Here is a 576716-nt window from a genome sequence, read left to right on the forward strand (position 1 = left end):
AAATTTATATTTCAAAAATGTCTTTTATCAGTTGACTTCTATTCCTGTTTTGGTGCTTTTTTTTTTTTGTATTAATTACAGGCTAAATTTTGTCAGTTGCACATTTTTTTTTTCTTCCTGAAGCAGGAAACTTATTTTTCTCTCCTTTTTTCTGTTAATGTTGAGTTACATTAAGTTTTCATCTATGAAATCAACCTGGAATTCCCAAGATAAATTCTACCTGTTCATATTATATTATGCTTATCACACATAGTTTGACTAAATTTTTTAATAGTTTACTAAAGAAAGTTAGTGATACCAAGGGAACATTTCATGCAAAGATGGGCTCAATAAAAGATAGAAATGGTATGGACCCAGCAGAAGCAGAAGATATTAAGAAGAAGTGGCAAGAATACACAGAAGAACTGTACAAAAAAGATCTTCACAACCCAGATAATGATGAATGCATGATCACTCACACTCACCTAGAGCTGGACATACTGGAATGTGAAGTCAAGTGGGCCTTAGGAAGCATCTTTATGAAAAAAGCTAGTGGAGGTTATGGAAGTCCAGTTGAGCTATTTCATATCCTGAAAGATGATGCTGTGAAAATGCTGCACTCAATATACCAGAAAATTTGGAAAACTCAGTGGTGGCCACAGAATTGGAAAAGGCCAGTTTTCATTCCAATCCCAAAGAAAAGCAATGTCAAAAAATGCTCAAACTACCACACAATTGCACTCATCTCACACACTAGTAAAGTAATGCTCAAAATTCTCCAAGCTAGGCTTCAGTAATATGCGGACTGTGAACTTCCAGATGTTCAAGTTGGTTTTAGAAAAGGCAGAGGAACCAGCGATCAAATTGCCAACACCACTGGATCATCAAAAAAGCAAGAGAGTTCCAGAAAAACATCTATTTCTGCTTTATTGACTATGCCAAAGCCTTTGACTGTGTGGATCACAATAAACTGTGGAAAATTCTGAAAGAGATGGGAATAACAGACCACCTGACCTGCCTCTTGAGAAATCTGTATGCAGGTCAGGAAGCAACAGTTAGAACTGGGCATGGAACAACAGACTGGTTCCGAATAGGAAAAAGAGTACATCAAGGCTGTATATTGTCACCATGTTTATTTAACTTATATGCAGAGTACATCATAAGAAACGCTGGTCTGGAAGAAGCACAAGCTGGAATCAAGATTGCTGGGAGAAATATCAATAACCTTAGATATGCAGATGAAATCACCCTTATGGCAGAAAGTGAAGAACTAAAGAGCCTCTTGATGAAAGCAAAAGAGGAGAGTGAAAAAGTTGGCTTAAAGCTCAACATTCAGAAAACGAAGATCATGGCATCTGGTCCCATCACTTCATGGCAAATAGATGGGGAAACAGTAGAAACAGTGTCAGACTTTATTTTTCTGGGTTCCAAAATCACTGCAGATGGTGATTGCAGCCATGAAATTAAAAGACACTCGCTCCTTGGAAGGAAAGTTATGACCAGTCTAGACAGCATATTAAAGAGCAGAGACATTACTTTGCCAACAAAGGTCCATCTCGTCAAGGCTATGGTTTTTCCAGTAGTCATGTATGGATATGAGATTTGGACTATAAACAAAGCTGAATGCCAAAGAATTGATGCTTTTGAACTGTGGTGTTGGAGAAGACTCTTGAGAGTCCCTTGGACTGCAAGAAGATCCAACCAGTCCATCCTAAAGGAGATCAGTCCTGGGTGTTCATTGGAGGGACTAATGTTGAAGCTGAAACTCCAATTCTTTGATCACCTGATGCGGAGAGCTGACTCATTTGAAAAGACCTTGATGCTGGGAAAGATTGAAGGCAGGAGGGGAAGGGGACGACAGAGGATGAGATGGTTGGATGGCATCACTGAGACAGTGGACATGGGTTTGGGTGGACTCCGGGAGTTGGTGATGGACAGGGAGGCCTGGCATGCTGCGGTTCATGGGGCCAGAAAGAGTCGGACATGACTGAGCTGAACTGAATGAATTTTGCATCTAGGTCCATGAGAGATATTGGTGTAGTTTTCTTTTCTTTGAAATATTTGTCTGGTTTGTTTTTTCTTTCCAAAGCTGAGTTGTAATGGGTTCCTTCATTTCTATTTTCTGAAGGAGTCTATGATGATGATGATTATATTCTTCCATAAAATGTTTGGTAAAATTCATCAGTGAGGACATTTGGGCCTTCAGTTTTCCTTGTAGAAAGATTTTAAATTATTAATTCAGTTTACAGTATGCTCGCTATTCACATGTCTATCAGCTTTTGTCTCACAAAGAATCTCTCCTTTGCTTCTAAGTCATCAGACTTTTCCGCCTAATTTCATTTGTACAAATCTCTTATTATCCTTTTAATGTCTGTAGGATTGATACTCATCTCTTTCATCCTTGATAATGGATATTTGTATTTTTTTCTCTTTCATCAGCTTAGCTACAGATTTACCAATTTTATTAGTTTTCCAAAGAATCCATTGATTTCATTAATTTATTTATATTGTCTACTTAAAAACTCAGAAAGTGTTTTCTATTAGGAGCTAAATAAATATTTTAGGTTTTCAGGCCGTATGACCTTTCAGGTAGCGATAAGTAAATGAATAAATGAATACTATGTTCAGATAAAACTTTATTTACAGAAACAAGTTTTGAGCCAGAGTTTACCTGTGAGCTGCGGTTTGCTGACCCTTGGTCTATTCATTTCAATTCATCTTTATTTTTGCTTCCTAGCTCTTTGGAGTTAATATTCTCTCGTTTTCCAGCTTTCTAACATAGAAATCATAATCCTTCAGTGTAGAAGAACATTTTCAATGAGCTCAGAAATCCAGGTTCACTCCTCCAAGCAGCACCAGTAGTTTAAAGATGTGACCAGTTTTAGATGAAATGCCTAGTCTTGGCTTTCGCTCTTGTATATGTATGAATTGCCTCCTTTGGTTAACTCTAAGATCTTTTTAATCATGATTTTCAAGAATTTGATTATAATAACTGATATACTTTGCTGTGGTTTTCTTGGCTTTTTGTTTGTTTAGCTTATTGGATGTGTGTTAGTTTATAATTCATCAAATTTGGAAAATAGTATATTCAGTGATGTTATGTTGGTACCTTTAAACCAGCAATAGTGGCAGTACTTACATCATAAAAGTTAGCCTATGCTATAAATCAAGTCTTTTCTCTCCATGATGACAGTTGTTAAAATTTACTGCCCATGGGTCACTAAATTTTGTTCTTTTCCATTTTTTTCTTTGTGTTCTTCTACTGTGGTAGTTTCTGTCTCTACATGTTCAAATTTACTGATATTCTAAACTTTTCAGTGGGCCCTATCTCTATGTTGCGAATTTATTGTTTAAGATACTATATTTTTCAGCTCTAAGTCTCTATTTGGTTATTGTTATAGTACTTTCTATTGATCTTTTCATGATGTTTTCTTTAAATCCTTGATCATATTTTTAATAATTATTCTAAAGTAACTCACTGTTAGCTCCCTGTTACTGTTGACAGGAACACTGTTAGCTCCTGTCTGGCCTTGATCACGTCTTCTCTCCCTTCCTATCCATGTTTACTCTCTGGCTGTGTGTACGCATGCTAAGTTGCTTCAGTCATTTCTGATTCTGTGCAACCCTATGAACTGTAGTCTGCTACGCTCCTCTGTCCATGGGATTCTCCAGGTAAGAATACTGGAGTAGGTTGCCATGCCCTCCTCCAGGGTATCTTCCCAACCCAGGGATCAAACCCACATCTCTTATATCTCCTTCATTGGCAGTCAGGTTCTTTGCCACTAGCACCACCTGGGATGGCCACTCTATGACTAACTCTGTCATTTTAGTAAGATATCACCTTCTTGAGAGTTCTGCTAAGTCTTCCATACAGTTGACAAAGATTCTTCACTTGGCTTCTTAGAATTTGCATGTCTCCTAGATCTTGTGTCCTCTGGGAATGACTCTTCTGAGAGCATCTGGTCATTGTTACCACAGCCTGGTGGTTTTACCTTTTGTTAGCATAGCTTAGTTTTCATCAACAGACTCACAGAGAACCCTGAAGATTTCTAGAGCTCTTTCTCCATCTAACTCCCTCCTCTGTGCCAGTCTGCCTCAGAAATTATGGCATCTCAGACTTCTTGATCCTTAATAGGTATCTCCTGAGCTCAAGACCACTGCACGGGATGCTCCCTTCAACCCTGCAGTTGTGCTTTGGAAGATGCTCCTCAGGAAGAGACTGGAGTGATTTTAAGACTCACTTTACTTCTTTTACAGACCTCTTATAGTTCAAAGTCTTGTATTTCCTATTTATCAGTGTTTGAGAATAGTTATTTCATATATTTTATCCAGTTTCCTATTTTTTTAAACATTAGGAAGACATGTCTTTTTCCAGTTTCTCCATCATAGCTGGAAGCTGAAGTTCTTAAACACTCTGACCAAACCAATAATCTTCATCTGATTGCATAACCGCATTGACAGAGTTCTTAACAACAGTATCAGTCTTAGGAGGGACATACTATGAATAACAGAAAGGATGGAGATGTTATAATCCACTGAGTCAGCACCAGCTATAAATGAGAGAGCTTGATGTTTCAGGTATGTAGATTGCCCTCTTGTGCAGTAAATAAATCATATCCTTCCTTGGTTCAGTTCAGTCACTCAGTCGTGTCCGACTCTTTGTGACCCCATGAATCACAGCACGCCAGGCCTCCCTGTCCATCACCAACTCCCAGGGTTCACTCAGACTCATGTCCATTGAGTTGGTGATGCCATCCAGCCATCTCATCCTCTGTCGTCCCCTTCTCCTCCTGCCCCCAATCCCTCCCAGCATCAGAGTCCTTTCCAATGAGTCAACTCTTCACATGAGGTGGCCAAAGTACTGGAGTTTCAGCTTTAGCATCATTCCTTCCAAAGAAATCCCAGGGCTGAGCTCCTTCAGAATGGACTGGTTGGATCTCCTTGCAGTCCAAGGGACTCTCAAGAGTCTTCTCCAACACCACAGTTCAAAAGCATCAAATCTTCGGCGCTCAGCCTTCTTCACAGTCCAACTCTCACATCCATACATGACCACTGGAAAAACCATAGCCTTGACTTGATGGACCTTTGTTGGAAAAATTAATGTCTCTGCTTTTGAATATGCTATCTAAGTTGGTCATAACTTTTCTTGCAAGGAGTAAGTGTCTTTTAATTTCATGTCTGCAGTCACCATCTGCAGTGATTCTGGAGCCCCCCAAAATAAAGTCTGACACTGTTTCTACTGTTTCCCCATCTATTTCCCATGAAGTGATGGGACCAGATGCCATGATCTTCGTTTTCTGAATGTTGAGCTTTAAGCCAACTTTTTCGCTCTCCACTGTCACTTTCATCAAGAGGCTTTTTAGTTCCTCTTCCCTTTCTGCCATAAGGGTGGTGTCATCTGCGTATCTGAGGTTATTGATATTTCTCCTGGCAATTTTGATTCCAGCTTGTGTTTCTTCCAGACCAGCGTTTCTCATGACGTACTCTGCATATAAGTTAAATAAGCAGGGTGACAATATACAGTCTTGACGTACTCCTTTTCCTATTTGGAACCAGTCTGTTAGTGCTGTGCATATTAGACTTTTTTCCACACTACAAGAATTTTAAAACATACATATAAGTTGAGTTGAATTGTTCCATGAATATCCATACAACCACAAGTTAGCCTTACAATGATTGTCCTTCTACTTGTACATGTTACTTCTGTCAGCAGATATATCATTCAGCTAGAGTTCAGTATTCGTATATAGTGCTTTATTTTTTGAAGTAAATTTTAGATACAGTAGAATGCACACCTTAAGAGCACCATTTAGTGAGCTGTGAGAAATGCACACAACTCTTCCTTGGAACGAATATTTAGCAATGAATGTGGGTTCATTGTTGAAGCAGCTATGCAATGGCACTTGGAAGTGGGGCTTTGGGAGGTAATTAAGTGATAAGGGTGGAGCCCCCATGGTGGGATCAGAGTAACTGTGGATAAGTTGAGAAGACAGCCATTGGTAACCAGGGTGACACCTCCTACCAAGAACCCAACCACATTGACATTCTATCTTCTAGAACTGTGAGAAATGTGTTTACTGTGTAAACCATCCAGTTGGTGGTGTTTTGTTATCTCAGTTTGAACTAAGACTCCCATTTAATCCTAACCCCTGTTAAGTTACATTACCATTCACCCCCAAGTTCCCTACGCCCAAACCCTGTTTCACCATGTATTAATTTTGCATTGTCTAGAATGTCTTCTGAATATTATTTACAGTATGCAGTCTTTTGCATAGACTTCTTTCATTTACCACAGTGTTTTTGATATTCATCAATGTTGTTACGGGCTTCCCTGATAACTCAGTTGACAGAGAATCCATCTGCAATATAGGAGACTTCAGTTTGATTCCTGGATCAGGAAGATCCACTGGAGAAGGGATAGGCTACCCACTCTGGTATTCTGGCCTGGAGAATTCCATGGACTATAGTCCATGGGGTCATAAAGAGTCAGACACAACTGAACGGCTTTCACTTTTAATGTCGTCACATAAACATATACAAATATATAGATAGATTTTTTCTCAATTGTGAATTAGTGGAAACAATGTGGAAATACATCGTTTTGTCCATCCGTTCTCTACTGATGGATCCCTGACTCACTTTTAGTTTTTTGGCTATATTTTTGTACAAGTCCTTTGGTGAATATATTTTCACATCTTTTCAGTAAATAACACTGAAATTGAAGGATTATAGGGTGGCATATACTTAGCTCTATAAAACTGCTATGTATCATTTTACATTCTTGTTGACAATGATAAAGACTTCTGATTGATCTTTATTTATGCCCAGATTTGATGGTGTCCACCTTTTTACACATTCTTGTGTGTGTATAGTGATCTTTCAGTTTGGTATACTACATTCTCATTTGGTTCAATAATTTCTTAATTTCTGTTCTGACTCCTTTGACTCTTTGGATTATTTATTTAGAAGCATGTTATTTAATATCCAAATACTTGGGATTTTTCCAGGTACCTAGTTTTTGTCGATTTCTAATCCCACAATGGTCAGGAAAAACAGTGTATGGTTTGATTGCTCTTTAAGACTTATTTTATGACCCAGTGTTTATCTTTGTAAAGTTACCATGTGCACTTGAAATCAACGTTTATTTGCACTTTTGGGGGCAGTGCTCCACTAGTAGACTAACTAGGGTAGAGTAGTTGACAAAGTTGCTCAGATCTTCTATTTCTTTGTTGATTTTCTTTTTTGTCTAATGCTGTTAAGTTGTGGAATGAAGACTTAAAATCTCCTGCTTGTTGGTAGAATTGTTTTTTTGTAATTTTTTCCCCTGTACTTTGAAGCTGTTACTAGGTGCACAGAAATTTATGATTGAGATACCTTCCTGGTGAAGGTATTATGATTGATATACCTTTTATCACTATGAAAATACCCTTTGTATCTCCAGTAATTCCTATGTTAAAGTCTATGTTACCTACTATTATCTGGTATCAACAAACCCTGGTACCAAATTTTGACATCTTTTCATTGCTTTCATTTCCATCTATTTACTTGCAACCTATGTCTTTATATTTAAGGTGTATTTATGCAACTTATAGCTAAATCTTTGTATTTTTCAATCACTTTGACATTTGCTTTTTAAACTTAAAAATTATATTTAGATGTAATGAAATTACAGATGTGATTATACTTACTCCTCCTGTTTTGTTTTCCTGGAGTGCTTTTAATGTTCTTTTCTCTCTTCCTCCTTTCTTGCCTCCTTTTGGGTTTTGGGTGGATTGTGTATTTCTCTTCAGAGAAATGGCATTCATGCTATTCTAATACACAATTGGTTTTTCAGCTATAGAGTGAAAAACAATATAGTAGTTTTTATTTTTTCAGTGGTCGCATAGTCTTTTATTTTTTAGTGGTTGCATAGTCTACTAAACCACTTCATGACAAATACAGGAATGTTGCTATAGTATAGTTCTAACTCACCTCTTCCATGGTAAAAGGCTGTATTAAGCTTGCATGACATTTGGTATTTCCTTATCTATGTCTATAAAATCACAATTCAAGAAATTGAAACTAATTACTCGAGTGTGGATATAAAAATATGTGTGCATGTGTACTAAGTCGCTTCAGTTGTGTCAGACTCTCTGCAACCTCATGGATTGTAACTCACCAAGATCCTCTGTCCATGGGATTCTCTTGCCAAGAATACTGGACTGGGTTGCTGTACCCTCCTCCAGGGGATCTTCCCAACTCAGGGATAGAACCCACATCTCTTGCATTTCCTACATTGGCAGGCAGGTTCTTTACCACTAGTGTCACCTGGGAAGTCCCGAATATAAAAATCTTTTCTCACCTAAATAACAAGGACATAATATTTGAATGTGGTGTCCACAATGCTCACGGTGTGCTGTTCTGTATAAATAGATAAATGTATATCAGGGTGATGGGCACCTGAGATATATATATATACATACAAATATACACAGATACATATATATATATACACCAATACAAATACAGATATATATATATATATATATACAGATATATACACAAATACATATAAATATATATACACACAAATATATGTGTTTTCTAGCCCTAGGTTCTCCAAATATGTGATGATACGATTACGGGTTTTTGCCCATGCCAAAACAAAATACCGTACCCTGTTAATATCAGTACTCATTGCAGAAAATACTTGACTACAGGATATGCTGGTAATGAAGCAGAGTAAAAACTTTTTCAAAGCCCAGAGGTCTGAGAAACACTTCCTCTCTTGGCCTAACAATGGAGCACAAGGGTACCAGAGGAATACACGTGAGCAGCTGAGAGAGCAGAGTTCAGAGAGGCGTTAGACTTCTCAGTGCTATGAACTTCAGTACCTAAGAAATCCTAGTAAGTTTTAAAACTATATAGGTTTCTAACCCCTAAACATCCAAATATTCTGAATCAGTGGGTAGAAGTAGAGATCAGGAATTTATGTTTTTAACAATTTTCATACACTGCACTGCAGGTAGTCCATACATACAGCAGGTTCACAGGTGTATGCTGCCTTAATTTAAAGAATTTTAAAATTCTGGACAGATTGGGGTTTTAAATAATTCTTCATCTCTAGGCCTTTAACCCAGGTGCCTTAAGAGTCCTATAGTGAACATCCAAAGGAATGCTGTCTTTACACTGCCATTCTTTACTTTCCCGCTCCCCCTTCACAATACTTTTTGTTTATAAAATACGTTTTGTCATAATTCTTCACTATGACCGGCCATCTTGGGTGACCCTGCAAAGCAAGGCTCATAGTTCCATTGAGTTATGTAGGCCCCTTCCTAAAGATATGCCTGTGATCCATGAAGGCTTTTTATTTGCATATAGTGAAGTCGCTCAGTCGTGTCCGACTATCTGCGACCCCATGGACTGTAGCCTACCAAGCTCCTCTGTCCATGGGATTTTCCAGGCAATAGTACTGGAGTGGATTGCCATTTCATTTCATTAACTATAGACTTTGTTATCTTGTTTGTTCCCTTCCCTACTCTGTAAATTCCCTTACTAGACCGTAAGAGGGTACGACACGTCTGGCTCATTCACAGCACCTAGTAAAGTGTTATACACAGTAGGTGCTTGATAACTGTTGAAATGATTGATTCACTCTAAAAACATAAAATCACACCTCAACAAGCTCACCACCGACCACCAGCCATCATAATAGTCTCAGCAAAACCCATAGTCAAGATTACATGCATACATTGTACCACGTCCCCACTGGCAAACCCAGAGAATGAAGGCTTCAATTCCAAGGGAACTCCAAAGAGGAATACAGAGGAAAGCCAGCTTTTGGGGGTATGAGACTGTCAAGTGAGACTGGTCATAAAACACTATATTACTTATAAGGTTCATGATGACCAATACAATTAAATACATACAAAGTAATAGGCAGTCAGGAGATAACCGTCCAAGACGAAACACATCAGAGCCAATCCCCTGTCCTACGGACCCGCTCTGCAAAGGTAACCCACCAGGAAAGCACCCAGAGATGAAGAACCCGCCCAGGAGTGAGCCCTGCCCACACCGCCGAGGGACCCACGCCATGCACGCCCCGCCCAGGCAGCGGAGGCATCCGAGAGACGAACGCCACGCCCGCGTCCCGCTCACGCAGCGGAAGGTGCAAGCCACGCAGCCCACCACACAGCGGGAGAGCTCTTGCCACCCTGCCACGCAGCGCCGCCCGCACCATGCACGCCCCGCCCAGGCAGCGGAGGGACCCACGCGACAAACGCAACGCCCCATTCCCCTCGCAAGCCGCGAAGGGCCTAAGCCAAGTTCTGCGCCGTAGTTACGCAACCGCTGCGCCCGTTTCCGGAAGTGTAGCCCAGACGAACATCGGCCTGAGCCTGCGCGCTGACGTACCCAAAAGCCCAATGAACGGAGGGGTGGGCTGCTGGTCTTTGGGCCCGGTTTCCGGTTCCTGTGGGCGTCTGTCGGCTCTTGTGCTACGTGTCTCTGGTGAGCAGACGCGGAGCAGGTGAGGTTTCGTGTGGCTGGGCTTCGGAGCTACCCTTTGGGCACTAGCGAAGGCAGAGGGCGTGGGGGAGCCCTCCGGCCGCCTGCTCCCTGTCCACAAGGCGTCGGGGAAAGCTGACTCAGCCGCGAGTCTGACGGAGAAGGGCTTCCAGGGCCTCGATCCCTCCGGCCGACTCTCGGCCCGGGCCTAAGCTTGGAGGTCGGCCGTCCTTGGCTACCTCTGTGGGAACGTTTCCACTCGGTTCTGTTGTCAGAGAGGGTCCCTTCGGGGTCGGCTCTGGGGCCGTGGGTGTGGAATGTGTCTTCGAGAGCTCAGTCCTGTACTGTGACGTGGGAGGGTGAATCTAGAGACTGAGTCAATTCAGAAGGGGTTATTGGATCCCCTTCCCTGACATTCAGTGCAGTGTTTCGGTTGTTAACGCGTTGTTTGTTTAGGAAAAAAAGGTGCTTCGCTTTCATCAAGGTATCTATAAATTTTAACCTCACTGGAGTTGAAGAACAGTTAAATGAAAACATTCTGGGCCTGGCATACCTGGCCTAGAATGTTTATAGAATTCCTGATATACTTTTAGTGTTTCATATATCTTGTTTTAGCAACCCACGCTGGGTGAGAAAACTAGGGCCTAGAGAGACTACATTCCATAGAAAGGGATTTGTACAACCACCACCTCCTCTTGTGAATGGCTTTAACTCAACAGAAACTTACTGAGTATTTCTGTCCCTGGCCGCAGTTGTAAGTGCTAGAAATAAATGAAGTACAAGTAAGGAGCTGGTTTCATTAGCTGTTATATTAAATACCAGTGACTGTTAAGGATTGGATGACATTCCTGTTGTGTGATAGATTACACGGAAGAACCTGTTGATAAAATGTATGGCCGTTTTCCTTAAAAGGTGTGTCAAAAGCTAAAGATTTAGAATTTAGCTAAATAGCTTCTGAATCTTGGTTTAGCCAGATTTTGTGGTTTTAAAAATTGTAGAGATAGAGAACAATCCGATTGAAGTCACATTTGCCTCTACTCGGCTCTGGAAGCATCCCAGTTGGCACTCACTGCGCTAGACACTGGTGTCCCGGGAATTTAAAATAAAATATAGAAAATGCTTGGTTGCATCTCAACACTGTAGATTCCTTAACAGGAACAGTGAGAGGACTGCAGGGTGTGTAAGGAGTGGATGTATTGTCAGGTGCTTAGCCTTTAGTAGTGAGTGCCCTTTGATATTAAGAGCGTGTGCCTTGATCATTGAGAACAGGGGCAAGACCTGTGTTTTTTTTACTGCATTTGTTTTGATAGTTTGCTGGAGATTACAAAAAAACAGTGTTGATTTACTCTTGGAGTCTGTATTTTTTTTTTTTAATGAGATGAAATCCACCTATCCATATCAGGATGGATTTACATTTTGATATAAGTCAGCAAGTCCTTGCTATATAGTAAGTAACACCAGTGATAATCTTTTTTTCCTTTTTGGTTTTTAAACAGACATCATGGATCAGGTAATGCAGTTCGTTGAGCCAAGTCGGCAGTTTGTGAAAGACTCCATTCGGCTGGTTAAAAGATGCACCAAACCTGATAGAAAAGGTAATAGCTTTGGAATGAGAGAAAAAAAATTAATATTTTGCATTCTCTAAGCCCTATATTAATGTCTTCCTGTTTAATAATTGTTGTGCTTCTTTCACCATTTTTATTGATTTATTTTTCCTTTATTTTGGAATTGTCAGTTTTTGCTACATTTTGTATACTTTGTGCATCCGTTATAGATTTTTCTTTTGTATGTGTTTTCCAGGCTTATAAGGTTATTTGTTACAGCCTTATTTTCTATATTGCTTTTGCCGTGGTCGTATGTAATGACTTTATAGAGTTTTCAGTATCTTTCACATTTCCACTCTGAGAAATCTTTTGAAACTCTTCATACTGTGTCACTCTTCCCCTAAACCTCTCCCAAACAAAAAAGGCCTTATAATGAAATCAACAGCATAGTTGGTACCAACCTAGGAAGTTTCTTATTTATCATAATTCATGTGTTAAAAGGTGCACTAGAATTTGTCTGTTTCTGCTCTTTTTTTGACTGCTGCCTGAGTTAGGACTGGAAATATAATAGACAATGTAACATTACATGTTATATTACATATATAGCATGATATATAGAAAATGTAATAAGGAGTGGTCCTTGCTCTTATGGAGCTTAGAATCTTTGAGGGAAGACAATCATAAACAAATAATGACAATTATAGTTTTTAGTTACTGCAGTGGTGAGTATTATGTAAGGTAGATAGAGGAAGGTCTACCAGTATGTGATAGGAGGACTAACCAAGCTAACAAGCAGGGAGAGCTTCCCTGAGGAAGTAGTGTTAAATGGAAACATTACAGGGTCTGAACCTTTACATAAAACTCTGTTTGACCCCATTCGGTTTTTCAAGCCTTGTTTTTTGGCTTCATGACAGTGGGCCTGTTGTTTATAAAAAATTACATTCTGTGCTTTTATAGTTGATATTTTTATCAATATGACAAAATTTTTAAGACAAATACTGTGTATTCATGTTTCCTTTTTGGTATTCTAGTCATTTGCTAGGAAGATAAATATTTCTCTGCTTATGGATTGATTCACTAGCATGAACATGCACTTCTTTTTTATATTTCCTTAAATATAAGTAAAACAGGAAAATTAAAAATCTGTCATACTTTATTTACCATTAATATGTCATTTAAAAAAATATTGCATACTTATTATCCGGAGAAGTGTATACCAGTGAGTTTCTTTATGTCAGTGCTGATTTTTCCCCTTTATTTGCAGTGAGAGTGCAAAAAGCAATGTAAATTTTGTGTTTTCTAAATCCAGAATTCCAGAAGATTGCCATGGCAACAGCAATAGGATTTGCTATAATGGGATTCATTGGCTTTTTTGTGAAATTGATCCATATTCCTATTAATAACATCATTGTGTAAGTAAACTTTTTGAAACAGACACTATCAAGGGTAAAATGAAAATGCAGACCATTTGAGTTGACAGTTCACTATTTGGTTGATATATAGCTAATGTTTCTTTGATTTTTTAATGTTGTTAGAATCTACTGCTATTTACTGAGTACCAGATAATTCAAAGTAACTTTATATATTACATAATTTTTAAAGCTGTTCTGTGAGATAGGCACTCATTTTTTAATAAGTAAAATTTTAAAGGATTGAGGAAGCTAGTTAAAGGTACTCAGTATGAGATAAAACAGGTATTCAGTGATAGAACCAGTATTCAAATCCAAGTTCTCTTTGTGCAGTACATTAACTTGTCAACATTAAGGTGCAGAGGAAATATTCCCCATCTGAAGATCACTATAGTAGTAGAGTTCAAACCTAAACCAGATTGCCTATATTCAGATTTTTCTTGTTACTTAATAGCTGTCATAACTTTGGACAACTTAGCTCCTTTGTGCCCAGTTTATTCAATAGGGATAATAGTTCCTGACTAGGGCTATAGAAAAGATAAGTGACTGGAAGTTGTGGTTAATGTAATGAGGCACTGATACTAACTAATACACTTTAGTATATTAGGAGGAAAAAAACCTGAAAAACACTGGAATTGCTTTATTCTTTTCTAAATGCTTTTGCTTTTTAGATTCATTAAGCACTCATGAGTCGAGACACCTTGTGGCAGTGTAGTTAGAGCAGTCAGCTTTAGGCAATTTTGTGGTGTAAAGACTTAGTACCTGTTGTAGTACTTATTTGCTCTGTGATTTTGTATTTGCTTGGTCTCTGAGCCTTACCTGTCGTGTAGATATTTAATCATGAGATAAGCCTTTTAGGCTTATTTTATAAGGTGGAGATGCTTTGTAAACTATAAATCTCTTAAGTACTGGATATTTTACTATGGATGCTTATGGAAGTTATCCTTTTTAAATGACACGTGACTGAATGAGCATGGTCAGGTGGATTTCTTAAGTAGGTTTTCATAGCTGTTATGCAGACATGCCACAAAGGATCACAGAGAGTTAGACCTGGAATGGACCAAGTATCTCAAATCTCTTCCATCAGTTTAGAAATCTCTGCTATATTCCTAGTGAGGAAAGCCATTTTGGGAATTTTGGAATCATGGAGCAAATCCTCTAGTAGAATTAGGAAAGCTGAGCCTCAGTGTCTTTGGGCTACAGCCCCTACCTAATCAGTAAATAGAGTGGGTAGAGTGGAGTCTGTGATGTCAGCTCAGTGCTTCTGCTATGCAGCTTCCTAGCCCATTGTCAGACAGGTGTAACTTACAGAATTCTTTCTTAATTGATAATGTAATACTAATATATGACTATATATATTCATGCATGTGTGTATATATATGTCTCTATTGTAGATATGTGTGTATATGTATGTACTGCAGAACCTAGCACAGTATTCTCTTGTGCATGTTGAAAGCACTTGAGTAAGTGCTGAGTTAAGTGAACGGTGTAAGGTTCTTAACCTTTTTCTAATGATCATGATGGTAGTAATAACTGTTAACATTTATTATGCACTTGGTGTGTGCCAAGGACACACAGCTTAGTGTGAGTTGACCTTTTTAACTCTCATGACAGTTGTGTGAGATTAGCAATGTTATTACATCCATTTTATAGGTGAAGAAACTGAGGCATGGAGAGTAAGTACATTGCATGCCTGTAAGTGGTAGAGCAGCATGTGAAATCCAAGTTCCAGAGCCTCAGTTCTTAACCACTGTTCAGGCCATTACTCATTGTGAGTCACAGGCCTCACTTCAGGCTCCAGTTTGCATTTCATTAGCCCTCTTAAAAATCCAGTACCTAGACTCCATTGCCTATTGTGGATATTTTCTTGCTAAAGACTCAAGTCTTCAGACAGTTTCTCACAAATAACTGCTAAATAAATTTCCTTTATCTTGGGTTTACTTGGTGTGGTTTGTTTTTAGCCTAAAAATGGAACATTACCCTTGTTAAATTACTTTTTGCTAGATTCCCTTATAGAAGACTTCTGAATTTTGAATCTGTTCAGCATTGTTATTTACCTTAGTTTTATGTTAGAAAACTTTTTATTTCATTATGAGTTGTGGTCTAAAGTACCTTTTAGGATGAGGCGCTCTCAGTATACCTTTTTGAAATTGAGATGTTCCCAACAGGTCTTTGAAACAAGTGTTAAAAATTTGCTTTCTCTTAATTCTAATTTCTACAACAAGCACAGTATATGTTTTGTGAATCTTACTGATTAGAGACAGTTGAGCTCTGACGTTTAGGAAGCTAGTTGCTTAGAAAACTATTCTTCTAGTAACAAAAATGTATCAAAATAAAGTTAAAAGTTTATATCTCTCTAGATAGTTTTTACATTAAAGTGAGGGCCAATAAAACATTTTGTGAGAAAAGCTATCAGAAAACTTACTCTTTTCATGATATGCCATGACAACTATAAAACTGAAAAATATTTTTCCTGTTGAAAGAGCATATTAAAATTTTTTTGAGATGATAGCAAGTGAAGAATAAACAAACTTCTCTTTCATTAGGCTGAATTATCACTGTTTTCCTTATGATGATTTTTTTCCCCTCTTCTGTACAATTATAGCCATCAGAATTCATATCCACAGGGTTATAATTTAAAGGATTTATATAGTTGTGGGTATTTGAGTTTAAGCAATACAGTTTAATGAAGTAAGCCTTTAGAACTTTATGTTAAAGTTTAGATGCAGGGCTATTTTTTTTAGGAGTATTTTTGGGTTGGCCAAATTGTTCAGGTTTTTCAGTAAGATGTTACAGAAAATCCCAAGTGAACTTTCATTTAGTACAGGAATTATCTTCTTTCCTTAACATTACAGTTTTAAAACATGTATCTCAGTATATTATTTTAATGTTCATGCTGTTGAAACTTAGACATTCTTCTATAGGGAAGGCAATTTTTGTTATTACTATTAATACAGGTTTCTGGATACAGTGGTTGAGAACCAGTTTGTACATCAAATTGAAAAAGTTCTCAACAGTCCTGTTATGTAATTCATAGTTTTCATCTTGCTATGAAAGACATTGTGCTATGCTGTTAAGCATGTTTTTCAAATGAGGATTCTGAGTTTTAACAGATGAAGCCTGTTCCAACAGCCACGTCATCTGTAAGGGCCTTTTCAGTTCCAAGATTTTAAAGTTCAGTTTCTTCTCTTTTGTGCTGTTTTGGAGTAATATAGATGTGGTTCTCAAATAACTGGTCTGGTTCCATAAAATTACAGCATATTGCATTTCAAATGTATTATTATTAAAATCTTTAACACTCAAAATTGACCATCTTTCTTTCTTTTACAGTGGTGGCTGAATACCTTTTTAGAAAAGTAGTTTTCATCTTGGGGATTGGTGAACAAGTGAGGATTTGAGAAGCTGTTGGAGCAGAAATTTGTCTCTGTGTTTTACGTTTTTCTTTCATTTTTTTCTTCCAAGATGTTTTCTATTTGTAAATTAAAATAATTTTAAAATAGACGTCTTCTCTTTTGTCCATCACAGATACTTATTAAATTTTAGCGGTAAGAAATAGTGGGTTCTGTTTCCTTCTTCCCGCTTTTCCTTCCTTCACTCCTTCATATTTTGGTTTACAGGAAAATTGAAAGGCGCAGTGGAATATTGCACTTCCTGAGTTTTCCTCTCTCAGTCGGATCATGAAAGAAGGAACAGCAAATAAAGGATAGTAATGGCAGTGAGGGAGTTTGAAGGTAGGGTAGGCGTTTTGTCTGTGAGCACTCATAGTATACGTAAGTAGTCAGCGCTCCTCTAAAAGTTTAAGTGCCGCTTGAAATAGCTTCCTGAAAATCATGGTTAAAAACTTTTAAGAGCTCCTCTTCAGATAAACCATAATTAGTCACACTGTCATAAACATTGGAGTTCTGAATATTTTAAAGAATTTACTGATAATTAATATGAGATGAAAAGGGGTCTTGTCTTGTTTCCCCTTTAAAAAATAGTAATATAAAATTGAGACAGTTTATTCTCAATTTTCTGTGTAAAACTATTATTGATTCGTTCATTCAGGGTTTAATTATTGAACCTTTATTTCCCGAGTTCTAATTTTCTTCTTTTTTAAAAAATTGTTTAGCAGCACATGTTTGGTAAGTGTCCTCTGAGTCTTTGTGAGTAAGGTAGACAGGTGTCGTGACTGGTACTGCTGGGCAGGGTTCCTTAGTTTTGAGATCCATGGTTCAGAGAGTGAGATACATTTTCGTAGTTTTAGAACAGATTTTCTGCCTATTTTTGAAATATTGTTTACTCTTGAATGAATTGCTATCTTTGAGGAAATAAAGCCTTGGCCACCTCTGCTTTTCAGGAGACCATGTAGTCATGTTTGACAGTTGGCTAGTTAGCTAGCTCCTTACAGGCCAGAAGTGTGTATACACTGTGCATATACATGTGTGTGTGGATGTGTGTATGTGTTGATGTGTGTATGCATATGTATGTTTGCATATATGTTTACACAAACATGCATATATTGAATATCTGTACACATACAGGTTTATGTGTACACATATTAACTGCTTACCTAGAAATTAATCTGAAATGTATTCTTGGTAAAATGTCAGAATTGCTTCTGGCAAATGTGTATATTTTCTTGTAGGATGAAATGATTTGAACATTAATGTTACCTTGATGTAAGTTAATTATGAGTCTCTATTCATAGTGTGCATTTTGCTGACTTACTGGTTCCTAACACACTGGTAGGTAAGACATTATATAAATACTCTGTAGATGTGAAGTGAGGGCTAATCAAGGACTGTGGTGATAGAGTAGAATAACCTTCACACTCAACAATTGAATTTTTAAATAGGAAAGAACAGCTTTTTCTTACTAACCACACCCCTAGTATATCTAAGAGCTAGTGCATTTGTGTTGTAAACAGTACTTCTTAAGTTTAAGAATCACTTGAGGGGGTTTCTCCCACCGTGAAGAGTCTGAGTCAGCAGGTTTGGGAACCTGAGAGTTTGCATTTCTGCCTCCCTGCTGATGCTTTGGTATACAGAACACTTCCAGTGGTAGGATTTGAAAGTTCTTGATAATTTTCTGGTGTCTTAATAGCTACAGTAAAACATGTTACCACCCTTGTGGCAGTTTTGCCATTTCCATGAAATCCCTTCACCTTACAACCAAGTGTTAGACCACCTACAGTAAAATCTGCTTTTAACAACAAAAGCCAACAGAAAGGCCCATCAGAGAGGGAGTCAGTAATAGTCCAGACAGGGTGGCAGTCTTGATAGGAGAAGGTAGGAAGTAAAGCCTAGCTCCTATTTCAGTGGCTCTGGCACTACTGGAAAGCGGCACTTTGTACCAGACTCTGTCCCTCTTGGGACACTTGTGTTCTGCCTGGAAGGAAGCATACTGAGTTTCACTGAGTGCGGGAGGCACCATCATGTTTGTGATTAAAGGGTGCATCTTGTATTAGAAAGCTCCGGCTCCAGATGAGCTGAGATCTACCTCAAGTTAACACATGTCATGGTGTTGTGCTCTAGAAAGTCTTGTGGTAGATCTCCCAGGTCCCATGGGTGCAGTTTTGCAAGGCTTTTTTTATATATAGCATCTCTCACTCCCTTTCCACCACTGTATTAGTGTATATGCCTATCTCTCTCTCTCTTTTTTTTTTTAAGTCAGCCTTGGTTATAATAAACTGTTCTGCAGGCTTTTTTAGACAGCACCTAGAAAAGGCTCTTGAGATAACTTGATTCCACAATTTAGTAAAGTTCATTAAATATCAGATAGTTCACTAATTACAATTTAATCAAAATGGATTTGTATTCTCTTCCCACCAAATACTGAATTTCTAAATGAACAGTATCACAAATGTTGACTCTAGTAGAGACTGGAGCATTTATGTAAAATATAATTTCCAAACTATTCCCTCTCAGTTGATCCTCTTGATAACCCTGTGTAGTAAGTAATGTGGGTAGTCTTCAAAATATATCCACAATTTAACTACTTACCCTTCCACTCCTCACTGCCACTATACCATCCCTCCTGGATATTTTACTTTTTTTGTTTTTTAAGTTTTATTGAGATGTAATTGACATACAGCACTGTAAGTTTAAGGTGTACAGCACAATGATTTGCCAACAAAGGTCCGTCTAGTCAAGGCTATGGTTTTTCCAATAGTCATGTATGGATGTGAGACTTGGACTATAAGGAAAGCTGAGCACCGAAGAACTGATGCTTTTGAGCTGTGGTGTTGGAAAAGACTCTTGAGAGTCCCTTGGACTGCAAGGAGATCCAACCAGTCCATCCTAAAGGAAATCAGTCCTGAATATTCATTGGAAGGACTGATGTTGAAGCTGAAACTCCAATACTTTGGCCACCTGATGCGAAGAACTGACTCTTTGGAAAAGACCCTGATGCTGGAAAGATTTAAGGCAGGAGGAGAAGGGGATGACAGAGGATGAGATGGTTGGATGGCATCACGGACTCAATGGGCATGAGTTTGAGCAAGCTCTGCGAGTTGGTGATGAACAGGGAGGCCTGGTGTGCTGCTGTCCATGGGGTCACAGAGAGTCAGACACGACTGAGTGACAGCTGAAGTACACAAAGCAAATTTTCAACTTCTGGTGCTGGTAAGCTAGTGTCAGCTAACAGTGTGTGTGTTCGTTTTCTGGGATCAGAATACACATAAACCTCCATATGTGTGTGTGTGAATGTCTGAAGGTTGTAAAGACCTCACTAGACCTACTCCCATAGTTTACATATTAAGACAAGATTAGCCCCAAGGTTTTTTCCAGAGACTGTCCTCAAGCAAGATACATTATTGTTATATAATCCTAAGGAATGTAGAGGGAAAAAAAAGTTTGTCCTTTCCTCCTCCTTGAGAAATCCAGACCCCTCTCTCCTTGGGAACCCCTGAACTTATCAATCTGCCTAGGAATTGACTCTCTCACTTACTTGGGACAGTAGCAGTTATGGGCTTTCACCTTGCCCTACTTTCTTACCCCTCCCTCCCACTGCCTATACAGAAAAGTATTTCCTCCCCCAGTGGTGATTTTGAGTTCTTGTGTTTCTGAAAGAAAGAAAGTGAAGTTGCTCAGTCATGTTCGACTCTTTGCTACCCTATGGGTTTCAGGCCACCCGGCTCCACTGTCCATGGAGTTTTCCAGGCAAGAATACTGGAGTAGGTTGCCATTTCCTTCTCCAAGGGTTCGTCTGGACCTTGATCCTTTCACCTCTGTAGCAGGGTTCCCTGAAGCTGTATTTAGTCGGCCTTACTCCAGGTGGTGCCCCTGGAATTCTGATTATTTTCATCTGGCATTTTCATTCATTGTCCCTTGTCCCCACAGCTCATCCACAGTCCTGTTCGGATTTCTCATATCATCAATTTCCAAAACCAAAGATGGCTTTCAAGGAAGGGCTTTTAAAGGCAACATTAGAGCTGAAAGTTGCTGGGCATGTGATCAGCTTGTGGATTTTCTTCTGATTGGTTTGTGGTGAGGTGACAGGAGTCTGAGTCATCAACCTTCTGGTTCCAGTTAGTCTGGGGTCTACGTGCTTGTGCTCAGCAGCCTCCACTTGTGTGTGTGGGTCTTCCTAGTTTCTACAGAACAACTCAGAGATATGCATCGTGTTGTTACATTTATCCCTTGAGCAAGAACTAAGACTTTGTTTTACTGATGAACTAGTATTTAAGCTAGTGCATCCCAGTTGGCACAGTGGTGACGAATCCCCTGCTAATGCAGGATATGCAGGCAATAGGAAGTGCATGATTAGTCATTTTAGTAAACTGCAGAATAGTTACCTCAAGACGTTTTAAAATGGTGTACAAGTCATTAGAGATGGTTTCTGAGGTGTCTTTTGCTGTTGCTTTTCTGTGACCTGTCTTATTCAGAGGAGGCTCTAGGTTACCTGAAAATGTTCACATCCCAACAAAGCTGACCTTCAGTTCAGGAGCACTCCCTGGATCTGCAGCGGTTTTCTTCTAACACCAAAAGTGTCATTTTTCCACCTCAATTCTCTGACAACTGAGCATCCAGCAATTGAACTCAATCTTGACTCTACCTCGAGCAGTGTCAGCTCCCACAGGACTGCTAAAGGCGCTCAGTCCCACAGGACTGCTCCACTTCAGATGCCAACTGCAACTCCTACTTCTGACAGCTGGCTACAAATCTGGGGCTTTCTATAAGCTTCCTCAGATTCAGTAATTCACTAGAATGAATTACAATCTGGGTCAGTCATCTACTTATGATTGTGATTATATATGCATATATATTCAATATATATATAATATGTGTGTACTTATTATGCCTATGTTTAAAGAAATACAATGTTGACTTACCGATATTACATATCAGTCTTTCCCTGGTTCTCTGTTGTTCAGTAACAACATGTTTCATTTAAAAGATTTCACAGATAAACATAAGCATATAGAGTTAGAAGGAAAAATGGTAGAATTTCAGAAGCACAGGAGACTGTCAAATCCTTTTGTAGATGTGGACAGTCCAGCACCCCTGGCCTCAGAATTCTACTCTGAGCGAGAGCCTTCCTGTCTTAATTTGATTATCTGTTTACTTGCTTTACTGCATGAACTCATTGATTCATATTTTTCAGTGGTTTATGATTCTTTATTGTCTTTAAATTTGCCATTATTTAAAAATGTACTAAAATAAATAATAAATACTGAAATCTCATTTAAATGTTTGTTTTTTGGTCTTCTGCTCATGTTTCCTTTACCTAATCTGGATTGTCTTAATAGTTTCAGCACAGTCAGAGCCCCTAGGAGTCTGAGGTTCTTTCTCCTACTTGTGTGCTATCTGTTGGTGTTATAGGTCTTAATGTTAATATGACCTGAATTAGATTAACCTGCTGTTGAAACCAGCAGTTGCAAAACTATGCTTATAAACTAGACTATCCTCTGAATGTTCTATAACAAGTCATTTAGAAAACAGATGTCGATAAGGAGTAATGTTTAGGATCAGTAACAATTACACACTCAGGAGTCCATGAAAATACACGTGAAAGAAAAGTTTTAGGTAGCAATACTTACCTTTCGCTATGCTCTGTGCATTCTTATATGTGTATTAAATGTATGTGCAATGTGAAAGCGAAATCCGCTCCGTTGTGTCTGACTCTTTGCGACCCCCACATTCTTCACCAGCTGAGCCAAGAATACTGGAAAGTGGGTAGTCTAGTCCTCCAAGGGATCTTCCCAAGCCAGGAATCCAACCTAGGTCTTCTGTATTGCAGGCAAATTCTTTACCAACTGAGCTATCAGGGAAGCCCATGTGCTCTGTTTTTTAGACCTGTCTGACTCTTAGAGACCCTATAGACTGTAGCCCGATGGGCTCCTCTGTCCATAGGATTATCCAGGCAAGAATACTGGAGTGGGTTGCCATGCCTTCCTCCAGGGATCTTACTGACCCAGGGATCTAACCTGTGTGTCTCCTGTTTTCTCCTGCATTTGGCGAATTCTTCACCTGTTGAACCTCAAAACATTACACTCTAAGGTATAGGTGCAGAGCATTACTGCTTTCTGTCTGCAGTGGGCTGAGGGGTTAGATGAACTCACTGACAGCCAGTATGGATGGACTAAAGCTAAGGAGACTGCTGAAGACTAAGTGTGCTCTTAGAGCCTATGCAACATTGGGCCGGGGGAAGGGTCTTTGAAACAGCTGAGGTTGAATTCCTGGCAGTCTATGGGATGTGATCTTGGAATAGATTTATATATATATAGATAGATAGATAGATATGCAGGGCTTTTGTTTATTTATTTATTTTTTTGCTGCACCATGCTTCATGTGGGGTCCTAGAGAAGAAAATGTGAATTTCTTTCATCCTAGTCTATGGTGTAGAATTCATACCTGGGTATTTTGTAGTATAAACCTGTACACGTTTCACATATAAACATTTTATCAAACTAATAAGGAACAGGATTTTAAAGTCAAGTGTTATAGAGGCCTATAACTAAGAACATAACATTCTCTGTTCCTTCAACTTGGCAGTCCTATTCTCTAGAAGCATACTTTTTATTTTAGCTGTTTCTTCTGATAACTATCTTAACCTCAAAATCATAAGAACTATTTATAGATTTATTTATTTATTTATTATTAAAATAATTTTAAATAATAATTTTATTATTTTTATTAATTTTTTTACTTTACAATACTGTATTGGTTTTGCCACACATCAACATGAATCCGCCATGGGTGTACACGTGTTCCCAATCCCAAATCCCCCTCCCACCTCCCCCCCCACCCCCTCTCACACACACACCATTCCTCCGTGTCATCCCAGAGCACCAGCCCCAAGCATCACACATACTCTTGATATTCTCTTCTGATAGGTGATACTTAATTCACATACCTGCCATTTTTCCTTCTCTAGCTTCCTAATCTAGCTAAACCACTATTTTTAATTTCTAATTACCTTTGTATCTTTAAATAATGTATTCACACCTCTATTTCTTGTTCTAACAACTTGTATACGGTATCTTTTAAACTCCCCACCAATGGGATGAGGATATTTGTGGACTTGCATTTCTCTTCATTTGGCCCCTCTCCATCACCTCTCAGCTTCTGTCATCTCAGCTTTTAATTTTAATCTTCAGACTTGATACCATGTCCTTTTTGTCATTTTTTGCTTTGTATACAGGTAGATTCTAAAGTTAAATATTAATAGCTGGTGTTTACTATTATAAATAAACATTGCAAATTTTTCAGCCAAGTAATGTACCAGGATTTACACTCCTTTTCTGACCATTTGTATGTATTTTGTGTTTTGAAGTTTTTATTTGTTTTCCTTAACATTGTCTACATTTATCACCATTTCTCAAAGGTGAGAAATATATGGGATTTTCCCTTTTTTGCATCCTTCCCACCGCCTCTCAAGCCTGTCCTCTCATTCCAATTCAGAGTGATCATTTTCTTGTCCTGATGCATAATTGTCACCCTGAGATCTTTCTTCTCTTCGATTCTCTTTCACTTTCTTGTTTTGTTCTCTTATTTTACTGTAGTGTATTGCCAAATCACTTCCTAAGTAAATGTATAAGAGGTCAAAATATCTTTAGTCTAATATCATCCTTGATGGTTTAACTGCTTATAAAAACTAGGTTATGAGTAACTTTAGTATTTTTCCACCAGAACTTTGAAGATATTCATAATTAATTGTCTATGATAAACAGTGCTGATGATAAATTTTCAGTGTGATTCTCAATTCTTATTGATGACTTTGTTATAATTATTATAATTATAGTTATTATTATTAAATCTTTTAGGATTTTTATTTTACCTTGATAAGTTTCACAAAGAATTACCTAGATGTGATTTGTCTTATATGCTGGGCACACATTAGATCTTTTAAATATGAAGACCTGTGTATTTAAGTTGTAGGAAATTATTTTTGAGAATGTTCTTTCCTCTGTTTTCCCTGTTTTCATTTTTTTATTCCTAGAACTCTAGTTAGTCAAATGTACTTTCTCAATTATTTCTCAACATATTTTCTGATTCCTTGTCCTGGAATTCTATTTCAAGTTCATATATAAAGATAAGGCATAAACTATGATTGAGAGTTCTCTAGGCCAGTATGTTTGCTCTAAGATTCATCCCTTACCCTTTACCTGCTCTGTACTAGTGGCTGACTCTGAAAATTGGATTTCCAGACTCTTAGAAACCAGTTTCAACTATAGGGAGGCCCTGGCTGGAGTAGGAAAGAGCCTAGATTTTTTTCTATTCATTTTAAGCTCTGAGTAACATTTGCCACAGTGTTGCATTTTCCTCTGGTTCGGGCTCCTGGGCAATTACTCTGACGGGAAACACCATCTTCCCAATTATTCTTTCAGATTTAAACACATTTTGCTAATTTGGATGTTTCCTCACCATTACTGATTTCCTTTCTAACTTTTACAACTTTGAAACTAGCTCCTTGTATTAAATTTTCTATCTGTGCAATGTGGACTATATTCTCTTGTCTTGACTAGATTCTTACCAACATTATCTTTGGACCTTATTTACTAACAAAATTTACCAATGGTGGCAGGTAGCTAGCCATTATGTTTGGAGACTCCTAATCACTAGGAAGTCTTCTGGTACCAATCCATCTTTGGAGAAAGTTATTTTATTATTAGATGGCCCAGGGTAAAGACCCTTGTCTGCAATGTTCTCTGCCTGTAGTGAGAAAGGGGAATGGGACTCTGTTTATTTTCAGCATCATTCTTCATCCAGGGTGTGCATTAAATTTATTTTTCTCATACATTATTCAGTACTGCAAGGAGATCCAACCAATCCATTCTGAAGGAGATCAGCCCTGGGATCTTTTTGGAAGGAATGATGCCAAGCTGAAATGCCAGTACTTTGGCCACCTCATGTGAAAAGCAAGAGAGTTCCAGAAAAATATCTATTTCTGCTTTATTGACTATGCCAAAGCCTTTGACTGTGTGGATCACAATAAACTGGAAAATTCTGAACGAGATGGGAATACCAGACCACCTGACCTGCCTCTTGAGAAATCTGTATGCCGGTCAGGAAGCAACAGTTAGAACTGGACATGGAACAACAGACTGGTTCCAAATAGGAAAAGGATACGTCAAGGCTGTATATTGTCACCCTACTTATTTAACTTATATGCAGAGTACATCATGAGAAACGCTGGACTGGAAGAAACACAAGCTGGAATCAAGATTGCCAGGAGAAATATCAATAACCTTAGATATGCAGATGACACCACCCTTATGGCAGAAAGTGAAGAGGAACTAAAGAGCCTCTTGATGAAAGTGAAAAAGGAGAGTGAAAAAGTTGGCTTAAAGTTCAACATTCAGAAAACAAAGATCATGGCATCTGGTCCCATCACTTCATGGGAAATAGATGGGGAAACAGTGGAAACAGTGTCAGACTTTATTGTTTTGGGCTCCAAAATCACTGCAGATGGTGACTGCAGCCATGAAATTAAAAGACACTTACTCGTTGGAAGAAAAGTTATGACCAACCTAGATAGCATATTCGAAGCAGAGACATTACTTTGCTGACTAAGGTCCGTCTAGTCAAGGCTATAGTTTTTCCAGTAGTCATGTATGGATGTGAGAGTTGGACTGTGAAGAAGGCTGAGTGCCAAAGAATTGATGCTTTTGAACTGTGATGTTGGAGAAGACTCCTGAGAGTCCCTTGGACTGCAAGGAGATCCAACCAGTCCATTCTGAAAATCAACCCTGGGATTTCTTTGGAAGGAATGATGCTAAAGCTGAAACTCCAGTACTTTGGCCACCTGATGCGAAGAGTTGACTCATTGGAAAGGACTCTGATGCTGGGAGGGGCTGGGGGCAGGAGGAGAAGGGGACGGCAGAGGATGAGATGGCTGGATGGCATCACCGACTCAATGGACGTGAGTCTGAGTGAACTCTGAGAGTTGGTAATGGACAGGGAGGCCTGGCGTGCTGGGATTCATGGGGTCACAAAGAGTCAGACACTACTGTGCAACTGAACTGAACTGAACTGGCTACACCCTCACAGCCAGGCTGAGAGGCAAGGGTGGTGGGGAAATCCTCCACCCCACCACCCACACCCATGACAGAATCCAAGAAGCATCAGCAAGCAGAAAGGAAACCAAACTCAGCCCTAAAACAAAGGCAGCAAGAAATCCCACCCACCAAAGACCACAACACTGTCCCACCGCATTTTTCCACCTATCTGGGGAGATGCCTGAGAAATGTCTTGATGGGGCTTCTCTTAGATTTCCCTCCATCATGATGCCAATGGGAGGGAACCTGGCTTCTCAGGGCTAACATGAGCATGGGCCATATTTGCCGTCACTAGTGGAAAAGGAAAGGAAAGGGAAGGAAGCCGAAGCAAAGCCCGACATGCAATGCCTGATGGAGACAGAAGACCCTAGGCCACTGTGGAGTGAAAGCTGCTGAAGGGCTACAGAGCTCCCCGACTTCCATTTCCACATGAAGATGAGGAAAAAGAGCCCCATCCCAGTCCTCCCTCCCCTCACCCCCTCAACCAACACCATCATCCCAGAAAAGAGAAAGTAGAAGCCATGTGTGTGCCAAGGGAGCAAAACTACCAAACAGTGCCTCTTTGGGCGCACCCAACGCCTGGGAAACAGGGGCCCAGCCGATCGGTCCCTGCCATTCATGGTGGGCAGTCGATCGTGTGCCATGAACCCTTGGCTGGGTGATCCCCAAACTCCCTGAGACGTGATCCAACCCCAGGGACCGAGGGAAAACGTACCACTTGAGGTGCTGGGGGAGCCGGACGAAGACATGGTGTAAGAGCCACAAGGTCCCTGCAGACTGCTGGCCTAGTGGGCCAGGACTAAAGAGCTCAAGACTTTGAACGGTGTGAGGCAGCTCCTCCCCTATTTATGAAAATAGTGGTGGGTGCTTAGATGGAGGGGACCCCCCTGGCCTCTTTCCAAGCAGAGACCCTGGACAGAATCCCATGAAGTGAGTGGGCTTTCACAGGCATGGCCCATGCCACAGACCCCCAAGGTCCATGTTCAGTTGGGTGGGCTGTTCAGGGCTTTGGTCTGTGGCCCTGCCACACAGCAGGTAGGATCAATCCCAGGCTTGGGTGCCATCAGCGGTGCACAGAGTCCTAACTTTCCAGGAATTCCCCTAGGTCCCTTTGAAGTTGCTGCTCACACCCCATTTCCCAGCCTGCCTTGCCTTCCAAAACGCTCTGGGTTTTCCCGCCTTTTCACATCCCACACATATGTCGGCCTCAGTTGCCTCTGCCACCTCCTCTGTGGCGTTCCGGACACTGGACGTTCTCTCCAGTGCCGCCACCTGGATCCCTCACTTTCCCTGCTTCCATTTCCCACATTCCTCCCCAACTCCTCCATGCTTTCCTGGTGTCCTTTCCCTATAGCAGTCCCAGTCCACCACCCCCAGGGCTTTGAGTTGCCTGGAGCTCAAGGCTACTGCCATAGACATATTGATCCAGCGTCTTGAATGGCAGCTCACATCCTTTGGGGCTTTTTCAGGTGGAGCCTGATGCTTGCACCTCCCCGGCCCACCCCCCCACCCAAAGTGCCCTGGAGTGACCTGTGTAAGGGGACAGTGTGCCCCCTTCTCTTAGGAAGGAGGTTCCACTAAGCCAAGGAAGAAAGCATGGACATTCTGTACAGAACAAAGCCCTGACCTGTGCCAACAATGGGACATGGAAAGAGTATGTGCTTTCTTAACGAAACAGAGGGTGCAGAGGAGAAGGAGGAGGCAATCAGGAGGAAGGAGCAGACAAAGAAGGAAGAAGGCCTAAGACATAGAAGGAAATGGTCCCTGCCCACTGCCCTGCCCTCCCCAGTACAACCCACACCCCCACTCCCAAAGCTTTGATTTGTTGAGAGCTCAAGTCTACTGCCAAAGTCGTGATGGGCCAGCATCTCGGATGGCAGCTCATGCCATTCTGGTCTTTTTCAGCTGCAGGCTGACGGCCATACCAAACACCCTCACCCACCCTTCATCCACCCCAAGTGCCCTTGAGAGACTTGAGAAAGGAGATAGTGTACCCCCTACTGTTACGAAGGAGGTTCCTCTAAGCCAAGGAAGGAAGCAAGTGTTTACTGGTCTTCTTGACTACAGGACTGAAAATAAGGGTAACAGAGCATTCCCAATTATACAAGGTTAATATATTGTGCCTTAGTGCAACTCTGGTACAGCCCCCTAGATGGCATGAGAAAAGGACTAAGGCACCAGATTATTATAGCAAGACAGCTTCCACTCACGCTCACCTAGGTAGCGTGATGGATTAGTATGGCCACTGTGGCTGGTCAAAACCAGTGACTACAGCCAAACTCACACTGACGCTCAGGTTTGCCTTACAAGAGTGGGGCAAGGCAGAGTGTGAAACTGACCCCCATGTGCTGCCAACACTCTACAAATAGCAAAAAGACACTGAAGCCAAGATAATATTGGGGAGTGAGATGTATCAGGGCATAGCACTGGGATCAGCAGCCAGTATGGAGAGGCAGAAAGGCGACTAAGTCTGGTATATAGACTAGGCACTGGAAAAGCAGTCAGTGTGGGGGCATCTACTCTGCCACTTCGGGGCCTGAAGATTTCAGAAATAATCCCAATGCTAATCGGCTGCCAAAGAAAGACACCTGGTCTTACTGCCTGATACCTCCAGCAGATAAATTGTGCCTTTTCCCTTAAGGGACTTTGAGTGCCACCTTTGGTTGTTTCATAGGTGTTGAGATCATTATCAACACCACAGAACTACAAATAGTCTACAAAACTTCCTCCAACACACACCCAACAAACTCTTTTCCCCCATCACTATATACCAGCCCCCATGGGGTCCAGGTGCACTTCATCTGAGAAGACTTCCAGCCAAGTCAGCCAGAGATGACACTCACAAGCAGCCATCTCAGCAAGAAGACTGACAGCAATAGTGATAGGCAGCATACATGCAAGTTGAAAGCCACGGTGCAGGGGCACAGGAATTGTCCAGGTAAGGAAGAGCTCAGATAAAATTGGGCCCCTAGGAAATCAACCAGGGCAGCACCTCCACAGACCCAAGGGTGGCCCTATACCTTGGAGGTCAGGCAGCCTTAGCCATATTTACACTTTCTATGACCCAGCCTCACCACTAAGCCCACTTGAGAAGGACCCATTGTCATGGAAAAGCTGCCCACATGTTCTTTATCCCATCTGAATCTACCCTAATCTTCTTCACCATGGGTCCCACATCTAAAGACAATGTTTTCAGACAGCAACCACATCCATGCCTGTGTACTACCACAGGCTTTGACACAGGATGGGAGCAAGCAAGGCAGCTCCTCATAGTGAGGGAACAGATAAGTTGAAAATGAGCATTTCCCCTTAGCACACAACCTGGGAACCACATATATATCCATGCCTGTGCCAGACACCAGGCTGGAGGGACCCTCCCTGACTCACTGGAGGAAAGCACAGACTACAGTAATCAAAGGGAGGTGGTGGTCAGCTGCACCAAGGAGTCATCACAGAGGAAGTTAGCAAGCTTTGCTCACCGGCAGTGGCACCTCACCAATGGGTACTACATATTTTGAAAGTACAGTACCTTAAGGGTTCAGTACCCCACCCCTAATTAGCTCTCAGATCACCACAGAGGGCTTTTTCTACCAAGGAACACATTCTCCAATCATTACCCTTTCCCAATGAGACCTTCAGAGGTACTTCAACAGGTACCAGGGCTTAGTTGGGTCTGGAGTAATTCGTAGCAGAACTAATCAATGGACCAACCTGAGACTTCATAGTGAAGGCTGGGAAGCACTGCCTCTGACTCATCTGGGTCTCACTTGAAGTCTAAGACCTCTCTGCATTGCCTGCCCTGCACCATTGTTCATGTGTCCATATATAACCCTGCAAAAGGGGACTCACAGCACCCATCCAGCTAAGTCCATTGCCCTTGCCACAGAGTAGGGATGGCCATAATGAAGCTCCTGCCCCACAAGTGGGGAGGGTGTGTCCCCATTATCTTGATCTCTAAGAAAGAAGTGCAAAGAGTGCCCCACTACAGTTCAAACAGGATAGGATCAATGAAAAGAGAAAATAATACCACCATCCAGTCTCAAGCATCTGAGGGAAGACCTGGAACCCTTCAGGAAAATCACAAGCAAGTCACTAAGACACACTTGTGGGCTGATGGGGCACACAACACTGGGGCCCAGCCCTCTTCATGGTAGGAAGAACCACTCAAGAAACACAGACCAAGAAATTGAAGGGTGAAGCATCAGAGGACCTCAGCCTTGTCAATGCCATTAGACAGATATTGGAAGACTGAAATCACACCAGATTCCACACCCTGGCTTTCTACACACCAGGAGGTAGAAAGGCAAGGTGAGGGACCATGGGAAAGGAAAAAAAAAAAAAACCAGCCCTGCTAACATGAGTTCATCCATCATCTAGAATGGCTTAGACACATCCTCAGAGAGCCCATCATCAGTATAGCACATAATCATGGTACGTAAAACCTCCCAGAAGGAGGTCTAATGAGAACAATCACTGGTAGAGTCTTCTTCAGCCTTACCAGCCACCTTTCCTCAGGTGAGCATGCCCAACAACCCCAGGAAGATTACACCTAATGCGTGGCATGGAACCTCTGCGATAGGGCTGTCTCAGTCACTACCAGGTGCCTCTGGTAGGGAGCACACAGCATAGAAAACCCACCATGCGTGGCTTTACTTCCCTTGCACTGCCATCAACTGCACTTCAGGTTGTCAGATAAACCATCAGGAACCAGCACTCAGGCTCAGGGCGAGTCAAGAAAGTGAAAATGGAGCTGGTATAAACTGATAGCTAAGTCTAGAGCCCAGTGCATGCCCAGAAATCAGAGTTGCCTGCCAACAGACAAAAAAAAACACCAAGCCAACACCTACCTGACAGCAAAAATGCTCACTTTGGGTGAAAAAATTACTGTGCCCAGCAATCCGGTCTATCCACAAATTGCAAGGGGCCCCTGGGACCTCACTCTGGCAACAGGTTCCCAGTACTACCCCATTACCAGCAGCCCCAGAGCTCTCAGAGCCATCTGGTGGACCCAGGTATAGTGGAGATGAGAGGGTAACAGGCAGGAAGGCCACGGGTCTCAAAAGGGAGCAAATAGGCTGCAAGTGTCCGACATTTTTTTTATCTCTCCCTTAAGTGGCAGGAGGAAATAAATGCACTATGGAAATGTTTTTCTTAGCTATGTTAATAAAACTTATGTATTTCCTTTGGAATTTGCCTTTCTTCAAAATGGTTCCACCTAAGACTAACATTTTTTTTCTTTTCTCAAACCCTGGGCTGATAATAGCTCAACAAACTAGTATTCATATCAATTGTTTCATGGCTGGGGGATGACACACATTGTGCCATCCTATCTCAAAAATGCATATTGTGGGAGAGGGGCCTGGTGGCACTCCATCAGCCTTGAGGTATCTCTCTTATCTGATTAACAGCTTTTAACAGACATGAAACAGCTTGCGAACACTAGCAAGGGGGGTACTCTCCACCCCCTTCTGATGTCTATGTCAAAAGCTTTGTCTGTTCCTTTTCACTTTAATAAAACTCTGCTATACAAAAGCTCTTGAGTGTTCAAGCCTGGTCCCCAGTCCTGAAGTTAAATCTTCTTCAGTTCACTTCAGTCACTCAGACATGTCTGACTCTTTGCGACCCCATGAATCGCAGCACGCCAGGCCTCCCTATCCATCACCATCTCCCGCAGTTCAATCAGACCCATGTCCATCGAGACCGTGATGCCATCCAGGCATCTGATCCTCGGTCGTCCCCTTAACCTCCTGCCCCAAATCCCTCCCAGCATCAGAGTCCTTTCCAATGAGCCAACTCTTCGCATGAGGTGTCCAAAGTACTGGAGCTTCAGCTTTAGCATCATTCCTTCCAAAGATATCCCAGGGTTGATCTCCTTCAGAATGGACTGGTTGGATCTCCTTGTAGTCCATGGGACTCTCAAGAGTCTTCTCCAACACGACATTTCAAAAGCATCAATTCTTCGGCGCTCAGCCTTCTTCACAGTCCAACTCTCACATCCATACATGACCAAAGGCAAAACCATAGCCTTGACTAGACAGACCTTAGTCGGCAAAGTAATGTCTCTGCTTTTGAATATACTATCTAGGTTGGTCATAACTTTTCTTCCAAGGAGTAAGCATTTTTTAATTTCATGGCTACAGTCACCATCTGCAGTGATTTTGGAGCCCCCCCCAAAAAAAAAAGTCTGTCACTGTTTCCACTGTTTTCCCATCTATTTCCTATGAAGTGATGGGACCAGATGCCATGATCTTCGGTTTCTGAATGTTGAGCTTTAAGCCAACTTTTTCACTCTCCTCTTTCACTTTCATAGAGAGGCTTTTTAGTTCCTCTTCACTTTCTGCCATAAGGGTGGTGTCATCTGCATAGCTGAGGTTATTGATATTTCTCCCGGCAATCTTGATTCCAGCTTGTGTTTCTTCCAGTCCAGCGTTTCTCATGTTGTACTCTGCATATAAGTTAAATAAGCAGGGTGACAATATACAGCCTTGACATACTCCTTTTCCTATTTGGAACCAGTCTGTTGTTCCATGTCCAGTTCTAACTGTTGCTTCCTGACCTGCATACAGATTCCTCAAGAGGCAGGTCAGTGGTCTGGTATTCCCATCTCTTTCAGAATTTTCCACACTTTATTGTGATCCACACAGTCAAAGGCTTTGGCATAGTCAATAAAGCAGAAATAGATGCTTTTCTGAAACTCTTTTGCTTTTTCCATGATCCAGTGGATGTTGGCAATTTGATCTCTGGTTCCTCTGCCTTTTCTAAAACCAGCTGGAACATCAGGGAGTTCACGGTTCACGTATTGCTGAAGCCTGGCTTGGAGAATTTTGAGCATTACTTTACTAGCATGTGAGATGAGTGCTATTGTGCAGTAGTTTGAGCATTCTTTGGCATTGCCTTTCTTTGGGATTGGAATGAAAACTGACCTTTTCCAGTCCTGTGGCCACTGCTGAGTTTTCCAAATTTGCTGGCATATTGAGTGCCGCACTTTCACAGCATCATCTTTCAGGATTTGAAACAGCTCAACTGGAATTTCATCACTTCCACTAGCTTTGTTCATAGTGTTGCTTTCTAAGGCCCATTTGACTTCACATTCCAGGATGTCTGGCTCTAGATTAGTGATCACATCGTCATGATTATCTGGGTCATGAAGATCTTTTTTGTATAGTTCTTCTGTGTATTCTTGCCACCTCTTCTTAATATCTTCTGCTTCTGTTAGGTCCATACCATTTCTTTCCTTTATCCAGCCCATCTTTGCATGGTATCTCTAATTTTCTTGAAAAGATCTCTACTCTTTCCCATTCTGTTGTTTTCCTCTATTTCTTTGCATTGATCGCTGAAGAAGGCTTTCATCTCTCTTCTTGCTATTCTTTGGAACTCTGCATTCAGATGCTTATATCTTTCCTTTACTCCTTTGCTTTTCGCCTCTCTTCCTTTCACAGCTATTTGTAAGGCCTCCCCAGACAGCCATTCTGCTTTTTTGCATTTCGTTTCCATGGGGATGGTCCTGATCCCTGTCTCCTGTACAATGTCACCAACCTCATTCCATAGTTCATCAGGCACTCTATCTATCAGATCTAGGCCCTTAAATCTATTTCTCACTTCCACTGTATAATCAGGAGGGATTTGATTTAGGTCATACCTGAATGAACTAGTGGTTTTCCCTACTTTTTTCAATTTGAGTCTGAATTTGGCAATAAGGAGTTCATGATCTGAGCCACAGTCAGCTCCTGGTCTTGTGTTTGTTGACTGTATAGAGCTTCTCCATCTTTGGCTGCAAAGAATATAATTAATCTGATTTCAGTGTTGACCATCTGGTGATGTCCATGTGTAGAGTCTTCTCTTGTGTTGTTGGAAGAGGGTGTTTGCTATGACCAGTGCATTTTCTTGGCAAAACTCTATTAACCTTTGCCTTGCTTCATTCTGCATTCCAAGGCCAAATTTGCTTGTTACTCCAAGTGTTTCTTGACTTCCTACTTTTGCATTCCAGTCCCCTATAATGAAAAGGATATCTTTTGGGGGTGTTAGTTCTAAAAGGTCTTGAAGGTCTTCATAGAACCGTTCAACGTCAGCTTCTTCAGCATTACTGGTTGGGGCATAGACTTGGATAATTGTGATATTGAACGGTTTGCCTTGGAGACGAACAGAGATCATTCTGTCATTTTTGAGACTGCATCCAAGTACTGCATTTTGGACTCTTTTGTTGACCATGATGGCTACTCCATTTCTTCTGAGGGATTCCTTCCCACAGTAGTAGATATAATGGTCGTCTGAGTTAAATTCACCCATTCTAGTCCATTTTAGTTCGCTGATTCCTAGAATGTTGACATTCACCCTTGCCATCTCTTTTTTGACCACTTCTAATTTGCCTTGATTCATGGACCTGACATTCCGGGTTCCTATGCACTATTGCTCTTTACAGCATCGGATCTTGCTTCTATCACCAGTCACATCCACAACTGGGTATTGTTTTTGCTTTGGTTCCATCCCTTCATTCTTTCTGGAGTTATTTCTCCACTGATCTCCAGTAGCATATTGGGCACCTACTGACCTGGGGAGTTCCTCTTTTGGTATCCTATCATTTTGCCTTTTCATACTGTTCATGGGGTTCTCAAGGCAAGAATACTGAAGTGGCCTTCAGTGGCCTTCTTCAGTGGCCTTCTCCAGTGGACCACATTCTGTCAGACCTCTCCACCATGACTCACCCATCTTGGGTTGCCCCGCGGGCATGGCTTGGTTTCATTGAGTTAGACAATTTTGTGGTCCTAGTGTGATTAGACTGACTAGTTTTCTGTGAGTATGGTTTCAGCGTGTCTGCCCTCTGATGCCCTCTTGCAACACCTACCATCTTACTTGGGTTTCTCTTACCTTGGGCATGGGGTATCTCTTCACGGCTGCTCCTTACCTTGGACGAGGGGTATCTCTTTACCACAGCCGTTCCTGACCTTCAACGTGGGATAGCTCCTCTAGGCCCTCCTGTGCCTACGCAGCCACCGCTCCTTGGGTTGCTCCTCCCGGTCACCGGACCTTGCCTCGGGCATGGGTGGCTCCTCCCAGCTGCTGCCCCTGGCCTCGGGCTCGGGGTGGCTCCTCAGGGTCACCACCCCTGGCCTTGGGTGCGAGGTGGCTTCTCCTGGCTGCCCCTGACCTCGGACACAGGGTAGCTCCTCTCCGAGGTTCCTGCACCATCGCAGCTGCCCGCGAGATCACAAATCTTGCATCATTCACCATAAGCTATCAGTGGCGGAGGGTCAAGCACTAAGAACACGAGGGTGAGTGAACCAGGCAAATCCCCTCCCAGTTCATCCAAAGAAGAACTGCTTTATCCAATCTCTGATTGGGGACTTGGTGAAAAACACAGAGAGGGAGCTCTGAGACTGGGCCCCACGAGAGACTGGGCCCCACGAGGAAGTGTGCCTGTGCCATGCTACCCATTTCACTTTTCACAGCCCAAGTTGGTCCGCACCTCCAGAGTGGAACTTTGAAAAATCAAAGTCAATGACCAGGACTCAAGCCTGCATTCCACTCATGCCCTCCACAGGCCTCACCCCACACCCGTCCTTATCTCTGGAGTGGGAAGCAGAGAGGAAATGGGGAAATTAATAAGGTTAATAGAAAATGATCAGGTCACGTTCATGGAAGCGAGGACACTCTTTCCCTTTCCCCTTTAGCACCCTGACCAGAGTCAAGTCAGGTCACAGCTGGAGGAGCACTGTGAATTCTGGTTAGACCAGGCCAGGGAACCTCATCCCTGGGCTCTGGAGCGCAGTGCTGATCACCCACCCACCGCCCCCGCCCCTCCCCCCAAGGAAAAAAACCTACATCCCCCATCTTCAGCGAGAGCATGAGATGTCCATGCTCCCCATGCAACCACAATGGTCGCCAGTGGAGCCGCTGGTCTGTCAAAACTCCGCCTCGGGCCCAGAGATCAAATCGCATCCCTTGAGACAGTTGCCAATCGCCAGAGGAAGAGATAGCATAAAAGTGGCCGCCAGATGGCGCCAGACAACAGGCGCCAACGTCCGCGGGTTTCCTCTGTTCAGTTCAGTTCAGTTCAGTTCAGTCGCTCAGTCGTGTCTGACTGAATTGCAGCACTCCAGCTTCCTTGTCCCTCACCAACTCCCGGAGTTCACCCAAACTCATGTCCATCGAGTTGGTGATGCCATCCAGCCATCTCATCCTCTGTTGTCCCCTTCTCCTCCTGCCTCCAATCCCTCCCAGCATCAGTCTTTTCCAGTGAGTCAACTGTTCGCATGAAGTGGCCAAAATATTGGAGTTTTCTACAGATTGCCTATTCTTGTCCGAGGACAGAGGAGCCTTGCGGGCTACAGTACATTGGATCACAGAGTGGGACCCGACTGAGCATGCAAGCCCACACCCTGAGGGTGGGTGCTTGTTGCACAGAGGCAGGAACTCTTCCTGGCCGGCTGAAGGCCTCAGTTTCAAACTAGAGGCATGGCCTAGGAGCTAGCCCCCCGCTGGGCAACGCTTGACTCCGGAAGACTCGGGTGTGTTCCCCCAAATTGAGGCGGGCGGGGGCGAGGACTAGGAAAGTATTGGCAGGAGGATGCCTAAAGAAGAAACAATCCCCAAGCGATCCCTGGGTGGAGAAAAGTCCGGGGAAACTCTGGGAAATTGGACAGCAGGCACTGGCTGCCCAGGGCTCCATGAGCAAGACCCTTGGCTTCCCTAGGCTCTTGCAAGGGAGGTAGCAAGGGAGTGAGGCAGGGAGGGCGGGAGCGAGGGAGGGGCACAGAGAAGGAGCGAGGGACTGTGGGAGGCCGGAAGGCAGGGAGGGGAGGTCTGCTGCCGCTGCTCAGACACGCAGTTGTGTCCCACTCTTTGCCGCCCCATGGGCTGTAGCCCACCAGGCTCCTCTGTCCATGGAATTCTTCTGGCAAGAATGCTGGAGTAGGCTGCCATTTCCTCTTCCAGGAGATATTCCCGACCCAGGGATCAAGCCTGTGTCTCTTGGATTTGCAGGCGAATTCTTTGCTACTGGCACCACCTGGCAACCCAGGAGGGAAGATGAGGTCTGACAAATGAAAATCAGTCAGGCGCTCAGAGAACCACGCAGGAACTGCTGTAATTGTCGTCTTTTTTTGAATGGAGGTCTTTTGAAAGCCGGCTGGAAAAGTCCATACATTAGAAAAGATGATACACTTGGACCTATACAAGTGGAAATAAGAACCAATCTCTTCATAAATCACAGCAAAGTCTAAAGACAAGTGGGTGTGTGCAGGACACTGGGGAAAACACGTTTGTGGTCAAGAGAACATGAATTTCAGCCTGACTTCTCACAATAACAGGAAAAAAGTTTTCTGTGAGAGTCAATAGCTATCCATTAAATAAATCAAGTTCTGAGATAATCTATGCAATGCTGCACTATAAATGTGCTTTTGAGATATGTTAAATGTTGATGATCCATTGTAGTCCATTTAAAAGAGAAAAACAAAAACACCACCAAAACTCAGTTTGTAGAACTTCCTCCTTCTGATTTTTTAAACAGTAAATAAAAACCGAGAACAAAACATTCATCTGATAAGGGATTCTATCGAAGAAAACCAAGAACATACTGAAATCAACCTCTGAAAAACAAGCAGCCTAATGAAGACACTGGGCAGGAGACTCGAACACACTTACACCTCACAGTTCCGATAAACAGGAACCCGGGACGAATCACACATTCCACTTCATGATGATTCCTCATTCATCACACCATCCACAAAAATAAACTCAACAGGGATCAAAGACTTCAACCTGATACTGAAACTGTAAAACTTCTGGAAGAAAACACAAGCAGTATGTGCACTCTTTGACATCAATCTTAGTGAGATTTTCTTTGGATCTTCAAAAAGAACAACCTGGAAAAAATGGGCAGGAGACCCAAATGAATTTTTTTTTTTTCCCACACACACAAAAAAATATACAGACGGCCAACAGGCACATGGAAAGATGCTCAACATCACTCCTTACTGGGGAGATGCACATCAAAACCACAGTGAGATATCACCTCACATCTGACAGAATGGCTATCCTACAAAGTGCTATAGACAGCAGGTGAAGATGTGGAGGGAAGGGAATCCTTGTGCACTGTTGATGGGAAACTCCATTGGTACAACTGCTATGGAAAATGATACAGAGGTCCTCAAACAAAATACTATCTTATGATCCACTGCTGAACATTTTCCCAAGGAAAACAAAAACATGAAAAAGATATATGCACCCCTGTGTTCATGTTACTCTTATTGACAAGAGCAAAGATAGAGACCACCTAAATGCCCATGAATAGATGAATGGATTAGAAAGAAAGAAAAGCTAATACTTATAGAGGCTCTGCCTGTAAGCAGAACCTTCACCCTAAAACCCAGTTATGCCTCACACTCTAAGCCTTTACACAAGACAAAACACACTAGTTTAGTCACTAAACAGAGCCAAGGACCTTTAGTTACTCCTCAAGAGTCATAGATAATATTCTGAATCATACCCTGTGAGCTGTTTTCCAGATACTGAAGTCCCCTCACCAGGCAGAAGAAGCTGACTGTGTGATGAGAGGATGACTGCATGATGAATAGACAGAAGCTATGACATAAGCTGTTCCACTTCCAGGAACTGTCACCAAAAATCAGGGACAAATGCTGAAACTGGAGATTAACCATACTCAAAACAACAAAGATCATCCTACTGTACCAGCCCATATGGGGAGGGAGGGGGGAGGGGGGTTCAGGATGGGGAACGCATGTATACCTGTGGCGGATTCATGTTGATGTATGGCAAAACCAATACAATACTGTAAAGTAATTAACCTCCAATTAAAATAAATAAATTTATATTTAAAAATATAAATACATTTATATTTAAAAATATAAATACATTTATATTTAAAAATATAAATTATTAAAAAATTTAATTTATTTAAAATATTAAAACAACAAACAAATAAATAAATATTTTTAAAAAAATAAATAACAAAGATGATGCTGAGTCGGCTGCCATGTCACTGATATTGAGATGACTGTCGGAGATGACGATGCCATCCTGCCCCTCCCTCTGTCCATACCGCCCTGAAACTCCCCTTTAAAAACTTCTGTCTCCTAAGCAGCAATTGGGAGTTGGTTCTTGGACACAAGTCTACATTCTCCCCTGGTTACTGGCATCCAAAATAAAACCACCCTTTCTTTCCTACCAACCCCTGTGTCTTGAAAATTGATTGTATAGTGGCAAGCAGTCAGACCTGCTTTTGGTAACATGCTTATGGATCTCCCTCGGAGATCAATTTTATTTACTTTAGCTCTTCCTAAGTAAAAAAATTACATGAACCCAAGTACCTGTCAGTCTCCACTTTCTGTCCCATTTTTTAGAAAATAGCCAGATTAAATAAAAAATGTGGAGGGGCTTCCATGGTGGTCCAGTGGTTAAGAATCCACCTTGCTAAGCAAGGGTCATAGGTTCAATCCCTGTTCCAGGAAGTTCCCACCCGCCTTGGAACAACTAAGCCTGTGTGCCACAACTACTGAGCCTATGAGCTGCAACTACTGGAGCCACGTTCTGCAACGAGAAAAGCCCAAGCACTGCAACAAAGTGTAGACCTCACTCGGCAGAACTAGAAAAAGCCCAAGTACAGCAACAAAGACCCATCACAGCCAGAATATAAACAAATCTTTTTATTTCACAAAATGTAGAATTTTTTCTTTGAAAATATATGTGACACATTTATCTATATTCTAAGAGTCTTCCAATGTCACGACAGTGTAGCATGTAAACAATAAAGTTGTGAATATTATGATAAAATCATGCACCAACTTTCTAAGTCAGCACAATTTTACTTTGACACAATTTCACACAGTCCTCACTTTGCAGGGTAGTTCAAGGATCATAAAATGATCATGAAAGCTGAACCTGAATAAAGAATAGATACATGTCTTTGTACAACTGAATCATTTTGTTCTACCACTGAAACTAACACAACATTGTGAATCAATTATACTCCAATTGAAAATAAAAAGTAAAAAAAAAAGCCATCTTGCTAATCAATGGGGAAAATACAATTGTTCAAGGACATTAAAGATTTTTGTCAAAACATTCAAAACTGTCTTATTAACAATTAAAATATATATAACATAAACCCCCAAACTATTATTTATTTATTATTCTATAATTGAAAACATTAAAATTAAAGAATTTATTAATTTTAAGTATTATATTAATAGTCATTTGAATAGCGTTTGCCTCCTTTGCATGTTGTCTTTTCTGTAACTTGATGAAGTCGTATTGCTTTCTAAGTTAAGATCAGCTTCTGACATTTCACCCTTAGTGCCTTAAGTGGCCGGCAATATGGCTCAGAGTTCCTTGAATGGAAAGGGTCTCACCAGCATCACTTCCCTGAGGCATCTTCACCTTGTCCTTCTTTACAGTGTTGAACTCTTGCACTTGTTCCTTAGCTGGCACATCCTCAGCCTCACACATAGTGGCGCTGCTGTCATGTGCACGTTCAGCTGCCTCCTAAACACATCCAGCGCCACCATTTTGTTTGTTTGTTTGTTTCTTTGTTGTGCTTTCATCTTTCTTGGATGATTCTTCTTATTTTCCACTAGTGGGAGGACAAGGCAGCAACACAACTACCCCTGGGAAACGGATGCACATCTAGCAGTCACCAACAGGCTCTGAAGGAGGGCTGGTTGCAGACCATGATACGCTGGCGCTATTTATATATTGACTGCAGACTTAAGAGGCAGCAGCAAACTTTGTGCTTCATACGGTTACTGTTGACGATTTGTGGAAACTGAAATTTGAATCACATTGTTAGGGTATTGATGTTATTTAACTAAGCCATAGTCATTGCAATTTGTGCATGCTGGAACTATACAAGGTGAGATCTCTCTCCCCTTGCAGTCCAAAGAGCTCTTCTCCAGCACCACAGTTTGAAAGCATCAGTTCTTCAGTGCTCAGCCTTCTTAGGAAGGCAGAGGTGGGTGGCTCACAGCAGGAGAAAGAACACTGACACCTGAGACCCAAGAAAAACATTTATTATTATTATTTTATTTTGATTCATTCTGTAGTTGCTTCTGGATTTTTTTTATCTTCTTCCCCAACCCCCTCCCCACCCCCCGCCGTTGCTGTCCTTGTTGCTTTTATTATTATTATAATCTGTGTTTAAGCTTTTAAGAACTTTCTTTAAAGAGAACTTTTTTTATCACACTTTTTTCCCTTTATATGCTTTCACCTCTATGTTGGCTTTTTGGGATTTTGTGGATTTTTTCCCTCTATTTTCCCCCTTATTGTTGTTTTTCTCTTGCTGTAATTTTTCTTTAACATACATTTTGCTTATTTTTTTTCTTTTTCTTTTTCCCCACATGTGTTAATCAGTTTTCTTTTCTTTGCTTTGCTTTTTTTGTTTTATTACGTTATTATTTGCCATTCCGCTTTGGTCGTGTCTTCTATTTTGTGTTTTAGTTAGCTTTGTTTATTTAATTCTTTTATTTTTGAAATTACAGAAATATGATAACACACTTACAGGAGACTTGGAAAATACAGAGCAAAATTACATATAGTTCTACTATGAAAAAAAAAGTGAAAGTGTTAGTTGCTCAGTCATGTCTGACTCTTTGCAACCTCATGGACTGTAGCCCACCAGGCTCCTCTGTCCATGGAATTCTCCAGGCAAGAATACTGGAGTGGGTAGCCATTCCCTTCTCCTGGGGATCTTCCCCACCCAGGGATAGAACATAGGCCTCCTGCATTGCAGATTCTTTTCCATCTGAGCCACCAGGAAAGCCTCACGATTATTTTTTAAGTAGATAAATTAAGATTTTTAGTTGGAGTTTCAATATCAAACTCTCAAAAATTATTAGACAGAACAGTAGAAGGATAAAGTATACCTGAAATTCATTATGAACCAATTCAACATAATTAAGGTTTATACAATTTTCACACAATATGGGCACACAAATTCTGTTCAAGTTACCATAGACTATAAACTAGAAGACACTGGAACATATCCAGGGACATACAACAAGGTAACAAAAAATTTGTAGTCTTAAACTATTGAAATTATGCAGAGCCTATTCTCTTATCAGTGTGAAATTATGTTAGCAATCAATATCAAAAAAATAATTGAAAATAACTCACACAGTTTCAAGTGCAAATGACATTTACCAAGAAAGATCTTTGAGTTAACCATTGAAAGCCTCAAGAAGGTTAAAAGACTGAAAAAACACAGAAGGTGACTGTAGAAAAGAAAGCATTTATATGACAAATTAATATCAAAATCAGAAATTAATATCAAGGGTACTTTACAAAAACATGTATTTTGAAATTAAATGTCTGCTTTTAAATGATGGGTGTATCTAAGATGTCTTAACAAGGAAAATTAGAAAATATTTGTAACGGAATAAAACTGAAAAGAGAATTTATCAGAGTTTGTTGCATATAGCTGAAGCTGCTCAATGCAACTAAATATGTTGTGGAATGTTGAATAAGGTACCAAAAAAATAATGTACACTAGCATAAAATTTTGTGAAATTTGACCAAAATCTATATTTTAGTTACTAATACTGTGTACCACATGTTAATTTCCTGTTTTATTAACAACATAATATTTGTTTTTATTTTCTGAATTGGATTAGAAGATTACATAAACATGCACATATGTATACATATATACACAAAACTTTTCTACCACACTTGATAAAGGCTTGAGAAAGAACAACAAAAAGAGAGTCAGAGAAACTGGAAAACATACACTAAATGAAATGAGACCACTGAATATGAACTAAAAAAGGTGAAACAAGCTAAATAAAGGTAAAAGGTTGTCATTTAGTCCAGTTATTTTTAAATAGAGCTACTCATTAGAATCACTTCTGGGGCACTGAAGAAAAAAAATACTTGGGTATTTGTATTAAAAAAATTTCAAGTGAATTCTAATGTGAATCTGTATTTTAAAAAGTGATCACAGGCTTTTCTTTAAATGGTAGTTTTAGTGATATAGAATTCTATTATTTTCTATAGGCCAGTCATGATACAGTTGTATTAAAACAAATACTAGTTACATAATCACAATAGTAAAAGACGTTTTATCAGTTTGCACAATTAATATTGACAAAAAATAAAAGATAGTTACAACTGCAAGCCATGATGTAAATGTGATTAAACTAACAGTATGAAATAGTTACATACAAATTTGGGGAATTAACTAGAGTGATGTGGTAAGTGGAATGTATACATGTACATGTTTTCATCCACTTAGCCAGTGGATGGAATGTAATTAGCAGCCAGTGGAAGTAATTACCTTATATTTAAGGTAATTATTGATATGTATGATCATATTACCACTTTCTTAATTGTTCTGGGTTTATTCTTTGTAGGTTCCTTTCTTCTCTGTGTTTCCTGCCTAAAGAAGTTCCTTTAGTGTTTGTTGTAAAGCTGGTTTGATGATGCTGAATTCTCTTAATTTTTGCTTGTCTGTAAGGCTTTTGATTTCTCTGTCATACCCGAAAGAGAATCTTGATGGGTAGAGTACTTTTGGTTGTAGGATATTCCTCTTCATCAGTTTAAATATATCATGCCATTTCTCTTCTGACTTGCAGAATTTCTTTTCAGAAATCAACTGACAAACTTATGGGAGTTCCCTTGTATGTTATTTGTCATTTTTTCCATGTTGCTTTTAATATTTTATCTTTGTTTTTAATTTTTGTCAGTTTGATTACTATGTGCCTTGGTGTGTTCCTCCTTGGGTTTATCCTACCTGGGACTCTCTGCACTTACACGACTTGGTTGATTATTTCTTTTCCCATGTTGGGGAAGTGTTAAGTTATTATCTCTTCAAATATTTTCTTGGGTCCTTCCTCTCTTCTCTATAATGCAAATGTTGATATGTTTAATATTGTCACAGAGGACTCTTCTACTGTCTTCTTGTTTTCATTCTTTTGTCTATATTAGGTTCTGTGGCAGTGATTTCCATCATTCTGTCTTCCATTTTTCTGCCCATTATTTTGCTATTGATTCTTTCTAATGTATTGTTCATCTCTGTTTGTTTGTTCCTTCGTTATTCTAGGTCTTTGCTAAACATTTCTTGCATCTTCCCTGTTCTTTTTTTAAGATCCTGGATCATCTGCACTATCATTATTTTGAATCCTTTTTCTGGAAGGCTGCCAGTCTCCACTTCATTTAGTTGTTTTTCTGGGGTTTTATCTTGTTCTTTCATCTGGGAGATAATCCTCTGCTTTTTTTTTTTTTTTTAATTAACTTTCTGTGGCTGTTGTTTTTGTTCTGGAGGCTGCAGGACTGTAGTTCTTGCTTTTCTGTCTGCCCTATGGTGGATGATGCTTATGGGGGGAACTGGCAATGGGAAAAACTGGTTCTTGTTCTGGTGGGCAGGGTCATGCTCAGTAAAACTTTTACCTGATTATCTGCTAATAGGTGGGGCTGCACTCCCTCCCTGTTAGTTTTTTGACTGGAGGTGACCCAACTCTGCCATCTACAGGCTGTATAATAGAGTTAATGGTGACTTCCAAGAGGGCCAAGGGGCATCTCCCAGGACTGATGCTGCCAGTGCCTCCATCCCTGCGGTGAGTCAATGCTGACCCATACCTCCACAGGAGACCCTCCAACACTAACAAGTAGGTGTGGTTCAGTCTCCTATAGGGTCACTGCTCCTTTCTCCCGGGTCTTGGTGCATCCTAGCTTTTTTTTTTGTTTTCACCTTCCAATAGTGGAGTCTCTGTTTCCCCTAATCTTCTGGAAGTCTTGTAATCAAATCCTCCTGGCCTTCAAAGTCAGATTCCCTGGGAATTTCTAGTCCCTTTGCTAGATCTTCAGACTAGGAAGCCTGACTTAGAGTGAAAGAACTTTTTAGGTATTATTGTTTTCCAGTTTGTGGGCCACTCACCCAGTGGGTATGGGATTTGATTTTATTGTGATTGTGCCCTTCCTAACATTTTGTTTTGGCTTCTCCTTTGTCTTTTAATGTGGGGTATCATTTTTTGTTGAGCTCCAGAGCCCTCCTATCAGAGGTTGTTCAACAGCTAGTTGTCATTGTGGTGCTCTTGCAGGAGGAGATGAGTGCACATCCAATTAGCTTTGTTTTCAATTGGTTAATATCATTTTTGGCTTCCTTTACTCACTGGGTCACTCTCTTGTACTTTCTTTCCTTTGAACCCTGTTGGTTTTGTTTGTGTGTGTGTATATCTTGGTGTGTGTGTATGCTTCTTTATTTTTTACTTGTCTGATTTTGCAATTACCATTTGTTTGTGGTTCATTTTCATTTCTTTGTGTTTGCTTAATTTTTTTAAATTTTAATCCCTTTATTGCCATACAAAGAGCATGAAGGATCTAGGTTCCTCAATCAAAGATCGGGCTTGAGCCTCTGAGGTAGGAGTGCTGAGCCCAGGACACTAGATTGACAGAAAACTCCTGACCCTAGGAAGTATTAATTAATTGAGAACTCCCATGAAGGCTTCCACGTGTGTCCAAGACCTGGCACCACCTAGCTGTTGGCAGTACCCAGTGCAGGACAGCTCACCCAAACAACAAGCAAGACAAGAACACAAATCCAATCATCATCAGAGAGACTTCCCACAAACACCCCAGAATACATCACCTTGTATAGCCTTACCCATCAGACAAGAAAAAAAAGAAATTCACCTCCTCCCACCAGAATGCAGACACAAGTTCTTCCCAATCCAAAGCCTACACAAACCACTGGACCAATCACACCCACTAAGGGCAGAGGACAAAAGCAACAGGAAGTGTGACCCTATAGCCTGAGGAAAAGAGACCTCAAACCGTAAGTTAAGTAAAATGAAAAGACAGAGAAAATTGTGCAAGTGAAGGAACAAGGCAAAATCCCACAAAACCAAATAAACAAAGAAGAAATAGGCAAACTCTCTGAAAAAGAGTTCAGAGTAATGATAGCAAAGATGACCCCAAATCTCTGAAATAGAATGGAGAAAATGTAAGAATCGTTTAACACATTTAACAAGGACATAGAAGAAATAAATAATAAACAAACAGTGATGAACAACACAACAGCTGAAATGAAAAATACTCTGTGCTAAATTGTTTCAAAGAAGTGCATGTTTCTGGTGTCTGGTTTGGGGCCTGACTATTGGGATTTCATATGCTCTCCAGAAGATCAACTTAGGCATCAAAGCATGAGAACCATTGGAGGCGGACTGTCAAAATATCACCTCAGTCACACGTTACCTCCTTTCTCTAATTTAGGACATAAGATGACTAGGACCAAGGAAAAGTATATGACTTTATAGAAGGAACATCCTAGGAGAAAAAAATGGCTGCTTCCTCCATCCTAGAGAATGTCTGTTTGAGAAGTGCATCTTTATTCTGCAGAACTCTGGACTTCCAGGACAGAAGAACCACTGGCTGGATGAAGCCAACAGGCTTCAAGTAGGGAGGAAGTAGAGATGCCCCACTGGGGGCTACACCTAGACTCTGCTATACATTTGGATCTGACCTTGCCACCTGTGACCTACTTCACAGTTTATGACTTTTACTCCCTTGTTTTCTGGGAGTAAAATCAGCACTGGGATTCACAAACGGCAATGAAAATACTGGGAAACACAGCTGGAGAGACTATCTCTATAGGCCTTGCAAGGCCAATTAGTATTTGTTCATTCCAATCCTTCCCTTTTCCTCACTGACAGAATCTTACAAAACCCAAATAACTTTCATCTTCCCTTCTGGCATTGCATACGGTCTGAATCAGTTCAGTTTAGTTCAGTTGCTCAGTCATGTCCTACTCTTTGTGACCCCATGAACTGCAGCAAACCAAGCTTCCCTGTTCTTCACCAACTCCCAGAGCCTATTTAAACTCATGCCCATTGAGTTGGTGATGCCATCCAACCATCTTATACTCTGTCATCCCTTCTCCTCCTGCCTTCAATCTTTCCCAGCATCAGGTAGCCAAAGCATTGGAGTTTCAACTTCAGCATCAGTCCTCCCAATGGATATTCAGGACTGATTCCCTTTAGGATGGACTGTTTGGATCTCCTTGCAGTCCAACGGATGCTCAAAAGTCTTCTGCAACACCACAGTCAAAAGCATCAATTCTTTGGCACTCAGTTTTCTTTATAGTCCAACTCTCACATCCATATATGACCACTGTAAAAACCATAGCATTGACTGACGGACCTTTGTTGGAAAAGTAATGTCTCTGCTCTTTAATATGCTGTCTAGGTTGGTCATAGCTTTTCTTGCAAGGAGCAAGTTGCTTTTAATTTCATGGCTGCAATCACCATGTGCAGTGATTTTTTAATCATCTGCAGGGTCAGAATAGGCACTGACAAAAGTTCTATCTGGAATCATTTGAGCCTTACTGAAGTAAAGAATAGGCTTTACAAGAGCCATTTGAGACTAGAATTAAGAAATGGACTCAAGAGTCATTGGCCTGCAATCACAGGCAGCAGGGTTACAAGACCCATGAACGTTTTAGTGATATAGCATTGATATGAGTCTCAATGAAAACAAGTGCCGTCAATTTCAGTTGAGTTCAGTCACTCAGTCGTGACCGACTCTTTGCGACCCCATGAACTGCAGCATGCCGGGCCACCCTGTCCATCACCAACTCCTAGAGTCCACTAAAACCCGTGTCCACTGAGTCAGTGATGACATCCAACCATCTCTTCCTCTGTCATCCCCTTCTCCTCCTGCCCTCAATCTTTTCAAGCATTAGGATCTTTTCCAATGAGTCAGGTCTTCACATCATGTGGTCAAAGTATTGGAGGTTCAGCTTCAACATCATTCCTTCCAATGAACACTCAGGACTGATCTCCTTTAGGATGGACTGGTTGGATCTCCTCACATGCAAAGGGACTCTCAAGAGTCTTTTCAAACATCATAGTTCAAAATCATCAATTCTTCAGCCCTCAGCTTTCTCTATAGTCTAACTCTCACATCGATACGTGACCACAGGAAAAACCATAGCCTTGACTAGACAGACATTTGTTGACAAAATAATGTCTCTGCTTTTTAATATGCTGTCTAGGTTGGTCATAACTTTCCTTCCAAGGAGTAAGTGTCTTTTAATTTCATGGCTGCAATCACCATCTGCAGTGATTTTGGAGCCCAAAAAAATAGTCAACCACTGTTTCCCTGTTTCTCCATCTATTTGCCATGAAGTGATGGAACCAGATGCCATGACCTTATTTTCTGACTGTTGAGCTTTAAGCCAACTTTTTCACTCTTCTCTTTCACTTTCATCAAGAGGTTCTTTAGTTCTTCACTTTCTGCCATAAGGATGGTGTCATCTGCATATCTGAGGTTATTGATATTTCTCCTGGCAATCTTGATTCCAGCTTGTGCTTCCTCCAGTCCAGCATTTCTCATGATGTACTCAGTTCAGTTCAGTTCAGTTCAGTCGCTCAGTCATGTCCGGCTCTTTGCGACCCCATGAATCACAGCACGCCAGGCCTCTCTGTCCATCACCAGCTCCCAGAGTTCTCAGATTCACATCCATCGAGTCAGTGATGCCATCCAGCCATCTCATCCTCTGTCGTCCTCTTCTTCTCCTGCGCCCAGTCCCTTCCAGCATCAGAGTCTTTTCCAATGAGTCAACCCTTCCCATCAGGTGGCCAAAGTACTGGAGTTTCAGCTTTAGCATCATTCCTTCCAAAGAAATCTCAAGGCTGGTCTCCTTCAGAATGGACTGGTTGGATCTCCTTGCAGTCCAAGGGACTCTCAAGAGTCTTCTCCAACACCACATTTCAAAAGCATCAATTCTTCAGTGCTCAGCCTTCTTCACAGTCCAACTCTCACATCCATACATAACCACAGGAAAAACCATAGCCTTGACTAGACGGACCTTAGTCGGCAAAGTAATGTCTCTCCTTTTGAATATGCTATCTAGGTTGGTCATAACTGTTCTTCCAAGAAGTAAGTGTCTTTTAATTTCATGGCTGCAGTCACCATCTGCAGTGATTTTGGAGCCCAAAAAAATTAAGTCTGACGCTGTTTCCACTGTTTCCCCATCTATTTCCCATGAAGTGGTGGGACTGGATGCCATGATCTTCATTTTCTGAATGTTGAGCTTTAAGCCAACTTTTTCACTCTCTACTTTTAACTTTCATCAAGAGGCTTTTTAGTTCCTCTTAACTTTCTGCCATAAGGGTGGTGTCATCTGCACATCTGAGATTATTGATATTTCTCCTGGCAATCTTGATTCCAGCTTGTGTTTCTTCCAGTCCAGTGTTTCTCATGATGCATTCTGCATAGAAGTTAAATAAGCAGAGGGACAATATACAGCCTTGACATACTCCTTTGCATATAAGTTAAATAAGCAGGATGACAATATACAGCCTTGACACACTCCTTTTCCTATTTGGAACCAGTCTGTTGTTCCATATCCAGTTCTAACTGTTGCTTCCTGACCTGCATACAGGTTTCTCAAGAGGCAGGTCAGGTGGTCTGGTATTCCCATCTCTTTCAGATTTTTCCACAGTTTATTGTGATCCACACAAAGGTTTTCACATAGCCAATAAAGCAGAAATAGATGTTTTTCTCAAACTCTCTTTCTTTTTCAATGATCCAGTGGATGTTGGCAACTTTATCTCTGATTCCTCTGCCTTTTCTAAAACGAGCTTGAACATCTGGAAGTTCACAGTTCATGTATTCCTGAAGCCTGGCTTGGAGAATTCTGAGCATCACTTTACTAACATGTGAGATGAGTGCAATTATGTGGTAGTTTGAGCATTTTTTGGTATTGCCTTTCTTTGGGATTGGAATGAAAACTGACCTTTTCCAGTCCTGTGGCCACTGCTGAGTTTTCCAAATTTGCTGGCATAGAGTGCAACACCTCATATCATCATTTTTCAGGATTTGCAATAGCTCAACTGGAATTCCATCACCTCCACCAGCTTTGTTCGTAGTGATGCTTTCTAAGGCCCACTTGACTTCACATTTCAAGATGTTTCGCTCTAGCTGAGTGCTCACACCATCATGATTATCTGGGTCGTGAAGATTTTTTTTGTACAGTTCCTCTGTGTATTCTTGCCACCTGTCCTTAATATCTTCAGCTTCTGTTAGGTCCCTATCATTTCCGTCTTTTACTGAGCCCATCTTTGCATGAAATGTTCCCTTGGTATCTCTAATTTTCTTGAAGAGATCTATAGTCTTTCCCATTCTATTGTTTTCCTCTATTTCTTTGCATTGATTGCTGAGGAAGGCTTTCTTATCTCTCCTTGCTATTCTTTGAAACTCTGCGTTCAAATGGGTACATCTTTCTTTTTCTCCTTTGGTTTTCAGTTCCTTTATTTTCACAGCTATTTGTAAGGCCTCCTCAGACAGCTTTTTTGCATTTCTTTTTCTTGGGGATGGTCTCGATTCCTGTCTCCTGTACAATGGCATGAACTTCTGTCCATAGTTCATCAGGCACTCTGTCTATCAGATCTAGGCCCTTAAATCTATTTCTCACTTCCACTGTATAGTCATAGGGATTTGACTTAGGTCATACCTGAATGTTCTAGTGGTTTTCTCCACTTTCTTCAATTTCAGTCTGAATTTGGCAATAAGGAGTTCATGATCTGAGCCACAGTCATCTCCCAGTCTTGTTTTTGCTGACTGTATAGAGCTTCTCCATCTTTGGCTTCAAAGAATATAATCAATCTGATTTTGGTGTCAACCAGTTGTTGATGTCCATGTGTAGAGTCTTCCTTGTGTTGTTGGAAGGGGGTGTTTACTATGAACAATGCGTTCTTTTGGCAGAACTCTATTAGTCTTTGCCCTGCTTCATTCTGTACCCCAAGGCCAAATTTGCCTTTTATTCCAGGTGTTTCTTGACTTCCTACTTTTGCATTCCAGTCCCCTGTAATGAAAAGGACATCTTTTTTGGGTGTTAGTCTAGAGATTTAGAGAATATTTTTTACAAAATCTATCCAGGGCAAGTCAGGAAACTCACTCACCATGCTTGATAGAAAATTCTCAAACAGAATTTTTTTTTAATGGTTAACTTATTTTTGAAATGATCCTTCAATTAGTCCAAGAAACAAAGACACTGACAAAGGTGATATTTCAATATTTGTAGAAACTATGAAAAAACATTGGATGCCATTTGAACTAACCTCAAATTTATTTGAACTTATCAAGCCATCTAAAGGGGAGTGAATCAGACCCATGAATTGTAGGGAAAGAGAAAAAAAAAACAGGTAGATCAAGTGGTAAACATATAGAAACAAAGATAGATAGACAGTCACACACACACATATATACATATAAAGATGATGGATATTAGATGGATCTTAAAGTAGTTTCTGAAACACCTCTACATCTTCACATTCCAAAGTCATGGTCTTATTAAATATAATGCACTTAGCTCAAAGATGAGTCTCTGCCTCCTGAAGGATGGGTCTTCAAAGGGAAAAAGAACATCTTATGTCTTAAGGGTAACAATGCACGTTCTGTGTAGGCATTATCCATCTTCACGGCCCATTGATTCATGGATTTGGAATGACATAAAGCATTATTGTTGTTGTTTAGTCACTAAGTCATGTCCAACTCTTTTGTGACTCCATGGACTGTAGCCTGCCCAGCTCCTCTATCCATAGGATTTCCCAGGCAAGAATACTGGAGTAGGTTACCATTTCCTTCTCCAGGGGAAATTCCTGGCCCAGGGATCAAATCTACGTCTTCTCCATTGTAGAAGATTCTTTACCACTGAACCACCAGGGAAGCCACATAAAGCATTTCAAATTGTGCCTATTTCTCCAGAAAGAGTACAATTTCTGATTCTGTAATCCAGTCATTGAGTTTCTTTATTTGAGTTTGTGTTATCATGCAAGATTCTGATTGACATCCTTCATATATTATAAGTAATTCTGACACAAAGACTGATAAAATATACTATTCTTCCTGCTATACATTTCATGAAGATGTCCATGCATCAACATGGAAATTGTCATTGGGATTCACAAATGGCAAAGAAAATGCTGTGGTGCACAGCTGTAGTGACTTTCTCTACAAGCCTTACAAGGCCAACTATCTTTTCATTTATACTTGAAACCACTTCATTTAACCATATGGTTAAAGAAATAAAATTGCAGATCAAGATGAGATATGAAATAAAAAAGTACCAGTACCCAGCTATGAAGCTGCTGGTCTAGTGGAGGAGAAAAGTTTGCCTCAGGAAACCTGTAGATGAGTTCAGTATTCAGTAATCTTTTAGTTTTCAGTAATCTTTCCCAACATCAAGGTCTTTTCCAGTGAGTCAGTTCTTCGCATCAGGTGGCTAAAGTATTGGGGTTTCAGCATCAGCATCAGTTCTTCCAATGAATATTCAGGACTGATTTCCTTTAGGATGGACTGGATGGATCTCCTTGTAGTCCAAGGGACTCTCAAGAGTCTTCAACACCACAGTTCGAAAGCAGCAAGTCTTCAGCACTCAGTTTTCTTAATGATCCAAATCTCACATCCATACACAACTACTGGAAAAACCATAGCTTTGACTAGATGGACTTTCATCAGCAAAGTAATATCTCTGCTTTTTAATATGCTGTCTAGGTTGGTCATAGCTTTTCTTCCAAGGATCAAGTGTCTTTTAATTTCATGGCTGCAGTCACCATCTGCAGTGATTTTGGGGCCCAAGAAAATAAAGTCTGTCACTGTTTTCCTTTGTTTCCCCATCTATTTGCCATGAAGTGATGAGACCGGTTGCCATGATCTTAGTTTTTTGAATGCTGAGTGTGAAGCCAGCTTTTTCACTCTCCTCTTTCACTTTCATCAAGAGGCTCTTCACTTTCTGCCGTAATGGTGGTTTCATGTGCATATCTGAGGTTATCAATATTTCTCCCGCTTGTGTCTCTTCCAGCTTGTGCTTCATCTAGCCCAGCATTTTGCATAATGTACTCTGAATATAAGTTAAATATGTTTCCAATTTGGAACAAGTCTGTTGTTTCATGTCCAGTTCTGTTGCTTCTTGACCTGCGTAAAGATTTCTCAGGATGCAGGCAAGGTGGTCTGGTATTCCCATTTCTTGAAGAGTTTTCCACAGATTGTTGTTATCTACACAGTCAAATGCTTTGGTATAATCAATAAAGCAGAAGTAGATATATCTAAGCTGTATTTGGAAATATGTAAATTATGTTACATAAAGCAGTCCACAGGAAAAAAAGAAATGCAATGTGATATGTAAATAGTTAATAGTGTGTTATGTCTATTTGACCACAAAAAAAAAAAAAAAATCCTGGAATGCAAAAAAAAAAAAAAAGAAAGAAAGAAAGAAAGAAAGAAAAAAGCATAGGTAAACAGTATGTTCTGTCTCTTTTGAAAATTATTATAATGGTAAAGATACAGGCCATTCAGGGTAAGCCCCAAAATAATGAAAATGCTATAACACCAACTGCACTCATGTATGGATGTGAGAGTTGGACTGTGAAGAAAGCTGAGTGCTGAAGAATTGATGCTTTTGAACTGTGGTGTTGAAGACTCTTGAGAGTCCCTTGGACTGCAAGGAGATCGAACCAGTCCATCCTAAAGGAAATCAGTCCTGAATATTCATTGGAAGGACTGGTGCTGAAGCTGGAACTCCAATACTTTGGCCATCTGATGCGAAGAGTTGACTCACTGGAAAAGACTCTGATGCTGGGAAAGATTTAAGGCAGGAGAAGGGGACGACAGAGGATGATGATGGTTGGATGGCATCACCGACTCAATGTAATTGAGTTTGAGTAAACTCTAGGAGTCGGTGATGGACAGGGAGGTCTGCCATGCTGCAGTCATGGGGTCGCAAGGAGTCAGAAATGACTGAGTGACTGAACTGAACTGAACTGAACTGAGTGAAGGAAAGTTTTTATACTGATCGCTCCCCAGTCTCTTGGATGATGCAGTCTTTCTCGTGCAGTTTATCCATCAGCCACCTTTCTGAGACTCTAGTTACAGATAGGAGAAGCAGAGCTGATTTTAGGTTGGCTTGGTTTAAATATGCTGTCTGCTTTATTTTAGAAAATCAGGACAGAACTGAAAATAAACTATGAAGCATTTTATTTTTATTATAAATTTATTTATTTTAATCGGAGGTTAATTACTTTACAATATTGTATTGGTTTTACCATACATCAACATGAATCTGCCACAGGTATACATGTGTTCAATATCCTGAACACCCCTCCCTCTGCCCTCCCCGTACCATCCCTCTGGGTCGTCCCAGTGCACCAGCCCCAAGCATCCAGATTCATGCATCGAACCTGGACTGGCGATTCCTTTCATATATATTATACATGTTTCAATGCCATTCTCCCAAATCATCCCACCCTCTCCCTCTCCCACAGAGTCCAAAAGACTGTTCTATACATCTGTGTCTCTTTTGCTGTCTCGCATACAGGGTTATCATTACCATCTTTCTAAATTCCATATAGATGCATTAGTATACTGTATTGGTGTTTTTCTTTCTGGCTTACTTCACTCTGTATAAGAGGCTCCAGTTTCATCCACCTTATTAGAACTGATTGAATTGTATTATTTTTAATGGCTGAGTAATACTCGATTGTGTATATGTACCACAGCTTTCTTATCCATTCATCTGCTGATGGACATCTAGGTTGCTTCCATGTCCTGGCTATTCTAAACAGTGCTACGATGAACACTGGGGTACACGTGTCTCTTTCAACTCTTGTTTCCTTAGTGTGTATTCCCAGCAGTGGGATTGCTGGGTCAAAAGGCAGTTCTATGTGCAGTTTTTTAAGGAATCTCCACACTGTTCTCCATAGTGGCTATACTAGTTTGCGTTCCCAACAAAAGTATAAGAGGGCTCCCTTTTCTCCACACCCTCTCCAGCATTTATTGCCTGGGGACGTTTGGATCACAGCCATTCTGACTGGTGTGAAATGATACCTCATTGTGATTTTGATTTGCATTTCTCTGATAATGAGTGATGTTGAGCATCTTTTCATGTGTTTGTTAGCCATCTGTATGTCTTCTTTGGAGAAATGTCTGTTTAGGTCTGTGGCCCATTTTTTGAGTGGGTCGTTTATTTTTCTGAAATTGAGCTGCAGGAGTCATTTGTATACTTTTGAGATTAATTCTTTGTCAGTTGCTTCATTTGCTATTAATTTCTCCCATTCTGAAGGCTGTCTTTTCACCTTGTTTATAGTTTCCTTTGTTGTGCAGGAGCTTTTAAGTTTAATTAAGTCTCATTTGTTTATTTTTGCTTTTATTTATAATATTCTGGGAGGTGGGTCATAGAGGATCCTGCTGTGATGTACGTCAGAGAGTGTTTTGCCTATGTTCTCCTCTAGGAGTTTTATAGTTTCTGGTCTTACATTTAGATCTTTAATCCATTTTGAGTTTATTTTTGTGTATGGTGTTAGAAAGTGTTCTAATTTCATTCTTTTACAAGTGGTTGACCAGTTTTCCCAGCACCACTTGTTAAAGACATTTTCTTTAATTCATTGTATATTCTTGCCTCCTTTGTCAAAGGTAAGGTGTCCATAGGTGCGTGGATTTATCTCTGGGCTTTCTATTTTGTTCCATTGATCTATATCTCTGTCTTTGTACCAGTACCATACTGTCTTTATGACTGTGGCTTTGTAGAAGAGCCTGAAGTCAGGCAGGTTGTTTCCTCCAGTTCTATTCTTCTTTCTCAAGATTGCTTTGGCTATTCCTGGTTTTTAGTATTTCCATACAAATTGTGAAATTATTTGTTCTAGATCAGTGAAAAATACCTTTGGTAGCTTGATAGGGATTGCATTGAATCTATAGATTGCTTTGCATAGTATACTCTTTTTCACTATATTGATTCTTTTGATCCATGAACATGGTATACTTCTCCATCTATTAGTGTCCTCTTTGATTTCTTTCACTAGGGTTTTATAGTTTTCTATATATAGGTCTTTAGTTTCTTTAGGTAGATATACTCTTAAGTATTTTATTCTTTTAATTGCAATGGTGAATGGAATTGTTTCCTTAATTTCTCTTTCTATTTTCTCATTATTAGTGTATAGGAATGCAAGAGATTTCTGTGTGTTGATTTTATATCCTGCAACTTTACTATATTCATTGATTAGCTCTAGTAATTTTCTGGAAAAGTCTTTTGGGTTTTCTATGTAGAGGATCATGTCATCTGCAAACAGTGAGGGTTTTACTTCTTCTTTTCTAATTTGGATTCCTTTTCTTTCTTTTTCTGCTCTGATTGCTGTGGCCAAATCTTCCAGAACTATGTTGAGTAGTAGTGGTGAAAGTGGGCACCCTTGTCTTGTTCCTGACTTTAGGGGAAATGCTTTCACTTTTTCACCATTTAAGGTAACATTTGCTGTGGGTTTGTCATATATAGCTTTTATTATGTTGAGATATGTTCCTTCTATTCCTGCATTCTGGAGAGTTTTTATCATAAATGGATGTTGAACTATGTCAAAGGCTTTCTCTGCATCTATTGAGATAATCATATGGCTTTTATTTTTCCATTTGTTAATGTGGTGTATTACATTAATTGATTTATGGATATTGAAGAATACTTGCATCCCTGGGATAAAGTTCACTTGGTCATGCTGTATGATCTTTTTAATGTATTGTTGAATTCTGAGTGCTAGAATTTTGTTAAGGATTTTTGCATCTATGTTCATCAGTGATACTGGCCTGTAGTTTTCTCTTTTTGTGTCATCTTTGTCAGGTTTTGGTATTAGGTGATGGTGGCCTCATAGAATGAGTTTGGAAGTTTACCTTCCCTGCAATTTTCTGGAAGAGTTTGAGTAGGATAAGTGTTAGCTCTTCTCTAAATTTTTGGTAGAATTCAGCTGTGAAGCTGTTTGGACCTGGGCTTTTGTTTGCTGGAATATTTCTGATTACAGTTTCAATTTCTGTGCTTGTGATGGATCTGTTAAGATTGTCTATTTCTTCCTGGTTCGGTTTTGGAAAGTTGTGCTTTTCTAAGAATTTGTCCATTCTTCCACATTGTTCATTTTTTGGCATATAATTGCTGACAGTAGTCTCTTATGATCCTTTGTATTTCAGTGTTGTCGGTTGTGATCTCCCCATTTTCATTTCTAATTTTATTGATTTGATTTTTTTCTCCCTTTGTTTCTTGATGAGTCTGGCTAATGGTTTGTCAATTTTATTTATCCCCTCAAAGAACCAGCTTTTGGCTTTGTTGATTCTTGTTATGGTCTCTTTTGTTTCTTTTGCATTTATTTCTGCCCTAATTTTTAAGATTTCTTTCCTTCTACTAACCCTGGGGTTCTTCATTTCTTCCTTTTCTAGGTGCTTTAGGTGTAGAGTTAGGTTATTTATTTGAATTTTTTCTTGTTTCTTGATGTATGCCTGTAACGCTATAAACCTTCCCCTTAGCACTGCTTTTACAGTGTCCCACAGGTTTTGGGCTGTTGTGTTTTAACTTTCATTCATTTCTATGCATATTTTGATTTCTCTTTTGATTTCTTCTGTGATTTGTTGGTGTTTCAGCAGCGTGTTGTTCCGCCTCCATATGTTGGAATTTTTAATAGTTTTTTCTCCTGCAATTGAGATCTAATCTTACTGCATTATGGTCAGAAAAGATGCTTGGAATGATTTCAATTTTTTTTTAATTTACCAAAGCTAGATTTATGGCCCAGGATGTAATCTATCCTTGAGAAGGTTCTGTGTGCGCTTGAGAAAAAGGTGAAATTCATTGTTTTGGGGTGAGGTGTCCTATTCATATCAATTAGGTCTAACTGGTCTGTTGTATCATTTAAAGTTTGTGTTTCCTTGTTAATTTTGTTTAGTTTATCTATCCACAGGTGTGAGCGGGGTAATAAAGTCTCCCGCTATTATTGTGTTATTGTTAATTTCCCCTTTCATACTTGTTAGCATTTGTCTTGCATATTGCGGTGCTCCTATGTTGGGTACATATATATTTATAATTGTTATATCTTCTTGGATTGATCCTTTGATCATTATATGGTGTCCTTCTTTGTCTCTTTTTACAGCCTTTATTTTAAAGTCTATTTTATCTGATATGAGTGCTGCTACTCCTGCTTTCTTTTGGTCTCTATTTGCATGGAATATCTTTTTCCAGCCCTTCATTTTCAGTCTGTATGTGTCCCTTGTTTCAAGGTGGGTCTCCTGTAGACAACATATATAGGCGTCTTGTGTTTGTATCCATTCAGCCAGTCTTTGTCTTTTGGTTGGGGCATTCAACCCATTTATGTTTAAGGTAATTATTGATAAGTATGATCCCGTTGCCATTTACTTTATTGTTTTAGGTTCGGGTTTATACACCCTTTTTGTGTTTTCTGTCTAGAGAATATCCTTTAGCATTTGTTGGAGAGCTGGTTTGTTGGTGCTGAATTCTGTCAGCTTTTGCTTGTCTGTAAAGCTTTTGATTTCTCCTTCATATTTGAAGGTCCGGAGGTTATTTTCTTTCATCACTTTAAGTATGTCCTGCCATTCCCTCCTGGCCTGAAGAGTTTCTATTGAAAGATGAGCTGTTATCCCTATGGGGATCCCCTTGTGTATTATTTGTTGTTTTCCCTTGCTGCTTTTAATGTTTGTTCTTTGTGTTTGATCTTTGTTAATTTGATTAATATGTGTCTTGGGGTGTTTCACCTTGGGTTTATCCTATTTGGAACTCTCTGTGTTTCTTGGACTTGGGTAATTATTTCCTTCCCGATTTTAGGGAAGTTTTCAACTATTATCTCCTCAAGTATTTTCTCATGGTCTTTCTTTTTGTCTTCTTCTTCTGGAACTCCTATAATTCGAATGTTGGAGCATTTCATATTGTCCTGGAGGTCTCTGAGATTGTCCTCATTTCTTTTAATTCATTTTTTTTTCTTTTTTCCTCTCTGATTCATTTATTTCTACCATTCTATCTTCTATTTCACTAATCCTATCTTCTGCCTCCATTATTCTACTATTTGTTGCCTCCAGAGTGTTTCTGATCTCATTTATTGCGTTATTCATTATATATTGACTCTTTTTTATTTCTTCTAGGTCCTTGTTAAACTTTTCTTGCATCTTCTCAATCCTTGTCTCCAGGCTATTTATCTGTGATTCCATTTTGATTTCAAGATTTTGGATCATTTTCACTATCATTATTCAGAATTCTTTCTCAGGTAGATTCCCTATCTCTTCCTCTTTTGTTTGGTTTGGTGGGCATTTATCCTATTCCTTTACCTGCTGGATATTCCTCTGTCTCTTCATCCTGTTTATATTGCTGTGTTTGGGGTGGCCTTTCTGTATTCTGGCAGTTCGTGGAGTTCTTTTTATTATGGAGTTTCCTTGCTGTGGGTGGGGTTGTATCAGTGGCTTGTCAAGGTTTCCTGGTTAGGGAAGCTTGTGTCGGTGTTCTGGTGGGTGGAGCTGGATTTCTTCTCTCTGGAGTGCAATGAAGTGTCCAGTAATGAGTTATGAGATGTCAGTGGTTTTGGAGTAACTTTGAGCTGCCTGTATATTGAAGCTCAGGGCTGTGTTCCTGTGTTGCTGGAGAATTTGCATGGTATGTCTTGCTCTGGAACTTGTTGGCCCTTGGGTGGTGCTTGGTTTCAGTGTAGGTATGGAGGCATTTGATGAGCTCCTATCGATTAATGTTCCCTGGAGTCAGGAGTTCTCTGATGTTCTCAGGATTTGGACTTAAGCCTCCTGCTTCTGGTTTTCAGTTTTATTTTTACAGTAGTCTCAAGACTTCTCCTTCTATACCACACCATTGATAAAACATCTAGGTTAAAGATGAAAAGTTTCTCCACATTGAGGGACACCCAGAGAGGTTCACAGAATTACCTGGAGAAGAGAAGAGGGAGGAGGGAGTTAGAGGTGACCTAAATGAGATGAGGTGGAATCAAAAGAGGAGAGAGCAAGCTAGCCAGTAATCACTTCCTTATGTGCACTCCGCAGTCTGGACCGCTCAGAGGTGTTCATGGAATAATACAGAGAAGAGGAGAGGGAGGAAGGAGACAGGGGTGGTCAGGAGTTTAAAAGAGGGGAATGAAAAGGAGAGAGACAGATCAAGCCAGTAATCTGTTCCCTAAGTGTTCTCCACCGTCTGGAACACACAGAGATTCACAGAGTTGGGCAGAGAAGAGGAGGAGGAGGGAGGAGACAGAGGCGACCTAGTGAAAAAAAAGGAGTGTCCAAAGGAGGAGAGAGCAGTCAGGCCAGTAATCTCACTGTCAAGTAAAAATGGGTACTGAAGATTGGGTTTTTGAAGGTACAAAATTGATAACAAATACCAAAAAGCAAAGATTAAAAATCTAGATTAGAGGTTGGATTTTCCAAAATCCAATATTAAAGAATAGAAGAAGAAGAAGAAAAAAAACAAAGTCACAAGAATTATTTAAATATGTATATATGAAGTTTTCTTTAAAAATAGAGTCATTTTTTGGGGGGTGGGAAAGCAATAGTAGGCTGTAAAAAGGAAAATTAAAGGAGAGGTAGAGGACTTAAAAACTAAAAAATGTTTTTAAAAAAAGAAGAAAAAACAAACATCCCAAAAAAAGAATGATTGTAAAATAGTAAAGATATATCTAGGACTTTCTCTGGTGGTATTGTGGGCAGTGTGGGGTCAGTTCATTTTTGGATAGTTCCTTGGTCCGGCTTATATTTCTCAAGATCTATAGGCCCCTTCCTATGTACTCGGTACTAACGACAGGGTTTTAATCTATTGCACCTGTCACTTCCAAGGCAGTTCCCTCTGTTTCAGCATCTTCTGTTTGCTGGTCTCTTCAGTGTCTGTTTTCCACCCTGACACAAGGGGGCGGTGGTGGACACTTTATTTAGGCTCACTTGTTCAGTCGCGCTGTGAGGAGGGAGGGACACTGCAAACAAATAACACTGGTGTGTGCTTGCAGTGTCTCAGCCACACTGGGCCTGCCCCTGCTCACGGTGCACAGAGCTCAGGCTCTAGGTTGCCCCGCTGGGAACCATCTGAGGCCAGCCCTGGGCCGCATGCACCTCCCAGGTCTAAGCCGCTCAGGATCAGGTGCTCAGGTAGCCCTCAGAGGCGCAGACTTGGTTGGACCTGCGTTTTGTGCCCTTCCCAGGTCCAAGCAGCTCAGGTGTTTGGCTAGTGTGGTCACTGCAACTTATCACCTCTCCCGTCCCTACTTCTCAGTTTTCTGGGTGTACAACTGGCGCACCTTCTCAGGCAGATGATGACTGTCCAGAACCCCAAGAAGTCTTAGTTAACAAAGAAGCCTGTTTGCAGTTTGGTAGTTAATGTCTCTCTGGGGTTGCTATTGCCCCCTTCTGGCCCTTCTGGCTCTGGCTACCTGTCACTGGAGGGGGATGGTCTGCAGCCGGCTAATTCTGCTCCATCCTTTGTTCTGTCTGCGGTCCTGGTGGTGTCTTATGTTAGAGCTTTTCACGTGGTAGCTATCCCACAGTCTGGTTTGCTAGCCCAAGTTAGCTCACTCTGGTTACACTCAGGGCATTCGGGCCCGATCCTTGTAAAGCAATTCAGCCCGCACCTCCCTGCCCAGGCCCAGCTTGCTAGTGGCAGATGCAGGTGTCTGCGCTGCTTCTCCACTGAGGGAGTTACCACTGGGCTAGTAATCTGTGGGTTTTAATTATTTATTTACTTTCCCTCCCTGTTATGTTGCCCTCTGTGCTTCCAGACTCGGCAGTGAGAGTGTTTCCTGGTGTTTGGAAACTTCTCTCTTTTTAAGACTCCCTTCCCAGGATGGAGCTCCCTCCCTACCTCTTTTGTCTCATTTTTTGTCTTTTGTATTTTTTCCTACCTGTTTTCGAAGACAATGAGCTGCTTTTCTGGGTGCCTGATGTCCTCTGCCGGCATTCAAAGTTGTTTTGTGGAATTTACTCAGCGTTTAAATGTTCTTTTGATGAATTTGTGGGGGAGAAAGTGGTCTCCCCATCCTATTCCTCTGCCATCTTATGACCGCCCCCTTGTACTGCCTTTCTAACAAGTGAGACAATGCATGTGATTATGATTTTTACCCTAAGGCAAATTGTAAAACTAACCCATTGCAAACCATAAGACAAAGCTCCTATGATTTCTCTTTTCACTCATATTTCGTCTCATCATAGGACCCCAGGTCTAGTCTTAGACCTTGACTAACCTGAAGGACGATTAGAATTAAAAGACTGTCTGTCTTTTACATATGTATGGAAGAAACCAGAATGTGTGGGAATCCAGAAGAAAATAAAAAACTAATGATGGGAAAAAAGGAAAATCAATCAATAACAGGAATTGGCTATTTTGGACACAGAGCTTCCTGGCCCTTCTGTCAACTGCTCACCACCTGGTGACTACCTGCTGAGTGACAACAGGCACTGGGGAGTCACTAGCCTTCTATTCACCCTCTGGCTTCTCAAAGCAGTTGGTAGTGGGGGATCATCCCACCTCATCGAAAGAGTCATCTTTCCTCTATGGCAAGTTGGGATTTCACTTCTGAGTACTTGCATTATTCAGCCCCTCACTGTTAATGTTGGGTTCATCTATCCTTTCTGTATATAAAGTATCCCTGAACCAGCTCTATTTCTTTCAGAATTCATGAGGTAAACACAGAGAACATGGAGGGCAAGGAAAGCTAAAATGTAATGCCATCTATAAGCCTTATGATTCTTTTTCAGAATCCGGACTCAACTGATGCTTGAAATGTAGAACTTAATCATGGGTTAAGAATATTTTTTGAGACATTAGTATGACTTAAAGGTACTAAGGTCATAAAGCATTTTTTCCCTCTTGGTTTGTTATTTCCAGTTTGAACCTCTTTCTACTTGTTTGCAAAATCATCAGCTAATTTTTCATTGGTGAGTTCACCAGATTAATTCCAAGCATCCATTCAGGCTTGTTGATTACCTACCAAAATTGCAGTAACTTTCTATAAAGACAAAACTTCATCTTTGCTTAAGATGGGCTACTTTCAAATGTTAACATTTAAAGAATCACATATTTGCTATAATATACTTTCTCTATAATATACTTTTGCTACCTCTGGGTACAGTGCAAAACTTCATACTGTAGAATGAAGAAAAGGAAGCTTTTCACATTTAGAGAAATAATATTCAGCTTTCAATTGAGAGTAGAGTTCATTTACTTTTAGCATAAAGCAATACACTGCATTTAAAAACTTTCACATTACTAGTTAATTGCTATATATGTATAGAAAAAAAAAAACTAGCATACCTCACATACCAAGAATGCTATATGATTTTAGGACATGTGATCTTCACCTGTAAAGACAATTATCGCTCATAGTCCCTGAGGGCATGTAAATTTGCAATATCCACCAGTCACCCAGTCAAGAGTCATAAAACATTTCCTGTCCCCCTTGCAAATTTCAAAACATCACGGCAGGATTGTGATTAAACATAATAGTCATATTTACATCATGCAGTTTAACTGTAGTGACACACATAAGAATTTCTTTATCACAAAGTTGTTCCCCTGAGACATTTGTGTCCTTCTATCAATATAGAAAACAGCATTCAAAGGTAAGCACATTGTTAGCACCACATTTCAATTGGAAAAATAATCCATCCAAAACTATGTAAATTTCTGTCAAAGCATAGAATCTAAAAATATCATAAAGTCATATGTAAACTACACTTGCTATCCCATTTAGTTGTGAACATGAAGAATTTCATGTTTGGATGGAATTGCATTCAAAGAGCCAGGTTGGCAAACAGAAGTATTGGGCTTTTCTTGCTTGGGAGCCCTTTGTAGTTGTGTCTCCCATGTGCTGAGAAGCTGAGTCAGTGCTGATGCCCATGCTTATCTCTCCAGTTGATTTCTGTGCTCATGAATACACACCATAAGCAAAGTAAAGGCAAAAACAATAAAAGTAGCTTAATTTTTTCCCCCTGCCTTCATACAGAAGCCTAAGCCATTTCAAAAGTAACCCAGCATACTTGATATGCATGGTTCCTCACCATTTCAAACAGAGTCATAGCAATAAATATATTTTTCAATTCTGCATATCAAAAAAATGATGTGGATTCTATGCATACTGATACTGATGAAATTCACTAAACAATATTGTCACCATCACACATCTTAAATGTGAGTGGTAATTAATTGATGATATTGCTGGAATTGTGCATAATTAACAAGTCCCATTTAGTTTTTGAACATCAAAATTCAAGTATTTATATTTAATAAGTCATAGGTGATATTTCTAGGAAGACTTTAACTCCAATTCAGTTCCAACATTTGGGTAAAATTCATAACAATGTTTCTTAATTAATTCTGCTTTAGGATGCCAAAACAGATGCACACACATCACCCCGAACCAGATATATGTCCACACAAAACTCAGCAGCATTTCCCCAGAAGTTTTATGAAATGCATCCGTGAGCTGTGGGTCTAGTGTCCATTTCATTATCCTCTGAAGAGCTCTAATTAAATATCACACATCGAAAAGAAGACAAAGTTAGCAAATAGCAAGCACATATGCCTCCTACAGCCACTTCCCTGAGAAGGAAATATTCTGCTTTTAAAAATGAAATGACAATTTCCAGTACACATATTCAGGTAGACCTGGTGGATCAACACATAATGAACTGAAGCATTTGCATATAAAAATGACCTGAGAAAACTGATTCATATTGTCTCATACAAATATTCAGTGAATATTAGATGAACTCACAGGGATTTCATTACACAACATATCATTTAAAAATTATATAAAAGGAAGAGAAAAATGTAAATGTAATCAGGAAAAGATTGAGACCTATTAAGTTCAAGTAACAATCTCTTTGCACTAAAAGACAGTTTAGATAGTCAAAACAGAAGGATGCTTCTTGTTTTTATTGGGAGAGGTCCTTCTTTGCTAACCTTACTGCTGAGATGTGGCCCCCTGCACAAAATGCTTCCTTCACAACTGTCTAACCTTTTAAAGTCTTGGTCTTGCACTTGGTGATTTCTGATTCAGTGACTGTGGTAGTTTAAGAATATACTATTTTGGCAAAAGAATGCATCTATCAGCTTAGAGTTGATGGGCCTAACACTGCTGTTGAAAAAGGCATTCATTTGCTTATTTTTGTTCATTCTCACTAACTTCTAGCATAATAAATGCCATTTTTATGGTCTAGAGGAGTTAGTATGATAGGAAGAATATTTTGCTCCCTTTCTGGTCAGTAATATCAACTATATGCATTTAAAAACATCTTCAAATAAACAACTTCTCTTCTCTTACCAAGGTGTGACCTCTGAATACTAATCTTTTCTACACCTTTGTAGAAGGACTTTACAATTCAAACTTTCACCCTACATCTTGGTTTATCCCTAGGTACTGACTTCTGTCACAATGAAAATTTATTCTCCTCTAGGCCTGTGCCTCTTGTACAACAAAGGCATGTGCCCATTCCATACATGAAGAAAGAGATAAAAAATAATTGTGCAGGTTCAAATGAAGCTGGAATAGAAATGCAATTTGTTTCTGGTTTAAATCAACACTATCATAATCTTTTGATTTCATATGTAAATTTCACATGTGGATTAATTTGATTGAAAGCTAAAACTGAAATTTCTTATTGCTGTATTCTCACTTATTACTGTTAATTACAGTGTCTTTGAAATTATGAATTTGGCTTAAAGAAAAGGATCATTGGCAATTTTCAAAGGCACTAGTTAAAGAGAATTGGATATAATTTAAGTACTAAATACACTAATTATAAAAATAATATGGATTCACATTAAGAGATTTCCCCATATCTTTCCCTATTTCTTTCCCCAAAAGATATTTGTGTTTCAACCACTGTACTAAATTTTATTTGATCATACTAAAAATATATCAATGTAAATAAGATAGAAAGGAAAGTGAAGTTGCTCTATCATGTCCAACTCTTTGCGACCCCATGGACTGTAGCCCACCAGGCTCCTCCGTCCATGGGATTTTCCAGGCAAGAGTACTGGAGTGGGTTGCCATTTCCTACTCCAGGGTATCTTCCTGATCAAGGGATTGAACCCGGATCTCCCGCATTGCAGGCAGACTCTACCCTCTATGCCATCAGGGAAGCTAGAATTTAGGAGTAAACAAAAAGCATAATTCCAGCTTTAGATGACTAATTATTTAGATTTAAAACATTCCTTGAAGAGCTTCTTTTGTGGTCCAGTGGTTAAGAGACCACGTTGCAATGCAGGGGATACTGATTGGATTCCTAGTCCAAGAAGATCACGGAGCAACTAAGCCCAGGTACCACAACTACTGAGTCCACACTATAGAGCCAGTGAGCTGAAACTACTGAAGCTCCCGTGCCCTAGAGCCCATGCCCTGCAACAAGAGAAGCCACTGCAATGAAAAGCCTGTGCACCACAACTAGAGAGTAGTCCCTACTTGCTGCAACTAGAGAAAGACTGAATGCAGCAATGAAGACCCAGGACAGACAAAAAAAACTAAACAAATTGATTAACTTAAAAAAATTCTTTAAATAGTTAGAAGCATAGTCTGACTTGATGATAATTTGTTGACATTACACCAGTTATAAGAAGTCAATAGAAGAGACTTTTTAGCCCAATAAGAATCTATGAGAATTTTCCCCATAAATTATCCCCACACAGGAATGGGACACTGTTTTGGCATTCTGAGTTCTCTTTTCTAGAGACATCTCAATGAATAAAAAAGAAATGTATATTTTATTATATAACATATTTTCATTTCAAATTCTCAAACAATAAAAAGTTAAAAGCAATATAGGTAATTTTAGCTAGAGACTTAGAATATGGAATATTACATCTCTTTCATAGATGCTATGACTCTTCAAAGTGCTCTAAAGACACTATGAGTGTGATTAGCAGCAAAGCATTAGCCTAATCTAAACCTCCGTCTTACCCCTACACACACACACACACACACACACACACACACACACACACGTACACATACTGTACATCCATACATCCTACTGGTCTAACTTAAATCTGACAATCTGACAGGTATTCCCAGAGGCTGTGCAAGGTCACAAATACTGTCCACACTATATCATGGTTCAAGATCACTAGCACCCACATGGTTAAGGGAAAAGCAATCCTTTCAGTAAAACAAACAAATAAAACTACACAATATTTCAATCACATATTCTGAATTTCTTTTACAATTAAAAAATTGATGGATACAGTGAATTACCCAATATTACTGTTCTGAGTTCTATAATTGTCTTTATCTAAAACTATCTTTTATACATAGAAAGCTAGGTGCCTTTAAACAGTTTTAGCAATTCTAAGTAAAAAGTATTTCTTTGAAAAATATGTCATTTTTTTGTTTTGTTTTTAACTTGGAGGAAAGCCAAGGAGCGACTTTTTTTCTCATAGATGAATACTCCAGCAGTTTCTCCCAGGAGTACACTGGAAGCCCTACTATCCTGTATCTGTGTATCCCAAGGATGCAGCCTCAAGCACTGGATCTCCAGAAAGAGGTCCCGCAGGCACTGTGGCATATTGATCTTTTCTCTTCCATACTCTTGGAGTATCACCCAATCCTTGGGCATCTTTCCAGTAGAGGTTTCAGTCCAGAACTTGACCTTCACTGGGAAAACCAGGTCCATTTAAAGTGCAATACTTTCATCTTTTGGTTGGATAATTCTTGGTCCTCCATGGATAGGAGTGATACCTAGAACATTCAGAAGTAGAAAGATTTTCTCTACAATCTCAAATATTTTAGTTCACACATTCAATTTCAAAAGCAGTAGCTCAGGTATACAAGTAAATAAATGAATAAAATGGTGATTCTAAGCATAAAGTGGGGAGATTTTTAGAAACCTGCCTTTTGCTTAAGTTCAGTGCTGACACTGTCTTTCTCAAATTATAAGCTTAATAGTAACTAATAACTCTATAGTGGAAAAATTAAAGCCTATCCAAAGTAGCTTGTACATTTAATGCCTATTTTAAAGCAAAGCAAGTTGGATCAATAATTTGCTTTTACCACAACACATATTTCATTGTTAAAAAATAAAATATTAATGTGTGCTGTGCTGCGTTGGGCTCAGTCACTCAGTCATGTCCAAACATTTGTAACCCCATGGACTGCAGCCTGTCAGGCCCTGAATGATATGCTCATTCTCTATTCACTCACAAAACTGAACAGTTTTACTCTCATAACAACAGTGATATAATTAACACAAGCTAGGTGGTATCATTCTGGTGAGAAAGCTAAATATTAATGTGTATAAAATACATTTTTGTGCAATATATTATGCAAAGATGGGCACAATAAAGGACAGAAATGGTATGGATCTAACAGATGCAGAAGATATTAAGAACACTTGACAAGAAAACATGGAAGACCTATACCAAAAAAAGATCTTAATGACCCAGATAATCAAGATAGTGTGACCACTCACCTAGAGCCAGACAACCTGGAGTGTGAAGTCGAGTGTGCCTTAGGAAGCATTACTATGAACAAAGCTAGTGGAGGTGATGGAATTCCAACTGAGCTATTTCAAATTTTAAAATATGATATTGTGAAAGTACTGCATTCAATATGCCAGGAAATTTGGAAAACTCAGCAGTGGACATAGTACTGGAAAAGGGCAGTTTTCATTCCAATCCTAAAGAAGAGTAATGCCAAAGACTGTTCAAACTACCATACAATTGTTCTCATTTCACAATCTGGCAAGGTAGTGCTCAAAATCTTTCAAGCTAGGCTTCAACAGTACATGAAACCAACAATTTCCAGATGTTCAAGCTGGGTTTAGAAAAGGCAGAAAAAACAGAGATCAAATTGCCAACATCTGTTGGGTCATAGAAAAAGGAAAAGAATTCTAGAAAAACATCTACTTCTGCTTCATTGACTATGCTAAAGTCTTTGACTGTGTGGATCACATCAAACTGTGGGAAATTCTTAAAAGAGATGGGAATACCAGACCACTTTACTTGCCTCCTGAGAAACCTGTATGCAGGTCAAGAAGCAACAATTAGAACCAGATGTGGAACAACAGACTGGTTCAAAATTGGGAAAGGAATATATTAAGGCTGTATATTGTCACCCTGGTTATTTAACTTATATGCAGAGTACATGATGCAAAATGCTGGGCTGGATGAATCAGAAGCTGGAATCAAGATTGCTGAGAGGAATATCAATAACTTAAGATATGAAGATAACATGACCCCAGAGGCAGAAAGGGAAGAACTAGAGAGATGGGGAAAAATAGGAACAGTGACAGACTTTATTTTCTTGGACTCCAAAATCGCTGTGGACAGAGGGTATAGTCATGAAATTGAAAGATACTTGCTAAGAAGAAAAGCTATCACAAACCTAGACAATGTATTAAAAAGCAGACATCATTTTACTGACAAAGGTCTTTATAGTCGAAGCTATTATTTTTCCAGTAGTCATGTATGATTTAGACCATAAAGAAGGCCAAGTGCCAAAGAATTTATGCTTTCAAACTGTGGTACTGGAGAAGACTCTTGAGAACACCTTGGACAGGAAGGAGATCAAGCCAGTCAGTCCTAAAGGAAACCAACCCTGAATTGGAAGGACAGCTGCTGAAGCTGAAGCTCCAATACTTTGGCCACCTGATGCAAAGAGCCAACTCATTGGAAAAGACTTTGATACTGGGAAATATTGAAGGCAAGATGAGAAGGGGACAACAGCAGATGAGATGGTTGGATGGCACCGCCAATTCAATGGACATGAGTTTGAGCAAACTCCAGGAGATGGTGATGGACAGGGAAGCCTGGCGTGCTACAGTCCATGAGGTCACAAAGCTTTGGGCACAACTGAGCAATTGAACAACATAAATATATTTAATCATACAACCCTGCAAATGACCACAAACAGAGCCCTCCTAGGGCTTTCCTGAGTCTCCCTGGTGGCTCAAATGATAAAGAATCTGCCTGCAGTGCAGGAGACCGAGGTTCAATCCCTGGGTGGGAAGATGCCCTGGAGAAGGGAATGGCTACCCACTCCAGTATTCTTGCCTGGAGAATTCCATGGACACAGGAGACTGGTGGGCTACAGTCCATGGGGTTGCAATGAGTTGGATATGACTGAGCGACCAACACTTTTCACTTTCACTTTTCAAAGCTGGCCCAGGTTGTTTTGACCTTGTTTTATTTTCATTGCACTCTCAACTCAGTCTTACTTCCCCTCCCCAAATCCCTCATTTGTGTTAGGGCTCCCTGTGGCTGTTTCTGTTACCTCTTTCTTTAACTAATGCAGCATGCTGTGCCTGAGATATTCTTCCTACCCCCTGCCCAAGAAGCCTCACCATTATTTAAACACTTCTATGTATCTTCCCCAAAGAAAGCTAGTAGCTAGACAATGGCCTTCTGAGACTTTCAGCCTGAGAATGGCATCTTTCTAATTCTAACTAAACATGGACCCTGTAATCTAAGCAGATACGTGCCACATCTTGGCTTAGTGCTTTAATTGCTGTCTTGATGCTTTGTAGACATGTGTATAGGTTTGACTGACAGTCTTAAGTTGTAAACTTGAATAATACAGGACCTACGTATGTAATTCTCTCTGCATGGCGATTAATCAAGATCACTTAATAATATTTTGCAATGGTGACCATGATGAAGATTAAGATGATGATAACAATAGCAGACCTGAGTAGATACTGGTGGAGTAGTTAAAACAATGTTTCATTTTTCAAACCACATTCTAAGGAAGGCTATCTTAACTTGTGTTCCAGGTAAAATTTGAAGAATCCTTAGGGTAAACAAGATAAACAGACTTCTTTCCTATAGCATATCTCAAAGTCTTCAATATAGTCATGTGTGTCAACATTCTCCCAAAATAGAAAAATGTACATTCAGGATTTCCCAAAAAGTCATGAAACTTTATTTCTCAGGGAATATCTATTGTCATCTTTGATAATACTGCATGTTTACAAAACCTATTTGGGAAAGCAGACTCTACTGATTCTAAGCATTGATTCTAATTACCTCTACATGTTCTGTGATATTTAGCACCCACTACCCTTTGATAGTTGGTAAAGAATCCAAGACCCCAGTTCAATTCCTGGGTCGGGAAGATCCGCTAGAGAAGGGATAGGCTACCCACTCCAGTATTCTTGGGCTTCCCTTGTGGCTCAGCTGGTAAAGAATCTGCCTGCAATGGGGGAAACCTGGGTTGGATCCCTGGGTTGGGAAGATCCCCTGGAGAAGGGAAAGGCTACCCACTCCAGTATTCTGGCCTGGAGAATTCCACAGACTGTATAGTTCATGGGGTTGCAAAGAGTCAGACACGACTGAGCTACTTTCACTCTCACCCTTTGCTATGGAAAAATCATGACTGCCACAGCTAATTTGATTCATATTTTGAATTATGAGCATTTTCAGTTTATGAAGTGCTAGGTCTTTCCATGTGGAGCCTGACTTATTTCTTGGAAATTAATTGGGAATATCAGTAAACAAGTAATGGCGCTAAGCACAACTCAGGGTTATTTTTACTAGTAAAGCATGAAAACTCTTTCCCCCAATTATATATTCTATCACTGCTATTAGAAACTGAAAAGGGAGTATCATGATTATACAGATTTCTGAGTGGATGATTCATTTTAATTTGGAGCATTTTAAGAAAATTTGATGTCATTTCCATCATATATTGCTTTAACTTGATCGTTTAAGTACCTTTGTATTCTAGTCACAATTCCAAAAATAGCCATAAATAACTTTTCACCTTTGTTATCAGGTATCTTAATATCTGGACTCCCCTGGTAGCTCACCCGGTAAAGAATCTGCCTGCAATGCAGAAGACCCCAGTTTGATTCCTGAGTCAGGAAGATCCCCTGGAGAAGGGATATGATACCCACTCCCGTATTCTTGGGCTTCCCTAGTGGCTCAGATGGTAAAGAATTCACCTGCAATGTAGGAGACCTGGGCGCAGTCCCTGGGTTGGGAAGATCCCCTGGAAGAGGGAGTTGAAATTCATGCCACTATTCTTGCCTGGAGAATCCCCATGGACAGAGAATCCTGGTGGGCTACAGTCCATGGGGTCTCAAAGAGTCGGAGACAAGTGAGTGACTAAATACAGCACAGCATCTTATTATCTATTTACCATAAGAAGAAAATCTACAATTTCTTTTAGTATAGGAATATGTCTTTAGAAGTAGAAGTAATGCTGATTTTTTTTTTAAATTATTTGTTTATTAATTGACTGCGCTGGTCTTCGTTGCTATACACAGACTTTCTCTAGTTGCAGCGAGTGGGGGCTACTCTCTAGTTGTGGTGTGCAGTATTCTCATTGTGGTGGCTTCTCTGGTTTCAGAGCACAGGCTCCAGGGCACATGGGCTTCAGTAACTGTGGCAGGCAGGCTTAGTTGCCCTGTGGCATGAGGAGTCTTCCCAAACCAGGGACTGAACCTGGGTTCCCTGCATAGGTAGGCAGATTCTCAACCGCTGAATCACCAGGAAAGTCCCAATGTTTGATTTTTTTAAAAACTTAATAATAGTAGAATTGAAAAGCATAAAAATAAATTTTAAAATAAGACTGAAATTATTCTAAAAAAAGAAAAGAGCTCTTGTAAGAGCTTTCCTAAGTTCCTGACACACCTGGTTTTTCATTATAGTTGACTTCCTGAAAAATTTGAAGTGTTCATTGCCCATGATCCTGAGTCTTTGAGAAAATGTAGATTTTAAAAGTGATTAGTATAACTTTTGCCCCATTATAAGACAAGGGTACTTAAAATAATAAGCTGCCAAGCTTAAAGAATGGAGACATTTTTATTATCCATGGAAGGCTGGGTGTACTCAGATCAAGAGGAAAGAAAGACAATTCAAAATCTCTCCAGAGATGGGAGGAGGTGAGTGATTATGGATATGGTGATTTCTATCAACAACATACCTTTGGTAAATAAGAATAACTCATCATTTATCTGCAGTTACAAACCATCACAGAACTAAACATACAAAGATGGTATTTTGGAAATATGTTATCAAGCCAAAAGAGCAAGCAGGTGAATAATTTTATGTGTGATTCATAGAGCAATTCACTGAAACAGGGAAGGAAAAAAGGTTGGAGACTAAACTAACCTCAAAAATGAATCTAATTTCCATATAATGATCTTGATAGGTTGTTCTTGAGACCTCTTTCTCTTTCCATGGCTAACAGTTATCTTTGGGGAAGATTTCTAGAATAATTTAAATAGTGGTTACCAGATAGCTTCATTAGATAGACAGGAAGGCAGTTCATCCAGGTAGAAAGGGCTAGTTAGGAAAAATAAACTCCATAGAACCATGCCTCCTAAAGCAGTTTTGGTCATATAGGACATGTAAGTGGTTACTCATGGTCCAATGTGGTGATTCTGTTATGAGTGGCCAGCTCATTTACAGAGACAAAATCAATGTCCATACCCCCACATTCAAAGTACTTCAGTGCACCCGTGGCAGATTCATGTTGATGTATGGCAAAACCAATACAATATTGTAAAGTAATTAGCCTACAAGTAAAATAAATAAATAATTTTTTTAAAGTTCAAACATGCCAACCTGGTGCCCAATTCCCAACACCTGAATTTCTTTTCCTGAAGATTTCTCTGACGTCTAGAATCTGCTGTGTCCACCTTTACAGAAGGCCAGAAATGCCAGGTAACTAACATCTCCTGGGGGAAAAGTACTCAAAAAATGACTAACAGAAATTAGAGATAAATGCACGGGGATGATCCAGAGAGATGATATGGGGTGGGAGGTGAGGGGGGGGGTTCAGGATTGGGAACTCATGTACACCTATGGCTGATTCATGTCAATGTATGGCAAAACCAACACAGTATTGTAAAGCAAAATAAAGTAAAAAAAAAAAAAATACCAGCCCAGGTTCCTCAGTCTATGAGCGGGAGAACTGAAGCACATGCTCTCCACTGGCTCTCAGACTTCCGCAGTGTGATCGAGCTCCATGTACCACAATGGTAACTTGCTTGAAAATGAAGGCTTTATTGAATTATTTCTTTAATCCCCTGGCAGAGTTTCTTGGGATTGCCTCTCAAATAAACTAATTGTATGCAAATCTTTTTGCCCCAAACTGTGCCCAACAGTACAATTGCAGAAATCCAGAGTTGAATGAAACTGATAGAGTATATTTTCAGAGCACCAATGATGATTATTTTAGAAGATAACACACAGCCCCAGTAAATTGAAGTTTCTTATTTAGGGTCAGCAAAAGGGAACACATAACAACAAACCCTTCTCCCACAAACATATCTTAAATTCACCAGAAGTGATCCTTTGTTTAGGTGGATTTTCCCCCTTGCATTCTATACAAATAATGGGTAGGTTTTAGCTATGGAAATTTGAGTTTACAGTTCTTCCAATATGGGACAAATGTTTAATTTTTCTAATGTAGAAATACTTTTCCATTTCATTATGTTCATTTTTTATGGGAGTAAATTACTACTAAGCTATCACTCTTTTCCAACTAAGAATACAGCAGCTGCACCCATACAAAAGATGGGGAACATACATTCTACCCATGGTTGTATCATTCTGAGCCAAGCTATTTTACAAAAAACCAATACAATACCGTAAAGTAATTAACCTCCAATTAAAATAAATAAATTTATATTTTTAAAGTGTTTAAAATAAAAGGTGGGAGGGACCTCTGGAATCAAGGATAGAGAAATTAAATCCAATGTTCTATATTGAACTTTCACATTTCTAGATCTCACCTGTTAGAAGTAAAATTGTAATAGCCACTTTCCTCTAGGACTTCTTCAATCACAGTCTAAAGTTGAAAAAAAAAGTCAGGTTAATATTGAATTAAAAACAACAAAATAAAATCATTCAGAGGCAGTGCAAAAACCTCACCTGCATCTGTTCATATGTTATCCCCTCCTCCAAATCAAAGCTAGAGGGTAGACCTGGAAACAGATAAATTACGAAAAGTCGGACATTTGGTTCATGTTTTCTTCAGTTGTACTGACAATTAGAACTCAAGTGCAATGAAAACAGGTCAGTGTCTTAGTGATGAAAATGAGTACTTACAAACACATTCCAAATTATCTTGGCTTTTAGAGTGGTGATCACAATATAATACACAAGATTTACAGGAATTGCTCATGGTGTAAATTGGCCAATTAAGTTAGGGGTGTGTGTGTTAAGGATAGGTGAAGCATAAATTCCTGATTCTAAGCATAAATTTCCTGATAAGTCAAAAAAAGAATGTAAGAAACTCTCCCCCAGTCCATCAACAAAAAGAGTAGATATGTTCTAGAAAGAGAGTAAATTCTCAGAGGAAGGCAGAAACAGCCAGTGGGCTATATCAAAGATCTGACCATTTCCTATGGTTGCCAGGAGGAAAATACATTTGAAATTGGAGGACAGTAATTCTTTTGAGGTTTGTCATGAGCATGACACACTAGCACGTTGACCTACCCAGACACCACCCAAAGTAATGTTGACAAGTTTCCTCTCCAGTCAATCCACACTTACTCATGTGGAGGCCTGCCACTTAGGAAAGAGAAAAGTGATTGAAGATTAAGAGGATTCATGATGATACGAGTCCTAGCAGCTTGCTTTGCAAGTCCAGCTTAAAGGCATTGCCCAAAGTGCCCTTTGGTTCTGCTCTCTTTGCTTTTGCCTCTTCTGCCATGACAAGGGACTCAGTTGGTCTGCTCTGGGGTGAGGCGTCCAGCTTCTGGAAGAGCCTGTCAACTCCCTCTCAGGCCACTGAGAGATTTTCAGCAGAGCTCCTCACTCAGCAGGTCTGCTGTGGTAAGAAGTCTGGCCTGTGACTGACCAACCTGCCCTGGAGGATGCTTGTAAAAGTAGGTGACTTCACTTAGTATGATCATCTCTAGGTCCATCCATGTTGCTGTAAATGGCAATATTTTATTCCTCTTTATAAGTAATATTCCATTGTATGTATGTATGTATATGTGTATATATATATGTATATATACCATATCATACTAAATAAAGTAAGTCAGAAACACAAATTTTATATATCACTTATATGTGGAATCTAAAAAGTAATACAAATAACTTATTTACAAAATAGAAACAGACTCATAGACATAGAAAACAAGCATCTGGTTACCAAAGGGGAAAGAAAGGGGGATATATTAGGGATATGGGATTAATAGATACATAGTGACCCAGTGTTAGTCACTACTCATGCCTGACTCTGCGACCCATGAACTGCAGTCCACCAGCCGCCTCTGTCCATGGCATTTTCCAGGCAAGGATTCTGGAGTGGTTTGCCATTTCCCTCTCCAGGGGATCTTCCCGACCCAGAGATAAAACCTGGGTCTCCTGCACTGCAGGCAGATTCTTAACCAGCTGAGCTACCAGGCAAGCTCCCATGCATGCTACTATATAAAAAATGAATAATAATAATTTACTGTATAGCACTGGGATATTCAGTATCTTGTAATAACTTTTAATGGAAAAGGAGAATCTGAAAAAAGAATATATATATATATACATATATATACACACATACATATATATACTTCATGGGAAATAGATAAGGAAACAGTGGAAACAGTGTCAGACTTTATTTTTGGGGGGCTCCAAAATCACTGCAGATGGTGACTGCAGCCATGAAATTAAAAGACGCTTACTCCTTGGAAGAAAAGTTATGACCAACCTAGATAGCATATTCAAAAGCAGAGACATAACTTTGCCAACTAAGGTCCGTCTAGTCAAGGCTATGGTTTTTCCAGTAGTCATGTATGGATGTGAGAGTTGGACTGTGAAGAAGGCTGAGCACCGAAGAATTGATGCCTCTGAACTGTGGTTTTGGAGAAGACTCTTGAGAGTCCCTTGGACTGCAAGGAGATCCAACCAGTCCATTTTGAATGAGATCAGCCCTGGGATTTCTTTGGAAGGAAGATGCTAAAGCTGAAGCTCCAGTACTTTGGTCACCTCATGTGAAGAGTTGACTCATTGGAAAAGACTCTGATGCTGGGAGGGATTGAGGGCAGGAGGAGAAGGGGACAGCAGAGGATGAGATGGCTGGATGGCATCACTGACTCAATGGACGTGAGTCTGAGTGAACTCCAGGAGATGGTGATGGACAGGGAGGCCTGGCGTGCTGCGATTCATGGGGTCTCAAAGAGTCGGACACAACTGAGCAACTGAAATGAACTGATATATATATATATATATATACATATATATATGTATATATATATATATATATATCTGAACCACTTTGCTGTATGCCTGAAAATAATGCAATATTAAAATTAACGATTAAAAATAAGTAAAAGCAAATGACTTTAGATAAACAGTTTATTTTAAATGAAATTCTACCAACCCAGGTTAGCTTTATCCCAGGAGTCCAAGACTTAGGGAAAGTTTGATAATTAATACATGACACGATTTGCCTAAATTAGGCAACAACAAAAGCACAGCAGACTTGAACATTCTTTTTGGCTGAGGAGATGGAAAGTTTTCATTTAACCATAGAAGCTTCACATCTCTCTGCCCTACTGAGAGATACAACTGTAGTTCACAGGGATTCAAAAATTACTTAGGAATTCTGTAACCTCAGAGTAGCTTGAAGATCTCTTCTGGGGGTCAAATATCACAAGAAGGTCCTTATGCTGAGTCCCTACATACTGGCTAAGCATAATTTTATATAGTTACACTGATCCTTGCTATAATCCTAAAACGTAGGTACCATTTTTATTCCTACTTTATAGGCAAAAAACCTGGGATTCAATGAGGTCAAATAATTTTCTCAATATCAGTTACTAAGTGGTTTAGCTGAGATTTGAATGTAGGCATCCAGGTTTACAGAATACGTGCTTTTAATCCTTACGTTATATTGCCTCCCTATATGAAGTTTTTACACACACACACACACACACACACACAAATCAAGTACATGTGATTTGGATTCTTCAGGTGAGTTTCAAATTTTCCATTTTATTCAAATTCTGCATATCTGCTTTTTATGTCCATGGATGCTTTGGGCATTTGATTTCCCATCATCAGATACAAAGAAATAAAAAGAAATTCAATTTACCCACACAGATTCTGTTTGCTTATGGTATTAATAACCAATTGAGGAAGATGTCACAAGTGGGTAAATTAACTCTAAGGGAATTTCTAGATTCTTACTGTATGTCCCTTCCAACTATCACCACAGATAATCAAAATAAGCTCTCTTTTCATTTTAAGTTGAAGATAACCTTTTAAGGATAGCTGTTGATCCAAATAACCTATTTCTTCCTGAAAGCCAGATTTCCTGTGTTGAAGATTGTTACCTGTTGGGTCATTTGAGGACAAGCTGTTTCCACCCAGTGAATGATGCAATAAGTGGTAATCTGCTGTGAAAAAGTTGGGTTCAATTGGTTCTGGAGATCCTTGAGATAACTGGAACAGAAAAAGCAGAATTACCTGTTATTTCACATTCAGAGTCACATGACATGAAACCTCTGTGTGTGTCTCTGCTCAGAAAAGTTAGTGCTCTTCAGTTGTCAATCCCTGTCTACAGATAAAGACCCACCTTCTTCCTTTCAAAAGAACTTATAAATTAGGGGCAGGCAAATTACAGTGAAAGCAAGCAGACAATTCCTGGTCACATGAAAAAAAATGCTCTATAGCTTTATGAGAACAAAATAAAAATATAGAAAAACAATGGTATGGGCCTGGGATATCAGAATGTTATTTTTATCAGGCATAGGAGGAAAAAGCTACAATCATATGACAAATTATTTTTAGCTCAAATCATCCCTTTTCATGTGTATGCTTTGAACAATGCCTTCATGTTTGATCAAAACAAACATGTTTCTTAACACATTTTCCTAAATTACCATTAATTTTCATCTCCAAACATTAATTCTCAATACTGTAAAGGGAAGAGTAGTTCACTAAATGTCAGAACTTACTGTTCCAATTATTTAATACCCTTTTGTAAAGCTGAACTTTTTAAATGGAACTTTCAAAATCATTTCACGTTTAATTCCAACCAGCACTTGAGCTGGCCAACTTTTTGTGCCTACGTAAAACAATATATTTTCAACATGTTGATTCATATTAATAAACCAGAAACAAAAGGCACAATTTAGACTATGCAATAGTATTTACCTTGTATTCACAAACTCTCTTCATGAATTAAAATATATCACTGTTCAATCACTTGAGAAAATCTTTTGGCAGTTCACAAATAGGTTCACTCTTGAGCCAACAATCCCAGTTTTGGCTATACTCACACGAGAGAAATGAGTACTTCTGTTCACCAAAAGACATGTACAAGAATGTACATAACATATTTATTCATAATAATAAAAAACTGAAAACACCTCAATGTCCATGGACAGAGGACAGATAAATATGTTGTGGTGTGCTTATCCAATGGAATTTTGCCAAACATGAAAAAGAACATGCTATGAATATACACAGCAAGATGGATAAGTGTTGAGAAAAGAAGCCAGACACAAAAGTATACACAGTGTATATCTTCACTTATACATATTTTCACAGCCAAAACATCTAACCAGTGGTGACAGAGATCAGGACAATAAGTACCTGTAGCAGGTGGTAGGGTTTGACTGGGAAAGGTGGGCAGGAGCTTTCTTCTCGACTGGAAATGTGCTATGTATTAATGCAGTTGGTTGTCACATGGGTGAGTGTATATGTGTAAGTTCATGGAGCTGTATATGTACTTCAGTGTATACATTTTGTGTTTTATTGTGGTGGTGGTGCTGTCGTTCAGTCGTTGAGTCATGTCTGACTCTTTGTGACTCCATGGACTTTAGCAAGCCAGGCTCCTCTGTCCTCCACTATTTCTGAGTTTGCTCAGATTCATGTCCATTGAGCCAATGATGTTATATTACCATCTCACCCTCTGCCAAACCCTTCTCCTTTTGTCTTCAATGTTTCCCAGCATCAGGGTCTTTTCAAATGAGTTGGCTCTTTGCATCAGGTGACCAAAGTATTGGAGCTTCAGCTTCAGCAACAGCCCTTCCAATGCATATTCAAGACTGGATTTCCTTTAGGATTGACTGGTTTGATCTCCCTCCAGTCCAAGAGACTCTCAAGAGTCCTTGGCATTTTATATCTTAATATAAACATTTTGCATTAACAACTGATAATCATTCCATCAATGTGCACTGGATATTTATAAATACAAATCATTTTGAGTTTTCCAGATTCTATATTGCCAATAAATGCTACATTTTAGAAAAACATGTGAATCATCCTTTTTCAATCTTAGAAATTTATTTTCCCTACTTTAGTGACAACTGATAAAATTAATAACCTATCTGTTATAACAGTGTAATATAGGAAGATTTTATGCTTACTCACTTAATAAATGTCTCATCAGTGCTGTTAGGAGGCAATGTAGATAGTCTTAAGCATTCTGTAATTCTTTTATTCAAGCTAGTAGATTACTTCAACTGAACTTCTTACTACACCTTGTAATGCTGAAAATGATTTCCTGGTATTACCTTCCAAGTGACTTCAGATGGGATTGTTTTTCATACGGCTGAGCACAGAAGTAATTTGGCTGCCTGAAATTTTCAACCCAAATATTTCTTAGAAAGCTTATTTAGAGTCTACTTAATTATTAAGTAAATCCTAAAGATTTCACAGGAGGAAGCTGCTTAAAGCTGCACAGTAGCATATGTGAATTGTGGCCTGTAGGGGTCGAGAGAGTGATTTTAAGATGACCGGACATGCCTCATCAGAAATGTAAACCTTTCAATTCACATACAATGATGATCTGCCCAGCTTGTTAACACCATGCAAGGAAACATAGAAGACACAGAATTCATCTGGTCCTCAGGAGAATTGCAAGTGAACTGGGAAAATAGGATAATGTACGTAAAACAACAGGGCAATGAATTAAATAATGAAGTATGAAATGGGGTGGTGAGACCTAAGTTTACACAAACAAAGATGCCTTGCGAAGACCAATGTGGTTTTCAGAAGCTCTGGAGAAGAAACACTAAAGCTGAACCACAAAGGCTGGATTTGGGTTGGATGCAAGGAAGCCAAGTGATCATTCCAGATGAGAGGAATTTGATGGCAAAGGCTGGGCATATTAATGGCAAGTGATAAAGGGCTATGACATTAGTCCACGTTATGGAAGCACTGCGGATTTAGGATAAACAGAGGAAAATGAGTGCTATTCATTAATTCAGGGAGTATTCTTTTTTTTTTTTCATTTTTAAAATAAAAAAAATGTTTGCTGTGGATTTGTCATATATAGCTTTTATTATGTTGAGGTATGTTCCTTCTATTCCTGCTTTCTGGAGGGTTTTTACCATAAGTGGATGTTGAATTTTGTCAAAGACTTTCTCTGCATCTATTGAGATAATCATATGGCTTTTATTTTTCCATTTGTTAATGTAGTGTATTACATTGATTGATTTGCAGATATTGAAGAATCCTTGCATACCTGGGATAAAGCCCACTTGGTCATGATGTATGACCTTTTTAATGTATTGTTGGATTCTGAGTGCTAGAAATTTGTTAAGGATTTTTGCATCTATGTTCATCAGTGATATTGGCCTGTAGTTTTCCTTTTTGCGGCATCTTTGTCAGGTTTTGGTATTAGGGTGATGGTGGCCTCATAGAATAAGTTTGGAAGATTACCTTCCTCTGCAATTTTCTGGAAGAATTTGAGTAGCATAGGTGTTAGCTCTTCTCTAAATTTTTGGTAGAATTCAGCTGTGAAGTCATCTGGGCCTGGGCTTTTGTTTGCTGGAAGATTTCTGATTACAATTTAATTTTTGTGTTTGTGATGGGTCTGTTAAGATTTTCTATTTCTTCCTGGTTCAGTTTTGGGAAGTTGTACTATTCTAAGAATCTGTCCATTTCTTCTAAGTTGTCCATTTTATTGGCATATAATTGCTGATAGTAGTCTCATGATCCTTTGTATTTCTGTGTTGTCTGTTGTGATCTCCCCACTTTCATTTCTAATTTTATTGATTTGATTTTTCTCCCATTCTTTCTTGATGAGTCTGGCTAATGGTTTGTCAATTTTATTTATCCTTTCAAAGCACCAGCTTTTGGCTTTGTTGATTTTTGCTATGGTCTCTTTTGTTTCTTTTGCATTTATTTCTGCCTAATTTTTAAGATTTCTTTCCTTCTACTAACCCTGGGATTCTTCATTTCTTCCTTTTCTAGTTGCTTTAGGTGTAGAGTTAGGTTATTTATTTGACTTTTTTCTTGTTTCTTGAGGTGTGCCTGTATTGCTATGAACATTTCCCTTAGCACTGCTTTTACAGTGTCCCACAGGTTTGGGGTTGTTGTGTTTTCATTTTAATTCATTTCTATGCAAATTTTTATTTCTTTTTTGATTTCTTCTGTGATTTGTTGGTTATTCAGCAGCATGTTGTTCAGCCTCCATATGTTGGCATTTTTAATAGTTTTTCTCCTGTAACTGAGATCCAATCTTACTGCATTGTGTTCAGAAAAGATGCTTGGAATGATTTCAATGTTTTTGAGTTTACCAAGGCTAGATTTATGGCCTAGGATGTGATCTATCCTGGAGAAGGTTCCATGCGCACTTGAGAAAAAGGTGAAATTCACCCCATTGTTTTGGGGTGAGATGTCCTATAGATACCAATTAGGTCTAACTGGTCTATTGTATCTTTTAAAGTTTGTGTTTCCTTGTTAATTTTCTGTTTAGTTGATCTATCCATAGGTGTGAGTAGGGTATAAAAGTCTCCCACTATTATTCTGTTATTGTTAATTTCCCCTTTCATACTTGCTAGCATTTGTCTTACATATTGTGGTACTCTTATGTTGCATGCATATATATTTATAATTATTATATATTTTTCTTGAATTGATCCTTTGATCATTATGTAGTTTCCTTCTTTGTCTCTTTTCACAGCCTTTGTTTTAAAGTCTATTTTATCTGATATGAGTAGTGCTACTCCTGCTTTCTTTTGGTCTCTCTTTGTATGGAATATCTTTTTCCAGCCCTTCACTTTCAGTCTGTATGTGTCCCTTGTTTCAAGGTGGGTCTCTTGTAGACAACATATATAGGGGTCTTGTTTTTGTATCCATTCAGACAAACCTAGATAGCATATTGAAAAGCAGAGACATTAATTTGCCAACAAAGGTCCGTCTAGTCAAGGCTATGGTTTTTCCAGTAGTCATGTATGGATGCGAGACTTGGACTGTGAAGAAAGCTGAGCACTGAAGAATTGATGCTTTTGAACTGTGGTGTTGGAGAAGACTATTGAGAGTCCCTTGGACTGCAAGGAGATCCCTTGGGCTGTAACCAGTCCATTCTGGAGGAGATCAGCCCTGGGATTTCTTTGGAAGGAATGATGCTAAAGCTGAAACTCCAATACTTTGGCCACCTCATGCAAAGAGTTGACTCATTGGAAAAGACTCTGAAGCTGGGAGGGATTGGGGCAGGAGGAGAAGGGGATGACAGAGGATGAGATGGCTGGATGGCATCACTGCCTCAACAGACATGAGTCTGAGTGAACTCTGGGAGTTGGTATTGGACAGGGAGGCCTGCCGTGCTGTGACTCATGGGGTCGCAAAAAGTCAGACACGACTGAGTGACTGAACTGAACCGAACTGAGCCAGACTTTGACTTTTGGTTGGGACATTCAACCCATTTATGTTTAAGGTAATTATTAATAAGTATGATCCCATTGCCATTTACTTTATTGTTTTGGGTTCGAGTATATACACTCTTTTTGTGTTTCCAGTCTATAGTATATCCTTTAGCATTTGTTGGAGAGCTGGTTTGGTGGTGCTGAATTCTCTCAGCTATGGCTTGTCTGTAAAGCTTTTGATTTCTCCTTCATATTTGAATGAGATCCTTGCTGGGTACAGTAATCTGGGCTGTAGGTTATTTTCTTTCATCACTTGAAGTATGTCCTGCCATTCCCTCCTGGCCTGAAGAGTTTCTATTGAAAGATCAGCTGTTATCCTTATGGGAATCCCCTTGTGTGTTATTTGTTGTTTTTCCCTTGCTGCTTTTAATATTTGTTCTTTGTGTTTGATCTTTGTTAATTTGATTTAATGTGTCTTGGTGTTTTGCCTTGGGTTTACCCTGTTTGGGACTCTCTGAGTTTCTTGGACTTGGGTGATTATTTCCTTCCCCATTCTAGGGAATTTTCCAACTATTATCTCCTCAAGTATTTTCTCATAGTCTTTCTGTCTTCTTCTTCTCAGATTCCTATGATTTGAATGTTGGGGCATTTGACATTGTCCCAGAGGTCTCTGAGACTGTCCTCATTTCTTTTAATTCATTTTTCTTTTTTCCTCTCTGTTTCATTTATTTCTACCATTCTATCTTCCACCTCACTTATCCTATCTTCTGCCTCCATTATTCTAAGGTTGGTTTCCTCCAGAGTGTTTTTTTATCTCATTTATTGCATTATTCATTATATATTGACTCTTTTTTTATTTCTTCTAGGTCCTTGTTAAACCTTTCTTGCATCTTCTCAATCTTTGTCTCCAGGCTATTTATCTGTTATTCCATTTTGTTTTCAAGATTTTGGATAATTTTCACTATCATTATTCGGAATTCTTATCAGGTAGACTCCCTATCACTTCCTCTTTTGTTTGGTTTGGAGAACATTTATCCTGTTCCTTTACCTGCTGGGTATTTTTCTGCCTCTTCGTCTCGTTTATATTGCTGTATTTGGGGTGGCCTTTCTGTATTCTGGGAGTTTCTGGAGTTCTCTTTATTGTGGCGTTTCCTTGCTGTCCTCAATGGTGAAAAATTGAAAGCATTTCCCCTAAAGTCAGGAACAAGACAAGGATGACCACTCTCATCACTACTATTCTATATAGTTTTGCAAGTTTTGGCTACAACAATCAGAGCAGAAAAAGAAATAAAAGGAATCCAAATTGGAAAAGAAGAAGTAAAACTCTCACCATTTGCAGATGACATGGTTCTCTATATAGAAAACTCTAAAGATTCTTCCAGAAAATTACTAGAGCTAACAAATGAATATAGTAAAGTTGCAGGATATAAAATAAACACACAGAAATACTTGCATTCCTATACACAAACAATGAGAAAATAGAAAGAGAAATTAAGGAAAACATTCCATTCATCATCACGAGGAAAAGATTCAAATACTAAAAAATCATTCAGTTCAATTCAGTTTGGTCACTCAGTCGTGTCTGACTCTTTGCGAAACCATGAATCGCAGCACACCAGGCCTCCCTGTCCATCACCAACTCTTGCAGTTCACTCAGACTCAAGTCCACTGAGGCAGTGAAGCCATCCAGCCATCCCATCCTCTGTTGTCCCCTTCTCCTCCTGCCCCCAACCCCTCCCAGCATCAGAGTCTTTTCCAATGAGACAACTCTTTGCATGAGGTGGCCAAAGTACTGGAGTTTCAGCTTTAGCATCATTCCTTCCAAAGAAATCCCAAGGCTGATCTCCTTCAGAATGGACTGGTTGGATCTCCGTGCAGTCCAAGGGACTCTCAAGAGTCTTCTCCAACACCACAGTTCAAAAGCATCAATTCTTCAATGTTCAGCCTTCTTCACAGTCCAACTCTCACATCCATACATGACCACTGGGAAAACCATAGCCTTAACTAGACGGTCCTTTGTTGGCAAAGTAATATCTCTGCTTTCCAATATACTATCTAGGTTCGTTATAACTTTCCTTCCAAGGAGTGTCTTTTAATTTCATGGCAGCAGTCACCATCTGCAGTGATTTTGGAGCTCAAAAAAATAAAGTCTGTCACTGTTTCCACTGTTTCCCCATCTATTTCCCATGAAGTGATGGGACCGGATGCCATGATCTTCGTTTTCTGAATGTTGAGCTTTAAGCCAACTTTTCACTCTCCTTTTTCACTTTCATCAAGAGGCTTTTTAGTTCTTCACTTTCTTCCATAAGGGTGGTGTCATCTGCATGTCTGAGGTTATTGATATTTCTCCCAGCAATCTTTATTCTAGCTTGTGCTTCCTCCAGTCCAGCATTTCTCATGATGTACCCTTCATAGAAGTTAAATAAGCAGCGTTTGGAACCAGTCTGTTGTTCCATGTCCAGTTCTAACTGTTGCTTCCTGACCTGCAGGTCAGGTTTCTCAAAAAGCAGGTCAGGTAGTCTGGTATTTCCATCTCTTTGAGAATTTTCCACAGTTTATTGTGATCCACATAGTCAAAGGTTTTGGCATAGTCAATAAAGGAAAAATAGATGTTTGTCTGGAACTCTGTTGCTTTTTCCATGAGCCAGCAGATGTTGGAAGTTTGGTCTCTTGTTCCTCTGCCTTTTCTAAAACCAGCTTGAACATCAGGGAGTTCACAGTTAACATATTGCTGAAGCCTGGCTTGGAGAATTTTGAGCATTACTTTACTAGTGTGTGAGATGAGTGCAATTGTGCAGTAGTTTGAGCATTCTTTGGCATTGCCTTTCTTTGGGACTGGAATGAAAACTGACCTTTTCCAGTCCTGTGGCCACTGCTGAGTTTTCCAAATTTACTGGTATATTGAGTGCAGCACTTTCACAGCATTATCTTTCAGGATTTGAAATAGCTCTACTGGAATTCTATCACCTCCACTAGCTTTGTTCATAGTGATGCTTTCTAAGGCCCACTTGACTTCACATTCCAGGATGTCTGACTCTAGGTGAGTGATCACACCATCGTTATTATCTGGGTCATGAAGATCTTTTTGTACAGTTCTTCTGTGTATTCTTGCCACCTCTTCTTAATATCTTCTGCTTCTGTTAAGTCCTTACCCTTTCTGTCCTTTATCAAGCCCATCTTTGCATGAAATGTTCCCTTGGTAGCTTTAATTTCCTTGAAGAGATCTCTAGTCTTTCCCATTCTGTTGTTTTCCTCTATTTCTTTGCATTGATCACTGAAGAAGGCTTTCTTGTTTCTTCTTACTATTCTTTGGAACTTTGCATTCAGATGCTTATATCTTTCCTTTACTCGTTTGCTTTTTACTTCTTTTCTTTTCACAGCTATTTGTAAGGCCTCCCCAGATAGCCATTTTGCCTTTTTGCATTTCTGTTTTCTTGGGAATGGTCTTGATCCCTTTCTCCTGTACAATGTCACAAATCTCATTTCATAGTTCATCAGGCACTCTATCAGATCTAGTCCCTTAAATCTATTTCTCACTTCCACTGTATAATCAGAAGGGATTTGATTTAGGTCATACTTGAATGAACTAGTGGTTTTCCCTACTTTCTTCAATTTAAGTCTGAATTTGTCAATAAAGAGTTCATGATCTGAGCCACAGTCAGCTCCTGGTCTTGTTTTTGTTGACTGTATAGAGCTTCTCCATCTTTGGCTGCAAAGAATATAATTAATCTGATTTCGATGTTGACCACCTGGTGATGTTCATGTGTAGAGTCTTCTCTTGTGTTGTTGGAAGAGGGTGTTTGCTATGACCAGTCTTTGCCCTGCTTCATTCCATATCCCAAGGCCAAATTTGCCTGTTACTCCAGGTGTTTCTTGACATCCTACTTTTGCATTCCAGTCCCCTATAATGAAAAGGATATCTTTTTTGGATGTTAGTTTTAAAAGGTCTTGTAGTTCTTCATAGAACTGTTCCACTTCAGCTTCTTCAGCATTACTGATTGCGACATAGATTTGGATTATTGTGATATTGAATGGTTTGCCTTAAAAACGAATAGAGATCATTCTGTCGTTTTTGACATTGCATCCAAGTACTGCATGTTGGACTCTTTTGTTGATCATGATGGCTACTCCATTTCTTCTAAGGGATTCTTGCCTGCAGTAGTAGATATAATAGTCATCTGAGTTAAATTCACCCATTCCAGTCCATTTTAGTTCGCTGATTCCTAGAATGTCAACGTTCACTCTTGCCATCTCCTGTTTGACCACTTACAATTTGCCTTGATTCATGGACCTGACATTCCAGGTTCCTATGCAATATTGCTCTTTACAGTATCTGACCTTGCTTCTATCACCAGTCACATCCACAGCTGGGTATTGTTTTTGTTTTGGCTTCATCCCTTCATTCTTTCTGGAGTTATTTCTCCACTAATCTCCAGTAGCGTGTTGGGCACCTACTGACCTGGGGAGTTCCTCTTTCAGTATCCTATCATTTTGCCTTTTCATACTGTTCATGAGGTTCTCAAGGCAAGAATACTGAAGTAGTTTGCCATTCCCTTCTCCAGTGGACCACATTCTGTCAGACTTCTGGAGAAGGAAATGGCAAAACACTTCAGTATTCTTGCCTTTAGAACCCCATACTTAGGAATATATCTACCTAAAGAAACTAAAGACTTATACATAGAAAACTATAAAACACTGTGAAAGAAATCAAAGAGGACACTAACAGAAGGAGAAATATACCGTCCTCATAGATTGGATGAATCAATTTAGTGAAAATGAGTATACTACCGAAAGCAATCTATAGATTCAATGCAATCCCTATCAAGCTACCAATGCTATTTTTCGCTGATCTAGAACAAATAATTTCACAACTTGTATGGAAATACATAAAACCTCGAATAGCCAAAGCAATCTTGAGAAAGAAGAATGGAACCGGAGGAATCAACCTCCCTGACTTTGGGCTCTACTACAAAGCCACAGTCATCAAGACAGTATGGTACTGACACAAAAACAGAAATATAGATCAATGGAACAAAATAGAAAGCCCAGAGATAAATCCATGCACCTATGGACACCTTACCTTTGACAAAGGAGGCAAGAATATACAATGGAGAAAGGACAATGTCTTTAACAAGTGGTGCTGGGAAAACTGGTCAACCACTTGTAAAAGAATGAAACTAGAACACTTTCTAACAGCATACACAAAAATAAACTCAAAATGGATTAAAGATCTAAACGTAAGACCAGAAACTATAAAACTCCTAGAGGAGAACATAGGCAAAACACTCTCCGACATAAATCACAGCACAATCCTCTATGACCCACCTCCCAGAAGATTAGATATAAAAGCAAAAATAAATAAATGGGACCTAATTAAAATTAAAAGCTCCTGCACAATAAAGGAAACTATAAGCAAAGTGAAAAGACAGCCTTCAGAATGGGAGAAAATAACAGCAAATAAAGCAACTGACAAAGAATTAATCTCAAAAGTATGCAAGCAACTCCTGCAGCTCAATTCCAGAGAAATAAATGACCCAATCAAAAAATGGGTCAAAGACCTAAACAGACATTTCTCCAAAGAAGATATACAGATGGCTAACAAACACATAAAAAGATGCTCAACATCACTCATTATCAGAGAAATGCAAATCAAAACCACAATAGGGAACCATTTCACACCAGTCAGAATGGCTGCGATCCAAAAGTCTACAAGCAATAAATGCTGGAGAGGGTGTGGAGAAAGGGGAACTCTCTTACACTGTTGGTGGGAATGCAAACTAGTAAAGCCACTATGGAGAACAGTGTAGAGATTCCTTAAAAAACTGGAAATAGAACTGCCTTATGACCCAGCAATCCTACCGCTGGGCATACACACTCAGGAAATCAGAATTGAAAGAGACACGTGTACCCCAATGTTCATTGCAGCACTGTTTATAATAGCCAGAACATGGAAGCAACCTAGATGTCCATCAGCAGATGAATGGATAAGAAAGCTGTGGTACATATACACAATGGAGCATTACTCTGCCATTAAAAAGAATACATTTGAATCAGTTCTAATGAGGTGGATGAAACTGGGGCCTTTTATACAGAGTGAAGTAAGCCAGAAAGAAAAACACCAATACAGTATACTAATGTATATATATGGAATTTAGAAAGATGGTAATGATAACCCTGTATGTGAGACAGCAAAAGAGACACAGATGTATAGAACAGTCTTTTGGACTCTGTGAGAGAGGGAGAGGGTGGGGTGATTTGGGAGAATGGCTTTGAAACATGTATATTATCATGTGTGAAATGAATCACCAGTCCAGGTTTGATGCATGATACAGGATGCTCTGGCTGGTCCACTGGATGACCCAGAGGGATGATATAAGGAGGGAGGTGGGGGGTGGGGAGGGGTTCAGAATTGGGAACATGTGTGCACCCCTGGCAGATTCAAGTTGACGTATGGCAAAACCAATACAATATTGTAAAGTAATTAGCCTCCAATTAAAATAAATTAATTTATAATAAAAAAGAATTAGATGTCACATGCAAAAAAAATAAATAAAAATAAATAATTTTTTTTAAAAAACAACTTTTTTTGTCTGTGCAGCACAGTATGCAAAATTTTAGTTTCCCAACCAGGAATCAAACCCATGCCTCTTTCATTGAAAGCACTGAGCCTTAACCACTGGACAGCCAGGGAAATCCTTAGGGAGTAATGGTTTTTTAAATCAACTATTATGTGCCACACACAGATCCAAACCTTGAAAACAAACAATATTGCCTAAATATTGTATTCTTGGAGCTTACTGACTCATTAGGGAGAATTATGACTATGAAATATATATTTACAAATGTGTATTTGTAAAATTGCAAATGTGCATTGAAGGCCAGGCCTCTGGTTCTAAGAGGGAACAGATTTAATTTAGGGAAGGCTTACCTGAAAAAATGGCACTTGTGCTGAGAGCTGAAATGAAGAGTAGGAGTGAATCAAAGATGGAGTAGGAAGAACATTTCAGGCAGAAGAAAGAGTGTGTACAGACTTGGGAGGAAGCAGCATGGTAGCTTGGCACTGTGGCCGGTGTACAGACATCAAAGGGCAAGTGCGGTGTGAGATGAGGGTGGAGGGAGAGGCAAGGCTTGGGCCAGACATGACTATGAACACCATTCGTAAGGATTTTGGCATTTTATACTAAAAGCCCCTTGGACAATTTCTGGTCAGATTTCTATTTTGAAAAGATCACCCTGGATGCAATATATATAATAGGTTGAGTAGAGCTGGTAACTCAGGGTGAACACAGGCAGGTCAGGGGGAGGCTCCTGCAAACAATGGAGTCCTGGGTTGGACCAGAGTTAGACAGTGAAGCAGGAAACTGGAAACAGGTGTTTAGAAACATTGGCAAGTCTGGCAAAATGGACTGGAGAACAAGTTGATCAGCAAGGAAGTGTGACTCTAGTGCAAGAGATATAAAGCTTGGATAAAGTGGAAACCAAGAGGAGGAGGAAGACCAAACATTCCTACTTAATCACAACACCACCACCACCTGTGGCCACTGGTTCAGTACTTACTACATTCTAGACATAGTCAATATTCTATCTGGTTCCTACAACTACCCTGTAACTTATGCATTATCCTCATTTCACGGATGAGGAATTTGAGAAGTAATTTGCTCAAAGAACATAGGTAATAACTGGCAGAACCAGGGCTAGAACCCAGGTGGTATCACCAAAGGCCAAGCAAAACCACCTACACTATGAAGATTCCCCAGGAGTTAATGACTTAGGAAATGCAAGAGATCAGGTGGAACAGTTGAGAGTGACCCAAGGTTTAGAGATGGAGCAGAAGGAAAACAGATGCTTCCAGTAATATTTGATGTGGACAAAAGAAAGAAGAAGATGGTGAGATCAATTCTGGACACACTAAATGGCAAAGTGGATGCTCACCCAGTAGGTAGAAATATGGGTGATACAACAAAACCTTCAAACTAATGGCCTCTTGGGCTGGCTGAGGCTGTGAAGTGGCTCACACCAGCAATGGGTGGGGGAGCCTCTCTAAACTCATGAACATTTAGCTGGCAGGTGTATCTCCCAGCTTTGGTATGCTTCTATTTGGAAGAATGCATGAGAAACCTCCTCTGAACTGACAAAACTGGATGTCCATCTCACATCCAATCAAGGTGGCAGAATAGGAAGTGGATCTCATTTCCTCCTACAGATACATCAAAAATATATGTACGTGTGGCACAACTCTCAAAAAATACCTATTGAACATTGACAGAAGGTCTCAGAGAGCCAAAATTGTAAGAAAGATCACCACATGACCAACTAAGATGAATGAAATAATTAAGGAAGTGGCACAAGATCTGCACATCTGGGACAGAGCTGTGAAAGAGGAAAGGTTCCCTCACCCTGGAAAACCCCTTTACCAGTAGGTAAAGGTTCCCTCACCAGGCGAAACCCCTTTACCTGGAGCCTGACTTCAATAGATTAGTACCTATGGATCTGCACTGGTGGCTTTGTGAATTCAGTGTCTGAGAGACACCAGGGCCAAATGTCTGCATTCCCACAGTTGAGGTGGGGATGAGGGCAGTGCCAACAATATTGTTCTTTATGAGCCCACACAACAGGTGACAGTTGACACCACCAACCACACACCTGGATAGACAGCTCCTGCTGAAGAATACTCAGTAATTCCTCTCCAAGTATGAGGGCTCCAATCTCATCTACCTCATACTGCAGCTCAGATACGAATCTGGGGCTTTTGCTCCAAAAACTAAGGGGTAGACCCTGTCCCTGACAGGGCATTGACAATGAGAGAGCAAAGAAGAGGCCCTGCTTACTATCCAGTGCAGGCTATAGTCATCACAACGCCAGGCTCACTGCCTACCAAAAGGGTAATGGCCAGCACATACTGAGGAAAGAGGTGGCAGGCACCCATACTAAAGACAGCCTTTGCACCAAAAATATTAAACCCATGCAGGCTACACAGGAACTCTCCCACATAAAAATAGCCCTCTAAGAACACCTCTAAGACACCATTTCTCATAAACTCATAGAGTCAGAGGAATACAAGTTACTGAAGAAGCATAGGAACCACTCCCAAGTAAATGACCAAGAGAATTCACCTGGAAGAACAAACAATGAAACAGACCTCTTCATTCTAATAGACTGAGTTCAAAAAGGAGGTAATAAAAATACTGAAGGTATGAATAAAACCTATCAGTAGAAATGCAGGTTACTATAAAAAGAAACTATAAACTATGAACAGAAACCAAGAAAAAATAGGGAATAGTTTGCTGAGAACGCTGAACTAAAGGTAATAAATGGAAAATTGAATAATACAGAACAAGTATGTGATCTGGAAGATAGAATAATGGAAATCACCCAATCAGAATATCAGAAAGAAAGATGACAAAAATGAAAGCAACATACAAGACGTTTGGAATAATATAAAGTGTGTCAATCTATGCATAATAGGTATTTCAGAAGAAGAAGAAAGAGAAACAGGGAGAGACAATATATTTGAAGGATTATGGCTGAAAACTTACCAACCTAAAGAAGGAATCAGATATCTAGGTACAGGAAGCATAGAGAGTCCCAGACAGGTGAACCCAAACAGATCTATAATTAAAATAGCAAAAGTTAAGGAGAGGATTTTAAAGATACCAAGACAAAAACAGAGTTAACTACAAGTAAACCCCCATAAGACTCTCAGCTGATTTCTCCATGGAGATGTTACAGGCTAGGAGTGGCAAGATATATTCAAAGTCCTGAAAGGGAAAAATCTGCAACCTAGGATATTCTACCTAGCAAGATTATAATTTAGAATAGACGTAGGGATAAAGAATTTCTCAGACAAGAAAAAGCTAAAAGAATACAGCAATACTAAACTTATTCTAAAAGAAATTTTTAAAAGTCAAAAGAAGCAATAATCTATAGGAAATAGAAAAATCACAATCAGACATTTAAATAAGTCAGTATACAGACTTTAAAAAATAGAAAATAATTTGTGAAAGTGATAATATCTACAATGAACAGCAAAAGGATATACATAATGATGTAAAAGAGGATATCAAAATCATAAAATGTGGAGGAGGAGAGTAAGAAAAATGTATAATTTTTAAAAAAGAATGTATATTTTTTTAAAAAATGTATATATTTTTTTAAAAATGTATATTTTTTTTAAAAAATGTATATTTTTTAGAGGGAAGTCCATAGCCATACAAGCCTTCCTCAAAGAACAAGAAAAATCTTAAATAAACAACCTAAATCACCACCTAAAAGAATTAGAAAAAGAAGAAAAAATAAAACCTAAAGTAGCAGATGGAAGGAAATAATAATGATCAGAGAGGGAATAAATCAAATAGAAACTTGAGTAGGAAAAAAATCAGTACAACAGAGAGCTAGTTATTTGAAAGGGTAAACAAAACTACCAAACGTCAGACCAGGCTCACTAAGAAGAAAAGAAAGAGGATCCAAGTAAACAAGGTAAGAAATGAAAGTGGAGAAATAATAACTGATACCATAAAAATACAAAAAAACATAAGAGAATACTATTGTAAGGGTAACAGGCAGGAAGGCCAGGGATCTCCAAATAGAGGAAATAGCCTGCAAGTGTCAAGACATTTTTTTATCTCTCTCTTAAGTGGCAGGAGGAAGCAAACTACAAGTATTAGATTTTTCCCCCTTCTCTATACAAACTTTAAAAGAGGTTTCTTTTAAACTTCTGTATTGCCATAATGACACCTGGTTTCAACTGAACTTTTTTCAAACCTTGAGCTAACCAATACATTTTTCTTATGGAAATGTTTTTCTTAAGTTATGTTAATGAACTATGCATATACCCTAGACTCTGTCTTCAAGTTGGTTCCACCTAAGACTCAGAACTGACTTGACAAACCAGTATATGTTACTCATGCAAATGTTCTCTTCACTATGTTAATGAAACTATGTATTTGCTTGGAAACCTGCTTTTCTTCAAGATTCATGTCAATTGTTTTATGGCCCAGGACAACTCACCTTGTGCCAATGTTATCCCAAAATGCATGTTGTGGGTGAAAGGCCTGGTGCCAGTCTCTGAGTTTTGAGACATTTCCTTTCTCCAACTAGCAGCCTGCTAGTAGCTATATAACATCCAGCTAAATATTAACAAGGTAGGCACTCTTTCTGCCCCCCTACTGATGTCTATGTCAGAAGCTTTGTCTATACACTTTAATAACTGTATCACACAAAAGCTCTGAGTGATCAAGCCTCATCACTGGCCCCAGATTGAATTCTTCTCCTCCACAGGGCAAGAATCCTGGCATCTTTCATGGCTCAGCAACAACCTTTCACTATGAACAACTATATGCCAACAAACTGGACAACCAAGAAGAAATGGATAAGTTGCTTGAACATCAGTTCAGTTAAGTTCAGTCACTCAGTCATGTCCGACTCTTTGAGACGCCATGAATTGCAGCACGCCAGGCCTCCCTGTTCATCACCATCACCCAGATTTCACTCAAATTCATGTCCATCGAGTTGGTGATGCCATCTAGCCATCTCATCCTTGGTCGTCCCTTTCTCCTCCTGCCCCCAATACTTCACAACATCAGAGTCTTTTCCAATGAGTCAACTCTTCGCATCAGGTGGCCAAAGTACTGGAGTTTCAACTTTAGCATCATTCCTTCCAAAGAAATCCCAGGACTGATCTCCTTCAGAATGGACTGGTTGGATCTCCTTGCAGTCCAAGGGACTCTCAAGAGTCTTCTCCAATACTACAGTTCAAAAGCATCAATTCTTCAGTGCTCAGCCTTCTTCACAGTCCAACTCTCACATCCATACATGACCAGGAAAAACCATAGCCTTGACTAGATGGACCTTAGTCGGCAAAGTAATGTCTCTGCTTTTGAATATGCTATCTAGGTTGGTCATAACTTCTCTTCCAAGGAGTAAACGTCTTTTAATTTCATGGCAGCAGTCGCTATCTGCAGTGATTTTGGAGCCCCAAAAAATAAAGTCTGACACTGTTTCCACTGTTTCCCCATCTATTTCCCAGGAAGTGATGGGACCGGACGCCATGATCTTCGTTTTCTGAATGTTAAGCTTTAAGCCAACTTTTTCACGCTCCTCTTTCACTTTCATCAAGAGGCGTTTTAGCTCCTCTTCACTTTCTGCCAGAAGGGTGGTGTCATCTGCATATCTGAGGTTATAGGTATTTCTCCCGGCAATCTTGATTCCAGCTTGTGTTTCTTCCAATCCAGCGTTTCTCATGATGTACTCTGCATACAAGTTAAATAAGCAGGGTGACAATATACAGCCTTGATGGACTCCTTTTCCTATTTGGAACCAGTCTGTTTTTCCATGTCCAGTTCTAACTGTTGCTTACTGATCTGCATACAGATTTCTCAAGAGGCAGGTCAGGTGGTCTGGTATTCCCATCTCTTTCAGAATTTTCCACACTTTATTGTGATCCATACAGTCAAAGGCTTTGGCATAGTCAATAAAGCAGAAATAGATGTTTTTCTGGAACTCTCTTGCTTTTTCCATGATCCAGCAGATGTTGGCAATTTGATCTCTGGTTCCTCTGCCTTTTCTAAAACCAGCTTGAACATCAGGGAGTTCACATATTGCTGAAGCCTGGCTTGGAGAATTTTGAGCATTACTTTACTAGCATGTGAGATGAGTGCTATTGTGCAGTAGTTTGAGCATTCTTTGGCATTGCCTTTCTTTGGGATTGGAATGAAAACTGACCTTTTCCAGTCCTGTGGCCACTGCTGAGTTTTCCAAATTTGCTGGCATATTGAGTGCAGCACTTTCACAGCATCATCTTTCAGGATTTGAAATAGCTTCACTGGAAATCCATCACCTCCACTAGCTTTGTTCATAGTGATGCTTTCTAAGGCCCACTTGACTTCACATTCCAAGATGTCTGCCTCTAGATTAGTGATCACATCATCATGATTATCTGGGTCCTGAAGATCTTTTTTGTACAGTTCTTCCACGTATTCTTGCCACCTCTTCTTAATATCTTCTGCTTCTGTTAGGTCCATACCATTTCTGTCCTTTATCCAGCCCATCTTTGCATGTTATGGTCCCTTGGTATCTCTAATTTTCTTAAAGAGATCGCTAGTCTTTCCCATTCTGTGCTTTTCCTCTATTTCTTTGCATTGATCGCTGAAGAAAGCTTTCTTATATCTTCCTGCTATTCTTTGGAACTCTGCATTCAGATGCTTATATCTTTCCTTTTCTCCTTTGTTTTTCACCTCTCTTCTTTTCACAGCTATTTGTAAGGCCTCCCCAGACAGCCATTTTGCTTTTTTGCATTTCTTTTCCGTGGGAATAGTCTTGATCCCTGTCTCCTGTACAATGTCACGAACCTCATTCCATAGTTCATCAGGCACTCTATCTATCAGATCTAGGCCCTTAAAACTATTTCTCACTTCCACTGTATAATCAGAAGGGATATGATTTAGGTCATACCTGAATGGTCTAGTGGTTTTCCCTACTTTCTTCAATTTAAGTCTGAATTTGGTAATAAGGATTTCATGATCTGAGCCACAGTCAGCTCCTGGTCTTGTTTTTGTTGACTGTATACAGCTTCTCCATCTTTGGCTGCAGAGAATAGAATCAACCTGATTTCGGTGTTGACCATCTGGTGATGTCCATGTGTAGAGTCTTCTCTTGTGTTGTTGGAAGAGGGTGTTTGCTATGACCAGCGCATTTTCTTGGCAAAACTCTATTAGTCTTTGCCCTGCTTCATTCCTCATTCCAAGGCCCAATTTGCCTATTATTCCAGGTGTTTCTTGACTTCTTACTTTTGCATTCCAGTCCCCTATAATGAAAAGGACATCTTTTTTGGGTGTTAGTTCTAAAAGGTCTTGTAGGTCTTCATAGAACCATTCAACTTCAGCTTCTTCAGCGTTACTGGCTGGGGCATAGACTTGGATAATTGTGATTTTGAATGGTTTGCCTTGGAGATGAACAGAGATCATTCTGTCGTTTTTAAGATTGCATTCAAGTACTGCATTTTGGACTCTTTTGTTGACCATGATGGCTACTCCATTTCTTCTGAGGGATTCCTGCCCGCAGTAGTAGATATAATGGTCATCTGAGTTAAATTCACCCATTCCAGTCCATTTTAGTTCGCTGATTCCTAGAATGTCGATGTTCACCCTTGCCATCTCTTGTTTGACCACTTCCAATTTGCCTTGATTCATGGACCTGACATTCCAGGTTCCTATGCAATATTGCTCTTTACAGCATCAGATCTTGCTTCTATCACCAGTCACATGCACAACTGGGTATTGTTTTTGCTTTGGCTCCTTCCCTTTGCTCTTTCTGGAGTTACTTCTCCACTGATCTCCAGTAGCATATTGGGCACCTAATGACCTGGGAAGTTCCCTTTTTGGTATCCTATCATTTTGCCTTTTCATACTGTTCATGGGGTTCTCAAGGCAAGAATACTGAAGTGGCTTGCCATTCCCTTCTCCAGTGGACCACGTATGTCTAGGAACATACAGTCCCCCAAAACTGAATACAGAAGAAATAGATAATTTGGACAGAACAATCACTAGAAGTGAAATAGAATCTGTAAAACAAACAAACAACTTGCTGCAAACCAACGTTCAGGCTTCACTGAGGAATTCTAACAAACATACAAAGAAGAAATTATATTGAAACTTTTCAAACTTTACCAAAAGACTGAAGAGGCAGGAACACTCCAAAGTCATTCTTTGAAGCCACCATCACCCTGATACCAAGACCAAACAAAGATACTATGGACAAAGAAAATTACAGGCCAATAATTTTGATGAATACAAATACAAAAATTATCAACAAAATATTATCCAACTGAATACAATAACACACATAGAGAAGATCATATACCACAACCAAGTGGGATTCATCTCAGGATCACAAGGATGTTTCAATACATGCAGGTTAATCAATATGATACACTACACCAACAAAAGAAAAGACAAAGATGCAAAGAAAGTATTTTATAAGATTCTACACATATTCATGATATAAACTCTCACCAAAGTGGGTATAGAGAGAACATATCTCAACATAATAAAAGCTATTTGACAAATCCATAGCAAACATAATACTCAATGGTGAAAAGCTGAAAACATTCCTGCTAAAATCTGGAACAAGATAAAAATGCTCTCTATCACCACTCATCTTCAACACAGTGTTGTAAGTTCAAGGCACAGCAATCAGACAAAAGAAATAAAAGGTACCCAATTTGGAAAGGAAGAGGTAATTTCATCAATTTATGCAGATGGTAAAGATTTTGCACAAAAGACTCCACACAAAATCTACTAGAACTTATCAATGAATTCAGCAAGGTAGCAGAGTGTAAGATTAGCATATCAGTTGCACTTCTTTACACTATGATGATATATCAGAAAGAGAAAGTAAAAAAAAAAAATGCATCAGAAAAATATCTAGGCATAAACCCACAAAGGAGGTGAAAGTCTTATTCAGAGAACTATAAAACATTCATAAAGGAAGCAGAAGATGATTCAAAGAAATGGAAAAATATTTAATGCTCTTGAACTGGAAGAATTAATATTGTTAAAAATGGACCATACTACCCAAAACAATCCACAGATGTAATGTTATCCCTATCAAATTACCCATGACATGATTTGTTCTATAAAACTAGAAAAAAAAATCATAAAATTTATATGGAATCATAAATGACCCAGAATTGCCAACAATCTTGAGGAAAAAGGACAAAGCAGGAAGCATAATCTTCCAAGACTTCAGACAATACTACAAGTCTACAGTAATCAAAACAGCATGATACAGGCACAGAAACAGATATATCTATCAATGGAACAGAATACAGAGCCCAGAAATAAACCTATACACTTACAGTCAATTAATCTTTGACAAAAGAGGCAAGAATATAAAATGGGAAAAAGTTCTTCAGAAAATGTTGCTGGGAAAGTTGGAAAGCTGCATGTAAATCAATGAAGTTAGAGCACACTCTCACACCATACACAAAAATACTCAAAATTATTTAAAGACTTAAATATAAGGTGTGATATCATAAAACTCCTAGAAGAGAACATAGGCAAAACATTCTCTGACAAATCTTATCAATGTTTCCTTAGGTCAGTCTCCTATGGCAATAGAAATAAAAGCAAAGAGAAACAAATTGGACCTAATCAAATATATAAGCTTTTGCACAGCAAGGGAAATCATAAATAAAATGAAAAGATATCCTGTGGACTAGGAGAAAATAGTTGCAAACAATGCTGCTGACAAGAAAATAATTTCTAAAATATACAAATAGCTCACACAACTCAGTAAGAAAAAACATACAACTCAATCAAAAAATAACAGAAGACATAAATTGACATTTCTCCAAAGAAGACATACAGATGGCCAATAGGCACATGAAAGGATGCTCAACATTGCTACTTATCAGAGATGTGTAAGTCAAAACTACAATAAGGTAACACCTCACAAGGGTCAGAATAGCCATCATTAAAATTACACAAGCAATAATTGCTAGAGAGGGTGTGAAGAAAATAGAACACTCTTACACTGTTGGTGGGAATGTAAGTTGGTGTACACTATGAAGAACAATATAGAGGTTCCTCAAAACACAAAAACTAGAGTTTCCATATGATCCAGCAATCCTTTTCCTGGGCACATATCTGGAGAAAACCATAATTCAAAGAGATGCATGTACCCAACGTTCACAGCAGCACTATTTACAATAACTAAAACACAATCAACCTAAGTGTCCATCAACAAATGAATGGATAGAAAAGATGTGGTAACATAAATATAGAATGAAACAGTACTCAGCTATATAAAAAAATGAAATAATGCCATTTGAACCAACATGGATGAACCTAGAGATTGTCATCTAAATGAAGTCAGTCAGAAAAAGAAAGACAAATTCACATGATATCACTTATATGTGGAATACAAAATATGACACAAACAGACTCAGAGACTCAGAGAACAGACTTGTGGTTGCCAAGGGGGAGTGGGGTGAGTGATTGTGGTGCTGGAGAAGACTCTTGAGGGTCCCTTGGACAGTAAGGAGATCCAACCAGTCCATCCTAAAGGAAATTAGTCCTGAATATTCATTGGAAGGACTGATGCTGAAGCTGAGTCTCCAATACTTCAGCCACCTGATGTGAAGAACTAACTCATTTGAAAAGACCCTGATGCTGGACAAGATTGAAGGCAGGAGGAGGAGGGGATGACAAAGGATGAGATGGTTGTATGTCATCATAGACTCAATGGACATGAGTCTGAGTGAACTCCAGGAGTTGGTGATGGACAGGGGTCCTGGTGTGCTGCAATCCATGGGGTCGCAAAGAGTTGGACATGACTGAGTGACTGAGCTGAACTGAACTGTAGCAGTTTATTGGTCATTTGAGAATATAGTACTTTTTAGGCAAAAACTAAATAAAAGAAAATAAAATTTGTAAGAGAAACTACAAACGTAACCCTCATTAAATTCTTTAAATTATACCTTCTTTTCCACATCATAAGGCTTCCCTGGTGTCTCAGATGGTAAAGAGTCTGCCCACAATGTGAGAAACCCAAGTTTGATTCTTGGGTAAGAAAGATCCCCTGGAGAAGGAAATGGCAACCCCCTCCAGTCTTGTCTGGAAAATCTCATGGATGGGGGAGGCTGGCAGGCTACATTCCTTGGGGTCGCAAAGAGTTGGGCACAACTCAGTGAGTAACACTTTTCCATATCATAAAATAAGGTTATCTTTGCTGTAGAACAACTACATAAACAATTTGGAACCTAATCAACTGAGATAGTACTCTGAAGAAAATTAAGCCTAAATAAATGGTACCTATTAACAGGTACCAGAAGTGAGAAATGTTTCAATGTCTTTTATCACCCTTACTTGTCAATCATCTTATCTTTTCTTTCTTTATGTTTTTCTTGTCCTCTTTGATTGAATTTTAAGACATAAAATGTTGCCTGATTTTTCATTTTTTTCCTAACCTACAGCTCTTTTCTATTAGTATGTATTAGACTTTATAGGTCACTTTGTTAACAGAAAGATCCAGTATTTATACTCTATTTTCTTAGGCTTAAATCTGAGAGGTTGGTCAGATGCAGATTCAAGTGTTTAGCATGTACACTTCACAGGTGTGCCATGTACATCCATCAGGAGGCATGCACACTGTCTGGTTGCTCCCTTTTTTGTGATACCAGCAATCAGTAGTGATCATGTCAGATCCATTATTTCATTCAGGGACTGCAAAATGATAATTTTTTTTTTATTCCTTCAGTATTTATTAGTTGAAGTTTTTTGACAATGAGGAAATTCCCCCAACATCAATTTAGTTACCTGGAGAAAAAATTCATAAGGGAAAGGCAGAATAAATGCTTTATTCTTTTCTTTTTTAAATAATTTTTAAAATAATGAGTTGGTCACTTAGCATCTTCCAAAGGTAATTAATGAGGGATTTCATTTCACTGTTGTGATCTCTTGGATTTAAACGTTAATGCACTCAATTAATTGTGGTGACTGATGCTGACTGATGCTTTAATTATCTAATAGTCTGCGGGAGGCCTCTTTAAAGTTGGCTCCTAAGTCCTGCTGACACACCTGCAGTTGCCCTGACAGCATCCTTGCTATTTAATCTGTAAATAGAGTGAAGATACTCTAACATGATCATATCCAGTTCCTGGCCTGCAGCTGCAATGGGCTGTATTTCCAAAGCCACGGGGGCAAAGGGAGCACACTGCCGCTGGCTTTATTTCTAGATTATTTTAGTGAAATGTAGGAAATATGTTCCTTTTTTAAGAAGATAAGATCTGTCATGAATTAATACTGATTCATATTGATACTTCTAATCTGAATTAGTATTTTCTGTTTTGTTTCTGTTACTCGTTTCTCTCATGCTGAAAACCCTACTTCTCAAAGACAATTGCTTAGGTGCTTTACTCACCCTGCAATCCTAGCCATATTTGAGCAGACTGGACTGAAGACACTTCAGGTGAGTCATGATTGGAGAGCTTAATTTCTTGGAAAAGGTCTCTGCCATGTTTTGATTCCTCTGCATATCCTGCTGGGTCTCAGGCTACTCATGTCAGGTGCAATCATCCCATAATGACTCCTTTAAACTTAATTGGGATATGGAGTCCCTGGATTTTAGAATAAGCTTCAGAGGGGAGGGTAGAAAACACATTGACTTTGTGGCCTGTCACCACTGGCGTGAGCGACTCTTCTATGATTGTACAGGGGATGAAAAAGCCATTTCTGGACAAAAATTGTCACTAACTAAAGATTACACCAGAAGGGGGAAAAACATGTCACAAACTTTCCTTGTTTAGATTGAGATTGGAGGCAGGAGGGCTTTCTTTTCCAAGGATAAATATATAAATATATTATATCAATATTTATATATCAATAAAGAACAGAACCACAGTACAGGATATGTTACACAGAATATGTGTATCAATCTAGAATTTATTCTCTATTCAGCAATTATCCATTAATATCTACTAGGCTCTGTGTACGACTCTGGGGAGTCAAAGATTAGCAAACTTACTCACTACCTTTGGGTAAACAGAAAAGGCAGGCTGTTAGAATAGTAAGCTATTTAAAACACAATGATATGAGTGAAAAGGTGATTGAAGCATAGAGAAAGGGGAGATTAATTCTAGACAGGAAAAGCTAATAAAGGTGTTAATAGAGAATTAGGTTAATATTCCAGGCGTAGGATTTCTTTACCTCATGGGAGGTGAGGCCTGATGGCAGGGTACGAACACCATAAGGGTAAGAACCACCACACACATAGAATCAGATGAGGAGAGTACTACATTCTTCACAGGATAATTTAATCTGCCTCTTAACAAAGTTGAAAGCAATGAATCTATGCCCCCCTTTGGTTCCTTCATGCCCCAGAACAGGAAGAGAAGGTGGCATCCTATGACAGCACAGAGGAGGCAGACAAGGCTGGGGTGGGGGCATAACAAAAGAAAAGGAGAAAAAAAAAAAAAGACACCAAGGAAAGGATGCAAAACTGAAAACCCAAGTCACAAAGAAGCAATGATTTGCTCCAAGGACAGGCCTGCTGGGATCACAGAGCAGGGACAGGTCGCAGCACCTTCAAGCCTCATTTCATGGCAGGCATATTCCTCTCATAAAGGTAGGATCTCAAAGTAAATGCATGGACAGACCGGATTATTCTGAACATCATTTTAATAAGAACATAAAACTTGGTAAAATGTAATGTTTTATGGGGGATTTGAACTTTTATCTTTTAAAAATCTATCTACTGGGGTCTTCCCTGGTGGTGCAGTGGAATGCAGGGGACACAGGTTTGATCACTGGTCTAGGAAGATTCCACATGCCATGAAGCAGCTAAGCCCATGAGCCACAACTACTGAGTCTGCACTCTACAGCCTGCGAGCCACAGCTACTGAGCCTGTGCACCCTAGAGCTGGTGCTCTGCAACAAGAGAGGCTGACCCAGAGGAGACAAAATGAATCAGTTTATTGGTATTCATGATGTAATATGTGAATATCACACAATAAATATCTAAAGTCTCCTCCACCTCTATTTTGATCTCCCCTATTTTTGTTTCTCAGCCTTATTTGCCAAGACAATCCAAAAGATCTCTCTGCTTGATGAAGTAGGGTTTATAGTTTGATTACCTGCAGGTATGCATTTTTCTCCCCATCCCCTGTTTGTGTATGTGCAGATACCAATGATGTAAGGCAGAGAAGCAAAAACATACTTCTTTTTATTTCTTATCAGATAGCCCATATGACTGTCAGGGTAACTGACACCACCTTGGGCCCATGTGGCTCCTCCTGTCCTCCCCCCTGACCTCACTCAGGACTGTACTAGCCAGGAAGTCACACCTCTGTTGTCAGGGCCTTAGTAGTTAAGAGAAGTTTTTAAATAATCATCATGACCAGGTGGCCTCCATGCTCTGCTAGTCCCCAAAGACAATGATAAAGATGTTGGCTGAGGTATTCCTTGTGCCCATGTGACCAGTTATCAATTCATAAACTTGACTTAGGAAGACACATCCTATTTCTGAGCACCAACTGCCACACCCTAAGTTAACTATAAAACCCTCCCAGTGGCTCCTCGAAGGTGTGGGGAGCAGCTGCAAATGCTTCTGGGTCATTGTCCACCTGATCTCCATCCCACCTTGTAAGTTTGCTCTTGTTCAATCACTAAGTCATGTTGGACTCTTTTGTAACCCCATGGACTGTAGCCTCTGTCCATGGGACTTCCCATGCAAGAAACTGAAGTGGGTTGCCATTTCCCTCTCCAGGGGATCTTTCTGACCCAGACATCAAACCCATGTCTCCTGTATTGGCAGGCAGATTCTCTACCACTGAATCACCAGGGAATTTCACCCTGTAAGTTAGCCTGGAACAAATTTGATTATACAGAGTTTCCTGCCTTGTTTATCGGTCTCAAGATGCCTTCTCAGTTCAGTGGGCACTTTTGGCTTCCTCCATACTCCAACACTGCCAAGATTATGAGTTGATTTATGCTACAGATTGGATACAGTAAAATTTTCAAATAAACCTTAAATAAAAAGTTCATTGGCTGCATGCCTGAGCCAAAATTTAAGTATATTCTGTTGTTGTTCAGTCACTAAGTTGTGTCTGACTCTTTGTGACCCCATGAACTGCAGCATGCCAGGCTTCCCTGTCCTTCACTATCTCCGTAAGTCTGCTCAAATTCATGTCCATTGAGTCAGTGATGCCATCCAACCATATCATCCTCTGTTGCCCCCTTCTCCTCTTGCCCTCAATCTTTCCCAGAATCAGTTTTTCCCAATGAGTTGGCTTTTGTATCAAGTGGCCAACGTATTAGAACTTCAGCTTCAGCACCAGTATATGCTGAAACTTTTTAAAAACACACAAAATTGGAACAGAAGCAAGCATCTTTACACCAGTGGGCCCAAGCTGTTTGGCCTGTGTCTTTCTGGGACAGAAGAACAGAACCTGTGACCATCTCCAAGGCCTGTATCAAAATGGCTACAAACAAGGTCAAAAGGATATCCTTTTGCCAAGTTGTGTTAATCAGAAATAAACAGTTTTCTTTCCATCTGGGGTTGATTTAACCTCTTTGTGATTTAGTTTTCTTATGTAAGAATAGGAATATTTACCAGCACCCAAAGTCTAGGAGACTCTCTAATGTCAAAGAAGAAAAGAACTTTAAGAAATGGCTCGTTCCAGCTTCTTACATGATAAAAATTATGCCCTCAGATGCTTAAGTGACTTGTTCAGGGTTGCAAACTTCAATTTATGGGCTTGGTGAAGAATATTCCAATAAAGATTGGAATAGAATTCTCTAAAAAGACATATATATTTGTTTACATTAAAGATATTTAATAACATTTCTTCTTAGGAAACATACTGTAACACTAAAAGAGCTTTCTATTAGTCTTCTGAGGTTGATGGCTTCAGAAATAAGGGTGAGAAAATTAGAGGCAAAGACACATCCTTGATTTAACATCTTAAGTATGCTATGGTCTCAGTGCTTGTGTTCTCTCAAATTTGTACACTGAAACTAACCCAGGAGGGACCTTTGGGAAGTAATTCAGTTCAGTTCAGTTGCTCAGTCGTGTCCGACTCTTTGCGACCCCATGAATCTCAGCATGCCAGGCCTCCCTGTCCATCACCAACTCCCGGAGTTCACTCAGACTCACGTCCATAGAGGCAGTGATGCCATCCAGCCATCTCATCCTCTGTCATCCCCTTCTCCTCCTGCCCCCAATCCCTCCCATCATCAGAGTCTTTTCCAATGAGTCAACTCTTCGCATGAGGTGGCCAAAGTACTGGAGTTTCAGCTTCAGCATCATTCCCTCCAAAGAAATCCCAGGGCTGAAGTAATTAGGCCATAAAAATAAAGCCCTTATATAACTGTTCTTATTAAAAGTACCCTTATAAAAGAGGCCTCGAAGAGCTCTCTTGCCTCCCTCTGCCATGTAAGGATATAGCGAGAAGTTGACAGTCTGAAACCTGGAAGATATTACTAGACTCAACTATTCTGGCACCCTGATCTTGGACTTCTAGCTTCCAGAACTGTGAGCAATAAATTCCTGCTGCTTATAAACTCACAGTTTTTGGTATTTTTACTATAGCTGCCCAAATGGGCTAAGAGAAACATTGATAACATGCTTCAGGAAAGGGCAGAGTTTAATAGAGAATTCAAGCATGGGAAGATAAAATTTAATTCATATGATGTGTTTTTGTTAGTAAAAGAAGAATTTCTATATGTAGAATACTGTACCTTTTTAATTTCAGATTTCAAATTACAAGGGTTACTCTGCTGGCTGAAGAGGGATTTCTTGAATCTCTCTATAATCCTTCTTTTCAAGTTGTGGTGCAAAGCTGGAGGAAGCTGCATAAAATGAGAAAATCATTATAAGCACATCATTAACAATGCATAGCTGACTCTCAAGAAGCATTTGTGATGGTAACAATATTCATTCAATAGGACTAAAGAAGAATTTAAAATTTTACTCCAAATAGCATGATTTGATATTACAATTTTTCAGTCTATAATTCAGAAAAAAATATTTTACTGTGTTTTCTGTCAAAAGGTTACTTCTAATTATATTACTGTTCTTTCATTTTATTGATGTTATTTTTCACAGAACTAAACTACATATTAGTTGCACATATAAACTGAATTTTGTAAATAACAGACTTACAAGGAAAGATTCATTTTATGAAAGAAGAAAGAAAGAAATGAATATGTATACATTAGGGCTCAGTCAGGATGAATTAGATTTAATAAGTAAGTAGTAGGAAGCCACTATTTGTGGTAGAGAAGGGAAAGTATCATGAGAAGCACTTTTTAGATTTAATAATTCCCTACTGTTACCCACCAGAAGTTTCCACTTCCCTAAATCAAACACCATAAGGCAGTGTTGATGCACGACCTTTCAGTTGCTGCCCAGTGTGATTCTATCTGTCAAAGGGAAGGGCAGCAGTCTTTCCTGACATGCCTTATTATCCGCTAGAGCACCAGTGGGTCCTTGAAAAGTGACTCACCCTAGTTCTGGCAACTAAATTGATATGCCTCTAGTTAACTTAGAATTGCTTTTACTACTCCTGATGGCTTGAATTGACTTTCATAAAACCTTTTTCTTGCATAAGTCAATATTCAGTCAACTTAAGATTCATATATGGAGCATCACAAGGGACAGTACCCTATCTCTAAAGTTTTCATGAAGAATTAAAATTTTTGCACAGAATGATAACTCATGCATAGTTTAACTGCAGATGACATAAGTACAAGTAAATATACATATATATTCTAATACTAAGAATGAAATGACTAATACCTATAATTTGTGCCAGGCACTATTGTTACTCTTTTGTGGGCATTAGCCCTCTTTTTTCTTGACAATAAACTTATAAATCAGGAACTATTCTATAGGTGAGTAAGTCAGACTTTATATAACACCCAAGATACTTTCTGAGTCTCCCAGCTCTACTTTTGCTTGAGAACAAACACCACCATCACTAGCATTACACTAGTATAACACTTCACAAACATTTCACATACTGTATTTCCCTTATCTCACAGTCCCATAGGCTACCTGAATGATGAAACTGAGTCTAGAAGAGAGAATGACTCCCTCAACATCACAAGTCTAAAAGTGTGGTGTTTGTTTGTTTTCATCATATCAAAGTAACAGAAGAAAAAAAAAAAATTTTGTATTTTATATAGTAGGTTTTCTCAGACATAATATATGGATTCTTTCTGAGGAACTATATCCTCTAGTGTCTCCAAAAATACATTGGCAGGCTGTCAGTAGTGAGAGGGTAACAGGCAGGAAGGCCAAGGGTCTCCAAATGGAGGAAATAGGCTGCAAGCATCACATATTTTTCTCTTAAAATTCTGTGTTGCCATGACAATACCTGGTTCCACCTGAACTTAATTTTTTTTCTAACCTTGAGCTAACCAATGCGTTTTTTTTATGGAAATGCTTTTCTTAAGCTATGTTAATGTATTATGTATTTGCTTTGGAATTTGCCTTTCTTTAAAATGGTTCCACCTAAGACTAAATTTTTTATTTTATTAAACCTTGGGCTGATAATAACTCAACAAACCAGTATTCATATCAATTGTTTTATGGCTGGAGGATGACATATCTTGTGCTTTCCTAACTCAAAAATGAATATTGTGGGAGAGGGGCCTAGTGAAACTCCATCAGCCTTGAGGTGTCTCTCTTATCTGATTAATAACTTTCTAACAGACAGAAAACATCTGGCTAAAGAAGGGGGCACTCTTTCTGCCCCCTTCTGATGTCTATGTCAGAAGCTTTCTCTATCTCTTTTATACTTTAATAAAACTTTATTACAGAAAAGCTCTTAAGCGATCAAGCTTCATCACTAGCCCTGAACTGAACTCCTGTCTTCTGGAGGCCAAGAATCCTGGCGTCTTTCACAGCTCAACAACCTTTCTCTTGGGGCCTTGTCTGGGATCTTCAGGACAAGGTAAGAACACTCAGAGCTCTAGCCTCTCTGCTTTCTCAGTATACACATCTTCTGCTTTACTTTACTATGGTATGCTTGTGTGTTACTATGGTAGCCCTTGTGAACCAAGGGCTGTGTTCTAATCTGTGATTCTGAGGTGACCTCATACAGCTTATGGCAGAGACCCTTTTAGGGGATTATACCAACCTGCTAATGTCAAGAGGCACCCAATGTCTCCTTTGGGGAGTGGCCAGAGATGGACGAAGCATGTGGACTGAACTCCCCTTTCTCAGTCAAGCTTTCTGGTCTCTTTGACCATTTCATAACTTCTTGGGAATTAGAACTACTAACCTAATCTGTCAGATCATAGACTTTCAAGGAACTTGTGATCTATATCTTTACTGTGCATTGTTATTTAGGTCCCAAACTTAGACTGTTAGTCAGGAAGCGACTAGCCTCGCTAGGAGTCAAAAGCTAGATGGAGCTCTAGCTCCAAGAGTATCTCTCAGGTTAAAGGTTACTCAGATAGGAAGTACAGCAGGCTTCTTCCTTTGGTAACACTAGCTCTTAGTGGACCAGAGGAGGCTCTCAGTGGCTTTTGTCCCAACTCCATAGATATTCTCTCTGTGGAATCTGTGGAATACTGGTATGGTGATGCTCAAAAGGAGCCTATTGGTTTTATGTTTGCACTGGTCTTACTGTGGTCAGGAATATACTCAAGGTTGTGTACAGGCATTCAGGAGACTAATGTTTACCCCAGTGGTCTTAGCTTGGGAGGCATTCTGGAAGGTTACACTGATAGCACCCCAGGTGGCATCAAAGGCAAGCAAGGATTTAATGGCGAGGAGCTGGACGTTAGTCTGGGATGCCATCAGGTCTAGCCGTGGTGTATCTCCACCCTGCCTCAGTAGTAGAGCTGAGAGGGATGAGTAAGGTGCCTGCATCAGTAAGGGACAGACTAAGTCTGACCAGGGAAAGAAAACTTCAGTGTAAAGTGTGTCTATACCCCCATCTAGAGCAGGGTGGGATGCCTCTGGTAGAAAGATGGTGCTGGTCACTTTTTCCCCCTCTTACAGATGGCTGCTAACAATTCCAGCCTCACTCCTTTGAGCTGTATCCTGAAAAACTGGGATAGATTTGATCCCAGAGCTTAAAGAAGACATGCCTGATCTTCCTAGGTACTGATACTGCCTGGCCACTGTATCCACTGGATGATGGCAAATGGTGGCTGGTTGGAGGGTCTCTTTGTTAGAAAACAAGGGAAGTGGGTAGAAGTAGCATACGTGTTGCCCTTTTTCTCTCTGCAAGCATGCCAGACTTAAGTCCTAAGGGTATAGATTTGGGCATGAAAACTTCAACTCCCTCCTGTCCTCCTACTTTGCCCCCATACCTGGGGCTCCAAACGGAGCAAACTGAAAGTCAGGAAACCCCCCTAGGAAAGGTTGCCTTGGTCTCAGTAAAAACCCAAACTGAGATTCAAACTGCCCAAGTACAGGTCCAAACAACCCCTGTCTCAGTACAACCTCAGACTATTCTGGTTTCAATAGAAACTCAGACAGTCAAAGTAAGAAAAGCTCAGACAGCCAAAACTAAGGATGAGATGTAGGACAGGAGACAAAGAGATAAAGAAAAGCAGGTTTCTCCAACCTATCCCTAGGATCATATGCACAGAACAACCAGAGCAGCTGAGGAACAATCACACAAGCTGTTGCCTCTTCATGAAGCACCCACCAGGAGAAATAATCAATCTATGAGAGTTAATAAGCTCTTTTCTTGTCAAGAAGTACAAAGAATCAAAGAAGATCTGGGAGACTATTTAAATGACCCAGAAAAATATATTAGAGCCTTCAAGGGTATTACTCTGTTTTATGACCTTACTCGGAGAGATGTGATGTATATCCTGGGACAAATACTAACTCCTGACTCAAAAACTTGAGTTTGGGGGAAAGCTGTTGTCTATGGAGATGAATGACTTGGTAATGAATCAGTAGCGAAGAGGGAGGATGAGATAGCCATTCTCCCCACTGGGAATTAAGTGGTCCCAATTATAGAACAAGACTGGGACTATAACACGGCTAAAGGAAGATGGGCTCAGAGTCATTTTGTCAGATGTATTCTTGAAGGACTTGAGTAAGCACATGCTAAGGCTTTAAACTATGCCAAATAGGCAAACATAATACAGGAAGAGAAAGAAGCTCCTGGTAAATTCCCAGATAGACTGAAGGAAGCCCTTTGTGGATTCTCTGAGATTGATCCCAAAAGTGAAGAGGGAAGAGTGATTTTAAAAGACAGAGTTCTCACTCAATCAGCTCCAGATATCTGCTGTAAGCTATTAAAACAGGCGTATGGACCAAATCAGTCTTCAGATAATCTGTTGCAACTGGCTCAGACAGTCTATTACGGCAGGGAATATGAGGAAAAGAAAGAAAGGTAGAGAAAGGCAAAGAAACAGGCAGAAGCCCTTGTAATGGCTGTCAGAAACTATCTTAAAACAGCCTGAGAAAAATGCCCAGAGGGACCCAGGTGAAAAGGGATGGGCTTGCTATTACTGTGGAAAGGAGGGCACCTCAAGCGGGATTGCCCTAAGGCATCTGAGCCTCCCCGGGATCACACTGGAGGAGAGACTGCCCACAGAGGTGTACGTTTCAGGGGTTGGACTCTCAAGACCATCAGGACTGAAGGTGCCTGGGGGTGCCCACACAAGTTCCCATCCTAATTACACCTGAGGAACCCTGGGTATTAATAACTGTAGGGGGCCAATCTGTTTATTTCCTTTTGGACACTGGGGTAACCTACTCTGTGCTTACTGAAGCCCCTGGCCCACTTTCTTCCCAACCCACTTCTGTAATGGGACTGTCTGGACCAGCCAAAAGATATTATTTCAGTCGTCCCCTAAGCTGCAACTGGGACTCTGTGCTATTTTCACATGAGTCTCTGAGTCTCCCTCACCCCTTTCAGGGAGGGATTATACTGAGCAAGGTCCATGCCTCTGTTTTCATGAATATGGAGCCCTCCTTTTCTCTCCCTTTAATTGAACAAAATGTAAATCCTAGAGTTTGGATTGATGGAAAATCCATGGGTCAAGCACAAAATGCTATTCCTGTAGTTGTCAAGCTCAAAGACCCGCATTTATTTCCACATAAAAAGCGGTATCCACTGAAATCTGAGGTTAAGGAAGGGTTAAAACCCATCATTGAGAATTTAAAGGAGCAGGGGCTACTAATCCCCTGTAACAGTCTGTGCAACACTCCTATTTTGAGTATAAAGAAGTCAAAAGGTAAATGGAGACTAATTGATGATTTATGAATAATAAATGAGGCTGTAGTTCCTTAATACCTTGTGGTGCCTAATCCTTCTACTCTATTGTTTGAAATTCCTGAATAAAACAAATATTTCTGAGTAATTGATTTAAAAGATGCCTTCTATTCTGTGCCTTTGGTGGAGGAAAGTCAATTTCTATTTGCCTTTGAAGACCCTACGCAGCCAGCTTCTCAGTTAACCTGGACAGTTGTGCCCTGGCAACTTCATGACAGCCCCACCTATTTGAGCAAAATTTGCCACGGGATCTACAAAATTTTAATAGCTCCAAGGCAGGGGTGCTATAGTATATAGATGATATTCTGCTCTGTGCTTAGACAGAGGAAGTTTGCTCACAAGCCTCAGAAGGTTTCTTAAACTTTCTGGCAGGCTGCGGTTATAAGGCATCAAGGGAAAAGGCTCAGCTTTGTCAACAACCTGTTAGATAGCTGGAGCTAATCATGTCAGAAGGGACTAGGGCCATAGGCCCCGAGAGAACTAAACCTATACTAAATCATCCTCTACCTATGACTTTAAGGCAACTGAGAGGATTTTTAGGAATCACATTCTACTGCCATATTTTGATTCCAGGTTATGGGGACTTGCCAGGCCTTTATATAAACTTATATCTGAGACTCAGCAGACCCAAACTGACAAGCTGGTTTGGTCCCCAAAGACTCAAAAGGCTTTTAAGACTCTTTAAACTGCTCTCCTGCAAGCTCCCACTTTGAGCTTGCCCACAGGGTTAGAATTTAATTTGTCACTGAAAGAAAAGTTATGGCCTTGGGAGTTTTGACACAACCCTGAGAGCCTCACCAACAATCTGTAGCTTATCTGAGAAGAGAATTAGATGTAATCTCTCGCGGGTAGCCACACCTTCTAAGAGTAATTGTGGCAATGGCTTTATTAACACCTGAAGCCCTCAAAATAATTAATGGATGAAATCTTACTGTACTCATGACGTGAGTTGAATCTTAAACTCTAAGATTAATACTTGGATGATAGACAGTAGGATTCTTAAATATCAGTCATTGTTGTCATCAATAACTAAGCTTAAAGTTTGCCGGAAATTTAAATCCTACCACTTAACTTCCTGAGAAGAGAAATGAAACACCTCATCAAGATTGTTCCCAATTTCTAACTTTAAACTATGCATCTCAGGAAGATCTGATGGATACCCCAGTAGACAACCCTGATATGGAAATATTTTCAGATGGCAGTTCTTTTGTTCAGGATGGGAAGCATGAAGCAGGTTATGCAGTAGTGATGGCTGAACAGGTTTAGAAGCAAAATCTCTCCCCCAGGGAACCAGTGCTCAGCTAGCAGAGCTTGTGGCTCTGACCCGAGCTCTGCTGCTGCTGCTGCTGCTGCTGCTGCTGCTGCTGCTGCTGCTAAGTCGCTTCAATCGTGTCCGACTCTGTGCGACCCCAGAGACGGCAGCCCACTAGGCTCCCCTGGGATTCTCCAGGCAAGAATACTGGAGTAGGTTGCCATTTCCTTCTCCAATGCATGAAAGTGAAAAGTGAAGGTGAAGTTGCTTAGTAGTGCCGAACTCTTAGCGACCCCATGGACTGCAGCCTACCAGGCTCCTCGGTCCATGGGACTCTCCAGGCAGGAGCGCTGGAGTGGGTTGCCATTGCTCTAGAGTTAAGCAAAAGGTGGCAAGTAAATATCTACACTGATTCCAAGTATGATTATTTGACTTTACATGCTCGTGCTGCAATATGGAAAGAAAGCCTAAAACAGCAACAGGAAAACCTATTAAGTATTTCAAAGAGATTGAGAAGCTTTTAACTGCTATATATCATCCTAAAGAAGTAGCTGTTACACACTCCAAAGGGCATAGCAGGGACGGGAGTAAAGTAGCCTAAGGTATAATCAGCTGGCTGTCAAGCCAGAAAAGCAGCATTTTACAAAACCCCTTCACTGCAGATGCCTTTGATCTGGACAGGTTCTGTGGAACAGGAAAAAAAAAACCACAATACACTGAGGAGGAGTTAGAAAGATAGAAGAAAAGAGGAACAAAGATTACTGATAAAGGGTGGTTACAGTCTGAGGATGAATGATTAATAATTCCTGAAAATGCTCATTGGAAAATTCTTAAGAATTTACACCACTGTTTTCATTTAGGTGTTGAGAGTACTTACCAGATGGCTTCTCGTTTGTTTGAAGGTAAAAATGTAATGAAGACTTTAAAGGACATTATCAAAATATGTGAGATTTGTCAGAAAAATAACCCAGAGACTGAAAAGCTAGCAAAATCTGGGTTACAACGAAATGGAAAATATCCTCGTGGAGAGGACTGGGAAATTGATTTTACTCATATGCCAAAAGCTAATGGATATTCTTGCTTACAAGTTTGGGTGGCTACTTTTACTGGATGGATTGAGGCTTTTCCCTGCTGTAGTGAACAGGCTAAGGAGGTTATAAGAATTTTAATCCATGAAATTATTCTCAGGTTTGGGCTGCCACAGAGCCTTCAGAGTGACAATGGCCCTGCCTTTAAAGCTGCTGTAACTCAGGGGGTGTCTAAAGCTCTAGGAATAGAATATCACTGACACTGTTCCTGGAGACCCCAATCCTCAGGAAAGATTGAAAAAGTTAATGACATTATTAAAAGACATCTGTGCAAGTTAACTCAAGAGATGCAGGACAATTGAGGGCTTAACTGTCCCCAAAGAGGAGGGACTGTCCCTTTTTGAATGTATTTGTGGAGGCCCTTTTTTATGCACAGACATTGTTATGTAACAGCTCTCAGCTTTTCAACAGGCATTAATGGAACTCCAGGAGGTGACTCCTGACCCAGCCTCTGTGTCAAGCAAGCCTCTCTTTGAGCCAGGAACTGAGGTCCAGATAAAAATAACGGATCTGGGGGCCAATCCCTTGAGCCTCTCTGGGAAGGCCCTTACCAGATTATTCTTTCTTCTCCCACAGCTGTTGAAGTGCCAGGAATTGATTCGTGGGTGCATCACACTTGAGTTAAGAGGTGGCACCCTGGCCAGAACTAAGTGATGTCATTTCATGTCTTTACTTTCTATGCTCTAACTTTCTGCTTTTCAGATGGGCCTGATAATCTATGTGAGCCTGCTTCTGCTCACTCCAAAAATCCTGAGTCTGCCATTTGATCCTCAAGACAATGCCTTCCTGTCCTGGGCTCACTCCTATGCTACATTCCACAATTGGTCTAACTGCTAGCTTTGTGGAGCATTCCCCTCTTCATCAGTGGAAGGCTTCCCATGGTGGGCATCTCCACCTCAAGGAAAGGACTTTCTCCAAATCTGTGAATACCTTCGGCAACAATCATATGTGATGCCTCTTCTTAATCTGATGACATCTAACAATCCTAAAATGGACTGGTGCAACACTTTGTGCCTTAACTATGGACATAATGTGACTTTTAATTTTGATTATACATTGTCTTGGTTTAATGACTATTTTGCTACACAGAAGAAGGTAAATGGGTCTAGATGTGATGGCTTTTTACTTGACATTTATCAAATATGGGATGAGGTTATACACTAACTCCTGAAAAGGGATGCCTAATATCTAGCTCCCCCATAAGCTGGGAACAAATAGAGCTATCCCCAGAAGTTAGCCAACAACTTAATCATAATGATTGGAAACACTTGGGATTTTGCCTCAGGAAATATGCAACATAATCATTCCCCTGTTTTCCAATCCCAGTTTGGGGCCTTCCTTTGCCTGGCCAGGCACTGATTGGAACTGGATACCTCAGTCACACTGGCTTGCTCCAAACAGGACCTACTGAATATATGGCTCTTACCAATGAGCATGGCTTCCCCCTGGCTGGATAGGGAGATACACCCTAGGTCTAGCTTTTACTCATGGCTTCAGATTTTCAAAGCTTCCAGGGAAGCCTGCTAATTTACCACACCTTGGAATTCCCTGGGCAAGGTCTGTATTTCATTAGCACGATTATTTGGCTGCAGTGTTTGTTCCCTCTCTGGGAACTACAGATGTTATGCTACAAGTGGATGCTCTAACTTTACCCAACAGCTTTACAAGATTCTCAAAAATGCTATTTCAGCTCTTAATGCTGAACAAATACAAATTAGAAAGGTGGTTTTACAAAACAGGTTGGTCTTAGATATTCTGACAGCTCCACAAAGAGGGACTTGTGCCATCATTCATACCGTGTCGTACATATATACCTGATATGAGCACTAGCGTTACTCACTTTACTAAACACATAAACAAGATGACTCAGCCTATGGATGCTCCTGAAGCCTCAACTGCCTCACTTTGGGAGACATTAACTAGTTCCTCATGGTGCAAAACTATAGCAATTGCAAGAATTCTGATTGTTCTGTTTTTGCTGTTTGTTCCCTGCATCCATAACTGTAGCTGGATTTCTTTCTAGTCATTTGAAGGCTTTAAGTTACAAATGGTTGCTTAAACTCCTGCGACTGTGGCAGGTTTCTCCAACTACTACTTGGGGCACCTGGATCAGAGACCCTCAATATGAGGGTTAGAAAAATATGTTGCCTCAACAATTTATGGATGACACCCCTCAACAGTAGGAAGTAGTTATGGAATGAACATAATTCTCCTAAAAAAAAAAAGAGGGGAATGAGAAGGTAACAGGCAGGAAGGCCAGGGGCCTCCAAATGGAGGAAATAGGCTGCAAGTGTCAGATTTTTTTCTCTTAAAATTCCATGTTGCCATGACGACACCTGGTTCCACCTGAATTTAACTTTTCTCAAATCTTGAGCTAACCAATGCATTTTTCTTATGGAAATGCTTTTCTTAAGATATGTTAATGTATTATGTATTTGCTTTGGAATTTGCCTTTCTTCAAAATGGTTCAACCTAAGACTAACCTTTTTTTATTTTCTCAAAATGGGCTGATAATAACTCAACAAACCAGTATTCATATCAATTGTTTCATGGCTGGGGGATGACACACCTCATGCCATCCTATCTCAAAAATGCATATTGTGGGAGAGGGGCCTAGTGAAACTCCATCAGCCTTGAGGTGCCTCTCTTAACTGATTAATAGCTTTCTAACAGATAGAAAACATCTGGCTAAAGACTAGAAGGGGGGCACTCTTTCTGCCCCCTTCTGATGTCTATGTCAGAAGCTTTCTCTCTCTCGGCTGTGACCAGTGCACTAAGCGCAGGCAGCTGCAACCAGCGCACTAAGCACAGGCAGCTGCGACAAGCGCACTAAGCGTGGCCGAGAGGAGCTACCCCACTTCCGAGGTCAGGGGCAGAAGCTGGGAGGACCCCATGCCCGAAGGGCAGCGGCCAAGAGGAGTTACCCCAAGTCCAAGGTCACAGGCAGTAGCCGAGAATGCCAGGCTGCAATGGCGCAGGAACAGCCGAGAGGAGCTACCCCGTGTCAGAGGTCAGGGGTGGCAGCCGGGAGGAGCCACCCCGCATCCGAGGTCAGGGGCGATGGCCAAGAGGAGCCACCCCACGTTCAAGGCCAGGGGCAGTGGCCAGGAGGAGCCATCCCATGCCCAAGAGTGACCCCACTTTCAAGGATGAGTGACTACGTGGGCACAGGAGGGCCTAGAGGAGCTATCCCACGTTGAAGGTCAGGAAGGGTGGTGGTGAGGAGATACCCCTCATCCAAAGTAAGGAGCAGCAGCTGTGCTTTGCTGGAGCAGCCATGAAGAGATACCTCACGCCCAATGTAAGAGAAACCCAAGTGATATGGTAGGTGTTGCAAGAGGGCATCAGAGGGCAGACACACTGAAACCATACCCACAGAAAACTAGTCAATCTAATCATACTAGGACCACAGACTTGTCTAACTCAATGAAACTAAGCCAAGCCCACAGGGCAACCCAAGACAGGTGGGTCATGGTGGAGAGGCCTGACAGAATGTGGTCCACTGGAGAAGGGAATGGCAAACCACTTCAGTATTCTTGCCTTGAGAACCCCATGAACAGTATGAAAGGCAAAATGATAGGATACCAAAAGAGGAACTCCCCAGGTCAGTAGGTGCCCAATATGCTACTGGAGATCAGTGGAGAAATAACTCCAGAAAGACTGAAGGGATGGAGACAAAGTAAAAACAATACCCAGCTGTGGATGTGACTGCTGATAGAAGCAAGGTCCAATGCTGTAAACAGCAATATGCATAGGAACCTGGAACGTCAGGTCCATGAATCAAGGCAAATTGGAAGTGGTCAAACAACAGATGGCAAGACTGAACGTTGACAATCTAGGAATCAGCGAACTAAAACGGACTGGAATGGGTGAATTTAACTCAGATGACCATTATATCTACTACTGTGGGCAGGAATCCCTCAGAAGAAATGGAGTAGCCATCATGGTCAACAAAAGAGTCCAAAATGCAGTACTTGGATGCAATCTCAAAAACAACAGAATGATCTCTATTCGTTTCCAAGGAAACCATTCAATATCACAGTAATCCAAGTCTATGCCCCAACCAGTAACGCTGAAGAAGCTGAAGTTGAATGGTTCCATGAAGACCTACAAGACCTTTTCGAACTAACATCCAAAAAAGATATCCTTTTCATTATAGGGGACTGGAATGCAAAAGTAGGAAGTCAAGAAACACCTGGAGTAACAGGCAAATTGGGCCTTGGATTGTGGAATGAAGCAGGGCAAAGACTAATAGAGTTTTACCAAGAAAATGCCCTGGTCATAGCAAACACCCTCTTCCAACAACACAAGAGAAGACTCTACACATGGACATCACCAGATGGTCAACACTAAAATCAGATTGATTATATTCTTTGCAGCCAAAGATGGAGATGCTCTATACAGTCAACAAAAACAAGACCAGGAGCTGACTGTGGCTCAGATCATTAACTCCTTATTACCAAATTCAGACTTAAATTGAAGAAAGTAGGGAAAACCGCTAGACCATTCAGGTATGACCTAAATCAAATCCCTTCTGATTATACAGTGGAAGTGAGAAATAGATTTAAGGGCCTAGATCTGATAGATAGAGTGCCTGATGAACTATGGAATGAGGTTGGTGACATTGTACAGGAGATAGGGATCAAGACCATCCCCATGGAAAAGAAATGCAAAAAAGCAAAATGGCTGTCTGGGGAGGCCTTACTAATAGCTGTGAAAAGAAGAGAGGCAAAAAGCAAAGGAGAAAAGGAAAGATATAAGCATCTAAATGCAGAGTTCCAGAGAATAGCAAGAAGAGATAAGAAAGCCTTCTTCAGCGATCAATGCAAAGAAATAGAGGAAAAGAACAGAATGGGAAAGACTAGCGATCTCTTCAAGAAAATTAGAGATACCAAGGGATTATTTCATGCAAAGATGGGCTCAATAAAGGACAGAAATGGTATGGACCTAACAAAAGCAGAAGATATTAAGAAGAGGTGGCAAGAATACACAGAAGAACTGTACAAAAAAGATCTTCAAGACCCGGATAATCAAGATGCTGTGATCACTCATCTAGAGCCAGACATCCTGGAATGTGAAGTCAAGTGGGCCTTCGAAAGCATCACTACGAACAAAGCTAGTGGAGGTGATGGAATTCCAGTGGAGCTATTTCAAATCCTAGAATATGATGCTGGAAAGTGCTGCACTCAATATGCCAGCAAATTTGGAAAACTCAGCAGTGGCCACAAGACTGGAAAAGGTCAGTTTTCATTCCAATCCCAAAGAAAGGCAATGCCAAAGAATGCTCAAACTACCTGACAATGCACTCATCTTGCATGCTAGTAAAGTAATGCTCAAAATTCTCCAAGCCAGGCTTCAGCAATACGTGAACCGTGAACTTCCTCATGTTCAAGCTGGCTCTAAAAAAGGCAGAGAAACCAGAGATAAGATTGCCAACATCCGCTGGATCATGGAAAAAGCAAGAGAGTTCTAGAAAAACATCTATTTCTGCTTTATTGACTATGCCAAAGCCTTTGACTGTGTGGATCACAATAACGTGTGGAAAATTTTGAAAGAGATGGAAATACTAGACCACCTGACCTGCCTCTTGAGAAATCTGTATGCAGGTCAGGAAGCAACAGTTAGAACTGGACATGGAACAACAGACTGGTTCCAAATAGGAAAAGGAGTACATCAAGTCTGTATATTATCACCCTGCTTATTTAACTTGTATGCAGAGTACATCATGAGAAACGCTGGACTGGAAGAAACACAAGCTGGAATCAAGATTGCCAGGAGAAATAACAATAACCTCAGATATGCAGATGACACCACCCTTATGGCAGAAAGTGAAGAGGAGCTAAAAAGCCCCTTGATGAAAGTGAAAGTGGAGAGTGAAAAAGCTGGCTTAAAGCTCAACATTCAGAAAGCGAAGATCATGGCGTCCGGTCCCATCACTTTATGGGAAATAGATGGGGAAACAATAGAAACAGTGTCAGACTTTATATTTTTGGGCTCCAAAATCACTGCAGATGGTGACTGCAGCCATGAAATTAAAAGATGCTTACTCCTTGGAAGAAAAGTTATGACCAACCTAGATAGCATATTCAAAAGCAGAGACATTACTTTGCCGACTAAGGTCCATCTAGTCAAGGCTATGGTTTTTCCAGTGGTCATGTATGGATGTGAAAGTTGGACTGTGAAGAAAGCTGAGTGCTGAAGAATTGATGCTTTTGAACTGTGGTGTTGGAGAAGACTTCAGAGTCCCTTGGACTGCACGGAGATCCAACCAGTCCATTCTGAAAATCAACCCTGGGATTTCTTTGGAAGGACTGATGCTAAAGCTGAAACTCCAGTACTTTGGCCACCTCATGTGAAGAGTTGACTCATTGGAAAAGACCCTGATGCTGGAAGGGATTGGGGACAGGAGGAGAAGGGGATAAAAGAGGATGAGATGGCTGGATGGCATCTCTGACTCGATGGACGTGAGTCTGAGTGAACTCCGGGAGTTGGTTATGGACAGGGAGGCCTGGTTTGCTGCAATTCATGGGGTCGCAAAAAGTCGGACACGACTAAGTTACTGAACTGAACTGAACTGAAAACTTTATTACACAAAAGCTCTGAGCGATCAAGCCTCGTCACTGACCCTGGATTGAATTCCTCTCCTCCAGAGGCCAAGAATCCTGTCATCTTTCATGGCTCAACAACAACCTTTCAGTAGCCCACAGGATCTGCTTTGATAGTGACTCAAATAGTATCTTTTCTATTGAAAAAAAGTGATTTGACATATTACTGTTTAAAAGGAGATTTCACTAAACTGTTCAACATATCATCAAAATAAATACACAGAATGTAAAATTCTCTTTTTGTTCAGTCGCTCAGTCATGTCTGACTCTTTGTGACTGCATGGACTGAAGCACTATCTTGGCTTCCTTGTCTTTCAGTATCTCCCAGAGCTTGCTCAAATTCATGTCCATTGAGTCGATAATACCATCCAACCATCTTATCTTCTGTTGCCCCCTTCTCTTCTTGCCCTCAATCTTTCCAGCATCTGGGTCTTTTCCAATGAGTTGGCTCTTTGCATCAGGTGGCCAAATTATTGGAGTTTCAGCTTCAGCATCAGTCCTTCCAATGAATATTCAGAGTTCATTTCCTTTTGGATTGACTGTTTTGATCTCCTTGCTGTCCAAGGGACTTTCAAGAGTCTTCTCTTGCACTACACTTTGAAAGCATCAACTCGCACATCTGTACCTGACTACTGGAAAAACCATAGCTTTGACTATGTTGGCTTTTGTTGGCAAACTTATGTCTCTGCTTTTTAATACACTGTCCAGGTTTGTCATAGCTTTTGTTTCAGGGAGCAAGCATCTTGTAATTTCATGGCTGCAGTCTCATCCACAGTGATTCTGGACCCCAAAATAAAGCCTGTCACAGTTTCCATTTTTTCCCCATCAATTTGCCTTAAGAGTTTACAAACCCTGAAAACCTGAGTCCACTTGAGAAACACAGATTGCCATAAATTCTATCTAATCTGTCATCCTTGCCCCTAGGAACCAAAAAATCCAGATGAGAGGGTACAGATGGATCTAACTTCATCCATCACCACTGCTGGAAAAAAACAGTATGACAGTTCAGTTCAGTTCAGTTTAGTCGCTCAGTCGTGTCCAACTCTTTGCGACCCCATGAATCGCAACACGCCAGGCCTCCCTGTCCATCACCATCTCCCAGAGTACACTCAGACTCACGTCCATCGAGTCCGTGATGCCATCCAGCCATCTCATCCTGGGTCGTCCCCTTCTCCTCCTGCCCCCAATCTCTCCAAGCATCAGAGTCTTTTCCAATGAGTCAACTCTTCGCATGAGGTGGCCAAAGTACTGGAGCTTCAGCTTTAGCATCATTCCTTCCAAAGAAATCCCAGGGCTGATCTCCTTCAGAATGGACTGGTTGGATCTCCTTGCAGTCCAAGGGACTCTCAAGAGTCTTCTCCAACACCACAGTTCAAACGCATCAATTCTTCGGCGCTCAGCCTTCTTCACAGTCCAACTCTCACATCCATACATGACCACCAGAAAAAACCATAGCCTTGACTAGACAGACCTTAGTCGGCAAAGTAATGTCTCTCCTTTTTTAGTCCTGCACTTTTCATCTGAGGACAGCTCATTGCTATTTCTGACCACATCTCTATGTTCTTCTGGCAACAAGTATTGTTGCTAAGATGACAATCTAAAGGAGCTCCAACCAAACTAACAGTCTACTCTCTAGGAGACAGATGTCCCTTTTTTTAAAAGTTGCAATATGCTGATTTTCAAAGCATTTATTTAACACAACAATCAAATTTTAACTATAGAGTTAAATCCAAATCTTACATTGGCTGCAAAGTTTCTACCTAAGCAATAACACATGAAGACTCGTGCTAACACATGTATTTCAGTCACCTTAATTGCTTAAAGATCAATTTTCGTTTACAGCAATGGAAGTGAACCACTGATTTCATTCTCAGCTCACTGGTCTTAAGATTACTATCTCATTTTTGACGAAAACAGATGAAAAATCACTGGAGGCAGGATAAGGATTCTAACATTGTGTCTCTTAAAATAGCTGCTTTTAGACTGTTTCCACAGATTTGTCTCCATGGAAATTGAGTAGGAAAGGTCACCACAAGCCAAAAGTAAGCAGTTTCCCATTTAAAGTCACTTGTTGGTTGTCAGAAGGGACCTGGCTCTGAAATTCAGAGTGCTATCACAGCATAAGTCTATGAGAGTTTGAGAGCCTAGTACATAAATACATGAACAAGAAGGGTTTTTTGTTTGCTTTGTCAATTCAGTTTTACTTTCAGAAGTTTTACTTTGCAATTACCAGAGAGAAAAAACTGATCCTGGTCTTCAAACTTTGGTGAATATGTGAGTGTAATGTTTAGCCTTATATTTATCTCCTTTATTTGAAAGGCATTAAGTTTAATGAGCACTGTAATTTAGTTTCCCAAAGAGGAATCATTCCTTACTACATACAAAGTCATAAACTTCAAAGTATTCTGGAAAAACATTTTTACAATCACCATGGTTATATCTGAATTTGCAGCAAGGAATGCCATTTTGCCAAAAATATGAAATAATTTATTATGCTGGCAGTATAAGAGCATATTAATTAGGTGTTAATAATTGTTTCATTCTTGCTTTAAAATACTTTGGAATCCAGAAAGAAATAAAATATACCCATTTATTTACTTATTTAAACATGAAATTTGATTTATTTATTATTTTTTTACTTTACAATATTCTATTGGTTTTGCCATACATCAACATGAATCCGCCATGGGTGTACAAGTATTCACCATCCTGAACCCCTCTCCCACTTCCCTCCCCATACCATCCCTCTGGGTCATCCCAGTGCACCAGCCCCGAGCATCCTGTATGATGCATCGAACCTGAACTGGCGATTCATTTCACATGATATTTTACATGTTTCAGTGCCATTCTCCCAAATCATCCCACCCTTGCCCTCTCCCACAGAGTCCAAAAGACTGTTCTATACATCTGTGTCTCTTTTGCTGTCTCACATACAGGGTTATCATTACCATCTTTCTAGATTCCATATATATGCATTAGTATGCTGTATCACTGTATTTCTTTCTGGCTTACTTCACTCTGAATAAGAGGTTCCAGTTTCATCCACCTCATTAGCACTGATTCAAATGTATTCTTTTTAATGGCAAAGTAATACTCATTTGTGTATATGTACCACAGCTTTCTTATCCCTTCATCTGCTGATGGACATCTAGGTTGCTTCCATGTCCTGGCTATTGTAATCAGTGTTGTGATGAACATTGGGGTACACATGTCTCTTTCAATTCTGGTTTCCTCGGTGTGTATGCCCAGCAGTGGGATTGCTGGGTCATATGGCAGTTCTATTTCCAGTTTTTAAAGGAATCTCCACACTGTTCTCCATAGTGGCTATACTAGTTTGCATTCCCACCAACAGTGTAAGAGGGTTCCCTTTTCTCCACACCCTCTCCAGCATTTATTGCTTGTAGACTTTTGGATCACAGCCATTCTGACTGGCATGAAATGGTACCTCACTGCGGTTTTGATTGCATTTCTCTGATAATGAGTGATGTTGAACATTTTTTCATGTGTTCATTAGCCATACATATGTCTTCTTTGGAGAAATGTCTGTTTAGGTCTTTGGCCTATTTTTTGATTGGGTTGTTTATCTTTCTGGAATTGAGCTGCAGGAGTTGCTTGCATACTTTTGAGATTAATTCTTTGTCAGTTGCTTCATTTGCTATTATTTTCTCCTAATCTGAAGGCTGCCTTTTCACCTTGCTTATAGTTTCTTTTGTTGTACAGGAGCTTTTAAGTTTGATTAGGTCCCATTTGCTTATTTTTGCTTTTATTTCCAATATTCTGGGAGATGGATCATAGAGGATCCTGCTGTGATTTATGTCAGAGAGTGTTTTGCCTATGTTCTCCTCTAGGAGTTTTATAGTTTCTGGTCTTACATTTAGATCTTTAATCCACTTTGAGTTTATTTTTGTGTATGGTGTTAGAAAGTGTTCTAGTTTCAGTCTTTTACAAGTGGTTGACCAGTTTTCCCAGCACCACTTGTTAAAGAGATTGTCTTTTCTCCGTTGTATATTCTTGTCTCCTTTGTCAAAGATAAGGTGTCCATAGGTGCGTGGGTTTATCTCTGGGCTTCTATTTTGTTCTACTAATCTATATTTCTGTCTTTGTGCCAGTACCATACTGTCTTGATGACTGTGGCTTTGTAGTAGAGCCCAAAGTCAGGCAGGTTGATTCCTCCAGTTCCATTCTTCTTTCTCAAGATTGCTTTGGCTATTCAAGGTTTTATGTATTTCCAAACAAATTGTGAAATTATTTGTTCTAGCTCAGTGAAAAATACCGTTGGTAGCTTGATAGGGATGGCATTGAATCTATAGATTGCTTTCGGTAGTACACTCATTTTCACTATATTGATTCTTCTGATCCATGAACATGGTATACTTCTCCATCTATTAGTGTTCTCTTTGATTTCTTTCACCAGTGTTTTATAGTTTATATATATATATATATATATATATATATATACACACACATATATATATATGACTTTTGTTTCTTTAGCTAGATATATTCCTAAGTATTTTATTCTTTTCGTTGCAATGGTGAATGGAACTGTTTCCTTAATTTCTCTTTCTATTTTCTCATTATTAGTGTATAGGAATGCAAGGGATTTCTGTGTGTTGATTTTATATCCTGCAACTTTACTATATTCATTGATTAGCTCTAGTAATTTTCTGGTGGAGTCTTCAGGGTTTTCCATGTAGAGGATCATGTCATCTGCAAACAATGAGATTATTACTTCTTCTTTTCCAATTTGGATTCTTTTCTTTCTTTTTCTGCTCTGATTGCTGTGGGCAAAACTTCCAAAACTATGTTGAATAGTAGTGGTGAACGTGGGCACCCTTGTCTTGTTCCTGACTTTAGGGGAAATGCTTTCAATTTTTCACCATTGAGGATAATGTTTGCTGTGGGTTTGTCATATATAGCTTTCATTATGTTGTGGTATGTTCCTTCTATTCCTGCTTTCTGGAGGGTTTTTATCATAAGTGGATGTTGAATTTTGTCAAAGACTTTCTCTGCATCTACTGAGATAATCATATGGCTTTTATTTTTCCATTTGTTAATCTGGTGTATTACACTGATTGATTTGCAGATATTGAAGAACCCTTGCATCCCTGAGATAAAGCCCACTTGGTCACTGTACTATGTATGATCTTTTTAATGTATTGTTGGATTCTGATTGCTAGAATTTTGTTAAGGATTTTTGCATCTATGTTCATCACTGATATTGGCCTGTAGTTTTCTTTATTTTTTTGTGGCATCTTTGTCAGGTTTTGTTATTACGGTGATGATGGCCTCATAGAGTGAGTTTGAAAGTTTACCTTCCTCTGCAATTTTCTGGAAGAGTTTGAGTAGGATAGATTTTAGCTCTTCTCTAAAGTTTTGGTAGAATTCAGCTGAATTCTGGACCTGGGCTTTTGTTGCTGGAAGACTTCTGATTACAGTTTCAATTTCAGTGCTTGTATGATGGGTCTGTTAAGATTATCTATTTCTTCCTGGTTCAGTTTTGGAAAGTTGTACTTTTCTAAGAATTTGTCCATTTCTTCCAAGTTGTCCTATCTTGATCATTTTTATACATTAATAATAAAAAACTTTTAAAAAGTATTTTAAAAAGTTTTTTATTATTAATATATACAAATGATCAAGACAGGCATATGTAAATTAAATTTCAAAGGATATTTTATCTCAATTTGGTAGTGAATTGTTAAGGTAAGCAAGAAGCTATTTGAAGTTATTTCCATAACACTACAGTTAAAAATACTTTCCCACATCTTTATATCATTATTTAAATGGAAATGTGTTTTTGAATATAACACCTTTACTCAATAGAGATATGTCAGACTATATTTTGACTTATTAACCAATTTTCTTTCCCCATCATATGTCCTTGTGCCCTTTCACCTACTTTCATTCAATCAGGTAGACAGTTTTTTGGGGTTGCATAAGGGAAAGGTTGGCAGCAGAAAATGGAGAAAAAGGTAGACTCTTCAGTCTCAGAAGGCTGGCCCTCAGGGTAACTGGAAAGAATACCAGATTTAGTTTTAAAATGAACAAACAAAAAAAAAACCATAAAAGACAATTCAAACATGATAGATAAGAGCCAGGCTACTCCCGGGATGGGCAGAAGTCAAAGGAGGAACAGTGAGAAGCTGGAGATTGGCAGGTTCCAAATAAGGGATTCCCTTACGCAGCCCCCAGGCTAACTGCGCCAGTTGTCAGTTTGTTTACTCTCAGTTCCAAATCCACCTTCACTGCCCTGTTTGTGATACTGAAACATATGTCCCTTGTCAGCTGGCTGGATGTTCAGATCTATCAGAAGAGGGCACTAGTGGAGGATGAAGCCTGTCTTTCTGGTTCCAGTGATGCTCCTGCCTTACCTTAGTTCGGCAGCAGTTCAGCGGGGAAGGGAACTTCAAGTGGTGCTAACCCTCAACCAGATTCAGTGGCACCAACCCTGCAACCAGCTTTCTGAAGAGTTCCATGGAGCAGAACCTACCTCTGGTACCTCACCTGGTCCCACGGAGGGCAGTTCCTAGCATGTTGTCCTTACATGCTGCTTTCCAGCAGATCCAAAGCACAGAACCTCAGAACATTTCTCTGGTTTTTCCAGTGAGGTCTGAACCTCAGCCCAGGACAGGGTGTCCTCTTTCATTTTGTTCCTTTCTTGGGTGCTCTTCCTTAGCCCTATAAATAGTGACTTCCTTATCTGCTCTTATAGTCTTTAAATTTCTCTTCCCCTCCTCAGTAGATGCTGCTGCTAAGTCACGTCAGTTGTGTCTGACTCCTCACGACCCCATGGACTGTAGCCCACCAGACTTCTCCATCCATGGGATTTCCCAAGCAAGAATACTAGAGTGCCTTCTCCACCTCAGTAGATGATACCCTGTTATTATGAGTAATTCTTACATAAGTATTTAAGTGAAACCATCCCTGTTGAAATCATTGTGGTTTCTGTTCCCTGACTAGACTATTAGTGAAACATTTGGTTCCAGGATTGTCCAGGAGGAGCCACACAGACGGTATTTGAAAACTGGTTTAATTGTACCCTTGAAACTAAGCCCACTGCTAGGTTGTTTGCCAAGAGGACACAAGATGCTAGTGATTCACAGTATGCAGTGCTGCTGCAGTGCATCACTGTTGTCTGGATGAAGAGCCAACTGAAGGGAGCAGCATGGAAGCTTGAGTGACTGCTACATTTGATGATCACGCAGTATGAAGACCACAAGGATGGTGGGGTAGGTGGGTCCTTCTGATGTACTGGAGCATTTACAGAGACAATGACAGGCTTGGGTTCTTTAACTGTCAGCTCAAATAATAGTCTAAGAGCCAGAAAGATTCCATGACAGCCCTAACAGAATATACTTCTTGCTATCACAGCACTGGTATAGCTAATAATCAAACAGGAATCTAATTGAGTAGACTGCTGAGTTACAGTGTCAGCTGAATGCTCATTTCACCAAATTTCTCATGCAAAAGTTAAAAAAAAAAGATTAGAATACTAAAACCCCAAGTAGGGACATGTTGTTGGACCCAGTTAAAACTGACTATTTGAAACTCAACTCACTCTGAACTATCATTGCCAGTGGAAGTAGCTTTAAACCCTGCATCTGAGAAGACAAGCCTTCTTTTGCTTCAAAACTTTATACTAACCTCACCTAGGACAAATGAGGGCTAATATCTTTAAAAGAGATACTCATTCCTCTTAAGATCCACAATAGTGAGCTTTAAGTCAAGAACAAGGGTCATATCTCAATATGATCCAGGGGAACTGGTACACATCATTACCAAAGAGGAAATAGCTTATACATTAAAAAAAAAAAAAACTGCAAGATTTTGTTATTCCATATTAGTAGCAACCCAGAGAACATGCACAGGAGTGGATTCTAAGGGTGTCTCAAAGGAGTTCTTTGGCAATATTAGCACCAAACTTGTACTTAAGATGAAAAAGAAATAAAAAGCTGGCACACTTACCTGAGTGATGTAGATGACTTTGTGCAGCTGGATTAGGATCTGCTGAATAGGATCACTGATCTGACGTACTTTCCTCTGTGACACAGCAATTCCTGCAGATGCTGTAGGTAAAAAAAAATCTGCAGTTAGTGAAGACCCTGGTTTTCCCCTTCAAACACCGTATTAATGGAAAAATGGGGTAAAATTCAGGGAGAAAAATAACAAAGCAAAAGCCCTCGTCCTACTAATGAAACAGTATGTAGAGAGTTTGTAAAACTTCAATATTTTATGACATTGGATGCATAATTCCCTCCTCCTACTTCTCAGACCCCTAAGGTAACATGATGATGTTATTGATAACATCTGGAAGACTATCACTTGGAAAATTGCTTGCAATTACACCAGGCTGCCACTAGCAGTCAGTGGTGTCTCGTATACTGTGTCCACTGAAAAGGTAGGCTTCAGATAATGTGCAGTTAAGAGACTATCACACTTTAAAATTTAAAATTCATTATAGCAAATAAAACTAATTTTATTAAAACTACCAAAATGCAAATACTGAATAGGCAATCTTACAAAGCAAACAAAAAAACTAATAAATTATAATTTGTAATATAATCAAGAGTTTGAAAATTGTTACAAATTATAATTTTCACCTCCCTTCAGGTCTCAATAAGACACATTTATAATTTATTCTGAGTTCTCATCATACAGCCACATCACTTTCACAATCCTAGGCTAGCTTGGTGCCAAATTGTATATAAGCCACTTTCCCAGATTCACATGTCACAGGCACAAGTCCCACTCTTAACTTCAAGGAATGTAAAGCTATTTAAAGGAAAGGTCTTAACCTCCATATTAGTCACAAGGTCCCCTCTGCTTCCTCTCAACCTCAGATCCAAAACAGAAGAAAGACCAGATAGGTGGATGTATACTATCCTCTCTCCCATCTTCCTGTTCTTTCCCTTCCTTGCTGCAACCTGTAGCATGCTTTCTAAAATAATGCTTTTCTTCCTAAATTCTCATTTTTAAAGAAAATTTCCAAAGACCTTCTTTTTTTTACCTCAATGAAACCCTGAGTAGATGAAATTAAATGTGAACACAATCATTACTTAGCAACAGCTAAGATTTTGAAAAATCATTCTTATATAAGTGCTTTCTGAGAAGGCTTACATATTTTACCCTAAAAATTTATTTTCAAAACATTTATAGAGAAAATTTAATGTGCCCATTAAAAGATTCAATTTGTCTTATAATTAGCATATGAAAATGTATATTTAGGAAACAAACTACTATGGGTTCTTTTACTGTGTTGAGAAATTCACACAAGAAATCATCTAGTTCTAATTCATCTACATTTAATACCATTTAAATGTTTGAAATTTAAAGGATCTACCTCCTCTAGGAACTCTGTCTAACTTCTTGTAAACATGAGTTACCTGACCTTTCAAATGAGGCTTAATAAATTACCCTTAGTGTAAAAATGTAAAGATAAACCAGAAATAATTAAGGTAGTTCTGAAATAGAAAACAGAACTGGACATATCTGCTTTAGTCTGCAGAGATGGCCAAGTATACATACATTATATTTTGTCCAGTAATGTCTCTTTGCAGAAATAATTATTCTTTTTAAATATATTTATTTTTTGATTTTTTATAGTTTTATTTTTAATTAATTTATTTTTTACTGAAGGATAATTGCTTTACAGAATTTTGCTGTTCTCTGTCAAACCTCAACATGAATCAGCCATAGGTATACATATATCCCCTCCCTTTTGAACCTCTCTCTCATCTCCCTCCCCACACCACCCCTGTAATTATTTTTTTGTCTAGATTGATATCTAAAACTTATGCAGTTTAGTTGATGTTTTATATCTGTGGCCATAGATATAAAACAGAAATAGTTAGCTAGAATGCCTGCCTTCTGTACTACTCAATATGCAGTGCAACAATTCTTTTTTTTAATATAGATTTATTTATTTTAATTGGAGGTTAATTACTTCACAATATTGTATTGGTTTTGCCATACATGAATCCACCACAGGTATACACGTGTTCCCCATCCTGAACCCCCCCCTCCCTCCCCATACCATCCCTCAAGTAAGCCAGAAAGAAAAATACCAATACAGTATACTAATGCATATATGTGGAATTTAGAAAGATGGTAATGATAATTTTTCTTTAAGACCCTTGGCCACTACTCTCTCAATCCCAGTAATTCCTTGAGTTTTGAAAATAGCTTTGGTTTCTTACTCTCTAAAAAGTACATTTTAAAATGTATATTTACAGATGCCTATTATAAAATAAGCAAACAAATGTACAACAACCTAAGTATCACAGAAGAGACTCTAGAACCCCTGGAACCAGCATCCATCAGCCTTCTCCCCAGAGGTAACCTCTGATACCAATTTGGCATGTTGCCTTTCAGTTACTTTTCTGTCTATTTACATACTTCAGTGTGTACATTCAGAGCAATATTTTCCAAACTATGGTTGAGCCCTGAATCAGTTTAATGAGCCAGGACCAGCTTTTGAAAAGTGGAAAAGAATGGCATGGAATAAAATAGGATAGAAAAATTTCAGAGTACTGCATGTAGTAAGGGTTCACTCAGTCTAGATATGAAATGTGTGCCGTACTGAGGATCATTTCCAAAATAAAACACTTTGAGAGCTACTATTGTAGAAAATCTATAGTGCTACCTCATGCTTTCTTTCCCTCTTTTTAAATAAATGGTGACACATTATAAGTCTGGTTTACAATTTTTATTCTGTCTGCTTTGGAGATTATTTCTTATCAATACACATTATAGCTCATTTTTAATGACCACCATTGAACAGTACTACATGTTCCGCTGCCTGTTCTGTATGCATGCATACACTTCTCTCTTGATAGGGACCTAGTTTTCTTTCAACTTATGATGATATTAAATGATGCTGCAGTGAATATATGTATTCAAACAGTGAATATGTGTGTGTGTGTGTGTGTGCCTCACTGTGCATAGTGCAAGAGGTCTTTTAGTGTAAATAAGGAGAAATTAAGTAGCTGGGCCCTTTGATACACATATTTGCAATTTTAACAAATACATGTTAAAGGAGCTGAATCAATTTGCACTCTAACCAGAAGAGAATCCACTTTTCTATCCCTTGATCAACACTATAATCAAACTTTTCCATTTTACCATTGTGATTTTGTTTTATTTTGTGTTTATCTAAATGCTGATGAGGTGCTGCCCTTCTTTGGTGAATTTTCTGTTTGTTTCCCAAGTTTCTCTTCTCTTATTGATTTGTATATGCTCTTTACATTGTCTGAATACTAATCCTTTCACTGTATTTTCCCTTAATCTGTTACTTCTGTTCAGTTTAAAGGGCAATTCCCAACCCCATCACCTAGACTAAAGACAGTCTCTCAAGGTTATCTGCTGCTGTTATGCCATGACAAGTCAGGATTGCATGACCAGTTCAGCACTCTGGGTGCTCTGGCAGTATTACTGAGATGTGAGTGATCACATGGGTTAGGACTGGGGAGAAGAAAGAAATTTAAGGTTTCACAATGATGGGAGTCTGACTGTAACACTTGCAAACCCCCTTGATTTCCTGAACAACTGCAGCTAATCCTAGGTATGATCATTTTTATTCCTCCTTTTCTACCTTATCAAATCATCACTGTTTTTTATATTCCCCATCCCAAAATATGTATTTAGCCATTAGTAATTTTAGGAAAACAAAAATAAAAATCCAAATATATATCTTTAAAAATTTTCTTCATTAGACATTAATAACTACTAACTTCATGGCAAATCTTAGCCATATAAAGCATTCTTCCTCAGTCTTTCAGATTAGCACACTGAAAATACTACACTTAACTATTCACAAAAAATGCAACACATATTTATATTGACAATTTTATTAAAACAAATTTCCGTTAAAAAGAGATCATAGATGGGAATTCCCTGGTGGTTCAGTGGTTAGGAATCTATGTTCTGTCAAGGGCCTGGGTTGTTCCCTGGTTGGGGAACTAAGATCCTGCATGCTACAGAATGTGGCCAGGAAAAAAAAAAGATACCATATAAACTGATCTTATTTCAATGTCAGTCATGCATAGTATGTTCATGATTCATACCTATATAGTTCCTGCTGCAAAAGATAGAAAGTCTCATTCAAATTTAAATAAAATCAAACTTTTAAAAATAAATTTATTTATTTTAATTGGGGGTTAATTACTTTACAATATTGTATTGATTTTGCCACACATCAACATGAATCCGCCACAGGTATACACGTGTTCCCCATCCTGAACCCCCCTCCCTCCTCCCTCCGTATTCCTTTTATGGTTTTATTAAGATAGGGAGCTGAATTAGTGTTTTAAAACTTAGGAGAAAACCACAAAATTCATTATAAGTGGCGATTTACTTAAAATGCCAAACAATAATATGTGCTAGCTTACTGTGCGGGGAACGTGACACTGACCAGCTGTTTCCCCTCTGAGGTGGTGGTAGGAGGACCTGGAGAGGTGCTGGCAAGGGTTTCACACATGTCGTCTCATGTGGTCCTTGTAACTGTTCTGAACGGTGTCCTCATTTTACAGATAACTGAAATTAAGAAGAGTGTCCAACCAAGCCTGAAAAACCGGGACCTGCATTTAGATGGGCCCTAAACTCTACACTTAACTCAACTCTCCTAACTTGTTACCAGGAGACCATGAAACCATGGACCATGTAACCTAACATATATGTTCCTTCCCACACCTGAAATACTACTTCTTTTCTTAAAAGGAACTGCTACTTCTAACACGTTTTCATCGTACCTTTTAACATTTAATGAATCAAATATTTTTGAAAAGCAAGTACACGTAATAAATTGGAAACATCATGTCTTCATACCTTCTGCAGTGCACTATATCTGGTTTATTATCTCATGACACATTACAGAAGTGAAGTTAGGGGCCCACTCTCGGTCCAGTCTACTGAAGTCACAATTCACAGCACAAGCTCTGAACCTTTTAGTTACTACAAAATGATCAGGAGATGGACTACACATATTCCCCCAATTGACCAAGACATAGTATACTATTTTTCTGAATTCTCTCTGCTAAGAATCAGGGATTTTTGAACAACAGGGGTAGGGGTAGTTTACAGCAGGAGCTCCCTGAAAAAAAAAAAAAAATATATATATATATACACACACATGTATGTATGTATGTATGTATGTATGTATTAGGGGCAGAGCCAAAATTACTGAGAGGGAACATATGGAGTTTCTGTTACCCTGCAACTAGGATACTCACAAGATGTTGGTGGGGGGCCTCTGAAAACTAGGCAGATGGGGGAACCACTAAGCAATCAGGTAGTATGTGAATGGGAGCAAAGAGGGGAGGAAAAGTGGAGGCCAGACAGGACTGGTGTGGCTGACGGGTGACTGGGAACACCAGGAAAGGCATGCTTGCCTCCAGGAGGTTAACAGGGAGTAGGAAGGACCTTCAGAGGTTGGAGGATGGGGAGGGGGGAATGTTCTTGGCATTCCCTCCTGCCCACTTGGCCCCAGGGAGCTTGCACAGGCCCCAAGCCTGGTCCTATGCCCTTCAGGGACCTCTCTGCCCACGTGGGTACTGGGGGTGTGAGAGGGAGTGGGAAGGAGAAGGACGCAAGCCAAACTGGGAGCCCTCAGGGGTCAGGAGAAGTGCCTGCTGTTCCCTTGCCCACTGAGCCCAAAGGAGTCTCCTAAGGCCCTGGGCCTGGCTCTCCACCCCTGGGGACCTCTCTGACCTTCAAGGTGCCTTCCACCCTACAGGACCTACTCTGTGTGTGTAGGTCCTATGGGTATGAGAGGAAGGGAGTAGAAGGAAGAGCCAAGCCCTGGGGCAAGAGTCACTTGAAGTTCAGAGGATTTGGGAACCTGCCTGTAATTCTACCCACTCGGCCCCAGGGAGACTCCTGGGGCCCCAGATGTGATCCTCCACATCCTAAGGCAGGAGAGACTGCAGAGGCCCCCTCAGCTAGACTGAACCGAAGCCCCAACCCCCAACCAGGGCCTTTTCCAGTAGTGTGGGTCCTGAATCAGGACCCTGCCCCTGCCTAAAGCTAGCCTCCACATAAACCCAGCCCCTGCCTAAGCCCTGCCCCTCACAGCTGAGGTTTTTCTGTCTTTTTGTTTCTTTTGTTGTTGTTTTGCTTTGTTTGGGGTTTTTTTGTTCTTTGCCATTATCGAGTTCTGTTTTACCCTTCGGTGGTTCTTTTGTATATATTCTTCTTATTTTTAATAAAATATCTGTTAATTTTCTGAATTCATTTCATTATTTTTATTATTGTTATGCTCCCTTCTTTATGATCATTAATGATATTTTTTCTTCTTTGCTACTGGGGGTGTGAGCTTAGTTTTACCCTCCAGTACTTGTTTTATATAGATTCTTATTTTTCTGAATATATCTGTTAGTTTTCTTAATTTAATTTGTAATTATTTGTATTGTCCTGCTCCTTTTTTTTTTTTTTTTTTGCATGACCTGTGACTTGCAAGATCCCACTTCATGGGCCAGAGATCAGGCCTGAGCTCCTGAGGTGGGAGAACTGAGTCAGAACCACTGGACTAACAGAGAACATCACGCCCCAGGGAATATTAACTGGAGTGAGGTCTCCCAGTCAAAAGAATAAAATACTTAAGAATAAATGTACTTAAGGAAGCAAAAGACCTGTTCTTAGAAAACTATAAAACTCTGATGAAAGAAATCAAACAGGACACAAACGGAGAAATATACCATGTTCTTGGACTGAAAGAATCAATATAGTAAAGATAAATATACTACTCAAAAGTGAAAGTGAAGTCGCTCAGTTGTGTCTGACTCTGCAACCCCATGGACTATAGCCTACCAGGCTCCTCTGTCCCTGGGATTTTCCAGGCAATAGTCCTGGAGTGGATTGCCATTTCCTTCTCCAGGGGACCTTCCCAATTCAGGGATCAAACCCGGGTCTCCCACATTGTAGACAGATGCTTTACCATCTGAGCCACCCAAAGCAATCTACAAATTCACTGCAATTTCTATCAAATTGCCATGGCAGTTTCCACAGAATTGGAACAAAAAAATCTTACAGTTTGTATGGAAACACATAAGACCCCAAACAGCCAAAGTAATCTTGAGAAAGCAAAATGGAGCAGGAGGAATCAGGCTTCCTGACTTCAAACTTTACTAAAAAGCTACAGTAATCAAAACAGTATGGTACTGGCACAAACACAGAAATATAACAGGTACAGGATAGAAAGCCCAGACATAAACCCATGGACCTAAAATCACCTAGTCTATGACAAAAAAAAGTAAGAATATACAATGGAGAAAAGACAGCCTCTTCAATAAGTGGTGCTGGGAAATCTAGACAGGTACACATAAAAGAATAAAATTAGAATACTACCTAATATCATACATAAAGTAAACTCAAAATGAATTAAAGACCTAAATGTAAGACTATAAAACTCTTGGATACTATAAAACTCTTGGAGGAAAACAAAGGAAAAACACTCTTTGACATAAATCACAGCAAGATCTTTTTTGAACCACCTCCTGAAATAATGAAAATAAAAACAAAATAAACAACTGGGATCCAACTAAACTTAAAAACTTTTGCACAGCAAAGGAAACCATAAGCAAGACAAAAAGACAAACCTCAGAATGGGACAAAATATTTACAAACAAAGCAGTGGACAAAGGGTTAATCTCCAAAAATACAAACAGCTCATGGAGTTCAATATTTAAAAAGATAAAATAAAATAATAGGCAGAAGATCTAAATAGACATTTCCCCAAAGAAGGAATATAGATGGCCAATAAACACAAGAAATGGTGCTCAACATCACTAATTATCAGAGAAATACTAATCAAAACTACAATGAGGTACCAGTTCATACCAGCCAAAATGGCCATCATCAAAAAATCTACAAACAATAAATGCTGGAGAGGATGTGGAGAAAAGGGAACTCTCTTACACTGCTGGTTGGAATCTAAATTGGTACAGCCAGTGTGGAGAATAGTATGGCAATACCTTAAAAAACTAAACATAGAATTCCCATATGATCCAGCAATCCCAATATAGGCCATATACCCTAAGAAAACCACAACTTAAAAAGACACATGTACCCCAGTGTTCATCACAGCACTGTTTACAATAGCCTGGACATGGAAGCAACCTAGATGTCCACTGACAGATGAATAGATAACGATGTGGTACATATACACAACGGAATATTATTCAGTCATAAAAAGGAATGAAATTGGGTTATTAGTAGGGATGTGGATGAACCTAGAGCCTGTCATACAGAGTGAAGTGAGTAAAAAAGAGAAAAATATCATATATTAATGCATATATATGGAATCTAGAAAAATGGTGCTGATAAACCTATTTGCAGGGCAGGAACAGAGGCACAGACATGGAGAACAAAGCTGAATGTATGTGCCCTATGTTCAGACTATACTACAAAGCTACAGTAGTCAAAACAGTATGGTATTGGCACAAAAACAGACACAGATCAATGGAATGGAGTAGAGACCCCAGAGATAAACCTACACACATGAGGTCACCTAATCTATGACAAAGGAGGCAAGAATATAAAATGGGGGAAAGAGAGTCTTTCAACAAATAGCTCTGGAAAAACTGGGCAGCTACACTTAAAACAACAAGATTAGAACATTTCCTCATACCATATACAAAAATAGGTTTTCCCTGGTGGCTCAGCTGGTAAAGAATCCACTGAAATACAGGGGACCTGGGTTAGATCCCTGGGTTGGGGAGATCCCCTGGAGAAGGGAAAGACTATCCACTCCAGTATTCTGGCCTGGAGAATTCCATGGACTGTATAGTCCATGGGGTTGCAAAGAGTTGAACACAACTGAGTGACTTTCACTCACTCACGATACAAAACTAAACACAAAATAGAGATTAAAGGCTTAAATGTAAAACTAGAAACCATAAAACTAGGAGAAAACATAGGCAATACAGTCTGAGGCCTTAGAAATATTTTTTTGGATATGCCTTCTCAGATATAGCAAACATAGGCAAAAATAAACAAATCAGATCTAATCAAACTTAAAAGCTTTTGCACGGTGAATCAAACTATAGACAAAATGAAAAGACAAACTATTGAATGGGAGAGGATATTTGCAAAAGATATGTCTGATAAGGGGAATACCCAAAATAAATTAAAAACTCATACAATTCAATATAAAAAAGTTAAAAATGGACAGAGCACATTAATAGACATTTCTTCAAAGTAAACATATAGCTAGACAATGGAAATATAAAAAGATGCTCCAACTTGTTAATCATCAGGGGAATTCAGATCAAAACCATCATGAGAGATCAACTTTTACCTATCAGAATGGCTATAGCCAAAAGACAACACATAAATGTTGGCAATGATGTGGAGAAAAGGGAACCCTAGTATACTGGTGGTGAGAGTGTAAATTGGTTCAGCCACTATGGGAAGCAGCATGGAATTTCCACAAAAATTAAAAATACAACTACCATATGACCCAGCAATCCCACTTCTGGTTATATATCTGAAGAAAACAAAAAAAAAAAAACACTAATTCAAAAAGATGTATGTACCCCAATGTTCATAGCAGCATCATTTACAATTGTCAGGTGTGGAAGCAACCCAAATGCCCACCAACAGATGAATGGATAAAAAAGATATGGTGTGTATATATGCAATGGAATATTATTCAGCCATAAAAAGGAATTAAATTCTGCCATTTTTCAGCAATGTGGATGGATCTAGAGAATATTATGCTTAGTGAAAAATGTCACACTGATGAAGATAAATACTGTGTGTGTTTTCACTTATATGTGGAATCTAAAAAATAAAGCATATGAATGCATAGAGCAAAACAGAAACAGACTCACAGAGAACAAACTGTGCTTTAATATACTATATTTGTTCTTTTCTTTCTGACTTACTTCACTCTGTATAACAGGCTCTTAGGTTATCCACATCACTTGATTTGACTAAAATTCATTCATTTTTATGGCTGAGTAATATTGCATTCCAGTCCATCCTAAAGGAGATCAGTTCTGGGTGTTCGCTGGAAGGCCTGGTGCTAAAGCTGAAACTCCAGTACTTTGGCCACCTCATGCGAAGAGTTGACTCATGGGAAAGACTCTGATGCTGGGAGGGATTGGGGGCAAGAGGAGAAGGGGACGACAGAGGATGAGATGGGTGGATGGCATCACGGACTCAATGGATGTGAGTCTGAGTGAACTCTGGGAGTTGGTGATGGACAGGGAGGCCTGGCGTACTGCGATTCATGGGGTTGCAAAGAGCTGGACATGACTGAGTGACTGAACTGAACTGAAATGAATCTAAGGAATACATTATAAAATAAATTATTTACAGAATCTAATTAGTATTAAAAGGCAGAACAAGAGGATTTTTAATAATAGTGTTGAAATGGCTTCATGGTTATTTGTTTTACAGGCATTCGGAAATGCATTAAATACTGCCATATGGCCACAAATGAACCTAGAAGTTCACATTTTAAGAGCATGATATAGGCAGGGTCACATTCTAATACAGCCATTCGACACTCTAAAGTAACAGTTTTTACCCTTTGTTCTGCCATAGCAAATGGAAAATGATGCTCACATTCTAGATTTAGTCCTGGGATACCCAGGTTCTGACAAAATTCTCTCTTCCCTGACAATTTTTTCCAGAACATTTAGGCAATACAGGACTATAGCTGTTGTTTATATACAATGTAATGAATCCTCATTTGCACAAGAGGCAATCTAAGTGGGGCCTATACCAGTTGTTTGTCATCTGGCAAAGCAACCAATTAGTCCAAGAACACCTGCAACATTTGGAATGCAAACTAGTCCAGCCACTATGGAGAACAGTGTGGAGATTCCTTAAAAAACTGGAAATAGAACTGCCATATGACCCAGCAATCCCACTGCTGGGCATACACACCAAGGAAACTAGAATTGAAAGAGACACGTGTACCCCAATGTTCATCGCAGCACTGTTTATAATAGCCAGGACATGGAAGCAACCTAGATGTCCATCAGCAGATGAATGGATAAGAAAGCTGTGGTACATATACACAACGGAGTATTATTCAGCCATTAAAAATAATACATTTGAATCACTTCTAATAAGGTGTATGTAACTGGAGCCTATTATACAGAGTGAAGTAAGCCAGAAAGAAAAACACCAATACAGTATACTAATGCATATATATGCAATTTAGAAAGATGGTAATGATAACCTTGTATACGAGACAGCAAAAGAGACACAGATGTATAGAACAGTCTTTTGGACTCTGTGGGAGAGGGAGAGGGTGGGATGATTTGGGAGAATGGCATTGAAACATATATAAGATCATATATGAAAAGAATCACCAGTCCAGGTTTGGTGCAGGATACAGGATGCTTGGGGCTGGTATACTGGGATGACCCAGAGGGATGATACAGGGAGGGAGGTGGGAGGGGGGTTCAGGATGGGGAACACGTCTATGCCTGTGGCGGATTCATGTTGATGTATGGCAAAACCAATACAATATTGTAATTAGCCTCCCATCAAAATAAATAAATTTATAGAAAAAAAAAGTATGACTTTTATAATATCCAGTAAAACCACTCTGCATTAAGATGAATAAAAACATGGTTTTTCACTGTAATGTGGAATAACTCATAGGTAATAACTCAGATTTTCCCCATATGCATTACTGTGTTCTATAATATTAGTCAAAACTATCACTCCTTTATAGGTGAACTTTAGCATTCACTGACAACATTTCAAATGCTATAGTATATTCTGTTTTAAATTCAAATGCATGAATTGGTAAATGTTTAAAAAGTAGATAGTATAACAAACTGTAGGTCTAAGAAATATAATATATTACATGTTATCTATGCTAAAGACTTTGTTTAAATATCCAGAGATCTGATTAATTTTACAGACATAAAGTCAAGTCTTGAACTAACTAACTCAACATACCCTTTAGGAAAAGTAATTCTTTTTATGAATCGAAACTGAACTTCAAATTGCTTACATATATATGTTTTGCTCTCACTGTTTTAAAATTAATAACAATCATTTTAGCTTCATGGGTATATTATGAACTTACCTTATACCAAAATAGCTGGAGTGGGGCATGGTCAACATAACATCTTAACAATGTTTTGGACATCTTAACAACAAAGTTATCTCTTTTCTGCATCTATGCTGATCATGTAAATGCCCCCAAACTGTCAATAATTCTTCCAAAGCAAATTTAATAAATGTGGAGACATGGACTAATATTACAGTAAATCAATTCTCATCTCCTAAAAGTTCATATGTATTAACTCTACAAAAGAACATGAATTAAGGAAGTTAAAGTGAAAATAACTTTAAACAATAATTCCAAATTAATCATAGTAAAACAGAACTTTATACTGGAGTCATATACATATGTTAAAAGCACAATCATTAAGTTTTTTTCTGAATTATCCAGGTTTAGTTAAAAACTTCACTGTTACTGTTGAACAAATGTTCACTTTAATAGAAATTAGAAATGTTAATGAACACACTCTTTTTTTCTCAAACAATTACTATAAACTGTTATACTTTAAGAATTTCTACCTTATTAGAGAAACAATTTGATAGAACATTGTTTTAATCAAATACAAATAAGTAAAAAAAAATTATCTGCATCAGAGTAAAAGATATAGAAGAAAAGATATGCTTTAGTCTTATATCATATAGGTGCACAGCTTTTAGAAATACATATGTAAAGCATAGTTACTATTTTTTGGTAGTAGGTATGCACTGTTAGCTTCAAAATTCAACTGGCTAACATTCCTACCAAAGCAAAAATACAAACTTTAGAAAAATAGCTCATATATTTCATCAAATAAGTGAACACAGAAAGCACCTTGACACTGTTAATTTGCCAAACTATATAATAATGATGGACAGATGAAACAAGATTCTCCTGTTGTTTGTACTAGGGTTACCTCCCAAGCATCATTTGGGTATTCAGGCCCAACCACAATTCTGTGTTCACCCATTGTGTGCTTGAGACCAATGTTATCTAATATAAGTACTACCATGGTCTTTGAGACTGTGGAGAATCACAGTGGGAAGACTGTGGGACTGCCACCCCGTCACTAACTCAGCCTCTACCTCCTTAACGTGGGCACTGAGCAGGAGGGGTGGCACTTTCAGAAGCAGGTCAAGAGGCAGCAAAGCTGAAGAAATAAAAGGGGGAAAGACATGAGACTATAACACAAATTGCACTGAATTTCAGGGTGTCATGTGTGATGTTACTGCTGACAAAGCTAAATTACCTGGTCTCAGTCTGGATCCTATTCCACCAGTGAAGTCTCTGTAAGCAGAATGAGAAGGTTTATTCAACTTGAATTTGACTAACATTTACTGAAAGCTTATATCCCACTATGGTTTATGAAACTATATGAAAATATAGGTTTCTTTTTCCTAATGATGTCCTCAAGAGTTTAATAAAGGGAGAAAAGAGACAGAAATGAACCCAGAGCAGAACTGACATTCTATGACGAATGGAAGAACCTGGTTGCATTGCAGTTGTTCATAAGCTCTAAGAATAAATATAAGCCTAAATCTTAGGCTTGAGTGATTTTCTTGTTACATTTAAAATCAAAATACTTGAACTTCCCTGGTGGCTCAGTGGTAAAGAATCTGCCTGACATGCAAGAGACATGGTTTTGATATCTGATCCAGGAAGATCCCACATGACTTGCAGCAAATAAGCCCTTGTGCGTGCAGTCCACGGGGTCGCTATGAGTCAGACACGACTGAGCGACTTCACTTTCACTTTTCGCTTTGATGCATTGGAGGAGGAAATGGCAATCCACTCCAGTATTCTTGCTTGGAGAATCCCAGGGACAGGGAGCCTGATGGACTGCCATCTCTGGGGTCGCACAGGGTCGGACACGACTGAACCGACTTAGCAGCAGCAGCAGCATCCACAACTATTGAGCCTGTGCTCTGGAGCCTGGGAACCACAACTACTGAGCCCATGTGCCGCAACCACTGAAGCCGATGTGCCTTAGAGCCCATGCTCGCAACAAGAGAAGCCACTGCAATGAGAAGCCTGTGCACTGCAACTAGAGAGCAGCCCCAGCTTGCCCCAACTGGAGATAAGCCCGCACAGAAGGAAGACTCAGAACAGCCAGAAATGAATAAATAAACAAAACAACAATACTTATTTTGTATGAAAAAGAAATAGCATTTTAAATTTTATATGTAGTATGTTCCCTGCTTTATTCCTGCTGTCTTAAAGAAAAAATCATAACTTTCCTATGAAATGAGATAATTTTTAAATTTAAGAAGATTATATTTTTCCCTATATTCTCAGCATTATTACCATCACTTTTTGTGATGCAACCCCATGGACTGTATAGTCCATGGAATTCTCCAGGCCAGAATACTGGAGTGAGTAGCCTTTCCCTTCTCCAGGGGATCTTCCCAACCCAGGGATCAAATCCAGGTCTCCCGCAGTGCAGGCAGATTCTTTACCAGCTGAGCTATGAGGGGAGCCCCAAAATAAATAAAAAATAAAATAAAGATACTCATTTTGTGTGAAAAAAAAGCATTTAAATTTTATATTTAGTATGTTCCATACTTTATTCTTGCTGTCTTAAGGAAGAAACTATAGCTCTTCCTATGAAATGAGATAATTTTTACATTTAAGAGGATTATATTTTTCCTATGTTCTCAGCATTATTACCATCACTTTTTTGCCCTATTCCAAAATTTAGGATTTCCTTATCATTATGCAAGTTGGTCTCAGGACCTTTCACCAAGTGGAAGAGTCATTAGACCCTATGAAGGACAGCCATAAATAACCTTCAATCTTGTTTTATCTACTAGAATCTAGAGACAAGTTCTTAACAGTTTTTTTTTTTAAGAAATAAGAAATATCTATGCCCTGACAAATTATAAGAACCATACTTTACCGCAACACAACCAAAGTACATCAAACATCCTCTATGTTTAAGGCACATGATAGGTGTTTACTAAGTGGGAATTGATATAGAGACTCAGACACAAATAAACATGATGATAATCCTATTACCCCAACCCTTTCACTACAGTCACAGAAATTTTGATACATACATGCAACACATAACCAAGTTATTAAGCATAGCAAATTTGGCACTCATTCACCCACCACTCAATTACTAGAATAATATCAAAATGCGTGCATCTTACAGTGAACTCCTTCCCTCTCCATTTCCAGCCTTCCAATCCCCCAGCAAGCCACTCCTCTCTTGATCCTATTTTATTTTTTCTGTCCCATTCCCAGCCCATATTTCCAGACCCTTGAAAATTAAATGAAACTCCTCAGTTTTATATAGGTAATACATTCTTTTTACACCTGGAATAAGGTCACATGTTTACATAAGTAAAAGGGATAATCCCTGCCTCACATTTTCAAAGAGGGACATAATCTTAGCAGTGTCCATATAAGTGTGGGCAGAAGCCTCAGGATTGAGCAGAGGGGTAGAGCATCTGTTCCAGCAAATCATTCCCTTGCACACAGGTTACCCTTTAGCAAGGGCAAATGCATAGCCCACATCCTAGTCTTCTAGACAAGCCCAGCACTGTCCAACAGAAATATGCAAACTACAAACATAAGTCTAAATATTCTGGCAGCCACAGTTTTAAGAAGTATAAAGAAAAAAGTGACATTAATTTTAATAACATTTTAAACTAAAATAACCAAAATATTATTTCAACATGTACTAAATATAAATGTTAATGTAATCTTAAAAATTCAAATGAAATTTAAAATTCTTGGGACATACAGGCAACCTGGTCCCAGGGCAGAGCCCAAGAGTGGCAGCAGAGGTCATTGCTTGCAATTACTCAAGCAGCATCAGAAGTTTCCTGGATTCTGATGGGGATGCTCTACCACAGCTAACCTCTGACACACCCCACGAGTCCACATAGCTCTCTGCTAGCCCAGCAGAGTTGTTCCACAAATGTGTAGGGGGTGGCGGCACAGGCAGGGAGAAATGATTGGCTATGAAAAACAAAGGGGGCTTACATCTGAGTCAGTATCTGACGGGAGCTGCAGTGCATTAGATCTCTGTCAATGTACAGACCACACTTGTTTCAGCACCTCATGGCACTGAAGCAGAGGTCTTGGTGCAGGGAAGAGGGGGAAAAAAGTCCACTTAAAGGGGATAGAGCTAGCTTCTTCCCTGGCAATTTAAAAGCAGACCTCACCCCTAAGAGGGTAGTGATGGCCAGTGGGCAGAGAGGAAGTCCTGCCTCAGATCTGGTGCCAACTCTAGGTCCTCCATCTCTAGCATCACTGCCTATCAAGGGGATAGCTTCCAGCACATTCTGAAGAAAGATATAACTGACATCCACCTCAAATCCAGCTCACCCATCAAAGCCAGGTACAAGTCACACACAGTGTGCAGAGGGATGCTCTCACATAAAAACAGCCATTTCAAGACTGCAGTGGACAACTGTTTCACCTAAAGTAATAGAGACAGAGAAAGCTAAATAAAAAGAAGAACTACTGTCAGTTGAAAAAGCAAAAGAAAACCTCTGAAAAATAATGAATCAGAAATAAACAATTTACCACAAGAGAACTTAAAACATGATTAATAATAAACTTAATAAAGGAAAAGAACTGATCTCAACAATTGCCGGGAGCCACCACAGGAGATCCCACCCATGAAAAAGGTCATGCGGAGAAGACCTGATAGGCAAAGGTGGATCAGGATTCGAGGGGCTCCCTGGACCTGCTCGAGCATCTACCCCAAAACCAGAATCTGTCTGTCTTACTATTTTGTTCCTTTCACCAACTCTTCTGACATTAACAGGGGGCTATCCCCGACCACTTTTCTCTGGAGAAAATCAAACTTAGGGCTCTAGCTAATAAGTCTCCTGGACATGATAGGAATATTTCAACTCAAACCCCCTCTGTTGGCATTCTAGCTTGCTTTGCAGATTTATCCAGACTCTTGTAGCTATGCATATGATTATTCACAGCCTCCCAACTGTAAGAGGCACAAGAAGCCTAAAAATATAGAGCCTTTCAAAGAGTTAAAAACTATTAGAGTAGAGCTGGTGTAGGATTTCACTGTTGAGCCAATGCTTGCTGCTAAGTTCCCATACCTCTTACCCACTGTGCACCTGGGAGTGCATTAGTTACCATAGTTGGAATGTAAGAAAAACAAGTGTTTTTCTTGAAACTAACCACATCAGACCTTTGAGCTAATTGGTTCTTTCTTATAACTCACTGTACCTTTGCTCTGTGAAAAAAAAATAACTCTGTTTAATGCTTTCTGAGGCTGACATAGATTTAAAATGTAGAGAGAAAACATTACAAGGGAAAATAAGTTTTCTGGTTGAGCAGCCTTTATCAAAAGAGGGTCATAAAATGTTCACAGACCTCCAAGGCCAGAAGATAATGTACGCAACATTGTTTATGGGAAAGGTATGCAGAAAAAAATCCTGGTTTCGATAAAGACAAAACAGATGTAATGTTTGGGATGACTCTGTATGACTTTGCATCTTTCATTTCCCTCTATGTACAAGTCAAGGTATAAAAGGTTCCCTGAAAAATAAAGTGACAGACCAGGACCAGTTTCCATGAAAGCCTGGTTCCCCCGTGTCTTTCTTTCTTTCTTTTTTTTTTGTTTTCTTTTTTTCTTTCTCTCTCTTATTCTCTTTTTCAGGCTGATTCCTTGGAGCATAGAGGCTCTCTGCATTCACTTATCTGCCTGGGCTTCCAAGACCTGAACGGGAAGCTGCTCTGCATCTTCACTCCCTTGGGAGACCGGGAGGGTGCCTGCAGCCTACATGAACAGAGCAAGTCCCTTGTCTTGGGGCTTTACTGGCTTTCTGTGTAAACCAAGGAATATCAGCTTCTATTCTTTTCTCTCTCATTCATTCATTCATTCTCCGATGCCATTTCTCCTGAGGGTTCCCCTGGATCCTGTGGGGGCTGGACCCCGGCAAACAATGAACATTTTAAAATATTAAAAAGACCCAATCAGAAAGTTGCAGGATACAGAGTCAATACACAGAAATCACTTGCATCCCTGTATACTAACAGTGAAAAATCAGAAAGAGAAACTAAGGAATCAACTCCATTCACCATTGCAACAGAAAGAATAAAATATCTAGGAGTAAACCTACCTAAGGAGACAAAAGAACGGTATGCAGAAAATTATAAGACACTGGTGAAAGAAATCAAAGACAACATAAACAGATGGAGAGATATTTCATGTTCCTGGGTAGGAAGAACCAATACTGTGAAAATGACTATATTACCAAATATAATATATGGATTCAATGCAATTCTTACCAAGTTACCAATGGCAATTTTCACAGAACTAGAACAAAAAATTTCACAATGCATACAGGAACACAAAAGATCCTGAATATCCAAAGCAGTCTTGAGAAAGAAGAATGGAATTGGAGGAATCAACCTTCCTGACTTCAGACTATACTACAAAACTACAGTCATCAAGACAGTATGGTATTGGAACCAAAACAGAAGTATAGACCAATGGAACAAGATAGAAAGCCAGAGATAAACCTACACATCTATGGGTAGCTTATTTTCAACAAAGGAGGCAAGAATATACAGTGGGGCAAAGATAGCCTTTTCAAAAAGTGGTTCTGGGAAAACTGGACATATATATGTAAAAGAATGAAATTAGAACACTTTCTAAAACCATACAGAAAGATAAACTCAAAATGGATTAAAGATCTAAATGTAAGATCAGAAACTAAAAAACTCTTAGAGAAAAACATAGGCAGAACACTGGATGACAGAAATCAAAACAAAATCCTCTATGACCCACCTCCTAGAATAATGGAAATGAAATAGAAAATAAACTAGTGGGACCTAATTAAACTTAAAAGCTTTTGCACAGCAAAGGAAACTACAAACAAGGTCAAAAGACAACCCTCAGAATGGGAGAAAATAATAGCAAAGGAAACAACTGGCAAAGAATCAATCTACAAAATACACAAGCAGTTCATATAAGTCAATACCAGAAAAACAAACAACCCAATAAAAAGGTGGGGGAAAAACCTAAGCAGACATTTCTCCAAAGAAGACATTCAGATAGCTAACAAGCACATGAAAAGATGCTCAACATTGCTCATTATTAGACAAATAAAAATGAAAACTACAATGAGATACCACTTCACACTACTCAGAATTGCCATTATCAAAAAGTCTACAAACAATAACTGCTGGAGATGATGTGGAGAAAAGGTAATTCTCTTGCATTGCTGATGGGAATGTAAACTGATACAGCCACAAAGCCGGCATATGGTCCAGCAATCCCACTACTGGGCATATACCCTGAGGAAACCAAATTGAAAAAGACACAAGTACCCCAATGTTCATTGCAGCACTATTTACAATAGCTAGAACATTGAAGCAACATAGATGTCCATCAACAGATGAATGGATAGAGAAGCTAAGATACATATATACAATGGAATATTACTCAGCCATAAAAAGGAAAGCATTTCAGTCAGTTCTAATGAGGTGGATGAACATGGAGCCTATTATACAGTGAAGTAAGTCAGAAAGAGAAATATAAATATCACATATTACCACATATATAAGGAATCTAGAAAGATGGCACTGATGAATTTATTTGCAGGGCAGATCATTAATTCCTTATTGCGAAATTCAGACTTAAATTGAAGAAACCGGGGAAAACAACAAGACCAATCAGGTATAGGCTAAATAAAATCCCTTATAACTATACAGTGGGGGTGAGAAATAGATTTAAGGGACAAGATCTGATAGAGTGCCTGAGGAACTATGAACAGCGGTTTGTGACATTGTACAGGAGACAGGAATCAGGACCATCCTCAAGAAAAAGAAATGCAAAAAGCAAAATGGCCGCCTGAAATGCCGTGAAAAGGCCTTACAAATAGCTGTGAAAAGAAGAGAAGCAAAAAGCAAAGGAGAAAAAGAAAGATATACCCATTTGAATGCAGAGTTTCAAAGAATAGCAAGGAGACATAAGAAAGCCTTCCTCATGGTCAATGCAAAGAAATAGAGGAAAACAACAGAATGGGAAAGACTAGAGATCTCTTCAAGGAAATTAGAGATACCAAGCGAACATTTCATGCAAAGATGGGCACAATAAAGGGCAGAAATGGTATAGACTTAACAGAAGCAGAAGATATTAAGAACAAGTGGCAAGAATACACAGAAGAACTGTACCAAAAAAATTTTCACGACCATATAATCATGATGGTGTCATCACTCACACTCACCTATAGCAAGATTTCCAGGAATGTGAAGTCAAGTTGGTCTTAGGAAGCATCACTACAAACAAAGCTAGTGGAGGTGATGGAATTCCAGTTGAACTATTTCAAATCCTGAAAGATGATGCTGTGAACGAGCTGCACTCAATATGCCAGCAAACTTTGAAAACTCAGCAGTGGCCACAGGACTGGAAAAGGTCAGTTTTCATTCCAATCCCAAAGAAAGGAAATGCCAAAGAATGCTCAAACTACCTCACAATTGCACTCATCTCACACACTAGTAAAGTAATGCTCAAAATTCTCCAAGCTGGCCTTCAGCAATACATGAACCGTGAACTTCCAGATATTCAAGCTGGTTTTAGAAAAGGAAGAAGAACCAGTGATTAAATTGCCAGCATCTGCTGGATCATAGAAAAAGCAAGAGAGTTCCATGAAAACATCTATTTCTGCTTTATTGACTATGCCAAAGCCTTTGACTGTGTGGATCACAATAAACTGTGGAAAATTCTTCAAGAGATAGGAATACCAGACCACCTGACCTGCCTCTTGAGAAATCTGTATGCAGGTCAGGAAGCAACAGTTAGAAATGGACATGGAACAACAGACTGGTTCCAAATAGGAAAAGGAGTATGTCAAGGCTGTATATTGTCACCCTACTTATTTAACTTATATGCAGAGTACATCTTGAGAAATTCTGGGCTGGATGAAGCACAAGCTGGAATCAAGATTGCTGGGAGAAATATCAATAACCTCAGATATGCAGATGACAGCACCCTTATGGCAGAAAGTGAAGAGGAACTCAAAAGCCTCTTGATGAAAGTGAAAGAGGAAGGTGAAAAAGTTGGCTTAAAGCTCAACTTTCAGAAAATGAAGATCATGGCGTCTGGTCCCTTCACTTCATGGGAAATAGATGGGGAAACAGTGGAAACAGTGTCAGACTTTATTTTTGGGGTCCAAAATCACTGCAGATGGTGACTGCAGGCATGAAATTAAAAGACGCTTACTCCTTGGAAGAAAAGTTATGACCAACCTAGACAGTATATTCAAAAGCAGAGACATTACTTTGCCAACAAAGGTTCGTCTAATCAAGGCTATGGTTTTTCCAGTGGTCATGTATGCATGTGAAAGTTGGACTGTGAAGAAAGCTGAGTGCCAAAGAATTGATGCTTTTGAACTGTGGTGTTGGAGAAGACTCTTGAGAGTCCCTTGGACTGCAAGGCAATCTAACCAGTCCATTCTGAAGGAGCTCAGCCCTGGGATTTCTTTGGAAGGAATGATGATAAAGCTGAAATTCCAGTACTTTGGCCACCTCATGTGAAGAGTTGACTCACTGGAAAAGACTCTGATGCTGGGAGGGATTGGGGGCAGGAGGAGAAGGGGACGACCGAGGATGAGATGGCTGGATGGCATCACTGACTCGATGGACGTGAGTCTGAGTGAACTCTGGAAGTTGGTGATGGACAGGGAGGTCTGGCGTGCTGCGATTCATGGGGTCGCAAAGAGTCGGACACAACTGAGCGACTGAACTGAACTGAACTGAACTGAATCAAGATTTTTGCTATAGGGAGGCAACATTCCTAGGTCCTGAGATCACACAAGTTTTTTCCAGTCACATGTATGATACTGCTGCTGCTGCTAAGTCACTTCAGTCATGTCTGACTCTGTGTGACCCCAGAGACGGCAGCCCACCAGGCTCCCTCTTCCCTGGGATTCTCCAGCAAGAACACTGGAGTGGGTTGCCATTTCCTTCTCCAATGCATGAAAGGGAAAAGTGAAAATGAAGCCTTTCAGTCGTGTCCGACTCTTCGCATTCCCAGGGACTGCAGCCTACCAGGCTCCTCCGTCCATGGGATTTTCCAGGCAAGAGTACTGGAGTAGGGCGCCATTGCCTTCTCCATGTATGATACTGGATGGTCACAAACATTTCCAATCATCTCTATACACAAAGACTAGAAATCAGGCACACATCCTTGAATACAATTATGCATACATTGATTCATCAAAGAGGCTGTGAACCACAGGTATCTCTGATATTGCAAACATTCTCTGAAACTATCCTGCCAACTGTACTCTGTTGCCTTGGCAACAAAATATACATGTGCATGGAAAAATCTTATTGCCTAAGCACCAGGATCTTTAAAAAGGGTTTAAGCTGTTGACTATGGCTACGGCTGTAGGTTCAAGCCAGGAGGTGAGGTTTTAGTCCAATTATAGACAGAGATACAGAATTTGTGCTAAGATAACAGTCATTCATCTATTAACTGAAGTATTTGTGGACTGGTACCTATGTGCAATAAACTGTGCCCTGGGGAATGCAAAGATGGACTAGGCATAGTCTGGTATGTGCTAGCACAAAGTAATAAATATTAATTGATTAATCAATGAATTTTGTAGAAGGTCATAATTCAATGACCATAGTTTACTAGTACTTGACTGTATGTTACAAAGAGACTGAAACTCCTGTGTGTATTACCAAGTTATACAGGACAATTTATTTGTAAACTGTAATAAAATATTATGACTTGAATTAGAACCACCACTAAATATATCAACTAAGACTATAATAAAATCCAGACAGACACTGGTATAGGCCAAGCCCTATATCACACAAAGTAATGTGTGAATTATACCTCATTGAAGATTTTAAAACAAAACAATTTCTTATGTTCTCATTCAAGAAAAATTATTCAAATAGACCATCACAAGACTGTGCATTCACTTAAACCAATATATAAAAATAAACCATTAAGGTAATTTGAATTTGCTTTTTGTGACTTACCAAATAGAACTTAAATGTAAGCCAGAATCTCATGGTTGTTTATCTTCAGAACAGCTAACTAATGAGCCCTTGAGAGAGTATGAGTGATTACAGTTAAAGCAACTACTTGGTGACCACTCAAATTAACAACCATCTGGAGGAGTATCCCAAGTGACACTCTTTATTTATGACTCTCTGATTACATACAAAGAGCAAAGATGTAAAATCAAATCTCTATTCTAGTAAACCAAATGCATAACTAAAAGCAAATTATCTTAAGTGAATATACTTGTAGTTTTCTAGGAAATGCGTATCAACAGGAGACTCCCCATGGGCTACCTTAACAATATGAAAAACGCCATGCTGACAGTGCCAGGTCTTCTAGGGGTCTGGGAGAGCCCCAGGAATGGCTGCCAGATGACATCTTGGTGGACGATATTTAGAATCTGCAGACCTGGTCATGGAGATCTGGAGATTGACCTCTGCTGCAAATGAAGGAAAGACTGCATTTCCAGAGCCAAGAAATGACCCACTGACCCAGTATCTCAGCTCTGAGTTTGGCTTTTAGGATTTTTGTTGATTTGGGGATGGAGAGCTGAAATATGGGAGGAATTTGGCAAGGAAAAGAACCCAAATGAACTGATTTCTGGCTTCAAGTGACTTCTGCTAAAGAGAGCATAAAAAGGCAATTGACTTCTAGGAGTTGGAGACTCTGGGTCTTGCCATTAATTACATTCCTGAAAAATGTATCATCTGATGACAGCTTGGGTCACAACACCAGGGTGCCTTTCATTGATAATATCATGTTTCCTTTCACTAGCCTTGAGAATTCAATGCTTCTCTGAGGAGGCAGGAGCTGCCCTTCCTAGTTTCCTTTGCTGATATATTATCCATTTTCCTGGCCCAACTGCTCATGAAAGTCTGTGTCAAGTTACTGGGGAGGTATCAATGATCTTTAGCAGGCAATTAGCTTCAACTTAGCCCTTGATGTCTGAGATGACCAAAGTTGAGAGTTTATGCTTAAGCTTTCTCTGTGTACCATGGAGCCAGGTCCAAGTCTGAATTCTAAACTCTGAACACCATGCTCAAATCAAGCATGTACCTGTCTATGACTCTTTCTCATTGGGACCCTTTTTCTAGGAGCCAGAAAGGAGCTCCTGGGAGAGCTGCCCAGGGTCTCATTGTAACTGTCTTACTAATTAGCACATGGCACAAAACAGCCAAAAATATCTGCAGGCTTGATTTTAGGTTGATTTTTATTGTATTTTGTGGTTCTGCTATCTTATTTTAGATTCTAACTTTTCATTTAGCTTTTAAACACTTTGAGGATGGGTTTACAGTTAATATTAATAAACCAAGAAACTCAGGATAACTCTAAACAAATTAGATTGCAAATAACTTTAACCTTATTTAATGCTTTCCAAAGAATTATAAATATATTTTAGAGTTGCCTCCCTTTAATTCATAGAATTAAAGGGAATACCTGGAAGGAAGTAAAAAACTCATTAATTTTCTCTTCTCTTATTTGGTATTAATCACAGGCTGTCTTTTGTCATTCATTTCCTTCTCAAGTCTACTTTTGTGCCCCCAACACTATGAGTTCATTGAGAGAAGAGTGAAGTGAAGTGAATTGAAAGTAACTCAGTCATATCCGACTCTTTGCAACCCCATGGACTATACAGTCCATGGAATTCTCCAGACCAGAATACTGGAGTGGGCAGTGTTTCCCTTCTCCAGGGAATCTTTCCAATCCAGGGACAGAATCCAGGTCTCCTGCATTGCAGGCAGGTTCTTTACCAGCTGAGCCACCAGGGAAGCCCTTGAGAGAAGAGGGTTTGCCTTAAATCAACTTGTGACCCCCAGTGGCAGGTCACAAGGTGCCATACATGGCACAGTCTTGCACATGTTATTTTAGTTCAGACCCTATTCACCTGTTTCCTTATGCTGATTCAGCCTCACGGTCTGGGCCATCTTCTGTTTTCCACCTATTAACTTGGTCATTAACCCCAAGTTAAAGCCCATTCTGCAATATCCCACTTCAAATGAGATTCCAATTGGACTGCTTCTTTCTGTTGATTCTAGTTTATGCAATTTGGTGTAAATATGTAGATAGTGACTAGTTTTTAAAAAGCATTTCAAAAAACAAACAAATTAAAAGTATTTCAAGCTCTTATACATATGTTTCCTTTGTTTTTGAAGAGCTACACTTCAACTGAAAATTTTTCTATGAATCCTTTCAGAAAAGAAGGACTATATTTATTTGGCAATGCTGAGATTCCTAAAAACAGTTGATTGAAAATTTCCATCCTAATACAAAATTCTCTTAATTGGGGAAGACACCCATATATGATCATTTATTTTTGTACTAAAATATTTGTTTTGCATCTTTTCTATATATTTATGCAACTCTGTATCACTGAGTAAAGTATCCAATAAAAAAGAAAAAGACTATTGATGATGTACTTTATAATATAAGTCATCAGTTCAGTTCAGTTGCTCAGTTGTGTCCGACTCTTTGTGACCCCATGGACTGCAGGCATCCCTATCCATCATCAACTCCTGGAGATTGCTCAATTTCATGTCCATTAAGTTGGTGATGCCATCCAACCATCTCATCCTGTGTCATCCCCTTCTCCTCCTGCCTTCAATCTTGCCCAGTATGAGGGTCTTTTCCAATGAGTCAGTTCTTCACATCAGGTGCCCAAAGTATTGGAGCTTCAGTTTCAACTTCAGCATCAGTCGTTCCAATGAATATTCAGGAGTGATATCCTTTAGGATGGACTGGTTGGATCTTCTTGCAGTCCAAGGGAGTCTCAAGAGTCTTCTCCAACAACACAGCTCAAAAGCATCAATTCTTCAGCACTCAGCTTTATGGTCCAACTCTCACATTCATACATGACTACTGAGAAAAACCATAGCTTTGACTAGACGGACCTTTGTTGGCAAAGCAATGTCTCTGCTTTTTAATATGCTGTCTAGGTTGGTCATAACTTTTCTTCCAACGAGCAAGTGTCTTTTAATTTCATGGCTGTAATCACCATCTGCAGTGATTTTGGAGCCCAAGAAAATAAAGTCTGTTACTGTTTCCATTGTTTCCCCATCTATTTGCCATGAAGTAATGGGACCATGTTACTAGCGACACCAGAAAAGACTTAGGAAATAGAGACTTTAGCTTAACTTTCTTGACCCTCACTTGGAAAAGATGAACTTATCAGTGATGTTGTATCTTTGACTAAACAATGTGACCCATGAGGGACCTGGAGGGGCTGCCAGTGAAGGGACTCAGCCCCTCCCACAGCAGGGAATCAAGCCAACCTGACTCCCCTGAAGGACGCTGGATCCTTAGAGAGGTGACATGCAGACAGAGCAAATAAGCTGGAGGCTCACTCAGGCCTGCATTAGAGCCTCGGAAAATCTTCCAGGAGTGCCTCCTCCACAGGCTTCAGGGGCTGACCTGGCTTCTATCCCTTCATAGGTTGGTTCTGGGCATTCCATAATTATGTAAGTCATTGAAAGCTTTCTAATGAACATAAGTCAGCCCAAGTCATCTTTTATTTCTTGTGCCCACAAAGCCTGTCTGGTAAAGGACAGTCACTCACACATGACCTGGCCGGCACTTCCTAGACCCAGCACTGTCGACAGCCCCCTGCCTGTCCCTGCTCAGCTCCCTGCCATCTCGATGCCAGCTCTCCCCAGCCAATCACATTCTTTTGACTAAAGGATCCTCCACAGTGAGCTGGAATATGATCTAATAAGCAGAAACTACCAAGTATATCCCTCTTCTCTGCCCCTCCATCTTAAATTTATCTTTGCCTCTCTTTCTTCAGATACACATAAAAGCTGCCCTTTCCTCTTTTCCAGGGCTGTCCTCAGGTCCATGCTGCTCTGAGACTGGGAACCAGCTACAATTTCCCCTTTCCATCAGCTGCTTCTCCTCAGTCCACTCACCCTTCAGCCACCCTGATTCTAGAAGGCCCTTTCCCATCAAACTTTCCCATCACCTCACTGTCAGCTCACTGCTTTCTTCAGTTTCTCTCTGTCTCTGCTTCTGTAACCTCTGAAACCACCACAGTCAGGCTTCTGCTTCCACCAGTCTCACCCAAGGTCACTGGACTGTTCTCATGAAGATTACCAGAAACTTGCAAAAAGCTATATCAAAGAATTTCATTTCAGTTCTTAGCCCAAGAGACAAATATTGCAGAAAGTGCTAGTCATTACAAAATAATGATTTCTTTTTTAAAAATGGAATTCCCCAAACATGCTCATTCTCCCCTGTAGCTACTTTCTCCTCTGCTCACTGATCTGTGAGCAGAAGGGAAGAACACAACATCTGGTCACATCCATAAAAGGAAGGATGTGTCTCTGCATCCCATCCCCCTCCTGCTGGCTGAGACTTGGGTGTGACGTGGTCTACTCCTGCTACATCTGCCATAGGCATCTATACCCCAGGGATATAGAAAAATAAGGGATAGGGAGCCACAGCCCCCGATAATCTCATGAAGCCCTACAACCCTCGGCCACCCCTGAGCTCAGGGAGACTAACTGAGTGGCTGAGGATTCCAAAGCCAGACTAAAACCCACGCCCAAGCTTAATGCTGTTCCCAGCATGGTCCTTGGTGAAATGCAAACACTTCTGAGAAAGTGGGCTCCCATAGTCTCTGGTACCATGTGCCCATGGTAACTTCTGCTATCGGGTATCAATTTAGCCACCAAAACAGCTCTGCAGACTCTAAAAAATGTTTCTAGGAACTCGGTGTCTACATACCTAGCTTGGGATTGTCTTTCTCCTCCTGAAGCACTAAAACTTCTTTTTAAAGTGCCTGAAACAAGAAAATAAAAATAACTTCACATTTTCCTGCTGCAAATCATTTATTTATTCACTCATTTGCCTGTTTAAAAATATCTAACCAATTGTACCTACTATAAAGACTGCCTTCATTTATGATACTATCAGCTAAAATATAATGTTGCAAATTACTGTTTATTAACATGTTTGTTTAATGGTCATTGCTCAAAGAAAAAGTACTAAATAAAGAAACTCCATGATCAGTTCCTAACAAAGCACATAAAACATCTGTATCATCATCATCCTAAATCCCTTGCCAAGAGAGCTAGAAGTAACCACATTCAAGTGTAAGGGTCCAGCTTTTCCTTCCTCACTTGCCCACTGACCCTCCCCATCCTTGTTACTGTGGATACACAATGTCCCATCGTCTCAAAATTCACCTCAGTTAGTAATTAACTGCTTCTAGAATCTGCTACATATGTTTAAATGCACAAATATCTTTGCTACATAATATTCACGTTTTCTCAATCACAAATCAAGACATTTTATTTAGCAGACAGGGCAGGAATTTATATGGAAAACAGAACAGAGTGTTGGAATTTGACATTGCCCCAGAAAATGTGGAACGTCTATAATCCACTTTGATGGACCATTTAATTTTGAAAAGAGACAAGTATGAAGCAAAATCCTTAGAGTTCTACTCTGATCCTTAGAGACACAATTTTAAACTTTCTTTTATGAAATTTTCATAGTATAGTCATTGAGAATGGATTATTTACGATTTATTTCAGAGTATTTCTATCTATCCTATTTAATATTCCATCAACTTACTTTTTTAAAAGAGTCAGGAAACTCAAACAGGGGCTCTGTGTCAACCTAGAGGGGTGGGATGGGGAGGGAGATGGGAAAGTGAAGTTGCTCAGTCATGTCCGACTCTTTGCGACCCCATGGACTGCAGCCTACCAGGCTCTTCTGTCCGGGACTTTCCAGGCAAGAGTGCTGGAGTGGATTGCCATTTCCTTCTCCAGGGGATCTTCCCAACCCAGAAATTGAACCTGGGTCTCCCGCATTGTGAGCAGACGCTTTACCATCTGAGCCACCAGGGAAGCAGGTAGGGAGATGGGAGGGAGGTTAAAAAGGGGGGGGATGTGTGTATACCTATGGCTGGTTCATGTTGAGGTTTGACAGAACACAGCTGAATTCTATAAAACAATTATCCTTCAATAAAAAATAAATTAATTTTTTAAAAAGAGTTATTCTTTTCTGAATTTTCTATTTTAACTGGTGTTTTATTTCAATTTCAGATTTGTTTAATGAATTGAATCCTATGTTTCAATAGAGAAGATTCTTTAAATTGTATCTAAGTATATCTTTACTTTCCCATGCCCCAGTCTAATTTTTTTATTGTTTCAAATTAAGAGTAAAGATTAACATATTTGCTGAATCTGCATGGTGTTTTTCATAATTCTAAATAATTATAACATTTATTTAACTTTAGTGTTTTAAGGAAAATATATCCCTTTATATTAATGTAAGTAAAACTGTACAAAATTTAGTCTACAGCAAGACTAATTTCTTCTCCAGGTTTCTAACCTCCGATCAACAGACTCATAAAAGGTCACTTCCATTACTCCTGTAGTTAGTTAGTATGTTTCCAAATAAGTTATCTCCACTCCCCAGTTAGAATCTGTATTTGTTGGAAGAAATAATTAAACTGTTCATTTGACAGGAGGCAATGGAAAGCCAGAGTGCCAGGTGGTCTTTGCACTAATCAGCACGGCACCTGGAAAACAAATCGTTCATTTATGTAGGCGATGGCATCTGCTTGACTCCCAGGTACAATTTCCAGACCTCTACCTGCTGGAATCCATAAGTTGTAAAGAAAGCTTACTGAATGTTGATTCCTTCAAAGGGCTTGAGCTGGAGCTGCTAAAGTTATCCAAAATGTCCAATTCATCATCAAGCTCTGAATATATATCTGCACATTAATAAAAATAAAAAGCAAATGAACCTTGAAACACAAAGGAATCAAGAGTGTATTCATGTTGTAAGCTTTTCACTAGAAATACCTTTCTCAATATTTTCCAAGTTGAAGTTATCATCTGACAAGAGTCCATCACAGGTCCGGTCTTCATCCTTACCACATGGTGCCTGGAAGCCTTCAGCAGGGAGGTCTGTGATTTCTGAAAGTTCACTTTTCAGGCTTCCTGCTCCACTGCTGCTGCTACTCAAGCTTGCCTTCTCAAACGTTTCCTGAAAGAGAAAGTCAGTTTGCAATACCTGCTTCTTTCCCTTCTCTGCAGGACTTAAAGTTCGTTAGAATATACATTAAAATGACTAGAATATCATTATAAATATTGGTGCTGAAATGGCATCAGTAGTTCTACCTACATAAATTTTATAGAATTCATTCAGTCCATAACGAACCCATACAAAACAAAGTGGGTTTGCTACCATTGGAAAACAAAGCATAGAAGTGGCAAAATACTCAGGAGCAAAGGCCTGTGCAATCTGGTGAAAGAAAATATAGCACTAAGGAGTAATTTATGTAGAATAATTATGGAAATAAGAGGCCAAAGGGGAGGATTAAAAAGACCTTGATCTAACATCCTCCCATGGGCACACCAAAATGGCAAGTACTTACAGAGCAACTGCTGATGAGAAAAATTGAAATCTAATAGAAAATACCTTCTACAACTAAAGATATAAAGAAGAAACCACAATGAGACAGGATAGGTGGAGGCACAGTAAGTCAAGACCATACCCCTGTGTGAGTGACCCACAAGCAGGAAGATAATTATAATTTAGATATTTTCACCAAAGAGCAATAGGTCCATGCCCCAAACCAGGCTCCCCAGCCCAGGCATCATACACCAGGAAATGAGCCCCCAGAACATTTGCTTTTAAAGGCCAGCTGCACTCACTTTCAGGAGAATCAGAGGTTTTAGGACACAGAGATTCCACTATCACGGGACAAACACAAAATTTCACACATTCCAGGACCCAGGGCAGAAGCAATAACTTGAAAGTAACCTGGGTCAGGCTTATCTGTTGATCTTGGAAAGTCTTCTAGAGGAGAAGGAGGCTCAAGTAGAACTCCCCTGGAGACACAGACACAGGTGGCAGCCATTTGGGGGAACTCAATCTAGTAGTGCAAGTACCATTGTGGAATCCTCCCTCCAGCTTACCATCCACCAGAAACCAGCCCCACCCCGGTCCCTTCCCAGTGCCAGTGCCCATTGGTTTGTAGGCACCAGTACTGGGCAGGTCAATCAGATAATCAAGAGAGGACACAGCTCCACTCACTAGAAGTCTGGCTTCCATAAGACCCCCTGAGCCCACAGCTGCCACTGGATAAGGCCCTGACCACCAGCAAGCCCAGGAACCAGCCCCATACACCAGTGTGCAGGCACTGGACCAGGGGCCCTCAGGTCCTCCAGTCAGTGACGCTGTGATTTGGTCCCACCAACTAGGGGGCAGACACCACCACCACAACCACTGTAACCCTACAACCTGCCTTGTCAGCACTCAGCCAATCCATCAGTAGGCCTACATCAGCCGTAAGACCTTCTGGGCCTGGGCCCCATCCATCAGTAGACCAATACCAATTCTGAGAAATCTTGAGCTGGAATCCAGCCCCACTCACAGTGGGCCAGCAACAACTTTGGCAAACTTCAGAACCCACAGCCAGGTGCACCAGAAATCAGGCTTACTCAATAGCAGACCAACACTAGATATGGGGATGCTGGCCCCACAACCCCCAACCCCAGAACACAGCTCCACCATCAGTGGGCCATCACTACTAGCAAGGCACCTCCAGAGGCTCAACAGTCAGCTACACCATGATCTGGCTCCAACAACCAGTAGCTGACAACCTCTAAATATGTCAACCAACTAGACCACGGACCAGCCATACCTACAAGAAGACTCACATAGTCTGCCACAAAAGAAGGACTCATACAGCTCACATAGTGGGAAACTCTAGAGCACATAGCTCTGTTGACAGAGGTGAGTGTGATGCTGGAACACATAGGATGTTTCCCACAAAAGGCCATTTCTCCAAAGTCAGGAAACATAACAAACCTACTAAATACATAGAAACAAAACTGAGATGACCCAGAGGGATGGTATGAGGAGGGAGGAGGGAGGCGGGGTTCAGGATGGGGAACATGTGTATACCTGTGGTGGATTCATTTCGATGTATGGCAAAACCAATACAATATTATAAAGTAATTAACCTCCAATTAAAATAAATAAATTTATATTTTTTAAAAAAAACAGAAAATCAGGTAAAATGAGGTGACAGAGGAACATGCTCCCAGTGAAGAAATAATATGAAACCCCAAAAGAATTAAATGAAGTTGAGAGAAACAATCTACCCAATAGAGTTCAGGTAATGTTTGATGGTGAAGATGGTCAAAGAGGTACAGAAAAGATTCGACAAACAGAGTGAGAAGTCAGAATTTTTAGCAGAGTGGGAAAATATAAAGAAGAACAAAACAGAGATGAAGAATACAATAACTGACAAGGAAAAAAAAAAAACACCAAAAGGAATCAACGGTAGATTGGTTGGTACAGAGGAACAGATCAGCGAACTGGAAGGCAGACTAGTGGAAATCACTGAAGCTGGAGAGAAAAAAGAAAGAGTGAGGATAGTTTGAGACATCTGCGATAACATCAAACACATTAATATTCACATTATAGAGTACAAGGGTCCCAGAAGAAGAAGAGAGAGAAAGAGGCAGAGAACGTATTTGAAAAAGTCCCTGAACCTGGGAAAGGAAATATGTATTCAGGTTCAGGAAACACAGAGAGTCCCAGAGAGGACTGACCCAAAGAAGACCACAACAAGACACACTGTAATTAAAATAGCAAAAATTAAAGATAATGAAAGAATATTAAAAGCAAGAAAAAGAAAAAGCAAGAAGTTACATACAAGGGAACTCTCATAAGGCCATCAGCTGGCTTTTTAGCAGAAACTACAGGCCAGAAGAGAGTGGCATTATATAGTTAAAGTGATGAAAGGGAAAACTTACAACCAAGAATATTCTGGCAAAATTCTCATTCAGATTTGGTGGACATAAAGAGCTTTAGAGACAAGCAAAACCTCAGAGTTCAGCACTACCAAAGCAGCTTCACAAGCAATGTTAAAGGAACTTTTCCAAGTAAAAGAAAAAAGGCCACAGCTAAAAAAGGAAAAGACTCACTGGTAAAGACAAATAAACAGTAAAGGCAGTAAACTAACCATGAACAAAGATAGTAGGGTGATTAAGAACTAAGTAGAATGATTAAGAACTAAGTAGAGTGATTAAGAACTAAAGGCCCTCTTGATGAAAGTGAAAGAGAAGAGTAGAAAAAAAAAAAAGTTTGCTTAAAACTCAACATTCAGAAAACTGGAAGGCAGACTAGTGGAAAGAAGATCATAGCATCTGGTCCCATCACTTCATGGGAAATAGATGGGGAATAAAACCCTGTGACAAACTTTATTTTCTTGGGCTCCAAAATCACTGCAGATGGTGAGTGCAGCCAGGAATTAAAAGATGCTTATTACTTGGAAGAAAAGTTATGAACAACCTAGACAGCATATTAAAAAGCAGAGACATTACTTTGCCAACAAAAGTCCATCTAGTCAAGGCTCTGGTTTTTCCAGTAGTCATGTATGGATGTGAGAGTTGGACTATAAAGAAAGCTGAGTGTAGTAGAATTGATGCTTTTGAACTGTGGTATTGGAGAAGACTCTTGAGAGTCCCTTGGACTGCGAGGAGATCCAACCAGTCCATCCTAAAGGAAATCAGTCCTTAATATTCATTGGAAGGACTGATGCTGAAGCTCCAATACTTTGGCCACCTGATGAAAAGAACTGACTCATTTGAAAAGACCCTGATGCTGGGAAAGATTGAAGGCAGGAGGAGAAGGGGACGACAGAGGATGAGATGGTTGGATGGCATCATGGACTCAATGGAAATGAGTTTGAGTAAACTCCAGCAGTTGGTGATGGACAAGCCTAGAGTGTTACAGTCCATGGGGTCGCAAAGAGTCAGACATGACTGAGGAACTAAACTGAAGCCTAACTTAGGAAACAAAAATAAAATCTCAAAAACAACAACAACAACAAACTTAACCCTACACCTAGAGGAATTTGAAAAGGAAAAATGAAGAAAAAAGTTAGTAGAAGGAAAGAAAACATAAAGATCAAAGCAGAAATAAATGAAATAGAGACAAAAAAAGACAAAACAATTTAAAAAGTCAGTCTATTTCACTTCCAGGGATTGGTCTGTTCAAATTATCCATTTCTTTTTGATTAAGTTTTGACAGGCTGTATGTTTCTAAAAACTTATCCATTTCTTCTGGATTGTCCAATTTGTTGGCATATAATTGTTCATCACATTGTTTCTTTCTGTCTATTTTTTCTGTATTTCTGTGGAATTGGTTGTTATTTCTTTACTTACACTTTTTTTTTTTTTTTGAGGGAGGTTGGTCCACTGTCTTTTTCTTCTTGGTGAGTTTTTCACTTTGTTAATGTGGTGTTTCACAGTGATTAATTTGTGTATCTTGAACCATTTCTGCATCCTGAGATGAATCCCACTTGATGAAGATATGTGATACTTTTAATGCATTGCCGAATATGATTTGCTAATATTTTGTTGAGGATTTAGCATTAATGTTTATCAGTGATATTGGTAAGTAATCTTTTTAATTATATCTTTGTCTGGCTTTGGTATTAGTGTGATACTGGCCTTATAGAATGTGTTTAGAAGCATTTCTTCCTCTGAAATTTTTTGGAATAGTTTGTGAAAGATAGGTGTTAACTTTTTAAAAAAAGTTTGGTAGAGTTCACCTGTGAAGCATCCAAACCTGGACTTTTTGCTTGTTGGATTTTTTATTACTATTTTAATTTCACTACTGGTAATTAGTCTATTAATATTTCTGCTTTTTCCTGATTCAGTCTTGGGAGTTTCTGCATTCCTTGGTATTTGTCCATTTTTTCTTCATTGTCCATTATATTGGCTTATAGTTGTTTATAGAAATCTCTTATGATTGTATTTCTGTGGTGTTTGTCTGTTTCATTTCTGATTTTACTGATTTTAGCACTCTGCCCATGCTCTGCAACAAGAGAAGCTGACACAATGAGATATCCATGCATTGCAACTATAAGTAAACCCTGCTTGCTACAACTAGAGAAAGCCCCTGTGCAGCAACGAAGAGCCTATGCACTGCAACAAAAACTCAGTGCAGCCAAAAAGAAATAAATTAATTAAAAATTTTTAAAAGATTGAAAAAAAGGGAACACTCACAAGGTTACTCTATGAAGTCACTTTAACACTGATAATAAAAACAGACACTGCCCAAAAAAAGAAAATTACAGGCCAATATCTTTGATTAATATAAATGCAAAATTCCTCAACAAAATATCAGCAAAGCAAATACAACAACACATAAAAATCTCTTTTCATACAGCATGATCAAGCTGGATTCATCCCAGGGTCTCAAAGATGGTTCCACATATGGAAATCATCAATGCGGTACACTATATTAACAAAAGAAAATTGAAAAAAATGATCATTCCAATGTGCATGTGTTAAGTTGTTTAGTCATGTCCAACTCTTTGCGATGCTATGGACTGTAGCCTGCCAGGCTCCTCTGTCCATGGGATTTCCCAGGCAAGAATACTGGAGTGGGTTGCCATGTCCTCCTTTAGGGGATCTTCCTGACCCAGGGATCAAACCCATGTCTCTTGTGTCTCCTGCACTGGCAGCAAGTTCTTTACCACTAGCGCCACCTGGGAAGCCCCATAAATGCAGTAAAAACCTTTGATAAACACCACTCATTGTCAGAGAAATGCAAATCAAAACTACAATGAGGTACCATCTCACGCCAGTCAGAATGGCTGCTATCAAAAAGTTTACAAACAATAAATGCTGGAGAGGGTATGGAGAAAAAGGAACCCTCTCCTGTTGGTGGGAATGCAAACTAGTACAGCACTATGGAGAACAATGTGGAGATTCTTTGAAAAACTGGAAATAGAATTGCCATATGAGCCAGCAATCCCACTGCTGGGCATACACACCGAGGAAACCAGAATTGAAAGAGACACGTGTACCCCAATGTTCATCGCAGCATTGTTCACAATAGCCAAGACAGGGAAGTAACCTAGATGTCCATCAGCAGATGAATGGATAAGAAAGCTGTGGTACATATATATAATGGAACATTATTCAGCCATTAAAAAGAATGCATTTGAATCGGTTCTAATGAGGTGGATGAAACTGGAGCCTATTATACAGAGTGAAGTAAGTCAGAAAGAAAAACACCAATACAGTATATTAACACATATATAGGTTCAATGCATGATACTGGATGCTTGGGGCTGGTGCACTGGGACAACCCAGAGGGATGGTACAGGGAGGGAGGAGGGAGGAGGGTTCAGGATGGGGAACACGTGTATACCTGTGGCAGATACATGTTGATGTATGACAAAACCTATACAATATTGTAAAGTAATTAACCTCCAATTAAAATAAATAAATTTATATTTTTAAAAAAAGTTAGAAAGATGGTAACAATGACCTTATATGCAAGACAGCGAAAGAGACACAGATGTATAGAACAGTCTTTTGGACTCTGGGAGAAGGTGAGGGTGGGATGACTTGAGAGAATAGCATTGACACATGTATATTATCATATGTGAAACAGATCGCCCATCTAGATTTGATGCATGAGACAGAATGCTCAGGGCTGGTGCACTGGGATGACCCTGAGTGATGGGATGGGGATGGAGGTGAGAGGGGGTTCAGGACAGGGAACACATGTACACCCATGGCTGATTCATGTCAATGTATGGCAAAAACCACTACAATATTGTAACATAGCCTCTAATTAAAATAAATCAGTTAATTTTTTAAAACAAACCAAAAAACCCCTGATAACATTCAACATCCATTCATGAAAAATAGTCTGACTAAAGTGGATAGAGAAGTAAAATCAGTTCCATTCAGTCACTAAGTCGTATCCGACTCTTTGCAGCCCCATGGACTGCAGCACACTGGGCTCCCTGTCCATCACCAACTCCTAGAGCTTTCTCAAACTCATGTCCCGACTCAACAGAGGTAACATAATTCAGCATAATAAAGGCTTACTGTCAACATAATATACAATGGTGAAAAGTCGAAAGCCTTTCCACTAAATTCAGGGAACAAGGATAACCACTCTCATGACTTCTATTCAACATATGAAATGCCACAGCAGTCAGACAAGACAAAGAAATTAAAGGCATCCAAATTGGAAGGAAAGAAGTAAAACTGTCATTATATGCAGATAACATGATGCTATCTACAGAAAACCCTAAAAATTCCACACAAAAATTCCTAGAACTGATAAATGAATTCAGCAAGTTATTAGGGTACAAGATTAACATATAGAAATTGGTTGCATTTCTTTTCACTAACAGTAAAATATTAAAAGAAGACAGTCCTTTTTTTAATCTCTTTTTAAATTTTATTTTTAATATAAATGTATTTATTTTAATTGGAGGTTAATTACTTTACAATGTTGTATTGGTTTTGCCATACATCAACATGAATCTGCCACAGGTATACACGTGTTCCAAATCCTGAACCCCTCTCCCTCACTTATGGATAAACCTGACCAAGCAGGTGAAAAACTTATACACTGAAAACTATAAAACATTGATAAAGGAAATTAAAGATGATTCAAAGAGATGGAAAGATATTGCATGATCTTAGAATATAAGAATTAATATTGGTAGGATGGTCATACTACCCAAAGCAATCTACAAATTTTATGCAATCTCTATCAAATTACCCATGACATTTTTCACAGAACTAAAATAAATAATCTTAAAAATTATATGGAACCACAAAAAGGACCCAGAATTGCCAAAGTAATCTTGAGTTAAAAAGAAGAAAGCTTGAGACATAACTTCCCAGCCTATAGACAATTTTACAAAGTTTCAGCAAACAAAACAGTATGGTAAAGACATAAAGATCAATGGAACAAAAGCAAACTCAGAAATAAACCCACATATTTATGGTCAATTAATCTTCAACAAAAGAGGCAAGAAAATAAAACAGAGAAAATAAAGTTGTGTTGGGAAAGCTAAATAGCTACATGTAACTGAACTTAGAACACATCCTCACACTGCAAGCAGTAATAAACTCAAAATGGCTTAAAGAGTTAATTATAAGACATGACACCATAAAACCCCTAGAAGATAACACAGCAGAACACTATGGCATAAATTGTACCAACATTTTTTGGATATGTCTCTTAAGGCAAAAGAAATAAAAGCAAAAATATACAAATGGGACCAAATTAAACATAAGCTTTTACACCAAAAGAAACAAAAGGACAACCTATAGACTGAGAGAAAATATTTGCAAATGATGTAACAGACAAGGAAATAATTTCCAAAATATACAAATAGGTCAATTCAGTTCAGTTGCTCAGTCATGTCCAACTCTTTGTGACCCCATGAATCGCAGCATGCCAGGCCTCCCTGTCCATCACCATCTCCCGGAGTTCACACAGATTCACTTCCATAGAGTTTGTGATGCCATCCAACCATCTCATCCTCTGTTCTCCCCTTCTCCTCCTGCCTCCAATCCCTCCCAGCATCAGAGTCTTTTCCAATGAGTCAACTCTTCGCATGAGGTGGCCAAAGTACTGGAGTTTCAGCTTTAGCATCATTCCTTCCAAAGAAATTCCAGGGTTGATCTCCTTCCAAATGGACTGGTTGGATCTCCTTGCAGTCCAAGGGACTCTCAAGAGTCTTCTCCAACACCACAGTTCAAAAGCATCAATTCTTCGGCGCTCAGCCTTCTTCACAGTCCAGCTCTCACACCCATACATGACCACAGGGAAAACCATAGCCTTGACTAGATGGACCTTAGTCGGCAAAGTAATGTCTCTGCTTTTGAATATACTATCTAGGTTGGTCATAACTTTTCTTCCAAGGAGTAAGCGTCTTTTAATTTCATGGCTGCAGTCGCCATCTGCAGTGATTTTGGAGCCCCAAAAAATTAAGTCTGACACTGTTTCCACTGTTTCCCCATCTATTTCCCATGGGGTGATGGGACCGGATGCCATGATCTTCGTTTTCTGAATGTTGAGCTTTAAGCCAACTTTTTCACTCTCCTCTTTCACTTTCATCAAGAGGCTTTTTAGCTCCTCTTCACTTTTTGCCATAAGGGTGGTGTCATCTGCATATCTGGGGTTATTGATATTTCTCCCGGCAATCTTGATTCCAGCTTGTGTTTCTTCCAGTCCAGCATTTCTCATGATGTACTCTGCATAGAAGTTACATAAGCAGGGTGACAATATACAGCCTTGACGTACTCCTTTTCCTATTTGGAACCAGTCTGTTGTTCCATGTCCAGTTCTAACTGTTGCTTCCTGACCTGCATACAGATTTCTCAAGAGGCAGGTCAGGTGGTCTGGTATTCCCATCTCTTTCAGAATTTTCCACACTTTATTGTGATCCACACAGTCAAAGGTTTTGGCATAGTCAATAAAGCAGAAATAGATGTTTTTCTGGAACTCTCTTGCTTTTTCCATGATCCAGCGGATGTTGGCAATTTGATCTCTGGTTCCTCTGCCTTTTCTAAAACCAGCTTGAACATGAGGAAGTTCACGGTTCACGTATTGCTGAAGCCTGGCTTGGAGAATTTTGAGCATTACTTTACTAGCATGTGAGATGAGTGCAATTGTGTGGTAGTTTGAGCATTCTTTGGCATTGCCTTTCTTTGGGATTGGAATGAAAACTGACCTTTTCCAGTCCTGTGGCCACTGCTGAGTTTTCCACACTTGCTGGCATATTGAGTGCAGCACTTTCACAGCATCATCTTTCAGGATTTGAAACAGCTCAACTGGAATTCCATCACCTCCACTAGCTTTGTTCGTAGTGATGCTTTCTAAGGCCCACTTGACTTCACTTCCCAAGATGTCTGGCTCTAGATTAGTGATTACATCATCATGATTATCTGGGTCATGAAGATCTGTTTTGTACAGTTCTTCCATGTATTCTTGCCACCCCTTAATATCTTCTGCTTCTGTTAGGTCCATACCATTTCTGTCCTTTATCCAGCCCATCTTTGCATGAAATGTTCCCTTGGTATCTCTAATTTTCCTGAAGAGATCTCTAGTCTTTCCCATTCTGTTGTTTTCCTCTATTTCTTTGCATTGATCGCTGAAGAAGGCTTTCTTATCTCTTCTTGCTATTCTTTGGAACTCTGCATTCAGATGCTTATATCTTTCCTTTTCTCCTTTGCTTTTTGCTTCTCTTCTTTTCACAGCTATTTGTAAGGCCTCCCCAGACAGCCATTTTGCTTTTTTGCATTTCTTTTCCATGGGGATAGTCTTGATCCCTGTCTCCTGTACAGTGTCATGAACCTCATTCCATAGTTCATCAGGCACTCTATCAGATCTAGGTCATATAGACCAATAACCAAAAAACAAACAACCCAATCAAAAATGGGTAGACCTAAATTGACATTTCTCCAAAAAAAAAAAAAAACATACAGATGGCCAAAAGACACATCAAATGGTGCTCAATATTGCTTATTATTTGAAAAACGCAAATCAAAACTACAATGAGGTATCACTTTACACCAGTCAGAATGGCCATCTTCAAAAGTCTGTAAATAATAACTGCTATAGAGGGTATAGAGAAAAGGGAATCCTCATACACTGTTGGTGCGAATGTAAATTCATGCAGCTACATTAGAGAATAGTAAGGAAGTTCCTCAAAACACTTTTATAAAGAGAGTTGCCATATGGTCCCGCTCCTGAGCATATATACAAAGAAAACTAATTTGAAAAGACACACACCCCCCCTATGTTCACAGCAGTGCTATTTACAATAGCCAAGACATGGAAGCTACCCAGTGTTCATCAACAGATGAGTGGATAAAGAAGACACACTGTATATATTACTCAGAAATAAAAAAGAATAAAAGACTGCAATTTGCAACAACAAGAATGAACCCAGAGATTATCATACTAAGTGAAGTAAGTCAGACACAGAAAGACAAATATCACATTATATCACTTATATGTGGAATCTAAAAAATATGACACAGATGAACTCATTTTCAAAACTATTTCACAGACACAGAAAACAAACCTATGGCTACCAAAGGGGAAAGGGATAAATTAGGAATTTGGGATGAACAGAAATACACTACTGTATATAAAACAGAAAAACAACCAGGACTTACTTATAGCAGAGGGGACGATATTTAATATCTTAGAATAACTTATAGTAAAATAGAATCTGATAAAGAATAACATATATATATACAAAACCTGAATCACCTTGCTGTATGCCAGAAACGATCACCATATTGCAAAACAATGCCTGAAGAATAAAAATCATATGATCAACTCAGTAAATACAGAAAAAGGGTGGGGGAAAATTCAATATCCATTTATAATAAAAACTCTCCACAAAGTGGGTATAGAGGGAACATACTTCATCATAATAAAGGTCATATATGATAAGCCCACAGCTAGCATCCTACTATACAGTGGAAAACTAAAATCATTTCCTCTAAGATCAGGGATAAGACAAGGATGCCCAATCTTGTCCCTTTTATTCAGTATAACAGTGAAAGTCCCAGCCACAGCAATCAGATAAGAAAAAGAAGCAAGAAGAACCCAAATTGAAAAGGAAGCAGTAAAACTGTCACTTGGAGATGACATGATACTAAACACTGAAATCTTAAAGGCAGTACCAAAAAAACTACTATAATTCATCAATGAATTCAGTCAAGTTTCAGGATAAAAAGCTAGTATACAGAAATTTGTTACATTTCTACACATTAAGAATAAACTATCAGAAAGAGAAATGAAGAAAACAGCTCCAGGTACCATTCATTAAAAAGAATAAATACCTAGGAATAAATCTAGTTAAGAAGGTCAAAGATTTGTATTGGAAAACTCCAAGACACTGATGAAAGAAACTGAAAATGAAAGGGTTAGTCACTCAGTCATGTCCAACTCTTTGTGACCCCATGGACCATAACCCGCCAGGCTCCTCTGTCCAATGAATTCTGCAGGCAAGAATACTGGAGTGGGTTGCCATTCCCTTCTCCAGGGGGTCTTCCCATACAAGGGATCAAACCCAAGTCTCCTACATTGCATGTGAATTCTTTACTGCCTGAACTACGAGGACAAAAAAGATGACAAGGTATACTCTGTCCATGGATTGGAAGAATTAACATCATAAAAATGATCTTGACAATGTACAGATTAAATGCAATCCCTATCAAAACACCAGTGGTGTTTTTCATAGATGTAGAAAAAATTCTTAAATGTGTATGGAAACACAAAAGATCTCAAACAGACAAAGCAATCTTGAGAAAAAACATTAGAGCTTGAGGTATCATGCTTCCTTCAGATTATATTACAAAGCTACAATCATCAATACAGTATGGTACTGGCACAAAAACAGATACATAAATCAATGGATCAGAATAGAGAGCCTGGAATAAACCCATGAATTTCCTGTCTGTTTATCTATAACAAAGGTGGGAAGAATATAGAATGGGAAAGTCTCTTCAATAACAGGTTCTAGGAATACTGGATGGCTAGATGTAAAATGCAGAGTACATCATGAGAAACGCTGGTCTGGAAGAAACACAAGCTGGAATCAAGACTGCCGGGAGAAATATCAATAACCTCAGATATACGGATGACACCACCCTTATGGCAGAAAGTGAAGAGGACCTAAAAAGCCTCTTGATGAAAGTGAAAGAGGAGAGTGAAAAAGTTGGCTTAAAGCTCAACATTCAGAAAACGAAGATCATGGCATCCAGTCCCATCACTTCATGGGGAATAGATGGGGAAACAGTGGAAACAGTGTCAGACTTTATTTTGGGGGGGCACTGCAGATGGTGACTGCAGCCATGAAATTAAAAGACGCTTATTCCTTGGAAGAAGAGTTATGACCAGCCTAGATAGCATATTCAAAAGCAGAGACATTACTTTGCCGACTAAGGTCCATCTAGTCAAGGCTATGGTTTTCCCTGTGGTCATGTATGGGTGTGAGAGCTGGACTGTGAAGAAGGCTGAGCGCAGAAGAATTGATGCTTTTGAACTGTGGTGTTGGAGAAGACTCTTGAGAGTCCCTTCGACTGCAAGGAGATTCAACAAATCCATTCTGAAGGGGATCAACCCTGGAATTTCTTTGGAGGGAATGATGCTAAAGCTGAAACTCCTGTACTTTGGCTACCTCATGTGAAGAGTTGACTCACTGGAAAAGACTCCTGATGCTGGGAGGGATTGGGGGCAGGAGGAGAAGGGGACGACCGAGGATGAGATGGCTGGATGGCATCATGGACTCGATGGACGTGAGTCTGAGTGAACTCCGGGAGATGGTGATGACAGGGAGGCCTCGCGTGCTGCGATTCATGGGGTCGCAAAGAGTCAGACACGACTGAGCGACTGAACTGTACTGAGATGTAAAATAATAAAATTAGAACGTTTTCTCACAGCATATATAAAAACAACATCAAAATGGATTAAAGGCCTCAATATTAGACTAGAATTGACAAAATCTCTAGAAGAAAACATAAGCAGAATACTATAAGGAAGACGTGGTACATATATACACAATAGATTACTGCTCAGTCATAAGAAAGAAATTTTGCTCTTTTCAATCAAATGGATAGACCTGGAGGGCATTATGCTTAGTGAAATAAATCAGGGAAGGAATAGTACTGCATGATATCACTTATACATGAAATCTTAAAAAAAAAAAAAAAACAAATACATAAAATGAAATACACAGATATATAGAACAAATGAGTGGTTTCTGGTGGGGAGATGGAAGGGAGAGGGACAAGACAGGGGTAGGGGACAGGGAGATACAAACTACTAGGTATAAAATAGATACAGTGTGCTATTTACAGCACTGAGATTATAACCAATACTTTATAATAACTTTAAATGCAGTAAAATTGGAAAAAGTCTAAACCACTATGCTATACAGCTTAAAGCAATGTATATTGTAAATCAGCTATATCGTAATTTTAAAAAAAAACATGAAAAGTGAAATAAAAGGCATGACTGTACTAAAAATAAATAAATAAAATAAAATCCAAAATAATTCACCAAAACTATGTCAGATCTTTAATTTCTGGATTCCAAGTATGGCAAGATAAACCCACCAAGTAGTATTGCTTTCCTTCTTTTTTATTTTATTTTACTTTACAATACTGTATTGGTTTTGCCATACATCAACATGAATCTTCCATGGGTGTACACGTGTTCCCAATCCTGAAACCCCCTCCCACCTCCCTCCCCATACCATATCTCTGGGTCATCCCAGTGCACCAGCCCCAAGCATCCTGTACCCTGCATGAAACCTAGACTGGCAATTCATTTCTTATATGATATTATACATGTTTCAATGCCATTCTCCCAAATCATCCCACCCTCTCCCTCTCCCTCAGAGTCCAAAAGACTGTTCTATACATCTGTGTCTTTTTAACTGTCTCACATACAGTGTTATCATTACCATCTTTCTAAATTCCATATATATGTGTTAGTATATTGTATTGGTGTTTTGCAAATGCTGATATATAAGAAATCAAAACTGGCTCTTCCTGGAGACTAACTTCTTATATAGTTTTCCCAGCCAAGGCACAGTTGGTCCTTAGGATCCTGGAAAGGAATTTAATGACCTGATTTCCTGATCAAGGATGGGCTTTATGACCCCACCATGCCAGGCCCAACTCCAGGAGAGTTAAAGAAGAACACTGATGGGTTGCAGGGTCTCTTACTTGAATCCCTGTTTTCATGGAACCCAGAGTGTGAGTGAAGGATAAGTCATAGAACACAACAAAAGCAGAAAGAAATAACACAGAGTGTCACAGGCTCCACCACATGCACCTGTGGAAATGTGTGCCTTTGACATCCCTATTCCAGTTATACTTAGATATAAACTGAAAGAGCAAGTTAAAGGTTACTGCCAAGAAAAATAAAAGCACATATTCTAATTTGTACCATGGCAAAATTATTACCACCATGAATAGAAATGAAATCAATTACAAAGACTAATAAAAACAAATTCAAGGTGAACATTATTTCCTTTTTCTAAACTTACATAGAATATTTCTATCTATAAATCCAAATTGCTGAAAAAATTAAATATAAGCAGTCACTGCTATTTATACAAAGATACATATTATAATGGAGAAAGCAATGGCAACCCACTCCAGTACTCTCTCCTGAAAAATTCCATGGACGGAGGAGCCTGGTAGGCTGCAGTCAATGGGGTCGCAAAGAGTTGAACACGACTGAGCGACTTCACTTTCATGCATTGGAGAAGGACAGGCAACCCACTCCAGTGTTCTTGCCTGGAGAATCCCAGGGACGGAGGAGCCTAGTGGGCTCCTGTCTATGGGGTTGCACAGAGTCAGACATGACTGAAACGACTTAGCAGGAGCAGCAGCCATATTATAAATTCAAAGAATTTCTAAGTTATCTTTTTGATACCTCTCGTTTTGTAATATACAACAAATTATGAGTTAGTTCTTTGGAATTCAATTATATTGACTTAATTTTATGATATCAGAATGAATAAATCATTATAACAGTGAAATATTACATGCAGCAATTAATATTTTTCTAACTTAAGATGAATTTTCCTTAAGACAAACATGAACAGCCTCAGACACCTATCAGAATTCATCCTGAAGACACTGAAAGAATCCCATTTACCTGAGACAGCAGAGTCGGCTCCCGCTGACATGTGATTGCATTCCGGTTGGCTTCCATAAAATACCTCTGTGTGCGCCTCCGTTCCCGTTCCAGCTTCTTCTCCAAGGCCAGCTGGGATGCGGATAAATTGTCTACATACTTCATCATGATATCTGATATCATGGAGCTGACTTCTACAATATCTGGGCGGGTTTCTGCATCTGGAGTGAGGCATCTAAGGAAAGATAAGCTCATCACAGCACTCTAGTCAAAGTCAGGACCAGTCCACAGGCTAAATTCTGCTCTGTGTCCCCCATGGTGCTTGCACCCAAAAGAACCTAGACAAGATGAACTCCAAGGATACTTCTGAATCCAAGACTTCTCAAAAGACATTTGGAAAATCTGGGAAGGAGAGGGAGTGGTACTGTTCACTTTGCAGGTTGGCTCATGGGCAAGGGTTACAGACTGAGTTGGAAGTTGCTCCCAGTCTCAGGATGGATGGGTGGGATCTGCTTCTTCTATGTAAGTGATTCTCCTCTACAACCGCCCCTACTCACTGGCCCATGAAACAAAGAGGCATCCTAATAATACAGGACTTGAATACCACACTTGATGCACCAGAAGGAAGGAAAGATTCTGGTGGGTGGCAACTTACTGGACTTTACCAGCTGTATTGGAGCAAGATCAATACAACTTGATTAGGGAGAGTCTTACAAAGCATGATACTATAAAAATAAAATGCAACCCAGTTACTTGAAGTTGAAGCTGTATGTCATAATTTTTAACTGTAGACAATTTGACACATTACATGCTAAAAACTTTCTCAGATTTTGGAGGCAAGAGATATCAATCAGCCTACTAATGGGAGAATTGTTTCTATCACAGCTAAACAGTAGTAGAGGCTATTCTAGATGCCCTTGGAAACAAATTGTCAAGATCACTGGTTAGCATAATTTAAAAATTTCTGGCACTCACTACCATATTTGTCTATTTTTTAATTCAAAGGCTCTGACTTTACATAGGGGCTTCCCTGGTGACTCAGGCAATAAAGAGAGAGAGAAATTCAGGAGAAAGTGAAAGTGAAGTCATTCAGTCATATCCGACTCTGCAATCCCTTGGACTCCCTGCATTGCAGGCAGGCACTTCACTGTCTGAGCCACCAGGGACCTGTGTTCAATCCCTGGGTCAGGAAGATCCCCTGGAGAAGAGCATGGCAACCCACTTCAGTATTCTTGCCTGGAGAATCCTGTGGACAGAGGAGCCTGGAGAGGCTATAGTCCATGGGGTTGCAAAGAGTCGGACACGAGTGAGAGATTAACACTTTCACTTTCAGTGTTATATGCGGGAATGTATATGTTTCCATACTATTCTCTCAATTCATCCCACCCTCTCCTTCCACCACTCTGTCCATAAATCTGCTCACTATGTCTGTGTCTCCTTTGCTGCCTTGCAAATGGATACATTAGTATCATCTCTCTAGATTCCATATGTATGTATTGTTGTTGTTCAGTCATCCAGTCCTGTCCGACTCTTTGCAAGCCCATGGACTGCAGCACACCAGGCCTCCCTGTCCCTCCTCATTTCCTGAAGTTTGCCCAAATTCATATCCATTGCATTGATGATGCCATCCAGCCATCTCATCCTCAGATACCCTCTTCTCCTACTGCCCTCAATTTTTCCCAGCATCAGGGACTTTTCCAATGAGTTGGCAGTTCACATTAGATGACCAAAATACTGGAGCTTCAGCTTCAGCATCAATCCTTCCAACAAGTATTCAGGATTGATTTCAACTTTGCTGGTATCCTAGGTGTTAGGGTTTTTTTCCTTTCAATACTCTAAATATATCATACAACTCCCTTCCGACCTTCAACGTTTCTGTAGAAAAATCAGTCTGAAAGCCTTATGGGAGTTCCCTGTAACTGTTTTTCTCTTGCTACTTTTAGAATCCTCTCTTTAGTTTTAACTTTTCCCATTTTAATTTCTATAGGTTTTGGTGGAGGTCTCTTTGGGTTCATCTTGTTTGGGACCCTCTGTTCTTCTTATACCTGGATATCTGTTTCCTTCTTCAACATCAGGAAAGAAATTTCCAGGCATAATTATATCAAATACACACTGCATCTCTTTTCTGTCTCTTCTCCTTCTGCTGCTGCTGCTGCTGCTAAGTCGCTTCTGTCATGTCCGACTCTGTGCAACCCCATAGACGGCAGCCTACCAGGCTCCACCGTCCCTGAGATTCTCCAGGCAAGAACGCTGGAGTGGGTTGCCATTTCCTTCTCCAATGCATTAAAGTGAAAAGTGAAAGTGAAGTCGCTCAGTAAGTGTCCGATTCTTCGTGACACCATGGGCTGCACCTACCAGGCTCCTCCGTCCATGGGATTTTCCAGGCAAGTGTACATTATGTGAATGTTAGCATGCGTGATGTTGTCCTAGAGGTCCCTTAAACTATTTTCATTCTTTAAAATATTTTCTTTTTTTTTCCTGTTTTGATTGGGTGATTTCCGTTATTCTATCTCCCAGATCACTAATGTACTCCTCTGTATCACCTAATCTGCTGTTAATTCCCACTACTGTAATTTTAATTTCAGTTACAGAAAGGTCCCTACATACGGACCTTCAAGTAGCAAACTTTCAAAGGCGCTAACTTGAGTTTGTGTATCCAATCACGGAAGTTAGTTCACATGTCTGATGTTCATTGTCACCTATGTGCATTCAGAACAGCAATAGAAAGTCTTTATTTCAAGCCCAGGATATCCAGAGCCAAGCATAAAAGCAGCAGTGATGTAGCTGGTACTACAGCATTTTTCAAGGTACTGAACTGTAAGATTAAAAATGCTTTCTCAATTTTGTATGTATTCTTTAATGTATTATTTGTCTTAAAAGTATTATAAAGCTATTACAATACAGTACTATATAGCTGATTATGTTGACTGGGTACCTAAGCTAACTTTGTTGAACAAATTGGACTTGTTAAAATGCTCTCGGGTATACATGTGTTCCCCATCCTGAACCCCCTTCTCACCTCCCTCCCCATACCATCCCTCTGGGTCATCCCAGTGCACCAGCCCCAAGCATCCCGTATCCTGCATCAAACCTGGACTGTATGGCAAAACCAATACAATACTATAAAGTAATTAGCCTCCAATTAAAATAAATAAATTTAAATTTTAAAAAATAATAATAAAAAATGTTCTCGGAACAAAACTCATTTGTATGTAAGAGACTACTATATTGTATTCCTCAGTTTTGTTTTTTAAAAAATATTTTTAGTACTTTGTTAAGATTTTTCACTGTGTTCATCTATTCTTTTAAATTCAGTTGTCATTCCCATTACAATTGCTTTGAACTGTTTATCACGTAAATTATTTACCTCTCTTTCACTAAGATTTTCTTTTCAGGGTTTTTCCTTATTTCTTTTGAAACATATTCCTCTTCCTTCTCATTTTGTTTGAGTTTCAGTCTATAAAACTGGGTGAAACAGTTACCTGCTCTGATCTTGAAAGTGAGTCTTTGTGTGGGAGCATCCCTGCATGTGCCCAGTGGCTTTGGTGGGAGAGCTGGATCTGACATCAGCACAGACCATGTCTTCTCTCCTGGGGACTGGCAGCTGCCACATGGGTAGGAGGGGAGGCAGTGGAGTTGGAAGGCTAGAGCCAGAGCCAGGTGCAAACTGGGGCTTCTTCTCTGCTCAGTGCCATCACCACACTGTTAAGGATGAGGTCAGGGCACAAGGCCTGCTGCAGGGGCCCTGAGGAAGCTGGGTTTCTCCTACATGTGATGGCAGCCTCCACCTTGGTCTGAGGTGTAGAGTCAGGCTGAGAGCTTGAAGCTGTACTATTTTGCTGATTTTGCTTTCTCCCTGGTGTGCTTGCTGGCCTAGAGGCTGAGTCGTGGCTGAAGAGTTTGGTACCACGCTACTGAGCTGAGTTTGCTCCCTCCTGAGTGTATGCAGGGACACACATGCTGGCAATGGCAGCTTATATCTTGTCCCAGCAGCAGGCTGGAGTCCAAGCCAGCCCTGCTCCCTTCAAGTGTGCACACTCTCACAGTCAGTGGCAGAACTGTTGATCAGGACCGCCTTCATGGGAGCAGCATGGGACAAAAGGGCCTGGTGAGCGCTGGACAGGGACACATGTCATGTCTTGGCAGGCTGGCCAGCGCCCCTGGCAGCTTCAATCTCTGCCTCCACACTGTGACTGGAAGCAGGCAAAGCTGTATGCTCTTCAAGAGCAGAGGCCCAGTTTCCTACATCCCTCTGATAAGCCCCACAGGGTTTCAAGGCTTCCCAGATGGTGCAGTAGTAAAGAACCTGCCTGACAATGCAGGAGATATGAGACACATGGGCTCAGTCCCCAGGTCGGGAAGATCCCCTAGAGTAGGAAATGGCAACCTAATCCAATATTCCTGCCTGGAAAATTCCATGAAAAAAGGAGCCTGGCAGACAGCAGTCCATGGGATTGCAAAGAGTCGGACATGACTGAGCACCCACTCCCCACCCACCCCTCCTACCCCCCCACCCCCCCTACACACACACACACACTGGGTTTCAAACTTGCAAGGGGCTTGTCTTCCAGTGCTGTCAGTCCTCAGGGCTGCCCTGAGATCTGGGGTGCCCAGTGTGGGGCTCCAATCCTTCATTCCCCAGGGAGGATCCCTGAACCTGTGAGGTCCCCTCTTCTCCATGTCCTTACTAGGGGTGGAGGTCCTGACCACATTCTTCTCCCTTCCCACTAGACTCCATGTGGATATTTCTTTACAGCCTTGGTTGAAGAAGATCTGCCCTACTTGTCCCCAGGTTGATTTTAGTGAGAGCTGTAGTTTGGATGTTAAAATGAGGGGAGGTGAGCCCAGAATTCTCCTAATTTTCCACCTGGATCTCTCTTTTCTTGACTTTATTAACCATGAGTGTAATAAACACATCACTACTTTATCATTTCAAGCTTTATCTTTAGGCTATTTGTTTTCAAGTTCTAAGAAAGTGAGCTTGCATTATGGTTATTACCACTCTTTTCCGGGTCTCTAACAGGAAGACTTCTTGGATCACCTTCGCTCAGACAGACTCACTGTCCCCCTTTCACAAGTCCTCATTTCACTGTCTATATTTAAGTACTCAAAGCCACTGTAATTTATACTGTGATGATCTGCATCACCATTGGAGACTGGAGGCAAGTTGAGAGGAGCGACATGTGTCTCCTTCACTGGCGTCTCACCTGTATGTGAAACAGAATCTGGGTCCTGCTGAGTATTCAGCACATGAATGAGTGAACAAATGAATGAACAGTTGGTTTCGTAATTTACCTGTACATAGCCTAAAATATTTGCATACAAGCTTTTGGAATCCCAGGAATATCTCCTACCAGAAGTTTCAGTTTAAACTCCTTGGTTTGAAATGCCTCTCTGCTTGGATATTTCAGGGAGATTCTCAAGAGCAACCAAATGCTTTAATGATTTTCTAATCAAATAAGCATAAATTCAAGTTCTAGGAAAAAAATCTGGGATGTCCGCTCATGCTACCCATTGTGTGTCCACTCTGCTCTGAGTGACCAGATGGAAAGAATCAGAGGGATACAGTGTTCAATTCTTTTCATTTCATGTTTAAAGAAACAAAGATGGTAGGATGGAAAATGTAAAGAGCCATTTGTCCTTAGGACTAGTTGAAAGCACTAACTTCTTTAGTCATTATGACTTCTTCTGAAACAAAGTGCCAGACAGCTTATACCACCAAGCACAGACAGAGAAAACTTAGGCAACTGAAATATCGTGCACATAAAAGGAAATGTTCTTCCTTTAAACAAAATAAACAGATGACATTTTCTTAACAGTGTACTGGAAGGTAAAAATAGCAATACTGGTACTGGGCAGAGCAGTAAAATATATTTTTTGCTTCAGACTCTTCAGGGTTACTAAGTTATTCTCCTAATTTAAAAGCCTGCTAAGGAAAGAAACTAAGAAAATGGGAAATTGAATTTGTTCTCTAGTTCTTTTGAAACTTAATATTTAGAGACTAAAAATCCAAAGCAAATAAAGTATGTAATTACATGCAACTCACAACTGATTTTGGTTTCATGTCAAATTTTCTAAAGATAAGCCTTTGCAATGTGACTCAGACACTGAGTTTTGAATAAATTTAAATGGAAACTACATCTGTTATAGGCTGCACACCGCAATCATAAAATCTGTCAGTTCAGTTCCGACTCTTTGCAACCCCATGGACTGCAGCAGGCCAGGCCTCCCTGTCCATCACCAACTTCCAGGGTTTACTCAAACTCATGTCCACTGAGTCCGTGATGCCATCCACCCATCTCATCCTCTGTCAACCCCTTCTCCTCCCACCTTCAAGCCTTCCCAGCATCAAGGTCTTTTCCAGTGAGTCAGCTCTTCACATCCGGTGGCCAAAGTATAGAAGTTTCAGCTTTAGCATCAGTCCTTCCAATGAATATTCAGGACTGATTTCCTTCAGGATGGACTGATTGGATCTCCCTGTAGTCCAAGGGACTCACAACAGTCTTCTACAACACTCCAACAATTCAAAAGCATCAACTCTACAGTGCTCAGCTTTTTTTACAATCCAACTCTCACATCCATACATGACTACTGGAAAAACCATAGCCTTGACTAGAAGGACCTTTGTTGGTTAAGAAATGCCTTTGCTTTTTAATATGCTGTGTAGGTTGGTCATAGCTTTTCTTCCAAGGAGCAAGCATCTTTTCATTTCGTGGTTGCAGTCTCCATCTGCAGTGATTTTGGAGCCCAAGAAAATAAAGTTTGTCACTGTTTCCACTGTTTCCCCATCTATTTCCCATGAAGTGATGGTACCAGATGCCATGATCTTTGTTTTTTGAAAGCTGAGCTTTAAGCCAAATTTTTCACTCTCCTCTTTCACTTTCATCAAGAAGCTCTTTAGTTCTTCACTTTCTGCCATAAGGGTGGTGTCACCTGCTTATCTGAGGTTACTGATATTTCTCCTGGCAATCTTGATTCCAGCTTGTGCATCCTCCAGCCCAGCATTTCTCATGATGTACTCTGCATATAAGTTAAATAAGCAGGGTGCAATATACAGTCTTGACATACTCCTTTTCCTATTTGGACCCAGTCTGTTGTTCCATGTCCAGTTCTAACTGCTGCTTCCTGACCTGCATACAGGTTTCTCAAGAGGAAGGTCAATACCAGATGGTCTGGTGTTCCCATCTCTTGAAGAATTTTCCACAGTTTATTGTGATCCACACAGTCAAAGGCTTTGGCATAGTCAATAAAGCAGAAATAGATGTTTTTCTGGAACTCCTTTGCTTTTTCGGTGATCTAACAGATGTTGGCAATTTGATCTCTGGTTCCTCTGCCTTTTCCAGCTTGAACATCTGGAAGTTCACAGTTCACGTACTGTTGAAGCCTGGCTTGGAGAATTTCGAGCAGTACTTTACTAGCGTGTGAGATGAGTGCAATTGTGTGGTAGTTTGAGTATTCTTTGGCATTGCCTTTCTTTGGGATTGGAATGAAAACTAACCTTTCCCAGTCCTATGGCCACTGCTGAGTTTTCCAAATTTGCTGGCATATTCAGTGCAGCACTAAAATCTGTAGTCAGCTTTAAAATTAAATTATCTGTTCCTACTAATTATGGCATCTTAGTATTCTGAATTAAAAGTATGCTCAAAACATGTTACCTGGAGTACCCTAAATAGTGATCATTCATCATCTTAAACATCCTGGTGATGGTAAACTCATAACCCACCAGCAGCCTGCTCTACTGTGTGCTGGGTGCTTAGTCACTGAGTGGTGTCTGACTCTTTGCAACCGCATAGACTGTAGCCTGCCAGGCTCCTCTGTCCATGGGGATTCTCCAGGCAAGAATACTGGAGTGGGTTGCCATTCCCTTCACCAGGGGATCTTCCCAACCTAGGTATTGAACCAGGGTCTCCTGCATTGCAGGCAGATTCTTTACCAGCTAAGCCACCAGGGGAGCCTTGCTCTACAGTGGATGTCTCTAATTCTGACACACATTTCCTTCCTATTGGTGAACTGACCTTGCTCCCTCCCTCCCCAAACTTCCACTCTGTGGTCTTGGCTCCCTTTGCTGAGGTTTCACATAATAAATCAAATTGTTTTTGTATTCTCAATGTCATTCAATTGTCCTAGTTAACCAAAGTATTTTCCAATCCTTTTATGACTGTACTTCAAAACTTGTTGACTTAACTTCCAGGCAACAGTGGGAACAATCCACTTCTCTCTCCAGCAACACCACGAGTCCAGTCAAGGCTGCCACAGTGGACAACTGGACCTGCCTCCCCTTCTCACTCTCATTCCTTCCAGTGTACTCCCTGCAAATTGGCCAGGACGGTCCTAGCTAAAGAGATTTTCACTATGTCTCAGCCTTTTAGTAACTCTTCAGTCCTCTCAGTACTGGGGATAAAAGTTCAAAACTCTCAATGTCGCTCTTGCTAGCTATTCCCTGTCGTACTTGACATGCCGCATCCCCAGCTTCTTTCAGTTCTTCCAATTAGCAAGCTCTCTTGCTCGGGACAGCCTTCAGAGATGTGGATCTATGATACGCTTTCTCTGTTATGTTTGCTATTTGAGACTTAGCGGAGCTCAGGTCTTAGGTTACGTGTCATTTTTTCATAGAAAAACTTCCAAATCCCTCAACCAGACCAAGTTCTTTTGTAATTTCTCATTGCCTCTTTTACCACACTTCATCACGTTTATCATATTTTTATATACTTCATCCTATAAGTAATAATATTATTAATAACCACACCTGTTTAATTAAGGGCTTGCTACATGCTGAAAGCTATGCTAAAAAGTTTTATCTTATTTAAAAGCATGATCTTACTTAGGCTTCAGAGTAAGCCCATGAGTAGTCAGAATTGCTACCCATACATCACAGATAAGGAAAGAGGGGCTTGGGGAGGTAAAGGTGAGTGGAAGAGTGAGGATTAGAATCCACCCGATTCTAGAACCTATTGATATTCTGACCTTTTCATAATAATGTTGATACCCTAAGCCTAACCTTCCAGCTCCACGAGGCATGGATACCAATAATCAGGGAGCCTGTCAGAAGCAAATTATGGTCCTGTTTGCCCAGCAACACAAAATCAGAGTACAGTCTCTGCAGTTTTTCTCTGTACTTCCCTCTCTTATTCTTTGGGGAACATAAATACCTAAGAAAAGGAGAAATTAAATGAATAAATTTGGCACTCTTACCTTGACCTCTCTGGAGATTTCTTGAATTTTTAATGCACTTTCCAGAAAACAAATAGCAGAGAATAGGAGGTGCGCAGTTTAAATACATTTGTCTGGACTCATTAGCAATAGGGTGGATCTAGTATGATGCGGAATTCAAATGATTTAGAGATGGATTTCAGCTCATTTCCCACAACACTAACAATAATAGCTACCAACATTGCTCAAGATTTACCATCTGCCAAGCTCTATGCTAAGTGATTTGCATATGTTATAATCATCACATTAGCCTGATGAGGTTGTTAACATTACAATCCCCATTTTACCAGATGAGGAAACAGGAGATGCCAAAAAAGTAGTCAAATTGCCTGCTCAGAGTCCACAGTTAGTGAAACTCAGTACCAGCTGGGCCTACGATGCTTAGTGCAATTGGGTAGCATTGTGTTGAGCAAGGAAAGATTCAGGATATAATCCAACAATCACGTGAGGAGAATCTATTAATGCTAAACGGTGGGCTGGACAGACAAACCAGAGGGGAAAGCGCACAGCCACAATAATGTGTTTATTACATTTCATCAGAGGTTGTGCCAAGAGTGAGGGTAGATATAGAATTGAAATTTAAGGGAATTGGGCAGGGAGATGAATAAAGATTCCATAAAGACCCTAGGATTTTTATTATAACAGTAAGGATTTGACTCAGCTTAATGGGGCAGAATAGTAATCTTGGGCCAATTTAAGGGCATAGAAGTAACAATCAGGCAGATAAATGTCATTTATTCATACAACCAGTAAACTGTTAAGGATCTGTTTGGTACTAGGCATTGCTCTGGGCATTTGACAGCTGTGAACTAAACTGAAAAAGTCTCTCTCTTCTGGTGGGGAAGAAACAGACAATAAAGGAACACATCTGCACGCACATGGATAATGTGTCAGGGCTGGTGGATGCTGGGAACTTTGTAAAGTGGGTCAGGGGCCAAGAGAATTCAGAGAGGTTGTGGGGGCATCAGGGCAGGCCCCCTAATTATGCAGAGACCCAGGGGAAGTGAGGGCCTGTGCTGCTGCATGCATCGGACAGAAGTGAGCACCAGGACAAGGGAAGAGCAGTAGCAGGGAGCTCCCTGTGGCTGCAGCAAGGGAAGCAGGGGGAAGTTGAGGGGAGAGTCACCTGGGACAAGCTCTGTTGAGGCAGAACTTTGAGCCTTTCCAGGGATAATAACTTTCATTAAACTCCTGCTATGTGGATAGCTGGAGCACTTCTTTGTGACTTTCTTTGAGAGATTAATATTGTGCTATATAGTAGTTCCTTATTAGTTATCTATTTTATTTATAGTAGTATCTATATGTCAATCCCAAACTTCTAATTTATCTCTCTACACTTTCCCCCTTGGTAACCATACATTTGTTTTCTATATCTGTGACTCAATTTCTGTTTTATATAATAGGTTCATGCATACCAATTTTTAAGATTTCTCATATAAGTGGTATCATATGATATTTGTCTTTATCTGACTTATTTCACTCAGTATAAAACCTCTAAGGGCTTCCCTGGTAGCTCAGCTGGTAAAGAATCCACTTCCAGTGCGGGAGACCTGGCTTCAATCCCTGGACTGGGAAGATCCCCTGGAGAAGGAAAAGGCTATCCACTCCAGTATTGTGGCCTGGAGAATTACATGGACTGCATAGTCCATCAGGTCGCATAGAGTTGAACACAACTGAGTGACTTTCACTTTCAATCTCTAGGTCATCCATATTGTTGCAAATGGAATTATTCGCAATTGGAATCAATCAATCATTGGTTGAGTAATATTCCATTGTATATATGTACCACAACTTCTTTATCCATACATCTACTGAAGGACACTTAGGTTCCTTCTATGTCTTGGCTATTTTAAATAATGCTTCAAAGAACACTGAGGTGCATGCATCCTTTTGAATTATGGTTTTCTGCAGATATAAGTCCAGGAGTAGGATTGCCAGATCATGTGGTAGCTCTATTTTAGTTTTTTAAGGAATATCCACCCTGTCCTTCATAGTGGCTATTACCACTTTACATTCCCACCAACAGTGTGAAAAGATTCTCTTTTCTTCAAACTCTCTCCAGCATTTATTGTTTGTAGCCTTTTTAATGGTGGCCACTCTGACTGGTGTAAGGCAATCTCATTGCAGTTTTGACTTGCATTTCTCTAATAATCAGCAGTGTTGAGCATATTTTCATGCGCCCCTTGGCCATTTATACATATTCTTTGGATAAATATCTCTTTAGCAGATCACACTTGGTATATAGATTGATATGAAACATTCTGAATAATCAGATTAATGGTAACATGTTATTTCAAGTGAATGTACTATTTCCTCCTGGACACGTGGTGGCTTTCAAATGGTCTCTATGACAAATGATGTCCAAACATTTTTCTAGGTTTGGATTATTTGGGAACCCTTTCTCTTAATAGCACATTTTCACAGATATGACATATTTCTTGATAATCTCTATAGGTTTGCAGTTGTGGGACTAATTACCTGCTGATGGTAGTGATCACTTTTTCAGAGTAGATCCCTTCTGGCACTGGTTCATATACCGCCTCCACTATCTGCAAAACAAACAGGCTGGAGTAAGGGAAGTAAAGCAGCCACAGGGGCCTTTGCATGGTGATACTTGGCCATGACACAAGAGTTACATAACAAGCATCATAATCTCATGCACACATTTTCATCAGAAACAAAAATACCCCAACAGTTTTAAAAGTAGCATTAATTAAACAGTTCTTGAGCACCGAATTATACTCTTCAAGCTAAGTAAAAGTTAACCTCAGATTCACAATAAATGATAGAATAATATAATATATTGTAGGATAATATAATATATTGGATTGAGGGCAGTCCAAACCACAAGTAAAAATAAAAGACCAAAAGCAGTTTGATATATTATTTTTATAATTTTCTATGATAAATTGAAGAAAATTATAGGGGTAAATGTGCCATAGCACATGAAGCAGATTTAAAAGAAAGGAGAAAATAAATAAATAAACTGGATCATGAGGCTAATAAAACAATGACTGCTTTTAATGGGTAGTTTTACTAAAATCACAAAGGTTCTGTTTAAGAAGAAAAGGATTGGTGTTTTGGGCACCATGAGACCCTTTGTCTACCAAGGTTGCTTGCCTTTGTGGCCAGGGAGAGCATGTTGGTGCTGTAGAAGGGAGGGTCCAGGGTCGCCATCTGGTAAAGGATGCAGCCTGCTGCCCACACGTCTGCCTTTTCCCCGTACGGCTCACTCTTCAGCACCTCTGGGCTGAAGCGAAACCAGGATGTTAACACATGATGCAAACGGAGAAGTCAGCCCGGGAAAAAGTTCAATTTTCAAGCCATAATTGGAGATGGGAGAAAAACAAAGGAAACTCTTGATTACTATTTCAAGTAAACATATTTAAATATATCTTTGAATTCTCTCAGACTTAGGAGAATCAAGAAGCACAATCGAGCAATTCTAAGCAATAAATCACATAAACAACTTCTATTAAACCTCCTTCTACTTTTAGAAACAACCACCTCTTGTTGGTAGATGGAATGATTGGCTCCAGTTCTCACTATTCTGGAAATTCTGAATATCCCACCCTTTCATCTCAGTGGACAGTATTAGTTACCAACCCCTGGCTTTGCTACTGGTTGCGCTGTCTTGCCCTGCCAGTGGAGTGTGGAGGTGGCACGGCACCAGATCAGGGCCTCGGTGCTTCCATTTGTCTCTCTAGGAGCCCCTGTCCAAAGGACTAATCCAAGGTAGCTGCTGCCCCTCTGGCCACATGGAGCAGATCTGCACACGTAAACCTGCAGCCTGAAGGAGACTCAGCCCAGGAGACCCAGAGACCTGGGGGTCTGACAGTAAATGCCTATTGTAGAATGCCACCGAGATTCTATGGTGATTTTTTTATAAGCAAAATGGACACAGCACCGTCCCTTTGCTATTTAATGCTAGCTTATAAAGTCTAAAGCAAGACCATACTTAAATACGTTGCAGAAAATGACAACATCCACCATGCTCATCTCTTCTGAAATTGCATTTCTAGTCTGAATAAGGATGCTGTGTCTGCGTGTATGTTCAGTTGTGTCCAACTTTTTGCAACCCCATGGACTGTAGCCCACTGGACTCTTTTGTCTGTGTAATTTTCCAGGCAAGCATAATGGAGTGGGTTGCTGTTTCCTTCTCCAGGGGATCTTCCTAACCCAGGATTAAACCCCTGTATCTTGCATTTCCTGCATTAGCAGAAAGGTTCTTTACCAGTTGAACCACCAGGGAAGCCCTGGATAACGATGCTGTCAGTCTTTAAGTGGAGTTAAACGTGAGGGTCTAAGGGTTTGGCATTTTTTTAAATGTGGACAGGAGTGCAGTTCCCTTGGATATTTTTAACAAATAGAAGTTTCTTCCCTCATATTTATAGACAAATGTCAAAAGCATTCAGCACACACACATACCCTAAATTAATAGTTTGATGATTCACTTCTATAGTATGTACTTAGGACTGTGCTCAACCCTCTAAATTAGTAGGGTAGGGATTAATGGTTAAGTTAGACAGTGGATTAATATATAAAGAAACTCATAAATTGGTATCTGAACAGTAAGTATTGGCTGTTTAGAATAACCAAGGAGTTGCTATTAGTGTGAGATTATGGGGAATGATTCCTGGTTTAAGACTTACATTATGTACTTACAGAGGAAGTATGATTTCCAGATCTCTCAGTTATTTTCATATGTACTGTCTGAGTTTAAAAATGGCAAAGGAGGATTCTGGGGTGAAATTTCCAGGGCTCTACTGGTCCTAAGTGTACAAAATGTCCCCTGTTGTCAGTTGATCAACTGCTCACATTTAAAAAAATGCCATGATGCAGGATACAGGATGCTTGGGGCTGGTGCACTGGGATGACCCAGAGAGATGGTACGGGGAGGGAGGTGGAAGGGGGGTTCAGGGTTGGGAACACGTGTACACCCATGGCAGATTCATGTTGATGTATGGCAAAACCAATACAGTATTGTAAAGTAAAATAAAGTAAAAGAAAAGAAAAAAAATGCCATAATAGGAAAAAGCTCTTCAACAACAACAAAAAATCCTTGGCTCCCCACAGATGAATGTCTCATATTTTTATCTACTGAGAACTCAGAAGACTTGTTTCATAACAAACAGATGCTCTGAGTGCTCCACCCATCCCCCTTAAACCCCTTTCCCATTCCCAGTTGCCGTGCACTTCTGTTCTAAATAGCCAGCATCTGTACTTCCCTGGAAGACGGCCTTCATTTTTCCTTGAAAGATAATTACTCAGTGTAGAGGAGAACACTTATAAGAACAGAAGTTGCTTAGTTTATTTTTCTCATCATTACACCTTCTCCTTCATCTCACCAGAGCCCACAGACTTCTCTCACAGCCAGAGGCACAGATGCCCCTTTGCATCATGGCTGTGCCACTCCTCCCAACAAAAGATGGAGTCCATGTTGTACCCTTTGAATCTGAGCTTGACCATATAACTTGCTTTGGCCAAGAAGACACCAGGAAAAGTGATGCAGGGAGAGAACATAGAAGCATTTAGTCTTTGTGGCTCACTCTCTCTTCCTGCTCTTGAAGACCCTAATGACCACAAGCAGGTGACTGAGCCTAGGTTCTCCAAGCTGGATGATGAGCATCTCATGGCCCAGTTACATTCAGTCCCCATGCCCACCACCACCTCCATCAGTGGAGCCCTTGAAAGCCAGGTCACCACAATGCACAGGTTAGCCCAAACAGCACGCATCAACAATCCCAGATCAAACCAGCCCCGGTTGCCAACATGCAGTATGTTGCTATTGCTCAGTTGCCAAGTTGTGTCTGACTGTTTGTGACCCTCTACAGTACACAGTATATACCACAAGAAGAGGGGGAAAGGTTATTGTATCAATCCACTAAGTTTTGAGGTTGTTAGTCAAAGTTAACTGATGGAAGATAGCTTCCATCAGATTCTGAAAGCTGTCCACCACCCCCTAAAAATAATAAAGATCACTTCTCTGGAAGAGAACAAGAAAGGTCAATAAATGACCACTCAGTTGCCAATGATCACTGTGCTCCTGAGGTCCAACTTGAATATTCTGTAAGATAAAAGGGTTTCATAACTACAATGAAAAGCAAGCCAAAAATAGAGTCTGATTTCTGAAAGCCACAAAATGTTCTGTTATGGTCTGAAGTGTGTCTCCCTGCTTCCCCCACAAATTTATGTGTTGAGTCCCAATCCCTGGTACCTCAGGGTGTAATCATGTATAAAGAAAAGGCCTGTGTGAGCTGATGCAGAGCTGCCGTTTGGCGGGGGTGGGGGGTAGTGGGGAGTGTGAGGTGGGGGGCGGGGGCAGGCAGTTCTGACCCATTATGACCGCTGTTTGTGTGAGCGGAGGAGGAGACAGCAGAAGTGTGCCTGTGCAGAGTGACACCTGTGGGAAGAGGCAGCAAGGGGACTGGTCAGCACCTGCAAACCAAGGAGGGGCCTCAGAAGAAACCAAGCCTGCCAACGCCTTCATCTTGGACTCTAAACTTCAAATAAATTTCTGTTGTTTAAGCCACCCAGACCCTGTTATTTTTTATGGCAGCCCTAGCAAACTAATGCACACTTTCCTAGTGGCTCAGCAGTAAAGAACGCAGGATAACAGGTTCAATCCCTGGGTTGGGAAGATCCCCTGGAGAAGGAAATGGCAACCTACTCCAGTGTTCTTGCCTGGGAAATCCCATAGACAGAGAAGCCTGGTGGGCTACAGTCCATAGGTTTGCAGAGTCAGACACGACTGAAGCAACTTAGCACACACTCATGTATACTTGAAACTGGCTAAGAGAGTACATCACAAGTATTCTCAGCACACACAAAAAATAATGTGAAGCAATTAATTAGATTGGTTGTATAATCATTTCACAATGTACACAAGTATCAAAGCATCATATCACAAACCTCAAATACATGTAATTTTCAATTGTCAATAATACCTCAGGAAAGTTGGGGCAAAAAAAACAAGCGAAGCTAGGGATAGTATAGGTAGATGGCAAGGACAGTCTTTATTTATTGCAATACTTAGATAAATAAGTCAACACAGTCCATAATCAGCAGCCATTGAGAGGAGACTGGACTGAAGTTTATCTAAATACTACCTCTGTTTTAAAAAGGTGTGAATTCATAAACTAAGAGAGAAAACAAGGTGGAAGAAAGATGAGGAAGGAAGGATGCTTGATATAACTTTTTAAAAAGGCAACTGTTTTGATTTTTAAATTCAATTAGTAGTCCCTCACTTATGTGAGCAATTAAGTCGCTAATTGCCAAAGATTCTATTTACTCATTATGGAGGTAAACAAAGAAAGTATTGAACCCAGGTGTTTTAAAAACATTTAAAAATACAAATATATTGCAACTTCACAAACAATTCAATAATATGATGATTTATATAAGTTGGGAGAAGGGACTTCTTTCCTTTAAATGCAACAAAAGTATCAATACATTCAGAAAGTAAATGGAATGAGATAATATGTTAAAAGGTTCAGAGTGTAGATAGTATAGTCTTCTTTCCTACAGTGGTCATGTTGTCATCTTTGTAATAGTTTGATTATTGTACTCATTTTGTCACACATATAATAAAATAAGAATGACACATGAAAACAAGCATGACCTTAGCACAAGGATGACATGCAAATCTGTGATGGGTTTGGTATTTTAGAGGTGGTAAAAGACAGGCAAAACGTGAGGACAATATTCTAGTTAATAAAGTTGTTTTGCATAGGGGTAAAGATGAAAAGAAAAAGGTAAGAGAAACCCAAGTAAGACAGCAGGTATTGCGAGAGGGCATCAGAGGGCAGACACACTGAAGCCATACTCACAGAAAACTAGTCAATCTAACCACACTAGGACCACAGCCTTGTCTAACTCAATGAAACTAAGCTATGCTATGTGGGGCCACCCAAGATGGGCAGGTCATGGTGGAGAGGTCTGACAGAATGTGGTCCACTGGAGAAGGGAATGGCAAACCACTTCAGTATTCTTGCCTTGAGAACCTCATGAATAGTATGAAAAGGCAAAATGATAGGATACTGAAAGAGGAACTCCGCAGGTGGGTAGGTGGAGATCAGTGGAGAAATAACTCCAGAAAGACTGAAGGGATGAAGCCAAAGCAAAAACAATACCCAGTTGTGGATGTGACTGGTGATAGAAGCAAGGTCGGATGCTGTAAAGAGCAATACTGCATAGGAACCTGGAATGTAAGGTCCACAAATCAAGGCAAATTGGAAGTGGTCAAACAGGAGATGGCAAGAGTGAACGTCGACATTCTAGGAATCAGTGAACTAAAATGGACTGGAATGGGTGAATTTAACTCAGATGACCATTATTTCTACTACTGTGGGCAGGAATCCCTTAGAAGAAATGGAGTAGCCATCATGGTCAACAAAAGAGTCTGAAATGCAGTACTTGGATGCAATCTCAAAAACAACAGAATGATCTTTGTTTGTTTCAAAGGCAAACCATTCAATATCACAGTACTCCAAGTCTATGCCCCAACCAGTAACACTGAAGAAACTGAAGTTGAACGGTTCTATGAAGACCTACAAGACCTTTTAGAACTAACACCCAAAAAAGATGTCCTTTTCATTATAGGGGACTGGAATGTAAAAGGAAGAAGTCAAGAAACACCTGGAGTAACAGGCAAATTGGGCCTTGGAATATGGAATGAAGCAGGGCAAAGGCTAAGTTTTGCCAAGAGAACACACTGGTCATAGCAAACACCCTCTTCCAACAACACAAGAGAAGACTCTACACATGGACATCACCAGATGGTCAACACCGAAATCAGACTGATTATATTCTTTGCAGCCAAAGATAGAGAAGCTCTATACAGTCAGCAAAAACAAGACCGGGACCTAACTGTGGCTCAGATCATGAACTCCTTATTGCCAAATTCAGGCTTAAATTGAAGAAAGTAGGGAAAACCACTAGACTATTCAGGTATGACATAAATCAAATCCCTTATGACTTTACAATGGGAGTGAGAAATAGATTTAAGAGACTCGATCTGATACATAGAGTGCCTGCTGAACTATGGACGGAGGTTCGTGACATTGTACAGGAGACAGGGATCAAGACCATCCCCATAGAAAAGAAATGCAAAAAAGCAAAATGGCTGTCTGGGGAGGCCTTACAAATAGCTGTGAAAAGAAGAGAAGCGAAAAGCAAAGGAGAAAAGGAAAGATATAAGCATCTGAATGCAGAGTTTCAAAGAATAGCAAGAAGAGATAAGAAAGCCTTCTTCAGTGATCAATGCAAAGAAATAGAGGAAAAGAACAGAATGTGAAAGACTAGAGATCTCTTCAAGGAAATTAGAGCTACCAAGGGAACATTTCATGCAAAGATGGGCTCGATAAAGGACAGAAATGGTATGGACCTAACAGAAGCAGAAGATATTAAGAAGAGGTGGCAAGAATACACAGAAGAACTGTACAAAAAAGATCTTCACAACCAAAATAATCATGATTGTCTGATCACTCACCTAGAGCCAGATATCCTGGAATGTGAAGTCAAGTGGGCCTTAGGAAGCATCACTACGAGCAAAGCTAGTGGAGGTGATGGAATTCCAGTGGAGCTATTTCAAATCCTGAAAGATGATGCTGTGAAAGTGCTACACTCAATACGCCAGCAAATTTGGAACACTCAGCAGTGGCCACAGGACTGGAAAAGGTCAGTTTTCATTCCAATCCCAAAGAAAGGCAATGCCAAAGAATGCTCAGACTACCGCACAATTGCACTCATCTCATATGCTAGAAAGTAATGCTCAAAATTCTCCAAGCCAGGCTTCAGCAATATGTGAACCATGAACTTCCAGATGTTCAAGCTGGTTTTAGAAAAGGCAGAGAAACCAGAGATCAAATTGCCAACTTCTGCTGGATCATCAAACAAGTAAGAGAGTTCCAGAAATACATATATTTCTGCTTTATTGACTATGCCAAAGGCTTTGGCTGTGTGGATTGTAATAAACTGTGGAAAATTCTGAAAAAGATAGGAATACCAGACCACCTGCCTCTTGAGAAATCTGTATGCAGGTCAGGAAGCAACAGTTAGAACTGGACATGGAACAACAGACTGGTTCCAAATAGGAAAAGGAGTACATCAAGGCTGTATATTGTCACCCTGCTGATTTAACTTATATGCAGAGTACATCATGAGAAACACTGGGCCGGAAGAAGCACAAGCTGGGATCAAGATTGCTGGGAGAAATACCAATAACCTCAGATATGCAGAAGACACCACCCTTTTGGCAGAAAGTGAAGAGGAACTTAAAAGCCCCTTGATGAAAGTGAAAGAGGAGAGTGAAAAAGTTGGCTTATAGCTCAACATTCAGAAAACAAAGATCATGACAATTGGTCCCATCACTTTATGGGAAATAGATGGGGAAACAGTGGAAACAATATCAGACTTTATTTTTTTGGGCTCCAAAATCACTGCAGATGGTGATTGCAGCCATGAAATTAAAAGACGCTTGCTCCTTAGAAGGAAAGTTATGACCAACCTAGATAGCATATTGAAAAGCAGAGACATTACTTTGCCAACAAAGGTCCATCTAGTCAAGGCTATGGTTCTTCCAGTAGTCATGTATGGATGTGAGAGTTGGACTGTGAAGAAAGCTGAGTGCCGAAGAATTGATGCTTTTGAACTGTGGTGTTGGAGAAGACTCTTGAGAGTCTCTTGGACTGCAAGGAGATTCAACCAGTCCATCCTAAAGATCAGTTCTGGGTGTTCTTTGGAAGGACTGATGCTAAAGCTGAAACTCCAATACTTTGGCCACCTCATGCAAAGAGTTGACTCATTGGAAAAGACTCAAATGCTGGGAGGGTTTGGCGACAGCAGGAGAAGGGGACGACAGAGGATGAGATGTCTGGATGGTATCACCGACTCGATGGACGTGAATTTGAGTGAACTCCGGGAGTTGGTGATGGACAGAGAGGCCTGGCGTGCTGCAATTCATGGGGTTGCAAAGAGTCGGACACAACTGAGTGACTGAACTGAACTGACTGAACTGAAAGATGAACAGTTCCAATATTGCTGTACACATATACCAGAACTGAACGATTAAGTCAATGAGTGGCAGATGGCAAAAGCAAGATTTCTCACTATTGGAATGGAAGGAAGGTTACAGACAAAGAAGGGAAGGAGTCAGGAACTGTTCAAGAGAGTGACAGATCAGAGTTGGAGACAACACTATAAACTAATTTTTAGCTTAGTATTGATACAGATGGTTACACATAGAAATATTTATAGTTATGTGAACATGCACAGGTTACTATGCACATGTACCTCCTTGTTCCATCAGGTAGAAACAGTCTATAACTGATGACCTCCCAGTAGCAATGAGCACACTTAGCTCCAGATCTTGGTTTTTAATACCATTCTCCCAAGAATCAGGACTGCCAGGAGCCATCATGGGAGATCCCACCCATGACAGGGTCATGTGGAAGAGAACTGTTAATCAAGGCTTCAGGACACAAGGGGCTCCCTAGGCTTTCTCAAGCATCTGCCCCAAAACCAGAATCTGTCTGTTTTACTATTTCATGACTTTCATCAACTCCTCTGACATTAACAGTGGGCTATCCAGACCACCTTTCTCTGGAGAAAATCAACTTAGGGCTATAGCTAATAAGTCTCCTGGACATGAGAGGAATATTTCGAATCAAACCCCCTCTGTTAGCATTCTAGCTTGCATGGCAGGTCTATCCAGACTCTTGCAGCTATGCATATGATTATTTACAGCCTCCCAACTGTGAGAGGCACGGAAAGCCTAAAACATAGAGCCTTTCAAAGAGTTAAAAGTTATTAGAGTAGTGCTGGTGAAGGATTTCATTATTGGGCCTATGCTTGTTGCTAAGTTCCCATATCTCTTACCCACTGTGCAACTGGGAACGCATTAGTTAACATAGTTCAGTTCAGTTCAGTTCAGTCGCTCAGTCGTGTCCGACTCTTTGCGATCCCATGAATTGCAGCAAGCCAGACCTCCCTGTCCATCACCAACTCCCAGAGTTCACCCAGACTCGCGTCCATCAAGTCAATTATGCCATCCATCCATCTCATCCTCTGTCGTCCCCTTCTTCTCCTGCCCCCAATCCCTCCCAGCATCAGAGTTTTTTCCAATGAGCATGAGGTGGCCAAAGTACTAGAGTTTCAGCTTTAGCATCAGTCCTTCCAAAGAAATCCCAGGGCTGATCTCCTTCAGAATGGACTGGCTGGATCTCCTTGCAGTCCAAGGGACTCTCAAGAGTCTTCTCCAACACCACAATTCAAAAGCATCAATTCTTCAGCACTCAGCCTTCTTCACAGTCCAACTCTCACATCCATACATGACCACTGGAAAAACCATAGCCTTGACTAGACGGAACTTAGTCGGCAAAGTAGTGTCTCTGCTTTTGAATATGCTATCTAAGTTGCTCATAACTTTTCTTCAAAGGAGTAAGCATCTTTTAATTTCATGGCTGCAGTCACCATCTGCAGTGATTTTGGAGCCAAAAGAAAAATAAAGTCTGACACTGTTTCCACGGTTTCCCTGTCTATTTCCCATGAAGTGATGGGAATGTAAGAAAAACAAGTATAGCCTCGAAATTAACCACATTAGACCTTTGAGCTAATTGGTTCTTTCTTGTAACTCACTACACCTTTGCCTTGGGAAAAATGTAACCCTGTTTAGCATTTCCTGAGGCTGACATAGATTAGAAATATAAAGACAAGACACTTGGAGGGAAAATAAGTTTTCTGGTTGAGCAGCCTTTATCAAAAGAGGATCATAAAATGTTCACAGGCCTCCAAGGCCAGAAGATAATGTACACAACATCATTTGTGGGAAAGGTTTCCAAAAAAAAAAATCCTGGTTTCGATAAGTGCAAAACTGCTGGAATGTTTGGGCTGATTCTGTATGACCTTGCCATCTTTCAATTCACTCTATGTACAAGTAAAGGTATAAAAGACCCTTTTGAATTAAATTAAATGGGCCTTGCTCACTGAAGCAGCTTGGTCTCCCCATGTCAATCATTTTCTGTCTCTCTCCCTCTCCCTCTCTTTTTCAGGCTGATCCCTTGGAGCATAGAGGCTCCCTGCGTTCACTTATCTGCCCGGGTTTCTAAGAACTAAACGGGAAGATGTTCTGCATCTTCACTTCCTCCGGAGACTGGGAGGGCACCTGTGGCCTCTGTGAACAGGGCAAACTTCTTGTCTCAGAGTTTTATTGGCTTTCTATGTAAACCAAGGAATATCAGCCTCTTTCTCTCCTCTATTTTCTTATCTTCAACATTCTTTCCTTATCTCTCTCTAAATCAATTGCCGACACCGTTTCTCCCTCAGGTTTCCCTGGATCCTGCGGGGGCTGGACCCTGGCACAGGACCACTGGAAAAATGACTGATAATAGTACTGGGGCAAGAAATACACTAAATGAACCTGGAACATCTTATAGTTCCAAAAGGTTGTTCTAGAAAAAATAAAAAGCACAGTGATTGGGTGTGTCAGAGGGATACAAAAGACAAATCAACCAGCTGTCTATGTCCAAATGTAGAAAAGTTTGAACAAAACAAAGCAGTGTATTAATCAGCTTGGGCTGCCATAATAAAATTCTATAAACTGGGTGCCTTGAACAGAAATAAACAGGAATTTATTTCTTACAATTAAGGAAGCTGGAAAACCTAAGGGCAAGATGTTGGCTAATCCTGTTCCACAGTGAGGATCCTCTTCCTGGCATGCAGATGGTTGCTGTATCCTCACATGGCAGAGAAAGAGAGAAATGGAGCAGAGTCTCTGATGTCTCTTCCTGTAAGACCACCAATCTCATCATGATGCCCCCTACCTTCATGACCTCATCTAAATCTACTTAACTTCCCCAAAATGATAAGCTCCAAATACCATCACATTGGGGTTTAGGGCTTTACTGTATGGATTTGGGAGGGGGGCACAATTCAGCCAAGGAAAGTTTTATTAGATTATAACTCAGAGTATAAAATAAATATCCAAGTCCATACTGATATAACTTTTTAAAAAACATAATAAATAAATAAATGGGAATCAACAGACAAATCTCTTGAAAATGACAAATAATTTATGTGTCCACTCCACTTTAAAGTGATGACATATAACTCCCCATTCCTTAAGTCTAGGGTGCTTGTAGTGACTTTTTTTCAATAAATATATTATAGAAAGAGACCAAGAAAAAAAGAGTAACTTTACAGCGGAGAGACCTGACAAGCACCATCTCCAGCCAGGTGTCAAGATTAACATTAACAGTGGGAAGTCATATTGATAGTATGTACCAGTGATAAGATAAGAGCATGGCAGTTGACCCCTGTGATCTTCCTCCCCAAACACACTCCAGTCTAATCATTTAAAATATACCACACAAATCCCAATTGAGGAAATCCTAACCAGTAATTCTCTAAATTTCCAAGGTCATTAAAAACAAGAAAAATCTGACAAGTTGCCAAAAGCTCGAACAGCCTAAGGAGAAATAAAAGATTGTCTTGAAAACAAGTATTTGTAACAGTAACATGATAGGGTTTTTAGTTTTAGAAGAAAAGGTATATAATAAATTAAAAATAAAAATATTTGAAGCAAAAAACAAATCACTGCTATCAAGTATATCCATCCATTGTACCACCAATTAATTTTATTATTAACAGAACCCTAAAATTATGGGCTATTTCCTCTCCTATGTTACCTATACAGTCGACCCATGAACAATGCAGGGTTTTAGTTACTGCAGTTGGAGATAGATGGGCCCTTGGGCTGGACAGCTGGTGTTTGTCAAGTGGAGTAAAAGTGAAGCTTTGTTCTAACCCAGACACTACAAGGACAAAGTTAGTGGCAGGAGCTGAGCTCTGCTGAAGTAAAGATATAAGATGACCACTCCTGAGGTCAAAGACCTCTCTCTCTGCACACGTGCAGGAAAGCTCCTTGGAGGTCAAAAAGAGAGAGGCTCCATTCCATAATAATGTGGGCATGTGCCCACAGTCCTCTGTGGTGGGATCCATTTTAGCAAAAGGTTGTGCACACATATGTCCTAGGAGGGTCCTCAGTTCAGTTCAGTTCAGTTCAGTTGCTCAGTCGTCTCCGACTCTTTGCGACCCCATGAATTGCAGCACGCCAGGCCTCCCTGTCCATCACCAACTCCCAGAGTTCACTCAGACTCACGTCCATTGAGTCCGTGATGCCATCCAGCCATTTCATCCTGGGTCGTCCCCTTCTCCTGCCCCCAATCCCTCCCAGCATCAGAGTCTTTTCCAATGAGTCAACTCTTCACATGAGGTGGCCAAAGTACTGGAGTTTCAGCTTTAGCATCTTTCTTTCCAAAGAAATCACAGGGCTGATCTCCTTCAGAAGGGACTGGTTGGATCTCCTTGCAGTCCCAGGGACTCTCAAGAGTCTTCTCCAACACCACAGTTCAAAAGCATCAATTCTTCGGCGCTTAGCCTTCTTCACAGTCCAACTCTCACATCCATACATGACTACTGGAAAAATCATAGCCTTGACTAGACGGACATTAGTTGGCAAAGTTATGTCTCTGCTTTTGAATATGCTATCTAGGTTGGTCATAACTTTTTTTCCAAGGAGTAAGCACGTCTTTTAATTTCATGGCTACAGTCACCATCTGCAGTGATTTTGGAGCCCCCAAAAATAAAGTCTGTCACTGTTTCCACTGTTTCCCCATCTATTTCCCATGAAGTGATGGGACCGGATGCCATGATCTTCGTTTTCTGAATGTTGAGTTTTAAGCCAACTTTCTCACTCTTCTCTTTCACTTTCATCAAGAGGTTTTCCAGCTCCTCTTCACTTTCTGCCATAAGGGTGGTGTCATCTGCATATCTGAGGTTATTGATATTTCTCCCGGCAATCTTGATTCCAGCTTGTGTTTCTAAAGTTACAGGATATAAAATCAAGACACAGAAATCCCTTGCATTCCTATACACTAATAATGAGAAAATAGAAAGAGAAATTAAGGAAACAATTCCATTCACCATTGCAACGAAAAGAATAAAATACTGAGGAATATATCTACCTAAAGAAACTAAAGGTCTATACATAGAAAATTATAAAACACTGGTGAAAGAAATCAAAGAGGACAGAAATAGATGGAGAATTATACCATGTTCATGGATCACGAGAATCAATATAGTGAAAATGAGTATACTACCGAAAGCAATCTATAGATTCAATGCAATCCCTTATCAAGCTACCAACGGTATTTTTCACAGAGCTAGAACAAATAATTTCACAATTTGTATGAAAATACAAAAAACCTCAATAGAAAAGGCAGAGGAACCAGAGATCAAGTTGTCAACATCTGTTGGATCATCGAAAAAGCAAGAGAGTTTCAGAAAAACATCTATTTCTGCTTTATTGACTATGCCAAAGTCTTTGACTGTGTGGATCACAATAAACTGTGGAAAATTCTGAAAGAGATGGGAGTACCAGACCACCTGACCTGCCTCTTGAGAAATCTGTATGCAGGTCAGGAAGCAACAGTTAGAATTGGACATGAAACAACACACTGGGTCCAAATAGGAAAAGGAGTATGTCAAGGCTGTATATTGTCCCCCTGCTGATTTAACTTCTATGCAGAGTACATCATGAGAAACGCTGGGCTGGAAGAAGCACAAGCTGGAGTCAAGATTGCTGGGAGAAATATCAATAACCTCAGATATGCAGATGACACCACCCTTTTGGCAGAAAGTGAAGAGGAACTTAAAAGCCCCTTGATGAAAGTGAAAGAGGAGAGTGACAAAGTTGGCTTAAAGCTCAACATTCAGAAAACAAAGATCATGGCATCTTGTCCCATCACTTCATGGGAAATAGATGGGGAAACAGTGGAAACAGTGTCAGACTTTATCTCTTTGGGCTACAAAATCACTGTAGATGGTGATTGCAGCCATGAAATTAAAAGACATTTACTCCTTGGAAGAAAAGTTATGACCAACCTAGATAGCATATTCAAAAGCAGAGACTTTACTTTTCCAACAAAGGACCGTCTAGTTAAGGCTATGGTTTTCCCACTGGTCATGTATGGATGTTAGAGTTGGACTGTGAAGAAAGTTGAACGAAAGAATTGATGCTTTTGAACTGTGGTGTTAGAGAAGATTCTTGAGGGTCCCTTGGACTGCAAGGAGATCCAACCAGTCCATTCTAAAGGAGATCAGCCCTGGGTCTTCTTTGGAAGGAATGATGCTAAAGCTGAAACGCCAGTACTTTGGCCACCTCATGTGAAGAGTTGACTCTTTGGGAAAGACTCTGATGCTGGGAGGGATTGGGGGCAGGAGGAAAAGGGGACGACCTAGGATGAGATAGCTGGATGGCATCACCAACTCGATGGAGGTTAGTTTGAGTGAACTCTGGGAGATGGTGATGGACAAGGAGGCTTGGCGTGCTGCGATTCATGGGGTCGCAAAGAGTCTGACACAACTGAGCGACTGAACTGAACTGAACTGAACTGATGGGACCAGATGCCATGATCTTCATTTTCTGAATGTTGAGGTTTAAGCCAACTTTTTCACTCTCCTCTTTCACTTTCATCAAAAGGCTTTTTAGTTCCTCTTCACTTTCTGCCATAAGGGCGGTATCATCTGCATATCTGTGATTATTGATATTTCCCCTAGCAATCTTGATTCCAGCTTGTGCTTCTCCAGCCCAGTATTTCTCATGATGCATTCTGCATATAAGTTAAATAAGCAGGGTGACAATATACAGCCTTGACGTAATCCTTTTCCTATTTGGACCCAGTCTGTTGTTCCATGTCCAGTTCTAACTGTTGCTTCCTGACCTGCATACAGATTTCTCAAGAGGCAGGTCAGGTGGTCTGGTACTCCCATCTCTTTCAGAGTTTTCCACAGTTTATTGTGATCCACTGTCAAAGGCTTGGGCATAGTCAATAAAGCAGAAATAGATGTTTTTCTGGAACTCTTTTGCTTTTTCCATGATCCAGCAGAACAGAGTAGTTATTACCAAATGGAATATGTTGGAGGTGAGTGTGAAATGGACGAAGAGGGTCAGTTGTATGGTGACAGATACTAAACTTTTGGTGGTGAGCCCATTATACCATATACCAAAGAAGAAATATAACATTTTACACATGATATTTATGTTAATATTATAAACCAATATTATCAATAAAATTTTTATTTTTTTTTCCTTTTAACAAGGTACAGAAGTTAGGTGACATCTTTTTATTTGCAGGAATAACAGACACAATTTCATGAGTACACACACTAATCTGGTGCACATGAGATAATTTTTTTCTAATATTTATTTATTTACTTCTGGTTACACTGGGTCTTCTTTGCTGTACTCAGGCTTTCTCTAGTTGCAGCAAGCAGGGGCTACTCTCTAGCTGTGGTGCACGGGATTTTCATTGTGGTGGCTTCCCTTGTTGCGGAGCACAGGCTCTCAGCTTCAGTAGTTGTAGCATGAGGGCTCAGTAGTTGCAACTCACAGGCACTAGAGCACAAGCTTAGTAGTTGAGGTGCACGGGCTTAGTTACTCCACAGCATGTGGTGTCTTCCTCGACCAGTGATCAAACCCATGTCCCCTGCGCTGCCAGGTGGATTCTTATCCACTTGTGCCACCAGAGAAGTCTATGCATGTGAGAGAAATTTTATGGGCTTATTTGTTTCTTTATTTTGTACAACTTGCTCTGGATAGTTCTCTAACTCTAAAATGTTATTCTTACAGAAAACACTGGTAAAACTTCTACAGGCACCATAATTGTCTATGTACCTGATTTTAATGAAAATTGTCCAACAAGTGCCCTGGAAAAGGAAGTAGTCTGTAGTTCATCACCTTCCGTGGTTGTCAGAGCTTCACCACTGCAAAGGGATAAATATGCTGGCCCCTATGAATTTTCGGTGGAAGGGCAAAGCGTAAAACTTCCAGTTGCATGGAGTATCTCAGGAACAGATGGTGAGTAATTGTAAAGCTGCTTCCACAAATGAAAACTGCTGCTTCTTTATATTTCCAGAAGGTTAAGAGGGAGTCCATTTGGGAGCAGGTCCTTTCCAAGAGTAATTTTAAAAATTCTTTGCAATGAAGATGATGTCCTATCCTCATGAATTTCCTCTGTCTTCAGAAAAGGAACAATATAAGATATTCAGTTCAGTTCAGTCACTCAGTCGTGTCCGACTCTTTGCGACCCCATGAATTGCAGCATGCCAGGTGTCCCTGTCCATCACCAACTCCCAGAGTTCACTCAAACTCATGTCCAATTTTAAAAATTCTTTGCAATGAAGATGACGTCCTAGCCTCATGAATTTCCTCTGTCTTTATTGTAGCTGATTCTGCATGAAATGGGCGTGACACTCTCTCCAAAGGTATGACTTATTCAGATACTGTTTCAGTAGAAATTAAGAGAAGTTCACCTGTGGGAAGGGGCCGTGGGAAGGAGGTGAGAAGCCTTCACGGAGACCACCACCGGAATCCGGCTCCAGAACCTTCGCTCCCGGAGAGCTGGCCCCGGACAGCAGGCCGCGCGGAGGACGCGGGGAGGACACAGGTCCGCGCATCGCTCGTCCTTCTCCTCGGCGCCACCTGGGCCCCGCGCGCGGCCACCCAGCACACCTCATCACAGTGGCACCGGGCGCAGGGATCAATAAAATTTTTTAAATAAAAAAGATGTGATATATATATATACACACATGTGTGCGTATACATATATATGTATACATGTATGTGCATATACATGTATGTGCATATACATATATATGTATACATATACATGTATATACATATATGTATACATGTATACATATATGTATATGTGATATATATACATATATGTGTGTATATATACACATAATATACAAAATTTTTAAAATAAAAAGATATGATATATATACATGTGTATATACATATATACACACCTATATATGCATATATACATATATGTGTATATATACATATGTGTGTATACATATATACATATGTGTGTGTGTGTATATATATATACACACACACACAGACACACACACACAATGGACTTCTACTCAGCCACTTAAAAAGAATACAGTTCTGATGTTTACAGCAACATGTATGAACCTAGAGATTATTATACTCAGTGAGATAAGCCAGACAGATAAAGACATGTACTGTATAACATCGCCTATACGTGGAATCTAAACAATAATGCAAACAAATGTATATGTGAAACAGAAACAGATGCAACAGACACACAAAACAGACCCTAGAGTTACCAACGGGGAGAGGAAGTGAGGAGTGAGAGATCTGAAGTATTAGATTAACAGATACACACTACTATATACAAAATAGATAGGCAACAAGGATATACTATGTAACACAAGGAATTATACCAGTGATTCTGTAATAATGTTTAATGGATTATAATCTGCAAAAATATGAATCACATTGCTATACGCCTGAAGGTAACATAATATTGGAAATCAACTATACTTCAATTAAAAAACTGTTAGTGCTTTAGAGCTTGATAAAAATGCACCTGGATTTTTAATCACATTAAACACAGAATGTGGTGAGTGTGTGTGTGTATACATACACAATAGAATATATTCAACCATTAAAAGGAAGGAAATCTCATTTACAATGACATAGATGAACCAGAAAGGCATTACTCTAGTTGAAATAAGCCAGAGAAATTTAAAAAGAAGCTGATTCTGTAGAATTAGAGAGTAGAATGTGGTTGCCATTGGTTGGGCAGGGGTAGGGGGAGCAGGGGGAAAGGATGATACAAGTCAAAGGGAACAAATTTTCAGTTATGAGAAGAGTAAATTCTGAGCATGTAATAGTGACTACAGTTAATAATATGCTATTGTGTACTTAAAAGTCCTAGAGAGTAGATATTAGCATTCTTAGAACAACAAACTGTTAATTATGTGAGGTGATGAATTTGTTAATTATACTGATCTTGATAATCATTTCACAAATGTATATCAAATCCTGTTATATACTTTAAACATATACAAATATATTTCTTAAATTTTCCCAATTACTCTTCCATAAAGTTTCAAAAATATTTAAACACAAAGTCAGAATGATTTAATAATTATTGATAATAATAACTATTATTATTAATTCAGAATATTTATTAGGATTCTGTCAGTCTGCTCCTAGAGGAGCAGTGGACCAGTGGTGAACAAAACAGCCAAAGGCTTTACTGTTGGGGAGTTTGTGTTTCAGTGGGAGACACATGATTAAAATACATTAAAAGACACTAATTAAAATACAACATAATGACAGAGAGAGCCAATTGCTATGAATAGAGAAAGGGATAGAGTCTGAAAAAGGCTGCTACTTGGGGTGGGTGATCAGGATAACCTCTCTATAGAAAGGACATTTAACAGAGAGCAGAAGGAAGAAAGCCAGTGAGCAGTTGCTCTACCAGGTAGGCAGGCAAACTTTGGAAATCTAAAGTACAGCTAAGCGGGAGAGGATCAGGGTGAGGTGGTTTGTTACAGTGGGAGGGAGAAATTTCCTTTATTATATTGGGTTAATCAAAAAAGTTCATTCAGGTTTTTCATAAGAGCCCATGGAAAAATCCAAACGAACTTTTTGACCAATCCAATTGCATCTTGGGGAAAATCTATTACAAACCTAGGCAGCATATTAAAAAGGTGAGATGTCATTTTGCTGACAAAGGTTCATATAATCAAAGCTGTGGTTTTTCCAGTAGTCATGTATGGATGTGAGAGTTGGACCATAAGGAAGGCTGAGCACTGAAGAATTGATACTTTTGAACTGTGGTGTTGGAGAAGACTCTTGAGAGTCCCTTGGACTGCAAGGATATCCAACCAGTCAATCCTAAAGGAAATCACCCCTGAATATTCATTGGAAGGACTGATGCTGAAGCTGAAGCTCCAATACTTTGGCCACCTGATGTGAAGAGCCAACTCATTGGAAAAGACCTTGATGCTAGGAAAGATTGAGATCAGGAGAAGAGGGCGACAGAGGATGAGATGGTTGCATTGCATCATCAATTCAATGGACATGAGTTTGAGCAAACTCTGGGAGATACTGAAGGACAGGGAAGCCTGGCGTGTTGCAGTCCAATGGGTCGCAAAGACTCAGACACAACTGAGAGACTGAGTAACAATAATGATATCTCCATTATTTCAGGTTATCTCCATTATGGTCATAATCATACAAGTAGCGGATCACTCATATAGTATATGTTTCTTGTGATCCTATAAACCACACTCTGGGCTCAGTGCTGGGGATGGTGACCTGTGACAAAATAAATATAAAAGTTCACCTTGTGAAGGATGAGTGCATGGTGTGTGTAGGCCCAGGGCATCCTGTCCTGTTTTGGGGAGTTTGCCTGAGGAGGTGTGTTCTGGCTGAGAGGTAAAGGGTAAGAAGAGCTTGCTGCTGCTGCTGCTGCTGCTAAGTCACTTCAGCCATCGCCGACTCTGTGTGACCCCAGAGATGGCAGCCCACCAGGCTCCCCCATCCCTGGGATTCTCCAGGCAAGAACACTGGAGTGGGTTGCCATTTCCTTCTCCAATGAATGAAAGTGAAAAGTGAAAGTGAAGTCACTCAGTTGTGTCCGACTCTTGGCTACCCCATGGACTGCAGCCTACCAGGCTCCTCCATCCATGGGATTTTCCAGGCAAGAGTACTGGAGTGGGGTGCCATCGCCTTACCATCTGACAAATGGGAAAAGCAGTATCCCAGGAAGAGGGAGCAGCACATGTGAAAGCCCTGTGGTCACAGGCAACACACAGGGTGCAGCTAAGAGCAGTGCAGTCTGGCTGGAGGGACAGCAGGATGCTGTGGCAAAGGCAGGGAGCAGGGCTGTCCACCTGCAGCCTGACTGAGGACTCGGACTGTGAACTGTGAGCAGCTGGAACCTACCAAAGTATTTTAGGCCAGTTAAGAGTCTCAGAGCTCAGAGATTCCTTAAGACCTTGGGAAGAACAGTCAGTAGCTAGGCAGGTTTCAATGTGTCTCTACTTGTTCAGATTCTCCTACAGGTTTATTTTGATCCATCCAGTGAAAAATTTGCCAGCTTTTAATTATCTAATGTAATAACATGAATGGGATTATACTATGCAATAAAGTCTCAAAGAATTCCCCATTCCAAGATTAGTCCAAGTTATCTGTTTTTATGAGATCATACTTGTTTATTATCCAGAAATTCCAAATATATATTCTACAAAGAATATATATTCCAAATATATATTCTACTAGCCAGTGGTGCTGGTAGTAAAGAACCTGCCTGCCAATAGGAGATGGAAGAGACACAGGTTTGATCCCTCAGTTGGGAAGATCCCCTGGAGGAGGGCATGGCAACCCATTCCCTTATTCTTGCCTAGAGAATCCCATTGACAGAGGATCCTGGCAGGCTACAGTCCATAAGGTTGCAAAGAGTCAGACACAACTGAAGCAATTTAGCATGCACACACACATGAAGTAGCCTAAAATGTTTCTCAGAGTTGCAAACTCTAAAATCTGCTCTGAAAATGAAGTTGAAGGAATTACACAGTTTTAGACTCTGGAAGTGGAGTAAAACATAGAGAGAAAAAAGGGAACCAAAGATTATATTTGGAGAGTATTTTCCATGGAAAGGATAATAAAGACCTGCCTAATAATGAATCCAATCAGATAAAGAAGTTTTATGAAACTTCTGTTCCACCGCAATCAATCCAGTGCCGACAACCACTTATCTAGCAGCTGAGATTCAGAATAAAGAATGCTCTGAGGCACTTTCTGTAAACATTGAGAAAGAACTTTCTTCTATTAAATAAGTTAATACCTGAGCAAACAAAGGCAAAAAGAAACAGCAAACTGATGTGGGAAAATCAAGCTTGTTAAACTCAGGGGAGCTTGAATGAGGTATTCCAGGTCAAATTAATTGGCTCAGAGGAGTTTATAAAAATTACACAGAGATTACAGGCTATCAACAACTTCAGATATGCAAATGACACCACTCTAATGGCAGAAAGTGAAGAGGAACTAAAGAACCTCTTGATGAGGGTAAAGGAGGAGAGTGAAAAAGCCAGCTTAAAACTAAATATTCAAAAAACAAAGATCACGGCATCCAGTCCCATCACTTCATGGAAAATAGGAGAGAAGGTGTAAGCAGTGACAGATTTCCTCTTCTTGGGCTCTAAAATCACTGCGGAGGGTGACTGCAGCCATGGAATTAGAAGACGACTGCTTCTTGGCAGGAAAGCCTAGACAAATAGACAGCGTGTTAAAAAGCAAAGACATCACCTTGCCGGCAAAGGTCTATACATCAAATCTATGGTCTTCCCAGCAGTCACATACAGTTGTGAGAGCCAGACCATAAAGAAGCCAGAGCAATGAAGAATTGATGCTTTTGAACTGTGGAGCTGGAGAAGACTCCTGAGAGTCCCTTGGAGAGCAACGACATCAAACCAGTTAATCTTAAAGGAAATCAACCTTGACTACTCATTGGATCACCACAAACTGTAGAAAAGTCTTCAAGAGATGGGAATACCAGACTACCTGACCTGTCTCTTGAGAAATCTGTATGCAGGTCAGGAAGCAACAGTTAGAACTGGACATAGAACAACAGACAAGTTGCAAATAGGAAAAGGAGTATGTCAAGGCTGCATATTGTCACCCTGCTTATTTAACTTCTGTGCAAAGTACATCATCAGAAACGCTGGGCTGGATGAAGCACAAGCTGGAATCAAGATTGCTGGGAGAAATATCAATAACCTCAGATATGCAAATGACACCATCCTTATGGCTGAACGCAAAGAACTGAAGAGCCTCTTGATGAAAGTAAAGGAGGAAAGTAAAAAGGTTGGCTTAAAACTCAGGAAACTAAGATCATGGCATCTGGTCCCATCACTTCATGGCAAATAGATGGGGACTATTATTTGCCTGCATCAGATTTTATTTGGGGGGCTCCAAAATCATTGTCAGAGAAGGCAATGGCACCCCACTCTGGTACTCTTGCTGGAAAATCCAATGGGCGGAGGAGCCTGGTAGGCTGCAGTCCATGGGGTCACTAAGAGTCAGACATGGCTGAGCGACCTCACTTTCACTTTTCACTTTCATGAACTGGAGAAGGAAATGGCAACCCACTCCAGGGTTCTTGCCTGGAGAATCCCAGGGACAGGGGAGCCTGGTGGGCTGCCGTCTATGGGGTCGCACAGAGTCGGACACGACTGAGGCGACTTAGCAGCAGCAAAATCACTGTGGATGGTGACTGAAGCCATGAAATTAAAAGACGCTTGCTCCTTGGAAGAAAAGCATAGTAAAAGCAGAGATATTTCTTTGCCATCAAAGATCCATCTAGTCAAGGCTATGGTGTTTCCAGTAGTCATGTATGGATGTGAGCGTTGGACTATAAAGAAAGCTGAGTGCTGAAGAATTGATGCTTTTGAACTGTGGTGTTGCAGAAGACTCTTGAGAGTCCCATGGACTGCAAGGAGATCCAACCAGTCCATCCTAAAGAAAATCAGTCCTGAATGTTCATTGGAAGGACTGATGTTGAAGCTGAAACTCCAATACTTGGTCCACCTGATGTGAAGAACTGACTGGAAAAGCCCCTGATTCTGGGAAAGATTGAAGGCAGGAGGAGAAGGGGATGAGATGGTTGGATGGCATCACCGACTCAATTGACATGAGTTTGAGTAAATTCCAGGAGTTGGTGATGGACAAGGAGGCCTGGTATGCTGCAGTCCATGGGGTTGCAAAGAGTCAGAGAGACTGAACTGAACTGAATTCATTGGAAGGACTGATGCTAAAGCTGAAGCTCCAATACTTTGGCCGCCTGAGGCAAAGAGCTGACTCACTGGAAAAGACCCTGATTCTGGGAAATAATGAGGGCAGGAGAAGAGGGTGACAGGATGAGATGGTTGGATGGCATCACTGATGCAATGGACATGAACTTGGGAAGACTCCAGGATATGGTGAGGGACAGAGAAGCCTGGTGTGTTGCAGTCCATGGGGTCACAAAGAATCAGATATGACTTGGCAACTGAACAAAAACAACAACTACAGAATGTGGAGGGGAATAGGCATGAAGGTGCAAATATCAAGGCAGAGGCTGTGAAAGATACTGGTTTTTCTTTTGTCCAATTCACAAATTCAGAGAAAACCCGAAGAGAAGGATATAAGAAAATTCAAAAGTAGCTGGACTTGTGAAATGTATTAGGGACCACCTTAAGTTTGGAACAATAAAAATTTAAGAGTCTACACTGACATTTCCAGTGCATACCCTTAACATCACACTTGACTCTTACCTGGGGGCTTCCTCCCAGTCCCCACCCCAGGATGCCAGGAGTATCTAAAGGTCAGTGGAATAGTCCCCAACCACTTGCGGCTGGGAAAAGAAAAAAAAATCCTACCTTTAATTTGGCATATAGGACCACTCTGAAACATCTCATGTACTATATCCCAGATCAATCTACAGATCTGATTATTAGTAATTCCTTACTGTCTGCTTTCTCTTCTCTGTCTCATTCCCTCCCCAGCCCCTAATATTTCATGGGACCACCTGCTAAATAAACTATTTCACTTAGATCTTTGTCTTTTGGAAAAACCCAAAGTAAGAAAGTAATGAAATGTAATTTAGAACTGAGTTCTTTTGACCCTGTGCTCAGTTTGAAGACATCAAAAACTAAGAAAAATGGCTTGTGAGACTAAGCTTATTGTAAAACCTATCAAACAAGGGGCATTTCTAACAACTAGGAAAGAAGAAAGTGGGATAAGGGAGTAGAAGTAAAAATTTTAAAGCAACTTAAAAGAAAAGGAGCTTTCTGGTCATATATTTGTGATATTCCTAAATAAAACAATAGCTTAACCATATTAGGAGGTTCAGCTTTCCTAACTCTACAGTTGACTTAAAAGTTAAAAGGAAATGTGAATCCATCTTTGGGCTAATAAGATAAAATAATGGTCATGTTTTAGATTTCTTCTTATATACTGTACAGATCTCCTGGCTCCCCTCCACCACCACCTCAACATACCCACAAAATTATCATATCAGCAATTCTAAACTTATTAATTCACAGTCTTGGGAATAAATCTGCTTACTTTTAGTTTGCATTTTACTAGTTCTGTAACTTTGATCAACAAATCTGTTCAGGAATATATGATTACTTAACACTTTAGTGATTAAGATTTATTATTTCTGAAAAAGAGTAAAAAGTAGAACAAAAGAAAATTATTCTACCAGCAACAAGTAATAGTTGACTCATATCCTTATTATTAAAAGATTAAGTGCACAGATAAACCTTCAATTTTCAAGGTACAATCGTAGACTGGTCCACCAATCTCTGCATCTTCTCATGAAGCTAGTTTCAATAACACTAGCCAAATAAATGAAAATTCATCCCTCAAAAATACCACTTGGCATATTCTCATATGAAAGGACTTAGTAAAAAAAGGGGGGGGGGCGTTACTTCCAATTCCCACCCTCCTTGGAGAAGATTTATTCTGAACCCTATCCCCAGGGCTCTGTTGTGCAATAAACTAGATTAAAAAAGGAAGATGGAAGTGTCTTGATTGCTTGACCAGATTTATGAGATTTCAGAATATTTCCCTGAAATCTGCTTCATCTACAGACTACCATATCTGTATGACAGATTCAGACAAATGATATGTGATCAGCAAAAAAAGATTCTCATTTCATGATAATTAATGAATTACAAAGGAAACCTACAAGCATGCTCAGTTCAGTTCAGTCACTCAGTCATGGCTAACTCTTTGTAATCACATGAATCACAGCACACCAGGCCTCCCTCTCCATCACCAACTACTAGAGTTCACTCAAACTCATGTCCATCGAGTCAGTGATGCCATTCAGCCATCTCATTCTCTGTCATCCCCTTCTCCTCCTGCCCCCAATCTCTCCCAGCATCAGGGTCTTTTCCAATGAGTCAACTCTTTGCATGAGGAGGCCAAAGTATTGGAGTTTCAGCTTCAAAATCAGTTCTTCCAATGAACACCCAGGACTGATCTCTTTTAGGATGGACTGGTTGGATCTCTTTGCAGTCCAAGGGACTCTCAAGAGTCTTCTCCAACACCACAGTTCAAAAGCATCAATTTTTCGGCACTCAGCCTTCTTCACAGTCCAACTCTCACATCCATGCACGACCACTGGAAAAACCATAGCCTTGACTTGACGGACCTTTGTTGGCAAAGTAATGTCTCTGCTTTTCCATATGCTATCTAAGAGTCTCAATTCATCAAAATAACAAGCATTTACCCAAGAAGCAACCAACTTTGTAGATATATGTCTAAGTATATACGTCATCATTTATTCATTCACATAATAAAATTTATTCTGAACCTATTATTTGCCAGATGCTAGGACAAGCATTAGGACTTGAAAAACTTTTTCCTTGACCTTGAATATCTATCGATGTAAAAGAATAAAAGAATCATATATACAATAGGGGCAATTAAATGTTCCAAGTGTCATGTTGCAAACCAAGTCTACTAGTTTATCCACAGATTCATTCAACAAGTTTTGTATATCTATTGTGTGCCGAGGATCATTTCATTTTTCTTTCTTTTTCTTTAATTTTTATTTTTACTTTATTTTACTTGACAATACTGTGTTGGTTTTGCCATACATTGACATGAATCCGCCATGGGTGTACATGAGTTCCCAAACCTGAACCCCTCTCCCACCTCCCACCCCATATCATCTCTCTGGATCATCCCCGTGCACCAGCCCCAAGCATCCTGTATCCTGTATCGAACATAGACTGGTGATTCGTTTCTTACATGATAGTATACATGTTTCAATGCCATTCTCCCAAATCATCCCACCCTCTCCCTCTCCCTCAGAGTCCAAAAGTCCATTCTATACATATGTGTCTCTTTTGCTGTCTCACATACAGGGTTATCCTTACCATCTTTCTAAATTCCATATATATGTGTTAGTATACTGTATTGGTATTTTTCTTTCTGGCTTACACACAGAAATCCCTTGCATTCCTATACACTAATAATGAGAAAGTAGAAAAAGAAATTAAGGAAACAATTCCATTCACCATTGCAATGAAAAGAATAAAATACTTAGGAATATATTTACCTAAAGAAACTAAAGACCTATATATAGAAAATTATAAAACACTGATGAAAGAAATCAAAGAGGACGCTAACAGATGGAGAAATATACCATGTTCATGGTTCGGAAGAATCAATATAGTGAAAATGAGTATACTACACAAAGCAATCTACAGATTCAATGCAATCCCTATCAAGCTACCAGCGGTATTTTTCACAGAACTAGTACAAATAATTTCACAACACGTATGGAAATACAAAAAAAAAAAAAAAACTCGAATAGCCAAAGCAATCTTGAGAAAGAAGAATGGAACTGGAGGAATCAACTTGCCTGACTTCAGGCTCTACTACAAAGCTACAGTCATCAAGACAGTATGGTACTGGCACAGACAGAAATATAGATCAATGGAACAAAATAGAAAGCCTAGAGATAAATCCACACACCTATGGACACCTTATCTTCGACAAAGGAGGCAAGAATATACAATGGACTAAAGACAATCTCTTTAACAAGTCGTGCTGGGAAAACTGGTCAACCACTTGTAAAAGAATGAAACTAGATCACTTTCTAACACCACACACAAAAATAAACTCAAAATGGATTAGAGGATCATTTCAATTACAAGTAATTAAGGGGCAGAGTTACCTTAAAGGAAAGATAGTTGGCTATTTTAAATATGTAATGGCACAATTCTACACATGTGTATTAACAGGATAATTGAAGAAAACTTATTAGAAGTAAATGTCTTTCCTTTGCACACCAAAAAAAGAAATGAAAGCCCAAACCAGTTAAGAATGATGTTTAAGAACCATAAAATAATTGTCCTTACCAGGAATACAGAATTGTTCCTACAACAGACGTAAGTCTACTGCTTTCTTGTTTTTGCTTTGCCAGGCCAAAGTCAGCTACAATTGGAAAAAAAAAAAAAAAAAGAAGCAATTTTATTATAATTTCCCAGAATTAGCACTGTTCCTTTGCTTTTAAATTTCTGCAGAAAACAAAATAACAAAAAAAAACTATTACAATTCAAAAGAGAAAGTTTTTCTTGTCTTTCCCTGTCAAAATGCCCCATGTACAATACTCTAAACCATTCTCAGCTTTCATTAATAGTGTACATACATTAAGCCATTATGCTATACATCATTAAAAATATTAAAATAATTATTGCTGACTGAAAGATAGGACAAAGTACTTACTGAACATGTGATTCTACTTTTTAAATTATTCTTTATTATTTTCAAATAAAAGGAACCTAATGTTTTGGCCACAGGACTGGTAAAGGTCAGTTTTCATCCCAATCCCAAAGAAAGGCAGTGCCAAAGAATGCTCAAATTACCCCACAATTGCACTCATCTCACACACTAGTAGAAGGTAATGGCACCCTACTCCCAGTACTCTTGCCTGGAAAATACCATGGATGGAGGAGCCTGTTAGGCTGCAGTCCATGGGGTCACTAACAGTTGGACACGACTGTGACTTCAATTTCACTTTTCACTTTCATGCACTGGAGAAGGAAATGGCAACCCACTCCAGTGTTCTTGCCTGGAAAATTCCAGGGACAGGAGAGCCTGGTGTGCCGCCATCTATGGGGTGGCACAGAGTTGGACATGACTGAAGTGGCTTAGCAGCAGCAGCACATGCTAGTAAAGTAATGCTCAAAATTCTCCAAGCCACACTTGAGCAATACATGAACCGTGAACTCAGAGATGTTCAAGCTGGTTTTAGAAAAGGCAGAGGAACCAGAGATCAAATTGCCAACATCCGCTGGATCATCGAAAAAGCAAGAGAGTTCCAGAAAAACATCTATTTCTGTTTTATTGACTATGCCAAAGCCTTTGACTGTGTGGATCACAATAAACTGTGGAAAATTCTGAAAGAGATGGGAATACCAGACCACCTGACTTGCCTCTTGAGAAACCTGTATGCAGATTAGGAAGCAACAGTTAAAACTGGACATGGAACAACAGACTGGTTCCAAATAGGGAAAGGAGTACATCAAGGCTGTATATTGTCATCTTGCTTATTTATATGTAGAGTACATCATGAGAAACGCTGGGTTGGATGAAGCACAAGCTGGAATCAAGATTGCCAGGAGAAATATCAATAACCTCAGATATACAGATGACACCAACATTATGGCAGAAAGTGAAGAGGAGCTAAAAAGCCTCTTGATAAAAGTGAAAGAGGAGAGTGAAAAACTTGGCTTAAAACTCAACATTCAGAAAACTAAGATCATGGTATCTTGTCCCATCACTTCATGGGAAATAGGTGAGGAAACAGTGGAAACAGTGGCAGACGTTATTTTGGGGAGCTCCAAAAATCACTGCAGATGGTGACTGCAGCCAGGAAATTAAAAGACACTTACTCATTGGAAGAAAAGTTATGACCAACCTAGACAGCATATCAAAAAGCAGAGACATTACTTTGCCAACAAAGATCCATCTAGTCAAGGCTATGGTTTTTCTAGTAGTCATGTATGGATGTGAGAGTTGGACTGTGAAGAAAGCTGAGCGCCGAAGAATTGATGCTTTTGAACTGTGGTGTTGGAGAAGACTCTTGAGAGTCTCTTGGAGTGCAAGAAGATCCAACCAGTCCATCGTAAAGGAGATTAGTCCTGGGTGTTCATTGGAAGGATGGATGTTGAAGGTGAAACTCCAATAATTTGGCTACCTCATGAGATGAGTTGACTCATTGGAAAAGACCCTGATGCTAGGAGAGGTTGGGAGCAGGAGGAGAAGGGGACGACATAGGATGAGATGGCTGAATGGCATCACCGACTCGATGGACATGAGTTTGTGTAGGCTCTGGGAGTTGGTGATGGACATTGAGGCCTGGCATGCTGCGATTCATGGGGTCGCAAGAGTCGGACACGACTGAGCAACTGAACTGAACTGAACTGAACTGAATGTTTTGGCATATGGTAATCATTATCTCACGGGCCAAAATAAATAAGTAAACATGGTAAACCTAAATAATCACCATGAAGATCTGAAAACCTGAAATTAATGGCATCTATCTGTATGCAGTCATAGTAAATACAATGTTCACAGTCAAATCAAAATACTTATATAACAATATACTTAATGTTAATATAAATGATTCTAATTTTTAAACTAAATATTTATATTTAATATTAGTCCTAGCTAAATTCTTCCAAGAACCTTCAAATACTTCTTTTTTCCATTTTTTAATGCAAATTTATTTAATTGGAGGCTAATTACTTTACAATATTATAGTGGTTTTGCCATACACTGACATGGATCAAATACTTCTCTTTCTAAGCCACTCAACACCTAAGATCAAAGTGGTAGAAACAGATACTCTTCCTTTTATTAGTGTAAGGATTTGCAAACTTCTCGGTAAGTTTAATTACTGGAATTACACAAAAGGACAGAGTTGAACCAGGGCAAAAATTCAAGTTGCTATTATTAGTAAAGTTTGATGTTCACAATATCACTTTTTTAAGTGCACTAAATATGTATGGAATTTCACTGTGATAAACTTTCAGTACAATGTACTTGATTGTCTATAATAAAATGTCTTTGACAGGTTGAAAATATTTTGAAGTACTGACTTTGTTCATAGTAATATTAATTTGTGCTATGAATAACAATCAGTTCAGTTCAGTCACTCAGTCATGACTCTTTGTGACCCAATGGACTGTAGCATGCCAGGCTTCCCTATCCACCACCAACTCCCGGAGTTTACTCAAATTCATGTCCATTGAGTCGGTGATAACATCCAACCATCTCAACCTCTGTCATCCCCTTCTCCTCTCACCTTCAATCTTTCCTGCCTTCAGTCTTTTCAAATGAGTCAGTTCTTCACATACCAGTTTACTAAACAACAACCTTGAACTAGCACAGATTTAGCTGCTTACATATATTATCTGCTTTAATACTCAACAATGGGTTAGCAATTATTATAGTTAGTGCCCCTTAGTGATTAAAGGCAAGGACTCCAGAACCAGACAGGCTCAATTCAAATCCTGGCCTCATTATGTGCTACCTGAGTAACCCTGGAGAAGTTATTTAATTTCTATTTGTAATAGTTTTCTTATCTGTAAAAGTAGTAAGTACTATGATATTAAAATGTGAATAAGTTAACATATACAAATGTAGTATATAGCACAGTGATAATCAACTGATGTATATTGTTATTTAATCTCACAATAACCCATTTTACAGACGAAGAAACTGAGGTTCAAAGAGACTATAGGGAGAAATGAATAGTTACACATGAATTTGAGGTTGTTCAATTCTAAAGCCCCAACTCCTCATCAAAACACAATACAGTACTGCCAACAAAGGAAAATCAGCCCTAGGTAATTTCATTTACAAAATCAACCAAACATTTAGATAGTAAATGTCAGTCATGCCCAAGCTCTACCAGAAAACAGAAGAGGAGAGAACACTTTCCAGCTCAGCTTATGAAATCAGTATTACCAGGAACCAGGTCCAAACAAAGACATTATAAGAAAAGAAAACCTGAGGACAATTCCCATGAGAATAGATGCTAAAATTATCAATAAAATATAAATAAATTCAATCTAAAGGTATATTTAAAAGGATAACACATAATAACCAAGTGGAGTTTATGCTAGAAATACAAGGCTAGTCCAACATTTAAAAATGAATCAATATTGTTTCCCAGATCAGAATTTAGAGAAGGAAATTATATGATCATCTCAATTGTTGTGTAAGAAAAATTTGACAAAATTCAGCATCTATTCTTTTCAGCAAAATGGGAAACCCAATAAAGGGCATCTGTGAAAAACCTACAGCTAACTCTCTACTTAATGTTGAAAGACTGAATGCCCTTCCCTTAAGATGAAAAACAAGGCTGGAGGTTAGCTCAACTTACGATGATCACTTCACAATATATAACAAATATCAAATCATTATGTTATACACTTTAATATAATGTTGTATGTCAATCAGATCTCAATTAAAGCATAAAAGAAAAGACATAGTTGTCTTCTTAATATCCTGATAGATATTTTGAAGAGATTGTCATGTAAGCACATTTTTTGCTGTGCCTTGATAACTTTTAAAAATAAATCAGAAAATATTATTTTCTCTTTCCTTTCAAAAAAAAAAGAAGAAGAAGAAAGCATGCTAATTATAGAGCAGTACAGAAACAAATACGTAGGAGAACATGACAAATGATATGAAAGACCTATGCAGGGAAAATTATAAATTTTGTTACAGAGTCAATAAAGACTAGAATTAATGAAGAGAAAGTCAAAATTTATGGATTTGAATTTTAAATATTATATAAATTTCATTCTTCCTAAGTTAATTTATGTAATTCCAATCAAATGATTCTTCATATTTGGGGTGGAACTTCACAAATCGAGTATAAAATTAATATAGAAATAGAAAGAGCCAAGAGGAGACATGGATTTTGATAGAAAAGAAAACATAGCTTTCTACAATGTATTAATAATTATTACAAGGCTATAGTAGTTAAGACAAGGTTGTATAAACTCAAGACTACAAACAAAAAGGCAAGAATGTTCACTCTCACCATTCCTATTAACAATTATACTACAAAGCCAAGTAAGCACAATAATTGCACACAAATTTTTCTGCAAAAATTATTTTTTATTTCCCTTTGATTCCTTGGAGTGACATTACTAAATACTATGACAAGTATATGTTTAATTTTGTTAAAATGTTACCAAGCCAAAATATTTTCCAGTGCGTTCTCACCAGACATGTATTAGAGTTCTAGTTGTTTCTGCCTCTTATTCAGCATTTGGAGTTGTCAGGGTTTTTTAATTAGCCATTTTAATTACTATGTAGTGATAGATAAGTATACCTTTAATTTGCATTTTCCTTGGACTGCAAGGAGATCCAACCAGTCCATTCTAAAGGAGATCAGCCCTGGGTCTTCTTTGAAAGGAATGATGCTAAAGCTGAAATTCCAGTACTTTGGCCACCTCAAACAAAGAGTTGACTCATTGGAAAAGACTCTGATGCTAGGAGTGATTGGGGGCAGGAGGAAAAGGGGACGACAGAGGATGAGATGGCTGGATGGCATCACCGACTCGATGGACGAGAGTTTGAGTGAACTCCGGGAGATGGTGATGGCAGGGAGGCCTGGCGTGCTGCGATTCATCGGGTCGCAAAGAGTAGGACATGACTGAGCGACTGAACTGAACTGACTGAACTGAATGACTAATGGTGTTGAACAATTTTTAGGTACTTATTTGCCATCAGTGTATCTTCTTATTTTTTTAATTTATTTATTTTAGATGAAGGCTAATAATTTTACCATATTGTAGTGGGTTTTGCCATACATTGACATGAATCAACCATGGGTGTACATGTGTTCTCCATCCTGAACCCCCTCCCACCTCCCTCCCCATCCCATCCCTCATGGTCATCCCAAGGCACCAGCCCTGAGCACCCTTTCTCATGCATCAAACCAGGACTGGTGATCTGTTTCACATATGATAATATACATGTTTCAATGCTATTCTCTCAAATCATCCCACCCTCACCTTCTCCCACAGAGTCCAAAAGACTGTTCTATACATCTGTGTCTCTCTTGCTGTCTCACATAAAAGATCAACATTACCATCTTTCTAAATTCCATATATATACATAAGTATACTGTGTTGGTGTTTTTCATTCTGACTGATTTTACTCTGTATAATAGGCTCTAGCTTCATCCACCTCATTAGAACTGATTCAAATGTATTCTTTTCAATGGCTGAGTGATATTCCATTGTGTATATGTACCACAGCTTTCTTATCCACTCATCTGCTGATGGACATCTAGGTTGCTTCCATGTCCTGGCTATTATAAATAGTGCTGTGATGAACATTGGGGTACACGTGTCTCTTTCAATTCTGGTTTCCTCGGTGTGTATGCCCAGCGGTGGGATTGCTGGGTCATAAGGCAGTTCTATTTCCAGTTTTCTAAGGAATCCCCACAGTGTTCTCCATAGTGGCTGTTGTACTAGTTTGCATTCCCACCAACAGTGTAAGAGGGTTCCCTTTTCTCCACACCCTCTCCAGCATTTATTGCTTGTAGACTTTTGGATAGCAACCATTCTGACTGGCGTGAAATGGTACCTCACTGTGGTTTTGATTTGCATTTCTCTAATAATGAGTGATGCTGAGCATCTTTTCATGTGTTTGTTAGCCATCTGTATGTCTTCTTTGGAGAAATGTCTGTTTAGTTCTTTGGCCTATTTTTTAATTGGATCATTTATTTTTCTGGAATTGAGCTGCAGCAGTTGCTTATATATTTTTGAGATTAATTCTGTCAGTTGCTTCATTTGCTATTATTTTCTCCCATTCTGAAGGCTGTCTTTTCACCTTGCTTATAGTTTCCTTCATTGTGCAAAAATTTTTCAGTTTAATTAGGTCCCATTTGTTTATTTTTGCTTTTATTTCCAGTATTCTGGGAGATGGGTCATAAAGGATACTGCTGTGATTTATGTCAGAAAGTGTTTTGCCTATGTTCTCCTCTAGGAGTTTTATAGTTTCCAGTCTTACATTTAGATCTTTAATCCATTTTTTAGCTTATTTTTCTATATGGTGCTAGAAAGTGTTCTAGTTTCATTCTTGTACAAGTGGTTGACCAGTTTTCCCAGCAGCACTTGTTGAAGAGATTGCCTTTTCTCCATTGTATATTTTTGCCTCCTTTGTCAAAGATAAGGTGTCCATAGGTGTGTGGATTTTTCTCTGGGTTTTCTATTTTGTTCCATTGATCTATATTTCTGTCTTTGTGCCAGTACCATACTGTCTTGATGACTGTAGCTTTGTAGTAGAGCCTGAAGTCAGGCGCGTTGATTCTTCCAGTTGCATTCTTCTTTCTCAAGATTGCTTTGGCTATTTGAGGTTTTTTGTATTTCCATACAAGTTGTGAAATTATTTGTTCTAGTTCTCTGAAAAATACTGTTGGTAGCTTGATAGGGATTGCACTGAATCTATAGATTGCTTTAGGTGGTATACTCATTTTCACTATATTGATTCTTCCATTCCATGAACATGGTATATTTCTCCATCTATTTCTGTCCTCTTTGATTTCTTTCATCAGTGTTTTATAGTTTTCTATATATAGGACTTTTGTTTCTTTAGGTAGATATATTCCTAAGTATTTTATTCTTTTCATTGCAATGGTGAATGGGATCGTTTCCTTAATTTCTCTTTCCTTTTTTCTCATCGTTAGTGTATAGGAGTGCAAAGGATTTCTGTGTGTTGATTTTATATCCTGCAACTTTACTATATTCATTGATTAGCACTAGTAGTTTTCTGGTGGAGTCTTTAGGGTTTTCTATGTAGAGGATCATGTCATCTGCAAACAGTGAGAGTTTTAGTTCTTTTCTAATCTGGATTCCTTTTATTTCTCTTTCTTCTCTGATTGCTGTGGCTAAAACTTCCAAAACTATATTGAATAGTAGTGGTGAGACTGGGCACCCTTGTCATGTTCCTGACGTTAGGGGAAATGCTTTCAATTTGTCACCATTGATGATAATGTTTGCTGTGAATTTTATTACATAACTTTTATTATGTTGAGGGATGTTCCTTCTATTCCTTCTTTCTGAAGAGTTTTTATCATAAATGGATGTTGAATTTTGTCAAAGGCTTTCTCTGCATCTATTGAGATAATCATATGGTTTTTATCTTTCAATTTGTTAATGTTGTGTATTACATTGATTGATTTGCAGATATTAAAGAATCCTTGCATCCCTGGGATAAAGCCCACTTGGTCAGTGATGTATGATCTTTTTAGTATGTTGCTGGATTCTGTTTGCTAGGATTTTGTTAAGGATTTTTGCATCTATGTTCATCAGTGATATTGGCCTGTAGTTTTCCTCTTTTGTGGCATCTTTGTCTGGTTTTGGTATTAGGGTGATGATGGCCTCATAGAATGAGTTTGGAAGTTTATCCTCCTCTGCAATTTTCCGGAAGAGTTTGAGTAGGATAGGTACTATTGCTTCTCTGAATTTTTGCTAGAATTCAGCTGTGAAGCCATCTGGTACTGGGCTTTTGTTTGCTGGAATATTTCTAGTTAGTTTCGATTTCCATGCTTGTGATGGGTCTGTTAAGATTTTCTATTTCTTCCTGGTTCAGTTTTGGAAAGTTATACTTTTCTAAGAATTTGTCCATTTCTTCCAAGTTGTCCATTTATTGGTATATAGTTGCTGATAGTAGTCTCTTATGATCCTTTGTATTTCTGTGTTGTCTGTTGTGATTTCTCCATTTTCATTTCTAATTTTGTTGATTTGATTCTTCTCCCTTTGTTTCTTGATGAGTCTGGTTTGTCAATTTATTTATCTTTTCAAAGAACCAGGTTTTAGTTTTGTTGATTTTTGCTATGGCCTCTTTTGTTTCTTTTGCATTTATTTCTGCCCTAATTTTTTATAATTTCTTTCCTTCTACTCGCCCTGGGATTCTTCATTTCCTTTTATAGTTGCTTTAGGTGTAGAGTTAGGTTATTTAGTTGACTTTTTTCTTGTTTCTTGAGGTATGCCTGTATTGCTATGAACCTTGCCCTTAGCACTGCTTTTACAATGTCCCATAGGTTTGGTGGTGTTGTGTTTTCATTTTCATTCATTTCTATGCATATTTTGGTTTCTTTTTTATTTCTTCTGTGATTTCTTGGTTACTCAGAAGCGTGTTGTTCAGCCTCCATATGTTGGATTTTTTAATAGTTTTTTTTTCCTGTACTTGAGATCTAATCTTACTGCATTGTGATCAGATAAGATGCTTGGAATGATTTCAATTTTTTTGAATTTACCAAAGCTAGATTTATGGCCCAGAATGTGATCTATCCTGGAGAAGGTTCTGTGTGTGCTTGAGAAAAAGGTGAAAATCATTGTTTGGGGGGTGAAATGTCCTATAGATATCAATTAAGCCTAACTGGTCCATTGTATCATTTAAAGCTTGTGTTTCCTTGGTAATTTTCTGTTTAGTTGATCTATCCATAGATGTGAGTGTGGTATTAAAGTATCCCACTATTACTGTGTTATTGTTAATTTCCCCTTTCATTCTTGTTAGCATTTGTCTTACATATTTCAGTGCTCCTATGTTGGGTGCATATATATTTATAATTGTTATATTCTCTTCTTCAAGTGATCCTTTGATCATTATGTAGTGTCCTTCTTTGTCTCTTTTCACAGCCTTTATTTCAAAGTCTATTTTATCTGATATGAGTATTGCTACTCCTGGTTTCTTTTGGTCTCCATTTGTGTGAAATATCTTTTTTCAGCCCTTCACTTTCAGTCTGTGTGTGTCCCTTGTTTTGAGGTGGGTCTCTTGTAGACAGCATATGTAGGGGTCTTGTTTTTGTATCCATTCAGCCAGTCTTTGTCTTTTGGTTGGGGCATTCAACCCATTTACATTTAAGCTAATTATTGATAAGTATTATCCCATTGCCAATTGTTTTGGGGTTCAAGTTTATACACATTTTCTGTATTTCTTGTCTAGAGAATATCCTTTAGCATTTGTTGGAGAGCTAGTTTGGTGGTGCTGAATTCTCTCAGCTTTTGCTTGTCTGTAAAGCTTTTGATTTCTCCATCATATTTGAATGAGATTCTTACCGGGTACAGTAATCTTGGTTGTAGATTTTTCTGTTTCATCACTTTAAGTATGTCCTGCCAATCCCTTATGGCCTGAAGAGTTTCTGTTGAAAGATCAGCTGTTATCCTTATGGGAATCCCCTGTGTGTTCTTTGCTGTTTTTCCCTTGCTGTTTTTATATTTGTTTTTTGTGTTTGATCTTTGTTGATTTGATTAATATGTGTCTTGGGGTGTTTCACCTTGGGTTTATCCTGTTCGCGACTCTCTGGGATTCTTGGACTTGGGTGACTATTTCCTTCCCCATTTTAGGGAAGTTTTCAACTATTATCTCCTTAAGTATTTTCTCGTGGCCTTTCTTTTTGTCTTCTTCTTCTGGGACTCCTATGATTCGAATGTTGGAGTGTTTGACATTGTCCCAGAGGTCTCTGAGGTTTTCCTCATTCCTTTTAATTCTTTTTTCTTTTTTCCTTTCTGCTTCATTTATTTCCACCATTCTATCTTCTACCTCACTTATCCTATCTTCTGCTTCAGTTATTTGTTCCCTCCAGAGTGTTTTTTTATCTCATTTATTACATTATTCACTATTTATTGACTCTTTTTTATTTCTTCTAGGTCCTTGTTAAACATTTCTTGCATCTTCTCAATCCTTGTCTCCAGGCGATTTATATGTAACTCCATTTTGTTTTCAGGATTTTGGATCATTTTTACTATCATTATTCTGAATTCCTTTTCAGGTAGACTCCCTATGTCCTCTTTTGTTTGGTTTGGTGGGCATTTATCATGTTCCTTTACCTGCTGAGTATTTCTCTGCCTTTTCATCTTGTTTAAATTGCTGTGTTTGGGGTGCCCTTTCTGTATTCTGGCAGTTTGTGGTTCCTCTTTATTGTGGAGGTTCCTCCCTGTGGGTGGGGTTGGACGAATGGCTTCTCAAGGTTTCCTGGTTAGGGAAACTTGCATCAGTGTTCTGGTGGGTGGAGCTGAACTTTTTCTCTCTGGAGTGCAATGAAGTGTCCAGTAGTAAGTTTTGAGATGTCTATGGGTTTGCTGTGACTTTGGGCAGCCTGTATATTAAAGCTCAGGGCTATGTTCCTGCATTGCTGGAGAATTTACATGGTATTTACATGATATTGCTCTGGAACTTGTTGGCTCTTGGGTGGAGCTTGGTTTCAGTGTAGGTATGGAGGCTTTTGGATGAGCTCTTATCAATTAATGTTCCCTGGGGTCAGGAGTTCTCTGGTGTTCTCGGGTTTGGGACTTAAGCCTCCTGCCTCTGGTTTTCAGTCTTATTCTTACAGTAGCCTCAAGACTTCTCCATCCATACAGCACGGATGACAAAACATCTAGGTTAATGGAGAAAAGATTCTCCACAATGAGAAACACCCAGAAAGGTTCACTGAGTTACACGGAGAAGAGAAGAGGGAGGAGGGAGATAGAGGTGACCAGGAGGAGAAGAGGGGGAATCAAAAGGGGAGAGAGCAATCTAGCCAGTAATCAAATCTCTGTGTGCTCTCCACAGCCTGGAAAACCCAGAGAGGTTCAAGGAGTTGCATAGAGAAGAGAAGAGGGAGGAAGGAGATAGAGGTGACCAGGAGGAGATGAGGCGGGGTCAAAAAGAGAGAGACAAATCTAGCCAGCAATCAGTTCCCTAAGTGTTCTCCACAGCCTGGAACACACAAACAGATGCACAGAGTTGGGTAGAGAAGAGAAGGGGGAGGGAGGAGATAGAGGTGACCTAGGGGAGAAAAAGGAGAGTCAAAAGGGGGAGAGGGCAATCAAGCCAGTAATCACACTCCTAAGTAAAAATTCGTACTGAAGATTGGATTCTTAAAGGTACAAGATTGATAACAAATACCAAAAAGCAAAGATTAAAAATCTAGAGTAGAAGTTAGACTCTCAAAATTACAATATTTAAAAAAAAACAAGCAAAACAAAATCACAAAGATTATAAAATATATATATGAAGTTTGCTTTAAAAATAGGGTCTTTTTTTTTTGCAAGGTAATAGTAGGTTATGAAAATGAAAGGAGTAATAGAGGACTTAAAACTAAATATTAAATTTTTTTAAAATAATAATAGTAGAAATATATCTAGGAATTTCTCTGGAGCTGTTGCAGGCAGTGTGAGGTCAGTTCAGTTTTAGATAGCTCCTTGTTCCAGCTTTACTTCTCCAGATCTATAGGCCCCTTCCAATGTAGTCGGTGCTATCTACAGGATTTTAATCTGTTGCACCTGTCACTTCCAAAGTGATTCCCTCTGTTTGTTTCAGCTTATTCTGTTTGCTGGTCTCTTCAATGTCTAATTTCCACCCTGACACAAGGGGGTGAAGGTGGTCACTTATTTCGGCTCACTTGTTCAGTCGTGCTGTGGGGAGGGAGGACACTGCAAACAAATATCATTGGCATATGTGGGGAGTGCTCGCAGTGTCTCAGCCACACTGGGTTTGCCCCCACTCACAGCTTGTGTGCTTTCCCAGTATACACTGTTCAGGCTTCGAGTTGCTCTGCAGAGGAACTGTCTAAAGCACGCCCTGGGTTGCATGCACTTCCCAGATCTAAGCTGCTCAGGGTCAAGTTCTTGGGTACTCCAAAAGGCGCAGACTCGGTTCGGCCTGCATTTTGTGCCCTTCCCAGGTCCAAGCAGCTCAGGCAACCAGGTGCTTGACGAGTGCACTTTCCCCAGGTGTGGTGCGTCTTATCACCTCCCCGGTCCCAGCCGCTCGGTTTCCTGGGTGTGCCATCTCAGATGCACCATGCATCTCTTCTGGGCAGCTGATCTCTGGCTGCAACCCTCCCAGTGGATATCATCCACCCAGGATCACAGGAAGTCTTGGTTGGCAACTGGGAGCCACTTGCAGTTTGGTGGAGGATGCCATCCCTGGGGCCAAGTTTGCCCCTTTCTGGCCCTGGCTGCCACCCGTCTGCCCCCCGTCTGCCCCCTGCCTCCAGCGGGGGATGGGCCTCTCCACTTCTGGCTAGCTCTCATCTGGTATTTGCTCAGTCCTTTGTTCTATGAGCAGGCCAGCAGTGTCTTAGGTTAGGGCTTTTCATGGGAAAGTTCTCTCTCTCTCTCTCTCTCTTTTTCTTTTCTCTCTCTCTCTGGCTATCCCACAGTTTGGGTTTCTATCTCATGTTAGCTCCCTCAGATTGCCCTCAGAGCATTCAGGCCTGGTCCTTACCCTGAGCAATGGCTGAGCCTCCCTGTTCAGCCCCCACATGCTGGTGGTGGATGCAAGCGTCTGGGCTACTTCTCCGCTGGGAACTGCCATTAGGCATGCAATCTGTGGGGTTTATTTATTTATTTATTTATTTTTCCTCCCAGTTATGTTGCCCTCTGAGATTCCAAAGCTCCCCACAGACCCATCAATGAGAGGGTTTCCTGGTGTTTCGAAAATTCTCTTCTTTATGACTCCCTCCTGGGGACATATCTCCACCCCGAACTCTTTTGTCTGTCTTTTTATCTTCTATATTTTGTCCTACCTCCTTTCAAAGACAGTGGGCTGCCTTTCTGGGTGCCTGGTGTCCTCTGCCTGTGTTCAGAAGCTGTTTTGTGGAATTTACTCAGCATTCAAATGTTCTTTCAATGAATTTGTGGGAGAGAAAGTGGTCTCCCTGTCCTATTCCTCCATCATCTTCTGTATCTTCTTTGCTGCAGTTCTTGTTCAAAATTTGGTTCTTTTTTTCCATTGGATTGTTTGTTTTCTTATTATTGAGCTTTCTTATTGCTTGTATTATTGACACAAATTCTTTAAGTAGATGACCTACATATATTTTCTCCCAGTCTGCAACTTGTCTTTTCATTCTATTAGTAATATCTTTCATAGACAGTAAGTTTTAAACTTCAGTGAAACTCAATGAATTTTTTCTTTTATATGTAATGATTTTGATGTTATAGTTAAGAAATATTTATCTAACTTATGTAAAACAGTCCAGACTATTCTGCTGAAGGGCCACAGAGAGAAGAGGTCCTGGTGAATGAGAGACCAAGTTCCAGCTAAAAGTCAGAACTAAATGCCAGTCATATGAGTGAGGCTTCTTCAAAGTGGACTCCCAGGCCAAGTAGCTTCCTTGGTAGCTCAGCTGGTAAAGAATCTGCCTGCAAAGCAGGAGACCCCAGTTTGATTCCTGGGTCAGGAAGATCCCCTGTAAAGGGAGCAGCTACCCACTCCAATAGAAATGCCTGGAGAATTCCATGGACAGAGGAGTCTGGCAGGCTACAGTCCATGGGTCGCAAAGAGTCAGATACAAGTGAGTGACTTTCACTTTCTTTCCCAGGCCAAGTCAAGACTTCCAATGATGCAGCCTTGGCTCACAGCCTGTCTGAAACCTCATGAGAGACCCTGAGCCAGAACCATTCAGCAAGGCTGCTGCTGGATTCCTGTCCCTAGAAATGTTGAGAAAATAAATGTGTGTTGTCTTAAGCCACTAAGTTTTGTGGTAACTGGTTACACAACAATGGATAATTAATACAATCACTATCACCTCGTTCAGGCCACCATGAACTCTCCTGAACTATACTGAACTATACTTTCTAAGCAGACTCCCCACATTCATTACTACCCTCCAAAACATAATTCTCCAAACCAGCACTACAATCTTTGAAAAACCTAAACCAGTATCACTACCTAGAGGTTAAAATTCCTCAAAGGCTTCTGATAGATACTAAGAATAAAGACCAAACTCCTACCAGGCATAAAAGACGGTATATAATCTGGTTTTTCAGAAAGGGCTTTCAGAGGATAGCAGGCAGGAAGGACAGGGGTCTCCAAATGGAGGAAATAAGCTGCAAGTGTCAGACATTTTTTTTTTATCTCTCTCTTCAGCAACAGGAGGAAACAAACGTGTCATTTTTTTCCCCTTCTCTATACAAATTTAAAAAGAGGTTTCTCTTAAAATTCTGTGTTGCCATGACACCTGGTTCCACCAGAACTTTTCTCAAACCTTGAGCTAACCAATGCATTTTTCTTATGGAAATGTTTGTCTTAAGCTATGTTAATGTACTATGTATTTACCCTAGACTCTGTCTTCAAGTTGGTTCCACCTAAAGGCTCAGAACTGACTTGACAAACCAGTATGTTATATTCATACATTGTTCTCCTAATCTATGTTAATGAACGCTATATATTTGTATGGAAATCTGCCTTTCTTCAAAATTCTTGTCAATTGTTTTATGGCCTGGGATGACTCAGTTCAGTTCAGTTCATTCACTCAGTTGTGTCTGACTCTTTGCGATCCCATGAACCGCAGCACGCCAGGCCTCCCTGTCCATCACCAACTCCTGGAGTTTACCCAAACGCATGTCCATTGAGTCGGTGATGCCATCCAACCATCTCATCCTCTGTTGTCCCCTTCTCCTCCTGCCTTCAATCTTTCCCAGCATCAGAGGCTTTACCAATGAGTCAGTTCTTCGCATCAGGCGGCCAAAGTATTGGATTTTCAGCTTCAACATCAGTACTTCCAATAAACACCCAGGACTGACCTCCTTTAGGATGGACTTGTTGGGTCTCCTTGCAGTCCAAGGGACTCTCAAGAGTCTTCTCCAACACCACAATTCAAAAGCATCAGTTCTTCAGCACTCAGCTTTCTTCACAGTCCAATTTTCACATCCATACATGACTACTGGACAAACCATAACCTTGACGGACCTTTGTTGGAAAAGTAATATCTCTGCTTTTTAATTTGCTGTCTAGGTTGGTCATAACTTTCCTTCCAAGGAGTAAACATCTTTTAATTTCCTGGCTGCAATCACCATCTGCAGTGATTTTGGAGCCCCCCCCAAAATAAAGTCAGCTACTGTTTCCACTGTTTCCCCATCTATTTCCCATGAAGTGATGGGACCAGATGCCTTGATCTTATTTTTCTGAATGTTGAGGTTTAAGCCAACTTTTTTACTCTCCTCTTTCACTTTCATCAAGAGGCTCTTTAGTTCTTCTTCACTTTCTGCCATAGAGTGGTGTCATCTGCATATCTGAGGTTATTGATATTTCTCCTGGTACTAGGTTGGTGACCAGCCTAGTGTATATGTGTGTATATGTATCTAGATCTACATATATTTATTCATAAGTACATGCATGTGCATGCTCAGTCACTTCAGTTGTGTGTGACTCTTTACAACCCTATGGAATGTAACCCACTAGGCTCCTCTGTCCATGGGATTCCCCAGGCAAGAATACTGACGAGAGTTGCCATGCCCTCCTCCAGGGGATCTTCCTGACCCAGGGATCAAACCCAAGTCTCTTACGTTTCCTGCATTGGCAAATGGGTTCTTTACCACTAGCGCCACCTGGGAAGCCCTCATAAATATATACATACACTTTATTCATATATACATACACACACATACATATGTACATCCACATACAATTCAGTCATAAAAAAGACTGAAATCTTGCCATTTTCAATAACATGGATGGACCTTGAGGGCATTATACTAAGTGAAATAAGTCAGACAGAGAAAGACATACTGCATAATCTCACTTACATGTGGACTGTAAAAAACAAAAACAAATCAAGCTCATAGATACATAGAACAGACTGGTGGTTGCCAAATGCAGAGGATAGGGAGTGGGAGAAATGGGTGAAGGAGGTAAAAATACAAACTTCCAGTTCTAACATAAATAAGTCCTGGGGATGTCATATACAGCATAGTGACTATAGTTAATAATGCTATATTGCATATTTGAAAGTTGCTAAGGAAATAGATGGGGAAACAGTGAAAACAGTGTCAGACTTTATTTTGGGGGGCTCCAAAATCACTGCAGATGGTGACTGCAGCCATGAAATTAAAAGACGCTTACTCCTTGGAAGAAAAGTTATGACCAACCTAGATAGCATATTCAAAAGCAGAGACATTACTTTGCCGACTAAGGTCCGTCTAGTCAAAGCTATGGTTTTTCCTGTGGTCATGTATGGATGTGAGAGTTGGACTGTGAAGAAGGCTGAGCGCTGAAGAACTGATGCTTTTGAACTGTGGTGTTGGAGAAGACTCTTGAGAGTCCCTTGGACTGCAAGGAGATCCAACCAGTCCATTCTGAAGGAGATCAAGCCTGGGATTTCTTTGGAAGGAATGATGCTAAAGCCGAAACTCCAGTACTTTGGCCACCTCATGCGAAGAGTTGACTCATTGGAAAAGACTCTGATGCTGGGAGGGATTGGGGGCAGGAGGAGAAGGGGACGACAGAGGATGAGGAGGCTGGATGGCAACACGGACTCGATGGACATGAGTCTGAGTGAACTCCGGGAGTTGGTGATGGACAGGGAGGCCTGGCGTGCTGCGATTCATGGGGTCGCAAAGAGTCGGACACGACTGAGCGACTGAACTGAACTGAACTGAAGAGAGTAGATCTTAAAAGGTTCTCAACACAAAAGAAAAAAATTAACTATGTAACATGATGGGTGTTAACTTGGCTTATTGTGATGATCATTTTATAATGTATACAAATACCAAATCATTATGTTGTTCACCTGAAACTAAAAGAATGTATATGTCACTTATAACTCCAAAAGTTTTTAATTAGAAATTTTTAAAAAATAAAAATGATAATTTCCAAAGCACCCTTTCTTAGTAAAGTACTAGAAGATACACTTTGGCAAAATAAGGGAGTTATAAAAGTAAGAGAAGTCCAGAGGATGTAGGAAATAGAGGCTCCAACCAGAAAAGGAGCAGGGAGTTCCCTGGTGGTCTAGTGGTTAGGGTTCGGCGCAGTGGCCCACGTTCAATCCCTGGTCAGGAAACAGATCTCACAAGCTGTACAGCATAGCCAAATTTAAAAAAAAAGAAGAAGAAGAAGAAGAAGACCATGAAAGTTCCAGGACAACAGCTGTGTAACAGACCTAAAGTCAAACTCAGTCTATGTTACAACAGACAACTACAGAAAATGAGTATCCAACAGAAAAAAAACTGAGAGTAACTGTCTTGTCTGACCATGTGGAAAATAGACAAAGAGGACTTTTATATTCCTTTTAGAAGATCTGGGAAGAAGAAATGAAAGTACACAGAAAACTAGGAAAATTTAAAAACAAAAAAAGAAGGCAATTATTAACTCTAAGAAAAAACAAAGGCCTATAAGGAAGGAGAAGTAATCAACATTGAACAATAGTTACACAGTAGTAATAATGTAAGTACTAAATACTGATTTAACCCCCAGTTGTGCCATAAATTGGAGAAGGGAATGGTAAACCACTCCAGTATTCTTGCTTGGAGAATTCCATGGACAGAGGAGCCTGGTGGGCTACAGTCCATGGGGTCACAAAGAATCAGACACAACTGAGCGACTTTCACTTTAACACTGTGCTATAAATATATTGCAGGATGGCAGGTGGGGAAGAAGAGAAAACAAGAAAATTGAATCCTCAACTATCATACTGATAGTCACTCAGTCATATCTGACTCTTTGTACCCCATGAACTGTAGCCCGCCAGGTTCCTCTGTCCATGGGATTTTCCAGGCAAGAATACTGGAGTGGGTAGCCATTTTTTTCTCCAGGGGATCTTTCCAACGCAGGGATCAAACCCACATCTCCCATATTACAGGTGGATTTTTTTACTGTCTGAGCCACCAAGGAAGCCCAAGAATACTGGAATGGGTTGCCATGCCCTCCCTCCAGGGAATCTTCCCAACCCAGGGATCCAACCCAGGTCTCTGGCATTGCAGGCAAATTATTGGCTGAGCCACCAGGGAAGTCAATGGAAAACCAAATACCAGAAAATAAAGCTAAAAAACAATGAAAAGTGGTTGTTTTAAGGAAATGGAACTGAGGGTTGCATAGGGATAGGTTTTTCTTTATAAGATTTTTAGCACTATCTTATTTTGTAAACCATTTTGATGTGTGGTACTGGTTAAAGAAAATAAATATAAGAATTACTTGAAATAAGTTTAGACAGAAAATAAATCAGACTGCTACAATAAAAGATTAACCTCAATGTATTTAAATGTAAGAAAATGGGATGTAGCATTGGCTAGACTCAGAAAATATGGTCTGAAAAATCACCTTTAGAAAGACTAAATAGATCTATTAAACTATTAAACATCTGTTTAATAGTATTTTTATATATATATATACACACACACTGTTTGGTATGAAATTCAAACACACAATTTATAATAATCCTTATTAATTTATAAGTTAAAATATCTACAAGCATACAAACATTAAACAGTAAAAATTTTTAAAGAAGAAGTGAAGTCGTTCAGTCGTTCCAACTCTTTGCTATCCCATGAACTGTAGCCTACCAGGCTCCTCCATCCATGGGATTTTCCAGGCAAGAAAACTGGAGTGGGTTGCCATTTCCTTCTCCAGGAGATCTTCCCAACCCAGGGATTGAACCCGGGGGTCCCACATCACAGGCAGATGCTTTACTGTCTGAGCCACCAAGGAAGTCCTGAAAAAAGATTCTTAAGGAAACACAAGTACAATTCAGAAAAAGAAAAAAGTAAACAGCTTATGATAAACAAAATTATAATTGACTTCTAGATTAAGTGAATTAAATGTGTATCCAAGATGAAGTGTCACAATTTGACCTTATCATATATATCAAAAAGCATTGTCTTGAAATACTACCAAGTAAGTTTGCACCGAAGATTTTGATAGAGCTTCTGTTTGGGGATTTTTTAAAACTAATGTAGCATGCTCTAACCAAAAAAAAAAAAAATCTGGACAGTGAATCTAATTGTTGTTATTGAGGATGTGGTTATGGTAAAAGCCTACATTTGAAATTGCCTTCACGAGGAATCAGATTCTTCCCAAACTAAGAGACTCAGCTTTAAAACGTTGTCAAATCTCTTTCAGGTTTCCCAGGTTGTGCTAGTGGTAAAGAACCCTCCTGCCAATGTAGGGAAACACAGGCTCAATTCCTGGGTCAGGAAAATCCCCTGAAGGAGGGCATGGCAACCCATTCCAGTTTTCTTGCCTGGAGGATCCATGGACAGAGGAGATTGGCAGGCTCGATCCAAAGGTTGCAAAGAGCTGAACACAACTGACAAAACTTGGCACACACGCATGCAGGCACGCACAAATGTCTTTCACATCAGTAAAATTTAGGAGAGGATCTCCTAAGTTGGTTGCCTAAGGCAATTCACTGGGCAGGGGAGGAGCGGGAAATATCGAAATCTCTATCTTGAATATTAACGCACCCCTTTGCATGTTATTTCTGTTGATGTCATGTACTATAGAATAATTATACAGTGAAATGTGTATCAGTTCAAAAGCATCAATTCTTTGGCACTCAGCCATTTATAAATAAGCATACATATATTGCCCCTTCACGGATCACAGCCTTATCATGGCAAAGGTGCTGGCATAACTGAATGAAACTATGAGGCTAGGAGTCACCAAGATGGATGGGTCATACAGAAGAGTTCGGACAAACAAAATGCTGCCCACTGGAGAAGGAAATTAAATCCACTCCAGCTGGACAGTATGAAAAGGCAAAAAGATATGATGCTGGAAGATGAGACCCCCCCAGGTTGGAAAGTATCCAATACACTACTGGGGAAGAGTGGAGGGCAATTACTAGTGATGGTTATATATTAATACCATCACTGACTCAATGGACATGAATTTGAGCAAACCTAGGAGATAGTAGAGGACAGAAGAACCTGACATGCTATAGTCCATGGATTCACAAAAAGTCAGACATGACAGTTACTGAACAACAATAACGACAACATTACATATATTGGCAGTGCTATCAAAAGAATTTACTAATGGAAGGTCACGATCACAAATATTTCCAGAACACTGATTTAGCTATTTCTTCCTACTTGTAGTGGGCAAACCACTAGAGTAGCTAGTGTTAGTGAGTGAAGAGGACAGGGGAAAGCTAACATCCTTCTAACCTAAAAAGCTCATTTTATGATTGAGAAATTACAACTGTGGGGGAAAAAACTAAGTTTCTCACTTGCAAAAATTTATATAACATTAGGATAACCTGCTACATTTGAAGATACTGTGATACAAAGTAAACATGTTGAAGTACACAAATGGCTAGATTTTTTGCAGTCCTTGATACGTTTATTGGTCACCCATGTCACGGACTATGTTAAAACAGTACAGTAATGTGTTCATGTGGTAGTCATAAAAGCCTTTGTTGATGAAAAAGTGTTCTACAGAAAGAAAAAAAAAATCTAGAAACCATTGATTTAGGAATTAAAGGCTCCAGCATTCTAAGAGTATTTTATTTTCTCATACTGAGAACTTCAAGAACATCAAACACTTCTCTAGTCACCGTCCACTATAGTATCCCACTAGTCCACATAGGGATACTGAAATTAACTAGAAGTTAGCAGAATTAAAAATTCATATCCTCAGTCACAGTAGGCATATTTCAAGTGCCCAATAGCCATACATGGCCAGTGGCTGCTGGACTGAGCAACACAGACAGAGAATGCACCTATCAGTGTGGAAAGTTCTGCCCAACTACTCTGCCCTAGAATAATATTCAGAGACTCTCAAGCGAAACTTTCCGACTGAATACTTACTGACGGTCACTCTGTCCTTGTCCCCCAGCATGATGTTGTTTGGCGTCAGGTCTCTATGGATGATCCTCTTCTCCTTGTGCAAGTACCGAAGAGCCAAGCACAGCTGCAAATGGCAAACAACAAGCAAAGGTTGCTGCCATGCTGCACACGGACAGACCGCCACTCACAACCACCGCACACACCTCTGGGAGATCAGCTGAGACCTTTACATAGGGAAAGACCTTTGCATAGGGAAAGTTAATGAAGATGAACGATACCTGTATAAATATTTTCCATAGTCTCTCTTCAGCAAAACGATGTCGTTTTTCCTTCAAAGAACTGAAATGCTCTCCAAGCGGGGCCCCTTCTATAAGTTCCATAACTATATACAGCCTATCATCTACATGTGAAAAAAGAAAAGGTAATAGAAAATTGAACTCAATATAGACATTTTGAAAGAACTTATGAATTAGAATCCAAGCTTCCCAGTGGGTGTTCGGGGCACACACATCACAGAAGAGTTAGGGACGTGGTTTCACTCAGCTGGAAGGGTCAGGAGACAGGGGGCCTTAGGGGCCACTGTATCTCTTTCAACTACAGGCAACCCCCTAGCATCAGTTTGCACTGGCAAATGTTATCATTTTCTACATATACCAGGATGTGGAAGGGTTGAGGACCACCAAAGAAAAGCAAACACTCCCATCACGGAGAATTCCCTGAAGAACAGGTAAACCCATCTCTCCACTCAGTGGTCTAAAATTTACACTTAAATCAAACTAGACATTCAGAAAAATGTTTTAAATCTATTGTTCTTCACTCTCATACATTTACCTTACAGTGTTTTACAGTGAAATCACATCATGGTTTAGAAATAAGCGCATTGGATATACCACCCATGATGGAAAATCTCAGCCCCTGACAAGGACTGAGAAAGCTGGGCTTCTCCAGATTGCAGCTGATAGACCCCAGGTATCTCATAACTGACTGGCTTCGCGTCTTTTCGTTGGATGTTAAGAAACAGAAGTAGATTCTACTTTCTCCTCCAAAACTAATATGGAACTATTAACAACAGTATGTGATATGTATCTCCTGTAATGTTTTGGATGTATGTAAAATATGTATGGGCTTCCCAGGTAGCTCAGTGGTAAAGAATTTGTCTGCCAATGCGGAGACACAGGTTCAATCCCTGGGTTAGGAAGATCCCCGGGCGTAGGAAATGGCAACCCACTTCAGTATTCTTGCCTGGGAAATCCCATGGACAGAGGAGCCTGTCCGTGGGGTCACAAAGAGTCAGACACAACTGAGTGATTAAACAACAACAACTAACTGTAGCTTTATTTTTCATTTTCTCACCTTCTATTTCCTTTTATCATGATTTCCTAATCTATTTCAACATATTTTATGTAAATTTAAAATCGCTTTCGATTCTTTTCAGAAGTCATGTTATTTTGTTTTCAAATTGAAGTTAATGGTATCACTTCAGCATAAGTCAGAAGCTAGTCTAGACCTCTTTATGATGGGATGTGCACTAAATTATGGGAAATTATTCTAATATCAAGAACAAATGGCCAAGGGAGCTGGATTTGCTGCAGGTTTCACCACTGAGCTCCTCTGAGTCAACCAGAGGATGGGAAAACTCACAACTCTGCCAGGTTTGTACAGCACTAGCACTGATAGGGGCTTCCCAGGTGGTGCCGGAGGTAAAGAATCTGCCGGCTAATGCAGGAGACACGAGACATGGGTTCAATCCCTGGGTAGGGAAGATCCCTTGGAGGAAGAAATGGCATTCCAGTTCTTTTGCTGGGGGAATCCTGTGAACAGAGAAGCCTGGAGGGCTATAGTCCATGGGGCGGCAAAGAGTCAGACATAGCTGAGGATCTGATAAAGAGGCAGCGAGGAAGCCCATTCATGTGGGGACTTGTTTTGAAATTTCACAAGTGAAGCACATCAGGTCTATTAAAGTGTATATTGCTTCAGTCAAAAGTTCTATTGTTTTTAAAAACAAGTGACTGAGTTTGGTTTTACCTCAACGTTTTGATTCTGTATTCCATCATCTTAAAGATGATGCAGTCAGGGTTCCATCGCCACCTTGTGGCAATTACCTGAACTTCAAGAGAAAGAAACAAATACCCAGCCCAATTTGTTTGAGGGGAAGAGGATGGAAAAAATCAACTGATTAAAAAAAAAAAAAACCTTTTCATTTTTTCTTAAAGAAGCCACCATCCTTTAGTTTTATTTTCTGCTGATCCTGCTAAAGGCTTTTTGTATATGAAAATAGCAACAATTAGTATTTTGGTTTGTTCATGCAATCTTATATAGAGAGATCTAAGTATTTTATAAGTATATTTTGATCTTTGACTATCAGTGTTTCACTGATCAAGAAAGTGATGAAAAATATCAACATCATACATATAACAAAGAAAGGTAGAGAAAAGAGTTGATTAAGCTCCTTTTGTAAGATTCTTTAAAAAATATGTAAGTAACATAGATACTTTATTAGAAATATCACGAAAACCCATACTTACTTTCCAGAAATGTTTTATAATAGCGTACAACGTTTGGATGATAAAGCTATAAGAAAATAAATAACAAACATTACACCTACTTCAAAATATAAACTTGTTTTCACAATTTAGTTGGACTTCATATTTGAAAACAACAAAGAAATTATCCTGTTTACATTTATTTATACAACAAAGCATTTCAAAATATCATCTAATTTTTCATGACTCTTTTTTATTTGCTGCTTACAACACTATTCTGAAAACAGCAATCTCCTATATAGTCTTATAAAATAGCAATAAAAACTGGTTGTGCTTTCTCACTTAATTTAAATAAAATGGAGGATTATAGAACTGGAACCTATCTTAAGAATTCATTTAACACTCCCTGCTCCAATACCACAAACAGATTGCATAGAGGAGAAAACTGAAATGAAACAATTAACTTTGAACACATATATCTATGCTCTTAACTTCTCTCTGCCACTTAATTGTTTATATACACTGGGTCTATTTACATGACTCATGTCTTTCTATGCTCTCCAAAATGATTAGTGTGAAACTAATGGTAAAGAATCCACCCACAATGCAGGAGACCCGGGTTCAATCCCTGGGTTGGGAAGATTTCCTGGAGAAGGGAATGACAACCCACTCCAGTATTCTTGCCTGGAGAATCCCATGGACAGAGGAGCCTGGTGGGCTGCAGTCCATGGGGCTGCAAAGGGCTGACATGACTGAGCGACTAATATTTTGACATCAAAATAACATGAGCTATTAATCCCATTAAAATTATAAGAATAATTGCCCATGTCTCCCTTCCTAAACAAACTTAGGGCAGACTCCTCTGGCTGATCCTCTGGACTAGGCCTCCTCTCCTTGGCCTGCCGGGTTTTGGCGAGAATCCTGCTCAGTTAGTTTAGTGGAATCTCACATTCTTAATATCCAGTCAAGTTCCTCACCCCCATCTTTGTGATCTGATCACGTTTTTCCTCCCCCAACCTGATAACTAACCAATTTTCCATTCTTTGACACCCCCAGCCCTGACTTTTAGTTGGAAGTCCCCCGTCATGCCTCTCCCGTTGAGAGCTGAGCTCCATCTCTCTCCTCTCTTGCCATAGTTTGACTTCTATTGCAGTGGTCCTGAATAAAGTTTTCCTTGTGGTTTAAAAGTTCTGGCTGCATTACTCTCTCCATTTGCCCCACCCCCATCTTGGCCTCCCCACTGCCTGTGTCCATAAGTCTGTTCTCTATGTCTACATGTCCACTGTTATCCTGTAAATAGGCTCATCAGTACCATCTTCCTAGATTCAAGGTGGAAACTGGTGGGTATTAGCTGTATGATTCAAGAAACTCAAACGGGAGCTCTTCCCTCATAGCTCAGTAGAGAAAGTATCTGTCTGCAGTGCAGGAGACCAGGGTTCGATCCCTGGGTCAGGAAGATCCCCTGGAGAAGGAAATGGCTACCCACTCCAGTATTCTTGCCTGGAAAATCCCATGGACAGAGGAGCCTGGTAGGCTGTAGTCCATGGGGTCACAAAGAGTCAGGCATGACTGAGCGACTAACACTTCACTTCAACAACCTAGATGGGTGGAAGAGTAGGAAGTGGGAGGAAGGTTAAAGAGGGAGGAACACATGTATACCTATGGCTGACTCAAGTTGATATATGGCAGGGGCCAACACAATATTATGAAGCAATTTTCCTCCAGTTTAAAATAAATAAGTTTGGGGAAAACAGTTCTTATCATGAGGGAAACGTGTAGCTACATGTGGTGGATGTTAAATGGACTTGGTGTGGTGATCACGTCATAATATATACAATATTGAACCATCATGTTGCTCATCTGAAACTAATCTGCTGTCATATGTCATTTATCCCTCCTCAACAAAAAGGGTCCCTGGAGGAGGGCATGGCAACCCACTCCAGTGTTCTTACCTGGAGAATCCCATGGACAGAGGAGCCTGGCAGGCTACTCTCCATGGGTCACAAACAGTTGGATATTACTGAGCATGCATGCATTCCAAAAAGTGTCCAGTAAAATTTCTCTTTGGCATAGTTTACCTTAGAATCGGTGTTGGTTTAGTCGCTAAGTCAAGTCTGATTCTTGTGACTCCGTTGACTGTAGCCTGGCAGGCTCCTCTGTCCATGGAATTTTCCAGGCAAGAATACTGGAGTGGGTTGCCATTTCCTTCTCCAGGGGATCTTCCCAACACAGGAACTGAACCTATGTCTCCTACATGGCAGACTTAGAATGTAACATAGAAATTCTACTTTTTTAATAAGGGATAATCTTCCAAAAGAATACTAAGTTTTTGTGGTTTGTTTATTTACAATTTGAGTTTCTAAGTAAACTGGAGTTTGTTTCATCTCAGAACAGTCACTGGTACATCGTAGATGTCTTGTATCTCTCTCTAGCCTTTCTTCTTGCCATTTCACAGGAGAGTCCTCCGGCTGTCCACCAAAACCTGCCCTCACGCTGCTCCATCCCATCAGGTGGTAGCAGGATGCACTTCCCACCACAGGTCACATCTCTCCGCCTCTCCTGCAGCCCGGAGGGAGCCTATCACTCAGCGCTCCCCAGTGGACAGTGAGGGAAGCCCACTATCTGAACCCAAAAGGCAGGGCGCACCACCTTGGCGGCTGCAAAGGAAGAGGAGGCGCAGGTCCCTGCCTGACCACGTGGAGCAGTGCACGGCACCTGGACTGGCAGGAAGATGAAGCCCATACATGCAGAGGCCTCGCTTTCAAGCCCATATATCAATACTTTGGGGCGTCTTTGTTCCTAAAGTCAGCATTAACATTAACAAATACACTCTCCTATTCTAGTCCCATTTCTCCCACTCCTGTCCGCCGTCACCGCCTCCTTGTTGACCTCAATTTGCTGTCCTCTCCTTAGTTTCAGCCCATGGTGACAGCACAGTCCTACAGTCTTAAGCTCTCTCAAAGTTCAAGCACAGGCCTCCTACGGCCCCACCCTTACGACTTCTTTTCTTAGAAGATATACTAAAACCACTAGTTTACCTCATCAACTACCAAGTGGCCAGCAGATGTCAAATTCAAGTGACTAGGGAAGCAAAAGAGCCATGTCCTTGACCTAGCTCACTGGCTAGACTGTGTTCAGATTTTGATTCAAGGAGATCAAACCAGTCAATCCTAAAGGAAATCAACTCCGAGTATTCATTGGAAGGATTGATACTGAAACTGAAGCTCCAATTCTTTGGCCACCAGATGCAAAGAGCTGACTAATTGGAAAAGACCCTGATTCTGGGAAAGACTGAGAGCAGGAGGAGAAAGGGGCAACAGAGGATGAGATGGTTAGATAGCATCACTACCTCAATGGACATGAATTTGAGCAAACTCCAGGAGAGAGAGTGAAGGACGGGCACTGAACAACAACAGACGGCCATGAACTGACAGGTCTCCCCAAGAGTTACAGACAAACAGCCATCACAACGAACACATGAACAAAGAAAGCTGAAAAAGAAGCCAATGTGTTCATTGATGACAAAAAGGAATCCCATTTCTCTCTGACATGTTTATTCTTTCTCCTAAACAGACTTTCATGATACTTAATTGAGTTGTTAACACTACGTTAGAATATTCTGCTCATGCTAATAAATAATAACCCAACTTGAAAATCCACAGTTTAGATTAAATAACCCATATTTGAGGAATGTCAACAACTTGGTTTCAATTGACAAAAATCTGGGAAGTCTTAGTCATACTCTTTTGCACATAATGAAGTAACCAAATATACTTCGACATAATAAGAAGGAAGCGGATATGCTTTCTCATACATTATGCATTCTGGGCTGTGAACTCAATTGTTCTGCATTCCTGGCCCTGATGTATTTATAAGCCCATATACTGTCTGTGGTTCAATGTCAAGCCTTAGAAGAAAACCTGGTGACTGATATCACCTCAGGGCCAATTATTTTAAACAGAACTAGTTTCTACACAGCGTGGACAGGAACAGTACATGAACTCTACTTTTTGGATGACATTTATTTAAGGAAAATATCTTTGTAAGCAAAACCATTTACCTGCTCTTTAATTATGGTTAATTCAGAAACAATATTCCTTACACTGCTGTCTCGGTCTTTTTTATCTTTTCCAAAAGCTGGGTTATGTAAATTGACCTCTTTCATTGCTAACAGATTTTGACCACTGCGCTTTCTAACCTAAGATAAATGAGACAAAGAGAGAGAGACAATGGAAGAGAGGAAGAAAGTGATTACTACAGGTTAATAAGGTCATATGATTAAGCCAAGTCATCCAAATTAGTTATATAACTTTAAAAATTCAATTTGAATTTACACTAAGCTCAGCTCAAAAAAAAATTTTATCAGTATCTCCTGGATCAGGTTATCATGTTTTGCAGGATTTTACTGGATAAGTACAGAAACACCGGTGTGAATTTGGAGAATGTGTCATGCATTAGGACAAGCCATTTTGACTACGTGCGTGATCAATGATACTTTTTTTGTCTTCAAAGGTCAGTGGCCAGTTTCTAGAGCTGAGAGTGAGATATATCAGTGCGGCCATGTGTTAGACAAAAACAAATCATCCTGCTTTTTATTTCTACCTGCTCACCGACAAGCGCTCCAATTCACGTGTGTGTGAGTGTGCAGGGGGACATGCAACTTGTTTGGGAACATCGGAAATGCTGTTTGAGGGCAAGGTCACCTTGTAAACACAGCCAAAAGCTCCACTGCCGAGATGATCCAAAATCGCATAGTTGCCTATATATTTCGAAGGAGCTTTATTCTGATTAATGCTTTCAACATTTTCAGCAACTTGCTTCAGTTCATCCTCCTAACCAAAAAATGAAAAGGAAACAGGTCACTATGGTAAACTCATCCTAACCACATGGCAGCCTGCCAAATTAGTTTAAAAGTTAAGACTTACCACTAATAAATTCAACTTTGATACTAATTCTTCATAAGCACTGATATCACGAACATAATGTCCTATATCAATGAAGGTCTCAAACAGGTCGGTGGGGAAAAGTCTACAGAGAAAAATGCATACACATACTTCATGTAGGAGTTGGAAAGTCTGGCCTGTTCCTTCCCTTTTGGAGCTGGTGCACTCGTAGGTCAATTATATTAAATATACTTGCCAACAAATGGGGGGAATAATGCTTACCAACTTATCCCACAAAAATAAACTAAAGACACATGTCTCAGGGGGTAAGGAAAAGTAACTGGAAAGGAAAGTTCCAGAGATCTGCTGCACAACCCTGCACTTATAGTTAGGAACACTGGACTGCACAGTTAACAATGTAAGAGGGTGTGTCTCATGTTATGTGCTTTTTGCCACAATGAAACAAATAGATATGATACAGATTTTACAGAAACTTTATTTGTAGGACATTTGGGGGTATGGTATCAAACATAGTAGGAATAGATGCTTACTGGATGTTTACTGAGCACAGAGCACTTTCACAAATGCCGTTTGAGTCAGTCCTCATATTAACCCAAGGAGGTAAATGTTAACCTAACTCTTGAATGTTTTATGAAAACAAAGTTAAAATACAGATGAATAAAAAGGAAGATATTTATGCATCATTTCCAAGCTACTGGTTTCAAGGGTTTAGGTTTATTAAAATCTTTTAAATCCACCGATATGGATGATTTGTTGTTGTTATTGTTCAGCCACTAAGTCCTGTCTGATTCTTTGCAACCCCACGGACTGCAGCATATCAGGCTCTTCTGTCCTCCACTATCTTCCAGAGTTTGCTTAAATTCATGTCCATTGAGTTGGTGATGCTATCTAAATATCTCATCCTCTGCCGCCCCCTTCTCCTTCTTCTTTCCATCTTTCCCAGCATCAGAGTCTTTTCCAATAAGTCACCTCTTTGCACTGGTGGTCAAAGTATTGGAGCTTCAGCTTCAGCATCAAACTTCCAATGAATATTCAGGGTTTATTTCCTTTAAGATTGGCTGGTATGATCTCTTTGCAGTCCAAGGGACTCTCAAGAGTCTACTCCAGCATCACAATTTGAAATCATCAATTCTTTGGTGCTCAGCCTCCTTTATGATCCAACTCTCACATCCACAACTACTGGAAAAAACATAGCTTTGACTGTATGGACCTTTGTCAGCAAAGTGATGTCTCAGATTTTTAATATGCTGTTAGGTTTGTCACAACTTTCCTTCCAAGGAGAAAGCATCTTTTAATTTTGTGCCTGCAGTCACCATCTGCAGTGATTTTGGAGTCCAAGATAATAAAATCTGCCACTGCTTCCACTTTTTCCCCATTGATTTGCCATGAAGTGATATGACCAGACACCACGATCTTAGATTTTTAAATGTTGAGTTTTAAGCCAGCCTTTTCACTCTCCTCTTTCACTTTCATCAAGAAGCTCTTTAGTTCTTCACTTTCTGCCATTAGAGTGATATCTTCTGCATATCTGAGCTTGCTAATATTTCTCTCAGCAATCTTGATTCCAGCTTGTGTTTCATCCAGCCTGGTATTTCACATGATGTACTCTGTATATAAGTTAAATAAGCAAGGTGATAACATAGAGCCCTGACATACTCCTTTCTCAATTTTGAATTGGTCCATTGTTCCATATTCAGTTCTAACTGTTGCTTCTTGACCTGCATATAGGTTTCTCAGGTGACAGGTAAGGTGGGTGGTATTCCCATCTCTTTAACAATTTTCCACAGTTTTCTGTGATTCACAGAGTCAAAGCTTTTAAGGTAGTCAATGAGGCAGAAGTAGATGTTTTACTGGAACTCCCTTGCTTTTTCCATGATCCAATGAATGCTGGCAAATTGATCTCTAGTTCCTCTGCCTCTTCAAAACCCAGTTTGTATATGTGGAAGTTCTCAGTTCACATACTGCTAAAGCCTAGCTTGAAGGATTTTGAGAATAACCTTCCTAGCATGTGAAATGAGCATAACTGTCTGGTAATTTGAACATTTTTTAGCATTGCTCTTCTTTGGGATTAGAATGAAAACTGACCTTTTCCACTGCTGTGGCCACTGCTGAGTTTTCTAAATTTGCTGATACATTGAGTGCAGCACTTTAACAGCATCATATGTTAGGCTTTGAAATAGCTCAGCTGGAATTCTATCACCTACACTAGCTTTGTTTGTAGTAATGCTTCCTAAGGCCCACTTGACTTTACATCCCAGGATGTTTGGCTCTAGGTGAGTGACCATGCCATCATGGTTAAGACATTTCTTGTAAAATTTGTCTGTGTATTCTTGCCACCTCTTCTTAATCTCTTCTGAGTGTTAGGTCTTTACTATTCCTGTCCTTATTATGCCCATCTGTGCATGAAATTTTCCATTGGTATTTCTCATTTTCTTGAAGAGATCTCTGGTCTTACCCATTGTATTGTTTTCATCTATGTCTTTGCATTGTTCTTTAAGAAGCCCTTCTTATCTCTCCTTGCTATTCTCTGGAACTCTGCATCCATCTGGGTATATCTTTCCCTTTCTCCCTTACCTTTCACATCTCTTCTTTCCTTGGCTATTTGTAAAGCCTCCTCAGACAGTCACTTTGCCTTCTTGGACTTCTTTTTCTTTAGGATGCTTTTGGTCACTGTCTCCTGTACAATTTTACAAACCTCCATCCATAGTTTTTCAGGTACTCTGTCTACCAGATCTATTCCCTTGAACCTATTCATCACCTCCACTGTATAATAATAAGGGATTCAACTTAGGTCATACCTGAATGGCCTTGTCGCTTTCCCTACTTTCTTCAATTTAAGGCTGAATTGTACAATATGGATTCATGATCTGAGTCACAGTCAGCTCCAGGTCTTGTTTTTACTGACTGTATAGAGCTTCTCTATCTTGGGCTGCCGAGAACATAATCTGTTTTTGGTACTGACCATCTGGTGATTTACGGCCTTGAAATAAAAGGTTATAATGAATAAATATACATAATAGAAAAATAATAATGACTAATGGTGATGACAGCCATGAAATTAAAAGATGCTTGATCCTTGGAAGGAAAGCTATGGCACACCTAGACAACAATATAAAAAGCAGAGATATCACTTTGGCAACAAAGGTCCATATAATCAAAGCTATGATTTTTCCAGTAGTCATGTAGGGATGTGAGAGTTGGACCATAAAGAATGCTGAACATTGAAGAACTGATGCTTTTGAATTGTGGCACTGGAGAAAACTCCTGACAGTCCCTCGGCCACCAAGGAGATCAAACCAGTCAATCTTAAAGGAAATCAACCTTGAATATTTGTTAGAAGACTGGTGCTAAAGCTGAAGCTCCAATACTTTGGTCACTTGATGTGAAGATCCAACTCCCTGGAAAAGACCCTGATACTGGGTAAAACTGAGGGCAGGAAGAGAAGGGGGTGACAGAGGATGAGAAGTTTGGGTGGCATCATCAACACAATGATGGGAGGGAGGGAACACAGCTCTGCCCATCAACAGATTTTTGGATTAAAGATCACTGAGCATGGCCCCACCCATCAGAACATGACCCAGTTTCCCCCACAGTCAGTATCTCCCATCAGGAAGCTTCCATAAGCCTCTTATCCTTATCCTTCAGAAGGCAGACAGAATGAAAACCACAATCACAGAAAATGAATCAAACTGATCACATGGACCACAGCCTTGTCTAACTCAGTGAAACTATGAGCCATGCCTTGTAGGGCCACCTAAGATGGACGGGTCATGGTGGAGAGTTCTGACAAAATGTGGTCCACTGGAGAAGGGAATGGCAAACCACTTCAGTATTCTTCCCTTGAGAACCCCATGAACAGCATGAGAAGGCAAAAAGATAGGACACTGAAAGATGAACTCACCAGGTTGGTAGGTGCCCAATATGCTACTAGAGATCAGTGGAGAAATAACTCCAGAAAGAACGAAGAGATGGAGCCAAAACAAAATCAACACCCAGTTGTGGATGTGACTGGTGATGGAAGCAAAGTCTGACATGTAAAGAACAATATTGCATAGGAACCTGGAATGTTAGGTCCATGAATCAAGGTAAATTGGAAGTGGTCAAACAGGAGACGGCAAGAGTGAACACTGACATTTTAGCAATCAGTGAACTAAAATGGACTGGAACAGGCAAATTTAACTCAGATGACCATTATATCTACTACTGTGGGCAAGAATCCCTTAGAAGAAATGGAGTAGCCCTCACAGTCAACAAGAGAGTCCAAAATGCAGTACTTGGATGCAATCTCAAAAATGACAGAATGATCTCTGCTCATTTCCAAGGCAAACCAATCAACATCACAGTAATCCAAGTCTATGGCCCAGCCAGTAATGCTGAAGAATTTGAAGTTGAATGGTTCTATGAAGACCTACAAGACCTTTTAGAACTAACACCCAAAAAGGATGTCCTTTTCATCATAGGGGACTGGAATGCAAATGTAGGAAGTCAAGAGATACCTGGAGTAACAGGCAAGTTTGGCCTTGGATTGAAAAATAAAGCAGGGAAAAGGCTAACAGAGTTTTGCCAAGAGAATGCACTGGTCATAGCAAACACCCTCTTCCAACAACACAAGAGAAGACTCTACATATGGACATAACCAGATGGTCAATACTGAAATCAGATTGATTATATTCTTTGTAGCCAAAGAGGGAGAAGCTCAATACAGTCAGCAAAAACAAGGCCAGGAGTTGACTGTGGCTCAGATTATGAACTCCTTACTGCCAAATTCAGACTTAAAATGAGGAAAATAGGGAAAAGCACTAGACCATTCAGGCATGACCTAAATCAAATCCCTTACAATTATACAGTGGACGTGAGAAATAGATTCAAGGGATTCGATCTGACAGACAGAGTGCCTGAAGAACTATGGATGGCAGTTCATGACATTGTACAGAAAGTAGTGATCAAGACCATCTCCAAGAAAAAGAAATGCTAAAAGGCAAAATGGTTGACTGAGGAGGCTTTACAAATAGCTGAGAAAAGAAGATAAGCTAAAGGCAAAGGAGAAAGGAAAGATATAAGCATCTGAATGCAGAGTTCCAAAGAACAGCAAGAAGAGATAAGAAAGCCTTCCTCTTTAATCCATTTTGAGTTTATTTTTGTGTATGGTGTTAGAAAGTGTTCTAGTTTCATTCTTTTACAAGTGGTTGACCAGTTTTCCCAGCACCACTTGTTAAGGAGATTGTGGATTAAAGACCTAAACGTAAGACCAGAAACTATAAAACTCCTAGAGGAGAACATGGGCAAAACACTCTCCGACATACATCACAGCAGGATCCTCAAGGACCCACCTCCCAGAATATTGGAAATAAAAGCAAAAATAAACAAATGGGATCTAATTAAAATTAAAAGGTCCTGCACAACAAAGGAAACTATAAGCAAGGTGAAAAGAGAGCCTTCAGAATGGGAGAAAATAATAGCAAATGAAGCAACTGACAAATCAACTAATCTCAAAAATATACAAGTAACTCTTGCAGCTCAATTCCAGAAAAATAAATGACCCAATCAAAAAAATGGGCCAAAGAACTAAATAGACATTTCTCCAAAGAAGACATACAGATGGCTAACAAACACATGAAAAGATGCTCAGCATCACTCATTATTAGAGAAATGCAAATCAAAACCACAGTGAGGTACCATCTCATGCCAGTCAGAATGGCTGTGATCCAAAAGTCTACAAGCAATAAATGCTGGAGAGGGTGTGGAGAGAAGGGAACCCTCTTACACTGTTGGTGGGAATGCAACCTAGTACAGCCACTATGGAGAACAGTGTGGAGATTCCTTAAAAAACTGGAAATAGAACTGCCTTATGACCCAGCAATCCCACTGCTGGGAATACACACTGAGGAAACCAGAATTGAAAGAGACACATGTACCCCAATGTTCATCACAGCACTGTTTATAACAGCCAGGACATGGAAGCAACCTAGATGTCCATCAGCAGACAAAGGGATAAGAAAGCTGTGGTACATATACACAATGGAGTATTACTCAGCCATTACAAAGAATACACTTGAATCAGTTCTAATGAGGTGGATGAAACTGGAGCCTATTATACAGAGCGAAGTAAGCCAGAAAGAAAAACACCAATACAGTATACTAACGCATATATATGGAATTTAGAAAGATGGTAACGAATACCCTGTAAGCGAGACAGCAAAAGAGACACAGATGTATAGAACAGTCTTTTGGACTCTGTGGGAGAGGGAGAAGGTAGGATGATTTGGGAGAATGGCATTGAAACATGTATAATATATGAAATGAATCGCCAGTCCAGGTTCGAAGCATGATACTGAATGCTTGGGGCTGGTGCACTGGGATGACCCAGAGGGATGGTACAGAGAGGGAGGAGGGAGGGGGGTTCAGGATGGGGAACACGTGTATACCTGTGGCGGATTCATGTTGATGTATGGCAAAACCAATACAATATTGTAAAATAATTAACCTCCAATGAAAATAAATAAATTTTTTTTTAAAAATGAAAGCATTCCTCAGTGATCAATGCAAAGAAATAGAGGAAAACAATAGAACAAGGAAGACTAGAGATCTCTTCAAAAAAAACAGAGATACCAAGGGAACATTTCATGAAAAGATGGGCATAATAAAGGACAGAAATGGTATGGACCTAAGAGAAGCAGAAAATATTAAGAGGTGACAAAAATACACAGAAGAACTATACAAAAAATATCCTCATGACCCAGATAACCATTATGGTGTGATCACTCACCCAGAGTCACACATCCTGGAATGTGAAGTCAAGTGGGCCTTAGGAAGCATCACGACGAACAAAGCTAGTAGAGGTGATGGAATTCCAGCTGAGCTATTTCCAATGCTAAAAGATGATGCTGTGAAAGTGCTGCACTCAATATGCCAGCAAATCTGGAAAACTCCGCAGTGGCCACAGGACTGGAAAAGGCCAGCTTTCATTTCAATCCCAAAGAAAGGCAATGCCAAAGAATGTTCAAACTACCACACAATTGCACTCATCTCACATGCTAGCAAAGTAGTGCTCAAAATTCTCCAAGCCAGGCTTCAACAGTACGTGAACCGTGAACTCTCAGATGTTCAAGCTAGATTTAGAAAAGGCAGAGGAACCAGAGATCAAATTGCCAATATCCACTGGATCATGGAAAAAGCAAGAGAGTTTCCAGAAAAACATCTACTTCTGCTTTATTGACTATGCCAAAGCTTTTGACTGTGTGGATAACAACAAGCTGTGGAAAATTCTTAAAAAGATAGGAATAGCAGACCATCTTGCCTGCTTCCTGAGAAATCTGTGTGCAGGTCAAGAAGCTAGTTAGAACTGGACATGGAACAACAGACTGGGTCCAAATTGGGAAAGGGGTATGTCAAGCTTGTATATTGTCACCCTGCTTATTTAACTTTTATGCAGAGTACATCATGCAAAATGCCAGCTGGATGAAACAAAAGCTGGAATCAAGACTGCCAGGAGAAATATCAATAACCTCAGATATGCAGATGACACCACCCTTATGGCAGAAAGTGAAGAAGAACTAAAGAGCCTCTTGATGAAAGTAAAAGAGGAGAGTGAAAAAGTTAGCCTAAAACAACATTCAGAAAACTAAGATCATGGCATCCAGTCCTATCACTTCATGGAAAATTGATGGGTAAACAATGGAAACAGTGTCAGACTTTATTTTGGGGGCTCTAAAATCACTGCAGATGGTGACTGCAGCCATGAAATCAAAAAAGAATTGCTCCTTGGAAGAAAAGCTATGACCAACCTTGACAGCATATTAAAAAGCAAGGACATTACTTTGCCAACAAGATCCATCTAGTCAAAGCTATGGTTTTTCCAGCAGTCAGTATGGATGTGAGCATTGAACTATAAGGAAAGCTGAGCACCAAAGAACTGATGCTTTTGAACTGTGGTGTTGCAGAGGACTCTTGAGAGTCCCTTGGACTGCAAGGAGATCAAACCAGTCCATCCTAAAGGGAACTAGTCCTGAATATTCATTGGAAGGACTGATGCTGAAGCTGAAACTCCAGTACTATGGCCACCTGACGCAAAGAGCTGACTCACTGGAAAAGACCCTAATGCTGGAAAAGATTGAAGGCAGGAGAAGAAGGGGATGACAGAGAAGGAGATGCTTGGATGGCATCTCTGTCTCGATGGGCATGAGTCTGAGCAAGCTGTGGGAGTTGGTGATTGACAGGGAGGCCTGGCATGCTGCAGTCCATGAGGTCACAAAGAGTTGGATACAACTGAGCAACTATACTGAAATTGACACAATGGACGTGAGCTTGTACAAATTCCAGGAGATAGTGGAGGACTGGGAAGCCTGGCATGCTGCAGTTCATGGGGTCACCTAGAGTCAGACATGACTTGGTGCCTGAATAACAACAATGAATAACTTAATATTTCCTTTTTTCCCCTAAATATAAGGGTCATATAGAAATAAAGTAAAAACACCAAATGTCCCATTCTGAACAAAAGATGTTCAATTAACTCAGGGTTTTATTTCCATTCTGGTTTATCAATAAAATTCTACTAAGAACCTGGGCCTTTGATTTGGCTAACCTGCCACCTCTATGGCGCACAGACCACACCTGTGGGTAACCACTGTCTGCTTCCTGAGGTGGTGGCTTTTCCGTCATGCTCACCACACAGCCTTGTGATCCAGGAACATCCAGCTTCCCACCCTACAAATGAATTTCTATCCTATGAAGAGCATCCAGATAAGTATTTCCTTCTTTGTTGATTAAAAGGCAGTGATTAGGACTTCCCTGGAGGTCCAGTGCTTGGGAGTCCACCTGCCAATGCGGAGCACTCAGCTTTGATCCCTGGTCAGGAAGGATCCAACATTCTGAGGGGCAACGAAGCCCATGGGCCCCCACTACTGAACCCATGCTCTAGAGCCTGTACTCTGCAGCAAGAGAGCAGTCCCTGCTCCCCTCCGCTAGAGAAAGCCTGTGCGCAGCAAAAAAGACCCAGCACAGCCAAAATTTTTTTTAAAAAAGGAAATGACTAGATCAACTTTGGACATTTCTGAAGGGGCAAAAACAAGCACATGTTTTTATTTCATCACTTTAAAAGTTAATGTCTTAAAAAAAGAGAGAAACTAAACACTGCAGCAGTCACAGGTAATGAAAAGAGCTGTACTGATTTGATTCGTGTGCTTCCTTGTCACTCTGTGAATTTTCGGTGTTATCACTTAGGGCTGCTTTGCGTTATCTGTGGATTTTAAGAAGTCTGAGGACACATGTTTTGCATTTTGACTTTTTCTTTTCATACTGTTTGCATATAAAGCAGGCCTGTGGAAACAGTTGAATCTAAAGATCATGGGTCATCCAAATTTCTCTAAGCTCATACCTTTTAAAGAGTGGTCTGTTTCTTTCCATACTGAAGAGAAACCTCAAGGCTCTGAATGCGTAACACTGGAAAATAGAAGGATATGTGATTCTCAAATGGTAGCTCAAGATAGTAAAACATTTTCAGGCTAGAATTATCATGAAGTGGACACTAACGTGGCTCTACAGTGAGCATGCCTGGTGCCTGTGGGAGTCACAGCTCGTAACTGCAAACAGGCGACAGAAACACCGGAGTTCTCGTGTTTAAAAAGCATTTGCATTGCGGAAGGCTAGCGGTCTGGGCCTTGTTTGATTCAGTGCCTGTCATTAGTTCCTTTCTAGAATGTACAAAAGGAGCACAGAGGCAAGAAATAAAACTCCAGTGCCAAGAAAACCAAATGTCACAAGATTTCCAGGAGCTCAAGGTTTATTTTGTTTCTAGCCTGCTACGTATGCCTCAATATTTATATACTTTTCATGAGAAAATAAACCCTAGAAATGATGACATATAAAAATATCCACAGGCACAGTGGACTCCAAGTTGACAAATTGGTTACTCGAGTAAAGTCTAAGGCAGTCCCCAGACAGAACCATCTACAGTTCTATCCGAGAGCACTCAGAAGAGGCCTGTAAGGGTTCACCAGAGAAAAATAAACACTGGAAATTCTGCAGTGCTGAGAAAAGAGAGCAAGAGAGCCCTGGGCCTGCAGCTATACCTGTACCCAAGGCCACCACAAGGTTGACTAGCGTCTGCTGAATTCAAGTCTGAAATCATTTCATAAAATCAGTGATCTAAGTATAGAATGGTCGCAAACAAAACAGCCTGGAAAAGTCAGGCAGATAACAAGATGACACAAAGGAGCCTGGTGAGAAAGGAAGTGGCTGTGAGAAGTGGGGAACCTGTGTATGTCTTGGGAGAATTTCCATAGAAATTCTTTACAACCCTCTGATGACCTAACAGGCTGCACGTCCGGAAGAGGGTGGACTTGTCCTGTTCTGGCGCAAGGTCAGGCCTCTGTGCTGCCTGAGAGACAGCCATCCCCACGCCCGTGTGTTCTCAGTGGTAGCTCTGTCTGCCAGCCCACAGACACCACCACGAATTCTCTGAGAGTCTCATGATCATTCTGGGTGAGAGCCTTGAAGTCAGCTTGAAGGCAAACGTCACTTTTTCCTTCCTTTTCTAATGACTTGAAAAAAGGGATGAGCTTCAACAGCTGCAAAGGCTTCCTCTAAATCTGATTTTATTATTCCAGTGTCTCGGGGAACACTTGCCCTCTGGTGTCCATATGAGACCCTGCAGAATGAGACCCCTTCTTACCCACCAGGCCCCTTCTCCCAAGGCAGTCCCCCTCCACCTCCGCCCCCACACACCTGCTAAGCACATTCTAAGCTGCCAGGCCCTCGTGCCGCGTCCGTGCTCTTCTCTGTGCATGCTCATCCACTCTGGAGCAAGAGTCAGGGGTGTCCACTCCACCCCCTCACTCACCCAACCAGCACCTTCTCATCTACTGATCCATTTTACAAGTCTGCCTTTGTAAAGGAGAAAGGCTAGTGACTGTGCTCCATGCTTAAATACAGCACATAATTCCCCCCCCCCCGCTTTTTTTTTTGCTGATAAACAAGCAATATTTTTAAAACAGAACTTATGGATAAGCAAAGAAATATCTAAATAAAATCACCTGTCTCCCTATGGAGAAACGACTATTAAATCTTTTATACTATTTTAACAGCATTTCTTTCCATTCCAGCCTCTCTTACCAGGTATTTTTCCCTCACGGTCAGTACAGGGGACCAGTGTTAACCTACAAGTTCTAAAAATCATACCTTATATTATCAAAATTTCCCCAGATTCCAGTAACTTGATATTAAAGAATAATAGATATGTTTATTACCTGTAATAGATTAGTTTTTGCTGCATTCTTTTGTTTGTTTGGTAAAATTAATTTTGCTATTGTATATATACCATTTTCCTGGAAGAATAAACATGCCATGTTATCAGTGAGCAACAAAAAGAACAACTTTAAAACATTTAAGAAGAACTGTTAGTATAATTTTAGAACCATGAGTAAATATTACAGGACAATACTAAAGATGTTAATGTAATGTGTTTAAACATCAAAGGGTATAACCACATCTTAAAATGTCAACTGTAATTAAAGATGATAACAAAGTACATCAATTAAAAGTGATTTAAATACTTTAAAAACAAAGAGTAGGAGCCAAAAAGGGAGCAGAGTTAAGGGATCCAAATATCTCTATATTTTACATTTTAAATATAAAATTATAAAATGCAATTATAATATATAAAATTATAATTTATAAAAATTATAATATATAAAATATTTCTCCCTTTATTGTTTTGTTAATTAAACAATACATGGAGATAAATTAGTATAGAAAAGAAAAGAGAAAATCAAGAGAAAATATATTTTTAAAAATGAATGCTATTTGTATAAACAATTAACATCTTTCTAGACTTATTCTAATACAAATATACACATGGAGAAATGAACAAAATGTATTGCCTTACTGGTATTTTGTATTATCTATTAGATACATAATTTACTAAATACTCTATGTGGACATTTATAACTGTGCAGAGTTTTACCTGCCTTACTACATTCAGTCTTTTATAAAATAATTTATTTTTAACTGGAGGATAACTGCTTTATAATATTGTTGTAAATATTGTATTGTTGGTTTCTGCCATACATCAACGCGAATCAGCCATAGGTATACACATGTCCCCTCTCTCTTGAATCTCCCTCCCCACTCCCACCCCATCCCACCCCTCTAGGTTGTCACAGAGGTTGTCTGCGCTCCCTGCAGGATACAGCAATTCCCACCGGCTACCTATTTTACATATGGTAATGTATGTTTCCATGGTACTCTTTCAGTTTGTCCCTCCCTCTCCTTCCCACACTGGGTCCACAAGTCTGTTCTCTGTGCCTGCATCTCCATTGCTGCCCTGCAAATAGGTTTATCAGTACCATCTTTCTAGATTCCATATATATGTGTTAATATACGATATTTGCTTTTCTCTTTCTGACTTACTAGATATTATGTGAATTAGTCTTACGGTTTCCTTGTTTTATACGTGACAAAGTCAAAGCTTAGGTGGAATACTTTTCCAGAGGCCAAGACAGCAAGTTAACAGTAATGGGACTGAGCTTCCCCCTGCCTCACCAGCCACCCTGACCTGCTGAACTCCTCAGGGACTCTCATCACTGCTGACCTGATCCTTACTAACATTATGAATTTATATATTTTTAAGTTGATGTATTGATGCCCCCCTGAAAAAGTTTCCTCTGTAAAATCCAACAAACAGAAAGTAACTTTTATAACAGAAACAGATTAAAGGGTTGTATACAAATGTGTGTATTTATACACACACACACATACATATGACTCTATATGTAGTAAGTTGGTTACTGAATTATGCTTTGTGTGCTTTGTGAAATTAGTCTGTCAGCAATAAATATTTTGTTTGCTGTGTTTCATCCATATGACCCTGCCATCCCACTACTGGGCATATACCCTAAACAACTTGATATCCTCTTAAAGTTACTGTTATCCTTGGCTCATGGCATCCTGTGTGCCCCAAATTAAAGTAGATCGGAATAGCTTTTTTAAAAAGCATAAAGAGAATGGAATATCTGCATCTAATATAAGAAATAAACACCATCAGTCAACTACATGGCACTTCTCTGAAAGCTAAGTGAGTTAACAGGGGAAGGACAAGAATATAAAATGGAATCCTACATGCTAGATAGGATATCACAATATTTTAAGACCACGTTGTCGGGACCACAGAGGCCACGATCTGGGACGCCAGGGCCGCCTGCAGTGGGCTCCCGGCACTGCGGCGCGGTCCCGGCGCTCCGCCCTCTCACCTGCACCACCTGGTGGGCGTTGCTGTCGTCCAGCACCAGCTCCGTGAGGGCCGCACAGCAGGCTGCAATGAAAACCACCAAACACCAAGTCTTTCGTGCCCACGGCTGCACTCGCATGGTTACACCAGCACTCTCACTCCCTGCCTCGGAGAACTTCACTGGCAGAGTCATTCCTCAAAAAACACTAATTTCCTGGGCCTTCCCTGGTGGACCAGTGACCAAGACTCCACACTCCCACTGCGGAGGGCCCGGGTTTAAGCCCTGGCCAGGGAGCTACATCCTACACGATGTAGCTAAAAACCCCACATGCCGAAATGAAGATCAAAGTTACCGTGTACTGCAGCAAAGACCTCGTGCACCCAAATAAAGAAATACTGTCTTTTAAGAGTTGGTTTTAAAACACTGATTTCCCCTCTGGCACGTCTCTGGGGAAAGGCAGCTGAGCGGTGCTGGCCGGCGTCCGTCTTCTCCGTGTAACCCAAGTGAGCGCCCACCCCAGGCCGCCTGTGCACTGGGGGAGGCGGGCAGGCACCGTCCGCCCTGAGCCCAGCACAGACCCTCACGGAGCAGGCACACAGTGCACATCCACGGTGGGTGGACAAATAGTGCGCACTCTAAATACGCTATACAGTGTACCCTTTACAATCTGAGCATGAACTGTTTCAGAGGGCTGACACACTAGCGCATGGAACTGGTAAGGAGAAGGGGTCAGGGGTCCAACCCCTAGTTGTGCACCTGTCCAGAACACGGTTAGCAAAGTTCGGGGTGTTGTTAACCTGCAGTTCCAACCCTGGTACCAAGAAGTTTCAAGCATCCACATGAATTTAACTTCATAGTTTTTAGAGTTATAAATTGGGCCTAATTAATATTATCCTTATAATCTTAGAATAATATAAAGTTAGACAGTATCACATAATAAAACATAAGAATGTGATATACATACCTGCTTGAAGAGAGAAAGTATTTTCTTGTATTTCCCGAGGGCTTAAATCTTCTGACAAATGAAGCTGCTGGATTCGGCCAGCCGCATTGGCACTAGACAGGCTTCCAATGGAGGAACGATCAGAAACAAAATTTCTGTCTCTGAAAAAGAAAAGTCAGCGCACACACCGATTTACCAACGGCAGTTCACGGTTTCCATCTGAGAAATCTTGCCTCTCCCAGATCATAGAGTGTTCTCCTATGTTATCGTTATTGTTTGACCTTCCGAACTACCCAGACGTGATTTCTGTGTGCAGTGTGGTGTAGGAGTCATCTCTCTCTGTCCCATTCAGCCACCTCTGTTTTGAACTCTTTTCCTCTGCCATTTACTTGAATACATCTTGGTCTTCCTCATTCTGGGTTTTGTCTTTTTCCATTAAATTTCAGTCTGCTTTCATCTTAGGGAAGTTCTCTTCTATTAGATCACTGAGGCTTTGCAAAATCTCCCTTGGTTTTATTCTTTACCTCAGGGATGTTAATTACCCACACGCTCTGCAGCCGTATGCTTCATCTTCCAGCTGCTCCCGCTCCCTCGTCCCCTTCCCTTGTGTCGTGTGTAATGTCATCAGGCATGCCCTTCCTTTCACTGACTCCTCGTTCTTCCCTGTCCTGGGTTTGTGCGTTGTTCAGTTCTCATCTCTCCCAGCTCCACAGTCATCCTGCTCCCCTTTGTACTGTTCTATCATCTCACCTTCAATTTCATTTCATAAACTTCACAGTCTGTTCAGTCTTTGACAAAATAAAGCATTTGATTTTCTGTTTACTTGGTGTAACATCTTCCACAACCGATTATTCATCTGTCTTTCTTTGCTTTGTTGCCTTTTGTTTTACATGACCGCCCAGAGTTGTTTTTTGTTTGTTTTTTCATATTTATGTGTCTTGACAGCAGCTCTACCTAGGTTTCTATATGCCCAAATGTAACATGGATGGAGTCTCCCCAGCCTCCCTCCTGAGGCACCCAGGCCCTCTGTCCTTCCTTTGGGGAGCACAAGGAAGACAGTGGAGCCAGGCCTAGGCATAGTCACCATCAGTGATCTTCAATTACGATAAACCTTGAATGTCAGGGATCACTCTGCCTGATCAAGAGCATGGAGCCTTTAAGTTACTGCCTCTGAGTTTGGGACTGCAGGTGAATGGGCATGACTAGATCTCCTGGACACCACCCTGACAACACAGCCTGTTCATACTCCAGCCAGCAGACCAACTGGCAGCCTCGTACCAGCTCCAGGCAGCCAAGCTCTGAAAGGATACTGTTGACCCAGCTGGGGTCATAATTCTCCCAGAGCACTGAGTAATGTTTAACATGGAATAAGCGTTGACATATATCATCTTTCCAGGGAAGAGATTTCTAACATTGTACCACCAAAGTGGACTGGGAAAATTACGTTTTTTTAGATGTAAAAGAACTCTTTTCTATCAAGAATAGTTGTGGCTTGAACAAAATAGGCAAACTAGTGCCTATATTAAACTCAGTTCTGTGCAGGCATTGTCCTTGAAATATTGCTTAACTATTACATAATTTAATTTTATCATCAAGAAAATAGCTCCTCTCCAAGAGGGCTCCCTATAGCCACTGTAATAACTATCATGGAACAAAAATTATCACCACCATCACCATCAACATCATCAACCTACAAACTCAAGTGGGGAAAAAACATCTGCAACCAGAGTTACTTTGACTATTAGGCTAACCCATCATGCCACATTACTAATGAAAGATTTATAATTTAAAGTGTTTGAGATTTTTGTGTGATATTCATGAAAACAAGAAGGTTGTCAACAATCTACACATCTTTTCCTTGGTTTTGGTAAGGACAGAAATTGTTAAGAAAGCTACTGCTCAGATCTCTTGCCTATTCTTACACTTTGGAAAGTTCCCTCAGAGACTGGAAGTGACACACAGCTCCACAATATCAGGTTACAAGCACAATAAGCACAAAGGCTGAATGATATTGACTTGATAGCATGTCATATTAAAATTGATGTTACTCTTTTATTAGAATGAGCTTTATTTACATACTATAGATAAGTGTGATCTTTTTCTAGGCAGATATAATCATTTTCACCTTTAATTCAGCATCTAGAGGGGTAAATTATGCTTTATAATAATTTTAGGTAATAGAATCCTCCCACTAATAGTACCAATAGATGTTGCTATTCAATACTTCGATGTATGTAATACACACAATATCTACTATCTGTTGTTACTGCTATGATTTTTGCAACATACTTCAAGAGAATTTCAGTTTGCAACTCTTTTAACAAACCATTCCTTCCCCAGATTCATGGCTCTGAACGTCACTGAATTCTGTTTTTAAAAGAGAGACAGCAAGGTGTTCACATAGCTCAGAGCACTGCCGTGGAGATTAGAGAGACAAGAGGAGCAACTGGACCAGGGTCAGGAACATGCAACCTTTGGTGGACAGTATTTTCTCCTGTTGCAGCTAAGGGTTATACACCTGCTCCTGCCATGCAGGCTTTGCCTTCTCTTTATAGATGAGTGACATATATGCACACACAGACATTTTAGTAAAACAGTAGCAACTAGTGTGCTCGTTGGGATTACAGAACGCATATGCTGATTCAAGAGGGGTGGCCAGACAAACGTCTTCTTTGGGTTTCTAGTCAGCCCACATTTGCAGAGTGAAGGCCTTCTTTACCCCTGGCACTAGCCTGGAGGCTGGTGATGCAAAGATAGACATGTCAGGGCCCCTCTAGAAGCTAAAACGACAAACGCCCCCAACACTGATGAAGGGCCTGTTTACTACAAGTAGAAATGACTGCAGAAGAGGAATGACCAAGAGCAGAGGGGAGCTAGCCGAGCATGCGCCCGCCCCGCCTTCATGCGGCTCAGACCCCAGCCTTCATCAACCAGGGTGAAACAGGTGAAAGGCCACCCTGACTCACCCTCGTAAAATATGAAGAAGTTGCTTGATGCCACCCCAAATGCGGATTTCCACGCTGGTCTCTGGGTCCTCGCAAATCTGCACCAGAATCCAGACGACACTCCATAGCAGCTTCAGGTGGTCTGAGTGCAGCAGGCTGAGCAGGACAGGGACCCCCTCGTAGAGCTTCACCTGCTCTCTCACCTGGCGCTCGGCACAGAGCAGGCGCAGCAGCTCGGCTGTCAGCCTGCGATGGGGGGGAGGGGAGAGGGGTGCACTCAGCTCAGTGGGACTGGCCTGGCTTGGTTCACACTGAGCTGCTCACTTGCACAGACTGTGGTGCTAGCATGCTCTACATCCTGGTCTGCACGCATTTCTGTAAAGGCTGGACCACAGCTAAGGGTTTGTAGCTCTGGAGGCCTTACAGTCTCTGTCACAACTACCCAGTCACACTGACACGGAAAAAGCAGCCACAGGCAACACACAAAAACCAACAGGCACAGCTGTGTGCCAATAAACCTTTATTTACAAAAACAGGCAGGGGGCCAAATTTCACCTGCAGAAATTTACCCCTTTGTAACCACTTTCTAAGTCACATCTTCACGGGTATCCCCATTGGTCTGGCTAAAAACCTACTAACCAGCAAATAGGCAACAAGTACATACAATGGGGCCTGCACTGTGGTCAAAACCAAAGAAATATAAAAGCTCTATCTTAGTCTTCAGAAACTTATTATATGATTATAAAAATGAGACATTAGGGACTTCCCTCATGGTCCAGTGGTTAAGAATCCACCCTCCAATGCAGAGGGCATGGGTTCAATCCCTAGCCAGGAAACTAAGGCCCCGCATGCTCAGGGCACCTAAGCCTGCATGCCGCAATGAAGACCTAATGCAGCCAAATAAATAAATCTTCTTTTAAAAAAATGAGACATTAATGCATGATGGCAAAAACCACGATGATCCAGGGACATTAAATGTGAAGCACTCAGTGAACATCTGGAGAATAAAAGATAATGATGGATAAGACATAACATTATGATGACAGACATCTCAGAGAGCCATCCTGTCCTCCAGGCTCACACTCCGAACTCTCTCCCAGGACGGTGTCGTCTATTCTTAAGGCCTCAGACCCTCTCTCTGCCCTACATGGAGAGTTCATGCAAACATCACTCCCAACCTCTAGAGTTTCCAGCGAGCCACTTGGGTGTTCCACAGGCACTCACCTAACTGTCTCTAGGCTCAAAGTCCTCCTCCTCCTCTGCAGATCAGCCCTTCCTCTCATGTTGCTGATCTGGACCCAGGACACCACAGCCTTTTCAATTTCCAAGCCAAAGCTTGGGAATCCTCCAAGACGCTTCCTCTCCAACCTGTCCCTGCAGTGGGGAACCTTCAGTGCCCCTGTTTCCGAGGCAAGCACTGGGGCTAATTCTTCGGTGAGTCCCACAGTAGCTATCCCCACTGTCCCTCCATCCTAGTGATGCTCAACTATGCTCACGATACAAGAGCCTCAGCCACGCAGCTCTCCAACATTCCCATTCTCATCTGGACTCACAATTGTTTGTGTGTGTGCTAAGTCCCTTCGGTTGTGTCCAATGCTTTGCAACCTTATAGATTGTAGTCCACCAGGCTTCTCTGTCCATGGGATTCTCCATGAATACTGGGGGCAAGAATAGTGGAGTGGGTTGCCATGCCTTCCTCCAGGGGATCTTCCTAACCCAGGGGTCGAACCTGCGTCTCTTATGTCTCCTGCATTGGCAGAGGGATTCTTTACCACTAGTGCCACCCGGGAAGCCCCCACAATTCCTTTACCCGAGCTAATTTCCACAGCTCCTCTCCCTCCCAAACTTGCATGCTCTGACATTCAGAACATATGTGCTTTGGTAGACTGCATTCTTCGCCTTCTCAAACTTACTTCACCACACCTTCCCTCCTCGTTCTAAGTGAATCTCACTGTGTGGCTGAATTCCACACCCCACACACTAAAATCAGAAGAACTATTCCCACAAAATCCATCCGATCATGCTTAAAATCTGTGAGTCTCCATGATGTTCATGATAAAAGCCACACTATTTGGCACAAACAGCCCATCAATGACCTGGTTAAAGGTGTCTCATCTATAAAATATGGGAAGAGAGTTACGGTTCAGATTAAACAAGTCAACACAGGGAAGTGCTTGAGCAGGGCCTGGCCTGTAAAGCGCTGGCCAACGTGAGCTCTGTTTCTAACTCATCGCCACCTGCTGAGCTAGTTTCCTGCACCCCCTCCCACACTCTGCTGCAGCTGCACCCACCCACACACGCGCCTCGCTTGCACATCACTGCACACCTCCAGGGGGAGCATATTCTGTTCGCTTGTCCCTTTTACTGCCTGGCAATTGCCCCTTCTTTTGGGAAACTTGGAATGATCTCTTGCTCCAATTGGAGGTGCCCTGCCCCCAGGGTGCCTGTCCTGTCCCTCACTGACCACGCCAACCACAACGCTGGCGTGAGACTGATGGCTTCGGTGTCTGGCCCTCCCCTACGCTGTGCAGCCCTGTCTCACCCATTCTTGGTGTTGCGATACCTGTGCAGAATCTATTGGGCAAATGAATTCAGACAACCGAATCCATACCAACCAGCACAGTTGGTAAAAGAGGGTTAAACTGGCTTAGAAGGAGAATTCAAGGGATTTGCTATGAGTTAAATGTCAGCGCTTTATTGCTTGGGATTTCTATTAACTATTTTGCCTCCTTAGAACATTTTGATTTATTCAACTCAGTATCAAATGATACTCAACTAAGTTTCAAATGACACAGGTTGCAACTTGATAACATAACAGATATCTGGATAGAGTAAGTTTTCAGGGCAAAATGAAGTTCAAGTGAAAAATGATTCATTTTACTTTAGATTCTGTTTTGGTCATGAAATAAGTCAGTAGCTATCTTAGTGTATTTTACTTGCCTTAAGCAAAATGGCTATATGAGGAGGCCTTACAAATAGCTGTGAAAAATGGGAAGCGAAAAGGAAAGATATACAATTTGAATGCAGAGTTCCAAAGAATAGCAAGGAGATAAAAGAAAGCCTTCCTCAGGGATCAGTGCAAAGAAATAGAGGAAAACAATACAATGGAAAAGACTAGAGATCTCTTCAAGAAAATTACAGATACCAAGGGAACATTTCATGCAAAGATGGGCTTGATAAAGGACACAAATGGTATGGACCTAACAGAAGCAGAAGATATTAAGAAGAGGTGGCAAGAATACACAGGAGAAATGTACAAAAAAGATCTTCACAACCAAGATAATCACAGTGGTGTGATCACTCACCTAGAGCCAGACACCCTGGAATGTGAAGTCAAGTGGGCCTTAGGAAGCATCACTGCGAACAACGCTAGTGGAGGTGATGGAATTCCATTGAGTTATTTCAAATCCTGAAAGATGATGCTGTGAAAGTGCTGCACTCAATATGCCAGCAAATCTGGAAAACTCAGCAGTGGCCACAGGATTGGAAAAGGTCAGTTTTCATTCCAATTCCAAAGAAAGGCAATGCCAAAGAATACTCAAACTACTGCACAATTGCACTCATCTCACACAATAGTAAAGTAATGCTCAAAATTCTCCAATCCAGGCTTCAGCAACACGTGAACCATGAACTTCCTGATGTTCAAGCTGGTTTTAGAAAAGGCAAAGGAACCAGAGATCAAATTGCCAACATCAGCTGGATCATGGAAAAAGCAAGAGAGTTCCAGAAAAATATCTATTTCTGCTTTATTGACTATGCCAAAGCCTTTGACTGTGTGGATCACAATAAACTGGAAAATTCTGAAAGAGATGGGAATGCCAGACCACCTGACCTGCCTCTTAAGAAATCTGTATGCAGGTCAGGAAGCAACAGTTAGAACTGGACATGGAACAACAGACTGGTTCCAAATAGGAAAAGGAGTATGTCAAGGCTGTATATTGTCACCCTGTTTATTTAACTTATATGCAGAGTACATCAGAAGAAACGCTGGGCTGGAGGAAGCACAAGCTGGAATCAAGATTGCCGGGAGAAATATCAATAACCTCAGATATGCAGATGACACCACCCGTATGGCAGAAAGTAGAGAAGAACTAAAGAGCCTCTTGATGAAAGTGAAAGAGGAGAGTGAAAAAGTTGGCTTAAAGCTCAACATTCAGAAAACGAAGATCATGGCATCTGGTCCCATCACTTCATGGCAGATAGATGGGGAAACAGTGGCTGACTTTATTTTGGGGGCTCCAAAATCACTGCAGATGGTGATTGCAGCCATGAAATTAAAAGATGCTTACTCTTTGGAAGGAAAATTACGACCAACCTAGACAGCATAGTAAAAAAGCAGAGACATTACTTTGCCAACAAAGGTGTGTCTAGTCAAGGCTATGGTTTTTCCAGTGGTCATGTACGGATGTGAAAGTTGGACTATGAAGAAAGCTGAGCGCCAAAGATGTGACGCTTTTGAACTGTAGTGTTGGAGAAGACTCTTGAGAGTCCCTTGGACTGCAAGGAGATCCAACCAGTCCATCCTAAAGGAGATCAGTCTTGGGTGTTCATTGGAAGGACTGATGCTGAGGCTGAAACTCCAATAATTTGGCCACCTGATGCGAAGAGCTGACTCCTTGGAAAAGATCCTGATGCTGGGAAAGATTGAAGGCAGGAGGTGAAGGGGACGACAGAGGATGAGATGGTTGGATGGCATCATAGACTCAATGGACATCGGTTTGGGTGGACTCCAGGAGTTGGTGATGGACAGAGAGGCCTGGTGTGCTGTGGTTCATGGGGTCACAAAGAGTCAGACGGGACTGAGCGACTGAACTGAACTGAACTGAACTGAAAGCAAAATAGATTTTAGGAATCTAGTCATTAATTCAACACAAAAACTGAAATTACTAAAAGTAGAGCCGCTTTAGAGTTTCTTTCCTTAAGGAGATAGGATGTAACTAAATGTAATTAACAAAAGTATTAAAATACAATCATATATTTATATATTTCGAATATATGACCAGTTCTAGAAGTGAGACAGGACCAGAGATAAACTGATACAGCTCTTTACTATTTGTTACTTTATATATATTAAATAGAAAATACATGCCAAGCTGAGTCGTGATATTCAGTTAACAATGTAACATGACATAATTAGAATAACCATCATTTTCATCAAATATAAGACACTGCCATTTTCCCCTGTTAGCAATCCTACCTTTTGGAAAGCAAGTCATATTCATGTAAAATCATCAGCAGGTTTTCTACAATGTTGAGCTCACTTATCTTCTCTCTACACTCTGGACTACAAATTGAAAAGTATTAGTAACTATGAGAAATGTCTTTTATTGATACCACATCCACATATTTAATATCTTAGTCCTCATATTATCCCAGAAGGAGAAGCAAAATGCAATACAGCTGTATAGAGTGGGGCTACATTAAATATCAACATTCAGTAAGTATTATATGTCATAAATTTAAATTTGTTCAATAACAGTATGATGATTAACACAGTTCCCACTGGAGAGGGGGATTCATAGGGTGTTCACTAAAAAGCAGTGAGGAGCATTACTCACAATATCCAAGAAACACAAACAAGCTATGGGTCCATTGACAGATGAAATAGAGAAATGCAATAATTGAATATTTATACCTAGTTACAAGAGAATATAATTGGGTACATGACTGAATATTATTCAGCCACAAAAACATGCTGTCATTTTTGATAATGTGGATGAACCTCAAGGACATTCTGTTAAATGAAATAAGCCAAACAGAGAAGGGCAACTACCATATGGCATCACTTACATGTGAAACTGAAAATAAACAAGCAAAACTGACTATATAGAAACAGAGAACAGAATAGCAGGTGTTTACTAGGGGCCGGAAGCAGCAGGAACAGGGACATGGGGGTTAAAGTGCACACGCTTTCAGGTATGAGAAGACTGCACTAAAGATCCAGCTCCTTGGCAACTAGTTAGTAACACAGGGTTGTGCACGTGAAAGTTGTTGAGAGAAGAATTTACATGTTCTTCTCACAGAACCAAAGAGAGAGGTGAAGAGGTCTTAATTATCTTGATCTTGGTAATCACCCCACAGTGTATATGTGTATCAAATCTTTACATTATACACTTGAAATACATAAAATTACATGTATATTTATTCCTCAATAAAGCTGGAAAAAAACAAAACAGTGATCAAAGGATTGCCATAAAAACATAAAGTTTTTTATTTAAAATAGTCATAACCTCTGAAAGGGCTATCTAGAATTTTTTAAAGGGCAAAAATATTTAAAAGTCTTAAATATAGAGGACAGAATGAAGAAAGACAGTCAGGGAGATTCAACTGTCAAAGAAATGTGCAATTTGAAAGCAGCAATAACTGAGGCTTGAATGAAAAGAGTAGGTAAATATTTCTGGTCAGAAAAAATTTTTTAACTGCTTTGCTGTTCCAACTTAAATTCTACAATGATGCATTTCCACCCCAATCCTCTTCAATATACTGATGGTGTTTTATGTTTTTATTCACAAATCTTACCTAAGTAGGTAACAAAATAAATTTTGCATTTCTCCCATCTGAGTTGCTATAGCAGCACAACTTTTAAAAATGCACTCACCTTTCAGCTAAACTAGCCAGAGCCAGAAGGGCACCCAACAGAACATTCGTATCTCGGGCACTGAGTAAGTTTACTAATGTCTGAAAAGTAGATTAAAATAAAGGTTAATTATAAAAAAGTACAAGCTTCTTGAACAGTATGTCTCCTTCTAAAGATCATAGATACTTAACCTCAAAAAAGGAGGTTTGTTAAACACTCACAATTCTCAGTTGTTTCTGCAGCAGGCGTCCACCGCTCTTTGGACGCGCTCCCTGTGTCTCAACAGCCACCTCCTCAGGATTCCTATTATTCTTACTCCTATTCCTATTACATTTTCAGAGTCCCCCAGAGTGTACACCCAGACACACTTCAGGCCAGAGCTGCAGCCTGTACAACTGCTAGGCTGATTTTGGGTTTCTACTATGTGAACTTTCCCCTTTAGGACCTCATGCACTTTACATGGAGCTAGCATTATCTTTGTTTCTCAGATCCCATCTTCTTTTTCCCCCCTCTCACTTTTTCCTTTCTGTCTTTTTTTTTTTTTCCTCTATTTTTCCCCCAAGGTGCATGGCATATGGGATCTTAGTTCCCTGAATAGGGACTGAACCTGCAGCTCCTGCCATGAAAGTGCAGGACCACGGGGCCACCAGAGAAGCCCCTTCTGTCTTCCAACACAAATGTTTCCCAGGCTCCAGTCACTGACACATCATTTCACAGTTTTTGTCACATGGCACCCTTAACACTAACTTAATGTTACTCAAAAGTGTTTTTCAAATTCTAACTGATATTAGTGAAATATATAGCCTTTGAAATTTAAAAAACGCTAACCTGTATATCACTAAGAATCAACCTCCATAAAATGAGTAGCATGTGCTAACACATTTCAGACAACTTTGCCCTAATACTTGCTGGATAGTGGCTTCTTGGGACACAGAAACTCACAAATTATTGAAACCTGGCTCTAGGCAGCTACCATCTAAACGGCTTTGCTATATATATAAATGTAGTGTGTTTTGATTGAGCCTGTATTCATTCATCTTGAAATATGTATTTGACTCACAGGTTTATAATACTAAACCACCTTATTATGAGGTTAAACCACATGAATCCGACCTACAGACCATGGTAATTTCCCATGGTTCAAACTAACATAACTTCTGTGCCAAACTAGTATTTATTTATTTGTAACACACACCTGGGGTCAGTTTATGTATAACAACATTTAAATTAGGCAATCAAATTAGTTGATTAAGCAATAAAGAATTAAACAGCATAAAAACAAAGAAAGAAGTTTCAGAAAACCTCTATTTGCTGTTTCTAAATTTACTCTTGAGGTGGGTTAGCAGAGATCGGCAGTTTTAGGCTAGGTCGGCAAGTTTCCGAATTGTAATTACAGGTGAGGAGGCTTGACTGCAAATGCTCTGGACCCTGTATTTCAGCCACCACCACGTGGCACGGACGCAGCCGCTCCTTCTGGGCCCACTCACCTTGTGAGCTCCGCTTGTGGTGACCCATTCTCTTTGGTCTCTGACAGCAGCAAGTTTTTGAAAAATATCTATAAAGAAATGAGATATTTCAATGAGGGATTTGAAGCTTAAAGCAGGGGAGTGCTCAAGCTTCCCAGGTGGTACTAGTTGTTAAAAAAAAAAAAAACCCTGCCAATGCAGGAGACTTAAGAAACATGGGTTTGATCCCTGGGGTTGGGAAGATCCCCTGGAGAAGGGCACAGCAACCCACTCCAGTGTTCTTGCCTGGAGAATCCCATGGACAGAGAGGCCTGGCAGGCTATAGTCCACAGGGTCACAAAGAGTTGGGCACGACTGAAGCGACTTAGCATGCACGCAAAAAATATTTTTACCAAAAGTTGCTTTTATAGGCTTCCATTTTGGCTCAACTGGTCTGCCTGCAATACTGGAGACCTGAGTTGGATCCGTGGGTTGGGCAGATCCCCTGGAGAAGGGAAAGGCTACCCACTCCAGTATTTTGGCCTGGAGAATTCCATGGACTTTATAGTCCATGGGGTCGCAAAGAGCTGGACACGACTGAGCGACTTTCACTTCGCCTGCTTTTATAGAAGTCTCTCTTGCGCTAAATAAACCTAAGCTTGTGCTCAATGAAAGTCTTTTAAAACATGAAATTGGGCTTTTCAAGACAAGAATCATGATCTAAAAATCTCCCCTCTGGGTACATTTTGCCACTGAGCATAACAGTTGGCATGGACTCTCAAGCCCACAGCTGTGTGGGGAGCCTCCTAAGTATTCAGAGCGTCCCCTCTTCCCTGCCGCTGCCTCCCGGGGCCGCGCTCACACGTCATGTTGACCAGCTTGTCCACGCTGTGCTGCGCCTCCCCGTAGCCGAGGTACCCGTGCGCCACGATCTCCATGTACTGCGGGGGGACCAGACAACAGGTGAGCAGAGGAGAGGACTCCGAGAGCACACAACAGGAGTGGTAAGGCTGTGTACTTCTGAAAATGAGCTGTAGATGGCGCGACAGGGTCACCAAACAACGCTCGGTGCCCCTGCGCCGGCTTCAGGCAAGTGCCGAAGAGGATGGGTTCTGGGCTCTCAGCTTCCCTGGGGTGCCAGAAGTGGAGGGCGGGACCTGGAAAGACTGCTTAAACTCTCAAAAGTCCCAAGATGACTCATAACTCAATAAATCTGTGTTGCAATTTAGCCTCCAAATATAAGATACAAATAAGATACATGATACATAATATACAGTACCTAGAATTTTAATTCTTCAATATATCTTTTCATTAGAATTTTTATAACACACTGCATATATTTTATTGACCTTATGTTTTATAATATCCTAAATTGCAACTAACCAGCATACAAGTAGATAGCAATAATTAGAATGAAATGTATGGGATAGTCTGAAAATCCCTCACTGTCTGTAACTGTAAAATTATAAAAACTGAGAGTAATAAGAAATAGGTTCAGAGAAATACATACATTTCTATCATTTTAGTGGAAGTAAAATGGATAGATCCTTTACAATATAATCTTAAAAAGGATTATTTCATTAAATGAGCCAAACGTCTAGCCAATTAAAAAAATTTCTTCAAAATAAAAACTAGATATTATCTATTTCCCAAGAATAAAAATAATAAAATAGGTTTACTATTAAATTGCCATTAAAATTAATTATCCATTAATAATTTAGAATGAATTTGCAGGGCCATGGGTTATTATGAAAATTATTCTTTGCATACATGCTATAGATTTCAGGAGGATGGGCTGTTTCAACTATTTCTATACCTAGAAATTTTGTTTGATTGTATTAATAGGCCCAAACATTGGGCTGACTTAGCATATTTATTCAGCTCCTTACCTTCCCTCAGTAGTTAGCAAAGCAGAAAAAAATACATGAAGATCATTCCTCACACCGTCATTTATTTCCAATATTTTAGTGAACACAGTAGTTCTTTATTGTGTGAAAAAGTTATGAACATCCTCAAGGCCAATATTTTCTCCTGCCAGCTTGGTGTGTGCACTGCTGAGGCCCAGGGCCTGCCAGCCAACACCTATTCATTTTCTTCACTCAAAGGACAGGTGACCCTTTATAAAACGCTCTCATTTCACAGGTGGGGTAAAGTGAGCCCAATCAGCCAGGAGGAAACAGCTCAAGTCCCTCCCTGCTCTGTGTGTATCTCATGTACTCATGGCCCTAGGCGCTTCTCCTTGCCAGGCAGCTATGTTGAAAGAAACCTCTCCGTCACACACTGTGGACCTCTGCCCAGAGGCACAACACAAAATGGAAAGGCAAGACCAGCCGCCACAAAAGAGATCTTACCTGAGCCAGGTTTTCAATTCCACCCAAGCTATGAAGTATTTCCTAATAAAATAAAACAACAGAACAGACATGAACGATGAGAATGGGGGGGCATGTATTTTACATGCAATTGATTCATTAAGTCATAAGTTTGTAACTATTCCTGAAGGTCCGCATTAGAATGTAAATATGGAAGACTTCAATGTTTGTTATTCATACTATATTTAAGATAAACTATCAATAGATATGGGCTTCCCTGGTGGCTCAGCAGCGAAGAATCTGCCCGCAGTTCTGCCTGCAGGAGCTGTAGGAGTCGTGGGTTTGATCCCTGACTCAGGAAGATCCTCTGAAGGAGGGCATAGCAACCCACTCCAGAATTCTTACCTGCAGAATCCCATGGACAGAGAAGCCTGGCGGACGCAGTCCATGGGGTCACAGAGTCACGACTGAAGTGACTTAGCACATGGGAGCACATTAATAGACAGGAAAGTTGGGTTGAGTTGAACTGGAAGTAAGTGTGCAGGTTGAGTAGAACAGGAAGTAAGTAACTGCAGCCCGTGTCCTCACTCTATTTACTTCCTCCCATGTCATCATAAAATGTCGGAGCTGCAAAGAGCTGTTAGATATCTCTCCCTTTACCGCCTCATATTACAGAATAGGAACACTAAAACCCAGAAAGGTAAACCATTTTGCCTAAACGACAGAGTCTGGATAAAAATCCAGCATCACTGAGTCCCAGGAGTTTCCTCTAGGCCCTGCCTGGTGTGGTCCATGAACCAGCGGCAACAGCAGCGTCTGGAGCTGATTCGAAATGCTCAATCGCCTACTCACCCCGGACATACTGAATGCCACTCTTAGTATCAACAAGATCCCCAGGTAACTCACATGCCTGAGAAAATCTGAGCAGCATTGCTCTAGCAGAGTAGAAAACAGGGCTTCTCCTTCAGATGGTGTGGCTAATGATCTTATTAAACTCATACCCTGAACAAATCTAAGGATAAGTAAGTAAGTAAAGTCGCTCAGTCGTGTCCGACTCTGCGACCCAATGGACTGTAGCCTATCAGGCTCCTCCCTCCATGGGATTCTCCAGGCAAGAGTACTGGAGTGGGTTGCCATTTCCTTCTCCAGGGGATCTTCCGAACCCAGGGATGGAACCCTGGTCTCCCGCATTCCAGGCAGACGCTTTAACCTCTGAGCCACCAGGGATAATCATTGCAAAATATAGATCTGATACAGAACTTTCAGGGCTTCCCATGTGGCTCAGTGGTAAAGAACTCTCCTGTCAATACAGGAGACATAAGAGACTCGGCTTCTATCTCTGGATCAGGAGGATCTCCTGGAGGAGGGCATGGCAACCCACTCCAGTATTCTTGCCTGGAGAATCCCATGGACAGAGGATCCTGGTGGGCTACAGTCCACAGGATCGCAAAGAGCCAGACACAACTGAAGTGACTTAGCACTCACGCACCGATTTCCAATAAGAAGTCACTGCATAAAACTTCTGGAAAGTGCTAAGAGAGAGGGTGCTGGGAGGCTGGAGTGAAAGGAACTGGTTTGGAGCTCCACTAACGGCCAATGCTCTCAGGTTACTTGCACTGACATTTATCTTGGGATGAATGGGTTTCAGGTGGCTCTACCTGTTTAATGCGACGTTGACTCCTCTCTCCTTACCTACTGTGCACACAAGGAAGTTATTTGAAATACAAATATTAGCCATCGTTCCAGCTCTGGAACGTGTCTGGCAATGAGTACATGAGTATGTATGAGGGGATGATCATGTGCTACCCTGGAGCTGCGTGAACAGCTGAGGAAAAGGCTCAGGGGTTCAAGGCCTCCTGGGTCAAGGGTCAAGGTTTCCTTAATCTGTGTGAAGGGAATCTGGAAACCACACACCCTTGTTCAAATTAAGAATGAAGGTATATTTATAACTCAATTAAAATAGTTATATGACCACCTACTAATTTGAATTCCCATGATTGCTATTCACTTTAGAAGAGCTGCAGTTAAAAGAATACTGTATGCATTGCCAATAATTATGATGGACATTTTATACACATAAAAATAACATTTTAAAACCACTTATATTTTTTCAGCATTTTCTTTTCCATTCCTGTTAGTAAGATCCCCAGGTTAGGCTCTGAAGGAGACACAAATATAAAATGACAGATGACAGAGGTTGACTTCACTGAGCTGCAGGCAAGGATAAGGGAGACACACAAATAACTGGAATTTAAGATAGATCTAGGTAAGTGTTTTAAGAAAGCTACGGGGCTTCCCTGGTGGCTCAGACGGTAATCTGCCTGCACTGCAGGAGACTCGGGTTCAACCCCTGGGTCAGAAAGATCCCCTGGAGAAGGGAATGGCAACCCACTCCAGTATTCTTACCTGAAGAGTTCCATGGACAGAGGAGCCTGGTGGGCTGCAGTCCATGAGGCCACTGAGAGTGAGCGACTAACACTTTCCATAGGTTAAGAGAGTTATACAGGAGGTGCTGTGACACCCCAGAGGGGGACATATAATAGCCTGCTGAGAGGACTACAGAAAACTTTGTAAGGGTGGTGGCCTCTGGAGGGACTTGGAAGGATGGACAGTTGTGCTGAGGAGATGGTGGAGAAGAGAGGGAAATGAAGGGGATTCCTCCAAGGAAAGAGGACAGGAGGATCAAAAGTGCACAGCAGTTGCATAGAAAGAACATCAAGATGTTGTGTCACTATGAAAAGCAACTCCCTAAATTTGTGAAGGGAACCACTGGGAATAATGTTAGAAAACCAGACTGAGATGAACTGTGGGAAGACTTGAACATGAGCCCGAACTGAACTCTGCATTCGAGCCTGATGGACACCTGGGAACAAGGGCTGATCAGGCTCAGCTGTGGGGACCTCTCCCCAGTCTTGGAGGAAACTGGAGAGGGACGGGCGTGGAGGGAAGCCCCGTGGGTTGGTAGGGGCAGAGAGAACGGAGTGGACAGGTGGCCAGTCTTGACATGGTTTGACCAGCTGGACATGAAGGCCAGTGGAGAAGAAGAGTGCAGAGAAGAGGCTTCACCGTCTACACAGCGAGGTGACAGGAGGCCAGGACAGGATAAGCCCAGGGAAGAGGGGGACACAGGCTGGGTTAGACAAGGAGGTGGAGTCCGACATGCTGAGTTGCTGGCGGTGTATTCAGGTGATGGAAGAACAACAGGCCCGAAAAAGTGCGCCGAGGGCAGAAGACTGAGATCTGGCATTGCTGACATAAAGGAAATTTAAATGTGAAGCTTGGGAGACGCCACCAGGGAGAGACTCATGTTTAAGTGACTGGTCATGGTCATTCTTAAATGTTTACCTAGGCAAAAATATATCTATACAATCACAGGTGTTAACAGTATGGAACTGATTCCATGTTTCCCAAACCCTGACCTGGGAATAATGATTTTATTCTGTGCAATGAGTGGTACTAGGTGTTTGAAAATATTTTTATGATCAAATAGTAGGTTGAACAGAGTGTAACAAATTATTTTATTATAGATTTAAACTCCTCTGAGCTTTAACGTGCTGCCGTGCACCACAGTCTCCAGTAGGAGGAACTGCCCATCTTCCCTGCATATGGGGGGTGAGACACACCACCTTTCACAGAGCACTCACTGGGTCCTGTGAGCACCGTGTCCCATGCCAGAAGCACTGTTACAAAACACAGGAAAAGGAGCGAGGCTGTACCACCACTAGGAAATGTCGTTGCTACGCCCTCAAGCAGTGACCCACCATTTACTAAACAAGCAACGGGACAACCGTAGAACAAGACCACAAGGCACCCTCATCTCTGGGCTCAGCAGTCCCGGCTACCGAGCTCAAGAGCAGACAGGACTGCGCGCCTCCCCGGCACAGCCTGGGCTCTCAGGACCCGGCTCCAGACTTCCGAGCCTCGTGACCTGGAGACAGTTTCCATCAATCTGGACCAATGTCCTTGCTCTACCTATTCCCAGAGTTTCTCTCTTTTTAAAACTTTGACGCAATAACATAACACTGATAAGAACTAGAGCGCAACAGCACGCCCTGCGACCTAGTCTGGCGGCCGTCTGTCCAGCAGTGTGTCCGGGGCAAAGCGCCAGGGCCCCAGATACGCTGTCCCTGGTCGGGAAGCCAGCAGAGCCCTGAGCTCCGAGTGCCACGTGCTGACCTGCCACCCACTCCTCTGCAGTCAGCGGTCCACGCTGCGCATCCCTCTATCCCAACAGAAGGTTCCCCTGCGCCTGACCAGTACGTCTTTTCAGGTGTTAGGAACTACTCTTCTAAAGCCTGGTAAGGGGAAAGGAAGCGTTTCCTGCCTTGGAGCCTGGAGGAAGGGTGGTGCCACTGACAGAATCTGCAGAATTCGGCAGTTTGCAGGAGCGTCAGGATGGAGAGGCCCAGGTGAAGTTACTGCCTGTCCCGAGCGCAGTGGGCTCTCGAACACTTTGGCCCCTGTGTTCCTTTATACAGCTACAGATTACTGAGAGTCCCAGAGACCTTCTGTTTATGTGAGTTAATCTATTTCATTTACCGTGTATGTGTGTGTTCACTCAGTTGCGTCCAGCCCTATGCAACCCCATGAACTGCAGTCCACCGGGCTCCTCTGTCCATGAGACTTTCCAGCCAAGAATACTGGAGTGGGTTGCCATTTCCTCCTGCAGGGGATCTTCCCAACCCAAGGATCAAACCCGCATCCGCATCTCCTATGCTGGCAGGTGGCTTACGAGGGAAGTTCTTTATATTTACCATATTAGACATAAAAAGTGAGCAATTTTTACAACACAAGAGCACACAAGCATGTGTTCCATCAGGCGTGAAGGTACACCATCATCACATACCCTGTGGCCTCTGGAAGGCCCCACTGCACGCTCGTAAGAGAGTGAAAATGAATCACACTGGAGCATCACCTTTAAGACCATTTTGACCCTATGGGGCCCCTGGAAGGGTCTCAGAGACCTGTAAGAGTCCCCAGACCACCCTTTGAGAACCATTATGCTACCATATCATCCCAACAAATACCTGGAAATTTGGGACTTAAACGAGGGGAAAAGTCTCAGGCTGGAAACATGTGCTTGTGAGCAAAGAACAACACAACAAAATGACTGGTGAAGCCAAGAGCTCAGGAGATAGGGGAGCCTATAACAGAGAAAACAGCTTTGGGGAAGGTTAACATTTCAGGGATTCCCCAGGGGCTCTGAGGTAAAGAATCTGCATAGGGGAGACACAGGCGATTCGGGTTCGATCCCCAGGTCAGGAAGATTCCCCTGGAAGAGGGCATAGCAATCCACTCCAGTATTCTTGCCTGGAGAATCTCATGGACAGAGGAGCCTGGTGGGCTATAGTCCATGGGGCCGCAAAGAGTTGGACACGACCGAAGCAGCTGAGCACAGCGGCAACATTTAGGAAGGCAGAATTTTAAAAAGGAGCAAGTAAACAGCACAGAAAAACAGAAGGTGATGAGGAAGAGCTGGAGGTTTTCAGGATCAGTGAGAGGAAACAGAAAGTGTGGCAAGGGGCGCCAGGCTGCTGGAAGGAGGCTGAGGTGCGAGGCGGGCCATCAGGCCATACAGCTCTGCTGTCTCTCTATTGCTGTGGCTGATGGAGATGTAGGTTAGGAGTTTTAAGTTTTTCTATTTATCGTTGATAAGCAATGTGCTCTGACAGCTCACTGTGAGCAGCCTAGGTAGATTTTATCCTGCTTGGAACTCCAACTACACTTGAAATCTCTGACACATGTCATCCTTTAATTATGAAAAAGGAAGCAATTTTGTCTTTAAAAATGGCTTCTCTTTCATCCCTTCCACTCATTTATTTCTGGAACCTTCATTAGGCATATACTGGAGCCTCTGGGTCAAGAGATGCTGACTGGATCATGGCCCATGATGGCCTTTTTAAATGACTTCCGAGAGGTCTTGGTGCACAGTATGCAAGGAAAAGCTCTACTGTTCATCAGCTGTAAAGGACAGGGAGCGAGTTCCATATAAATAGTCTGACCTTTCAATAAACGCATGCAGTAATGAAGGTGAGATCAAGGCTTGAAAGGAGAGTGTGTCCTGAAAAGGGCATTTTTATGACAAGAAAAAGCAGAAAGGGAGCCACTGACACCGTAATGAAGACAACAGATGGAAGGCTGAGGCTTGGCAAGGAGGAGGGTATTTCTTCAGGAATAAGAAGGGACATAACGGTGCATGATCGCCTATCAATGCAAGAGGCATAAGAGATGTGGGTTGGATCCCTGGGTCGGGAAGATCCCCTAGAGCAGGGCATGGCAGCCCACTCCAGTACTCTTGCCTGGAGAATCCTATGGACAGAGGAGCCTGGTGGGCTACAGGCTATGGGGTCACAAAGAATCGGACACGACTAAAGTGACTTAGCACGCATGCACAATGGTGCATAATAATCCAAACATTTCAAGCAACAAAGAAAATGTGAGCATTCCTGCTAGGATGGCCTCAGTTTTGCCTGTAAAACAGGTAACGCTGCAATCTGATAAGAAGTCCGGGGTAGGAGCGGTGTGTGAGGAGCGGACATGGTCTGGGGCGGCCACTGCGGATCATGCGGCACTGGTCACGGATTCACCAGGAGAGGAAAGAGAGGCCTGGCCTGGACATCTGTGGGCACAGGTCACAGTAAAGCCCAGCGTGGCTATGACTTTGGCCAGAAATTCTTGGCAACTCAACATGTTAAACAACTGCTCTCGTATGTGGACAGAGTGCCAGGAGGAGAGATTCAGGGAACACCTCCTTCTATGGAAAGGCTGGAAATCAATGGGAGGTCTGGTTTAATGCATGTTTTTGTCATAAAAGCTCCAAAGCAAAGAGGTCACAGAATTCTTTCCTTTAGAGAGCAATCCAGTCAACCTTGTTCCAGCCCATCAAGAACTGGGTTAAGAAAGGGAATACTTTAGAGCCATCAATTTTCTGAGCAAACAGCATTTCTAAGGCAAATATTTTGCTAACTTCTATAAGTCCCAAAACTAGACCTCCTGCTAAAAATCCACCTTCTTCCAGGAATACTTATATTAATACTATACACAAGCTGTTCTTACCCAAGCTGAGGCCTATGGGGCATAGGGCAGGGGGGTGGGGGACAGTGTTAATATGACTTGGGGACAAGGAGCCTCGGGCCAGGGGGAGAGGGGGCAGTGGCCCAGGCAGAGTAGGGCACACACCACCCTCACCAGCATGGTCCACACAGCTCTGTCTGGGTGGTCACAGGAGAAAAGGAAAATTCCCATAAAACTGTGAGCAACCAGGACAGAAAGTTTTTTGAGGAATGTCACATATTCAAATAACTGGTTTTCTGAACTAGAAGAACACAAAGCCATCTTAGAGTACAGAATGGGGAAGGGAGCAACTCTTCTAAAGAAAAGAGCAAAGCTACCACGAGTCCCAGGAGACTCAAACCAGAGCAGGTTCATCGCTGGCTAGCAGCAGCACACATTGTTTTGAGTGCTGAGTTTGGAAAAGATGGCTATCAGGGTAATGAAAGGAAATATGTCCTGATTCAAATAATAACTCATCAGCAAAGCTGAATCCAAAATAAATGCGCTTCAGAGTGGTCTGAGCATCCCAGTAGCTTATCAGGATGGGGCATAAAAGGAGATACCTCTTGGGGAAAAAAGCAATCTGTGAAAATGATTGAAGCATGTAGGAAGGACAAGACCGCCCTTTAGATATTTAATGCTGGCAAGCAGAAACAATAATGGCTCATTAGCAATTTGGAGACTTCTCCAAACTGGTTGGGCAGTGGTTCCCCCAACCAGTAGCATCAGTGACACCTGGGAACTTGTTAGAAATGCAGATTTCCAGGCCCTCCCCAAACTTACTGAATCAGAAGCTTCCCTGGTGGCTCAGACAGTAAAGAATCTACCTACAATACAGAAGACCTGGGTTCAACCCACGGTCGGGAAGATCCCCTGGAGAAGGAAATGGCAACCCACTCCCATATTCTTGCCTGGGAAATCCCATGGCCAGAGGAAGCTGGTGGGCTACAGTCCCGGGGTCGCAAAGAGTCGGACACGACTGAGCGACTAACACTTTCACTTTCAGACACCAGCAATCATTAAGTGTTCCGAGTGTTTCTGATATACAGAAAGTTTACAAACTTTGCTTTACAGAAGCAGGAATCTTAGCAGCTGGGTCTGGAAGGACAACTTTCACGGACCAGGTGGTGTCAGGTTAAGTGCTTGCTACTCAGAGTGTTGGCCCTGGACCGGTGGCCTCAGCGGAACCCTGGGCCTCTGTGTATACCTATGGAGTCCACATCTGCACGTACAAGAGCCCCAGGTGATTGAAAGTCTGAGAGGCACTAACCCAGAGACATCATGCTTGACTGACCAGTAAGAGGAGTGGAGACTCCCGCCGACAAGCGCCTCCTCTGAGACAAGGGGGAGCCCCGTGCCCACCTTTAACTCAGGCTCTGAGGCTGGCCTCCGGGGAGTGCATGCGTCTGGGGCAGTTACCATGTGTAGGCCTGGCCACTCCCCCTGTCGGCCCTGGAGCCCCCTAAGGAAGTCCCTGCTTGCCGCTGTTCACTTTGGCCGCTTGGCATCAACATGCTCCAAAGCGTGGCCCAGTGTACCCTTCTCCAAGCTGCCTGTGGTTTAAAATGCCAAGAGACAATCCAAACACAGACCAGAAGTCAGTCCACTGCATCCCATAGGTAACAGAATGGAAATGGAGAGATATTTCTGTCCCCACTAAATCACTTCTCTCCTATCGATTTCAATAGCAGGTAAGATACTTCCCAAATGTGGAAGCTACTGAATAGTGAGAGAGGATAAAAAGTTACCATGCTGTGCTTCAGAAAAGATCCCACCAGTTTTTATTTCATCTTCAAACTAGTAAAAAATATTTTTATTTTTTGCAACCAACCTGATAACATGGATCCCTCATCAGGAGTCTCAGACAAATTAACACTCTCAGAAAATGAAGAGATGGAGCGCGATCAACCCACTCTCTGAAAGAAAACAAGAGAGAACATGTTTGTTCACATTTAAAACCAATGAACCTGACAGTTCATGAACAGCGAAGCGCTAGGAAGGAGAAGAGAAAACAGCTCCGGGCAGAGCACTCATTGGCCTCAAGCAGTCTGCAGTGGGGACTGTTATCTGACACTTAACCCATTTTAATGGAAAACACTGTCATTACAAAATTGAGGCCCCCAAATTATTTGGTTCACGGGCCCTGACTGTCCCAAGGAAGGGCAGCCCCTGATCACAAGAAATAGCTAACAGGTTCAACTTCAAAAGGCTTGATACACTGATAACTTAGCATCGAATTAAAAAAAAAAAGATAATACATATACACTAGAAGAAAATTATTTGTATTTTATTCTTAATCACATTTACTTTCTAATGGAGTGTGGACACTAAACAACTTCTCCAGTCCTGGAATGGAATCCAGCACCACCTCCATTTCCTCCCCCACCTGGCTCCCCAGGGCACTGGCTTTTGACCACAGTGGCACTGAAGGCTCAGCTACAGAAGAACGAGCCGCAGCAAGGGAAGGCGGTACACCTAACATGGAAGCTGTAATCACCCAGAGCAGTCTACGCAGTGCCCGCCAGATGGTGTGTCATCACTGTTTTCCCTGAGATTTTAACATATCCCATGGCACCCCTGGGGGTTCCAATCAGCCCCCGGTGCGCTTCAACGCGCCTTGTGGGAAACGTGGGGATAAAGGATTTTCTTAGGTCTCAGGTCGCTTTCCCCGGAAGCAGACTCCTCCGTGAATACTGGTGCGCACTTGAGTGACTAAGGACGCCAGGAGGCCTCCTGGAGTCGGGGTGAGGGGCAGGGGCAGGAGTCAGGGAAGGGGGAGAAGGAGAGGGGGAGTGGGGAGACCCAGCGGGCAGGGGTCTGCTGTGCCAGCTGAACCTCCACTGACCCCTCGACCCCCGTGAAGGCAAGCACCCTGGGCTTCCCTGCTCCCAAAACAGCTGTCACGGAGGGCACGGGTGGGGAGGGGGCACTGCTGCCCTCTGGGCCTGTGGGCAACGTGGACGCAAAGAGCCAGAGGCTGGTGCCGGGGCCCAGCCTCTCACACAGGCGCCACTGGCCAGTCCCGCCCCGAAGCCACATCACCAACGTGTCCGGGGGCAGTGGGAGCGCGGATGTCTCAGCGGGTTCCGGCTGGCGGGAGCAGAGTGGTGGGCGCAGCACCCTGCCTGCGGGCTCTGGGCAGCTCTCCGACCACTCTGGGGAGGAGGTGTCGTCTGCACACCCAGCACCCTTCCCCACTGCTGCACCAGTTAGACTTAGGAATCAATGAATTCTACCGGAAAACTTTTTTCGTCCGCTCCACGGGGGCACCCAGGCTGCCGAGTGTGAATACTGCTAAAGACTTTTCTCATGTTACTCAGGGAAGACCCATCTGCCGAGAACGTTCAGGAACATAGCCCAGGCTGAGGCTCGGACCCAGAGCTTCCCAAGTCTCCGCTGACAGCACATCTGAAACTCAGTGCATGCCCCTCCCGCCACCCGCCTCCAGCACACAGGCTTCATCACTCCAGGCTTCCAGCCCAGGGTGTTTGCTTGTCTCCTCTACTTCACTCACACCCTTCGTCCAATCCCTCAGCACATCCTGTCTGCTCCAACCTTTAAAATCTCTTTCCATTCACACAAGTTTGAGGCAGGAGATAGATGGGCCTCTGGGCTGAGCAGCTGCAGTTTGTCAAGCAGAGTAGATTGGAGCTTTGTTTTCCCTGACAACCCAAGGACAAACTTAGAGGCAGGAAGTGAGCTCTGAGAGGGAGCAGAGAAAACGACCATATCTATCACTCCCAAGGTAAAGGAAATCTTCCCAATTCCACACCAGCAGTAAGGATCCTTGGGGGTCAGAAAAGGTGGGCAGCACTCCACAATAAACCTCATACTCCCATTAGCCTTTGTGCTGGAATCCATCTTGGCAAAAAGACGCATATGAAGAAGGCCCAAGGGCAGGGCAGGTGTGGGAAAAGGAACAAGATAATTGGCCAGAGGAGAACAAAGACCCAGAAGAACTGCCCCATATAAATGGTTTACCTCCCTCCTCAAAACAGGGGACCCTTTCTGTCTGGGTGGGTGTTCCTGCTTTGTTTCTGTCTAAATACACAGTTTCTTTCTGTGCTCTCCCACATGTGGTGGTATGCCTCTGAAAATAAACTTTGTACCCTAACTCACCTAGAGCCAGACATCCTGGAATGTGAAGTCAGGTGGGCCTTAGGAAGCATCACTACAAACAAAGCTAGTGGAGGTGATGGAATTCCAGTGGAGCTATTTCATATCGTGAAAGATGATGCTGTGAAAGTGCTGTACTCAATATGCCAGCAAACTTGGAAAACTCAGCAGTGGCCACAGGACTGGAAAAGGTCAGCTTTCATTCCAATCCCAAAGAAAGGCAATGCCAAAGAATGCTCAGACTATCACACAATTGCAATCATCTCACACGCTAGTAAAGTAATGCTTAAAATTCTCCAAGCCAGGCTTCAGCAATATGTGAACCGTGAACTTCCAGATGTTCAAGCTGGTTTTAGAAAAGGCAGAGGAACCAGAGATCAAATTGACAACATCCGCTGGATCATGGAAAAAGCAAGAGATTTCCAGAAAAACATCTATTTCTGCTTTATTGACTATGCCAAAGCCTTTGACTGTGTGGATCACTATAAACTGTGGAAAATTCTGAAAGAGATGGGAATACCAGACCACCTGACCTGCCTCTTGAGAAACCTATATGCAGGTCAGGAAGCAACAGTTAGAACTGGATATGGAACCACAGGCTGGCTCCAAATAGGAAAAAGAGTACATCAAGGCTGTATATTGTCACCCTGTTTATTTAACTTATATGCAGAGTACATTATGAGAAACGCTGGGCTGGAAGAAACACAGCTGGAATCAAGATTGCTGGGAGAAATATCAATAACCTCAGATATGCAGATGACACCACCCTTATGGCAGAAAGTGAAGAGGAACTAAAAAGCCTCTCGATGAAAGTGAAAGATGAGAGTGAAAAAGTTGGCTTAAAGCTCAACATTTGGAAAACGAAGATTATGGCATCTGGTCCCATCACTTCATGGCAAATAGATGGGGAAACAGTCAAAACAGTGAGAGACTTTATTTTGGGGGGCTCCAAAATCACTGCAGATGGTGATTACACCCATGAAATTAAAAGACTCTTACTCCTTGGAAGGAAAGTTATGACCAACCTAGACAGCATAGTAAAAAGCAGAGACATTACTTTGCCAACAAAGGTCCGTCTAGTCAAGGCTATGGTTTTTCCAGTGGTCATGTATGGATGTGAGAGTTGGACTATAAAGAAAGCTGAGTGCCAAAGAATTGATGCTTTTGAACTGTAGTGTTGGAGAAGACTCTTGAGAGTCCCTTCGACTACAAGGAGATCCAATCAGTCCATCCTAAAGGAGATCAGTCCTGGGTGTTCATTGGAAGGACTGATGTTGAAGCTGAAACTCCAATAATTTGGCCACCTGATGTGAAGCGCTGACTCATTGGAAAAGACCCTGATGCTGGGAAAGATTGAGGGCAGGAGGAGAAGGGGATAAAAGAGGATGAGATGGTTGGATGGCATCACCAACTCGATGGACATGGGTTTGGGTGGACTCCAGGGGTTGGTGAAGGACAGGGAGGCCTGGCGTGCCACAGTTCATGAGGTCGCAAAGAGTCAGACACAACTGAGCGACTGAACTGAACTGAACTGAACTGAACTGAACCCATATTTTTGCAGTTTTTATCTCCTTAAATCATTCTTACTTTCAAACAGAGGCAAGAGCCTGGTTGGCTTTGCTTCTAGTCTTAGACCCTGGTGGAGTCGCAGCTAGGACTCCTGGCTTTTGTCCAGGATTCAGGTTCAAGGAACCAAGGGGAACTAAGATCCTGCTTCAAGACCACTCACTGTTCTCTGAGATCAGCTTCTCACTCCCTCATCCGCTCTGACCCCGGCTCAAGCCTCCATCATCCTTTGCTTGAACTATTTATTTGTATTTAAATAAAGTGGGAGGTACACCCTGCAGCATGTGAGATCTTAGTTCCCTGACCAGGGATTGAACCCATGCCCCCTGCAGCGGAAATGCAGTCTCAACCACTGGACTGCCAAGGAAGTCCCTGCGGGAACTGTTGCAAAAGCCTCCCCACCTGCCTTCCTCGCTTGCATCTTTGTTCCAACTTCAGTCTTCGCATACCAGCCAAGGAGACCCTCCACAGACACCCTCTCTGCCCCGGCCCCGAGAGTCTCTCCTCTCACTCAGGCCCTGTGGCCCACAGGCTCCTTGGGACGCCTGGCCTCTCCACTGCCTCTTGGGCCTCACCGCCCCGCCCCCACTGCCCCCACACGTGCCCTCCCAGTCACACTGGCCTCCCCGCACCTTTTTCACTGACCCTCTCGCAACAGGGCTGGGCTGGGAGCCTTGCCTTTGCTCCTTTCTATGAAGCAGTGTTGGTAACGTTTGAACATTGGAACCTCCCACACAATTAGATAGATGTTCTCTGACATGATATGAGGCCAGTCACGTGTAGCTGTTCTAACTAAAGTGTATGTCACAGTGCAGAGGCTGTCAGCAAAGCACAGCCTAGGCTCCTGAGGTGAGGAAGGGACGCTGAGCACTGCTGAGCGCCGGACCTGCCTGCATCACCGAAAGGTGCCCCCTGCCAGGTGACACTGCCCTCCAGATTAGTCCAATGTGACGCGAGTGTTAGCAAAAAAAAAAAAAAAAATGTGTCTGCTATTTCTTACCTAGCCAAGAAGAACAGAGGAAGATAAAGCTGTTTCGGACCAGAATCCACATAATTCCCCCACCCTCTCCCACCCACCTGCACAGCTGAGTGAGTACATCCAGCAGAGTTAGGGTGCTTTAAACATCTGTCCCCTAGCCCAAGAGGAGCATTTACTTGAACTGCAGTCCCAATACAGCCCTTGCCCAGCTTGTCTGACATCGACCCCTGACCTTTGTTGGTGGCGGGGGGACGGTGGAATTCAGTTTGGAAAACAGTTGACTGTTTCTCGATCCTGAGAAATTCAACCCTGTCCCAAACCTGCACACCTCACACCTGAGTGCAAGAAACATACCTTCTAGAAGGCAGATCGAGCATCTGTGGTTCCTCCACCAGAGGTATCACCCCAGCCCAGCCACTACTCTCCACCCCAAGCCACTCGCTCCTTCCATCCACTGACTCAGCTCACATGAAGGAAGCTGGAAATATGCTTTTCCCACAGCCTTATATTTCCAAGGACGTTTGCCTGCGTCTTATAAATTAGAGTCCCCACAAGAGGCCTGCCTCTGTAGATGGAGGTTGAACACAGTGTCTCAAGAAGATTGCTGGCTGAGAACCACTCTTCCTGCCACCACCAAGGCCCCTGGCAAGAGCTGCCCGCCACAGGTGCCAGCACCTCACAGCCCTCCTTCAATCTGGGCACCCTGACTACGACACCTCTGCTACTGGAGGCAAAGTTCAGTCTCTTCTGAAAATAAAGGCAGCACTCAACCCTTCTGGGGCTTCCCAGGTGGCACTGGTGGTAAAGAATCCACCTGCAATGCAGGAGCTGCAAGAGATGCAGGTTCGATCCCTGGGTTGAGAAGATCCCCTGGAGGAGGAAATGGCAACCCACTCCAGTATTCTTGCCTGGAGAATCCCACGGACAGAGGAGCCTGGCGGGCTACAACCCATGGGGTCGCAGAGTCGAACAAGACTGAAGCAGCTTAGTACACACACATGCAACCCTCTCCGAGGGCTGTAGCCAGACAGAATTATCCAAGGCCACAGTGGGAAGCTGCGCTATAGTTCATCCTAACTTCCTGCATTGGGGAAAATAATGCAAATTTGAAGTACATTTTGAATTTCAAACAATCACTTCTGGGAACCCTTGTCAGGATGTGGTTATTCTGAGACTCCTATTAGAGACAGAAAACCTTTCATCTCATAAGTAGAGGGATGGCGAGTGACTGGTTTCCCTTCCAGGTGCTGGGGTCAGCTAAAGATAGCATGCAGCCAACACTACACCCCAAAGATCTAACGGGAATAATAATCCAGTGGCAACAGCTGCTGGCAGCCTCCTGAGGTTTAATGCTGGCTGCTCTTCATTATTTAAGAGGAGAAGCCACGGGACACACTGGGAGGTGACTCATGACAAATCTGTGTGTGCCTGGAATTTTTCCTGTTAAGAACGTACAGCCTTCCTGAGGGAAGTCCATGAGCTTTCCAATGCTTTTTCATATTAAAATCAATATGAAAAGGTTTTTTGCTGTTCCTTCTCACCTCTAAAAAAAAAAAAAAAAAAAACACCAGAATTCCAGAATAGCTTTTTGTCTTGTTTTCCTATTAAAGGAATGCAAATGAATGAAGAATCCTAGAAAACCTCAGGATTGAAAGTTCTGTTCCAAGCAAATGGCATTTTTTTATCCTGCAACTTAGGACTGTGGCCTGAAGCTGTTAATATTTCTATGTGATTCTGCCCTCAGCTGTTGTCAATGTAAATAGAATTCCTGGTGTCTGGGCCCTGCGGGGCATCCTCCCTGAGCACTGACCTCTGAGGAGCACTTGTTCCCTCCGTGGCTCCCAGCCTTTCACCCCTCTCAAGGACAGGGCCCGTTGGCTGGAGCTCTGCTGCCCCTGAGGAATGGCATGTTCTGTAAGGTGATACAGAGCTCTGTTCGCCAGGAGCTGGGGGACTAGGAGCCAGATTTTGAATAGAAACGACTATCCTAGCTGTTTCTTCTGCATGACTGGTGAAAGTCTCAGAGATTGAATGCTTTCAGATAGTTACTTTCATCACCTACCAGGATCCAGACGCTGTCACATGCCCAGGACTGCAGCCTGACACAACTATGCCCTGGTGTTCATAGAAGTTACCATCAAGAGAAGGAAGACCAATAACCCACACACAAGCAAAACTGCACATCAATTGGTGACCAGGGAAAGACAACAAAGCTAAAGGTTGAGGGAGGCCTGGGAATGCTCTTTCAGGAGAGTCAGAGAGATGCTTTCCGATAGGAGTGGCATCTGAGTGAACTCAGCAATGAGTCGAGGTCTGAAGAGCCAAAGACGGGAGCGTGTGTGCACTGATTTGTGCAAGGAAACCCTTGAGGGCTGAGCAAGAAGAGCAAAGACAGGGTCGTGGGAGCTGGAGTCACAGAGATGAAGAGCCAGTGCTGCAGGTCTTTGTAGACTAGGAGCAGGGGTGTTGGACTTTTTACTCCAGAAAGTCACAGGCAGCCTTTAAGCACAGGACTTACATCATGTGACAGAGACTCTGAAGAGGTCCTTCGAGACGTGCTGTTCGGAACACTACATGGAGTCAGGGTCAGAGCCAGGATCGTGGTCAGTGCAAGAGACTGTGCAGCTAGGACAGGTCAATACGTGGGAGAGACTAGAGTTGAGAGGAAGGCAAGGTGAATAAGAGAAATCAGGAGTCCCGTTTTAGGCACGGCGATGCTGAGAGGCCCAAAGAAGTCTACCAATCAACATGTGAAGAAAAAGACATAGCAGGAGAGAGCTTGCCATCTCTCAGAGGACAGCTGACAGAGAACGTCAGAAATGGGTGGCTTTCCTAAGTGGGGGGTGTCCTCGGGACTGACTGATTTTGGCCATGTAAAGGGGGATCCAGAATGTGCTTTAGCTTACTGCCTGGTTCTCAGAAGCTCACGCACTGATGAGAAGCTGTCAATTACTGACTTGGTTAGGTTTAAAACTGGCTCTGGTGCTCATGTGTGGACAAACAAGGAGTGGTCCTCTCCTGAAAAGTTGGGATGATTTTAATTCTCTGCCTGTTAGAGACCTGGATGACTCTGTGTGTGTGTGTGTGTGTGTGTGTGTGTGTGTATGTGTGTGTGTGTGTACATATAGTGTGCATATATAAACAACTTAAGCTTGGGGTAAACTCTAAATAACATTTTAGGAGAAATTAACATGAAATTCTAGTGGCAGAAAGCAAAGAGACACTGAAGAGCTTCTTGATGAAGGTGAAAGAGGAGAGTGAAAAAGCTGGTTTCAAACTCAATGTTCAAAAAGACTAAGATCATGGCATCTGGTCCCATCACTTCATGGCAACTTCTATTTGTGAGGAAAGTGAAAGCAGTGACAGATTTTATTTTCTTGGGTTCCAAAAGCATTGCAGATGGTGACTGAAACCATGAAATTAAAAGATGCTTGCTCCTTGGAAGAAAAGCTATGACAAACCTAGACAGTGTATTAAAAAGCAGAGACATCACTTTAGTCAAAGCTATGGTTTTTTCCGGTAGTCACATACAGATGTGAGAGTTGGACCATAAATAAGGCTGAGTGCTGAAGAAATGATGTTTTTGAATTGTGGTGCTGCAGAAGATTCTTGAGAGTTCCTTGGACTTCAAGGAGATCCAACCAGTCAATCCTAAAGGAAATTAACCCTGAATATTCACTGGAATAACTGTTGCTGAAGCTCCAATACTTTGGCTACCTGATGCGAAGATCAGACTCATTGAAAAAGACCCTGATGCTGGGATAGACTGAGAGCAGGAGGAGAAGGGTGTGACAGAGGATGAGATGTTGGATGGCATCACTGACTCAATGGACATGAGTTTGAGCAAACTCCAGGAGATGGTGAAGGACAGGGAGGCCTAGTATGCTGGAGTCCATGGGGGTCACAGTCGGACATGACTTAGTGACTGAACAACAATAACCTATCACATAAATGAAATAAACAAGCATATAGCGTTTTTAAAAGATTACAGGAAATACAATGTGAATTAATGTAGCTTTTTCTGGGACTTCCCTGGTGGTGCAATGACTAAGCCTCTGGGCTCCCAGTGAAGGGAGCTGGTCAGGGAGGTATCCCACATGCCTCAGCTAAAGCTCCCATAAGCTGCAGCGAGGTCAAGGATCCTGAGTGCTGCCACGAAGACCCGACACAGCCACAAAAATAAACACAAAGTGTAAAAAAGAGTTGATGTAGCTATTTCCAGGGTGCTATAAAGGGTAAATTTTCATCTTTTATAGTTTTCTGTGTTTTTCAAGTTTTTATAGTAATCAAAAAAATTTAATGCAAAGAAATTCCACTTTATGAAGACTCTCAGTCTCCACGCTCTCCAGTAAAACCAGCATCAATGGCTTGAGTTGGCAATAAAAGACCCAAGCTCTGTTCCTGAGGAGCCCAGCTCAGCATGTAGCAGGAGCATGGGCACAGGGTCCTTTGAGCCAGAAGAGCCAGAAAGGCAAAGAGGTGGGGGTGGCAGGCTTCAGACAAGGATGGGCAGGGCCTGAGGCTCAGAGGCGAGAAAGAGAGAGAGAGAGAGAGAGAGAGAGAGAGAGAGAGAGAAACTTCCCAAGAAACAACAAAGGGTGCAGTCTGACCTTGGTGAGCCCGAAGGATGTGCTGGGCAGGAGTGAGAGACAAGGCAAAGGAGGAAGAAGACCTCAGAAGAAACTGTGAACCAGAAAGGAACTGGAGTTTTACCTGGACTAACAGGAGATTTTTTTTTTTTTTTAGGTATGTAAAGACCCAAACCTAACATGTTGGAGACCTTAATGAGCCTTTCTCTCTGTGCAATTTCTGAGACTGGCATGAGGACCTCTCTAGAGAGGTCTGAGCTCTCTGCACACTTCACCAAAGTGACCAGGGTTCTCTTTTACTGGAGGAGAAAGAAGTCTTCAAACGCTCCTACTGGCCTCTCTACTACCTGATGAGATAAAATCACAGAAAAAGCCACTCTTGGAACTTCCCTGGTAGCCCAGTGGTTGACTTGAACTTGTGGTGCAGAGCATGTGGGTTTGATCCCTGGTCAGGGAAATAAGATCCCACATGCCATAAAGCCAAAAAAATTCTTTTAAAAAAGAAAAGCATCTCTCCACCACCTTGGTCTATTTTAAGAACTTAATCAAGACTCTGATGAGATTGCTGTTTCTTCCAACCCTTTGGTCCCCGTGATAGCTCTAGAGAGCTGAGGCTGAAGATTAGGCAAAGCTCCAAAGAAGGTGCACTTGCCTTGTGGCCTTGATTCTAGTGTGGATGTGGACAATAGAGGTGTAAGCAGCCAACAAGTAACTACATAGGTCTCCTGGGCTAGAGGTCCCTGGGACGGTCACAGAACACTTTATAGCATTTTTAATTGGACTGTGATGGTTTGGACCAGATACTTTTCCCTAATTCAAGCAGTCCTTGAGCTCTTGAGCAGTTCTTGTAGAGAGCGCAAACAGCTTCCCAATCCAGACTTCCTAGATGCATTCCCAAAATACTTCAAATTTGTAGCATGTATTTCAGGAAATGTGATATAAAATAAGAATGCCAACTTGTTCTTATCAGAAAAGTGACTGCACTTATGGACCAAAAAAAAAAAAAAGTCATGCTTAGTTAGATCAGGTGGTTCTCTTTTAACTGAACTTAAAGAACCTGGAACACACTCACTTCTATAAACGTTACAGCTGCAAAAAAATAGTTACAGGTGGGAGAACAGGCGATATTCTGACAGTTACTAGGATCAGTTCAGTCAGTTCAGTTGCTCAGTCGTGTCTGACTCTTTGCGACCCCATGAATTGCAGCAGGCCAGGCCTCCCTGTCCATCACCAACTCCTGGAGTTCACTCAGACTCACGTCCATCACGTCAGTGATGCCATCCAGCCATCTCATCCTCTGTTGTCCTCTTCTCCTCTGCCCCCAGTCCCTCCCAGCATCAGAGTCTTTCCAATGAGTCAACTCTTCGCATGAGGTGGCCAAAGTAATGGAGCTTCAGCTTCAGCATCACTCCGTCCAAAGAAATCCCAGGGCTGATCTCCTTCAGAATGGACTGGTTGGATCTCCTTGCAGTCCAAGGGACTGTCAAGAGTCTTCTCCAGCACTACAGTTCAAAAGCATCAATTCTTCGGCGCTCAGCCTTCTTCACAGTCCAGCTCTCACATCCATACATGACCACAGGAAAAACCATAGCCTCGACTAGACGGACTTTTGTTGGCAAAGTAATGTCTCTGCTTTTGAATATGCTGTCTAGGTTGGTCATAACCTAGATCTTTTAATTTCATGGCTGCAGTCACCACCCACAGTGATTTTGGAGCCCAAAAAAATAAAGTCTGACACTGTTTCCACTGCTGCCCCATCTATTTCCCATGAAGTGATGGGACCAGATGCCATGATCTTCGTTTTCTGAATGTTGAGCTTTAAGCCAACTTTTTCACTCTCCTCTTTCACTTTCATCAAGAGGCCTTTTAGCTCCTCTTCACTTTCTGCCAGAAGGGTGGTGTCATCTGCATATCTGAGGTTATTGATATTTCTCCCGGCAATCTTGATTCCAGCTTGGGCTTCTTCCAGCCCAGCGTTTCTCATAATGTACTCTGCATATAAGTTAAATAAGCAGGGTGACAATATACAGCCTTGACGTACTCCTTTTCCTATTTGGAACCAGTCTGTTGTTCCATGTCCAGTTCTAACTGTTGCTTCCTGACCTGCATACAGATTTCTCAAGAGGCAGGTCAGGTGGTCTGGTGTTCCCATCTCTTTCAGAATTTTCCACAGTTTATTGTGATCCACACAGTCAAAGGCTATGGCATAGTCAATAAAGCAGAAAGAGATGTCTTTCTGGAACTCTCTTGCTTTTTTGATGATCCAGCGGATATTGGCAATTTGATCTCTGGTTCCTCTGCCTTTTCTTATACCAGCTTGAACATCTGGGAGTTCATGGTTCACGTATTGCTGAAGCCTGGCTTGGAGAATTTTGAGCATTACTTTACTAGCGTGTGAGATGAGTGCAACTGTGCAGTAGTTTGAGCATTCTTTGGCATTGCCTTTCTTTGGGATTGGAATGAAAGCTGACCTTTTCCATTCCTGTGGCCACTGCTGAGTTTTCCAAGTTTGCTGGCATATTGAGTACAGCACTTTCACAGCATCATCTTTCAGGATTTGAAATAGCTCCACTGGAATTCCATCACCTCCACTAGCTTTGTTTGTAGTGATGCTTCCTAAGGCCCACTTGACTTCACATTCCAGGATGTCTGGCTCTAGGTGAGTGATCACACCATCATGATTATCTTGGTTGTGAAGATATTTTTTATATAGTTCTTCTGTGTATTTTTGCCACCTCTTCTTAATATCTTCTGCTTCTGTTAGGTCCATGCCATTTCTGTCCTTTATCGAACCCATCTTTGCATGAAATGTTCCCTTGGTATCTCTAATTTTCTTGAAGAGAAAAGAGAACACACTTTATTTATTTATTCTTGTTTTTATTTTTTTGACTGTGATGTGTGGATTGTGAGATCTCAGTTCAGTTCCTTGACCATGGCTTGAACCTAGGCCACTGTAGTGAAAGCCTGGGATCCTAACCACTAGGCAACAAGGGAATTCCTGAGAACCTACTTTAAAATAACCCCAATTTTCCCATTACAGAGAAGGGGACACGGTATAATTAAAATATTATTGAGTTGACTAAAAAGGTTGTTCAGGTTTTTCTGTAAGATGTTATCAAAAACTTGAAAGAAGTTTTTGACCAACACAATAGTTTAACAAATAAATCATGAAACTTAGATATATTTTATTTTACATTTAACAAAATTTAACATATAATGCAACTCTGACCTGATAACTATAACAAAGCAAGAATGGGTTCGGCTGACACTTTTTGGCATACATTTTCTGACAAAGTCATATAACATGATCCAATTTCCTTGAATTTACTTTTTATTTCTGCAGCATAAAACAGGTTCATTTTTGCAAATATATTAGAAAGATCCATCCGTGTCTCCTAATGGCTTCTCCTAGTCTTTGCTATTCGAAACATGCTTTTCTGAATTTCACCCTGTCACCTCCCTGGTTAATACTCTCTTCTACAATCATCAAGCGGTCTGATTCTGCCAGGGCCTCATCGGTCAGGTCCTACCAGTTCAGCACCATCACTTGCAACAACTGCATGAAATTCTACACCTTCAGCCAGTTTCACAAGTTAGGTTATGTCTTATTTGTATTATGTTATAGAGTCTTCACATCATCTGGCAATCAGCAGGGAATGGACCAACAGAGGTGCCTCAGAGGAGCAGTTACACAGAAAAGATCCTGGAGTAGAGGCTGACTTTACAAGCGGTCAGTTAACTTTTGATCCATCCACGGATTAATTAATTAATTAATTAATTAATTATTAATTAATCCATCTTTTGCCCAACCCTACTTAGACTAGAACTGGATGTAACAATCTGTCAGCAGTGAGAGGATGACATGAAAGGATACTCTTGATGTTCAATATTCCTAAATTCCTTCTCCTCCCATGAGAGCAAAGACATATGTAATTATCTCTTTCTGGTTTAAATGTGCCAGTGTTGTAACAGTTTCCACTTCCCTACACAATCTCATAACTCTGTGCTTTCTTGCACAGCAAATAAGATGAAAAAGAGGTGGATGCATTTTCAAACAGCAGATTCTACTGAGGACAAATTATCTCGGGGTAGAAGGAAAAGTGGGAAGATGAAAATTCATCTACATCCCCTGCCACACATCAAGGTTTATTGCCATGTACAACCCAGAGTGACCTCAGGTTCAGAGACATTTTCGTTCACCCTTTGAGGTCTACTGTGAAGTGTTTGCCTCATCTGACTCTGGAGTAACAACTCTTGTCTCATTTCAGATGCTGCTTGGCAATGTTATTTCTGAGAACAAAAGGGCAATTACAAGTCAACCTTAGGAAAACAACCCAGGAAACAGGGTATCCAGAAGTGTGGTTTAGAGGTGAATGTTGTTGGTGAAAATTAAGTAGAAGAGGAACAAACAGGAAGAATGTCAGCTGGGTGTAAGTAGGTGAGACTAAATTCCCAGTCAGCCATATTCTCAGGGTAAACTTGAGCAGCATAGTATCTGAAACATGCCCAGTCTTATATATAACCAGAGCTGGACCAAAGGCCAAAGTCCACAGCCCTCCAATTTCATCCATCCTATGTTTGTCTTAATATACTTTACTTTTTGTCACATTCTCTTTGTATTGAGATGTGGGTAACTAGCTCACCAGAGTGAGTCCCTAGGAAGAAAGAGATCATGTGTCCTAGTCATCTTTGTACTTTCACCCTCTCTGACATGTACATGGTGGGGCTCAATAGTTTGTTTCTTGAACTGAATCCAAGCCTTTCAGTCAACATCAAATCTGATGTTTGCAAAGAAAAGGGATAGGAAACCATACAAGTAAAGGCCCTGAGATGTATTTCTACTAGACTAAAGTTAGAGACGAAAGAAAAAAACAGGTAGTTCTGGCCAAACAAATGAGGTTATACGGGGTAGGAAACAATGGAAGACCTTTATAGTTAATCCATATTTTACCCAACCCTGCTTTTAGAATAGAACTGGATGTAACAATCTGTCAGCAGTGAGAGGATGACATGAAAGGATGCTCTTGATGTTCAGCATTCCTAAATTCCTTCTCCTCCCATGAGAGCAAAGATATCTATAATCATCTCTCCCTGGTTTAAAGATTTCCAGGAACTGATTGTGTTGCAAGTCAATAACTCCGTCCAATGTCAGATGCCTCAATAATCGCTAAGAATTTGAAAATGTCTTCACAAGAGATCTCTTGACCTCAGAACTGTTAAGATCTCTTTCAGCTGCTGGAGGCCAGCCCTCACCTGCCTGTCTTCCCTGATGATTCCTGTACCTGGTGTCTGCAGGGCAGAGAGATAGTAAGATCTCTATACTCAATACAGGAAAACTTCTGCCTTCCCCAAAGTACCAACCCAACAAATGACCTATTGGACATCCCCTGAAGAGACTATGATTACCATCTTCACAACAAATTAAAGAACTTCAATTTTCCAATAATACCATTTCAGGCATAATTATTGTGCTACTAACATTGCTCTTACTTTGTTCAAGCACAAGAACAAACAGTCTAGACAACCTCAGGTCCTCTGCAGTGGTCATTAATCTTTCAACAATCTTTTGAGGACATTGACAACAACTGATTGTAACCCAATTACATAACCTTGGTAAAGATTCTAGGCATCTTGTGTCATCTGAGCCAGTCTACTGATCTTCTGTTTAAACTACATACAAAGCCATGCCACACGCAATCTCAACCCTAGATTGTTTTAAATTAAACCAATTTATTTGGTAGTCACTGTCAATACTTAAGTTTGCAATACTAAATAACCCCTCCAAAAGATCAAATCCTCAAACTACCACTTACACTCTGTTTAGGGATGCTATTCTACTGCACTGGACCAAGTCAGAGTCTTATTTCAGTCAGTCATTAAATGTTCAGTAATCTTCCTATTTTCCAGAATAAGAGCAATCTTTCCCATCTCATGGGGACAGAATTCAGAAATCTCAATCAAGTTTCAGAATGATGGGGAAGATTCAAGGTTCTCCCTGGGCTTTTCTGCTAGTGCTTGTGGGGAGAAAGTCTGGGCCTCTCGGAAGAGTAGGTCCAACCATGTAGGATGCTGGGAGCCTCCTTCCAGTCTGACAGCAGCGCAGCTCCCACTGCAAGTGGCCCAGGACCGAGAGAAAGGTCACTCCTGACTGCAATCCGGCACTAGGCAATGGCTCACTGAAAACCCCTGGTATTTTCAGGAGGGAATCTGGAGGGCCGGCCAGCTAGCCCTTCCCTGCACCCCACAGGGCACCAGTCCTAAGACAAAGGAGAGCAAAGGAAAGAACATTTGACTTGGTCCTGAAAAGAAATCTCATCCCCAGGCTGTAACTGGTTATCTCACCCCATCCTTTCCCTGAGGTCCAGGCTGCAGCAGCCCAGTTAATCAGTGCTTGGATTGACTGCAAATCCGGACTTTGAGGATGCTGGCCATGGTGTTACCCAATGTCTCTGCGATAAACGCCTCCTGAATATCCAAACTCAAGACAAGGAAAACAGCGTGACTTGGGTGTGTTCCCATTCTGCCTTGTCTATCATAAAATTCAGCTAAATTCAGGCCTAACCAGAGTAATTTTAATGAGATCATCTGCAATGATGATTCATTCACCTCCTTTGAAATGGTCTTTGCTCTGTTTTATCCTTTGAGCATGCTACGTTCATAAACTGCTTCAAACCGGACGCTAGAAACAAGATACATAATACATGCCATTCTTGGGTAAATGTCTTTTTCTTTCTGGGACAGTCTTACCTGCATATGAGTCTATTTTTCACCAAGGCTGTAAATATCTCCTGAAATAGTTTATGCTGGGAATGTTTGCTGAAATTTCTCTCATTCTTGTAGTTAATACTAAGATGAAACAAACAGAAAAGCATTTTGTAATAAAAATTATTTAGACTGCCTCAAAATTACCAGTGCAGAGAAAGATCACCTATATGCATGCAAATGTTGAAGGGTTCTTGAAATCCAGTGAATTGCCAAAGCAAGTATCAGCTGTTGAAATAGGAGATGGAAATTAAATTATAGAGTTAATAATAAAGATTAGAGTCAAGCATATATATTTCATTTTATTACATTATATTATTCCCTATAAACACTTAATAGTTAAAATTTGTGAGAGGGAAGAAAAGGCCACATGGAGAGAAAGCGTGCTAGAGCGCGTGATCTAGACAGCCGTGCAACAGGCAGACAAGGCCCGCTCCCTTCTCCCCACTACCTGCCACGGCTGTGGCCGCTATAGCTGTTAACACCGCTGGACACCATGCATATCTCCTTGTGGTCAACAGCCCTTCAACTGTGAGAGCTTTTGTGGTTGTGGATTGTGTGTGTGTGGCGAGGGGCGGGGGGCAGGGGTGTGTGTGACTACAACAAAGCAGTGAGGTATTGTAACTTCAGTTTTTTCTCTCCTGATATTACAGCCAAAAGAGAGGTTAAAAATATCCCAAAGCCATGCCCTTTAAAAGGATCACATTGCTATGGAATATATAATATGATATTTAGTGTACATTCAAATAGACCAATTTTTAGAACTAGGCCAAGTACACTGGAGTTCCATAAATACACCACCTCAGAGGCAGCTTTTGTAGCCTTATTATTGTCATTTGTCTGCTCTACCCTCATGCGATGTCAGAGGTCATGGGACTGACTGTGCCCCCTAATCTAGTTCATAGTAGAGGGGGTCTGTCACAGTTCTTAGTACACAGAATGGGCAGACTGAACATGTAACAATTTTTTTAAGACTTCTGCATTTCTCACTAAACATGTATTTTAAAAATATTAACTCATGTAACATCATGTGATGTTTGTGGACTATTAAATTCACTGTCAGAAAATAACAGGGAAACAAGACTTAGGCCAAAAAAAAAAAAAGATCATTCTAGAATATTTATATTGGTATTTCATGTCATTCATTATTTACATGGTACTTAGTGTCAAATGACCTTACCACAGGGAGGGCTGGAGAGAACCAGCTCCCAGAACAGGGGTGGCCCATGACAGCATACAGCTGCTAAGAGGTCTCCATGGCAACAGGAGAGCGAACCATGGGCTGCCACTTTCAACGTGAAAGGTGAGCAATATTTCAACTGAAAGCCTGAGCACTTTGACAACCACGACCTCAGCCATCATGATTGCTCACAGCAAGGGCTTTCATGCCTCCTCATAGCAGGCGAGATATGCACCCACCAAAAGCTAAAGACAAAGCTCACTATCAGCCTCGCCAGGTCAAGCTGATGGAGCGAACACCAAATGTATGTCAGCCGGGTGTCCCGAAGCTCCCAGGTCACTTCCACCTGCAGCCAGACAGTCTGTTCCTCACACAGCACTTCCGGGAGTGGGCTAACTGCAATTATTGAATTCAAAATCCCCATGGTAAATTTTAAAATGGACTTTCCATTTTAGCCCCTGTGACAGACTTAAATAAGTCTTTGGGCTAATTACCAACCCAGGCTGCTGAAGGCAAGGAACATACTGGATTTCTTACCTAAAATTTTCCAGTTCAACAGCTTCTGTGGACTCATGCCACCGACCTCGAGCTCTGTGCCCACCTGCCCTGATGGCAGGCTCAGACTTCATCATGCTGTTCTGGGCGCTATCGAAGTTAATAGCTGGAAGCTATAGAAACAGAAGCACAGAGGACTTGAGGAGGACAATTCAGCTCAGGATAAAGACAGTCATACAAAAAACAGAGGGGTGGGTGAAGGAAACGGGTGTGCCCCAAGCCAACAATTAACATGAGAACTGTGTCAGATGTCTGGATTTCCCAAGATTTAGACACCCTCGACTTCTCTCTGCTCATCTACTCTCTCCACCTTATGCTGCTGTTTCTTCATAGCTTGTGACACCACCTGTCATATCCTACAGTTTGTACATGTTTTCAGTCTCCCTTGAGTACACTGTCGGCTCCGCACAGCAGGAGCTTGCCCATGCTTTGTATCCCCAGCAGTTCCCACTGTGCTGGGGATCTAGACCTGGGGAGGCCTGGGTACTGGGGGCTTTTGCAGCTTCTTGGGTGATTCCAGAGTGCAGTCAGAGCAGAGAGTTGGCAGATCCAGCTAGAAACTCTGGTCTAGAGGATTGAGAATGAGTCATCTTCACTCATCCTTCATATTTACCAATCATGCACACTGAATGCCAACTCTTAGAGCTATGAAGGCAAAGAGATTCTATCCTTTTAATCAGTCTGAACATCCTGATTCCTCAGTCATGTTTATAAAAGTCATGAAAACATATTACAGAATTAGCCATAAGGAAAGGAAAAATTTGCTTACATTAACTAAAACAGTTTGACTATGCCCCTCTTTATAATCTTAATAGTAATTATTTATATAGTAAATTGTGATATCACTATTCAAGTTGCCTCTCTTACCTGTAATTGGGATAACCCTGAGGACTGCTTCTTGTACCACAATAAAATTGAATAAGGTGCAAATACTCTTTTTCCAAAGTACAAATAAGGAATGTTCTATAATTAGGTAAGTTACTACAGATGAGGTAAGAAAAGCATAATATAACAAAATAAACTTTTATTTTCCATAATCATTCTGTTCCATACAATCATCAAATAATGCTACAATATGCTGTGTTATTACCTTATTTCATCAAAGCATTTGATAGAAGCCTGCATAAAGATGCCATTTCTTCATCTAACGAGAACATGCCAGACTGCCCACAAGGCAGTCAGCTAACAAATATACATTCTAATAGGGTCATTGTTTAATGGCTAGCAAAATCCCCCAAACCCTTCTTCATCAAATGCCAGCCATAGCTGAATTCTCAAAAGATTAATAATAAATCTTATATCCTGTAAAACCACATGTCTAACTCAGTTCAGTTAGCCAACCAATCCACAACCACCACAAGACAACAAGCCACAGCCCCTTGAGGTACAATGCTTAGTGGTTAAGAGAATGAACTCCAGACCAGATCCCCTTGCTTGAAAACTACTCTTAGATAGCTGTGTGATCTTGAAAGTTACTGAGTCTCACCGGGCATTGGTTTCCACATCATCACAATGGAGATAATAATTGCATGCAGCTCAGAGTTATCATGAAAACTAAATGACTTAGGATTTATAAAGCATTTCCTATTTGCCAGGCATAGTTCTCAGTTCTTTATACTCTTAATCCTCAAAATTGTTCCCATTGCACAGATGCATTTGCTAAATAAATGAGATTTGTCCTTCCAAATTAGATGATGAGATGTGATAACCCAAATGATGCTAGGCATGAGGTCACAACGATGAGCAGATAGTCCTGTGTTACTCAGAACATGGAATGACGCAGCAGACAAGAAGTAGGCTTTCCAGGTCCAAGAGCTCTCAAAACCCCTTGCCATCAGCCCAACCTCCAGAACACTGCTGCAAGAGCCAGCACAGAGAGAACAGCCCAGCGCACTTCAGAGAGAGGGCGGGTGGGAAGCAGAGGCAGCTTGTAGCCCTTCCCTTTGGCAGCAGAGCAGCTGCTGGGAATCCACCCATGGACACACAGTGGATGAGATGGACTTGACATCCATAGCTTGCAAAGACCAGGAACTTAAGAGAATCTTGAAGCAACCAGCCTTATTCAAAGAAAAGTATAAGTCTGAAACCCAGTTCAAGCTTAGAGCCTTTTCTCTTGGGTTCCCAATTCCTTAGGCTCTCTGCGAATCTTCTATCTACCACATAAATCGGTCCACAACCTGGAACAGCCACAGCCAGGGCATCCAGAGTGGCAGCGCCAGGTAAACAGCCCCTTACAGACTTCTGTCACGTTAAGCCATTGCTTCTGTTACGATGCACTACATCTGACAGGCTATTCTGGGCAACCCAGAATCTGAATTTCCAGCATCATAAATTTAGCATAACACAAATTCATAGAGATAATTTCAATGTGTGTCCCTTCCTGCAATGAAGGACTTTGGCTCTCAGATTTTAAAACTTCCCCAAAAGGCATGAGATTCAGCCACTAATCATCATCGTCACCATCATCATCATCACAGCTGTCACCACCACCACCATCCCCGCCACCTTCATCATCGTGATCACCACCATCATGAGCATCCTCTCCGTCACCCCACCACCATCACCATCGTCATCGTCGTTATCCCCAACGGGATCATCATTACCATCACCACGGACATGCCAGGCGCTATTCTAAGTGGTTTCCAGGTTTAAATCCATTCAATCCTTATAATGACCCTATGAGGTAAATACCATTTTATGATGAGAAGACTGGGTCACGGAGAGCTGACCGACTTAGGGCCCAGAGCTCACAGGGGCAGAACTGAGATTCAGATCCAGGCAATCTCCCTCCCTCTCCAACACTCAGTCCTCCAGCATCTACTGGTGTACTGTCAATGATGAGAAGCAGTTTTGAGTCAGCCCATTTGCTTTTCAGAGTCCTACCCTTGCCCAAGATTTCCTTCATGCTGAGAGGGAAATTTGGCCCCCTGTGTCCTTTCCCTGGCTTTCAGCCCAGCATCATCTCCTTTTACGATATTTGATTTGATTTGACAATAAGTCCACATAAAACAGGGCTTCCCAGGTGGCACAGTCCCTGGAGAAGGAAATGACAGTCCACCCCAGTGTTCTTGCCTGGGGAATCCCATGGACAGAGGAGCTGGATAGGCTACAGTCCCTGAGGTCACAAGAGGCAGACACGCCTGAGCGACGAAACCTACCTACCTAGGCGGCACAGTGAGAAAGAATCTGCCTGCTAATGCAGGAGACACAAGAGATGCGGGTTTGATCCCTGGGTTGGGAAGATCCTCTAGAGTGGGAAATGGTAACCCACTCCAGTATTCTTGCCTGGAAAATTCCATGGACAGAGGAGTCTGGGGTTGCAAAGAGTCAGACACGACTGAGTGACTGAGCACAGTCACAACACCACATAAAATAAACAAACCAAAAATATAGGGTGAACAAAAACAACTCCCCAGGTTGTAGGTGCATTAAACAGGTCACTCATCCCAGAAAGCAGAGCAGTAGGCGACCACTCCCACCCGGGCACGTGCCACAGCTGCATTGCTGACCACCATTCAGGCTCAGCACATACAGCCTCCTGGAGAGCACCTGCCCCAGCCTCCCTGGTGGAGCCAGTCACTGCCTCCCTTGGGGCATTACTGGCCAGCCTCTCTTACAGCACTCATCACAACCTCATATGATGTCTAGATAGAACATTAACCTTTGCCCCTGAGTTTGACCACCCTGAGGACAGCATCATCTCCATCTGCCTTTGTGTTCTAAGCACCTCTTGCAGGTCATGACACACAGTAGATATTTTCATGGGAAGCTGCGGAGTGAACACTCACTTCATCCAGTCTCTTTGCTCCATTCACTTAGCACTTGTGCTGCAGATACATCACTTGCAGACACAGCAGGTGCACAGTGAGCAGGACAGTCCTGGCCTCTCCCTCCTCCAAAAGCTTATGGTCCAGTGGGGGCAGGGGCACTAAAACGTGCAGCAAAATGAGTGGACAAAGGTTTGCTGTGGTAGAAAGTAAAGGAGAGATAGGGCGGGTCATGGAACAAGATTCCAGGCAGGTTATCACACAGGCTGGAGGCCAGAGGAAGACCACAATGATCCAGAATGTGGCAGGGGCCTGTGCGGATAGAACAGCATGAGGAGAAGAAGAGGCCCAAGAGTAAAGCAAAGGGCCTTTCTAAAAATTTGATCATGTCATTTCTGCTTGGAAATTTCAACCTTCTCTGTTGTGATAGACACAAAATGTGCAGACGGGCCTTCAGACACTGCACAGCTTCTTACAGCTTTATTTATTTCTACTGCCAATAGAAGCGTCTAGTCACCATTTTGCTTAAGTGAGTGTTATTTTCTTCCCCTCGGATAGCTGATTATTTTACTCAGTTCACCCAGACTGTCTTTCCTATTGATTCTGCCACAGAACGGCCAGCCCGTTTCCCAGGAGCCATCCCCTCCCCTCCGATGCTTTTCCTCCCCGGAAACCCCTCAGCCACCACATGCGCCACCCCTCCAGGATAAGCGTCTCGACCAGCCAGGGCCACGACTGCTCTCCTAGGCCTGTTGTCTCAGAGCACAGCAACAGCACCTTAGACCTTCTCTTTCCACAGCATCTACCAAGACTTCTTTTATTTCAAGGCAATTGGAAACATGGGTTTGATCCCTGGGTTGCGAAGATCCCCTGAAGTAGGAAATGGCAACCCACTCGGCTCTCCTTGCCTGGGAAATTCCAAGGACAGAGGAGCCTGGTGGACTATAGTCCATGGGGTGGCAAAGAGTCAGACACGACTTAGTGACTACAACAACAACAACAAATGGGCCTAAAATGATTCATTTTTCTTTCTTTCTTTCATCTCCTCCCCCCAATTTGAAGCCAATTTCTCAGCTCCCTATAGCTTTAAATGTAAAAATAAAATAAAAAAAAATACTGAATTCCAGCTCAAGTCAAATTACTCTGAGATTTATGCATATCTCTGGTGAAACTTCCAGCCAGCTTTGTGATTTTACTTTGCTTCAACAAACATGGGGCGATTCTCTTTTTGAAGTATTTGGTTTTACTGGATTATGATTATTCTTACGCTGCTCACAGCCAAGGGGCCTCTCCGCCTCAGTGTGTCTCTGTCTCCACTTGTGTCAGGACAGAACTGTCCTCAGAAGAGTAAGGCGATGAAACAAGAAACACAGAGACACACAGAGCAAACAGAACGAAAGCGGCAAGTGGAACACGGGAACAGACGCAACGGTGAGTGAGGGCTTGGCTTATTAGAGATCTGAATGAAGGCCATCCAGTGCCTGCAGTTCTCTGCCCAAACCACCAAGTACACTTTCCTCTGCAACCACTTAATTGGCCATCGTGACTCATTTGCAAAGGCAGGCCAGGACTTGTTAGAAAAGAAATTCAGGTGAGTGGGCATTAATCCCCAAACTTCCTCTTTCAAACTGACTGCTGACAACCTCAGCACCTAATGTGTGGCCAACTTGTGTATTTTCACAGGCACTTGTCTGGACTCTGACCACATCTTGCCCCCAAACCTTGTTTAACTTTTATGGTAATCTGAGTACTTTACATATCTTCATAAGCCACTTTACAGTCTTTCTGGAGCAATCAAGATATAAACAAATTCTTGATTTACACTCTCCAATATCTTTCTGCTGTTATAAATGGCTCCTCATTATTTTACAGAAAGGAGAATAGGATGTTCAGGTATACTATTTCAAAATTAAAAATGCATGAAATTTTTATAAACAGAATTAAGAATGAATTTTGTGACTCTCAAGACATTTATAGAAATGAGCAGTTATTTTCATTTTTTCTTAGAACTATCTACTTTCAGAATAATTAAAGCAATACAGACATGCATTTTTGAATGTGTGAAATATTTTACAAAAAGATATGCCGTGTGAACTTGTCAGACAACAGATTGCAAATTCTAAAATTGGTTAAAGGGGGAAAATTCTTAAGTTCACTTTAATTACGCTGCCAGGCGTTAACAAGGAAGTGAGAAGGGGCACAGAGATCCACAGAGCATGCTCTTCAAAGCTGGATAAGCAGAGCCCAAACCCAACACTGGTGTTTCTTTGACACTGTCCAGGCAGTTATACATACCCATGAGGTCATCTAATTTTTAAGTTTCTGTTCAATTCAGCAAAACCTGATCAAGAACTCACCAAATAGAGGATACGGTGAACTGGAAGCAAAAGTCAAAGTTGGAAACATATAATCTCTCAGTGTTTCCAAAGCACAGAAGAAAATAATGCTACAGTGTTGAAAGAAGGTAGTCTGGAAAGAGAAGGATCTTTCTGGAATGGAAGATAAAGGAGAGCTTTCTATCGGAGGTGTTATCATTAGCTCTTGGTCTTATAAACAGGTAAGATTTTACAGAGAAGAAATTTAGGAGAATAACAAATGTGAGGAAAAGCAAGAAGTGGAAATATTTGGCATTCTAGTTACATCTTAGGATGTATGGTGAGAAAGAATGAAAACCACAACCAGCTGTGTGCTCAGTCACCGTGTTTCTCTTACTAAGACAGAGTGGGCTTGACGTGCTGCACCGACTCACAAAGCTCAGTGAGCAGTGGGCCAGGAAGACCTTCTCAGCCATGTAGACATAGAAAAAGAGTCAGTGATGCTAAAACAGACTGGTGAGGATCAAAGTGTTCCTGGGGTGGGGGTGAGGTTATAGGCTTAAAAGCAGAAAAGGAAAAGGAGGGGGGAAAAAAAAACATATTTTAAAGCCATATTTCTTCAAATCAATGCTCATCCAGCCTTTAAAAAAAAAAATTTAACTTTCCATATCATCTAAAGATATCTCAGAGGTACACAATGCAAAGACTAAGTATTTGGTTAGACCTGTATCTACCATTAGCTGGCTATATGACCTTGAGAAAGCCATTGAACTTCTCTGTGCCTTAACTGGAGGAGAAGCGATGGGGTTGATCTGCGGCCCTGAGAGGAGACACAGAAGAGAAGGATAATATCACAGGTTCAGAGATCCTTCCTGAGGAGTGAGGGGTTTGAAGCACATATTGGGCACCCTGGCTCAGGGACCAACACTAGAAAGATGAGTTCCCTTAGCTGATTTGAAAATCAGCAGGACTTACAACAGGGTTGTGAGAAACCAAGGCTCTGCCCATGAAGAGCATTCATGTGTTGCTTACTGGTGGGAACAAGGCAAAGGAAGCAAACTGACACTGACTGCCTGGGGCTCTGACTGCTTTCCTATGACCACACCAGTCACAGCCCAGCCCACAGTGGGTACCTGCTCTGGCCGATCTAGACCCAGAACAGTCCCTCACTAGACTGAGGGCTGCTATACTTGAGTGGGGTGCACACTTGGAGTGGGACAGAGCCAGCTTGGACCTATCACAGCATCCAAACTCTGAGAGTGGCCTTACTGGATCGAACTCAGATCCAACCCTTAGGGCTTCTCTTCTAGCAACTTGGGCCCCACACTGCCCCTGATAGAGCCACTAAGCACAGGAGAAGCCCAGGTCACACCTGGCTTTGACTCTGAGCCCTGTGTCTCTGGTCCCACCTCCCACCATGGTGAGAGCTGCCAACACCTGGGGGAAGACACGACATCATGCTCATGTCAGATCCAGCCTTCCCACCAAAGCCACTGGGCACATGCAGACTGGACAGGTCCTCTCCCACACAAGAACGTACCTTCAAGACTGAATAGGTAAATGACTCACAGAAATCCATAGAGACAGAGAAAGTAAAACAAAGAAGACACGGGAATTTGTTCCAAATGAGAGAACAAGAAAAACAATCAGAAAAAAAGAAAAAAAAAAAAAACTAATGAAAGAGGTAAATAACTAACCAAGTAAATTCCAAAGTTAAGACAAAATATGGTCCACTGGAGAAGAGAATGGCAAACCACTCCAGTATTCTTGCCTCAAGAACCCCATGAACAGTATAAAAAGGTGAAAAGATATGACACTGGAAGATAAGTCTCCCAAGTTGGTAGGCGTCCAATATGCTACTAGGGAAGAGCAGAGAAATAGCTCTGAAGCATGAAGAGGCTGCACCAAAGTGGAAATGATACCCAGTTGTGGATGCATCTAATGGATGCATCTTGGGTGCAACCTCAAAAATGACAGAATGATCTAGTTTCATTTCCAAGGCAAACCATTCAATAACACAGTAATCCAAGTCTATGCCTCAAGTACTAATGCTGAAGAAGCTGAAGTTGACTGATCCTATGAAGGACAATAAGACCTTCTAGAACTAACACACACAAAAAAATATGTTCTTCTCATCACAGGGGATTGGAATGCAAAAGTACGAAGTCAAGAGATAACAGGCAAATTTGGCCTTGGAATACAAAATGAAGTAGAGCAAAGGCTAACAGTTTTCTCAAGAGAACACACTGGTCATGGCAAACACCCTCTTCCAACAACACAAGAGAGGACTCTACACATGGACATTACCAGATGGTCAATACCAAAATCAGACTGATTATATTCTTTGCAACCAAGGATGGAGATACTCTATACAGTGAGCAAAAAACAAAACCTGGCACTGACTGGGGCTCTGATCAGGAGCTCCTTATTTCAAAATTCAGGCTCATATTGAAGAAAGTAGAGGAAAACATTAGACCATTCAAGTATTATCTAAATCAAATTCCTTATGATTATACAGTGGAGGTGGTGAACACATTGAAGGGATTAGATCTGATAGAGAGAGTGCCTGAGGAACTATGGATGGAAATTTGTAACATTGTACATGAGGCATTGATCAAAACCATCCCCAAGAAAAAGAAATGCAAGACGGCAAAATGGTTGTCCGAGGAGGCCTTACAAATAGCTAAGAAAAGAAGCAAAAGGCAGAGGAGAAAGGGAAAAAACCAAATAAGCCAAACCAACCAAATAAACATCTATTTCTGCTTCACTGACTACACTAGAGCCTTTGACTGTGGATCACAACAAACTGTGGAAAATGCCTAAAGAGATGGGAATACTAGATCATCTTTCCCGTCTCCTGAGTAACCCATATGCAGGTCAAGAAGCAACAGTTAGAACCAGACATGGAACAACCGACTGGTTCCAAATTGGAAAAGTAGTAAGTCAAGGCTGTCATTCTGATTATTTAAATTACATGCTAAGTAAATCATGTGAAATGCCAGGCTGGATGAATCACAAGCTGGAATCAAGATTGCAGGGAGAAATATCAACAACCTCAAGTATGCAGATAATATCAATTTAATGACAGAAAGTGAAGAGGAACTGAAGAGCCTCTTGATGGGGGTGAAAGAGGAGAGTGAAAAAGCTGGCTTAAAACTCGACATTCAAAAAACTAATATCATGGCATCCAGTCCCATCACTTCATGGCAAATTGATGGGGCAAAAGTGGAAACAGTGGAAGATTTTTAGGGTCTCCAAAATCACTGCAGACAGTGACTGCAGCCATGAACTTAAAAGATGATTGCTCCTAGAAAGAAACGCTATGAAAAACCTAGACAGCATATTAAAAAGCAGAGACAACAACTTGCTGATGAAGGTCCATATAGTTAAAGCTATGATTTTTCCAGTAGTTATATACAGATGTGAGAATTGGACCATAAAGATGGTTGAGCTCTGAAGAATTGATGCTTTCAAATTGTGGTGCTAGAGAAGACTCTTGAGAGTCATGTGGTCTGCCAGAAGATCAAACCTGTTAATCCTAAAGGAAATAAATCCTGAATATTGATTGGAAGGACTGATGCTGAAGATGAAGCTCCAGTACTTTGGCCACCTGATGCGAATAGCTGACTCACTGGAAAAGACACTGATGCTGGGAAAGATTAAGGGCAGGAGAAGAAGAGGAGACAGAGGATGAGATGGTTGGACGGGATCACCAATTCAACGGACATGAGTTTGAGCAAATTCCAGGTGACAGTGAAGGTCAGGAAAGCCTGGCATGCTGTACTCCATGAGGTTGCAAACAGCTGGACATGACTTAGTGACTGAACAAGCGTTCAATGCATTATTAATGAGAATGCTAACTGAATTGGGGGAAAGACTAGATGGGCACAGTGAGTATCTTAACAAAGAACTAGAACACAGAAAATGGAGCCAGTCAGAGCTAAAGAATACAATACCTGAAGTGAAAAATACAAGTATAAATAACAGACTAAGCAACACAAGAACATATAAATGCTCTGGGAGATAGAATAATGGAAATCACCCTGTCAGAATAGGAAAACAAAAACAAATTTTAAAGTGATAATTGGATAAAGGACCTCTAGGACAACATCAAGCATAGTAACATCCACATTATAGAGCTGCTAGATGCAGAAGAGTGAGAGAAAGAGGTAAAAGTGTATTTTATAAAATTATGGCTGAAAACTTCCCAGACCTTTAGAAGGGACAGGTGTTCAGGTTTGGGAAGCACAAAGGGTCCCAAACAAGATGAATCCAAAGAGACTTCCACCAAGACCTACCATAATTAAAAATGGCAAAAAAATTTAAGAGAATGAGAAAATTCAAAAGGCAGCAAGAGAATATGGGAACCCCCATAAAGGCTATCAGCTAATTTTTCTGTAGAAATTTTATAGGCCAGGAGGGAGTGGTAGGTATATTTAAACAGTAGAAAAAGTAAGCATTTAAAACCTAGGATACTCTACCCAGCAAGGTTATCATTCACAACTGAAGAAAAGATAAAGAGCTTCTCAGACAAGTAAAAACTATCAGAGTTCATCAGCACTAAAAAGACCATATAAGAAATATTAAAGGGTCTTCTTTAAGTGGAAAGAATAATTTAGAGGAAAGGAAAAAAATGCCAGTAGTAAAGGCAGATATATAGTACAAGCTGTGGATCAACCACTTAATTAAGCAAGTATGAAGATTTGAAAGAAAAGTACAATTAATTATAACTACTGTTATAACTGTTAAGGGATAAAAATAAAGATAACATTAAAAAAGACATAACATACAGGAGAGGAGAAAAAAACCCAGAGATTTTTTTTTCCTTTAGAATATGTTTGAACTTAAATAACTATACTTTGAAACAAGTAGGTATAGTTATTCAGTTCAGTCACTATGTGGTGTCTGACACTTTGAGACCCCATGGACTACAGCAAACCAGGCTTCCTGGTTCATCACCAACTCCTGGAGCTTACTCAAACTCATTTGCATAGAGTCAGTGATGTCATCCAACCATCTCATCCTCTGTTGTCCCCTTCTCCTCCTGCCTTCAATCTTTCCCAGCATCAGGGTATTTTCCAATGATTCAGTTCTTCGATTCAGGTGGCCAAAGTATTGGAGTTTCAGCTTCAGCATCAGTCCTTCCAATGAATATTTAGGACTGATTTCCTTTAGGATGGACTGATTGGATCTCCTTGCATTCCAAGGGACTCTCAAGAGTCTTCTCCAACACCACAGTTCAAAAGCATCAATTAGATCAAAATCATCAAATATATCAAAAGGTATAGTTATAAGTCAGCATATATATAAACCCCATGGTAACCACAGATAAAAAAACCTACAATAAGTGCACAAAAACAGGAAAGTTACACAAATATAATACTAAAGAAAATTGTAAAACCACAGGGAAAGAGACAAAAAGAAAACACAGAACTACCAAACTACCAAAAGTACACACCTATCAATAATCACTTTAAGAGTCAGTCAAAAGTGTCCCAACCAAAAGACATGGTGGGTGACAGGATAAAAATAAACAAGACCCATTTATATGCTGCTTACAAGAGATGCATTTCAGAGCTACAGAAACCAATAGACTGAAAGTGAAGGAATGGAAAAATATTTCATGCAGATGAAAATGACAAGAAAGCTTGGGTAGCAACATTCATATTACACAAAGCAGAGTTCAAAACGAACTATAACAAAAGACAAAAAAGAGCATTATACAATGACAAATATAAGAAATGGATAAAAACTCATTAACATATATTCACCTATTATAGATGCTTACAAATATATAAAATATACTAACAGACATAAAAGGAGAAGTTAAAAATAATACAGTAACAGTAGGGAACTCTATCACCCCACTTACAACAACGGACAGTTCAACAAGAAAGAAAATCAGTAAGGAAACAGTGGTCTTAATGACATTTTAGATCAGCTGGACTTAATAGATATATATAGGACACTTCTCCTTGCTATTCTTTGGAACTCTGCATTCAGACGCTTATATCTTCCCTTTTCTCCTTTGCCTTTTGCTTATCTTCTTTTCTCAGCTGTTTGTAAGTCCTCCTCAGACAACTGTTTTGCCTTTTTGCATTTCTTTTTCTTGGGGATGGTCTTGATCATGACTTCCTGTACAATGTCACAAACCTCCGTCCATAGTTCTTCAGACACTCTATCAGATCTAATCCCTTGAATCTATTTCTCACCTACACTGTATAATTGTAAGGGATTTGATTTAGGTCATACCTGAATAGTCTAGTGGTTTTCCCTGCTTCCCTCAATTTAAAGTCTGAATTTGGCAATAAGGAGTTCATGATCTGAGCACTCAGCTCCCAGTCTTGTTTCTGCTGACTGTACAGAGCTTCTCCGTATTTGGCTACAAAGAATATAATCAATCTGACTTCAGTATTGACCATCTGGTTATGTCCATGTATAGAGTCTTCTCTTGTGTTGTTGGAAGAGGGTGCTTGCTATGACCAGTTCGTTCTCTTGGCAAAACTCTGTTAGCCTTTGCCCTGCTTCATTTTGTACTCCAAGGCAAAATTTGCCTGTTACTCCAAATATCTCTTGACTTCCTACATTTGCATTTCAGTCCCCTATGATGAAAAGGACATCTTTTTGGGGTGTTAGTTCTAGATGGTCTTGTAGGTCTTCATAGAACTGTTCAACTTCAGTTTCATCAGCATTTGTGGTTGTGGCATAGACTTGGATTACTGTGATTTTGAAATGGTTTGCCTTGAAAATGAACAGAGATCATTCTGTCTTTTTTGACATTACACCCAAGTACTGCATTTCAAACCTTTTGTTGACTATGAAGGCTACTTCATTTCTTCTAAGGGATTCTTGCCCACAGTAGTAGATATCATGCTCATCCAAATTAGATTCACCCATTCCAGTCCATTTTAGTTCACCGATTCCTAAAATGTCAATGTTTACTCTGGGCATCTGCTGTTTAACCACTTCCAATTTACCTTGAGTCATGGACCTAACATTCCAGGTTCCTGTGCATTATTGCTCTTTACAGCATTGGACTTTACTTCCATCACCAGTCACATCCACAACTGGGTGTTGTTTTTGCTTTGGCTCCATCTCTTCATTCTTTCTGGAGTTATTTCTGCACTCTTCTCCAGTAGAATATTGGACACCTACCAACCTGGGGAGTTCACCTTTCAGTGTCATATCTTCTTGCCTTTTCACACTGTTCATGGGGTTCTCAAGGCAAGAATACTGAAGTGGTTGGCCATTTCCTTCTCCAGTAGACCACATTTTGTCAGAACTCTCTACCATGACCTGTCCGTATTGAGTGGCCCTACACAGTTCAATGCAGAGTTCCAAAGAATAGCAAGGAGAGATAAGAAAGCCTTCCTCAGTGATCAATGCAAAGAAATAGAGGAAAACAACAGATTGGGGAAAGACTAGAGATCTCTTCAAGAAAATTAGAGAAACCAAGGGAGTATTTCATGCAAATATGGGCACAATAAAGGGCAGAAGTGGTATGGACCTAACAGAAGCAGAAGATATTAAGAAGAGGTGGCAAAAATACCAGAAGAACTATACAAATAAAGATCTTCATGACCCAGATAACCACAATGGTGTGATCACTCACCTAGAGCCAGACATGACTTCCTGGAATGCGAAGTCAAGTGGGCCTTAGGAAGCATCACTATGAACAAAGCTAGTGGAGGTGATGGAATTTCAGTTGAGCCATTTCAAATCCTAAAAGATGATGGTATTAAAGAACTGCACTCAATATGCCAGCAAATTTGAGGAACCTCAACAAAACTGGAAAAGGTCAGCTTTCATTCCAATCCCAAAGAAAGGAAATGCCAAAGAATGTTCAAAATACCACACAATTGCACTCATCTCACATATTAGCAAAGTAACTCAAAATTCTCCAAGCCAAGCTTCAACAGTACATGAACTGTGAACTTCCAGATGTTCAAGCTGGATTTAGAAAAGGCAGAGGAACCAGAGATCAAATTGCCAGCATCCATTGGATCATTGAAAAAAGCAAGAGAGTTCCAGAAAAATATCTACTTCTGTTTTATTGATTATGTCAAAGCTTTTGACTGTGTGGATCACAACAAACTGTGGACAACTCTTCAAGAGATGGGAATACCAGACCACCCACCTGCCTCCTGAGAAATCTGTATACAGGTCAGGAAGCAACAGTTAGAACTGGACATAGAACAACCAACTGGTTCCAAATTGAGAAAGGAGTATGTCAAGACTGTATATTGTCACTTTGACTATTTAACTTATATGCAGAGTACATCATACGAAATGCTGGGCTGGATGAAGTACAAGCTGGAATCCAAATTGGTGTGAGAAATATCAATAACCTCAGATACACAGATGATGCCACCCTTATGGCAGAAAGTGAAGAGCAACTAAAGAGCCTCTTGATGAAAGTGAAAGAGGAGTTAAAGAGCTGGCTTAAAACTCAACATTCATAAAACTAAGATCATGGCATCCAGTCCCATCACTTCATGGCAAATAGATGGGGAAACAATGGCAACAGTGACAGACTTTATTTTCTTGGGCTCCAAAATCACTGCAGATGGTGACTGCAGCCATGAAATGAAAAGATGCTTGCTCCTGGAAAGAAAAGCTATGACCAACCTAGACAGTATTTTAAAAAGCAGACATGACCTTGCTGACAAAGGTCCATCTAGTCAAAGGTATGGTTTTTCCAGTAGTCATGTATCGATGCGAGTGTTGGACTATAAAGAAAGCTGATTGCTGAAGAATTGATGCTTTTGAACTGTGGTGTTGGAGAAGACTCTTGCGAGTCCTTTGGACTGTGAGGAGATCAAACCAGTGAATTCTAAAGGAAATCGGTCCTGAATATTCATTGGAAGGACTGATACTCAAGCTGAAACTCCAGTGGTTTGGCCACCTGAATTGAAGAACTGACTCTTTGGAAAAGACCCTGATGCTGGGAAAGATTGAAGGTGGGAAGAGAATGGGACAACAGAGGATGAGACGGTTGGATGGCATCACCAGCTCGATCACGACATGAGTTTGAGCAAGGTCCAGGAGTTGGTGATGAACCGGGAAGCCTGGTATGCTCATGGGGTTGCCAAGAGTCTGACACAACTGAGTGAACTGAGAACACTTCATCCAAAAACTGGAATATATATGATTTCCAAGTACACATGGAACATCCTCTAGGATAGATCATATACTAGGCCACAAAACAAATCTGAATAAATTTAAGAGGACAGAAATTGCATCAAGCATTTCTTTTCTAACCATAATGGCATGAAACTAGAAATACACTTGCAGAAAGAAAAATGGAAAAACAAGCACTGGAGACTAAAAAAAAAATGCTAATAAAATACTAATGGGTCACTGCAAAGAAAAATAGGAAATCATAAAATACTTTGAGAAAAATGAAACACACACACACACACATTTCCAAAATCTACACAGGATGCAGCAAAAGCAGGTCAAAGAGGAAAGTTTATAGTGATATAGGTTTACCTCAAGAAACAAGAAAAACTCACATAAACACCCTAATTAGTCATCCATAGGAATTAGAAAAGGAAGAAGGAAGAAGGCCCAAGGAAATAATAAAGATCAGAGAGGAGATAAATAAAATAGCAACCAAAAGAAAGAAAACATCAATGAATCTAAGGGCTGTTGTTTGGAAAGATAAAATTGATAAGCCTGTAGCTAGATTCACCAAGAGAAAAGAGAGAGGATTCTAATAAACAAAATAATAAATAAAACAGGAGAAATAACAACCTATATTAAAGAGACAGAAAAATCCCAAGAGAATATTTCAGACAGTTATGTGCCAAAAATTGGAAAACCTAGAAGAAATGGATATATTTATACAAATATGCAATCTGCTAAGATCAAATCAGGAAATAGACAATCTGAATATACAGATCACTGGTAGTGAAATTTAATTAATAGTTTAAAAATCTCCCAGCCAACAAAAGTCCAGGACCAAGCAGGTTCACAGGAGAATTCTATTAACACCAAACTTACAAAGAAGATCTAATGCCTATCCTTTTCAATCTATTCACAAAGATTGAAGAGGAGGGGACACTCCCAAATTCATTCTATAGGGCCACCATTATTCTGATACCAAAAATAGACACTCCAAAAATAACGAAAGAAAGAAACTACTGGCCAATATCTCTGATGAATATAGGTGCAAAAATTTTCAACAAAATATTAGCAAAGTAAGTTCAATAATACATAAAACGGTTATACACCATGATCAACTTGGATTCATCCCAAGGTCACAAGGAAATACACAAATCAACTTATGTGGCACATCTCATTAACAAAAGGAAGTATAAAAATTGTATGATCACCTCAGTAGACTCAAGACTCAGAAAAAAGCATTTGAAAAATAACATATATTCATGATGAAAATTCTCATCAAAGTTGGTATAGGGTACATATCTCAACATAATAAAGAACTTATATAACAAACTCACACCTAACATCATACTCAATGATGAAAAACTGAATGTTTTTCCTCTAAAATCATGAAAAAGACAAGGGTGCCCACTCCCTTCACCTGCATTTAACCACAGTAATCAGACAAGAAAAAGAAATAAAAGGCATCCCAATTGGAAGGGAAGAATAAAACTTTCAGTATTTGCAGACAACATTATATATATATATAATGACCTTTATATATATATGTCATATATATATGACATTTATATATATATAAAGACCTTATGGTTTCCAACCAAACACTATTAGAACTAATACATGAATTCAGTAAAGTTTTAAGATATAAAATTAATATACAAAACTGTTGCTTTCCTATACACTAATAATGAACTATTAGAGAAAGCAAAAAAAAAAAATATCCCATTTATAATTGCATCAAAAAGAATAAAATACCTAGAAATAAATTTAACTAAGGAGGTAAAAAACCATTACTCTGAACACTACAAGATACTGATGAAGGAAATTAAAGGCAAAGAAATGAAAAGATATGCTATGTTTGTGGATTGTAAGAATTAATACTGTTAAAATGCACTTATTACCCAAGCAATCTACGATTTAGTGGAAAATGAAAGGGAAAGAAGCTCAGCTGTATCCAACTCTTTGCGATTCCATGGGCCATATATTCCATGGAATTCTCCAGGCCAGAATACTGGAGTGACTAGCTGTTGTTCCCTTCTCCATGGGATCTTCCCAACCCAGGAACTGAACCCAGGTCTCCCACATTACAGGCAGATTCTTTACCAGCTGAGCCATCAGGGAAGCCCCTTGTGGGAATTCCATGGACTCTATGGTCCATGGGAGTCACAAAGAGTCGGACATGATTCAGTGGAATCCCTGTCAAAGTACCTATGATATTTTTCACAGATCTAGAAAAGATAATCCTAAAATTTATATGGAACTATAAAATACCCTGGATAGCCAAAGCAATGTTGAGAAAAAAAGAAAAAGAACAAAGCTGAAGGGATCATAGCCCCTGACTTAAGACGATACTACAAAGATACAACTAATCAAAGTAGTATGGATGGGGGTTGAAGATGATGGAAAAGCAAGATGTGGATCATCTTCCTCCTCACAAATACATAAAAAATACATCTGCTTGTGGAACAACTCCTACAGAACAGCTGCTGAACACTAGCAGAAGACCTCAGACTTCCAAAAAGGGAAGCTAAACTTCACATAAAGTGGTGGGAAAAGGGCATGAAAATAAAGATACAAAGAAAAAGGGACGGGTCCTGTACCATGGGGAGTTAGCTGTGAAGGAGGACAAGTTTTCACACACTTGGAAACCCCCCCACAGATGGGGACAAGGGGAGTTTTGGAACCTCAGAGGGGAGTGCAGCAACAAGTACACAGAAGACAAAGCACAGAGAATTTGGCACAGAGATCAATGCCAATTGGCATCTCCCAGCAGAGAAGTTGTTTGGACACCCACCACAGAGAGTCAGGGCTGGGTGCCGAGGCTCAAGCTTTGGGAGTCCGACCCCAGGGAGAGGACTGGGGTTGACTCCTATGAAGGACTGGGGTTGACTCTGCCTCCGTCTGAGGGTACTAGTACAATGCAAGTCAGGGAGTCCAGGGGAAAGCCTGGATCTACCAAAAAGGCAAGAGACCATTGTTAAAGGGACCCTCAAACTCCTGGGGACCCTCTAACTCCACAGACTCCCAGCCTGCAGGACCCAGCCTTCACAAGTGGGATGAGTTGGCTGTGGTCTATGACCCCAGAGATGGGCACACCTGCAAATGTGGGGTTTTCTGTTGGGGTTTTGTCTGTCTGTTCTTTTTTTTATTAGTAGTAGTTTGGTTTGATTTTCCCCTATTTCTTTCTTTTTCCCTTCTGTGCTGTGTGACTTGTAGAGTCTTGGTGCTCCAGCAAGGGGTCAGGTCTGAACCTCCAAGGTGGGAGACCCTAGTCCAGGATGTTGGATCACCAGAGGACTCCCAACCCTATGGAATACTAATCAGCAAGAACTCTCCCAAAGGCCTCCATCTTAACACTAAGACCTGGCCCCACCCAAAGGTCAGCAAGCTCCAAATGCTGCATGCTCCACACCAAACAACTAGCAAAACAGGAACACAATTGTACCCATTAGTAGACAGGCTGTCCAACATCATACCAAGGTCACAGACACCCCATAACATACCACTGGGCCCAACACTGCATTTAGAGAGACAAGGTCCAGCTTCACCCACCAGAACACAGGAACTAGCCCCCCTCCTCCAACCAAGTCCAACCCCACACTCTGATGGTGGACTCCACAAGAATAACTACAACCTTACAGCTTGTGGAAAGGAGACCCCAAATGCAGTATATTAAACAAAATGAAAAGACAGAGAAACATGCAGCAGATGAAGGAGCATGGTAAAAACCACCAGACAAAACAGGTGAAGAGGAAATGGGAAATCTACCTGAAAAATAAACCAGAGTAATGACAGTTAAGATGACTCAAAACCTTGTAAATAAAATGGAGGCACAAATACACAGAATGGAGACATGGATTGAGAAGATACAAGAAACATTTAAGAACCTAGAAGACTGTTCTATACATCTGTGTCTCTTTTGCTGTCTCGCATATAGGGTTATCGTTACCATCTTTCTAAATTCCATATACATGTGTTAGTATACTGTACTGGTGTTTTTCTTTCTGGCTTACATCACTCTGTATAGAACAGTATTTTGGACTCTGTGGGAGAGGGAAAGGGTGGGATGATTTGGGAGAATGGCATTGAAACATGTATAATATCATATAAGAAATGAATCACCAGTCTAGGTTCGATGCAGGATACAGGATGCTTGAGGCTGGTGCACTGGGATGACCCAGAGGGATGGTATGGGAGGGAGGTGGGAGGGGGGTTCAGGATTGGGAACACGTGTACACCCGTGGCAGATTCATATTGAAGTATGGCAAAACCAATACAATATTGTAAAGTAAGTAAGTAAGTAAATAAATAAATAAATAATCAACAATGAACATCATACTAACCGAAATAAAATTTTAAAAATACACTACAGGGATCAGTAGCAGAACAGATAAGTAAGCTGGAAGAGTGAAAGTTGAAAATAACTGAAGCATAGTAGAATATTGAAAAAAAAAGAATGAAAATAAATGAGAATAGTCTCATAGACCTCTGGGACAACATTAAGCACACCAACATTTGAATTAGAGGGGTCTCAGGAGAAGGAAGGAGAAGGTGATGGCATCCCACTCCAGTACTCTTGCCTGGAAAATCCCACGGATGGAAAAGCCTGGTAGGCTACAGTCCATGGGGTCACGAAGAGTCGGACATGACTGAGCGACCTCACTTTCACTTTTCATTTTCATGCATTGGAGAAGGAAATGGCAACCCACTCCAGTGTTCTTGCCTGGAGAATCCCAGGGATGGGGGAGCCTGGTGGGCTGTCATCTACGGGGTCGCACAGAGTCGGACACGACTGAAGCGACTTAGCAGCAGTAGCAGTAGGAAAAGGAAAAAAAAAAAAGATATGAGAAAATATTTGAGGAGATTATAGTTGAAAACTTCCCTAGCAGGAGAAAATAAATAGCCACCCAATTCCAGAAAGCCCAGAGAGTTCCATACAGGATAAACCCAAAAAGAAACAAAGCAAGACACATATTAATCAAACTAACAAAAATTAAACACAAAGAATAAACAAGGGAAGAGCAACAAGGGAATACAAGGAAATCCCCATCAGGGTAACAACTGATCTTTCAACAGAAACTCTGCAGGCCAGAAGGGAGTAGCAAGCTATACTTAAACTGATGAAGGGAAAAAAACCTACAACCAAGATTACTCTACCCAGCAAGGTTCTCACTCAGATTTGGCATAGAAATCAAAAGCTTTACAGACAAGCAAAAGTTAAGAGAATTCACCACCAAACCAGCTCTATAACAAATGCCAAAGGAACTTCTCTAGATAGGAAACATAAGAGAAAGAAAAGACCTACAAAAACAAACCCAAATCAATAAAGTAAATGGTAATATATATCATATATAAAAATATTTTTCATATATATAAATCATATATAAAATAATTATCATACATATAAATATATAAATCATATATATTATATATATCATATATATAAATGATTGTTATATATAAATGTATGCTACTGCTAAGTCACTTCAGTTGTGTCCGACTCTGTGCGACCCCAAAGACGGCAGCTTACCAGGCTCTCGTCCCTGGGATTCTCCAGGAAAGAGTACTAGAGTGGGTTGCCATTGCCTTCCCCAATGCATGAAAGTGAAAAGTGAAAGTGAAGTCACTCAGTCATGTCTGACTCTAATATATATATATATATATATATATATATATATATATATATATAAATAATTATCTTAAATGTAAATGGATTCAATTCTCTAACCAAAAGAAACAGACTGGCTGATTGGATACAAAAACAAGACCCATATACATGCTGTCTGGAAACGGCCCATGTCAGACCTAGGGACACACAGAGACTAAGAGTGAGAGACTGAAGAAAGGAGAACCTATCAAAGATACCGAGAAGAGCTAGCACCTCTCTTGCTCAAACTGTTCCAAAATTGCAGAGGGAGGAAAACTCCCAAACTCATTCTATGAGGCCATCATCACCCTGATACTAAAACCAGACAAAGATATCACAAAAAAAGAAAATTACAGTTCAATATCATGGATGAACCTAGATGCAAAAATCCTCAACAAAGTTCTAGAAAACAGAATCCAACAATACATTAAAAGGATCATACACCATGATTAAGTGGGGTTTATTCCAGGGATGCAAGGATTCTTCAATATACACAAATCAATGTGATATACCATATTAACAAATTGAAAGATAAAAACCATATGATAATCTCAATAGATGCAGAGAAAGCTTTTGACAAAACTCAACACCCATTCACAATAATAACTCTCAAGAGTGTAGGCACAGAAAGAATATATACCTGAACACAATAAAGGCCATAAATGACAAAATCACAGCAAATATTATTCTCAGTGGTAAAAACTGAAAGCACGTCCTCTAAGATCAAGAACAAGACAACAGTGCCCACTCTCACCACTGTTATTCAACATAGCCTTGGAAGTCCTAGTCATGGCAACCAGAAAATAAAAAGAGATAGAAGGAATTCAGATTGGAAAAGAAGAAGTAAAACATTCACTGTTTGCACATGACATGATACTATACATAGAAAACCCTGAAAATGCCACAAAAAACTACTAGAGCTAATCAATGAATTTAGTAAAGTGGCAGGATATAAAATTAATACACATAAATCCCTTGCATTTCTATATACTAACTATGAAAAATCAGAAAGATAAATTAATGAAACAATCTCATTCACTATTGCAACAAAAAGAATAAAATACCTAAGAATAAACCTACCTAAAGAGATGAAAGACCTATATGCAGAAAACTATAAGACACTGATGAAAGAAATTAAAGATGATACAAATAGATCGATAGATATATACCATATTCTCGAACTGAAAGAATCAATATTGTCAAAATGACTATACTACCCAAAGCAATCTACAGATTCAATGCAATCCCTATCAAATTACCAAGGTCATTTTTCACAGAATTAGAACAAAAAATTTCACATTTTGTATGGAAACATAAATGACCCTGCATAGCCAAATCAATCTTGAGAAAGAAAAACAGAGTTGGAGAAATCAACCTCCCTGACTACAAATTATACTACAAAGCTACAGTCATCAAGACAGTATGATATTGGCACAAAACAGAAGTATAAACCAACAGAACAAGATAGATAACCCAGAGATAAGCCTACATACTTGTGACTACCTTATCTTTGACAAAGGAAGCAAAAAAATACAATGGAGAAAAGATAGCTTCAACAAGTGGTGGTGGGAAAACTGGAGAGCTATATGTTAGAATACTTTCTGACACCATACACAAAAATAAAGTGTATGAAAGACTTACATGTAAGGCCAGAAACTACAAAAGCTCATAGAGGAAAACATAGACAGTACACTCTTTGTTAAAAATCACAGCAAGATTCTCTGACCCACTTCCTAGACTAATGAAAATAAAAAGGGATATAAACAAATGGGGCCTAATAAAACTTAGAAGCTTTTGCACAGCAAAGGAAACTATAAAGAAGATGAAAAGACGACCCTCAGAATGGGAGAAAATAATTGCAAACAAAGCAACTGACAAAGGGTTAATCTCCAAAATATAAAAGCAGCTCATATAGCTCAATATTAGAAAAACAACCCAATCAAAAAATGGGCAGCACCTAAACAGACATTTCTCCAAAGTAGACATACACATGGCCGATAAACACATGAAAAGCTGCTCAACATCACTCATTATTAGAGAAACGCAGATCAAAACTACAGTGAGGTGTCACCTCACATGAGTCAGAATGTCCATCATTAAAAAATCTACAAACAATAAATGCTGGAGAGGATGTGGAGAAAAGGTAATCCTCCTGCACTGTTGGTGGGAATGTAATCTGATACAGCCACTATGGAAAACAGTATAGATATTCCTTTAAAAACTAGAAATAAATCTACCATATGACCCTACAATCCCATTATTGGGCATATACCCTGAGAAAACCACAATTCTAAAAGACACATGTACCCCAATGTTCACTGAAGCAATATTTACAGCAGCTAGGACATGTAAGCAACCTAGATGTCTATCGACAGATGAACAGATAAAGAAGTAGTACTACATTTATAGAATGGAATATTACTCAGCCATAAAAAGGAATGCATTCAAGTCAGTTGTAGTGAAGTGGATGAAACTAGAGCCTCTTATACAGAATGAAGTAAGTAAAAACGAGGAAAACAAGTATCACATATTAACACGTATATGCGGAATCTAGAAAAATATATTTATGAACTTAGTACAGAATGGACTTGTGAACACAGCAGGCAAGGTGAGCGTGGGACAAACTAAGAAAGTAGCATTGACATATATACACTATATGCGTGAAACAGATAGCTGGGGACAAGTCGCTAAATAGTACGGGGAGCCCAGCTTGGCGCTCTGTGATACCTAGAGGGGTGGGATGGGAAGAGAGGAGGAAGGCTCTGGAGGAAAGGGAGATACATACAATTATGACTTATTTGCCTTGTTGTAAGGCAGAAACAAACACAAAATTGTAAAGCAATTTTCTACCAATTAATAAATAAATAAAATTAATAAAAAATAGTATGTTGTTGGCACCAAAAGAGACACATAGATCAAGAACCCAGAAAAAAATCCACACACTTAAATGATCAATTAATTTATGACAAAGGAAACAAGAATATACAGTGGGGAAAAGACAGTCTTTCAGTAACTGGTGCTGGGAAAACTGAACAGGTACATGTAGATGAATGAAATTAGAATACATTCTCTAATGAACTCAAAATAGATCAAAGATCTAAATGTAAGACTGGAAACCATAAAACTCCTAAAAACACTCTGACATAAATTGTAGCAATATTTTTTGGCTCTGTCTCCTAAAGGAAACAAAAAAAATAAATGGGACATAATTAAACTTAAAAGTTTTTGCACAGCAAGGAAAACCATCAACATAATTAAAAGACAACCTACTGAATGAGAGAAAATATTTGCAAATGATGATGATCAGTAAAGGGTTAATATCCAATATATATAAACAGTTCATACAACTTCAATATTAACAAAAAACTGGTTTAAAAAATGGGCAGAAGACCTAAATAGACATACTTCAAAAGAAGGCATACAGATAGCCAAGAGGCACATGAAAAGATGCTCAACCTTGCTAATGACCAGGAAAATGCAAATCAAAACCACAATGAGATATCATCTCACATCCATCCGAACGGCTCTCATGACAAAAACAACAAATAACAAATGTTGGCAAGGATGTGGGAAAAAGGGAATAATGTTGGCAGGAATGTAAATCTGTACAGCCACCTTGGAAAACAGTATGGAGATTCTTCAAAAAGCTAAAGACAGAACTACCATATGATAGAGAAATTCCACTCCTGGGTACATATCCAAGGAACATGAAAACATTAATTTGAAAAGCTACATACACCCTAATGTTTATTGTAGTATTATTTACAATAGCCATAGTATGGAAGCACCCTAAGCGTCCACCAACAGATTAATGTATACACACACACACACACACACACACACTGCAATTCACTCAGTTGTAAAGGAAAATAAATATTGTCATTTGCAACAACATGGATGGTCCTAGAAATTATTATTCTTAGTGAAATAAATCAGAGAAAGACAAATTCTATATGTTACCACTTTAATGTGGACTCTAAAAAAATTAACAAATGAATATAGTAAGTCTCTATATATAATGCTTCAAGCTGCAAACTTTCAAAAATGTGGATGTATGTTTGCATGTCCAATCACGTAAAGCTATTTCACATGTCTGGCACACATTATCGCAGGTATGCATCTTCTACAAGCGGTTGTGCGTTTGTATAGTACTGAATAGGGGACAGTAATACAGTATCTTTATTTCAAGCCCAGGAAGTCCAGAAGCAAGTGTGAAAGCAGCAGTGATGTAGCCGGTACAACCGCACTTTTCAAGGTACTGTACTGTGTGATTTAAAATGTTTTCTTTTTGTGTGTTTGTTCTTTTATGTATTAATTGTGTGAAAAGTATTATAAACCTTTTGCAGCGCTGTACTATAAAGCCAATTGTGTTAGTTAGGTACCTAGGCTAATTTCGTTGGACTTACGAACAAATTGGACTTATGAATGCATTCTGGGAACATAACTCATTCATTGAAGGGGACTTACTGTATAACAAAACAGAAACAGACTCATAGATACAGAGAATAAACTAGTGGTTACCAGAGGGGAGAGGGGAATGGAGAGGGGTGATATAGGCGTAGAGGATTAAAAGGTACAAACTACTATGTTTAAAACAAATAAGCTAATAGGATATATTATACAGCACAGGAAATATAGCCAATATCTGAATATAAATCTTAAAAGATTTATGGGGTATAATCTTAAAAGAGTGAATCATTATGCTATACAACTGAATTTAATATAATATTGTTAATCAACTATAATTCAATAAAAAAAATTTTTAATGCTATAGTTCTCTGGTAAGTTTAGTAGATACAAAAAAAGCCAGTAGGGCTGTATTACCACATAAACTCATAAACAAACTTGCTTAAACAAGTTTACCACAGTAGACTTTGGAATCTTGCTCCCAGGGTTCACATCCCAGCTCTGTCATTTGCTAATTTACCATGCTAAATAAGTATCTGCTGTTTTTATTGCTATTAGCATTTCTGTGTTATTCCCCAGGTCTTCACGGATAGCCTCTAATCTCACACTTCTCCAAAGTCTTACAGAAGCTAAACCAAAAAAAGTCTAGAGATAAATTCAAATGGCAGTACCATTCTTTCCATTAAAAAAATTAAAAATACTATTGTAAAAATAGTCAAAACTCACTCCTTCATTTCCCCTATTTTTGGTGAGATACACTCTGCAGCCAGCGTCAAGAAGGGTGCTGTAGCAGTTGGGCAGCCTGCAAAGCAGGGCAGGGGAGAAGGAAAACGGGATGTATAGTGTTTTGGAGAAATCAACTCCCCTAGAGCTCTGCAGGGTCAGACACTGAGCATTTAACTGAAGAATGTATCCTTTCCATACTGATGCGTTTTGCAGGTTAGCACCAGGCATGAGAGCAGAGGAATGAAAATGCTGTGGTTGCATAGTCCTGCTTCCTGACCCTGAACCAGGTGAGGGAGAAACAACTGGAAGAAAGATGGAACACGTGAAAGAACAAAGGAAAATAGATGTATCGTTCATAAGATGTTAAATGGATCCTTTGGAAACGTGATTTCTCTGTCATTAATGGACGCGCATTCTTTGAAAACACTACCTGTTGCTTGCTTGATTGAACGTTCAAAAGGCACAGAAGTCTTTTAAGATCTGAATAGTCCCTAGGAGAAAGAATAACACAGTGTCAACCGACAGGAGACTCTGGGTGAACTAGTTGCGTTACCCACTAGTAACATGGACCCTTGCCACTGGGAGGCCTGCTTTTATAGACTGAAACATATACAAACTAAACATCTCCTTAGAACTCTGGAAAAGGGCAAACATTTCAGTGAAGACTCTACCCCAGAGCAGCAGTTGTCAAGGGTCTACACTGTGGTTGCTGGTCACGAATAATAAGCAAAAACTCAGTATGGTGTTACCTGGTGGTGACTCCTTGCTGTTTTTTATCAGTTGATTTTTCAGTGGCCTTCACTTTTTTGTCTTGATCAGGCATTGTAAACCATCAATGCCCCAGAATTAACATCGCATTCCTTTCAAAGTAAACTGGAAGGAAAAACTTTAGTTGGCTTGTGTGCTCCAAAATATTCTCAATTAATGCAAATCCACTTAAAACATTTATTTAAATATGCACAAACTAACATTTACTTCTAATATAATAATAAAAATGTTAATATGAGTAACTTTTACTATTTATCATTCAAAGGCCTCTGGATACATTTAGGGCATAGTTTATAATTATAGTAGTGAAAAGTGAGAGTGAGTTGCTCAGTCTTGTCTGACTCTTTGCGACTCCATGGATTGTAGCCTACCAGGCTCCTCTGTCCATAGGCTTTTCCAGACAAGAATTCTGGAGTGGGTTGCCATTTCCTTCTCCAGAAGATCTTCCCGACCAAGGGATCAAACCCAGGTCTCCCATATTGCACTTGCAAATGCATTACAGTGTCAAGAGCAACACACAAAATATCCTTGGGTTTCCAGAATGCCTAAAACTTTCGGGCTGAATCCCCACATGGGACAACTCCAGCCATAACCTCTTCTGCCAGAACTGGGCCAGACTTGCACAGTCCCTGAACTCACTTAAGCATCCTGTTTAAAACAAGACAATGGGCTCACAATCAAAATAGAGTCACTCATGCTGACCCTGGGGTCAACCAAACTAAATTACAATTTCAGCTCTTCCCAAAATGGAAACTTAAATTAGCCAATCAGGAATCTCCTGATTAGTGCTAGTTAGGTAAGCAGCCTGATAAAACCCTCCATCCTCTTTGGGAAAAGTAACGTTGCAATAACCAATTAGCTTTTTGACTAGTATAACTTCGTTCCTATATTCTTCTGCCTATAAAAGTCTTTCATTTTGTACGGTTCCTTAGAGCTTCTTTCTATCTGCTAGATAGAATGCTGCCCAGTTCATTAATTGCTGAGTAAAGCCAATAAGATCTTTAAAATGTACTCAGTTGAATTTTGTTTTTAACAGTTCAGACAGTGGGGCATCCAGCCTGGGAATACAAGACAGTAGGCCCCTCACTCTTCTGAATTAAGCTTTGTCATCATTGTGGTCACCCTTTCCTAGGATCTTATCGTGGTGCCTGCCTGCAATACAGGTGACCCAGATTCAATCCCTGGGTCAGGAAGATCTCCTGGAGAAGGAAATGGCAACCCAATCCAGTATTCTTGCCTGAAAATCCCATGGACAGAGGAGCCTGGTAGGCTACAGTCCATGGGGTCGCAAAGAGTCGGACACGACTGAGTGACTTCACTTTCCTAGGATAAGCTTTAATACTACTTTCCACCACTACTCAAAAGGTTAGTATGAGTTCAACAATGGAGAATAATTTATTTGTTAATAAAACCCTTCTGTAATCAATTTCTGATTAAGTTGTTTTAATTTCCAGAATAGAAACCAAAATAAAGTTGTAGATACCCATACTTTCAATTACATAGAACATACAAAATTAAACATACTATTGGTTTAGTTCTTGATTGAATGTAAAATTTTCCAGTTGTGCTTCAATGCTAGTGCTTGACTTCAGAGTGTTTTTCAGGCATAAAAAAGTATGCATTGTTGTCCTATAATTGCATGCCTTAGTGTATTATAGAATTGATGGCCAAAATCCAACTGATTCAAAAGTACTTAGAGGCAAAAGGAATGTGCCAGTGGGTGTTTTACTGCAACAGAAATGAGCAAAATTCTGTAAAATTAATTTAATTCTGTAAAATGAACAAAGACAGTATATCTAAGGGTTTAAAATTATTTTCCCAGTATAGTTGCATATTTGTGACAAATAGTTCAGCTGGAATTGAGCTGAAGACCAAGGTTCTCATCACAGATGCACACCAAGCAAAGTACAATAACAGTATTTTAGGATTGTGCCCAGGACCTAAAACCATGGATTTATTCTTTCAAGAAATATTTATTGAATGTGTACTATGTTCAATCTCAGATGGAAAACTACTAAAGATAAAAGAGGCTATCTCACATATAGGCTTCCACTACAAACAAAGAAAAACCCACTTAGGAACTTTAAACTATGTTTTGTGAGATAGTCAGATAAAGATTTGTTTTAGCATCTGTTTAAAAGAAAGAAAGGAGAAAGGGAGTAATAAAGGGCAAGGTAGGGAGGGAAAAAGGAAGAATGAATGATCTCTACATAATTTTTCAACAGCAAAAGATCCAAATGCTTTTCATATATAAATATTAAAATGCCCCGAAAGTTCTAAAATAAATTAAAATCCAGTCAAAATAAATATAATCTAACTTCACTTTTCCTTCAAGAACAGAGGGAAAGTTCCATACAGATACACTGGCCTGTTGGCTTCAAACTCTGCTCAAACCATAGCTCCAGCCTGTTTTAGAAACAGGATGTAAAAGTCACAATGATTAGCATGTAAAAATGTGTGGAAAAGCTTTTGGGCTTCTGAAGGTAGAGGACCACATCTGCCACAATCTTACTGCTAAATGTCTTGTCTTATTCTGTGGTTTAATCTGTGATTTTATTGACTGGTGGGTGAACAGGAAATAATCCTCTAATAGTTTTATCAGTTTAAAATTAGTTTCTACTCTGTGAACTGGAAGAGTGAAAATAGATAACTCTCTAGAAATGTTTCTCTTAATTAAATGGTAAACAAATTCACCAGAATCAGAAGAAACAGGCAATTGCCTTTAGGACAAAAAAGAAAATCCTTTCCACTTGGTGGCTGTTAAAATGGAAACTATTCTGAAAAAAAAAAAAAAAATTCAATAAGTTGGAAATACTATAAGACATTTAATTTAATCCCTTATTTAATTAACAAAAAATGATTACATTATACCAAACACTATTTAGATAGCATCACAGACTCAGTGGACATGGATTTAAGCAAATGGTGGGAAACAGTGAAGAACAGGGCAGCCTGGTGTGGCATAAAGTTGGACACGACTCGATGACTAAACAACAACGAGAGGGCTATAATTCAAAACTGAGGGGTGGGGAAAAGGGCGGTTCACATCTTAAGTCATTTTCTGGAAGCAAACAACTTTCTAAGTTAAGTGTTTCTCAGAGATGAGGTGAGGGCAAGAGTCCTGCAGGCAGAGTTCGCCTCAGAGCCAGCATCTAAACCTGAGGGAAGAGTGGTTGGTGTTGGGTCCTGAGGGAGATCCTAGCCTTCAGGGTAAGGGAACAGGGTCCTAGGGGGCATTCCTGGGACAGACCCCTCCCGCATACCCTCTGCTGTAGCTCCTCTCTGAAGTACCTAGATAATAGCATTTGATGCACATTTCCTGAGTTGCTTTACAGATATTAAAACTACATAATAAAGAAGAAATTAACTAGCTGATGATGATAAGCACCTACTGGCACCTGAAGACTGATGATGCTAATGCTCTGTAACCTCACCATCAACCAACTATGACTATGTAGGAGCTGATCTCACACCCTGGGATCCACAGACTCCCCAACCTGGCCTCTCTACACACTGCTGCATTTAAAAGGGATAACCAACAGGGACCTACTGTATAGCACGTGGACCTCTGCAGGGTGTTATATGGCAGCCTGGATGGATACATGCATATGTATAATGGAGTCTTTTGCTGTTCACCTGAAACTATCACAATATTGTTTGTTAATTGGCTATATCCTGATACAAAATTAAAAGTTTAAAAATAAATAAAATAAAAATGCTTTGCTAAAAGGCATCAGGAAGTTCAGGTTTTTTGGACTCCTTGCTGGGCCCTGCAGGAAAGGCTGCACTGTACTTCACCATAGCTTATTGTCGTTTAGTTGCTCAGTCGTGTCCGACTGTTTGCAACCCCACAGACTGCAGCATGCCAAGCTTCCCTGTCGTTCACTGTCTCTCAGAGTTTGCTCAAACTCAGGTCCATTGGGTCGGTGATGTCATCCAACTATCTCATCCTCTGTCGTCCCCTTCTCCTCCTGCCTTCAGTTTTTCCCAGCATCAGGGTCTCCTTCAATGAGTGGGCTTTTCACATCAGGTGGCCAAAGTATTGGAGCTTCAGTATCAGTCCTTCCAATGAGTATTCAGGATTGATTTTCTTTAGGATTGACTGGCTTGATCTCCTTACTGCCCAAGGGACCCTTAAGAGTCTTCTCGAACACCACAGTTAGAAACCATCAATTCTTCAGCACTCAGCCTTCTTTATGATCCACTTCTCACATCCATACATGACTACTGGAAAAACCATAGCTTTGACTACATGGATATTTGTCATCAAAGTGATGTCTCTGCTTTCTAATACACTATCTATGTTTGTCATAGCTTTTCTTTCAAGGAGTAAGCATCTTTTAAATTCATGGCTGAAGTCATCATCTGCAGTAATTTTGGAGCCCAAGAAAATAAAGTCTGTCACTGTTTCCATTGTTTCTCCATCTATTTGCTGTGAAGTGATGGGATAGGATGCCATGATCTTGGTTTTTTGAATGTTGAGTTTTAAGCCAGTATTTTCACTCACCACAGCTAGATGTCAGTAGATTGGCTTTACCGTGCGTGGGCCAGTGGGCCTGAGTTTGGTTCTGTGACACAGGCACTGCTGACTGGGGCAAAGAGACTCCAGTAGCTTAAACAAAATTCTCCCGAAAAAGGTCCCAAAGCTGGCTGCTAGAAGCAAAACTCTGAAGCCAATACGTGGGCACAAACCATCCTTGGAGATGGGGCCTCTGCAGACGTCCACATCCCCCACGGATCAGTGTGGTTGATGGGGATTCAAGGGCCAGACTTCAGGAGCACATGGAGCAGAGGCGGGGGCCGTGGCTGCCAGCTGCCAAGCTAACACCTCTCCTGCTCAGACTGACTTCTCTGAGTCCTTCCAGGTCTCCCTTCTCTTCTGCCCACGGGCTTCTTTGGGTCATTCAGTCTCAATTCATATGTCCCTTCCTTGCTGAGGACTCCCCAGCAACCCATTCACCCCACACTCTCACCACTCCACCGTTTCAGCTCCTCATGGGGCTCATCGACATCAGAACTCCTAGCCAGTCAGTGGTTTCTGTGCCCCATGTGGGCAGGGACCACGTCCGCTTTATCCCCACACACCAGACAAACGGCATAGGGTAAGCACAGTGTGTGAAATCAGAAAGTATTTGTGCCACAATCTGTAACAAGTGGCTCAGGCATTTTTACCAAAGTTCACAAATTATTTGCTTTTTGTGCACGGTATGCTCATTTGCTTAGTCATGTCCGACTCTTTGCAACCCCATGGACTGTAGCCTGCCAGGCTATTCTGTCCATGGGGGGTTTTCCAGACAAGAATACTGGGGTGGGTTGCCATTTCCTCCTCCAGGGTATCTTCCCAACCCAGGGACTGAACCCGAATCTCCTGCATTGCCGGCGAGTTCTTTACCACCACGCCACCTGGGAAGCATTTACTTTTTAACAATTGCTAATTCTGGAACTAGAGCCCCCCATGACTCCCAAGCCCTGAGTCTGGTGATCCTCCTCAGAGCCCACTGCAACTACTCCCTACATTGCAGACCTGGGCCAAAAGCATGATGATGGCCTGACAACGCCATGACGCAGTATTGGGCCTCCCGTGTTCACCAGACACATGGTAGGCAATGGTAAATGTTTATTAAACAAAAAAAGTAACGAATGGATGAATAAATAAAAGTCATTTTAGAAAACCAATGTAATTATCCCTTTAGTTCAAAACTCTTTCATAAAACTCCCTTGTAAACCAAATGGATTGATAAGTATTTGTAATGTTATGATGCTATTGAACATACTCAGGAATGACCTAACCCAGTAGTCCCCAACCTTTATGGCACCAGGAACCAATTTTGTGGAAGACAATTTTTCCATGGACTGGGGTGGGAGGATGGTTTCAGGATGATTCAAGCATATTACATTTATTATGAACTTTATTTCCATTATTATTCAGTTCAGTTCAGTTGCTCAGTCCTGTCCGACTCTTTGCGACCCCACGAACCGCAGCACGCCAGGCCTCCCTGTCCATCACCAACTCCCGGAGTTCACTCAGACTCGCTTCCACTGAGGCAGTGATACCATCCAGCTATCTCATCCTCTGTCGTCCCCTTCTCCTCCTGCCCCCGATCCCTCCCAGAATCAGAGTCTTTTCCAATGAGTCAACTCTTCGCATGAGGTGGCCAAAGTACTGGAGTTTCAGCTTTAGCATCATTCCCTCCAAAGAAATCCCAGGGCTGATCTCCTTCAGAATGGACTGGTTGGATCTCCTTGCAGTCCAAGGGACTCTCAAGAGTCTTCTCCAACACCACAGTTCAAAAGCATCAATTCTTCAGCGCTCAGCTTTCTTCACAGTCCAAGTCTCACATCCATACCTGACCACTGGAAAAACCATAGCCTTGACTAGATGGACCTTTGTTGGCAAAGTAATGTCTCTGCTTTTCAATATGCTATCTAGGTTGGTCATAACTTTTCTTCCAAAGAGTACACGTCTTTTAATTTCATGGCTGCAGTCACCATCTGCAGCGATTTTGGAGCCCCCAAAAGTAAAGTCTGACACTGTTTCCACTTTTTCCCCATCTATTTCCCATGAAGTGATGGGACTAGATGCCATGATCTTCGTTTTCTGAATGTTGAGTTTTAAGCCATTATTATTAGATTGTGATATATAATGAAATAATTAAATGGTACAATATAGAATCAGATTATCTGGCATTAGATTCTCATAAGGAGCACACAACCCAGATATCTCACGTGCACACTTTGCAGTAGGGTTCAGGCTCCCATGAGAATCTAATGCAACTGCTGATCTGACAGGACACAGAGCTCAGCAATGTGAGCAATGGGGAGTGGTTGTAAATACAGATGAAGCTTCCACTTGCCTGTCTGCAGCTCACCTCCTGCTGTGCAGCCCAGTTCCTAACAGGCCATAGACTGGTACCCCTGATCTGACTTATTCAACCTTTAGGAAGAAAATTAGAGTCCTCAAATTGTGATGTTGGAGAAGACTCTTGAAAGTACCTTGGACACCAAGGAGATCAAACCAGTCAATCCCAAAGGAAATCAACCCTGAATAGTCATTAGAAGAACTGATGTTGAAGCTGAAGCTCCAATACTTTGGCTACCCGATGCAAGAGCTGACTGATTGGAAAAGACTCTGATGCTGGGAAAGATTGAAGGCAAAAGGAGAAGAGGGCTGCCGATGATGAGATGGTTCAATATCATCACTGACTCAGTGGACATGAGTTTGTGCAAACTCCAGGAAATAGTGAAAGACAAGGAAGCCTGGCATGCTGCAGTCCAGCAAAGAGTCGGACACAACTTAGGGACTGAACAACAACAAATAAGATAATACTCATGAGCAGTGTTTCTCAAATTATCTATAAAGTTGTTTTGTTTTTTTTTTTAATTTCCAATTTATTATGGGCCAACACTTCTGACTGAGCAACGTATCTTATTCAGCAAAATAAGTCCATCACTGATCATGTGCTCGGACAGCATGGCAATGTCAAATTGCCATAAATATTTCTCAATGCTTGCTCTCAATTTTGTACTTCTCTCCCGTGGACATACTAGTCTGAAAGACCACCTGACTAGTACTGTTCTAGGTAACTGAGGTCTCTCCTTTCAAATAACAATATTGTTTTCACAGTGATGCTAGGTGACTCTCTGAAAACCACTGCCCTCCATGTGGTGCCTGAAAGGACTAACTCCGTCATTGTCAATTCTAGGACAACCAGGGGAGGGTGAGAGTGGCTGGGTGTAGGCTCTTTACTGAGACCCCAAAATCCTATTTCTCTGGATTCCGTGTACAGTTTCATTTTTTTTTAAGTTTCCTGTGCTAAAAATAAAAATAGAAAACCACTCATTTTCCGATATTTATTTTATACATGAGGCCAGAGATTATAATACTTGCTACACAAATACATGTATTCATATGGGGACTTTCCTTTAATTCTAAATGGAAAAGATGAAATTTAGTATTTTTTTCTTAAAAGGGGGAATGGGTTATAGAAATGAAAGATTATATATAAAATACAAGTGCATATTTGGGCTTCCCAGGAGGCACTGGTGGTAAAGACTCCACCTGCCAATGCAGGAGACATAAGAGATGTGGGTTCTATCCCAGGGTTAGCAAGATCCCCTGGAGAAGGAAATGGCAACCCACCCCAGTATTCTTGCCTGGAGAATCCCATGGACAGAGGAGCCTGACGGGCTAGTCCATTGGGTTGCAAAGAGTCGGACACAACCCGAGCAACATAGTACAAGTGCATATTACTTTACGAACAGAAACATTCATATCTTTCCTCTGTACCTATCAGCCATGGAACCCAAATATTAACTCAGATCAGAGAGACAAAGCATTCCATACTTTATAGGATAGTCAAATGGTCTGGGGTTCTCAGCCCTAGTCAGTTATGGGCATAATCACAGTTCTGACTCATTTTTGAATTTTAAACCCAGTTTTAAAAAGAAACTCTCAAAAGTAATTCCTATCTCCTGTTATCTGAAATTTGGGTTAATAATAAAAGAAAGACATCAGAGACACACACTTCACTTAGTACTTACAGGGAAAACACATATGACAGAGATACCCATGCCACAGTAAAATTGATTGTAATTAATGTAAATTGTGCAAATGCAAGCCCACTAATTGAACAACATGGTGAATATCTGTGACATGATTTTCAGGTTCTCTGCCTGGAAATTCTGTTATTCCCCAGTTGCTTTAACTGCTTGAGAGATCCTTACATGGCCTCATTTGATTCATTTCAGGAAATATCTTCAAATCCCACAAATAGAAGTTTTTCCTTCTAATCACTTAGGTTGCATCTTTGTAAATTGTTCCATTTTACTTACTGCCTTTTATGCTTGTGTTGAGTCACTTGGTCATGTCCACCTCTTTTGTGACCCCATGAACTGTAGCTCGTGAGGCTCCTCTGTCCATAGGGATTCTCCAGGCAAGAATACTGGAGTGGATTGCCATGCCCTCTTCCAGGGGATTGTCCCAACCCAGGGATTGAACCCAGGTCTCCCGCTTGAAGGCAGATTCTTTATCATCTGAGCCACCAGGGAAACCCAAGAATACCGGAGTGGGTAGCCTATCCCTTCTCCAGGGGAACTTCCCAACCCAAGAATTGAACCAGGATCTCCTGCATTGTAGGCAGCTTCCTTACCAGCTGAGTTACCTGGGAAGCCCTTACTGCCTTTTGAAAGAAAGTGAAAGTCATTCAGTCATGTCTGACTCTTTGCAACCCCATGGACTATACATATACAGTTCATGGAATTCTCTAGGCTACAATACTGGAGTGGGTAGCCTATGCCTTCTCCAGCAGATCTCCCCGACCAAGGAATCGAACTGGGGTCTCCTGCACTGGAGGCAGATCTTTACCAACTGAGCTATCAGGACAGTTTTTAAAAAAACAAACAAAACAAATAGTACTTAGAACATAACAGCAGTAAGAGTTTGGCCTAACTAATAATAAACTAAGAGTTTATTATTTTTGAGAAGTATAGTGAACCCCTCTAACAAAAGGAAGTTAGAACTACTTGTGCCAACAACAGGAAGTCTTTCTTTCTTTGCTTGACAGAATGACGGCTAACCTCCATGTCAGATGTCAAGATGCAGTCTGTCTGTGCTCAGGGAGGTATTAAAAACAGAGAACTTTCAGTCCCACAAACAGCTGGAAATGCAAAGTGAGAAATCATTGCTCCAGTTCCTTTACTTATACACATATTTTCTTAAAGTCCCTTTAAAAATTTGAGGGAAAAAAGTGGTTAAAATGTGTATGTGTGTTAATTGCTCACTCGTGTCCAGCTCTCTGTGAACCCATGCTCTGTAGCCCACCAGGCTCCTCTGTCCTTGAGATTCTCCAGGCAGGCATACTGGAGTGGGTTACCATTCCCTTCTCCATAAAAGAAGATAGGATTCAAAAAAGATATAATTCACATAGACCAACCAAAAATAAGGAAAATGTGTTCAAATGTACTGGTTAAATGATATTTTCTCAATCTTGACAACTGTATCACGGTGCCACAGGCTGCTAACGTTAGGGGAAGCTGAGTGGAGGGTACATGGGAACTCACTGTACGATTTTTGCAGCTTTTATGCAATTCTCAAGTTATTTCAAAATAAACATTAAAAGTGCATTGGGAGACTTCCCTGGTGGTCCAGTGGTTAGTACTCCATGCCTCCACTGCGTCGCTGGTCGGGGAACTGAGATCCCGACCACAAGCCACGTGGCACAGTCAAGGAAAACCAGTGTGTTGGCCACTTGAGCAGTTTATTTAGCAAAGTGCTCTGAGAATAGACAATGCATCTCTTTTTACAAAGAATAATTACACTTAACCTCACAGATATAGGAGCTTGGTCTTTAGAAAATTATAAAGACTACACAGAAAGCATCAGGTTATGTTGGACAAACCACCGGAAAATAAAACACACCCAGAAATGTTAATAGTGATCAAAAAGCAAAAGAACTGTTAAGAAATAGGACTTGTTCCTACCTACTGTAGCTCACAAAGGGAGTCTCTAAACTGTGGGCTTGATTCTTGTATCATATTGTTATGGTTCTTCAGTGGGAAATATGGCAGAACAGACAGTTATCACAAGGCCCTCCTGGAACATGTAGTATCAGGGGTATGGCACCTTCCAGGCTCAGGAACACCTTTAAATGAATGACACCCACAGAGTAGATGACCGAGCAGCAGAGCTTCAGCGAGGCCTGAGAAGGTACGTCCTCCTTAAAGGGTTTCAAAAGCACATTAAAAATGAAGCAGAACAGGGGCCTGTCCAGTGGCTAAGACTCCATGTTTCCAGGGCAGAGGGCCCAGATTCGACCCGTGGTCAGGGGACTAGATTCCACATACCACAACTAAGGATTCATATGCTGCAACTAAGACCCAGCAGCCAAGTAAATAAAATAAATATATTGTTTAAATGAAGCAAAACAAGACACCGGTCTAGGACAAGCAAAGCAGACCTATAGGTCCCCTGGTGCCAATCAGGATTCAGTGCCTTTCGTCGGACACAGGAAGAAACAGAGGCTCAGAGAGGGAAAATGTGTCTGAGGCCATAAGGCACTTTTAGGAAGAGAAGCAGAACAAAGTCCAGCTCACCTGCAGGGTCTAAATATTAAAGGCAACTCAGAGGGAGACGGAAAAGGAGAATTTGTTGACATTGGCCCTTAGATGAGAGCAAAGGTTGACATATAACAAACAATGCTTGCATAACTTCGCCTCCTGGACTTTGGTGTGCTTACAAACATGCACCTATTCATCCAGGTTCACTCATGAGAACTAGGTAGGTGGTGAGTTTTAACCATCACACGGTGCCAAAGGTGCAGTTATAACAGAACTGCCATTGGCCGAAGTGGCGTCAGTGAAAGGCAAGTATTGTCAGGGCCTTGCTCCCGGGTCAGCAGGCTTGACAGCTTCCCTAGCACAGTTTGTTCTTTAAACAACCTTCTGCTTTCTGTTTAAACAAGCGCCTGGGGGATAAAAGAACCAAAAATAAGAAGAACATCCCGACTACCTCCCGCTCATTCCTCCGAATGTTTACTGTGCAACTGCTAGAGGTTAGACGGCTCAGCAGGAAAGAATCTTCCAGTTCAGGAGACACGGGGTCCACCCCTGGGTCGGGAAGATCCCCTGGAGGAGGGCACGGCAACCCACTCCAGTGTTCGTGCCTGGAGAACCCCAGGGACAGTGGGGCCTGGCAGGCTACCCTCTGTGGGGTAGGAGCAAAAGAATTGGACACGACCGAGCGACTAAACAACATCATAGGTTAGACACGACTCTAAGTGTCTGCTTTCATCTTCTTCTGGTGAATCTAACCCAAGGTGGACTGAGAGTGCTGTTTCATATATACACCGCCATGAGTAAATTAGCTGGCTAGTGGGAAGCTGCTGTAAGCACAGGGAGCTCAGCTCGCTGCTCTGTGAGGACCTGGAGGCGGGATGGGGCAAATGGGAGGTCCAAGAGGGAGGGCATATATGTGTATATACAGCCGATTCACTTTATTGAACAGTAGGAACTAACACAACATTGTAAAGCAATTATATCCCAATTTTTAAAAAGTTAACAGGAATATATGACAACAGACATCAGTGTCATTTTCCTATTTCCCATTTTATTAGTAAGCCTTTTGTGACAAAGGACAATGCTACAGATGGGACAGAGCTCCTATGGGTCCCCTCAACTGCCCCTGCGTGGCATTTGTGCCGGTGCTCAGGCCTGTGTGGCTGCTCACACAGGCCTACTTGGGACACAGTGCAGAGGATGCCTCTGTTAGAGAAAGTGAGCCTGAGACCCATGTACTAAGTAGTGACACTGTAAAGGGAAAAAGGTCCAGGTGGTTTGAAGAAAGACTTTATATTAACCAGTTGATAAAAACAACTAAAGCAGCACGTCAAATTTCTCTTTATTCACTGACCTCCAAACATAGTAAGATTACATTCAATTCTGATACTGTGTGACAGAGAAAGGTGACAATGATATTCATTCATTCCTTCAGGAAACAATTTTTGATCTCTTTTTATATGGCAGACACTGAGGCTACTGTATTGAATAAGACATGGTGAAAAAAAAAATGCATTCCCCCACAAAGTCAGCCTTCATGGAAATAAATCATGATAATAAGTGAGTATGCATTCAGCCCAACCAACCAGACCCTCAAAGAATAAAGAGAATACCAGATGAACACATCGATGTTCATAACAAACGGCAGCACTGAATTACTTTCTGAGCCACAAAATAAAATTGCTTCATCTAATCATATTTCCTTATTAAGTGCATATTTAATTTTTTGTGCTCTGTGCACAAGACACTACTGGAGGCTTCAAAAGCATCTGTCCATAACTCAGCATGTGCAGGCAATCAGGAATGTGGAGGTTAAGCAACATGAAAGTGAAAGCAAAGTCGCTCAGTCGTGTCCGACTCTTTGCAACCCGTGGACTGTAGCCTACTAAGCTCCTCCGCCCATGGGATTCTCCAGGCAAGAGTACTGGAGTGGGGTGCAACTGCTGATATTTGGGCCTTAAAAAAAAAAGAACAATTTCTTATGGTTCAGCCTAATGCATGGAAGTAAATAGGAACACTAGAAATGTCAAAAAGCAGAGAAAATTAGTTTCCCAAGGAGGTTATAAATTGAATGGGTTTAAGGGAAAGAAAGCCCAGTGGGGGCTGATGAAAGAGCTCTGGAAAGCTGTGTGTGATGGGTCTGGAGCATGGGGTGGTGGGTGGGGTGGGGTTGGGGATAACAGGGAGCAGATGAGCTGGGCTGGACAGCTGATGCTGACCTCCTGGGCTATAGCCAACACTTGAAACAGAAGACTCAAATAGCCTCAAATCAAGAGCAGCCCTTGGGCATGAACCTGGGGAGAATGACACTTCCTCTTCCTCAGGCCCTCACTCATTAGTCTACCTTTCTACTCAGTGTGGCTCCTGTCTGCCTGCATCTCTGCATCCTCACCGCTTATACCCTCATCCGCATCACCGCCCCCTGCAGGAACCCCCCGGTTTCTGAACTGCAGGAACCACTTCTTAAACGGACTCTCAACCTCCAGTTTCTCTCTCTTCCCAACAACAAGGCTGTTCTCTGCATAGCATCAAAAGCATTTTTTTTTTTTTTTGGTATAAAATTGACCAATTGAGCCTTCATGGGCTTCCCGTTTCTCTCAGCATAAAAACAAAACATAAGGAGTGTCCTATGAGATGAAGCCTCAGCTCTCAATAGCTCCACTCAGACCTGGGCCCAGACGCATTTTTCCTGGACTGAAGGGTCAGATTAGTGCTAAAAGACCTGGAAGGCTCATCCATCTCAAGGGAATTTTCTCTTATCTCCATGCCTTGAAGCTCTTAACAAAGAGGCAGATTCCAGCAATAATTCAATAAAGATGCATATCTGGCTCCTTGAGTTTACTATATACTAGTCAGGGATGTGAGTGACAGAGAGTTTGCTCACCCACAGCACCCAGCACAGCGCTGCTGGTTTATAACAAAATGGAAGCGCTCAATCAATGATTGCTGAATGAACGAATGCACAGACAAATCCCCAGTGAAAGTGACTGGGAAGCCCCAGGTGTAACTGGAGGACCGCTGTCTATAGACGGAGAATAAAGATCATGAAAAAACTCTCGCAAAGGACATGCCTGCCCTAGCTGACCAGCGTCTAGTTCTAGAATGTTGGTTTTACCAAAGTCTCTTTAAAAACACATGGAAGCCACAAAATAGTGTTAAATAGGAGCTGCCTCAAACATACACGAATGGGACGGTAACACTTCCTACAGGAAAGATGTGTATTGGCATTGATGTCAAGCGTAGCCCATGTACACGCATACGCACGTCGTGTGAATGCCGTGGTCTCCGCTGATGAGTGCTAACAGGCTTGGGGCAGTGAAGTCTTCTTGCTACATGACTGGGATGCAGCGGTGGTGCAGGAGACCTGGTGTCTACTTGCCCGCTGAGTGACCTCAGAAACTCCCTGGGCCTCTCTGATGATTAGTTTCCTCATTTACAAGAAAACAGAAACAATAATATCCCCATTATAAGATGGTAGTCGGGATTAAATAAAAATAAACTCTTTTAAAATTGTCTAGAGGATTTCCCTGGTCCAAAGATTAGCGCTTACACTGCTGTTGGTCCAAGTTCGATACCTGGTTTGGAAACTAAGATTACCGTGTGCTGCACGGTAGGGCCCAAAACAAAACAAAACTAGAGAAGCTGTCGGTAGCTAGCTCAGTTGTTGTTATGACAGTTTTTCTAAATACTATTATTGGTAATATTACTACTACATCAGCTTGAAGAGCTTGTCATGCTTATTTGAAGTCATTTACCCGTATTCACTGACTTTGGTTCACAAATGACAAACACTGACACAAAATGAAAAAAAAAAAAAACCACTGTTTTTAATGCCACAAATAGTCTTCATTTTAATTTGTTACTTCTGATGTTAGTTTGGATTTACTATTACAGGCACTTTGCTGTATTCATTTAATCCTTACACAACCCTGGGATGAGGCTAGGTTGTATCTTCAGCTCACAGATGATGGCACTGACTGAGTTTCAGCAACTTGGCCAATATCTCATATCTGGTAACAGTAACAACAATAAAAGCAAATCTTTATGGGGGCTTGTCCTGTGCCAGGACCATTCTGCTTCCATACATTAACCAATATTAATATAATTCTAACAAAGCTATAAGGCAACTACCTGTACTGTCCCCATTTCACAGATGAAAGAACTGAGGCCCACAGAGGTTAAGTAATTTCTTGGAATCACAGAGCTGTAAGTCCCTGGTGGATGAGCAGGAACTTAAGGCCAGGCAGGGCCCTCCTTATTAACTATACTAACTCTTCCTTTTGGCTGCATTTATCCTGCTATTTGCCTAAGTGAATTTTCTAGGTAAATGATTATCACCTTAATAATAAAATATTACTTCAGATACATTTTTCTCAAATCAATTAACAACTCCCTGTCATTTATGCAAAATACACTAAATATTGTGTGACTTTTTCCTGATGGCCCAGGATCAATGTTAAGGCTGCTGTGCGTTATCCAGTCTGCCTCTTGCTTTTATTTCAATTTTTGTAGAAGGGTTTTTAAGTCTCTTGTTTAGATATGTGCCATTTGATGGTCATTTTGTTGTTTTGATTCTCTTGGGGGTTATAAAGCTAGATTTCTTGTCAACTATAACTATTCCTAATACAAGACTGAATAAGCTCTGAATTCAGCTGGCCTCATGGGTGTGAGAGCATGACCTTTATGATGACTTGCAGATTTCAGCTGAGATGAAGGGAACTCTGACATCTAGATATGGATGAGCATCATTTTACCAAATGAGAAACCATCTATTTTATTCAGTGCTCATTTTCATGATTTTTTTTTAATCACACATGTCAGGCGGATATATGAGTATGGGTAGAGTTCACTTTCCTGTGGAAGACCAGGTCTCAAAAATGTAAGAATCATTTCCAAATTCAAGCCATATAACCTGTTCCCATGGTGACACTTTCTATCCCCCACATCCTGCTTTATTTTCATCTTTTATTTCTCTCTCCCAAGCAAAGAATAATAGAAACAGCTAACACAGGGCCCCCAACCCCCGGGCCATGGGCCAGTACCTGTTGGAGCCTGTCCGGAACCGGGCTGCACAGTAGGAGGTGAGCAACGGGAGAGCTAGCCAAGCTTCACCTGTATTGCAGCCGCTATATATCACTCCCTTACTACCTGAGCTCGCCTCTTCTCAGATCAGCAGTGACATCATAAATCCTGAAACCATCTCCTGCTCCTCCCCCACTGCTGCCCAGTCTGTGGAAAAATTATCTTTCATGAAACTAGTCCCTGGTGCCAAAACGGTTGGGGACTGCTGAGCCAACATGTACATGGAACTTCTACATACCCACCATCAGTTCAGTTCAGTGCAGTCACTCAGTCGTGTCTGACTCTCTGCGACCCCATGAACCGCAGTATGCCAGGCCTCCCTGTCCATTACCAACTCCCAGAGTTTACTCAATCAAACTCATGTCCATCGAGTCGCTGATGCCATCCAGCCATCTCATCCTCTGTCGTCCCCTTCTCCTCCTGCCCCCAATCCCTCCCAGCATCACAGGTCTTTTCCAATGAGTCAGCTCTCTGCATCAGGTGGCCAAAGTATTGGAAGTTTCAGCTTCAACATCAGTCCTTCCAGTGAACACCCAAGATTGATTTCCTTTAGGATGGACTGGTTGGATCTCCTTGCAGTCCAAGGGACTCTCAAGAGTCTTCTCCAGCACCACAGTTCAAAAGCATCAATTCTTTGGCGCTCAGCTTTCTTTATAGTCCAACTCTCACATCCATACATGACCACTGGAAAAACCATAGCCTTGACTAGATGGACCTTTGTTGGCAAAGTAATCTCTCTGCTTTTTACTATGCTGTCTAGGTTGGTCATAACTTTCCTTCCAAGGAGTAAGTATCTTTTAATTTCATTGCTGCAAAAACCATCTGCAGTGATTTTGGAGCCCAGAAAAATTAAGTCAGCTACTGTTTCCCCATCTATTTGCCATGAAGTGATGGGACTGGATGCCATGATACCCACCGTAGTTCCAAGAAATTTGTCTCTACCGATTCATGTAAGGCTCACAACAACTCCATTTTACATGCAGGGAAATTGAGGTGCTAAGATTAAGTAACACAGCAGAGGCCCTGTGTACAGCAGTGGTGGATCTGGAATTTGAACCCAGGCATCTGGGGTGAGACTCTGAGTTCTACAGATTCTGAGCTACCACCCTTGGGAAACTGGGCTTTGAAAGCACAGGGTCTTGGTTTTGCTCCCTGCTGGACACCCAGAAAACTTTTATCTCCTCTCCACCTCTTCAAGGGCTCCATGCAGTCTACTCTGACTGTCCTCAAAGTCTGTTTGGCTCAGACAGGCAGGGTGACACTCCAGGCCTTTCTTTACCTACTTGAGACTTTGCTGGTTATACTTTACTTTGCCCCATCCTTATCTGGCAGAGCACCTTGGCTTCATCAAATGCACACAAAGCTCTCACTTGAGCCCTTTACCTGTATCAGAGCTCTTGCTGTACACAGAAGTTTGTGATCAAGCAGTGCAGTCTAGTGTGTGAGCTTCCCAGGTGGCACAGTGGTAAAGAATCTGCCTGCCAGTGCAGCAGACATGAGAGATGTACATTGGTCCCTGGGTCAGGAAGACCCCCAGGAGGAGGGCATGGCTACCCACTCCACTATACTTGCTTGGAGAATCCCATGGACACAGGAGCCTGGCAGGTACAGTTCATGGGGTAGCAAAGTGTCAGACACTACTGAAATGACTTAGCACCATGTACACATCCAAGCAGTATGGTGTGACTGGGTTATAGGATGATGTCCTAGAAATTGCACTTGACTGAACTAGCTGATTTTTACCTGTTGTGAACTGACCATGGAAATTTCACAATTCCAAACTTCAGTGCTTCTTGTTCTACTCTTTAAAGACTTTATTCTTTAGCGCAGTTTTAGGTCTACCACAAATTTGAGAGGGAGGTATAGAGATTTCCCATGTACCCCCTACACACTAGCATAGCCTCCCTCACGATCAATACTACTCGCAGACGGCACAGTTATCCCCAAGGATGAACCTACAGTAACACATCATTATCATCCAGAGTCCACAGGTTACTTTGGAGTTCACTCTAGGTGTTATACGTTTTATGTGTTTGGACATAATGCATGTATCCACCATTATGATGTCATACAGAGTATGTAAAAATCTACCCTAAAAATCTTCTGTGCTCTACCTGTTTCTTCCACCCCACCCCCTGCTAACCCCTGCTAACCAATTATCTTTTCACTGTGCCCATAGTTTTGCCTTTTCCAGAATGTCATATAGTTGGAATCATACAGTATATAGCCTTTTCAGATTGGCTTCTTACTCTTCTTAATAATATGCATTGAAGGTTCCTCTGTGCCTTTTCATGGCTTAATAGTTATTTCTTTTTATTTTGCCTGTACTGGGTCTTTGTTGCTATGCGAGAGCGTTCTCTAGTTGTGGTGAGTGGGGGCTACTCTCCAGTTGTGTGGGCAAGCTTCTAGTTGTGGTAACTTCTCTTGTTCCTGAGCATGGGCTCTAGGCGCCCGGCTTCAGTAGTTATGGTGTGCAGGCTTAGTCACTCCGAGGCATGTGGGATCGTCTCCCACCAAGGACTGAACCCATGTCCCCTGCACTGGCAAGCACACTCTTAACCAACAGATCATGGAAGTCCCTGAATTTCTTTTTAGCTATGAATAGTATTCCATTGTCTGGATGCACCACAATAAATTTATCCATTCCCTCTCTGAAGGACATCTTTTGTTTGCAGATATCTGGTAATTGTGACTAAAGCAGCTACAAACATCCTTGTGAATGTTTCTAATTTAAAAAAAAATTTAACTGGAGGATAATTGCTTTACAGTTGTGTTGATTTCTGCCATACAACAACGTGAATCAGCCATAAGTATACATGTGTCCCCTCCTTCCTGAACCTGCCTCACTCCCACTCTCCATTCCCTCCCACCCCTCTAGGTTGTCACAGAGTAGCAGGCTGAGCTACCTCTGCTATATAGCAGTGAGTGCTTCCATTTTTTACCCATGTGAAAAATTATTAAGCTAAGGCACTATGCACTTGATATAGGTTATATCAAGTCATTTAGTCTTTAAAATAACCCTATGAGGTGAGTGTTATTATTATCCCATTGCACAGATAAAGAAGCCATAGACAAGGGGTCACAAAGCCAAATGGTTGGAGCCAGGATTCAAAGCCATATTACCTGGGTTTGAATATATCTGATTCAAAGTCCATTTCTTTTCATGTTTTTGTTAGCCATCTGTATGTCTTCTTTGGAGAAATGTCTGTTTAGTTCTTTGGCCTATTTTTTGACTGGGTCGTTTATTTTTCTGGAATTAAGTGGCAGGAGTTGCTTGCATATTTTTGAGATTAGTTGTTTGTCAGTTGCTTCATTTGCTATTATTTTCTCCCATTCTGAAGGCTGTCTTTTCACCTTGCTTATAGTTTCCTTTGGTGCAGAAGCTTTTAATTTTAATTAGGTCCCATTTGTTTACTTTTGCTTTTATTTCCAATATTCTGGGAGGTGGGTCATAGAGGATCCTACTGTGATTTATGTCAGAGAGTGTTTTGCCTATGTTCTCCTCTAGGAGTTTTATAGAGTTTCTGGTCTTATGTTTAGATCTTTAATCCATTTTGAGTTTATTTTTGTGTATCATATATGAAATGAATCGCCAGTCCAGGTTTGATGCAGGCTACAGGATGCTTGGGGCTGGTGCACAGGGATGACCCAGAGGGATGGTACAGGGAGGGAGGTGGGAGTGGGGTTCAGGATGGGGAACACATGTACACCCGTGGCAGATTCATGTTGATGTATGGCAAAACCAATACAATATTGTAAAGTAATTAGCCTCCAATTAAGATAAATAAATTTATATTTTTAAAAAAGCCCATCTCTTGCAAACTACGCTGTACTCTCTGTTTTCCATGTTAAATTTATGTCATATAACAGCAGCTACCATTAATATGATTATAGCATGAAATATAGATTGAGAATTGAAGTAGTTTTCAACACCAAGGATCTTGAAATCAAAGTAAAACCTGTAAATTCAGCATTCATCTTTCACAGGTAAAAGCTTTACTGGATGCCATGAAAAACAGTAACTTCTCCTTTTAGAGAATCACTCGTTTAACCAGTATTTATCGAGCCCCTGCTACACGCAGGGTACTCTGACAGATATGACAAATGGTGAGTAGGACAGACCTTGCCTCTGCCCTCCGAGTGTGTGTCTAGAGGATGAAGCAGACGCATGACACACACAGAGTGACTGGGGAGTGACAGCAGGGTTGGGGAAGGCACAGAAGTGGAGTCCACGGCAGGCAGAGAGCAGCAGGTCAATCAGCACACACCGGAAAGAGGCAGCTGTTCTAGGAACAAAGGCAGAACTGCTGAGCGAAGGCCTAACCAGGAAGTCTGGATGGCATGACAGGCAGTCTCGGCAGGAAGTGAAATGCCCTTATATGTTTTTAAAGAAACATCAATCTAACAATAGATGAAAAATGGATGAGATAGGGACAGTCGGGAAAGGTGGACCCTTGTTGAATTAAACGAAAATACTGGTGGAAATGATAATGCAAGAAGGGCGACAGTGAGGTGGGAACTGATTTGCCAGCTATGAAGAAGGCACCGCCTTCATAACTGGTGGAAATGAAGCAGAGGCAGTAAATGTCAATTGTCCAAATGTGGGTTTGGTGTCTTGGTGCCCCAGATAAGGAATCCAAAGGTGAGACACTCCGTGGGAACCGGGAAGATGATGTTTAAGCCTGCACACGGGTGGAGCTAACTCACACAGCTGGGTTTTGGGGTCTGGCGCGAGTGGAGCAGCCTAGGCTGAAGGTGGAGGTTTTCAAGGAATCAGTAGACATGTGTTGCCTGGAGGCATGGAACTGGACAGGCTCACCCACGTAGAGCAGAGAAGCAGAGGCAATGTCAGGACAGCACCATGGAAGGGGAAGGCAGAGAAGCGACGCCCGTAAAGGGTTTTATGAAGGAGTCTCCAGAGGTTTAGGAGCAAACTGGGAGAGACACACTCAGGCTTCCTGTAAACAGAGTAAGTACTTTAGGGACCTGAAAGGACCATCACGCATCGTCGATGACACTTACCGGGCATCCTTCCGCCCAACATCACCCGTCTGCTAAGAGACAGGCTCACAGTGACTCCCGCAAGCCCGACAGCCCGCACCCTCTGCCCTGCCTCCTGCCGAGGAGCGCTCACTGCGAGGCCGCAGGCTGCTCCGCAAGCACCCGCGGGCGTCTCTCTGGAGACCCTGCTGAAATCGCGAGCCGGCGGAGGGAGGCTTGTCTACGACTCACTCACCGCCCGGGGGAGGGCCCCTCCTTCAGGCCGATGCGCATCTCATCGTGTCTGCGGCGGTCACGCTGCTCTGGCTCGGGGGCCTGTCCTCCTAGCCCCCACCTCGCGCCCTGTCCCCTCAGTCTCAGGGGTACCGCTGCCAGCAGCACCGTTGGTGCTCCAGTCAAATCCTCCTTCAGGCCGCCAACTGTCGCGGCCTCAGCCAATGCCGACGCCTCTTGTTCCGCCCGTCGGGCGTCTCAGCCAGTCACTCGCGGCCGTGCTGCGGCCGTGGAGACGCGGACGCCGGCCTCAGGTTGCCGTAGCAGCGGAGAACGCGCAGGGCGGCGCGGCGCCGCGCGGGCGGGGAGGTGGGGCCTGAGGGACCTCTCGGTGCCGCCCGGCTCCTGTGGACTCGGGCACCAACCTTCGGCGTTTGAGATAAAGTTGGTGGGAAAGAGCAACTTCACTTTGGGATGCTTAATTTCCAGAACTGGTATGGACTAAAAATCAACTACCTTTCAAAGCAGATTTACTGTGAAAAGGATCAGTGCAACCTGCTGAGGAGCGTCCGTGTGACGTGGAGACACGTTGAACGATTCCGGCCCGCAGCAGGAGATGGGGACATGGTGTGAGCCGCGTGGACGCCTGCCACCCGCTCGTTTTGTGGGTTTGAGCGTCTTTCGTGAGAGCCTGAATCTTTTTATTGAAAAATGTTTGAATTTTATGACAGCTTAAAAAAAAAAAAACCACAAAAAAACAAAAAAAAACAACACCTCAACATCACATGGACTCCATGGACATGAGTTTGAGTTAACTCCGGGAGCTGGTGACAGGGCAGCCTGGCGTGCTGTAGTCCATGGGGTCGCAAAGAGTCGGACAAGACTGAGCGACTGAACTGAACTTCCTTCCTAAGGATGCATATTCATGCATCAATAGGTAATGAACATGAATAATGAAAAAACAGTAATGAAGGAGCTGTGCTCAAACTACTGAACTAAGACCAGGGTGGAATATCGCCCCATTTCAGAAAAACTTTGAATGGACTTGCCCATGAAAAGGGTCAAGAAAATGTATTAGAATTCACTTTTGTGAGGCTGTGGTGTTGGAGAAGCCTCTCTTGAGAGTCCCTTGGACTGCAAGGAGATCAACCCTGGGATTTCTTTGGAAGGAATGATGCTAAAGCTGAAGCTCCAGTATTTTGGCCACCTCATGCGAAGAGTTGACTCATTGGAAAAGACTCTGATGCTGGGCGGGATTGGGGGCAGGAGAAGAAGGGGATGACAGAGGATGAGATGGGTGGATGGCATCACTGACTCGATGGATGGGAGTCTGAGTGAACTCCGAGAGTTGGTGATGGACAGGGAGGCGTGGTGTGCTGTAATTCATGGGGTCTCAGAGAGTCGGATAGGACTGAGTGACTGAACTGAACTGAGGAACAAAAACCGCAAGAAAAAAAACAACAGTAAATAAAATTTTATTAGTGGAACCAAACTTCAGAAAACAAATGAAAGATACACAGAAGAGAAATAGATATCCCCGTTAAAGTGTTGAGAGGCAGACACAGTGAAAAAAGGCATTTAAGAGTATGGTGTCCCACACAATGTAGTATTATAGGCAGGACGTATGTATGGAAAAAGAGATTCAGAGATCTTTCAGTTCAGTTCAGTCGCTCTGTCGTGTCCAACTCTGCAACCCCATGAATCGCAGCACACCAGGCCTCAGTGTCCATCAACAACTCCCGGAGTTCACTCAGACTCACATCCATCGAGTCAGTGATGCCATCCACCCATCTCATCCTCTGTCATCCCCTTCTTCTCCTGCCCCCAATCCCTCCCAGCATCAGAGTATTTTCCAATGAGTCAATTCTTTGCATCAGGTGGCAAAAGTACTGGAGTTTCAGCTTTAGCATCATTCCTTCCAAAGAACACCCAGGACTGATCTTTAGAATGGACTGGTTGGATCTCCTTGCAGTCCAAGGGACTCTCAGGAGCCTTCTCCAACACCACAGTTCAAAAGCATCAATTCTTCGGGGCTCAGCCTTCTTCACAGTCCAACTCTCACATCCATACATGACCAAAGGGAAAAACCATAGCCTTGACTAAACAGACCCTTAGTTGGCAAAGTAATGTCTCTGCTTTTGTATATGCTATCTAGGTTCATAACTTCTCTTCCAAGGAGTAAGCGTCTTTTAATTTCCTGGCTGCAATCACCATCTGCAGTGATTTTGGAGCCCCCCAAAATAAAGTCTGACACTGTTTCCCCATCTATTTCTCATGAAGTGATCTTGGTTTGCATTAAAACTATTCTTGTATACTACCAATGGTGTCTTTCTAAAACTATATAAAGATGCAAAATCAGGGACAATGAAAAAAACAGAAAAAAAAAAAAAAAGCAAAGAAAAAATGGTGGTCTGATTTCCTCAACCTAATCAGGAAAGAATTTGAGAAGTGGTCTATTGTGCTGAGGAAGAAGCTGGACAACACATTTTCAGAACATCAATATGAACATGAGCTGTGATTCAAGTCTGTCACTTGGTCAAACAAACATGGGTGTTGGAAATTCCCCTGGAAAAAAGTGCACCCTCTGTTGCTGCTGGCCTTGGCATTGTATGAGGAAACTTCCTGAGTAGCTGGACGGCTTTAAGTTCTTGTGACCTCCTGGAATGTTCCCCACCAGAGGATCCTAATGTCTCACCTCTTTTCACACCTTAAATTAAGAGAGGCAACTGCAGTTGTTGGGGTAGTGTTTTCACAACCTTTCCCCTTACACTGTTGAGTATATTCACCATTATATTTATTTCTGAAAGACTGGGCAAATATTACTTATATATATATGGCTATTTTTTTCTGGATTCCACATAATAAACTATTTAATACTTAAACATCACTTATAGGTTTCTTCCTATTGGACTTCCTTATGTAACATGATTTACATAATTTACATATTTCCAAATATAGGTTTCCTAGGAACATGGGAAGCCTTTCTTGGTATTTTGCACAGCCATATATATATAATCACACTGGGTATGCTGACTTCCTGAAACATAGGGTTTCCCATGAGACATCAGATAAGTCTACTCTTATCCACAGGTTTGCCTAGGCAAACTTCTCTCCTCCACTCAGCTAGTTCCTTCATAACTGTTTGAAACCTTTAATCCTGTGTTCTATTTTCTTTTACAATTTTCTTAACTATTTATTTATTCATTTTATCTTATGATCATAGAGAAGGTTTCAGGTAAAAATAAACCCAAAATTATTTGTACTCAATGCTTATAGAAAAGTGACTCCAGCATTGTATCTGGACTCTTCAAGGGGTACTTATAAATCACATCGGAGAAGGCAATGGCACCCCACTCCAGTACCCTTGCCTGGAAAATCCCATGGACGGAGGAGCCTGGTAGGCTGCAGTCCATGGGGTTGCTAAGAGTCGGACACGACTGAGCTACTTCACTTTGACTTTTCACTTTCGTGCATTGGAGGAGGAAATGGCAACCCACTCCAGTATTCTTGCCTAGAGAATCCCAGGGATGGGGGAGCCTGGTGGGGCTGCCATCTATGGGGTTGCACAAAGTCAGACACAACTGAAGCAACTTAGCAGCAGTAGCAGCAGCATAAATCACATTACTGATTTCAATGTTGTTTCATGGCCATTCTCATGAAATAAGGTAATTTATGAAGTTGGTTTCTGAATTACCTATCCATGAAAATAATTTCCATCACTATCTTCTTATATAGCAAATTCACATCAGAAAAACTCATAGGATAAATCATTATGGAACAAGAACATGTACAATTTATTATAAATGATAGGATATACAATCCTTCCTAAGGTTGCACATCCATGCATAAATGGATAAGGAACATGCATAATGAAAAATTAGTAATAAGGTAGTTGTGTTCAGCCTACTGAAACAAAACCAGAGTGGGATCAAGTCTCATTTTATAAAGGAGAAACTTAAATGGACTTGCCCTGAAAAAGTTTAGAAAAAGACAAACATATCTGAATTCATTTTTGTGAGAAATATAATCAGTCAGTCAGTTCAGTCGCTCAGTCCTGTCCAAGTCTTTGTGACCCCAATGGGCTGCAGCAGGCCAGGTCTCCCTGTCCATCACCAACTACTGGAGTTTACTCAAACTCATGTCCATTGAGTCAATGATGCCATCCAACCATCTCATCCTCTGTAGTCCCCTTTTCCTCCTGCCTTCAATCTTGCCCAGCATCAGAGTCTTTTCCAATGAGTCAACTCTTCACATTAGGTGGCCAAAGTATTGGTTTCAGCTTTAGCATCATTCCTTCCAAAGAAATCTCAGGGTTGATCTCCTTCAGAACGGATTGGTTGCAGAGTCTTCTCCAACACCACAGTTCAAAAGCATCAATTCTTCGGCGCTCAGCTTTCTTCACAGTCCGACTCTCACATCCATACATGACCACAGGGAAAACCATAGCCTTGACTAGACGGACCTTAGTTGGCAAAGTAATGTTTCTGCTTTTTACTATGCTATCTAGGTTGGTCATTAACTTTCCTTCCAAGGAGTAAGCGTCTTTTAATTTCATGGCTGCAAAAACCATCTGCAGTGATTTTGGAGCGCTAGAAAATAAAGTCTGCCACTGTTTCCCCATCTATTTGCCACAGGACCAGATGCCATGATCTTTGTTTTATGAATGTTAGCTTTAAGCCAACCTTTTCACTCTCCTCTTTCACTTTGATCAAGAAGCTCTTTAGTTCTTCACTTTCTGTCATAAGGGTGGTGTCATCTGCATTATCTGAAGTTATTAATATTTCTCCTGGCAATTTGGATTCCAGCTTGTGCTTCATCCAGCCCAGGGTTTCTCATGGTGTACTCTGCATAAAAGTTAAATAAGCAGGGTGACAATATATAGCCTTGACCTACTCCTTTCCCTACTTGGAACCAGTCTGCTGTTCCATGTCCAGTTCTAACTGTTGCTTCCTGACCTGCACACAGGTTTCTCAAGAGGCAGGTCAGGTGGTCTGGTATTCCTATCTCTTTCAGATTTTCCACAGTTTATTGTGATCCACACAGTCAAAGGCTTTGGGATAGTCAATAAAGCAGAAATAGATGTTTTTCTGAAACTCTCTTGCTTTTTTGATGATCCAAAGGATGTTGGCAATTTGATCTCTGATTCCTCTACCTTTTGTAAATCCAGCTTGAACTACCAGAAGTTCATGGTCACGTACTGTTGAAGCCTGCCTTGGAGAATTTTGAGCATTACTTTACTAGCATGTGAGATGAATGTACACATTATGAAGCTTTATGGCATTTATTTTGTGCCAGGGACTGTTCCAAACTCTTTCCTCTGTTTGACTTACTCTTCACACTGTCTGGTTACTTCTCATCCTAGTTAGAGCCAGGAGGCCCATAGCCCAGAGCTGGTAATTGATGGAGGCAGGGGAGATCTTAAGAGTTCCAATCTAGAGCCCAGCCTTAACCACCATGCTGCTCCCTGAACAATTCAATCTCATCTTAATATAGTTCCAAGCCCCTCAGGGATGTCAATTAGTGCCGTGATTAAATCTCCCAAAACTTGATTTAAAATGAATACAGTGAATGCTTAGCCTGATTATTTTTTTCTGCTCTAAATAATAATGAAAGGTAGACCCAGGAGAGTAATGATATTTTGATCTGAGTACTTGAAGATATTTTTTACTAACTAAAATAGCAAGGCACCATTTTGGAAAATACAGAGAGGTGAGATGAAAAGCAAACTCAGGGGAATGTAGCAGAACTAATTAAACTGAAGAGAACATACCATCAGCAGAAATAATGTTACCAATCAAAACAAAAAGGTGGCAGAGAAGGCAGACGGATGCCGAGCAGATGGATTCTCTAGAGACATTTTAAATATTAAGCAGGAGACAGAAGTATTCCTCTGAACTTTTATCAGAATACTCAATGAGCTTCCCATCTTTCTCCTCTTTCTAAAAATAAAATCTTAATGTTTCAGCCTCCCCTGAACATAACTGACAGTCACATAGAAGATTAAGAGGCCTGGGTCACAAGGGGCTGTGGAGGAGAGGAGCAGCACAGCCACCTGCGTGGGGCCCCCCATCCTGTGCTGCTGAGGTGAGGACACAAGGCCCGCAAAGCGCTCACGCCTGCATCAAGCTCGCGGCTGATGTGATCGAGCCCAAGTTTGTAAGACTTCAAATCCCCTACTGGTGTTTTTGAACACCCCTTTCACTATCCTAATGTGAATCCACAGGTCATGTAAATCACATGTTCAAAAGTAAAATAGTATAATGTCATAGCTAACATATGGAACAAACAAATGTACCTTAAATAGATATTGAAATAAATATTCGGAATCAACAAGAACACACACAGAAAACAATTCCCCAACTTTCTAAAATGCCCCTAGACCACTGGTCTAGGAAAAGAACAAAACCAATGAGAGGGTATTTTAAACACAGACACACACGCTTGAGTGGAGGCAGGAAAATGCTCTTACAGCAGACAGCACACGGGAGAGGACAACTGGAAGAAAAGGCGCCACTTACACTGAGCTTTGAAAGAACAGCAGAGAAAGACGAAAGAAGGTTTTCCGAACAATAGGAGTGTTTTCATGAAAAGCACAGAGTTAGTGATGTGAAGGTCACAGAACTGATGCTGGAAGGATCAGACCTGCCTCAAGGAGCAAGAGCAAACAAAACTGAGTGGGAGACTCACTGTTTCCTTTGTTCTCCCCACCCTCAATGCCCACAAAATCTCAAAGCTCTGTAGCTGGGGATAAGAAATTGACAAAAAATATTTCTTCCCTCAAGTAAATGTAAACAGAACTTTCAAATGAAGCTTCCAAAACCTTAAGCGCTTTTTTCCATCTCACTCCCAAAGGTTATCAGATTCACTGTGGGAAATCAGAAACCAGAAATCAGAAGTCTAGAAAACACAGGAAGAAGCGCTCCATATGTGCCTAATGGAAGACAGACCAAACTTCGTCATTGGCTATTACTAAAAAAAAAAATTCACAATAAAATTAATCACTAAAAACAAAAAAGAAAAGCACGCCTGAGTGTGTGTTAAGTATCAACATGCTCATTACACATCATGTAATGTGATGTGTGTTTATTACATTCTCATTCTAAACAGATGTGTCTTAAAATAGGGAATATACTGGACCAGCCTATCTTAAAGGACTTTAATCTCATTATTTCTTAACTATCACAAAATCATTGGGAAAGACACACTATTTTGTTTCATTTCCTTCTCTCACTGTTTCCTCTTTTCTGTCTCCTGCTTACTAAAGCACAGGAAAATTAGGAGGCAGGAAATAGAAATTACTTGCTTTTTCTCCATCCCCTCTCACGTGGCGGGTGGGGGGCTCTTCTAATACCAAAGTGAAGACAATATTCAACGACTGATTCAGTAGACTTTTATTGCTCTTTCAACTTCAATAACATCTCCAAAAAATAGTTTTCTTCTAATATTATAAGACAGATTTGAAAAGCAGGATTATTCACATTCTAGACCGGTAGATACTTGTACTTCATATAGATTAAAAATATCAGTTCTACATTTTAAATGTTTAATTTACTTTGGATTTTATTATAATAGAAAATATCATTGTATTGATAATTATAAAAGTCATAAAAATTAGAACTGTACTGTTCTTATTAAACCAAGCTATCAAATACTGTATAAATGAACAATAAAATTCAATGTCTATTTATTTAAATGGAGTAAACACTGGAAGATAAACCCCCCAAAACAAAACAAAAAAATACCTTTTAATAGGAAACTAACAAAAGGAAAACCACAACACAAAAATCAATGCACAAAAATCTGATTTAAAAAACAACTGTTAACAATTACTCTAAGTCAACTGCAGAAGTCAATCTATGCTAATTAAGTTAAAAAAAATGATCTTTAGATGATTCCATTTCCAACTATTGACACTTACTTTTTGAAGTTAGAAAAGTACCAACTTTACATTAAAAATGCCAAGTTCTGAATTATGAACACTATTTAAAATTTTGAATGTCCTTAAAGTCTTCAACCTTCTAAAAAAATAAATAGTTGTTGGACTAAACCAAAAAAACAGTTCACATAGTTCTATTGCATATGATAACAATGTGATCTACATAAATAAATTTAAAACATTAAATTATTTAATTTAAACATTTCTGAATTACAATGTTATATCAATGGCTTATACATCCGAAATCTGAGCACTTTACAACAGGATTCACATGTTACACTGTTGAGCACATTTACATAACTGTTGTACATGATACAATCCTTTAAAAACAGCAAGCTCTGGTGTCATACCTCTGTTTCAGAAATGATTTTTCTTTTTACAGAATTTGAACCTACTTTTTGCGAAAGGAAAAGGTTATAAAGCTATTATATATATACATAAACTTTGGATATGTGAAAGAAACAGAAATGGTTTTTTAGATGGATAAAGCAAAAGTTAGTAATTTTGAGTGGAAAAGAAATCTGCTTTATAAATACATGCATTAGCACATAAAACATTGTTCTACATACTCTATAGACTTGGCAAATATGAACAATGATATGCCACAGCTTTTTAAAACAACTTGAGAGATTTATGATTGACCACATCATTCACACAGGCACACTCACACATACAACACCCATTAGACAGATCATGCACCTCACTTTGTGTATCTAATATTAGAGACTACAGAGCATCATCCTTTTATCACAAGGAAGTAACTAAAGTTCACTGTCTTCCCCAAAGCTGCAATTTTAGAGTGAAATAGCATTCAAAAGAAACTAAATTTCAGATGGTCAACATGAGGATGGTATTAGCCTCTGTAAACAGATGTCTATAATAAATAAAACCGGTGGAAGAAAGAGTGTCCTGAGCAGCCCCACAGCCCGGGTACTCAGCAGCTCTGAGCTCTGTCCTGGAGACCAAGGCATCTGAGGAAGTGCAGGGCTGTTTCTATAACTTTATTTTATAAATGGAATATGCACAGGTTTATTAATACTTTTGCACCTTGAGGTAAATCAGTACATAGCAATCACTACTGCTCATCTATATGCGTTTAAGGCAACATTTAAAAATCAATATAACTATTAAATTATAGTTTTCACTATCTTCCAAAGAACACTATCCATGATGGTTATTTTCCAAAAACAGTGGGAAAATATCATAGCGACATAAAACAAGCTATTACTTAAACATGAATTAGCTTTGCTTTTCAGTGGAGTAGTCATATCAGATCATTTTGTAAGTCAAGTAGTCAAAAGAAAGCAGAAACTATTTTACAATTAAAACAGTAAAAAACATGGAGTGCAAAGCATTCTGCAAGTCATGGTTTTTCTGGCACTGGATAGCCAGTTTTCATAATTAAATAAAATCACATAAACACTATGATCCCAAGGAGTTTTCAGTTTAAATTTCAAAATTACTTCCTATAAAATATGCACATTTTGTTAACCCTATGACGTCCAGACCCAAGGAAATGATGTGAGGAAATCGTCTTGTCAGGTTAATCAGGGCAGTTTACAAAATTATAGCAGCAAATACTGGGGTCTTTGGAAAGGATTATGCTGCTATGAACAAAAAGGGCTCACTCACTGGAAGCTCATAACACTAACAAGCACCATGGGTAACATTCTCTCACCAAGTACCACAGCATCTCTCTTCTTCAGGCAGCACCAAAAGATGCCAGCTACACTTTCTAAGGAAAATGAGTTACATTTCCAGCCTCCCATGAGGCAGAAAGTGAATCCGTTATTTTAACTAGAACTGGGTAACATGGTCTTAGATGTGGAAATTTCATGTTAAGTAGTTTGGAATGGATTGCTAGAATTGCTAAAACATCAGCTTTGGGCATCGCTCATGATCTTCTATAAGATCAAGTCTTCATATTTTTGTACTTTGATTAGAACTGATTAAAGAGAGCTTTGGAATTTCATTGAAATTTTCATCCTAACATTCATGTTATCATTTTCAGTACTTCAGTGGCTTCTCAGTACTCATTTGGTTTTTAGAAATCATCCTTTTGCCAAATCAGTTCCCCATTCATCCAGTCCTACAGGCTTAACAAGAACAATATTTATTTATTTCATAAGGAGCTAAAAAGTATATAAAAGATGACTAAAAAGATTTGCTATAAGTTAAAAAGACAGCTCAGAAAATCAAAATCTAAATAAAACACACAAACACAAGGTAGGAAGAATGTCATCAATCTGAGCTATACACATAGTAAGTCTAAAATTTCTTTTAAAATACAAATACGGCAGTGCTTTATATCAAAGATGTAAAATCTATCAACTGCTTTCAGATAATAAACCATAAATGCAAGTGAGCACCAACTATCTACATTAAACTTACTCTATAGGTGTCATCTTTTCAAATGTTTATATAACATTTAAGCATCATATCAATTTAAATAAATTAAATATCTTAAAATGAAATCACAGATAGCAATCTATTAGACATTACCTATACAACAGAAAGAACAACGTAAAGAGAAAATGAAAGGTAATTCTTAATAAAGTAATACTGATCGTTAACCCACTTAAGAGAATTCTGACTCCTGATTAATCATACTTACAGAAAAATAATCAAGAACTTGAACCTGATACAAACTAACCACATTTTACATAAAAGACAGCAAAGGTAGAGAACAGAGTGGGCATATGGAGCTCTAAAAGGGTATTAGGATTCAGAAAAAAAATTCTATAAAGGCAACAAAGTTTAACTACTTTAAACTGGTATTTTATAGCTTTTAAAATTCATTAACTAATGACTGGTATGAGGGTTAAATTATAAAATCACTTGCAATTTTACTTGTTTATCAGAATGGAAACCTAGATGTGGAGTTTTAAGGTTTAAAATACATTTCAAAAATATAAAGGTCAAAACTGTAGGTCTTATCTAGAAAGTTTCCACTGCTGTACCTCTGCAGCCAGAAGGTTCCCACCAGCTGTGAAACGAGGAGGATGCACACGGGACGAGGGAGGCAGTGGCATCCGCGCCCCTGCACAGGCAGAGCGCCCTGCTCTCCCCTCAGCGCACTAGCAGAAGGGAAGTCATATGGGAACATTTCTAGCAACTCAAGGAAAAAATTTAAAAATACGGACAAAACACATATCACTTAAGGTTGGTATGAACTGCCACTGATTTAAATAGATTTAAAGATTATTTTTTAAAAGAACAGATTTAAAGAAAAGTAGACAATGGATTTTCCCACATTTTTCTACTGCAGAACAGAAAAAAAGCTTCCAACAGAAAAATATGTATTTGATTAGTAAGAACCATGTACCTCACTTCCAAGAGACCATTTCATTATAAACACAGTCTCCATGGTGCTCCTAACAAACTTCAGACACTACTTCGAAAACAAACAAACAAAAACCTCAGTAGTCACGCATAAGGGGCATGACATACAATATTGTTATATATAGCAACACGAAACACACACGTTATATATACATACACACGTATATGTGTATGTATCTAATCTATCTGTATATATAATTCCTCTTGGTTCAAATCTATAATGAAGTTTCAGCATCCAGGTATTTCTTTCTTGGTTCATCTTCAAAATTTATTTTCACACTTACAGGTTTTTCAGGGCTATTTTAAAACAAAGAATGAAAATAAGTAATTTTGAAATGGTCAAATATTACATTCACACATGGCCAACAGTAAACATCCATAATACCTTTGAGATGGCTATTAATACTATAAACATACTAGCTGCCAATACTATCTTACTGCTTTCTTTTCATATTAGTAAACTTTGATGCCCAAAGGCAAATATTAAAAAGTCTTAGCTTTTTAATAGATATTTGTGCCACTGAAATTCACATTTTTTTACAAGCTAAAATTGGTTAGGGTATGATGACTATGCTTAATAGTTTTACTTTATACATGAACAGTTATAACATTTGACTTTTACTGACAAATTATTTAATCAAATTTAAATAATTTAAACAATTATTTCCTGCAAAATGCAACAAATTTCCAAATCTCCCCAAAGTTCACAAATACAAGAGTCCACATTTTCAAGTTAATATCAAAAACAATGATTTTGTGTATATGGATTTAACTGATTAATTATAACAAGAATATCTGGGCTTTGAAAAATTTTCAAAATATAGAAACATGCTATGGTTTGCTGCCTTCTCCAGACAAAATTGAAGAAGACATATCAAACATTCTTCTGTTGAACAACATAACAAAACATTCTCTTTCCTCCTCAGCTATTTTGAATTGAGGGGCAACCTGAATGAAAGGCAGAAGAACTTACAAAAGACAAAATGATATTAGTCTAAGGTCTTTATACTAACGCTGTGGGCCAGGGGTGCTGACAGGAGCTGAAAATTCCTAAAAGCTAAAAGAGTATCTAGTGAAATTTGGGTTGCATGAAATAATCCAAAATGACAAAAAGTTTAACTTTAAAACTTTGAGATCATATATATAAGTGAAGGAAACAGTCTAGCTTAGAGAATTAAAACTCAAGAAATGATGGGAGAAAAGCAAAAAAAAAAAAACCCTGGTAACAAAGATTAAGCAGAAGCAAAATTCTAAAGGAGGCAGAGAAAGATGGAGAAAAATTTGTGACTGCTTGCCTGGAAGTCTTAATCTGACACCAAGCTGCATATACAGTCTAATACAGCATATACGTCTAACACAGTGTCTGGAACACAGTATACACAATGTAAGCTTCTGTTGACTCTGAATGACTGAGTATTCTACAGGATAATACCTAATTTCTCCAGAGACATGAGGGGTTAAAGTACTAACGATTATCAAGTCAGAATTCCTGAAGTTTAGGTCTTAAAGTGAGGGAGAAAGAAAGAAAACAAGAGTTATTACATAATAAGAAACATAAGGGGTTATGAAACAATTGTGTAATACATGGTTCACTATAAAACTAAATGCCCTTTACAATCATGGATTAAATTTCCTACAAGTATCTCCTAGGAAAAGGTTTACCTCATCAGAAGGTATAGTAGGCTGAAACAAGGCAAAACAAGGTATATTTCTGGGGGGACCATCAGAGCATAACTGTGGCAGCATTCTATTTTAGTATTCAACCCCTAGTAATTTTTTTTCTTTATATGGTTTCTGATCTTTTATATATTTACTCCATATGTATATATTTATTTTTGTTACAATATAACGCCAATTCCTTTTTTTTTTTTGAAGCCGGTAACTATAAATTTAAAAAATAACAACAAAAAAATCAGTACCCATATCTGCTCCAGTACACAGTAAAATGATGGACAGAGGAAGGAGGAGAAGAAGAAGAAGAAAAAAATGTTGTTTTGTTAAGTAAGGAGAATATAAATTACGTAAACTGAGTTAAATTGAATGGTTTCCTAAATAGCTATCCATAAGTAAACTAGAAGTCACTACAGTTAGAAAATGCATAAATTGTTACAGCTACCTCGGGTTAGGTCTGGTTACTTTGGCATTCTCAGTGTTCATGGACAGTGCCTTCCACTGTGCAGTTTTGGCCATTTCATCTGATATGTTAACAACTGAGGGATCAACACTGAAGAACAAACACACTTTCTGGTTAGTATTCAGTACTTGCAAAAGCATTAATACTGTCATTCTTATTATCTACATAATATTTGCTTTCATCAACTTAAAACTGAGAAAAGTCTTTGCCATGCACTTAAACCAAGGTCCAGCAAGATATCACTACTTTGGAGTTCTATCATAAAGGTCTCATGGGGAATTGCATCTTTCCTTATAATCAAAACTAGGAATGACACTAATTAACTTGGCAATGATGCTCAAAGGTGATTATCCTGGCTATAAGTATACTATTAAAATAACAGGAAAGAATATATTAATGTGCTTTTAAATATAAAAAGTGATACAGCGTCAAGTCAATTAGAAAACTTTTATAATCTGTACAAATTTCAGTTGCAGCAAACAACTATCTAAAGTACATCAAGAAAAGCAACAACTAGGATTTAAAATGTTTTTTTTTCAAAGTTTTTACAAATCATTAAAAAGAATTCTGGGAAATGGGATGGTTTAAAATTAGAAATTAAAATGCTTCAAGAGATAAAATACCAGAAAGGTTTGTCAGTACCACTTTTAGCTGATTATTACCATATCAGTAATATGGTAGCCTCAAAGTGTTACTACTAATATATAAAATTTATCAAAATCCAAAGAACAAAATACTTCTTTCATTATAAGAAACAAATGTAATTATCCTGTGTCTCTATGAAATACTGCAAAAATTACCTCAATGCCCCAAGTCCAGTAAAGAAGACATCCACAAATAATTTGGAGCTTAAGGTTGTCAGTTGCAAGTAACATGAAAATACTAGGAAGTTAATAGAAATACACTTGCAAGCCCTTTTTCTTCACCCAAAGGAAAATATTTCATGCAAACAAACAATGAATACAAATGTCAAAACAGATGTTAAATTAACACTGTGGTAGCAGCCAGGTTATAAAGGGTATAGAGCAGTCCTTTGTTCACACGTTAAGTCTGCACATCATTGATGATGTAAGACTGTAAAAATCAGTGACAGAATCACTGGAAAGTCTCCAAGGCCACTTTACCAAGTTTTTACAAGCACACACATCTGGACACCCAGATTCACCATGGCGGTACCTGAGACCCGGTCTACCCCAAGAAAATGTTTCTTTGCTCAGTTGCCAACTTCCAATAATTGAAGAGAGAAATTCCTGAAACACTTTCTAGGTTCTAAATGTTTCTTCTCTACTTTCCCATTAGTAGAAATTGAGACTCCCCCTCTGAAGAAAACAGACATTTTGTTTTCCTCCAGAGTTAAAACTAGATGGAAAAAATTTTGTCTACATTCAATAAATTATTTTCATATTTTGTAGGACTTTACGGTTTCCAAATGCTTTCCTATGTTGCTAAGTTATCTTACTTCATTTTTACAGCATATAATCCAAAGCTTGGAGAAGGGAATGGCTACCCACCCGAAGTATTCACGCCTGGAGAATTCCACTGTAGCCCAGCGGGCTACAGTCCGTGAGGTTGCAGGGTCGGACATGACTAAGTGACTAACACACACACAAACATATCCAAAGCAGGCAGACCTAAAGGCCTGGCAGACAAACAGGTCAGCCAATTCCTGGTATTCTAGATGTTCAAGTTTTAAGCAAAATGGCATTAATCATGGCTCATGTCATCATTAGACAAAGTAAATGTATGCATGTATACCCATTCTTTTTGTTAAATATCAGAAAGTATAAGTATGGACTCCACTTATATCTGTCAAAGTCCATGTGTGATCATGGTAAGGAAAAGCTAATGTAGACCCTACAGAAATTGAGTGGCCAGCATCTCAGCAAACTGCTGAGTCACCAGTAACCACCATGGCAGTTCCTATACTCTTTTTGGACTTCCCTGGAGGCTCAGATGCTAAAGAATCTGCCTCCTGTGCAGGAGACCTGAATTTTATCCCCAGGTCGGGAAGATCACCTGGAAAAGGGAATGGCAACCCACTCAAGCATTCTTACCTAGAGAATTCCATAGACAGAGGAGCCTGGTGGGCTACACTTCATGGGGTTGCAAATGTCACACCAATAAGCAACTAGCACTTTCACTTGCACACTCTTTTTAGCACAAAGTCAATGCACTGATTCATTTAACAAACATTTACAGAATCTAGAGAAGCAGAGCACTAAACACGGATATATCAAAATGTCTATACTTGGCATTTAATGTAAGATACATACAAATTTGAGGGAAAATCATGAAAGGTGACAAAGGATAAAAATTAATAGTAAAAAGTATTAGAGAAAAATACTTGTGAATTCATTGTCAAAACTAATCAACACATAGAGTCCAAATGTGACCTCTGTAAAAACTATAAAGTTAAAAATGAAAAAAGGTTGAAGCCAGATAATTAGATATAAACAACATTTTCCATTCACTGGTCAAGGAAGGAACCTATATACCTTCTAAAACTGATTTTTGTACTATATATGGCTATTTGTAAACAGAATAAATATACAGATGAATCAGATGTGTAAATAAATCACAGAAGGTTTTCTTCCAAACTGATTCTATGAGGCCACCATCACCCTAATACCAAAACCTGACAAAGATGCCACAAAAAAAGAAAACTACAGGCCAATATCACTGATGAACAAAGATGCAAAAATCCTTAACAAAATTCTAGCAATCAGAATCCAACACCACATTAAAAAGATCATACACCATGACCAAGTGGGCTTTATCCCAGGGATACAAGGATTAATCAATATCTGCAAATCAATCAATGTAATACACCACATTAACAAATGGAAAAATAAAAGCCATATGATTATCTCAATAGATGCAGAGAAAGCCTTTGACAAAATTAAACATTCATTTATGATAAAAACTCTCCAGAAAGCAGGAGTAGAAGGAACATACCTCAACATAATAAAAGCTATATATGACAAACCCACAGTAAACATTATCCTCAATGGTGAAAAGCAAAAGCATTTCCCCTAAAGTCAGGAACAAGACAAGGGTGCCCACTTTCACCGCTACTATTCAACATAGTTTTGGAAGTTTTGGCCACAGCAATCAGAGCAGAAAAAGAAATAAAAAGAATCCAAATTGGAAAAGAAGAAGTAAAACTCTCCCTGTTTGCAGATTACATGATCCTCTATACAGAAAACCCTAAAGATTCCACCAGAAAATTACTAGAGCTAATCAATGAATATAGTGAAGTTTCAGGATACAAAATCAACACAGAGAAATCCCTTGCATTCCTACACTCTAATAATGAGAAAATAGAAAGGGAAATTAAGGAAACAACCCCATTCACCATTGCAACGAAAAGAATAAAATACTTAGGAATATATCTACCTAAAGAAACAAAAGACCTACATATAGAAAACTATAAAACACTGGTGAAAGAAATCAAAGAGGACACTAATAGATGGAGAAATATACCATGGTCATGGATTGGAAGAATCAATATAGTGAAAATGAGTACACTACTCAAAGCAATCTGTAGATTCAATGCAATCTCTATCAAGCTACCAACAGTATTTTTCAGAGCTAGAACAAATAATTTCACAATTTGTATGGAAATACAAAAAACCTCGAATAGCCAAAGCAATCTTGAGAAAGAAGAATGGAACTGGAGGAATCAACCTGCCTGACTTCAGGCTCTACTACAAAGCTACAGTCATCAAGATAGTACAGTACTGGCACAAAGACAGAAATATAGATCGATTGAACAAAATAGAAAGCCCAGAGATAAACCCATGCACCATTGGACACCTTATCTTTGACAAAGGAGGCAAGAATATACAACAGAGAAAAGACAATCTCTTTAACAAGTGGTGCTGGGAAAACTGGTCAACCATTTGTAAAAGAATGAAACTAGAACACTTTGTAACACCATACACAAAAATAAACTCAAAATGGATTAAAGATCTAAACGTTAAGACCGGAAACTATAAAACTCCTAGAGGAGAACACAGGCAAAACACTCTCTGACATAAATCACAGCAGGATCCTCTATGACCCACCTCCCAGAATATTGGAAACAAAAGCAAAAATAAACGAGTGGGACCTAATTAAAATTAAAAGCTTCTGCACAACAAAGGAAACTATAAGCAAGGTGAAAAGACAGCCTTCAGAATGGGAGAAAATAATAGCAAATGAAGCAACTGACAAACAACTAATCTCAAAAATATACAAGTAACTCCTGCAGCTCAATTCCAGAAAATAAATGACCCAATAAAAAAATGGGCCAAAGACCTAAACAGACATTTCTCCAAAGAAGACATACATACAGATGGCTAACAAACACATGAAAAGATGCTCAACATCACTCATTATCAGAGAAATGCAAATCAAAACCATAGTGAGGTACCATTTCACGCCAGTCAGAATGGCTGCTATCCAAAAGTCTACAAGCAATAAATGCTGGAGAGGGTGTGAAGAAAGGGGAACCCTCTTACATTGTTGATGGGAATGCAAACTAGTATAGCCACTATGGAGAACTGTGGAGACTCCTTAAAAAACTGGAAATAGAACTGCCATACGACCCAGCAATCCCACTGCTGGGCATACACACCAAGGAAACCAGAACTGAAAGAGACACATGTACCCCAATGTTCACTGCAGCCTTGTTTATAATAGCCAGGACATGGAAGCAACCTAGATGTCCATCAGCGGATGAATGGATAAGAAAGCTGTGGTACATATACACAATGGAGTATTACTCAGCCATTAAAAAGAATATATTTGAATATATATTCAAATATATATTGGATGAAACTGGAGCCTATTATACAGAGTGAAGTAAGCCAGAAAGAAAAACACCAATACAGTATACTATCGCCTATATATGTAATTTAGAAAGATGGTAACTACCACCCTGTATGTGAGACAGCAAGAGAGACACAGATGTATAGAACAGTCTTTTGGACTCCGTGGGAGAGGGAGAGGGTGGGATGATCTGGGAGAATGGCATTGAAACGTGTATAATATCATATGTGAAACGAATCACCAGTCCAGGTTTGATGCATGATACAGGATGCTTGGGGCTGGTGCACTGGGATGACCCAGAGGGATGGTACGGGGAGGGAGGTGGGAGGGGGGGTTCAGGATGGGGAACACGTGTACACCCATGGTGGATTCATGTTGATGTATGGCAAAACCAATATTTAAAAAGTAATTAGCCTCCAATTAACATAAATAAATTTATATTAAAAAAAATAAATCATAGAAGTTTTTAAAGCTAAAAAAGGCTTACATTTCCCAACCTCTATATTTAGTTCATAGATTTCAATATAAATTGCCAAAATCATGTATGATACACTATACATGATAAACATTAATTTTTCCCTAGTATGAGCCCTCACTGGCAATGGGCAGATGATACCTTTGAAAAGTGAAGGAGAGTTCCAGGGCCTCTAAACACTGTCACCTGTGGGAAGGTCATCCAAAGATGGATTACAAGCGTTATTTTCTAGCACACACCAACCTCCGTCATAATAAGGGCAAGGGAAAAAAATAAAGTTGTACTACTGAGAGCATGGGAGTATCCTAAGACTGGGTTTAAACTTCACTGAAACAGAAGGAGTGAGAACAACAGGACAATCTCTGCTGGGTGTGGAGGCCGAGGTCTCTCCCTGCCAGCTCTATCCTGCTGCTGTCAGCGGGAGGGGAAGGAGGGAGCCACTTCCTCTTCCACCTGCAGGAAGCCCTCCTTCAGCCTACATGTCAGGTGCAGTGTTTGTCATCGTTTAAAACCAGACATCATGACTTTAGAGACACACCGCATGGCTCATTCATGCACCTGTCGTGTGAATGCAGCACATTCTAAAATGCAAAGCTGCATCTCACCTGTACTTTAGCGCCTTCACTGGAATCTGCAGGAGGCTTCCCCCTTCAAATGGAAGGTGCACAGTGTCTTCACCAGCTTGCAGCATTCGCTCAGCTTCCTTGAAAGAACAGACGTGAAGAGGTGACTTTTCCCAGAATATTTGCAGGACCAATTAATATATCAACATCTACATTGGCATATGTTGACAACCAAATTGACACCATTTAACTTGCCATGACTGAAAATTTCATTTTATTATTATGAACACACACTTGTAACACAAGGTGAAAACAATTACTTGTAAAGATTAATTTTTAAGGGTTATAACTTCCATCTCTGGGAGTTAAATCATTCAGTTCAGTTCAGTTCATTCGCTCAGTCATGTCCGACTCTTTGCAACCCCATGAATCGCAGCACGCCAGGCCTCCCTCTCCATCACCAACTCCCGGCGTTTACCCAAACTCACGTCCATCGAGTCACTGATGCCATCCACCCATGTCACCCTCTGTAATCCCCTTCTCCTCCTGCCTCCAATCCCTCCCAGCATCAGAGTCTTTTCCAATAAGTCAACTCTTCGCATGAGGTGGCCAAAGTACTGGAGTTTCAGCTTCAGCATCATTCCTTCCAAAGAAATCCCAGGGCTGATCTCCTTCAGAATGGACTGGTTGGATCTCCTTGCAGTCCAAGGGACTCTCAAGAGTCTTCTCCAACACCACAGTTCAAAAGCATCAATTCTTCAGCGCTCAGCTTTCTTCACAGTCCAACTCTCATATCCATACATGACTATTGGAAAAACCATAGCCTTAACTAGATGGACCTTTGTTGGCAAAGAAATGTCTGTTCAGTTCAGTCACTCACTTGTGTCCAACTCTTTGCAACCCCATGAATCGCAGCACGCCAGGCCTCCCTGTCCATCACCAACTCCCGGAGTTCATTCAAATTCACATCTATCAAGTCGGTGATGCCATGCAGCAATGTCTCTTAGTACTATTTAAATATCAATTTAGCTACATAAATTTTACTTTTTAAAATTTATTACTATTAGCATTACTTTTGGCGACTCCACATAGCACATAGGATCCTAGTTCTCTGACTATTGGAAGTGCAGAGTCCTAACCACTGGACTGCCAGGCAAGTCGCCATAAACTTTATTATCAACTACTACACAGGTATACAATGAGAGGGGGCTTCCCAGGTGGCGCAAGTGGTAAAGAACCTGCCCGCCAATGCAGGAGACACAAGATGGGGGTTCAATCCCTGGGTTGGAAAGATCCCCTGGAGATGGAATTGGTAACCCACTCCAGTACTCTTGCCTAGAAAATTGCATGGACAGGGGAGCCTGGCCGGGTACAGGCCATGGGGTTGCAGAGTCAGACATGACTGAGCACATACACGCCATGTACAATGAGCAACAAAATTGTGTGAAATCTCATGGCTCTCATTACAATACAATATAAGCAAAACCTCACCTGGATAAGATGGGGGTTTCTCAGTCTCAGCAATACTGACATTAAGAGCCAAACAACTGCTTGTCCTGGGAGCCAGTCCTGTCTATGGTGGATGTACAACAGGCCACACGTTGCCAGTAGCAGCCCCTTTTCTGAGCATCCCCTCAAGTCAAGAACACCTAAGCTAAGAAACATGAACCCAAATCATGACACAATCCTAATGAGGATGGAGACACGGAGAGAGCACCTGTCTTACTAAAAGAAATCCCACAGCTTGGGGGTGACAATGCACCTGGTTTTAACAAAAACAATGTAAGATTAAAAACCAATAAACCTAAATTTCTCAGCACTCCCTGCAGCTCAGTGTGGTGCCAGTGGAACCTCCTGGATGCCATTTCTGGGTGGCACGGTGGGGCCGCCGCCACTGCCTCCCACTGTCTCTGACTCTGCTGCTAATGCAGCTCATGCTCAGCAGGCACTCTGACCCATCACGGGATGCTGAGGATGGAAAGTCTACGCTGGGCTGGGAGAAACTAACAGAGTTCCTGACAACTGTAGAACCAGCACACAAGGTCACTTAACTTTCAAGATTCCTTTTACAGGACAAAAAGAAAAAACTCTTGTGTTTAAGGCAGCTCTACTTTTGTTCTGTGACATGCAAATGACCTTATTCTAAGTGATATAGGAAGTAATAAGCAAGCAATTTTACCTATTTTATAAATAAATTATATCCTATTTGAAAAATCATCAAAAGCTTATTTTTACATACATATATATATATATAGCCTTGAAGGAAACAAAATTCTTAAAAATTTTGTAGACTCAATTTAACTGTTTCACAATTAATATCCTCATTAAAAAGTCATAATTTTTACTTAAAAGTAAACATAGAACCAGGAATTTTGCCATAAATCAGCACTGAATAATCAAACCATGAAAAAATGCCAACAAGTTTCTAAAAGCATTTGTCTGCAACTTTAATAAATGCTTTTTCATAAATACTATGCAACACAAGTTATAAATTGTGCTAATTTCTCTCAAAAATTAGGGAAAAAAAAAAAACCAGCAATTTTGAGATCTATTTAAATAGGACCACAACTTTTAAAAATGTATTATTTTATCTTTAATTTTCAAACAATATTCTGACTGGGCAAATGAACTGAGGCACTGAATTCAACAGAATCATCTATGCTACATAACTCAAGTGTCTATGTGCCCTTCATAATTGGTTGCAGTACTGAGCTGGTTGTTAAAGAATTCAAATTCAGTATAGGGTATTCATGTAAATCTCAGTATACAAATCAACTAAGGGTACATAATATTGAATATAAAAACTAAAATTTTACTACATTTTCTATAAAAAGATTATCTACTTAATGTCACTTTTGTCCTTATATATGCCAGATTATTAAAATGCTGTTAAAATTAAAATGAATGCTAAAATGTACTCTCATGTATATTTAAGGTTATGTTAGATGGAAGACTGTGACGTAGAATTATTCTGTGTTATCTATGTTTTAATACTGGTAAATTCTTCCGACTGTTGATTTATATACATATCATATGTAATTTTTCTGAAGTATCTCTGTGTAAGGGCTGAGGGCAAGTTGGTAAAATGGGTAAGAGCCTGTGTTTAGGACAATTTACTTATTAATCTGTTTCCTTATTTGTAAACTGGAAATAATAAAAGTACACACACTTTTTAAAGTAATGCTCAAAATTCTCCAAGCCAGGCTTCGACGATACGTGAAACATGAACTTCCAGATGTTCAAGCTGGTTTTAGAAAAGGCAGAGGAACCAGAGATCAAATCGCCAACATCTGCTGGATCATCGAAAAAGCAAGAGAGTTCCAGAAAAACATCTATTTCTGCTTTATTGACTGTGCCAAAGCCTTTGACTGTGTGGATCACAATAAACTGTGGAAAATTCTGAAAGAGATGGGAATACCAGACCACCTCACCTACCTCTTGAGAAATCTGTATGCAGGTCAGGAAGCAACAGTTAGAACTGGACATGGAACAACAGACTGGTTCCAAATAGGAAAAGTAGTATGTCAAGGCTGTATATTCTCACCCTGCTTATTTAACTTCTATACAGAGTACACCATGAGAAATGCTGGGCTGGATGAAGCACAAGCTGGAATCAAGATCGCCAGGAGAAATATCAATAACCTCAGATATGCAGATGACACCACCCTTATGGCAGAAAGTGAAGAGGAACTAAAAAGCCTCTTGATGAAAGTGAAAGAGGAGAATGAAAAAGCTGGCTTAAAACTCAACATTCAGAAAACGAAGATCATGGCATCTGGTCCCATCACTTCATGGCAAAGGGAAACAATGGAAACAGTGAGAGACTTTATATTTTGGGGGGGCTCCAAAATCCCTGCAGATGGTGACTGTAGCCATGAAATTAAAAGACGCTTGCTCCTTGGAAGAAAAGCTATAACCAAATAGACAGCATATTAAAAAGCAGAGACATTACTTTACCAATAAAGGTACGTTTAGTCAAGGCTATAATTTTTCCAATAGTTATGTATCAGTGTGAGAGTTGGACTATAAAGAAAGCTAAGCACCAAAGAATTGATGCTTTTGAACTGTGGTGTTGGACAAGACTCTTGAGAGTCCCTTGGATTGCAAGGAGATCCAATCAGTCCATCCTAAAAGAAATCAGTCCTGAATATTCATTGGAAGGACTGATGCTAAAGCTGAAACTCCAATACTTTGGCCACCTGACATGAAGAGCTGACTCATCTGAAAAGACCCTGATGCTGGGAGGGATTGAAGGCAGGAGGAGAAGGGGACAACAGAGGATGAGATGGTTGGATGGCATCAGTGACTCAATGGACACGTTGCTGCTGCTGCTGCTGCTGCTGCTAAGTTGCTTCAGTCAGGTCTGACTCTGTGCAACCTCATAGACGGCAGCCCACCAGGCTCCCCTGTCCCTGGGGATTCTCCAGGCAAGAACACTGGAGTGGGTTGCCATTTCCTTCTCCAATGCATGAAAGTGAAAATTGAAAGTAAAGTCACTCAGTCATGTCCAACTCTGTGCGACCCTATGGACTGCAGCCTACCAGGCTCCTCCATCCAGGGGGATTTTCCAGGCAAGAGTTCTAAAGAGGGTTGCCATTGCCTTCTCCACAATGGATATGAGTTTGAGTAAACTCTGGGAGGTGGTAATGGACAGGGAGGCCTGGCGTGCTGCAGTCCACAGGGTTGCAAAGAGTCGGACACGACCGAGCGACTGAACACTTTTTAATAATAAGGTTCTCAGGAGGACTGAAAGAGTTGATTCCCACTGAAGTGACTATAACAGTGTTTACTACTTGGTACACAATATTAAACAGTAAGTGAATAGTGTGCATTTGAAATTCTCTTTTTTTTACCTCTTTCTCCTTTTTCTTTTTGTCGTCTTCTTTTTTTTTCTTACTTTCTGGCATGAGGTCATCAAGCCAACTAAGCTCTCTCTTTGTGAAACACAAATCCATGAGTTTGCGAACAAAGACTAACGCAAGAACCTTTAAAAAGTAAGGGAAAGAATATTCAGGAATATCTAAAAATAGATAAATTATATCACCTGGAGAAAAACTGTTTATCAAAGTATAAATAAAAAAGCACTTCATAGAGTTTAAAATTACTTTATACATCATCTTATTTCCAAGAAACTTAGTCACCTATGTATCTTTTTCAACTTTCTGCTCAAAGATATAAAGAAAATGATATTTTTAGCCTTTTCCTATATAAGTCCCTTGAATTCTGTATAAAATTATAAAGCAGATTAACATAATGATTATCTTCACAAACAAGATTATTACTTTTTATGATGACTTTATATAAGTAGATATAATATTTAAAATCTCAACAAGGCATCAGAGAACCCACTTTCCCACATTAGGTTTTACTCTACAAATTATGTTTGTGAAAAAGACACAATATTCTTTAATTTGCTTTTCTTTGCTGCTAAGAGCTTCCCCAGTGACTCAGCTGGTGAAGAACCTGCCTGCCAATACAGGAGCCACAGGAGATGCAGGTTGGAACCCTGGGCTGGGAAGATCCCCTGAAGAAGGAAATGACAACTCACGCCAGTATTCTTGCACAGAAAATCCCATGGCAGAGGAAGCTGGTGGGCTAAAGGTTGAAGATGTTTTCAAATGTTCATTGGGAATTTTTTCTTTTTTTTTTTAACTTTTAAACAATATTTATTTTATATTTGAGTAGAGTTGATTTACAATGCTGTATTATTTTCTGGTGCACAGCAAAGTGATTCAGTTATACATATACGAGAACCTATTTTTTTTCAGATTCTTCTCCCATATGGAATACTGAGTTATTCCCTGTACTATACAACAGGACTTTGCTGTTTCTCTACTTTATATACAGTAGTGTATATATGTTAATCCCGAACTCCTGATTGATCCCTCCCCACCACCGTTCCCCTCTGGTAACGGTAAATTCGTTTTCTATGCTTGTGAGTCCATTTCTGGTTTGTAAGTAAGTTTCCTTGTATCTTTTTTTTTAGGTCCACAAATAAGTGACATCCTATGATATTTGACTCTCTCTGACTTACTTCACTTAGTATGATAGTGTCTAGGTCCGTCCATGTTTTGCAAATGGCACTAGTTTGTTCTTTTCATGGCTAAATAATATTCCATTGTATATACGCACCACATCCTCTTTTCCATTTCCCTGTCAATGGCCATTTAGGTTGTTTCCATGTCTTGGCTACTGTGAACAGTGCTGTTATGAACACAGGGGTGGCATGTATCTTTCTGAATTATAGCTTTTGTCTGGATATATGCCCAGGAGTGGGACTGCTGGCTCATACAGTAGCTCTGGTTTTTTAAGCAATCTCCATAGTGTTCTCCACAGTGGCTGCATCAGCTTACATTCCCATCAACACTGCAGGGAGGGGCCCTTCTCACCACACCCTCTCCAGCAGGCTTTGAGAATGCATTTATTTCTTGCTGCGTGGGGTCTCTGTCACTGTGCGTGGGTCTTCCCTAGTGGTGGTGCTTGGGCTTCTCGCTGCAGTGACCTCTCCTGTTGAGGAGCATGAGCTCTAGGCTGCGAGGGCTTCAGAAGCTGTGGCGCACGAGTTTCAGCTGCTCTGCAACATATGGCCTCTTCCCAGACCAGGGATTGAACCCACATGCCCTGTACTGGCAGGTGAATTTTTTTTTTTTTTAAACCACTAGATCACCAGGGAGTCCACCAGCATTTACTGTTTGGAGACTTCTTGATGAAGGCCATTCTAACCAGTGTGCGGAGATACCTCACTGTAGTTTTGATTTGCATTTCTAATAATTAGCGTCCAAGGTGGTGCAGTGGTAAGGAATCCATCTGCCAATGCAAAAGACGCCACGTTCAATCCCTGGGTCGGGAAGATCTCCTGGAACAGGAAATAGCAACCCACTCCAGTATTCTTGCTGGAAAAATTCAATGGACAGAGGACCCTGCAGGCTATAGTCCACAGGGTCACAAAGAGTCGGACACAACTGAGCACCAACGTGATAATTAGCGATGTTAAGCATCTTTTCATGTGCTTTTTGGCCACTGGTGACATGTCTTCTTTGGAGAAATGTCTATTTAGATCTGGGGTGTTTGCTTCTTTGATATTGAGTTGCATGAACTGTTTGGGTACTCTGGAAGTTAACCCTTTGACAGTCACATCATTTGCTGATACTGTCTCCCATTCTGTGGGTTGTCTTTTTGTTCTGTTTATGGTTTCCTTCACTGTTAATAAGTCTGTAAGTTTGATTAGGTCTCATTTGTTTATTTGTTTTTATTTTCATTCCTCTAGGAAGTGGATCTAAATAGACATTGCTGCAATTTATGTCAAAGAGCATTCTGCCTAGTTTTCCATCTTCTGTTCTTACTGTTTCTTACCTTTTGCCTTTTTTTCCAGTTGGTTTTCAACTGACTTCTGTTCATAAATTCCTAACAAGTTCTGTGAGTTTGGATAGAAACTCTCTGTTTTATATGTAACAAATATTTTGTCCCCCAGTTCACAATCTGGTTTTACTAAGGACATACAAAACAAATATCATGTGGTCAAAAATATCATCTTTCTTTCACTGTTAGATTTCCCTACCTTCTTTGAAAAATTATCTTCAACCACTCAGTTATATGAATAATTTTCTAAATTTTTACTATAACTTTTTTAAAAATTTAAATCATGAATTGATTTACTATTTCTTTGGAATATGATATTACATAGCAACTTTATCTCGGCTTCCCTTGTGGCTCAGCTGATAAAGAATCTGCCTGCAATGTGGGGGACCTGGGTTTAATCCCTGGGTTGGGAAGATCCCCTGGAGAAGGGAAAGGCTACCCACTCTAGTATTCTGGTCTGGAGAATTCCATGGACTGTACAGTCCATGGGGTCGCAGAGTTGGACATGACTGAGCAACTTTCACTCACTCACTCAGCAACTTTATTTAGCTCCCAGTATGTAGTCTAATCTTTTATTATTTTTCCTTTTAAGTGAATTTACTGCCTTTAATGAAATATTCAGGTGGTAAATTCTCATTTATTCTGATAAATTTCTGAAGTCACCAGTCCTGTTTTCAGATCTATTTGTCAATTCTTATGAGATTTCATACTGTGTTAGCCATGCTGACTTGATGGCAACTTGTAAATATTCATTATCAAAACACTATGGCATTAGCACAGAATCAAGTCCTTCAACCCTCAACCCAACCAGAAATTATGAATTATAATGACCTTTGTTTCGTGTATTCTCTGATATTTATTACAACTATATTTTCCTTTAATATATAATTAACGTATCTAAAAATATCATATATAGAGTTTGATGCTTCTGAAAAACACATATACTCTTGTAACCCACGCCCCAGCAGGACACAGAGTATTTCCACCATCCATGTTGTGGCTCTGGCATCTATTTTTCTCTATGAACTTTAAAATTACCCAGTTCTCACTGATACCACCCTTCTGCCCCAAAGATACAAATATACATGCAAATAAAATTAGTAAACTTCATACTTGGAAGTGATATTTTAATAATACTAATAAGTACCTCAAACAAATATGGTGTATGTTTCTATCTGTTCAGGTCTTAATTTTATGTCCTGTAGTATTGTTAAGGGTCGACTTGTGTCCCTCTGGAAAACATTTAAGTACCAGCCCCTAGTACCTCATAATGAGACTTTATTTAGACACAGGGTTGCTGCAGCTGTAATTAATTAAGAAGAGGTCACGCTGGAGAGAAAGGGCTCCTTGTGCAGCACCCTAGCACTGTGCTGAAACGGTCATATGCCGACACAGTGACCACACGGCACAAGCCATCACAGAGACAGACCCGAGTTATGCAACTGCAGGCCAAGGGGCGCAAAAGGCTGTCCGCAGAGGCCAGGGAGAGGAAGAGGAGGACTGCCCTTCAGGTGTCGGGGGCAGCAGGGCCCGGGCCGTACCTCGGCTTCTGACTGCTGGCCTCCAGAACTGTGACACAAATTTCTGCTGCTTTAAGCCAATCAGTCTGTGACACTTTACCAGCTCTAAGAAACTAATACAAATATTACTATACTTTTTTTCTCTTTAAATAAGTATCTCCTTTTCAATTGATTAACTATTTTATAGTTTTTGGTCACCATTATGAGTAAAATTTTTTTCATTTCAATTTTTAGCATTGTTACTAAGATAGAGCCTGTATACTGGTTATCATGTTTTCTTATATCCAGCTACCTTAACAAAATTCTTTCTAATTCTATTAAGAGATTTTAGTCTTTTTTGAGTCATTTGGGCTAATACATATACAAATAATGCTATCGTGTCATTATACCAATTATTATATTACTCTTATACCACAGTCAGAACTTGCAATTCATACCGTTAACACTAGTAAACAGTGGGCTTCTCCCTCTAGGTCAGGGGTAGGCAAACCACAAGACCCTGGGATAAATCCATTCCACCGCCTGTTCTGTATGGCTTATGAGCTAAGAATAGCTTTTACAGATGAGCATTTAGATCTAATCTGATGAGAGGAACAGTAACTTTTAACTAACTCCAATTAAGTGAGATATTGTTCCAAATGAAAAATTCTCTTCTCATTGGCAGTCTTTCATTTAAAAAAAAAGCTGTACAACTACGTTTTGAATTTTATCAGTAAAAACGGTGGAAATGTCCCTCCTGTTATGTAAGCGTCTACACAACAGTCCAGAGGCCTTCAGAGTTGGTCCTTTACATAGAAAAGGTTACTGACTTCTACTCTAGATGCTCATGTACTGGTATAGACTCAGGTACTATTGTCTTAAAACCCCTCAAACCACAGCTGTGGTTATCTATTTTTTCTCTTTCTTAATCGTGTATATTTTACTTATTATAAAGGAGTTATCCATTATTGATTTTTACAAATAAAAACTTAGTTGCATTTAGGTCTTCTTGAAAAATAAGGGCAATGAAAAGTGTACATTTTCCTACATGTATTACTTTAGCTCTGTCTCATAGATAAAAAGTTATTCATTTCAATATCTCCTCAATGGTTCCCCCCCCACCCCTCACTGGTTAATTTTGAGTACTGTTTTTAATTTATTTTTTAATTTTTTTTACTTTACAATACTGTATTTGTTTTGCCATACATTGACATGAATCCACCACGGGTGTACATGCATTCCCAAACATGAACCCCCCTCCCACCTCCCTCCCCATAACATCTCTCTGGGTCATTAAACTCAGTTTTCCACCCCGGGCTTATTTTAGAATTTAGTCTCTAAATACCGAATATTTCTTAGTGGCTTTTAAATATTCATTTGTAATTTAATTATCTGCAATCAGGGAATATTGCCTGTATAATTTTCAAAGATTTTCTTTGTTGCCATGTATATAAATCAACTTTTACATAATATTTGCAAAAGGATATTTGCAAATAGCCTCTAGCTTTTAGGTCAGGCTAATATTTGCTTCATAAACGTCCTAAACTCTGAAGTTGTTTAAAAATACAAAACAGTATTCTATACCCTAGGACTAAAAATAAAAATAAAATTAGAAAATGACAAGCAAAATTTAACTTTGAAAACGATGGGTTTCTTAGCCAGAAAGGGCTAATTCACATTTCAAAACATCTGAGGTTCTTAAAATCCTTTTCTGCAAGTTAACTACGAATATTAATAAAAGACAACTGCTATCAACACACAAAGACGTCACTATTCACAGCTGGTAATAAACTCCGGGAAAAAGGCTCACCATCATGGGGAACACGACTGCAGCCGCGGAGGCTTTTATCGCCCACAGCAGGACCAGGCAGGTGAGCTGGACGGCGGTGAAGGCGTGCACCTTCCAGAGGGGCACGTGGCGCAGGTAGATCAGGCCGGGCTGGTGCTTGGCCGGCATGCCGAGCAGCTTGATGCGGTCAAAGAGCTAGCGTCAGGTGGGAAATGAGACAGGAGGGTTTCAACAGAAAGCACACTTCTGCTACTTAGGAAAAGAAACTGCATCTACTTCAGGGTAATTTCCCTGGTGCTAAGATGTCCTGATAACACAGGACAGTGTTTCAGTTGACATCTTCATCCAGGAGAAAAAAAGCAAGGCAACCATTTGAACGAACGTGATTTCATGAATCAGAAACTCAAGTCAACATGTTTTAAATTGGGGAATTAAACTAGCTTCACAAATTTATCTATGAAAAAACGCACAACTCCTTTAATCTCTTTGACCTCTTTACCTAATATGTAAAATAAGAGAATAACAATCTCCTAGAGTTCTTTCTAGATCTAACACGACCAATTTCTATGAAAATAACCTGAGGTAACAATCACCAATTTTTCACCAAATGAAGCAGAAACCATGAGCAGTTTCCTGGGCCTCTTTATAAACTGCGAATAAGAGCAGCCCTACACACCTCACAAAATTGTTGCAAAACAATAAAGTGAGTTAATGAGAGCGTCTCTTGACCACAGGAAGGCAGAGCCTGGACTGTGTGAGAAAGCAAGGGTGCTGCGTCTGAGGCGCCCGGCGCCGAGACCACATGCTGTCTGCAGCCGGGAGTGGTGCCAGCGCCACCGGGGCAGCTGCACGTCCTGCATGACGGCTGCATCCACACAAATCCTAACGCGCTCCATCAGCCTGCCCAAGAGAGACTGCAAATGAGCAAAACAGCGGTGACAGCACTGGATTCTAGCCTGTGCTCCACTGCTCAGTGAAAAAACTTTCAGTGAGTGTTTCTGCATCACAATTTACAAAATCAGCATTTCTTCCTTTCCTGCTTCCCAAGGTTGTTCTGAGGATAAGAGTACCAGGCTCTATGAACTGCACTGCCCCACACAAACGGCAGGTGTTGCCATGGTTATAGAAAACTAATATCTACATTTCTTTTTCAGCAACTCAAACTGCTGTTCCAACATGCCAGAGATACCCTTTTTCCTCCATTCCAATCCTTTTAATCCTCCCTCTTACTATATTAGCCTTCATTGATAGTTACTTTTCATTAGCTTCCATTAAAATATGTAAGGACATAGGTCATGATGTCACTTTCAGGGGAAAAAATATGTACAACAATAATTATTTAGAAAATGTGGACTTAAAGTCAATAGTTAATCTGCCAAAATATCAAAGCTGAGAATACATCACTACCATCACAGAAACAATCTTTGAAAATGCACAATGCTTAAGTTTTTCTACAAAATCATTAAATGCTTGCGACTTGCCTGGATCCCTTTTAATGAGGAAACTCCCATATAAAGGAAAACGCCATACAGAACAGGCATTGGAATGAACTGGAAGCAAAATGACCACAGTTAGGAATCATGCAACTAAAACAATTTCACATGAAAGATACATAAAAACACTGTGAGTTCCTATGAGATCGAGTTGAAAGATCTTTCAGTGATGACAGGGAGTTCCCGATGGCTCACTGGTGAAGAATCTGCCTGTACTGCAAGAGACACAGGAGATGCACATTCAGTCCCTGGGTCAGGAGGATTCCCTGGGTCAGAAGGATCCCCTGGAGGAGGAAACGGCAACCCACTGCTGTCTTCTTGCCTGGAGAGTCCTGCAGAAAGAGGAGCCTGCAGGACTGCAGTCCATTGGGGTCACACGGAGTCAGACACAACTGAGCTTCACACTCAGCCAGTGATGCTGCTGCTGCTGCTAAGTCGCTCCAGTCGTGTCCGACTCTGTGCGACCCCATAGACGGCAGCCCACCAGGCTCACCTGTCCCTGGGATTCTCCAGGCAAGAACACTGGAGTGGGTTGCCATTTCCTTCTCCAATGCATGAAAGTGAAAAATCAAAGTGAAGTCGCTCAGTCGTGTCCGACTCTTAGCGACCTCATGGACTGCAGCCCACCAGGCTCTTCTGTCCATGGGCTTTTCCAGGCAAGAGTACTGGAGTGAGGTGCCATCGCCTTCTCCACAGTCAGTGATGACACTTGTGATAATGGTGATCACACGCACTTCAGTCATGACACTGAACTTTTCTATAAACAAGAAAAGCGCTAGTATACAATAACCTTGAAGAATCATCTTCGAATGCTCTCTTCTAAGAAGGGACTATGTTCCATGGTTAAGAGGGCAGGCACCACAATCAGACTGTTTGGCTTAAAAGCCCTTTTAACCTCTTACTGAGACTTAACCTCTCTTTCTTTTGGCTTCTGCGTCAGATTGCCTTGAAGGTTAAAAACTTCAAATTCATAGAACACTCAGAAAAGCACAAGGTGCATATTAAACCACTCAAAAAGCATTAGCCATGATCATCACTGTCACTACCCCTACAAGGACTGTTAAGCAGTGCCATTTACTGAATGTGTATAATAAAGAAACACCACTTCCCAAAAGAATGTTCTCATTACTTCAGCAGGAAGTGGGATCCCAAACTGCCTACGAGCCCATGTCCACGTCTTCCACAGGAAGGCCAGCAACACTGACGCAAACACCACGTCAACACTCACCCAGGGAGAGCCCGCTGAGGAAAGGAGACCTAACCGCCAGCCAACGGAGAGTCATGCTCACTTCCTACTACACAGCCTGGTATGTGCTGAACTAAGGACAGCGGAAGACAAGAAAACACGCCAAAAGTTCCATCAGCACCCTCAGGGAACCCCAGGATAATACTTAATGCATAAAGCAACTTTAGAATGCTAGGGAAAAAGGAGTAACCAGAATGAAAAAAATTAAAGATATAATTATCAAAATAATTTGAAAGAATTTTAGAATAATGATTTTGACAAGACTAAAGAGATCATTAAAATGATAAGGAAAATAGGGGAAATTTTAACAGTGAGAGTAGAGAGGAGGAATGTAACTATGCATCCAGGAGGTCTAACATCTGTCTACTTGAAAGTGAAAAAACATCTAAGAGAAAACAGAAGAGGAAATGAACAGCTAAAGAATATTCACATAGTCAAGGCCCAAGTTTCCAGAGTAAAAGGATGCACCGAGAGACAAGCAGGGTAAACTAAAAAGTACCTATCTATCTACCTAAGTACCACGGTGAAATTGCAAAACACTATAAGCCCTGGGTGTTCACTGCAAGGACTGATGTTGAAGCTGAAACTCCAATATTTTGGCCAGCTAATTTGAAGAGCTGACCCATTTGAAAAGACCCTGATGTTGGGAAAGGTTGAAGGCAGGAGGAAAAGCGGGCGACAGAGGATGAGATGGCTGGATGGCGTTACCGACTCAATGGACATGAATTTGGATAAACTCTGGGAGTTGGTGATGGACAGGGAGGTCTGGCGTGCTGCGGTTCATGGGGTTGCAAAGAGTTGGACACGACTGAACGATTGAATTGAACTGAGAATGGTAAAAAATGCTTCTGAAGATACAAACACCAAATAGACATCAGATCTCTTATCAGAACCACTGATCTTCAAGCAACAACAACTTTAAGACTCAAAGAACAATACAGTTGAACCCTGAAATGAATACCCATCTATTAAACAAATGTGAGAGTAATTTGAAATATGTAAGAACTCTGAAAGTTCACTAATTATGGTACCATACATGCAAAAATTACTCAAGGAGTTCCTTTAGCATTATAAAAAAATTTAGCAATACAAGAAAAAGTGAAACATGTACTTTTTTAAAAAGAGAAGTTAACAGATATTAAGAAAACTTATCAGGCTATTATTCTAAAACAGTAGGAGCTTGGGAAATGAGGTATATTTCTGCCTCCACACAGGCTGATCTCACTGCTTAGTCCTTGGCGAGTATTTTTATATCATCCTAACACTGATTACACGTCCCCCGAAGGTTTACATTTCTATAATTTAACTTACAAAAAAAGGAAAAAGAGTGCAGATGTGGGCAACCTTTACAATAATAAAATGTAGCCAACCGAACACCAAGTGATGAAAGGGAGAAGGGGATGTGGGGGTAAATCTTCATGAAAGATGTAACCTCAGGTCAGAGGCTCTCAAGCTTTTTAGTCTAAGAACCCTTTTTCACTCCTAGCAAGTACAGAGGACCCTCCTCCCAAATATTTTTGCCTATGTGGATTCTATACTTAGAGAGATACATAAATAGATAAGCAGGTAGTTGTATTGGAAATAGATACCACATTAGAAATTAAAAGAAAACTTTTAAATAGTTATTCTTAGTTCATTTCAAAATAATAAACGCCTTACAAGGTAATATAAAGAATATACTTTTACTGGAAAGCTGTAATTTCCAAAGAACATAAGATTAAGTGAGAAGAGCAGCACTCCTCCGTGTCCCTGTAAATCCTTCAGTGGGTGGTAACACAGGACCCCACTCTCACGCCCGCATCTAGCTCAGCGTGCTGCCTACACGATTCTGGCCAAAGGCCGTGAGGACAACCCCGACTCACACAGGCGCACACCTGGGCAAGCGCGGCCCCTGCAACCCCAGACAGAGGTCCTTGGGCGAGCCTTTAAGAATCACTGTCTTAGGCAGTGAGAGTCACTATTTTCACTATTTCATTAAAGATAATAAAGTTAGAAATAACATTATGAAAGTATATAGAACCGTAATGGCACTGACTAACAAAATATCTTAAAAACAAAGGAGTAAAAAGTTAACGTGGAGAGAGTTGCTTTTGGAAAATGAGAAAACAAGCTCTTCATTTTAGAGCTTTCTTGATATTCTACTTGAATTTTTCTGCTTATATGCAATTAATACTTTAAAATGTTTGAAACTACTAAAAAAAAAAAAACCATGTAAAGGGCAACCTTGGCCAGCAGGGGGAAGCGTTCACACAAGACGGCACCGCACGCTTCTGTCTCTTGCGGTTCTAACAAGACACTCACCACCATGAAGAAACTGCCCATCTGTCTATCTGCTTCACCAGCCAGACTGCCAAATTCTTCAAAGCAGACACTGTCCTATTTGTTACTGTTTCCTCAGTAACTAACAGTACAGAAAGTACTCAACAAATATTTGGCCAATTAGCCGGCTCCACAAAAGAAGGCCAAAGAATTCTAGTACTAACAACAGTTTTTTCAGTTAATTCGTAACACGCTCCACATTTGTACTGTAATTTATAAATAGTTTACAAACAAACAAATAAATAATGGAGTTGAGCTCTTTCATGATGAACAGAAAATACCAGATTATATCTGCTATGACTGTTTTTTGTTAAATTACCAGAGTCAGTAGAATATGTATAGTAAATCTCAGATGTGACTAAAAGATGAGTGCTACTACTTATATCTCATTTAGTTCATCAGGAAGAATGTACTAATTCAATTAATAGCAGTATTCTTTTTTACATTTCAGTTGAATTACTATTTCATCCACCTTTCAATAATACTTCCTCTAATATGCTTATAAAATTCTCTAGGTATATTCTTCCTTTAGATCATAACTAAGCCACAGATGAACTTCTTCCAAAACTCTAGTCTTTAATAGTACCCTTTCACATTATTTTTCAAAAGCATACAATCTAACCCTGATGCTTACCATAGCAACTACCATTCCAAAATATTATTTTCCAAGTAAACTCTAGGAAATGAAACTATTTTAGATATTTTAATGTTTCACTTTCATACCACCAAATATAAATTTTATGACAAAAAAAGATTTTTAAAACATTGTAACAAAGAGATTTTACCTTTAGTACTGAAGTCATGAACACAGACAGGCCCATTAGAATAAAGATCATTAGCCCTGTCACCCGCTGTTCACGAATGCCCAAAAACTTGGGTTGCTCCCCAGGAGCAGAGCATTCAGATTCCACTTTCAGGCTGTTGACATGACTTATTGACAGCACTGTTGCAGCCACAAACCACGGAAGGCCCATGACAGAGCACACCCCCAGCATGACACCGACCACGAGCAGGTCCAGGTGGTAGCCGGCTCCTTTCTGAAAAGGGGAACCACACGAGTGTCCGTCAGCACATACTGTTCTTTCAGGTTCAAAGTCTGCACTACTCATAAAGAGAGAGGGAACTCGTGTTCACCGCCTCCAACTCAAAGAAACAACTCTCGGGACGCGCTCTGCAAGTTACCTTCAACTTGTGCTCCTTTCTGTTGATGATCACCGCTGTGATCTGCTGATCCATGAAGATGAGGATGGTGCAGAGCAGAGCCGGAATGGCGGCTATTAATAAGGTCCACCAAGGGTTCTCTCCCAGTGGGCTTATGATCCAGCCCCTATTTTTATCAGTAGGCTGTTAAAACATCGAAAAATTCAAAGGAAGAAAGAAAAGTTTCCTTTTAACAGCACAGACTGTGTCTACCCTCAAGAAATGCCAAGGCGTTGGAAAGAACTGGACACTGGACTCTGTCGTGAATTATCTGCAGCGACGCTCATGGGGACTTTCTTGTCCCCGAGGCAGGTCCCTATGCACGTGACTGAGCCACCTGCTCCATTCGGAGGTAGAATCTATGTCCTCCCCTTGGACCTGGGAACAAGGCCACAGTGACCCTGTGATCCTGCGTCTTGACCTGGAAGGACCTTGCTGCTGCTTTTCTAGCCTCCTGGAGCCCCGGGGTTAAGCTCTGAGTAAGCCTGGATGAGCTTTCTGGAGGATGAGACACAGGATGATGAGACGGGTAGGAGGCAGCTACCAGTCCCTTCATTCAGCCTCTGTGCTGAGCTCCTAGACATGCCCCCACCGAGACAGTAAAGACAGCAGGCACCCAAAGATCCTCACCAGGAGACCAGACCACCCCCACCTTAGCCTAGGGCCAACACCACAGATTTATGAACAAAAAGAACTGTTGTTTAAGGATATGATGTTTTAGGAGATTTGTTATGCAGAAATAGGTAAATGAAGCAGACTTTCATTTCAACACACGCCTATCCACTCCATATAAAGTGAAGTCAGACTATCTACGAGGTCACTCTTAAAACTATTAATAAACTGCCTGGAAGATCCTACAGACAAGTCACCGTGGCAGCGGCAGCGCTCAGTCCCCACGGGGCCTCGAGCCACTGTTCTTCCAAAGCAGGGACTGAAAAAACCCTGACACATTATCAGATGCCAACATATTTCAATGCTGCAACATAAAATCTGCTTTATAATGAAACGTTTTAAAGCTCCTAAGAATCTAGCATTCTTAGAGGGTACTGGATATATTTCTATTACTTAGCCTTTATATTAAGCCTATTTTTTTCTGCAAGAAAACATTTGTCAACATAAAAGGGAAATTAAAACATTTTCAAATTCAAATATTATCATTTCCCCACACTGATACACATGACAATGCTTCACATTCAATACTGCACATGGATAAAAATGTTTTATCTATATAATGCATATATTCTTAACTGTTTATTTCCCCAAGTGTATTTAATAACCCTTGAAATCAGTTTGATACTTCAAAGCTAGATAAATGAGTAACAAAGATATATTTGGAACCAGAATAAGGAAATGGGACCAGGATTACAGGAAATTACATTAATATAATCTACAGTTTTGTCAATTTGTAAGACTTGGTAAACACAGAATGACTTAGACATAGTCATATCTAATGACTTAAAAGTTTTAGTGGCTCAATATCTATGCTTTTAAACAAAGGTCTCCAAACTTTTTAACTTATATACTCTTAGCAACAAAAAGACATTTATTTACCCAAATGATTCTATATTCACTTATGTATTACATTACTAACAATTATCTTTATAGTGAAATTTGCATCATAAATATTATAAAGTTTAATGTTTCTAATTTTTAGATAAAATGAGTAGATCCATATAATTTGAGGATCATTTTCCACGATGTATTCTACTTTAGAGGACACAGGTTTTAAAAATGATCTATTTTTTAACCCCAGTGAGAGAGAAAACAGACTAAGTTTATCTTCATTATATTCCTTATTTCTAATCCCCTTTAAATTTTCTGCTTCTCAAGGAAGTCATATAATTTGTTAAATGTAAATACACGCAATGACACAAATACCTGACTATTAAAAATTTCCAGAAACTATTCAAAACCTACCATCTCCAACTTAGAAGGGAAAACAATTACCAGATGCTGCGTTATGCAGGCCACAGGGTCGGCAAAGGGTCAGATATGACTGAGTGCTGAACAGCAACAACAGTACAAAAGATTTCCAGTTCTAAGGAACCAAAGAGTTCACGGTTCCTCAGACTAAGCACCATGTTTCTCGTGGAAAAAAAATTCTTTCTTGATTCTGCTGAAAAATGTTACAAGACACTTTCCAATTACTGTCAGATGTCTCAATCACTCTTCTAGAAATTTAAATTAGGATCCCCTTGCTACTCTTATAAATTCAAGCTTGAGTTACTTTTTCACAAAGGAATAAAGAATGTTTCTTTCGCCTGGAGAGGGTATCATGAGCTCCAGCTACGAGGGCAGGACACTGGTCTCCTCACTATGAGTATTTCCACTCTCTGTGATGGGCTCGATTTGATACCTTCTCGCTTATCTCCTCAATATCTTCACTTGTCTCCGTTCATCTTGTCATTGTTTATATCTGTGCAACGTATATATAATCTTTCCTTGCAAAGCATCAGCTCTTCACAGAGAATGTGCATATTTTAAAAATAATTACCCAGGAGGCAGTATCTTAAAGTAGTCTGGTATTTCCCAGTAACAAATAGCCAAGTGTTTTAATCCTTACCTCGAATTTTTCAGGAACATGAAGTTTAGGAGATGGAACGCCTACAAGGTAGTCAATCACAACCATTACTACTATGGTAAGAAATACAGCGAAGTCACTGATTGTCGATCGCACCTATGGGAAAGGGGTTATGTTAGTGCAGACACAGAAATCAGTCCTTTCTAAATGATTCATACCCTTTACAAATTAAATACGCCACTAGAAAGTGTGAATGAGCTTTTTAATTAGTGATGATGCATTAGTGAAACACATTTATAACTAAAATTTTCTACAAAAGATAAGAAACACATTTCACAACTAACCTATCAGGTCCCTTGATGCCACGGTCTTTCTATTGTTAGCTCAGACAGGGAATACACACCTCTAAAGTTTTGTTCAACTATAATTGCTTTACAATGTTGTGTTAGTTTCTGCTGTACAACGAAGTGAATTAACTCCAGTATACACATACGCCCCCTCCCTCTTGCACCTCCCTCCCACCCAGCCCGTCCAGGTCGTCACAGGGCACTGAGCTGAGCCCCCGTGGCACACTGGGCTGAGCCCCCATGGCACACTGCAGCTCCTCACTAGCTATCTGTTTTACATGTGGTGGTATATATGTCAATACTGCGCTCAGTTCGTCCCACCTTCCTCCTCCGCCCTACGTCCACGTGTCCGTCTGCTACACTTTTCACTGTGAATAATTTCCTTATAGCTACTTGATATAAAATTACTAACCTCAAACAGTATCTTATTGTTTTGAAATAAATCAAGGAAATGAAAACCAAAAACATGAGAATTACAAGAACTCCAAAATTAAACCCCAATTACCTTGGTAGGAAAATAGCGCTTGGTCTTAAATTGCTTGAGGAATGAAGACAGAAAAAACGTTGTGAAAAATAAGATGACAGACCAAAAGAGCACGTCGGGAATATACGGCCCGTGGAGGCCACACGCTGATCCTACAAATGCACCGCGGTAGGCTCTACACTCCTGAAAAAGGGTGCAAACAGAAAAGGGAGGGACAAAGGGGAGACTTTACACTCCTGAAAAAGGGTGCAAACAGAAAAGGGAGGGACAAAGGGGGTTCTCAGAGGCCCAATAAATTAATGAGGAGCTTCTTCGACTGTAAGATGCTACTTATCAAAAGACACGCCGTTATTTTGTTTCACTTAGAAAAACTCACCATCAAGTCAACGTTAAAACACAATCAATTTTAAAACACATCTTGAGTTCAGAGAGGCAATGATTTGACAAACCTGTGGGGCTTAGAAATTACTGAAATGAAACAGTGTATTCTGTCAAGTTACTATGTCAGATACCCCCTTCTTTCAACTCTTTATTTCCTTTAGTGAAAGGTTTATATATTGAGCATTAATTCCCAAATATTTTGTTTGTATCATTGGTCAGCAATTTTACTATCTTTCCATTATTTTTGAACAAGTTGCTTAAAATAAAATCAAAAATCAGAAAATTACTACTCTGCCTTTACAATGCTGAATAAGAGATGGCTATAATACTAAATCCAACGCAATAGTAAAAACTGTGTTTGGCTTTTTTGACTTTTTTCTGACTTTTCTAAAGGTGAGATTAAAGCAGTAAAGTGAACCACTGAAATATTCCCATTAATAAAATCAATAACATAATCAATAATATAGCACAACTATGGAAATATATTGACTTGATTTTCCTTTTGAGGGAAAAGAATAACTGAAAGACAACCAGAGATTAACGAAAACAACTTATATTCTTATATTCTCTTATATTCTAATGAGATTCATTTTCAAAACATAACAAATCAGGCTTACTGAAACAAAAAAAAATAGCCAAAGGAGAATCTATTGATGTATTCTCAATAGCCAAACTGAGAATCCATTATTCTCAATTTCTGTGTGCTAACATTAGTAACCCTACAGTTTACAACATGGATCATAGAAATAAAAGCTACAGCTATACAAAGAAACTTAACATGGCCCTATTGGGTATCCAAAAAAAACCACACTGAACAGACCATATAAGTAATCTGAAATATTAGGACATCCTATTCAACATGAAATGAGTTTTTTTTGTTTCTATTTTTTTAACAAATCACTTTCATCTGAACACCTCTATTAACTCTCTTTCAGAACAAAAATTACTTGTTCAATACACAATAGTCAGCACTATTCTAAGCTGATGACTTACTGACACCGTGCTTTGTGTCCACACTGCGGCCAGAACCATCCGTGTTGGCAAGCTGTCATAAATCTATACCGCCCACACAACCAGCCAGCAGCCAGTCACACGACAGCAGTGAGCACATGGAGCACGTCTAGTGCAGCCAAGAACCCGGCTTCTAACTCTGTTCACTGTACACTTAGATACAGACACACGTGGCCAGTGACTGCTGCACCGCACAGCGCAGATGTCAAGGACCAGTGGGTAACACCGCAGACGAAATCCCTGCAACTGCATATTCAGGAGCTACGAGGGAAAGGAGTGACCTACAATTGCTTACACGATACAAAAAGCACCAGAGTAGGCAGCTCAGGGGATGGCGGGTTTTCACTGATACTGCTAGCGTCACTGGACACCTTTATTTCTAAATCCCAACCTGGGAAGTGACCGAAACAGCTACTCTAGAGCTAGGACAGTATTTCCCAACAAAATACAAAAATACGTGTGTAACAGTCTTCAGCACCCAGTAGGTGCTCAGTATACATTTCTACTCTTCTTCCTTTTCTTTCTCTCAGTTCTCAAGTCAGACTAGTTTCTTCAAGGTAAACAGGTTCAGTCTGAGCATTCCCGATCTCCTGAACAGGCGGGTCCCAGAGAGATAGACCGAACAGAAGGCAGGACGAGTGCGGGCTGCTAAACTGTTAACTTCAGGACCTACAACCACAGGCCGATGAGCATGTGAATCCAAGAGGAACTAAAAACCCGAAAGCATATTCACATCTTTCCAATAATTAATATCTTGGAGGGCTTCCCTGGTGCTTCAGATGTTAAAGAATCTGCCTGCAACAGAGAAGACCCAGGTTCGATCCCTGGGTCAGGAAGGTCCCCTGGAGAAAAGAATGGCTACCCACTCCAGTGTCTTGCCTGAAGAATTCCATGGACAGAGGGGCATGGAGGGCTACAGTAGTCAATACAATTGAGCGACTACACTTTCACTTTTTTTTTTTTTCCAGTATCCTGGAAGCCAAACATAGTCCATCTTGATCTCTCTTCCCTTGATCTCAGGTTCCGTTTTTTTCAGCTTCTACACTTCAGGATATGATTTTTTAAAATGGGATAATTCTTATTTGGTCAACACAACACTATTCTGAAAACGATATTCATCAATCAAAAAGAAAACATAGGTTTACTCAGAAAGGGGCTTCCCATGTAGCTCAGCTGGTAAAGAATCCACCTACAATGCAAGAGACCTCAGTTAAATTCCTGGGCCGGGAAAATCCACTGGAGAACGGATAGGCTATCCACTCCAGTATTCTTGGGCTTCCCTGGTGGCTCAGCTGGTAAAAAGAATCCGCCTGCAATGCGGGAGACCTGTGTTCGATCCCTGGGTTGGGAAGATCCCCTGGAGAAGGGAAAGGCTACCCACTCCAGTATTCTGGCCTGTATAGTCCATGGGGTCGCAAAGAGTCAGACAACTGAGCGACTTTCACTTCATTTTACTCAGAAAAAGCTCAAGAATGAGGTTAACTGTCTGCACTAGCCTTTGCTTCATTTATACTCACAGACACAGTGAGGTTCCCCCAGGGAATGTCACGGGCTGTCACATTCTTTTCCTCCCACATCTTCAGCGTTTCATTGCCAGGGTTAGAAGGCTCAACACACACACATCTGAGAAATCAGAATTGGACACAGTTTTAAGGATTCTGAATTTCATGTTTATACTGTATTAAACCAGTTACACAGTGGAGTAGTTTTTAACTTCTTTATCCCATGTTATAATAAAATGCATGGAAAATAAGTGAAAACATTTCAGAAACAATGGAATGGAACGAAGTTTGGCTTACATAAATAAAGAATATGCTTACTTAATGCAACTAGTTGGACACATCCCTTGGGGCAGAACTATTTTCTTTAAAAATCTGGGAAGACACCACATTTAACATGATCAGCATCCACTGAATCTCATCACTTAACCCCATGGAGCCGCTGCCACCCCGCTGCCCACACACACAACAGGCACTGGGAACCAGTACAACTTCTACTCTTGTTAATTCCAGGAATTCTAGCAATTCCTTTATTCATCTTAAGAGTCACCCTTAAAGTAATGGGTAAAACCTCATTTTTCAGGACTGCACTAGGAGTGTCTAACTAATCAGAATTCAGTTCATACCCAGAACTATCTGACCTGCCTGGAAAAGCTAGAGACACACACATGAGAAAACAAATCTCTGAATACTGATTTAAAAAATGAAAAGAACAAACAAAAATATTCTCAACTGGACCGTGAGCTGTCTGAGAAAAGGTGGGAGGCTGGACTCTGGATTCACGGAGGCTCTGTCATTTACTAGCTATCTGACCCAAGTCAAGTTTTAACCTTAAAGAGCCTCAATTTCTTCATACACAAAAGGGGCTATGACACGAATGACTCACAAAGACGTGAATGACTAATACTGATGTGAATATTAAGCAACACTCAACACAGTGCCTGCCACAAAATGCCAGCTGAACAGAGGACTCGCACACACAGGAACAATCCTCTAGCTGCTGTCACGAGCTATGAAAATCATGCTCACACTTCTTAAAGATCAGAGTAACAGGGAAAGAGAGAGGACAGAAACTTACAGTAGAAAAAATAACTAGTTTGAGAACAAAGATGACACAAAATAGACTTGGTATCGAAGGGTCGCTAATATTTTCAAACAGGTCAGTGTCTTACGGGAAGTTGCAGACTCCTCCGTCCTCTGTCCATCAAAGCTGAGGGTGTGGAGGACAGTGGGGGAGGAGAAGTGTGACGCCGCAGCACGGGGTGGGGGGCAGGAGGAGGAAGGGTTTTGGTCACCATCTTCCTCTCTGAAAGTTTACCAAATGTAGGCTCAAGCTCATATTAACTGTGTGCAGGACAGCAAATACAGGCATCCACCTCAGAACATGTTTTAATAACCTTCGTGATGTTTAAATGTCTGCCAACCGTTTGCAACTATTATAATTACTTCTCAAATCCCATTTTATTTTTGAGTCTTAAAATATTTTCATTTCATGCTTTATCACAAAGAAAATAATCCACGAAACAGCATACAACAGTATACTGAAATTTTATTTTAAAGTCACACCCACAAAAATTAATGAAAATGCACAACAGGAGCAATGTTTAAATAGATGGTGGGCAGCTGCCAAACAACGGAGCTTAAACTGGCCGATCCGATCTAAACATGGAAGCAAAAATAGATACACCTGGACAAGTTGTTTCATGGAATAACAGTGACTGAATTTGTTCAGTCACATTTACGTTCACTGAGCGCTTTGGTAAGATCTCACCTGTAACAAACAAGTCAACCTCCGTATAGCTAGTTGGGTAGTTATAGCTTGATATACAGTGAGCATCACGTTGCAAAAAAAAAAAAAAAAAAATCTGTTTTCTTTTGCTCTGAAACGTCTGCAAAAATACATTTTAATATTAGGGGAAATAGAGACACTTACGAGTAGCTGGTCAGTTGCTCTAAATTGTTGTGCATATTAAAGGCATATGTTTCTCCTAAATGGAAGAGCTTCTCCAAAGCCTCGTAGATGAATATGATGCAGATGAGAGCTGCAAAAGCCTCTTCGGTGAACCGCGTGATGTAACACACAAGGCTGCTTGCATCTGTTGCAACCAAAACAATGCACAGGAAAGAAGTCCACAGACCAATACTGGTTCTCAGAGACAGATAGGAAAGGTGGTAATCTCTGTTTGGAAAGAAAAGTAAATGTGGACACGATCAACATATACATGCCAAACAGTACTGGTACTTAAAATTTCCATAATAAGCAGTAAGAACAGTACAAAAACCTGAGATTTCTAAAAGACAGCTTATTACGGAATAACAAAATAATGACCAGAGAAAGTTCTATGTGTTTTTTTTTTTGCTTCAACTGAAGACTAGCTTGTTATTAGACTTAACGGTTATATTTTACTTATACAAGTTCTACAGTGAAAACCTACCAGGCAATATGTACTTAAAAACAAAGAGCTCACTTTAGAAACCAGTTATGAGGCATAAGCGACAGACGCCGGCCTCCAGGACACCCGGATGTGTGCTGCCCTCTCTGCAGACCCGGGGCTCCAGTGTGAACAGGGCGGCCACACCCCTGCCCCGCCGTCACACCTTCCCCACCACTAGCTCTGCCACCACCAGCGCCACCCACAGCGTGACTCGTTTTCCAACTCAGTTTCAAATAAGTGAGCCTAAAACAGGTCAGGCCACTACATTCTCTGTTTATGTGCGTATCATGCCAGATCCGAATCAGCTTGCTCAGGGAAGAAAGAACCAGAACAAGAGGAATTAGGTGAATCAAACATGTAACAGCATCAAGCTGTTCCAGGCTAAACATCCAGCTGCATTGCTCTCACAAAAGGGACAGTACTGCTGGGTCAAATTCTGGGACCACGGGCCAGAGGCCTGCACCGACCCCACACGTGAACCACCCCCACCCGCTGCCTGGCAGAGCCAGCATCAGCCTCCTAGACGCACCTCTTTCTAAACTTCCTAATAAGACCGGCATACTGTACAATACCTAATTCAGATTTAACACCTTCTTATTAGGCTGAAATCGGCTAACACAAAGGATTTTTATTGTCCCTCACGTGCCATGCTTATCAGAACTCAAACGCACGGACTTTGTACTCAAGGTGCCTGGGCTGGCAGCAGGAGCCAGGAGTGTCTGCCACACAGTAGCCCCAAACACTGAGAATTATATTAAAACATATATATATTATATACACTCACTGATCAGAGCCTCTTTTCCAGCTATTCATAAATACAGAGAACTTTTAATTAAAGCTAATACAATAATATATAATATACACTTACGTAAACACATGTGAAAAGTGGAGAGCTGTTACATACCTGCAGAATTTAAATAAAATTTTTTCAAACACTAAAACTGGACCTGTGCTCCCCAATATTGTGAGAGGTTGCCCAGCAAACAACGAGTAGGCAATCCCAGTTAATGATGCTCCAAAAAGAGACTCTATTGCACTCTGTTCAAGGAAAGAAGAAATGAATAAAAGTAATACATCGTGAACACATCTCTAACCTACTGTAGTACATGTAAGACACCTGCAAAATAAAAACATTAATCAAGTGGTTTAAAAAAATACAGCAAATGCAACTTTAAATCTCAAACTTAACATTTAAGTAAGGAAAATTAAAAACATATTTTAAATACACTACAAAATTGTTTTGTTTTAGCATACTAGAGGTGAACTTTTGCAATCAACCTTAATTTAAAGCTCAACACTGTGGGAGGCAGGGAGAGTGGGGTACATGGAAGACAGACTCAAGAGGCTTCAACCCCCTCTACACAACATGGTTTACTTCTGAAGCCCATGGGGAGGACAAAGATGCATATATTATTTTCAATACTTTGGCATGTCCAAAATAGTTCATTTAAGAAAATAAAAAGTATCTGAAGTATTTGATACAGTGTGTTCCAAAAAAAAATCTACTCCTTCAGATAGATGAACAAGACATATCACGTGGTCCTATTGTTCTCAAATTGATTTCCAAAGACAATTTCCCACACATTTTAAAGAAATTTTTCTAATATGACTGGCTTAACCAATAAATATAAAAAATGAAATGCTTAACACAAATAAATGAAAAATCTCCTGGAAACCACAGAAAAAGGAAAACCCATTAAAGTTGGGTTAAAATGATAAAATGAAAGACTCACAAAAATCTTAAGAGCTAGTAGGCCAGTTTCATTTCGCCACCAATGTCACACCCTAACTCATTAGGTGATCAGCTGGGAAAGTGTACAGATACAGACTCTGCCACTGGACAGGGAGGTAGGGGCTGAAAGAAAGCAGTCTCCATTCACAAACATCAAGGTCAGCTGGAATACTGACCAGGAAAAGGGAAAGCCTAGCATCGGGAAAGCAAAGAGAAGGCGCTTGTGAGAGACAGCCCCCCTGGACCGGGAGGCAGCGAGCAGCGGGCCGAGATCAGGGCTCCAGCGGACCAGATCTGAGGGAGCAGACCGCCTCCTGTGAGCTGAGCTGCTGAACCATGGCCACATCTCAAACTCACCCAGCCCACCTTTCCTCACCTTTGAATGTGGGTGATGAAAGCCAGGAGAGCTTAATGAAGCAGTGTTTCTGAAAACACCAGCAGGAACACAGTCTGGCATATGGGATGCACTCAACAAACGGTAGCAGCTCTCAACATCAGTACTAACAGCATGTCAAAATCTAACTCACAGGAGAAACAGTTATGTCGCGAATGAGACATTCAACTCTTAGTATAAACACAGGATCAAAGCCACATAGACTTCACTTTTGACAAAATGAGGAAGAGTTGAGTTAACAATATATTTATGAGTTGTATGAGATAAATGTGTTTTCTTGCCCACAGACAAAAAACACTACTAAGCTGTTATAAAATCCTTGGTTCAATTACAGTATGCATATTTAGGAATGAATTTAGAGCTCAAATCAAAAGGAAAAAATGTCTAAATGTCACCCAGAAATAGAAAGCAGGGAAAGAGAAACAAGGAGATGGCAGATAAAGAGACGCTAATGTGGGGGGAGGGGGGCTGGGGTGTGTGGAGAATGAACTCCCCCCCAGTGCTGTGTGGAAAAAGCAGACTCTGCTGGTGGAGACCTTCCTTACCGTTCCCCTCACTGCTACATTCACTAGTTCCTCTACCCAGATCTCCTTTTTCCCAAGTTTTAAACCATTTCTATCTTCACTGCCAAACCAAAGCCCATCTTTCCCTAGAGAAATCACAGCCCACTCTGCTGCCTCCCCCAACCCGCGTTCAGCCTCCACGCCGCCCAGCAGGAGCCCACCCTCGGCACCCCTCACCCGCTCCACTGCAGGGCGTGGGACAGCCCCTGCTCCTGTCGCCTCTTTCTCTACCTCTGATTTGGTTTCTGCAAAGTCATACTGTCCTGATTCCTCGCTCACAGCTCCGGCTGTGCCTATGTCTAACCTGCCGGGCCACTTCCTCCTCACTCCCCTCCTTCTTCCAATCCACAAATGGGGATAACTTCCCACTTCTCCTCTCCCTTTAAAGTGCTAACCTCATCTATCTCAGCTTCCCACTCTGTATTTCTTTCCTACCACTCCAGAAACTCCGGATCTACACCTCCTAACATCTCCACTTTTACCTGAAGTTCCAATAACGCATCAGAATACACACGTCATCTCCGTACCATGCCCCTCCACAATCCTGACCTCCCTGCTTCTGTAATTACAGCTTCTCTAGCTCTTCCTCCATCTCACTCGTGCGCTGCCCAGCACACCACGACAGAGGAACTGCACACGCGCTGTCTCATCTTCCTCTCGCTTAGGGCCCAGGGGACAGAAGACACACGCCCGTGTCTTACCCGCGTCCATGCTCCTCCAGCGTCTAGAGTGCTATCACACACACGGGGTACTAAAGAGCAGGATGAGATGGGGAGCCAGCGAGTGACAGTCCAAGAGGAAGAAGCAGAATTTCCGTGACGGTGACAGACAAGACACACGTCCTTGGGGACCAGCGGAAACACACATACAACTTGTGACAGCTGCTTTCAGCAGCTTACTAAACATATATATCTATCTGTCTGATATAATAATATAAAAGAACAATGTAATCAATCTAAATAACAGAAAGTAAACTGAGTTGAAAGGAAATTTCAGGTGTCAGGTTTACCTCATGTTCAGCTTATGAAATACTTGAAATAAGCAATTCCTACTTAGGTTTGGTGGGTTTTTAAAAAGCTTAAGATCTATAAAAAATAAACTTTCTCCAAAGAGTAAATATCATTTAACAAAATACACTTAGGAATCACAAACTGTCTCACTTAAATGCCATTAAAATGTATATAAACAGCAACAGAAATCACTTTCTCAGTTTCACACAGCACCAGGTGCGGCTCTGTAATCACAGCCCAGCATGGAATTACCCAGAACAAAACATAAAAGATTTCATTCTAGTTGTGTCAATGTACAGATGTCGTTTTCAGTTATACTTTCCAGTTAACACTTTTGACAACTTTCACACAAGTTTAGTAACAGCAAAATTAAAGGAAACACCACTTCAAAATCCATCATTGTCCATAATCATGCTCCCTTTTTCCCAACGGTCTGCCCGGTGGACCCACCAGGGCAGATGAGTCACTGGTGATCACACGGCTCTAACTAGTCCTGTGATGCCCTGAAGGACAAGGAGCACCCACCCCCCGCCCCCGATAAATTCTCCCACCCACGACCCACCGGGACGAGTTCAGTCCATCTGAACACCCCCACCCTCTCCCCCCACAAAGACAATACAAGCCTTTTACTCAGTAGATAAAACCATTCATCCAGCAAGCCATGAGAAACTTTTTTTTTTTTTTTTTTTTTTTACCTCAACTGTGCATCTTCTCCTGTTCAAATGGCTTCCCCATGTTTTCCACAGCAATTACCTTTGGGGGAAGTCTGCTTTGGGACGGGTTAATCATGCTGTGGGTAGACTCTTCAAATAAAAGTAGGAATCGTGAGACAAATGCACGCCGACACTTGCCTCCGAGGAGCTAAGAGCCTGGCCACTACCAATCTTTGTACTCACTATTCTGCCTTCTGTAGCTTCTCCAAGCAGCCCTCCAAAAGTGATTACAGGAGACATACAGGCACAGTATAGGAAAAGAATCGAGGCCAGGCACTGCAGACTTAATGCATCCTTGAAGTCACTCAAGAAAAAAGGTGCTTTCCTTTTGATGTCAAGTATCAAACCACCAAAAAGCCTAAATAGGTGAGATGAAACTCGTCAAACTGTACACTAGAGGATTCTGGCTGTTCACACTAAAACTATGGGCTACATAAAACTGCTGGTGCCTAGCATTTGTCAACAAAAATTAATATCCTATATAAACAATGGTACAAATTTTAGAAGACACACTCATTTAATCTAGTCCACTGACAGCGGAAAGGTAGATCTCACTAAATTAAAAGAGACACAAACATCTATATCTTACAGATTATACACTGAAAAGGCTACAGGCAAGCAACTTAAATAGTAAATGCAAAATATCAAACACAAATGTGCAAGGAAATGCACAATAGAAATAAACAGGACCTAAAGCCCATTTATGAAAATGTGTGTGAGCAATGCTATTAATCATTATCTACATTATAAATCTTAAAGGCAAGTGTGACAAATACCAGGAATGCAATTATAATATAAATCATAAGTCCCCAAATGCCCTTTACTAAGTACCTGTGCTTAGGTTCACTCAGGAGTGAAGTAAGTAATTTTACTTTTAAAATTAATACTCCATACACATAAATATTTCTGGTCTAGAAAAAAATCTAAAAACTATTTCAGTGTGTGTAATTTACTGTATATATAGTCAAACCAGTGTGTATATTAATAAAACAAAGATGTTTTAATTAGTAAATTTAAATCTATATTTGTGCATCAAATCCTTCTCATTTCAATGTTTCTTCAATCAGACTTTTGGATACACCTGATCTGAAAGCACTCCACCACAAAACAAGCTCTGTGAGGAGCAGGGACCTTGTCTCCTTCACTGCTATTCTCTCCAGGGTTCAGAATACTGCCTGGGAAGCAGCAGACACTCAGTAAACACTGGTGGCAAACCAGTAATTCTCAAAGATTATGTGACTTATAAAATGCATGATCATTTAAATCCCTACTGCAGAAAAATACGCCGAAAAAGTTAATTTTATGCTTTCAAATGCTTTAGGTCAGCATTCCTCAACCTTACTGGCACCAGGGACCAGTTTCATGGAAGACACTTTTTCCACAGCCTGGGAGGATGTGAGGGACGGGGGGCAGCTGTAAACCCGCCGCTCTCCCCTGCTCAGAGGCCTGGCCCCTCACGGGCCATGGACCAGGGCCAGGGCTGGGGACTCTTGCTCTAGATGTTTCAAATTTTACCATTCCAGTAGTTTCCAAAGTTAATAGTGAAATAAACCTAAACACACACTGACAGCTGGAAGAAGCTATCCTATAAATAATACGACAGCAATGGGACTAAAAATGCTATAAAGGAAAGGGTGCCGACTTATAATAAAAATGGTGCCAATGACAAACTAGTTAATGAAACTATAGCATCAAGTCAAAAATTTATATGAGATTCTCAGGTAACATGATCAGTAGGGGCCTGACTCTGTACTTGTTAGAGACTAACCCTACCTCAGTTTGAAGAACAATACTAATAACTCAAATGAGCACCTTCGCATGGGGGCAGAGGCTTACTCTAGTATATTCAGAGACTACTACTATTTAAGATCCGAGATCTTTAGCTCATAGGGAGCACCAATGGGCAAACACTCTCACTACCCACATGCTTTCTTCTGTACTATGGCAATACCATGGTATTTTTCTATCTCTTCAAAAAATTCTAAGACAATGTTTGTACCTGGCCATATTTCTATTTTTTATCCCAACAATTTACTTCTGCAATAGTTTTTCTAACTAGGTTTCCAGAGAGCATATGCTTGTCTGCCTGATTTCACACCATCTCATGGTATGCTGCTCACGGAAGAGTGTTACATCTATGCACACACACACAACACAACGGCTGCGGTTCCTCTCTGTTCCCATTGCTCTGACTTTCTATGGGAGTGGCAACAGGACACCACACTTTCTCAAGAAATCTTCTGTGTGTGCAGCCAATTAAATTAACCTACTATAGAACTACAGTATTCTTAATATATGCTGCATAATGGTTTTGTTTTAAATTAAATCCTAGTATACAGAACCCAATATATTCTAGTAAACTATTTTTAAATGCATAGTAATTATCCTTAACATTATATGCCTATGAAAACAATACACATTTTTTAAAATATGGAAAAATACTAAACAAACTTAGTTTCCAAACACTTGCAAAGAAAAAGCATGTCTCTGCCTTGTCCATCACATCAGTCTCTACCCCCGAGAGACGCCCGCACGGAAGCAGCGTCTGTACCCACCGTCCAGTCCTCTGGAGCTCGGGCCCCTCGTGGTGCGCTGCCTCCTTCGGGGCATCGCCCGAGCTGGGGGCAGATCCATTGGAAAATACAGGAATCTTTCTCTTTTCCTGCATTTCACAAAAAAAGAAAAACAACAACACATACACATCTTTCAGAATCCTGTATTAAGGAAGCCAAAATAGCATCTTCGTTAAAGGGAACATGAGCTCTCCCATTGATTACATATGTCTAACCAATACTCCTTGAAAGAAAAATGCTTCCTAGTATCAACTTCCACTTTAAAGACACTGTACTTTGAAATAGAATCTAAAATTTGTCTCTGTTAATATTTCAAATTTATACTGGCATTTTCCATTTTATAATCTAACATCAAATATACTATAGAACACTCACACAAATCATTTCAAATTACTACTCAGCAACAGGGACATAAAAATCCAGTAAAACATCTCTTCAACTAGAATTTTAATCCCTTATTCATGTTTACTACTGAAAAAATGCACTTTATACTTTACATTAAGGAAAAGGTAAATGCCATTTTTTCTTATTAAATACTTAAGATGTAAGTAGCATGAGTCATCAAATAAATTTTCATAAAAATCAATTCCCTATTATGTTTTATTACAAATTCAAGAGTACTATTCTCATGATAAAAGATACTCTCCTCCTCAGGGGAGCAAGTTTTGTTACCTCCAAAGGTCAGAGGTTACTGGAGCAAAAAAAAAAGTGGGTTGGGGGAGAGGTGAAGTGGGAATAGAGCAACAGAGGGACAGAGAGAAGGGGGACGGAGAGAGGGACGAAGAGGGACGGGGAGCAGGAAGACATGGGGTGGGGGTGTGCTCATCCCAGGGCCGCCCCCAGATCAGTCACAGCAGTGAGCCCCCTGGGCCCCACGCTCAGCGTCTCCAAAGCAGCACGGCTTACCTATAGCCCTAAAACTACCATCTGAAAACGTCAAGATTAAAACTAACTTATATCACAGTTCAAAGGGGAAAGAGGAAACAAAAGTACTGAACTCCCACAAAACGAATCTAATGAAAATACCGCACATCACAATTGATGCGATACAGCAAAAGCATCATTCAGGAAAACAGAGCAGCTCTTATATTAAGAATAATGAAAGGACATAAACAAATGTATTGAGCATTTAACTCACCAAATGTGAAAAAAAGTCTCTCCTGAAGGAAAGTGAAAGGAATAAAAGAAAACAGCTAAATGCAGAAGCTGAGTTACAAAACCCAATACCCCTTTTTAAAAAGGAGGACTGAAACAGATACTGAAGGTTGCTCTATTAGAGCAATATGACTAAATCACCAGCTGGTATACAACCAAAGACAAGACAAGGAGGCAAGCCACGCATTTTATTTATACACAATATGTAAATAGACAGTGAGGGAGAGAGACTACACAGCACAACCCTATGCAATTAAATGAAAAATCTTGATAAAATGGGTACTATACTTAAAAAAAAATTTTCCCAAAGTTGACACCAAAAATGAGTATAATAGGTAATTTTCTAGGAAAATATAACTTACCAAAACTGACTCCAGAAAAAAAAAGAACGCTTACACAAACCAATTTCCACAGAAGAAATAACAAGCTGTTGAAGTCTACCATACAAGAGTCAAGCTCAGAAAATTCTACTAAAAAATCTTCCAAACTTCTAGAATCAAAGTATTATAAGCCACTTAAAGTTTAAAGCACAGAAAAAGGAAAAGTTACAAATCTGTTTTTATGAAACAAGTTTAATGACACCAAAATGTAAACACTACACAAAAATCTATAAACCAATCTACTTACAAAAGGAGATGGAAGCAACTTAAATGAGACATTAGACAAAGACTACAGACACTTCAAAGCCTAAACTGGGTTATTCCAACAACGCAAGAGTGTCTTCAGATTAAAGAACCTATTAACATGATTTACCATAATAACTGGTAAGTGAAATTCACATGGTCATCTCCAGAGATGCTTAAAAAGCCCTCTGACAAAATTCAACATTCACTTATATTTAAAAATTCAATAAAACAGAAATTAGGGTATTTTCTTAATATGACAAAATATGTATTTTGGCACCAATGATAGTAACTTAATGACGGAAACACTAAAGACTCTGACTACAATTATGAAAAAATTAAGAAATACCCTTTAAAGTCAACTACTATGTAAAACTATCAGAGATTTTAGTCAATGCCATTAGACAAGAGAAAACATGGTAAAGGTGTTAAGAGTTAGAAAATGAATAGTATTACCTTTTACTGGAGACCACATGACTATACACAGTAAAAGAATTAAGGGAGGATACATATTAAGCAGGATACAAAAGAAATACACAATAACCAACAGTCTTCATGTATATACACACACAACAGCCAATATAATGGCACAAAGACCTCAATTATAACAGAAACAAAGATAAAATACTTATGGATACACTCGCCAAGAGGAGTGTCAGGTGCCCATAAGGAGAATTTTATAATATTCCTTAAGGACACAAAAACTGACTTGAAAACAATCAGGAAAACAACTGGGGAAAGATATACCATGTTCTTGAAAAGACTTCAATTTTCCCTCAATTCATTTAGAAATTTAATTTCCATCACAATTTTTTAAAAATCACACTTTATTTCAAACAGAAAGTTGATTTTAAAGCTAGTATGAAAATAAATATACAAAGATGACCCAGCAAATTCAGAAAAACAAGAGTAAAAGAGAGGTCAAGAAAGAATGCAGATCTACCAGATATTAAAATATACTAAAAACTCTCAGAAATTAAAGTGTGTAAGTGGTCCATGCCTAGACCAATCAATGGAAAAGAAATCCCAGAAAGAGACTTGACTGAATATGGAAATTTAGTAAATGATAAAGGCAACACAAGCAAACAGAAAAATGCTTAACTTTTTAATAAACTGGGACAAACAGACTTCAATTTAGAAAAAAGATAAACTAGGCATTCTCTACATAGCAAGTCATGATAAACGCAGAAGGATCGATGAACAGTTCAAATGGTAAAAAAAAGTTGGTGGAGGGTGATGGACAAACATTCAGGAATACTCAACTTCACTAATTACAGACACACAGATTAAAATCACATGAAAGTGCCTGACAGAGTAAGATAATGACACGTATCATCCTGACAAATATCCAGAAGTGTGACAAGACCCCATGCTGGTGAGGCTGCAGGAAAACAGGCATTCTCATTCATCACCAAAATGAGTCCAAAACAGTTCAACCCAAGAAGAGGAGATTCTGGCAACATTTGCTAAAACTGTAAGTCAATTCCCACGTAAGCCAGGAATCTTATTCCTGGGAATCTATCCTACAGACGCATCTGCCCAAGACTAGGACGGCAGGCGAACACTACGATTCGGTCCGTAACAGCAAACAACTGAAGACAGCCTGCACCAGGCAGGACAGACTGCAGTGCATCCATGGAGGAGCACAACAGAGCTGTGAGGAGGACCGTCACACCTCCAGGAAACGCTGTTACATGAAGAAGGCAAGGTGCAGAGCGCTCCGTATAGGATGTCCATGTCTGGTAAGAGAGAGGAGAAAACAAGACTACATGCTCCTATTTCCCTGTACTGAAGAAAAAGCACAAGACTGTCAACAAACGAACAGCAAGTGATGACCTGCAAGAGGTGGCGACAGGGTGGGACGGCAGACACGACGCGGGGGGGACAACTCCAGGCGCAGTTCTTCACACAGTTTTGAGTTTTGAAAATGCATAAACTACTTGAAAAAGTTTAATGAAAAATTCAAAAAAAGGAACTCAAAGAAGCATTGTGTAGATCCTCACCTGAGAGGGAACACTCTTTGGGGGCTCTATGCGTATGGAAGGGTCCCACTCTCCTGGAGGCAGGACGGTCACTTGATCTAAAAATTCATCAATTCCCGATAAGAGGTCATTTCTGTCTTTTGCTTTATAAGCTACATCATGAAAAATCTAAAGAAAAATAAACACATTGAGTAAAAGGATTTTAAAGCTGAAAGAAAATTCCATACATAGTAATCCACTTTTGATATCATAACTAAGTCTACATAAAGGTAATCACTCAAACTCTTGACCCCGCCTGCGATAACAACTTTAAAAAATAACTCACTATTAGTATTACCAGATAAGTTAACAGTAAAAAACAAACACCAAAAGAAACTAGTGCTGTGTTAATACACACCAATTTTTAGAAAGAGGAAATTTTACTTGGGAAATAACATTTTAATGCCACTTGTCCTAGAGGAATAATCATGAGACAGGATAACAATTTTACTTGAAACAGTTAATTAATCTGACCGTTCCTACTGACTGGGCACCTACTGTCTGGAAGGCACAATTCTTTGCTTTTTCTGTTTTTGTTTTTGGCTGGGCTGGGCCTTGACTACTACACAGGCTTTCCTGTAGCTGTGCTAAGCAGGGGCTGGTCCCTGTTGGCGGTGTGTGGGTCCCACTGTGGAGGCTTCTCTTGCTGTGGGGCACAGGCTCTGGAGTGTGCAGCCGTCCGTGGTTCGGGCACACAGGCTCAGCACGCACAGCTCCCGGCTCTAGAGCAATGCTCAGTCAGGAGTCGTAGCTTAGCTGCTCCAAAGCACGTGGGATCTTCCTGGAGCAGGGACTGAACAAACCCATGTCTCTTGCGTTGGCAGGCGGATTCTTTACCACTGAGCCACCAGGGAAGTTCTGGCAGCCCCAACGCAGATGAGTCAAAGTCCCTGCACTCAAGAACTCAGGGGCAATTACGTGAATACACTCCTGCAGGTGGATGACAAAACTCCTATAAAAATGAAGCAGGGTAAAGGAAGGGAAACGGATGGGGAACAGGGTGGCTGAGGAAGATGTCTCAGAGGAGGGGACACTGCAGGAGGAATCTGGCTGAGACGAGGGGCACAGCATGCAGGGGTGCAGCGAGGGGTGGAGACAGTGCTCAGCGTCCAGAAGCCGCCGTGAGCATCGTATATCCAAGGCGCAGAAAGGAAGTCCAAGTGGACAGGGCCAACAGCAGAGAAAAGGAGCCAGTCACAGCATATAGAGTTCAAAAGGCACAGAGATGAGACTCTATTAAGGCAACAGTGAAGAGCTTAAACAAATATACAACAGGGGTGCCGTTGATACATCTACATCAAGGAGATGACTTTTTCAAATCTGCATATTACTGATACCACAGAGGAAAGTATTGTCAGAGAAAGACCCATAAAATATACTTTAAAATCACCAAAGAAGGCAAGAGTCTATAATTTAATGAGCATCATACGCTTCACAATCAGTGTCCACGTCAGCGGGCAGGTTCATTACCTCATCTGTCATGAGGGTGGCTATTGATCTTCCAATTTCGTGATACTGCGGCGCCTTGCCTGCAGGCCCCAGTAACAGAAACAAAAACCTAAGGGGGCATTAAAACAGAGAGACTGAAACATGAACAACAGACTAAGTCTACGAATCATAAAGAAATCATACAAATGTAAACGCAGAAACGTTACTCAGACCTCCTTTCCATCCTCACATCCTAACGGCTGCAAAAAGGATGGCAACTCTATTCAGACGAATCACAAAACTAAAAACGGCACTCATAGTTAAGTTCTGCCAAGCTATTACTCTCCATCTGTCTTAGAGTAAAAAAGTACTTAGGGAATCAGTGTTTTATATTAAAGACGGTGCCCCGTCTTCTATATCCTTTCGACTTTTGAGTAAACAACTTTTTCTGGTCTGTTCTGATGAAAAGAAGTAAATAAGTAAAGTGAATACCAATCCCATTCCAGTACTTACTTTGGCTTAAGAAAATAGTTGAGTATTCATAAGAAATTCATGGTCTCTCAAACTACAATCTGGATAAAGACACTATAGGGTAAAATAAGGGACTAACCCTTTTGGAATTAAATTATTTTATTTACAGCTCTTATTATTTAACAGCCTCTTATTGTTTAACAACCTCTTATTGCTTATCCCATCTCCAGAGGATCTTCCTGACCCAGGAATCAAACCAGGGTCTCCTGCATTGCCGGCAACTTTTTTTTTTTTTTTTTTTTTTTTTTTTACCAACTGAGCTACCAGGGAAACCCAAATAAAAGTTATTTAACTTCCTAGTTAGTTATATTCTTATTAACATACAGTAAGCAGATGACACCACCCTTATGGCAGAAAGTAAAGAGGAACTAAAAAGCCTTGATGAAAGTGAAAGAGGAGAGTGAAAAAGTTGGCTTAAAGCTCAACATTCAGAAAACGAAGATCATGGCACCTGGTCCCATCACTTCATGGGAAACAGATGGGGAAACAGAGGAAACAGTGTCAGACTTTATTTTGGGGGGCTCCAAATTCACTGCAGATGGTGACTGCAGTCATGAAATTTAAAAACGCTTACTCCTTCAAAGAAAAGTTATGACCAACCTAGATAGCATATTGAAAAGCAGAGACATTACTTTGCCAACAAAGGTCCGTCTAATCAAGGCTATGGTTTTTCCAGTAGTCATGTATGGATGTGAGAGTTGGACTGTGAAGAAAGCTGAGCCCTGAAGAATTGATGTGTTTGAACTGTGGTGTTGGAGAAGACTCTTGAGAGTCCCTTGGACTGCAAGGAGATCCAACCAGTCCATTCTAAAGGAGATCAGCCCTGGGTGTTCCTTGGAAGGAATGATGCTAAAGCTGAAACTCCAGTACTTTGGCCACCTCATGCGAAGAGTTGACTCACTGGAAAAGACTCTGATGCTGGGAGGGATTGGGGGCAGGAGGAGAAGGGGACGACAACGGAGGATGAGATGGCTGGATGGCATCACCGACTCGACGGGGGTGAGTTTGAGTGAACTCCGGGAGTTGGTGATGGACAGGGAGGCCTGGCGTGCTGCAATTCATGGGGTTGCAACGAGTCGGACATGACTGAGCGACTGAACTGAACTGAAATATTAATATTTATACTTATCCAAACTGGAAGTATTCACCTTCCTGTTTGTAAGAACTTAAATGTGAATCTATGAATTATTTTTCTCATTTATCTCAGTACTGTACCATTAATGCAACTCAGGAAAGCTTATTAAAAAACTAGCATGTACATTTCAATCAGGCTGCAATTAATTCTTCATATTAATTACTATAAAAATATATTCTTAATTATTCTCATTTGTAATTAAGTTCATATAATCAGTAGCTAACTGATGGCACTTTATACTAATAACACAACTTGCTAATTATTCTTAATGTATATTGAACAGAAGATTGGATCAGGTCAGAACAAAGCATTCTGCCTAATTAAGGGGCATTATTACATTTAATCAACCCTGAGGTACTGTTACCCTCATTTTACAAGTAAAGCTTAGAAAGCAGAAGTCTGGCTTGACCATCCCACAAAAAGCAGCAGAGCTAGGATTCCACTCCACGCTCTCTGACTTCAGTGCCTGCACAGAACATACTATGAACAGAACTTTATTATAAAAACATAAATGCGATGCAGTTTTTAAAGGATGCTATTTTTTAAGTTCCAGAAAGAAAGATAAATCTTTAATGCTCTAATAGTCAAGGCGCTGGGGCAATGACACCATTAACCACTAAAAGGAGCTTTCACTACATAAAGCAACATGTTCCTCTAGACTCGGGACATTTTGGAAGAACATTAACTGCAGTTAACCCTCCCTTACCTTGTAGGGACGGGGACCTCGGTTAGCCCGGAGAGAAGAACAGCAGGAGCCAGTCTCACAAATGCAATTATAGGTCTTTCTAAAAAATCCACCTCTCCCACCAGAACATTGGACGCCTCAGCTCCTGAAGGAATTTTTCTCATGAAATTCATATCAACCTATTGACAAATAAATAATAATTTAAAATGAAGTGTACATGGTACTAATCAGTCTAGAAGGAAACAGGAAAAAGATGCTTTAAGACCACTATCCGCTAATCAAAACTGGTGATCTAAAGACTGTGCAAGTGCCAAAATTCTCACAAGTACAAAGAATGAAGCTGACGGATACAAAGGGCAAGCAAAACGCAGCCACCGAACAGTCCTCCCAGCTGGGTTACTGTCAGGGCCTTCACTACTGCAGAGACCTAAATCACCAGCAGACTAGAGAAAAGTTTCAGCGGCTATATAGCACTGTCCATTAAAAAACCATTGAAGACAAAAATACAGTTCACAAACTAACAATGGTCCATGAAATTATACACAGTTCTAAAAATATTCATTTAGTCATTATCTATTGTTTAATCTTAGACATGAATTAGTTCCTTTGCATTTTATAAATCCTTTTTAATGAACTATGGGTATTCCCCAGTATTTTCAGTAAGTGGGAAAAATCATTTTTATTTTCATTTACAACTAAAGTAGTCATAACTGGTATACATATATGGTAGTGCTGTATAATCGAATTAGGTTGTCTGTGTATAATTACAAAGAAAAGGTTATGGACATAATATCAGAGTACAGGAATGTCTTCATTTGTATGCAGCTTCACACAAGTCACCGAACAACCACTAACAGGGCTTCTAAGAACATGAAACCAGCACTTACAGCGGGCCTCTTGAGTCCCACTCCCAGCGTGCCACAACTACAGTGCCAGGAGGCAGAGTCCTGCCCGACAGGGGGCAAGCAGGCGTGCACAAGGATGGACCAAGTGAAAGAAAGCACAGCTGTGACAGGGGAGCAAAACAAAGGGCACCCGCCACGTCTAGAGGAGATCTACGGTATAAATTACAGCAGTCTGTTCACAGCAATTCCGCTGCTGAAAACTCAACACTCATCTGGAATAACCGGAGCACCCGCAAAGATATGACCAAGTTACAACAGAACAACAGTACGACGTCCCAAATGCAAGGCTTTTAATTTTAGAGCACGAAGCTCAGCAAAGCTATAATGCAAATCATCACTTAAGTGCCTCTTCTACAAAACGTGATCTATAGACTTCGCATCATAAAGGCTTAAAAATCGAATCTTACTTGAAATAATGGCATTTAATTAGAAGTCTGACTTTGTAACCTATAGTAAACACCATCCAACACCATCAAAAAATTGCAATGGATATCAAGAATCAATTATTCAGAGGTAGTGCTCATAAAGTATGCTTTAAATTCAACTGTAATTTGAACTTGCAGTTTTTTGCTTTGTTCTTTTGAAATAAGCTCTTTTTTACATTTCATTTAAACACTCACCTATGAAAATTAAAAATCACAGTTGAGACAGGCGAGTTATTTTTCAATCCATGTCTTTACCTTTACCTACCCATGGGGAAGCACCGATGTTTCCCAGTTACATTCCAGAAAGCACTGGCACCACAAGACAGTAATTCTGGGGTCACATTACAGCCGAGAAAAGGCAGAATTGTTACCGCTGTAACATCACTCCCAGAATTATCTTTCCAGTAGTGGCAGCTTCACAACAAATGCCTGTGGTTCATGATATCTATGTACAGGTATAGATGAAAACACCACATTATTGCCATATTCTTTTGTCAGAATTTCTAACACTAGTAAAATACAACATTATTCAAGTGCTATAAGACTGTTACCTTTTCCACAATTTCTGATCTTAAATTAACATCACAAGCATCACATCAAGTTTACAAGCGCTGGTTATTAAAAATTATTATAATCACTGTTAATACAGTCACATTGCTAGCAATTGTCTCAGTAAGCATGATTATGAAAATGGATAGTTAATAACAAAAATTACCTTGCTGAAGTCAACAGTACTATTTTCTCTGCTTCCTCCACTTCCATTACCTTTAATTTCTCCACTTTTACTACTGTCCAAGTTTCCAGGTGCAGACTGTGGAGAGGCCAAAATACCTGCATTTAAGAACAAACAAATTCCAAAGTAGTAAGAAGAAAATTCACTTTGTAACCTGAATTTGCTCATATCCTGAAAGTGATGGGTTTACTAAAAGCAAATGTGCTAGGTAAAAAAAAAAAAAGTGCCAAGTGTTAGTACCATACCAGCAAGAGTGGAATAACATTTTAAGCAATAATGAAGCTACCACATGTTAACATTTAAAATAATATAATTGGCATTTACAAAAATGGTGGCCTTTTGCAAAAAGAAAAAAAGTGAGTAGAAGGTGGAAGACCTGGGTATGATCACCACTGTAAATGCTTAGCACACCCACTGTCACTGTGCCCTTAGACATGTGAGCTGCAGAACTCAGAGGTGCCTAATCACACTTGGCACACTCACATCAGGAACACTGTACCACTTCTGATAAACCCTAAACGAAAATGCAAGAGCTATATCAAGGAAATATACACTCATTTTGCCATAATCCTTCATAATCAGACGAGTTTCCCCATGAATTTTCACCTCTCCTGCGTAAAATTCATGTGCTGTCTATTGTCATTATTCCTAAGGACTATGTTAAAATACAATATCAATGTTTTTATGATATAAATACAAAGAATAGGGATCTTATAAGGGAACAGATCTATGTTAAAATAAGTACTCTTTGCTACTTTGTAGCTATGTGTATGACCTTAAGCAACTCACTCAACCTCTAAGACACAGACAGTTCAACCTATAAAATTTGTTTCTTTGGATTAGAAATGATATACATTCTATTAAATTAGCTTGTCTGGATTACAGGTGATACAAGTGATGCATGGTATACTCAGTTCAAGTTAAAACTCAGCAGCCACAAGCCACACACAAAAATAACCTAAAAACACCTAGTAGCAGCATATTATTAATCATCACTACTATGTATTTTGCAAAAAGTTCAAATGTTACAAAAATTTTAGAGTACATAACACAGATATCTACCATTAAATGTAACTGATTTTTTCAAAACACCCAAACTTTCTAGTTCAAGAATATAGTAATCAATATAGTAATATCAGTATTACTAATTAGTAATATTATAGTAATATTAATATATTACCCAAAACACTGAATGTCACAGGAGAAAATGCACCAGACAATTGCAACAGACCTCACTTCTAGTTTCAACTCTGCCACTCGCAACAACCTAGTGACCCACAGAAATTCAGCACCATGTTGTTTGTGGTTAGAGCCTATAAACTTTAAACAGTGGCAAATAAATTTTAAAATTTTAAGCATATCAGATATAGTCTATGCGTTTTTGTTTTTATAGAATACAACGTACACTAACTAGCAACCTGAAACTAAGTCATTTGAGTTTACAGCTTAAATTCCGTGAAAGACCTTTGTGACGCCCACTTCTCTGTTAAACACCTACGCTAGGAGGCCACTGTCACTGTGACCCAAAATTTCAGTCCACTCAGCCATATACCCATTCCCTAGAAACTGTAAACAATTCTGAAATAAAAACTATTCCCTAAACTGAACTCATTTTTCACCATTTTAGCCTCTTCTTTGACCTTTGTCCCTAAACTTAAATAGAATCCATTCCTCTATTAAAATACATGCCCAAGTGGGAAGAAGAAAGAGTCAAGCAGTATTTTTCAGTGGTTTCCACCAACTCCCACACAAGAAAATGAAGAGTATCATTAATGCCCTGGCAGCAACTACAAGTGACCAGCAACACACACGCGCCGCTAACTAGAAACTGCACCCGACCTGCAGACGTGCAACCACAGAAAACACAGACACAGCTTCTCACAACAGTCCCAGCCACCACACCTGGGGGAGAAGAACGGCACGCGGAGAAGGCTCAATAGGAACGGGAAGAAGAAACGAGCTGCGACTCAATACCCACAAAGTCAGGAGAGAGGGCGCGAGGAAGGCAGGGGCTCACCTGCTCACCTTGAGTGTGTTCAGGCGGGCAGGCCGGGCACACTCAAGTTTCCCACTGCCGCCTTCTCCACGCAGGCTTTCCTAATGCCAGCTAAGCTAAAGCTATATCCTGGAAAAGTAAAGGAGACGTCCTTGCTCCTACAGTAAACTCCTACTACTCAGAATTAAATGAGTCAATTCCCCCAAATTAAAACTATAATGAGCACAGAAAACTTGGAAGGACTTTATTTACTTGCTTTAAGCAAAAGAAAAAGCAAAGTATGTATTAAAATCAATCCTGGGATTTAAGTCATCCTCTGGTAATTCTATTATTTTGCCCTTCCATTTTTTTTCCCCTCAAAATAGCATATCCACCTAGAGAAAAATTAAGCAAAGATATTGAAGTTTCCTGTCATTAAAAATTTGAAAGCAGAAGTTTCTGGAGCAGCAGTTTCCATCCATGGAAGTTTATGAATGTGCTGGCAGCTGGTGGGTGTGGGCCAAGGGTGCTGCTCAACAGCTGACAAGGCACAGGACACCCTACCATACAGAAGCGTCACCCCAAAATGCCAGTACTGCCGAGGGTAAGAAACACTGAGTCAGAAGACAGTTCAAACACTAAAAGTGAGTTATGTCTTTTATGTAAGTATTCTCTAACAAATAACTAATGGGAAACACTGCTTTCTTTGTTTTCCTTTCCTAAAGGTATTCACAAATTGTGACCTCATGATACAAAAAATCTCTGGCATTGGTCTCTCAGAAATGGTGCTGAGGCCACCTTCTTCCCCAGACTTCATGGAAAGAAAGCAGGGTTTCCAGGTACTCTAGGCAGCGGGACTAATGAAGAGCTGGCCCTGCTCCTGTGGCTACATTCCTTCTATAATCTCATCTTAGACAGCAGTTATGAGCTCTCCCTTGTCTTCAGAAATCCTCTCTCTTCCCTGCACTCTAGTTCCTTTTCTTCCAAAAGGCGGGTAAATCCCATGGCATACTTCACAGCAGAGGGAGGAAAAATTTAATTGTGTCCCTCAATTTTCAGTTAATTGCTCTTTTCACCCTCTTAACGTGACTTAATAAGTCGCTGGGAACCTGCATGTCCCTTTCTTCCCATACAAAGTTTAAAGTCTCTTATCATTAATTAGATTGAAGCCGGTAAAACAAGAGATAGTATTACTGACAGACATAGGTAAAAACAAATGCAAGGGGAAGTAACTTCAAAGTTATTTTTTGTTTAAGAAAAATAGTCAATTTTGTTAGTCCTTTTTAATGAAGTAAAAGTGTTCATTTCTGAGCAATTATTTCTATGTATCTTTCCTCCATTTTTGTTTAGTTACCTCATTATAATACATCTGTTCCACAAAGTATTAAAATTTACAATGAAATTCTATACTATAGATTTTGTTGTAGGTAGTTCTGGGTTCAGTTCCTTTATCTGGTCATTTACAGTCTAACCTTAACATTTCTAAGTCTTAATTTTTTTCACTGTATAAACAGTGATAAGATAGACTCATCAAATAGAGATATAACAACCCTTAAGTGAGTTATAAAACTTTTATCCACTAAGACATAATTTTTTAATTCATGTAGAAATAAATCCTATCTGCAACTATAGGAACTCTACTTCTAAAAATTCCAAGGTGACTTCAGATTAAAGATAGATACAACATTAAATAAAAGATAACTCCAAATCATAAAACTAGTCTGGGAATGATGATGACTCCAGGCAGTCAACAGTGACCCTCAATCTTCTCAGAGACAAGATGAGAAAAAGAACATTCTGCCTTTGTCAGGAAGGTGAAAACATACTGCATTCCTTACACAGAAGCACAAACAGTAGATAAAAGGCTTCTCACTACACTTTATGTAAAGCATGTGTTCATTCACTTGATGGAATGAAATGCACAAGAAGAGCCACCATTTTTTTTTAATCATGGCAAATTAAAAGATGACTTATAAAAATGTCTACATTTGTCTGAGCCATTCAAATGTATTGACCTGCAAAACCTCAGTAAAAAATTTTGAAAGGGCTAAAATTATGTGTAGGCTCCTTTGAAATCTTTGTAAAACTTAAAATTTTTAAATAATTCTATCCTTCTCTATAATACACTATAAAGAAAAAAAAAACATGCAGAAGTCAAAATAAATTGCAAGCGTCATCTACATAATGCTGATAAAGCTATGTGCTGAGAGGCATTCCAAGTGCGAGTGGCCCAGAGGCAGAAAGCACCACACATGGAGGGCTTTGGACAGTTGCCTGCAGTGACGCCAACATTCTCCTCGTTCTTCTGCTCCTGGCCTTGCAGCGCTTCTAAGTCTTCCTCGGGCGGATGGATTACTACCGTGGGGACGCCGGCACTGGCAGGCGGCACCAGGAGCTCTGGGGCCTGCGGCTGCCTCTGCCGGGAAGGGCTGGCGTGGAGGCGGCTGAGGCCAGGGCTGGAAGGAGGGCTGCTCTGAGGGGTGGGCGCGGGGCTTGTGCACCTCGAGCCCGCAGGGGTCCCGGCTCTCGAAGAAGGAAGAAGATGACTGACAAGAAGAGATAGAGGCGACTCTCCTCTCAAGGAAAGGTTTGAGGCAGACAGACCTGTTCGCAAAGAGTGGCGGGAGGCTGAGAGGCCTTCCCCTGAGATAAAACAAATAAATGAAAAGTGATGAAGCTTTATCACAGAAGGCAAACGAGACACACAAAAATCAACTTACACTGTAAACCGCAAGCTTTAAAACAAGGTCCAAAATTTCAAACGCATGCTGTCAGGGTTAGTATGACAATCTGATTTTTAAATATGAGAAAATCACTGAAAAATGGCTTAAACTATAATTAGTTCTCTGAAGCTGCATCCAAAACTCAGAACAAAAAATGAAAAACGTTAATGATAGATGGAGAGGGACAATATTCTGTTAGGAATGAGAAAGGCCAACAGTGTGGCTGTAAAAACAAAGAATAATAACCATGCAAAGCTGTTGCTTTAAAAAATGGTAAATGGCAAATGAAAATACAGCACAAAAATCATCTAAGAACTAGAACCCAAGCAAAACTGACCAGCACTGACAGCTTGGATCCAGCGTATTCTATCTACACTGGACCAAACTGCTACATATTCTCCCACAAGCAGAGCCCACATTAACAGTCTCTAGTGATTCCTAACTTAAAGTTAGTATCAAATCTTTATAGCATTAAGCCAACAGGGCACCATCTACTGACAGAACTCTCAAAGTAAAATTTAAAAACATAAGGCAAGTCATAGGGATTTTTTCTCAAAATAGAAACATGTCAATTTTAAAAGATACATATTCTTGAGCTCACTATCTAACTGATATTAACAAATATCCTAAGATATGCTTCCATATCTAATGCAGCAGATAAATTAAAACAAATACATACGATGTCTAATTTAACTAGCAAAGAATAAAGTATTTCTTACCAACAACAATGATAAGGAAGTCTAGAGTATTTCAAAAGGTCATGTATACTTATAGTTCAAACACCAGGTTATTTTAATGCAGAGTAGCTTAGTGGAACAATATTTTTTTTAGGAAGAGCATGAGAAATATAACAATCCCAACTGATCTAAGTCAGGGGTCCCAAACCTCTGGATTTAATGTCTGATGATCTGAGGTGGAGCTGATAGAGTAATAATAGAATTAAGAGTCACAATAAATGTAACATGCGTGAATCATCTCAGAAGCATCCTCAACCACCTCCCCAACCCTGGTCCATGGGAAAATTGTCTTCCATGAAACCAGTTCCCTGGTGCCTAAAATGTAGGGGACTGCTGATATAAGGAATAAAAACTACATGCCAAAATATCACACATATTAACTATTATTCCATAAACCACCACTATTTAGGTAAAAAATAAGCTAGATGCAGAAAAACTGTTAAAATTACAACTATAGTAATACAGCAAAACAAAAGAATGCCCATGCTAAAATGGCATCTACAAGAAAACAGCCAATGTCTTATGATTAAAAGGAACCAACTGACAACTGGAGGATAACCAGGAACCACTATGTACGGGGGAGGAGGATTGAATGTGGTCTCTCTGGGCAAACGAGTTCACTTTACTGAACTGGAAAATATGCAATACATGGCAAGATGAAAGAGCAGTGACATGGACGGCTTGCTTTCAAACTCAACCTAGGCCCGGAAGAGATTTCTTTTATTCTTAAGGTCCCTTGAAAATAGAAAGGCAGTCTTAAATAGATTAAAAAGAGTTTTAATGATCACATACTCAGAAGAAAATGGACTTAATTGTCTTAGGCTGAGCCACAGAAGGAGCCTGAGTACCACTCACTGTACATGTGGTGAGGCCTCCCCCGGGAGTGTGCCTGTAGCACCCAAGAGCCACACTCGTGTTTCAGAGACAGAAAGATGAGCGGAAAGGTTTGTGGCCCACCCCCCACTCCTCTTCCCCGTAACTCTCATGTGCCTTGGGTAACAGGGGCAGCTCGACACAGCAGTGACCCTGAGACAAACCCCAGTGCTCTATCACATCAGAGCCATTTCTGAGACCCTAAAAGAGCCACAGTGCCAGCAGGCCAGCTCTAAGACAGGACAGAGGGGAGCAGCTACCCCAACAGTCTCCCCACGTCCCCACAACCCACTGCTGAAGCGTGAGTGCACGTGGGTCTGTGCCACTCTCCGTGACTTGAAGACATCATACAATAGGAACAAGTACAAAAACCTTTTACAGATTAGGTCAATAAAAAGCTGGGAAAATTAAAAGCAAACCAGCTCCAAAATACTGTTTATACCCAGCAAGTATAGTCTACTCAGGAGAAAAAAAAAAAAACGTAGGAAAAATCTAATATTAAAGGTCCAAACACAAGACTTTGAATTTTCAAAAGATTAAACTAAATTTACAGATAGCAATTTACAGCTCTTATACCAACCATACAAGAATTCTTGAACAGAAACAAAAAAGCAAGGAGGAGAGTAATCAGGGTTACGTACAGTGTAGTGTCTGAAAGAAAATGAAAGTCGCTCAGTCATGTCCGACTCTTTGCAACCCCATGGACTATACAGTCCATGGAATTCTCTAGGCTAGAATACTGGAGTGGGTAGCCTTTCCCTTCTCCAGGAGATCTTCCCAACCCAGGGACAGAACCCAGGTCTCCCACATTGCAGACAGATTCTTTACCTGCTGAGCCACAAGGGAAGCCCAAGAATACTGGAGTGTGTAGCCTATCCCTTCCAGGGGATCTTCCTGACCCAGGAATTGAACTGGAGTCTCCTGCACTACAGGCAGATTCTTTACCAACTGAACTATGAGGGAAGCCTACAGTAGTGTTTAAATATTACCAATACTTCAATGTCCCATTTTAACAGAATAAATGCTTAATTTTCTCATCTAAGTAATTTCTACAGATAATTCTGCCACATTATAAAGACATTTCAGAAATGAAATACTTAAATGCACAAATACTACTATTATTTTTTGAAAGAAGAATTAAAAAGATAAAAGACCTACGTAATTATCTACAAAAAATGAGTTTCTTTTCCCAAATGCTAACTCTAACAAGCTGGAATGCTGTTAGTAAAGTGTTAGAAAAATTGGACACCACAACTTATCTCACCGTTCCTTTCAAGCAAGTGAGGGTCAGAATGTTTCTTGCCTATGTCTGCAAAAGATCGAACTAGGGGGATCCGGCTGGTGAACCTCTTCTCATTCTGATGGTGGTGCCTCTTTAGAAGGGCTTCTCTGACATTCTCTCTGATGGATTCGTCCAACTGGCCAGAGGCGATCATGTTGTCCAGTACCATATCTAGGCAAAGAAAAATACACAGATAACAATCGTTACTAAATAAAATTAGCACCTGGATGACTGTAACATATAATAAATGGTAAATGAAATCTTACCAGGAAAATATGACTCTTACATAGCTCTCAAAAGCATTATTCTCTTCTAACATTTAATAACGGATGCATAATGGTAAGTATGAACACTCTCTTCTAACATTTAATAACGGATGCATAATGGTAAGTATGAACACTATCCAACAAAAGTGAACATATTAATAGAGACTTTGATTTTAACAAATACTATCATTTACTAAAAAGCTACTGTTACACACCAAGAGCCTTCCTATATAGCTGAAGGTGCTTTACTGATACGTATATAATAAATTCCGTTAAACTGGATATTTAAATAATACTGGTTTCCTCAGAAATGAAGGAATTTTATGGCTTCATCTCATATTTTTCTCCAAAACTGTAGATGAATATCTGTACTCATTCATTCAATAATTAACTATTTACTGAGCACCTACTATGTGTTAGCAACACAGCAATTAACGAAGCAGACTGAGCTTCTGCTCTCACTCATCCAGAGGTAGAAAACCGGCAAGTAACCGAACAGATAAAATACGAAGTAGTAACTCTGTGGAAAATGTACGTATCAGGCTGTGAGGGGGTGTGGGGACATTTTATATGCTACTGTGCTGTCTGGACTATTTTTAATTTACAAAGTACACACTGATATAAATATTTTTTAACAGCGCCACTAACTTGAAGGAAGAGTCAAGCCTTCAAATCTGTAAGATTCCTCAGAGAAAAACTGTAAGGGATCCAACTAGCAGGTAAACTCTAACAGTAAGACCACAACCATATGCTGCCATCCATGTGAGAGCTGGACTATGCGTTTACTGAGATATACTGTATTATGTGGTCACCGGAAAGCCAAGGTAAGACATACTACATTCACCTAAATTTAGTATTTCTAATTCCCAAATCGCTTTCCTAGTCATTTATAGAGGGCAAGAAAGTTAAGGACTCTGATAACTTACAGGTTTGCAGCACAAGGTCAAATTAACAATCTGCTAACATCAAAGTATTTCCAGCCTGAGAAATTCTAACAAAGTTACGGTTCTCTTGAAAATCAAATACGATAGCTTTTTCTTTTTTATCGAGGTGACTATACTGGTAGTCAGTCCCACTATAAAGTTTATCACTACTGAACTTGATTTTGGCTTTGAGCAACTTCAGCTAGTGACCAGGTAGCTTCATCACAGCCACCTTTTTGCTCTCTCTCTCCATTTCCACTGGTGCCACCTGCCACACTTTAGGCTGCTGGCATTTCTTGCTGAGACATTCCGAGAGAATAAACAACCTCCTGGCTTCTAACCTGTTCTAACCCAAAGCCACCCTACCCCCCCTCCCAGAATAACCCTGCGGACACACACCGAGATCACTGTTGCTGTTCCGTCCTCAGCTGTGTCCGACTCTTTGTGACCTCACCGACTGTAGCCCACCACGCTCCCCGGTCCCTCACTATCTCCCAGAGTTTGCTCAAATTCATGCCCACTGAGTTGGTGATCCTATTCAACCATCTCATCCTCTGTCGCCCTTTTCTCCCTTTGCCTTCAATCTTTCTCAGCATCAGGATCTTTTCTAATGAGTCGGCTTTTCGCTTCAAGTGGCCAAAGTATCGGAGCTTCTGCATCAGTCCTTCCAGTGAATATTCAGGGGTTGATTTCCTTTAGGATTGACTAGTTTGATCTCCGTGCAGTCCAAGGGACTCTCAAGAGTCTACTCCAGCACCACACTTCGAAATTATCAATTTTTTGGCACTCAGCTTTCTTTATGGTCCAACTCTCACAGCTATACATGACTATTGGGAAAACCATAGCTTTAACTAGACGGACCTTTTCGGCAAAGCTTTCCTTCCAAGTAAACACACTTTAGTGTCATGGCTACAGTCACTGTTTGCAGTGATTTTGGAGGCTAAGAAAATCAAATCTGTCACTATCACCACTTTTTCCCCTTCTACTTGCCATGAAGTGGTAGGACCAGATGCCAAGATCTTAGTTTTCTGAATGTTGAGCTTTAAGCCAGCTTTTTTCACTCTCCTCTTTCACCCTCATCAAGAGGCTCTTTAGTTCCTCTTCACTTGCTGCCATTAGAGTGGTATCATCTGCGTATCTGCTGCTGCTGCCAAGTCACTTCAGTCATGTCTGACTCTGTGCGACCCCATAGACCGCAGCCCACCAGGCTCCGCCGTCCCAGGGATTCTCCAGGCAAGAACACTGGAGTGGGTTGCCATTTCCTTCTCCAATGCATGAAAGTGAAAAGTCAAAGTGAAGTCGCTCAGTCGTGTCCGACTCTTCGCGACTCCATGGACTGCAGCCCACCAGGCTCCTCCGTCCATGGGATTTGCCAGGCGAGAGTACTGGAGAGGGGTGCCATTGCCTTCTCCGTCTGTATATCTGAGGTTATTGATATTTCTCTTGGTGATCTTAAATTCAACTTGTGATTCATCCAGCCCAGCATTTCACATGTTGTACTCTGCATGTAAGCTAAATAAACAAGGTGAGAATATACAGCCTTGTTGTATCCTATTCCCAATACTGTACCAGTCAGTTGTTCCACATCTGGTAATATTCTCGTACTTAAAAATCACTGAAAACCAAAATGCTTATCAAATCAAACCCAATTTCTTAATCCAGTAATTCAAGGATAGTCGTAACTCACCTCTAATTTATTTTCCCGCAAATCTCAAGAAATCTGTACACTCACAGAGAACTGACCTTCCTGAGATCACACCTGTTGGTACTTTCCAGCCTTCTCTTCTTTCTCTTCCTCCTCAGAACACTGTCTTTCCTCTCACAACACCTTCCCCTTGCTGCCACGTGTTCACATTCTATGGATACGTTGTACAGTTAATGTACTTTCTAGGTCTCCCCAGATACCACGGTCCAGAAACAAGGAAACGAAAAGCTCCTTCCTCTGCACCGCCAAAGAACAGACTCCGGATCCTGCTTATGGCACGAGTCAGTCTTCTTGACACTGTAGCTACATCTGTCTCAGTCCATCTTTCAGACTCCAAACTTACCAGGGATAAAAAGGGTTATTTACGTCTATCTCTTCATACTGCCCTGCACAGAATGGAAGCTCAACATGAAACCATCAAATCAACGGCCTAGAATTCCACTTTGTTTTCCTTATTTATCTCAACTTCACTGCAATTTAAACATAAAGACGACACTTTGCTGTCACCTGCTATTTCATCGAGAGTGCTTGCTCTCATATCCAGCATGACTGTTCCATTTAAGATGCAACTTCTCAGCTCAAAAAGACTATGTAAAGACAGAGTTGCCACATAAGGTTTACTCCACCGGTCACCACCATCTTCAACGTCCTCTTCAAACTTCAGCCATCTGAAACGTATAATGTATACAGATATGTTACAAATAGTGGTGATTCTGTTAAATATGATAAATGCAAGCATGTTCTTCTAAAGAGAAAAAAAGATCACCATCACGAAAACAAAATTTTTCTACACACTTTTACAAATTAAGCTAATGGTCTGTAATGTTGAGAGTCACTAGATCTTGGCAGTTCCTCTTTCTATTCCAGCTACCACAACAGTAAGTCTATGGTAACAAACTCTGGAATTCCATCTTGTCAACTTCCAATCTTATTTTAAACTTTAAATATGCAAAATGTCTTCTCAGAGTTTTTCTCTAATTAAAGACATGAAAATCTACAGTTAACGTAATTCCTTTCATGTTCTATTACGGTATTAAGACTTATTTAATGAAACAAATTATGAGAATAAAGAGAAAAATTAAATACTGAATTTCTGGACACAAGGAAATTCTCTGCTCATTGTTTTAAAGCGTTGTGTGTCTCATAATTTCAATTTTATGTTTTCATTACTAAAAGAAAACAAGTAGCAGCAGGTGAAAGCGTCGAGAGCATCACCACCTGGCAGTTTCCTTCCATTCATACTCCTCTCCGTCTCTGTAGCAGAGCTCGTCCATCTCCGTGAAGAGGTCGTGGGGGATGTGGTCTTCATCGTCGTCCTCGGTGCCGAGAATGAACTGGACTCTCTGGGATGGCGTGTCTTGACAAAAATCAGAATTTAAAGACACACACTCAAAAATCTTCCTCAATTAATACAAAGGTCAATTAAATACAGAATTTCCAGAAGTGAGGAAATTCTCTACTCACTGTTTTCTTACAAATATCTTCCATTAAAACAAATTTCTTCTGATAATAATAAAACAATACAATTTAATAATAAAAATAATACCATTCTGAAAGGAAATAAGGGCCAACAATCTGGAACAAAACAATTTCACAGAAAGATCACCTCTACAGATGGAAAAGAAAAACCGTATGTTAAAGATAACTCACACTAATCATCAACAAACTTCTGTAAAAACAAAGTAAGCAACATCCAAAACCAAGAAAACACTCTGCATAAAAACAGGACTTTTCCCTCACCAAAAACAGACGGAAATGTTAGACAACATACAACATTTAAAATAGTTAATTAAAGTTCAAAAGTTAAAAAAAAAAAAATCCCTGAGTTCAAAAAAAAAAGAGAGAAAACGCAAAACTCCTTTTCTTACTATTATGGAAAAGCAAGTCTGCTTCTGAGGCCAGAGATGTAGGACAGGTCACTGCCACTCATGGCCTCTGAGTTTATCTGTGTGGTACAGGATTCCCAACCAAGAAATTAACATACATTCTAGCCCAGAACAGCTGAAAGCCCAGGGACTCCAGGATAAACACATAAGCATACAACAACAAGCATCAATTAAAAACAAAATCAAATTCTTCCAAATATGAGACAGGATGTCAAATTCAAATTTTACATCTAAGTAAGCAAACCTCCAGGAACTTAAAACCCCAACAGGGAAATTAAAACAGGTTACAAAGCAGATTAGAAGTAGCACTATTAAAGGAAAAGTCAGATGCAAGGAGGAGGTTATACGAAATGCATTAGTGACAAGACAAAAACACACGAGATTAAGAGACACAGAACACAGAGGAAGCTACTCAACAGGAAAAACACCGGAAAGAGGGAAACATGAACGGGGAAGAGGAGCACGGAATGCAAACCTGCACAGTGCGCACACGGCCTGGCTCCTCCCAGTGAAGGGATATTCTGGGGCCAACACACGGCAAAACCACGGTGACTGGACTCCTAACACCTGAGTCTTCCAACAGTTAGGTCTTACACATCTTTTGTAAATTTATCCCCAAATAGTCTTTCTGGTGCTACTGTGTCTGTATTTAGTTCATTTTCTGATTGCTCATTGCTCTTATACAGAAATACAGTTGATCTTGTACCCTGATTTTGTATCCTGCAACCTTGTTAAACTTACGTATTTTTGTAGCTTTGTAGATTGCTTAGGATTTGCTACATATGTGATTCTGTAATTGTGAATAAAGACAATTTTACATCTTCGATTATCTTCTGGATGTATCTCATTTCTCTCTTGCGACGTGTGCCAGTACCATGCTGAACAGAAGTGGCAAGAGAGGACAGCCTGCTTTTTCCCAATTCATGGGGAGAAAATTCAGTCTCCCACCCGCATTTCTAGAAGCTCCTATCACACTGAGGAAGTTTCCTAATATTCCTAGTATGTTAGGGGAATTTTATCATGAATGGGGGGTGGAATTTTTCTGTCTTATTGATATGATTACATAGGGTTTTTCTGCTTTACACTGTTAATAAGTTTACACTGATACAGATGTTTAAATTTTAAAAACGACCCTGAATTTCCACTTGTTTATCGATTTCCTATTGCTGCTATAGCCAACTGTCACAAATTCGGTGCCTTAAATAACATCAATTTACTCTCTTATAGTTGTGGAGACCACAGTCCAAAATGGGCTGTATGCAGGGCTAAAACCAGAGGGACGGCTCTTCCTGGAGGCTCCAGGTTCTGGAGGCTGCCTGCATTCCCGGGGTCTGCACCCCTCCCCACTGTATCAATACTACCACGGTCTGCTTTGATCTTCTGACTCCTTGTGATTAGATCTGGCCCATCTCCATTAATCCAGCAGGATCTCCACTACTCAGAATCCTTTAATTTAGTTACATTTGTAAATTCACCTTTGCTAAATAAGGTTGACACTCACAGACTTCGGACATTAGGGACGCAGACAAGGTGGGGGCCGCTACTCAGCATACTCTGTCATGATGGGTTAGCTCTCTTAAATATTGGTGGGAAAAGGATGTGTTTATTTTCTTAAGGACTTCTGAATCTACATTTGTGAGAAACAATTAGTGTGCAGTTTTATTCTCTTATAACATCTTTATCAAGTTTTGGTACCAGGGTAATGCTGGCTTCACAAGATGACTGGGAAGTGAGGAAGTTTTCTAATATTCCTAGTTTGTAATTCCTAGTTTTGTCATCTTTAATAATCAGGCAGAGTTTGTGTTATTTCTTACTTTTATATGTTGCTATGTACGGAGGAGAAAATTTTCATCATGGGAATATCTGAGACTACAAATTCAATTTCTTTTTCTACATGTAGGGTAATTCAAGTTACCCATTTCTGCTTAATAGCATGTAATCCTAAGAAACTTCCTCATTTAATCTGAAGTATCAATTTTGTTGGCATAGAACCATTCATAATACTCCCTCCTTAATCTGTAGAATCTGTACTGAAAATTTCTACTGCTGGTCATTTGTATCTTTTTTCCTCTGACATGATCAGTCTGGCTATTCAGATTTATCAATTTTATTGATCTTTTCAAAGAACCAGATTTCAGTCTGATTGACTTTTGCTAATACTGGTCTAATTTTTGTTTAATTCATTTTTGCTCTCATTTCAATGATTTCCTTATTTTGGTTTAATTTGCTCTGCTTGTTCCTTTAATTTCTTAAGTTACAAGCTTAAATCACTGATTAGGTCTTTCCTTTTTTCTAATATAAAGATAAAATGCTATACATTTTTCTCTAAGCACTGCTTCAGCTACACCTGACAAATTTCAAAATACAGACATCCTCACTTTGCAGAGAGCCATGCTAAATGAAACCTGTGCATGTCAAAACTATGTCCTCACTTTGAAGGATGTCCTCTCAGTTACTGCCTATACTGGGTTTTCATTTTCATGAATTCAAGATACTTTCTGACTTCTACTGTGATTGCATTTAACCCATGAGTTACTGAGAAGCTTTGCATTTAATTTCCAAATATCTGGGTATTTACCTCAGTATGTTTCTAGTTTAATTCTATTGTGGTCAGAGAATATACTTTCAGTCTTTTCAAATGTGCTGACTTGTTTTATGGCCTAGAACGTGATCTTGGTAAATCTTCAATATGCACTTGCAGAGAACATGCATTTTGCTGTGGTTGAGTTCTATGCACGTGACTATCAGCCTGGCAGTGTTACGTAGGTTTTCCACATCCTTACTGATTTTTTGTTCACTTGTTTTATCCATTACTGAGGAAGGAAAGTTGTTATTTCCAACTACACTTGTCAATTTCTCGCTTTCCAATTTTATCAGTTTTTGCTTCATGGGTTTTGAAGCTATGTAGGACTGGTACATCTTGGTTTCAGCAGTTTGATAATTGTGACTTTGGGTGGTTTTCTTCGTGTTTCTTCTCCTTGGGCTTTGCTGAACTCCTTGGACCCGTGAGTTCAGAGTTTTAATTACGTTTGGAAACTTTTCTGGCACTCCAACTATATATATGTTAGACTACCTGAACTGATATTGTCTGACAAATTACTGATGCTGTTTATTGGTTTTTCAGCTTTTTTTCTGTTTCATTTTGATTAGTTTCTATCACAATCTCTTCAAAAATCACTAATCTTTCTTGTTCTGTGATGTCAAATCATCTGTTAATCTTATCTGCTGTACTATTCATTTCAAATATGGTATTTTTCATGTGCAGAAGTTCCATTTGGGGCTTTCATATGTTTCAGCCTCCCTCCTCATCAGTCTGTTTTTCTCCCCCCCTCTGATCCTATAAAGAGCATTTATTATACTGCTGTAACACGCTTGCTTTAGAATTCCATCCAGTCTGTCGTTTCTGGATCTGTTCCTACGGATTCAGCTTTCTCTTGGTTATGCCTACTTTCCTACTTCACTATATTTCAAATAAGCTGTGAATGTCAGATATTGTGCACTTCACACGGTTAAATGCTAGGTTTTACTGTATTTCTTTTAGTAGTACTAGAGTTTGTTCTGACATGCAGAAACTTTAAGGTCAATTCAATTCTTTCAAGACCTGCTTTAAAAAATTTTTTATAGTAGATTCACTGCAGTCTTGAGTGTAAACCTCAGTCAATACCCTTCTGAGGCCTCTGCCCTCAGGGCGGTGGGAACACACCTGTGCCCAGTCCTCGCGTGGAATCCAGGATCTACTTCCTGCGCCTGCTTTCTGCTGGTCGTCGGCAAGCCCCAGACAGTTTTCCGCCACACACACACCCAGGCGAGTATTCAGCCGAAGACTGAACAGTGCCCTTCTTCAGACCTTTGGAGCCCTCTAGGTGCGGCTCTCTATTCTCTGGCGCTCTACATCTTAAATGCTACCATTGGAGGCCTCCCCAGTCCCAGCCTACCTCCTCAACCCTGAGAGCTGCGAGGTTCTGCCCCCGCTCCTCATGTGGCAGCCTGGGAACCACCTAGCTTGATGAGCTCAGGAACCACAGGGCCCATCTCACCGCTTCCCCTCTCACAGAGCTCAGTGTCCTATGCTGCCTGCTGTCCAGCGTCTGAAAATTACTATTTCAAACACTCTGTGCAGTTTTCTAGCTATTTAAAATTGGAATGCAAATTCAATTCCTATTATTCCATCATGTCCAAAAGAAGCAGATCAGCATAATCTCTTTTTAGAGAGTCAGGGGAGGAAAGAAGCCACTTCATTCACAGCCATTTCTAGGATACAGACTGGCAGTTGAAACCAAAATAAACCCACTTCTGTGACATAAAACTTTTCTAGGCATAATAACTCCATGAAAATGTTACAAATATTTTCTCCACCAAATATATTTTTCAAACCACTATATATAGACTTCAAATATAGACTCAGCTTGAAAGTTTATTAAATCGCCTAGCCAAGTGAACATATAAACATAATTTAGTAAAAAAACTTTTCTATTAAAAAATATTGTACACCTTTTTACTCGGAATGAAATAAAAAAGCATGTTCATCTACTCACAAAGTAAAATACTCTAAGCTGGATGGATCATCACATGGAATAGCAGAATACTTGCTCAGTCACATCTGACTCTCTGCCACGCCAAGGACTGTATGGAGCCTGCCACGCTCCTCTGTCCACTGGATTCTCCAGATGAGAATATCGGAGTGGGTTGCCATTTCCTTCTCCAGGAGGGTGTTCCGACCCAGGGACTGAATTCATGTCTCCTGCTTGGCAGGTAGATTCTCTACCATTGAGCCACCTGGGAAGCCCAGCAAGACACTTCTCCGCTACCAACAGCATTGAGCCTTTCTGAAATGAGCATCGACTTTCCCTTTGCTAGTGACCTTATCTTTTGTTGCTATGCAACCCCTTAATATTGATACAGTTTATCAGGCTGCCAGTATCTCTTAGGACTGGTGAGAGATGCCCATCATGTAGCCTCTCTAAGTTGAGGCTTATCCATCTATACAATGAAAACAATAATACCAATCTTTAGTTTTTTTAAGTGATGAGAAGATTAAATCAAAGGGCATATGTCAAGGGCTTAGTGGAATACTTCACAGAAAGAGCAGTTAGCATTTTACTAGGCCATAAGTATTTCCCTTCCTTCAGTCATGACATAAGCTGTATAACACACAATAATTCTTTCACTCTTTGACAAAACCTTTTTTTAGCGTAGCACACAAGTGCCCATGGGGTGCAGCTCAGTTGGCTCCTGAGAGCACACACACAGGACCTATGGTGTACACAGCCACGAGGGCCATGATGTCCTCAAAAGCCACGGACGCCCTGGCTGCCGGCTGCGCACGTCTGAGGCCCCTGCTCAGGCTGCACAGCCACTCTTTCCGGTTCTCGCCTCTCCAGCTCTCACGGCCACTTAAATCACTAGCTATCATTATTATCAGATGTTATTAATTTTCTTTTCTCTACTATATGCCTTTTTTCCTTTGTAAGATTCCCAACATTTACTGTGTCTGCTGGCACTTCTTCATTGCGCTGCTCTCAAACAAAAAGTCTTGTCTTTCTAAAGATATACTATCTAATCAAAGCACGCTTTTTTTTTTTTTTTCACAGAAAACCAAGTAATCCAGCGTAGGATAAAATCTTCTGGTCAAAAAATGTACTTAAAAATGAAAACTCTTAAAAATTTCAATCTCTTCCAGGAGCCTAAGGATTCCAGATATTTTGTTCATTGCATATGTAAATAACAAAACATATAATACAGAAAAGGAAAGAGAAACCCTCCTAAACTGAATTTGAAGTGCCAACACTCAGCATTTACAGTTCCAAGGCTAGAATACAATAAAGAAACCAAAATCCCTTACTTTTTTCACCCATCTCAAGTAGATCTTAAGCTATAAACTAAGCACTTTTCTTAAAGAAAAAAAATTCTTACTTCAATTACTATTCTTCAATGCATATAATGTCTAAATTATTATAGAAATATGATTTTTAAAAGGAAATGTTTATTTAAAAATAAAATTTCCAGGAAAGAACCTTAAAGCATTGGTGAAGAACTTCCCAGGAAAGAACTTCCCACTTCTCTTACCATAAGAAGGAGACTCCCGTCCATCCTCTCTGTCCGAGTCCTTGTCTTTCCTCCTCCGGTGGTGATGCTTGTGTCCGCGATGCCTGTGACGCCGGCGACTCTCTTTACTAAACGGGACGTGAACACCGATGTATACAGCTCGATGGCCTGGTAAGACGTTCAGAAACGTTACTAGCAGGCCTCATTTCACAGTCACCCTGCTTTTTACAAACTGAAGGTTTGTGGCAACCTTGCACTGAGCCAACCTATGGGCACCATCTCCCCAACAGCACCTCTCCGGACTCCCTCTCCGGTCAGCCTTTGGTAGTAACTCTGGCAATGGTTCAAGCTTCTCCGCTAGTGTTATATTTATTATGGCGATCTGTGATCAGTGGTCTTTGCTGTGGTCACTGCGACTCTTTGAGGGCGCCACAAGCCATGCCCCGCACAGGACGGCAAGCTTCCTTGGTAAATGTGTGTGTCCTGAGGCTCCGCGGTGACCCTTCCCCCACCCCGCGCCTCCTCGGGCCTCCCTGTTCCCTGAGACAGAGCGAGGCTGGAAACAGGCCAAGCAACAGCCTTACAACAGCCTCCAAGGAGTCGAGTGAAAGAGTCACATGTCTCTTACTTCAAATCGGAAGTTAGAAATAATTAAGCTCAGTAAGGAAGGCATGTTGAAAACCAAGAGAGGCCTAAAGCCAGGCCTCTTGTGCCAAACTGCCAAGAAGTGGATACAAAAGAAAGTTCTTGAAGGAAATTGAAAATGCTACTCTAGTGAACACACAAATGATAAGAAACTGAAATGACCTTACTGTTGATATGGAGAAAGTTTTAGTGGTCTGGACAGGATGTAGATGAGACAGCTTTCTGAAGAAGATCCCAACTTGGACTTTCACAGCTAGAGGGAGTCAGTACTTGGTTTCAAAGCTTCAGAGGATTGGCTGACTCTTTAATGCAGCTGGTGACATGAAGCTGAAACCGATGCTCTTTTACCATCTGAAAGCCTACGGCCATTTCTTTTATTCATTCTCTTTAACTCTAGCTGACTTATAACAGCATGCTAGTCTCAGCTGTACAGCTTCAGATTCTCTCCCATCATAGGTTTCACGGAGCCTAGATGGCAGCACGCCAGCTGACAACACACTCTGCTGCCGCTGCTGCTGCTGCGTCGCTCCAGTCGCGTCTGACTCTGTGCGACCCCACAGACGGCAGCCCACCAGGCTCCCCCGTCCCTGGGATTCTCCAGGCAAGGACACTGGAGTGGGTTGCCATTTCCTTCTCCAATGCATGAAAGAGAAAAGTGAAAGTGAAGTCGCTCAGTCGTGTCCAACTCTTAGCGACCCCATGGACTGCAGCCCACCAGGCTCCTCCATCCATGGGATTTTCCAGGCAAGAGTACTGGAGTGGGCTGCCATTGCCTTCTCTGGACAACACACTTTACTAAACATTTTAAGCCCACTGTTGAGATCTACTGCTCAGAAAAAAATCACTTTCAAAATATGACTGTTCATTCACACAACATCTGGACACCCAAGAGCGCTGGTGGAGATGGACAAAGAGGTTAATGGTATTTTCATGCCTGGTAACACAACATCCATTCTGCAGCTCATGAGTCAAGCAGTCATTTCAACTTTCGAGTCTTATTATTTAAGAAATATATTTTCTAAGGCTACAGTCACCATGGGTAGTGATTCCTCCAATAAATCTGGGCAAAATCAATTGAAAACCTTCTGGAAAGGATTCACCGTTCTAGCTGCCATGAGGAACATTCAAGATTCATGGGAAGAGGTCAAAGTATCAACATTAAGAGAGGAGTTTTTGAAGAAGTTGACTCCCACCCTCCCGGGTGACTTTGAGGGGCTCGAGCCTCCAGCAGAAGAAGGCACTGCAGATGCGGTGGAGACAGCAGAAGAGTAGGTTTAGCAGTGGAGCCGGGAGACGGGAGCGAACCGCTGCGCCTCCGGGCAGAGTCTGAAGGAACAAAGGCCTGCTTCCTACTCATGAGGAAAATGAGCGGTTTCTTTGGATGAAACCCACTTCAGCGAAGCTGCTGTGAAGCTGTTGAAATGACAACAGAGGAACTGGAGGACTCCATCAACTTATTTGATAAAAGTAAAAGGGCTTGAGAGGACTGACTCTAATTTTGAAAGACATTCTACTATGGGTCAGATGCTATCACAGTACTGCAGGGTACAGAGAAATCATCTGTGAATAATCAAGGTGGCAGACTTTATTGTTGTCTTATTTTAAGAAATTCATCCCAACCTTTAGCAACCACCACCCTGATCAGCCAGCAGCCACCAACATCAAGTCCAAACCCTCTGCCAACAAAAAGATTATGACACATTGAAGGTTTAAGTGATGGTTAGCATTTTTTAGCAATAAAGTATTTTTTAAGTTAAGGCCAGAGAAGGCAATGGCACCCCACTCCAGTACTTTTGCCTGGAAAATCCCATGATGGAGGAGCCTGGTAGGCTGCAGTCCACGGGGTCGCTAAGAGTCAGATACAACTGAGCAACTTCACTTTGACTTTTCACTTTCATGCACTGGAGAAGGAAATGGCAACCCACTCCAGTGTTCTTACCTGGAGAATCCCAGGGACGGAGGAGCCTGATGGGCTGCCGTCTATGGGGTCGCACAGAGTCCGACACGACTGAAGTGACTTAGTGGTAGTAGTAGTAGTAAGTTAAGGCAGATACTTTGCTTTTTAGACATAATGTTATTGCACATTTAATAAACTATGATATAGCATGAACATAACCTTTATATGCACTGGGAAACCAAAAAAATTACTGTGACTCACTTTAAGTGGTCTGGAACCAAACTTACAGTATCTTCAAGTATTGCCAGTATTAGGTTTCCAAAACAGGGAAAAGGAATATAAACAAAAGAATACCAAATTCTACTTTGATGAAAAAGCATTTCATACAAGTTCATGTAAATAACAATGTTAGTCTCTTGTTGCTTCTCTTATTTTACAGAGCACTACATAAAATATTACATCAAAGGCTAATGCCATCGACTACCAAGCATACTAGATATACATATGTAAGCATGCTAGATATACATATATAAGCATACTAGATATACATCTAAGTATACTAGATATTCTGTAAGTATTCATGTGCAAGTTTGAAAAGAAATTTTGAGAAAGAAGACCTTGGCCCACCTGAAATCATATTATGTAGACATCAATGTTTTCATTTACAGTCAATCCTACTTAGTAGAGGCCCTTAAGATATGCTTTAATAATGATTATTCACAAATGGATAGTGGTAAATATTTATTAAGTTTTGAAAATCTCAAATTAGTAAGGTCCAAACTAATGAGAGATACATTAAGTTTAAACAATCCAAATACTCTAATTAAAGGGTGGAAATTGTCAGACTGGATTTAAAAGCAATAAAATAAGGTTATAATATACTGTTAGAATAGAAAAAGCTACTTCTGATGTTGCATTATCCTAGTTTTGTATTCGGACCAAAAAACAGTTATGAACAACAAGGTCCTATATATCACAAGGAACTATGCACAATATCCAGTCACAAACTATAATGGAACAGAATATACATTAAAGGAGAATGCACGTATGTGCACAACTGAGTCACTCTGTTGTACAGCAGAGATTGGCACAACACTGCAAACCAACTATATACGTCCATGAAAAAATTAAACTTAAAAAAGTGATGAAAGGCAGTCCCTGGTCTTTGCGCACTAAATGAAACTCAATCAGGCCAGTCGACAGCTCACAGCATTATATCCAACACTGAGAAGGAGAAACTTGGTTTCTTAAATTGCTCAAAGTTCCTGTGTAAAGTTGTGATAGGGGAAAGGGGAAAGCCTAACTCATCCGCAGCTGTGCAAAACCCATCTGGCAGAGAGCTGCTTTCTCTACAACATAAAATGGTGAATGTTGAAATATAAACTGTTCAGGGCATTCTTTTTCTAATAATTTCTGTAAGATGGTCATAAAAAAAAACACAAGCAACTCAAGATCTTTATTTTTAGATGAGATTTGAAAGTAATCAATTCTCATTACTCATGGATTCTGCATTTGTAAATATGCCTACCCACTAAAATTTATTTGTAATCCCAAAACAATACTCATGGTGATTTCTCAGTCATTTACAAATATGCACAGAGTAAAAAGAATCTGAGTTGCCTGACACATATGTTCAATTATTATAAAAAAATTATCAGAAAAATCCCAAATGAAAGCATACAAATATAATGATTGTATGATGACAGATGGTAACTAGACTTATCATGGTGATCAATTTGTAATGAGTCAGCTCAGTTCAGTCGCTCAGTCGTGTCTGACTCTTTGCGACCCCATGGATCCCAGGCTTCCCTGTCCATCACCAACTCCAGAAGCTTACTCAAACTCACATCCATCAAGTCGGTGATGCTATCCAACCATTTCATCCTCTGCCGTCCCCTTTTCCTCCTGCCTTCAATCTTGCCCAGCATCAGGGTCTTTTCCAATGAGTGAGTTCTTTGCATCAGGTGGCCAAAGTATTAGTTTCAGCTTTAGCATCAGTCCTTCCAACGATTATTCAGGGCTGATTTCCTTTAGGTTTCACTGGTTGGATCTTCTTGCAATCAAGGGACTCTCAAGAGTCTTCTCCAATACCACAGTTCAAAAGTATCAATTCTTCAGCACTCATCTTTCCTTACAGTCCAACTCTCACTTCCATACATGACTACTGGAAAAACTATAGCTTTAACTAGACAGACTTCTGTTGGCAAGGTAATGTCTCTGCTTTTTAATATGCTGTCTAGGTTGGTCATAGCTTTTCTTCCAAGGAGCAAGTATCTTTTAATTTCATGGCTGCAGTCACCATCTGCAGTGATTTTGGAGCCCCCCAAAATAAACTGTTTCCATTGTTTCCCCATCTATTTGCCATGAAGTGATGGGACCGGATGCCATGACCTTAGTTTTTTGAATACTGAGTTTTAAGCCAGGTTTTTCACTCTCCTCTTTCACTTTCATCAAGAGGCGCTTTAGTTCCTCTTCACTGTCTGCCATAAGGGTGGTGTCATCTGCATATCTGAGGATATTGATATTTCTCCTGGCAATCTTGATTCAGCTTGTGCTTCATCCAGCCCAGCGTTTCTCATGATGTACTCTGCATAGAAGTTAAACAAGCAGGGTGACAATATACAGCCTGACATACTCCTTTCCCAATTTGGAACCACTCTGTTGTTCTATGTCCAGTTCTAACTGTTGCTTCTTGACCTGCATACAGATTTCTCAGGAGGCAGATGGGTGGTCTGGTATTCCCATCTCTTGAAGAATTTTCCATAGCTTGTTGTGATCCATAGGGTCAAACGCTTTGGTGTAGTCAATAGGGCAGAAGTAGATGTTTTTCTGGAACTCTCTTGCTTTTTCAATGATCCAATGGATGCCGGCAATTTGATCTCTGGTTCCTCTGCCTTTTCTAAATCCAGCTTGAACATCTAGAAGTTCATGGTTCATATACTGTTGAAGCCTGGCTTGGAGAATTTTGAGCATTACTTTCTTTGCTAGCGTGTGAGATGAGTACAATTGGGTGGTAGTTTGAATATTGCCTTTCTTTGGGACTGGAATGAAAACTGACCTTTTCCAGTCCTGTGGCCACTGCTGAGTTTTCCAAGTTTGCTGGCATATTGAGTGCAGCACCTTCATGGTATCATCTTTTAGGATTTGAAATAGCTCAACTGGAATTCCATCACCTTCACTAGCTTTGTTCGTAGTGATGCTTCCTAAGGTCCTCTTGACTTTGCATTCCAGGATGTCTGGCTCTAGGTGAGTGATCACACCATCCTGGTTATCTGGGTTATTAAGATCTTTCTTGTATAGTTCTTCTATGTATTCTTGCCAACTCTTAAAATCTTCTGCTTCTGTTAGGTCCATACCATTTTTGTCCTTTATTGTGCCCATCTTTGTATGAAATGTTCTGTTGGTATCTCTAATTTTCTTGAAGAGATCTCTAGTCTTTCCCACTCTATTGTTTTCCTCTATTTCTCTGCACTGATCACTGAGGAAGGCTTTGTTTTCTCTCCCTGCTATTCTTTGGAACTCTCCATTCAAATGGGTATATCTTTCCTTTTCTCCTTTGCCTTTAGCTTCTCTTTTTTTCTCAGCTATTTGTAAGGCCTCCTCAGACAGCCGTTTTGCCTTTTTGTGCTTCTTTTTCTTGGGGATAGTCTTGGTTACTGCCTCCTGTACAATGCCATGAACTTCCGTCCATAGTTCTTTAGGCACTCTATCAGATCTCATCCTGGAACCTACTTCTCACTCCCACTGTATAGTCGTAAGGGATCTGACTTAGGGCATACCTGAACGGTCTCGTGGTTTTCCCCACTTTCTCCATTTCCCTCTGAATCTGGCGACACATCAAATCACTGTGACGGGCACCAGGCACTAACAGTGCTGTGGGCCAGTTAAGCGTCAATAGAAGATTCATTTAAAAAATTACAGAGTTTCTTTGGGGGATGATGAAAATATTCTGGAAATAAAGGTTTGATGGTTGCACAATATAGTGAATATTCTAAAAAAGCACTTTTAAATGGCAAATTTTACATTATGTTGAATTATACTGCAATTAAGAAAAATGAAAAAAAAAAAGCATAAAACTCAGTGATCTTACAGTTTATTTTAGTGAAACTATTTTCTTCTGAATACTGTCCAAAAGTGGAAATTAAAGTATCACTGCGCAGTGTGAGTTACAAAGTTGTTAATCCAATTAGTTCTAATGGGTTTTGGCATACAAGGCCCCACACCCCAAGATAAAAATGAATTCTGAGCTGGAAACTTAGAAAGACTAGATGAAATAAGTAACAATATGCTAGAATCCAGAGACTGGGAGATGGAGCCTTACTATTTTTCCTGCTTTTACTGTCTCCTTTCGTGTTCTCCATCACAACTTTATTTCATCAAAGCCCTATTCAGTGAGACTCTGAGATAAACCTACTCTCTCCCTCATACCTTATAGTGAAATTTAAAGATGTGCAAAGGATGAAGAGTGAAAGGCCTGGGTTACCAAAGGGGCCAGGACCACAGCCAAGTGGCTCTCTTCACTCTCTGGATCTCACCTGCATGGGGGGTGACAGCCAAGTGGCAGACCACGTGGGTCACGGTACACCTGAACTAAAAAAATTATTGCTGAAAATGTTAACCTCTCCAGTGCTTGCAATTTACAGAATCAAGCTTCTAGGTAAATCAAAGTCTCTGCAGAAGCCCTCGCAAGCCTAAACTTTTAAAGTCAATTTTGAAAGACGCGTTTTGTCCATCTCAGGAAGTAAACGTACAGAACACTTACTTGGGTCTCTTTCCAACTCTTTTTGTAAAGCAATGGCTCCATTCAGCTGAAGACTTCAACCTAAAAGTGTAGGTCTCAATATCGGAACGAAATGATTAAACTATAATTTCTTTTTTAATGTAGGTCTCAAAAAGACCCCAAAATAAATCTATCAAAATTTATGATCTACATAAAAAGCTATGATCACCACCGTAGCCTGTGTTCAGGGTTAACATCACCAACAGTAGTGCGCTGGTCTCACCTGTCCACAGGGGAGAGAGGCCATCACACGTGGCACGCTGCCCACACACCTATGACCTATGAGAGTATCACGTCACAGTAGGACATTACACAAACCCACATTCTGGGATGTTCTACTAGTAACTATTACTCTTCCAAAGTGGCAAGGTTATGGAAAATGGGGAAATTTCTTCATTTTCATAAACTTATGCTTAAATAAAACGTTAACATTAGAAAAAGCTGTATATACAGGGGACACCATGTACTATCCTTGCAAGTCTTCTGTGACTTTTAAAATTATTTTGGAAAAAAAGGAAAGAAAGAAAAACAAAACCATTTGTCAGGACTTCTTCCTGCTCAGGGAAAATGAAGTGTGAAGTCGCTCAGTCGTGTCCGACTCTTTGCAACTCCATGGACTATAGCCTACCAGGCTTCTCCCTCCATGGGATTCTCCAGGCAAGAGTACTGGAGCGGGTTGCCATTTCCTTCTCCAGGGGATCTTCCCGACCCAGGGATCGAACCTGGGTCTCTGGCATTCCAGGCAGACGCTTTAACCTCTGAGCCACTAGGGAAGCTCAGGAAAAACAGACTGGCAAATAACTGATTTGCTACATAATTCTATGCTGAGGTTTTAATAAGTATTTTAAAAGGCTGATTAACAGACCCATAAAATGAACATTTAGATGACACCAGTGATAACTGTGGCTTATTATTCTGGCACATTATATTTTGCTCTTAATTCAAGTTACCCAGGTTGTTAGACAGAGAAGGCAATGGCAGCCCACTCCAGTACTCTTGCCTGGAAAATCCCATGGACGGAGGAGCCTGGTAGGCTGCAGCCCATGGAGTTGCTGCGAGTCTGACACGACTAAGCAACTTCACTTTCACTTTTCACCTTCATACATTGGAGAAGGAAATGGCAACCCATGCCAGTGTCCTTGCCTGGAGAATCCCAGGGATGGGGGAGCCTGGTGGGCTGCCGTCTATGGGGTCACACAGAGTCAGACACGACTGAAGCGACTTAGCAGCAGCTTGTTAAAAAAAAAAAATTTAAAGAATTAACTGATTTTATAATTGTGGCATTCGATTTCCAAGGTAAGTAATGGTGACCATTAGTAAAATTTGAAAATCATTCTGATATTTATGTTTCAAGGAATGTTCTCTTTGTAGATACAGGTAGTGGTTGCACAGGTTTTTGCAATATATTCTTTAAACTATGTTTAGAAAAATTAAACTATGTTCAGAAAAGTGTTGAACACTCTTATAAATGAATGCTCTACAGCAACAACAACAATAGTTTCAACAAATAAGTAAAACTTAAAGGACACTAACAGACACTCAGTAGTAATTTATATTGCTAAACAAAAGTTACTTTAAACAAACTTACTCTCTAGTTCTTCTTTTTCAAACTTGGTGTTCACAGTTGAGCTGGTTTTGCCAAGATCCACAACAGCTTCTTCATCAGGACCCTAAAAAGAAATTATTCTCATTCATTCATGAAATCAATATACACCGAGGGCCTACTGCTAGGTGTGTTATTTGAGACGGCCAGAAATATGTAACAGAGGACCTTCCTGTCAACCGAATTCATACTGTGGCTAACTACATTCTTTTAAAAGTATGTTTATAGGCTTTTTTTTTTAATCCACAGAAGACCATTTAAAGTCTCATGGAAAGAACTGAAATGACAAAGATTTTCTGGGCTTCCATGGAAATTACTAAGTAACTGGTACACATATTCACTTCAGTGGAATGACTCTCAGAAATTAGAAGTTAATCAGAAATTACAGAAAATCTGGCTTGAGGGAAACCCTTAGATATCAATATAGAACACTTTTTTTTTTTTGCTTTTAGGTATTCTAGACAGAAAGAATCCCACTTAAATCACCTATATTAGTACTAGATACTGGATTATGGTTAAATGTACAATGGTCAAAAATAAGTCCATAGACTTAACATGTTTCACTTTCAATTGTAAATCACTAAGAACCAAAGTTGTAAGAACTTTTTTTTTGTCTACAAAGGAAAAGCCAAACTCAAATTTTAGCCTCTAAGGACAGTCCACCTTTGAGCTGTGAACAGTTTTGTTCCACTTTTCTGCTCAACAAAAAGACTAACCATATTCACTGTAATACATCACACAGACTATTCTTAAAAGAGAATTTCAGCTTTACTGTCGCTTCTCGACTAACTTAACTTTCAAAGGAACACGATAGAATACTCATAAACTACTTATCATGAACTCAGTGTGCACAAGATCCTGTGTCACTGGCTCAGACAGATGGCAGAAGCCCCTTCCCCCTACAGGTGAGCTCCACAGCCCCCCAGACCTCCAGGCACAGCTCCAGTGAGGCCCACAGTGCACCCCCACTCCACGGCCCCCCAGACCTCCCGGCACAGCTCCTGAGGGCCACAGTGCACCCCCACTCCTCGGCCCCCCAGACCTCCCGGCACAGCTCCTGAGGGCCACAGTGCACCCCCACTCCTCGGCCCCCCAGACCTCCCGGCACAGCTCCTGAGGGCCACGGTGCACCCCCACTCCACGGCCCCCCAGACCTCCCGGCACAGCTCCTGAGGGCCACAGTGCACCCCAACTCCTCGGCCCCCCAGACCTCCCGGCACAGCTCCTGAGGCCCACAGTGCACCCCCAATCCAAAGCACCCCAGACCTCCCGGCACAGCTCCTGAGACCCACAGTGCACCCCCACTGCTCGGCCCCCCAGGCCTCCCGGCACAGTTCCTGAGACCCACAGTGCACCCCCACTCCACAGCACCCCAGACCTCCCGGCAGAGATCCAGTGAGGCCCACAGTGCACCCCCACTCCACGGCCCCCCAGACCTCCTGGCACAGCTCCTGAGGGCCACCCTGCACCCCCACTCCATGACTCCCCAGACCTCCCGGCACAGCTCCTGAGGCCCACCGTGCACCCCCACTCCATGACTCCCCAGACCTCCCGGCACAGCTCCTGAGGCCCACCGTGCACCCCTACTCCATGACTCCCCAGGCCTCCCGGCACAGCTCCTGAGGGCCACAGTGCACCCCCACTCCACAGCCCCCCTGACCTCCCGGCAGAGATCCTGAAGGCCACCCTGCACCCCCACTCCTCGGCCCCCCAGACCTCCCGGCACAGCTCCTGAGGCCCACAGTGCACCCCCACTCCACGGCCCCCCAGGCCTCCCGGCACAGCTCCTGAGGGCCACCGTGCACCCCCTCTTGTGGGCAAGGCCGACAAGGGGGACACCACCTGCCACTTCCGGCGCCTCAGGGAAATCTGCTCAGCCTCAGGTAACGGAGATGGAGAACAGAGTACACGGAGCAGGGACGGGGCACAAGGACCCTCCTGTGCTCAGCAAACCTGGGTCTGGGATACACGACAGAGGATGACACTGAGGTTTTGAAAAGGCAGACAGAGATTCTGAGGAAGAGCTGACTGATGTCATAAAGGCCTGTCTGAACTTCGAGCGTAACCTGGATCCCTTCATCGAGCGTGAACGTGTGTAGTACACAGGAATCCAGAACACGGAACCTCATTCAGCACAGACCCATCCTGGAGAGACCCCGTCCCACAGCGCCTCTGTCAGAGGATCAAAGCAAGGGATGAATGCAAGAAAAGGATGTCCAGAAAGGGCCAAAAAGCCAGAAAGGAGCAGAAAGGAGCTGGGTGCAATTAAGAGGGCAATGAGCAAGAAGAAGATGGGCACCAGGAAATGGACGATGTTTCTATTCAGACAAAATTAGAGCACTACACTCCTCCCAGGCTTCCCTGGTAGCTCGGCTGGTAAAGAATCTGCCTGCAATGCAGGAGACCCCAGTTCAATTCCTGAGAGGGGAAGATCAGCTGGAGAGGGGATAGGCTACCCACCCTAGTATTCTTGGGCTTTCCTGTGGCTCAGATGGTAAAGAATCTGCCTGCAGTGCGGCAGACCTGGGTTCGATCTCGGGGTCAGGAAGATCCCCTGGGGGAGGGCACGGCAACCCACCCCAGTATTCTTGCCTGGAGAATCCCCATGGACAGAGGAGCCTGGCGGGCTACAGCCCACGGGGTCGCAGAGTCAGACCAGACTGAGTGACTAAGCACAGCACGAAGCAGGAGGGTTGGCAAAAAAGCCTTCAAGAAGGAAATAAGTAATCTGTTCTTTTTGAAGGTTCTTAAGCTTTAAATGATAACTTCGTAGGCAAGAGAGGCAAATGAATATAAGAGAATTGAATACGAATAAAATAATATTAATTATAACCCTGTTAGTATTCCACTTACTATTAGTTTCCCAGAAGAAAGTTATTTTACCCATCAGGTTATACTTTTCAAGTTCCGCAGGGAGACAAGCTCCCAACCATCCCCATGGCCCCTGTGGCTATTCTAACTGCCCTGCGCCTCCTCTCCACTGCGCTATTCTAACTGCCCTGCGCCTCCTCTCCACTTAGAGCAACAGATCAGAAGGACACGTCACACAGTCAGCTTCTCATCACTTTCCATGTCCAAGCACCACCTGAAGGATCAGTGTTCCAGAAAGGACCAAAACTGGAGTTTGCTTGGATAAAATGATCTTTCAAGGTCTTATCCAACTCTTGACCTTAAAATATCTTACTTTGGGGTATAGCTTTTTATTCAGTGCCTACAAAGGAAATTTATATACAACTATTTCCTGGCTATCTAAACTCTCAGTGTCCTAATTCTCATATCTTAAAACTCAGGAACTGAATCAATTTGATTAAATTTTCAAATAAATTCACTGCAATCCAAACCCTCACTACTTGCTACTCAAAACTCAGAAACAGACACAGTACATTAGGAAAACACAGATCTCAATATCCAAACTTAATTTCTGGAGGGAGGCTAGATATCCAAACTGCAGAATCCAACAAACCTGGATACCAAGAGGTATATGACTCTAAAGGACTGGGATTCAATTCAATACATGAAACTCGTAAGTTAAATAACTTGCTAAGGATTTATATGTAAAGAATTGGGGGGCAGGCCATGTAGACCATGATACATTTTCATGTAATGAACTAAGTTTAAAGAAGACTGTATGTGTGATTAAACTAACTCACAGCAGTCACACTCCTCTAGAAATGAGCAGAGGCTAAAGCAGGAAACACATACAAGAATGAAGAACCAGTAAATCAGCCATCCATTAGGCATGCCACACTCATGAAACCTTTAAGTTCCCTCCGATGAGCTCATGCGATTTAGCCACTAAGCGTGCAGGGAGATACAAAAAAAGAAGCCACCTCTGTTCTTAAACAAAAGACAGGAGTTGTATGATCCAAGAGGTAGCAAACACTCTGAGTATTCTAAAAGGGATTAACTGCTCCCATTCCAAAGTTCCATTTCATAAGAACTGCCAAGGAAGCAAAACAATACACTTTTTCTCTCATCCCTAACAACAATAATAACCTCTTATTTCTATCAAAGATGCATTTACATGTTTAGATGTACCACTAATAATTAGTTAACACAGAAGCAGCTGAGGTTGGGCAAGCTTACAGTATTTATTTAAAATACGCATATTCTTTGACCTCTAAACATCTACCATGGAAAAATACTGCCACGTGTGAAAAGGGGGGCATGTAACACAGAGAATGCCTGAAAACTCATCTTCTCCCAGCTTACCCACTTTGCTTTCCTTAGACTCTGTGAAGCCTTGAGTAAGCAACTGAAAGCCAAGTGAGAGTATTATTTTATTGTTAATGTTTGGGTTTTCAATGAGAATGCTTTCACAGGTAACTTGCAAAATAAACTAAATTTAAAATTTTTGAGGTCTGGAAAAATTACAACACTTAACACTGTTAAAAAAAAAAAAGGCAGGGAGCAGGTATCTGTATTGCTCCCTTCCCTTAAAAACGTTATCTCCTTTCCAACAACTGTGAAATAGTTTTAAAGGCAAATATTAAGTAGGCACACACAATGCCTAGCTCAACATAGTACAAGTAATTCAACAAAATCAGCAGGGTCCAGGGACCTTCCTGGTGGTCCAGTGGCTAAGACTGCGCCCCCAGTACAGGGGGCCCCGGCTCTGTCCCTGGTGGGGGAACTAGAGCTCACACACCACAACGAAAATATCGCATGCCGCAGTGAGGATCAAAGATCCCACAGCCACAACCAAGACCCGGTGCAGGCAAATAAATAAACCAATAAAACTGCTTTAAAAATGCAGGGTGCACATGGCTAGATCTTAAAAATCCCTCAGAATGAAGTCATTGATATTTCAAGGTAGAAATGCATTTCTGAAGCAAATATACCTCATTTTAAATTCTACCATCTTAGGATAATGCTTTAAGCCAGATAATGCTTACCACAGATTAAGTTACTATACCATATGAAATACAGTTTTACTTTGCTCCTTTTAAAAATATATACAAAAAATGCATGGAAATAGCAACTATTTGTAAGGCTAAACATCAAGCCACTGACACTGTGTCACAGAAACAGACAACCCTACAGCGTTTACTTTCCCGTTACAATAAACATGCAATTTTGGTAATTTTTAAAAATAACAAATTCAAGTTTCAATTTAACATGTCAGTTACTTTTAAATCTGCAACTAGGAAAAGAACGCTCCTTCATTTTTTAACTTCAAGAACATAGTGGAAAACTAAAAATAGCAAAAGCCAAGAGCCACCTCGACATCAAACTGTTTTCATTCTTAACCTCAGACGAGTAAGCCAACAAGCCAGTCCTTATAAAGCCTGCCTAGAATGAAACAAATCCAAGGCACTGAGAAAGCGCAAATAAATGAAGAATAAAAAGGAATAAGGGTGTCAATGCAAGCTTTTCTGACTCTAATCTTCAGAAAATTATTTTGCCATGGCTTAAAGTTTTTATTTATAAAATAAGGTAATTATTCAGAATAAATCTGCTCTATAACATAGAAGAAAACAGCTTTAAGAATTATCCACATAAGATCACACAGAAAGTTTAAATTCTCTGTATATGAACTGACATATGTACAAGGTTACTTACTACAGCTTGCAACTGGAAAACACTGGAAACCACCCCCAGGGTCCCTAAAAGAGGAACGGCAGCACGCTCTCTGGAATACCGAGCTGCTAAAACACGAACACGCTATACACTGACATGAAAACATTTAAGACCCATTACACAGCGAGACACCCACGAGGCAGAGAACTGCACGTACTGCACACTGTCACAGCTTCTGCTCAGGAGCCCCCAGACGAGGGCTATCTGAGCACGCGCAACGGGCACGGGAAGGACAGGCGAGCGAGCAGCGAAGCTGGTTACCTCTGGCAGTCGGGGCAGACCTCTGAGCTCACTGGGCTTTGCTTTCGTTTTTTTATTGCTTTATTTTAGCCATGTGAGTGCAGAAGCAGACTGAAACATGCAATCTTCTGCAAGCCAGGTCACGCACGCGCCTCGTCCTCATCTATGAGGGTCACTCACCCCGCAAGGAGCTGTGGGGCGCGGCGCCATGGGAACGTGCCAAGCACAAGGGCACAGCCGCAGAGAGCCCGCACTTCACCCAATCAAAGAAAGGAGACCAAAAACACCCTCTCACTGGCCCCACCGCTTTAAAACTAGACTAATTAGAAAACCTTAACAATTACGGAAACAAGTATCTATTAATTTCCTCACTAAAACTGATGTGAAGATTCAGCATGTATCCTGAAATAGTATTACGGCCGTCTAGGATAATTATTCATAGAAAGTACATTAAGTACCTAGGATGAAATGCCAAGAGAAGGCAAATAACTCTTACGAGGATCTAGAACCGTATTAGTTAGGAAATTTTCAGGATTTATGCTATCTAATAAATTCACACATACCGAGAGGGCTTGTTAAAATTCAGCTTCCTGTGCCCAGTCTTGGAGATGCTGACCCAGTGGCTTAGGTGGAGCCCAATCATCCATCCATGTTTTCCAGTCTGCCCACCACATCCCTGGTCACGTTACAGACCTCTGCTGCTGCTGCTGCTGCTGCTAAGTCGCTTCAGTCGTGTCCGACTCTGTGCGACGCCATAGACGGCAGCCCACCAGGCTCCCCCGTCCCTGGGATTCTCCAGGCAAGAACAGTGGAGTGGGTTGCCATTTCCTTCTTCAATGTATGAAAGTGAAGTCACTCAGTCGTGTCCAACTCTTCACGACCCCATGGACTGCAGCCTACCAGGCTCCTCCGTCCATGGGATTTTCCAGGCAAGAGCCCTGGACTGGGGTGCCACTGCCTTCTCCAGCTACAGACCTCAGCCTCACATATTCAATCGTACTGCAACAGAGACTGCTTCCTGCCCTCAACCACTTTAGGAGACCTTAGAGGGACCACTCTCACTTCATTCACACTGTTTTCATCCTTCAGAAAAGGAAATACACATTTCAATTCATAAGTAAACAGTGAAGTTACTATATACTCTCACTCTATTATAAGCAACTCTAAATCTGTTAAGTAGTGCTCTAAAGCCTGATTTGTATGTCAGAATATTTTCCCAGGATTCCTAGGGCAATCTAACAACGTATATATAAATAGTAATGTTGTCCTACAAAACTCAAGTGTCTTCCAAATATTCCCAAACTCATCCCACCCATCACCAAGAGTTGACCTTAATATTTAAAAACCTTTAAATTTATGGGCAAAAACCTTAAGAGTAAGCAAATAACCTTTCTTAATCTAAAGGGGGGAAATCATCAATGATTACTATTTCACAAGATAAAAAGCCAAAAAATGATATTCATAGTTTCTCAAGAATTCATCTGGCATTTTTGATTAACGCATTACTCTAAAATAAGTGGAAGAGGAGTAAAAGGCATACGGAAAGTTAATGCAATTTAACACGGCAAATTTTAAACTCAGGTAATCACATGATTCCCACAGAAATAATTGTGAAGCCCTGAAAAAAATGCTTTGTCAACAGACAGAGGAGGAAGTGAGTAGATTTCGACACTGGAACAAAGCTTCAGAAATTTTTATTTCAAACACATATCATGATTAACACTAAAGACAATCTGAGCTTTAAGGAAAGTTACAAAGGGAAAAAGTGAAGAGGTCAAAGAATCTAAGAGCAACAGAACTCAAAGAGGTGTAAGCCATGAAGTCGTCACGTGACAGCCTCCAATAATAAAGGAGATTGTCAGTAGATACTTCGTTGTCAGAAACTTCAATACAAAGCACAAGAGTCACAGACAGATGGAAAGCCTCCTCAGGGTCTACCTGAAATTATAAATCACAAATACTCATGGCACTGTTGCTATGAGGAGATCTTCATTCCAGTTCTAATTCAGCACACTCACCAAAAACACACAGAAAAAACTTACTTTAGGCTATCAAGTCGCTTCAGTCCTGTCGGACTCTTTGCAACCCCATGGACTATAGCCCACCAGGCTCCTCTGTCCATGGGATTCTCCAGGCAAGAGGACTGGAGCGGGTTGCCATCCCCTCCTCCAGGGGATCTTCCCGACCCAGGGATCGAACCCACATCTCGTATGTCTCCTGCATTGGCAGACGGGTTCTTTACCACTAGCGCCACCTGGGGAGCCCACTGAGTACATATAACCTAACAGAAAGTGAAAGTGAAGTCGCTCAGTCGTGTCGGACTCTTAGCAACCCCATGGACTGCAGGCTACCAGGCTCCTCTGTCCATGGGATTCTCCAGGCAAGAGTACTGGAGTGGGTTGCCATTGCCTTCTCCATATTAACAGAAATGAGAATAAAAAAATCTAATTCTGAAATGAGCTTTTAAAAAACTATGCCAACTCCATCAATAATTAAGATGCACAGAAAACGAGGAAGGAAAATGCACAGGCAAAGACAGAAAATACACAGGCAGAGAAGCCGGACAGCAGCAGGCGTAGCAGGTATTCCGTCAAGACTGCCCAGTTCTGGTCAGCCAGGGGTTAGGCATTTTTAGAATTTCACTGGATTATTTTCACTGAAAAATCAACAGGAAAGAGCCAGGAAACCCCTCACAAATATGGTCTATTTGCCTACCCTTTCCCTCATTATTAACTCTGACCCCATGGATCTGATAGAAAACGTAACAGAGAAGTCTCATTTCCTTAAATAATGACTAGGAGCCTGGATCATCCATTTATTCAAAAAATACCTACTGAGTGGACACTATGTGCCTAAGCATCATTCCAGATACAGGGGCTACATCAGTGAATCAAAAACTGTAATATAATCAAACTGCCAGCTTATCAATTAATTTACAGCTGGGGGGGGCTCCCCATGATAAGACTTCAAGGGGTGAGTGAATTATCTTCTCCATTCCAGGCCTTACACAGGTATGGATGGGGCGCCATCCATACACCATAGTACGCCACAGGTATGGCATACTTTTCCAGTTCAATCTTCTCGTTTAACACACACACAAAGCTTAAGGGACTTGTGGTTCTTTAGCCAGGAGACAACAGTGCAAGGTCACTATTATACAGGCCAAGAACACACAGTGCTCCTTTATAGTATTTATTAAACATGTAATTACATGTTTATGTAACTAGTTGCTTAACTTTTCCAGTCTGAACAATCAGCTCCAAGCAGAAGGGAATCAAGTTTGTTCCACTCACCGCTGTCTGTTCAGCACCAAGCAGGGCCTGCCCTTGGTTAAATGCAGTGACTGCTGTGTGTGTTCCAAAGGACAAGACACTGGGCTGAAAAATTTACATGGGATAGATACACCTCCTTGTGAGCACAATTAACAGTCAAACATAGAAAGGCACTTAACAGTGTGGAATTTAATCAATCAGTTTACAAACAAAAAAGCCCAGCATTAACCCATTATAAAATCAAACGTCAATTTACAAGTCGGAATGCCCAGCAACATCAAACAAAACTAAGCATTGTATCAAACAGACCTTACTATTACCTCTCATAGTTACTTAAGCAAAATCCACAATTTGTACTGTTTTGGTCAAATGATCAAAAATGAGATTTTTAACAAAATGCCAAAGGCATAAAATTAAGGAAAGGGAATGCTAAACAGTTATTTAACAATACAGTCGCAGACTCGGCCTATTTCCTCTTTTGACACCTGAGGTTTACAAAATCCACTATTGCAACAGCATCAGACGATCCCCATCACAAAGTAATTTCTTCACTGTAAGACGGAGGGCTAGAGCCCAGAAGGGAACATCTCCCATCAATTATGCTTATTGACCATGGAAAGCAATTTCAGAGTTCTCAAATACTTCAGCTTAGCTTCAAAACATATTCAACCATTAAGACAAAGTAATTTCTTTCCTAATACCTTAGCCATATAAAACCGCTTAAAGTAATACCAACTAATCAAAAATATATATTTTACAGAATAATTACTAAAAATGCTACAACACTGCTAACATCATGCAAGGATTTACTTTTCAGCAGATGACTTGCACAGCCAAAGACACAGAGAATGATGATCACTATTCTAAGCCAGTGCTAATAAGCCTGACATTTCTTCTAGCTTCACTATTACACTCTGAAAGATTCAAACTGGTTTGTAAGTAAAACACAAGATCATAAGCAGGTACATACAAGTAACTTCTTCAGGCGAAATCTTTCCATAGTGGTATGTGAACACCTCGTTTCTGACAGCGTACTACAGCAAGCCCCTCGCAGAGCCCAGGGGCAGTAAGGACATACCTGATTTAGGTCACTGTGCTTTGCACAAATCACCCCTCTAAGTTGCTTTCATGCTGCAGCCAATCACCGTCCTCTAAGTCACCTAATCTTCCTGCTAATGACTGCAGCTCACACAGGGTCAGAGCATAAGAGATCTGCCAGGTAATAAACACACGCAGCTGTAACTGAAAATACCGAAAGAGGAATGCAGCAACCAGCTTTCAACTTCAACCTTTCTACATTAATTAAAAAGAGAGCATATGCTAACGCTATATGGAATGGGTGTGTGTGTGTTCATGTGTGTTTCAGAGAATTAATTTTCAACAACATAGTTAAATCTAACTTTTAATTTCATCTAATTTTCAGGAAAGATCAAATATGCTTTCACCTGAAGAGAGTTTTGCCTCTTCGCCATTGCTGTATTTATACCAACTTATTGTGATCATATATCAGTAACAGGAATAATAAATTCTATTGTGGCTTTAATTATCATTTTACCCCCAAATTAAATATTCATAAGGATAACAGCTAAAAGCAGCACCCCTCGGACCTTCAGACTCAAGCTCTCTTCCCGCCCACAAAAAGTGCTCCCTCTAGGATTAAGCGGTTCATCTTCCGGTGTGGTGTGTGTCTCACTGAGCTGGGTGACAGGAGCCCTCAGCTCAGGGACATGGGCAGAAGAAGGGGAGGCAGAGAAATAAGCAGCTTAAGAGGCCTCAGGAGAAAAGGAGGAATTAGGTGCACATATATTTTTAACTTCCCAAACTGCAGAACAAATTGTTATTCTTCCTCAAAATACAGAAGATCCATTTCTGTAATATGTTAGCTGTTATGATGCTATCCTGGACACTACTAAACCAATATTCAAATTAAAAGCTTTAAATCAGGTTTTACAGATTAAAGAGAAAAGTAAAGTAAGTTTTGGTTTACTACTTTCTTGACAAAATAAAGATACAAATTCAACATATAAACTCGGAAATTTTAATCAGGCTGGTCCATTAGAGATTTTTCAGTTTTATCTTACAGGAATACTTAATGTTCCTTTTAAACCAATCTACTGAGGTATGATTGACACATGAAAAGCTTAACATATTTAATAAATACAAGTCAGTGGGTTTGGGAATAAGTATACACTCACGAAGGGCTTCCCCGGCGGCGCCAGGTGGCCTGCCTGCCAACGCAGGAGACTTTTAGAGACGCGGGATCCCTGGGTCGGGAAGAGCCCCTGGAGAAGGGAACGGCAACCCACCCAGGATTCCTGCCGGGAGAACCCTGCAACAGCGGAGCCTGCTGGGCTGCCGCCCATAGGATCACAAGGCGTCAGACAGACTGGACCGACCTGGCCCAGCACAGCACACTCATGAGACCACCAGCAGCGCCAAGGCGACTGCCATTATCTCTAAAGTCTCCTCTCATCCCCGCACTGCGATTATTATTTGCAAGTGCCCTGGGTGTGCCTGTGGTAAGAACACTTAACCCGTAGGATCTGCCCTTAAAAATGCTGAGTGCACAATGCGGTGCTGAGAGCTGTCAGCACGACGCCGCGTGTATCACTCATACACACTCTGCGTCCCTGGTCATCACTTTCTCCTGGGCCCTGCACCACCGTTCTACTCTGCTTCTATGGTTTTGACTGTTTCATATCTTCATATACGTATATTTTCAAGTATACGTGAAATCATACAGGCTATGTCATTCTGTGTCTGGCTTATTTCACTCGGCAATAAATATATCTGCATGAGTCCAAACAGTCTCACTTATTCCCTTGGTTTCTCTGCCCCATTTTCAACCTTTTCTCCATCTTTATCACACAAATATAAGCATACATGCGCGTGTGTGTGTGCGTGTGTGTGCACACACATGCAGACTCCCCAGCGGCTAGTGGTAAAGAATCCACCTGCAACGCAGGAGCCACAGGAGACCTGGGTTCAATCCCTGGGTCAGGAAGATCCCTGGAAGAGGAAATGGCAACATACTCCTATATTCTTGCCTGGAGAATTCCACAGACAGAGGCGGCTGGCCAGTGACAGTCCACAGGGTCGCAAAGAGTCAGACACAACTGAAGCGACCTAGCAGCATGTGTGTGTGTGTGTGTGTGTGTGTGCGCACGCACACGTGCATGTGTGTGTGTGTGCGTGTGTGTGTGCACGCGTGCATAATACTCACCAAAACCGGAGCTACATACAACTCACTGTTGTATAACTTGCTTTTTTTCCACTTACAAATCCTAAAGATTCTTCTGTATCAGTATATGGAAACTAAGATTTTAATATAATTTATTAAATTAACCTGTATATGGAAGAAAATTCAAGTTTTACTGAATTGTTCCTGAACAAGCATTCCTCGCAACCCACTTACACTCACCAGACATCAACTACTTTCTGTTTCTGCCTTGTAACTTTTCCTAGTAGCTACAGTTGCCATCATAATTTTAAATAACGTACCATTTGAGACAGTATCTGTTTATCCTACCAAAAAAAAAAGATTTTTTTTCACCCACATATAGCTTTTTCACTTACATTCTCCCTTCCACATCCTGGTTTCAATTAAATTTGTTTTTATAACAAGACTGATAATACTTACACTTACATTCTGTTCTATATTTATAATGAAGCCTTCTAAGATGTGGCCTCTAGTTAATCCTAAAATTTTAAAACTTGTGTTAAAAAGCATTCAAAGGCATGTATGCACGTACTACCCAAAAGTACATGGAGGGAATGCCCTGGTGCCACCCCTAACCAGTGAGGCCTGCTGCTGCTGCTGCTGCTGCGTCGCTTCAGTCATGTCGGAACCTGTGCGACCCCACAGACGGCAGCCCGCCAGGCTCCTCCGTCCCCGGGATTTTCCAGGCAACAGTGCTGGGGAGCAGCAGATGCCCTGCATCCCTCCCCATCCCTCGGGCAGGCGGCTCTGACAGGACAGGCAGGCGGTCCACAAGGCTCCTCGGAGGGCCTGCCGGGCTGAGCGCCAGCCCCTCACTGTAGCAGCCCATCTCCAGCTGATGCTCACAGAGGCTCCCTTGCACCTCTTTCATTCCCTGTCCATCACTCTTGCTTCACGGGCTCAGTTTACAAGTAAATTGCCTGCAGGGTTTCCCTAGTGGCTCAGCAGTAAAGAATCTGCCTGCAATGCAGGAGACCTGGGTTCAATCCTTGGATCAGGAAGATCCCCTGGAGAAGGAAATGGCAAGCTACTCCAGTATCCTTGCCTGGGAAAGCCCATGGACAGAGGACTCTGACAGGCGACAGTCTGTGGAGCTGGACACAACTTAGCCGCTAAACCACCACCACCACACTTTGTCTCAGACTCTACTTCTGGGAAAATCCATGCCAGCACATACAACAAAAATGTACACATACATGCACCAAAGACACGTAAAGGAATGTTCACAGCAGCACTGCTCATAGTTAGCATGAAACTGGGAATGGTCCACGTATCCAGAAACAAGCACACAGACAGGCAGGCTGCGGCATATTCATAAACTGTGATTCCACGAAGCAGTGATCTAAACGGGGCACCGCCACAGGCGGGAACAGGGGTGAATTTCACAGACACGGTCTCAGAGAAAAAAGCCAAACACGCACAACGGTCCTTTGTGCTTCCAGTCGGGACAGAGTTACCTTAGAGCGGGAGGGAGGAGAGAGTGACTGGAGCGCCAGCAACGCCCCATCTCTTTCCTAACGTGAGAGCTGACACGCATTTGTTTCCTGCTGCCTGGTCACACTAACCACTGGTCCACGTTTATGTTTTACTTCAACTAAAAGAAAACGAGTATAAACAACTACATGAGCACCAAGAAACAGAGCAAGAGAGAACGAGCTCTGGGAAACGAAAGACTTTCACCGTATAAAAGGCTTAGAAGATGAGACATCTCAAACGGTGCAGCAAAAAGAAGGGCTGGAAAGCATTAAAGATGAGGGACGGACAATGAATTCAGAAGGCTCAACTTCCAAATAATATGAGCTCCAAAAAGGGCAAAGAGAAAACGGATTAAAGGAAATTGTAATCAAAAATTAAACTATGAGATTTGCTAGAATAAATAAGAGATATGAGCCTTTAAAATGAATGGCCCCTAACAAATGAAACACACACAAAAAAACAACAAACAAAATGAATGGGCCCTGAGTGGCAGGAATCTTAGACTAATAACTGTAGAATCTCAGGGAACTGTGGGTTGAAAAATGAATGTTATGGAAGGAAGTGGAGGAAGACAGAGGACAGACACTGGCACAAGACCTTCTCAGGATTCACCATGGAGGAGGAAGGCACAGGCTGTCAAGTCCGAGATATGAACACATCTTCTCACGCAGACTCTTCATTTCTATTTTTGTTGCTTCTGCATTCCTTGTCTTTTAATAATGGACTGAACTGTATCCCCTCAAAATTCATCACATGGAGGTCCTAACTGAAAATAACAATAATTGGGAGGATTAGGATTACTTAAATACTATCTCATTCAGAATCAAGACTAATGGCTGAACCATCAGAAAAGGATCCATTACTCAAAGTACGCTTTCAAACATTTACTCGAGTCCGTCTCTTCATGACTTAGGTATAATGAGAATAAGAAGAACCTGCCTACATGTGGGTTTTAAAGTATCTTTGATACTAATTTCTGATTAATTTAAATGCTTTCTTCTCTAATCACGCTCTGTGCTTTTCCAGTCTTTTTACTGAAAGGCTTTCAATGGCTAAGTCAAAGATCCCTGGTAAACGTCACATGGCACTTGAAAATACATGGGTTATTTTCAAGCATCTTTTGATTTTGATTTTTAACATAATAGGAGAACAGATTCTCTACGATTTCAGTGCCTTTAGACCATAAAACTCTTGCACTTTGCTTTATATTCCTGGATGTGGTCCAGTGTCTCCTGGCTCATAGTCTATGAGGACTCAGAATTTGCAGCCTGCTGCGGTGTGAAAATTGTACAAATCTTAATCACGGCAAATTGCTTCCCAGTGCTTTTCAGGTCTATGTCCTTCTGCTTTTCTGTCTATTCACTCTACTAATTTTTGAGAGTTTGATATTGAAACTCTAACTGAAAATCGTAATTGATGTACTTAAAAAAGTAATTGTAATATATAATGGAAATACATAATTTTGTTCGTTTTCTAAATCTCCTGTAAATGCATTATGATAATTTCATCATTTAAAAAATAAAAAAGAGGAATAAAAAGAACCTGACTAAAAATGATGAAGTTATTGACCAGACACCAAAAGCAAACATATTAAAGTTGAAAATACTAAAGAGTTCACTGTTTACATGAGTCTTAAGTCTCTACTACCTCTAGGATAATCCATTAATTTGTATGCTGTAGCTAATGCAACAAAGAAATCAAATTTTAAAAACCCAAAGTAAATATTTATTTGTAGATGGTATCGCTGTGTACCTAAAATACAATAGATCCCATTAATTAGCACAAATTAAAAGACTCATTTGACAGCAGCCAGTTACAAGATAAACAAACACCAACAGCTTTTCTCTAAACTACCAATAAATAACTAGAGACAGAGGTAGAAAAAGACCCTATATAAGGACAAAATGATAAACTACATAGGAATAAATTTAATCTAAAAAACTATAAAATTTTACTGAAAGACACTGACATAGAATCTGACACCCTATTCTCCTGGGTGGGTAGGCTTTAAATAAATATACCAAGAAAAATAATAATAAAGCTTTCTATATGAATATAGAAATTATAAAGCGAATCAGAATCCCAAAGGGTTATGTTTATCTTTTTAACTGAACTAAACGATTCTGAAGTTTCCATAAGAAGTAGAATTTCCAATAAAATCAAGGGGAAAAAAGGGGGGGGGCACTTTGTCTAATAAATATTTCAGGATACCACGAAACTATGGTAAGCTAAACAGTATGGTACAAAAACAGAGACAATTCCATATAGTAAATATTTGCCAGACAAAACAGAACGAAGAGACAGATTAAATATATAACGCAGGGAGGACGGCTCGGTTCTCTAACTTGACAAAGCTGTCTATGTCAAATGTCAGGCAGAAATAAATTACAATGGATTAAAGACAATCTGAAGAATAGGTATTTAAAACTGAGAGTAGTGTTCTATATTACTGGAGTGGGGACACATTCTTTAGCAAGATGAAAAAACTAGAAGCCATGAAGAAAAAGACTGATATAGGTATTTTTTACTCTATTAAAAAAAATCCAACACTTGTCTAAAGCAGACAAGAGACGAGACAGAACATGAGGAAAACACATGGAGTGTAACAGACACGGCACTGAGTATTTCCAATACAAGAAACTTCTTCAGGGAAATAAAGGAATACAAAAATGGACAAAGAATGCTAATCAAATAATTCCCTTTGGAGAAAATACAAATGGCCAATAAATAACCACATACTAAAACAAATACTCTTACTAGCGGTTCAACCATTAGATTAGTGGGGAAAGTAAGTCGCCAGAGGCAGCAACACACAGAGACAGGCCCATGCGTTTAGTGGGAAGGTGTAAACTGCTCAGAACTTTCTGAAGAGGACGCCAACAAGAATTAACTTACAATTCTGACGACACCCTTTATGGGGCAATATCACTTTTGGCTACCTACTCCACAGAAATGAAAACACCAAAATATAAAGATAAGGCCAAGTATGTTTACTGTTCGAACTGGCAAAAAACAGAAAAAACGACCTGAAAGTAAATAAACAGGGGAATTTACCCTGTAACATAACAAAGATATAAAGAATGAGATGTATTGGTTTTTCCCTACATTGACATGAACCCTCCAAGGGTGTACATGAGTTCCCAACCCTGAACCCCCCTCCCCTCTCCCCATATCATTTCTCTGGGTCATCTCAGTGCACCAGCCCCAAGCATCCTGTATCCTGTATCGAACCTAGACTAGCGATTCGTTTCTTACATGATAGTATACATGTTTCAATGCCATTCTCCCAAATCATCCCACCCTCTCTCCCTCTCCCTCAGAGGCCAAAAGTCTGTTCTTTACATCTGTGTCTCTTTTACTGTCTTGCATACAGGGTCGTCATTGCCATCTTCCTAAATTCCATATATATGTGTTAGTATACTGTATCGGTGTTTTTCTTTCTGGCTTACTTCACTCTGTATAATCGGCTCCAGTTTCATCCACCTCATTAGAACTGATTCAAATGTATTCTTTTTAATGGCTGAGTAATACTCCATTGTGTATATGTACCACAGCTTTCTTATCCATTCATCTGCTGATGGACATCTAGGTTGCTTCCATGTCCTGGCTATTATAAACAGTGCTGCGATGAACATTGGGGTACACGTGTCTCTTTCAATTCTGGTTTCCTTGATGTGTATGCCCAGCAGTGGGATTGCTGGGTCATAAGGCAGTTCTATTTGCAGTTTTTTAAGGACTCTCCACACGGTTCTCCATAGTGGCTGTACTAGTTTGCATGCCCACCAACAGTGTAAGAGAGTTTCCTTTTCTGCACACCCTCTCCAGCATTTATTGCTTGTAGACTTTAAAAAAATAAAATAAAATTTAAAAATAAATAACACTATACCATAGTTAATGGGATAAAATGTATGCCTGCCTTAATTGTAGCTACTTGTAATATTTTGGTACTGGAAAGCTATTAAAGGAGTGAATTCTTTAAGTTCATAATGTTTATGAGTCAGAAGATGCTTTTGCTATAGCAGCTGTGATTGTTTTCTGCAGTACATCTTATCGGAAATACTTTGTGGAGAAATGAACCGCAAGGGAAAGCCCAATTCTGAACACAAAGAGCACACAAAACTCAAATGAAAGTAATATATCAACAGAAACAAGGCAATTTTAACGAAAGCTGCATGAAGCATTGAAATAGTTCCCCTACTATGTTTATAATTTGAGTCCATTACGTAAAAATTAATTGAAAAGGAATAGATTAAAAATGTTTAACTTAACAGAATCCTATATTTGATGGAACCATGAGAACTGTCTAGGGAAGGCTGCAATGAACTTCAGCAATTATTTAACCTCTCCAAGCCCCCGATTCCTGAAATGTAATAATGTTCTACTCATGGTGTAAAATTAAATAAAATAATGTATAAAATAGAAAAACAAAAAACAAAAAACAAGGATGAGATGGAACCACACAGTCCCACTCAAGAGACATCAGAAATATTTTTAAGAAACAAGCGAGTTAACTACAATCACATTTTTATATTTTACAAAAGATAAAACAGTTCTAGGATAAGTTATTACTATCCTAAATATATAAAAGAAACTTAGACTCTGAAAGAAAGCAGTTCTCCGAAGGTCCCACAGCTGGTATGTGGATAAGCCAGAATTTAAAACCATGATGCTTCCCGTACAGGGACATGCACTTTTCAGGGGGCCACTCACAAACATTATTTTCAGTTCTCATCGTAAGAAACTCTGAAAGGTAAGCGAGCTGATCATTTTCCACCCCAAGACTGTCTGACTTCACAACCTGGGCTCTTTCCACCAGGCCACATACTTTCCCCTAAGTCACCCCACATGTAATTTTATTTGCTCGTATGCTTTATTTAGGGAATTTTAAGTAAAAGATAATAGCATTCAATCACAGACACATTCACTGAATTAGTTTTCAATATTTCTAATGTATCAGGAATTCAGTAATAGCTAGTAACTACCATGAAAGGCAAGCACTTTAACACAACGAGATCAGTGTCAACATTATAATAAATATATGCAGAGACCATTTTAAGTTGGGTTCCATAGATAAATTTGGAGCAAATAGCAAAAAGAAGAAGAAAAGTTCCTTTAAGACACACGGAAACCGGTCTAATTTTAAAATGTGTTTCAAGGAGGAGCACTGCCCGTCCACACTCTTCACCACTGCTACAATCGCTGGGGACCTCACACAGCTCACACCAGTCGGGTTCTCACCACCCACCACTAGCCTTCATCAGTGTGATGTTAGCTCGCCCCCTGGTGGCCGTCAGTAGACATGTGGCGTATTTCTCTCACCACGTGTTTATGATGAAAAGCAGAGAGTCTAAAAAACTTCCCACACAGCTATTTTTTTTAAAAAACTTGGACATTTAACTTCACTCCAAAAAAAAATGTAAATACTGAGAAGGAAAAAAAACCACTGAATAAATAATCTGTTTCTACATTAGGATTCAGTAGAGCTGTGCTTTCATGCGGGCATGTATACCCACCACCGAATGGTCAATGTGTTACATGGAGTGGGATTAGTCACCTGTCTAACATTCCTGCAAATACACACAGCATTTCCGAATTTTATTTTTAAGCATATTTTGAAGTATACCTGTAATTTCACGAGAATTAAATAGCTGAAGAATCTAATTCACAGAAAAAACTTAACATAGTATAAAAATTGTTTTATCGAAACCTTTTCAGAAACAAATACATCGTGACACATGAAAATGGCAAGTGTACCTGACAAAGTGTATCTCTATTTTTGTTAATAATACTCCACATTTAAATGCTAGGAACAAAAACTATACAGTTCAGTATACGTTTACACGGAAAAAACACCAGCTTAGAATGTCCCTAAATATTAATTATTATTCATTTCTGTAGTTCTCATCCTGGGCGACCATTAGCTAGGAGTATTAACCTAAAAATTTAAAAAATAATCGGATTGGTAAGACTTTAAATAAAACTAAAACTGGTTTAAATATACAATTACCAATGTCAAAATATGGCTTGAAATAGTAAATTCGGATATATTTAAATTCATGCTTTCAGCGGAAGTGAACTCCTCTCTCACTGCGTCTAAGACACTCAAAACCAGTGCAGGGTAATTTCTCTCACTCCAAAATCTCGTCTTCTCTTTCGAATCCTGGGACCTCTTGCTCTCTGCTCCTCGGTTCTGTGGACAGGGCTGCAGGGTTTGGGGCTGACACTTCTCTGCTGTGGGCAGTCTCGTGAGTTGCAGGATGGTCGGCAGCATATCTGGCCTCTACCTTCTCCACACCAGCAGCACACATAACCCCTACGCCCCACACTGTGACAGACATGATATACCCAGGAATTGCCAAAAGCCCTTTAAAAAGTGGAAACACACCCAACACGCACCCCCAATGAGAACCACTGCTTTAGAAATAACCAGGAATTACTACTCACTTCCAGCACTTCAAGACGTTGTGAAGAAAAAAAAAAATTACCAGATTCTTCCTCATAAATCACCATGAACTCAGACATAATCCAAAGGCTCATCCTTTTATAAAAATTGCATTTAGCAATGAACTCTATAGGAAGAAATGCATCTCTAACTTGAATTTAGAGTTTTACTGAAAGCTACCTGTTCTCAGTTTACAGACAAGCCAACAATGTCATGTGGATAATTTTATTTTTAAAAATATTCCTACTGTAATTTCAATATAACATTTTCAGCTGCAGGATAGACATGTTTTTATAAGCATAATTTTGAAAGCTTACAGAATGAATCTCCAGGTTTTTTAATGCAGCGCACCTCCACTCTGGATCATCCATACTGACTAAACACACTGGAAAAATCATTATAGCCTGTCCTGTTTGTATTTCACCACAACACAGTTTTTGGTTAATCTGCTAAATTAAAATTCATAGTCCTACCCTACATGGAAGGATGCGAACTAGACAGTCAGTCTGACAGGAAAATAAAAGGAGGGCGGTTGAAGCAGAAGCAGAAATAAGAAGTGGTTTCCAGTGGTGCTTGACAAGGAAGCCGTGTGTCAGAGAATGAAAAATAAAGACAAGAGGCAGTTGTTTTCTGTCCTCTCTCTGAAGCTCTGCTTCAGCTTCTTCCTGGATCCCAGCAAAAACTCTACAAACTCAGAATAAGCATCTAAGACTTAAACTTGTAAAGACCACAAGTTTAGATATATCTCTGACACCAGGCAACCAAGAGAACCCTGCCTGGAACACACGAAATTCCTCCTACTTGTTTTTACTTACTCGGATAAAAGCCGACATTTACAAAACAGCAGTAATTTAAGATTTTAAAATTTAAACACTGCCAAAGGTTTGTTATACAGGTAAACTGACAGGTCTTTACCAATTACAACAAATGGCTCTTGCCATTTACTCATTGGTGTCAGGGGCTTCCCTGGTGGCTCAGAGGGTAAAGAATCTGCCTGCAACGCAAGAGACCCTAGTTCAGTCCCTGGGTTGGGAAGATCCACACTGGAGAAGGGAATGCCAACCCACTCCAGTATTCCTGCCTGGAGAATTTCATGGAGAGGCCTGGTGGGTACTCCTTGGTATTAGTTCTTTTTAAAGAGTCAAGATGATGTTTACCTTTCAAATTACCCAAATCTGAATGAAAATTAATTCACCAGTCGTACTCACGCTCAATAAAATATAATCCAATGTTAATCATTTTTAGTAATTCCTTCAAACAAACCCATGGTCAGGCATTTTGTTTCATATTCTCCCAATATTGTCCATATTTGTTCTTTAATAAGAGAAACATTTTATGGAGTAAAAACAAAACTTCCTTACAGGAGTAACTCACTCTATGCTTACAGAAGGCAAAGGCAAAGGAAAACAAGTCATCAAGATAACATAAGAAATCAGAGATTTGGGTTTGGATTATCTCTTCTTCCCATAAAACTAACGTGCACAGCAATCTGATTTTTAAAAGGATGAACTGAAGGATCAAGACCGCAGAAGAAACTGCACCAAATGAGAGATTTCATAAAAGTTTTGGAAGAGGGAAAGTGGATGTAGGAATGGTTATTCCGTCTGGAAAACAGACAGTGACCTAAATATAGTGATGGAAGAAATGAGGTAGGCCACAGAAAGCAAAGCATGTTTAATTAATTAAACACTGCATAAAAATTCATTAAGTAGATTAATTTACATATCAAATCGTAACTAAATATCACATACTAAAGTGAGAAAGTTTCTAATTAATAACCTAAACCAGGAAATGATCTCTACAAATTGTATTAGCATAAAGTTTATTGAAAACTATACCTATACAAATATGATACAATTTGTCAACTAGCTCATTTTAGCTGAAGACAAAACAGTAATGGGTATAGGCTCTAGATCCAGATCGCCTAAACTCAAATCCCAGTTCCTCTACTCACTAGATGGGCAAGCTATAACCTCACTGTTGCTCAATACCCTCATGTGGAGAATGTGGCTAATGACAGTGCTTTCAGCTAAGAGGTTATAGAAATTAAGCAAGATGAAAAGTTCCTGGCACAAAACAAGTCCTCAGCTAAACACTACTAGTACCATCCTACCACAGGATCACCTTTAGTTTTGTCTCACCAGAAGGAACTGGTAACAAAGACTCTCTCCTTCGGCCAAATTTCAGTAGTCCTCACACCCCCACGACAGCCTCCATTAAAAAGAAGTCTGCTTTACCATTCTTTAACAAGTGTCGCTGAATGATTTTTTCTGTAACAGATTTTTTTTTTAACACTGGAAGCCAGCTAAGAAGGTTCTGCATTATTCCAGACAATAGGAATATGGTGATGAAAGGCAATACGGAAAGAGACAGACTTAGTAGAGATGGCTAGGACGCTGGACTTGGTGTATGGAGAGGGACTGGAGAGTCACAGATAATGCTCGCATTTTCAGATCTATGTAACCAGAGAGTGGTACCCTTCGCTGAGGTAAGAAATGCGGAGAGCAGGAACGCTGCTAAGCTCTAAACATGTGAAGTCTCAGCTGAGTTATCCAAGTGGGAATAGCAGTGCATAGGGCTCCCTTCTGGCATCGTCTACGCTCTCCATAGAGAAAGTAGCAGCACTTCCTAGGACTGAGGGGAGAGAGGGTACAGTCTGAGAGCAGGGAACGCTCAGTGTACCCAATGCAGAGAACAGCAGGCAATTAGAAAGACAGGAGGCATTTTCTGTCTTTAAGGAACCAGAGAATGGTATCAACTTGCTTTGAGCAACCTAACACAGTTAAACTGATTGACAACTAGGGACTTATCAAAATATTTAATACTATCAGACATGATAGTATTCTCCCTCAAATAAGACAGAGGCTGGCTACAGGCCATGCAAATGGGGGGTGGGGGGGTGGCAGGGGGGCGTGGAGGTAATGGGCCTTTAAAAAACTCAGGGGGTGAGGAGTAAGTGACTCAAGAGCCTCCAAGTTTAAAGAATAAGAATTACAGGATTAATGGAGTAAGAGAAGAAAGCTTTAAAAAAAAAAAAGGTGGGGGGGAGCTCGTGCTTAGACCTCAGTATCTAAATTTAAGAACTCACTTAAACGAACTCCAGAAGTTAAGGCCATAGGTGATGCGCATTACAGAACGGAAGTAAGGGTCTTGCTGACAGATGAGCAGATGACACTGCTCGCCCCGCCTGACCACACCAGGCCTCTGCCTGAGGACCCCACAGAAGACTGAGTCGGGGCCGACGCTCACAGCAGCTGAGAGAAGACCCCCAGGCAGCAGGGAGGACGGCGCGGGTGCTGGGGCCACACCGCACCTCCAAAGAGCAGACCCGCCAAGGCAGTGAGAGGAGCCTCTCCACGGTCCTCCGGGCCTGGTGGCTCAGCTGGTGAAGGACCCACCTGCAGTGCAGGAGAGCCGGCTCCAATCCCCGGGTCAGGAAGATCCCCTGGAGAAGGAAACGGCAACCCACTCCAGTAGTCTTGCCTGGAGAATCCCACGGACAGAGGAGCCTGGCAGGCTACAGTCCATGGGGACAGCAAGAGAAGGATACCAAGCAACTACATCACCAGCACGGGACTCAGCAGGAAGAGGGGAACAGCTGGCTACATTATCAACACGGAAAACCATCAGCTTTTAGTTAGAAAGAGGGAGGCTATATCCACTATGTATATCCACTACAAACATTCCCGCTCGTATTAAGACAATGACACTGCTGAGCGCAAAATAAAAGGCATCCTCTGTTTGTTCTGTGAGCATTTTCCACAGCACCACGGTGGATAGTAAGGGCATGTTCTGTACCAGCTTGAGAGCCAGACATCCTGGTCTGAGCTCCGATTCCTCCATTCATCAGCAGCGAACGTGCAGAGGCCTCACCTTCCTCATCTGCCCAGCAGGAGTGCCGCTACCCTACCTCATGCGGTGACAGCGTTACGCTCTAACACTGCTCACAACACGCGCACACATATTCAGCTCAACTATCAGCAATAAATAAAAAGCGTAAAATCATAAAAAGCTGTTCAGAATAACAGAAATATGGATATCACCCTAATGTACAATAAAAACTGAAAATTACACAAAATCAACTGGTAAAGTGACTACCACTTTTAGATATCTCTATACAGATGCTATTTTTAAATTTTTATACTTTACAAATACATATCCTGTGAAGTCAATGAACTTTCATAAAGTCAGTCTTTATGGAGAGCCTGTCTTAAGCTTCTCAGGCACCAGTGAAGGCACCCATCTACAGAATGAGACGAAGACTGTCCACCGTGGGGCAAGTCTGGGGCAGGGGCTGCAAACACAGCAGTTAATAGCACAGAAAGAGAACGCAAGAACAACCATCATCTTCATGATTTCATTTTCAAAAGCCCTGGCGAGTATGTGAATGAATACCTTTCGAAAGTTTCTGAAGAAAAACAGCAGGTAACAGCTTAGGTGTTTAAATGAAATATATATGGGCCACAGATTCTAACTAAATATGAAAGAAAGCGCAGCAGTAGAAAGGGGGGGGAAAGGGTGGTGGGGATGATAAGCAACTAGAAAGCCTCAAAGTTCAAAGAAATAAGAATGATGTGAATATACTGGTTACCAAATCACATGAACGACCCTATAAATTAGAAACGGGCATAAATTCCTATCATAGCTTCACTGACAACTTCTCTAACAGTCATCAAAAACTCAAACATTGATCAGCCTTGAAAACCTCTAAAGGGACTCACTTCTAGAATGGCCTACATAATTTTGGAGGACTTCTGATAAGATGACAGGCATGCCTAAACACACTTAAACTTTTCAAAAACCTAAACTTCAATTATGTGAAAATGGCTTTCACTATAACCACCTTCACATTAAAAACAATTTATGCGATCAACAATTGAAAGTCATTGCCATGGTGCCAAAAGTGATGACCCAACTGGCAGTCTCTGAACAAGACGAGTCTTACGCAGCCTCCCAAAAGTAATTTAACTTTTTTTAGAGATAATCATTTGACTGATTTGCACGGGAAAGAGTTATAAGAGAGTAACTTCATATTTAAAAATATTTTTATTACAAAAATAATGTATACTCTATGTAAAAATTTTGAAAACTAAAATATAAGAATCTGTCTACCTTCAAATTCCAAGACATACTCAATATTTACTCTATTTCAATACTGAATATTAACAATATTAGAATTAGTAATACTGAATATTGAATTTGTATTCCATTAAATAAACACAAAAAACTAAATCATACAGGAACGTATTTTATCTAGGCTTTTCACTGTCAGATACTTAATCTGCAAATATACTCAGTTTTACATTATGGTTGTCTCTAAGGATTATCCAATACAATAAACAAATCCAGTTTCCTTCTAAGCCGCTTTTAATTCAATGTCATTAAGCATCCATGCTTCTCATGTCGCCTCTTATAAACCTCAGAGCAGTTAATCTGCTGTATTAACAGAGTCCTGAGTCAGTAGCTTAGGCAAGACCTCTATAGCCTCTTCCATATAGGTCCTTTCCAAGTGATCTTCTCATTAAATATATTGCTGTATATCAGGTACTTCCGAATCAAACCAACCAACCAAAGTCTTTCTAATTACAACAGTATAAATTTATTTTTGCTCAGGAGCCTCAAGGATTAGTTGATGACAGTCTGAGAATGAACAGAGGAAAATCTGCTGGCAGTTCTTCCTTCTCATTACACTTCATTTATTATATACAGAACCAGTAGGCTATGACAAATGAAATATGAGGCTAAATTCTCCAACATAAAAACTGCTGATGTAGCATTAATTGAAATAAGCCAAATAAGTGTTTAATTTAAATATTTACTTGCATATGTTAAAAATTTAAATGTGAAAAGAGTAAATGTTATTCCTAAAGGAATGCAACCCAGTGCTAATTTATATAAACGGATTTTTTTAAATTTATTTACTAATTTTTGGTGCACTAAGTCTTTACTCAGAGAAGACAATGGCACCCCACTCCAGTACTCTTGCCTGGAAAATCCCATGGACGGAGGAGCCTGGTAGGCTGCAGTCCATGGGGTCACTAAGAGTCGGACATGACTGAGCGACTTCACTTTGACTTTTCACTTTCATGCACTAGAGAAGGAAATGGCAACCCACTCCAGTGTTCTTACCTGGAGAATCCCAGGGACGGGGGAGCCTGGTGGGCAGCCGGCTGCGGGGTCGCACAGGGTCGGACACAACTGAAGCGACTTAGCAGCAGCAGCAGCAGGTCTTGACTGCTCTGCACCGGCCCCCTCTAGCTGCAGTGACTGCTGCGCGGGCATCTCGCTGCGGAGCTGGGCTCCGGGCCCTGGGTTGGGCAGGCACTGCGCGTGGGCTCAGCAGTGGCACCTGGGCCTCGGTGCTCCACGGCTGTGGGATCCTCCAGACCAGAAACTGTGCCTACGTCCACTGCATCAGCAGGTAAGTCCCAGAAATGGATTTTCTTTTTTTTTTTTGGGGGGGGGGTGGATTTTCTTTTAAAACCTTTTCATAACAACCCCTGGGAAGAAATATGTTTTTCATCACCAGTATACACATGTATCTGTTTCCATGTCTACATACTGTATACATAAAAACAAAAGTTCCATAAAACAGTATTTGCCCTTACTATTGCATTGTTATTTTCTACTCCTCTTTTCTTTTTTAATGCTGTGTTAATCCACTGGTTGTTTTTGCAAACCACTAAGAAGTCACAACCTACAGTTTGGAAAACAGTGAGACCATTCAAAGGCAATGAATACACAGACCACCTGCCCTAAATTTCAGACGCTCCCCCACTTGGAATGGTTCAATCTAACAGTTCAATGGAACAGTCCCATTTTACCGTGGCACTAAACAAGACACGTCTGGTAGAAACCATACTTGCACTTTTGAGTTTCAATCTTTTCCCAAGCAAGAGAGAAGCCTCCCTGCTGAGGCTGCGTGGCCACAGCTCCCCATCAGCCGCCCGATCCTGCTCAACACACTTAAACCCGTTCTGCACCCAGACAAGCATTACACTTTCCACCTTCAGCACGGGACTCAATAAATTACACGAGACAGTTTTCAAATTAGGTTTGAGACAGATGACTATGCCCAGCTGTAGCCTAACTGTGACGCGTCCTGGGCAGACCTCAGGGGGCAGGGCCAAGCTCTGTGTTAAATGTGTTTCCAACCGAGGATATTTTGAACTTATGATGGGTTCACTGAAACACGGACCCATCGCAAGTCGAGGAAGATCTATCTGATCTTTCAAAGCTGGACAAGCACAGACTCATCAGAGTTTTAACTCCAGGGCTACTTTGAAAAGAAGGTGACAAGAAACAGAGGAGTTTAAGCAAGTTAAAGCTGTGCTTCATGACCCACGAAGTGAGTAAAATATTCTCACTAAAGACTCCAGACCTGCACTCTGTAAATCACAGGTCGTTTACTTACTTCAGACAAGAAACTAAGGTAAGAGCTGTGATACTACAGTGGTTCAAGGCCCTTAAGCAATAACTGGCCCCACCCACAGGCCAAACAAAGCTAGTCCACTGGTGCTCATCATTACAGCTAATGATGATTAACAGATAATTCTCTGTGGAAAATGTTATCATTTTGGCTTTCTACAAAAATCTTCTCAATGATCATGATGAACTCCTCTATCAGATGCCTCTCTCGGCCTAATCTAGGTATACGGTGCTGACGCTACCCCCAGTGATCTGCTGAAATTCACTACCACCCGACTGTCACCTCAAACTGCCCCATTCGAGGTTCACAGCCATAACGGCAGGGATAAAACACAGATAAAACAATTCCTCATGGCTAATCCACTCAATATTTCAGCACTTAGCCTTTTAAACCCATTTATTGCTAAATCAATTTCATCAGCAATAACAGCAAAGTAAATTACCATATGAAAACTGAGTAGATGCAGTTATGGAAAACACACAACTGGTAATTTTTGACTGTGATTTGAAGTAATGCAATTTAATCTAAAAATCCTTCCCCCACCTTACTGCCCATCCTCCTCATCACACCTCTGATTTCTAGTCAATAAAGTTACTTGCACGTATTTATATTTTACCTCTATGAAAACTGTCTTTAAAAAAGATCCGAAGTAGCTTGGAAAATATAGGTAAGGAAACATCAATCTCAGCAAAGAACAATTAACTTAAAAGTCCACAGTGACATCCTTAAAACAAACTGTGTTATACTTTAAAACTCCCATGAGAATTCACACATTTGTAAAACAGAATGGAAACTTGGCTGTTTAAACTCAATAAAATTCAATGTTACATAGCTAATCTGAAAATTCCTAAATATCTCTAAGTTGTTTAACCACCCAATGATTTGAATAAATACACACACACACATAAGATTGAGCATGTGCGTAAACATGTACGCGTATATGCGCGAGCTGTGCTGTGCTTAAGCCGCTCAGTCGTGTCCGTAGCCACCAGGCTCCTCTGTCCATGGGGCTTCTCCAGGCAAGAAGACCGGGGGGGTGGCCATGCCCTCCTCCAGGGGATCTTCTCAGCCCACGGACTGAACCCAGGTCTCCCACATCGCAGGCGGATTCTTTACCATGTGAGCAACCAGGGAAGACTGTAATGTGCGTATGTATATGCAAAACAAAATTCAGAACATTCACATTAGTTAAAATACATTCCTGTTATTTCAGTTTAAAGAAAAAAATGACAATTCAATTTAAGAAGAAACTATGAACCCTTAATAAAGCAAAATTTCTTTTTATTATGCTTCAGTAGACAAACTAGGAGCCATCTTATAGATACTCTGCCAAGCAGATGCAATTTTCTTTTGCACTGTAATCCCCTGCAAACTAAATTCTGAAATCCTGCTGCTGCTGCTAAGTCGCTTCAGTCGTGTCCGACCCTGTGCGACCCCATAGCCGGCAGCCCACCGGGCTCCCTCGTCCCTGGGATTCTCCAGACAAGAACACTGGAGTGGGCTGCCATTTCCTTCTCCAATGCATGAAAGTGAAAAGTGAAAATGAAGCCACTCAGTCGTGTCCGACTCTTCGCAAGCCCATGGACTGCAGCCCGCCAGGCTCCTCCATCCATGGGATTTTCCAGGCAAGAGTACTGGAGTGGGGTGCCACCGCCTTCTCCGTCTGAAATCCTAAGTAACAAGAAAATACAATAAAATCTCTTCAAGGCAGAATTAAGCTATCCAGTAACCCCTGCCATCTATAACAAGCCAAGAATCAGAAGACCATCCATCTCAGGTGGTAAACTCTGTGCCAGAATGATGTAACAGAAAGACCCTCCCCATCCCATTTAAAAATTACGAGGTTTCACTCGTTATCTACAACAAATCTACAGTAGATAAGAAATTCAAGGACACAGAAAATAATTTTAAAAAGATTAAAAATACCAACAAGCATAAAGCTAGTTAATGATCAGTCAGTCAGTCAGTTCAGTTGCTCAGTCGTGTCTGACTCTTTGCGACCCCATGAATCACAGCACAATAGGCCTTCCTGTCCATCACCAACTCCTGGAGTTCACTCAGACTCATGTCCATCGAGTCAGTGATGCCATCCAGCCATATCATCCTCTGTCGTCCCCTTCGCCTCCTGCCCCCAATCCCTCCCAGCATCAGAGTCTTTTCCAATGAGTCAACTCTTCGCATGAGGTGGCCAAGGTACTGGAGTTTCAGCTGTAGTATCAGTACTTCCAATGAACCACCATGGTGGCTCAGACGGTAAAGCGTCTGTCTACAATGTGGGAGACCTGGGTTCGATCCCTGGGTCGGGAAGATCCCCTGGAGAAGGAAATGGCAATCCACTCCAGTACTATTGCCTGGAAAATCCCATGGACAGAGGAGCCTGGTAGGCTACAATCCATGGGGTCACAAAGAGTCGGACACGACTGAGTGACTTCACTTCACTTTCCAATGAACACCCAGGACTGGTCTCCTTTAGGATGGACTGGTTGGATCTCCTTGCAGTCCAAGGGACTCTCAAGAGTCTTCTCCAACACCACAGTTCAAAAGCATCAATTCTTCGGTGCTCAGCCTTCTTCACAGTCCAACTCTCATATCCATACATGACCACTGGGAAAACCATAGCCTTGACTAGATGGACCTTTGTTGGCAAAGTAATATCTCTGCTTTTTAATATGCTATCTGGTACTCTTGCCTGGAAAATCCCATGGACGGAGGAGCCTGGCAGGCTGCAGTCCATGGGGTCACTAAGGGTCAGACACGACTCAGCAACTTCACTTTGACTTTTCACTTTCATGCATTGGAGAAGGAAATGGCAACCCACTCCAGTGTTCTTGCCTGGAGAATCCCAGGGACGGGGGAGCCTGGTGGGTTGCCAGCTATGGGGTCGCACAGGGTCGGACACGACTGAAGCGACTTAGCAGCAGCAGCAGCAGCAGGTTGGTCATAACTTTTCTTCCAAGGAGTAAGTGTCTTTTAATTTCCTGGCTGCAATCACCATCTGCAGTGATTTTGGAGCCCCCAAAAATAACGTCTGACACTGTTTCCACTGTTTCCCCATCTATTTCCCATGAAGTGATGGGACCGGATGCCATGATCGTACAGGTGACAGAAGCTCAAAGGGCCCTGGGGCGGGGAGGAGCCTTGTGTTCCATTATGGGATCTGACAGACCTCCAGGGGCACAGGACCGAGCGAGCAACAGGACACCGAGCGGCCGCCACAGAGCCGCCGTGTGGGAACAGCCCACACACATCTGGGGCCACACATCTGTGTCCGCCCTGCTGCGAGTGAATATGGGAGGAAAACCAAGCTTTTCTTAACACATAATCCCTCCCCACAAAGCTAAACAGAATCTCTCAACGTCAGGGTTTAGGAAGAGCTAAGACATTCTATGTCTTCAATCAATCTGTACACTAAGTCTTTCACAATATTGTTACATGAGGTATTTTTTAAAACACAGGATAATTATTCACAACAAGTTTCCAAGGTCACATTTACCATTTTATATAGTATACTCTTATCTCTAATCATGAACAACCCCTCTAAGTATTATAATATCAATTTTACAGATGAGAAAAATGAGATTCAAAGATGGCAGCTGACCCAAGGCCACCTGATGGCAGGTCAGGGACAGGTAACCCACGTGTGCCTGAACCACAAGCAGTACCTGTTACTAAAGTTAAGCCACTTCCAAATTTTACCTTGTTCTGAAAAAGAGGTTTGGGGCTTGTGGTTATTTAGTGACTTTTCTATTACTGAATAAAAACAGCTCAATAAAATAAAATGAAAGACCAAATGAAGGCCAACTTTAGTCTGAATGAATCCCTTATTTGAAGTTGGCCAAATATAAATAGGCTCATAACAGAACCTTATCCTGAGGATACTGCTAATGGCACGTGCAGAAATGGAAAAGGAAGTTCCTCCTGAACATATTATGAGGTCATCTGGGAACAATTAAAGGAAAACAAAAATAAATACAGAATATAAAGGACTCTGAGTCAACTCACTGGTTAGTTATAGCACCTGCATAAACAGTAATCCATGGACTGCAGAGTTAGCAGACGGAGCCCGGAAAAGAGGAAGGTCCACTGAGGGTCCGTGAACCTCAAAACTACCAAAATAAAAGCACATGAAGAGAAAATCCTATTATTGAGCAGTAATCTAAAGCAGTCACACAAGTAGGCAATTTCATACCAATACATACAGTAGCTGGGATCTTCCCTGTAGCTCAGACGGTAAAGAATCTGCCTGCAATGCAGGAGACCCAGGTTCGATCCCTGGGTCAGCAAAATCCTCTGGAGAATGGCACCCCACTGCAGTATTCTTGCCGGGAGAACCCCATGGACAGAGGAGCCTGGCGGGCCACAGTCCTGGGGTCGCACAGAGTCGGACACGTCTGAGCGACTGACCCTACCACTGCCATAGAACAGCTGGGGCTTCCCGGCGGGCGCTGTGGTGAAGAATCCACCTGCTAAAGCAGGAGACACAAGAAGACTATGGGCTCAATCCCTGGGTCAGGAAGATCCCCTGGAGAAGGGCACAGCAGTCCACTCCAGTGTTCTTGCCTGGGAAATGCACGGACAGAGGAGCCTGGCGGGCTACGGTCCATAGGGTCACAGAGCTGGACGGCACATATGAGTAAATGAGGCAGCTAATATCGTATCTGGGTGAGATCCCTTTTCTTGCTATTGGCTATGATCTTACACTTTGAAAGTCACTGTTTCCATAAAGCAAATATTGAAAGAAATAATATACAAGGAAGAGACTCACTGTTTTCCAATAATCAATATAAATGTATTTCAAACGTCTAAAAATATCCTAAGAGTCATACAACTTTCATTTTAATGATGCTTAATGCATACTTGCCAAAAATCCTAGCTCAGGTTTTAAAAAAATGGTAGGCACTCTTACTCTGAGATCAATCCAAACTATTTATTCAATATTCCCACTCAACAGAACAAAGGAAAGGAACATTCTATTCTCTTCTACTGGTAGTTGAATAAAGCAAAGTAGGAGCCTTTTTCTTAATGGTAACACTGTAAGTAAAGTAAACAGAATTTATTAATTTACTGATTAAACAATTAACTAGAAATATATTCCGCTTCAAATCTATGAGTTCATGGGATTATCCTAAGATTCATTCATTGAGCAAATATTCATTGATGGTCTTCTACAGAAACCCTCTCTGCCTATGAGTTCACATATATAACAGAAATCACTTCAGTTCAGTCACTCAGTCATATCTGACTCTTTGTGACCCCACGGACTGCAGCATGCCAGGATCCCCTGTCCATCACCAACTCCTGGAGCTTGCTCAAACTCATGTCCATCAAGACAGTGATGCCATCCAACCATCTCATCTCTCTGTTGTCCTTTTCTCCTCCTGCCTTCAATCTTTCCCAGCATCAGGGTCTTTTCCAGTGAGTCAACACTTCACATGAGGTGGCCAAAGTATTGGAGCTTCAGCGCCAGCATCAGTCCTTCCAATGAATATTCAGGACTGATTTCCTTTAGGATTGACTGGTTGGACCTCCTTGCAATCCAAGGGACTCTCAAGAGTCTTCTCCAACACCACAGTTCAAAAGCATCAATTCTTCAGTGCTCAGCTTTCTTTATGGTCCAACTCTCACAACCATACATGACTACTGCAGAAACCATAGCTTTGACTAGACAACATTTATCAGCAAAGTAATGTCTCTGCTTTTTAATATGCTGTCTGGATCGGTCATAGCTTTTCTTCCAAGGAGCAAGCATCTTTTAATTTCATGGCTACAGTCACCATCTGCAGTGATTTTGGAGCCCAATAAAATAGTCTGTCACTGTTTCCACTGTTTCCCCATCTATTTGCCATAAAGTGATGGGACCAGATGCCGTGATCTTCGGTTTTTGAATGTTGAGTTTTAAGTCAGCTTCTTCACTCTCCTCTTTCACTTTCATCAAGAGGCTCTTTAGTTCCTCTTCACTGTCTGCCATAAGGGTGGTGTTATCTGCATATCTGAGGTTATTGATATTTCTCCTGGCAATCTTGATTACAGCTTGTGCTTCATCCAGCCTGGCATTTCTCATGATGTACTCTGCATATGAGTTAAATAAGCAGGGTGACAATATACAGCCTTGACATACTGCTTTCCTGATTTGGAATCAGTCCGTTGTTCCATGTTCGGTTCTAACTGTTGCTTCTTGACCTGCATACAGATTTCTCAGGAGACAGATCAGGTGGTCTGGTATTCCCATCTCTTTCAGAATTTTCCACAGTTTGTTGTGATCCACACAGTCAAAGGCTTTGGTATAGTCAATAAAGCAGAAATAGATGTTTTTCTGGAACTCTCTTGCTTTTCCTATGATCCAATGGATGCTGGCAATTTGATCTCCGGTTCCTCTGCCTTTTCTAAATCCAGCTTGAACATCTGGAAGTTCTCGGTTCACGTTCTGTTGAAGCCTCACTTGGAGAATTTTGAGCATTACTTTCTAGCATGTGAGATGAGTGCAATTGTGTGGTAGTTTGAACATTCTCTGGCATTGCCTTTCTTTGGGATTGGAATGAAAACTGACCTTTTCCAGTCCTGTGGCCACTGCTGAGTTTTCCAAATGTGCTGGCATATTGAGTGCAGCACTTTCACAGCATCATCTTTCAGGATTTCAAATAGCTCAACTGCAATTCCATCATCCCCACTAGCTTTGTTGGTACCAGTGCTTTCTAAGGTCCACTTGACTTAATGGGAATAGTAAGTGATTTAAAGATGCCCCAAAAAATGCATGGCTCAAAGTAGGCTTTCTCTAAAAAGTCAGTGACCAAGTTCTTCACCAACTTAGCCACAGCAAAAACAAAACCAGAAGTCCCAGATGAGTGATTTACATCAATGTGACAAAAACGACATCCTTCCCCCACCAGTGCTGCAACTGGAGGGAGAAAGAGCAGAATCTTCAGCGGAGTTTCCCTGCTTCATCTGAGGTGCTACAGTTCAGAACATCACTGAGGTGTACACTCAAATGGAAATATAAAAATACCTTCAGGGGCGGTACTCTCCTTTCCAAATTACTGCCTTCTGAAAGCTAGCTAAGTGGAAATCATTCCTTGGGTCTTATGTTTAACTAAGGTTTTAAATGCAGGGCTAGAAATTTCACACAGAACACGAGGAGGAATCACAGTTACAGAGGCATTCTCCCAGGGCACGGCCACACGGCACAACCCAGGAGACACTGGCCGCCCAGCACACACCGCAAACTCAGGACAGCTGCGGGAGCGACCCCCTGCGACGGGGCCACAGGAAGCTCAACAGGCGCCATCTGGGTCTGTTTTCTTCTCTATTCTCACACACTTTTCTTCCCACGTTCCCTCTTCCCTGTGCAGTCACAGGGGACTAAGTCGCCTGGCTTCCACGGTAGAGCCTCTAGCTGGCTTAGACTCTCCTAAGCTCCAACTCAAGAAAGAGAACTAAACAAATTTTAACGTATATGATCTTCAATCGAAAGGAAGTGTCAAAACCACAAAGGAAAAGTCTAAGTTTAAAGACACACAATGTATCTGACTACAATGCGGGAGACCCAATCCCTGGGTTGGGAAGATCCCCTGGAGAAGGGAATGGCAACCCACTCCATCCAGTACTCTTGCCTGGAGAATCACATGGACAGAGGAGCCTGGTGGGCTACAGTCCATGGGGTCGCAAAGAGTTGGACACGACTGAGCAACTTCACTTCACTTCACATGTGTGTATATATTAAAAAACCATACAGCTACTTGCTTACATGTAAGGCACATTGATTTGTAACAGCAACACTCTCAGTCTCTCCCCACTTCCTACCTTCCACTGACTCCTCACTAATTTAAATCCCTGGATTGAAAGAAGCTGAAAGGGAGAAAGGATTAGGACATCAGTAATAAACACACTCAAAAATTCCAAGGGATTCGAGCATTCAATATCATAATTGGGCATGTAATGTGTGATTTTACTGATGGACATTTATTGTTAAGTGGTACCTTCCTAACATGAAAAATTAAGTAGTTCATAATGCATTACACTATATAGACAGATATACAACTCTTTCTCATGAAAAAACTAGATGGGTATGTCAACCCATGACATAAAACAATATAAGAAACCATCCTATTTTCCTGAATATGTTTGCATGGTTCAAAAATCAAAGCTACATTGAAAGGTACACAGTGAAGCTTTGCTCCCACTCTGGCCTCAAGTCCTGTTCCTTCATCCCCCGAATGGCAGTCACTTAAACTAGTTTTTGATAATCTTTCCAGTGTATTTATGCAAATACTAGTAAGTACAAATGAAGCGAAAGTCGCTCAGTCGCGTCACTCTTTGCAACTCCATGGACTATATACAGTCCATGGGATTCTCCAGGCCAAACCACTGGAGTGAATAGCCTTTCCCTTCTCCAGGGGTTCTTCCCAACCCAGGGATCGAACCCAGGTCTCCGGCACTGCAGGCGGATTCTTTACCAGCTGAGCCACCAGGGAAGCCCATGAGTACAATATACATTTTTTATTACGCTCCTTAGAGAAAAGGCATGAAATAGCATCTTCTGACCCACACCCTGATTTTTTAAAATCAATTTATTTGCGAGATCCCTCCACAACAGTACAAAAAGCTCCTCCTCATTCATTTTTCATAGCTGTGGTAACCTACTGTGTGGATGGAGCATAATTTATTCAACCAGGGCCCTTTCATGTTGCTTCCAAAGTACCTCCCGAGATGATACACTTTTCAAATCTCTCCTGTTACTATAACAAAGTGAATTATAAACACCACAGGATTTGCTTCCTTAGACCCATAATAACACAGCGTATTAGTGACCTGCTCTCTGAGGGCCGCCCGCCACACTGCAGCGTGGTTTCCCCATCAGAGACGGGGCCTACGCCCGCGCAGGGGGAGCACTGCGCCCTGACCCTGGGCCCAGGGAAGCCCCGGTGACGTCCTGTGAGCATTCCCTAAGAACCGTCAGCAATTCCTGCGTCACGTGGCTGCATTCTCACCCCATTAAGGCTGAATGTCTTTATTACAGGATTTCTCAGAGCCTCTAATTAATCACTGTGAATCTCCCAGAAGTACAGCCTGTAACATTTCCCAAACTTGATTTGGCTACAAAATGGTTCTTTTGCAAAACTTTCTACAGGTACACAGTATTCTGGAAAATAAACTTTAGCAAATACTGGGGTGAATTTAATAATCAGTCATCTAGTTAAGCAAAACATAAACCTATGAACTTTCAAGAAAGACACAAAACCAAGCTGAGCTAATTTTTAGACTAGGCCTTGGCTGTTTTTCGAATTATAAAGTCCTTTGAAATCTAAATATAAGCTATTTGACCCTCTTCTAGAAAGTAACACACACAAGCTTAAATTTTTTCAGTTTCTGTGGATTCAAGGACCCCAGAGGCACTTCCACAGTCCCCATGGGCACATCTATTTTAGAAGCAATTTTAAATAGACTGCTGTATTTCTATGGCACCATTAATACCCAATGCTAGGACAGAACTCAGGGCACTTTTCACACAACGCTAATAAAAAAAATAGCAGAAAATTCACCATGACATGCTCCTTGGTACAAGTGAATAAAGCATACTCAAAGGGATCATATTTAACAATTAATGATATCATGAAAACTAAATTCTATTAAATAACTGTGGCAAATACTGATATTACAAGCAGTTGTGGTCTGATTTTTACACGTGTCTCTTATTGTAAAAAAATAAGTTAACAGAATTAAGAAATTTGGCCTTTAATTCATCTTATACAATATGTAATCTTTTCTGCGATTTTAAAAACACAATACATTAGACAGTTGCATCTATTAGAAATAAAATTCTGCAGCAAATCTGAACATGACTTTGTAAATGCCCAGGAGAAACAAAGAAAATTCCGTGCTTTTTAAATGCAGAGCAAAGAATTCCCAAGCATGATTACAGTCTAGCAGCAGAAATGATTAGGAGAGAAGAGGTATTAATATTACACTGAAAGGTGATACAGGCAGGGCCACCACAGTTGGTTTGAGGGCGATTCAGAAGGGCACCGACAGGAGAGAACCAGCAAAGGCTGAAGCCCAGCCCAAGCTCCTCTCATCAAGCCTGATGCTAAGGCTGCAATTCAGACAAACGCAGCCCTGTAATACCCTCTGCCCTCCCTTCCCTGACACTTCCTCCCCCCAGAACCCCACCCACTCAAGGCAAATATTAAAAAGTGCTAAAATTTTGATAAAGAAGACATGTTTTCTAGATCAATAACCCAGTGGCCAAAGCATAGTAAAATGGGAACTTCTAATTTAAATTCTTATCAAAAGCATAGTAAAATGGGAACTTCTAATTTAAATTCTTATCAAAAATTTGTTTCTAAATGATTTATTTGAACAGAAACAGCCCCACTACTACCATGGAACTCGAAGGGAAGACAGTCCACTATGAATACATTTGCTTTATTTCTTTTTTTGGCGGCGGGGGTTGGTGGTGGTTATTGTTGAAAACATTAATTCCTAAAGTGAGAGGAATTCTGTGTAAGTATTGTCAGTATTTTAACAGAATAAAGAGTAGTATTGGGCTGAAAATATTCTGTATATAAAAGAACATGTACCAAACACAAAAGCATCAAGTGTTAACTACAGATTTGGGAAATTATGAGGAAAAATTATTTTGAGTGTCATCTTTTCCCTTCTTATGCTCAGCATGAGTATATGCATCTTGCAAATTGTGCATCCATTTTCAAAGATACATCCACTTCCCAAGTTCCTAATGAGAGACGATAAACAAGTCAACAGCTCTCCAAATCAAGCACTCTGACAAAAAGGAGCAATGCGGTCCTAGAATCCAGGAAGGAGAAGGCTACACTGCCTGACCCGTGAGGAGGATGACACCCAAACAACACCAGTCGGCACACCGCTCTACAAAGAGAAAGGAAGGATATTTAAAGCATTAGTGCATCTTCTATTTTGTCATGAAAGAACTGTGTCTCACCCTTCACTGCAGTATTTACTGCTCTAGATAAGCTTATTAAAACTCAAACTATGGCTAAAGAAAACATAAAACACTTAAAAATATGCTTGAAACAGCCAAACTAGAACTTTTCTGTACCAGCATATCAGCTCCAGATAAAAATGTAAATCTATATCAAAATCTCATTATCTTCCTAAATAAAGCAAGCACTGAAAACCCGTTTGGCCACTCTGGTTTTAAATAGTCAATGAAAAGCATTCAGCCATGGAAGCAAAGAGTCAGGAACTTAGGAATCTGTCACCAGTCCAGTCTGCTGGCCCTCTGCCTTCAGCAGGCCGTCAGCAGCAGCACCGTCAAATACTGTCAGGACACTACGCCACCACAGATCCCTTGATGGTGTATTATCATTATACAGCTGACCCTTGAACAATCCACGTGGATTTCTGTCCAAGAAATACATATCACAGTTCTGCACAAGCCACAGGCAGTTCAATCTGTGGACGTGGAACTGCAGACATGGAGGAGTTTTGACTGCATGGAGGGTCGGCACTCCTAATCTCTGTGCTCTTCAAGGGTCAGGTGCAGTTACAAATAATCCTGAAAGTCTCCCTAAATTGTAAAATTCAATGAGTATTACTCAACAGAATACATGAAGCTGACTGCTAACAAAAACAGAGGCAAACTTCACTGTAAGTTATAATGTTGGTATAGCTACCCAGTTTGTACAGGAATCAAAAAATTTTCATGTTCACAGGAGGGCTTAAAAAAGAGGGTGTAAGTAGCTGATCTTTATGCATATAAAAACTGATGTTCACTGTAAAACTGAGAACAGTGTATGCATAAGAGTGGTAACTATAGAAGAAGTAGTAATCAGTAAAAGGAAGCTATCATGGAAATCAAAAGCCGCACTGATAATCTATCATTTTAACCCTATGAATCACCTGTATGCTCCTTGATATAAAAGTCCCATTTTGTGAGCTGCAGATACTATCCAATTTAAGGTCACATGTGTACAAAATACAGTAAGAAAGAAAGGAAAGGAAAGCGGAAGAAAAACAACCCATTACAGGATGTTGACAAGTATCAGGACCACGGTTTTAGCACACCACACACCACTGAAACAACGCACCGGTTCCTTCACCACCACCCTACTCCGGCTTTAGATTGTAACCTACGCAAGTAACTGCAGTCAAGCGTCACAAAACACTATGTTCATATCTTAAGTTCTCTTAGAAGAAAACCGGTATACTTACCAGGCTCAGTTACCAAACAAAGCAATTCAATCCAACTCAAGTGTTCTCTGGTTTCAGCTGAACTGAGGACAGATTTGCTATTTCTCCCTTTTCCACACCTCCATGGATGGCGACCCAGAGACACCTACTACAAGGCCAAAGGGGAACTAAAAAGTCTTATCATGTGCCTGGGGGGCATGCTATCCCTAGAGCTATTCAGAGAGCTCCCCAAAGAGACTGCACACTTACAGACCTATCAATCACCTCTATCACCAATCATCTCTGAAGGCATACCAGGTTGTTAATATCTCTCATTTCTACTAACAACTACTTTCCTAAAAGTATTTCTCACAGGCTCATGAATGTATTCTAACTGGCACTCACTGATGGAATTAGCACCAATGCAAATACTATCATTGTGTCCACTACACTTGCCAAAATAAACTCACTGAGACTAGAGCTCTGCCCACCTTGTCTGACTGCATCCCCAGTGCCTATACCTAAGAGATACTTAATCGAAATGCAGTAAAATGGATTAACTTAGCTAACAAGTAACAGAATTCTGTTAAATCAAGTACTGTTTACAAGAACAACATTTTCTAAAACCTGGGAACCTTCTAACAGTGCTATTTGTTGTAACAGGATTTAACAGGATGATAAGTTTTTGTAACAAAGCAAACAAAAATTGCAGAAAAAGTCAGACAGACTGAGCACACAAGCAAAACAAAAATTGCATTTTTTTTTCCTATTAAGATAAATGACTTTCCTCTGTATCCCCAAACCATACTCAATGAAAATTATAGAGTTTTAAGAAAAGAAAGCTTGGAGCCTAAGTTATGAAACAGATGGGCTCCAGCTTCAGAGTAACATAAACTGCTATCAATTCATTCAAAAATTTTTGCATAATTACACACTTAAGATGGCATTTTAGGAATAATCATTTTATTCTACTTTTTTTTTTTTTTTACTATGCTAAGCAGTTGGTTAGGCATTAGAGAAGTTACAACTGACAAACAGAAGCTTCCACTTTTTCTACTTTCATTTACCAGGGGAAAATCAATGAGGAAAGCGTTAACTCTGTCAATGCAAACAGTTCCTCTCTTCCCAGTTTTCAAGCAACAGTGTTCTCTGCTAACTTAAACCAACAACTTTCCTGTCCTCTCATTCTATTTTTAGATTGTGATAGGTTATCACCTTTGATTTACATTATCAATGTGTATATGGCTACTGCAGCCAAGCCTTCTCTTCCCAAGACTTAGGAGGCATACACTTCCAAACTGCTCCCCTGCCAAGTCATTAATAACAGCGTTTGATAATCCCCCTGTCCTCTGTCTCCCTCACTTGAGCAGAGCTGTTTCTGTCTCCGTTGGATATTACAGAATGGGTTCCCAGTGTTATCACAATGAATGAAGGATTTAGTAAGGCAATGCATTATCACAGGCTTCCTTTGCTAGCTTGCTAGCTAAGAAGATAATATTTGAGAACACATCATAGTTTCTCTCCAGCTTTAAGAAAACGCTGAGGCTCTTTACCGCTCTGAACTAAAAGTCTGGAAATGATCAATTTAAGAACACCCAAGTGCATCTGATACATGCTATAAGAGAAGGTGCAAAGCAATACATCTAAAGCAAGCTTATTCAAAGGCCACACAAAGAATTACAATAGATTCCTTAGGACGGACAAGTTTTCAGGATTCTATTACCATCAGTACCAGTAATGTTCCAAAAACCACTGCTAAATAACTTCACTGGATACGTTTTCTCCATGTTTTGAGAAGTCATAGATGAACACGCTGAAATGATGAGTGGCTACTCTCCAGGGCCTTACAATCTCTAAAAGGACGGGGAGGTGGAATAAGTGAAATTCTTGAATAAGAATACATGAAAAGCAATTTTCCTGTTAGTTGTGAAAGACTGGAAAATTTTTCCCTGCAACCTTTCCCCCTTTGCTGGAAGTAGGAAAATTTCTAACACCTCTCTGCCCTTTGAGTCACAGCCGTGGGGACCTGTGCATCCCCCACGAAAGCAGGAAGTCGTTTTCTCTAGTCTAGGCCCGTCGGGTATCCCAAACTAGAAGGCAGAACTTCTGGAAGCCCACCCTCAACTGCCCCTCACCCGAGACCACTCCGAGCTCCAGAGTAAACGCGCTCTTGCTGGGAAGGAGTAGCGCGCAGGGCTCGCTAGGAACACCTTCCTCTCCACGCTTGGCCGGTGGCAAGAGGGCACTCGGGCTCTCGCCAGGAGAGAAGGAGGCGCACCGGGCAGATCGGCGGCGAGAGGAACCGTGGCCGCCAAAGGCGGGCGGCTCGTCCACGCGGCCGGAGAAGTCCCGAAACAAAGCGCACGGCTTGCGGGCGGTGGGCAGACGGGGAGCGTCACCGGCTCCTGGCCGCGGCCTGCGGCGTCGCCAGGTGGGACCGCGCGCCTCCCAGGGGAGAGGGTGGGTTTCCCAGGGTCTGACCGGCGCCGAGATCCTCGGAAGCGAGCCCCGGGAGGAGAGAAGGCCGGGGAGGAGAGGAGAACGCCGCGAGGCGGAGGCGGCGCCTGCCGGGCTGCTGGGCCCCCGGGACGCGCCGCCGGCCCCGCTCCGGCCTCCCCAGCGCCGCCCGCCCGCCCCCCGCCCCAGGCAGCCACACAAAGGGGCGGCCGGGCGCGGCGGCCGCGGCGGCGGCGGGGCCGAGCCCGGGACAGCGGCCGCCTCGCCGCGCCCCCACCTTCGTCCGCCGCGTCCCGCGCCCCCGCCGAGGAGCCCGCCGCCAGCATCCTGCCAGTTACCCGGGTAAGGAGCGGTCTCATCTGCTCGCCGGTCCCGTCCGCCTCCATGGTCTGCCGTCTAGCCCGCTGCGCGGCCGCTCCGCTGTGGCCCCGTGCGCTCCGCCCGCCGCCGAGAGCCCGGCGCGCGAGGGGAAACGAACTTGCGCTCGTCCGCGAGGCGCGCGCGTGGGGAGAGCCGTGCGCGCGAGACCGGAGCGCGTGCGCGGCGGCAGGCGGGCTGCCTCTCGCGGGGCCCGAGGCCGCAGCGGGTAACGTGGAGCGAGAACTGAGCCAGCCGCAGGCCCGGCGGGGGGCGGGCGCCGTGGATGCGAGGGGCGGGGCCCGGCCGTGACGCGCCGCGCAGGCTCCGCCCACGGCCTGCGGGCCCCGCGGGCCTCCGGACGCGCGCCAGCCCCGCGGCCGGGCGCCGGAGGGCGGCGGGAAGAGGCCGGCGGCGCGCGTCGCCGCCCATCGGAGGCCGTCGGGGCTTCAGGACCGTCTCCGCGCCGTGCCACCTCCTCCAGAGGCCTGCCCCTCTTTGTCAAATCTTTAGTGACCGAAGCTAAGCGTGTAGCTCATCTTTCCTCATCCGAGATGGGGTGGGAGTCACCGCGGAGCCCACCTTCTAGTCACGTTCCTCCAGGCGGGAGGGGAGAAGGTCGCCCGCTTCCCAAGGACGCTCACCGGAACCCCAGAGGAGCTAGGGGGTCAGGACTGCTCCCAGTTCTGCCGGAAACCCCAGCGGGGGCGGGGCGGGGGCGCGGAGGCGACGGGGTGAAAGGGGCGCACCTCTGGCCCGGCGTCCTCGTGTGCTGGGGGCCCTGGCCGGCGCCGCGGCGGCCCCACGCTCGAGTCCGTCCTCTGGGGCGCTCCCACTCCGCATGGGCAGCTCTCACTGCAGACAGTGAGGTGCTTCCCACGCAGGTCATTTAAGGATTGAGTGAGTGTCCGTCCGTAAACGTGCCTGGCGGGTATCACGCTTATCATAGGCATTACTGTCAACTGGGTTGTCTTCAAGTGTTCATTAAAGAGACCAGAAAGAACTAAATCAGTGCTACGGAAGGAAATTGTATATTACAGCAGGTCTGGAGCGCTTATACGGTCCATCTCAAAATGGATATTAGCAAAGCTCTCTGTCAGAAATAGTTAAGTATACTGGATGACTCCTTCCTGGTCTGGGTCTTAGTCCCCTTTTCCCAAGTTTCCCAGAGTGTTACTTCTAGGTGGGCGTCTTACTTTGTATATAAACCAAATGAGCTACCCTTTACAGAAGCCTACAGGGGACTTCCCTGGTGGTCCAGTGGTTAAGATTTTGCCTTCCAATGCAAGGGTTGCGGGTGTGATCCCTGATGGGGAAGCTAAGATCTCACATACCTCAGGGAGGAAAAACCAAAACATTAAAAAAGAGAGAGAGGGAGAGAAGCAATATTGTAACAAATTCAACAAAGAGGTAAAGAAGTCAACAATTAGACTCTGTAAATTAAGGCAGACTTGCTGCATGTCTGATCTACGCAACACCACAACATATGTTCTGTTATCACCCGTGTTACAGATGAGGAGGCCAAGGCTCAGCAAGATCAGTTCAGTTCAGTTGCTCAGTCGGTCCGACTCTTTACAACCCCATGGACTGCAGTACACCAGACTTCCCCGTCCATCACCAATGCCCAGAGCTTACTCAAACTCATGTCCAAAAAAAAAAAAAAAAAAACTCATGTCCATTGAGTTGGTGATGCCATCCAACCATCTCATCCTGTGTCCTCCCCTTCTCCTCCTGCCTTCAATCTTTCCCAGCATTAGGGTCTTTTCCAGTGAGTCACTTCTTCACATCAGGTGGCCAAAGTATTGAAGTTTCAGCTTCAGCATCCGTCCTTCCAATGAATATTCAGGACTGATTTCCTTTAGAATGGACTGGTTGGATCTCCTCGCAGTCCAAGGGACTCTCAAGAGTCTTTTCCAACACCACAGTTCAAAAACATCAATTCTTCGGTGCTCAGCAAGATAACTAGTTTTAAACCCTGGTTACTGGAACTTCTCTTTCTATTGTACCATTTCTGAGAGAGATGGGAATACCAGACCACCTGACCTGCCTCTTGAGAAACCTGTATGCAGGTCAAGAAGCAACAGTTAGAAATGGACATGGAACAACAGACTGGTTCCAAATATAAAAAGGAGTACATCAAGGCTGTATATTGTCACCCTGCTTATTTAACTTATATGCAAAATACATCATGAGAAACACTGGGCTAGAAGAAACACAAGCTGGATTCAAGGTCACCAGGAGAAATATCAATAACCTCACATATGCAGATGACACCACCCTTATGGCAGAAAGTAAAGAAGATCTAAAGAGCCTCTTGATGAAAGTGAAAGAGGAGAGTGAAAAAGTTGGCTTAAAGCTCAACATTCAGAAAACGAAGATCATAGCGTCCGGTCCCATCACTTCATGGGAAATAGATGGGAAAACAGTGGAAACAGTGTCAGACTTTATTTTGGGGGGCTCCAAAATCACTGTAGATGGTGATTGCAGCCATGAAATTAAAAGGTGCTTACTCCTTGGAAGGAAAGTTATGACCAACCTAGATATCATATTGAAAAGCAGAGGCATTACTTTGCCAGCAAAGGTCCGTCTAGTCAAGGCTATGGTTTTTCCAGTGGTCATGTATGGATGAGGGTTGGACTATAAAGAAAGCTGAGCACCGAAGAACTGATGCTTTTGAACTGTGGTGTTGGAGAAGACTCTTGAGAGTCCCTTGGACTGCGAGGAGATCCAACCAGTCCATCCTAAATTCAGTCCTGGGTGTTCATTGGTAGGACTGATGTTGAAGGTGAAACTCCAATACTTTGGCCACCTGATGCGAAGAGCTGACTCATTTGAAAAGACCCTGATGCTGGGAAAGATTGTGGCAGGAGGAGAAGGGGACAACAGAGGATGAGATGGTTGGATGGCATCACCGACTCAATAGACATGGGTTTGGGTGGTCCTCAGGAGTTGGTGACGGACAGGGAGGCCTGGCGTGCTGCAGTTCATGGGGTCGCAAAGAGTCAGACATTACTGAGCAACTGAACTGAACTGAATTGAATGCCTCATGAAAGAAAGTTGAACACTGATAAAGAAAAAGAATGAAAAGATGAAACAAGGATGAAAAGGAAAGAATATGAAGAAAGAGAAAAACTGGAATTTAAAAATTAAGAAAAGTTGCCTCCTAAAGTTGTTTAAGGCATCAGTCATTTTTACCCATACTATCACAATGTGAGTGTGATTTATATTGAAGAATTAAATCTGGGCTCATCCACCTGATGCGAAGAACCAACTTATTAGAAAATACCCTGATGCTTGGAAAGATTGAAAGCGGGAGAAGAAGGGGAAGACAGGAGGAGATGGTTGGATGACATCACTGACTCAATAGATGTGAATTTAAGCAAGCTCCCAGAGATAGTGAATGACAGGGAAGCCTGGCATGCTGCAGTCCACGGAGTCGCAAAGAGTTGGACATGACTTAGCAACTGAAAAACAATGCTTGAAATGAAGCTTCCCTACCAAAAAACTATAATTAGTGTGTACAGAACACCTTCTATCACCCTTCTCTGCTTTATTTTTCTGTACAGCAGTTATTTTTGTAACTTTTCATATATTTATGCTTCATTATGTCTGTTGTCTGTACATGCACACACACATACTGATGTAACAAAATTATTTTATAGGCAAGAAAAGTTTAACATACATTATTTTCTACCATCTGAGTCACCACCCTCTCTGCTTTAGCATGTATTGTGCATTTTCATTACATGTTAATTAGATCCTCTTTGAGGACACAGGATGCCTACTAGCCAAAAAGAAAAAAGCAATTTCCTACTGGCACCAGCAAGGTTATTCCTTAGGAGATAGTATTCCTTTCTGAATCCTATAAGGGGCCACAATGACCCACTGCTCACCTTGTTGCACTGTGTAAACTGTCAATATATTACTTTAAGGTATACTATTTGTCTTAAAAAGATGTATAGCTGTGCTTTGACATCTAATGGTCAAACCAGTCTTCAGAGCTTTCTGAAAGACTATATCTCCTATGCTATAACCCTCCAGGTTGGCTGAAATAAAATTGTCCATTTCTTGCTTGGATTGACTATCAATTTTTAAATTATTGACTAATTTTAACATTGTTGTTGTTGAGTCAGTAAGTCATGTCCAACTCCTTGCAACCTCATGGACTACAGCACACCAGGTTCCTCTGTCTTCCACTTGCTCATATTCATGTCTACTGAGTCAGTGATGCTATCTAACCATCTCATCCTCTGCCACCCTCTTCTGCTTTTGCCTTCAATCTTTCCCAGCATCAGGGTTTTTCCAGTGAGTCAACTCTTCGCATCAAGTGGCCAAAGGATTGGAGCTTCAGCTTTAGCATAGTTCTTCCAATGAATATTCAGGGTTGATTTCCTTTAAGATTGACAGGTTTGGTCTCCTTGCAGTCCAAGGGACTCTCAAGAGTCTTCTCCAACACCACAGTTCAAAAGCATCAATTCTTTGATGCTCAGCCTTCTTTATGGTCCAGCTCTCACATCCACACATGACCGCTGGAAAAACCACAGCTTTGACTATATGGCCCTTTGTTGGCAAAGTGATGTCTCTGCTTTTTAATACACTGTCTATGGTTTTCATAACTTTTCTTCCAAGGAGCAAGTATCTTTTAATTTCATGGCTGCAGTCACTGCCTCCAGTGATTTTGCAACCCAAGAAAATCAAAGCTGTTACTGCTTCCAGTTTTTCCCCTCTAGTTGCCATGAAGTGATGGAACCAGATGCCATGATCTTAGTTTTTTGAATGTTTAATTTTAAGCCAGCTTTTACACTGTCCTCTTTCACCCTCATCAAGGGACTCTTTAGTTCCTCTTCACTTTCTGCCATTAGAGTGGTGTCATCTGCATATCTGAGGTTGTTGTTATTTCCCCTGGCAGTCTTGATTCCAGCTTGTGATTCATTCAGCCTGGCATTTCTCATTATGTACTCTGCACAGAAGTTAAATAAGCAGGGTGACAATATACAGCCTTGTCATACTCGTTTCCCAATTTGGAACAAGTCAGGTGTTCCATGTCCTTTCTAACTGTTGCTTCTTAACCCACATACAGGCTTCTCAGGAGACAGGTAAGGTGGTCTGATACTTCCATTTCTTTAAGAATTTTCCACAGTTTGTTGTGATCCACAAGTCAAAGGCTTTAGCATAATCAATGATTTTTAGCATTAAGCACACGTTAACATGTACTCCATGTAAGCTTCATGCGAACAGTAATTTTTTTGCTTGTTGTATTCCCAGCATGCCTAGAAGAGTGGTTGGCCTTTCTAAGGTCCCTGCACCTGTGTTAATTCAATGACTGTGGCAGACATGGAAGAGAGAAGGCGAGCATCCCTAAGGCCCAGGATCATCCTGGGAGACACCTGAGGATATGGCTAAAGTAGTGACAGAAGCAGAGTAGGCACCCGTATCCTTGGTGCCAGAATTGAAAGAGCTGAGTAGGCAACTTCAAGAAGGGCTTAAAAATATATGCTCAGGAGACAGTCTAGAAAAATGAATTGTGGAAAGGAAAATCCAACTTACGAAAATAACAAGATAAGCCATTGGTTTATTTAGTCCAAAATTATTTTTTGAGTGACTTATGTGTTGCTACATACGTTTTTCACTCCTCACTTCATCCCACCTTCTGGAAAAATAATGTAGTAAAAGTCTGAATTAGAGAATGGATTACTCTCAAGTGCCCACTTAATTCGTATTCAGCCAGAGTTCATCCCGAGGTGATGGTTGTGGTAAGTAAAGGAGATAATGTGTTAAAATTGCTTTCATGCTAATAGAGATGGCTATAATGTGTTCAAAAGTTCTGAAAGGCAAATTGTTATCTTAGTCTTTTAAATACTCAGCCAGAATGTAGCACAGGGAAACATTTGCTAAACAAAGATGGATGTGCACCTAAATTCTTCACTCACAATGAACTTATAGTACTGCAAATTACTGACAATTAGCTGTATCCCAGATTCAGGACACTTCCTGGGTTTCTGGAACTGTAGGTAGTACTAGTAGGGACTCGGATACCATCCTTTGGCAAGATCTTCATCCTGAGGTGCAAACAATCTTCCCACAACAGTCCCCTATGAGCCAGACCTTTTTTTTTTTTTTTTTAAGAAAAATAGTCTCTCTGTCATTTTGAAAAGTGTTAGCTAAGGATCCCTTGGCAATTCTCTCTCTCCTCCTTACCTCTTCTTGGTGGTAGCTGCAATGTAAACCATTCCAATCATCTCATTCTATAAGGAAAACTGAAATCCTTGGAATAGTGTTTCCAAGAGCACCAGAGCAGCCTCAAGAGGGGAAAGACAAAAAGAAAATAGTTGAAAAAATTCCTTTTATTTCTGCAGGCTAGGCCTACAGATGTGCTAAGTCGCTTCAGTCGTGTCCGACTCTTTGCGACCCTGTGGACTGTAGCCCACCAGGCTTGCCATCCATGGGATTCTCCAGGCAAGAATACTGTAGTGGGTTGCCATTTCCTTCTCCACAGATAAGTTAAAACAAAACAAAACTAAAAAGCCCACACCTGATCTCATAGAGTTCAGCATGGAAACCAATCAAGAAACGAATGTATGTTACATTGTGGGAATCTCTAACATGGGACTCTCTGTACAATGGACACTTTTCGATGATTGTGGTTTCTTACTAATATGTGCAAAGACTTTTGTATGTCTGTTTCTGAATTCTTTTATCCTTGTATATTCAAAGGGAACTACAGTTATTGAAACTAAATATTGTGAGCAGAATTATGGTCAAATAACATAGCAAGTTCGGAAGGCGTCTGGGACCAGCTGGGCTAGACAGCTCATTGTTACTTTTGATTCATTTCTTTGACCACATCAGGTCCTAGCTGCAGTAGCGGGATTTTCTTTGCATCCCGCAGGATCTTTCACTGCCGGGCGCAGGCTCAGCAGCTGTGGCACATGGGCCTAGTTGCCCCGTGGCATGTGGGATCTTAGTTCTGCAACCGGGGATTGAACCTGCATCCCCTGCATCGGAAGGCAGATTTTTAACCACTGGACCACCAGGGAAGTCCCTCGTTGTTTCTTTAGCAATGCCGTTTTTTCCCGTGTCAGTTCAGAGCTGTTGGCCACCATCTGGTTTGCTCAGGCATCGGGATAGCGTCCTCGACTGCTGAGGGACAGGTGGCGAGTGAGTGCAGTACTGGCCCTCCAAATGTGTCAGCAAACTCCTTTTACAGAGCGTTGCATGTTGGTTGTAGGCGGTGTTCCTTCAAAGTCAGAGTCCATTTCCGTCACACCTAGGCACACCTGGGTGTGGTTGACGTTTCGGTGGCTTTCCCGAGACCGTTCCTCTTAGTGCTTGGGCTGGGGGTGCACTGAGAGACCCTTGCTGATTGTTTTCTTCTCAGAACCACTCTTTTTATGTTATAGCTAAGTTTCAATAAATGCTTACCTCTTTTACAAAAGTGGTCCCTTCAACTGGGCCCATGCCTGAGACTACAGTGAATTTTGGAGAAGAACTCACCTGAACCAAAGGGGAAATCTAAAATCCCAAGGTCCCATTCTGAGAAATGTAGACAAAAATGTAGTAGACTTCCAGGGAGGCAGAGATGGAAGAAAATGTCTTTTTGCCATGGAATCAAAACTCTCAAAACAAAACTCTCCATGCATGAATGTTGAAATGGGTAGTTGGATTGTTTTAGATTGTCTCAGAGTATTCATAATAACCCCATTTTAAAATAATCTAAAGCTAACATTGAATATGCCACTTCATGCCTCTGAACTTCTGTTCTCTCATCTCATATAAAATGGGGATAATTTAGGCCATAATTCCTTATCTTCAGTTGCAAGCTCCATAAATTTCTAAAAAGCTTATGGCTTTTCCCAACTCCTTTGGCTACAAAAACCTAACCTTGACCAAGACGAGGCTGTTGATATTCTTTATCTCTTACTGTGGCTGCCCATATTCCTCATTACTAAAATATTAATGTGCCTGAAAACAGGATGTTGTCCCAGGCACTACTAGGAGTGTTTCATAACATTCGTAACTGGCATTATATTACGTGTCTAACGTCTGATAAGTTCTGAAATCTAAAATATCTGGCCCTAAGGGTTTTAAATAGAAGATTACAGACCTGTAAATACTTGTTCTGTTTAATTCAAAGATGTTACAAAAGCCAAATAAGGTAATAAATAAGAAAACACTTGACAGGATGGTGCTGCACCTTGTTAACCGTGCAGAGTCCCGAGTATACTACTCTCTTGAGCTCCTGTGTGGAGGCTCTCTCCTCCCGCAGTGGGAGCAGCTTTCAGCTTCTACCCGTCATCTTGCATCTTCCTTTCCTGTCCCACCGCCATGCCCTCCATCTCCCTAAAAATCTCTCATAAAGGCAGCTACCTCTGGTTAGGGGTTCGTTCCCGCCAACCACCAGTCTCGGTACCTCTTGTACCTCTTCTCTAGCTTTGCTAAACTTGGGCTGGTAAGGAACGGCCAACAAAGAGTGGAAAGAAATCAGATCATGTGGAAATGTAAGCCCTTGAAGTGCTTCTGAATGTTCTCCAGTCATTCTGGAAACTTCTGCAGTCTTCTCTGCTTGAGGCCAGAGGCCAAGTACACGGCACAACCTGTACTTCTATATGAAAGAGGACACCTACTCTCTCTCTCTCCACACACACAAACATAAGCAGCATAAGCCCTAGTCTATTCAAGTAAATTAGCTTTCCTTTCTTATACCAACTGATTCATTTGGTGGGAATAGCTAGTTTATCACCACTCCAGTGTTCTTGCCTGGAGAATCCCAGGGACGCGGGAGCCTGGTGGGCTGCCATCTGTGGGGTCGCACAGAGTCGGACACGACTGAAGTGACTTAGCAGCAGCAGCAGCAACTAGTTTATCACTCATCACCGGGCAAGCCCACCCGCGCGACAGCTTGTCTGAAATATGACATGTGTCATTGTAACTTGGGGTAACTAGGACTGAAGTGTTCTAAGGTTTCCTTTTCCTTTCCTTTTCATAACTAAAGCTCATTAAGAACAATTACACACAACTGAAAATTGAGTGGGCAGAGAGAGCTGAAAAAGGTATTTTACAAAGTATGAAGCTACAAGCACTGGCATTTCATCTTTTCTTAGAGACAATCAACCAAAAGCACTGAGAATTTGGAAATGTTTCCATTTAAGAACTGAGAATATATCCCCTGCCAATGGGAATACTAGTATTGTTATTGTTGTTAATATTAGTATTACTAGCCACTTGCTGTATATCCCCCTTTAAATGCCAATTAACAATAGTGCTTATGATATAAGCAGAGGTACAGACCATGACTCCCGTCATCAGCTGCCCATTGTATATAAAGACGCTCCGACTACTTACCATCAGTAGGACGTGTTCTTCGAGACTGTGGTGCAGTAGCAGAGATAAGTTGATATGGCTCTTTCTGTGTGCTCCTTATGATATTCATTTATGAAAATGTATTGTCAGAGTTAGGAATGCAAGTCGGAGATCACAGAACACATGGAAGCTAATTGGTGTATCAACAAATCTATTTTCTCCTGTTCATGGGTCACAGTAGATCCATCTATCCAAGGATAATTCCTAGCCTCTCCCTCTAACGACGCTCTCTGGCCTAAACTGGTATGATCTTCCTGAAAAGCAATTTGCCAACATGCATTAATCTAAAAAAAGAACATGTCCTTCCATCCAGTGATTTCATGATAAGGACTGTCTTCTAAGATGAGTCATAGCTATGGACATAGATTTATATTCAAAGAGGTTTATGCCAGTGTTATGTATGAAAGTAAAAAATTTTAAATCATATATGCACTGCTGCTGCTGCTGCTGCTAAGTCGTTTCAGTCATGCCCGACTCTGTGCAACCCCATAGACAGCAGCCCACCAGGCTCTTCTGTCCATGGGATTCTCCAGGCAAGAATACTGGAGTGGGTTGCCATTTCCTTCTCCAGTGCCTGCATGCATGCTAAGTCGCTTCAGTCATGTCTGACTCTGTGCGACCCCATAGACGGCAGCCCACCAGGCTCTTCTGTCCATGGGATTCTCCAGGCAAGAATACTGGAGTGGGTTGCCATTTCCTTCTCCAGTGCCTGCATGCATGCTAAGTCGCTTCAGTCGTGTCCGACTCTGTGCGACCCCATAGACGGCAGCCCACCAGGCCCCTCTGTCCAAGGGGTTCTCTAGGCAAGAATACTGGAGTGGGTTGCCATTTCCTTCTCCCATATATGCACTACCATATTTAAAATAGATTACTGGTGAAAAGTTGCTGTACAACACAGGGAGCCCAGCCTGGCGCTCTAGGATAACCTAGAGGGGTGGGATGAGGGGAGGGGAGGGAAGCTCAAGAGGGAAGAGACACATGTATAGTCGTGGCTGAATTGCGCTGTTGCATGGCAGAAGCCAACACAACATTGAAAGCAATTTCCTCAATTAAAGAATAAAAAAAGAAAATAAAACATAAACTGAAACAATAAATAATTATTAAATACATGTTTGCATATCCATATGATGGCATATAATCTACTCATCAAAAATATATTCTAAATTTTAGTGGGAAAATCCTCATGGTATCAAATTTTGTTAAATGTTCTCGATACAAACTTGATATAGAGTATAATCCCAGTTATAACTATATATTAATAAGAGATCAACTGAATGTAATATATTAAAAACTAACAATAAATGATTTAAAAGGAAATAGACTAAAATGCTAAGTAGTAGGGTTAGAGGTGATTTTTAAAATTCCATTTTTTATAGGTTTCTACAAATATCTACTATGAATAAATCACTTTTATATTGAGGGAAAAAAGCTGGAAACATTACTTTTAGAACAAAATAGTCTAAAATACTAATGGAAATTTTACAGTGTTTTACAATAGGAATATTCCGAACTTAAATACCGCTTTCAAAGAGCCAAACACTTTAGGAATTCCCGGGTGGTCCAGTGGTTAGGACTAGGGCCTTTTACTGTGGGGGCCCAGACTCAGTTCCTTATCTTAGCTGGGGAACTAAGATCCCACAGGCCGTTCGGTAAAGCCACATTAAAAAAAAAAAAAAAAAAAAAAAAAAACAGTGATAAAAAGCCTACAGTAATAGTAACTAAAATTAAACCATGTGAATGCAGTATTATGATATTCATAACCTGTTAAGAGGGACCACTTCTGTAACAGAGAACAAGTCAAAACTTGAATGGGTTAAACTGAAGCCTTCCATAAAGTCTGTTGCGTATCGTGGGGGGTCCAAAGGGAGAAAGTTGTTAAGTTATTAAAGTAAATATTCTCAATGGCTTATTTTCTGGATAAGATTGTTTCTCTAAGGAAGAGGAAGAAAACTGCAAGAGTTTGAGTCTCATGTCTAGGAAACTGAACTCAGCACCCCATTACCCAGCAACCTAATGAGGGTTCCATAGAGGTGGTGTTCCAGTCCATGGGTTATCAGCATCAGCAAACACGCATTGGAAGTAGATGTTTTCTGCCACTTATTATAAACAGTCTCAGAGCCCTGCCAAATAAGCCTTCCTTAGAATGAAAGATTCTAAAATTACCACCTGGTTGGAAGCGAGAGTTTTAGTCTTTGTTTTAAATTCTATTAGACCAAGTTTCTCTATAAATGTGCTTTTTCATCACATTGTCTGATGAAATTGTGCTTTTTCATCACATCTGGACTGTCTGGGGTGCTTGTGAGAAACATGGAGTTCCCTAGAGATTATGATTCAGCAGATCCTTGATGGGGCCAAAAGGAATCCATTATTTTAACAAGGGCCCTAGATGACTGCTCTGACCAACAATATGTGAGAAATATTATAAACTTCCATTTCCTTTCTAGCAGTTCTTGCTAGTTCTGATTGCATGCTGTCTTATCTGTTTGATAATTAACACGTGCTTCCACTAGCAAACAGAAAGTCCCATGAGAGCAGGAATGAATAGCTTCATTCATGAAGCTCCTCCAAGGACCGTGGCAGTATCTGGCCCGTATGACTAGGAGCTGAGTAAATATTTCTTGAATCAATCAATGAATCAAAATTTCTTCTGTAGTATCTAAGAAGAGCCCACTTTAGGTCTGGATCATCCTCAAGCTTGTAAGAGAAAGCCTGAGTCTGGAAAGTACAATACGAGTGTAGACATGTTATACCCTGGCAGGGAGTGACCTTTTGTTACCTGAAGGAGAGTCCCCATGCAAACGAGGATAGTGTTGCAAAAGAGGAGGTCTGACTGCCAGTCACAGTAAGACATCTCATTTGTAGAGAAAACAAATATCCTGTCCATATCTACCTACCTATCTAGATAATGCTTATTTCTTAGGCAAGCATATTGCATGCTGATCTGATCTGGGGAAAAAAAAAATACAAGACTTAACTTCCAGGCTCCTTTGAGGCAACTCTAGGAGAGAAGTGATTGCCGAACAGGTTGAGGGTGAGGACAACTGAATAAGGCTTCCGCTTTCTTCTAATATTTAGGCTCCCCAAGAACTATGCAGGCAAATAATATTATAGAAATCACCCCCAAAATACTTTTCTCTAGTTTTAAAAAGATTAGAGATGCCACACCAGGCTCAGTAGCTCATGTCTGACTGCAAACCTGTGGATGGTAGCCCACCAGGCTCCTCTGTCCATGGAATTTTTCAGGCAAATTAGAGACGGGTATTGACTATTCATTGGTTAAATATGGCCTTGGTATAGTCAAGTAAGTTATACATTGTGTGCGAAGTCACTTCCTTCGTGTCCAACTCTTTGTGATGCTATGGACTGTAGCCCTCCAGGCTCCTCTGTCCGTGGGGATTCTCCAGGCAAGGATAATGGAATGGGTTGCCATACCCTCCTCTAGGGGATCTCCTTGATCCAGGAATCAAACCCACATCTCCTTCAGCTCCTGCATTGCAGGTGGATTCTTTACCACTGAGCCATGGGGAAGCCCGAATTATACAATAGGCTACCATGAAAAGTACGCTAAGCCACTGCATACATACAACTGAGCAGGTGCTTATAAAATGCTCATTGAAAATAAATAAATAAATAAAATGCTCATTGAATAAACTTCCAGGACAAAGTTAGTTCTGGAGAGTGAGCTACATGGAATTCTCCAGCTCTAGTCTGTCTCCTCTGCCACCTCCCCCCAGACCCCGATGCGGTCTCTGCAGAGATGACCCCTCTGCCTCCACTCTGGGCCGCTGCACCAAGAGCATCCTGTCATCGCTTGGACCTGGGTTTCAGAGGACTGAGGTTGCTGTTGCTCCTCATGCCTGGCTCCTGACTAAACCTTCACACTTACCTTCAAAAAGATGTGTCTGTGGGTGTGGGAAGCAAATGAATTGCCCATAGACCCAATTTGATCTGTCATCTGTGTTTTTGTAAATAAAGTTTTATCAAAACTTAGTCATGGTCATTCATCTATGTATATATGTATTCATCTAAGTATGGTTAGGGCTTCCCTGATATCTCAGCTGGTAAAGAGTCCGCCTGCAATGTGGGAGACCTGGGTTTGACCCCTGGGTTGAAAAGATCCCCTGGAGGAGGGCATGGCAACCCACTCCAGTATTGTTGCCTGGAGAATCCCATGGACAGAGGAGCCTGGCTACAGTCCATGGGATCACAAAGAGTCAGACATGACTGAGCAGCGAAGCACAGCACAGCACATGTATGGTTAATTAAAAGATGATTGCTCCTTGGAAGGAAAGCCATGAAAAACCTAGATAGCATATTAAAAAGCAGAGATATCACTTTGCTGACGAAGGGCCATATAGTCAAAGATTTTCCGGGTTTTTCCGGTAGTCATGTATGGATGTAAGTGTTGGACCATAAAGAAGGCTGAGTGCCAAAGAATGGATGCTTTTGAATTGTGGTGCTGGAGAAGATTCTTAAGAGTCCCTTGAACTGCAAGGAGATAAACCAGTCAATTGTAAAAGAAATCAACCCTGAATATTCCTTGGAAGGACTGATGCTGAAACTAAAGCTTCAATACTTTGACCACCTGATGCAAAGAGCCAATTTGTTGGAAGAGACCCTGATGCTGGAAAAGACTGAAGGCAAGAGAAGGGGATGACAGAGGATGAGATGGTTGGATGGCATCACCAGCTCAATGGGCATGAGTTTGAGCAAACTCCAGGAGAACGCGAAGGACAGGGCAGCCTGGTGCCCTGCTGTCCATAGGATCGCAAAGAGTCAGACCTGAGTTAATGGCTAAACAACATGTTACATTTATGTTTCATTTATTTTAGTCCCAAGTGGTATTATTGATATTATTGAGTTTTATGGCCCACATTTTTCACCAGATAGGACCCCAGGGACTTGTGACTTCTTTAGAGAAGTAAATCCACCCCAAAGCAATTCTAAGGATGAAAATTTTCCGTGGCCTTATCTGAAGAGCTCACTGATGCCCGCCAGAAGCTGGCTTAATAAGTGCTCAAAAAATATTTGTTCACCAAATGGTGACTTTCTCAAAAAAGAAGTTCCAAAAATGTTACAGTAAATTACCACTATTGGAAAATCCATCAAGGTGATTGCTTTGAAGAAACATGCATTTGGTAAACCAAGTTCCTTGATTCAGCTATTCCATGAGTAATCACTGAGAGCCAGAGACAGCTACATACTCTGTGAGGCCCAAAATGAAACTGCAGGGTCCCTTGTCCAAAAAACAGGTAAGAAAATGTGTGTTTTTTCTCTTCTGGGTCTCCTTCTCAGCCTGCCATTTGCTTTTTCTTGCTGCTCAGCCTCATGCTCCCTTGGGCACGTGGGTGCTTGGACATGTGGGCACTTCCAGAGAGAGTGCAGGTCCTCACAGACACTATAGACTCCCTTCCAGGCTCCACCTGTGGACACAAGAACCTGCGCAATCCCTCCCTGCTCCTGCACCAAAGTGGGGCGCTGGAGGGGAGTGGGTGAGAGAGGGAGGCAGTGGGCACAGGCTGGAGGCGGAGGAGCCTCCCAGGGACAAGTTGGAAGTCTCGGCTCCACACCCCTGGTGCACACTCCATCCTGCCATTGGAGTTCACTCACAAAACGTAAAGCCAAAGACAAATGATTAAGAATTTCAAGATAGCACTGACCAGCATTAAACCCCCAGTGCTCAGCTCTTTCAAGTGCTTATCCAGCTGGCCCCAGGGAGAACCCATTTGCTTGGCTACTAGAATACCATGTGAACAAGACAAAGACCACGCTTGTCCGCAAGCCTCTGAGTCTAACGGGAGAGCAGATACCGAAAGAGGAAGTTATCCTGCAGCATTGAAGAGCATTCATGTGAACGCAGGCACAGCCTGGCAGCCTGGCTTCCTTGTTCCGGTGTCAAGGAAGGCGTTCCCAGCAGAGTCTGCTCAGCAAGACCAAACAGAGGAGGAATAAAACCAGAGGAAACCGTGGTCAGAGGAAACAGCCCTAGAAGAGCTGGGGCTGAGAGCATGCGCCATCCCAGGACCCACAGAGGCCAGCTGGAGCCGGAACACACATTTCAAAGAGGGAGTGGGGAGTGGAGGCCTTCTCCAGTATGCTGGTGGTGCTGGTTTAGTCGCTAAGTCATGTCCAACTCTTGCAACCCCATGGACGGTAGCCCGGCATTTCCAGGCAAGAATACTGGAGTGGGTTGCCATTTCCTTCTTTACTCCATTACATCAGGGAATTCCAACATTTTCTGAGGGCAGTGGAAGCCATTTAGAGGAATCTGAGAGACGGAGAATGCCTTGATCTGACCTGTGTTGTATAAAGTCATTCTGGTTGCAGTGCGAAGGAAAAAAGAAGTTCCAAAGGGTGGGAAGTTTGGCAGAGAGAGCAGTCAGGGTCAAAGGAGAGAGAGTGGAGGGTGATTTGGGGAGGTAGCGGGGCTCTGCACGGGATAAGGAAGAACTTGGGCACCGAAGATTGAAGCCAGTAGAATTCACTTCAGCTTTTACCCGGTGGTGTGGAGCAGAAGTATCAAAACTGAGCAGGCTGAAGCTCCCACTGGGGGTGCGTCCCTGGGAGGCCTGGACCACGTTAGCTGTAGCTCTGGCCCCGAGTTGATCTGAAATTGTGGCGCATCTCTGAAAACTCTTCCGGAACAGCACCCTTGCTTACAAAAGAACTGATTCGGCGAAGCACATCTAAAACCCTGGGGGAATGTTATCTTAGCAGTTTCATAAGTGGAGCACAGGTGAGAATGAAGACACATTTCATTCCATGTAAAAACCTGGGGTGTGTGCTGACGTTTACTCTTTAGGCTTGTGCCCATAGAAGAGTATCAGGGGAGAGAGCACCCTAGCAATTCAGTTTGCCCAACAACTTTCTGAGCACACTGTCTATTGTGTTTTAGGAATCCCTAGCTTGCTAGTCAGGAGTCCCCAGCAGCTTGTCATAAATGTGATGGATAAATTCGAAAGTAATTTGCCACCTGAATCTGACCGGCTTAGTGTTGTGGAGGGTGCTGTAAGGGAGCAGAGCGGGTTCAAGGAGCTTGCTGGATGTGCAGAATTGCGGATGCAGTTAAAGATCAGGAAGCACATGAACTTCTCTGCTGGTCCAGTGGGTAAGAATCTGTCTGCCAATGCTGGGGACATGGGTTCGATCCCTGGTCTGGGAAGATTCCGCATGCTACAGGACAACTAAGCCCATAACCACAACCACCAAGCCCACGTGCCCTGGAGCTTGTGCTCTGCAATGAGAAAAGCCGCTGCAGTGAGAAGCCCGCACACCGCAACAGAAGACTAGCCCCCGCTCGCCGCAACTAGAGAGCTTGTGCAGCCATAAAGACCTGTGCAGCCAAGATAAATAAGATCAGCAAGCCATGCTCTTAATGCTCCCCTGCTCTTAATGCTCTCCATTCTGATCGTAAGAAGGTTATCATTTGAGTTGGGAAAGCTATTGGAAACCAGTTGAAGGCAGGAATTTTAAAAATGGCCAAGTAACATGGCATGAAATACAAGGGGAATAAGATTTATTGAGAGCAGGCTGTCACCACTAATGTTCTCACAGGATATCAGACCACCATTTCACTTATAATCAATTGCTTTCACCCATTCTGTGTTGAATATCAATAAGTTCCATAAAGACTAGGAACGAGGCCCACGCATTTCTGCCTCCCTCTCAGCACTCTATACATTGTCCATAAAGTCCATAAAGATGGGTTAAAGAATGAATGAGACGCCTTCCCCTTCGGTAGTGTTCCCCAGGCTGGTTTTTAACAGATTAAATCTTTAGGCAGGTTTTCTTAGTGAAGACGTAAGAAACCGTGGCAGGCCAGGATGATTGCTGTTCACTCTTGACTCTCATCCTGGAAGCCGGGCGCTGCCCTTCGCTGTGCGTGGGAGCCGAGGGAAAGCTGGCCCTGACCTCACAGCAGCATTCTGAGTCAAGGACATCAGACCAGCCCCTCGGGAAGTGAGCCAGTTAAATGTGATTTCCTCAGCTATGAGGCTAATCAACAAAATTCAGTTAAAGAATCAAAGCACTTTAGAGTCTTATTTTCCCTAAAGTGGTACAGATAACCAATATCCTGTCATAAAAATAAATGAGGACCAGGGGAAATTTTTCTCATTCTTCCCCAGTGCACTGTCTCATCTTTCATGCCTTCTGTGAAGGGCATGAACGTCAGCAGAACTTCTTTTCTTTACCCTTTTGTTGGGTGGTAAATACCAGCTGGGGCTTTGTGAGTGGCAAGTAACACCTGGCACAGGGCCAAGCTAACTGCCACCTGAAAACTTTCCACTCTGACACTGTTCTCCTGCTCAGGAGTCTTATGGTCCACATGGACAACTGGAGGAAACTGCCTGTGTGAGCTCACGTTCAAAAAAAACAAAAACAAAACAAAACTTCAGTTTATATAGGACTATCACTGATTTGTGGGCTTCCCTGATATCTCAGCTGGTAAGGAATCTGCCTCCAGTGCAGGAGACCTGGGTTCAGTCTCTGGGTTGGGAAGATCCCCTGGAAAAGGGAAAGGTTACCCACTCCAGTATTCTGGCCTGGAGAATTCCATGGACCGTATACTTCAGGGGGTTGCGAAGAGTCAGACACAACTGAGTGACTTTCACTTATCGCTGATTTAGGGGTTTCCCAGGTGGCACAGCTGGAGAAGGCAATGGCACCCCACTCCAGTACTCTTGCCTAGAAAATCCCATGGATGGAGGAGCCTGGTAGGCTGCAGTCCATGGGGTCGCTAAGAGTCGGACACAACTGAGCGACTTCACTTTCACTTTTCAATTTCATGCACTGGAGAAGGAAATGGCAACCCACTCCAGTGTTCTTGCCTGGAGAATCTCAGGGACGGGGGAGCCTGGTGGGCTGCCATCTATGGTGTCGCACAGGGTCGGACACGACTGGAGCAACTTAGCAGCAGCAGCAGCAGCAGCAGGTGGCACAGCTGTAAAGAATCCTCCTGCCAAAAGAGATGTGGGTTCGATCCCTGAACTAGGAAGATCCCCTGGAGAAGGAAATAGCAACCCACTCCAGTATTCTTGCCTGGAGAATCCCGTGGACAGAGGAGCCTGGCAGATTATAGTCCATAGGGTCACAAAGAGTCATACACGGCTGAGCATCTGAGCACTCTCAGTAGCTGATTTAAAGTGTTGTGTTCGTTTCAGGTGTGCAGTAAAGTGAGGCAGGTAAACATACACATGGATCTATGCTTTTTCAAGGTCTTTTCTCATATAGGTTACTACAGAGGGTTGAGAAGGGTTCCTTGTGCTATACAGTAGGTTCTTACTGGTTATCTATTTTAAACATAGTAGTGTGTAATCCCCACCTGACCTGCCTCTTGAGAAACCTATATGCAGGTCAGGAAGCAACAGTTAGAACTGGACATGGAGCAACAGACTGGGTCCAAATAGGAAAAGGAGTATATCAAGGCTGTATATTGTCACCCTGCTTATTTAACTTCTATGTAGAGTACATCATGAGAAACGCTGGGCTGGAAGAAACACAAGCTGGAATCAAGATTGCCAGGAGAAATATCAGTCACCTCAGATATGCAGATGACACCACCCTTATGGCAGAAAGTGAAGAGGAACTAAAAGCCTCTTGATGAAAGTGAAAGAGGAGAGTGAAAAAGTAGGCTTAAAGCTCAACATTCAGAAAACTAAGATCATGGCATCTGGTCCCATCACTTCATGGCAAATAGATGGGGAAACAGTGTCAGACTTTGTTTTTTTTGGGCTCCAAAATCCCTGCAGATGGTGATTGCAGCCATGAAATTAAAAGATGCTTACTCCTTGAAAGGAAAGTTATGACCAACCTAGATAGCATATTAAAAAGCAGAGACATTACTTTACAAACAAAGGTCCATCTAGTCAAGGCTATGGTTTTCCCAGTGCTCATGTATGGATGTGAGAGTTGGACTGTGAAGAAAGCTGAGCACCAAACAATTGATGCTTTTGAACTGTGGTGTTGGAGAAGACTCTTGAGAGTCCTTTGGACTGCGAGGAGATCCAACCAGTCCATCCTAAAGGAGATCAGTCCTGGGTGTTGATTGGAAGGACTGATGCTAAAGCTGAAACTCCAATACTTTTGCCACCTGATGCAAAGAGTTGACTCATTGGAAAAGACTCTGATGCTGGGAGGCATTGGGGGCAGGAGGAGAAGAGGACGACAGAGGATGAGATGGCTGGATGGCATCACCGACTTGATGGACATGAGTCTGAGTGAACTCCGGGAGTTGGTGATGGACACGGAGGCCTGGCGTGCTGTGATTCATGGGGTCGCAAAGAGTCGGACACAACTGAGTGACTGAACTGAACTGAATCACAGAGATGCTGCCATTTCAGAACCCAAGTTTACACAGGTGTCAATTCCAGGTCCCCACGCCTTGTGGTTGAAGGCCATGTGTCCCACCTGACAGTGGCCAATGAACTGTTTCAGTCAGTATCAGGGTCCACTGCCCCTGGGCCACTGTGGCACTGACTTTCACGAGCAGCAATCTAGTGTGAACTCCTCTTCATTGCTGCCACCCAGGGAAATCTGTTTATTTTGTGCCTGCCCTTGAATTTGAACTTTTCAAAAAACATTTTACCCTGCTATTTAAAGTGGGCTTCCCTTGTGGCTCAGCTGGGAAAGAATCCGCCTGCAATGCAGGAGACCTGGGTGTGATCCCTGGGTTGGGAAGATCCCCTGGAGAAGGGAAAGGCTACCCACTCCACTATTCTGGCCCAGAGAATTCCATGGACTGGGGTCCATGGGGTCACAAAGAGTTAGACACAAGTTAAAGCAAGAGAGGGAAGTCCACATTAGTTCATTATATTATATCCTGAAATTCAAACTAGAATTAATATGTTAAAGGTAATATAGTCCAACGAACAATTACAGAGGGCCAGGCAGCTTCACTGATGAATTCTACCAAACACTGAAAGAAGAGTTAATACCAATCCTTCTGAAATTCTTCCAAAAAATAGAAGAGGAGGGAGTATGTCCAAACTCACTTCTCGAGGCCAGCATTACTCCGATCTCGAAATCAGTACATCACAAGAAAAGAATTAAAGACCAATATCCTTCATGAACACAGACCCAAAAATTTTTAGCAAAATATTATGAAACTGAATTCAACAATACACTAGAAGTATCATATGACAGAAGCAGAAGATATTAAGAAGAGGTGGCAAGAATACGCAGAAGAACTGTACAAAAAGGATCTTCATGATGGTGTGATCACTCACACTCAACTAGACCCAGACATGCTTGAATATGAAGTCAAGTGGGCCTTAGGAAGCATCACTACGAACAAAGCTAGTGGAGGTGATGGAATTCCAGTTGAGCTGTTTCAAATCCTGAAAGATGATGCTGTGAAAGTGCTGCACTCAATATGCCAGCAAATTTGGAAAACTCAGCAGTGGCCACAGGACTGGAAAAGGTCAGTTTTCATTCCAATCCCAAAGAAAGGCAATGCCAAAGAATGCTCAAACTACCACACAATTGTACTCATCTCACATGCTAGTAAAGTGATGCTCAAAATTCTCCAAGCCAGGCTTCAGCAATATGTGAACCGTGAACTTCCAGATGTTCAAGCTCGTTTTAGAAAAGGAAGAGGAACCAGTCAAATTGCCAACATCCGCTGGATTATGGAAAAAGCAAGAGAGTTCCAGAGAAACATCTATTTCTGTTTTATCGACTATGCCAAAGCCTTTGACTGTGTGGATCACAATAAACTGTGGAAAATTCTGAGAGAGATGGGAATACTAGACCACCTGACTTGCCTCTTGAGAAATCTGTATGCAGGTCAGGAAGCAACAGTTAGAACTGGACATAAAACAACAGACTGTTTCCAAACAGGAAAAGGAGTATGTCAAGACTGTATATTGTCACCCTGCTTATTTAACTTATATGAAGAGTACATATCCAGAGTACATCATGAGAATGCTGGGCTGGAAGAAGCACAAGCTAGAATCAAGATTGCCAGGAGAAATATCAATAACCTCAGATAACACCACCCTTATGGCAGACAGTGAAGAAGAACTAGAGAGCCTCTTGATGAAAGTGAAAGAGGAAAATGAAAATGTTGGCTTAAAGCTCAACATTCAGATAACTAAGATCATGGCATCCGGTCTCATCATTTCATAGCAAATAGATGGGGAAACAGTGGCTGACTTTATTAAAATCACTGCAGATGGTGACTGCAGCCAGGAAATTAAAAGACGCTTACTGCTTGGAAGGAAAGTTATAACCAACCTAAACAGCATATTAAAAAGCAGACATTACTTTGTCCACAAAGGTCCATCTAGTCAAGGCTACGGTTTTTCCAGTAATCATGTATGGATGTGAGAGTTGGACTATCACCAGTCCAGGTTCAATGCAGGATACAGGATGCTTCGGGTGGTGCACCGGGATGACCCAGAGGGATGGTATGGGGAGAGAGGTGGGAGGGAGGTTCAGGATGGGGAACACGTGTACACCATGGTGGATTCATGTTGATATATGGCAAAACCAATACAATATTGTAAAGTAAAAATAATAATAATAAATGAAAAATGGTTAAAAAAAAAAAAAAAGAAAGCTGAGCACAGAAGAATTGATGGTTTTGAACTGTGGTGTTGAAGAAGTCCCTTGGACTGGAAGGAGATTCAACCAGTCCATCCTAAAGCAGATCAGTCCTGGGTGTTCATTGGAAGGACTGATGCTGCAGCTGAAACTCCAATATTTTGGCCACCTCATGCAAAGAGCTGACTCATTTGAAAAGACCCTGATGCTGGGAGGGATTGGGGGCAGGAGAAGGGGACGACAGAGGAAGAGACGGTTGGATGGCATCACCGACTCGATGGACATGGGTTTGGGTGGACTCCGGGTGTTGGTGATGGACAGGGAGGCCTGGCGTGCTGCGGTTCATGTGGTTGCGAAGAGTCGGACACAACTGAGTGACTGAACTGAACTGAACTGAGTGTGTAACCCCAATATCCCAGTTTATTCCTCCCCACTCTTTTTCCCTTTAGTGGTCATAATGAGCTCTCCTGTATACAGTGGTCCCCAGCGTTTTTGGTACCAGGGATCGATTCTGTGAAAGACCGTTTTTCCACACCAAGGAGCAGGTTGGTTTGGGGATGATTTAAGTGCGTTACATTTATTGTGCACTTTATCTCTATTGTTATTTTATCAGCTCCACCTCGGCTCATCAGGCATTAAATCCCAGAGGCTGGGGGCCCCTGAACTACAGGAAATTTCCCATGGCAGGAGTGCCTTCTCAATCTGCTGTCAGCTCTCTGCACAACTCGTGCCCAGCCCATGCCGGAGCGTTTAATTTCAGAAGGGTTTCCTCCTGTGTTTCGGCACACAGCCAGCTCTCTCTCCCCTGGCCACGACTTGGCATGTTATCAAGAATGTTTTCATTCTTGATATCATAACAAGAAAAATAGGTTCAGACCATCCATGTAGCAGAGGCTGCCTTGACAGGTCCCTGCAGGCGCCCCTGAGGCTTGATTGGGAGGCTTCGAATTGTCAATTTCTGCCTCTCTGTTCCCCAAGGCCACTTCCGTAAGCCCCAGGAGACAGCTCCCCACGCACAAAACAAGCCTGAAGTTGAAAGAACAATAGCCTTGGTGACTGGTACCCCAGCTTCCTTGCCTCTCTGTCAAGATAATGCTCAAGTGTGTGCTGTGTTTCACAGTGGGCTTAAGCCCCTCCCACTCTGTTGGTTTGCATTCTCCACTGCTATATTGTCCCCTGTTACCATCCAACACTTCTGGTCACTGCAGGAAACCACTAGCCCTTGAGTCTTCATCTGGTGTCCATTTCTGCAGAAACCTTTACCAGGATGATCAGCAGGCTCCTCCCCAAATTCTTACAACAAATTTCAAAGCCAAATGGACATCATTTAAAAATCATCCATAGGGGGACTTCCCTGTAGTCCCGGGGTTGAGAATCTACCTTCCAATGCAGGGGATAGGGGTTCAATTACTGGTCAGGAAACTAAGATCCCACATGCCTCAGGGCAACTAAGCCCGAGCACCATAACAAACAGCTCCTGCTGCTAAGTCGCTTCAGTCGTGTCCGACTCTGTGCGACCCCACAGACGGCAGCCCACCACGCTCCCCCGTACCTGGGATTCTCCAGGCAAGAACACTGGAGTGGGCTGCCATTTCCTCCTCCAATGCATGAAAGTGAAAAGTGAAAGTGAAGTCGCTTAGTCGTGTCCTACTCTTAGCAACCCCCAGGACTGCAGCCCACCAGGCTCCTCCATCCATGGGATTTTCCAGGCAAGAGTACTGGAGTGGGGTGCCATTGCCTTCTCCTAATAGGGAGCAGACCCAACTAAATAAATAAATGAACATTTTAAAAAATCATTCATAGGATGATTGAAAGTTGACGATTCATAGATAAGCCAAGACTCAATTTGCTAAATTTCGTTTACTTATAGCATCAATATTCATCAAATGTGCTTCTTCACACTCTGAAAGTGTCCTTATGACTGAATGACCTCTGCTAGGGAATAGTATGACAGAATGTATTTCCAATCATTTTAATGAGCTCTGAAGGTTGGCACAAACCTCTATACTGTGATTCACAGGTGTTTTCTGAGACTCTCGTTCTGATGTACCCAGTAACCTTGGCCGTTTTAGCACCTGTCTTCCATGGGCACGTGCGGTGGTCTGAAATCATGGTCAGTGGCTGGTACGTGTGAGTTTTATTAGGAGGTTTATTTACTTTCCACTCTTCTTTACTTTACTTTTCTCCCAAATGCTGATTTATTGTTTTCCTTCTCTTCCGTTTCCCCCACATTTCCCCCTCTGCTTATTTCTATCTTGTCATTGCTCTTTTTATGACAAGCTGATACAGGCCTGCATAGCATGCTGACAGGGGATGCTGTGCACCCAACACAGCCCTCTGGGTCAAGGAACTCAGTCCTCTGGCTGAGGGGAACTGGCTGCTCATGGTTCACAACTCAGTTGCTCTTCTGAAATTGTCCCCAGCTGAAGGAAGCTACCTTGCCCAAGATTATGATTCTCTCTGGGGACAGCATGCATCCAAAAAGACTCAGACCCTCTGTCTCAGTTTGGAACAACTCCAAAGGACCATCCCAGTTCCCAAGGCCTGAGTGGGGTCTACCGAGGCTTCTTTCGCGATTGCCATCATGGTTTACCTTCTCCCTTTGTTCTCCTGCTTTCCTTGAAAGTGAAAGTCACTCATTCATGTCTGACTCTTTGCAACCCCATGAACTGTAGCCCGCCAGGCTCCTCTGTCCATGGAATTCTCCAAGCAACAATGCTGGAGGGATGGGGTGGGGAGTGCAGTGGGAGGGGGCTACAGAATGGAGGGGACAAAGGTACGCCTATGGCCGATTCATATTGATGTATTGCAAACACCATCACTATACTGGAGAGTAATTATCCTCCAATGAAAATAAATAAATTTTAAAATAATAATAAATACTTTTTGGTAGGAAAAAGGGAATACTAGACTGGGTAGCCAGTATTCTCTTCTCCAGTGGATCTTCCCAACCCAGGGATCACACCCAGCTCTCCCACGATGTAAGCAGATTCTTTACCATCTGAGCCACTAGGACTCTATAGTAAGTATAGGTTAGTATATAGTTTATTACTATATACTATTAGTATATCATTATACTGTTTCCTTGGGCTTCCCAAGTGGTTCAATGGATCAAGAAGCTGCCTGCCAATGCAGGAGATGTAAGAGATGCGAGTTTGATCCCTGGGTTGGGAAGATCCCCTGGAGGAGGGCATGGCAACTCCAGTATTCTTGCTTGGAGAATCCCATGGACAGAGGAGCCTGGCGGGCTGCAGTTCATAGGGTCGCAAAAAGTAGGACACGACGGAAGTAACTTAGCACACACACACACATACTGTTTCCTTACTATTTCCAGTACTATTCCGGACAGGCCCCGCGAATTAAACTTCATGACAATCTCAGAATTAGTCATGGGGCTCCTTGGTGAGGATCCCCATCAGGCTCCTCTGTCAGTGGGGATTCTCCAGGCAAGGATACTGGAGTGAGTTGCCATGCTTATCTCATAAATCAATGCTATAAAGATTGTGTATTTTTAATTGAAGATAGTGTCTTAATAAAAGTTTTCACATTTTAATGAGCATCCAGGTAAATAAAAGAGTTTAAAATAATTTACTTCTTTAACTTCAAAAATTATCAGATCAATATAATCAAGCAGGCACTCTAGATCAGTTTCTTTACCTGAACTGTCCCTAACACTGCCCATTACCATATTTCATAAAATTGAAGCATCGAGAAGCATCAAGCATCAAGCATCGAGAAGAAAAGGCTTTAGAATTAGATGGTTCACAGTATCTTACTGGCTGTTCATGCTACACTTACATCTATGTTTTTGACAGATGAGCAGGTGGATGGAATGCAGACAATGTGCGTTTTGTTGAATCAGAATTTAAAACCGTGTGTGTGTGTGCTCATTCGCTCAGTCACGTATCCAACTCTTTGTGACCTCGTGGACTGTAGCCTGCCAGGCTCCTCTGTCCATGGAGTTCTCTCAGGCAGAAAAACTGGAGTGGGTTGCCATTTCCTCCTCTAGGGCACTTCTCTGACCCAGGGATCTAAACCACATGTCTTGCATTGGCAGGTGGATCCTTTACCACTGGGCCACGTGGGAACATACCTGAAAATATTTCACTGTCCTCTCTGATGAGTGGCTGCATCTTCTCACCATCGCTGCAGGAAATGAGGCGCCTGCCCACTCCTCAAGGCTTCCCCTTAATCACTGCACAGCCTCTCCCCACTAAGCCCCCAGCACTCTCATTTTCATCCTTGGAGAATTGATTGAAGTCTTTCCTGGTGACGTTTTCCAAACTCAGGCTTATTTGGTGTGTGTTTAGGGGGGTGGAAGTGGAGGTGATGGGGTTTATAGAAGAGCTATCACTACCAACAAACTAATCAATTAAGCCATGAAAATAGAAAGTGAGCCGATGACTAAAGATGAGAAACAGGAAGGAAGGTGAAAGGGCTCTGTTACTGAAGTGTTTCCTTTGAGCTTCACGAAGGCACGCCTGTTGGTACTGCTTGCTTTAGCTGGCAGCTACTGAAATCCCTTATCAGCCTGGGTCAGGCCATGGGGTCGCAAAGAGTCAGAAAGGACAGTGATTGAGCATGCGTGCCAGCAGCTGTGATAAATTGACCTGGAAATATAAAATACTCAAGCCTAATACGAGTTTATATCTTGCTCAGGTAAGTTGTTTCTGGGTGATGGGCAGCTCTCCTGCACTTCAGGCCCCTTTTATTGTGTCCTGAAAATCATGTAGCCCCCACTTCCCTGAGACCTCACTTGCATCAGCTCCAAGTCAGTAAAGGGAGTAATAGAGTGAGGAGGAGATTGAGCTATTAATATTTTTTAAAGGCTGGGCTCGAGACTTCGCTGGTGGTTTAGTAGTTAAGAATCCGCCTGTTAGTGTAGGGGACACGGGTTTGATCACTGCTCAGGGAAGACCCCACATGCCACTGGGCAGCTAAGCAACTACTGAAGCCCATGCTCTAGAACCTGGCGTCTCTGCAACAAGAGACGCTACCATAATAAGAAGGCTGTGTGTGTGTGTGTGTGTGTGTGTGTGCGTGTGCGTGCGTGTGCGTGTGTGTGCGTGTGCGTGTGCTCAGTCCTGTCCGACTCTTTGTGACCTCTTGGACTGTAGCTCACTAGGCTCCTCTGTCCATGGGATTTCCCAGGCAAGAATACTGGAATGGGTTGCCATTTCCTCCTCCAGAGGATCTTCCTGAACTAAGGATCCAACCCAAGACTCCTGAATCCCCAGCATTGGCAGGCAGATTCTTTACCTTTGCGTCACCTGAGAAGCCAAGAAGCCTGTGCACTGGAACCAAGAATAGCCCCCACTCGCTGCAACTAGAAAAAACCTTGAGCACAGCAAGGACCACCCAGCACAGTAATGAATAAATAAACAGAAAAGCTTTTGAAAGGCTCGGCTCAGAAACAGCACAGGTCACTTCTGCACATGTTCTTTTGGTTGGAATTCAGTCTCACAGCCTCAGCTGATCACAAGGGCGCCTGGGAAACGTGGTCCAACTTCCAACGTGAGCAGGAAGAAGGGGGAACATTCCTGCAGAACAGACAACAGACCCAGGACTAGACACAGAGCCTTTGTGAGGCTGAAAGAAGACAAGCAAATATGTAGCTTTTCAAACCATGCTGAGGAAGCTTAAAGGGGCCAGTCAACAAACATCCATATTCTTCAGCCCTCGTTAGAGTGCCTGAAACTCAGTACTTTAAAATAATTCTAATCTTTCACTAATAGTTGCACCAAAACACCAAAGTGATTCCCGCAGTAGAGCACTCTGTGTCTCCCAGACAAGACACATGTCCTCTTAGGAACCGACCGGAGAGTTAGGTCAGGCTTTTCCCTCTCCCTCCCTCCAGTGCAATGATCACATTGTTTGGGGTGGCTTCTGAGATCACTGTCTGCATGCCTCATCACCCTCACCACTACCCGGGGCACTAGAATTTCAATCTCCAAGTCCTGTGAAACTTAATCAGTCCGTTTTCTGAATGTTTTGTCAACCAATGGATAAACTGTTTTCATAAAACGATAAGGGGAAAAAATCATTTCTCTTGACCTATTGGCACAAGAAAACAGTGACTCTTTTATTGCAACTTTGGAGTCAGAGATGAGGATTTTATTTGAAGATGACAACTTGGTAGTTAATGGTTTTCTTTTTGTACTTACTCGCTCTTCCAGATGAACAACACAGAATAATTGGTCGTTCTGAAGATGGGTTCACACCAGGAGAGCTTGCCACCCATACTGTGTTGTTTTTAGATCAAAAAGGACATTGCTGAGGGTAGATGTGATCAGGTTTATGAGTCAAACAAAACTGTCTGTGTGGGAGGCTTCTGCTTTGTAGCCTAAATGGTTAACTCAGGCGTGTCAACACATAAAACAACTGAGTAATAATTAAGAACTGTTGGTGAGCACCACCACACTAGGTATTTTCAGTGTTTACCAGTAGCATCTGCTCGTATTTACAAATCACTTTACAATGTCCATAAAAGTATCTTACCTCAATTATTTATCTGTAACAAGTCTTACAGCAAGTGTAGATAATGGTTTTTTTTTTAATTGCTGGTTACATCCCCTAAGGCAAAACCAGCCTCCTAATTAATTTAGGCTTGTTTTTCCTTAAAGAAATATCAAGCATCAAAATCACTTCCTTTTTCAGCTAAGCAAAGATGGCCAAAAAGTACACGTCTTACAACAATACTTTAAAATGTGCTTCGTTTCCACATTGTGGCCAGTTAGGAGAAAAGGAAACAGATATGAAGAGAAGAAAGAAGAGGTGGGAGCAATAGAGACAGAGAGATGAGCAGATAAAAAAAGAGAAAGAAAAGCACGAATGACAAGGGAGGGACTTTGAGAAGTAAAAAGCAGGGGGAGAACGAAGAAGAAAAACGGAGGAAAAGGAAGAGCAGGATTCTTTCTTGAGCGGAACAGGGGACATTGGAACACAATGAAGAACAGCACCCACCTTCAGGGAAGGGAACTGGGGGAGAGGCTCTTTTCCTACCACCGCCATTATGATCAGAGCAGTGCTAAGACTGAATGAGGTCAAGTCCAAGGTTGGTCCAGCGAGGAGTGGAGGTTTCTTTCACTTTCTGTGAGTTCTACAAAATCCATGTCTCTCCAGTCACTGAAACGATGCCTTCTTTACACATTGCATAGACTCTTAGATTCTTTTTTTTAAATTGAGATGTAATTTGCACACTATCATATTCACTTTTTTAAAACTTTAATTTTATATTGGAGAAAAGCCAATTAAAAATGTGATAGTTTCAGGTGGACAGCAAAGGGACTCAGCCATATACATACATGCATCCATTCTCCCCCAAACTCCCCTCCAATTCAGGCTGCCACATAACAATCAGATTCATTTTTTACAAGTGTATTTTTGAGGACTTCCTGGTGGTCCAGTGGTTAAGACTGTGCTCCCAATGCAGGGGGCCGTGGGTTCAACCCTTGGTCGGGGAACTAATGTCCCACATACCGCACAGGACAGCCAAAAACAAACAGAAAAGCATATATTTCAAGGTTTTTGGTAAATTCACAAGGCTATGCATTCATGACCACTACTTAATTCAAGAATATTTTCATCATCCCTAAAAGAAAGTGCATGAAAATTAATAGTAAGTCCTTATTCCGTCCTTGTACCAACCTCTGGCAACCAAAAATCTCCTTTATGTCTCGATTGATTGGCATATTCTAGAAAGTTCATATCATGGGAATCACGCAACATGTGGCCTTTTGTGTGTGCCTTCTTTTATCAATACTTAGCATGTTTTTAAGGGTCATCCAGGTTATAACACGTAAAGTACTTCCTTCCTTTTAATAGTTGAATAGTATTTCATTGTATGGATATATTGCATTTTCTTTATCCATTTGTCAGTTGATGGATATTTGAACTGTTTCACCTCTTGAAAGTGAAAGTGAAGTCGCTCAGTCGTGTCTGACTCTTTGTGACCCCACGGACTGTAGCCTATCAGGCTCCTCCATCCATGGGATTTTCCAGGCAAGAGTGCTGGAGTGGATTGCCACTAGCTATTGTGAATAATGTTGCTGTGAACATTCCTGTATGTTTTCGTGACTATATGTTTCCAATTTTCTTGACTATATGCCTACAATGAAATTAACAAGTGCTTCGATAACACTATGTTTAACCTTTTGAAGAACTGCCAGCATTTTTACCAGAACAAAGATCACCATTTTAGAAATGCCTTACCACCCAGCAACCCCACTGCTGGGCATATACACCGAGGAAACCAGAATTGAAAGAGACACGTGTACCCAATGTTCATCGCAGCACTGTTTATAATAGCCAGGACATGGAAGCAACCTAGACATCCATCAGCAGATGAATGGATAAGAAAGCTGTGGTACATATACACAATGGAATATTACTCAGCCATTAAAAAGAATACATTTGAATCAGTTCTAATGAAGTGGATGAAACTGGAGCCTATTATACAGAGTGAAGTAAGCCAGAAAGAAAAACACCAATACAATATACTAACGCATATATATGGAATTTAGAAAGATGGTAACGATAACCTTATATGCAAGACAGCAAAAGAGACTCAGATGTAAAGAACAGACTTTTGGACTCTATGGGAGAAGGCGAGGGTAGGATGATTTGAGAGAATAGCATTGAAACATGTATATTACTATATGTGAAATAGATCACCAGTCCAGGTTCCATGTATGAGACAGGGTGCTCAGGGCTGGTGCACTGGGATGACCCTGAGGGATGGGATGGGGAGGGAGGTGGGAGGGGGGTTCAGGACAGGGAACACGTGTACACCCATGGCTGATTCATGTCAATGTATGGCAAAACCACCACAATATTGTAAAGTAATCAGCCTCCAATTAAAAAAAAATCACCATTTTATTCACACCAGAAATCTATGAGTGTTCAAAAATCTCTACAACCCTAACAACATTTGTTATTGTCTAACTTTTTGATCAAAGCCATTCTAGTGGGTGAGAAATTGTTCTCATGGTGATTTTGATTTGCGTTTATCTAATGACTAATGATGGGGAGCATCCTTTCATGTACCTAACGGTCATTTGTTATCTTCTTTGGAGAATTATCTAATCAGAACCATTGCCTATGTTTTAAGCAACCTAAATATCCATCAACAGAGTCGTGGATAAAGAAGATATGATACATGTATGCAAAGGAATATTGCTCAGCCATAAAAAAGAATGAAATAATGCCGTTTGCAGCAACATGGATGACCTAGAGATTGTCATACTGAGTGCAATAAGTTGCAGAATTATGGTATGACATCCCTTAAATGTGGAATCTAAAAATAGGTGATACAAGTTACCTTATTACAAAGTAGAAACAGATTCACAGACTTGGAGAATGAACTATGGTTGCCAGGGGGAAGGATGGGGGGATGGGATAGGTAGGGAGTTTGGGATGGACATGCACAGACCTGTATTTAAAATGGATAATCAACAAGGTCCTACTGTGTAGCACACGGAACTCGGCTCAATATTATGTGACAGCCTGGATGGAGGGGAGTTTGGGGGAGAATAGATACATGTGCACGTATGGCTGAGTCCATAGGATATTCACCTGAAACTATCACAACATTGCTAATTGGCTATATGCCAATACAAAATAAAAAAGTTTTTTGAAAAAAACCTTTGCCCATGTTTTAACTGGGTTGCGTTTTATTACTGAGTTATAAACGTGCTTCACATATTCTGGATACAGACCCTTATCAGATACAGGATTTGTGAATATTTTTTCCCATTCTGTGGGTTTCTTTTTGCTATCTTGATGCATAAACATTTTAAATTTTTGTAATCTCCAATTTTTGTTTTCTTTGACAGATTTATGCTTTAGATGTCATATCTAAGAAACCATTGCCTAGGGACTTCCTTGGTGGTCCTGTGGTTAAGAATCTGCCTCTGAATACAGGGGATGCAAGTTGGATCCCTGGTCAGGGAACTAAGATCCCATATGCTTGTGGGGCTACTAAGCACACACGCTGCAATTACTGAGCCCACAGGCCACAACTAGCGAGCCCACACACTCTGGACTCCACGCTCTGCAACAGGAGAAGCCTGTGTGCTGCTACTAGACAGAAGCCTCTGCCACTGCAGCTGAGGCCCAGCACAGCCAAACAAATGGTAAAGAAAGAAGGAAATCATTGTCAGTCCAAGGTCATGAGGATTCATACCTCTGCTGGCCCTAAGAGTTTGATAGATTTAACTATTGCATATTTAGTCTTTAACCCATTTTTTTTGAGTTAAATTCTGTATTTGTTATGAGGTAAGTGATCAGCTTCATTATTTTGCATGTGAATACCAGTTGACCCAGCTCCATTTCTTGGACTATTCTTTCCCCATGCTTTTTCTTGGCACCCCAGAGATGTGTCCATTTCATTTAGGTTATCTTACTTGTTGGCAGTACAGTTGTTTTATAATAACCCTTGAGAGTCCTTCTCATTTCTGTTAGGTTGTTAATAGTATCACCTCTTTCACTGAGTCCTCCTCCTTTCTTTGTCAACCTAGGAAAATGTTGTCAATTTTGTTGCTGCTTTCGAAGGACCAAAGTTTGGGTGTTTTCTCTATTCAATTTTTCTCTATTCTTCTATCCCCTATTTCATTTATTTCTGCTATACTCTTTATTATTTCCTTCCTTCTGCTTGCTTTGGGTAAAGTTTGTTCTTTTTTTCCCCTAGTTTCTTAAGGTGAAAGAGCAGGTTATTGATTGAGAGCTTTTATTTTTCTATACAGACATTTAGAACTAGAGACTCAGCGTCGCTTTCATTGCATCCCATAACTTATGCTGTATGTTGTGCTTTCGTTTTCACTCGTCCCAAACTATTCCTAAGGTCATGTGACTTCTTTTTTGACCCATTATTTGTTTATGAGTATGTCATATAATTTCCAGTATTTGTTAATTTCCCTAAGTTTCCTCTGTTATTGATTTCTAATTTTAATTTATTACAATCAGAAAACATACTTTGTATGACTTCAATCACTCCAAATTTTATAAGGCTTCTTTTGCTGCTGTTGCTAAGTTGCTTCAGTCGTGTCTGACTCTGTGAGACCCCAGAGTTGGCAGCCCACCAGGCTCCCCCGTCCCTGGGATTCTCCAGGCAAGAACACTGGAGTGGGTTGCCATTTCCTTCTCCAAGGCATGAAAGTGAAAAGTGAAAGTGAAGTCGCTCAGTTGTGTCCGACTCTTAGCGACCCCATGGACTGCAGCCTACCAGGCTCCTCAGCCCATGGGATTTTCCCACCTTTATATATAGTTCATTCTGAAGAATACTCCATGTTTACTTGAGAATTTGTCCTTAGCATTTCTTGGGTGCTATAGATGTTTGTTATGTCAAGCTGGTTTGTAGTGGTATTCAAATCTTTTTTCCTTGATAATCTTCTGTCCAGTTATTCTGTTCCTTGTTTGAGTAGTTATGTGTCCAATTATTACTCTCAATTTTTCTATTTCTCCCTTAAATCCTGAGTTTTGTTTTTTGCTTCATGAGCTTGAGGCACTGTTGCCAGGTACATAAGGATATGATTGTTATATCTTCCAGAAGAATCTGCCTTCCAGTGCAAGAGATGGGGGTTCAATTCCTGGGTCAGGAAGATCTTCTGGAGAAGGCAATGGCACCCCACTCCAGTACTCTTGCCTGGAAAATCCCATGGACAGAGGAGCCTGGTGGGCTACAGGCCACGGTGTTGCAAAGAATCAGACATGACTGAAATGACTTAGCATGCACACACTTCACATCTCATCAGGTACGGATGCACTGACCATTTTATCACTACAAAATGACCTTTTTCTGTTTGTCTGGTAAAAATTTTATGGTAAAGTCCATTTGTCTAATATTAATATAGCCACTCCAACTCTCTTTTGGTTGTTTGAATAGCATATCTTCTGCTATCATTTTACTTTTAACCTATTAGTCTTGAATCTAAAGTGTATTGCTTATAGACAGCGTATATTTGAATCATTAAAAAAATTCTACAAATCTTTGCCTATTAATTGGAGTGTTTAATTACTGACATTTAATGTAATTACTGATAAAGTAGAATTTATATTTACTATTTGCATTTTCTGGAGAAGGAAATGGCAACCCACTCCAGTATTCTTGCCTGGAGAATCCCATGGACAGAGGAGCCTGGCGGGTACAGTCCATGGGGTTGCAAGAGTCGGACACGACTTAGCAACTAAAACAGAAACACATTTACATTTTACTATTTGTTTTCTATATGTCTTGTGTCTTTTAAAAATCTGTCATCTTTTTCTATTACTCCCTTTTTTGTGTGTTAAAGTCCAGTTCTCCACTATTCGTAATGCTAATTTTGAACATTTGACAACTAAGAAATATCAGTCACTCTGAGGTTAAATCTCACTTGAGATACTGACTGTTCTTCACTATTTCAATAAAACCAAATCATGAGAAAGATTTCAAGATATGGTTGAGGATTTAGTCACCATTTGCTAGAAAAAGTCAGTATATTATCAAAGACAACATAAAATATTTTGAAAAGTTTTCTTTTGTGTCTTAACTCCTTTACATTCATTTACAAACCAGGTGTGAAGTGCCAACTTTATGCTAGGCAATAGTGGAGGCACTGGGGGAAACGGCGAAGAAAATAGACAAAGTCCTTGTCTTTATGAATCTTGAGCTCTAGTGGGAGAGACAGTCAATGAATAGATAAACAAGTACATTCTTAAATACACAGTGAGATAAGAACTAGGAAGAAAATAGGGTGGGGATTTCCCAGTCAGTCCAGTTGCTGAGACCTCACCTTCTAATGCGGGAAGTGCAGGTTCGATCCCTAGTCAGAGAACTAAGATCCCCCATGCCTCGTGGACAAAAAACCAAAACATAAAACAGAAGTATTATTGTAATGAGTTCAATAAAGACTTTAAAAATAGCCCACACACAAAAAATTTTTTAAAGCAAATAAAATATACGGCAAAGTAAGATCTAGGAAGAAGACAGGGTAGGGGAAAGATGCCGAGGTGTGTGGTACAGGGGATATTTTAGTTTGGAGGATTCTGAGAAGTGCTCCCTGAGAAAGTGACTTTTGAGCAAGCACCTCAATGAAGAGACGGTTCAAGTTGCAATGGTCTGTTGGGATAGTGTTTGAGGTACAGAAAACAACTGCCAATAACCACAGCCAGCAGTGTGCTTGGCATGGTTGAAGATCAGCAAAGGTTCCCATGAGGCTGAAGAGAAACAAGCAGGGCAAAGCCTGGTGAAAAATACAGCAAGTTAGGCGGTCAGTGTTCACATGTCATGAGCTCATAGGCCTTCTGGTAAGCCAGTAGAGGGTCATGAGCAAAAGAGTGGTGTTAGTTTTCATTTTTTAAAGGATCATTCTGGCTACTATATGCAGAATAAACTTTCGGAGGGTATGAGTGAAGTCGGAAGAACAACAGGGTGGACCTCCTTAGGTGATTTCTAATAAACCACGCCCTAGGAAGCCATAGCTTCAGGCAGAACCTCTGACTTACTTCTAATGGACAGAACATGGCACAGGTGATAGGATTCACTGTCACCGTTATATGACATTACATGAGACTTCATCTTGGAAGACTGAGATATGAGACCTTGTCATGGTTCTGTTGAGGAAGCAAACCATTTCTGGCCTGTGAGTGGGCCACATGTCAGAGACCTCTAGGACCCATGGGCAATCCCCGGACTGAGAGCTGGGCCCTCAGTTCTATAACAAAAAAAACATTGAATTTTGCCAATAATTTGAGTTAAGTAGGAGGTGGATTCTTCTTTAGTCGAACCTCCAGATGAGAATGTAGCCTGTCAACGTCTTGATTACAGACTGTCAGAGACTGAGCAGAGTTCGTTAAGATATTTCCAGGCTCCTTCTAGACCTGGGGAGACTGTGGGATAACATATGTGCAGAGTTTGTGATAATTGGTCACCCAGCAACAGAAAAACAACACAACCAATTCAGATGCTTTAGTCATAGTCCAGTCAAGAGATGATAGCTAGTAGTCATGGAGATGGGGAGAAGTAGTCTGATGTGGGATGTTTTGAACACAGAGATTCTGCCAATAACACTTGCCAGTCGCTTGGATGTGGCATATGGAGAAGAGAGGAGTCCAAGATGCCTCTAAGAATGGCTCCGTAAATGCAAATATCCAGCTTACAAAGACCAGTTGATTTCCACGTTGCCCATCTTGTAAGTAAATCCTGCTCAAAGCCTGTTGGTGTGCTGTAGCACCTCTTCCAGGAATGCATTTGACCCTTTTCTAAGGCAGGCTAGTTCTGCTCACACTTCACGTTTCAAATGAAATGTGCCCCTTCCATGAAAGTGCCATCATGTATGATAGTGGCTTAAGTTTTTGCTCCTGTCTTAGCCAGTTTCTGCTGCTATAACAGAATCCCATAGAACAGGTGGCTTACAAACAACAGAAGTCTATTTCTCACTGTCTAGAGGCTGGGAACTCCAAGGTCAAGGCATTGACAGATTCAATGTCTGGTCTACAGACAGCTGTTTGCTTGCTGTGTCCTCTCATAGCAGGAGGGGCAAAAGAACTCTGTGAGGTCTCTTTCATGAGAGCGCTGGTCCCATTCACGAGGACTCCGTTCTCAGGACCTAATCACCTCCCAAACACTGCACCCCCAAAACAGGACCAGACTGGAGATTCGATTTCTGCATATGAATTCTGGGGGCACAAGCATTTAGTCTACAGCACTCCCCTGGTGCATTTCTCAAAAGCCTCTCAGAGCATTTGTCTCATGAATTGTGACTCATGCCTGTGCCTCTGTCTCCTACGCAAGGCAGATGGTTTTCATCTTTATATTCCAAAAGCCTAGAACAGAGTCTGGGACATCTAGAAGATATTCAAAAGTTTGGTGAATAACTGCAGTTATTCTGAAAATATCTGAAATCATCTGATTCAGCTGTGTTTTACCTGATTCTGTCCTCCGATATCAACATAGTTCATCTCAGTATATGATCAACTAAAGCAGAAAAAATGTGTACTCATACATTATCTGTTTATACGAGTGTGTGTAATAAATAGACTGTACGGTAATCATTTGACAGTGTTAACTCCATAAATAATATTATTACTCTTAAGTACTGTGTATGTGGGCATGTGCTTGTTTACGTGTGTCTTGTATGTGTGTGAGAGAGACAGACAAAGGATTTTATAAGCTTAAAAACACGTTTAATCCAATTTGAATTGCAAAACCAGCATTTGCCTTCTCAATCTATTGTTTCCTAGCCTTATAAAAGGCTAAAAGTGAAATTTTTGAAAGGACTTTTGAGACTAATTATTGAACCACTCAAGAATGTGCAAAAAGGATAAGATAGATGCTGGGTCTCTTTCTAAAAGGAAAGGAATGTTCCAATATAAAAATATGGTATTTGTGGGCTATGGTTTGTTCAAACACACCGGGCTAACTTTCCAGGCTGCAGTCCAATTCTGTGATGCATTCAGAAGCCCTGTGCCTACTCATAAAAATGTCTCAGATCAAAGACTTTGACTATTGTTTAAGGTCTTGGAACTGTTCTGAGCACAGCAATGTTGCCCATTTTATTTGGGGATCAGAGTTTCAATATTGAACCTGATAGACCAATGACCATAGTTCTCTAATTCCAGAAAACAGATACACAAACACACACGCACACACACACCGTTACACCTAAGAGGGCCAGTAACCTAAGAGGATCACAGGCACGCCTCTGCATCAGCTCACCATGTGCCTTAAAGTGTTCATTTTCCTACTCTTACCATTCTGAGACACCCAAACTCTCCAGTAAGTCACAAATGTATGATTGCTGTTGTGTGAGAAACTTCTTGACAACAAGACTTATGGTCTGGAGCATGATGGAGTTTCTGACTCTCCAGATAAAATAGTGTTTAACACTGGAGCATATTCAGAAGTTGAAATACAATGTTGTGCAGGTGAAATTGATATAGTGTTATAAACCAGAGTTATCTCAACTTTTAAAAACTGATGCTCAAAGAAGCACCTTACTTTAGTTAGAGTAATTCGCAGATTGCCACCAAAGTGGAAATACCAGACTCAGAAGAACTTAAGCCAGGCCTGAACACAGCGGAAGGGACTTTCTGTAGACAAAATCCAGAAACAGAACAAATCCAGGCTGCTCAAAACGTTACTTAATCTTAACTGAGTTCTCGGATAAGGATGGAATATCAATTGATAATGACATGCGTTTATCAGTTTGAGTTGAAGCTATACGAGAGACACCGTCAGATGGTCAGTCGCTTAATTTGGTCTATGTTACCTTTGCTGTTGTTCACTCACTAAGTCATGTCTGACTCTTTTTGTGACCCCATGAACTGTAGTCCGCCGGGCTCCTCTTGTCTCTGGGATTTCCCAGGCAAGAATACTGGGGTGGGTTGCCATTTTCTTCTCCCGGACATCTTTCCAACCTAGGGATCAAACGTGTATCTTCTGCAGTGCAGGCAGATTCTTTACCACTGAGACACCAGGGAAGCACCTATATTACCTTATAAACATTCAAACAACTGTTATTGCTAAAAATGGATAAGAAATGGAATCTATTTTTGGAAAGCACATTTAGAATATTCGCTAAGCCCCTCTTAGCTCTATCAGTGACTACTAGCAGAGTACACCATTCAGAGCCACGCAGAATGCCATTTAAAAGAAACAAGCTTCTGAGGACTTCCCTAGTGGTCCCATGACTAAGGCTTCGTGTTCCCAGTGCAGAGGGCCTGGGTGTGATCCCTGGTCAGGGAACCAGATCCCATGTGCCACAACTAAGAGTTTGCCTGCTGCAACTAAATATTCAGCATGCGACTTTAAAAAAAAAGAAAAAAAATGATCTCACATGCCACAGCGAAGCTCCCATGTGCCACAACTGAGACCCAGCACAGCCAAATAAATAAATTAAATAAATGTTTAAAAAAACAATGCTAGACCTTTTTATATTTTTCACTCACTTTATTCCCATCAGTTAACACAATACCTGGCACCTTGCTAAATAAACAACTGCTGAATAAATAAATGAAAATGTAATCATAAAATGAAGTAAAATGTGCATTCTTATGATATAGGAAAAAAATCAATACATAAAGAACTATTTGTTCAGTGGTTACGAAACCATATTTCAGAGCCAGAAAATACGCATGACTCTTCTTTTGGAGAAATTCATATAATTTCCAGATGAAGATTCTTACAAAATCCAGCTATGTAAATTAGCAACCCAACATGATTCAAACAAGTGAAGAATGCTAAAATCTGCACAGGTGTTTCTGTGATTTTCATACACAGGAAGAGGATATTAAGAAAATTGTTTTCATGTTGATCTTTTAGACAGGAAATGACACCTAAATAACCTTAATACTTTGTTTGCATTTAATAACTATTAAATTTAAAATTTTTATGATTTTTAAATTTCCCAGTAAACCAATTTTCTGATTTCACCTGTTTTAAATGATGCTACACTTTGGCAGGAATTTGCTCATATATTCTTTTGGCTAGTTAACCTAGCTTCCATTTTACTTAGGGAAATTCTTTAGAGATACAGAGTTTTATATTTTCAGGGTAAAATGCAGTTTTATTGGGTTGATCAAAAAGTTCATTCGAGTTTTCCATAAGAAGTTATGGGAAATCCCAAATGAACTTATTGAAGTTTAGAAGTAATTATTATAGAAGTACTGGGTGGCAACACTTCTATATTACTTCATTAATTCTAGTTAGTTTTATTCTCATCTTGCTACTCCATATTTTGTTCCACTGTCACTGAAATATGACCAACTTTATTTTCTCTCACATTTTAAGTTTAATATAGACAGAATGGGGTGATGGAAAGAGCAATGGATTTGAACTCAGAAGATCTAGGTTTGAATCTTGCACAAACTGGGTGATATCATGCCTTTGTTTTCTCATCTGTAAAATGGGGATTATCTTCTTATCAAGACATGGTGAAAAATCTAATATGTACAGTATATATATATAATATATATTCTCACTAATATGTGGTGAGAATCTAATGACTTCTATATAAAACTAGTGGATTGGACACATTCCTCTTAAAATCTGACTGTAGCATCAATAAAAGTAAAATTATAAGGCATAAGTCCACAATGATAAAGCAGAAAAGGACATTTAAAAGCAGAATTTGGAGACAAGTGGCAATCAGATTTGCAGATTTGAGAAAGCTGAATCTTAAGCCCACAGTGGAGAGAGCTTGGTTAAGACTCATCAGAATGTCCTGGAATTGACAAAAGCTTCTGAAAGTGGAGGGTGAAGAGAATGCTGGGACAGGAGAGTGGTTGGAAGGTGCGTGAAAGGAGTCCCGTCCCTGTATCCCTTCCTATGCCATGCACATGGGCAAGCTGCCCATCCCCCGCCCTGACAGAGGTCTGGAAGTTTATTTTCTGGAGAGGGTAAAATGCAGGGTCTCTTTATCTGAATATCAGGCACAGTCAGCAGACAGGGTCCATGATTTAAAAAAAAAATATTAAGTGAAGGCATTAACAGTATTCTAAGAGGTTCTTCACTCACCTGTTCAAGTCTCTGCCCCAGGAATGTTGACAATCCACTTCTGGACAGGAGGCTGAAAGAGCCTGTTTCAGAGAAATCTGACCAACTTAACAGAAAATACCCAAATATATCTGACCCCAGGGATCCTCTAACCCAGAGCCCAGGCTGGTCATCACACACATTCAGGGGTTCCATCAGCATTAGAGTCTCTCATTATTATACATAAATAGAAAAATTAATGATACCAATATTACCAACATTCAAGGAAAATATTTAATATGAAGAGTACATAAAACAACACCACATGGTGGAAAAAGCCTCTCAGAGGAGGCAGACCTGTGCAGGAAGGAGTAAACCTCAAAATTAATACTATCAATATCCTTAGACATACAAGAACATACTGTATCCATGAAACATAAATGAAATGCTATTTAGGGGATAAAGCAAACAGAATAAAAAGAGGCTTTGAAAAAATAATAACATTATAACGGAAATTAAAACCTCAATAGAAGAATTGAAAGATAAAATTAAGGAAAATTCCCAGAAATTAGAAGTAAAATACAGAGAAGGAAGATAGAAAATAAAAAACATATTAAAGACAGGATACCTCATGAACACCCAATAATTAATTAATTAGAATATCATAAAGAGAGTCAGTAGGCGTCCAATATGCTACTGGAGGTCAGTGGAGAAATAACTCCAGAAAGAATGAAGGGATGGAGCCAAAGCAAAAAGAATACCCAGCTGTGGATGTGACTGGTGATAGAAGCAAGGTCCGATGCTGTAATGAGCAATACTGCATAGGAACCTGGAATGTCAGGTCCATGAATCAAGGCAAAATGGAAGTGGTCAAACAGGAGATGGCAAGAGTGAATGTCGACATTCTAGGAATCAGCAAACTAAAATGGACTGGAATGGGTGAATTTAACTCAGATGACCATTATATCTACTACTGCAGGCAGGAATCCCTCAGAAGACATGGAGTAGCCATCATGGTCAACAAAAGAGTCCGAAATGCAGTACTTGGATGCAGTCTCAAAAACGACAGAATGATCCCTGTTCGTCTCCAAGGCAAACCACTCAATATCACAGTAATCCCAGTCTATGCCCCAACCAGTAATGCTGAAGAAGCTGAAGTTGAATGGTTCTATGAAGACCTACAAGACCTTTTAGAACTAACACCCAAAAAAGATGTCCTTTTCATTATAGGGGACTGGAATGCAAAAGTAGGAAGTCAAGAAACACCAGGGGTAACAGGCAAACTTGGCCTTGGAATGTGGAATGAAGCAGGGCAAAGACTAATAGAGTTTTGCCAAGAAAATGCACTGGTCATAGCAAACACCCTCTTCCAACAACACAAGAGAAGACTCTACACATGGACATCACCAGATGGTCAACACCGAAATCAGATTGATTATATTCTCTGCAGCCCAAGATGGAGAAGCTCTATACAGTCAACAAAAACAAGACCAGGAGCTGACTGTGGCTCAGATCATGAACTCCTTATTACCAAATTCAGACTCAAATTGAAAAAAGTAGGGAAAACCGCTAGACCAGTCAGGTATGACCTAAGTCAAATCCCTTATGATTATACAGTGGAAGGGAGAAATAGATTTAAGGGCCTAGATCTGATAGATAGAGTGCCTGATGAACTACGGACAGAGGTTCGTGACATTGTACAGGAGACAGGGATCAAGACCATCCCCATGGAAAAGAAATGCAAGAAAGCAAAATGGCTGTCTGGGGAGGCCTTACAAATAGCTGTGAAAAAAGAGAGGTGAAAAGCAAAGGAGAAAAGGAAAGATATAAGCATCTGAATGCAGAGTTCCAAAGAATAGCAAGAAGAGATAAGAAAGCTTTCTTCAGCGATCAATGCAAAGAAATAGAGGAAAACAACAGAATGGGAAAGACTAGAGATCTTTTCAAGAAAATTAGAGATACCAAGGGAACATTTCATGCAAAGATGTGCTCGATAAAGGAGAGAAATGGTATGGACCTAACAGAAGCAGAAGATATTAAGAAGAGATGGCAAGAATACACAGAGGAACTATACAGAAAAGATCTTCATGACCCAGATAATCACGATGGTGTGATCACTCATCTAGAGCCAGACATCCTGGAATGTGAAGTCAAGTGGGCCTTAGAAAGCATCACTATGAAGAAAGCTAGTGGAATTCCAGTTGAGCTATTTCAGATCCTGAAAGATGATGCTGTGAAAGTGCTGCACTCAATATGCCAGCAAATTTGGAAAACTCAGCAGTGGCCACAGGACTGGAAAAGGTCAGTTTTCATTCCAATCCCAAAGAAAGGCAATGCCAAAGAATGCTCAAACTACTGCACAATTGCACTCATCTCACATGCTAGTAAAGTAATGCTCAAAATTCTCCAAGCCAGGCTTTAGCAGTACGTGAATCGTGAACTCCCTGATGTTCAAGCTGGTTTTAGAAAAGGCAGAGGAACCAGAGATCAAATTGCCAACATCTGCTGGATCATGGAAAAAGCAAGAGAGTTCCAGAAAAACATCTATTTCTGTTTTATCGACTGTGCCAAAGCCTTTGACTGTGTGGATCACAATAAACTGTGGACAATTCTGAGAGAGATGGGAATACCAGACCACCTGACCTGCCTCATGAGAAATCTGTATGCAGGCCAGGAAGCAACAGTTAGAACTGGACATGGAACAACAGACTGGTTCCAAATAGGAAAAGAAGTACATCAAGGCTGTATATTGTCACCCTGCTTATTTAACTTCTATGCAGAGTACATCATGAGAAATGCTGGACTGGAAGAAACACAAGCTGGAATCCAGATTGCTGGGAGAAATATCAATCACCTCAGATATGCAGATGACGCCACCCTTATGGCAGAAAGTGAAGAGGAGCTAAAAAGCCTCTTGATGAAAGTGAAAGTGGAGAGTGAAAAAGTAGGCTTAAAGCTCAACATTCAGAAAACGAAGATCATGGGATCTGTTCCCATCACTTCATGGGAAATAGATGGGGAATCAGTGGAAACAGTGTCAGACTTTATTTTTGGGGCTCCAAAATCACTGCAGATGGTGACTGCAGCCATGAAATTAAAAGACGCTTGCTCCTTGGAGGAAAAGTTATGACCAACCTAGATAGCATATTCAAGAGCAGAGACATTACTTTGCTGACTAAGTCCGTCTAGTCAAGGCTATGGTTTTTCCAGTGGTCATGTATGGATGTGAGAGTTGGACTGTGAAGGCTGAGCGCTGAAGAATTGATGCTTTTGAACTGTGGTGTTGAGAAGACTCTTGAGAGTCCCTTGGACTGCAAGGAGATCCAACCAGTCTATTTTGAAGGAGATCAACCTTGGGATTTCTTTGGAAGGACTGATTCTAAAGCTGAAACTCCAGTACTTTGGCCACCTCATGTGAAGAGTTGACTCATTGGAAAGGACTTTGATGCTGGGAGGGATTGGGGGCAGGAGAACAAGGGGACGACCGAGGATGAGATGGCTGGATGGCATCACTGACTTGATGGACGTGAGTCTGAGTGAACTCCGGGAGTTGTTGATGGACAGGGAGGCCTGGCGTGCTGCGATTCATGGGGTCTCAAAGAGTCGGATATGACTGAGCGACTGAACTGAACTGAACTGTAAGAGAGAACATGGAAAAAAGAGGAGAAGAAATTGTCAAAGAATAATTTAAAAATATATCCTAGAACTAAAGGACACTAACTTCCAGATTGAGAGATCCTGATAAAAGCCAAGACAATAAAAGAAAACAGACTTCATGCCAAGGCATACTGTTGTGAAATTTCATAATAATGAGAACAAAAAGAAGACACTAAAATCCATCAGAATGTAAAAATAAGTAGTATACAGAGGGATTCATTTTCAGAATGGCTGTGGATTTTTCAATAGAACCCTAGAACCTAGAAAATAATGAACAAATGTCTTCAAAATTCTGAAAGATAATCATTTCCAATCAGGAATTCTATATCTAGGCAAACTATGAATCAGCTGTAAAGCTAGAATGTGAAAATCCTCAGATGATTTTCCCCCCATATTACTTTCCTAGGGAAGCTGGTGGACGCCACATTGCAGTAAAATAAGACAGTCAACCAAGAAATGGCAGTAGCTGAGTTTTAAGAAACCAGAGCCCCCACCCAGGAGAGAGAAAGGTAATCCCCAAGATGCTGATGAAGGAAGTCCTCAGTCACCACCTCTCAAGTCTAGTGCTCAGCAAGTCCAGAGGGGAGCAACATCAAGAGGGCACCACCAGGAATCACCCTAAAAAGAAAGGTGACAGGGAATTCAGGATGAGGGTTCAATCCCTAGTCAGGGAACTAAGATCCCACATGCTGCAGCGCAACTATGCTTTCTTACCACAACCAGAGAGAAGCCCTCAGGCTGCAGTGAAAGACCCCAGACACCACGTGCCACAGCTAAGACCCAACACTGCTAAAAATAAATAAACAATTATTTTTTTAAAAAGGTCACACTGAATTTCATGGATTACCAAATGTATTCTTCTGGAAGAGAGTTTGAAGGTAAATTAATATGTTACACAGAAAACTAAGACAATTTTAAAAAGTGAGATAATGATTAAATCCAGAGAAAGCAAGGAGTTATTCAACCAAGAAAATCTAGTCAGTATATGACATGGCTCAGCTGTGGGTAATATTGCATAATTAACTGAGGATTGATCAAATTTACCAAAGTCTATGTCTTAATTTTGAAGAAGGCAACGGCACCCCCTCTAGTACTCTTGCCTGGAAAATCCCACGGATGGAGGAGCCTGGTAGGCTGCAGTCCATGGGGTCGCTGAGGGTCAGACACAACTGAGCGACTTCACTTTCACTTTTCACTTCCATGCATTGGAGAAGGAAATGGCACCCCACTCCAGTGTTCTTGCCTGGAGAATCCCAGGGACGGGGGAGCCTGGTGGGCTGCCGTCTATGGGGTCGCACAGAGTCAGACACGACTGAAGTGATTTTGCAGCATGTCTTAGTTTGGAGGCCAGAGAGGAAGTGTTTGTGATTGTTGTAGAGGCAGAGTGAGAGAATTAACTCCTCATCTTTCATATTAAAAAATTAACAGATTAGAACCGGAAGCGGAAAATCAAATAACAGCAGGGTAAGCCTGTTACCTGAACATATAGTGGAAAATATTAGAACAGCTGAAACATAACTGCCTTTGAGGGGGTGAGGACTGAAAAAGGGATAAAAGAGGAGGATTGCTATTTTCATAGGAAACTTTACTTAACTTTTAAAACAATGTTCATACGCAACTTTCATAAAAATTAAAACACAAAGAGACTTCCTTAGTGGTCCAGTGGTTAAGAATCCATCTTGCAATGCAAGGGATGTGGGTTCAATTCCTGGTCAGGGAACTAAGACCCCCTCATGCTGAGGGGCAACTAAGCCCTCATGCCACAACTACTGAGCTTGCAAGCCCAGTGAAGATTCCACATGCCGCAATGAAGACCTGATGCAGTGAAGTTAATTAATTAATTTAAATGAATAAATAAAAACCAAAAGATTAAAACATCAAAAAAGATCGATTGAATGACACACTGTGCTCAAAATCACCTGTCAGAGTACCTGGTTTGTAATAAACAGCTGATAAATATATTAGCTTTTAAATAAGATAGGAAAGTTAGGTGTTTCCTGTAGTCCTTTCACACAGGAAGAAGGAAGTGATCCAGAAAATAGAATCTAGGAGAACACTGTCCAAGAATGTATGACGAAATCACATCTTTTGAAGTTTGCCGGGGGCCAGCGTGAGGAATTCCGCCCATGGCAAAGGTCATGAGGAAGGAGGCTTGGCATACGCAAAGGCGTGATCAAGCCTCCTTCCTCATGACCTTTGCCATGGGCAGAATTCCTCATGCTGGCCCCCGGCATATCCCCCTTTTTTATGTGGGCTTTATTGGGTAGTAACTTAGGCACAGGAAGGGAACAATTTGTTATTTGTTCAGCAAGTCTGTTGAACACAAATCAATAAAGCAATCTGAGCAAAGACCTTACTTACGTGCCATTCACTTGGCCCAGAGGCAGATATGAAACAAGTCAGAATCCTGAAACAAGTTACTGAGACCTGTGAAATGGATCAGGGGCTCACTCAGAGCTCATCTGGAGCTGCTCTCAACCTTGACTGTACACTAGATTCATCTGGGGAGCTTTGAAGAATCCTGATGCCCACCACATCCTAGACCAATTAAATCAGAATCTTCTCCCAAGTCCCTCAAGCGATTCCAATGTGCAGTGAGGTGAAGAACCACAGCCCTAAGGGGTGAGTTCATGAGAATGGGCTTGCAGTTGCCATTCCCAAATTTCATCAGAGCCCAGGAGAGGTGGAGAGATACACACCCAATGAGGAAAGAAGGTGGGTATCCCCACCCCTCATGCCAAATCCTTTGTACAGTTGTATGAACATGTCTTCTCGGTAATCCTAGAGCATCTTCCATTCTTCTCATTCTCACTCCTGAGGATAGGAGTTCTGCTTAATCAAAACCTGAGACAATGATGGGCAATGTGCTTGAAGGCAGAGACCAGGTTCCGCCCCTTCCCCTTTAGTCCTAGTATCTGGCTAAGTAGACCATTATTCTGTTTCTAGGCCACTAACCTTCACGGGATGAACCCACCCCAGTATTCTTGCCTGGAGAATCCCATGGACAGAAGAGCCTGGTGGGCTGCAGTCCGAAGGGTCGCACGAGTGAAGCCACTTGGCGCACACACAGGCAGCTTTCATGAAGTAGGCTCAGGCACTCGGCCTCCCTCATTTCAACGTCTGTGCATATGGGGCTAGGGTCTCTCATGAAAATCCAGTGCGTGCGGGATAGACCAGTGTCAAGGTCAGTTCATGCTGTCACAACAAACATACCACAGCCTGGTGGCACAAACAACAGAAATGCCCTTGTTCATAGATCTAGAAGCTGGAAGTCTCAGGTGAGGATGTCAATACACCTGGGTTCTGCTGAGAGCTCTTTTCTTAGCTTCAGAAGGCCACCTTCCTGCTGTGTCCTCACAAGACTTTTTGTGTGCAAGTAGGGGAGGAGGAAGGGGGACAAGTGGGTGAGACAGAGATGCAGAGAGGCAGAGAGCAGGGAGGGGAACAGAGGTCTGCCTGGTGACCTCCTGTAAGCACACTAATCTCATCACGAAGGCCACCCTCTTATAACCTCACATGCACCTAATTTCTTCTGAAGACCTCACCATCACATTGCGAATTAGGGCTTTATTTTCTCTATTTTTCAGTTTTCACTTTGGGCTGCTCTGGGTCTTCACTGCTGTGCCTGGGCTTTCTCTAGTTGCGGGGAGTCGGAACTCCTCCTTGCTGCAGCGGGCAGGCTCAGTGGGTGTGGTACCCGGGCTTAGTTGCCCCAAGGCATGTGGAGGCTTCCTAGACTAGAGATCGAGCCCATGTCCCCACCAACAGGCAGATTCTTACCCACTGGACCACCAGACACATCCTGAGTTAGGGCTTTAACACAGGAATTAAGGGTTGGGGGATTCCAGCATTAACTCTTGCCTCCAACAGGGCATTCCAGAGGATGGCAGGCTTTGGGTCATCTCTCCATGACTGGAGGACGTCTGTTTCCATCCAGTCACTGCTGTTTGGCCTGCCCTCCCTCAGCTCAGAGCCCCAGAGAGAATGGACAGGAGAATGAGTTCTAAATCTTCTTCTAGAAACACTCAAATACAGTTTGTAGGGAAACTCCATACTGGCCCTCCACTACCCTGCTGCTGCTGCTGCTGCTAAGTTGCTTCAGTCGTGTCCGACTCTGTGCAACCCCGCAGATAGCAACCCACCAGGCTCCACCATCCCTGGGATTCTTCAGGCAGGAACACTGGAGTGGGTTGCCATTTCCTTCTCCAATGCACGAAAGTGAAAAGTGAAGGTGAAGTCGCTCAGTAAGTGTCTGACTCTTCGTGACCCCATGGACTGCAGCCTACCAGGCTCCTCTGTCCGTGGGATTTTCCAGGCAAGAGTACTGGAGTGGGTTGCCATATCCACTACCCTGTTGGCCTGAAAAAGCAACTGAAATTTTCCATTCTCCTCCCAATCAATTAGTGTGTCTGCATTTCACATAGAGAGCAAGATGCTATACTAAGCACTCTATGACGCTAAGAAGGAAGACACTCTCCTGGCTCACAAAGCAGGAGTGAAATTCAAAATATTTCACAATGGGAGCGGTAGACAATGACTACAGCTAACCTTGAACAACATGGGGGGAAGGGCCCTAACCTTCACAACAGTCAAAAACCCATTTATAAATTTACAATCACCTTCCAATTGTATCCTCAGATTTATGTCCTCTGATTGAACCAATGAAAGACCAGGTAGTCCCATGGTATTTAATGGTGAAAAAAATCCAAGTGTAAGTGGACCAGGGCAGTGTTGTTCAAAGACCAACTGTGTTTTCAAATCAACATAGGACTAGTGCATTGTTTTAGCAATATGAACAGTGATACCAGTGCACTTCAGCTAATATTAGCCTTGCCCCCAAAGAGCTGAAGAGTGCTCTGCCAGGTGTGCCCCTGGATTCAGGAATCCAACGGAGAACACAAACGGTATGTCAGGAAACCACCGACCGAAACCATCAGGCGTGATGATCACCGCTGGCTGAGTGGTCTTGCAATAAGAGATCCTGGAAAGGAATATGGTGCCGCTGCCCAAAACTAACCATGAGCATGTGGGAGGGGTCAGAAGAGGGAGGAGATGCTAGCCCATAATATGTCCGACCAACCTCCCAGAATCCTTCATACTGGAATCCATCTTGGCTGAGAGATGCCGGCACCACCAAGAAGGACGCTGAGTCAGACTAAATATGGGCCAAGCAAAATGACTGACCAGAGGAAACCTGGAAACTAACCCCGTCACCAGAAAACCGGAGACCCTGAGCAGTTCTCCCTCCCCTCTGCGGCTCGCTGCCCAATAAAGCCTCTTGCTTTGCCAGCACGTGTGTCTCCTTCGGCAATTCATTTCTGAGTGTCAGACAAGAGCCTGTTCTCTGGCCCTGGAAACGGTCCCCCTTCCTGCAACAGACACAGAAGCAAATCCAAGCTGGGGCCCCCTTCCTGCACTGTATGTGGATTCCTCCTCCTGGGGAGGCCTAGCCACAGAGGAGTTAGGGTCCAGAGTTAATTGTAAGCCTGAGCTATCCTTCCCTCAGCCAGGCCTTGGCTTGGGAAACAGAATTGAGAAGAAAAAGAGGTTCTTTGGTTCAGCTGGAGTCAGGGAGGGTAACAGAGTGAAGAAGAGGCTGTTAATTCAAGTTGCCTCAAATTACATTTGTCCACACATGCATGGAAAATTCTGCTGAAAAATAAATGAGGATAATTTTTCTTTAGGGGTCCTCTTTCATCTCAGGGTTTCAAAGCACTTTGCCACAAAAGCTCCCCATCTTCACTCATTTTTACATCTAAATATAAACCAAAAGTCCCAAGAGTTAAAGCTCAGTAAAACCCTTTGAACTTCTGAAAAGTACTAAAGAGAAACAACTATTTTGTTATTATAAGATCCAAGTGGCCAACCAAGGACCACGCGGCCAGAAAACTCTCCTTCTGATGAAAGACCACACCTCTGATCAGAGGACGAGCCTGCTAATTAAAACCACAATTAAAACCAGCAGGGAGGGTGTGACTCAACACCCTTACCCAGAAGCAGAAACACTCACGACTGACTCACACAGGACACATCAGGTTTTCTTCAACAGGCATTTGGAAAAAAGGAAAGAAATACGAGTCCCAGTCACCCTCCATCTTCTGACCCAGTAAACTCCGTGTCAGAGTCGTGACACATTCCTGACTCCCTCCCACCTCAGCAGGAAGAGCCAGCTGGGCCTGCAGGAGACGGGAATGGGAAGCGCTGTTTGCATATGCGTTTTTAGGCAAAGGAAAGTCTCAGAATCTCCCCATTTCCAGCCTGTGAGTCAGGAGTGGGTGTTTGTATTCTGGGTTCTGGGTTTGAGTCACTACCTTCCTGCTGTTGGTCTTCTCAGTCCAGAGGTAATGACTAAAAGGACATGAATACAAATGTCTGTGAATGCTTAAAAAGCACGTGGTGGGGGGAGAGACAAATTAGGAGCTTGGGATGAACACACACACACACTACTATGTATAAGACAGATAACCAACAAGGATCTAGTGTATAGCACAAGGAACTCTACTCATTATTCTGTGGTAGCCTATATGAGAAAAGAATCTGAAAAAAGAATACATATACATGTGTAACTGAATCACTTTTCTGTATACCTGAAACCAACACTCACTGTAAACCAAATATAATCCAATACAATCAAACAAAACACAAGAGCGCCTGAAAGTTCAGCTGGCAGTTGCGGCAGCAGTTGTTTTCTCTGGAAACAAGTATACAGCATTTATAAATAACAGTGAGAAAGAGGAAGCAGGAGGAAGGAGGGGAAATTAGTCTATAGAGGATGTGATCGCGGAAGTAGAGTCTAGTCCAGGTATAAAAATAGACAACCGCCTGTTTGTCAGCGTGGCCAGCGGGGCCGGGCGCCCTGCGTGCTGCTCCTCGCTGGCCTGGCAATGTGGTGTGGGTGAGGGGGCTGCCAAGGCCACCCAACAATTCTGGCACCTGAAAGACCACCTTGGTTTGAAAGCACATCTTCTGGACGCCCCTCCAGCAGTGCTGTGCTTGGCACCATTGATTCCTGTAAAGCACTTCAAGACCACCCAGGTCTATTCTACCAGGTCCCAATGTCACACGGAGACCAGTGCCAAACCATACCAGCTTGAAAAACAGTGACCTGACCATTTGGGCTCCTCCAACAGCTACTTTCCATTTCAGGGACGTGCTCTGTGTGTGTGTGTGTGTGCCCACGCGCGCACGCGTGCGAGCACGCGTGTGTCCAAAGAGTGTGTCCAACTCTGTGCGACCCCACCAGGCTCCTCTGTCTATGGGATTTCCCAGGCAAGAACACTGGAGCAGGTTGCCACTTCCTACTCCAAGGGATCTTCCCTACCCAGGGATTGAAACCCCCATCTCCTGCACTGCAAGGGGATTTTTTATCGCTGAACCACCCCCTAAACATGGCTGCTGCTGCTGCTAAGTCGCTTCAGTCGTGTCCGACTCTGTGCGACCCCATAGACAGCAGCCCACCAGGCTCCGCCATCCCTGGGATTCTCCAGGCAAGAACACTGGAGTGGGCTGCCATTTCCTTCTCCAATGCATGAAAGTGAAAAGTGAAAGTGAAGTCATTCTGTCGTGTCCGACTCTTCGCGACCCCATGGACTTCAGCCTACCAGGCTCCCTGTCCATGGGATTTTCCAGGCAAGAGTACTGGAGTGGGTGCCATTGCCTATCGGCTAACAAATCAAGCCACTTAAGACCGCTGAAAAAAAGAAGGTGATCACCAAACAAACAGGTTTTGATCTGTGGACAGCTGAACTGAGTTTGACCCAGGAAGAAAGCAGAGAGATTGCAAGGGAAAAGAGCTTCACCTTTTCAATTGCTTTGAATGTGGAAGTCAAAGCTGGACCTTTTGTATGCAGTAGGAGGCCGGATACCGTGTTTCATTTCTTGTATATATAACTAAAAGATTTCTGGATGCCCACATACTGTCACTATGTTAAGGACTTTTACAAAGCTCAGAAAAACAGAGCCCCTGCCCTAACATTTCAAATGTTAGTCAAGCTACACAAATCCTTGGCTGGAAAGATAATAAATGCTAACTCTGATGTCACTCCATGACAAGTCATAAAAGAAGGAAGAAGTATTATGATTCAAAACATTTTCGTTTGGGGAAGAAAAATTATAATGCGCATCACCACCAAATGGAAAACAAAAATTAAAAACTTGGAGCTGTTTTCCTGGGACCTTGACATTTTTAAATAAGAACTTTCATTGCTTGCAGAATACTTTTTACGTTAAGGTTTTATGTTTTAAAGATAACTGATGATATTGCAGCGCTTCCTGAACACTCATTTGCTATGGGCTCATACACACTCAAAAGATGTATACACCGAGGCCTATTCCAAAACAAACCCAAATCAACTAACACATACTTCTGATTGTGAATTTTTGCTTAACTAACATGCCAGTCTCTCAAAACAGTGAAGAGCTGGAATCTGACTGTGGCAGATGGAACTGTTTTACTTTTTCAAAATAATTCTGCTTTTCATCTGCTCAGTCTTGGGGTCCATTTCTTGGAAAAGTGACTGATAAGATACTCTCATATCTTATGACAATCCATCAATTGACATCTATGCCAAAACTGAGTTGGCATAACCAGGAAGTGGATCATGTATTTTCTTTTCTATTTTGTATTTATTTTCTCCAGTTTTACTGAGATATGACTGACACATGTTGTTTTCGTTCAGTCACTCAGCCATGTCTGACTCTTTTGTGGCCCCATCAGGCCCCTCTGTCCATGGGAATTCCCAGGCAAGAATACTGGAGTGGGTTGCCATTTCTTTCTCCAGGGGCCCTTCCTAACCCAGGGAATGGAACCCAAGTCTCCTGCATTGGCAGGCAGGTTCTTTACCGTTGAGGCACCAGGAAAGCCCCTAATTGACCCACGGCATTTATAAGTTTAAAGTGTTTAGCAGAATGATTTGGTTTACAGACACCATGAAATGATAGCCACAGTAAATGTAGCGAATATCCGTCACCTCAAACAGACACAAAATCCTGCGACGAGAGCCCTCGGGATCTACTTCCTTGACAACTTTTATATTTAACATCCAGCAGTAATAATTATATTAACCCTGTTGTACATCACATCCCTAGAACTTATTTATCTTACAAGTGGAAGTCTGTATTCCCCCTCCCTCATCCTCACCCATGGCAACCACAGATCTGATCCATTTTCCAGGATCACGTCTTTTCTGTCACCCTGACTCTGTAGCCACGGGTCAGTGATATGGGGTTAGACACCCGGCCCCAGACAGGCCAGCTGGAGTGCTGCTTCAGAGTGTTCACACTGGAGTGTGGCAAAGAACCCCGTGTTCTCTTGTCTGAGAGCATGGGGTTTCAGATGTGAAGGTGTAGCATTCCTTACCCCATAGAGAAAGCCAATCTTCAGAGAAAAAAATGAGCTCACAGCAAGAGAGGTACAACAGAGAAAGTACTGGTTGCATTTGAATTGTTAGTTCCGTTTGTCCCTAAGATCATTCAGTTGCCTTTAATGCATAAGAGATCCCAGAATCCTTTTAAAAATTTATCACTGACACCCCCTATTTTTGCCTAACCTACTTGATTTCTAATACACCCCCCCAAAAAAAGAGTCCTACAGTAAACATGGATCCAGTGATTGTGAAAAGAAATCAATGAAGCTTGCCAATCTTTTTCTCAAAGAAAATTTGATCCAAGGGACCACAGAGAGATGTTTATTTACACTGTTAAGAATCTTTCTACAAATGTCTAATAGCAGACATGAAGCATGTACCATCTTTACAAGGCTATAGAAAGGGGATGTATGTCTGAGCTTCTAGGAGTTTATAGTCTGTCTGAGATACAAGTAGCTTTGTTTCCATGGAAACTAAAGTTTCTTCTTTTCTTTGTATTCCTTGCCCCCTATTAGAACAGGAGCTACACAAGGCAGGACATTGATTTTGTTCATTAATGTGTCCAAGCACCTGGAATCATGCTTCATGTACAGTGGGCACTGAACAAAAATGTGCTAAATGAATGAACCAATCTTTGTGTCCCAATTCTGTTTGGTGTGTTAGTTCCTCAAGAGAGCCAGAATTAGGGATGGAAGGAACAATGAAATCAAAAGAACAAAAGATGGACAGGAAGATTCTTGGGACACAAAGAAGCTTAAAGAGAAGCATTTTTTTAAGTTAACAATTTGGAAGTACTTCTGTTGTAGCAAGTGATCAATAGATGAAGCAATTACATTTCTCTCTGTCCCACTTCGATTTAATTTTACTAATTGCTCGTTATACTATTAAACATTCTTTCCTTCCTTCAGTCATAGGATCCTTTCAGTTTTAGCTAAGCAAACGGCAGCCCAACCAAGAACCACGTTTTCCAGCCTCCCTTGCGTCTAAGTAAGACCATGTGATTAAGTTTTGACCCATAGAATGTTAGTGGAAACGACGGTTCACTTCTAAATCACGCCCTCAAATGGTATGCGTGTACTCACTTTTAGCCCCTGTTTCCTCCCATTTACTGTGTGCCTGGCAAATCCCATGGACAGAGGAGCCTGGTGGGCTGCAGTCCATGGTATTGCTAGGAGTCGGACACGACTGAGCGACTTCACTTTCACGCATTGGAGAAGGAAATGGCAACCCACTCCAGTGTTCTTGCCTGGAGAATCCCAGGGACAGGGGAGTCTGGTGGGCTGCCGTCTCTGGGGTCGCACAGAGTCGGACATGACTGAAGCGACTTAGCAGCAGCAGCCGTAGCAGCACTGTGATGCAAAATTGATGGCAGAACCTGGACTAGCCATCTTAGACTGTCATATGGAAGCTGCAGGCTGAGGATGACAGAACAGGAACATAGAAGGAGTTAAGGTCTGTGATACCAAGCAGCTGCCATACTAACTCTGGGCAGCTCACATTTGGACAAATTAACATGAAGGAAAAATAATTGTCTATTTTATTTCAGACACAGTTACATTTGGGTCTTTGTTGTCATGTGTGTTGGTCACTCAGTTGTGTCTGACTCTTTGCAACCCCATGGACTACAGTCCACCAGGCTCCTCTGTCCATAGGATTCTCCAGGCAAGAATACTGGAATGGGTTGCCATGCCCTCCTCTAGGGGATCTTCCCAACCTAGGGATCAAACCCAGATCTCCCACACTGCAGGCAGATTCTTTACCATCTGAGCCACTAGGGAAGCCCTTTGTTATTATAGCAGAAGCTATGCAGTAACTGACACACTGACACAATCAAAAGTAGTCTGGCCTGGAGCTTTTCCTGCCTTCCATAGGCTTTCATCACACCTAGGTCCTTCAGGCTCCTGACAAATTTCTTCTATGCACTGGAGAAACTTGGGGCAGCAGGCAAGCTTGTTACTGGCACAACACAGTAGATTGAACTGGCCCTAGAACTTAAACCTCATCAGAGAGGGAGGCTGAAGCTGCACTGAACTTCTGATTGGTTCATGCCCAGAACTTAGAAGCATGGGGAGCTCCTATAAGCAGATAAATCCAGGCAGTAAGCAAGTTAAGATCCCTTTGGGATGGAAAGCTGGATATGGCTTCATAGAAGAGGAGGCTTAATTCAGATCCTAAGTTAAGGATGAATATTAGAAACGAAGAGTGTTCTGGAGCCTTAAGGCATGGAGGGAAGACGGGCAGCGTGAACGGTAGTGTAGAGCAGGGGTCTGCAGTCCCCCGGCCATGGGCTGGTATTGGTCTGTGGTCTGTTAGGAAACAGGCTGCACAGCGGCAGGTGAGCAGTGGGTGAGTGAGTGAGGCTTCATCTGTTTTCACAGCCACTCCCCATTACCTCCTGATCTCCACCTCCTGTCAGATGAGATTCTCATAGGAACTGGAAACTATGGTGAACTGCGCATGGGAAGGATTAGGTTGCTCACCCCTTATGGGAATCATCCTGAAACCACACCTGCTCCCTGTTGGTATAAAAATTGTCTTCCACCAAACATTCCCTGGTGCCAAAAAGACTGGGATCTGCTGCTCTAGTGTCAGGAAAAATGTGCTGTGCTCAGTCAGAACTGCCAGTTTCAGCAGGAAGTCTAATGGACATATCTAGTTAGCTTGTTGGACTGCCTTTGATTTTAGGAACTGCTTGTTCACCACTCTTGTCAATCTCGGGGTCCTACCTTCCCCCCAAGGGAATAGATGTGAGACACAATCTGTCGAATCAGGACATGTGGAACATCTCTGGAGCAGAATCCTTTGGGGGAGATTAGTAAGGATGCAAGAAGAGAAGGGATTATTTTTTCTGTGATTACTAGTTATGAAGATGGTGTAAATTGAGTTCTGTCATAGGCATCTCTGCCATTACAGAAAGGAAGGTTACCTAAGAATTAAGCCACCTGGGAAGGATGGCGAGCCAGGAGGGAAGAAAGGAGATCCTAAGGACAGAGTCTAGTCTGACTCTCAGAGCCAACTGAGCCTGGGGCAAACCCGCTGTGCCACCCTGGACTCTCCAGTTACAGGAATCAATCAATTGCTCTTGGGTTTCTGCTATGCTGGGCTTCCGTCCCTTGCAATTGAAAGAGACCTGACTAATGTGGGAATAAGAGAGGATAAGCTTAGAACGCAGATACAGCTGTGTTATAGAGGCCCTAACTGCTAGACTAAAAGGTTTGGACTTCTTTTGGAAGATGACAAGACGAGTCATTAACATTGAGAGGTTGTTACACGGTTGCTCCACACAAACAGCCGGCCCAGGGGTGGCTTCCAGCCTCATCACCTCCTGGCCACAGATCCCATGCAAATCCCAAGCCACCGTGTCCCCCATCTGCAGAGTCGGGGTGACTCCACGTATCCCGCTGGGTGGCTGCAAGGAAGAGGTTCAATAACAGTCAGTGTGCCTGATACAAGGTCTGGCACAAGACCAGCATGACAGCTCCTCAGAATGACAGGGGCGGCAGTCATGGTGACAAAAGAGGATGGAGGAGGATGAGGCAGAGGAAGAGGAGGAGGCGGAGGAAGAGGAGGAGGGGGGAGGACGCTTCCTGGACCAGGTGGGTGGGGCCGGAAGTGAGTCAGAAGGACGGGCGTGGAGCCACTGGCCAACATCAGCGGGACCCGTTACCTTGCAAAGGGAAGAGAGGAAAGGCAAACCGGTTATGATCCAAGGTACAAATATCCGGCGAATTAACTGATTTGGAACTGTTCCTTCTTTTGCACCCACACCACCAAAAATGGAAAACCCAACAACAGTGGGAAACACCGGATCCAGGGCCTCGTGGACGCTCCTGACCAGCACCAGCTTCAGGCTTCACAGCATCCTGTGCGACAGGGAAATTTAGGCCCTCTGTCCAGAAAGTCAGGAAAACAGTGTCAGTGCTTTTGCTGTTGGTTTCTGCTATTTAATGTCACGTGACCTCTGGCACTGGGACACTCATAGGACCCTCCAGGTGCCCAGCGCTGGTCCTTCCCACACTCAGGTCTCACGCAGGAGCTGAGGCTGCAGCCGCCACTGGGCAGGGATGAGGGAACCAGCAGATGAGAAAGTCCCTGGAGGCTTCTGTCAGGTCCCTGGAGGCTGGGAGGTGGTGGTGTGGAACTTTGGGTGTCCATTTAGCCTCCGAGACTCTGGCACAACTTAAAAAATTTTTAGGTATCTATTATATTTATTTTTGGTTGTGCTGGGTCTTTGTAGGTGGTTCTGGTGGTAAAGAACCCGCCTGCCAATGCAGGAGACATGATATGGATGGGGGTCTGGGTGGGGAAGTTCCCCTGGAGGTGGGCATGGCAACCCGCTCCAGTATTCTTGCCTGGAGAATCCCATGGATGGAGGAGCCTGGGGGCCTGCAGTCTATAAGGTTGCAAAGAGTTGGCCACAACTGAAGGGACTCAGCATGCATGCATGCACGCGTCCTCGTTGCTGCGTGAGCTAGTCTCTAGTTGTGGCGAGTGGGGACTGCTCTCCACTTGCTGTGCAAAGGCTTATCATTGCCATGGCTTCTCTTGCTGCAGAACATGGACTCGAGGGCCTGAGGGCGTCAGCAGTTGCGCTCCCGAGCTCAAGAGCACAAGCTCAGTGGTTGTGGCACACAGGCTTAGTTGCTCTGTGGCGTGTGGGGTCTTCTGAGATCAGAGATCAAACCTGCATCTCCTGCACTGGCAGGTGGCTTACCACTGAGCCAGCAGGGAAGCCCCGGGCACATTTTTTAATGTCTGTTAAACTTCAGTTAGATACTGTAAATACAAAATAAAGAGTGTTGAAAATTTCCAAATGGGGACCACAGATTATTAAACTCCAAGCATGTGGTCCCCTTCTGTGATGCTTAAGTCTATGCATCAAGTTGACCAGGTGATGTCAGATAAAAGGTGTCCATTTATTTAGTCAAACAGTATTCTGTGAATTTCTGTAAGGGTGTTTGTGAATGAAGCTGACAAACAACAGAATGAGTAGAGCATATTTCTTTCCTTAATATGGACGGGCCTCACGCAGTCAGATGAGTGAGATGGAAAGGCTGATCCTCTTCTGAGTAAGAGAGTTTTTCCTGCCTGCCTTCAGACTCAAACTGAAACCTTCGCTCTGTGTGGGTCTTGCTTCTGCTGGTTCCTGGCCTGGAGCTACATGGTGGGCTCTTACGATTCTCAGGCCTTTGGACTCAGACCGAATCAGCCCGCTGGGTCTCCAGCTTTCTGGTTCCCCCTGAAGATCTCCAGATTTGCCAGCCTCCATTATCACATGAACTGATTTCTTAGAATAAATTCTCTCTCTCTCTCTCTATGTGCATCCTGTGGGTTCTTTCTCTGGTAAACCCTGCCCAATACACTTTATGGGTACAGAGCATTGTGCTACGCTGGGAGTATCCACGGAGCTATTTTTTTCCCACCTCCCACCTCCTTCTCACACACACACAGGAGAAAGTGGGGGGTGGTGGTGGGAGAGAGAGAAACTAGTGGGACGCAGAAATTAACTGTTTTATTGGAATATAATTGCTTTACAATGTACTGTTAGTCTCTGGTGTACATTGAAGTGATCAGGTATACATATGCATGTATCCCCTCCTCTTTGAACCTCCCCTAAACACCCTTCCCGTCCATCCTCTCTAGGTCATCACAACACACTAAGCTGAGCTCCCTGGGCTATATGGCAGCTTCCCACTAGCTATCTGTTTTCCACAGAGTAGTGTTTATATGTCAACCCAACCTCCCAATTTGTCCCCCCCTCCTCTTCCCCCTCTGTGTGCACAAGTCCACTGTCTATGTCTGTGTCTGTATTCCTGCCTTGCAAACAGGTACATAATGAGCTATCAGTAATGTCTTTCCTGTCATTATAGAGTAAAAGTATATTTTTTGCTATATAGCAATGAAAGTATAGACCCCATAACACAGCTTACAAATTTCCAGGGTCCCAAGATCACTTATTAAAATCTATTGATCTAGAAAAATATTACTTTCATTTGCCAAAGGGTAAGAAATAATAAGTGAACCCAGGTCCACGCTTAGTATAGTTAGCTCATCTCTTTACCCTGTCCGTGATCAATGGTTCATTTTGTACTGTGGGGCCACTAGGACTTACCCAAAATCCTGGGGCCTGATGTCAGAATTCAGAAATACCTTGGATTTTAAAAAATAATACAGTGCAAGTATTGTAATTATTTACATTCCTGGCAGACTGCAGGCTAGCACTCTGTATAAAATGCACTGGCATTTCTTCCGTGAAGCATGTATCTGTGCCAGGTGGCCAAAGATGCTAAACAGCCTCATGTCAGTCCAGGTGAGATTTTGTTTTCAAGTGAGTTCAGGTGAGGTCAGATTTTACTGCCAAATGAGCTATAAAAACTCAGTTTGTGGAGCTTTCTGGGGTGAGTAGCCTTGCAGTTGCTGTTTTCATGATTGGTCTCCCGGCCACGCACACTCACACTCCTGAGTCAACACAGGAGAACCAGTGAGCGGGGGGGAGCTTGCCTGGAGGAGCATCCGGTGAGTGTGGGAGAAGCCACGGAAGGCTCAGGCTTGGACCTTGCAGCTGCCTTCCACACCCTTTGGCCCAGGTAGCTGAGAGTTACATGATCCTAGAAAATGAATCAGACCCTGAAGTCCCCACAAGCTCTCCTGGACTTGTCTCTTCACACACCACAGCATGCCCATGGAAAGTCCCTCTAAGGCGTCCTGATGGGGCTGCAAGTCCTCGGGGCCCTGGACTGGGAAAGGCAGCCACCTCGTTCAGGCGCATTGGTGTCTGTTGACTGGGAGGCTGGTTGTACTCACATGTAGGAAGACAGTTTCAGGAGACCTGTGGCCACTGGATGATCATTATTCCAGGTCTTCTTTAGAGGATGTCGTTCTTAAGCACTTGAAAGTGGTGGGCACTTCCCTGGGGGTCCAGTGGTTAAGACTTCGCCTTCCAGTGCAGGGGATGTGGGTTCACCCCCTGGCCGGGGAGCTGAGATCCCACATGCCTCAGGGCTGAAAAATCAAAACATAAGACAGAAACTGTACTGTGACAAATTCAATAACGACTTTAAAAATAGTCCATATCACACACACAAAAAGTCTAACAACAAAAAGAGTTGTAGAGAAGGGTTTTGCCCCTAGGGACCCTTCTGCAAGGCAGGGCCTGCTCAGCCATCTTAGAATCTTACCTGGAAGGTCCAGGACTGATGCCACTGCATCTATAAAAACCAGGAACAAAGACTTTCTTACCTGGGTTCTCCAGCTAGAAAGGAACCCCTCACATCCTCTCAGTTCTTCCTGAATTTTTTCTGTACCTCTTACATATGTTAGTTTCTTTTTATCTTGTTAAATTATATCATAACCCTAAATAAGGCTGTTCTTTCTGGAAGACACTCATTTTTATATCTGCAGTTCTCCTATGCTAAAATCTTAAATGGAAATAAGTAATTATATTCTGAATAAATAAATAATTTTAGAATTAACAAGAGATTCTGGTGGCTCAGACAGTAAAGAATCTGCCTGCAGTGTAGGAGATCTGGGTTCAATGCCTGGGCTGGGAAGGTCTCCTGGAGAAGGGCCTGGCAACCCACTCCAGTATTCTCGCCTGGAGAATTCCATGGACAGAGGAGCCTGGTGGGCTACAGTCTATGGGGTCACAAAGAATAGGACACGATTGAGCAACTAACACTTTCATTTTCTTTCTTTATGACATTTTAGGTTAAAAATGCCTACTGCTAAGTCACTTCAGTCGTGTCCAACTCTGTGCGACCCCATAGACGGCAGCCCACCAGGCTCCCCCGTCCCTGGGATTCTCCAGGCAAGAACACTGGAGTGGGTTGCCATTTCCTCCTCCAATGCATGAAAGTGAAAAGTGAAAGTGAAGTCGCTCAGTTGTGTCCGACTCTTAGCGACCCCATGGACTGCAGCCCACCAGGCTCCTCCGCCCATGGGATTTCCCAGGCAAGAGTACTGGAGTAGGGTGCCATTGCCTTCTCCGTAAAATGTCTAGTGATCTAGCAATTTTTGTATTTTCTAGTAGATGCTTAACAAATATATTAATTTGTGTAACCAATTGTGTATTAAAGGTTTTCCCTTTCTTTATTACCTAAATCTTGTTATGACATAGTTTGTGTTATAAATATTTGTGCCCTTAACTTGATCTTATTTGTTTACTTATTAATTCACTGAGAAAATAAATTCTATTTTAAAAAGGATCACTGATAAGTTGTTGATGAAACTGAATGAGAAAAGCATATTGTGCTTATTAAAAAAAGGAAATCAGATTACTCATTACTTACTTAACAGCAGTAACTACTGATTGTGCAATACTGAAAGTAAAATTTAAAATTGGGAGACTCCAAATAAAGTCAGCAATTTAGCCTGTCAGTGGAATGTGTAAAGAATTAGAATTTAGTAGTTTTAAAGGGTCACAGCTGTTCCTAGGAATTTAATCAACCATGGTGTTCAGAATAATGAAGTATGTAAGGGAGTGCATGGTATCTTGGTTCACATTAAGCCAGAACATTTAAATGAGGAATGCCCATGGTTTAAAGAAAGAGAAGCAATTGATTCATCACCAGCAACATGATTATTCACTATATAACAGTAAGGTAGTCAGTAGTCTAAGACTTCCCTTTGTTGAAATTAGTGCATTTACTTCTTAGATATATGGAAAGAGGCATTTCATTAGCAAGTAAGATGCCAAGTTAAATTTTAATTTCAGACAGCAACTTCTTAGTGCAAATGTGTCCCAAACATTTCATACTGTTAGATTGGTATTTAGCTCTGATTCCTGTCACCTTCTAGTGTCACCCTGCATTTATTCGTTCACTGGTTTTAAGGCTGAGTTTCTGGGGGCGAGTCAGGACTGTGCTGTGTGTGGTCCTGACAACACGGTGATGGGCACACCTCTCCCGGTAGTCCCTGCAGTCTGGTAGGCGGATCTAGGCAGAGCAATCCCCGTGCAGTGCGATAAGCCCCACAGTTCAGTGTGGTTCTTCACAGAGGGACCCAGTCTTGGTTCAAAAAAGACTCCCAGAAGAAGTGATGTCCGGATTAGGCCAAAGCAGAAATGCTGGGGAAGTGGAAGGAGGTTCTCATCGGGGGCACCGCTTTGAGGGAGAGGTGTTGGTGGAGCTCCACATTCTGGTGTGGTGAGGCTGCAGACCAGAGGAGCGCTGTGCGTGGGGAGAAATGCGACCGGGGAGGCCTGCCACGTCCAGGTCACCAGGAGCCTGCGCACACCACGTCCAGGTCACCAGGAGCCCGCGCAAGCCTCCTGAGCAGCCCACGCAGCGCAGCAGCGTACTTACATTTATTAGTTGGGGAGCTCTCTCTGGCAGTGGGGACAGTGTTATTGTGGGAATGGAGGGGTACAGGGGAAGGAGATGGATGCGAGGACTATTCAGGAGGTCACTCCACAGAGGCTTGTGCTTGGTGGACGCAGAATCCCTGCTGTGCTTTGATGGTGCACATCACCCAGCAAGGCCCTGAGGCCTGAGCTTTGTGGGGCAGTTCTGTTTCAGCCAATGCTATCATGCCAGCTCCACTAGAAAGAAATGAATACCTTGTAAGGCAAGAGGAGGCGAGAATGGTGTAATTTCTTACATGAACATATTTAGTACAGTGTACATAATTTACGTAGTGTGACTTTAATTGTTCCGGACTTATTGGAGAATCAGCCCAGAAATGAACACTTTGCCAGATGTGTGGACAGAAATGACTGTGGACCTCTTTTTACTAGCTGCTTAAGAAGGTTGCCAATTATGGAAACTATCTATATGAACAACACTTATCAGTAGAGGAGTGTGTTTCGCTTTCATGGAGATGAACTAGTGCCAATCAAAATGAAAGAAGTAATTCAAATAGGAAGCCAGAAAGGATATGCAGAGGAATTGAGACCGCTGATATGCATGGGTAAATAGGAAGCGGAAGAAGCGAATGTCATCAGATAAAACAAATAGTCACATCTGCCTTTTACGGAAAGCCAGCTATGTTCTAGGAACTATTTTAGTAGTTCCTTATCTCATTTAATTCTCAAACATGTACTAAGGAATTAATCACTAATTGCACTGTCTGGGCAAAAGTGATTGTGGTTTTGGACCATGTATTTTAAATCATTATAACCAGGCTCAAGTATATCTTTATTAATCAAAATAGGAACCATTACAATCAGTGCATTTTTGCCAACATGAAATATCTCTATTCCCATAGTGTAAAAATCTGTGCTTCCAAATTTGTTGAACTCTTGGAAAGAATCTTCTGCATCCTGCTGCCTGTGGAGGTATTTCCCTTGCAAAAGTTGTCAAGATGCTAGAAGAAGTTGGTAGTAGAATGCTTGGAGAAAAGAGGTCAGGTGAACATGGTGGATGAGGCAGAACTTCATAGTCCTATTCATTCAACTTTTGAAGCATTGGTTGTATGACATGTGATTGGGTGTTGTCCTGGAGAAGAATTGGGCCCTTCTGTTGACCAATGCCAGCTGCAGGCATTGAAGTTTTTGATGTATCTCATTTGCTGAGCTGGAGAAGGCAGTGGCACCCCACTCCAGTACTCTTGCCTGGAAAATCCTATGGACAGAGGGGCTGCAGTCCATGGGGTCACTCAGAGTCAGATATGACTGAGCAACTTCACTTTCACTTTTCACTTTCATGCATTGGGGAAGGAAATGGCAACCCATTCCAGTGTTCTTGCCTGGAGAATCCCAGGGACGGGGGAGCCTGGTGAGCTGCCATCTATGGGGTCGCACAGAGTCGGACACGACTGAAGTGACTTAGCAGCAGTAGCAGCATTTGCTGAGCATGCTTAGATGTAACAGTTTCATGAGGATTCAGAAAGCTATAGTGGATCAGATGCGAAGCAGACCCACCAAACAGTGACCATAACCTTTTCTGGGGGCAAGTCTGGCTTTGGGAAGTGCCTTGGAGCTTCTCAGTCCAGTCACTGAGCTGATCGCTATTGGTCATCATATAAAATCCACTTTTTGTTGCACATCACAATCCAGTCAATAAATGGTTCATTGTTATTGCAGACAATAAGAGAAAATGACATTTCAAGGTGACAGTTTTTTTGATTTGTGGTCAGCTCATGAGGCACCCACTTACTGAACTTTTTAACCTTTTCAATTTGCTTCAAAGGCTGAAGGACCACAGAATGGTCGACATTGATTTCTTTGGCAACTTCTTGTGTAGTTTTAATAGGATCAGCTTCAGTGAAGGCTCTCAGTTGGCCATTGTCAACTTCTGATGGCTGGCCACTGAGTTCCTCATCTTCAAGGCTCTCCTCTCCTTTGAAAAACTTCTTGAACCACCACTGCACTGTACATTTGTTAGCAGTTCCTGAGCCAAATGTGTTGCTGATGTTGTGATTTGTCTCCCCGGCTTTCCGACTCATTTTGAACTCAAATAAGAAAATCGCTTGAATTTGCTTTTTGTCTAACATCATTTCCCTAGTCTAAAATAAATATAAAATACACAGCGATACACTAATAAGTCATTAGTGAAAAAACACAAAGTGAGACATGAGCATTTACATGATGTATAAATGCTCATTTTACACCACATTTAAGAATGTATTCCAACAGCAAATAGCAAATTTCAACAATGCCAAAACAGCAATTACTTTTCACCAACCTAAATATTTTCCAGATGAGGAAAATTGTGGCTCAGTATGTTTAAGCAAGGGCTTCCCAGGTGGCTCAGTGGATCAAGAACCTGCCTGCAATGTGGGAGATGCCGAGAAATATGGGTTTGATCCCTGGGTGGGGAAGATCCCCTGGAGGAGGAAATGGCAGCCTACTCCACTATTCTTGCCTGAAGAATCCCATGGACAGAGGTGCCTAGAGGGCTAAAGTTCATAGGGTCATAAAAGTCAGACACAACTGAAGTGATTTAGCACACATACCCATCTACTGGGGCTTCCCTAGAGGCTCAGATGGTAAAAAAAAAAAATCTTCCTGCAATGCAGGAGACCTGGGTTCAATCCTTGGGTCAGGAAGATTCCCCTGAAGAAAGGAATGGCTACCCACTCTAGTATTCTTGCCTGGAGAATTCTATGGACAGAAGAGCCTAGCAGGCTATATTCCATGGGGTCACAAAGAGTCAGACATGACTGAGCACTAATACTTTCACACTTCACATCCGTCTACTACTTCTTAGTTCTACTGATTTAGAGGACAGCTGATTTAGCCAAAAAATTAATTATTGATGATTGATTTTTGAATATTTAGACAACAGCAACATTGATTTGGAGCCGGTGTTGGGAGCTGTGTTCACCAAGATGGGGTCATGTCAGGATAATGCTATGTTTACCTTGTATCTAGGTGATCCTCCTGAACTAGAATATTAGGGGGATGCCAGAGAGATAATCCTGATTTCATAAAGCTTCTTAGGAAAACAACTTATGACATCACTGTGAACCAGTGTGAGAATGGTGAACTGAATGCTAGTTCAATTGAACAGAAGTGTAGCTACTTAATATCATTCTAAAAGGATCATTGTTGATTGGGGTATATTTAGTGATTATCGGACATCAGACTTAGACTTGCATTTTTCAATATATTTTTGATGACTTGGAGAATGTGATCTATCTTCTCTTTTAATTAATTAGTTAATTAATTAGGCTGTGGTGGGTCTTAGTTGTGGCATGTGGGATCTAGTTTCCCCACCAGGGATCCAACCCTGTATTGGGAGCATGAAGTGTTAGCCACCAGACCACGAGGGAAGTCCCTATGATCTAGCTTCTGATCTTCAGCTTTGTCCTAAAATAACCACTGGAAATCTTCATGTGGATGTCCAAAGCAACTCAGCCTAAAAATGTCCAAGACCTCATTCTCCTCTCTCTCAGATTGCCTCTCTCTACTTCTCCCCAGCTCAGTCATGGACTGCAGCATTAAATTCTTATCTGCAAGTACCTGACCTCAATTTGAACTAGCTTAGGCAACAAAGAGGAAGTTTCATCTCAGGGAATCTAAGGAAGGTTTTATAATCAAACTGTAGGAGAAGCAGAGATGCAAATGGGCCCCAGGAAAAACTGGAACCAGGGTCTCAAACATTATCAGGACTTTCTTCTCTACTTTTCCTTGCCTGTTGGTTTCATTTTCTTTTGCTTCAGACAGACTATTGTACTATTGTAGGGCTTCCTTGGTAGCTCAGCTGGTAAAGAATCTGCCTGCAATGCAGGAGACCATGGTTCACTTCCTGGGTCTAGAAGATGCCCTGGAGAAGGCATAGGCTGCCCACTCCAGTATTCTTGGACTTCTCTGGTGGCTCAGATGGTAAAGAATCTGCCTGCAATGCGGGAGACCTGGGTTTGATCCCTGGGTTGGGAAGATCCCCTGGAGAAGGGCATGGCAACCCACTCCAGTATTCTTGTCTGGAGAATCCCATGGACAGATGAGCCTAGCAGGGTACAGTCCATGGGGCTGCAAAGATTCAGACATGACCGAGAGACTAAGTACAGCACAGACTATTGTACACGGTGGAAAACATGGCTGCCATCTCTTATCTTGAAACTTTGTCTCAGTTTAAACTGCTATGATAAAAGTACCACAGACTCCATGGCTTAAATAACAAACAGTGAAAAGTATCTCACAGTTCTGGAAGCTGGGATGTCTACAGTCAAGACTCTGTCAGATTTGGTAGCTGGTGGACAGCCAGCTTCTCATTGTGTCTTCACATGGAGGGCAGAGGTCATCTTGTGTCACTGCTTGTGAGGGCGCGAATCTCTTTTGTGATGGCTCCATCCTCACCCCCCAAAACCATGGAATTGAGGATTAGGCTTCAGCACATGAATTTGGGGGATCACAAACATTCAGTTCATAGCAACTTTCTATCTATAGAAAGGGACCAGCTGAAGCTTGCTTCAGTTCCAAATTCAACATCTGGACAAGGAAGCTCTGTTTGGCGTGGCTCAGCTGTACTCCTCTGCATCCATTGCCTGCTGCTAAGGGTTATAGGGGTTCTATGATTGTATAGGTGAGGTCTTTCTGGGCCAATCAGTTAAGTCTATGGGAGCAAAACTGTGGGAAAAACAATGGCATCTGCCTCGAAGTACATTGTTAAGCAGTTTTGGGGGAAAAGAAAGCGTAATTTATTGTTTTCAGTTAAAACACAGAATGCTAGGTAAACAAAGTCATAGGTGTTCACTGTGATCATCCACCCACTCGTGTCAGTGAGGCTCGTCCTGGCCTCCGCTCTCTCCAGAGCTCCCTGAGTCACAAAATCCCCAAATGTATCAAATTGGCCTCCTCCCTTTCTTTCCAAATATATTTTACTTTTATAATACAGATTCTCCCCATTTTTTGCCTAAAAAATTAGTGGTAGTTTTAGCTTGTGACTTCTGTCTTCATCCTCCGTCAAGAATGAACTTTCCAAAACACAAATCTGATCATCCTTGCAAGGGTCTCCATTACCCAGAGAATAAATTTCCAAATCTAACATATACATAAAGGGTCCCTCCTAACAAAGCTTGAGGCCACGTCTCCAGGCTCGTCTCCACTGACTCCTAATTTACTCACATTCCAGGGTTTCAGCCTGCTTCTTTTGGAAATATATCAAGCTGCCTAACCCAGAAAATAGAAGGAGCATTTGCATCACTGCAGAGCTTTAGAAGTTAGCAGGAAAATTCTGAAGACCTCCTTCTTCAGCGGTCGATGCGAAACTGATTTTATGCAAAACCTAAGGTTAAAAAGCAGAGACATTGCTTTGCCAACAAAGGTCCGTCTAGTCGAGGCTATAGTTTTTCCTGTGGTCATGTATGGATTTGAGAGTTGGACTGTGAAGAAAGCTGAGCACCAAAGAATTGATGCTTTTGAACTGTGGTGTTGGAGAAGACTCTTGGGAGTCCCTTGGGCTGCAAGGAGATCCAACCAGTCCATTCAAAAGGAGATCAGCCCTGGGATTTCTTTGGAAGGAATGATGCTAAAGCTGAAACTCCAGTACTTTGGCCACCTCATGTGAAGAGCTTACTCATTGAAAAAGACCCTGATGCTGGGAGGGATTGGGGGCAGGAGGAGAAGGTGACGACAGAGGATGAGATGGCTAGATGGCATCACAGACTCGATGGACGTGAGTCTGAGTGAACTCCGGAAGTTGGTGATGGACAGGGAGGCCTGGCGTGCTGTAGTTCATGGGGTCTCAAAGAGTCAGACACGACTGAGCGACTGAACTGAACTGAACTGAAGGTTAATAGATGGAGAGAGGCTAGTTTACCTTTCCTTTCTTTTTACAGCTGAGATACTGAGTCCAAACAGAGTAGTCACTTTATTCATGTGCCAATGAGCAGGAGCTCAGTCTTTGCATTCCCATTCCAATGCCCCAGATCCAGTAAGAAGTGATCAGCAAGGGAGGAAGGGAATATAGCCACAGGGAGAAAAGATCCAGAAAAGGAGGAGGATGTGCTTTCGTTTTCCAGAACCATTCCTCACCCCCAAATCTGAGTGAACAAGAAAAGCTTAAGAAGGCTGGGGAGGAGACCGGCTCAGCATTCGCATGGGAGGGGGAGGCAGGAAAAAAGGAGCAGAGAGTGGGTGGGTCCACAGGAATAAACAGCCCATGTGGTTTTCATAACCAGACTTTTCCTCCTGCCTTTCCTTTGGCAGTAGCAGGGACTGTCAATAGGCAAGAGCTGTGTTCCATCAGGGATCTGCCTCCCAGGCCCCTAACGGGGCCTCAGACATTCTTCACTGAGCCTGGTACCAAACCTCACACCCCAAACTTGACACCAAGAAGCCTGCTCACCACTTGCAGGGCTGGCCAGTGCTCAGAAAGGTGGTGGTAGGATTTACAAGACAAAGAATTCTCAACCTTGGAAGTCTCTTTTGGTCTTTTCCATCTTTTTATTTTTTGTAACATCTTTCATGAATTTGTTACAATGTTGCTTCTGTGGTTTATGTTCTGGTTTTTTGGCCTGGAACCATGTGGGTTCTTAGCATCCCCAACCAGGGACCGAACCCGCACCCCCTGCATTGGAAGGTGATGTCTTAACCACTTAGACCTCCAAGGAAGTCTCCATCATTTACTTTAAAATGCAAACCACATTAGAATAGGATTTCTAGATTGTATGGATACAGAAAAGAATTGTTAACATTTGTGAGAAATAAAAAAAGTACCAAACGAAGTGTTGGTCAATAAGAATACTTAGAATACATTGACTCTGAAGAAATTAGTATAGTCAGTCATGTCCAACTCTTTGCGACCTCGTGAACTGTAGCCCGCCAGACTCCTCTGTTCTGGAATTCTCCAGGCAAGAATACTGGAGTGGGTATGCCATTCCCTTCTCCAGGGGATCTTCCCAACCCAGGGATCAAACCAAGGTCTCCTGCATTGCAAGCATATTGTTTACCATCTGAGCCACCAGGGTAGCCCCTTGTCTGGAATTAATTCTCCTCTCTTTCTTTCTTGTTGCCTTCCCCAACCAAAAGGTGAATTATTAAGAGGTCCAAATGTTGTGGTTACCTAAAAATACTGAAATACTCACAAAAATTTTACCCCATAATAGCAAAGCAGAAGAGTAACTCCAGGAGTCCTGAAGTGAATCATTGGCCTTCCACAGATCCACCAAACTCCTTTTCTAACACTTGAGTTAATACCAGTATCATGAGATCCCAGACTGTGCTCTTCTTTTTCTTAGTTCGGAAAGAATGACTAATCCCTGTATACTATTCTTAGACTATGTTATTTGGCCAATTTAGAAAGAACGGACTAATACTAATAATATCCAGTGTTTACAACAGGTTCACAGTTTACAGAGTCTTTTTCCATTTAATTCTCACAGCAGTTCCCAGATGAAGTGACTTGTCCTGGCTCATCTGTAACGAAGTAGCAGAGCTGGGATGTAAACACAGGTCTTCTGAATCCAGGCTTCAGTTTTAATTGGGCACCAGAGAGGCCAGGTTGTGGCAGCTGCTGAAACCAAGAGCCTTCAGGTTTTAGTAAAGTTTTTTCTTGTGCTTGTCACAGCAGTGTAGTTGGTGGGGCTGGGGATTCTGCTCCATACAGTCATGCGGGGATTCATGTTCATTTCACCTGTGCGTCAGCGTGCTCTGCATGTGGCTTGCAAAGTCCCTAGAGGATGGGAAAGATGGCAGATCACCCAGGAGGGGGTTTTATGGTCCAGGCTTGCTGGTGTGGCACAGACCTTCCACCCGGGTTCTGTCCCCCAGACTCTCATCTCAGCAAGGGAAGCCAAGATATACTTCAGCTGTTTTCCCAGAGTCACAAACTTTGGGAAAGAGAGCTTTGTCTTTTATATCAGTACTTCAGATTATCAAGGCTCCATAAAGTCCCTTCCCTTGGGGAGATATTTATTTCTCTTTACTTCCAGTATATTTTCCCCTCTTTAAAACTCTCAGAATTTCTGTCTATCCCTCTTTCCAGTCCTTTCCTGAAGGCTGTTTTGAGATCTATTCTATTCTTTTCTTTCACTTTGCACCCATATATTTGTCTTTGACCTCACGAATCATAACTCTTTAAAGATAAATATGTGATGAAATTGAAATGTGACAAAGGACGCCGGACCTGGATGCCTGCTGTGGAGTTCAGGCACTGTTCTGCAGGCACAAATGTGAGCCGTGAGAACTTTCTGAGGTTGGATGAATAAAATACTGATGATGATGATGATGATGATGATGATGATGAAAGTTCGTGCATGTTAAGTTGTTTCAGTCGTGTCCAACCTTTTGTGACCCTGTGGACTCTAGCCTGCCAGACTCCTCTGTCCGTGGGATTCTCCAGGTAAGAATACTGGAGTGGGTTGCCAGTTGCCGTGTCCTCCTCCAGAGGACATTCCTGACCCAGGGATCGAACCCCTGTCTCTTATGTCTCCTGCATTGGCAGGCAGGTTCTTTACTACTAGCGCCACCTGGTACTGCTAATAATTGTTGTCATTGTTGTTCAGCCACTCGGTTGTGTCTGACTCTGCAACCCCATGGACTGCAGCACACCAGGATTCCCTGTCCTTCACTATCTCTTGGAGTTTGTTCAAGTTCATGTCCATTGAGTCGATGATGCCATCCAACCATCTCATCCTCTGTTGCCCACTTCTCTTACCCTCAATCTTTCTCAGCAGCAGGGTCTTTTCCATTGAGTCATCTCTTCCCATCAGATGGCCAAAGGATTGGAGCTTCAGCTTTAGTATCAGTCCTTCCAATGAATATTCAGGACTGATTTCCTTTAGGATTGACTGGTTGGATCTCCTTGCAATCCAAGGGACTCTCAAGAATCTTCTCCAACACCACAGTTCAAAAGCACCAATTTTTCAGTGTTCGGCCTTCTTTATGGTCCAACTCTCACATCCAGACATGATTACTAGAAAAACCATGGCTTTGACTAGACAGAACTTTGTAGGCAGAGTAATGTCTCTGGTTTTTGAAAGTGAAAAGTGAAAGTGAAGTTGCTCAGTTGTGTCCAACTCCTAGTGACCCCATGGACTGCAGCCCACCAGGCCCCTCCATCCACGGGGTTTTCCAGGCAAGAGTACTGGAGTGGGTTGCCATTGCCTTCCCCAATTTTAATACACAGTCTAGGTTTATCATAGCTTTTCTTCCAAGGAGCAAACGTCTTTTAATTTCACTGTCCACAGTGATTTTGGAATCCAAGAAGATAAAGCCTGTCACTGTTTCCATTGTTTCCCCATCTATTTGCCATGATGTGATGGGACCATATGCCATGATCTTAGTTTTGTGAATGTTGAGTTTTAAGTCAGCTTTTTCACTCGCCTTTTTCACCTTAATCAAAAGACTCTTTAGTTCCTCTTTTCTTTCTGCCATTAGGGTTATCATCTGCATATCTGAGGTTATTGATATTAATAATAACTGATGTTTTTAGTGGTGATAATAACTAATGCTTATTAAGCACGTTTTATGTGCTAAACTTTGCACAAAGCATCTTTCATAAATCATTTTATTTAATCCTAATCATAACCTATGAAAAGGATACTGTTACTAGTCCCCAAGACTTGTGTGTATATGTGTGTGAAGTAGCTCCAGTCCTGTTCAGCTCTTTGCAACCCCATGTACTGTAGCCCTCCAGGCTCGTCTATCCATGGGATTTTCTAGGCAAGAATACTGGAGTGGGTTGCCATGCCCTTCTCCAGGGGATCTTTCTGACCTGCTTATCCCTCTGGCTCCTGCACTGCAGACAGATTCTTTACCACTGAGCACTAGGAAGCATCCCTCCCTGCCCCCACATAAGACATAAAAATGTTAATAAACTTGCTCAAGTTTCACAGATTTTGAACCCCCAAATTCCACACTTTTTGCCACCCAAGCAGGGTTTGGAAATAACCCTGGAGGAAGTGTGGAGACTGACTGGTGGCTAAAGATATGAGAAGTAGAGCTGCTCTTAGTTGATTTTGTTAGCTTTAAAAAAAAAAAAAATGAGGAAGAGCTTTCCTTCTCTGCAAAAATATGTTTCCGTTTATTCATTCAGGATAACTGAGTATGGCAGAAACTGATCTGAAAGTTGGGGACCAGACAGTGAAACAAGCTTCTCTGTCCTCATGGAAACTGTAGGTTTGTTTGGGAGACAGAAATTAATGAAAGAGTCATGTATATATCATTGCAAACTGCCACGTGCTCTGAAAGAAAAGCGCAGGATGTGAAGTCATATTCCAGGAAAATGATCTAGTTTGGCAGACACGGATCCTACTCCAGAAAATAGCCCCGCACAGACTTAGAAAATAAACTTATGGTTACCATAGGGGAAAGGTGGGGAAGGGACAAATGTAGAATTTAAGACTGATACACACTGCTGTAAATACAAGATAGATTAAAAACAAGCACCTACTGTATAGCATGGGAACCATATTCAATATCCAGTCTTCCCTGGTGGTTCCGACAGTAAAGAATCTGCCTGCAATTTGCGAAACTCAGCATCAATCCCCAGGCGGGGAAGATTCTTCCCCGAGAAGGGAATGGCAACCTTACTCCCGTATTCTTGCTGGAGATCCCATGGACAGAGGAACCTGTTGGGCAACACATCCCAACACATCTGTGTCAAATGGGACACATCTGAGTGACGAACAATAACCTATAATGGAAAAGAATCTGAAAAAGAATATGTATGAATATGTGTAACTGGATCACTGCTGTACACCTGAAACATTGTAAATCAACTATCTGCTAAGTCGCTTCAGTCGTGTCCGACTCTGTGTGACCCCACAGACAGCAGCCCACCAGGCTCCCCCGTCCCTGGGATTCTCCAGTCAAGAACACTGGAGTGGGTTGCCATTTCCTTCTCCAATGTATAAAAGTGAAAAGTGAAAGGGAAGTCGCTCAGTCGTGTCTGACTCTTAGCGACCCCATGGACCGCAGTCTACCAGGCTCCTCCATCCATGGGATTTTCCAGGCAAGAGTACTGGAGTGGGGTGCCATCGCCTTCTCTGAAGTCAACTATAATTAAATTTAAAAAATGGAAATTAAATGAGAAAGTAGTCCCTCTACAGAAAAGCTGGGTAGCTAATGAAAACTGGGCAACGAGTGGAAACCTGATATCACATTCTGATGTCTTTTGAAACTTAGCAAGTCTGTGACTCAGCTCCAGTTGCTGCCCTGCCCTTGAATCTCCCGTCTCAGTTAATGGGAATAGCACCTCCTGAGTTGTTGCAGGACAAACACTGCAGTCATCCTGACACATCTCTGTTTCTCATTACTCAGGTGGATTTCTCGGCAAACACTGTGGCCCTCACCCTTACACCATTCAGTGTCCCATCACTGCCCACCTGCGCCCCTGCTCCCAGCCGCCATCCCCTCGGGGGCTACTGAGTGGCCTCCCTCCATCTACTCCTCCTCCCAGTCTTTCCTCAACAGAGCCCTTGCTGTCAGTCACATCATGTCACCCCTCCACGCTCAGAACCTTCCCCTAGCTCCTTATCTCATTCAGAGGAAGATCTAAGACCCTCAATGATCCACAAGACTCTTTAAGACCCAAGGCCTCCCCCAACATCTCTGGTCACCTTTTGCACCTCTCCTGCAGGTACTCTCTGCCTCCCTTATTTTCCTCCAGCCCGACTGGCCTTAAACCTCCCAGACTCACCCCAGGGCCTTTGCACTTTCAGTTTCATCTGCTTAGAAATCCTCACCCCACTCACACCGCAGCTGGACCCCCTGTTCTCCTTTCCTGCACCACAGTGACCCTTGCCTTCTCACACTCTGTGCCCTCTTGTCAGTTCTTGCGTCTGTCATCTGTATCCGTATCCACCACCTCTAAAAGGTAATAACTATTGTGCTTATTCATTGTTGTGATGCTTTAGCATTGAAAACAGCGTCTGCCACATGTTAGAAATGCACGGGAAGTGAAGTGAAGCCGCTCAGTCGTGTCCGACTCTTTGGACCCCATGGGCTGTCCACCAGGCTCCTCCTCCATCCATGGAATTTTCTAGGCAAGAGTACTGGAGTGGGTTGCCATTTCCTTCTCGAAGCAGGTGTTAAATTAATTAAAGATGCTGAGGGCTTGTTCTGCAAGCTTCCCACTGCTCTGTATTCATACATGCTTTTAACTGAGATCTCCTGAAGGTAGTTCCTGCCCCTTTATGAGGATGCTGGGAAGGCTGTGGTCTTCTCTGAACCTTGACATCCAAAACAATGTGGGTCAGTGGAGTCTAACTGGGGCAGGGAGGGGTGAAGGGGGTGGTGGTTGTCACAGGCTTTTATGCATACCTCTGGATCATTTCAGTACATTGGGAGAAAATGTTTAGGTTTATTTTTCCAATACAAATGAACATAATATTTAGAGACTAAAACCTAGGATGCATGCCTTCTTAAGAAGTGGATGGAGGAGTCGCCCCATGAAGGCAGGTGATGGGGCCCCTTCTGTCCTTGCCACTGTTACTATTTCCCTGCAAGACAAACCCAAGCACATCTCGAACCAGCTGAGAAATTGCTTCTGAGGCCTTTTGCTGCTAATATAAAAACCAATTTCCTCACCACAGTGTCGAATGCCCTTCACAATTCAACCACAACCAAACGGTCTAGGTTCAAGTCTCTTTCTTTCCTGGCCCCGTCTTTCAGAATCACTTTCCATTCCTTAAAGAAGCTCAAGCCTTCCCAGCATTTTGTTTTTGCATTTGCTAATTCCCTTTTCCTTCTTCTAATGCTGCCCCAGCTTGCCTCTCCCCAGCCGCAGAAGTAATTCATTGTGTTTACTTTTGTTCTCATGCAGAATCTTATTTTATCATGTCTAGCTTTTTTCTTTACTTTTTAAAAACTGTAGTATGTATACATAAGCATGTATTCATGTTATAAAATGTCACAATACATAGAGTGGCAGATATGAATCCCTTCACTCACATTTTGATCCAGAAGTTGGTTGATGGTGGATACAACTAGATATGTCATACTAAGTGAAGTCAGAAAGAAAGACAAACGCCGTGTGCTATCACTTACATGGGGAATCTAAAAGATAACGCAGATGGACTTATCCATGAAACGGAAACAGAATCACAGGCATAGAGAACAGGTTTGAGATTGTTGGAGCGGAGCGGAAGGGTGCAGTGGGAGTCTGTGGTTAGTAGATGCAAGCTATTACGTATCGAATGGATGGACAACAAAGCCCTACTGTGTAGCACAAGAAACCATAAGCAATATCCTCTGATAAACCACAGTGGGAGATAATTTGAAAAAGAATGTATGTGTATATAACTAGCCACTTTGATGTTCAGCAAAAATTAGCATAATGTTGTAAATCAACCATACTTCAAAATAATAAGAATAATAAAACATAAAATACAAAAAAAGAAGTTGGTTGAACAGGAGAAGTACATAACCAGCTGTTCGTCATATCGCTCTGTACCTTCTTGTGTCAAAACTGTTTCATTAAGGTGACACTCTGCTACGACCCTCTTTGCCAGAACAAACCTGCTCACAGCTTATTATGTATTTACTTTTCTAGACCTTCCTTGTGCTGTTTCCACTCATGTAAATACGCACGTACACACATGCAATTATTTTTATTCAAATGGACTCATACTATACCCACTGTTCCACAATTAAAACTAAACAAATGTAGACTTTGTTTCTCAGGACCGTTTTAGGTTTAGAGTAAACTGGGCAGACAGTGGAGAGGGTTCCCACCAACTCCCCTCCACGCAGTCTCCCCTTGCTATGAACATCTGGGTTCCTTCCGCTGTGTGCTACATCTGCTATAACTAGCGAGTCAGTACGGACGCATTCTTATTAACTGAAGTCCACAGTCAACATTAGGTTCACTGTGTCGTGTGGTTCCGGTTCTGTGCATCTGCCAGTTACACAGTGTCACGCGTCCACCATGACAGTGCCGCAGAGGACATAGCCACCTCCCTGAACCTCCCGTGCTCCACCCTTTCACCCCGCCCGCCTCAACTCCTGGCAACCACTCGTCTTCTTCTTAATATATATATTCTATTGAAGTATAGTTGACTGACAATGCTTCAGGTGCACAGCAGAGTGATTCAGTTATACATATACACATATATTATTTTTGAAATTATTTTCCATTATAGATTATTACAAGATACTGACTATCGTTCCCTGTGCTATATATTAAACCTTTGGTGCTTATTGCATATATATTTTTAATTAGAAATCTAGCATTCTATTTATACTAAATCAAACAAGTGGAATCAAAATGCCATTAATTTTTTAGTTGAGCAAAAATTCATATATTTTCTAAAATATATATATTATACATGTTATTTATATATATATCTATATAAAAGCTTTTCTACGATGCTTGATAAAGACTTGAGAAAGAAAATTTAAAAAAAAGAAGAGGTGGAGAAATTGGACAACATAAACTAAATGAAATGGGAGCACTGAATATGAAATAGAAAAAGTGAAAGAAACGTGATAAAAGTAAAAGATCATCATTTAGTCCAGTTGTTTTTAAACATTAGAAAAATATCATTAGAAAATCAGTATCAATCAATATCAATATCATTAGAAAAATATCTGGAGCTCTGGGGGAAAAAAAAGCAATATTGGGGCATTTTCAGCTTTCAAAAAATTTGAAGATAATTCTGACATGCATCTGGATTTTAAAAAGTGATTATAGGTTTTTCTATTAAATCATAGTTTTGGTGATACGGAGTTCTATTACTTTTCTGTTGACTAATCATGATACAATGATATTAAGTAATAGTTACATAATCACAATAGTAAAATACGTTTGTCAGTTTTCACAATCAACATACAGGCCATAATGGGAACATGATTAACCTGACAATACAAAATAATTATATACAATTCGGGGAGTCAAGTGGAGGGATGTGGTCAGTGGAAGCGCACACACGCACTTGTGTCCATCTGCCCAGCTAGTCTCTGTCTTGTGATTGGTGCATTTAATCTTGTTACCAGTTTCTTAATTGTTTTTGGTTTGTTTTTTGTAGGTATTTTTCTTCTCTTGTGTTTCCTGCCTAGAGAAGTTCCTTTAGCATTTGTTGTAAATGTGGTTTGGTGGTGCTGAATTCTCTTAACTTTTGCTTGTCAGGAAAGCTTTTGATTTCTCCATCAAATCTGAATGAGAGTCTCACTGGGTAGAGTATTCTTGGTTGTAGGTTCTTCCCTTTCACCATTTAAACTGTATCCTGCCATTCCCTTCTGACTTGGGGAGTTTCTGTTGAGAAATCAGCTGGTAGCCTGATGGGAGTTCCCTTGTGTGTTATTTGTCTTTTTCATTTTGTTGCTTTTAATATTTTATTTTTTTCTTTAATTTCTGTCAGTTTGATTTCTATGTGTCTCAGTGTGGTCCTCCTTGGTTCTATCCTAACTGGGCCTCTCTGTGCTTCCTGAGCTTGGTTGACTATTTCCTTTCCCATGTTAAGGAAGTTTTCAGCTATAATCTCTTCAAATATTTTCTCAGGTCCTTGCTCTCTCTCTCCTTCTGCAACACCTATAATGGGGACGTGGATGCACTTAATGTCGTCCCAGAACTCTCGTAGGCTGTCTTCACTTCTTTTCATTCTTTTTTCTGTATTCTGTTCTGTGGCAGTGGTTTCCATCGTTCTATCTTCCAGGCTGTTTATCCGTTCTCCTGCCTTCGTTATTCTGCTATGGGTTCCTTCTCGTGTACTATTCGTCTCTGTTTGCTTGTTCTTAGTTCTTCTCGGTCTTCGGTAAACATTTCGCGTCTTCTCCATTGCCTTCCTGAGGTCCTGAATCATCTTTACTATCATTGTTCTAATTCTCTTTCTGGAAGGTTGCCGATCTCTACTTCATTTAGTCGTTTTTTGGGGGTTTTATTTTGTCCCTCCCTCTGGCACATAGCTTTCTGCCTTTGCATCCTGATTAGCTTTCTGTGAGGTGGTTTCTGTTTTAGTCACTGCGGAACTGTGGTTCTTCTTGCTTCTTCTGTCTGCCCTCTGATGGAGGAAGATAAGAGATTTGTGCAAGCTTCCAGATGGGAGGGGCTGGGGGTGGGAGAAATTAGGTCTTGCTCTGGGGGCAGGACATTGCTCAGTTCAGTTCAGTCACTCAGTCGTGTCTGACTCTTTGCCACCCCATGAATCGTAGCACTCCAGGCCTCCCTGTCCATCACCAACTCCTGGAGTTCACTCAGACTCACGTTCATCGAGTCAGTGATGCCATCCAGCCATCTCATCCTCTGCCGTCCCCTTTTCCTCCTGCCCCCGATCCCTCCCAGCATCAGAGTCTTTTCCAATGAGTCAACTCTTCACATGAGGAGGCCAAAGTACTGGAGTTTCAGCTTTAGCATCATTCCTTTCAAAGAAATCCCAGGGCTGATCTCACTCAGAATGGACTAGTTGGATCTCCTTGCAGTCCAAGGGACTCTCAAGACCACAGTTCAAAAGCATCAATTCTTCGTCACTCAGCCTTCTTCACAGTCCAACCTCACATCCATACATGACCACAGGAAAAACCATAGCCTTGACTAGATGGACCTTAGTCAGCAAAGTAATGTCTCTGCTTTTGAATATGCTATCTAGGTTGGTCATAACTTTTCTTCCAAGGAGTAAGCATCTTTTAATTTCGTGGCTGCAATCACCATCTGCAGTGATTTTGGAGCCCCAAAAAATTAAGTCTGACACTGTTTCCACTGTTTCCCCATCTATTTCCCATGAAGTGATGGGACCGGAGGCCATGATCTTCGTTTTCTGAATGTTGAGATTTAGGCCAACTTTTTCACTCTCCACTTTCACTTTCATCAAGAGGCTTTTTAGTTCCTCTTCACTTTCTGCCATAAGGGTGGTGTCATCTGCATATCTGAGGTTATTGATATTTCTCCCGGCAATCTTGATTCCAGCTTGTGTTTCTTCCAGTCCAGCGTTTCTCATGATGTACTCTGCATATAAGTTAAATAAGCAGGGTGACAATATTCAGCCTTGACGTACTCCTTTTCCTATTTGGAACCAGTCTATTGTTCCATGTCCAGTTCTAACTGTTGCTTCCTGACCTGCATACAGGTTTCTCAAGAGGCAGGTCAAGTGGTCTGGTATTCCCATCTCTTTCAGAATTTTCCACAGTTTACTGTGATCCACACAGTCAAAGGCTTTGGCATAGTCAATAAAGCAGAAATAGATGTTTTTCTGGAACTCTCTTGCTTTTTCCATGATTCAGCGGATGTTGGCAATTTGATCTCTGGTTCCTCTGCCTTTTCTAAAACCAGCTTGAACATCAGGGAGTTCACGGTTCACATATTGCTGAAGCCTGGCTTGGAGAATTTTGAGCATTACTTTACTAGCATGTGAGATGAGTGCAATTGTGCAGTAGTTTGAGCATTCTTTGGCATTGCCTTTCTTTGGGATTGGAATGAAAACTGACCTTTTCCAGTCCTGTGGCCACTGCTGAGTTTTCCAAATTTGCTGGCATATTGAGTGTAGCACTTTCACAGCATCATCTTTCAGGATTTGAAACAGCTCTACTGGAATTCCATCACCTCCACTAGCTTTGTTCATAGTGATGCTTTCTAAGGCCCACTTGACTTCACATTCCAGGATGGCTGGCTCTAGATTAGTGATTATCTGGGTCGTGAAGATCTTTTTTGTACAGTTCTTCTGTGTATTCTTGCCACCTCTTCTTAATATCTTCTGCTTCTGTTAGGTCCATACCATTTCTCTCCTTTATCGAGCCCATCTTTGCATGAAATGTTCCCTTGGTATCTCTAATTTTCTTGAAGAGATCTCTAGTCTTTCCCATTCTGTTGTTTTCCTCTATTTCTTTGCATTGATTGCTGAAGAAGGCTTTCTTATCTCTTCTTGCTGTTCTCTGGAACTCTAGACATTGCTCAGTAAAGCTCTAATCCAATTATCTGCTGATGGATGGGACTGCACTCCCTCCCAGGTAGTTATTTGGCCTGAGGGGACTCTGCCCTGCGGTCTATAGGCTTTAGGGTAGGGTTAATGGTGACCTCCAAGAAGGCTTACACCAAGGGGTACCTTCCAGGACTGTGCCACCAGTGTGCCCATCCCTGTGGGGGCCCCTATGGACCCAGGCCTTTATAGGACAGCCTCCAACACTAGCAAGTAGCTTTGGTTCAGTTTTCTGTGGAGTCACCGCTCCTTTCCTCTGGGTCTTGGTGTGTGCAAGAGTTTGATTGTGCCCTCCTAGGCTGGAGTCCCTGTTTTCCCCAGTCCCGTGGAAGTCCTATAATCAAATCCTGGTGACCTTCAGGGGCAGGTTCCCTTGGGATTCCCAGTCCCTTTGTCAGATCGCCTGACGTGGGATTCAGAGCCTTCACAACAGTGGGAGAACTTCTTCAGTGTTGTTTTTCTCCAGGTTTTGAGTCGTCTTCTGCACCGGTGTGGGATTTGATTTTACCCTAACTGCATCCCTCCTACTGTCTCACTGCAGCTTCTTCCTTTTCTTTGGACGTGGGGAATCTTAGCTGTCAATGGTTGTTCAATAGCTGGTTGCAATTGCGGTGCTCTCATAGGAGGAAATGAGCACATGTCATTCTACTCAGGCGTTTTGGATGGGAAGCCTCCTGGTCTTTTTACTGTCTTTGTATTTTTACCTTTTTCAGAATGTCATATTGTTGGAACCACACAATCTGTATCCTTTTCAGCCTGACATCTTTCACTTAGCAGCACACAAGCTTAAGCCTCCTCTATGTCTTTTCATGGCTATAATTAATTTAAAAAAAAAACTGACAGCAACGTTTTCCCATGTCTTGACGTATAGATCCACCTTTAACACTTTTAACAGCTGCACGAGTCTATTATAGAATGATTGTACACAGCTCTTTATCCATGTTCTTCCTGGATGGACACTTAAGATTTTTCCAGGTGTCTAATTGTCTATGTACATCTCTTTGTCACCCACTAAACTTTGTACTCCTTACCCATAAAACATGGTGTCAATAAACAGCCTTGCTTCTGTCCACAAAGAAGAACAATACACAAGACAAGGGTGGTGGTAACTTGAAGCAAGAAGAGGGAAGGATCCCATGTCCCAGGTTTATTGGCAGATACAGATGTGCCCTCAGGATACACAGGTGACAAAAATATGACGTGACAAAGGGTAATGGCGGATTCATTCGCATTGCTCACACTTCTACGGCCAGGCCTTAAGGAGGGGTCAGTTTTTAAAAACCAAGTAGCATGTTCCTCCAAATACATGTCAAAAAAGGAGTGTGTCTGTGTTTCCGGTTTGCTTTTGCTCAGTAATACCATCAAGCAATAGTTTGTTTCTAAGTGAACCACTGAGCTGTGTGAGCATTTTTGTTTGTTTCAAATAAAATATATTTGTATTATTTGTTATTTGTGCAATCCATCCACACCACACTAGCCTCTGTATCAAGGAGTCCACTAGAAATATACCTGTTCTGTTCTTTAAAGAAGGAGAAGGGTCTGCAAGTGATGGCAGAGGAGTGGGAGTAGGGGCTGGGAGGCCAACACAGACTTGAAGCCCTGACAGGGGATGGACCTGAAATGATGGGGGAGGGGAGGTCACAAGGATGGGGAGATGTGCTCCTTCTGTATCTGAGATAAAGAAGAAGCCTTGGCCTGCTAGTCCTAAGCAGTCCAGGGTCTGGACAGGTGCCCACCTGCCTGGCTCCAGTGTGTGAAGACTGAGTTACTGGTAAACAGAGCTTCCCAAGAACTCTGATGGGCATGTATGGGATGACTCCCACGCAGGCCCTGGCCAAAAAAGGCGGCCTCTAGGAGCTCTTGTTCCAAAAATATTCTTTGCTTGAGGAAACCAAGGAGATGCCAAGGCCTCCCAGGCTGGCTGCCTGGCTGCTGCTGGGGCTGCATCCGAGAGTGTCTTAGCCCCTCGGGTGCAGAACGTGTCCCGGTGCAGCCGCCTTCCCGTCCCCACCGGCTGTCCTTATCCTCAGGAGCTGCATCACAGCTACCATAGTTCTTCCTGGAGCCCCTCCTAGCCGGAGACACCCCAAGAGTAGTCACTAAACATGAACCAGCAGTGTTGGAAGCTCCCTCTCCTAATCTGGGCTCTCGCAGCTCAGAACCTGAAAGAAAGCTTCCAGAGAAAGTAGTTTATTTGGGAAGTGACCCCAGCAACCCCCAGAGGGGAAGGAGCATTGAGATGGGAAAGATAAGGTGTGTGATTATCAAGTCATCTCTGTGTGTAACTGCAGCCCAGGCTCCCAGAAAAGCTCTGGGAAAAAGTGCAGACTGGTCCTGGGAATCATCCTGCCCCAGGGCTGAGATATTTATTCCCTAGCTCCTGAGAGCCACTGGTTGAGGGCTGCTCCTGGGGTCTAATAATAATTCCCAGCCCTTCAAGCCAGCCATACACGGGATGACAGGGTGACCTTCACTAGTTCCAGAAAATTCCCTCAGGCTCTGAGAGGTGGAGGCTGGAAGGTGGGAATCAGTCAGAGTTTAAGACTTTTTTTCTTCTTCAGCTAAGGCAGCAAAAGAGATGATTTATTGTATGCATTACATTCAGCCACAACTGAGAACACAGCTAGTCCATAGTATCACAGGGCCAGGGCAAAGGACCAAAAGGGACAGCTTTGAGATGAGCAAGGGGGTCTCTCAAGGGTGGTCGAGGCGATCAGAATGACCAGAGGTGTTCCAGATCCGTTGAGAAGTTCTTGATAGCAGGCATGCGTCCACAGTCTGGCCCAGCCTCGGGCTCCCCTGGTTTCCGCTTCTGTGACTTCCACGCGTGCATGAGTTTGCTGGGACATCTGCCTCATCTTTCTTCTATTGTGCTCCACTCTCATGGTGCAGAGGTTTCTCAAAAGATAGTGCTAAGGCCGAGAGCAAGACTTGTTTTTAAGCTTTTTTAATTTTTTAATGTGAACCATTTTAAAAGTCTTTATTGAATTTGTTATAGCATTGTTTCTATTCTATGTTACAGGGTTTTTAGTCACGAGGCATGTGGGATCTCAGCTCCCTCAGCAGGAATCAAATCCATACCCCTGCATCAGAAGGCAAAGTCTTAACCATGAGACTGCCAGGGAAGTCCCTGAACATAAGACTTAACCTAGCAAAGTCTGAGGGCTGAGGCTGAGGGGAATGCTTCCTAGGATACCCTCCAGGGAAAATATCGGATTCTCTCTGTGGGCTGTACCAAGCCGTGTCCCCATGCCACCCCCACACTGAAGTGATGGGAAAATTAGTACATTCCAGCACAAGCAACTTCATTGTTGGCAAACCTAGGAGTCAGAAGTGCTTCCCCAGGATGCATTCCCCTAAATCTCACCTCTAAATTCTGCTGGGCTGCTGGTGAAACCCCATGAGGGGCTTGGAACACCTACTGCCCGTTTGCCACATCAGCCCCTCATTATCCAGAAAGAGTTACAATAACCCCTGTGCACAGCCAGGATTCCTCCTCTTTTGTTCTCGGTCAGTTGCCCATGCCATGTAGGACCACCCAAGACAGATGGGTCATAGCAGAGAGATTTGACAAAGCGTGATCCACTGGAGAAGGGAATGGCAAGCCACCCCAGTATACTTGCCGTGACAACATCATGAGCAGTATAACAGGACAAAAAGATATGACACCAAAAGATGAGTTCCCTAGGTCTGAAGGTGTCCAGTACGCTAGTGAGCAAGCATGGAGGAGAATTACCAATAGCCCCAGAAAGAATGAAGTGGCTGGGTGAAAGCGGAAACGACGCAGTCATGGATGTGTCTGATGCTGAAAGTAAAATCTGATGCTGCAAAGAACAGTACTGCATAAGAACCTGGAATGGTGGGCCCATAAATCAAGGTAACTGGATGTGGTTAGGCAGGAGACGATAAGAACAAACATCAACATCTTAGAAATCAGTGAACTAAATGGATGCGAATGGGGGAATTTAATTTAGACGATGATTATATCTACTACTGTGGACAAGAATCCCAGAAAAGAAATGGAGTAGACCTCAGAATCAACAGAAGAGTAAGAAATACAGTATTTGGGTGCAATCTCAAAAGTGACAGAATGGTCTCAGTTAGTTTCCAAGGCAAGTGCGGCTCATAGCTTCACTGAGTTATACAAGCCCCTTTGCCATGATAAGGCAATGATCTGGGAAGGGGGCCCTCTCTTTTAATCATCTCCAATTCTTTCATCCTCTCCCTCTCATGATGCAGCTTTGAGTCCCCAGCCATCCCTCACACTGTCACTTAAGTAAAATTTTTTTAAAAAGGAACACAAATTATCTACTGAGGCCTGTGTGCAAAGTTACTTTCACTTGTGGCACCCTGCCCACAACTACTGAAGCATCCTAGGGTCCACGCTCCACAGCAGGAGAAGCCGCCTCAGTGAGAAGCCAGAGCTCTGCAGGTAGAGAAAAGACGGAGCTGCAGCAAACTCCAGCACAGCCCCAAAGAAATACATCAGTTCAGTTCAGCTCAGTCGCTCAGTCGTGTCCGACTCTTTGCGACCCCACGGACTGCAGCACGCCTGGCCTCCCTGTCCATCACCAGCTCCTGGAGTTTACTCAGACTCATGTCCATTGAGTCGGTCAAATAAATGAAATTAGAAAAAAATATATTGTAACCACATTTAAGAGATAAGTGAAGGTTCCCAAAGGGAGGTGGGTGAGGAGGGGTGCAGCGACCAGCCTCCTGCTCGGTCTGGCACAGTTCAGCTAGAAAGCCACACTTAAAAGTCCCCACAACATAATGCAAGCTGTGTAGATAACTATACTTTCTCCAAGATGCAGATGAGGGGCATGGGCTGCCACCCCTCCACCCCAGACTGTTTATGAGCCTCTTACTTCCAACCACTTGCAGTACTTTCCTGAAAGTAAAGTACTGGGGAGAAGATGGTTTTTTTCCTCTGGCATCATCTCACTGATGCCTTCAGAGCTGATTCTCCTCTCCAGCAGTTGCTCAGCTTTCCTGCCCATGTTCAGAGTACCCTGTGTACCTCTCTCTGCTCCCTGCGGGGACAGGAGCATCCTCTTTATGTCACAGAAGGAGAACTGAGGTTCTGGGAAGTGAAGGAGTGAGCTCAAGTCTCCATAATTGTGGATGGAACCTGAGACCACCTGGATCTCAGCGATTCCATTTCCTCTGTCTGGCATCTGTTCCCCTCCTTCGGTTACTGGTTGTCGTTGTTCAGTCACTCAGTAGTGTCTGACTCTCTGCGACCCATGGACTGGAGCACGCCAGGCTTCCTTGTCCTCCACTATCTCCTGGAGTTTGTGCAAACTCATGCCCATTAAGTCGGGGATGCCATCCAACCATCTCATCCTGTCATCCCCTTCTGCTCCTGCCCTCAGTGTTTCCCAGCATCAGGTTCTTTCTCAGTGGGTCAGCTCTTCACATCAGATGGCCAAAGTATTGGAGCTTCAGCTTCAGCACCAATCCTTCCAATGAATATGAGTGTTGATTTCCTTTAGGATGGACTGGTTTGATCTCCTTGCAGTCCAAGGGACTCTCAAAAGTCTTCTTCAACACCACAGTTCAAAAGCATCAGTTCTTCGGTGCTCAGCCTTCTTTATGGTCCAACTCTCACATCTGTACATGACCACTGGAAAAACCATGGTTTTGACTAGACAGTCCTTTGTCAGCAAAGTGATGTCTCTGCTTTTTAATATGCTGTCTAGGTTTGTCACAGCTTTTCTTTCGAGGAGCAAGCGTCTTTTAATTTCATGGCTGCAGTCCCTGTCCACAGTGATTTTGGAGCCCCAAAAATAAAGTCTGGCACTGTTTCCATTTTATCCCCATCTATTTGCCATGATGTTATGGGATCAGATGCCATGATCCTCATTTTCTGAATGTTGAGTTTTAAGCCAGCTTCTCCACTCTCCTCTTTCACCTTCATCAAGAAGCTCTTTAGTTCCTCTTTGCTTTCTGCCATTCGGGTTGTATCATCTGCATATCTGAGGTTATCGATATTTCTGGAAATGGTATCACATTTTTTGGAAGCCATTCCTCTCCCCTCAATCTTTGTTATTCTGGGGAAGATATCTCTACTCCCTTTTTCTAAGGAGCTCACTTAACTCAGGCTCAACTAGCCACTATATGTTCTGCTCCTTGGCCATTGTTGGTTTGAAGATGGATACAAGTCAGGCCCGCATTTCAATGAGATGAAAAAAAAGCAAGAAGCCCCTCCTTTCACTGGGACTAGTAGCTATAAGGAGTTATAGTTATAGTAGTCATGAGCTTGAGACCACCAGGAGCCACTGTGAAATCCTGCTAAAGAAGACAACAGGCATGGAGGAAAGAAGAGGAGCCACAGGATACCACCCAAGCCCCTGGGTCCAGCTGAGCCTGGTGTCTATTCTCTCTCCACTTTTCATTTACAGGATCAATAAGTTAATCTCAGTATCCCCACCACCTTCATTCTCTCTGTCCTTCCCACTCTTCCTGCCTTCTTCCTTTCTAGTGAGTTTATGTTGGAATTTATTATTTGCCATGGAATGAGCAAAAGAATCCTAACCAATGTGGACTCTTCTCCCAAGGTCTTCCCATGGTACTATATAGGCTATATTTTGGTATGGACACACACACACACACACACACAATCATTTTTGCAGAGCACTTTGTAAAGTGCCTTCACACTCATTTGCTCTGACAAACTTCTGAGAGAAGACAGATAAGTATCACATCTCTACAAACATTTTCATAAACAAGGAAACTCAGAGAGGCCAAGTGACTTATCTGAGGTCACACAGCCAGCCAGTGAGTGGCAGGCCTGACGGGTCACGGGCCCGTGCTCTTCCCACTGTATCTTGCTGCAGTCCTGGATTCTTGACCTGTCTTGGTTATCAGCAAGCAGAGTGATCATCCAATAAGTTCACCTCTCTGGGCTTCAAATTCCCATCTGTGATAGGAGGGGTCTGACAACTGTGCCTTCTAAGGGCCTCCCCAAACTCGCATTCTCATGGTCTGCGGTTTTGCTTTGTAACTATGCCTGAAACTGGCTCGTCGTGTAGTCACAGTGGTGTCCAACTATTTGCAATCCCACAGACTGTAACCCACAGGCTCCTCTGTCCGTGGGATTTCCCAGGCAAGAATACTGAAGTGGGTTGCCATTTCCTTCTCCAAGAGATCTTCCCAGACCAAAGATCAAATTGTGTTGGCTCTAAATAAAAAACCCTACTGGGAGAACATCCCATCCATCAGAGACTCAGCACACACCTGTCTAATGACATTGAGGTATCCCATGGTTCTGTTCTGAGATGGAGCAAACACCAGTAATAACTCAAGTAATAAAATAATTGTGTACAAGCCCTGTATCCCATCTGCTCTTTTCCTGCTTAGAAAAAGTGCTGTGTGCTAGAATCTTTTTGCCTTTCAGCCCTCAAATGAAATTAAATAGAACAGGCTTTGCACGGCCCTGAGTCACAGTAGCTTTGTCCTGGGAATTGGGGGTGGGGGAGCTAAGAAGCCTGCCCACCCCTGCCAAGGCTCTTTTTTTTTTTTCTTCTTTTAATTGAATTTTTATTGGAGTTTAACTGCTTTACAATGCTGTGTTGGTTTCTACTGTACAACGAAGGGAATCAGCTATATGTATACATACATGCCCCCTTCTTGCGCCTCCCTCGTGACCCCCTCCCCGTCCCACCCCTCTAGGTCATCACAGAGCACAAAGCTAGCTCCCGGTGCTGCACAGCAGCTTCCCACTAGATAGCTAGTGTACACACGGTGTGTATCGACGTCAACGCTACTCTCCCAGTTTGTCCCGCCCTCCCGACCCCCACCCCCATCCACATGGCTCCATCTCTACTCCTGCCTTGGAAATAAGTTCATCTGTACCATCTTTCTAGATTGCACACATATGTGATAATATATGATGTTTGTTTTTCTCCTGCCAGCTCTTAAGTGTGAATTAAGGCTCTGACAGGGCTCCCAGGCCATCCATGTGCATTCCCTGATGGCCTGGGGCCTCACAAGACCTCAGATTTGAGGAGCAGTAAGGCCACACACTGATGGGTTGATGAAAACCTTAAATCCACGCAGAGTGCCCGTCTGATGTGGGCGCCTCCAAGGCCTTCATTTCCTTTGCAGATTCTCCCAATCACTCTTGGACTTTTCTTCTTCCTGGAGACAGTTTTTTTGTTTTTGTGTTTTTTTAAGATTTCTACAAGGAATGGAGTCACAAAGGCTGTTTGCTTTGCTCTGTTTTGCTGAACCTCAACACAGTCTTTCCCAATGACCCTCAAGGACGATCAAAGGGCCCTGCCTGCTCCCATGCAGGTCTTTCCTCTCAACCCTGTTCACAGGCTGTTTGTCTGAAAGAGACATTTTGTCCTGACAAGTCAGCTCCTGTCCTGTACCCTGCTCTCTGTAAAGTGATATGACACAGCCACACGATTACCCTTTCGCATCCCAGATGTCGCTCCTGAATTCAGAATTAGTTTCGCCAGTTGGGACCTTGAACCTTTCTTGGGTGGGGAGAGGGTGGGTTGAGTTCAGTGGGGTGAAGAGGCAGAAAAGCAGCAACAAAACCTCAGTTCATTGTTTAGTCTATAATAAGCTGGGCCGTGGTCCTTTGTGTGAAGGAAGAAAGACCCTTGGAGTAATTCATTCTTTCTGAGGAGTCAGGGGTTTCCAGATTGACCTACTTCTTATGCTTCAGAATCCTCTAAATCTGGAGCGAGATGCACATTTTAATACATCGGGAACAAAGAGCTTTTTAAGATAGATCCCCTGCTGCAAGCTAAGAAAAGTCACCAAGAGTTCATAAGATGTAGCTGCAAAACCCTGGGGCTATAAGAAGGATGCCTGTGTCCCAGTGTCCATCTGCAGAAGCCAGGCCCTACATCTTAAGCTCGGATCCTCTGATTAGAAGCAGGGCCATCTAACGTGGGCATGGGGTGCTTCATTCTTGGACCCATGAAGTGGTAAAGACCAAGAGTACTCATGGACCAGTTGGGTCCAAAGCAACTGTCCAATTTAACTCATTCAGTTTCAGGTAACCACAATGCCAGCTTGCTATTCCCACATTTGATGAGGCATAGGCCCACATTCTTTTAGGCTTCACCAGATAACTCCTTGGCCTAGTCCAACCCTATCAATCCCCTAAGGACCAGATCAGACCCCTTTGTCACCACTTCTGTGACAACGCTCACAGTGGATTCTGTCTGGCCGCAGCATGTGGTTTTAAGCTGTGCCCCTACTTCCTTTCCAACCAGAATCCGATCCAAAGTCTCCAGCCTTGCTCTTGGTCTACACCAGGGTCCCCAACCCCTGGGCTGCACAGCAGGATGTGAGCCAAAGTCTCCAGCCTTGCTCTTGGTCTACACCAGGGTCCCCAACCCCTGGGCTGCACAGCAGGATGTGAGCCATGGGCAAGTGCACAAAGCCTCATCTGAATTTACAGAGGCTCCCTGTTGCTCTCCTTACCACCTGAGCTCTGCTTCCTCTCAGATCAGCAGGGACATCAGATTCTCATAGGAGCTCAAACTCTGCTGTGAACTGTGCATGCGTGGACTCTAGGTTGCAAGCTCCTTATGAGAGCCATCCAAACACTATTCCCCACTTCAGCCCCCCACCCCATGTGTGGGAAAATTGTCTTCCAGGAAACTGGTCCCTGGTGCCAAAAAGGTTTGGGCCTGGTCTACACTTTGATGCTTTCTGCCTCTCCTGTCTCTTCTTCTTCCTCTTGACTTGCTTCTGATCTCAGGGACGCCGGTTCTTGTGTCTTGCCTCTGTATCCAGTTTCAGACTTGCCCCTGGGACCCAAGATCAGTTTGTTTTCCCTGGAAATGACCATGGCGAGGGTTGCCTTATCGGCCTGAGAATCCGTTGGCTGGTGTGAGATCTGGGTGTGTTCATGACTCATTTCACTGTCCAGGACCTACCTCTGTGCTGACTTCTACGGTCAGCTGGCTTTCTACAAGGAATGATCTTTTGCCTTGTGACGAAACGTCTTCCCTAGGAATCTGCTGGAGTTGAGCACAGTAATGGACTAGCCCAGGCCTACACTCAGTTGGCTGTGGGTCGGGTCATCTGAGTTCTAACTCCAGCTTGCTCTTCACTCAGTTACCTGCTACATGAACTCAGGCAAGTAGTGACCCTTTTTGAAACAAGCTCCTCATGCACTGTTAAATGGGAATAATAACAACAGTGCTGACTTCACAGGATTACATGCGTGGTAGGGTGGAACTTCGAGACATTAAGCTAGATTTTTTGCATGAGTACAAACTCATTTATCTGGTCCTAGGATGGTGCCTGTGTGTGTGTGTGTGTGTGTGTGTGTGTGTGTGTGTATGCGTGTAAATGGTGAAGAATCCTCAGAGAGCCGTGGGGACTTGTGCATCATCACATCACCACTCAGCAGAGTACTCAACAAATACAAGTGTGAAAAGAATAGAGGGGGCCTTCCCTGGGGGCCCAGTGGATTGGCCTTTGCCAGAAGGGAGAGGACTTCACTCCTGGTGAAGCTCTTTATTAAAACGGTGCTAACTTTTCCTCTTAGGCCCCCAATCCTTCCTTCACAACTGTCTTTCCTGATGTCAGAAGGCGTCTCTCCCTCCCTGAACCCTGCCAGGGGCCTGGCTCCTGTTTCCTAAAGGGCCCAGAGATGGCTCCACTGTGCAGCCGTTGTGCTCCCCGGACGGTCGTCCGAGCTGCAGGGAGGTGCCCCGTCTCACGCTGTCTGCCACCCCAGCTCCATTAGCAGGGAGTTGTGGAGGTGGCCGGGTCCTGGCTGACTCCAATACAAACACAGCCTGATGTGCCTCTGGAAGAGCCGCACCTACAAGGATCCAGTTGCACGTTGCTGCTCTGCACGAGGTGGGAGGGACATTCCAAGAGGAAGTTTAGTGCATGAAGCTGGAGAGGGGAGCCCAGGGTAGCTACGGAAGCCGGGCCAGGGGATTCATCTGGGCTCCGGGTGGGGAAGGAGCTGTTGCGGTGGTGGGAGTGGATCCTTCCGGGGGGTTGTGGCTCATGGGGTGTTAGCAGCACTGCTTAGGGGCCGGGAGATGGTATGGCTTGAGGCCAGGCTCCTCTCCATCTCTGCACGACTGCCGACTGCCGCATGCTTCTTAGCAAGCAGGACCACCGCTGTTTCGCCCTCTGCAGGGTTTTGGCTGTGGCAGAACCGGACAGCACTTTCACCCGGGGCTCGGCTTTTCACCAAAAGCCTTGTTCTAAAATGTAAACTTTAGTCGATTTGGATATGATCAGGCCAACAGATCAGGAGACAGTGTCTACTGGAAAGACAGCTTGTTCATCACAGGCTTCAGGAGCAGGGTCACGGCGTGTCACTGAGGCCACAGCGGGAAGCAAGCGGGGAGGTGAGGGGGCTGGAGGCGGGGAAGTGTCTTCACTGGGCTTCCCGGGGAAGGAATGGCAGAGGCAGGTGAGTGGACAGTTGAAATAGTTGTAGGCAGTCCTGGGTCCCCGGGCTGTCTCCAGTTGTCTGGCACCTGCCTGGGCACTTAGGGTGGAGGGACCACAGGGCTGAGTGTGATAGCCCCCTACGCGGGGAGGGTGGGCATGGCCTCCGGAGAGGCTTGTTTGCACACTTGTCCTTGTGGGTAAAGCCTGTACCGTCTCTAGGAACTGGCTGGGTGGGGCTGCCCCCTCGGGTGTCAGGGCATCAGAGCCACAGGTTAACACAAGTCTCAACAATCGTGGTCCCACTGAGGGGCCATGTTAGCTGGCCAGGGTGGCTGTAACAGAACAGCACAGACTGGGTGGCTTAAACAACAGAACCTTACTGTCTCCTAACTCTGGAGGCCACAAGTCCACAACCAAGGGTAGTCAGAAGGGTTGAAGTCAACTCTGAGGCCTTCCTCCTTGGCTTGCAGACAGCTGCCTTCTCACCACGTCCGCAGAGGTCTTTTCTCTGTGCACGTGGGTCCCTGGTGTCCCTTCATGTATCTGAACTTCCTCTTCTTCTAAGGACAGCAGTCAGATTGGATTGGAGCCCTCATTTTAAATGAATCACCTCTTTAAAGGCCATGGGACCTCCCTGGTGGTCCAGTGGCTAAGCCTCCACATTCCCAGTGCAGGGCCCTGGGGTTGATCCCTAGTGAGGGATCTAGATCCTGAATGCCTCGACTAAGACCCAGTGCAGTCCAGTAAATAAACAAATAAAATTTTAAAAGCCCTATCTCCAAATATAGTCCCATTCGGATGTACTGGATTTAGGGGTTCAATAGATGAATTTGAAGGTTTCAGTATTTCAGCCCACGAGACATTGCTGGAGGAGCTGTGGAATTCCTGGAGCTGAGAGCATCAGAGGACCACCGTGAGCACACACCTGAGGATCTGATCCTCAGGTGATGCGGGGTGAGGGGCATGGACCCGGGTGATTCAGGGAAGATGTTAGTAGGACCGTACTTATGTTAAGCTTTATTCTCTGTGTGTGTGCTCAGTAGCTCAGTTGTGTCTGACTCTTTGTGACCCCATGGACTGTAGCCCACCAGGCTCCTCTGTCCAGGGGATTCTCCAGGCAAGAACACTGGAGCAGGTTGCTATTTCCTCCTCTAGGGGATCTTCCCAACCCAGGGATCAAACTCACGTCTCCTGTGTCTCCTGCATTACAGGCAGATTCCTTACCACTGACTCACCAGGGAAGCCCGTATTATGAGCTTTGGGGCCTCAACAAATACAAAGTACAGAGTTAGCAGTTCCTGTGAAAGATTGGAAATAAATATTGAATATTCTTTTTAGTATGGAGTCTGGATTCCATCAATATAAAAAACCAAGGCCCACAACACTAGGGGGTCAAGTTCTCTTTAAAAGCACAGCGATCACATTTATTTGTGTTAACGGTTGTATTTGTTGCTGTTCAGCTGCTCAGTCATGTCCAGCTCTTTGTGATCCCATGGAATGCAACACGCCAGGCTTCCCTGTCCTTCACTATGCCCCTGAGTTTCCTCAAACTCACGTCTGTCAAGTCAGGGATGCCATCCAACCATCTCGTCCTCTGTTAACAGCCTGAAAATACTAAGCCTGGGTCCTCTCTCTGACCCCAAAGTTCACTCTTATCTCACAGTGAAAACTGTGTCAGAGATGTGAGTGCCTGAAAAAAACCACAAGGTGTTCGGTTTTGAAAAGCTCACTGGAGAGCACACGGCTCGTTTGCTTCGTCCTCCCACACCCTTCTCAGGAGTGTCTGGCACAGCGTGCCTCCTCTGACACACGTTCGTGCACAGTCACTCTCTGTCTCACACACACACGCATACAAGCCTTCTGTCATACTCTCAGTATCCACTCTTCCAGCCAGATACCTTGCCTCACAGAGGACCATGCAGGATTCTTCAGAAATCATTCTTTGTGCCATTCTGCTTGGAGTAGTGGCTGCAAACGGCAGGCAGAAGCTGGACCACCAGCCTCTTTTCTTCTCTCCATGCCCCCTTCTTCCCACAGTAAGTACGCGTGTTTTATCACTAGAAGACTCTCCCCATCTTCAAAAAAAGAAAGAAAGGAAGGAAAGAGCATGGCTCATGCCAGAGGTTCTTAAGGAGGCAGGAATCCAGATTTGCAATAACCGTGGCGTTTCCAGTGGTTACCAGGTGAGTCAGAACCAAACAAGCTGCAGACTCCGCGGAGGCAGATTTAGACAACATGCTCCGAAAAAGCTCGGTATCAATCAGAGCTGTTGGTCCAGCTGAGAGAAACCAGTCCTGGATAACCTGAGCAAAAAGAAAACTTCCTTGAAAGGTATCCGGAGGTGGTTCACAGGAGCCCCTACTGGCAGCAGGGTTTGGGCGGCAGGCGGGGAAATCTTGCAAAACGAGTGGGAACTGGACGGCTTCAGAAGTTGTCATAGGAAGGGTTTGATGGCTTCTCATTCTCTGGCTGAATGCCAGCCCATGGTTGGACACAGCACAAAAAGCGGACACCCACAATCTCTGTTGAAACTCTACCAATGAAGCCTGGCATCACCAGCCTTCTGCATAATACTCAGTGCATCCAAAGGGACCAGTTGATCCACTGCTGACATCTTGCTTGAGTCCTCACTGCCAGAAACAAGGAAAGTTGTTTTGGGAAGTTGAGGGAAGCTGTGTCCCATGATGGGGCTTCCCAGGTGGTGCTAGTCACCCACGGTTGACTGGTGGTGAACCAGTCATCCTTTGGCAGGTGAATCCGTCTTCAGCAGGCAAAAAACCTGCCTGCCAGTGCAGGAGACACAAGAGATGGGGATTCAATCCCTGGGTTGGGAAGATCCCCTGGAGGAGAGCATAATAACCCATTCCAGTATTCTTGCCTGGAGAATCCCATGGACAGAGGAGCCTGGCAAAGAGTCTGATACGACCGAAGTGACTTAGCACCCACGCACGCATGTGTCCCATAATAACAGGCATATGGGTAGATTCTTCCAAAATAAGAAGGGAGATTGAACGTAGGCAGGTTTTTAAAAACTCAGTAAATGTTCACTGCAGTTCCTTTTTAAACAATTCTGTCTGTGTGTCTCTTTGTTTCCAGCTGCACTGGGTCTACGCCGCTGCACCAGGCTTTCTCTAGTTAGCTGAAGCGAGTGCGGGCTAGGCTGGAGTTGCAGTGTACCGGCTACTCATCGCGGCGGCTTCTCTTGCAGAGCACGGGCTCTAGAGTGTGGGCTCTGTAATTACGGCACACTGGCTTAGTCGTTCCGAGGCTTGTGGGATCTTCCAGGACCAGGGATTGAACCCCACGTTCCCTGCATTGGTGGGCAGATTCTTAACCACTGGTCCCCGAGGGACGTCCCTCACGACAGTTGTGACCGTAATCATGGGCGCTTGAAAGCTGTGTCATTCATAAGAACAACGGACCTGGGATTTTGCATGTGCCCCAGCCTCTGGTTGCTAAGCTTAGATGCCCCCTCAAATCTGTGCCCTTCCTTTCTTAGTATGAACTTCTCAAAGAGAAGACCTTCTGGTCTGGGAACTGCTGCCTGTCATTCCCAGCTCTCTGCACTGAGGAGCCCCAGGGGGCCAGGGTCGAGTCGGTGCCATGTGTGAGGAAATGTGCCACTTCCACACTGAGCTTATAATATTTTTCCTTTTAATGACTGTGCATGCCATGTCCCTCTCTGGCTGTCTGGAATGAAAATGATATCCAAAGGGACTTTGGAAGCTACTTTATTACACACAGCAGAGCCTCTGCCATTTGACCCCTCTAAGACTACAGGGTGATATTTGCTTGCTAACCTGTTCATCTGCACAGTGCTTTTACAAGAACAAGAAAAGATTTTTGTTAGGGCATTTGGGTCAAATGGATAGATCTATTTGTTACCAAGGCATTTATTTAGCTTGTTTCTCTGTTTATTCTAAGACAGAGTGAACACAGCTTTTAGAATGAGACAGCTGCTGCTGCTGCTGCTGCTGCTGCTAAGTCGCTTCAGTCATGTCCAACTCTGTGTGACCCCATAGACAGCAGCCCACCAGGTGCCCCTGTCCCTGGGATTCTCCAGGCAAGAACACTGGAGTGGGTTGCCATTTCCTTCTCCATAGAATGAGACAGGCTTGAGTTCAAACACATGCTCCACTATATTTTTCCTGGGAGCCATTTCTTGATCTCTGTTTTATAAAAATGAGATTAATAGTATCTATCACAAAATGTAAACAGAAGGATTAAATGAAATGATAAATGCAAAACATTTAGTAAGTAGCATATGAGTTCAGTTCAGTTCAGTCACTCAACCATGCCCGACTCTTTGCGACCCCATGAATCACAGCACGCCAGGCCTCCCTGTCCATCACCATCTCCCAGAGTTCACTCAAACTCATGTCCATCGAGTCACTGATGCCATCCAGCCATCTCATCCTCTGTCGTCCCCTTCTCCTCCTGCCCCCAATCCCTCCCAGCATCAGAGTCTTTTTCAATGAGTCAGCTCTTGGCATGAGGTGGCCAAAGTACTGGAGTTTCAGCTTTAGCATCAGTCCTTCCAATCAACACCCACGACTGATCCCCTTTAGGATGGACTGGTTGGATCTTCTTGCAGTCCAAGGGACCCTCAAGAGTCTTCTCCAACACCACAGTTCAAAAGCATCAATTCTTCGGTGCTCAGCCTTCTTCACAGTCCAACTCTCGCATCCATACATGACCACTGGAAAAACCACAGCCTTGACTAGATGGACCTTTGTTGGCAAAGTAATGTCTCTGCTTTTTAATATGCTATCTAGGTTGGTCATAACTCTCCTTTCAAGGAGTAAGCGTCTTTTAATTTCATGGCTGCAGTCACCATCTGCAGTGATTTTGGAGTTCAAATAAACAAAGTCTGACACTGTTTCCACTCTTTCCCCATCTATTTCCCATGAAGTGATGAGACCAGATGCTATGATCTTAGTTTTTTGAATGTTGAGCTTTAAACCAACCTTTTCACTCTCCTCTTTCACTTTCACCAAGAGGCTTTTTAGTTCCTCTTCACTTTCTGCCATAAGGGTGGTGTCATCTGCATATCTGAGGTTATTGATATTTCTCCTGGCAGTCTTGATTCCAGCTTTTGCTTCTTCCAGCCCAGTGTTTCTCATGATGTACACTGCATATAAGTAGGTACTTAATCAGTGGAAGACTGTGGGCAGAGTATGGTGTATAGGTGGGGAGTGGTGTAAACCGAAAATTAGGAGGCTGCTTCCCGTGCAGTCTTGGGGAAATCCCTCCACCCCTCTGAGCCTTTGTGAGTATGCATCCTAAGTCGATAAGTCACATCCAACTCTTTGTGACCTCACGGACTAGACTGTAGCCCGCCAGGCTCCTCTGTCCATGGGATTCTCCAGGCAAGAATACTGGAGTGGGTAGATCCTCCTCCAGGGGATCTTCGTGACACACAGATGGAACCCGCATCTCTTCTGACGCACATAGGCAAGCAGATTCTTTACCACTTACACCACCTGGCAAGCCCTCTGAACCCTTTTTTATTTATTTAAAAAAAAAGGCATAGGATGGTACCTGGGGTTCCCACACTCATTCCTGTGGAAACTATCTGCTCTGCAGAATTCCTCAGGACCCCATCTGGGAGGGACTGGATAGAGTCCAGCAGACTCTGATCCCTGCCTTAGGTCCAGTTTGGTTTGTCTGACATACTGGACTTCCAGAGGAGAGTTTGCTTGAAGAAAGAGCATTGTTGCTCTTGTAAACACACTAAATATCACTGTATCCAAGGACTTAAATACTTTCCTACTCAAATGTTGTTGTTGTTATTGAGTTGCTAAGTTATGTCTGACTCTTTGTGACCCCATGGACTACAGCATGCCAGGCTCCTCTGTCCTCCACTATCTTTGTGAATTTGCTCAAATTCATGTCCATTGAGTCAGTAATGATATCTATCCATCTCACCCAACTCGTCTCCCTCTTCTCCTTTGGCCTTCAATCTTTCTCAGCATCAGAGTCTTTTCCAGTGAGATGGGTCTTCGCATCAGGTGGCCAAAGTATTGGAGCTTCAGCAACAGTCCTTTCAATGAATACTTTCACCAGAGGACACACCCACAACTGAGTGCCACTTCTGCTTCGGCTCTTCATTCTTTCTGAGAGTTAATTGCTTTTGTGAGGGTCTGGGGGGTGGTGGCCTAGTCTGCAAGTCATCTCGGGAGGGGAATTGACTTTCCTCTCCTCCCTGACTAGTTTGTGAAAATCCAAGGGTGACCTGCCATTTCCAAGACTGCCCAGGCGTGAAGACGCTCAGGTGGGGCAGACTCATGACTACAAATAAGAACTAAAAATGCAGCTCACAGGTACTGTCCCTGGGGCTTGGACTTTGGGGAAGGCAGGTACACACTGTTCTAGTTAGAAAATGTTTAAATCAAACGCAACACTGCGTGCCCTTCCTGACCATGAGCTGGGTGGGGATCAGAAGCAGGCAGGCTGCTGGGCTCTCAGAGCGGCTACGAGAAGAAACCAGCTGGCTTCTGGTCAGGGTCTCAGCCTGGCAGCATCACTGTCTATCACAGAGATGTCTGGCCCTACAACACTCGGTGTCACAGAAAGGGAGCATGGGCAAAGGCTGTGTGATGAGCTTTTATTTATTCAGTGCACAAACGTTTATGCCGAATGTGCTGGACACTCTGTTAGAGATAGAGACTCGTTCGGTGTTATTTATTCTAGCCTAAGGAAACAGCAGGAATTAATAAGCAAATAATTATCAAGTCAGGTGGTATGTGTGTTAGTCACTCAGTCATGTCTGACTCTTTGCAACCCCATGGACTGTAGCCCACCAGGCTCCTCTGTCCACAGAGGAGTTTCTCCAGGCAGCAACACTGGAGAGGGTTGCCATGCCCTTCTGCAGGCAGATTCTTTACCATCTGAGTCACCAGAGAAGCCCAGCTTGAATGGTAAGAATTGCTAAATAAACGGGACAGAGATACAAAGGGTGCTATTTTATAGATTCTTCTGGGAAAGCTTCGATGAGAGGCTGGCATTAGAGCAGAAACATGATGGAAGTTGGGGAGGAGGAGCCTCTCACTCTCGGGGCAGAGTGGCCCAGGCAGAGGGGAGAGTGACTGCAGGCCCCTGAGGGCAGGGCGGTGAGGGGCACAGAGCAGCTGTAAGCCAGATCCGGCCTCTGTACCCCGGCGCTCAATCAGATCTTGGAGGCAGAGTTCTGGGTGAAGTAGAAAAGAATAACGTTCTTCCTCTGCCAGCTGAAGGGGACACAGCCTGTGGTGTGTCGTCACCTCAGGTTAATGCCCTCAAAACTGCCTGTTCCCACCTGGAGCGGTAGTGAGGAGACTTATAGGAATGGTTCAAAGAGGGTGTGGTCAGACGGTGGACGTTCTTCTGATTGGCTGGGGGTGAGGTGAGTCAGCTTCATTCACCTTCTGGTTCCATCAGGTCTGGGGTCTACCTGTTTGTGGGCAGCATGTAATTACCTTCTCCCACCTGGAAGGGGTTTCCATATCTGCAAAACAGCTCAGATATTTCTGTGTATATCCACTGAGGGGAAGCCAGGCCCCGCCCCAAGGCTGCACTACTGTTTCTTGGCTGTTCCTCATTTGTCTCCTCCTCCGTTCCCTTCCCTGATTAGCAGCTGCTTGAATCTGCTCCTTGGAGCTCAAGGAAGGTCTTGGAGGCTGAATGATGCCTATTTCCTGTCCTCCAGAAATGGGGAACATGGAAAAGCTTTTGTGACCGGGAGGCCCACAGGGTCCTGCTCAGGATCAGTTGGGGTGCAATGAACAAGGATGAGGGTGGACGGGAAGCAGCAAGGATTGCATTGTCTAGAGGTTAATGGACTGCTCTAAGTAATCCAAAATTTATTCTGAAGCCATTAAAAATTACGGGCCAGTGTGATTTCACTCTTAGCAGGGTTCCTGTGTTTGATATGTCAAGTGTCAAGCGGCAAAGAGAGGTTGAGAGTGATGGGCTGGAAAGCTGACATAATCATGCAGGCAGGATACGGTGGTGGATTAGACTGAGGCAGCAGTGCGGGCAGGCTGGC

The 576716-nt window shown here is 41.5% G+C and overlaps 3 protein-coding genes, 1 long non-coding RNA gene and 1 other non-coding gene across 15 annotated transcripts; 3 read left to right on the forward strand and 2 right to left on the reverse strand.

Moving 5' to 3' along the window:
• Positions 1-7289: 7289 nt before the first annotated feature.
• On the forward strand, positions 7290-16970 carry SEC61G (SEC61 translocon subunit gamma). Of its 3 annotated transcripts, none has more exons than XM_069561183.1 (4): positions 10074-10486; positions 11961-12059; positions 13318-13420; positions 16748-16970. In XM_069561183.1, the coding sequence occupies exons 2-4, from the start codon at positions 11966-11968 to the stop codon at positions 16755-16757; spliced, it is 207 nt and encodes a 68-aa protein (XP_069417284.1). In that variant the 5' UTR covers positions 10074-10486; positions 11961-11965; the 3' UTR covers positions 16758-16970. The 3 variants fall into 3 exon arrangements, 2 of the variants coding, with proteins under 2 accessions (XP_069417284.1, XP_069417286.1); XM_069561185.1 differs by having other exon boundaries at positions 10474-10684; XR_011250774.1 differs by lacking the exon at positions 13318-13420 and having other exon boundaries at positions 7290-10486.
• A 50426-nt stretch (positions 16971-67396) lies between these two features.
• Positions 67397-345531, reverse strand: NEK10 (NIMA related kinase 10). 4 transcript variants are annotated; one of them, XM_069561142.1, is made up of 36 exons: positions 345290-345462; positions 323582-323642; positions 297146-297276; positions 295414-295512; positions 279248-279332; positions 270406-270447; positions 268917-268995; positions 268097-268164; positions 266631-266710; positions 265230-265316; positions 260054-260278; positions 257109-257248; positions 256166-256227; positions 254165-254242; positions 252295-252359; positions 242943-243045; positions 242721-242849; positions 242078-242215; positions 238060-238105; positions 235813-235934; positions 235556-235658; positions 214370-214445; positions 187679-187808; positions 187037-187107; positions 175370-175583; positions 159697-159880; positions 159519-159605; positions 157607-157661; positions 143129-143166; positions 142889-143029; positions 129843-129943; positions 107420-107530; positions 78921-79029; positions 75511-75563; positions 75372-75427; positions 67397-68371 (listed from the first exon to the last, which is right to left on the reverse strand). In XM_069561142.1, the coding sequence occupies exons 1-36, from the start codon at positions 345325-345327 to the stop codon at positions 68323-68325; spliced, it is 3456 nt and encodes a 1151-aa protein (XP_069417243.1). In that variant the 5' UTR covers positions 345328-345462; the 3' UTR covers positions 67397-68322. The 4 variants fall into 4 exon arrangements, with proteins under 4 accessions (XP_069417243.1, XP_069417244.1, XP_069417246.1 ...); XM_069561143.1 differs by lacking the exon at positions 142889-143029 and adding an exon at positions 323901-324024 and having other exon boundaries at positions 67828-68371; positions 345076-345447; XM_069561145.1 differs by lacking the exons at positions 67397-68371; positions 75372-75427; positions 75511-75563; ... (9 more) ...; positions 187037-187107; positions 187679-187808 and adding exons at positions 200364-200436; positions 323901-324024 and having other exon boundaries at positions 345290-345531.
• On the forward strand, positions 192120-192226 carry LOC138424957 (U6 spliceosomal RNA). Its single transcript, XR_011251048.1, has one exon. It is a non-coding gene; the product is annotated as a U6 spliceosomal RNA (small nuclear RNA).
• Positions 345532-352641: 7110 nt separating the features above from the next.
• Positions 352642-476968, reverse strand: SLC4A7 (solute carrier family 4 member 7). 6 transcript variants are annotated; one of them, XM_069561191.1, is made up of 26 exons: positions 476677-476968; positions 434064-434145; positions 425175-425321; positions 418441-418579; positions 417730-417890; positions 414311-414499; positions 410988-411356; positions 406721-406836; positions 404697-404854; positions 402367-402454; positions 400879-401025; positions 397080-397186; positions 394708-394882; positions 391017-391150; positions 389611-389856; positions 387696-387801; positions 384808-384969; positions 383998-384111; positions 381417-381578; positions 381020-381271; positions 376658-376726; positions 375198-375371; positions 369383-369514; positions 364572-364669; positions 358662-358769; positions 352801-356842 (listed from the first exon to the last, which is right to left on the reverse strand). In XM_069561191.1, the coding sequence occupies exons 1-26, from the start codon at positions 476722-476724 to the stop codon at positions 356761-356763; spliced, it is 3765 nt and encodes a 1254-aa protein (XP_069417292.1). In that variant the 5' UTR covers positions 476725-476968; the 3' UTR covers positions 352801-356760. The 6 variants fall into 6 exon arrangements, with proteins under 6 accessions (XP_069417287.1, XP_069417288.1, XP_069417291.1 ...); XM_069561186.1 differs by lacking the exon at positions 410988-411356 and having other exon boundaries at positions 352642-356842; XM_069561187.1 differs by lacking the exons at positions 358662-358769; positions 410988-411356 and having other exon boundaries at positions 352642-356842.
• Positions 476969-510071: 33103 nt separating this feature from the next.
• LOC138424399 (uncharacterized) lies at positions 510072-515468 on the forward strand. Its single transcript, XR_011250780.1, has 2 exons — positions 510072-510348; positions 512625-515468. It is a non-coding gene; the product is annotated as an uncharacterized lncRNA (long non-coding RNA).
• The last annotated feature ends 61248 nt before the right edge of the window (positions 515469-576716 follow it).

Source organism: Ovis canadensis, chromosome 19 (assembly GCF_042477335.2).
Source record: "Ovis canadensis isolate MfBH-ARS-UI-01 breed Bighorn chromosome 19, ARS-UI_OviCan_v2, whole genome shotgun sequence".
Classification (NCBI taxonomy): domain Eukaryota; kingdom Metazoa; phylum Chordata; class Mammalia; order Artiodactyla; family Bovidae; genus Ovis; species Ovis canadensis.

Excerpts from the sequence above, each read along its gene's own strand:
- SEC61G (XM_069561183.1), top strand. The coding sequence starts at position 11,966 with ATGGATCAGGTAATGCAGTTCGTTGAGCCAAGTCGGCAGTTTGTGAAA. Across the intron at positions 12,060-13,317 it reads CACCAAACCTGATAGAAAAG|AATTCCAGAAGATTGCCATG; the intron begins GTAATAGCTTTG and ends TTCTAAATCCAG.
- NEK10 (XM_069561142.1), bottom strand. The coding sequence starts at position 345,327 with ATGCGCATCGGCCTGAAGGAGGGGCCCTCCCCCGGGCG. Across the intron at positions 235,659-235,812 it reads TATGGAAAATATTTATACAG|CTGTGCTTGGCTCTTCGGTA; the intron begins GTATCGTTCATC and ends TGCCATTTGCAG. Across the intron at positions 214,446-235,555 it reads CAAGGACAGAGTGACCGTCA|CTGACTTTGGCCTGGCAAAG; the intron begins GTAAGTATTCAG and ends TTCCAATTGTAG.
- SLC4A7 (XM_069561191.1), bottom strand. The coding sequence starts at position 476,724 with ATGGAGGCGGACGGGACCGGCGAGCAGATGAGACCGCTCCTTACCCGG. Across the intron at positions 381,272-381,416 it reads GAAAGGAGCACAAGTTGAAG|AAAGGAGCCGGCTACCACCT; the intron begins GTAACTTGCAGA and ends TCCCCTTTTCAG. Across the intron at positions 376,727-381,019 it reads TCATGACTTCAGTACTAAAG|TTCATTCCAATGCCTGTTCT; the intron begins GTAAAATCTCTT and ends TTTTGCTTCCAG.